The sequence below is a fragment of the Camelus bactrianus genome, chromosome 16 (genome assembly GCF_048773025.1).
Source record: "Camelus bactrianus isolate YW-2024 breed Bactrian camel chromosome 16, ASM4877302v1, whole genome shotgun sequence".
NCBI classification, from domain to species: Eukaryota; Metazoa; Chordata; class Mammalia; order Artiodactyla; family Camelidae; genus Camelus; species Camelus bactrianus.
In genome coordinates this window covers 8536500-9104859 of record NC_133554.1, presented here as the reverse complement: position 1 = coordinate 9104859, position 568360 = coordinate 8536500, and the positions used below count along the sequence as shown (strand labels likewise).

Here is a 568360-nt window from a genome sequence, read left to right as displayed (position 1 = left end):
AATAGCACATGTTAGCGGAGAGCCGGATGCAGCCCGTCCTCCACCACTATCTCGCTGGGGTCTTGGGTCTGTCTCTGGCCAAAACTCTGGGCCTTGGCTTCATTCATTCATTCATTCATTCATTCATTCATAAAGCACATATTTACTATGACTACTACTGGTAAGTCTCTCTGCTGGGTCCTAAGAACATACTGATGGACCAGGCCTGTGTCTGCCCTCTGGAGTGATGCGCAGTTGGGAAAGGTGGCGGTCAGATGGCAGGGAAAGCATGTGCATTGAGTCCAGTCAAAATGAACATTTCACAACCAGATACCTGCTGGGGTGCTTGGACTTAAGTGCTGGTGTGTGGATGAGAGGGTGAGCTAGGAAGCTACAGAAGGCTGCACACCCAGGTCTCTTTTGTATCTCATTCTAAGGAATTTGGGTTTTTTTCTTAGGCTTGTTTTGTTTTGTTTTTTTGTCTTGGGTGGGGTTTGTCATTGCTATTGTTTTGGGGGGACATACACTGAGTGCATATATAGTATAAGTATTTCAAACACTGAATTATTTCCTGTTACAAACTTCCCTTAAATTTTTTTTCTTTCTGATTATGATAGCAATCTATTTATTAAGAAAAAATTAGAGCAATCATACTCCTGAGCATATATCAGGAGGAAACTCTAATTCGACAGGGTACAGGCACCCCAATGTTCACAGCAGCACTATTTACAATAGCCAAGACATGAAAACAAACTAAATGTCCACCAACAGATGAATGGATAAGGAAGTTGTGATATAGATGCACAATGGAATACTACTCAGCCATTAAAAAGAATGAAATAATGCCATTTGCAGCAACATGGATGGACCTAGGGATGATCACACTAAGTGAAGTGAGCCAGAAAGAGAAAGAAAAATGCTATATGATATCACTTATATGTGTAATCTAAAAAAAAATGACACAAATGAACTTATTTACAAAACAGACTCACAGATATAGAAAACAAACGATAGTTACCAAAGGGGAAAGGTGGGGGAGGGATAAATTGGGAGTTTGGGATCTGCAGATTCTAACTACTATATATAAAATAGTTAAACAACAAGGTCCTACAGTATAGCACAGGGAGCTATATTCAGTGTCCTATAGTAAATCATAATGGGAAAGAATATATATGTGTGTGTGTGTGTACAACTGAATCACCATGATGTCCACCAGAGACCAACATAACATTGTATATCGACTGTACTTCAATAAATTTTTTTACAAATTAGGAAGACTAAAAATGTACAAAAAGTTTTAAAAAGGACTCATAATCCAAGTACCTCTTCTTTTGCGATCAAAACTAGAAATCTCTCCCGCCATCCAATATACCACCCTTCTTTCTTTCATCTACAACATGCAGTGACCATCTCTCAAGCTATGATTTCAGTGGAATTGCTGAGCCAGGTATGCGCTTTCTATGGTTCTAAATTTTTAAAGATACAGCCAAGCTACCTGGGAAACACTGCATCAACTTACCAGGAGGTTACAAGCCTGCCTATTTCCTTACATCCTTGCCAAGCTTATACATTATCTACCTTTTAAATTTTTTCTCAGTGGTATAAATCAAAAATGTTTTACTTGCCTGTTTATTTAATTAATAGTGAGAGACACTGACATTTTATGTTTGTTGGCCATCCCAGTTTTTCTTCTTCTATCTTCTGTGGAATTATGGCCTGCCTATTTCATTTGCCCCACTGTATGTTTGGTTTTTACTTATTGATCTGTAGGAGTCCCTCATAGACTAGGCATATTAACTTTCGAAAATTAATGTATCAATTAAACAAGTTTTAGCGCTTTTCTGCAACTAAACAGACATGATGATTTTTGTAGAGGAAATGATCATTGGCAGGTATTCACTTACAGGAGAAGACATTTATAATGTATCAAGTTAAAAGTCAGAGAAAAACAGCCTGTACAGCAGCATCCCAGAAGCAATGTGCCTAAGGGGAAAAAATGCAGATGAAGGAAAAATAGTCTGAAACACTATACACTAAAATGCAAATACTAGTCCAAAGGGGCAGAATTACAGGTAACTTCTGTTTTTTATGAGATAGTAACTTTTCAATCTATTTGATGCGTTTAAAACATATATAAACACACATGTGTTTTAATCTATTATATGGGTTGCAAATATTCTCACTCACTCTGGTGTTTGTTTTTGGATTTATTTGCATCTTTTGCTATGTCAAAGGTTTAAATGTTTATCTATTTAAGTGTATAAATCTCTTCCTTTATAGCTTTGAAGTTTTGTGTATCACTTAGGCCTTTCTACCTCAAGATTATAAAATCATTATCTTTAAGTTCCTTTTAGTTCTATTCTGATTTGGGTCTTTTTCTAGATTTGTTTTAATCCATTAGGGTTTTTCTTTTACGTTAAGGTGTGAGATAAAGATCTAAAATGTATGCTATTCCAAAGAGATAACAAATTGCCCAACACCAATTTATTGAATAGATCATCCTTTCAGCCCTTGATTTAGAACACCTCTTTCATTGTCTAGAACACTCCCTTACAAACCGGAGTCTGTACCTAAATTCTCTATTCTGTTCCATTGATTTGTTGGTCCATTTATGTGCTAATGTGTTTTAATTGTTTTTGTAGCTTCATAGCACAATTCTAAACAGCCCGTGTTATAGCACTTCCCTGTGGGAAAAAAAATGGTGAAAAATCATGGAGGAGGAACCCAAAAGAAAGATATACAGAAAATACCCAAGAATGTCACCTGGGGTGGGGGAGACAAAGAGATGGGGTTGAGAAGGAACATATATTGGCTTCAACAGCACTGGTCACACTACTAATACTTAAGCAGAGGGCTGGGTCACAGGTGCATGTTTTATTATTTATTATTATTATTATGCTTTATAGTCAATATTATAAATGCTCTTTTTGTATATGTCAATTGTTTCATTTTAATAAAAAATAATAATGAGGGAGGGTTTGCAGTTCAAGATGCTGGACTAAGATGATGCTAAAACCCCTACTTTCTGCTCCAAACTCCTAGAGATACGGAAAAACACACACACATGCTCAAAAATAAGAACAAGCAATCCCTGTGGTTTTTAAAGCAAGAACCCTAAAAGAACCTCTGGAATGCAGTGTGCCTAGCAGCAGTAAGTAGGGCTAAAACCACACAGCAACCAGGCTGCAGGCCAGATGGATGCCTCCCAGAAGAACCCAAGGATGGGAAACCCACTTCCTGTCCACTCAAGTCTTGCACCAAGACTTCCTGCACCTGGTTGCTTGGTGGACAGGACCTAGAGATGGGGCTGAGGCTGCTGAGAAATCCAGCAGGTGAATTCAAAAACAAGAGGCACAAGGCAGCCCAGGAAAATCACCACCACGAAGGATTAACCGCAAACTCTGCAAATTAAATCACTTACCTCTGAGGGAAAAGGCATCAAACAGAGCCCTCGAAGTAGCAAGCATCGTAACAGACTTACAGAGGTCAAGAAAGGAACCGCAACACAAGAAACAAAACGATGAAATAAAAAGAAAGGGGCTATGGAAAGGAAGCAATTAGAGATCTTCGAAATGAAAGAGAGAGTTCATGAAATTTTAAAACCCAACAGCGAAACTGACCAGAATGCTGGAACAGAGCAGAAGACTAGAAATTGAGACCGAAAAATATCTAACAGAGCAGAGCCAAACAGAGATGGGAGACTTAACAATAGAAAAGAAAAAAGTTGAAAGACAGGGAAAGCGACTCCAAAAGCTCCAAAATAGGACTGATCGGAGTTCCAGGAGAACAGGGGGAGCTGACAGAGAAGTCGGTGCTTGAAGAAGTCACAGTGGAGAATTTCACAGAACTCGAATAAGCCATGAGTCCCCGGGATCTAAAAATTCTACCAAGTGTTAAGCAGGATTAAAAAGAAAAAAAAAATGCATGCCTACACTGATGACGGTAAAACTCAGAAAACGTAGAGAAAGGAGAACATTCTGAGGGTCCTGAAGAGAGCGATTGCTGGAAAGGAAGGAGAACCTGCCCTCCTCTGAGACCACATAGCTGGGTGGTTGAGTGCCTGACGCCAGTCTCCACTCCATCCCTTCTACCTGCGTGGCCTTGAGCACGTTATTCTGCCTTAGCTTCCTCCTCTGTAAAAGAAGGACGCTACTAATACCGCCCTTGTAAGGTTGCTGGGAGGATTAAATGACTGAATTCACATGAAGCCCTTAGAACAATTCTGGACACATCGTCAGAGACTGAGAAATGCTGGGTTTTATGAATTGCATTTATTATTCTCATCATTATCAGTTTTCTCCTAAGCAACACAGGCTCCCAAGTTAGGAGACAGTGGGGCTCAGGGTGACCCGTGTCTGCTGATGAGGGAGCTTTTCTTCTCAATGGACCTGGAAGAGGAGAACAAGGTCTGTGTTGGTGGATCACCCACCACAGGTCAGGGAATTTCACCCCATTTAATCTTGGCAACACCCTGAGATGAGTCAGAATATCATCATCATGCAGAAGAGAAAACTGGGGCTCTGAGAGGTTGATGGATTTGCCCAAGGTCCCAGAGCTGGGAAGCAGTGGAGTCAGTGGACTCAGACATCCGACCCCAAAGTCCATGTTCTTTTTTTTTTTTTAATGTATTTTCTTTCATTTTCCTTTTGGACAGTGGAGGTAATTAGGTTTATTTACTTATTTTTAGAGGGGGTACTCGGGATTGAACCCAAGATCTCATGCATGCTAAGCATGCACCCTACCACTGAGCTATACCCTCTCCCCAAAGTCCATGTTCTTGGTCGTCCCATGGGAAGACTGGGAGATGCCAGGATCCTGGCCTTGAGTCTGGTCCTGGAGCTCCTACCTCTAGAAGCACCTCCTCTGGCCTCAGAAAATGTAGCACTACCTCCAAGCAGGAAGAAAATAAACTATCCTGATTTCTTGCAACAGCTTCCATAACCAACATGACATTGTGAAGGACGTGCCAATATTTGTAATCTCCCCTGACAAGTTGTTAAGTATTTATAGAAACATTCTCTTCTGGTCCTGCTTAAGGGAAGTAGTGTATCTAATTTCCTCCGGAGACATGTGCTGGGGGAAATCAGAAAGATAATCTGTCATCGTAAATAGCAATAAATAGCCCTCCTGAGAGAGTTGCTTGTTTAGCAAAGTTGCTTGAATAGGAGCAGATTTTCTTTTCTTCACAGCTCTGGGATGCTAAGCCCTGGGGAGTCATGAATTAGGAAGGTGCTGTGTTCCAGACTTTCAGGGATGAGGGGAGGAAGTTCAAGGCTGGGATGGTACCCCCTGAGCTCAGGACACAGACACAGGACCAGCATGGGGAAACCACAGACAAAGGGAAGAAGAGGTAATTTCTGGGACAGAGCTCTCTGAGGACCCCAGGCACCAAAGACATATAGGGACCTTCAGGTTTCATCTCCTCTTTTAGATGAAATGCAATCTCAGGGAAATTGAGAAGCATAAGATCTGGGCTCCAGTTTTTTCTTCTGATGGATGATGTTGGCCAAATCTGTTCCCCTCTCTGTAACTCGGTCTTCCCCATGGGCCAAATGGAATAAAAGGTTGAAGCAGATTATCTCAGAAAGCTGTGTTGGCTCTGATATTCTTTAAGAAGGGCCTTGAAAAGAGATGACTGCAAATGGGGCATTGGTGCTGGCCCAGAGGTTCAGAGCCAGGCCAGCCCATTCCCAACAGGTTATTTGATCTGGATGCCCCTGCCCAGAACCCAGCTGGCTGAAACACACTCTCTCCCTCCTTGGCAAGTACTTGTGTGTGAATGACTTTTTAAAGGTATTTCAGATTAAGGGAGAAGCTCTGCACTTATTTTGTGTGAGTCAGGCCAGGGCTGAAGAATAGGGTTCTACAAGGGCCCTCCAAGAGGAGGATGGAGACTGATGCCATGTGCTGAAAAGAGCAGTTCAGCCTGGAGATAAGAAGATTCTGATGAATGGGTTACACACTCTCCAAATCTCCAACAGGTCCAACGGGTGACCCAAGATTCATCTTCAGATGGGTGGCCCCTGAGGGAAATCAATCTCAGCTCTGTGGCTGGAACAAATGGATGCCATTGGAGATGCCCAGAAATCCAATGAGTTGTTTCGAGTGGTAATGAGCTCCCCATCACTTGGGCTGTGCAAGCAGAGGTTCATTGACCACCTCTTGGGGAGGATGGAGCAGAAATTCCTAGCCTGGATAGGGAGGTTGAACTAACTCATTCTAAGGTCCCTTCTGATTATAGAACTCAGACTTTATTTCTGGGCTTTCTATTAATTTTTGGATCGCTCTCACTCTGAGGACATATAAAAATAATTTTTGGTCCTCCAAGATCCTGACAAGTTGGAGGGAATCCCACCCACAATAGAGGCCAGGAGCAGCACCAAGAGGTCTTTGCCCCTGGACCTACTCTTCTCTCAAGCCTTCCGGCTTACAACTTCTGTACTCATCAACATTGGTTGAGTCAAACATCAAAGCACAGAACCCAAATGAACAGAAGATGCTCAGGGGAAGGACTAGGATGAAGGAGACCCTGCAGAAGACCACTGCAGGGCCTGCTCAAAGATGATTTGAAAAGCCAAGAGGTGTGAGCACGAAACAGGCAAAGGAGAGACACAGTTCCAGCTGCACTAGGGTCCTCACCGTCTTGGGTCATGGAACGTTTTAACTCAGTTCTGCTTCACCTAAACTGGGACTCTTGTCACAGAATCACAGAAAGTCTGGGCAGAGGAAGCTGGGGGTGGGGGTGGGGTCATTGTATTCAACTTCCCATTTATTCCCCAGGAAAACTGAGATCCAAAGGGGCTGACTTTCCTGGATGTTCGAATGAGACGGTATAACAAACTTTCCAAAAATTACTGAAGAAATCGCTAGACCCAGAGGCTGAAAGCTAACGTTGAATGAACCCTAAATTGCTCAAGCTGTTGATTTAAGGAGTCTGATGCCTCTGTAGGCTTCTTAGCAGCACCACCTGACACTGCTGAAAGATTTCCCTTTTACTAGCAGAAGCTTCCAGACAGCATCCCTGGTTATTTTGCACAGTTGTGCCGTTGGTCTTGATTCTTCACTTTTAAAGAATCTTAGTTCCCAAGGGGTAAGTTCCTTAGGACCTGGAGTTCATAACAAAAGTCATCTGTTTGACCAAACACATTTGGCTTTTATAGTGACTGGCCTGCGATCTGACTTCTGCCTGTAAACTGAAGGCTGACAGCTCTCATCTAGAGGTCTGCAGAACACTGAGAAGTCATCCTCCTGGGCGGCAGCAACACATTCCAGGCCGCCCCTGCTCAGACAGGAAAAGGTTGCATTACTCCCATCTGAGGATACAGGGAAACAGGGTGCCATCCTATCATGGGGAAAGTCTCTTTGAAGGGTGTATGCTGTTCAGAGCCCTTTTGGATGAAGATGTCCAGGAAATACAGGAGTATTCTGCATCCATGGGCACCCACTGACCAGTGATTCACAGCTGATCCAGGGGGAGCCAATCCATTGGCTTGGCTGAGCCAACCACAGGCTTCCCTCTGGGAATTTTAAATCAGGAAGCACTGGAGCCAGTCTCCAAAAGATTATGAACTGAGAGGTCATGGACACCTTGATGTGTATTCTTTTAAACCACTGTTTGTGCTAATTTCTTACATCAGCCATGGAAAACTAATCAAAAGTCAACAAAGTAATCATGTAAAATTTATACAGTGGATCCCTTGAACAACACAGGTTTGATCCACTTATATGTGGATTTTTTTTTCCGTAAACATACAAGTGACCCTCCGTAACCACAGGTTCGGTACACCTGGATTCAACCAACTCACCATCACAAACTTGATACACAATCCGTGGTTGGTTTAATCCACGCACACCAACTGGCAGATATGGAGGATGGACTATGGGACTTGAGTATCCTCAGATTTGGGTATCCAAGCCCTGTGAGTCCTTGTAGCAAATCCAACCTGGAGATGATCTTGGGGACTCCCAGCAGAAGTGTCACATTTAACATTCATTATGTAAACAGGCTTAAAACAAGCAAATCCCAATTTAGCATACATTTTTTTCTTACCTTAATCAATATACATCATCACTTTTGCCACCACCCATACAGAAATTTATATAATCCACATAAATATCCAAAAGTTAATTTTTAAATTGGTAAATCTCAGAAGAGAAAATTAGAGGGACAAATTATATTCATTTCCATATTTATCTCTTAATATTCTAATCTGTGGCCACACTTTTTGTCCTAGCTGTCGAGTGCATTATTCTTAACCTGTGAACCACAGACCATTGGGAAGTCGTGAATTCATAGAGGTACTAAATATTCTCTGTACATAGAAAAACTCTTATACATGTGATAAATAATGTATATCTCTCAACTCTATCTTACATAGAGATACAACTATTTTTTAAATATATATGGGTGTTTGAGGTTAATAAAACATGAATTTCTTTAAAAGTACAATTGCATGTGTAGAAGTGAAGATGGCAATGTACAGTTTCACAAAATGAAATGAAATGACCTTGAAAATCTATAAAGAATGAATGTATGTATGTTCCTAAGTGACTGAAGTATTTTGCTGTACACCAGAAATTGACACATTGTAAACTGCCTGTACTTCAATAAAAATGTATTTTTTAAAAATCCTTATAGCGCCCAGGAAAACAATAGAAAGTAATGCTAGTATTTCAGAAATGAGGAAGAAATTTAGAATATAAATAAACAAGATTTGATCTGAAAAGAAACTAAGTCGGAGGAAAACTGCCAAAGAGAAAGACAATTTTGAAAGGAGGCGCTGTCCCAGGGAGCTCCAAACTCAGAGGTGTTAGATAGAAGAGAAGAGAGTGGACCCCGGGTATTCAGAGAAGAGTTATCTGGGGAGCAGCACTCAGGTCAGCCCCTTCCCTCTCCCAAGACAGACAGAAAGAGTATGAAGTTCTGTCCCGCATATTCAGTAAGCCCCGTTCCACGTCAAGATGATACTGACCACCAGGAAGGATAGGAACTGATATACTCATAAAATACACAATACCGGTCAGTCCCTCCTTGCTGAAACCACAGGTAGGCTATGGGAAACACAAGAGGCATGTATTCCTGGATATGGGGCCACATGAAAAATTCATTAAGTATTTATGGAAAACCAGGAAAGAAAGGAATCCAATGCAACAAACTCAGAGCAGGCTTTCAAAGAGGAATAAAGTTATCTCTTTAAAATTGATTAAACAGCTTGAAAATTTAAATTTTCAAAATCATCAAATCAATTAAATTTTAAATCATTAAAATAAGAAACTCAGAAATAATAAACTAAACATTTTCTCTCTGGACATAGTAAATAATAGCATAATAAATGAAAGCAAAACCAAAGCAGAAAAAAAAAATAGACCTAAATCAGTAAAATCAAAGATATCTTTAAAAATACCAAGAAAATATACAAATTACCAGTGGCAATGAAGAAATAAGAGAAAAGGAAAAATGAATAATATTCAAAAGGAGAAATTACACCTAGTCACAGATATGGAAAAGACTTTTAAAACTACAAGAGAACACTAATGACTTTATTCAACAAATTTTAAAATCTAGGTAAAATAGATAATTTCCTAGGAAAATTACTTAAATGTATTCAAGCAGAGACAGGAATTCTGAATGAACTAATTGTGGGAGAAATTGAAATAACAGTCAACAATTACCTCCCAAATGGTTACCACCCCATCAGGATTTGGGGGCCAGTTATACTAAAATATTGAACAAACAGAAAATATCTAACTATACAAAATATTCCAGAGTGTACAGAAATCATCCCAGTTTATTCCATAAAGTTTAGCATAACCATGATAGCAAAACTGAACAAGTATAACACAAAAAAGTTCTGCAAGCCAATCTCGTTTAAGTTCTTAAATGTAAACTTTTAAAAGAATTCATTAACATATCAAATGCATCATTGTATTAAAAGAGTAATCATTTATCACCAAAAGAATTTTTCCCCAGACATGTAAGAACAATTCAATATTATGAAATCTTTAAATGGAAATCACCACATTAATAAAGTAAATGAAAAGAAACATAAGATTACCTCAATTGTGGGTGGAAAAGCATTTGATCAAATTCAACATTCTTTTTTTTTTTTGAGATAAAATTGACATATACCATGTTTCAGGCACACAACATAATGATTGGTCATATGTATATATTACAAAGTGATCCCACAGTAAGTCTAGTTATCCATCATCACACATAATTATACAAAAATGTTTATTGTGGTGAGAACTTTTAAGATCTACTCTCGTAGCAACGTCCAAATATCTAATACAGTATTGTTAACCACAGTCACCATGCTGCACATTACATCCCCAGGACTCACTTATAATTGGAAGTTTGTACCTTTGGCCATCTTTACCCATTTCATTCATTCAACATTCTTAAAGCCCTCAGTACACTCAGAATAGAAGAAATTTTTCTTAATCTTACAAAGCCCATCTGTTAGTAACCTATGATAAACATCACAATTAATGATGAAAACATCTGAAATACTTCCTCCAAAAAAGAAATTAAAAATACAAAGATGATTGCTGTCACCATGATTATATACCATTGTACTGAAAGTTCTAGTGACTGGAACAAGACAAGAAAATCAAATAGAAGAGCAATCACTGGGAAAGAAGACAGGGGTTTGTCCGCGTCCACAGACCATATAATCGTCTCTCTGGAAAATCCAGGAAAATCAAATGAGAAGGCACTAGAACTAAAGGGAGAGTCCCCAGTTCTAAAGAAAACTGTGTATCCGTTTGAAAAAAATTAAGTTAGATACATAACTTCCACCACACAAAATATAAATCCCAGACAGATTGAAAAGTTAAATGTAAAAAAAAAAAAAAAAAACTATAAAAGGGTTCAGATAAAACTACAAAATAATCCTATAATCTTGGTGTTGGAAAGCTTTTCCTAAAACAAGACACATAACCCAGAAGCCACATAATAAAAGATAAGCATATTTAATCTCATAAAATTTAAAACACTTTGTTGAACAACGATACCTTATGTACAAAGTTAAATTACAAGCAGCAAATGAGGAGACATTACATGTAACACATTTAACACACAAAGAATTTATAGCCAGAATATATCAAGATCTTATACAAATCAATTTTTAAAAAGACACACAGCACAATAAAAACTGGACAAAGTATACAAATAGGCATTTCACAGAAGAAAAATACAAATGTCAATAACCATATGAGAAAATAGACAGCTTCCACTAGTAACCAGGAAAATGGAAATTAAAACAATAATGAGAGATGACTTTCCACTTACTATATTGCCCAAAATTAAAAAGATTGATAGTAACAAATGTTAGCAAGAATATGGAGAAACGGGGCTTTCAGATGCTTGCTGGAAGCAGTCTGAACTGCGAGGTCATTTGGTAGCCATCAGGGCATCATTGACTGACTTAAATACGCATTCCCTTTACCCCAGCAACTGCACTTCTAGAAACACAGCCTGAAGAAATACTGGCTTGTGTGCAAGAGATATACATACAACGATAGCTGTTGTAGCCTGGTTTGTAATAACAAAACCGCAGTGGGCTGGGGAACTCATAGAGGGACATCAATAGGAGAGTGGCTAAATAAATCATGGAACAACAGCATTCTCTGCAAACACGAAAATCATGCAGTAGGCTTTCATGTACTGATACAGAAAGATGTTCAAGACATATCTTCAAGTCAAACTTGTATAGTATGATGTATGATACCGCTTGTGTTTACACACACACACACACACACACACACACACACACACACACACACACCCTTACACAAAGGACAAGAGGCACGGTAGAAAAACGGACGTCAAGGTACTGACAGTGGTTATCTCTAGGGAAGGGGGGATGAGTAATGAGCCAAGAAAGGGTGACTTTTGTGTGTGGAAGAAATGTTTTGCCCAAAACTGAGATTGAAGCAACCTGTGTGTTCAGCATCTCTGAGGGCCAGCTGGAGGCCTCTTCCGAGAGGGAAGGCAGGACCACGGGCTCACACCCCCAGGTCAATGGGCTCCATGTCAGAGTGAAGCCCTGTTGCTTGAAACATCCGATGAATAGCACCAGATCAATGTGTTATCCCTTCTTCTCAGCTCTATGACTTGATGTTTGTGATTAATGAGTCATGTCTGATGATGGTTCAAAATTATCCATACCACAGATCTAACCTATCACTGAGAAGAATATGATTCCTTAGGACCCTGCGAAGTCAAACAGCAAGCTATGCCCTGCATGAGACGAAGAAGGCAGGTCTGTGTCTGGCTCAGAAAGGTAAGTCTCTCCCAGGATGTCTGGACTGGCCTGTCCTACCTGCACTAGATCTTTCATCAATATTCAATAAACCTTGACTCGCGTCTGGAAATTTTAGTTTACCATGGTTTGCTTAAACCCATAAAAGTAAGAATGTATTAACATAATATCTATGGAATATATTAGATAATAAGTGTCCCCAAACTATAGCTTCTTATTTAGATATCTTCTTAATCAACGGTTGTTAAACAACTCTCTCATCTGGAAGTTCAGAAAACATTTTACTGTCAAAAATAGGCTTTTGCAATTCCACAAGATATGCTGGGTTAGTTCATGTGTGTGTTTTTCACTTCTCTTCTAGTGGATGAAAAGGGGTGAGGTGAAAAGAGGATGGTGTGGAAATAAAGGGATTTTCAGTTGTGGAGCATAAACCCAAAAAAGGGAAGGACCACCCCAAAGCCCGATTCACCCTGAGGTGCTCCTCCTTCTGATGCCCTGTGCACACGGACACGCCACCTTGGGCCCCCAGCCACCACCCCGATTCCACAAGCCTGCAGATCACATCTTCCTTGTAGGGGGGCCCCAGCACTCCTTCCTCCCTCCTGGGGCTGTGTTTTCCTGACAAAACCCCAACCTGATTGAACCCAATTATTTCACTTCTGTCTGCCTGCACCGGGGCAGCTAAATGCTGGCGAAAATCACTTTAAATGAACTGATTAGTTACAATTTAAATTCACACCATGGACAAAATTCAAACAGGAGCAGAGGGGTGGGATGAGCCCTGCAGAAAATTGTTCTCTGCATTTTCTCCCCTTTAACCTCCTCCCCCTACTCAGGTCAGCCCAGGAGGGCACCTCACACTTCAAGGAGGACAGAAAAGGGAACTATTCACAGAAGCTCCCTCCTCCTCCTCTCACCAAACCTGCCAGCCAGTCCCCTCAGCGGGACCCTGACTCCCTCACTTTTTCGGGGAGTTTGTGCCTCTCTCGCATTTTACAATTAACTCAGGTCATTCCACTCCTCTGTTTAATAGCTTCTGTGACTCCCTTCCAACTTTAGAAGAACATCCAAAGTCCTGGCCTTGGGCGGCTGGGCAGTGGGATCTTCGCCCTCCCTAATCACTTGCAGCGGAGGAGGACCGGTCCAGCCCCTCTGCAAGGCTCCTGCTTCTCCACCTAAGGGGTCCTCTGCCCCAGAGAACGCACCAGCTGCACAGACGCCACCCAGAAGCTGGAGAAGTTAGCGCCCCTGGAGACAGCCCTCAACCAGCGGGATTCTTCATATTACTCTGAAAAGTGTTCATGTCCGTTTTAACAGGCATCTAACTTGATGAGACTCCAACTACAAACTCAGTCTCATCTGCAGTGGGCAGAAGATCAAATTTCATTTCCGTTCTTTTGGACTTAGCTGCAAGCCAGTCTAATCAGACGGAGACTTGGGGCACAGTTTATTTACAGAACTTGGGGCGCCCCTCTCCGATTTTCTCCTTTTCAGAATTCCTCCCTCTCTTACCAGCAGCTGTTCTCTGGTTCTGTCCTCCCATTCATCAGGCTCAAAAATGGTTTTCAATCAGAGCTTTGACTGTGTCATGGCTACAGTTTCCCTCAAATTAAAAGTCATAAAAATGAGAGCCTCACTTCTTGCCAGTCCCTCCTTCCCAGTTTCAAAAACCCCACAAAATCTGCCTGGTTTTGGTCATTCCTCAGAGCCTTCAGGACTTTTACATTTTTTCTAGACTTTGTTATCCAAAGGAGGGTCAGTCTATTAGGCACCTGGTCCACTATACTGGAAGAGAAACCCAAGTATGATCAACACATCAGCTTTAGAAAAATATTTGACAATATCAGTTTGTTTATACACAGACTTATTTGTAGTGCAGACTTAAGTGTTGTAAAATGAGATTTGGGGGACTGTGAAAAGGGGACCAAAAATAAAAGCAGATGGGTGGAGAAAAGGTGTATTGAGACCCTTCCAGCGGAGGAAAGCTACAGCAAATGAAAAAAAGTCTGGAATTTCCTGACAGCCAAGGCAACAAGGAAAATTACATGGATTTCATATGCTTCCAAGGCCAGTAATGGGAAACCTACAAATTCATTGAGAAGTTTGCTTTTCTGGTCCTGAACTCAATGGAGTCACATGGCCTCTTTTGTCGTAATGATACTCAGGTTCACAAAGGGACTCCTGGTATTTACAGATTAAATAATTCAGGTAAAGCTTCTCCCATAGAGAGCTTTGATGATGATATGATGATAATGAGGGTGATAATGATGATGGTGGTCCTGGTGGTGATGATAGCGGTGCTGGTGGTAAGATCAAGTCTACATTTATCTTGTCTTTGTAAAGAAGAACCACTTTCAGATTTTAACCCAATACTTCAGTTAGTCAGAATGTCAGATGTCACTCTTTTAAGCCAGGTGTAGGGTCAAACTATCTCCCAAGGACCAGCAAACCCAGCATCCTGGAAGCAAAACACTATCTGCTTTCTGGTCCAGATATCGGCCACCTGGCCACTTAGACAGAGAAAGCCTGCAGGAAAGGCCTGGGGAGCTGGCCCTGGGAGGGCCTCTGGGATCTTTCATTCAATCTGCACATAAGTGCCAGCGCTTTGTTCTGAGGAATTAATCAGCGAAGCGATGATCTGGAGAAGGTGCTTGGGGAAGGAGGGAGGCATGATGCATGTTAATCAGCCTTGCGTGTGAAGCCAGGGCAGGGCCTGGAGAGCCACACACGGCTCTTGAGTTCCCAAGCCCTCCGCCTGCCACCACTCAGGGGCCACCAGTGGGGCCCCAGTGGTGGGGGAGGAAGTATGGTGTGGCGCCAACACAGCCCCTGACTCATGCTCTCAATGTAAGAGGCAGCTGCTGAGCTGGGATTTTGTCTGGGGCTGTCTTTTTTTTTTTCTAATTGAAGTATAGTCGGTTTACAATGGTTTACAATGTTGTGTTCATTTCTGGTATACAGCATAGAGATTCAGTGGGGCTGTGTCTGGAGAAGGGTCACAAGCAAAGGTTTTTCTGTGTTTGAGGTCAGGGTTTAATCAGTGACTGCGGTCGGGACTGAGGCTGAGGTCCTGGGCTGGGGTAAGTACAAGGATGTGGGATAAGTATATGGCCAAGATCAGTGCTCAGCCTGAGGCTCATTCTGTGACCAATGCAAAGACTTGGTTTATGTTCCTGGTTGGGGCTTAGCTGAGATCAAAGTCAGGGTACTGGGGACCCTGATTAGAAACCCAGCACCTCTGAAGTCCCCGCAGCCAGGGAGCATGTCAGCACTGGGACCCACATGTGAGTATCTCCCAGGTGACTGGGCCATCCTCACTCTCCTCCCGTGCAGGCCTGGAAGGGATCCCCTTGTCCAACCTGGCATTTTACACGCATCACACACCTCTCCCAGCAACAGCTTCCTTAAGAAATGTTGCTCTTTTTTCTCCAAATCACTGAATACATTTAGACATAATTGGGATATACCGGGATTTCTCTCAAAATCTAGGCCACCTGCATGGCGAGCTGCGGTCACCCCTACGAGGCTCATGCTTAACCAGCTGGCGTCTGGCTTTCTGCCCTCTGGTAGGTGATTTCAGTGGGAGAGTAAAGGAAGTGCCCTTAGTTTCATTTGATTGACATACATTTTCAAGTCAGGTGAATGTAGGCACATATGTTACACATTCAAGCAACTCAGAAGGGCTTACGATGAGAAGCACCCACCTCCTCCCCAGCCCCCACTGGAGAGCCTCGGGACATACGTGCTGGTTAACATTTTGCCGCTTCTGTCTCTGTAGAACCCGGTGGGGTAGAGAGGAGAGCGTTCCCTCTCTCACTTCACCTGACATCCACTCCCGAGGCTGGGTGCTTTTGGCTACGTTCTGCACGCATGGAACACACAGTCCAATATGCTCCCACCTTGAAGCAATCTCTGTCTCCAGGGTGAGGCTGGACATTAAGTCAGGTGTTATAATGCCAGGAAGAAGGCAATAACTGCCAGGATAAAAATACAAGGGAGTGTATTTTAGAAATCCAGGGAGAAGTCCAGCCAGGGCTGCAGGGTGGCAGTTGGGGATGTTGCAAGGAGGAAGCCAACTTCATTCTCTTTTTCCCTCCAAGGTTAGGACATTAGATTGTCCCACCAAGGGGACATTAAATGAGTTGCTGATGTCTGGGAGGAGCCGGCATCTGAGAACAGCCAGGGCCTGTGCCCTAGTTGGGGGGCTGTTTCGAGGGGTCCCTAGTGCGCACCTGCTCAGGGCCCTTGGCCTGCAAGACTCCTCAGCGACAATCGGTTTGGGGCTTCCATCCCTGAGGTGGTATCTGCACACACAGTTTTCGCTGCAGTTTTGATGCAGGCTGCTTGGAAGGGGGATTTTTGCAGGGGTTCTGGTTCTGTGGGTTTGCTGTCTTTGATCTGCATCTACTTAGCAGAAATGCGGCCCCAGGCCTGTGTCTCTGTGAGTCGGGCTGAGGCTGCCTCGCCCTGCCCCAGCGTGGCACAGGGACGGAAGGAATGACTCCCCGGGGTGGCAAGTACCTAACGGTGACTCACACTGATTGTGATGCAATGACTGACTCACAGCTTTAAGATCCCTCCTGGGAGCCTGTCTCGCATCTGTTAGCATACCTCCAGGGACGAGGTGCTCACCACCTCATTCATCCATGAACAGCTCAGTTGAGATCAGTCCTTTAAGCTGAGCTGAAATCGATCCATCTTGGGAAGAGTTAATGAGACAATCACCAGACCTTCCCTGTTGGAGCCTCCCCGACTCTGCCTAGAAGCATTAATTCCATTATCAAACGGTCAGCCCTGGGGAATGAACTTTTAAAGGTTTAATGCGAGGTAGGTTAATTAAAATCTTTGATCGAAGCCCCAGAAACAGCATAAAACTTCTTTCTCTTAATTATCCTGGATGGTCTCACAAGCATTCAAGCCAAAAGGGAGACAATGAAGAGGCTGGGAGGTTGGTAGGAGGTGAGGAGCTGGGAGGAGGGTACCCCGAAAGCAACCGCCCCCAGATGGAAGCTGCCATGTTGATGCGCTGGTCCGCTCTCAGGGCCAGGACACCAGAAAGACAGAGAAACCTAACAATTACTCACTCAGCACTTCCTATGTTAGTCATTCCCCTAGATCCTGGGAGCACAAGAGAAAGACCCAGAATCTGCCTCTGAGAAGGGGCCAGTCTCATGGGGAGACTGAGAATGGATACTTGGAGTACAGTGTGATAAGCACCACTGAGCATAGCGGGCAGGACAGGGGCTGTGGAATCACAGCACAGGAGCTCCCTACCCAGCCTGGGATGATCAGGGATGCTTCCCAAGATGGTGGCCTGGAGTCGGGATGAGAAGATTGTGTTGGACACAGTCAGGGATAAGTCAAGGGCAAGCTCTAGGCTGAGTGGAGAGGCCTGGAAGTGAGAACAGGGACAGGGGACAAAGTTAAATATGGCTTCTGATTGGACCACTGGTTATTGCCCAGAAGAGGGGTTCTGTGTCCCAGGGCCAGGGGCTACATGAGCCCTTCTCTGAGCACAGGCAGGGCGTGGTGCTTGAGGGAGGCGTGGTGCAGCAGGGAATCAGGGGAGGAGAGTGCTCGCCAGACCCAGAAAAGCAGGGGCCAAGGGCCAGGAACCTCTCAAGGCAGGTCCACCTCTCAGCGTCCTGGAAGCCGCAGATCAAGGGGGAATCAAAGTTGTCCTGAATCACCACCAGCCTGCCTCAAATCCTTTGTTGCTTCTGAACAGAGGAGACGACAATGTTAAAAGATAGACTGAGACATGTTTAAATTTTTAAGAGTTTCTTTGAGCAAAAGTCAATTCAACCCTGGCAGCATCAAACAGAAAGTGGCGAGGAGCTCCTCCTCCAACAGGAGGTAGAGGCAAGGCTCTTTGGAGAAGACACGGAAGCACAGCAAGGGAACTATTCGGCCATAGTTTAAGTGGTTGCCTTTTCCAGGAAAGCTTAGTTGGCTCCTTGTGATTGGTTGTCCTTAGGTGTTGATGTCCTAATCTGGAGGCATATACAGGTTTAAGTTTCCATTTGCTTATAGATGCTGCCAAGGCGTGAAAACCACCTCGGTCTAGATGGCCTCCTTGTTTAATTAACGTAACAGCAGCCACCAAGGGAAGGTTCCAGTGCATGATCCTCCCTCTTCCACCACCCTCTCTGTGCTCATGCTGTTTCCTCCACCTCAGATAGGCTAGCCCCCTTCCTTGCAGGTCCTGCTCATCTTTCTAGGACTGATTCAAATGCCCCTTCTTCCAGGAAGCCCTTCTGGCTGCCCTTTCATCTGAAGTCTAGGGAGTGCTCTCTCTCCAGTACCCAGCTCCCCATCTGTGCTGCAGTCTTGCCGTTACCAACATCACCTGAGTCCTGTGAAGCAGCACTGCAGAGCGGGAAACCAGGTCTCAGAGCCAAGATGTAGGTTTATATCCCTACTTAGCTTCTGGTTACCTTATGGCTTCTACAAGTCACTCAATTCCCACTGAGCCTCTGTTTCCTGGTCTGTTCCCCCTAAAATGGGGGTACTAATCTGCCCAGAACCCCCTGGGCATCTTGTTAGAATGCAGATTCAGTTTCAGTGGGTCGGGGTGAGCCTGGTATTCTGTATTGCTAACATGGTCTCAGGCGATGCCGTTGCTAGCGGTCCAGGACCACACTTACAGCAGCAAGACCTAATGTATTCAGTTCCTGTGAGGAATACAGAATGTTCTAAAGGGCCAGGCCCACATCAGGTGCTCAGTAAGTTAGAGGCTTTTTGTTTGTTTTTTTTTTTTAATACTGCTATTATCTCCATCACCAGTGCCTGACATGCAGTAAATGCTAGAAATAATGGAAACTAGTATCATCCCATGTTATCTGCCCTGCTACCTGGCCAGTATCCGGAGGCCAGGGTATGTGTCTGATTGTGCCACTGGAATGCCTGACACCCAGAAAGCAAAGTATGCAGTTGTGAAGGAAAGAACAAAGTAGCTTCTATCAAGCTTTGGGGGAGGGGGAGAGTTCCGCTCTAGGGAGAGCCTTCTCTCCTGGGTTCTGAGCTTACATGCAGAAGATCGTGGCCAAGGAGGGGCCTCCCACCCCCAGCCACCACCACTGCCTGCCTTCCCCAACCCCAGCCACAACCTCATCCAGCTTCCTCCCGGAAGCTTCCGTCCTCTGAGGCCAATTTCTGATGGAAATGAGCTTCCTGCCCCAGCATCTGTAAGCTAAGGGAACCAGTTGGCTTCATAACCCCAGGGAGAAAAAGACAAAGGAGTCCCCCGAGATTTATCAGAGACCCCAGGAAGCTGTAAAACACATGTTGTAACATATTGGTCCTTGACGGCACTAGCAACAAGGAAACCCTCTCCCTCATGCACTGGCTGAGGCCGAGTTAATGAGAACCTGCTCCACCTCCTGCCTGGGAGGCAGAGCCATCCTCCGGACCCCCATGGGGACCAGTCTGCAGAGCCTCAATCTCAGGTTCATCACACCAGCTGAGGAGTACTCCCCACTCCCCGGCCCCAGGTAAGAGCCTCTTCTGCCTCCAGCCACCCTCCACCCTCCCCAGATGCAGGTGTGAGCCCCAGGTGTTGACAACCCTTCCTGTCCTCAGTGGCAGAGCCCAGCTTTGTCCCCTAGGTACCCGCAGCCCTTCTGCCTTCGAGGACAGGGAGGTCAAACCCACTGCCCCAGGGATGGGGAAGGCAGTCACAGCTTGGAACAGCTATTTTCTGTCCTGATTACACACCAGAGTTACCTGGGGGGCTTTAAAAGTAGACAGATCCCGGGATGCCCCTCCAGGTAGTCAGAATTCCGGGGGTGCTGCCTAGGCATCAGGATTTTTTTTTAAACCTGGGGTGATCCTAATTAATACAGGCACACCCAACGGCGAGAACCGCTGGCTTAGAAAGTTCTCGCTCAGCTTTAACTCTCAAAACTGAGACTTTAAAGACCTTGGAACAACAGTCAGAGCATTTTCTATTTGAAAGAGAAACAGTTTCCTTTTTAAAGGCCACCAAAAAAGACCAAAACCTGGAGGGCCAGGAAAACACAGCTGGAAGGATGCTAGACAGGAGGTGAGAGCAATTTTTCCACTCCAAAGGCAATTAAATTCCCTTAGGAGAAATGAGCAATTAGAAAGGAGATCAAGCAAGGGAGACAGGTGAATTTCCTTCGCCACCAGGTAAGGCGGAGGGCAGAGGGTCTTGGGTAGGTGTCCCACCTGGAAACCGGCAGCCACCTGGAGGAGGGAGGGGACGACATCAATGGGATAGAAGTGGTGACAGAGAGAACCCTCCTTCTGAGTGGCTCTCACCTCCTATGTGGCTCAGACACCATCTCCAGCCTGCGTCTAAAGACTGTTAAAGACCAAAGACTACTGCTCCTGAACCTCACGGGCTTCTGCAGTCTTGCTTCAGCTGCGGAGGGGTCTAAACATCCGGAGACACCAGCGGCAGGTACAGAGGCTGCCCCCAAAGACCAACACGCCTAAGAGTAGTAAAGAGACCAAGCACCCTTCCCACAAAGGGACGGGAAAGACCAGGAGGCATTACGCCTTCACCTAGAAGTGACTGAGCAGTAAGTTACTTTCCATCAAAAGTTGGTTTGTTTCTGCTGAGTGGAAATGGGGGAGCTCAGGAACAAGTGAAGCTAGTTATTAAAAAATGAAGAAAGTTACACTTTTGAACGTCTGAGTATAACTGTAAATCTTAAACGCACTGTGAGGTCCATCCAGAAAAGAAGAAATACACACCACCAATGGAAAGGAAGAGATGCTGGACCTCAGCAGGAATCCAAGACACACAAATCAAAGCACCAGCAAGACACCATTTGGGCCCTGGATGGAAGGTGTTTTAAAATCTAATACCCGTGTTGCAGAGGCAGAGAACGAAACCAGCCTCTGCTACACTGATGATGAAATGTGTGTCGTCTTTCGCAGGGACACCTGGGTGATGAGGATTAAAAGAATTATAATGAGTACACTTTTGGTGCAGTGATTCTAAAAATTTAACCTAAAGAAACAATTGAAGATTACAGAAAGCTTTGGGAATGGGGATCCAATTAGTTTTTATTATTATGACCCTAAAAAATTGGTAGGCAAAACCTAAATGACCAATAATACGCAACTGGAGCACAATATACTGCATTATGAGATTACTTTGTGAAACATTATAAATCATTAAAATAATTTAAGAAATATTTTAGTGACTTGGAAAGGGGTTCACAATATATTGGTAAGTGAGGAAACAAGTTAAAAACATGTTTACTGATTCCTAATCATTGTATATATGCATAATGTATTTATATATAATTCATATATGTGAAATAATGAAAGGATTTCCCCCACCGCAAATTAACATTGGTTTTTCTGGGGTAAAGTCATTATTATTCTGATTGTATTTTCTTCTTTTTTTCTTAGCTATATTTTATAGTTTTTCTACAGTAAACACATACTGTTTGTGATTTTAAAAAGCAACTTCCCATGAAAGATGGTGCATTAAACTCACACACATTTAGTTCTATTCTATCTCAAACCCCACTAAAACAGCAATAAAATGATTTTCTTTTAAGAGATAAGCCCATAAGGTTTTTTGTTTTTGTTTTTTTTAAGTAAGAGGATACAATTGCAACAAAACGTTGGAAGCTGGCAAGAAGTTTGAGGAGTTAGAACTAAGAAATCTTAATTCTTAATCAACAGGAGGGAAAGTCAAGAAGTAACCTGGTTTATATCGCAGACCACATACCACCACTGCCTCTCCTCCCTGCCAAGTCTTATTAAAATGACAGAAGAACATATATAAGAATAAGCTCAGATTTGCACTGAAAAACAAGGAAGAATATCACCCATGAAAGATAACAGTTATGACTTTACACACCAAATGGCAAAAAGTCAAAATATATAATGAAAAAAAAGCTTTCAGAAAAATGAAATAAAACTACAAGTGTAGTGGGATGCATTAACATACATCTCTCATAAATTATCTCATCAAATATGCCCCCAAAATACAAAGAACTCAATTATAATTAATGAATACAAATCAATAGACATGGACAGAACTTTATAAGTTACAAACAAAGCACTACCTATTTACAAAGACTGACCAGGACCAAACCACAAAGAAAACTTCTGTGAATTCCAGAAAGTAGGACATTAACAGGGTCTCTTCTCTGGCTGCAATACAAGAAAACAAGAATTATTTAATGAAAGAGAACTATCAAAAAAGAATTACTGAAAAAAATGTTCTAAAGCAGTGTTCAAAGGCAACTAGAAATCAAAATTACAGATCATTTAAAGATTAAAGATGCAAAGATCACTATATGAAATATCCCATGGGATGAGGCCCTAAGCCTAACTCAAAGAAAAAATGATCATCCCATATATTTTTATTATGAAACAAGAAAGAATGAAAATAAATCAGCTTTCTATTCAATAAGTTAGATGATAAGTTGTGGGTAGCTTTTGTGCTTGGGGATTTTTGTTTGTTTTTTAAGGCAGAATGAAAAGATTTAATCTTCGTAGTTTAAAGCAAAAAAAAAAAAGGTGAGTCAGAAAAATTTTATGGGACTGAACAAACTATAAAAACTCGTTATTTAAAAAAATTCTGATAAAACAGACCGACAACTGACAAGCCTGCAAAGAATAAAAAAGAAGAAATGCAAATACTCCCTATTTTTAAAAAGTGAATGGAGACATAAAGGAAATTTAAGATTGCTAGACTACTAGAGAAAAGGTTGCCAACAAATTTGAAATAATGATTTTTCTAGAAAATAAAAAATTCAGACTTGACTCAGGGAGAAGCAAGAATCAAAGAAGATCAGAGAAACAAAGAAGAAACCGAATAGATTGTCCAAAAAAAAAAAAAAAAACTACCACCCGCAAAATGCACCAAAGTCAAAGGCTTTACAAGGAATGTCTATTTACCATTCAAGGAATGAATGCACCATGTGTTATTTAAACTGTCCTGTGGCATAAGAAAAAATGGAGAGCCTCTCAAATCATTCAAGGAGGGAAGCAAAATCCTGCAAATGACAGCATGCAAACATGCCGCGTATGCCTGCACACACACACAAACACACACACACACACACACACACACACACCCCCCAAGAATCACTTAGGAATCCAGATGCAGCAATTCTAAATAAAATATCAGCAAATTAAATTTAGTAGCGCATTAAAAGAAGAGTTCAGCATGTACAACCAGGATTTATTCTAGTAATACAAGGATTGTTCAACACCAGCGAAAATATTAACATAATTTACTATAATAATAAGTTACCAAAAAAATCTACTGAGGGGTTTCTGCTTCAAGAAAGAGGAAAGAGATGTATTCTTGCTTACTCCTCCTGCTAGGTACAGTGACAATCCCTGGGCACTCTATCCAAAAATAAGCATAAAAAGACTCTGGAAGGTGAAATGAAGAAGGCAAATCATGTTGGAACTTTGAGACCCAAGGAACAACACGATGCTGAGATCCCTGGGTTTTCTCTTTGCCTCGTGTGCATGAGACAGAGAGACAAAGAAGCTGGCCACCTAGTCATCAATAATGCGGACAAAAAGCCCAACAAAAGCTTGTTCTCACAAGCCAAAGGATCAAGAGAAGAGCAGCCTAGCAAAACAGAAAACTTGAGATGGTAACTCCTTTACTCTAGCAAAATGCAACATAAGAACACTGTGGCCCCACCTCCATGCACATCAGCGAAAGCCAAGCAGAGAACCTAGAATTGCACAGGCAATAGCAAAGCCCCCTCCCCAACGCGGTGACGTCGGAGGAGGCCGAGTGGCGGGTCGGGACTTTCGCCACCACCAAGAAGTAACAAGGGCACACCCTTTGTGTCTCATAACACAAAAAAAAAAATCAGTGAATTTAATTTTTAATTTTCTAAAAGTGCCCACTTTGGAGGTGTATCCAGAATACAATGTGAACAGAGGTGAAGGAAGAGCTTGGGCAGCTTGGGGGCCCGACAGAGTCACGGAGAAGGTGGCATGGGAGCTGGGCTTGAGAGGCAAGTGGTGTTTACCCCTGGACACAAGTCAAGGGTCAGAGGCATGGGGGATGAGGGAAGGGACAGGCGTGCAAAGGCCTGGAAGCTTCAGAACACACACTGGGGAGAAGACCATCACTGCTGATCAGAGGGGCAGGGTGACCCGAGGGCCAGAGGCAAGGTGCTCCAGGCAGAGGGAACAGCCTGAGGGTGAGGGGGTGCATGAGAGCATATGGAGCGTGTGCGTGTGTGTGTGTGTGTGTGTGTGTTAGGATGGAGGAGGGCTGGGTAGGTAGCTGGGAGAATGATTGTAAAGCGGTCTGTTTTACTCTAAACCCAACCAGGATTCACTGAAGCCTTTTAAGCAGGAGAACGACATGGTCACATCTATTTTAGAAAAATCACTTCGGGGAAGGATGTCACCAGCAGAGGAGTCTGGAGGGGGTGGGGGAGTGCTCCAGAAACACATGGATTCACAAGGGCGCAGAAACTCCTGCAAGGCAGCTCTCAGCAGCCGGGCTGGCTGGCTCACCAGAAGGTGCTAAGGGCAAGCTGCTCAGTATAAATGTCCCCATGCCCCCCACCAGCAAGCGACACAAGTCTCCAGCGTCCACGGAAGCTGTGGACCAGCAGGGCTCCAATGCCAAATGCGTATTCACCCGGGTCAAGGTCAACTCAGCCATCACGTCCATAGCCTTCACGGACTGCTCCAACCCAGCGCTCTGGCCACCCGCTCCGAACCCCCAGCCCGTGACTGCAGCCTTTCCTGAGCATGTCCACATGGCACTGCCCGACTTCACAGAAAGCAGCAGGGCCCCAACTTAGCCATCCATTTCCCCGTGGAGCTGGAACCAGGGCTCGAACCCACAGATGTTGATGGGTTAATTGGCTGCTTGTTGACTGATCAGCAGTCCAGCAAGTGGCCGGAGGTTTAATCGTTTCAAAATGGGAGAGGGTGGGAGTTGGGTTTTCCCTTTCATTCCCCTTGAGGAAAATATCCTGAAAAGAAAATCAAGATGCCAGGTCTGCTCGTCTCTTAGTTTGAGAAGAAAGATCCTTAGCTGCTTTCCAGCACAATCTTTTGCACATAGAGACAGTGCTCTCAACCTGTCCCTTTTCTCAGGACAAAAGAACCAGCTGGAGTTCCATTCAAAGCACAGACCACGAACAGCACGGGGCCCAAGTGTGCTCTCACACACTGTGACAGCCTGCAGGGGTCCCCAGCAGTGGGGTACCTATGTCTCAGGGCTCTCTGTCTGTGGATAGATCAGAGCTCCTTTGATGGCCAGAGTCAAGGTCCAGGTAGAGGCCAGGGCCAGGGTTCACGCTGTGGCTTGACCCACCTACCTGACCCTCACTGGCATTCTACGAACACCTGGCATCCTCCAACTCAGAATCTCACCGTAGACCTCATGGGCCCCGGGCCAGCTCCTTCAGATCCAAGCCCTCGGGTGTCCCAGCCCCTCAGCCACTGACGTGCAGAGCAGCCCTGCTTGGTGCGGGAGCTGCCTCAGAATCCACACCCCCGAGTGGCCTGGTCAGCATCTGCCTCCCTCTCCAAGCAGGTTTCACATCCTGCCCTGACACCTCCTCTTGGGGGGCTGATCTGGGTGTGTGCTGGGGACAGGGCTGGTCACGTCAAAATCACAGGCACTGGGCAGCCCGGGCTTCTCCACGGCATTGTCTCTCCACCTGTGCGAGTGGGGTGCCTTCACAATGAATCAAGAACTAAGGAGAAGGTCAAAAAAGCCACTTGGGGGCTGCTTTTCCCGGGGTGGGGGTGCTTCTGAGACTAGCTGCTCAGGAGCCCACTTATGAGAGACCAGTAGTAACCCCTCCTCCAGCCAGAGAGGAGCCCAGGCACGCATTATCAGCCCCGCTGGTCCTGGCCAATGGTCTTCCAATGGCCGGGACTAAGGCAGAAAAGGACACTGAGTCAGATGAGTGGAACTGGGGAGAGGGCTTGGCCCCTAGGGGACAGGCAAATGTGCCTGTTTTGACCAAAGACGGAAGAAACCACAGACTTGGGCTGCACTAAGGATGCATTCTGCAACCAGACACGAGCTTCACCATGTGTGCTTTGGCCAAAGAAACAGCACCATCCTCCTGGGAAGCTAATACATTTGGTACTAGCCGAGTCTGGGCGTGGCAGAACCCCCCCTGGCTTTTGGAAATAGTGCTGTTGAGGGAAAACCCAAACCCGACAGCAGCTCTGTGGACGGACGGGGACAGAGAGCAGCAGGGGACAGGCAAACATCACGGGGACTTTCTCCAGTCAGAAGGCTGCTTCTTCCAGTGCAGGAATTGGGAAACTATGGCCCTCAGACCAAATCTGTGAGCTAAGAATGGCTTTTACATTTTTAAAGAGTTGGTTTTTTTAAAAAAAAAAAAGGAGAAAGAAGAATATGTGTCACCATATGTGACCCCCAAAGTATAAAATATTTCCTCCGGCCCTTTACAGAAGTGTTCACTGACTCCTCGTCTAAAGCAAAGGGCTGGAATTTCAATCACAGCCCACATAAAATTTAGATGTGAAAAAATATGTAGCTTAATATTTTCGGTAATTCTGTTTCAAGCTCTCCTTCCCTCAGGGTGGCACAAGCCATTCTGTCCAGTCAGGGACCACGTCGTTTCCCTGCGGTCACAGCCATGTTCTCATGTAGTTCAAGGCAATGGGGTGCTTCAGTGCCATCCAGCCACACAAGCATCCCTGTGCTGCCTGCCGTCCTCTGCCCCTCACAGTCTCTCATTCCCGTCCAGGTCTGCCAGCTCCCTCCTGCAGATCGTTGATCTGTCCAAGAACTCAGGAAGCAGTCAGCCCTTTCTAGCCCAGGATAGAGCAGGAATTCCCTCCTTGCATCTTTCTCTGTGCTTCCCTGGGGTCCACCCAGGGGACGGGGCACAGATCCTCTCTGCCCGCAGATCCCACAGCCCTCTCGAGTCATGCTGCCTCCCCAGGGCTCTTCTAGGAGGGACAAAAGGTGCTCTACCTGGGACACAAGTGCAACTATACTGTCTTTTCTCCACCGTGTTGGGTTGGGTTTTATTTCCCTTCAGCCAGCATTTGGATTTTTTTTTTCTTTTCTGTTCCAGAGACCAGATGGTAGCTACTTCTCTCAACCTCCTAGACTCACACATTTTTGTCAAAATGTCCAAAAGAGCTTTCTGTTCTGTCTAACAGCATTATTTTACAACATAAAGTCCAGGAAGAAATTCACAAATGTTTCCACCATACCCTGCCCCGTCTCTGAGGCACAGGACCCAGGATGATAGAGCGGCTTAGAATTGGAGGGAAGGATGTACTGAAGGAGGAAAAGGAAGGTCTATAATGTTTCACAACTATGTTCCTGCATGCTAAGTTCTTCCTTTGTTAATTCATTGATTTACTTACGCAGCTACACACTACAGCAGCTCACACTGGCTCCAAGAGCCAACAGTTTCATTTTCAGGAAATCCAACAGCTGATGGTCAATCCATTCATAACTTGAAATCAGCCATGGTGGAAGTATTTACACCATGGGAAGTGGCAACCGCTGCAAATCAGGGCCTCCCCCACCGTCCAGAGAGCCAGCTGTTAAACATTTACTAGCACACCGCTGCTTACACCCTGCCTCATTCCACCAAGGATTAAAGGTGGATTTTCCAAAGTTCAGTGTGTTAGGGACGTTAATCAATGTGTTAATCCCACTAACGCCTACTTTGAATGGAAGCTTTCCTACCCACGGCTTCCGCTGACTGAACAGTCGTATTTTATAGTTCATGTCCCTGTAATCCTGAGCTCCCTTTTCCCCACACACAGTCATGGCTAACTGCCCTGGGGTGGGGGTGTGACATGATGCCTGTCTCTCCACTGGCCAGAATACTGTGTCTTGGGGATGCTGACTTAACAAGATAAGCCTTTAGAGGATTCGCTGGATGTGCCACTGGAGACGTGCAAACTTGCCTCAATTTCCAGCTGGAACAGCCATACCAATGGCTTGTCCTGCTCCTGTGGTCTTACAGTCAGGCTGTCCTTGCCTCCACTACTAGGGTAGATGAGGAACTTGCCCAAATCTCTCAGGGGTACCCCACAATGGCCCCACCTCGTGCCTGCTCTGCTGGCCTCTTGCTTCCAGCCTCAGGACTTCCTTGTCACTGCTGACACGAGACACCATGAGACCCAACTGGATACAAACAACCCAGAAATGTCAGGAATTAACACCCACGGGATGGATGCATTTTAACTGAAGGGATATGTGAGCCAACAGATCGATTCCTGTCCCTTCCTCCCCTTAGCATCTGGCCTAGATCAATGTTTCTCAACCTTGGCACTGTAGATGCTTTGGGCTGGATGATTCTGTTTGGCGGACGGGGGTCCTGTGCGCTGTGGGATGTTAACCATCATCTCTCTTCTCCACCCACTGGATGGTGACACCATCCCCCTTAGTGATGACAATCAAAAATGTCTGCAGACATTGTCAAATGTTCCCTGGGGGACAGAATCACCCCTGGAGAGAACCACTGTCCTAGACAGACTGTGTGGAGTTGCTGTCATTTCCAGCATCTCTGAGATGACCTGAAATGCCAAGAAATCAGCTAGCTGGAAGCTGTAGCAGCTTAGCACACACTCCTGTGGGTACCCTCCCTCATCTCCTACTCCTGCCCTTTCCCTCACTGGTGCTTCCTGAGGCTGCATCTTCCCATGACACATAAGCTTTCCACTCGGGCTCAGTTTTCTAGAGAACCTGGGGTAAGGCACTTGCTAATCAGAGTCCATCTCAAGAATCTGAACTGAGAGACCTGGAGGGATTGGCACTGGAGGCTGCAGCTGGAAGTGCCTATGGCCCTGGGCTGAAGCAGCCCCGCTGGCTGCAGTGAGGGGGGAATGCAGGAGCCCTGAGCGAACACAAAGCAGGATGAGTTTGCAAACAACAAAGAACAGAAGCGCAGAGAAGTATACCCGCTAAGAGAGTGAGAGCAGAAGTGCCGGAGAACAGGGGTCCCTCTTGTATCCTCCCTGAAATCCCCTTTCCTCGAGCTAGCTTAAGTGGGTCTCTACTTCTTGCAACAAAAAAGCCCCAACTGAAATATTTGGAAAGCCCCTAATTTCCCACAGAACTCATACAAGGCTGGTGTCAGCTCCGCTCAAGGAAGAACATTTTGACAATCAGAGTAGCTGTCTCGTGGCATGGAGACAGTGAGCTCCCCTCTCCCGTTGGGGTCATTCCCAAAGGGAGTGGACAGCCAGGCTCCCATCAGAAACATGATGGAGGCGGTGCTCTCACACCTGATGATGGGGGGAGCAGTCTGGATGACCTCCACTTCCCTTCCCTCTCCTGACGCTGAACTTCCACGAGTTCCAGACTTAGATTCAGAAAAACTGGGCTCTTTGTCCTGATTCTCTGGCCACCTTGCCATGTACCCCTAAGCAAACCCTTTCCTTCAATCTGGGTCTTGTTTTTCTCATCTGTATAGAAAGAGATTTGATGTCATACTTTGAAATATCAGAAAAACATGACGTTTACATGATGGGTGTTAGGATTAGAAGCCCAAGTAATACAAGCAGGTAAGAAAGTCTGTACAGAACCAAGTAAAGACCTACATTTGAGTCCAGAAATCTGGCTGGGTTAGCACATGATGTGAGAACATGACTGAATCAATAGGCGTAGAAACGAGCTCAGAGGAAAAACAAGTTAACTTTTATTTCATTGAATTAGAAGGGTGAGATGGCTATCAAGAAAAAAATGCCACCTGGATCACATCAATAGAAGCATGGAGTCCAAAATACGGGAGGTGGCCATGTCACTCTCCTTTATACTACTCCAGACTCGCCTCGGGTACTGAGACTCCAACACTCTCAGAGGCATATGGGCAAGCTGGACTTGATAAAAAGTGGCTTAAGATAAATCAAGGACCAGAATCCACTGTGTTGGAAGAACATTTTGAGGAGATGGGAGTGCTCTTCCTGGAAAAGAGAAGACAGAGGGGAACAGGAGCACCAGCTTCAAGGATTTGAAGGGCTTTTGTGGGTCAGAGGGAACAGGCTTCAGCTGTGAGAACCTAGTTCAAGGAATCCAAATGGGTGGAATCCACTGAGAGATGGATCACAGATAAATCTGAGTCTGGGTTTCCCCTACTCATGGCTTATGCTATCTTAAAAGGAAGGGAGAGAGGTAGGTTCTGCAGGGCCTGGGCAGAAACAATGATCATAAGTGTAACAGCTCCCACTCGCTAAGTGCCTTCTGCACGCTGACACTGAAATGAGCACACTACACCCATTTCGTCTTTACAGCAACCCCAGGAGGTAGGTACCACTTACAGAGAAGGAAACCGAGGCTTGAGAGCTTAAGCCACTAGATGGTGGAAGATCTAGGAACCAAGACCCTATTCTCTGACTCCAAAGCTACTGCACTTGGCAGAGGTATCACAGAAAAGACAGAAGCATCAACTGAGAGCATCGTAAGGGGAGTTACTAACCCTAAACCTAACCCTGCACGGCACGCCTGGGCCCAATTCTGAGTGTCTTACATGTACTTAACACATATTGCAACATATATCACAACAACTCTTGGAGACAGTGACTATTATTATTCCCATCTACACGAGGGGAAACAGAAGCATGGGGAATTTAAGTAACTTGTCCAAGGTCACTGGTTAGTAAGTGGTGGAGCTGGAGTGCTCTCAACTGCTACACTGCCCTGCCCCTGACCTGAACTAGGACTTGAAGGTCTCCATCTAAGTGGCCTTCTCCATTCCAGCATCTGTTACTCCCCACTTAGAAGCTTCAGATACAGACCCGCCTTTCCCCAGGCTCAACACACACTTGTCAGAGTCACAGTTTGGCAGGGGGTGTCCTTGGCCCCGGCAGTAGCTGGGTTTTGTCTCTTCCCAGCTCCAATTCCATCTGACAGCCACACTGCTCCACAAGGGTGATGGACGCTGTCCCCAGGTGCCATGCTGGTCACCCCAGCCAGCCCCTCCCAGAGTCCCAGCCACTGGAACCTGCCTCTGCCTCTGTGCCACTTTGCACCAGTCTCCGACAAGGACGGCCATTTTGGGTGAGAAATGGGGCAGGCAGAAAAAAATTCATTTAAGCAATTAAAGAATCACTGCATTTTTCATGATTAACTTCATGTTCACAGATTGAATGCAAAAAGCTGTTAGCCGAGCATTTCCATTTCTGTACCTGACATGAGCAATGGGAATATTTGTTCTGCCCGGGAGGATTACACCTTCCATTAATCTCCGTTTTATTGAAAGTTTAAATAACAGACAGACACAATGTGATCAATTAGCACTGTAATTCCAAGGAGATGTCATAGTAAAATTAAATCGCGAGCACATCGGCGGCAAAGATGCCTGCAAGTTCTCTCCAGCCTCCCTTCCTCATCGCAGTGTGTATATTTTAATTGAAAGTTTATTCTGCTATGTGCCTCATCTACTAAATTTTAATTTAACGTTGTAATGAGAAGGGTGTTTCTGAGGAGCTCTTCACAGACAAGTTGAGGAGGTTTCACAAATTAAGAGAATGAGTGAATTTGTGGCACTTTCCAGACAGCTGTGGGAGGAGAGAAGACCTCAGATTCTTTGGAGAACCAGCCCAGGGGATGTTTAGCATCTGTGGCAGCTGGGCCAAAGGTGACCACCCCATAAAAGAGTCCCAAGAGATGAAGGCAAAACAAGTACTGTGTCTCTTCTCCCTTCTCCTACCTAGAGAACCCCTCTAGCGTCCTCTATACGCAAAACCCAATAGGAAACCAATTGGCCAAGTGAGAACACAGTGTCAGCCTCAGCTCTGTAGAGGAGAATATAGAAGGGCAGGCCTGGAGGGGAGAGGCAGTCACTTTGTAATCAATATAATATTTTGGGGAACATGACTTTGCCTCTCTGATCCTTAGCTTCCTCTGTAAAACAGGAAGGATGATACCCAGTCTTCAAGGTTGTGGTGAGAATCCAGTGAATTGAGGACTGAGAGGGGGTTTGAAGAGTATGACACAAAGGTGGGAAGGATTGTTCGTTTCCACTGCTTCTCAGAAGAATCACAAGGGAGCTTCTCCTTCTTGAAGGTGACCTCAACCAAAAAACAATGTCATGGAGCTGATGTGGCAGAAAGGCCCTGACTGGACTGGGAGGTGGTCTGAGGCTCAGACTGAGGGAGGAGGAGATGGCGGACAGAGCCTGCATTGTCCCCAGCAGCAGGACAAGAGCAGAGTAAGCACCAGCCTGTTCCATGTCAGTAAAGCCAGAAGTCACTCATCACAAGGGTCACTTCACTGGAGTCTTGAACTTCAAATCCATCAGACTGTGTCTCACTTGCCATCATAGCTTAGGAAACTGTGCAGTGCCTGGCCCTGGGCATGAACTCAACAAACGGTTGTGGCTTGGAAGTGGAAGGAATGAGAGAAAGGGAAGCATTTGGTGCACTAGTGCCAACTGTTGGCTAAAGGTGGTATTGCAGCCCAGCTCTATGGGACCCCATATGCAATGGGAAGTGAGCACAACTTCAGAAGCCACTCATGTGGAATCAAGGAGTTTCCAGAAAAAGGGGGGGGAAATGCTAATAATCAGGATTTAAAGAGTTATATGGCAGTGGGGAGAAGAGAGATGTAGTCTCTCTGACTCGATTGCCTCCCACTCTCCTTCTTGCTCTCTCCACTCCAGCCATTACATCTAAAATAGCAACTCTAGGATCATAAGATATAATAGTCACTCAAAGATTATGTATTGAATTACTAGAGAAAAAAAGAATGTGATGTGACTTAACAACAGAACTTTGAAGGTAATTTCTACACCTTTTAGTAGATTTGGTGTAAGTTATGTTATGAAGACATTTTTCAGCTGGGACTTGTGGGAAAGGGGCCCCAGGAGAAAGGAGTCCCATAATCTGGAAATCAGGAATCCATCAGGGTATGAGTTTTGCTACTGTCCTCTACTAAATGTCCCTCCTGGTCTTCACTAATGAAGTATATGCCACAGCCCAGAAAAAGATCCACGTCTGAGCTGGAGGGAGTGTGTCTAGCTCTCCATCAGGGGTAAGGGAGAAGCAAAGAAGTCATCACCTTCAAACCTCAGAGGTCAGTGGCCACAGGCCCTGAGAACCTTGGGGTAGTCTGTGGAGCATGTGTCAGTGCCCCACTTCTTTATACCATTACCCTCTCTTCGCATCCACCCAGGGAACAGTCATTAAGTCCTCATGGTAACACCTCTCTGACTTAACAATAGAAGTTAATGGGGAATTGGGATTTACTTTACTGATATTTGCTTTGCCCCCAAGTTGGCTAGAATAGAACTCACTCTGTAAACCAACAGTCGTCTGAATGTGCTGTCATCAATGCCAAGCAGTCTATTCTAGGTCATTCCAGACAACTAATGAGCAAATATTTTGTAACTTGGTAACACAGAAGATTTTCTAATAAATAAGGCTATCAGGTACTTAGAGGCCAGCCAGCTTTCCTCTTGAATACAGCTGAGATTGTGTAGTTAGACTTGAAAAGGGCTAGAGGATGCAGAACCTTCTTTTAGAAGGTCCAAGTTGACAAAGTCAAGAAGAAGCTAGTGTGTCCATCAGATTCTGGTTTGAGTCTCCCAAATGAACCTCCAGCATCCGTGGCTGCAGGTTCATCACCTGCCCCAGTGTCTAGACACACTAGTTAGGAGGGTAGGGAGGATGTGGGGGAGGGGAGATTTCTTCCATTCCTGGGTTCCTTCTTCTTCCCCAAGGCAGATGTTGCCACACCTCCCAAGTGGCACCCCTGCCACCCCACTGGACAAAGAACTTTTTGGATCTTTGATTCATTTGGCCTCCACAAGAGCCCCTCCCCCATTTTCATCCCACACAAGAGAGTTTGCTCCCCAGAGGCCCTCCCAGCCAAGCCATTCCAGAAGCATCTCACTTCATAGACCTCACATACCTTCCATCTTTCAATTTCAGCCTTAATTGCTTGTACGAGCTTCTGGCCTCAAGAGAAATGTCGCCCACATCACAATTCTTCAACAGGTCTCTGATTTTCTTATCAGAAGGGTCACTCTGACGCTGTAAACACCAACTGTGTCTTTCCCATAAGGTAACTTTGATCTAGGTCTCTCTCTGACAAAAAGATCTTCAATTAAGACACAGTGGTATTCCTCCCCTACTGTTACATACAGCCCAGATAAGCCCCCACCTAGAAAACATCCACGGAAAGGAGACCTAGAACTTGAAGATGCTGTCACTGTCCCCTTGTGGTGACTGGGTTGGCGGCAAACCCCGCAGAACCACCTTAGACACATTCAGCAAACGTGCCCGGAACTGAACTCAGCTCTGTAGAATCCTCAGGACTGAGACCTCCACTCTGTCATGCACCCCATTCCCAACTTGAACCCTAACTTCCTCTCTCCTCCTCAGCAACATGGTGCCCTCCTGGGAGTCCTGTGGAGGGGCTGCCTGTGGACGATGAGCCTCGCTGGCCATTCCACAAATTCACAGCCTGCCTGACAGCTAACAAGCTCCGTGGCCAGGAAGTGCAGCAGAGCGAAGGCCCAATTACGGCGGAGAAGAGGCTGGTACAAAGGGCTTAAATGCGCTAACAAGGCATTTCCGAAGGCCAGGGAGCCCCTAATGGCCCGCTTGCTGTCAGAGAGGCAGCAAAAGGCTGGGTGTGAACAGGCCGCTCAGGGCTGCGTCCTGATGATGTTTGTCATGAATCTCTTGTTCAGAATCAGTCTGGTTGTCAAAAAAAAATAAGGCGAGGTGGGGGGTTGGGGGAAGTCAGGGAGTGAAGAGGAGGGGCGTCAGTGCCAGGCAAGGAGACAAACACAGCCATGAGGCCATTCCTGGATTGCTTTCCCTCCCCTCCCCAAATCCCGTTGGTGGTCCCCCATTGCCTGCAGAATAAAGTACCAACCCCCACCCCCTCCAACCTGATGACAAGAAAATTTCACTTCCCTATTGCTGGATTTCTCAGAGGACAGTTTGTGGGTCATGGGCATCAGAACTGCCCAGGTTTAAAAGGCAGATAAATCCACCTGCACCCGCAGCACCCCAGCCCAGGTTCCTGTATTAGAACCTTGGGGCGGAGTAGGGGCTGGATTCTGATGTTTAACCTGCTTCCCCTGGTGATTCCCAACACAGTAATTCATTCATTCATTCATTCATTCATTGAATCACTAAGTATCCAGTGAGCAGTTACTCTGTGCCAGGCACTGTGCGGGGTACTGGGAGGAGAGGTGAGCAAAAGGCACTCACTCTCTGTTCCCCCTAGAGCTCCGAGGGAACAGATATGAATGAGTCATCACACAAATAAACGTGCACTCAACTGCGGACGGTGGGCATGCCCCAGGCCTGCGACAGCGGCGGAAGCTGGGGGTCGCCAGCCTGACTTTGGAGTCAGATCCAGGCTTCTCTGGGCTCTGCCTCTAACTGTGTGACCCTGGGTGAGTTACAGTGCTTTTACAAGCCTCAGTTTCTTCCTCTTTAAAATGGGGCTAATCGTGCTTCCTCCTACCTCCGGGAAGAGGAAGAGATGTTCCATGTGAAGTCTGGCACTTTGTAGGCATGTAACCAATGCTGGCCTTGAGGGGCAGGGAGGTAGCAGCAGGGGTCAGACGAGCATTTGCTGGGATGCAATGTGGCCCACCCTGGTGCTCAGTAAGGTTCAGCAGAATTGACCTACACTTTTATTTATTTATTTTTAATAGAGTTGTTTTTTTTTTTTAATAGAGAGGGTTTTTAATAAGGAGTTTTTCTTATAGTTTTTTATAAAGGTTTTTTAAATAAAGAGCTTTTTTTTAAAATAGTTTTTGACCTAAACTTTTACAACTTCTGCTAGTGACACTTTCTAACTTACTGATCATTTGAGGAGAATTTTACTGGACTTTCAAAACCACTTCCTTACCTTTGGAGGGAACCACTTTAAACCCAATACGAACCAGGTCTACTCAGAGCCTAGGTGAGATCTGTCTCGTGACCTTGGCCAAGTCACTTGCCCTTTGAGCAGGGTTTCCTCACCCAGAGAACAACTGAAGCTGACTCCGTGATGTCTGAGACCCTCAGCATGGGCACCAGCTTTTTTGTTTTGCCCGATAGGACATTTTTTTAAATCTGCAGTTCCTAGTATTTCATTGAAGAATGACATGTGATGGTGAAAAATGTACAGATTCAATGATATGATATATAGGATTTTTTTCAAAATAATACAAGGGGAAGGGAAGTGGACGGGGATATGGATGAATATGATCACCTGAGTCAGTAACTGCTGAAGCCAGGTGATGGGCACGTGCAAGTTCACTGTACTCGTCTCCTTACTTTTTGTATGTATTAGAATTCTCTGTAATAGAAAGTCTAAATAAAATGATGCCACCAAGAAAAAAAAATGACACAGTAGGAAGGTCATCATGGCAGGATAAAAAGATAACCTTCCACAAAGAGAAATGTGGGCAACACTACGCATATATAGAAAACAGACATTTAGTTCTCACTTCGCCTACCTGGTGAAAGCTTTCCTCCTGGACCAGCCACAGACCAGAGACCCAAAGATGACGATGATGAATGAGAGACCTATCGTAGCCATTTCTGTAGACTCACTATGTGCCAGGCATGCTTCTAAGCACTGTTTATGTATTAACTCATTTAACTGTCACTCCTATCCCATGAAGTAGATCTATTATTGGCCCCATTTTGCAGAAAGAGAAACCTCCCCCAGGTCTCACTGCTAAAAAGCAGTGAACTTCCTGAGGAAGTTGAAATAATTTTTTTTAACAGTCGGTTCATCATTTGGATGACTTGATAAAGCTTTTCTGCCAGAAAGTTCCCTCCAGCAGTCCATGCTGCCTAACAGGCAGTCAGGTGCCAGTGGACTCTGCTAGACCTCTGCTTTGCCAGCAGGCAAGAAAAGCTGTGATGAAAGGGCTGATGTTAGAGCATCCAATTCATCACCTCAAAGTCATGGCCAAACATGCACTTACCTGGCACCTCCACAGAAACCCTGCAACCCGGAAGCCTGGGTTGGTCCCCTTGGATACTGAAGAAGAAAGAGATGCTTCCTTGCCTCTTCTCTTGTCTCCCATCTCTTCAGCTGGTATCCAGAGAACTTCTGCTGTGTGTCAGGGGCCCCAGAGATACTCCTGAGCCAGGCCTGCCATGGCCCACAGCTTAGGAGAAACAATAAATCCACAAGAAACCACAACATCATGTGGCCTCTGTTACAGCACACAGGTGAGCAGGCTCTGTGCCAGCCCAGAGGAAGACACAACCACGCCGTCGTGGAGGCTTCGGCAAGGATTGAATGCCCCTGGGACTTGAAGGATGAGTGGTGGGTTTAGCCAAGGTGAGGCCATTAGCAGACTGTTGGGGCCCTGCTGAGCTCTGGAACTTTCCAACCTCAAAAGCAAGGTGGGAAGCCCCCTGAGCCCTCTCCCCTCCTCTAGGGGATGGCCAGCCTCTCCACCTGTCAGGGAGGAAAGATGCAACTTCCCCAGCTGGATCACGCCAGGCCACCACTCCGAGGGGGCTTGCTGATGGAGAACAGTTCGGAGGCACAGGTGGCTGGCCGGCAGAGCCCACTTCTTTAGCTGAAGGCGCTCTTGTATTGTACTTAGATTCACAGAAGCATAAAACAGGCAATTTGGATTTGACCTCAGAGGTGACTCTTCGACGCTGGGAGGTCTCCGTCTGGCCCAGCAGAAATAACAATCCTTTAAATTTGCCTAACGTTATACAGTTACACTTCACTTTGTTCGGCTGGTACCTGCAGATGTAATCAGTGTTTCCACTCACCCCTGTGATGGCCCAAACTAATTCTCCCGGAGACATGGTGTACAGCACACATGCAGCCACCAGCCAGGACTTTTTGCTCTAATCTTAGGGTGCCCAGGTGGCCAAAACCTCTGGGTTTGAGGTTCGGGGGGGAGCCAAGAGTCTGGTCCATCAGCAGAATAAACTGTCCTCAGTCACTGAAGGGAATCGGAGATAACAGGCAGTCTTAATGAACAGCTCACACAACGCCCAGCTCAGTGGAGTACAGCGGACCTGACAGGAAACGTCTCATCTCCAAACACAAACGCAGCATCCAGCAGAAAGCAGGCAGCACAGTGGACACGCTTGACTGAGAAGGAGAAAAATGCCTGTGACTGGAGAAAAAGCCCAATTACCCCGAACCTGGCAAACCTCCTGCACAATGGAAACTGGACAGGCACAGGGACCCAGGGAATGTCTTGGGAGATGGGTGGGGGTTGCTATGGAAACTTGGGGGACACAGGGGATTGGTGTCTGACCCCAGTTTTTAATTAGACATTCATTTAGGGGCTGCTCTGAAGATATTTTGTAGATGAGATTAAAGTCCACAATCAGTTGACTTTAAGGGAGACTGCCCTGGATAATCTGAATGGGCCTGATGCCACCCATTGAAAGCCTTAAGAGCAGTGCTGAGACTTCCCTCCAGGAGAAGAAATTCCAACTCCTCAGCCATAAAAGGGAATGAAATAATGCCATTTGCAACAACACAGATGGACCTAGAAATTATCATACTAAGTGAAGTCAGTCTAAGAGAAAGGCAAATATCATACGGTATCACTTATATGTGGGATCTAAAATATGACACAAATGGACTTATTTATGGCACAGAAACAGACTCACATAGAAAACAAACTTATGTTTACCAAAGAGGAAAGATGGGTGAAGGATAAATTAAGAGTTTGCGATTAATGGATACAAACTACTATATATAAAATAAATAAACAAGGACCTAGTACCACAGGGAACTATATTCAATATCCTGTAACAAACCATATGGAAAAGAATATGAAAAAGAATATATATATATATAAACTAAATCACTTTGCTATACATCAAAAACTAACACAACATTGTAAGTCAACTACACTTCAATAAGACTAGAGATTATCATACTAAGTGGAGTAAGTCACAAAGAGAAAGATAAATATCATATAATATCACTTTTATGTGGAATCCAAAAAAAAGATACAAATGAACTTTATCAAAACCAGAAATAGACTCACAGACATAGAAAACAAATTATGGTTACCCAAGGAGAAAGGGGTGGGGGGGGGGAAATTAGGAGTTTGGGATTAACAGATACACACTACTACATATAAAACAGATAAACAACAGGGACCTACAATATAGCACAGGGAACTATATTTAATATCCTGTAATAAGCCATAATGAAAAATAATATAAAAAGAATATATACATGTATAACTGAATCACTTTGCTGTATACCAGAAACTAACACTACATTATAAACCAACTGTACTTCAATTAAAAAAAAAAAAAGGAGGAGAAATTTCACCTACAGAGAGCAGAGAGCTCATGCCAGCGAGTTCACCCAGCTCCTCCTCAATCGTGTGAGCCAATTCTGTGCAGTAAACCTCTTAATACAAATCTAGTGCTGGTTCTGTTTCTCCGGTTGAACTCTGACCGATACAGATTTTGGTACCTGGAAGTGGGGTGCCACTGTAACAAAGTCCCCAAAATGGTGAAGTGGCTTTGCAACTGGACAGCAGGCAGAGAGTAGAAGAACACCGAGGAACATGATGGGAAAAGCCAAGATCATCTTGAACAGACGGTTAGTAGAAATACGGATGTTAGAGACTTGGCCAGTGAGAGTCTAGAAGGAAGTGAGGAGCATAGTCAGAAAACCTGCATCTTCTTAGAGGAGACTTAAATCACTGCGAACAGACTGTTGGCAGCAATACGAATGTTAAGGACAATTCTAATGAGGGCTCGGAAAGAAATGAGGGCCACGTTTTTGGAAACTGCAGGAAAGGGGATCCTGGTGCTCTAGCGGCAGCCAGCTTAGCTGAACTGTGTCCTACAGTGAGTGGAGAGAAGAACTTGGAAGTCAGGAACTTGGAAGCTTAGCTGAGATTTCCAAGCAAAGTGTTGAAAGTACAGCCTAGTTTCTTCTGGCTGCTTCTAGTAAAATGCAAAAGGAAGAGTGAGTGAAATCGAGGAAGAAGAACTATTTGGAGAAATGGTTTAGGAAAACCTCAGCCTATTTACGTTGCAAACAAGGCTAAAATTAGGGGATTCACTGTTGGGAAAGCATGCTCTGGAGAGAAGGAGAAGGAGATCTCTAATAGTGAAGGATGAGGCTGGAGTGATGTGGGGGCCACAAGCCAAGGACTATAGGTAGCCTCTAGAAACCGGAAAAGGCAAGGAAACAGATTGTCCCCTAGAGCCTCCACCAGGAATGCAGCCCTGCTGACCCATTTTAGACTTCTCAACTATAAGCTCATACATCCAGAACTGTAAGATAATACATTTGCATTGTTTCAAAACACTAAATTCGTGGTCACTTGTTACAGAAGCAATAGGGAACTAATATAGTGACAGAAAAAGAGAGAGAATGAGAATGATCTCTCGCAACTCCCTTTGCTGACTGCAAGCTTAAAATGCAGTTTGGAGCTTTGGTGTGACTCCAGATTGGACATTTTAATTACTGAACTGAAATGGTCTTGGGGGCCAAGGTGACCAGAGGATATTTTATAATCCAAGTGTGAGCAGAGAAATGTGGGGCTCCCAGAGATCTCAGGAGCAGGGCAGGAGCCAGGCCCATGTAGAAGATTTAAAGGGGAAAAACTTAATGAAGGAGTTCAAGACTCCTGCTCATTCCGGAAAGTGCTGGTGCTTGGTCATATCAGTGAAGGAAAGAGATGTGTGGATTTGATCCCAATAGGGGGAGGACATGGGGGTAGCGGGACGACTCCTGGGACCCACAACCAGAGTTCAGAGATGCCATCACTATGGCCACAGCAGCATCCCATTGGAAAGGAAGATGTGGCTGTGTCCCATCAGCTCTTCTGAACCTTCCTTGTGGACTTGGTCACCCGGCTCTTCATTCCGTGAACTCGCTCCATCCTTCATCTGGATGGTACTTTCAGCCTCCGTATCCCCCTCCCTGAGCCATCAGAACCGCCTCCCCCAGGGAGGGGGTGAACCACAAGAATCTCCCCAAGTCTGGGAGCTTCAGGGAAATAATCAACTGGAGTCCCACCTACTCACTCCAGGTCTGTTTTGCTAAACATGAAAAAGGGACACCTGGGGATGCCACAGAGGACAGAGGGACCCCACAGAGTGAGGCAGAAGGCTGAGGAGTTTCTATAACCAGGCAAGACTGACTCCATATCCAAACTCAGCCACTTTCCAGCTGTGTGTCTAGAACAAGAGACTGAACTCGTCTGGACCTCAGTTTCCTTATTATGAATATCTTAGCACATAGCTCATGGGGCTTTGGTGAAGATTAAAGGGGAGAACACGGGTGAGGGGTAAGTGCCCGAAAAACATGAGCTGCAATAAGAATTAATGTTCTGATTAGCGGGGCCACCCCCACTGGCATCTGCAATGCCCCAGCCCCTGCCCCAATTGCCACCCTGCAAATACAAGGACTTCCCTCCTGAAAGCCCCTGGGCCACAAACAGTTAATGTGATTATTGCATTTAGTCCAAATTTGCAATCACTTCTTCTCCTTAATCACTTTGAAAGTGTTTCAAATTCCCTTCCTACGTGACTGAAATCAAAGTGGCACCTGTGAAGGCAGAAAGCCTGGCTGCCGGCATGAGGTGGGGATGTAAAAACCCGTCAGGCTTTGATCGGTAGAAATTATGTCTTTCTTAATTCCTTTTACCCTATAATTACCAGGCACGACCACGTGGGTTCACAGCAAAAATAACTTGCACAGAAAGACTTTGTCTGTAAAGTCCCGGCTCAAGTCCTAACGGGAGACCCTCAGGGGAAGCTCCAGTGCGGCCCGCATCCAGGCATCTTCCGCACCAGCTCCCCACGGCCACCTTCCCCAGGCAACAAGGGTCAATCGGGAGGCGTCCTTTCTGCTGCCTTCTCTTCCGCAGCATCTGACTGTGAGAATCTTCTTCTCCCCTTTCCCAGCCCAACTTCCCAGGTGCCATTTTCCCTGCCTCATCTCCACCCTTGGACTCCTTCAGACTCCCACCCCCTCCCTTTGACCCCTGGGCACTGGCCTCCCTGAGGTCCTCAAAGAATCTTTCTTCACCTCCTCTCTCCTCTGCTCTCTTTCCTCTTCCTTCCCTCCCACTGCTCCAGAGATCACATCTACCCTGAAGACTCTCAACCTGGCCTCCCCATGCATGATCTCCAGGCTCCAGGACCCGCACCTGGGTCCAGCGGCTGGGGAATGTCACCACTGGGATGCCCGGCTGGGTCCAAATCTGCTCCCCTAGACCCCTCTCTGATCAAGTATCAGTGTGCAAATATCTCTAACAGACTCTGCTTGCAATTATTTGGGGGGCAGAAGCAGAACTACATCCCCCATTTTGCTTGGCGTCATGGTTGATAGCTCACGTCTCCTCCCCTCATCTGCCACCCCAAACAGCACTGCCCTCACATGGCACAAGCCCTTCCTGAAACACACTCTTTCTCATTGTCTTGGGGGGACCTCGGCAGCCTGGGGTCAGCATTTGGAAAGTTTTGCTGATCTGAACCCTGTCCAAGGTGCCTGTTCTGCTCCTGGCCAACCTCTGGGGACCAGAGTCTCACTCAGCCTTGAAAACAAAAGGAAATGGAGAAAGGCACATTTTAAAAAATTACCCAGGACACCCAACCCTGTCCCTAGGGTTTCTAGGTGCAGTTTTTCCCATTTATCTGGGACTACTCTGTCACTTCTTGTCCCTGGAGGTTTGCCAAGGTAACTGGCTTGCAGAGAAAGCAGCCTTTTTGTATAGCTGGGCAGCAAGGACCAAAAAGTGGGTTAGAAGCCTGTAGGGTGAAGCCGGGTCCACTCAGCGTGTGATATTAGAACCAGCAATGCCCTCCCAGGCCAGCCGTGCAGACAGCAGAGACTGAGGGCCCAGATCTACAGAGACACACACGGCCAAATGTGGCCATCACCCGAGGGAAGGGAGAGACAGGCTGCAGGGGCCCGAGGTTTCCTCCAGCCCTGACTCTCGACATCTTGAGAAAAAAAAAATCTATGCCACTTTAAACCAGGGACACCCAGTGTAATGAACTGATACCAGGCGTAAGCCCCAACTGCACAGGGAGGGGAGAAGCCCCAGCACCGGGCTGAACACCCAAGAGTGCAGGGAGGTGGTTTCGAGGATGGCCCAACCTCACCTCTGTGTGTCTTCCCAGCTCCCACCCTCAGGAGGCAGAGTCTCTGTCCCCTCCCCTTGAATGCAGACTGGTTTCTGACTTGCTTTGATCAATGGAATTCAGTGAAAGGGATGCCCATGGCAGCTGTAGGCCAGCTTTTAAGAGATCTTGCCTTTTCTGTCTCCACCCCCTTTCTGCCCCAAGACCAGCAGGTAAGGGAGCCAATGTTGCCAATGGGCAGGTGAGAGGCCACAGAAGGGGACCAGGGAGCTCCAGGAGCAGACAGAACCAACTGCCTGACTTGTGAGTGAGGCCAGCTTGGACCCCCCAGCACCACCAACCTCCCAGCGAATGCAGTGACACGTAGGAGTCCAGCCAAACCAGCAGGATGGCCAACCAATCCACCAAGTTATGTGAAGTGAAAAGTCATGGCAATTTTAAGTTGCTAAGGTTGAGCACAAGATGGTTGTTACAAAGCAATAGCTAACCAAAACTGGGTTTACATCCTTGCTCTGCCACAGATCTGCCACGAATCTGCCACACAGCTTCAGGAAGCCTCTGGGCTTCTGTTTCTCCTTGCAATAAAGTTAAAGGAGTGGGGGAAGGGACAGAAATAGGAAAATCATTATCAGCCAAAATCCCAGCTCTGCCACTTCCTCGCTGTGTGACCTTAGACAAGTTACCTAACCTCTCTGAGTCTGTATTTCCTCATCTCTCCTATGAGAGGAATAACACTCAGTTAGATTTCTGGGAGGAAATAAAGTGTTTGGCACCTAGCGGATGCTTGATAAATAGCAACATCCTCAGAGGGGCTTAATGATGGTTAAGCATATGGACACTGGAACCACATTATCTGGGTTCACATCCCACTTGTATCATTTTCTAGCTGTGTGATCTTAGGCAGGGGACTTCACTGAGCTTGGTTTCCTCATCTGTTCCTCATCTGTATGATGACAAGGATGACAACAGGATCTAGCTCACAGGGCTGTTGTGAGAATTTAGATAATAATATAATATATTATATGCAAAGTGCTTCGAACTGCACCTGGCACATAGTAGGTGGCTCAGTTATGCATTGTCTTGGTGGTGTTTTTCAGTTTAAAGAGCCCACTTCCACAAGCCATCTACTTGACCTTCACCAAGTCAGGCACAAGGTGAGGAAACATGCCCCAGAGCTTGCCAGGTGACTTATCCAAGGTCACAGAGCTAACAGTAAGGGTAAGATTGGACCTCAGATCTGCAGGACTGCGAGTCCAGGCAGATCCCTATAATTCAGCCACCCCTCACTGTGTGCCTGTCCTGGGCACTGTAGCTATGAGAATGAATGAGGGCCTTTCCCACACCCGCAAGTCTTCTTGGGAAGACAGACACATGCACAATTCCAGCATGATTCAGGCTCTGCAGAGGGTGGACAGGGCCACTGACTCTACCAGGATGGATCCTGGGAGGCACAGAGGAGGAGCCCCTGAGCTGGATCGTAAAATAGGAGTAGGTTTGGGTCATGTGCATTGGAGGGGGAAGCCTCGCATAGGCAGAGGCTCAGAGTGTGAACCCACAGCACGTCTGCAGAGCCTGCAGGAGAGCAGGGTCCCAGGAAGAGGCTGCTGAGAGGACCGGCCTCCCTTCCTGCCTCAGATGAAGTGCCAAAAGGGATGGCAATGCCCGAGACCCCTGCCAGGGGTCAGACAGCCCCTACCTTCTCTCTCATCAGCACCTCCCAGCAAAGTCATAGCCACCATCGTGTGCTTGGAGAAAGCCTTCCAAGCCTTCCTTGGAGAAGCAAGAAAAAGGAGCAAGCGAGTTGGTTCTCTTCCCACTCCCTCCTGCTCCGACCCAGCCTGCAGCGTCCTAGAACCTGACTCTGACCAACTCCACCCATTTCTAGGATCCCAGGGCCAGCATCCGGGGGCACTGATTAGAAAGGTCTGAACTACAATAATGAATTGGCAGTTGAACCCCAAATTCTCAGATCTTATAGGATTAGAAAGATGACTGAAGGTCAGCTGGGCTGATTTGGCTCTGAGCCATGGTGAAGGTAGAGGGTAGGGGTGAGAGTGGGTCAAGCCCAGGTGTGAAATACCCGTGACCCCACCCCTCACCCCCACCCCGGACTCCATGGCAAGCTGAACAGCGCATGTCCCGCCTCGAAACAGGCTCTTGCCCACACTCTTTGGCATCTGGATCTGGGCAGACTCGTAGCCTCGAGAATCAGCTGCCTCAGAACTGCTGAGTGGGCAGCTTTGCTTGTTTCATAAGTCCTTATTGAAGTGCTCAGATAAATCACGCTTCTCGACAAGCATGCAGCCTATGGGAAAAATCCATCCCAGCTCCTGAATTCCCATTTCTAATGATTCTCAAGAAATGATTGAGAAAATCAAAACACTATGTTTCGAAACATTCTGTAAGACTCACCACAGTTCAAACGCTTTCCATAAATCCAGAACGCAAACGGCATTTTTCAAAGGTTTACTGTTCCCCCGATGACAATAAGGCCGTATTGACTGACTTCCATGGAGCTCTGGGAATTTGGAAAAACCAGTCAAGCAAGCAAGATCTTTAACTGAAAAAGAAAAAAGAAAAAGAAGTTCGTGAACTTGACAGCTTTGTTGAAGTTCACAGCATTTTCCCCGTTTTGACAGCACTTTTGCAGGTCTGATACCTCGGGTGTTGGATAACACCATCCTCTCCTTCTCTGAGCTCGGCCTCCAGCCTGCCCTACACCCTCCGCCAGTCTGCCCTCCACGCAGCCGCCAGAGCCATCTTTTTAAAACACAAATCTAGAGGGGACTACACCTACACAGGGAACAATACTCACAGAATACCAACTGAATATCTCTTACAATTGGAACTACAATGAAAATTCTCACCAAACCAGGTGGGGGGGGGGAGGAAAAGGAGATCGCGGCAGGACCTGTTCCCCCGGGGGGGAGGGAGTGGCCAAGGAGGAAAATTGCTCTCACCCTTGGAAGCCCCTCTCGAGCAGGGAGGTCAGTGGGGACAGAAAGGGAGCTTCGGAGGCTCAGAGGAGAAAGAAGCAGCCACTTGGCAGACAGAATGGAAGCCTACACAAGGGCCCGGGGGATGGCCCATGGAGAGGCCTGGGGCTGGCTGCGCAGAAGCAACCTCAGAGGGCTGGAGCGTGGTGCCGGCCGAGGCTGGGAGAGAGTGCAGAACAGCCTGGGTTCTGGAATCTCCAATGCTAGCGCACGTGGACCGAGTGGAGCAACCCAGCCCTGCGCCACAGTCGCTGTCTCCACCAGCCCAGAGGGCGCCGACTGCCCGGCGCCGTTGTTGCCGCGCGCGTGTTCTCGCGAGAAGAAAGGCGGGATTCAGACACAGCCCTTTTCCCGGCGGGCTTTGCGGGGCTGGGTCCCTGGTGCGTGGCTCCCAGCAGGGAGGGGTCTGGAACCTGAATCCATTCCCAGGGGTCCCCCGACTTCACAGGTGGGACTGGGATGAAAACAATATAAGGGATCTATGGGATAATTTAAAGAATGCCAATCTATGCATAATAAGGGGTCCCAGAAGGAGAAGAAAGAGCAAAGGAAATCAAAAATATATTTGAAGAAATCATTACTGAAGACTTCCCAAACCTAAAGAAGGAAACATATCCAAGTACAGGAAGCACAGAGGGTCCCAAACAAGATGAACCCAAACAGACCTACACCAAGACATATTAAAATTAAGATGGCCAAAGTTAAAGATTTTAAAGGCAGCAAGAGATAAACAAAAAGTTAGTTACAAGGGAACCCCCATAAGACTATCAGCTGATTTCTCTACAGAAACACTGCTGGCCAGAAGGGAGTGATGAGATATATTCAAAGACCTGAAAGAGAAAAACCTGTAACCTAAGATACTCTTCACAGCAAGATTATCCTTTAGAATGGGAAAGATAAAAAATTTCCCAGACAAGCAAAACTAAAAGAATACAGCAATACTAAACCTATCCTAAAAGAAATATTAAAAGGTCTTCTCTAAATAGAAAAGGGGGGAAGCTATAGAAAAGAGAAAATCACAATTGGAAATGCGATAACTACAATGTGCTGCAAGAGAATAAACATGAAGATGTAAAAGAGGACATTAAAATTATAAAAGGTGGGAGAAGGGAGCAAGAAAATGTAGTTTTTTTTTTTTTTTTTTTTTTTGGTTCTTTTTAGGATGTGTTTAAGCTTATATGACAACCAGTCTAAAGCAAATAGATACAGTAATGGGATCGCATACTTGAAAAATAGGGTAACCACAAAATCACAAAACAAAAGCCTACAATAGAGTCACAAAAACCAAAAAGAAACCAAGCTAATACAAAGGAAAATTATCAAACCACAAAAGGAAAAACAAAAAGAGAAAGAAAGGAACAAAGAAGAGATACAAAATCAACTGGAAAACAAAGTTTAAAATGGCAATAAACACACATCTATCAATAATTACCATAAATGTCCATGGACTAAATGCTCCAATCGAAAGGCATGGAGTGGCAGGTTGGGTAATAAAACAGGTGCCTACAATATGCTGCCCACAAGAGACCCACTTCAGGGTGAAGGACACACAGAGATTGAAAGTGAAAGGATGGAAAAAGATATTCCATGCAAATGCAAATGACTAGAAAGCAGGGGTAGCAATACTCAGATCAGACAAAATAGACTTTAAAACAAAGGCCATAAAGAAAGATACTATATAATGATCAAAGGAACAATACAAGAAGAGAATATTACACTCATTAACATATATGCACCCAATATAAGAGCACCAAAATATATTCGAAAAAATACTAACACATAATGGAAGAAATTGATAGGAATACAAAACACAAATCTAATATTACTGCTCAAAAGCTCACTGCGGTTTCTGTGGTGCCTCCTTGAAAGAAGACCGTGAGATTTCTCCAGCTTCTGCAGAATCCCCCACCCAGTTTCCACCAGAGGAGAGCAAACTCTGATAAACTGAGGGTTGGATAATCATTATAGCTAGAGACTTGAATTTCTTCACTTAACAAATGTATACATATATAGTTATTATACACCAAGCCCTTGTGATTCAGTAGTTTAAAAAAGCAAAGCTCATAGATGTGGGAGAGGGAGACAGACAACTCAGATAAATAAGTAAGAGATATGTACATAAGGTAGTGATACGCCAAACATCAATTTCTGGATAGTGGAAGCAAAGCCACAGCCACCTGGCCCCAAGATTCAGAAATTAGAGGGAGTTGGCAGCCCTCCTGTGTGACATCCACTGTGCCCTGGGAGCAGACAGTGTGTCCTATCTAATGCCCTTATTCGTGTATCTAAACTTAAGCTAGTAGGGGAGGGTATAGCTCAAGTGGCAGAGCGCATGCTCAGCATGCATGAGGTCCTGGGTTCAATCCCCAGTACCTCTTCTAAGAATAAATAAATAAACCTAATTACCTCCCCCACCAAAAAATAAATAAATAAGTAAACTTAAGCTGGAGCTGCCTCGTCCTCCTTACCTATCTTCCCTTCAAACTGCCCTTCAAAGCCACAGGAACCTCTCACCTCTTTCTCTGTTCAGGTCAACCTGCAACTTGACATAAATAATGAAAGTCTTGCAAAGAAGATGGGGGAGGACGCCAATGGGTTTCCCAATAATATAGAGGGACCATAGGGAAGGAGGAGTTGTGGAAACTCCCAAAACCAAAGTCTTAGTAATGGCATCCGGAAAAGAGCCTGGGCTGGGACTCAGAGAGAAGGCAGGCACATGCAGGACCCTGGAATCTAGCAGCCACCCGGCAGCCCCTTGGAGGCTGCCTAGAGAGGCAGAGGGGCTTGCCTCTGGCTGGTGGCACAGCCACTGAGTAGCAGAACTGATCCCAAAGGGCAGGTCTTCCTGGGAGCATTAGAGAGTAGGGGTTAAGAACTTGGGCTTTGGAGACAAAGAAACCTGGGTTCAGATCTTCATCCTGCCTCTTGCTTAGCTGTGTGGCCATGCATACACTATCTAACTGTTCCGAGCCTCAGTTTCCTCACCTGGAGAATGGGGATGCGAACAGCGCCTGCATCCCAGGGCGGTTGTGGGTATTAAAGGAGGTTATGCCCACGTTGCTCCTGTTACTACATCAGGCATGTGGTCAGCGCTCAGTAACACCAGTCCACGTTATTGTGCTGACATCAGAGCCACCGGCTGGACTACAGACACACATAGGCATCAATCATTCACTGTTTGTTTCTTTCTCTCTGTCTCTTTAGGACTGTTCCTGTGTGTCTCTCCCTCTCTCTCTGGGTCTCTCTGTGTCTCACTGTTTCCTCTGTGGGGTTAGGAGTGGGAGGGGCTCTCCCTCTCTCTGTCTTTGCAAGTGTGCTTCTCTCTGTCCATCTCTCTCCCTTTGTCCATCTGTGACTATGACTCTGATGTATCTGTGTGTCTGTTTCCAGATCTTTTTCTCTCTGTTTGCTTGTGTCTCTGCTTCTCTCTTCCTCTGTATCCCTCTATTTCTCTCTTCTGCCCTCTGTGTCTCTGTGTGACTCTGTCCTCCTCTCTCTTTGTCTCTCAGTCTCTCCATATGTCTCTCTGCCTGTCTCTGTTTCTCTTACTCACTCTTCCCCTCAAGACCAGGCACGACCCAGCCAACTCTCCTGGTTCAGTGCAGGGAAAACACTAAACGCTCGTTCTGGGCTCATGCAAGGAGCTCAACAGCTGGAAAAAACAATGAGAAATTTAGAATTAACTGGGGGCTGATTATTTGCTGGGGAGGTGGGGATAAATGGTGAGATATATACGAAACAAAAGACAACCTAGCAACAGGGAAAAGCTCTGCACGTAGCAAAAAAAGCAGCCCTGGAGAAGCATGACAATGCAGCTGGGCGCGGAGCTGGCAGCCGGCCCCTGCATACCAGAGGACAGCAGACCGATGTTAAGAGCTGCCAGGAGCCAAGTGAGGCCATTCTGGGGTGCCCAGGCCCCCCCAGAGCCCAGCCACAGCCTCCCAGAAACTCCGTGATGGAGAGATCTCAACCCCGGGCCCCACACATGGACCCCCATTCACTCATTCTCCAGTTAACATCTCATAAGCACCTGCCTGGGCACTAAGGGGGTGAAGTTGACACAGATGGGATCCCTGTATGCAAAGAACACCCAGTTTAGCTGGGAGGGGAAAGCAAACAGGTAGAAAACTGCAGTACAATACAATGCAAGAGCTCCAGCCCCAGGCAGTGCAGAGCCCAGAGCATCTGCTCCTAAGGCTGCACATGGGGTGCAGAGCCGGGCTTCACGGAGGAGGTGACATTTGGGCAGAGTCTGCAAGATGAATAGAAGATCGTCAGGTGAAGAACAGAGAATGAGCATAATATTCAAGAGGCAAAAGGGCCCAATGGGTCCAAAGAACATCAGGAAACCATGGCCAACGAGGTTCCTCAAAAAGTTAAACACTGAACTACCGTATGACCCAGCAACTCCTCTCCTAGGTAGAGACCCAAAAGGACTAAAAACAGAAACTCAGATACTTGTACATCAACATTCACAGCAACACTGCTCACCAGAGCCAAAAGGTGGAAACAGTCCAAACGTCCATCAGCAGATACCTGGATAAACAAATTGTGGCGTGCACATGATGGAAAGGCACACAAAAACGAGCCAAGTGCCAACCCCTGCTACAACGTGGGTGAACCTCTGAAACGTTGTGCTACGTGAAAGAAGCCAGACACGAAGGATCGTATACAGAATGATTCCATTTGTCTGAAAGGTCCAGAACAGGCAAATCCACAGAGGCAGAAAGCAGACCAGTGGTTGCCAGGGGCTGGGGAGGCAGGCAGGGGGAGTGACTGCCAGTGGGTACAGGGTTTCCTTTGGGGGTGATGAAAATGGCCTGAAGCTGGATAGAGGTGGCGGTCGCACAACATTGTGAACATCCTAGATGTTACTGAACTGTACATTTTTAAATGGCTCGTGGTTCATTTTAGGTTAAGCGAAACTCAATAAAATCAAATAAAAATAAAAGTCAAGAAACCACAGCTGAGATTGAGCCCACAGGTTGGAGTTGGGGCAGGGCCAGTCGCCAAGGGCCGTCAATGCTGCTGCCTTTGCCTTGTGAGCGAAGGAGGACTCTTGAGGACCTCAGTTCATCTGGAGAATGTTCAGCCAGAGGAGTGACGTCATTTCAGGTACATTCTTCCGGGATTTCCTGGGGCTGCAAACAGGAAGGGCCAGGAGATCAGAAGAGGAAGCAAGACCCGTGGGGAGGATGCCAAATGAGAATGGATTAAGGGAGAGTCGAAGAGATGGGCGGGTAACAAGCACACTGGAAGGATGGGCACCGAATGTTTCGTAGGACTGCGGGCTTGGACCCAGAAAAGCCCCTCAGGAGCCTTGGGAAGGCAAGGCCGCACCCTGCCTCAGGGGAGTCTTGGCAGGCTGTGCACTGTGTCTCCCCAAAGCCTTGGTTCTGGCTTCCTGGTTGAGGGTGGGGGTGGGAGTGTGGACAGTATGATCCTGAGACCCCAGCCCTTTGCATCAGTAGCCAGGCTGCTCTGGGAGGAGCCGGGGCGTGGGAGCTGGGGTGCGTACCCCAACCTCACTGACAGCTCACCCCAGGAGGAGTGTCCGTCTTAGAGATATCCCTACCTTTTGGGGCCAACTTCCAAATTCCGTGCTTTAAAGATTTGTTTTAATTAGGCCCGCCTCCATCAGAGGCATTGAACCTTTTCTCCATCTCAGCTGGCTCCTTTCCTTTGGTTCTTTTCTATTGACTTTCAGAAACTCTGCCAGCCACATTTGGGCTTTGATTATTTTTTCATAAAGGAAAAAGCAAAGCAAGTTGTTGGAGGCAAGGAGCCGGCCCATCTGACAGAGGATGGCAGGTAGGCCCTGGGCTGACTCTCAGTCATCTGAGACATTGCTCCACGCCTCCTCCCCCCGGCTGACCCTCATCCACACATTTTCCCAGCTTTGATCAGGAGTGGCACTCCTGGAGGTGCCTGGCATGGAGCAGGCCATCTCTGAGAATGTTGGGACCAGAGACCAGCCAGACCAGCCAACAGACTCCAGGCCACTGAATGGGGGCACCAGGGAAAGGTACAGGCAGGTGGACAGAAGCCTGGGCCAGGCTGGCTGTGACCAGAGGTGCCCAGATAAGGCACTGGAGTATGACAGTGAAGGGGTCCGGGGCAGCAGGCCAAACCCATCACTGCCAAAATGAACCCCATCCATGCATCCATCCATCAGCATACTCACCTTCCATCCCCCACGTCATCCATCCATCGTCACTTCATCACTTCATCTCCCCACCCAGCTATCCAGCCATTCTTCTAGCAAGTCATTTCCACCCATCCATCCAGCGACTATTCACCAAGAACCCACTCTGCCTGGTAACAGTGCCTCAGCTCCATGGGAGACTGTGTTAGAAGATCAAAATACAAATAGACTAAGACAGAGGGCAAGGAGCCCCCAGGACCCCAGAGGAGCTAAAATGCACATGAAATTTGAGATCAGACGAAAACACAGGAGGCCTAGAGTCACAGAGGAAGTGGAGTCAGACTTCAGATGGGGCCACTGCCGTGGGGAACACAGTATGGGCAGGGGTGCGCAAGGTCAGAACAGGGCTGCATCCCAGAACAGGTGGCGAAAGCTTCAGAACCACCTCTGCCTGGCCCCGGGATCAGTCCTGGAATTCTCAGAGGAGCTCAGGCCACCGGTGGGGCGAGGGCTGAGCCTGGGCTGAGAGGTTGTGAGACTTCAGGACAGGACGGAGACAGGGACTTACGCTAAGGAGCCCAAGCCTTGGGGTCCACTCCAGCTTACGTGTGCTCCCCTCTGGGCTTCCTCCTCAGGCAGCATCACTGTGGGAGCCAAGGACCGACTCCGGCTCAGAAGCCACTGGAACGTTTTGCTTGTGAGGCCCCTTCTCACTCACACTGAGGCGGGGCCAACAGAAAGCTGGACCTGGGGTCTCAGCCTCAGTGTCTTCGAGATTTAATAAGTCAGAAACCAAGGAGGACCCAAGTAGGCTCTTGCTGATCTAAATCTATTTTGTATCTCAATATCCAAAGGGAAATTTCCTTCCCAAAGTGAAGGAACGATCAGAACAGGAGCAATTCCTGAGTCCCTAAAGATGTTCTGAATTGTGTTTCAGAGTTCATAGCAACTTGCCAGAGCGTTTGGGGAGGAGACAGATCAACAATATCATAGCCTCCCGGGGGTCAGGTATCTGATGGGCAGGACTTGAGCTCAGAAGGACTGGGCCACCAGGCAGCAAGCCCACTGAAGCTTTCACATTTGTTTCCATGGTTCCCCGGATGCTCCCTGCAATGCCCAGAGGGAAGCAAAGCCATCTCACGGGATGGAAGCTTGCACTGGTAACGCAACTTGTCTAAAGTCATCCTGTTATGTGTGACCCCCACCAGAGGGAGACCCTGTTCTCCCGACTCCAGCCTCACTTCCCTGACCGTGCCATTCTCTGGGGACAAATGTGAGCAGAGAGACCAGACAGGACTCCAGTTACTAGAAGACAGTGCAGGAGATCAGGGCTGGGAGGGGGTGGACACCAACACTCCCTGTGGGCCAAGACGACCCCTCTGTGCAAGGAAGACTTGGGGCCAAGAGCCAGAGGGGTGATGGTAACCTGCCTCCAGCCTGAACACTCCAGCAGCCTCCATCTGGAAGGCTCCCTGGGTGATCTAGTCAATATATTAATTCAGAGATTTGTCCATTATATTAATAATATATTAATATAATGGACAATATATTAATTAGAGATTTACCGATATTTCTTCTTTGGTTTCCTCTATAATTTCTGTCCTTCTTTTCTTCTCAAGAATATTTGAAGCCCCTTCTCTGTCCCTGATATTCTCTGAAGATTAAGTTCATGATAGGCATTTGATACCCACCTGTAAATGGCACCCCTTGCATGGTTTTTAAATCCAGTCATCAAACAGAACATCCTGGAAGCACCATGCTTACTCTCTCTCAGCTTAGTAACTACAGCCAAAAAAGAGCTTCCTTTTCCAAGCATTCCGACAGGACTGAGCCTCATAGAACCTACTTGGATCACGGGTCAGTCCCAAGACTGTCCCTGAATGTGGGGAAAGATGTCACCCTAACCACTGGACTGAGAGCAGAGAAGGTGGCATGAGGTGCCAGGGCAGAAGAAAGGGGTGGGCGGTAGGGGTAGGGGGTGGATGCAGATGAACTACAGCTCTGCCCCACGGGGGAGCACGGGCTTTGGGGTCCTGATGGAGCATCAGAGCCCAGAGAGGCTGGGGCTTCTGCCATTCCAGTGTGGTTTCAATGGGGCCCCCTAGCAGTGGACTCAGCTGCAGCCTCCACTCCCCCAGGACCAAGAGGGAGCGAGGCAGACAGGAAAGACTCCCAGGCCAGCCCCTTGTGCCTCCTCTCTGTACGAAGGCCAGACAGGCCACCAGCTCACTCCCCACTGGCCAGGAAAGCTGGCCAATGCCAAAGGTCAAGGGGAAACAGCCCTCCCCTTTCCAGAAAGAAGGGGATGTTGCAACTGGGAAAGTCTCAGCAAAGCCGCAGGAAAAGGTCACAGTGAAATAAATTATGGAGATTAAAAGAATGCCCAGCTCTACGGAGGCCAGGCCTGCACCACAGCGCCTCGGTTTTCTCTTTAATCATCAGCCTCTAATTCTGGGACATAAAATTACAAGCTCATTGATAATGATCAGTGATTTACCGGAGAAAGCCCAGCCCTAATTAAGAGCCGAAGAAGCTGACACTGCTTTTCAACTTCCCACCGAGGCCCTGCAAGAAAATTACCTGGTTCTGCAGAGCACATAGTGGCAGCCGGCACGCGGGGCCAGGCTACCTGCTGCACAGGCTCTTGCTGAATTAATATGCAGAGAGAGCTGCTTCACATTCGAGGGTTCGCAGTTTGCTGGTAATTGGGGCATTTGGTGGAGGCTGGGGAAAGCGCCCGAGACAGTGCCTGAACACGGAGCGGCACTGTCTGCTCTTACCGGGGACAGAAGCTTTGAGGCTCCTTCTGGCTGGACCTAGGATTCATCCTGGAACCCTCAGAGGAACTGAGGCTGTTGTGGGGTGAGGGCTGAGCCTGGGCTGAGAGGTTGTGAGACTCCAGGACAGGACAGAGACAGGGACTTAGGCTAAGGAGCCCAAGCCTTGGGGTTCACTCGAGCTTAACCTGTGCTCACCTCTGGGCTTCCTCCTCTGTCAGCATCACTGTGGGAGCCGGGAACCAACTCTGGCTCAGGAGCCACTCATACGCTTAGCTGATGAAGCCTCTTCCTGCTAACAGGACAGGCAAGGTCGACAGTAATCTGTACCCCAGTTCAAGGCACACTTATTTTCCTCCAGAAGCATACATTAAAATTCTAAATAAATAAATGTTCAACTTAAAATATAGCTGACCCTAAATTAAAGAGCTGTTTTATACTTCTAGCTTAAGCCAGGCCTAGCTTGCTAAGACTATACCATTTACATAGGGTTAAACTGTCTTGACATCAAAATGGTGACACCTATAGCTGGATTGTTTGTGGTTCAAGGATCTTGTAAAGACGATGATTTTGTCTATGTATAGTTCCCTTTATAATGGCAGATTTCATGTGTTACCGAATTTTAGCAAATTGTTTATAATACTTAAGAACTTTTTTATTGAAGTATAATCAATTTATAATGTGTCAATTTCTGGCATACAGCATAGTGATTCAGTTATACATACATACATATATATATATATATTCTTTTTCATATTCTTTTCCATTATAGGCTGTTACAAGGTATTGCATATAGGTCCCCGTGCTATACAGTAGAACCTCGTTTATCAATTTTATACACAGTAGTTAGTGTCTACAAATCCCAGACTCCCCTTTTTATCCCTCCCCAGCCCCTTTCCCCCTGGTAACCAAAAGTTTGTTTTCTATGTCTGTGAGTCTGTCTCTGTTTTGGAAATAAGTTCCTTTGTGTCTTTTTTTTTTTTCTTTTTTTTTGATTCCACATATAAGTGATATCATATGGTATTTTTCTTTCTCCCTCTGGCTTACTTCACTTAAATACTTAAGCACTTTAATATACAATGAATAAAGGATAAGAAAACTCAGTTTACAATACACAAAACTATGCTGGAGAAGATTTGCCGACAAGAGCCATGGACAACTTTCTCAGTAGCTGCCTAGGGGTCAGAGGTCAAGAGTCAGTGTGTAGCCAGAATCTGGGTCTTTGATGGGAGAGCTCGGTCGGTGGTCAGGTTATGGTCAGGTTTAGAGGTCAGTGTGTGGCCAATGAGAGATGAGTCTATGTCCAGGATGGGGGACCAAGCTGTCCCATGCCTGGGGTGAAAGACGGAGGTTCTGTCTGTTTCTCCTTCTCATCTGAGGCCTCCCTTCGCATTCTCCCCAGCAGAATCTTTTCTCCTGTGTGTTCCTCATCTCTTGTTGTATCTTCTTCCTTTGACTCCAGGCATAAGAAGAGGTTGAGATTGACCTTGCCGCCTTTGACTGTATAAAGGGACCTCTTAAGAAACTTTGAGACAGATGCTCAAGTTACCCCATCAAGACGGCACCCTCGGGGCACGTTGTGATCCTCTTCAGACTCATCGCCAGGGGAGGGCAGGAGAGCAGGTGGTGTCACTCACACTGGGGAATGCCCCTCCCCAACCCCGCAGCCCTGAGCCCTGGCTCCCAACAGGGCTCTCCCCTCCCAGCACTCCTCATCAAAGCACTGAGAAGATTAGCAGAGAGGCCTTCTGATCACATGGTGGCTCAGATCAGCTGAAATGTCAGTGATGGACTCTTCCTGTGCCACCCCACAGTCATCTTCCCAGCACGGCTCCTCAGATTCTTTTCAGGAATAGAGTCCTGATGACTCCAACCAGACAGATCCTAGGGAGGGAGTTGATGCTTTGCTCAGCACTGTCAACATGCGGGTTCTGGTGAGTCCTGCTAGGGGGTGGCCTGCCTGAAAGTGAGCAGATGTCTCATGTGTCCCTGGTACTAGGACCAACCCTCCAGATTTGCTGAGACTGAGAGATTTCCAGGGACGCGGGACTTTCAGTGATAAAACTGGGATAGTTCCAGGCAAATCAGGAGGGTTGGTCATCCAAGATTCCTGGGAACATTGGCTCATCTCGTCCCTGGGAACCAGAGCCATCCTGATCCTCTCAACCCTGAGTCACAGATGAGGGAACAGAGAGACGGGCCAAGCAGAATGTTCAGACTTGGGGAGCGGGGAGGACAAAGGACAAGAATAAGAATTTAGATCATTAATAATTTTTGTAAATTACCAGGTAGGCTTAGAGGCAGCTCTTATATCTGGACCCAGGTGGTATTTAGGGTTTTTTCCAGCTTGATTTTCATTCGAAAATATTATTGATCTTAGCAATACCAGCTCAGCAATAATTCTGATCACTCAGGACTCTTGTCAGGAAACTGGTATTCCCTCCCTAATAAAAATAGTAAACAAAAACAATTTCTATCGCTATTTAACGACAGTTAAAATACATTGAAAGCTTAGTGACTGTTGTCTTAGCTCAGGCTGCCATAACAAAATACCGTAGACTGGGTGGCTTAAAGAGCAGAAATTTATTTCTGACAGCTCTGGAAGCTGGGAAGTCCAAGATCAAGTTGTCGGCTGATTTGGTTCCTGGCAAGGGCTCTCTTCCTGGCTTGCAGTAGTTTTCTGTGCTTCTAATTAGTCTTCAAAAACATGGGTCTTCACGACTATGAAATATTTCCTTGTCTGTACCAGCATTTATGTAACCATTCCCCGATTGTTTCCAACGTTCCATGATTACAGATAACACCATGATAAACTTTAAGCAGATTCTAGGCGTGCTGTGATACAATCATATTAGCAGTTTAGAAAAATCACCCTGGCGGCTCTAGGGAGGTGGATTCAAGGAAGCTGGGAGCAGCGAGCGAGACCAGTTAGAGCAGGTTGGAATATTCCAGGTCGGAGACGACGAAGCCTAAATCCTGATGCTGGCCGTGGAAGTTGAAGCAGGTGGAAAAGTAGAAATGAGAAAAACGAGCCACCTGAGCGGCTTCTCCGTCTCCACTCACAACCTCTTGTAATCCGTTTAGAGCTTATACGTTCTTTAATCGTCATCTTATTAGTCTTGTCTTCCTTCCTTAATTGTCTGTCCCTTCAGGGAGAAGCCCGTCTTGTCCTCCAGAGTCCCCAGAAGATCTAGTGCAGGTCTGGACACATATTACTGGAGTGAAATGCCTTTCTTCCTTTAACAGAATTGATTCTGGGGACATAGTTATGATTCTTAAACTAGCCTTTAAATGATAGAAATGACAGAAAGTCCACCCACGAGGGTACTTAAGTACGAGTCATCCAAGAGAACCTGGCAGGGTGGGCAGAACTGGTCGTTTGAGTAGGAAAGGACTTGATCATTCATTGGACACAAGATACGTCAATCATCTCTGCTCTGCCAATAAGCCGTGAGCTGAAGGATGCCGGGGAGTCAACAATAGGGATTCCGAGGGAGATGTTCTCGGGTGACACACAAACTGACAAGAGGATGATGAGACTAGGCCAGTGTAAAAGCAAGCTTTCCAGAGCCTTCCTTCAGGGTGTCCTGCGGAGGGCAAGGGAGGCTAGTGTGAGCTTAGGATGCGTATATAAAACCCAGGGGGCAGGGAGAAAAAATTTCCTCCCCCAGGGAGGCCAGGAGCTAAAGGGATTTGCCAAGAGGGTGAAGTGGCAGTAAAGTGAAGATCAGTGGGGACCAGAGCAGCCCCAAGAGCACCATTCATTTCCTGGGCACCAACTATATGTATGCCAGGCCCTGTGCTGGGGGCTGGAGACATAGTGGTGAACAATACGGGAGTGATCCCTGCCTTCACGGAGTTTACAGTCAGCCAGGAGCTGACTAATACGTACCAAGGAGGCTGGACCCCAGGCACCTTCCTGTAAATGATCACACTTCACCCTTTCACAACCATCCCATAAACAGGTACTATGGTGATTCCTACTTACACGTGTGCAAATCGAGGCTCGAAGAGGTTAAGTTAACCAGCCAAACATCAACCCTCACAACAAAGAATTACCAGGCCCAAGATGTGAAGGGTGCCAGTGTGGATGAGCCCGGGGTTGCCACGTGAGCTGTAAACTCCAGAAGCAGGGGCACAATGCCCCCTGAAACTCTGAGGATTTATCTGAACATGCAGCCAGTCTGGTGGTGAAACCAGCTCCAGGCCCCAGATGTGGTGGTCCTGGCAGCCAGAGGACCAGCCTTAACACCCAGGAGAGCAGTGATGGATAAATGCCCTGGGTACCAGTGAAATGACACCTGTGGGAGGCACAGAAAGCACAGGAGGCACGGTGGGAGCTCCCAGAGCGGCTGCCCCTCTTCCCACTGCCCCCCAAGATGTTTTTCCGCAGCGGGATATTCAACAGCTCCTTGAAGGAGACAAACAAACAGTTCCTGGAGCCGTTGGCTCTCCCCGGACCACACTGAGCTAATATTTGTTTTAGTAAATGGCTGAGCTGTTCATCTTCTCTGGCAAAGGGGATTTGTTTTCTTCTCAGGAAATCACTGAGATTCGAAAATTGGAGAGGCCCTCCATCTGGAAGGCCAGTGTCTCCTTTAAGGCCCTATGCACAGGAGAGCGTGCTCTGGGATGGAGAGGCAGGAGCAGGGGGAAGCTGAGTTGGGAACAAGACGAAGACACGAGACAGAGACAGAGACAGTGAGACAGAAAGAGGAGAGACAGAAAGGAGACGGGGAGAGCAAGGATGGTGTAGATAGAGGCAGAGAAGGTGGCAGCAGGAGATGGGGACAGACACAGCATTAGAGCCCCTGAGACATGGGGACAAGGACAGGGTCGTGACAGGGACAGAGACCGAAGGGAGGAAAGGAGATGGCAGGGGAGAGGGGAGAGGGGAGAAGGGCCAAGATGAGATTCAGCAGCAGTGACAGGGTCAGAAACAGGAAGCTGTCAAAGTGGACAAAGGACAAAGACCATAAGGATGAAGCAAAGTGATGCGAGGGGAGAGAAATACTCTGAAAGAGGGGTGAGTTTGGACCAGATTAGCCACACGTTTCTACCTGCCTTTGTTTCTCTGACTTCAAAAAAAGGGGAAAGAAGACAGACGGAAAGGGAGGAGAGACAGATGAGGGGAAGTGAGAAGAGGGAAGGCTGAGAAATTAAGGGGGCCGATGGGGAGGGGCTGGGGGAGAAAGGAGGAGGTGGGAAGAGAGGATGTCAGCCCACTAACTTGGAGCACCGAGGAGCGAGAGCGCGCCGGGGGGTGCTGCTGTGGTGTGTGGGTCCCCCGCAGCTGACTCTGGGGATCTGGCGACCACGGAGGGTGGCTGTGAGGCTGGGACCTCACCTGTTCTCCCTGGAAGGTGGTCCAGGGTGGCTAGCTTCGTTTCCTGACTTCCTTCTGCAACCAACTTGCTGGTTCTGTCTGGCACTTATTATTTTTAAGTGAAAGTGTATTAAAATTAATTTTATTTTGAGAATTATCTGAGAATTTCACAGCCCCTCTTGAGAACATCAGTGGTATCCTAGGGGAGCTGCAAACGGAACTGGGAACCCTTCGGAGGCAGACGTGTGCCATCTGCCAGCTTCAGAGCTGCTGCCAACAGTCAGTGGTAGAGGCCCCTGGGGGGTGGGGTGGGAAGGGATTCTGAGTGATGACAAGCTTTCACCCAGAAGTGAGAGCCGGCGTGTGACTGGCCTGCTGGAGGGGCCGGGTCAGGGCTCAGCCTGCGGCTGTAGCAGCTTTGTCTGTGGCCAGTGTCATTTGTCAGGCAGAATCTACCCTCTAAGGTCAAGTCATGAGGCCACCAAGACTCCTGCAGGAGTCCTGTCCTGGCCCAGCCTGCATCGCCTCCCCGTTACTCCTCGTCATCTCTGTTATCCCACCATCAAGGCTGGTACCCAAGCCTGCACCAGGTCAGGCTCACATCACCAGCCCTGGACCTCACAGAGAGCTCCTCCTCTAAGCTCCAGCCTGCTCCTCAGCCAACAGTCTCCCAGAAATTCTATACTTTTAAAAAAGCAAATATGCCCAATGACAGGCACTGTCACCCACAGAAGTTCCAGGAAGGGACATTTTTGTCTCTGGCTGCCCAGCCTGCCGTGGCACGGCAGACATCCTCCACAGTGGTTCTGGCTGAAAACAAACAGGTTCAAGGACAGATCAGCCCACAACAGGAGGCTGCTTCCTTTGGTCCGAGGCACGACAGCATAGTGAGCTGGTACCCGTCGCTGAGTCTGTGCCAGGCTCCGGCACCCCATTCCATCCTCATGACAATCCTGGAGGCAGACACTCATCTGTTGTCTCCCTTTCACGGATAAGGAAGCCAAAGCTCAAGATGATGCATCAGCTGACCATGTGGCAAAAGAAGCTGGACCACCACGCACCCTGGAGGCTGGAGGGCTGAGAGCAGAGTCTGACTGGGACGTTTAACCAGATGGCCTCTGAGGTCTCACTCAACCCCAGCTTCTGCAAATCTATGGGTGAAAGTCACACCAGCAAAGGGAAAGAAAGACGTAGAGCTGATCACACATTCTTCTCACAAAGAGAAGGGTCTTTGTGCAGAAACTCACCTCCCTGGGCGTTGGGTTTGGAAAAGCAGACCCTCTGTGCCTAGCTTGGAAAGTCATGACCTGCAAGAAGATGCAACTGACCAGCTCCGTGTGATCTGTGGGGAAAGTGGGGGCCTGGGGGACGGAGCCAGAGAGAAGAAGGAAGAAAGGCAACGGAGCCTGGAGCCCAACAAGATCATAAGACAGGAGCGAGTTACTTATTATTTAGGAACTTCCGTGCCCAAGGATTCCTAATATCTATGTTACGGTTTTTACTGAGCTGCTCTGAGAAAGACCCTCCCCCCATTGTCCCAGCGCTTTTGTAAGTTGTGCTTAACGCCGCCTTGACCCTCTGGCACTCTGGGGCAGTGAAGAAATTGGGGAAGCGTCCAGCGTGGTGATGTGATCTCCTGGGAGGCAATTTCATGGAGAAAAGAGACAGAACATTCAGGAACACCATGGGGCGATCAAGAACTCTGCAGAGGCAGGGGCTTAGCACCTGCATCCGAGAATCCTTGAGGTGTTAGAAGATATGCCGGGTTTCCTCCCACCCATGGGATGCACTTCTGGCCTCAAGACGGTAGCCTAGGCTGCAGCTCACCTCCCCACCCCCAAGTCCATTGAAATTACATAGATTTTATTAAAATCCGTGCATGTGTGAGGGTGGAGAGTTTCTGGGAACTCTCTGAGCTGTCTGCTCAATTTGGCTCTGAGCCAAAAACTGCTCTAAAAATAAATTCCAATTAAAAAGTTCATACATAAGAATAAATAAAAATAAAAAGTAAACATAGACAGACATGGTCACTCTAGAAAACTGGGGAGGGACTTGTTAGAGACCTGGAACCTGAGAAGACTTTCTCCAAGAAGGAAAGATGTGGAAGGGATCTTCATTTCCAAATTGAAGAGGGGACCAGAGGCTGGCGGTGTGCAGGAGCACACAGGAGAAAATGGGGCACAAGAGGCAGAGGGGGTGTGCACTGTGTGCAGTCAGTGCAGTGGCTGGGGGGACTTGGGGTGCAGAGAGCAGTGCCCAGTGACCATACTTTGGAAGAACGGGCCCCGCATCTCCAGAAGACCTGCCACTGAGGTACCCTGCCCAGTGGGATGACCCATCCAAACCCGTCCTCCATGCTCACAAAAGTGAGCCAACTCCCTACTCACCCCCGTGTGGGCTGCACAAGGTTCTAAGAGGAAATCTCAACCGTGAAGATGGGGGCACAGTCGAGACTGACTGTGCGTGAGAAGGGGCTTGAACCAATTTGCCTTAATTCTTGATGGACAAAGTAACCTTGGGCAGACTGAGGATTTGGGAACTTCTAAGAAACAGCTATGGCTTCTAGTACCATCCTTCACTGCCCCTGGCAGAGGCAGGCCCTAGGCTGGAAGTCCTTAAGACGGACGAGACAGGTGGTCAGGGTGATACAGGGAGGAGTGGGAGGAAGAATGGGAGAAGATGACATCAGCACTAGGGGTCCAGTGGTCCAGGCTTTGTTCTCTGGACACTTCATACCCACGTGTCATGGAGTCTCTTCTCAGCCCTGGCAGAGCTCCCTAAGTGAATCCTTTACATTTTCAGAAAATTCTTGGCATAACGTTAGCAACTGCAGGTACCCTCAATTGTGAAATGAAATCCTGGAGGTGAGCAGACCACGGCAGGGGAGATAATGGATCACATTTTCTGGATATCAGTTTCTATTATTTGCAAGCCAAGGTCTGTATTGCAAATGGGGCTTGGCCATGAGGAGAGAGCAAGCAATGTGGTTAAGTGAAGTTCAGCTATGAGGGAGAATTACACACAACCACCAGTCACTCTTGGAGCGAGGCATCGGATTCACACCGAGGTCGGCTTCACCGGCCAGCAAGCTCATCAGCACTGTTCTGCCTCAGTGGCTTCCAGCTCGGAAACCATGGCATTACTGCAAAGGACCCTTGGATCCATATGTACTCCAAGCATTGTCTGCAACCTCGATAAGTCGCATGCTTATGTACCAATGCACAACAATGTTTCTAGCAGCTACAGATGCTTAAGAGTTGCTGGATTCAAGGCAGCTTTTTTTTTTTTTAACATTAAGTGTTTGTTCAATCAAGAGTGACCACAAATATTGCTGCTAACATGTGAATCCATACTATTTTTTAACAAAACAAAGGAGTCGCCGTATCCCAAGGGCTCTACCCAGAGAGGTCCCCTGTGCCAAAGAGCAGTTTGGGGGAGAAACAAGAGGAATTAGATATAGTCTAGGGGATTATACATGGCTGGCTAAGAACAGACCTGAGAGGTTAGGTGAGAGTGGTGGGTGGGAAAAATAGGTGAGGGCTGAGTTAGGCATGGCCCAGGGTAGATGGTGGGTGGGTCTGGTGAACAGGTGGGCAGGAATGGCTCCGGGTGAGAGTGAGGGTGAGTGGGTGCGAATGGGTGTGGGTGAGTATGAGCGTATATGAGTCAGTACAAATGGGCTGAGTAGCCAGCGACGGTGACGCTCCCCCAGTAGTCCATCTACCCTGTCGCTTCTTGCAATTAGGCCAGACCCACGTGACTATCCAACAGGCTGTAGGCAGAAGTGACTTGTGCCCCGTCTGGGCTAAAAAACAGAAGAGCCCACTTTGTGCCCCTCTAGCTATCTCCTGGCGCTGCAGTGACCACACCACTCCAGACGGTGGAACTTTGCCACTTTGTGTCCGTGAGTGACCATGTGAATCCAAGCCTGCCCCCTGCTAACCACGGGTGGATAGGTCACGTGAGTGAGAAGTAAACTGGAGTTGTATTAAGCCTCTGAGAGTTCCAGGTTCATTTTCCTGCAGCATGACCTGAGCTGTCCTGGCTAATGCAGTGGTTTGGGGACGATGGATGTCTAAGTGGTGAGGACGGTCATAAATGAGTATAGGTGGGTATTCATTCATCAATCCACTTATCCAACAAGTTTTTATGGGGCAGGTACAGGGATTCACTGGTGAAAAAGATCAAAATGCTGGTCCTAGGGAGCTTACATTCGAGTAGGGGAGAGAAAAATAGTAAAATTAAGTAAATAGTATATTGGAAGATGATCAGTGTTTTGGGGAAAAAAAAGAAGAAGGTATCTTAACTGTAAGCCTGGTTAACAGCTGTTGTATGGTCAGGTCTTAACAGAAAAGAGGCAGAGGGGGTCCCAAGACCCCTTGGGGCTAAGTGTGGGCTAAGGTCATGGCCTCTCTCCTGGCCTGGCCAGGAGAACTTCCCTCCCTGCATGAAACCCTGAAAGAAAGGCTCAAGGAGGCTTCAAGACCATCAGTGAATTTTGCAGCTCAGGCTCTGAGAACAAGTCCATTTCATGGATTAGTGAGGGAAATATCTGGGTCAAACAGAGCATCAGCTGAGTGGACGAAGGGACATTTTCTGTCCGAGCTTGTCTGACATGAATTTGCCTCATACCTGGGACAAGAAAGGTAGGCAATAGAAATGTGCTGACTTGAACCTGTGCCAATTTTAGCTCCTTAACTTTCTTCCCATTCCTGGCCTTGGATCTCAAGGTCTGTGGACTTTCATCCCTAGGAGTGGGTGGTGACCTGAATCTGCTGTCCCTCCCCTTTTCTGCAGCCTAAGAGCATGGGCTGGAGTTCACCGTTTCCAGACTTTCATTTGTTCTGTCCAAGATAAAGCTCTCCCAATTTGGTAATTACTAGCCGCATCCCCTCCCCGCTCCCACTCATCTCCAAAAACTTCCGCAGTAAATAAAGCACATCGCTGAACCTGGCTTAGAAGGAGAGGAGGAAGCTGGGAGCAGGAGGACAGTATTTGAAACCACGTGTCACCATCAGCACCAGACAGACTGTCTCCGACCCCTGGAAGGAAGATGCAGCGGAGACCGTCACTTGATGGTGTAGAAATTAAGTACAGTTCATTAAAACACAATATTTCGGAGTAATAATTCTGTAGGAGCAGCTTTGAATAATTGAAGATGCATTTAATTTACTGTATTACTCTGTTGTGACTACTTAGAATGAGACAATAGCAATTTTTAAAGTTGAATAAATAGTGATTAATAAATTTTCAACATAGACAATCCTTGCTATCAGGCTTAATCTTCCATGCGTAGGACTTAGCTCAGGCACCTGGACGTTTCCTGACAAAGTCTATTTTAAGCTCCTCTATGGTCTCCATTATTTTAGACTCATTGCGTGCACCAGTTTCCAGCCACCAATCACAGACTCTATTCCCTACTTTCCTTTAAAGATAGCTCCTAGAAGCTCACAGAATCCATATTATTGCCTAATAATTTTTTAAATATCAACTTCATAGTAAAAAGTATTGATAATTATGTTCAACACAAAGGATATATTAAACTTTTCCAAATAAGCAGTCATATTTTCCCTAGATACTAACAACTCTGTCAAATGTCTTCTCCCCTCCTAGTTCAGAAAACATAGATTGGTGCTAGGTTCAATTGAGCAAATTAACAGCTTTGTGTTGTACTGAATGAATGGCAATTTATGGGCGGTCCAAGAAATCCCAGTGTTGAAATAACATGTGGTTAGGGTAAATAGAACTTAAAGAAAAAGAAAAACAATTCAGTGAACACGTGATGTAATAATTAGATTGAAAAGGAGGTGGGCGAGGTAAAATTTTTAAGCTGCATGGAAAAAGTCCTGGGCTTAGGGTCAGGGGACTTCTGTTTCAGATTCAGCTTTGCTACTTTGAATTTCAGCTTTTAAATTCCAAGCACTTTACTTGGCGCTTTCATGCACACTCAATTATTAACATTTCTTTATCTTCGACTTCTGTTTTCACTCCAAAGTGTTACACATTACAATATAATTACATGGTGGTACATTGTAATACAATTCTATAATAAATTATACAATGTAATATAAATAGACATAATTATAGTATATCATAATTTGTGTGCACCATTAGAAAATACAAGTGTTTGTCCATAATTGTCCTACATGATCTCAACAACTCTTCTGTGGTGGGAATCACCATCCAACTCTGTCTCAGAGAACATAAGAGGCTATTCAGGGACGGATCTGGAAGCCAGTTCTACTGATCCTGACCGCAGATGTCAAGTCAGACCCACCGGCATCACTGGTCTGTGGGCTCAGCTCCAGCAAGACCCTGGTTACCTTCTCACGTTCTTTTTATATCTTCCTAATTATACAAATAACTAATAATTATCCATGAAAAATACAAATATCAGTCATTACAGATAAAGTAAAGCAAACTTCCCTTGACCATGACCCTTAATTCCCAGCTCTTTCCTCAAACGTACTTCTGTTTTCAATTTGGTGACTATACTTCCAGAAGTGTATACATAGAGATATAAATACATACACATGTAAGTGCCGTTAGATAAGTGCGTGATGTATATAGTATCAAATGATACAGAAGCTTCTTTTGTATTTGGGGGGTGGGGTGTGCAATTTTTCACTCCCACATGATCCTGACAGACAACCTGGATTGAGGACCACTGAACCAGGAGCTCAGGTACAGCGCTGAGAAGTGGAGGTGATGGGCAGCATCCTTCTCCTGTTCCTGACTCACTAGGACTCTCGGAAACACTTGGTGTGCTATTTTGTAGGTCTCTTGTAAATATCCTTTATCAAATGAAGGCAGTTTTCAACTATATCTAGTTTGAGGAGATTACTTTTTAATAGGGAATGGAGTCTTATTTTGTATTTGTATTCCCCATCTAGCTTCGTGGGCAAAAAATTAATTTGATTTCAAGCTCTTTTATTCTTATAAAAGCATTTATGGTCACAAATTTTCCTCACAATACTAGTTTGTCTATAACTCACAAATTTTGCTTGACAATATTATTTTTATCAATAGATCAAGAGATTTTAATTTCCATTCTGATTTTTTCCTTTAACTCAAGCGTAGTTCAAAATGTGTATGTGGTTCCCTAAAATTTCACATATATAAAATTCATTGGCTATCTTTTTGTTGTTAATAGCTAATTCTATTGCATTTTGCGTATGGAAATGGCCTGTTTAAATCAGCCTATATGGAAGTGGCTGCTTCTGCCTTTTAGAATTTATTGCAGTTTCCTTGGTGGCCCTACTTGAGTTGATTCTTAATTTAAAACATAATTACAAGTGATGTAATTGAAAAGAAGACTATATTCTCTGGTAGGCATAAAATTAACAAAATCAAAGTTTTCATTTTCTATTCAAAATTTCTCATTTTGTTAATTCTTTTTTATCTATGTGCTATGTCAATTTGTGAGTAAAGTGCAAGGCTTTGTCAATTTTTTCTTGCATTTATGGTTTAGTTTTGTATATGATTTTGGCTTGGTATATTTCTCCTCGTATGCCTATCTGATTTTGCTTTAATATTTCAAATCTGTGCTGTTAGCCCATAATGGTTCATAATTATGGTCACTCTTTGATGGATTATTCCTTTTATTTATAAACAGTGTTTCAGTTTGCCATTTAAAATGCTTTTCACATTAAATTCCATTCTGCTAGATATTAATATCACGATTCCAGATTTATTTGTTAATATTTCTTCATATTTTTCATCTCTTTAATTTCAATATTCCTTTGTCATTTTGTTAAGAATTTCTCATGTAAACAACATATATCTGGATTTTAGGGTTTTTTGGCTCATTCTGTGTGTCTCTGTCTTTTACTAAATCAATTTAACACATTGTTATGTTTACTTAGACTTACTCCTGTCAAATGATTTTGTGTTTTCCACAATTCCTTGTTGTTCTCATTTTTCCCTTTCTGGCTTTGGTTGAACTGATGAAATCTGCTTTGTTTCATTTTTCTTTCAGGTTTGGAATTTACATATTTATTTTCCTACTAGTATTCTTGGCTTTGAATCACACCTATTTAAACTTACATTTTTCATCATCGTCATCATCATCATCATCATCATCATCATCATCATCATAAAAAACAGAGTGAGAGGACACTTTGGAAGGGGATGGATATGTTTATGGCCCTGATGCTAGAGATGGTTCCATGGGTGCATATCTATCCCCAAACTCATTGAGTTATATATATTAAATATGTACAAATATGATAGCTTTTTACATGTTAATCATACCTCAACAAGGTGGTTTTTTAAAAACTTACATTTTTCTCATGCTATTCATTAGCATCATGCAAAAGAAAAGAGCATAAGGAAAACGGTCCTTGACATTGGTCTCGGCAATGATTTCTTGGAGAAGACACCAAAAGCACAGGCAACAAAAGCTAAAATAAACAAGCGGACTGCATCAAACTCAAGTGCGTCTGCACAGCAAAGGAAACAATAAACTGAAAAGGCAACCTACAGACTGGGAGAAAATATTTGTAAACCATATAATCAATAAGGGGTCAATATCCAAAATATGTAAAGAAGTCACACAACTCAATAGCAAAAAAGCAAATAATCCAATATAGAAATGGGCAAAGGACATCAATAGACATTTTTTCTAAAGAAAACATGCAAATAGCCAATAAGTATACAAAAATCTGTCCAACACCACTAATCATCAGGAAAATGCAAATCAAAATCATGAGCTATCACTGCACACAGTTAGAATGGCCATTATCAAAAAGACAAGAGATTAAAATGTGTTGGTGAGGATGTGGAGGAAATGGAACCCTTGTGCACGGTTGGTGGGAACACACATGGGTGCAGCCACTACGGAAAAACAGTATGATGGTTCCTCAAAAATTTAAAAATAGAACTACCATTGGGTCCAGCAATCCCATTCTTGGGCATATACCCAAACAAAATGAAAACAGAAGAGATATCTACACATCTATGTTCAATCCAGCATTATTCACAACAGCCAAGATATGGAAACAACCTAAATGTCCTTTGACAGATGAATGGATAAGGAAAAGGCCATATATATAATGAAATACTATTCGGCCATTAAAAAGGAAACCCTGTTTTTTGCAACAACATGGTTGGAACTTGAGGGCATTATGCTGAGTGAAATAAGCCACCCAGAGAAAGACAAACACTGTATGGTATCACTTATATGTGGAATTTTTTTAATTGATTTCATAGCAACCGAGAGTAGAAGAGTGGTTGCAGGGACTGGAGGGAGGAAAATGGGGCGATATTGATCAAAGTGTACAAATTTTCAGTTATAAGAAGAATAAGTTCAGAGTATCCAATGTTCAGCATGGTGACTACAGTTGATAATATGGTATCATACACTTGAAAGTTGCTAAGAATAAATTTTAAGCATTCTCAACACATACACACAAAGAGTTGACCGTGTAAGGTGATGGATGTGTGAATTTACCTTGATCTTGGTAATTCTTACACAACATCTACATATTTCAAACCATCATTTTGTGTATTTAAAGTGTATACAATTATATTTGTCAATTATTCTTCAACAAAGTTAGAAAAAGAAAAAAATTTACTGTTTTAGGTACTTTTAAGTATACTGTTATTAAGGACATTCACATCACCGCCATTCATCTCCAGAAACTTTCCACCAAGAAAAGAAACTCTGTACCCATTAACAATAACTCCACTTTTTTCCCTACTCTCAGCCCTTGACAATCACCATTCTACTTTTAGTCTCTATGAATTTGGCCACTCTAGGTACCTCATGTAAGTGGAATCACATAGTATCTGTCGCTGTGTGACTGGCTTATTTCACTTAGCATGATGTCGTCAAGGTTCATCCATGTTGTAGCGTATGTCAGAATTTCCTTCCTTTTTAAGGCTGAATAATACTCCCACTGGATGGATTTACCACATTTTGTTGATCCATTCATCTGTTGATGGACACTTGGGTGGCTTCCACATTTTCACTGTCGTGAATAATGCTGCTATGAACGTGAGTGCATCGGGTTGATTCTTATGACTGTAAAAGCTTCTCACATCTTTCTGAGGACAGTAAGTAAACACATTCAGAGTCCTACTCTGCTTGATTTTTAAATTTTATTTTCAGATATAAGTTCGTTGGTGCCTTTTTCATGGGACTGGTTTCCTCAAATGTCATTGGTTTCTGGTTGTGCACTCATCTTTGTAAAATTCCCTGTGTGCCAGGCTGAAGAAGTTATGTCAACAAACAATAGCCTACAAGTAAGAAGGGGCCACGTGAGCTGCCCAGGCAGGTATTCAGCCTCTTTTGTGACTCTGGCAGAGGGGTAGGGTATGTTGGGGGAAGGGGCATTAACTTACCTTCTGGGCATAGGGGCTGTCTGGTTTTTCTGGGTGTTGGCAGCCATCCCAACCTCTGCCTTTCTGACCCAAACAGCCCCTGTTCCCTCTTGAAACAAAACATCCAAGGAAACCCTGTCCCTTGACCAAATCACCCCATCAATCCCCCACCAATCACCCCATCAGGTGCCCGGGGTCTGCTCTCATCCTGATGTCACTGTATCCAGGCTTGCCACATCCTTGGACCCACATCCACTTTCTGCAGCCTTCCTCTCCTACAGATGTGTTTCGACTGCAGCTTCCTCGCTCAGTCTAAGGGACTTCTCACCATTACTGTCCAGCAACAGCATTGCTTCCTCTCTCCCAGCATGGTTATGGATCTTCCTAAAATAATTGTTTCCATCGCTTCTCAGAAGTTGGGTTAGGAAGGGGAGGATGCCCCACTGACATTGTCCACCACCTTGAACTGGTTATCTAGCTACTTTTTAAAGTGTCTTATTCTCAGATCTCCAGTGCGAATCAACAGAGGCTGTTATTTGGGGGAGGATCATAAAACGGAGAACAGATAGTACTGTGGTATTCGTGTATTTGTCTCTGTGAAGCAAACAGGAACGTTTGCGCGGCCAAATATTTTGACAAAAGCTTTGCAATTTCCTTCTTGTACTCTCCCTGAGGAACAGTTTTTCTTAAGCCCCAAGAGTCTGTGGATAGTGGTTGGCCTAAATATATGAATATTCTTTCGAGTAAATTGGGTTTATCTTAACCCATCCCCCCAGGAGGCCAGCAAGCACCGGTTTTCATACACCTAGGCAGACAGAAGGAGAAATTGTTTTTCTCTCAGCAGCTAGTATAAGAATTCCCAGCAGATCTAGAAAACGCACCTTTGTGGGAACAGTTTATGGATAATCCCACTGGGGTCAGAGGCTGAAACTTTAGAGGTGAAGGCTGAGGGTGAGTAATGCAGGGGAGGAAAAACTTTTCCTCTACCCTCTTATGCTCTATTCTTGGGAGCCTGCGAATTAAATTAAGAGACAGCTTAGCAAGAGAAAAGAGGGTTGTTTTTTTTTTAACACGTGTAATACTCATTCATGCAGGAGTGCCCAAAAATGATTAATCCAAATGAGTAATTAGAATTTGGGGCTTATGTTCCTAACTTAGTCGGGAAAGTGGAAGAGAGAAAAGGGGCTCTTATGGGAGGTAAAAGTAGGTTTCTTTAGGAAAGACAAATGGAGATTTTTTTAGGAAGGACAAATTTGTTTAAGAGAACACATGAGAGATAAGAAAACTTGTGATAGTTTTTGTCATACAGGCAGGTCTGAACGGTCTTCCTCAGGACCATAAAACCCCTAATGGAGAGGGGATTTATGGCAGCCTCACTTCCCTGAAGCTGCTGCTTTTCATCAGATAAGGGAAGCTCCAAAAGGCTTTTTTTCTGCGTCAGCTGAATCTCAAATGTCCTGAGCTTAAAATAATCATCATACCCACTCTGGGATTCCGAGCGGGCCCCTACAGTGGACTCATACAAGCTGGAGATGCTAGGAAGGGGGCCTGTTGATCCTTGAACAGAGAGGGAGAGACAGGCAGGGGCAGAGGAACAGCACATGGCAAGAGGCTGTAGAGCCTGGCACGACCGCGTGGGTGACTCCGCAAAACCCGAGTCAGTGCACTGCACGCATGGATTGTCTGTTAGGAGCAACCTTCTGTAGAAACCCCTGCAGATGCTGAGCTTTGCGTCCAAGATGGCAGGAGGCCACAGGCTTGAATGGTGAGAGGCAACCACTGAGGAATTAGGCCATCAGGAATTCTCTGAGATTGTGCAGAAAGCCTCGGGCCTTCACGGGCTATGAATTGGGAGAGTGGGACCAAGTTTCTCTAAATTTCCAGGAGGCAGGGAAGCCCCAGTTGACAGGGGTACGATGCAAATGCCAATCCAGACCCCCTCAAGGGTGTGGACTCTGAACTGGGTGCCCAGTAGAGGGAACTTAGGGTAACTTTTTCCAGTGCCCCAGTCTCCCTGGGGACTCATCCTTCCAGGGACAACAGTCCTGATTCCAAACATACTATTCACAACAACCCTTAAAACGTCCTGGAAATGCTGTCTTTCAGCATATAAACCACACATCCTAATACAGACCTGACACTTGCTAGCTGCATGATCCCGAGCAAATCATCCAACCAGCTAAACCTCAGTTTCCCCAGTTGCAAATGGGGATGATAACCTTACCTCACAGGACTGCTCTAAGGATTGAACAAGATCCCAGATGCAAAACGCCGCAGGTTCTGGCATACAGCAGGTACTCGGTAAAGGTTAGTTTCTACCGTGTGACCCAGCAGTTCCACTCCTGGGTATATATCATGAAAAAAAGAAAAAAACCACCACTATTCGAAAAGATACATGCATCCCAATGTTCATAGCGGTACTATTTACAGTTGCCAAGATACGGAAGCAATCTAAGTGCCCATCAACGGATGACTCGATAAAGACGACGTGGTATATACAATGGAATACTACTCAGCTGAAAAAGAAAAAAGAATGAAATTTTGCCGTTTGCAGCAACATGGGTGGACACAGAGGGTATTATGCTAAGTCAGACAGAGAAAGACAAATACTGGATGGAGCCACTTATGTGTGGAATCTGAAAAATACAGCTAGTGAATATAACAAAAAAGCAGCAGACTCACAGACATAGAGAGGAAACTGCTGGTTACCAGTGGGGAGGGTGAAGGGTGAGGGGCAACATAGGGGGAGGGGATGAAGAGGTGCAAACTGTTTGGTATAAAATAAGCTACAAAGGTATATTGTACAACACGGGGAATATGGCCAATATTTTGTCATTACTATAAATGGAGTATAACCTTTAAAAATTGTAAATCATTCTATTGTAACTTACATAATATTGTGCGGCAATAATAAAAAATTTTAAAAGGGAGAAAAAAATGTTAGTTCCTTTCAGCTTTCTTTCTATTCTTTGTCCACAGAAACAAAGAGTTACCCTTCCCCATCTGGAAGTCCAAAGTACAATCCAACACATTCCAATGGAATGTTTGCATTCTGCCTCCTGTGAACCTTTATTTCTGAGAAAATTCTGCCTTCCTTCTAGAAGGGGAGCTGCCTGAGGGACAGAGGCTATGTTTGCCCCCTCTCTGTCTTCCCCAGACTGCTGGGTCACATGAGGTACTTCGTAAACGCGCACTGAATAAAAGGATGAATGAATAACTCACTGAGTGACATTGCAGTGACATCAGAAGCTGCGAAAGAAAATTAATTTGCAGATGGAATTATTACATTGTGTACCCAATCTTGCGAAACAATGAGGCACAGCTTGTAAGAGTTTCAAACACTTTTTCAGAAATTTAATTGCCAGTTAATTTTCCTGCAAAACACAATAACCTCTATCAGCTAAAGGAAACAAGACGCAGCTCAGAAAACCTCATTAGTCTCTGCCTAAAACTGCAGTGGCTTTTTCTGAGTTAGAAACCCGAGGATGCAAGCTGCCATCCTTGGCAGTGTCTCTGGTCGTGAGCAGGAGGCCTGTACCCTGAGTGTCCCACACCTCATAGCCACTGAGAGGGCACGGATCCCATCTGCAATGACAGAGGTGGGGTGACCCGAGCTGAGTCATCCTCGGTCCTGCTCTCACTGGGTTTTCCTGTGGTCAGAGCTCAGCCTGTGCTGAGAGTAGGGGCTCACCCTGTGTCCAGGAATGAGAGTTCAGTTTGTGACCATGATCAGGGCTCAGTCTGTGATTTCAATTAAGGTTCAACCTGTGACCAGGATGAGGGCTCAGTCTGTGACCATTATCAGGGCTCACTCTGTGATGAGGGTTGGGGTTGTCTGTGACCATGATCAGAGCTCAGACTGTGATGAGAATCGTGGCTCAGTCTACAATGAGGGTTGGGATTCAGTCTGTGACCAGGATCAGGGTTCAACCTGTAACGAGGGTTGGGGCTCAGTCTGTGTGACCACGATCAAGTCCCAGACTGAGGCCAACATCCAGGCTCAGCCTCCATCCTCGGGAACAGCTGTGGTCACACACCTCCACAGCTGCAGCTGAAATTAGAGGTGAACCAATGAAACAGACTGACATCAACACCTGAGGTGTCTGCCACATCCCCAATAAATAGTTTTTGAACTGAAATTAAATAAATGCTAGCGATTCCTCTGAGTCCCAAGGTGAGGTGGGATGTGGGCAGGAGAGGGAGGAGATGAGAAGGGGGAAGTCATCAGCTCTGATGAAGAAGGGCCCAGCGTTCAGGTGTACCACACAGAGTTAAATCTTGCCCTGACCCATTTAAGCATCTTCTGGGCCAAGGAGCTGGCTTTGTTACCTTCAGCTGCAGGGTCACCCACACAGAGATCACAGAGCCCCAGACAGCCCACCTGGAGACGTGTGCCCCGGGCCAGATTCTGTCAGCTCCAGGAGCTGTCACCTGCTTGGGTATCACAGCTAAGTGGGTCAGCATTTCCCGGCCACTCTGCTGATTAATAGTGTGTAAAGTGGCCATCTCTCGCTCGCGGCAGCTGGGGCATCATGACTCAAGCCTGGGAGATACGGCGGCGCCAGCAATGAGCTCATTCCATGAGCACCCATGAGGCTCTGAGAGTGTTAAACTTCGCCGCCGCTTCTCTTGTTGGGCGCCTGTGAATTCTCTGCATCCGTTTGTCCCTTGTTCAGTCTCCCCTCTCTGCCTCCTCCAGTGCCCCATCTGAAGGACACCTTTGAAATGAGGGATGAGACGTAATGAAGCTAGATATAAAATTAATCAAATATGGCACAAGACTTGATGTGGAAGGCAATCCTGTCGGCATTTTATTCACCGCCTCGGCACAGCATTCTTTGTTTACTGTTTGCAGCATTTGTGAAGGACTCCGGCAAGAAGCAACACTGGGGTTATTTTTTCAGAATGAGGACTGGAGAGATAAAAAACAGTTACTAAAGAGGGCGGATCCAATATTTAAATGCACTGAGATTCTCATAGGTTGATTTTTCTGGTTCTGATCTAGTTATAAAAAGTGTCCAAAATGGCTTCGAAGAATTTGATTGCCATGTACTATAGTAGAAGTCATTCATTTCTTTGCTCATTCACTCATTCATTCATTACTGTTTACTGAGCATCCACTCTGTGTCTGACCCGGTACTAGACACAGGAGCAAGCCGACCAAAATAACAATAGATGTTGCAGTGATAACAGTAGACGCTGTTTTTCGGTCACACTGAAGACTGATCATGTGCTGGACTTTGGGCTGAGCATTTTGTAAGCATCATCTTATTAAATTTCCCATTAGTGTCCTCATTTTACAGATAAGGAAATTGCGTCATGAAGCAATTAAGTAACTTGCTCAGAGTTAAGCAAGTAGCCGGTGGTTAAGTTCACGACACAAGCAGGGCCGTTCAGATCTTCCCTCCCCATCACTTAAATTGTAAACAGAGTGACCAAAAGATTCAAACAGGAGTTAGGGTTCATCTCCCAGGCAGTGCTGAAACAAGACATCCCTGCTCTCCTGCCTCTGGTGCTACGCTGGTCCTCCTTCATGCCAAGCCTTCAATATCCCCCACCTGGTGTCAGTAAATCCTCTGTAACTTAAGTTACCCAGAATTGGCTTTTGTTTCTTGCAAGCAAAGAACCCTAACTGCTCGAGGTAGTTAACTCCCCCATCAGAGGATCAGAGGCTGCGTGGACATGTTGCCCCCAAGGAACGGATTCATTTGTGAAACGAAGTGACATTGTATCACCCAAAGTTGGCTCAAACGCCATCTGTTGTCCCACATCCTCTTCTAGAATCTTTCCACTTCTCCACTGAGTGGTGGGATCGGTGTTCCATCCTCTTGGACGTGGGCAGACATCTGTGGCTGCGTCAGCCAATGGAGCATGAGAGAAGAGACATTATGTGACCTCCAAGGCTAGATCACGAAATGCCATGGTCCCTGCCTTGCCTGTCTTGGGATGCTTGCTCTTGGAGCCCAGTCACCTTGCTATGTGCAATCCTAAACCAACCTATAAAGAGAAACCACATGGGAAACCAAGTATAAGTCCCCTGGCACAGAGCTCAGGTGACAGCCAGTGTCAGTATCAGATATGAACAAAGACGTCTCCAGAGACATCTCCAGAGACATCTCCAAAGCCATCGAGTTGCAACCTCCCCTCCACCAGCCTTCAAGTCTGCCTGGCTGAGACCCCAGACATCACAGAGGAGAGATACACTGTCTCCACTGGGTCCTGTCCAAATTCCTGACCCACAGAATCTTTAAGCATAATAAAATGGTTGCAGGATACCATTCAGTTTTGCAGCATTCACAACTGGAACTGATGGACCTTGGAAGAGGTGACCTTTAGGGTCATGTTCAACCTGGAAACTCTTAGCCCCGTCACTTCCCATAGGACTGCTCCCTACACCCACTAATAGACCAGCTCAGGGCTGCTTGTTGCTAATGACCCCTCCACGCTGGGGACCCCAGCGCTTCAGAGGCCAGAGTCTAAGTGACACCAAGCCCACGTGGCTCAGCAGACGACCCATTTGCTAAGAAATTTCCAGCCTTGGCTGGGAAGAAGCCCCTTCTAGGGAAGTATCCCATTTAGAAACGAGAAGAACAAGAGGGGAATCCTAAATTCCTCTGAAGGGTGCATCCTATTTGTTATTCAGGAAACGAGCATCTGTATCTCAGGAACATCAAACAAACCCGCAGAACCTCCTTTACAGGCCAGCTAGAGACGGAGCAGGTGAAATAAACAGGGTACGCAAAAATGATAGCATCGGGAGGTTATCTGGAGAGAAACAAAATGTCCTGAGCCAGCTGAGAATTTCATTAAAGTGAGTCTTTGTTCAGAGTAAATGCTCTGTTCTTGTCACTGCAGCCATCGGGTCATCTCTTTCCTGAAAATGGAATGGTATTCAGGCTGAAGACAAGGGAAGTCGAGACTCTGTCTCTGTCTTTGTCGTGTGTGTATGTGTCCCCAACCCCAGCCTCTGTCGTTGTGTCTTTGTCTTTGTGTTGTGACTAAGAGGACAGACTCCTGAGTGAGCGTGCCCGGGCTCAAATCCTGTGTGGCCTTGGGAAAGTTACTCACCCTCTCTGGGCCTCAATTTCCTTATCTGAAAAAAAGAACCATAAATAGTTTCCATCTGGTGAGTTGTTGTGGGGTTTAATGAAATATTAGCACAGTCTTTGACACTAAGGGAACTTCAGTTTCATTATCTTTACCATTATTACTGGGTGATTTTCCAGGCCTGTGCAGGGAGCTTGGCTGACAGGGTCCCATGTATCTATGTGCATACGCATTTCTCTACCTGTATGACTACTTTTGTGTCTTTCCCCACCTCACTGACACCCAACAACTCCTGTTTCATCTATGTCTGAAATGTGATCCTTTCCTCTCCCCTGAATGAAGAATGTTAGAAACCATTGAAGGGCCGTGGAATATATAGAAAAGATATGAACCCAACTGGTTTATGGTAGGCCTGCTAACTTTTTTAACATTTTTTTATTGAGTAATAGTCATTTTACAATGTTGTGTCAAATTTCAGTGTAGAGCACAATTTTTCATTTATACATGAACATGTATATATTCGTTGTCACATTTTTTTTTCACTGTGAGCTACCACAGGATCTCGTATATATTTCCCTGAGCTGCACAGTATAATCTTGTTTATCTATTCTACATTTTGAAATCCCCGTCTGTCCCTTCCCACCGCCTGCCCCCTTGGCAACCATAAGTTTGTATTCTATGTCTATGAGTCTGTTTCTGTTTTGTGTTTATGTTTTGTTTTGTTTTTTAGATTCCACATATGAGCGATCTCATATGGTATTTTTCTTTCTCTTTCTGGCTTACTTCACTTAGAATGACATTCTTCAGGAGCATCCATGTTGCTGCAATTGGCATTATGTTGTTGGTTTTTGTGGCTGAGTAGTATTCCATTGTATAAATATACCACATCTTCTTTATCCAGTCATCTGTTGTTGGACATTTAGGCTGTTTCCATGTCTTGGCTACTGTAAATAGTGCTGCTATGAACATTGGGGTGTAAGTGTCATTTTGATGTAGGGTTCCTTCTGGATATATGCCCAGGAGTGGGATTCCTGGGTCATATGTTAAGTCTATTCCTAGTCTTTTGAGGAATCTCCATACTGTTTTCCACAGTGGCTGCACCAAACTGCATTCCCACCAGCAGTGAAGGAGGGTTCCCTTTTCTCCACAGCCTCTCCAGCATTTGTCGTTTGTGGACTTTTGAATGATGGCCATTCTGACTGGTGTGAGGTGATACCTCATTGTAGTTTTGATTTGCACTTCTCTGATAATTAGTGATATTGAGTATTTTTTCATGTGCCTATTGATCATTTGTATTCCTTCCTTGGAAAATTGCTTGTTTAGGTCTTCTGCCCATTTTTGGATTGGGTTGTTTGTTTTTCTCTTATTAAGTCATATGAGCTGTTTATATATTCTGGAGATCAAGCCTTTGTCGGTTTCATTTGCAAAAATTTTCTCCCATTCCGTAGGTTGTCTTTTTGTTTTACCTATGGTTTCCTTTGCTGTGCAGAAGCTTGTAAGTTTCATTAGGTCCCATTTGTTTATTCTTGCTTTTATTTCTGTTGCTTGGGTAGACTGCCCTAGGAGAACATTTTTGAGATGTATGTCAGGTAATGTTTTGCCTATATTTTCTTCTGGGAGGTTTATTGTATCTTGCCTTATGTTTAAGTGTTTGATCCATTTTGAGTTGATTTTTGTGTATGGTGTAAGGGAGTGTTCTAGCTTCATTGATTTACATGCTGCTGTCCAGTTTTCCCCACACCATTTGCTGAAGTGGCTGTCTTTATTCCATTGTATATTCTTGCCTCCTTTATCGAAGATTAGTTGACCAAAAGTTTGTGGGTTCATTTCTGGGCTCTCTATTCTGTTCCATTCATCCATATGTCTGTTTTTGTACCAAAACCATGCTGTCTTGATGACTGTAGCTCTATAGTATTGTCTGAAGTCTGGGGGAGTTATTCTTCCAGCCTCTTTCTTTTTCTTCAGTAGTACTTTGGCATTTCTAGGTCTTTTGTGGTTCCATATAAATTTTATTATGATTTGTTCTAGTTCTGTGAAATATGCCCTGAGTAATTTGATAGGGATTGCATTAAATCTGTAGATTGGTAGGCCTGGTAATTAACATCAGCTTCTGTAATTAACACCCTCAAGATCTCAATAACTTAATAAAATACAGGTTGGTTTCTTGTTCATGTCACAGCCAAAGCAAGCTAGGAAGTCGTCCTTGGGGCTCTCCTCCAAGTGGGGACTCAGGGATCCAGGCTCTTTCCATCTTATAAAACCACCCTCCTGGAAGATGAGAGGGTCATGTGGGATGTGTTTAAACCAGTCCTGGAAACAGCTTAACATCACTTCCGCGCACACTCCATTGGTTATAACTCATGGTGTAATAAACAATTACAGTGGTTTTGCCACAGAAAGCAAATTCTGACTTTACAAAGAAATGTGATTGCTTGTTCAAAAAAAAAAGTACAGGGCCCGTTAGGACTCAGACTGAGTGTATTTCCCACACTGTTATTCCTGGGGTTGGGGATGATACTGAAGACCCTTTCTCCATTCATTCCCTTCTCTCCACCCCACGCGATCGAGGCCACCATCATCCCCTTGCAGGTCTTCTGCCCCGTTGTTCTCCCTGCCCGTGGTCCTACCTTTTCTTTTCCATCCTGCACAATGCAGCCAGGTTGACGGTTCTAAAATGAAAGCCTGAACTCATCACTCTTGTATAAGACCCTGCAATTGTTCTCCATTGCTCTTAGAGTCAAACCCCCTGAGCTTACAAAGGCTCTCCCTTTCTCCACTCTTCTCCTCGAATTCTGGGTTCCAATTCGACCTACCAGTGGCTACTCAGGTGCATTGTGCTTTCTCATCTCTGAGCCATACGTCCTGTGCCCTTGCTTGAAACACATCTACCCATCCACCTCGGACTCTTCCAGCTGCATAATTGCTCTGCACTGTTCTAGGCCCTCTGTGAAATGGATTCTTCACCCCCACACTGAAATAGAGCTCTTCCTCCCCACTCCCATAGCACCCTCTCTTAAACCTCACCCTCTTAATTGATGTTATCTGGAATTCCCACTAAACTCCAGGCTCCAAGAAGGCAGGGATCATATCAATGGCCCATTCACCACTGTCTCCCCAGTAGCAAACACAGGGCCCGGCATGTAGTAAGCACTCAATAAAAAGTTGTTGAGTCCATCAATCACTCCATGAGCGCAGTCAGTCATATTCTATTACACCCACTGTACCTCCCTGACTTCCTCCACTTGATAGACACTCCTCCGAGTCACCTGTGTACTTCGAGTGCCTAAACCAGGACTTTGCACACAGGAGAGAAAAATGAAGCAATGACTCAAATCGACCAAAAAAAAAATCATTGCTAACTTATTTCTCATCTTCATCTGTGGGCTTTGACAGCACATGAAACCAGTCGGTGTGTGAGCCAGAAATTAGGCAGAGGTGATGCTGAGGGCCAGATTCAGTGCGAGTTGACTGATGGAGCCATTTCAGGCCCTTGAAATTGTCCAAGGCCTCCCTGCGGAACCATCATCTCATTAAACAGGCCCTGGGGAGAGTCAGGTATTTTCTTCTGAGATTCTAGCCCTCTGTGCTAGTTAATTAGTCATCGCTTTGGGTAATTGGCTTTTCTCCTCAGGACAATATTATCCGTGACCTGAACCCCACAGGCTGCCCAGGAACCAGCAGCAGATCCAAGCCCCCAGCAGCTTCCCTGGGCTCCAGGGAGAATCCAGGTGGGAAAGGGGCCAAAAGAGAGCGCTTCTTCAGATCACAGTGGGAAGAGAGGTTGTGATTTCACAGTGCATTTTCCTGAGCATGAAGGGAAAGAAAGTCAAATAAAGCAATAGTTTGGCAACAGATGGTGAGCAAGACCAGGTGGGAAAATCTCTCTCGGAGCTGAAAGGAAAAACTGCAGAGACGCCTCTGTCGAGGGTGTCACGGCTCCCACCTGCCTGGGACATCTTTATTTTCTAACCTAAAAAGCTTCATCCGTGGGAAGATCAGACCCAAAGAGCTGTCTCGCACCATTCATCCGCGCCAGCAGGAGTGTGTCTCAGGAAGCATGGGAATCAAAGCTAAGTCGAGTCTTAGCCCAGTCACCACTCAGGACCAGCTGCAGGGACCAGGGAGATGGGGATACAGACGCCGGTTTCCATAAGGGCCACTGCAGAGCTGGGCCGTGCATCATGACCCAGGCGGAGGATGGTCAGCCTTCCACAGGAGGACAGGATGGGGGAACTGCTGTGCAGACATAAATCCACATCGCAAGTGCCACTGGTGGACAGCCACAAACTATCTCTGCCTAGGGGAGGGTTTCCCAGACCTCAGCCACTCATCCGTCCCCAAGACATATTGACATCAGTTACCCCCTGGTATAATGCAGTGACTACGGCAAAACATCACTTCTGGGGTGTTCAAGAGAAAACAGTAGACAAAACCGAGAGGCATTCTACAAAGTAACTAGCCAGTTCTCGGCAAAAGTATCAAGATCATGAAGGATAAAGAAAGCCTGAGGAACTATTTCAGTCTGAAGGAGATGGAATCAATAGGGCTCCTAAATACAGTGTGGGATCCTGGCTTCAATCCTGGACCAGGAAAAAAAAAAGGATCTTAGTGGGAAAACTGGCAAAATTTGAATGAGATCTGTAGATTAGTCAACAGCATCAAATCAGCATTCATTTTCTGATTTCAATAACTGTATGATGGTTATGTAAGACATCAGCATTAGGGGAAACTGGGCAAAAGGCGTGCAGGAATGCTCCATACTATCCTTACAACTCTCCTCTAAGTCTGAAATTTATCTCCCCCCCCTAAAAAAATGGATATGACCATGAACTTTTATTTTTTTTTATTCAATTTTTCTCTTCTGCTATGCCCACTTCCCAGTTGCCGTGAGAATTAGGTGAGACACTCTTTATAAAGTGCTCAGTATGGGGCTCGGTACCAAAAAAAAGAGTGATCAGTGATGTTCGCTTTGGTCGTGTGTTAAATTCTGAGGCTGGTGCAATTGACAGGACAGTCAGAGCTGTCACGGCACAAGCACCCGCACTGCCCGGAGGGCTCCTGCCTTAGAGGCTGGGGGGCTGGGGGGAGTCCGTGGTCATCCTTCTGATGGGAAGTTTCCTGTGTCAATGGTGGTGTCAACAGCCTGTTTTAGGAACACGGGTTTGGTTTGGTTATTCTTGACCTGTGTGAGTTCCATGTACCCTTGTACGTATGATGTGTTTTAAATTTTTCAAAAGTAGCTCTTCTGTTCATGAAATGAAAATTTTTCTTTTCAAAGGAAACTTGTTCTCATTACCCAAAATGAAAAACCAGGGTCATTAGCCACGATAAAAGTAACTGGTAAAAAAAAAAAAAACTGATAAAGATGGATACTGTGAATGCTAGGTACTGGTTCCCGTCGAAGGCTCTGAGCTCAAAACCTCTTCCCTCTTTGGTAAAAAAGGAAATTAGCAACTGCTAGAGAAGTGTTAAAATATATCCACATCCAACTGAGATTTTTTTTCTCCTTGATGTAATCATAGGAGTGAAAGAGATTCAAAAAGTGAATAATTTATCTTACTATGTGATTCCGTGTTAGTGAGTGGTCTGGTCTAAGCACCTTTTAAAAATCATCTGTGGTGCCACCTAAAATCATCTCCCACTTTAGGAAAACACTGCTTTTTTGAAACCTCATGGTGAGATTTGAAGACCATGGGGCTGTAGAGTGAAAGTCAAAAGGCCGACTGCTGGAGTAGAGAGTCATCCTCCCAACATTATCCCTGGTGTGGGGAAATAGCAGCTCTCATACACTGATGGAGGGAGTGTAAACTGGTTCAATTTCTTTGAACATACCCTTTGATCTAGTCACTTCTCCTTCTCGGTATTCGTCTGACAAATATAATTGTGAGTCATTCTGGTATTTGACAGAAACAACCTAAATGTCCATCAATAAGGAAGATGCCCCACAATGGACAATGGAATATTATACAGCCACTGCAAAGAATGGGAGGCATGAACATGTCTCAGTATAAAGCAATTTCCAACACATATTTCTTCCAACATATATTATGTGAAGAAAGCAAGGTCCTTAATAATGTGTGTGAATATATAAATATTTGGGTTTCCCTCTTAAGTCGACTTATATGATGTATCTGTCAGCTATTGCTGCATAGCAAACAACCCCCAAGTTCAGTGACATACAGCAATAAGCACTTACTGTCAGGCTCAAAGATGTGCAGTCAGTTGGGTCAACTCTACTTCCTCAGACTGGGAGAGGATAGAAAGGCTGGAGCAGCTGTGATCCACATGTTTTTCCTTCTTCCAGGACCAGCCATCCACTGGGGGCATGTTCCTCTCAGGGTCATAATAGGAGCACAAGAGGAGAATTCCACTGAGTAGGCGTATCTCAAGTCTCTATCTGTGTCACACCTACTAACATCCCATCAGCCTGAGCAAGTCACAGCCAAGCCCAACAACAACAGGGCCAGGAAATATGCTCCTGGGAGAGGGAGGGAAGGGCTATTTAGGAATAAATATTTTTTAAAATCCAAAAAATCATCTGTATATGAGATCTATATGTTTATATACCTGACATGTAGAGAATCTCTAACAAAGAGAACACAACAAATCAAGAATGCCTTGTATGTCGAGAGCAGAGCTGGGAAGCTAAGTCAGGGTGAGACTGAAGCTGATCTCTCATCATCCCTTTGCAGTGTTTAAATTTTGTACAATTTGCATGTATCGCTTTCACAGAAAGAATCAAACACCGTCTTTACATCTTTACGTCTATCTGGCCCATGAGGCAGTCTCACATCCGTTACCTTATTTGATGCTTACACTAGAGTGAAGCAGGCAGGAAGATTACAACCCCCACTTTGTGGACGAGAAGGAAGCTGAAAGCCAGCCAAGCGGCCTGCCCGGGGCCAGACAGCTAAAAAACGGCTGCGCCAGAGACTGAAGCCAGGTCTGTCTTACACCTCGGACTGAAGCATCCCAACACACCTTGCAGTCTGCTGCGGTCCAGTGCCCACCAGCGCCGTCCAGTAGAGGGTCCGCCCTGTGGATCAGCACAGGGCTGGAACCCATCAGTCCCAACGCATACCACATGGGAAAGGCTGAATGTGGACCGCCCCTCCGAGAGCACCTTGTCCAACCTGGCCATTTTACAGATGGGCAAAAAGAGGCCCAGAATCACAAAGCAGGTCCTTCCATCTCCCTGTGTCTCAGATGGGACTTTCATGCCCATCTGACAGGTTGTTTGGGGAAATCAAAGGAGACCATGCACATGAGCGGGCTTCACAGCCCAGAGAGCATGAGGCATGATTTTAGGGACTTGCTTGCCCAGCGCTCATTCCCCACAGGAGAGCTAGGACCCTGGCCCAGGAATATATAAACTAACCCGCACCAGCGTAGCCAAATTCTCAGAGAGGGAAAGCGATCGCTGTCAAGGAAAACCAAAGGACATTGAGCCACTTGGGCAGAGAGCAGGTTGCTCTGTGAGAGCGCTTAGTTTTGTACAGCAAATACGTCCAAGAGTCGTTCTGCAGCAGATTGCACGCCCCAGCTGGACCGGGTTTATAGGCGCTTCTCTGCAGCCCAGCACATAAATTGTTCCCTTACCAAAGCTCCGGCCCCCCTCCCACCCCTGGCCGGTCCCTGCCCCCAGTGAGTCTCCTTCCCCACAGGGTCCTCAGAGGACAGCATCCCTCTCACCACAGTGCCCTCGGCTCCCCCTCATCCTTCGTCATCGTCATCGTCATCATCACTCAGGTGGCAACAGAAGAATGGGTGGGAGGGGCAAACGGAAGTGCCAGATGCTGGTGAGAGAGCAGGAGTTGGGGGGGGCCCCGCAAAGTCCCACGAAAGCCATTTTAAACTTTGCATCAAATGGAAATTTCTCTGAGCTGCGTTGAAAGCTCCTACAATGACTCATGTCGCCCAGCGAGCTCTAGGAACAAATGGATGCTAATTATTTTGTGGAAGGCAAGACAAGTGGAGAATTTAAACAGGGCATCCGACTCAGCAGATGGAAGGAAATCTGAAGGCTCAGACAGGCAGGGCCTGGCCCCCCTCGCTCAGCTCTGAGCCAGGCAGCTCGCGGGCCCAGAATCTGCAAAAACAGCTCTGCGCGCAGGCCCGGCCGGCCTCCGGGGCCCCCACCGGCTTCGGAATGAACAGAGCCAGACTTATGGAGCCTCCTTCAGGCAGTGCCAAGTCCAGTGACTGGTGTGGAGGTGGGCCACACCCAGCAGCCCCACAGGGACCCCCATCACTGACTTCCAGGCCTTTGGGAGTAAGACACTTAATGCCTCTTTTAAGCCCACACCCAGGGTGGGGGCGCGGAACACAGGTGTGTTTCCCAAAGGAGGGAATCGACTTTCTGGGAAAAAGACTCCCACAGATGTGTTTTCTGAATAGCACCCACTCAGTCACCTCTAGGGAAAGAAGATACACATGAGCCCCTGCCCTGTGTGCCATCACTAACCTGCTGCCCGTCCCTTCCGACTAAACTTCCTTCTAATTAAAACGTCCTGGCTTTCCCCACCAGCTGTGTTAGCTGGTACGAAGAAAGACCAGTGGACACTGGAAAGAAGACCTGAGTTCTGGTGCCAGCTCTGCTTCTCTTATGAGCTGTGTGACTCTGGATGGCTCCCTGAACCTCTCTGAGCCTGTGATTTCTCAGCCGTGTCATGGGATACACTACCTTCACTCTGACAGCCCTGCGCATAAGCCACGCTCTGCTCCGAGACTAGCAGAGGAGGGAGACAAGGACAAAAGTCATCACCGTGCCCAGAGTGGGACACAGAGGCAGGAGGGCTCGGACGGCAAGGAGGGGGTCAGGAAAGTCATCGTGATGCTGAGGAACTCGGCGGAGACTTGGAAGACAAGTTGGAGATCACGAGGTGGAAAGGGCGCCCAGGCAGGTGGAGCAACCTGAGCAAAGGCAGCATGAAGCAGGTGTGTTCCGAGAATGGCAAGTGGTTCTCCGTGGAGCCCAGGTGTGAGTGGGTGGGATGAGGGCGGGAGAGAGACAAGGACCGCGTAACGCTTTGTAATATGACAGCTGGCTGGGTCCTTAGACAGCGTGCACGCAGCGCTACAAACTCAGATGGCTTCAGGGCCCTGGCAGGTGATGTAAATAAGTGAAGTGGGCTGATGTGAGACAGTAGGGAGGGGTGGGGTGTGTGGCAATCAGAGGGTAGGCGCTGCCTGAAAGGTATCCAGTTTTTTGACCCCGTGAAATATGACTGCACGTTGAGCTTGTAACTCATGCTGTCATCTGATCCTTTCACCATCCAGAATGTAATGAGTACTACAAAGACAGGTCTTGGTCAGCTGGGCACCCCCGCCCTGCCTCTCCCACTCTGGGCACAGCATCCCACTCCAAGACCTCTTCCCAAGCTCCCTCCCTCCATCTTGCTCTCACAGTCTCCTCGGCACTGGATCCTGGTCTCCAGCTCAGTGCCCTGCCCTTCCCACCCTCTCTGCTGGCACGATTGAGCCCTCTGCTGCCCACGTCTCCCCTCCCCAGGCCCCAATTCCCCTGAATGCCCTTCCATTCTTGCTGCACAGTGGCTAAAACACACTGTCCCTCCACTGACCCTCACACACCCAAAGGGGACCCACCACTGGACTGCTTGGGACCTTGGGAGTTACAGCACTTTTTCCCAATAGCATCTTTCTTCCCAGTGTGCATGCAAGTTGCTATGGTGACTGGATCAACAGGTGGCGGGGAGGGCGGACTTTCAAGTCACAGCTACCACATTGTTTCTCAGAACAGCCTCCCTCTCACCAAAGATCATTCACTCTGCTAGACTTCTCCCGGGACTTCTTGCCACCTGGGGGGAGAGGGGGTGTTGGGGCCCCAGCCTAGGCTCACCAGTCAAAGGGCCGCAGGCCTCCTGGAGATCAGTGGAAGTCAACTCCTACCTGGGAGAGAGGGTGTCACTTACCTCCCCCCATCAGAGATACCCAAATCTCAGCCCCAGCCCAGCTGCAACCTCTGTTACATGGTTCCAATGAACATAATTAACAACATGAGATCAGAATGAAAAATTTAGGAAGGTGTTTAAAATTACCCCAAATCCCCTCCTTCCAGGAAAGAAACTCTGTAAACATCTGACCTAGCTTCCTCTTGCCCATCTTTCTAAGACTATGTAGAGATTTTTAAAAGAGACTTAGAGATGAAAAGATAGATGATGATGATGATAGATAGATAGATAGATAGATAGATAGATAGATAGATAGATAGATAGATAGATAAATAGATAGACAGACAGACAGATAGGTAAAATAGTTTAAATGTACTTATAGGCAATTGTATGCTTATTTTGTGTGATTTCAGTCTATCAATAACCAGCGTTGTGGCTGGACCGGCCCTTGTGGTTCTTATTATGATTGCAAGATGCTCTTCAGCAATAACCATCAGGAAACTTTGAAAAACAAAGGTTTATTACTTACAAGACCCGGAAATTACACAGCCTACCTGGGGCCACAGAACAAGATTACAGAGAGAGAGAGACAGAGTACCGGTCTGGGGTTCTGCTTTTATTGGGGTCTAATAAAAGCAATGGGGGCCTAGGGTTTCTCAGGGTCACTCTTTATTGGTGAATTTAAAATATAAGAGTGGGAATTTGAAGGGAGAAGAGAAAAAAATAGAAGCATCCCAAATGGTCAGTTAATGAAATCAACTGAGATCTTGAAATCAATGGAGCTTCCATGGGGGGAGGTGGTCCAGCTCTTTACCCAGTCCTGTGACCATTTATATAAATATAAAATGTATAGAATAAACACCTGAAAAAAGAACCAACAGTCAGGGCTCACAGTACAATGCCCTGTTCTTTTTCATTCGATACTATATCATAAGCATTTGTTGTATCATTGAATTCTTTATATCATTTTTAAATGATTCATAATAATTTACCAAATGGATATGTCACAGTTTACCATTGTATTTTAATGGCTGAGTATTAAGATTGAATCTAATTTAATACTGCTATAAACAGCTTCAACTCTATCTATAATCATTTTCTCAGGATGTGTTTCTAGAAATGGAATGCCTGAGACAAAGGGTACAAATATTTAAGGCTCTCAGACACTTGCCAAATGTCCTCTAAAAAAGTATTCTCTCATCACCTATGGTTGAGATTTCCTGTCTTAACACAACCTGTATCCTATACCATTAAAAAAATCATACATATTTGATACAGACACGCACACACACACGAAATTTCAAGGCTCAGAGTTGCAATTAATATAAATGTTAAAGCTCTGATTTTAAATACGGTTTAAATTAAAAGGGTGCTCTTGGCCTAGCCCTGGCCTTCAGGACAGGCAGACCTCCCGTCTGAGACACAGGTCCAGACCCTGCGACGGTCCCTGCCAGTAACGAGGTGGAGAGCCTGCAGCCTTTACACCCCTGCTCTCCTTACTCCCCCCCCCCCCCAACTGCTGGCCGGTCGCTGACTGGGAGGTGGATAAATGGCTTCGTGTGCTGCCCTTGTTCCCAGAACCCACTTCCTAGCCATGCCAGGGGGCCATTTGTCATCCTGCCACAGAGCTCAACTCTGCCAGACATCTCATTTCACTTCCCCTACCAAGGACGTGGCTCAGAAGGGCCGGCTCAAATCTTGGGCTCCATGGATCAGCGAACCAGAGCCAGGAGACCCCGAGTCTCTCTTGCTGTGTGACTCTGGGCCAGCGACGAGTCTCTCTGGGCCTGTGGGTATCCGTCTCTAAAGGAAGGAGACGGACCCTCTGATCTACAATGCTTACCGCCCCATTTCTCTGGCTCCCAAATGAGGAAGTGGCCATCTTGGTCCCACGGATGCCCAGAGCCCAAGCAGCGGCTCCAGAGCCAGAGATGAACAGAGCTGAAAGCATCCTCCTTCTCACGAAGAGGGAGGCAGTGCGGGGTGGGATGGAGCAGAGGCTGGAGACACCGGAAACAATCAGGGAAGCGCCAGGACCGGCTCTCTGAGTCCTGCTAAAATAAAGCCATGTCTGGGGAGGTTGGCACGTGGAACAGCATGGAATAAAGGGAAGGAGCAGGAGGGCAGTGGAGGCTCCCAGCACTTGGTGACCCTGACCGTGGCTCCCTGCCGCCCTCACAAAGGCTCATCTCCACCAGCTGGGGATGAGAACAAAGCCCGGCCTGCTGTCTTTTCCATGGAAACCTGTGTTTCCCGATGCTTCTTTCCTGATGAATATTTCCCGAGGAAAAGATGTAGGAGAAAGGTGCAGAGGATGGGAGTGCGGGGTCTGCAGATTTAAGAAATAGGAACAGCTGGTTTCAGAGACGCCTAGAAGGGGAAAAGCTGCTTTTGTTCTCTGTCTTTTTCCCCACGTGCTCCCAGTTTCAATGAAAGCGGCTGATTGATTGATCAGCCGTTGTCTCTTTAAAAGGAGGGCAAACAAGTTGCTTTCAAGCCAGTGCATGGGTGTGTCTCCACCGTCCTGACATGGAAAGAAAAATGCAGTTCTATTTATTTCATTGCTTTTGGAATCTGACTAGGGATTCGGTTTTGTTCTAGTAAATTGCTACTTGCAAGAGCCTCGGGTGCCAATGCAATTCCTGGAAATGAGGGATAAGATTGAGCGCAGAAGGCTCAAAAATAACCAGGGCACTCCGACAAGGGATTTGTTTGTTGGTGAGGAAGAAAATCGTCCAGTTCCAGAATGTGATTCCGGGCCTCAGCCTGAGCAGTACGATCCAAGGCCGCGAACTCCACCTGCGCTGCAGGAGCAGGACAGCGAAGGGGGCTGGGGATCCTAGGACCCGTGCCATGGAAGGGCCGCTGTGTTGACGTCTGAGCCCGAGTTGGGTACTGAGAAAGTCCCCAGAAGCAACAGGTCGGTGGAGAGCTGAACATGTGTGCCCGACCTGGGGAGTCGGGCTGTGCCCAAGCAGTGTCCCTCTCGCAGCTCCGGAGGAGAGAGCCTGCTCCTCGCTGCCAAGAGCCACCACCCCGCCTCTTCTGACACGGATTCAGTCTCCTTCCTCGCCCTGTGCTCCTGTGAATATTTTGCCATGAGGATTGGGAGATTGTTCCAAGGTCTTCCAAGAGCGGGGTGCAAGGGCAGGTGGAGGGGAAGGAGGGGAGGGTCTCATACTAGTGAAGACCCAGGGCCCTGAGAGGCAGCATCACTTGCCCAAGGTCTTGCAACTAGTGTGCAATGGACCTAGTATGCAGAGTGGCTGTGAACCCAGGCCGTCAGGCCCCAGGCTCTGTGCTCTAGCCATTAGGCTGCTGATGCAGGGGGCACGTTCTCTACTAGAACGGAAACTTAAACATTCAAAGACAGTAATCATGCCTCTTCCTTACTGGAGGGAAAAAAGGAGAAGGGAGTGGATTTAATGAGCATCTGTGCTCCTTAAGTCATCTGTCTAAGGTCTCACCGGGTCTGATGCCCCAGCCCGGTCCCTTTCCAACACATCTGGCACCCCCAGTTGTTTTCTACTCAGTTCCCCGACCCGGGGTATGAGCAGCCCCTTCCAGCGTGGTGGCATCAGAGGATCTGTCACCACTGCCCTGTCTCATGGATGTCATCCCTGGACAAAGCCCATGGTGGGTGTGCTCTGGGCAGAGACCTCCACAGTCAGCCATTCACTAGCCACAGGCACTGATGTTCAAGCCGCCACCCTTCCCATCACATCGCTGACACTTCTGTACTGGGTGCTCACGGAGATGGTGCAGCTTGCTGCATGCTTTGCTCAAATCAAGACACAGCCTGCAGGGTCATAAAAGGACCTTGAAGCAGACTCGGCAGAGCTGAGTTGGGGGTCTGCACCCCGTCACCCGGCTGTGCACTCCTCCCTCGGTGTTCTCATCTGTAAGATGAGGCTGTTACAGCCCCAGCCTACTTCCCAGGACTCTTGTGACAGGGGGAGGGGAAGGAGAGAGCCGCAGGAGAAAGTGCCGAAAAACTGGGACGCGTCGTCCAGCTGCGAGATCATTTTATATTTTTTCACACTCGAATGGGCTACTGATTCTCCCAGGGAAATTCTTTGGTGTGTTTTGTTTCCGGTGGAACCACCCTGCCCAGGCTTGTCTATTTTCTTTTTTCCTTACAAGTCAGCTGTTTAGTTACAGGTCGTCAGCCAGTTCACTAACCTGCCATCTCTAATCTACGTTTCCACTTAGATTCCCATTTAGGATGGTGGGATTCCAGGGCAGGATGAGACCCTGCAGGTGAGGTCCTGGGGTCTCCTGAAGGGTGTCTACGACACGCCTCCCTCACTGGCCACGTGGAAGAATGCCTGCCGTGCCCTGGTGACGTTTTCCTTTGGGTGTCACAGCCCCACCTTTAGGAGGTGAGGGGAGCCCAGGTGCCAACTCTGACTAAGCTCAGAGAGGTCAGGGATGCCAGACCAGGACTGCCCACTGCCCACTCCTGATGAGGGAACTCCAGGGCACTTGGCTTAATAATCCAAGAGCCTGGGCAGGTATGTGGGTACAGGTGTGGGCCAGAAGGGAGCCATCAAGGGCCCCACTTGGACCAATATCAGGAAAGTATGAGAAGGAACTTGTTGGTAAGGTAAGTGGCCAAGTCCGGCAGTGTCTGGGTGGCTGGCAAGGACCACACAGAGATGCTCTCCAGGAGACGCAGAGGACCTTTCAAGGAAGACAAGCTGTCATTCAGACAGGGATGCTGCATTTATCCTCTGGGGTACTTCCGGGTACTCAGGTTCTGGAGCATGTCCTCGTCACCCTACACGTGTCACAGGCATCTTAGAGAGGGACCCCAGCCCAGGCTCTGTGTTCAGGCCACCTCACCTCCTCTTTTCCCAGCCAAGCTTTCCCAAAACCTCAGGGGGAAAATTTCTTCTCCCCAGGGTAGCTTTCCTGGGGGCATGGGGGGTGGGGAGAAGGGATCTGCCTGGTGCTTGAAACTACCACACCGCCCCCTCACCCAACGCCCCCCCAGCAGAAGCCTCACTATGACTTGATCAAAGGTGTTTTAAAGGGTGGAGATTCCTCTCTTACAGAAACAGCCCCACAACAGACCAGCCCAGCCAACAGAGGTCCTAGGAATAACCAGATTGGTAGCTTGCACCAGCTCTGCCCTCGCATTACAAACAGCAGCCCAGAAGCCTCCCAAACTTGTAGTAAATGGGGAGATTCACCTGCGTAGGGCCGTGAAGCAGGGCATCTCTGAGCCGTACTGCTAGATCTGCCTGCCTGGGTTCACATCCCCACTCCACCACTTACTGGCAGGATAAAATCAAAAAAGATCATTCCACTGTGCCCCTGTTTCCTTGTCTCTAATATGGGGATCATAATAGTACTGGGGTTATTGTGAGGCTTAAAATGAGTCAATAAACGTAATGGGCTTAGAACAGTGCCTAGCCCAGGGAGGGCCTATGTAAGCACAGGCCATTATGATACAAGTGTCCGGGGGACACCCTGGGGTGCAATTTGGTGGACCTGTCTTTATTGGGCCAGCCTGGACTCTGTCTAGACCACATGCTCCTAGTGACCGTGAGGGTGGCAGCAGCCTCTGTGCTCAGCCCAGCCGTGCCTTCTGCTCCCAGGAAGAGCCCAGCCCAAGACAATCAAAACTGCCTGCTGGCCTGTTTATCTGGAGAACCGGCGTGAGCGTGTATCACTGTTTGTTTTGCAGTCAAGCAGAGTCCAGGACGAGAATACACATATATTTATTCTGAACTAGGAACAGACTTCATTGAAAAGTCCACCAGAGCCAGTAAAAAAGAGCGATGTGTTCAGTATTTGGAAAAAGAGAAGAAAGGATGCGGGAGATTAAGTGCGGCAAGAGGCGTTTTAATGCTCCTGGTAACTGATTTATAAATTCCGTGGAAGGCTCAGCACATTTGATTCTTTGCTGTGAATGCGGCCTCCCCATTTTTCCATTTTACAGTCTTGGCGGGAAGTGGCCTTTTTCAGAGCCACCACTTAAAACACTTAACAGGGCCGCAGGGCATCCTGGGAGGAGGCGGATGGGGAGTCTGTGCCGGTCCCTGGGGGAGACTTATGCAGGTGTCTGGTCAGTCGGGCCTCCACCCTCTCTCCTCTGGCTCTGCCTGCTTCTCCCCTTCACCTCCTCAGCTCTGACCTCCCACATCGGGGAGCCTGAAAACTGCTCCCCAAAAACAGCAGTCCTTGACTTCTGGGGGATCCCTGAATAACAAGAATATGATTCCCCTTTGGGGGAAATGATCTTTCAGACTTTGTTTCAGTTACTATTTAAAGCAGGATAAACTCAAGCAAATGACACATTTTGGAGAGTTTTTCAGTGTATTTCTTTCCCTTGCTCTTTTGGTCTGAGTGATGGCAAGGGAGTAGTTTTCCATAATCCTTTCCTATAAGCTACGCCTCCTTATGCATCTTCATTGAGTAAAGTGTTGGAGTTAAACTTTAAAGTCGGCAGAACCTGGCTCTGACATTTACTAACGGGTATAAGATTTTCTGAGACTCAGTTTCCTCTTCTGTAAAATGGGTAGAAGTTTGACATCTGCCTCTGAAAGTGATTATTCAATAACCTCTGAGAGGAAGGCAAGGTCAGCTCACCATGGCTGTGACCATCACGGCTACACTGGCTGAGGTCAGATGGGGCCCCCCAGCTCCCATTCATGGCAAAGATCTGTACCTCAGATCTGTAGTCTGCATCGTTCAGAGTCAGGGCAGCGAGCATCCCTGGAGCCGCCTGTCTCCCCTGGGAACTGGGTCTGCCGCTGGCCCTAGTCTGAGCAAGAAGAAACCTTCTTCTCCCACCTGACTGCCAGCTGGTGGTGCAGGAAGCAGAGAGATATTGGGGTCCAAAACCCCCAGGGTCTTAATGAAAACAAAAACAGAGAAAATAAAAATCAGAAGAATCAGTCTCAGCGTCTCGGCTTTACCTCTTCCTACCTTTTTCTCCTCTGTCTCTCCCACTCTCTCCTGCTCTTGTTCTCACTCTAAAAGGGTCAATGACATGATCATCAAATCAGATAATGGCTATCAGGGGGCTTTCTCAAGAACTTTACAAATATTCCCTTTTATGACAGAGTCCCTGGGGAGTTGCGGCAGAGGGGAAGCCTGGTTCCCCCCTGGTCGGAATAGCAAAGCCCTCTCATGAGTTCTCCACATCATAGTTTGGGGCTCCATTGTGTTTGAAAGAAAATTCAGACTAGGGAGGTTGGCACCGAAATCCCAGTCACCACAGGGATTCGAACAGTCAGCTGGGGTCGTCCTGTCCTTTCAGACTTGAAGTACAATTGGCCCCAACACAGAATCTCCAAGTTCACAGGTCTCAGGCTCCCCTGGTCACTTTCAACTCTACACTCCAAATTCTGGCTTTTTTGTTTTGAGATTTGTTAATCTCAAAAGTAACAGCTAACATTGATGGAGCTGTTCAAAGCGGCTGGTGCATATTACACCGTTTGCTTCTCACAACCCTCTATGCAGCAGGAATTGTTATTAGCCCCATTTTACAGATGATGGAACCGGAGCACAGAGAGGTTAAGTGACTTGTCCAAGAACACAGAGCTAGGATACTAACTGAGAAAGTCGTGTTCCAGAGCCCCAGATCCTAACCTCTGCTGTTTCTCCATCTCCCTCACATTTCAGCTCCCCCGCTACTCCATTCCCTATCCTCCTGTCTGGCTCAGGTGTGGAATTCTGCCTGATTTGACCCAAAAATCCTGCACTCAAAGCAGGAGACTGTCCAGAAAGTTTGCTGGTTGGGGGGAGCTTTCCTGAAGCCACGTAACATCAGCGTTGGGCCTCACTCCCTCATTGGCAGGGGAAATGTCAAACAGTACAGCCACAGTAGAAACAGTAGGGCAGATACTCAAAAAATTAAAAATAGAATTACCAAGTGATCCAGCAATTCCTCTTCTGGGAGTACACCTGAGTGTGAAAACAAACAAACACGTGTCCCCTGTTCCCATGTGTTTTTCCTTTACTCTCACAGAGCCTCCACACTAACAATGCTCCTGGCACCCACTCCCAGGCGGCCTCCCCAGCAGAGACATGGCGGCCCACTTCTCAACCGCACTCTTCAGCCTCCACTGGCCACTCAACCGGTGGGCTGTGTTACATGTCCTTCAGAAACCCCCCCACCCCTTTCCCTGCCATCTCTCACCTGCAGACCCCATGACTCAGGCCACACCCCCTCCAAGTGACCACTGAGGACCTCGTTGTCAGCCCCTGGGTTTCCAGCGGACCGCTGCCCTGAGGGGAGGGGCTCTCTCGCCCAGCAGGGCTCCCTGCCTAGGTCAGGCCCTGGAAACTCACACCTCCTTTGTACCCCCAAACTCTGCAGATGGCGGTCGGAGCATCAACCCCTCACCTTGACATCCGGGTCCTTGATAACCTTTTCCTGCCTTCTCTTCCTGTCTCCACTCAACCCCCATTATACTGGGAATAACAGGTCGTGGCTGCGAGCATTTCCTGCAAACCAGGCACTGCTCTGGGCTCCTTACACAGACCGACACACTGAATCTTCACGGCACCCCAGTGAGGGGGTTACAGCCTTTCTCCCTGTTTTACACATGGTCACAGAGCAAGGATGGGCAGGGCTGGGATTTGAACCCAGAGCCCAGGGCTTCACCTTCTGCATACCTGGTGGAGCCTTCACTCACCTCCATCCCTCTCACTTTGCCATTCCTTCTGCCAGGCTCGTCCTTCTTCTCCTCCTTACCTGGTTGGTTCCTCCATCCTCCTCGATGAGGCCTCCCCCCACCACTTCCTGCTCGGCTTGGCATCCCCATGCCCTCTGCACTCAGCACTTACCCTGTGGACTGCAAACTCAGCCAGGGCAGGCGCTGTGTCCTCTAACATCAGCTCTGTGCCCCCAGCCCCTCACCCCAGACCCCAGGCAATAGGTGCTCCATAACTATTGAACGAATTCACCACTAAGCGCATGAGCCAAGGGGCCCTACTCTTTCTTTCCCGATTCAGAAGCCTCTCTCCTCCCCAAGACAAAGACTTCACATCACTCACGGATATGAATCGACAGTTTCAAAGGCTTAATCCTTCCACACTTACTGCAAACCCATACACACACAGAAATAAATAAGTTTCTTTTTTAGGGGGAAAAAAAGAAGGATTTTCATGGCATCATAAAAACAACGCTTTATTTTTCATCTCACAGAGCCTGTCTGGGCTTAGTTATGCTCGGGAGCCCGAGAAAGACTCCGCGCTAACACTCACGTGAAAAATCGCCGTCTCCACCGCTGCCTGAGGTCTGTGGAAGAAGTAGAAATTTCTTTCTGTGTCCGACTGTGTGTGTCCAGCAGTCATCAATCATCCCCAGATGGGGCCTGTGTGGGCAGGGTGGGTCCGCTGCCCGCTGTAAATGGCGAAGAGATTTGGTGGAAGAGAGAACATGCAGGCACGGGGGGCTGTAAACGACGGACAGGGACAGACTACTAGTACATTTCCAGGATTTTTAAACCTATAATCGGAACCCAAAGAGTCCCAGTGCCCTTATGCTGGGCTGGTTTCAAGTATATATTTGTTCTTTCCCAGGCCCTTCAACAGCCACCAAACTCATCTGGGGATTCCTGCTGCATTCATTCATTCATTCATGCACTCACTCATGCATTCACCTGTTCTGTGCTGTTCAGTAATCTCACCCCCCTCTGTCTCCTGGGCTCGTGTAGGATGAACACCCTGGCCTCGCACTCAGTCAGGGTTACATGACTAATTCTAGTCAATGAGTCTGAACAGAAATGATGAATGTCCCTTTGGGGTCGGCACATTTAATTGCCAGTGCGAGACCCTCCAGAATTCTAGCAATATGGAAGACAGTGGCTACTGTATCAGCCTGGATTCCAAGTGAAGGGGCAGGAGCAGCATCGCTGGATACCCATGATGAACGTACAGGATGAGCGAGGGAAAAAGCCTTAGTTGCCATGAGTCACTGAGATCCCAGTTTCTTTGTTGTTACTGCAGCTCAACCTGGCCTATCCATACAGACGCAGTGCAATCAACAGACCCTAAGCCAGGGGACCTCCCTTTCAGTCCTGGCTCCTACAACTTGCTAATTGAGCAACTTCAGGCAAGTCTCTGAGCTTGGGTGTCCCCAACCATAAAATGGGCGAAACAGAAAACCTGTCTCTCTGAGCATCTTCAGAAAATGGAAGAAGCTTCTGCCGTCCCTCTCCTTCACCTGGACCCCTGCCCTTCCTTACATTTTTACTCTTGGGTCTCCGGAACAGGAGCCGTCCACAGTTCTGCGTCATGAGACAAATGAGAAAAAGCAACACTGGCCTCCTCTCAAGCACCAGCCCCAGAGCACACACACACTGTTACTCCATATTTTCCACTGGAAGAGCCTGTCACCCAGCCCAGCCCGGGAACTTAAGCTTCCCAAAGAGTCAGTCCTTTAGAAATCTTGATTTTTTTCAGGAGTGTGTGGGGTCATGTCTATGAAGTGCTGCAGACAGAAAGAAGATCGTGTATGGCACCAGGGCTGTCTCAGTCAGCTCAGGTTGTCGTAACAAAATGGCACAGGCCAGGTGATTTAAACAATATAAATTGACTTCCTCATAGTTCCATAGTCCAAGATCAAGATGCCACCAGTTCGGTTCCTGGGAAGAGCTCTCTTCCTGGCTTGCAGACAGCCGTCTTCTCGCTGGGTCCTCACATGGCAGGAGAGAGAGAGCAGGCTCTCTGGTGTCTCTTCTTACCAGGACACTCATCCCATGAGACCAGGGCCCAAAGGAGCTCTACACTAGTGATCTGTGCAACTTTCTGTAAATTATACTGCAGTTAACAGTTTTCAAGGACTGAGTAGGGGTAGAAGGAGAGTAATTCCTTCTGGGAGAAAAAAAAAGCCTTCCTTAACCAGCCTAGTAAACCAGGGCGCTCCCGAATTCTGCCTTCCGACAGCCCCGCCCGGCTCACACTCTGCCTCACCCCCACCCTCGGCAGCCCCCACCCCCTCCCCCGGCCCCTCCCACCTGGGTTTGCTGCCCCTCAGCCCCCACCACGGAGTAACCTCCACTGCCCCAGGTTTGCAAATGCTCCCGCCCCCGGCTCTGCCCTGTCACCTGTTCTCAGTGAGTGTTCACCTGCTTGACCTGCACAGGTTCTGAACAGGAGCGCCTTCCCAGCCCCAAGCCAGGAGCCAGATGGTGTGTCTCAGCCCCTCCCGACCTCCTTTCTAATTGCCAGCCTGACACCTGCTCCCTGACCCCAACTCCTTGGGGGAAAAAAAGCGCATTTTCTGCTGACCCAGATTCTGTGCCTTTAATGATGAATAAGAAGTTGGGCTCTGCCCCCCAGAGATGGAAGCTCTGCAAAAGGCTGCTCATATGCAGGGAGAAAAAGGAAACAGATTAGCTCAGGGGCTGGGGCCTCTCTCTGTGGAAAGAGCCCCGGGGAAGGGAGACAGGAGGGAGAGGGGCTTGTCCCGGGAAGCGCAGTCAGTGAGAACTGGAAGGCCCGTCAGCTCTCGTCCAGAAGTTTCCACGTATTGTTCTCTATCATTTTTTAAGCTTTATGGAGATATAACTTACATACCATCAAACTCACCTTTCTGACAAATAGCGTATGATAGCACTTGTATATGGAATCTAAAAAAAAATGATACACATCAACCTATTTACAAAACAGAAACAGACTCACAGACATAGAAAACAAGCTTACAGTTACCAAAGCGGGAAGGGGAGGAGGGATAAATTAGGAGTTTGGGATTAGCAGATACACACTGCTATATATAAAATAGATAAATAATGAGGACCTACTGTGTAGCACAGGGAACTGTATTCAGTATCTTGGAATAAACTATAATGGAAAAGAATCTGAAAAAGAATAGACGTAGGTACAGATCTGTGCGTAACTGAATCACTTCGCTGTACACCTGAAACTAACACAACATTGTAAATCAAATATACGTTCATCTTTTTTAATTTCAAAAAAGTTATGGGTAAGCCTGAGTATGAAATACATGAATAAAACATTTTTTAAAAAACAAAGCTCCCCTTTCTAAGGGTACAATTCACTTACTCGTTTATTTACAGAGTGTGTGGCCATCACGGAGAGCTAATTTGAGACCATCACCATGGCTCCAGAGAGAAACGACTGTGTGAATTATCAGTCTTCCCCACGTCCCCCGACCCCTGCTCCCGCCCTACACAACCACGGAGCTACTTCTGTGTGTCTATGGATCTGCCTTTTCTGAATAATTCATGTCAATGGAATCGCACAATATGTGGGGTTTTCTGTCTGGCTTCTTTCACTCGGCAAAATGTGTTTGAGGTTCATGCATGTTGTAGATGTCTCAGTACTTTATTTCTTTTTTATTGGTGTATCCAGACGATAGAATTTTTGCTTATCCATTCCCCAGCTGACAGACACTGGGGTTGTTCCAGACATTTGGCCATTATGAACAATACTGCTGTGAATGTTTGCACACAAGGCTTTCTGTGGGTGTACGTTTTCGTTTCTCTTGAGTAGACGTGAGTGAATAATTGGGGCCACATTTGCATTCAAAGGATGGAAAGGTAGAGATGGCTGGAGAAGGGGAAATCAGGCAGAGAAACAGCACAAAGAATGGCGGCTCTGCTTCATGAACAGCATGGTGAGGACAGGGATGGGGGTCAGTTTGAGCTTTGAAGTCAGACCCAAGTTCAAATCCTTGCTCTGCCACTTATTGGTTGTTTGACTTTTGGCAAGTTACTAACTTCGCCAGCTCAGTTTCCTCATCTGCAAAATGTTGATACAGTAATGCCTAGCTTGCCGGCTGTTGTCAAGATCAAAAGAGACAGCTTTTGCCTACGTGTCCAGCAAGAAGTTCTGTGCATGCTTTGGGGCAGAGCTGGCTGCTCAAGCATCCCATCACCCCTGCCTCCCCGAAGGTCCGTGAGTATCAGCCGGTATTTCTCGAGCAGCAGTGGCATGCCACATGGCCGCCTGGGACAGGGCATGGTATGCATGCCCTTCATCGAGCCAAAGCCATGCAGGGCAGACATCACAGGTTTCTCTGCTGTAACTCATTGTGCCGAGTCAGTATCCTGTCTTCCCTCCATCTTCAGACAATATGGCAGCCCTGCCCATGTAGGTGTCTTCTCCCCACTTGGCACCAGGCTGGTACGTTCCATGGGAGGGGCACTAAAGCCAGGCTTGAGAGTCTCAATGGCCCTGTCTCTCTAGGAATAAGGTGCCCTCAGGGGAAAATTCTACAAGGCCCAAGGATACTGGGGATACTGATCCCCAAGGATAGGTCAGGTCTGCCTATGGCTGAACATGGTGGTTGGAAGCGGTGACCTTAAGCCAACCGCATAACTCTCCAAGGCTTCATTTTCTCATCCTTATGAATGACAGAGAGCTACTCTGAGGTTTAAATAAATTGACTTATTTAAAAGCACTTAGCATAGAGTTCAGCCCACAGTTAGGGCTTACTGAGTGTTAAATAAAGATTACATCTTCCCTTCTGGGCTGAACCTCCCCGAAAGCATGATCTGAAGCAGCTTTGCAGACCCTGGCATCCTGGTACGCAGCGGAGCCTGGCGTACAGAGACTCAAATCAAGACTTGTGGGCAAGTAAATGAAGGTGTTCTCTGCCTTTGCCCAGAAATCAAATGGATCACCCTGAACTGAAACTGAACACTGAGCTCTCAGCCCCAAAAAAGCCAAGACCATCTAATGATGCTCAAAAACGTGTCCGAGGGGCACAGTGCAAGGCTGGAGTCAACCCTGGTCATTGGAGTTGACTAAATGAACAAGATTTGGGGACAGATATGCGGATTCTGGTGAATGACTTTAAGCAAGTTACTTATGCTCCCTGCTGCCCTGTTTCTCATTCATAAGGTTATTTAACAATAAATGAGCCAGCAGATGTGAAACCCTCAACACAATGCCTGGCACAAAGTAATCGCTGAGCTGATGGCTAGTTATTATTATGAGGATTATTAAGAATCCCCAGAACGGGTGCTCAGAACAGGTCAGCATCCCATTAAGCGATGAGGAGCATCAACCTCTGTCTCCGTTCTGTTCTTGTGGAAGCATGAGACTGCCTTCCTGCCCTTTGTGCAAAAAGCCAAAGCACGTTCCATGTAGGCTGGAGCAGAGAGCTGTGCGTGAGGCTTCGGAAAGGTGAGAGTGACTTCATTTTCATTCATCTTCCCTGGGCTCTCTCATCTGACACTGGCAACAGAGCTTTAAGCATTTGATATCGGCTTGTCCTGATTCATTACCCTGGCCTCTCCCCGCACACCCACCTCTGCCGGCTGAGTGGCAAAGCTTGGCTCCAGATGGACCCAATCAGAACTGAAGGGCTCAGCGGCGACGGCAAAGCACCCAGCTTGCCTCTCTGCCGCTGCTTGCTTTGCCTTAACGAACTATTTCCTTCCCTGATTTGCTTTTTCTTCCCCCATCCCCAAGAAACACTGCCCGCCCTCCACCCTCATGTGGAAACGACCCCCGGGTAATGGCTTTTAAAACACCAAGTTGTGCCAAGTACAAGGGCTGCCGAGAGTCCCATCTTCAGTGAGGAATGTCCCCCCCGTTTGGGTTGGACGTCCAGTGGAGCATTAGACAGCAGTTTAATCATTATTACCGGTGCTGCACTGCGACTCTCTGGAGGAGCACTAAACTGGAATGAAAAGGAACTGACATAATTAGTCTGACACAGTTCAATAGGGAACTATTACACCAAAGGTAATGAGCTCCAATGATATGTTAATGTTATTGTAAGAAATTACGCCGGTACAACAAAGTGGCTTTGAGTTGGGGGTGGTGGGGGGGAAGGGGCGGAAAACAAGCTTGGAATTTTCCCAGGCAATAGGCTAAGGGGAAAAAAAAACTCGTGGAGGCTCATAAAACCCCCTTTCCTTTGTCCCCGCCTTGCCTGTGGTCACCGGGGGCTGAGGGTCTGCTGTCAGCGCCGCGCGAAGCCGCGGGGAGCACGTAGGCGCTGCTGCGGCTGCTGATATGCACGAGTGCCCGGGTGTTTGTTCAACTAGGAAAATAAAAAGCTCAAGAAAATTACTCTGAGCACTAAAAATCGATGGCAGGATAATGTAATAACGGTCCCTTACAGTTGTTCGATGCCGCACAGTTTACAACGTATTTTCACGGCCCTTTGAGAAGCAGAGGGTACAGTCTAAAGGCAAGGACTCTGCCACTTACTAAATCGTGGCCCCCGCCAGGTAGCTTAGTGTCTGCGGCCTCGGTTTCCTCACCTCCAAAGCGGAAGCCGGGATTGCCTACCTTCAAAGTTGGAGTCCTGCTCATCAAGCGCCCGCTGCAGAGTAGGCACCTGATAAAATGCGGTTAATATGGCACCAATTGATTGCCTTTGGATTCGGGCAAGGTTTACAAAGGCCAAACATTCCCTAGAAACTGCTGATGAACATTCAGCCTCAGAAGCATTGTCCCGAACCAGCTAATGTCCATATTTCCAAAACCCCAAATCATGAATTCACCCCCGTCTTTTGCTTTGATGGGAGTCTTGGCTAAAGTTGGTGTGACTTTAGAATGTCTGTTAGAATGGCTTTTATCAAAAAAGATGGGAAAAAAGCAAGTGTTGACCAGGATGTGGAGGAAAGGGAATGCTTGTGTACCCTGGTGGGAATGTAAACTGGTACAGTCTTTATGCAAAACAGTATGGTGGGTCCCCAAAATTTAAAAATAGAACTAGCATATGATCTAGCAATCCCACTTCTGGGTGCACATCCGAAGGAAATGAAAGCATTACCTCAAAGAGATGTCTACACTCCCATGTTCACTGCAGCCTTACTCATAATAGCCAAGAAACAGAAACAACCGAATGCAGGTGGAAGGCCACGTCTGAGCCAGTGGAAGTCCAGGTGTGCCCCTCTGAGCAGCCACAGCAGCATCAGGAGTGTCTTAGAAGCACCAGTTGTCCAGCCCTATCCCAGACCTACTGAGTCAGAACCTCTAGGCGTAGGGCCTGGGCATCCACAGTTTCGCAGGCCCTCTAAGTGATTCTGATACCTGCTGACATGTGAGGGCCCCTGGTCTAGGCATCTTGTCCTCACTTCACAAGGAGAAGAAAAAGAAACAAGGGCTCCTTGGGACACTCTTTTGTTCCATCCTCTAGCTCCTAAGCCCTCCGTGTCTCCCACCTGCCGCCCTCCCACCTCTAAGCAGGACGCACCTTCTCCTGCAGCATGCCCACACCCGTCCTTCGAGACTACTTACATCTTTCCCGGCAGAACTGGAGTCTTGCCTTGAGTCCTGGCCTGTGTCCCTCCATCTGCATCCAGATGTCCTGGGACGTCACCAGCCCTGTCCCAGGAGAACTGGGACCCCCTGGGCTGGGCGTTGAAGGGGCTTCAATCCACTCCAGTCTCTCCCCACCGACCACAGACGCTGCCACTTTTCTTCTGACCAGTTAAGGACAAACTCGTGCTTCAGCTAAAGAATTGATTCTCTACTAAAGTCATCGCCTTTGGACACACAAGAGAAGTGAGTTCCTCCTATTAATATGACTGCTTGTACTCCTAGTGAAGTAACGGCCTGGACTTAGACCGCAGCAGCATTTGCTGCCTCTCTGAGCCAATTTTCAAACCACAGAGTCAGTACTTAGATGACAGTGGGAGTTATGGGAGCCCAAGTCACTAAGACAGTAGGGAGGGCTGGAACCGCTTTCTGTCCCAAACCCCGCCAGGACCAAATGGAAGGGAGACAGGGAGAGCTTGGAGGAAGGCTGACGGAAGCAGGGGCAGGCGAGGGCACTGAGAAGGGCCGTCCTTGCCCACATCTTCCCCACACCCCACTGCCTTGGACTCTGATGTGGGAACTGGAACCTCGGATCCAGAGAGAGAAACTCATTTCTTCCCTCCTCCCAGGCTCAGCGTGCGATGAGATCAGACACAGCTGGGTGTGGGAGAGAGCGCACTCACTAAGGAGTCAGGACACCTGGTCTCCTGTCTCTGCTTTGCCCCCAACCTGCTGGGGGGTCCCTACATGTGCCTCCCCCTCTCTGGAACTCAGTCTCCGCGTCTGTAGGATGAGGGTGTTAAACTGCATACACACCGAGATCCTTCCGGCTCTGACACTCTGGAGACGCTAAGGAGCTCGGACAACAGGGAGAAGGGACAAGTGACAGTGGGCGCCCAGGGTGTGTGGCCTTTGTCCATCCCTCCTTCCCTCCACTCGGGCTCTGGGTGGGGAGGTGGAGCCCCCCAGCTGCTCCAAGGAGTCCAGCATCCACTTGTCCCCTGCAGATTCCCCAGCCGAGTCCAGGTCGGGCTGCTGATAGAATTTCAGACACTTGGTCATACTTTTTTGAGTAAATATCATGGTAAAAAGACATGACATTTCCGGAGCCAGTCTTCAGCATTAATAAAAGATTCCAAGAACAGGGTGACCTTTTCACAAAGGATTTGTAAATGCCAAAAACTACATAAAACCTCTCTTTCTGAGGCAGACAGGATTGTCACAGCTCAGCATTTATTCCCTCACATGTGAGGCTGGCTCTTTTTCCTCCCAGTTCTATGTGAGCTGGTGAGAGGCTGTGTGCACTGTCCGAGGAGGGAAGGGGGAAGTTGAGGAGGAGGAGGAGGAGGAGTGGGAGGAGGAGGAGTGGGAGGAGGAGGAGCAGGAGGAGGAGGAAGGAGGGGAGGAAGGAGGGGAGGAAGAGCAGAGCGCTGGGCAGTGCCCGCCCTGGACCACAGAGTGGGATCTATGGGACCTCTCGGCCACTAGGAGGTCCAGTGGGGACAAAACATCTAAATGGCCATCTTCTAGCTGGCCTTCTCCATCCATATTTCACAGACCCTCAGAAGGCAGGCAGGCAGCATGGTGTATGGAGCTTTGGGGTCAGACCCACCAGTTCCAGGCTGGAGTCTTTCCAAGCCTCAGTTTCCTCATCTCTGAAAGGGGCTTCCCTCTTCAAGGTTGTCATGACGCCATAACATCACCAGGCACAAAAACACAGGACCACAAACACGGGAAGGAGCCATTCCCATCCTGGTGGCCCACGTACTCCTCAATCTTTCTCATTGGCACAAGTTTCTGCAGCTGGAGGGGCAGGCAGGGGACTCTCTGCCCTTGCAGAAGAGGATTTCGTTCCTCAAGCCAGAGAGTTGTATCAAATCCTTCCCCCTCCACCCTCCCAGGCAGCTGCTGAGGGAAGGGGAGGCACCCCAGAGAGGGGGAAGCTCTGCTTGGAGCTGTCCTCCAGAGCATCCGTGATGACAGGGCCTCAGACAAGTGCTCCCCGCTGCTGCTTCTGCCCGGAGGGATGCTTGATACATGGCCGTTGGCTGCCCCTTTTCCGGGTTCATTGTGGAATGGTGCTTGACAGATCCTAATTTTATTTTAAAAAGACATGCATTATAGCAGAGAAAATAGTAATGCACATCAGTGACATGAGGCAATTGTCCAGTTAGTGAGGACAGAGTGGATTTCACCGCCCCACACAGGCGCCTGACTCATGAAGGATTTTAGAAAGCCTGGAATCTGGGAGGTCTACAAAGAGCTTTTCAATTCAACGATCCCACTTTCAGGGTGATTACGGGAGGGCCAGGCCAGTGCTGAGCAGCCGGCAACCCCCTCCATGGAGAAGCCTGGTCCCTGCCCCTTAGGAGCCTCAAAGTATTAAGAGATGAGCCATTACAACAGCCCTGGAGATTAGGCAACATGAGACAGAAGCCCAGAGAGGGTAAGAAGTTTGCCCCAAGTCACACAGCTGCATGTGCAGAGCTCAGATCGTTGCCTGTTCACCCACTGCTCTTTCCTACAAGAAGTGAGCTCCAGGGGGAGGACATAGCTCAGCAATAAAGCACATGCTTATTATGCAGGAGGTCCTGGGTTCAGTATCTCCATTTTAATAATAATAATAATAATAATAATAATAATAATAATAATAATAATAATAATAATAATAATAATAATAATGATGATGATGATGATAATGATAATAATGATAATAATAAAGGAAGTGAGCTCCAGTCTGATTTCAAGTAGGAAGCACAGTGATCAAGAAAGCTGAGCTCTGGAATTCTCAGTCCTTCCTAACATTAGTTATACCCGTTGAGCTTATTCCCTGTTTCGGTGGGCGGAACATCAGTTGACTCCGCAAGGCAGTTGTCAAGTCCCTCACGCTCCCGCAACGGGCAAGATGGTGAAGACAAGGTGTTATTACAGTTGGGAAGATTCTTACAATCAGCTCCTCCCCCAAGCCCTTTCACTTGGTGAACTCTCTTCCAAGGGGTGTGCCCAGAGAGTGTCAATTAAAGATGACTTTGGATCAACTTGGAGGAAGGTCAACTCACCCACAGGGCTTTTCCAGCTTTTGGCTTTGTCCTCATTATCATTCCTTCCTTCCTTCATTCAGCAGCTACTCATCAAGCACCTGCTGTGTCCCGGGCTTACATCAGGTGGTAGAAATATCACAGAGGTCACAGCAGACATGGTCCCCGACCTGATGGAGTTTACAGCCTGGTGGGGAAGGCAGACAACTCAGGAAGCAATAACCATTGAGGGTGGCAAGACAAGATCTCATAAAAGCACTGGTCTGGAGACCGCGGCACGGGGGTGTGAGGGGTGCCCACACTGACATGTGAAAGGGTGTGGTACCCAGGTGAAGAGGGTGAGGTAGAAGCGGGTTCAGCCAAAGGGAATAACACGTACAAAAGTCCAAATTTCAGAGAGAATAAGGGACCCTGCAAATAAAACAGTTTAGCCAAACATGGGCTGGTGGGTGGGGGGCACTGCTGAGCCATGAGGCTGGAGGAGGGAACAGAGACCAAATCGAAAAGTACCCAGGACCCAGGCTTTATCCTGAAATCAGGGTGATCCATTGAAGGATTCTGAACAGAGTTACCATAGTCAGGTTCACCTTTAAAGAGAATTCTCTGGTTGCTGTTGGAGGACAGGTTGAAAGAACAAAGCCTGGAGGCAGAGAGCCCAGGCAGGGGCCCAGGTAACCATCCAGGTGAGAGAAGGCAGTGGTTTGGATGGGAGAAGTGGTACTGGGATGAGAGGAATGAACAAACTCAAGAGATGTCAGGGGAGCAGAACAGACAGACCTTGGTGACGGGAGAGGGTGCTGCTGGGCCTCGGGAGGAGTCCTGGTCAGTAGCAGACCCCATATAGCAAGACCAAAGGGATGGCTTTCAGCCCTGGTCAAGGCGCACACATCCAGAGGTCAGAACAAGGACGTCCATTTGAGTGAGTCTGAGGAGGGTGAACTAGGAAGACATCCAAGCCAGGCCATCATGGGGACCTAGGATGTGCTGGGGAGGGGGGAGGCTAAACAGAAGCAGCGGCACGTAGCATGCTTTCAGCCCACTACCTGGGGCCCTGCAGCCCTTTGGTGTGGAGGTCAGGTCCTGTGCAAGCGTGACATCACTGAAGGGCAGTGGAAGTGACAGCCCACGCTGACGGGGTCAGAGTGCAAAGCCTGCTGGGAGGTTTAACACCCACAGGGCAAGTCTCAGATTCACAGCTGCTCTTGCAGAGTGTCTCTGTCTGACTGTAAGGTCTGTGCGAGCCATCAGCCACGGGTGGCTGCCAAGAAAGCAATTGCCTTCTCTGACTACATTAATAGGAGTTTAGTGTCTGGATCGATGTGGCTAAGAGTCCCACTGCAGTCGGCACTTGTCAAGCTGTATCTGGAGCCCAGGCACTGTGAGGAGCTGACTCAGACACTTCCCTGAGGGCTCCCCTAGCCTCAGGTAGAAAGAGCCTAAGCTCCACCTTTTGGATGGCAGTGGCCCCACCTCCATGGCTATAGGCCCCGCCTCCATGGCTGTAGCTCCTCCTCCATGGCTATTGGCCCAGCCCCCATGACACTCTCCAGCCAAACGTGGCTGGAAGACTCCACAATAAGCAGATGTGTGGGTCCAATGTTGTCAGATCACCTCCGATGTTAAGAGAAGTTAGAACTTCAATTTTATATGTGACACCTAATCATTTTTAAATGTTGGTCCAAATGTTCCTAAAAACTCAGTACAGTTCACTATGCTGTACACCAGAAACGAACACAACATTGTAAATCAGCTATATTTCAATTTTTTTAATTTAAAAATAAAAAGTAAATTAAAAACAAACAAACAAAAAAAAAACCAGTACGGGTCAAATGTATCTATGGGCTAGATCAAGCCTGAAGCCCCACTCTGTGACTCCTCTCTAACCAAGACCTTTGTATGGTTGATTTCATGGGTCGCCTTGACTGGCCACGGGCACCCAGATCAAACATTATTTCTGAGTGTCTGTGAAGGTGTTTCGGGGTGAGATCAGCATTTGATTCTGTGGACTGAGTAATGAATGCAGATGGCCCTCCACAGCGAGGGTGGTCCTTGTCTAATACATCGAAGGCCTGAATAGAACAAAAAGGCAGAGGGAGGAGGAGAGCACCCACTTCTGCCTGTCTCCTTTGATGGAACATCTCATCACATCCTCTCCTGACCTTGGACTGGGGTTTATACCATTGGCTCCCCCGATTCGCAACCTTCATACTCAGACTGAACTCCACCACGTGTGTACACACATATGTATATGTGCCTGTGTGTTTCTGGAGCTTCAGCTTAAAGACAGCAGATCATGGGACTTCTCATCCTTCAAAGTCACATGAGCCAACTCCTCATTACACACACACACACAAACACACACACACACACACACACACACATATTTCTCTAATGAACCCTGACTCCGTTTTACAGGGAGGAGAGTGGATGTCAGAGAACACAGCTTAGCACCAAGGGAACCTTGTTGGGATTGGCTCTTCCTTTGTTCCATTCTCCAGCCACACCCAGTAGTCCCCAAGTGTCTATCTTGATCCCTAATACCTGAACCCCTATCTCTGTGCCTCGGATCTCAGTATCTCTGAAACCCTGTTGGGCTCTGTCCTCCAAGGATGCCCAGCCTGGCCCGACCCCAGCCCCACCGCGAGGCCCTGTCCCACTGCTGGATCTGCCTCCTCGTTCTGCCGGCTGTGTGAGCCTGTCAGTGAACCTGCAGAGCCAAGGTGTCCACCTGCCCCCACACTTGGGCCTTCCTGACTCCTTGTTCTGCTTCCCTGTTGCTGCTGTAACAAATGACCACAAACGTAGTGGCTTAAAATCACATGAATATACTATCTGACAGTTTCGGGGGTCAGAAGTCCCAAACTGATCTGAATGGGCTAAAAATCAAAGTGTCAGCAGAGCTGCATTCTGTCTTAAGGTACTAGTGGAGAATCTGGTTCCTGGACTTATCTGCCTTCTAGGGGCTGCTTGCACACCTTGGCTCATGGCCACCTTCCAACATCTTCAAAGCACATCACTCAGCCAGTTCCTCCCACATTATATCTCCTTTCTGATTCTTACCCTCCTGCCTCCCTCTTAGAGTGACCCTTGTGGTTACATTGGGCCCATCTGGATAATCCAGCATCATCTCATTTTGAGATCCTTAACTTAATCACATTGAAAAAGCCTCCTTTGCCAGTACACAGATTCCAGGGGTTAGGATGTAGGGGAGTTGTTATTCTGTCCACCATTCTCCTCATCCTTCCATCTGAATGCCCACCCGTCCCAACATGCTCATTACTTGTCCACGGGTCTGGCCTCCGGATCCCCTCCAGCTGTGGTTCCAGCAGGCTGATGGACAGCAGGAAGACGTGGGGCAGAAATTCAGATCAAGAGCCAGAAAGCAAAGACAGCACAGTGCTAACACATTAAGTTTGTGTGTAAGTGTGTGTACGTGTGCCCCTGCGTGTGTGTGTGTGTGTGTGTGTGTGAGTGTCCCCCAGGTAGGTTCTCCACCGCTTCTCCTGCTCCCAGTCCTGCTGAGGTATGGCTGCCTGAGCCCCCTACTCCAAGTCCACTCTCTGAAATGTCAGATCAGCATATTTCCCCACCCCCAAGTCACTTATCAAATTGGATTAGCTGTGGACAGAGCGCATTAAACAAATGCACCTCCCAGCCTTGATTTACTGGAAGAAAATAAGAGATGTTTTCCTTTCTGGGAAGGTATCGTTCTTCGTGTGCAGAGACTCCCCTCTGGCAAGCTCTCTGTGCAACCTGTCTAGTTAGGTCAGAATCTTAGAATCAGAGCATCAGTGCTCAGAAGGGGCTAGGAGATCCTTCAGCCCAGAAGGGACCAAGGCTCTGAACAGGCAACACCACCTGTCAGGTGTTTCTCTCTTTTATTTAGGTGGCAAGAGGTCTTTACTGAAATAACAGCACAGCTACGCTTCAAATACGCTCTCCACTGTATACAACAGATTAAAACCGCTCGCTACATACAGCGCACAGACAGTTCAATAATTAGAACCAACTCACCCGCCTTTGAAATCAATAAAATGGCCTATTTAATCCTTTAAAGTAAAGTGACTGGACAATATGAAAATAAAGATCCATCAATGTTAGGCTTTCCAATGCTGTAACAAATCAGCACCAAAAGCCTGGATCCAAACTCCAGGAGACCAAGAGTCAGGGGCTGCTGGGAGGTTGAGACAGTCAGAAGGATGACAGTGTTGACATCAAAAGATGACAGGACCTTAAGTGCTGCCCCATCCATCCCCCACGCAACCCAGAACTCCAGGGGAGGGCCCTTTGGCCACGGAGCTGCCACAGAGCTGCAGCCGAATTAGTGAGCTGAGCTCAGTGAATAAGGTAGCATGTGTTTGGTGCAGCGAACAGATTCTGATTTCACGCAAAACTAGCCTCACACCCTGGCTTCATAACACGCACTGTTTTGGGATCTCAGATAAGTCACTGCCTCTCTGTTCCTCAGTTTATTCATCCGTAAAATAAAACCTACCACTTAGTGTTGTTAGGGAAATTAATGTGACACTATGTACAAAGCAATTAACACAATGCATGGCCTCCAATGATGATGATGATGATTAATATTTGTAACATTAGTACCTGGGGACAGGACCGGACAAGCGACCTGGAAGACTTGTCATGGATCCCTCTGGGTGACACCAGAATGGCCTCAACCCCTCCTGTGTGTGTCTGGAGGCGGGGTGGTCCTAGGGCCTGGGCTGGGACTAAACCCAAGCTGGGGCCCTAAAGCTCAACCTGGGGGGAGCTGAGTCACCAGGGCATCCAGCATGTCACTCCCATGTCAAAATGAAGGTCCAGGTCCCCCAGGCCTAAGAGACCCTGTCCAGGACACCAGCAGGGTTTCTCTCTCTAAGCCAGTAAGAATTGGTACTCCAAACTGGAACATACCGGGTCAGTCCCGGGTCTCTTTCAGGCCTGAGCAGACAGAGGACACTGGATCCCAGACCGGGAGGACCAGGAAGACCAGTGAATTCCTTGAGCAAGCACCATCCTCCCTTCTGGGCCACTGCCTCCTCATCCGTAAATGGAGGAGTTGGACCACTGATTTTGGGCTTCTTCACTCAGTTGCAAACGACGGAGAGTTTCAGCAGAGAAGGGATTCATTAGCATGGAGACAAAACTCCCCCTCGTTCCTGCCACCATGTTGAATAAGTGAGCGTACCGTATCTCCCAACCAGGAAAAAAGAATCCAAAGCTAAGGGGAGCGCCTCGTCTAGTTCTCGCCTCCCAGACAAAATCTCAAGCCTTTCCCATGATTGGCTAACCCCATAACACACATTAAAAACCTAACTTCTGACTTTTGCAAAGCTGATATCTAAAAATTTAGATATCTTGGCGGATAACTCTTGCAAATGGCTGTTTCCACCATGAGTGGATTCACCGTAACTCAGCAAACTTAATAGGTTTGTCCTGGGTTTTTTTCTTTAAATTTCTGTTGTGTTTTGTTCCCCCTTATTAAGTCTAACTCCCTTGACCTTCTTTACAAGGCAGCCTTTTCTTTTTTCTAAATGCTTTGTCTCTGAGTCTTCCTTTCACATAAAGGACTGCAAAGAATTCCTGAGCAGGACAGAGAAATAGATTCAAGGTTAAACTTTCATAAGGAACATCTAACACTTGGTCACAGAGCTGACCTGAAGTGGATCCACATGGCTGATGCTGCTGTGCATGAATGTCAGGATCCCAGGGAGACGGTGCCAATGGGAGATGGCCCAGGACAGGAAATGCACCCCCTGGGGATCAGACCACTCCCTGGGGATGAGGGCAGTTTGGTGAATCCACCAAGACCCAGCATGGTCTTTGGAGCCCCACAGATGTGGGTTGGAATCTTGTCTCCACCATTCATGTTACCTTGGGTGAGTCACTTAGACTTCCTCAGCCTCAGTTTCCTCTTCTGTAAAATGGGAATGATTCAAACCCATTTCATCAGTGTGTTGTGAGGTTTAAAGGGCCAGAAACAAAAAAAAAATGCCCTCAGTGCAGATGACTTGCTTCCTGTCCCTGAGCCTGTAGGCACCAACCTGGGGCTGAGGGCAGCCAGCAAGGGAAAGGAGGGTTTCAGCCGGCAGAGGGAAACGGGACCCTGTTCTGACAGAAAGAGGTAGAGCTGGAAATGGCCCCCGGTGTTTGAAATGGGAAGACATGGCAGCTGGGGGGAGAAAGGGGAAGGGCTGGGGCTCTGGGGCCCCGGGTGGAGGCTGAGGTCTGGTTAGCACAACTCAGTCCCAGCATCAGGGTCTAATAAGCTGGCAGTAAGATCGACGGTGAGACCGGAACGGGAGGCTGGACATGGCCGGCCTCAGGTCAGGCTTGATCCTGGCACCTGACCTCCAGCTAAGCCTGCTGCTAGATCTGAAGGCCCCAGGGAGGGGAGAGGAGGGTTTTGCAGGGAGGGGAAGGGAGGGGAAGGGAGGGGAAGGGCATAAGCACTGTGTCCGACATCCCTGTGCCACTTCTTTTCTTTTTTAATTTGATCACTTTTGTCATAATTAATTAGTCTATGACACTGCTGTTTTTTTAATTTGTTTAAAAATTGTTTGGAGTGGGGGGATTGGGTTTATTTATTTACTTTTATTTATTTATTTAACAAAGGTACTGGGGATTGAACCCAGGACCTCGTGCCTGCTAAGCATGCGCTCTACCACTGAGCTATGCCCTCCCTCCCACCGCCCCATTCCCACATCTGTCCGCAGTAGATGCAGATGTGACTTTCCAAACTTGGCCAGCTTCATTAGCACCTAGTCCTGCTCACCCAGCCCTAGGTACATGAGGCCCTACCTGGCTCTGAAAACAGATGAGCTTGGCCATGGCTGGAGAAAGAAGTCAAGTTGCCTTTCAGTTCCAGCTCCCGTGTGCATGGCCCTTCCCTCTCTTGGTGATCACACTCTGCTGGGTCCTCTGCATCCCAGTGGCCCGTCTCCCCGGGCACTCAGCAGATGGCAGGTCTGATGGCTGAGACATCATCAACCACAAATCCCTAATCCCTGGCTGACCCCAGGGACCAGAGGCCTCCTTAAAGGAAGAATCACCAACACGGCCACTGAATGGCTGCAAAACCTGAGCCTGCACAGCTCCCCCCAAACCCAAGGCCCTGACCTTGGAAGGGCAGCCTTGTCTCTGGACCTGGAACTCGGGGACCTCAGAGCTTCGTCGCTTGCATATAGACACTTGTGTAGCCCTATAGGCTTACAAAGCATGTCCATGTTTCCAGTCCAGTTAAATTCTCACAACAGCCCTGATACGTAAGCAGAGCGATAACGGTCCTCCACGTTGCACAGACAGAGCGACTGAAGCTCAGAGAGGTTTGGTGACTTGGACAAGGTCACACAGCCAGGAATTGCCAGAAGTGAGATAGAAACCCAGGCTTCCAGCCTCGAGACACATCTCTCACCTTTCTGCCTCGGCTGTACCTTTCAAAGAGTGAGCTCCCTGTCAGCGGGATGAGCAGGCTGAAGCTGTGGTGGGGCCTTCTCAGGAGGTTGCATCTGGGGACGGCCCAGAGTCCTGGGATGAGCCATACACAGATTTGTCATGAGTTCCCTTGAGAAGAAATCACGCTTGGTTCTTTGGGCAACATCAGCCACTTTTCCTTCCCCGTCACAAGGAGGTAAAGACGCCCCCAAATCAGGGACAGGCCACTTCCAGTTTCTCCCTTGACTTCAGCAGCAGAAAGAGCACAATGCTTGTGCCAAGCCTTCAGGTGCAGTCCTGGTTCTACCATTTAAGTCGTAAAGCAGGTCAGCTCTCTGGCCCCCATGAGGCATCTTTAAAGTGGGAATGATGCAGCGATGCCATCACCCCCAACCCCAACCCAGCAAACCTCGAGCCCTCTGCTTCAGACCTGGGGGTTCAGAGTCGCATACTTTTCTCTCAGCCCCACCATCGGAAAAGAGAAGATCCCCTGGGGATCCCCTCCCCAGCCTTCCTGACCCCCCAGCCTCCAGCTCCCAGCCCCAGCTCAAACTCAGTCTACCAGGAGCCCAACTCAGGAGCTCAGTTCAACGGGAAGATCAGCCCAAGCAACTGTCTGACCAAACTGACTTGTCAGTCACCCTGCCCAGACAGGGCCCAGGAGAATCCCCTGATCTGCACGCAGGAAAGAATGATTTGTAAGCTTTGAGGCAGGGAGGGAAAACACCTAGTAAAGGCTGAACATGGAGCGAATGGCTCCGTCTGGGTTTCCATAGCAATCCCGGGAGAGGCAGGAAGAATTCAGAGATGGCGGCCAGCAATGGCCTTGCTCCCCCGAGGACCATCGGCCTTCACATCACTCGGGGAACCAGTTCCCGCTCCAAAGCCACCAATCCCTGGGCCCTGAACCCAAGCAAACATCCCACTCGGAATCCCTCACACCCTCTCTCCAGGGTCTGCGATGGTCTGGGAGAGGAATCCTAAAATCTTGTTTATACACTACATGCAAAATATATATAATTGCCTCATTGAGTCACTATTCTTTCCTAAGCCTCTCATTAAAATAAGAATAAAGAGAGTTCTTCTGTAGAGCGTTGCTGTGAGAGTTAAATAGTATGAGGCAATGTTTAATAAATGTGAACATCGTTATTTTCCCTCAAATTTGCACAGCATTTCAGTTTGCAAAGAGCTTCACCTCCATTATCTCTCAGGAATCTCGCACTGAACCATAATCACCCCCACTTGGCTGTGAGGGAACTGGGGCTTAGAGATGAGTGATTTTTCCAACCAAGGTCCTGCCACTAATGGCATGGGTGGGACTTAAAACTAATGACTTGGGACTCTTAGTCGAGTGGTTTTTTCCAAACTGTCATTTAGAAATTGGGGGCAATTTTAATTCTGAAGGAGCCAACATGAAGTGTCTTATTAAGGAGAATGGAAGAGACAGCAAGAAAAATCCAGTGTGTCTGATGGAGGAAGAGCATCTCTAAGATCAAGGACAGATGCAACCCGACAGGAATCCTCTCTGACAGGTTCTGCTGGGCTGAACCCAGACTGAGCAGAAGCACGTGGGGGAAAGGCAGACGCTAAAACAATAAAAGTAACATCTGCTTTTTATCAAGCTTTTCTCTATGTCGGACACCATACAGAGGGTTTACACTGGAAAATCTCATGTAATCTTCAGAACAACCTTTTGAGATCGGTCCTTCTGTCAGTTAGGATGTTTTAGGTTGCAATAATAATATTTTGTAAAAAAAAAAAAAAAAAAAAAAAAAAACTTACAGTGGTTTAAACACTAAAGGAGCTTGACAACCAGGATGGCACTCTAAGTTCTTGCTGTGAGCTCTCCCTCTGATGCCAACACATGGCACTCATAGATAAAATATAAATAGTGAGAACTAAAAAGCCATAGCCACTTTCAAAAGCAAGATAACTATCTTTCTGGACTAGATACAGTAGAAAAGAACAAAGAGGAAAGGCTGGCTGAGCTGCAGAGCCGTTGGGATTGGGGCCAAGAGGCAGGCAGAGGTGGCTGGGAACTCTATCCCGTTGGGTACAAGGGAATAGGAATGCCACCCAGTAGGTGGGGATTCTGCTCCGGACTCACTGGCCTGGCATGGGGTCTTCCCAGCAGTGAAAGATGAAAGCAAACCACAGTGTACTCCAGCCCAGGGATGGGGACTGTAGGAAGCTCTGTGGTGAGGGAGATGGAAGTAGGGAGGGGCAGCCTTCCAGCCAGCGACCTGGGCAAACCTGCCAGGTTCTTGGATCTGCAGCCTCTTCTCTCGCCTGAAAGACCTGGAGCCTTAACTACCCAAATGAGAGCAGATTCTTGGATGGGGGCCTCCGTGACTGGGTTGGAGATGACCCAAACCAAAGGGTAAATATGGCACTCGGGGAGTGGAGGGGATCCCCCTTCAATATATTCCTACAAAGCGAAGCTGCAAAACACGTGGGGCAGTTGAGCACTAAGAAAGACAGCCAGCAAAACCAATACACAGGAGGTTAATTCACCCTCGGTCAAAATAGAATCATAGAGCAACCTGAAAATCATTGTTCTAATTATTCAGGATCCATAACGGATAAAGGCAGAAATAACATGAATAATAACATTAAGCAAATTGTGAAACAAAGACAAACAGAAATGAAACAAGGCTAGAAGTATTTTTAAAAGAAGAAAAATGTGTTAGAAATGCTAGCCACAAAATAGGCACTTAATTTAAATTTTTTTCAATGGAAGTGATCAATACTAGAGGATAAAGTTAAAGAGAGAATCAATACATGGTATGGTGGTGGTGTTACAATCACTCAGAACACAACTCAGAGAAAGAAGGAGAGGAAAATATTAAAGAGCTATTTTTTAAAAAAAACTCTGGCTCAGACATGTGTCTAATGGGAGTTCTAGAAAAAGAGAAGAGAGAGGATTATGAGGAAGCAATTTTCAAAGAGACAAGAGCTAAGGATTTTCCAGAATTGAAGAAAAATATGGGTCCTCAAATTGAACATGGATACTGGGGGCTAAATAGAATAAATTTTTTTAGACCACATCTAATTATATACCATTGTGAAAGCAATACTAACATGAGACAAAATTTCAGGCATAGTAAGAGAAATGAAAAAGGACAATACATAATGATAAAAAGAACATACTCCCCCAAAGAGATGTAACAATCATGAACTTCTACGCCTTTAAGCATCCTGTCTCAAAATACATAAAGTAAAACTGGAAACGTTACCAGGTGATATTGACAAATACCCAATCACAGAAGAAGAGCTTAGTGTATCTCCCCAGAAAAATATAGGTCACATAGCAAGGATGTAGATTATTCAAACCACATAATTAAAAGACTGATCAATAGATAAATCGGGAAACCTGCTCCCAGTAAGCATGGAATATTAATTCTTCTCAGGCACACAAAACACATTATGAAAATTGACTATGCATTAGGTCACAAAGACAGTATTGACAAATTGGACAGAATCCATGTCACACAGACTATGCTCTCCAACAAAAGCAATTATATTAGAATTCAACAGTGAAAGTAGTTTTAAAATTCATTTAGGAAAGAAAAGGCACACTCCTGAACAACACAAATTAAAAAGAAATTTATAATAGAAATTTATGAAATATTTGGAAGCAAATGACAGTGACTACACTTCATTTAAAATTTGGGGGACATAATTAAAGTCATACCTAGGGGGAAAATGTAGCCTTCAATGTATTTATTAAAAACCAAGAAAGATTAAAAGTAAATGAGTTCCTTGTCGAAATCAAGAAGCTAGGGAAAGGAAACCAGGCTAGAATAAAGGAAATAACAAAGAGACAGCAGAAATTAATGAAATGCAGAAAGCATAGGGATGATTAAACCAAAACTGGAACCTTTAGAAGATTAACAAAATAGACAAACCTCAAACAAGGAAAAAAACGATACGATAAAGATTTGGAATCAGAAAAAAAAAAAAAAAAACTATGTACAACTTCAAGACAATGATGGCATGGACAATATTCTATGAAAACATGAATTATGAAAACTGACTGAAAACGAAAGAGAAAAATTGAATAAACCAAGAACATTTTTACATATGTTAAAATACAGTAGGCAGTAAAAAACTTCTCCCTCTTCCCAGAAGCAAATTTGGGAAAACCCTCAAGAGACAGGTAATTCCTGTTTCATTCACACAAGCCACTCCTGAGAACTGGGGGAGGGGGAACTGACCTTCTCGTTTCACAAGACTAGTGTGATCTTACTACCAAAACTAGACAAGGAAATCACACTTCAAATTTCGTTGTTAATATGAGTTTTTAAAATATAAATAAAATAGTGACAAATCCATTCCAGCGGTATATAAAATATAATATAACCAAAAAGAGCTATCCCAGGAAGACAAAAAATGCTCCGTATTAGGAAATCTGTTGATAAAATTCAACATATGAGCAGGTTAAGGAGAAAATATTGTATGATTATATCAAAAGATGCACAGAAAGCATCTGATAACATTCAACACCCGTTCGTGATTTTTATAGAAATGGGGGGGGCCGGGACGGGGACAAAACTCTAAGCAAAATTCAAATGGAATGTAATTTCCACAACCTAATGAAACGTACACACCAAAAAAATGTTATGCTTCGTGATGAAATTTAAGGTTCCTACCCAATGAAATCAGGAAAAAGACAAGAGTGCCTGCTATTGGCAGCACGGTTCAAAATTATACTGGAAGCAGAGCTAACGTGAGAGAGAGACACCGAGGCAGAGACAGAGAGGTGGAGAGACGGTGAGCAGGAAAGGAAGCTATAAACATAAATTTGTCATTATTTCCAAATGATATGCTTATCTGCACAGTGAAATACTCCATAGATGCTCACTGAGTGAGTGAGGGAGGGAATGAATGAAATGCAGTTTGGTTCCACTGGATCAGGGCGAAACAGACAGAACTTCCAGGCCCCTGGGAACCCACTGCTGTGGGGACCCGGCTGCCCTGCTCATTAGATCACACAGCTGTGCGCCTCCCCAGAGTCAGGAAAAGCCTCTCCATCACAGATATTTTGCATTAATCTTGATTTTCAAATATTGCATTGAAATATCATTTATCTTGGTTACTGAGGGGGGTTTTTACACCCCTTTAAATGTGGGGAGTGCCTCACTCTCCTCACCCTGGGCCCTGCAGAGGCTGATGGGGATTCATGCCTTGGTGCTGCCCCCACCCGTCAACCAGTGGATACCCAGCCTCGGGGCTGAAAGGCACCGGGTCTATTAAGGGATCCCCTGCCTCAGCGCCTCCCACACACATGTCACCACTGTCGTTCAGTCAGTCAGACGTGACAAGACGAGGCTGACAGCCTTCCTGTCTGAGTTTGAGGAGGTGGGAGGCGGAGTTGTGCCTGGGAGCCGTTTTCACACCCAGTGCGGGGCGGCTGGTTTCTGTCACCGGCTGGGGCAGGTGCTTTTTGCTGTTCAGCTAAGCAGCCTTCTGAGAAGGACCCAGCCCACAGAGCGACCATCCCACCACTTTCTGAAAAACAGCCACACTCACACAGACCCACTGAATCCCAGACCCTACTTCCTCTCCAACCTCAGCCCGGGAAACTGACATTCCCAGAGCTCTTACTTATGCTACAGAGGCAGGCAGCACATCTTAGGTTAAGAGCATCCTCTGTTCCCATTCCTCCGGCTCGGCTGCTCCCTAGCTGTGCGACCTTGGGAACCTGCCGCTGAACTTTTCTGAACTCCTGTTTCCTCATCTGGGAAAAGGAGATCAGAACACCTGCTTCCAGGGTTCGTGAAAGGATTGAATGGAGATCATGCCCAGAAAGGGCTTGGCAGGGCGCCTGCCACATGCTGTGTTCTCTGTGAACGGTGACTGCTGCCATCCGCAAACATGTCATCCGTGGTGTTAAATAAAGATACAAGACGTGTGAGTGGGAGGGAAACAAAAGGGGCGATCGGTTTGCTATAACAGGAGGGCTTTACGGAGAAGGCAGCACCGGAACCAGGTCTGGGAGAACAAGAGGACCTCGGAAGGCAGAGAGGGGCAGAAAGGACGCTCAAGGCTGAGGGAGCACGTGAGCCCGTTGGACGTTTGAGAGCCGGCTGAAGAGGGGGAGCACGGGAAAGCGGAGGGACAGTGGTGAGGGGTAGACACGCGGCTGATGGTCAGCTGAGGGGCTTACAATGCCGTGCCAAGGACTTGGCCGTGCAGCGCCACCACCACCGCCCTGGGGGAGAGCTGTGGGGCAAGATGACCTGGTGGCCGTTTGGAGGACTGTCTGCATGGGATCCCTGGGGGCCCATATCTCTCTTACTTCCCAGCCACATCTCTCTTCCTCCTAGATTGTGAGCACCTCGAAGGCAGGGACTGGTCAGAACCAACTCAGGGTGCCGAGTGCCTGTCACGTGGCCCAGGTCAGTGCTCAGAGAATGAATGGAGGCGGGCTTCCAGAAGGTCTACAACCCCTCTCTCCTGACCCCTCTCTCCCCACAAGGATGGATTCAAATCAAATGGAAGAAGGAAGGAAGTTCACCTGCCAAGGGGGAAGAAGCATGGTCTGGTTAATTGGATTTCAGAGCACTAATTGGCCTGATATTTCTTGGGGCAAGAATTTCAGTGGATTGACAACCTTCTTTTTCCTGTTGCCTATGTGTTTCTGCTCTTTAAACCTTCTGTCCTACACAGCGGTGTAGATTAATGGTTAATTTTTTGGAGCAACTTGGCTGGGCCACAGGCGCCTAGCTGTCCGGTCAAACATCCTTCGGGGTGTCTCTGTGAGGATGTTTTGGAGTGAGAGGAATGTTGAAATCGGCAGACTGAGTCAAGCAGGTTGCCCTCCCCAGGGTGGGTGGTCTCACCCAGTCAGCTGGGCCTGAAGAGAACACAGGGCTGACCCTCGCCTGGGTAAGAGAGAATTCCTCCTGGCCAGCCGCCTTCAAACTGGGCATGTTTCCTGCCTTCGGCCTCAGATGGAAACACTGGCTCTTCCTGGGTTCAGACCAAGACTGAACTAAACCATCAGGCCCTCTGGGGTTCCCAGTTTGCTGACTCACCCACGGATCATGGGACTTAGCCTCCATAATTGTGTGAATCTCATAATAATATTAGGAATTGTGTGTGTGTGTGTGCTGTGTGTTTATATATACACACACACACACATATACCACAGTGTATGTGTATGTGTATAAAATGCATGCATATATATAGATATACTAGTGGTTCTCTTTCTCTGGGGAACCCTGATGAATATGTGCAGTCAAGCCCGTGGCCACTGCCCAGACCCGGAAGGGCAGGGGTGGCCACCCTGAGACACTTACGCCCTTGAACTTCAAGGAAATTTCTTTCTCTTGCTCTCTACACCCGCCACCTCCCCACCCCGGTGTTGTTGGCTTCTCCTTGCAATGAAGCAATAAGATTTAAGATTTGAGTTGGAGCATTAAGGGATGAAACAGGCAGCATGACCCTCCTGGCCTTGGGCCTGAGGCCGTTCAGACCTAAGGAGGTTAGACGAAACAAACCGTCCACAGGATCCATTTGAATCCAAACCTCGGCTACTACAAAAATGGTTATTTTGCCTCTGTGGCAGAGGTGGTTCCCAAATAGGGCAACGATATCGCTCATCTCACGCGCTCCTCGTGCAGTGTGACTTCAACAGTCCTCCCGCTGACAGATGGGACCCCTCCTGCTCCCTCCCCTTGAAGCTGGTCAGGCTCGGGACAGCTCCAACCAACAGCGTTCCGCGGAAGTGATGCTGTGCAACTTCTGAGGCTGGGTCTTGGGAAGGATAGAGCTTCCACCTAGTTGGTGCTGTTTTGGGAAACTTGCTGGGGAGAAACCAGCCATCATGCTGTGAGAAAGCACAAATTAGCCCACAGGGAGAGGCCACATGGAGAGGAACAGAGTCCCCTAGCCTAGAGCCAGCAGCCACCACCCGACGTGTGAGCAAATGAGCCTTTGGATGATCTTGGGAATCTTAAGGACAGAAGGAAGTCCCTGGGTCCTCTGATCACAGAACCATCTCGTGGCATTCCAATCTCATCATCTTTGCATCATGGAGAAGAGGAGAGGTGACAGGAGGAAGGAAGAAGGAAGGAAGGAAGGAAGGGAGGGAGGGAGGGAGGAAGGAAGGAAGGAAGACAAGATTGCAGCCCAAAGCAGCTATAGATAAAAGAGACAGTTCTTTGCCTTCGTAAAGGATACTCACCCCATCCTTGCGTGACAAATGAGTCTCTGCTTGCCCTAATGACCAGGTCAGCTTGGGCAGACAGCAGCAGTGGGATTGTCAGGAAGGTCTTTGTGTTCTAATAATCATCCTCCAGGGGCCAGGCCAAGCAAGACTGGGAGCACTGGCCTCCTGGTCCGGAGCGCTCACCTGAAGCTTTGTGCAGAGCAAGCATCAGGCACTGAGCCAGAGCCCGTTAGGGGACGAAAATGAGTGCTGGAGCCCCAGAGCAAGGGTCAGAACAAGAGGGTTACAGCGGATTGGAAGCCAGACCATCTAGAGACCTGGGTCATAGGCAAGCAGCAGGGGCAGGAGCCTGGGTCGGAGAGGAGTGGGCTTGGTGGGCTGCAGGCAGCGCCCCCACCTCCAGCAGCCCCGCTTTGACCAGCTCACGTGGCCATGCCAACGAAGAAGCACCTGCCATGGGGCAATTGGCAAAGGCCCGTGTTACCCACATCACCACTGGCATGACACAGGGATCTCCAGGAGCCCCAGCGGTGGGCTTCTCATTCACACTCAGTGAGGAGGAAGGTGGCATGACTGGGGGTTGGTTGGCTGAACCAACCCTGCCTGTCTCCTTTTCAGCCCTTTCCAGGGCCCGCCCCCAGGAAGTCTCTCACCCACCCATGATTTAGCACCTGCAAGGGACCAGCTGGCCAAGGTCATGCTTCACTGAAGCCTCCCAGCTCAGCCCCTGACTCAGACGCCAGAGCTGTCTGCCCATCTGACTCTGCTTGCAGCCAAGCAAATGAAGTCCTGGCCCTTGACAGCCCTGAATTGGACACCCTCCTGCTTGGCAAAGCCAGCGGGCCCACGGAAGCCCTGGCAGGGGCTGACAGGCAGCCTGGAAGCCAGCCCGTCGGGAGGATTCAGGGCGCCTGCTCACAAGGCCAGAGTGTAGATGTGTGTCCATGAGTCCGTGCCTCTCCTGGGACGAGTGGTACTCAGCTGGCCCATGGCAGGGAGGGGTGGCGCACTCGCTCACCCCAGGGCTCTCACTGAAGGAAGTTCTTCATGGTTTCCCCTTCCCACTCCCTCCACACTTTGTCATACCTCCCATGGTCATTAACACAGGGTGCCCCAAAAAAGGCTGTTTAGATGCCCCTTAATGGGAGTCATTCCATTTGTTCTGACAGAAGCCTGGTTCCCAGAATGGCCCAGCCGCAGTTTCTAGACTGACAATAAAGGCAGAGAGTTGGCACCGCTGGTCCACTCCACACAGCCTTGATCATAGCTGTTGGACGTGTACAGGCATCCACCTGCACGCTGACAACAGCCAGCGCTGGAACCCACCGGGACCGGGGACAGCTGTGTCCGCCGGCGAGGTCCCGCCCCAGCCTCACATCATGTCTAGGAGACAGGGAAGGTGCGGGCTGTGTCAGCTTAGCTCAGCTGGACCTCCAGTTCTCAGAATTACCTTTCCTGCATGCTTCCAGGTTCAGGGTGGCCTGGAGAGAAATATACAGAGGATTTGGGAGGCAGGAAGACTGCAGGCGGAGCTGCCACTTATGTACAACGTCTCTCAGCCACTGGCTCACTTGCTGATGGAGGGGGAACACCTGACTTAACCTCCTCCAGCACCTTCTGGGGCTCTTCCTTCCATTTTTCCGTGTCTTGGGCCAGGTGTATGTTCAGCTCTGCTATAAAGGATGCCAGCTTCTCCTCCAAGACACCTGTGGCCACAAGAAACGGGTACAGTCAATAGTATGCTGGCAAGTGTCTGGCAACCGGCGCTCCAGGTGCAGGTCCAACAGGAATCTTGGTGGATATTCTTGTTTATGGTAACAAATAAGACAGAAGGGAAACAACGAAGACGTGTGCTGGAATTTTACCTGCTCGTCAATACTGTAACCTGCTTCTTTGTGAAGCTGAAAAGTAGTTTTGAATACCGGAAGAGCATCCCCTTTATCCACGGTGTAACTGCTGCAAATATTAGGTATTTTTAAGTTGAATTTGCTGTATTAACATTCTGTTGGCACCTTCTTAAGTCTAGACAACTAACAAAATAATTAATCAAGGTCTGACGAGCACTTGCCAATTTCAATGGGATAAATACTCCCATGGGGGCTAATTTCAAGCTACCAACGTGACACTGCTGAGCATGGAGTCGGGAGGAGGGGTGTGGCCACATGCAGTATTTCTACCACACAGATGAAGTCCATCTAAATAACCCCAAGAGCGTAGGTAATAAGACATAGTAAAATAAATTAGGAAGTAATGAGCTTGGAGTATTTATCTCTGTTTTCAATGTAATTTATTTAATTGTAAGCTTATATAATTTAATTTTTAATAATGGCTGTGTTTAACAACTGGATTGCAAAATTCCTGAAAATGTAATAATCAGCTCTCACAAGACGATCTGAGCCAGGTCTGACACACCAATGGTTCCCATCGTCTTCGTGGTTTCCAGCTTGTCTTTGCTTTCCCCAAGTTCACATCCAGCGTTCCTTTCCACCCGTTGGCCCTGCTGAATTCAAGTGACTTTCGACCCAACACCAGACACAGAAGCCACAACCTTACACGGAGGTCTTAACCGGTTCCCACAATTGCATAAAGGCTGCTTCCTATAATATATCCCTTATTCTGTAAAACTCAACATGTTTCTGCCTCTATGATTGAGCCCTGATTGATACAGAAGTAAGGGGCATTTAAGGGGATGCTGGCCACCACTACAGCAAACTGCATGGATCTGTGACCATTTGTTACCATCACAAAGATGTACCCATCTTCCAAGCTGCTCCTAGATCAGATACATCCACACATCCACAAGAATGCATACATACACTCTCCCTGCAGGCACGGGATGGAAAGATAACAGAAATCAGGGTTTGGACTGTTATTCCCAGCCTGGCAGGGCAGCCAGGGCGAGAGGGACAGGATGATCTCAGATAAGCCCTGAGGGGCTGTCCCAGCCACAGAGCTGACCAGGCCTCAGGTGGTTGGGACACAGCCATGAATCCTAGTAGCAACTAATCAGGGTGGAAAGGCTGAGTTAGCATTTGTTCACTCATTCATTTATTCACACACTGCCCGCTTGGTGCCCAGCCATGGGCCTGACCCTGGGGCCACAGTGATAAAGACAGATGCTCAGATGCTTTTCCTGACTACAAGGTGGTCCCTGGAATGGATTCCAGAACAGAAAAAGTGCATTAGTAGAAAAACTGGTGAAATCTGAATGAAGTCTACAGTTCAATTAATGGCATTTCCCTAGTTACGTAACATGTTAGCATCAGTGGGAAGTGGGCGAAGGGGATACAGGAACTCTGTACTATCTTTGCAACTTCTATGTAAACCTCAAATTACTCCAAAATAAAAGTTTTATTTTAAAATGTGAAAAAAAAATAATGGACACCCCCCACTACCCGTCCACCAAGGCCAAGGATAATCAGGCAGAAAACAGGCCCAGGCAAGGCAAGGGTTCCCCTCTAGGAAGAAGGCGGAAGACTGAGATATTCACCAGAACTTGGAGCAGAAACCAAGCCCAAAGCTTGAACAAGGACTCAAGCCCCAGGCTCAGGAATCTGTCAGAGCAGGAATGTGGAGACCTGATGGACGAGAGCCTCCTTTTGGTTTATTGTAAGTGCAACGGGATACCTGGTTAGGCAGAAGAGAAACATTTCTAGGGAGTGAAATCTAAATGTGGCAGCTACTTCTCTATGTCAGTGAGTTGCTCTGGGAAAACTCTCCTGGCCCTCGTATAAAACCCATTGCCTTTCAAGGGGGGGCTGCAACTGGACATTTTTCTGGCTAAAGTATTGGCTCCTCCTGCCAACACTCCTTGGCAAGAGGGAAAGATCTTGGAGATTGGCTTCTCAGGCAGCTTCTTAGCAAATACGCCAGTGTTGTCTCTTCCATTGTGAAGTTCAAACCTACTGGAATCTCTGAGGGACTTTCATGATCCTGACTGAGATTAATCAGCAGGAAATAACACTGCGGGGCTGAGCTCCCCTAAGAGAAGGGGTAGCCTGCCGGAGAGGCAACCCGAGCCAATATCATAGGAGAGTGTTGGCCTTGGCACCACCTTTGGCTGAGGCTGGCAGAACTCCCATTGCCAACCCACCATGTTACAAGGATGTGGTTGAGAACACAAGGGTGAACCAGAGAACCGTTGGTTTAGGAGCCCCAGTATGGAACGCCTTGAACCAAGAGTAACACCAGAGGAAGGGGGTCACCGTCCCCAAGAATGGCTTGATCAGTGCAAGGATCTGAACCAGCGAGTGCAGCATTACAAGCATGGACAGGAGAACATTGCATTGTGCTGGACCACTTTCCCATAACCACCATGTTGTACTTCAGTGGCAGCTGAAACCCGCCTGTCTGCTGGTAAACTCGTTGTCTTTCCCAGCTCTACCAACATAAGCATATGGAAGCTGGACTGACCATTCTGGACACCGTAGATGCTAGGTTTCTTTTAAACCCAAAAGCCCTGAGAGATTTGCTGGGGTTTTTTTCCCAATCTGGCAAGCAGTGGGCTAAACCCATTTTTAGTTAAAAATATGAAATGTGACCAAATTCACACCCACACTTATAAAGCTGAACATCTCAGTTGTATAAACTCATCTCAACTCACTTCAGAAGGCTTCCTTGATTAACTTCCCCTAGGTCCAACTTATTTGTCAATCTCAGAAGGGCTTGCTTAGAGTTTTGAATCCAAGACTTTGAAAGCATATTTGGTTTCTTCAAAATACAAATGAGGGCTCCAGGTGATGACTGTGGCTTGGAGTTGGAAGATGAGGCTGCAGACTGAAGAATTTGGAAGAAGGGCTCCAGCAGTTTGCAGAATCCTCAGGCTGGGTCCTTGCTGCCATTGAGAGGTGCCTCCTGGGTTTTCAGGAGCATCTTTTTAGGAACGTTTCTGCTCTCTTTGGACAATAGGCAGCAGACACCTGGTCTCCCTAACCTCTGCTGCCCAAAAGTATCAGTGAAAGTCACAGATTCTGAAGGTAATTTGGTTTGAAAGAGCACAGAGCAGATGGTGGCCTCCCTGAGGCGAGGAACTCCAAACTCTCTTCCTCCAAGTGCCCTCTGGTGTGCCCAAGGTCAGCCTCTTGGACATCTCAGAATGGATCTGCCAACTCAAGCTTGGCCATCTGCCTGGGTCTCAGTTTATCCATCAGGACCACAGGGCAGCAGGGACCTCAGCCACAGCTTAACCTCCAAGACAGGGACGGCGGGAGGACACAAGACAGGGGAGGGGGCAGGACACAAGGAAAGAGACAAGAACTTTGGAATCAGACAAACCTGAGTTCATTTCCTGGCTCTCTCTCTCACTAGCTGAGTGACTTTGGGCAGGATACATAACTCCTCAGGGGCCTCAGTTTCCTCATCGCTTAAATGGGACAATAATAGTAATTACCTCACTAGATTGTTAAGGATTACATAAGATAATGCACAGACAGTGTTTAGCACAGAGTCTCGTCTTAGAAAGCACTTAAAACCTGTGAGCTATTGTAATGTGCACAACACTTAGTTTCCAAATTCTCTCATCTCATTTTCTGTTGGATCCTCAAAGCGATTCTATGAGGAAGCCGAAGCATATAATTTTGCCCTTGATTTCAGAAGAAGAAACTGCTCAGTCCCGTACCTGAGATCACACAGAACTGGTGATGGAGCTGGGGATGAAATCTACCCATAGCTGCTTAATGCGATCACATTTCCCCTTCTCAGGACACCTCCTCCCTCCTCCCAAGCCCTGAGCCCTCCCCCCGCCTATCGCCTGCTGAAAGGGATCAGGAGCGATGAAATTCCAAGGCGCTCGTCATTTAATTCACTTCAGATGATATTACAGAAAGCTTCTTTGAGGGGTCAAGTGGCACAGCTTTGTGCCACCGTTTTCCTTGAGAAGGGTTTCCATGGAGAAAGCATCCGTGTTTCCGAAAGGCCAGCCCCCAGCTCCCTCACCGGGGAGCTGCTATGCGCCACTAGAGCAAGAGAAATAAATCCACTTCCAATCTGCTTCGCTGCAGTCCAGAGACCAGGATGGACCTACCGCTCCAGCCCCCCGTGGAGGTCGTGTGAACACCTACAAGGCAGGATTTAGTGTGTTTATGGGCAGGAGGCAGAAAGGCAGCTGCTCTCCTGACCAAAAGGGGTCTTGTGTGTGTTCTAGGGAAGCTGGTCCCATTAAGGGAAGTTCTTCTACCTGCACCAGCAGCTGGAGAGTCCCTACTGAGTGGTTGCTCAAGAAAAATCACTGCCATCCATCTCTGTTCCCTAATGAGGGATCGAAGCCTAGACCTACTGCTCTCATCAGCGCCATGGAGAGCTACCTGTTCCTGGGTGTGTAGGAGGGCAGCTGGGCTCCCAGTCTGGCAGGAGGAAGGAAAGAGAAAGAAAGAAAAAAACAGAGTGAAAGAGAAATAGAGAGGGAATTAGAAAGAAAAACCGAAAGAAATTAAGGAAAAGAGACAGACAGACAGACAAGCTGAGGTAGAGGACAAGAGTCATAAAGATAGACCAAGAGACATACACAGAGAGAGACAGAGGTAGAGACTGAGAGAGATGAAGATTAAGACTGGGAGAGACAGAGATAGAGATAGAGGTGGGGCGGGATCACATAGAGAAAGGACTTGGATAGAAATTTTAAATCTTAGGTTTAAGCCCCAGTTCTTAAGCAAACAGCACAAATAAGAGTTGGCATCTAATGAGCACTTACTATGAGCCAGGCACTGAGTTAAGCACTTCCATGTATCACAGCCACTGATCTTCACAACAACACTACAGGTGAGTACTGGAATCATCCCAGCTTTTCAGATGAGGAAACAAACCACCCCAGCTGGGATTCCACTTCCAAGGATAGCTCCATGTCAACAGTCTGCAGTAGAACCGAGATCTTCTCTCATGAGAGCAATGCATGATTTTTGACTACTACCATTGAAAATGCCTCCCACATCCTTATGTGTATCTACAAAGCAACTGACTTGCAGAAAATTCAGGTTCACCTTCCCTTACTCTATTTAGCTAAACAAGTCTTGAAAACACCAAGGTGATTCCTACCTCAGGACCTTTGCACTTGCTATGCTTCCTGCCTAGAACTCTGTTCCCCAGATCTTCATAAACATAGCTCCTTCACAGCATTCAGATTGTTTCAGTATCACTACTTAAAGTTCCAGTATCACTACTTCACTCTTTAAGTACCTGTGCACAGTCATTCTGTATCCCCTCAGCAGGATTTTTTATTTGTTTATTGTTTTCTGCCTCTCCAATTAGAATGCAACCCCATCAGGAGAGGGGCTCTGTTCATACTTGTGTCTATAGCTTTTAGAGAAAGATACCCAATTAATATTGTTTTAATGAAAGTTGAATGAATGAGCTGTTCTTTCTGGTACCACAGACTATTGGTCAGATGCTGCCTAGGAACCAAGAGCTTTAAGCTAAAAGCTAAGCAAACTGCACCTGATTGCATCCAAGACCCATGCTGGAGGCCACATAGGGGACAAGTGGGATCTTCTATAGATCCTAGAATATTTTATGATAGAATGTGATCATTAGAAGTCACATGGTGGGGAAATCACAACATCGCCACCACACACCTGTCTCCGAGGGATGCAGTGTTGCGCCCTCCGTATCCCCCTTCAGGCCCAAGGCATCATTTCCCCAGCTTCTAGGAATGTTGACAGTTGATGACGCACAGATGAGTTATTCTCCCGGAATTGCCCTCAGCTGGAGAGAGCAGCCTTGTCCAAGGACATCCCCACCTCCCCTGAGGGCATCTGTAGCCCATGACTGTAGCCCATTATACCGTAGTCAGTATAAGGTTCCCAAGGGCCAGCTCCCTCGCCTCAGTTCAGGACAGTGCTAAAGGGGCCACCCCAGCTCCAAGGCTCCCTGTGGGATCAGCTGAAGCCTCATCACAGCTCATCACAGCTCAGCTCCCCGCTGGGGCCAGGCACGCTTCCTTTGCCCCTCGCCCCCAGACCCTGACCACCAGGACACTCCCTTATAAACTCCCTACATTCATGAATACACCTCAGAGCTGTCCCAGGGATTCCAGCCCAAGGCCCCACAGCTGCTCGTGCATGCCACGCCGTCTCTGGGCAACAACGAGGGGAAAGCTCTTCCTCGGGCTGAGTGAAATATTCTTCATTTTGCTGTCCTCCCAGCCACAGGTACCACACAAAACAAGTCACAGCCCTTTCCCCCCAAATAGCCTCTCAGATATTTAAAACTGGACACCCTTATAATTAACTAGAGGGGAGGGATCCTTTCACGGTGTATACATAGATCAGATCATCACAATGGACATCTTAAATATCTTACGGTTAAATTTGTCAATTGTATCTCAATAAAGCAGATAAAATGAAAGAAATTGGCCATCACTCTCCTGTAAGCCTCCAGCTGCCCTCTCCAAGCTCATTGACCCTACTTCCTTCAACTGTCCTGGCGCTGAGCGCCCACAGCTCCCTGCCTGCGCTTACAAATTCCCCATGCCCCTGCTGCAGTGTGCCCACTGCGAAAAGAGAGACTACGCCCCACGTCTGTGGGCCACCCCTTCCCTCCCACCACAGCCACACAGCAGGGCCACCTCGAGTTTGGATACACGTGGAGTTTCCCTTCCATTCTGCTTACTTCTCTGAAAACCTGAGTTCTTTCCTCTGAAAAATGGCCAACGTAGGCAGACCCCCTCCCACGTGATGTACAATCACTGACGATTCTTTCCATCAGGGACTCTTCTCTTTTGTTCTAACCTACACGTTTTGGGCAGAAATAATCTAGCTTTTATGTCACCCCACAGGGGCCACAGCCAAGCATCTCACCAGTATCCTCTGACTTGGGGTGAGTCGCAAATCTAATGGATATCGCACTGTTGGGGGGATAAGAACACATTGTAAAACAGGCTATTGTCTTTAAGAAGAGGGGGGATCTCATATTAACGGGCAAAACACATGTCACTATGACTACAGTTTTTAAAAGATTATGAGCAAGCCAACTGTCTTCCATTATTCATAAAGAAAAGATAATGTTTTGCCATCACCACATGATGTGCCCCGCATCAAGATGCGGAGGCTTTTATCTGGATGTGCGGAAGGGAGCGGCAGTTCAGTACGTTTTGTCAGCGTCGTTAGCACCTCTGGAGAGAATACTGAAACACTGTTGATGATGGAGCATCCATAATGCTGCAGACAACTTCTTCTGAAGCGCTAATTTTCTCCGTGTTGTGCCATCTAACTCAGGGACCTGTGCTGTACAGCAGCACCGTGGTAATGCAGTCATCAGCTGTAAGCGTCCCACTTCAGCTAAGACGACAGGCTTGGAGAGGCACCTGTCTCCGAGTAGATTTGCACACAGAAGGGCTTTTGACTATCTCAGGCTCCAACACACCAAACTGGAGTTTTGTTCGGGGGGAGTAGGGTGGAGCGTGCAGAATGTGGAGAGCTGCTTCAGAGGAGTGCACCTGCAGAAGGAAATGAGAGGAGAGGCATAATCAGAAAGGAGGCAGGACTCAGAGCCTGTTCGGGCTGCCGCTATGGGGAAGACAGTGGAGGCCAGCATCTGAACCCTCATTTCAGAAAGCAAAGCTATGGAGACCGGGGTCCTGACTACGCAAATGGCCTTCTTATCCTGGGCTACACATCAGGCCCTGGGCTAGGCACTGGGGTCACAGAGATGATGACCACAGGGTCAACCTGGCCCTTGGGACGTTCACAGCTACATGGTCATTATTATAAAATTTTCTCTACATAATCCGGAAAGCTGTCTAGAAACACAGTGTGAGATATGCTTTGCTGGGAGGTGGCTAAATATTTAGGGCGGGGATTACAAGCTGGTGGCCCCCAGGCTGGAGGCAACTTGACTTGTTCGGTCTGCTTAAAGATTTTAAGCAAGTCGACGACGTTTTAGGACATGAGAAAGGATGAGATCACCAAGGGCATAAGCATAACTAGGGGATGGAAGAGGCATTGAGCCCTGGGGCACCCCAACATTTCAAAATCTGAACGATGGAAAGGAGCCAGGAAAGGAAACAGAGAAGGGGCCGTTGGTGAGATAGGAGGAAACCTAGGGGAGCGTGCATCCTGAAAACCAAGGAGGGGAAAAAGTTTCAAGGAAGGAAGAAAACCAACCAGTAGTCCTCACAGCCAATAGGAAGCCACTGGAGTGTTTGCATCCAACCACTATGTATATCAGGTCTGAGCTGTGTTTTAACAGGAAACACAGAAGTGGTGTTTAGGGCAATTTGGAGGTAAGAGGAAGATGGGAACAAATCTATAATGACCAAATATAAACCCATAACTCAGTCCGGAGGGGATCGCAGGACCACAGAGCCTTCCTCAGAGAGCTGAACTGAAGTCGGAAATGAAAGGCAGTCACGAGCGTAGACAGGTGGAAACGCGGAGGGAGGGAGGGTCTGCCGCATAAGACAGACCACTTAGTCCAAAGGCTCGCAGGTGCCGTGATGTGGATGACGGAGCCTGGGCGGCCATGTCTGACCCCACTGTCCTCTATTCTATGGTCCCAGATTAACCCACAAGCCCACCACTGAAGACAAGAATTACTGGGAAAATAGTAGTGAAGGAGTACCCCACACACCATTGCTGAGGAGACAGTGATCTTGATACGTGTCTTTCGATATTAGTAACCCTCGGAGGATGCTGGAGGAACAAAGCTCTGTTTAATAGACAAATACAGTTTTTTAAAAGGACCATGGCAACTTCTTTACTGCCTCTATTTGGCCCCAATTTATCCTTGATAAGGATTCTCGGCACTGCTCTGAACATTTGTCAAAAGCCTTTTAAAAATAATAAATGTTAAAGTCTGTGGGCAGACTTCTGCATGGAGTCCGTGTTCCCAGGGCCCCCGAGGGGCATTTTCTTGGCTTCTCGGGTTTGGCTTTTATACGGTGCTCCCTGCAAGGGCCCTACTCCCTCTTTGCTACCTTCTTTTACTTCTTGTAATTGGTTTGGTTCTTACAGTGTTTGCTCTGTGACCTGTGAGGAAAACATGGTCTCCTGGACGAACAGGCCCGGGAGTTCACTGCTGCGTGTCCCCTGGAAATGCAGTTTTAAGACATCGTTCCAGGCCCAGCCCGTGGGCCATCTGTGTTCAGGCGTATCACACAGCCTGCTGGTGGTGTCGGCGGATGTCTGAACCTTCATCCGGGACTTTGCACTGCGATGGACTGGAGGTTTGTGACTCCTCCGGGTTCACATGTTGAATCCTGACCCCCAGTGTGATGGTACAGGATGTGGGCCCTTTGGGAAGAGATTAGGCGGAGCCTTCCTGAATGGGACTCGTACCAATACAAAGGGGGCCCCAGAGAGCTCTCTTGCCCTCCTTCCACCCTGTGAGGACACAGCGAGAAGCTGGTCACCGTGCTGGCAGCCTGACCTCCAGCCTCCGGAACGGTGAGAAATACATTTCTGTTGTGGGTAAGCCACCCAATCTGTGGCACTTTGTTACAACAGCCCAGATGGACCGAGATGGCCTCACAGAGGTCATCAGGGTGATTTAGACACTGGGGATTCAAAGATCCCAACTCTGAGTGGCACATCCTGATTTAATCAGCTTCTTGGCAGCCTGTGTGTACATGTATGTGTATTTATATATAGAACTAATACACATGCTGCTACTTCTTTGTGGGGACGCCCATAAGGTGGGTGCCAGCCCTACCGAGGGGCCCCCACGTGTGGCCTGAGGTGTTGCTCAGACCCCAGGGCTCGCTCTCAGGGGATCCACAACTCCTCAGACTGGCTTGTTTCACAGCATCCAAGAAACATAAGGTCCCCTGCATTATAGCCGGGCTAGGCCCTTCCTCTAGAACGCTGTTGGGGCCCTTTTGGTTCTCACTCACCCTCACCCTCCCCATTTGAGGACTGAGTCCCAGACTGGCCTGTGATTTGGGGTCACCGTTCCTCCTGTCAGTCAACAATTCCTCCAGACCGTGACCTTCCTGGGGCAGAAATCTTCTCTTTTCTCCCCTTCGTAGCCCAGCAAGCCCAGAGCTGGGCCTCAGGAATCGTCTGGGGACCCTTGCTGACAGAGCAAGTTCACCATACGAGGCTGAGCCTTGGTTTTCCAGAAGATGCCCTATGGTGACCGCTTTGGGCTGCTCACAGTCCAGTGGCAGAGACAGAAGATAAACACGGGAGGACGACGCCGTGTGGTCAGGGAGCTGCTGGAGGGAGCACGGGGGGGTGGAGGGAGCCCACGAAGCCACACCAGCTCTTCTTAGGATGGTCACAGATGGCTCCTCGGGCTCCTGCTGAAGGACGCACCAGGAACGGTAACCACTCACTTTTTATTCCTTTGAGAACTTACTATGGACTTCACATCTTTCTAATTGCTCTACACGGACTATCTCCTTTCATCCTCACAACGGCCCTAATAAAAGGGAGTTCCTATTTTTTTTCTCTCAAGATAAAGAAACTGAGATGCAGAGCAGTCAAATCGTTGGCCCCAAATCGCACAGCTAGTGAGCAGCGGCACCAGGGCCTTGTCCTTTCAAGGCCTCACCTTGACAGGAGAAGGGGGTACACCAGATCGACAGGACATCCTTATCTCGGTGCTGTGTGGAGCCTGTTGCAAAATCTACTCTTTCCCACAACTCGATTTTTGAAAATACCCCGGATTCGTTTGCTTCTGTGAAAGCCGTGAATGTGGAACTAATAAATTCTGGTTTGAGTAAAAATAAAAGAGTTAAAGTTAAAGCAATGTTGTGAGCGTTGATACACCTACTTCTCTATTTTTCAATATTTAAATGAACCCTTTAAAAGAACACAGAAAAACACACAAGAATGCACACTTTCCCGTTGCCTTGGCTCCAGTCTGGCAAAGCACCATACTGTCAGAGTCTGTCTCTTCATGAAATTCTGATATTTTGATCATCATGGATTTTTTGCACTAATTTTAATCTTTAAGATAGTATTTATCTTGGTTTCTGAGCTTGGGGGCACCCCATAAATTTTGCACCTCTGGCAATTGCCTCACTTGCCCTGCCCTGTCATCAACCCCATGTTGCACAGACAAAAAGCTAGGAGAACCCTCGGCAGAGCCGGAGTTTGGGTGGGTGTGGGTGAGTCAGAGGAAAGGGCATTGGAAAAATCGGAGGGCTTTCTATGTCGTAACTGGGAGTTTAGATTTATCCTGTGGGCAATAGGGAGCCACTGAAGTATTTTAATGAAGAAAGGGGCAGAACCAGACTTTTGTCTTGCAAAGATCACCCAGGCTGCAGGCCTTCAAGCAGGCTGATGCATTGATCAGGTGAGAAGGGCTAGGCCTGACCTAGGGCAGTGGCTGTGCACACAAGGGCCAGGGTCATGGGGTGGGTGGCACGGCCAGGGCTCCCAGGCCCAAGCAGCGGAAGGCTGAGTCTGAGCTGACTCGGATACGCCCCCACCCCAGAGTCTGGGAGGCTGCACTGTGGCTGTCACCAACAGAAGCTGGGCATCCACCAGGGAGGCAGGTGTTGAAGGAAGCTGAGTTAACCCACACACACACACACAAATGTTCATACTCTGTTTATAGTAGCCAAGATCTGGAAACAACCTAAATGTCCATTGACAGATGAACGGATAAAGATGTGCAAATACTATTTGCAGCAACACGAATGGACATAGAGATGATCATATTAAGGGAAGTAAGCCAGACAAAGAAAGACAAATATCATACAATGTCACTTATATGTGGAATCTAAAAAAAAAAAAAAAAGCTACAGATTTTATTCACAAACCAGAAATAGACTCACAGACATAGAAAACAAACTGTGGTTAACAGGGATAAAAGTGGTGGGGATCCACAGATTAGGAGTCTGGGATTAACAGATACACACTACTATATATAAAATAGACCAACGACAAGGACCTACTGTGCAGCACAGGGAACTATGTTCAATTTCTTTTAATGAGCTGTAATGGAAAAGAAACCGAAAATATACATACATGTATGTATGTATATGTATAACTGAATCGCTTTGCTGTACACCTGAAACTAACATTATAAGTCAACCACACTTCAATAAAAAATAAGAATTGAAAATAAATAAATTAATTAATTAATTAATGCTCATTCTGTGAAGTCCTGAAACCACCTTCCTCATCCCGTTACCCAGAGTGGAGTTTCAGCGGCTCTGACAGGTACCACCACCTGAAATCAAACGTGTGATCTTCTGAATCGTGCAGGAACCCCGACAGGGGCTGATTAGGAACCAGAGGGCATTGGGGACAAGTAACCCACAGACCCTTCACTTTCAATTTCCCGTCACTGGCATCCAGTGACCCACGTTTCATCCCCAAGGACCTGGAGAGACCTGCCTTGCTCCTGTGAGAGCCCACAATTTCACACTGAACCCCTAATAAATAAATAATGCTGCCAAAGGCAACCCCCAAGTCAGCAACCCATTTTGTAGCCTTCAATTTGAATCTCCTCCAAATGCTTTTCTTTGTCTTCCTTTTGGCTAAATTTTATACTCTCCATCCTCCTCACCTGTCCTGGCAGACAGTGGCTGGGCTAAAACCTGCCTTCAAATTCTGTCCCAGGAAACTCTAGCCCTGGTCAGTTCTGCAGTCAAAGGATGACAACGGGGACTGAGCCAGAAAAATCCCTGAAGATCACCTTAAAGAGGGAGAGACACCACCGCAAAAAGACCTGAGCACAAACGTCCATTGTATCTTTATTCATTACAGGCGAAACTTGAAACAACCCAAATGTCCATCAGCCGGTGAACAGATAGATGAGCTGTGGTCTGTGCACACAACGGAACATGACTCAGCAACAAAACGGTAAAAACTAAGACATGCACAACATGAGCAAATCTCAGAGACATCATGCTGCGAAAGACGACATACTGCATAACCCCACTTATGAGTTTGAGAACGGGTGTCACTCATCCACGGTGGTGGATTTCAGAGCAGTGGTTACCTGGGAGAGAGGTAGGGGGATGGGGAGGGTATTGGCTATGAAGGGGCATGAGGGAACTTTCTGGAGTGATAGAAACGTTCCATATGTTGATTTAAGTGGTAGGCACAGTAGTATTTACATATTAACAATTCACCAAGCTGTATAGTTAAGGTTGGCGCATTTTACCATGTATAAATTATACCTCAATTTTAAAATATGTAAGAATAAATTAAATCATCTAAAAAGGAAATGATCGATGTGTATGTGTGCGTATAAATCTATGTCACAGTGTTAAAACACATGTTTCAGCTGAAAACTAGTGCTAAAGATCAACACCATCCAATGGACTTTTCTTCAGTGATGGGAATGTTCTGTATCTGCACTGTCCGATATGACTCTCACCACATGTGGCTACTGAGTGTTGGACATGTGGCTAGTGCAACTGAGGAGCTGAATTTTTTATTTTGCTTGGTTTTAATTAAGTATAAATTAAATTTAAGTATAAATAGCCACATGGGGTGAACGGCTACCATTTTGGACCTTGCAATGTAGATTTCAGGTATCCAAATCAGATGCCAAGCCAAGGCCATGTAGATTGCTCACATGGAACCAAGAGAGAAGACCCTCAGCAGCCCCCTCGGGGGGTCTGATACGTCCAAGGACAAGGTGAATGTTTAGGGTGGGGAGGTGTGACGTAGGTTCTCTCCTATTCCCTAATCATCTCTGTTCCTCTGAAGTCAGTTTATCTATTTACCTCACTCTGTCTCTTGATTAATTCAGATTCTGCTCAAACACATGGGGCTCCTTGGTCGGCCACTCACTGTTAACGAATGAAATGATTAGAAGCCTGACCAGGAGCTCTGTGTGCCCCAGGGTGGGGCCGCCACCCAATGGGCTCGAAGCCGCATAAAATCAAGGAGTCGCAATTATTCCAAGGCCCCCTTCAAAAAGCCAGAAGGTGTAGGACCTCTCTTTGGGGCCCCAAGTCACACTCACTGACCCAGTTCTTCCTGTCACGTCATAAAATTTCTTAAGAAATAATTTCTGTTTTGTCCTGGAGGTAAATTCTGGACTGTCATCTAGTGTCCATTTAGAGGGACAAAGAAAGGGTGGTGAGGGTCAACTGTCTATGTTAGCTCGTCACTTTTGCCGCAGGGAAAAAGACAGCTGTGCAGGTAAGATATGATTAATTCCCAAGCAAAGCGTATCTGTACTGAGCCAAAGACAGCCAAGCGGGGAGTTAAAGGAAACAAAAGGAAGAGTCTGAGAACTAGACTCTTGGAGCGAGGGCCCCCGTGGCCCTTTAATACACCCACTCAGCCTATTATGCCCTCTCATTGTGATGGAGAGATGCGCAAGCGCAGAATAAATCATTAATACAAACATAGAGGCTGAACTCCGGGAGGTGCCCTGGTTCGGGATGGACCTGAGGGGGCAGGTCGTCGGGTTTAAAAGCCTTGTGTTATGCAGAAGTGACATTCAACTGCTTAATTAGCATAGCACAGGCACCAACCATTCAGAACCAGCGCTGACCTTGATAACCCATCCAGGTAAACAGGGGCTGATAGTCAGCCCCGCACGCGTTCCTGCACAGCCTGGGCGAAGGACAGTGGGTTCCACTGGGCTGCACGCCCCGGCTGCCTGGCATGCCTGGCACCTTTAGCCCATGTCAGTCGCTACTTCGCTGGGGACGCCTGTACTGGGGGAGTCTCCAGGAAAATTCCCTTGGAGTCCTGGGCTCCCCACCCTTGCATCTGCCACCTTATAACAATGCTTTCTCCCTTTGGTCAGCTGACTATCCCCAATTTAGTGAGATGCCTTAAATTAGGAGCAGGCTGGTGCAGCATCTTTGTGAGGCACCTCCTGAAATGTAGACCTGATGCTCTGCTGGAAATGAAAGAGCGTGTTTGGGTTTAGTAATAGAATTTTAAAAGATTGGTCAATTACGTGTGCACAGCCACCCAGCTCCTCAGTACCTGGCTATTCTCGGTAAGAGCTACGACCGTGTAGCCTCATACATCAGAGGTTGCATTCAGAAACTAGTAACAGAAACTGGAAATAACCATTCATTCCTCTCTCATATAAAAGAAGCCCCAGGATAGGCAGGAGAAAGTTTTCCACAGTAATTAAGGAGTCAAGATCTTCCATCTTTCTGCTCCACTATCCTCGGTACATGGCTTCCATCCTCACGGCCACTCACAAGCCAGCATGACTGCTGGAGCTTCAGTCACATATCTGAGTTCCAGGCAGAAGGAGAGAAGAGAGGAAAAAGTCATGTGCCACAGTCTCTCCCTCTGTTAAAGCACTTTCTCAGACACTCTACCAACCCACTTCTCTTCTCAATCAACTGGCCACCTCCAGTTACAAGAAAGTTTAGTCCTTTTGTTAGACCCATTGCACATGGACTAGATTTGGGGTTCTGCTATGAAGGACAAAGATGGGGATGGATACTGGGGAGGCAGTAAGAATTCATTGCTTTACCCTATATAAGAAAGTTCCATGACTCTCTGGGGCCATCTGAAGTGATGGAGGTGGCCCTCACCCCCACCCCCAGTGCCTACCACTGCGGTTGCACCAGTGGCTCCTGGAAGAATCACTGATCCTCCCTCAAGACCCCCCAGTTCTTTCAGGGCCCACAGCCTGCCTGAAAGACGTCTACCCTTCTTGGGGGGTCGGGGTGGTGAAAAGCTGTAACCCTTTATATTGCCTTTGGGACTAGGTCTCCCTCCTTCCCGTCTCCTCCTTCCCCGGCAGGAGGTGGCACTAAAGCTTGGAAACCTGAGCTTTTGTTGGAATTGTGAAAAGAAACTGCTACTTTTAGCTCCACATTGAAAGAGGAAAATTAGCCTTGAATCAAACTCAGAAGACCTGACAGCAACAACCACCACCGGGCGTTAGGATGCGGGGTCGGTACTAGGTGTCCAGACAAATGTCCGCATCACGTGAAAGCGGTGGCTGCTGTTTCCCACCCCAGGCATCTCTCTCGGGATTTACGCAAGGAATGAGGGGGAACCCCGCGTATAGGTGGTGGTATTAGATGTCCCTCTTAGGGAATGCCAAAGAGTCAGGGGTGGCTCCTGCCCTCCAAGGAATTACATCACAAGGAATTTGTATCAAGACCCAAGTCAGAATGTAAGGAAAGCTGCCAGATGCTGACCTGAGAGGGAGAGGGTCAGAGGAAGGAGGCATCCTCCTAGTTCACAGGTTCAGAGACTCACTCTTCTTGAGTATTGGTAGGATGAGATGTGGAAGATGGGCAGCATCCTCTGAGATGTCAGTGCAGGTGAGCCAAGGCCAGGAGAACCAACCTTGCTGGCCTGATGCTTCAAGTCTTTATCTGCCCCATCCCTCTTCCTCTTCCTTTTCCCTCAGTCCTGAATTTCCTTACTGCTTCCTAAGGAGGGTGGGAAGAAGGCTTCCTCTAGACTGACATGTCAGTCCCAGAATGATGGTTCTGCAAGCAAGGACCTGCTGGTGGCCCTCAACCACAGCCCAGCCCAGCCCTTGGACTTCCTCAACCACAGCCCAGTCCAGCCCTTGGACCTTCCTCTGTACATCACTGGCATGCAATACAACATCTTCAACAAATTAATGGGTGAACAAATGAGCAACTGAAAAGGAGTCACCAGAGCAGCTGCACTTGCTCTTTGAGGGATGATCTCCACGCAGGGAAGCACCGATCTACAAAATGGACTTGTTTTGGGTCCACCCAAGATTATGTCTCAAAGGAAAAAGCGACCTGTAAAATACATTTGTGCAGTAAAATGAATGATCTGGGTGTCAATTACTTAGAAACAAGCCTCTAATGTGAACAATCAGAAGTGAGGAAAAATCGATACACTTCTTCTCATTGTGTAGAAATGGAAAACAAGCTTCATTTTACTCCAGCCCCAGGGAGAAAAGAGCAAATTAATGGTTTCTGGCAGGGGCTCCCGTGCTACCTCTCTGCCCAGGATCTGGCTCAGGAAGGTGCCAGTTAGATGGGTTAGAAGAGTTCTGATTTCGGGTGTGAAATCCCCAAGTGAATACAGGTGCACACACACGTGCGTGCACACACACACACACAGAGGACATCACATAGAGGTATACATGTGTGTCCTGGTGTGCCTTCTGCAGGGACATACATGAACACCATGCCTGCACACACGGGTACACAAGCATAAACTAAGCACACCTGTCTACATACATGCACATATAAAGATGCTACGTGTCCAGCCACATGGGTACCTACGTACGTTCACAGGTACACGTAAGTACCTGAACACTGATGCCTGCATCCCCTCATTTGCATTGATACTTACCTTTGGGTCCTCTGACATGCTTGAATTAAATTACAGTGTTGGGCTGGGTTGTGGTCAACTAATTCGGGGGAAGATGGAACATTTGCCGCCCTCCCAGAAATCTTCTAGCTTCTGCACTCTGTTAGGTCACCCAAGGAGCATCCCTCACTCAAGGCCATTTAGACTTTAATTAAGACATATATGCTTAGAAACCCACGTACATCTATTCACAGAAATCCCACATTCAGGCATATTCACTTAAATCGGTTTTCTGCTGCTGCTGTAACAAATGACCACAAATTTCATGGCCTAGAACACCACAAATTTATGATCTTAAAGGTCCTGAAGGTCAGAAGTCCAAAATGGGTCTCCAGGGCTAAAACCAAGGTGCCAGCAGGGCTGCATCCCGCTGGAAGCTCTAGAGGAAAGTCCGTTTCCTCACCTTTTCCAGCTTCCAGCTGCTGCGTGTATTCCTGGGCTCACAGCCCGTTCCTCCATCTTCAAAGTCTGCAGTGCAGGATTTTCCAGTCTCTCTCTGCCTCTGACCCTTTGTCCTTCCTCTTCTGTTTATGAGGAACCCACACAGATAATCCAGGACCCACGCAGATAATTATCTCTCCAGGTCAAGGTCAGCTGATTAGCAACCTTGAATCCATCGGCTACCTTAATTCCCCCTTGCCATGTAAACACACACATTCACGGGTGCTGGGGATTAGGACAGAGACATCTTTGAGGGGCTGTTACCCTGCCTAGCATACTCACACATACTCACAGTAAAAAGAACACAGATATTTATGGAATGAGAAACAGAACAGTTTTCTGATTAAGAGCACAGGTTTGGAGCCGGATCCACTCACAAGGTCTCATCCTGGCTCTGCCTTTTATAGCTATGTGACCTTGGGCATGTTTCAAAACCTCTGTAAGTCTCAGTTTCATTCTCTGTAAAATGGAAATGATAGCACATACTGTGTTAAGAATGTATTTTTTTTTAATTGAAGTGCAGTCAGTTACAATGTGTCAATCTCTGGCGTACAGCACAGTGTCCCAGTCGTGCATATACGTACATATATTCATTTTCATATTTTTTCCATTAAAGGTTATTACAAGATATTGAACATAGTTCCCTGTATTATACAAAAGAAACTTTTTTTAATCTATTTTTGTATACAGTGGCTAATATTTGTAACTCTCAAACTCCCAGATTTATCCCCTCACACCCCTTTCCCTGGTAACCATAATATTGTTTACTGAGTCTGCGAGTCTGTTTCTGTTTTGTAGAATTTTTATTCTGCTGCTTTGACATCTGGGGTCTTACGGACCCTGGAGAGTCTGCCCCTCCCAAGACTAGCCAGTTCCTAAAGATAGTAAAGGCCTTAGCAACAAGTGGGCTTTCATATACAAATTAACCAGTCCATACACTCAACCACGTCCTCTATCGGGCTCTCATACTCAGAGCTGAAATTCCCTTGCCCTAATCACCCCAGGGCCAGGTACCAGACAACTCAGGACAGTCCCTACACCCCAGAGCCTGATGCAATTACCCAAACTAGCCAGTCCTAAGTCTTACCTGTTCTTTCCTGGAAACCACAGTAAAGGCTCTTACCCACTTCTTCCCTTCACTCCCTCTGCCCCTTCGCCAGCCCTGGTGCTTCCCCCTGTGGCCCTGCATGACATGCATGGCCCCTTCTCTTTAAATCTGTAACAAACTATCTTTTCAGTGGTAATTGTCTCCTCATCTGTCATTTGGCCTCCCCATCCCTGAATAATAATGAGATCACATTTTATGTGATTATTATATCATGGGGTTATTATAAGTATGACATGAGATAATGCACGCAAAGTGATTGTTAGAGTAAATATCAGTCAGCAATTGCTGTGAAACAACCCACAAAACCACATACAAAAGCCTACATTTGGTCTTCTCCCCAAAGCTGTGTTGTAATGGTGACAATTTTGATTTTGTGAAAATCATTTTATTTTCCAACCTGGCAATTCCTGGGCTCTCTGCAGTCCCTTGAAATTCAACTTGCAAACTGGCCAATTCCTTTTTGAACCTATCTCTTTCAAATGCATTTAGCAGCAGCCAGCTCATACTTCCAACATCTTGCCTCAAAATCTCTTCACCCAACTTGACAAATGCCTTAGGCAGATGTTTCTACCTTCCAGGTTATTGCAAGTGACAGCTTTACCAAATGTTTCACCATTACATAACATGAGTGCTATTTTACCAGTCTCCTAAAATTCCCCACGACATCTCAAAGACAGTGCCACATATTTCAGGATTTTGTTACATGAAAGATTCCACTTCAGGTACCAACGTCTGTATCAGTTATCTATTGCTGCGTAACAACCAAAAAAATCTCGGGGTCGTATAACAACAGGCATGTATTTCTTACTCACTTTTCTCTGAATCGGAGATTGAGGAGAAAGGAAGTGTGTTAAACAATTTAATCTACCACACAGAGTGAGGCCATAGTGAATTTTCAGCACATGTCAGCCATTATTCGCCATTATGCCAGCTCCTAATACAGTAACTGTTAAATGACAAATGTGTAGAAGAACTGGCTTCTGATCCCAATTGCATCATTACCACCCTGTGGGGCCTTAGAAAGTCCCCTTAACCTCTCTAAGCTTTGGCTTCCGCAGCTGAAAAGTGAGGTGAACAGGACTGGAGTGTCAAATATATAGCAGTCCCCACACGCCTGCAGGGTCTGGCAGATTCATGAATAGGTCAAGACATTCTTTACCTCTAAGTCTGAATTTGAACTCAGAATTGCTCTCCAAAAGGTGCTCCACGTGGCCATGACCAAAACGATTTGAAATTGGCTCACCAGATGGATAATTTTTGCCGCCTACTCTAGAATCTCCCCGTTACAGCAAGATGTGGTGTTGGTTATCATCCAGTGCAGTCCCTCCACTCTGCAGAGGCAGAAATTAACACTGAGAGAGGAAACTAACACACCTGAGAGCACGGAGCTCATTCGTGGAAGACCTGGCCCGGAACCCAGACTGCTGTCCTTGCCCACCTCTTAGCCAGAAAGAGGTAACGCCAGACCTCAAACCCACGTCCTCCAAGTCCAAGAAAGTCCTCTCCTCCAAGATCCCCCACGGAGACAGGGCTGAGGGAGGTGATTCCATTGGGTAAGAGGAGAGGATGTTTGCATGGACTGGTGGGGGTAGAGAACTCTAAGAACAAAGTGTAACCCTCTGACTGCCTTTTCTATGAAACCCATGGTCTTTGTTCACACAATGTCTCTTCTTTATTTATAGTCGTCAGAGCCACCATATCAAAACATGAAAATATATAGGTTACACACTATGGCAAGCCTGGATAGCAGAGTGGATAAGAGCTCAGACTAGAGCGAGATCCCATGGATTTGAATTCTGACTCCATCCTGTATCAGCTATATGATGTTGGGCAAGTTACAAGTCACTTAGTAATCAGTACCTCAATTTCCTCATCTGTAAAATGGGAATATTAATAGTTGATACTTCAGAATGGTTGAGGATGCTGGGTAATATATATATGACTCAGAGCCATGCCTGGCCCCTCATAGAACTATATAAACATTAGCTACTAGCGATTATTATTTTATTACTTTAAAATTGTAGAAAATGCACCAATTTGGAGAGCTATGCTTGATGCAGCCCTGCTTCCACCCAGCAGCATTCTGTCACCTCAGTGACTGAATGAACTTTAAGGTCCTTCAGTCACTTTTAAGACAGCATGATTTCTTGTACATCTTACAGGCAAAAGGCAGTGAGAGCAACCCCTGAGGTTCTTGGTCCATTCAATGAGAAACTAGGACTCAGTTTTCAAGAAGCAAGTGTTCACGTATTTTTAGAAACTGCTTTTAGCAGGAAGAAGCTACTGACTCAAAAGTCTCAGAGTGCTTTTGCTGTGGGCTTGTGTGACTCATTTAGAGCAATGGTGATAAATGAGGGAAGGTTGGAGAAGCTGGAGAAATGCGGCAAATTCCTGCTTCAGGTGAGGGGGTAGGGGACAGAACAATGCGCCATTGTTTGCAATGGATTGCTGGAGGAAACGCTCCTTGCTGTTGAGTCATTTGTAATTAACTCAGCCTGGGATGAAAAATGTTGTGTATATGAAAATGTTATACTACCCGTGTAATAATAAATCGTTAGCAGATGCTGCGGGAATGAGGATTGTTATTAATGACTTTGGAGAGGAAAAGGTTGTGGGAAATGTTTGATTCAGACGGAGGACACGGTTCCTGCTCAACTCCTGCCTGGCTGGCACAGCGTTGGAGGGTTAGAGTAATTGAGGTGCGGAAAAGGACCTGACCTGGTTTAACTCAAGCTCACAGAACCCTCCCTTCAGGATGGAGAGGCCTGGAGCTCACCTATGCCCCTCCCGCAGAGAATCGGCCTCCGGACTTCTCTTGCCCGCCAGAGTCCTTGGAAGTGTGGACAAGGAATCTCAATGGCCGTATCATTAAACAAAAGATGTGTGACCATCAAGCCATCAGCCACTGCAACCGCACCGACGTGCATGCTGAGCGGATGGGGGAAAAAAACAAAAACAGGATACTGGCCCGAGAGAGTTAAGGTGCACCTCCAAGGAATGATTTCAGTGAGCCCAGACTCTTGCATCTTCCCATCCGTAGAAAAGCACTAAATTCATTAACTTGAGATGTCTGCTTTTCTTTAATTAACAGTGATCTTCTGATGTTCCGACTACTTGGTTTTTGTTGCAAAAATTCCTATATATCCTAACTCCTCCCTTACTTCTCCAAAGCAGTCCCTAAGCTATTGGAGAGGCTGTCTTCCTGGCAGAAAGTCCGCCAAATAAAACACAAATTCTCAACTCTTAGGTAGTGCATTTTTTTCAGTCAACAGAGGTCTGCGCTGCGCTCCTCCTACGTGCACTTGAAGGGCATCTGGACGTACCTGTCGGGCTCAGCTGGGAGTCACAATAGGATGGATGATGCAGCAGTGGACAGCATAGTGAGGACGCGTGGGCTCTGAGGTCAGCCCGGTTTGCCTGAGGTTTTGGTACGTGTTTGCGGCTTTCAGCAAATGGATTACCTCCCTGTTCCTGTTTCCTCATCTCTAAAATGGGGCAAACCAATGGTATCTAACCCTGAGTACTTCAGAGGATTAATTAAAATACATAAAACACTTAGCCCAATTCTTGGCCAGAGGTTTGCAATGGTGACACCTCAAGCTCCTCACTGTGAGGGTCTCCATACCCAGACGCCCCACCTTCCGCTAAGCTAACCTCTGACACACCTGCTCCCCCTGTGAGGGCAGTGCAGCAGAGCATTTCAGGGCAGGCATTTGGGGTCCCACAGCCCTGCCTCCAAGCCCTGCTCCTCCTCTCACTTTGTGACCCTGAGCATGTCACCTAATTCTGTGGTGCGGGAGTTATAAACCATTCAATCCCCGCTGGTCCATCCGCTGATGAGAGAGCCAGGCCCGGCAGAAGAACCATCTTGCTGAGTGCAGCCCAAATTACTGACCCACAAGACTGGAACTAAATAAATAGATGATATTTTAAACCACTAAAGTGTAGGTGGTTTGTTACACCTGATACACTCTCTCCCACCGTAGAGCACTCAGGTGTTTTGAATGAGCTCTAACTAGTCTAATTCAACCAGGGCAATCCCAGTCTCCTTGCCCCAGGCTCGGAGATCCAGAGAGTTAAGTCAATTGGCAATAGTGTTAGAGCAGGCAGATAGCTAGATATGAGCAGAGAAAGGGGGACATGACCAAACAGCAGAAACTGGGCAGAAAGGAGGGGCACAAGCCAAATGCAGGAAGCCACACTCATGTAAGCAGCAGAGGTCCCTGGGCAGAGAAGGAAAAGCAGGAACCTTTGGGCTGATAAGGGATCATGCTTTTTGGGGTGACAAGTGGCCTGGAGAAGAACAAAGAAAGGTGAGAAAAGGCAGGAATTTCCAGTGTCTGAATGTAACCTTTTGCTCATTATGCCCTCGTTTCAATAAAATTAGCCTTGCAGATCAGAAGTCCCCATCATGCACCGACTCCATGACTCTTCTGATCCAGACTAAATAAGGACAAAAATCCCTCCCCCTTTTGGGAAGGTGGAGTTGGGATGATAATCAGGGAATACGACTCCAACCCTTCCCTCCCCAGTGAATATTCCGCCCATTCATTTTTACACCCTGTGTAGCTAACTTGCCAAAGAAACTCAGGGCAGCCGCTCACCTGAGCCCGCTCTCCCCCTGACAGTGTACTATCCATCCTTTAATAAAGCCTCACTTTACCTTTTTTTAACCACTACATCTTGTCTCTGAATTCTTTCTGGGATGGGGCAAGAACCTGGAACACCAGTTGCATCTATCAGCAACGATAGCATCCCTTGACCATCAGCTTGTTCAGGAAAGAGTATGTGACCCAGGCAGGTGGAGCCAGTGAAATACCGGGTAGGGTTTGCTGGGAGGCTCTGAGGATAAAGCTTCCCCATTCTTAATGAAAAATCTGCCAGAAGCTTTCACTTCCTCTGGATTTTATAATGTGTGAATGTGAAGCTGGAAGCTGCCACCTCTTTTTTGCCTCCATAAGAGAAGTCAGGTGAAGGTGAGGACAACACGGAAGAGAACACAGATGAGGGAATTACAGAAAAGTGGACACTGGAACCACTGGGGTGAGTTGACCCTAACACCAACGGACTTCACACTGTTTGAACTGGTAAATTTCCTCGTTGATTAAGCCAGTTAGAGTCAGATTTTATCCTCTTTGCAACCGAAGTCATCCTAACTGATATGTCCCTCTTACACAGTGAAGAATAGATGTCTCCCAAACGGTGGTGCTTCCCACCCAACCTTCCCCACACTGAAAGCTCTCCTCCCATACCTGGTGGCCAGCTGAGGAGCCTGGCCAAGGAATGAGCATCTCACTCCCAAACCAATGGGTCTTTGCCCTCATGATTTGTTCATTTGCATCCTAGGGGGTCAGTCTCTTTAGTGTTTAAAACTCTGAGAAGTGAGACTCAGAACTGCCATGTGTCCTGCCACACGAAGAAAGTTGTTCATCATGGAAACAGCAAATGAAACAGACGTGCCCAAGGGACAAGTTATATAAAGTGAGAAACAGAGAGATGGAGACAGAGACATAGTGGTATTAAAGTCCTTGCTGACAATTGTTCTTAGGACCCAGCCTCTGCCCTGCCTTCCCCACAACTTGACTGATCTGCCTGCTCCCCCTGGGACACTGGAAAGCAACAAATTCTCTTTTGTTGCTTAAGCTTTGTTGGAAGTTGCCGTCTGTCATTTTCAGTCTGCAGAATTCTTTCACACGTGCTATGCATTCTATCCCTTGACATCACCCTTGAGCATCCAGGATAATGCTCCTCTAACACCCTGGTCTTATAGTTCTCCAGTCACCTCAGCGCTAGTGACATTCTCCTCTGTTCCACTGCCTCCCAGGCCTGGGACCTTGTCATAACTCTGTACTTCTCCACCTCCAATGTCCCAGACACAGCCGTGATGTGGGTGCACAATGCGCTAGGTTTAGAGTCAGAAGACCTGAATCCACCTCCAAGTTCTTAAAGGATGATCTGAGATGGGGAGGGTGTAGCTCAAATGGTAGAGTGCTTGCTTGGCATGCCCAAGGTCCTGGGCTCAATCCCCAGTACCTCCATTTAGATAATTAAATAAATGAACTTAATTCCCCCCAACAAAAAAAAAAATTAATGAATTAAAGGATGATCTGAGCTTAGAGATCAAACCTACCTATTCTCATAGGCCAACAGCCCAGCTCCCTGTTTGCTCACCTCCCTACAGATTCTGGCCCAAGAGTTGAGTGAGACCCTGGATCTTAGGGATCCCTGGAAACCATGCCTTAATGGTCTAGCCTTCCATAATCAAGGACCTTGCCCTTTGGCCCATCTCTAGTTTCAGACCACTGGGCTTCACTGGAAATGAAATAAGTGTCACGTGCCAGCCCTTCCCGGTCATTCATTCCGCAAACATTTATTGAGCACGGATGAAAAAGGAACGCACAGGTTGACCAGAGATTAATCAAACCCAATTCCTGCTTTCCAAGCTCTCAGTCTAATGGGGGATCCATACCATAAGCAAATAACATCAACACAGTACAATAAGTCCTAGGTTTAAAACCAATGGAGAAGTACGCTCTAGGGGAAAATGCCCTAGAGTTGGTGGCTCCTGAGTTTAGTCTTGAAGAATTAATAAGACTTTGGAGACAAAGGATATTCTAAGCAAAAAGCAAATGCATAGTCACAAAAATAGTCACTCATAATTCAACAAATATTTATTGAGCATCTACTAAGTTTCAGGTGCCATTACAAGCATGGAGGATTCAAAGAACAAAATTCTGCTTATTTATGCCCCTTCCCAGACAAGCCTCTAAGCTTCCCCTCAACCAGGTGCATAAAAAAACCATGGCACATGTAGAGGGCTGTTTAATACCTTAGTCACCTGTCAATCTTCCTTCTTTTCTCCCTCACCCCAGCCATTGATTCACAGACTTTTATACCAGTCACACTTGAAATTTTTCCACATTCCAGTGTCATCTTATTAATTTTAGGTGCTTCTGCCAACCTCTCAAGATCTTTTCAAATACTGAATAATCATTCAGTGTGTTAACCATCACCCCCAGGTCTGCATTACTGGCAGTGAGTAAAGCACCTGCCCCTGGCACCTTCGTCCAAGCCCCTCCCAGGAGCACAGATGCGTTTTGCTGGAGATTAAACAAGCATCACATGCTAGACACACTGTGCTGACCAAGCACAGATGTGCCCCTAGAGACAGCAAACCATTCTTTCACTTAACAACCCCACACTCTGACTCTGTGCTTGACATCGTTCAGTGGCTAGATGGGCAGATGTAACTAACTCTGTCTTTGAAGTGTTCGGTACCTAGACAGACTTACAAACAGGCAGCTACAAACTTTGACAGGGGAAGGAGGGAAACATTTGTGAAAGAAGGGGACATTTAAGATGGCTCTTGGCAGACTTGTAGGAGTTTGCAGGGTGGATAAGTGGAAAAGGACATCCAAGGGGAGAGAACAGTGTGTGCAGAGCATGATGCATCTAGCCACGTGTGAGTCCCTGGGTGTGGCTGCAGCCTGGGACACGAGGGGGTTGGAAAAGTGGGTTGGGGCCAGACGGTAAGGGCCCCCTGTATGGTTCTCTCACCCATGCCATCATTTACCAGGGCCGCAGAAACATCTTGAAAAGCAACCCAGTTTTGCCGTAGGGCTGAGTGTGCCTGAGGTTCCAAGTAGCATCACTTCTTGATAAATAATTCAGAGCTCTCTCTTCATGGGTCCACACACATCCTCTCATTCAAGGAGCACTGATTTATGGACACGGCTTTCAAACACAAAAGGCTCTGATTCCATTTTGTTTAAAAAAAAAAAAAAAAAAAAAGAAGAGGCAGAAGCACTCAGGATTTACTACACTGACAGGCATATACAGAAAATGAGAGCCGGAAGGCACTATGCGCTCTTTGCTAGACATACACAGAGATGCTAATATCATCTAACTGGAGAGGAGCTGTCTTACCACCTGCCTCCCGGTGCCTCCATCCTGAGGGGCCGAGAGGAGCAAGAACACTTTCTGTCGGCCCCGGTGCTTCCCTAGTAGAACCCTGACCCTCTGCTGCACAGATAGGAGAACTGTCTAAAGCCACCCAGGAAAGGCGGCCAAACTGAACCACTGCATCCCAGCCTAGTGCAGCTCCCACTTCAAAACCAACAGTATTTGCTTCTGGAAACCTCTACAAGCTGGCAGCCAGGTCGAACAAACAGGGCAGATCCTGACTTCAGGGAAATGTGAGTTCAGCTTCTAAGTCCTGCCACTCAACCAGCTGCCTGATCGCGGGCAAATTACTGGATCTCTCGATGCCTCAGTTTTCGCATCTCTAAAATGGGGAGGGTAATAATGATTAGGTGTCATAAGGATTAGAGAATATTTGAATAGTGTTCCCTCATAGGCACACTCATCTTTAGTTCAAAGTTGTGCTAAAAAAAAAAAAAGAAAAACAAGCTTTATGGTCTCTGCCATCCTTTTCCGTGGGCTGTTGGTCTCCTTTATACCACTTGTGTGTATCGATGTTGTGAAGTAGGCATCTAGCTAGTTTGGATGAACATCTTTATCATCTACAAAGTTAGCTGGATATTTCTTGAATCCAGCAGTTAAAGAGGAGTAAATTTAGTGTTGGTTAAGATTGATTAAACAGGCTTTCTTATCACGCTGTCAGTGAGAATATAATTGGCAACATATTTGGGCAAAAATTTGTAAATATCTAATCAACTTTTCAAATATATATATTTAGGAGATATATATATATTTAAATATATATATATTTAGGGTCCTATATGGATATTTTAACTGATTACATATTTAAGATATATAGTATCTCCTAAAATCCACGATCCCACCTCTAGAATGCGTATCTTACAAAAGCACAATGTTGTAACATTGTTTGTTACCAAAAAAAAACAAGTGAAAATGATTTAAATATCTGTCCATAGCTGACTGAATAAATTATAGTACCTCCATACAAATAAAACTGCACACAGCCGTCTAAAAAAGTGCCATATGTACAGACTTGGAACGAAGTCTGCAACATACTGCGAAGTGAAAAGGGAAGTTGCAGCACAATATGTGTAGTGTTAATACTCATTTTGGATTTGAAAATCCACATATAACAAAAATAGCTAATGATTTATTGACTCCTTTTTTTTTGCCAGGTGCTCGTCTAAACATGTAATCCTTACAACAACCTTATGAGATGAGTACTATTATTCCATTTCTCTGAAGAAGAAACTGAGGCACCAGGACGTTAAGTAATTTTCCCAGGGCTTTGAAGTTAGTAAGGGGTGGAGCCCAGAGTCGATCTGATCCCCTGGGAGGTACCTTCAACCCCTATTCCCCATGTCATAAGCATAAAAAAAGGTCTCGAACTGGGAGGAGGAGGAGGAAGGGCCCTTCTCCACCCGTTTTTATCCACTTCTGTGTTGTTCAGATTTGTTACAGTGAGCATGTAATTGACAAATAAAAATTTTATAAAAGTGCCCGACCATGTGGAATCCCTGCCTGGGACGGGAGCCAGGAGGGGATGGAGGGAACCACAGACGCTTTCCTCAGGCTGGGCTGAGCTCAAACCTGACTTTACGTGGATCCCTTAATATCTACCTCCCTCATCAGCAAGGGGGGACACGGGTTTGGAGGGACCAACTTCAGCATAAGACAATCTGAGTTCAATCCAACTGGGTGGACTTTGCCAAGTATCTTTACCTCTCTGAGCCTCTACCTCTCACTTGCGGAGCACTAAGCACTACCACCCTTGCAGGCTTGCAGCGAGGGTCAGGGAGAGTGAGAGGTGGTCGCCATGGCTGCTTCGCCCCGTGCTCCCTGCGGCTGGGGCTCCTGGGAACCTGGCATCACATGAATTCTGATGAAGTCATCAGGGAAGGTTTCATTGTCCCAAGGTGTCCATATCCAACTCTTGGGTCCAAACTCAACTCAGAGAGAAAGAGTTTCACAACAATATCATGAATTCAAGAGCCCAGTGACTTCCCAAGTCTCCCACTAATTTCAAGCCCTCTCCCTTCCCGAAGAACAAAAGGGACGGAAGACCGATTTCTGTTCCCACCTTGCCCGATGATCTAGTCTCAGCCCTCGGTTTTCCAGGTCTGGTTCAGTGTTTGGAAGAGGTAATTAACTTCAAATTTCCCTCCCAGTGGGTCTGGCAACCACCAGAACAATCTGATGCACAGCTGGGTCATGGAAAGAACAAAACCACAACACTTGGGTCCTGCCTTTAGAAACCCAGATGAGAGGTTGGATCAGTGAATAGAGACCAGAAGGGCTGGGAGGTGGTCTGGCCCCTTTGAAGTCTCTGCTTCAACTTTACTTTGATATGACTTTAATATTTGTCCTTCAAATATTACTCATTATTACCTTCAGGGATTGGATTATCCAGAAAATTGTTCTGGTTCCCACCACCCCCACCCCCAGCCCCTAACTGCATACTGACCTCAGAGCGAGAGTGCTCTCCATTCTGAAGGTCCCTGTGAAGCCTGTGTGATGCTCTGTAATCTCCCAGGCAGCTCCGTTTATCGCCGCCATGCATTCCTACAGATTCTTAGTTTAATGACACCCTTTCTGAAGCAGCAGCAATGGTGCCAAATGGCACTTGCATTTCCAGGAAAGCAGCCAAACTCATTAAGTTAATAAAGGAATTTAGCTGTATAGAGATGCCTTCTTGACACACGTGCTGGAAAAACCCACACTCTCCCAACTCGTCAGCAGCTATTAAACCTCTGCTTCCACCTCCAAAGGCCTCGCCCCACTGAGTCACAGCAGATCGGACCCACGTCGGTGTGGAGGATGGGGCATTCTACGTGCGAGCTTGAGCACACGTCTCAGAGCCTGGTGAGCCCAGACATTTCCCCCACTTCTGCCCCCAAAGCAGTTCCCCAAGGGCCCCCCCTCTCCCAGCCAAAGTAAGCCCCATTGAGGTCTCACGGATCCTGGTCAGAGATGGGACCAGATCTAACCATCCGCTAGATCAGATTCTCAGATGAGCCATCACCATTACCACCTGTGTAGTCTCCCCGCCCCAGTCGGACCCTTCACAGCCAGGGTAATCTTTCTAAACCATAAATCTGAGCATATCAGCCCTCCACCATGTTCCTTTATCAGCTACTCCCCCACCGTTGCTCACAGGAGAACAGTCCCCCAAACTCCGAGAGCAGCATCAGGCTTTTCAAGACACACGCCACCATCACTCACCTCTTCACTTCACAGGCCCTTCATGACCACTCCCCCACCCACCTCCTCACTCCACACTCCAGCTCCCCAAACTGGCCCTGCTCTCTCCTTCACTCCAGGCCTTTGAGTACCACTCTCCAGATGCCTTCGACACTTTTCCCCACCCCCGACTGCCTCCTCTTTTCCTGGATAACTGAAACTCATCCTTCAAGACTCCACCCAGAAGTCTCTTCCTCCCAGAAGTCTTCCCTGGCCTCCCAAGTTGGCCTGGGTAGATGCCTCTTCTTCAAACTCCCATAGCAATGGCAGGCCCATATATGAGAGCGCTGGCCGTGAGGAATCACGACCATCTTTTTTATTGCCTGTCTCCGTGGCTAGAGCACATGTGAGGAACCATGTCTCTTTCACCTCGGCGTTCCCACATACCTGGCACATGGAAGTCCTAAATCAATGACGCCAAAAGATTCCGTCTTACAGTCTGATCACCCACGCCATGCATGTTGAGTCCCTGTCTTTCTTGGCGTACTATCTCCTCAATGATCTTTGCAGAATTGCCCTTCTCTTTTCTGATCTCCAGATCTATTTTCCTCATCTTCTCTGTGCTCTTTCTCTGCTCCGATCTCCTTATCCAATGAGAGTCACAGTGACTTATCAAACTGAAGCTTTCAATATTTTCATTTCTCTGCTCCAGGGGAAGCTTGCACCGGGTCCTGGCCACATCCTTCAAGTGCCCCATCCAGCTCCTCTCCAAACCCAGGCTTCTCATCTCAGTCCCTACTCCTGTAACTCCACCGGAGGTCGGAAGAGTCCCTTCACCTCCTGCACGGGAACCACCCACGGGGTAAGCCTCAGGTCCACCCCGCCCAGGTCCTGGTTCCAGTGGGGTCCCCAAAAATATGTTGTCACTGTTTCACAGTGAGGATGGCCGCGTGACAGACCCATTTCCCTTAATGATCCTACACAGATCAGTTGAGTTCAGCCAGGCCTCTCAGCGAGGATTTTATATACCCCATCGACACCAGCTCTTGGCATAATGAGTTCCAGAAGTTTACTACCCTCTGAATGTATTTCAAACAGCTTTCTTTTAAGTGTCAAGGCACAGAAGGAAATTAGCATCCTGAAAGTAGTGGCTACATGTGGGTTGTGGTCTCGCACCACCACCCCTACCTCGTTCTAGCAGGATCCAAGATCCTCCTTCTTATGAACCAAAAGGGAGAGGAAAATTGGTTCAGCCAAGGATCAGTTCTCCAAAATCACCCAAAGGGAATCATTAGGCACAAGGGCAGGAAACTACTCTGGCTCTTGTATGGGCCACTGGTGGCTGCCCTGTAGGAACGTTATGGTCAAGGCAAGGGGCCCCTGTGCATAAAGCAAGGACAGAGGCTGGTCCAGGAACCCCAGGGCTGATGCTTCGTCTGGTCTAAGCAAGACTGCAACGGTCAGGGTGCAGTTGAGAAAACTAAAACCATTTTAGTTCCTCAAACACAGGGAATTTAAGACAGAGAATGGGCCATAGTGGGGATGAAAAGGCTAAAAAAGCCAAACAGGGCTGGTGAAGTAACCCCAAAATTAGCAACAACAGGAAGCCAGTGTCCTTCCAGGGTTGTGGGACACAGGGGTGTGATGGTGTTACCAAAACCCAGGAGCCAAGGCCATCCAGCTCAAGTTAAGACCACAGCCAAGGCTGCCCAGAAGGTGGTGAGACCACGGAGGGAGGGATGTCCAGCAGGGATCTGGAACACATGCAGCTGTGGCCAGAAATGCTCTCCTCTGCCTAGGCAGAAAGAAGGGGAAATGCCCTGACTTCCCTCTTTCTCCCAGGCTCCAATCTCCTGCCCAAAGTGGAAATCAGTGCCAAGGGGCCTGAAAAACAGCTTGCAGGAGTGAGACAGGCATGGATTTGAAAGCAGGAGACGATGACCTATCCAGGGACCAAGGAACAGACACAGCCCAGTAGTCCACGTACCCCTCTCTGTTCTTAGACTTTCATAGCTTTCAATTGTGTCCTTTCTCAGGTTCCATCCTTTTGGACTGAAAAGCCCATCCCCACAGGGCAGTCTCTGTGTCCATCGTATGGGCTCAATTAATTTTACAATTCTCCGAATACTTTTTATGCACCAAGTATGTGCCAGGCACTCTGCAGAGCAGTGGGAAGAAGGGAATACAAAAAGAAATAGGATATAATTCTTGTTCTTAAGGAGCTCATGGTCTGAAGGAGGAGAGGCAGATAAGAGCACAGCCCTCTATATCAGGAAATGATTTATGCCTAGGAAGAAACTGTGCTTGGGAAAATGGGAAAAGACTTCCAGGAAGAGGTGACATATGAACTGGACCTTAGATGAGAAGTTCACCAAGTAGAAGGAAGGCATCCCAAGTAGAGGGAACAATCTGACCAAAGGCACCAAGTAGGTGACAGAACATGGGGCCTTGGGGGACACTGAGAAGATGAGGCTGGAGTGGAGAGCACATGGGGAGAGGACACAGGTAAGACCTGAAGTGTGGACCAAGGTCAGAGGACCAGAAATGCCTCACAGCAAAGGGGTGTGATCACAGGGGTTTATCCAGGGATGTGGCATGATTCAGTTTATGCTCTAGAAGGATCTCTCTGGCTGCCTACATGGAGAGTGGGTTAGAAGCATTGAGATCAGAGAAAGGGAGAGGAGTTCTTAAGAAATGATTATCACAGGAATCCAGAGAAGAAATGAGGAGGAGAAGAGGGGATGGAGAGAGGGGGCAGATGCAGAGCACAGAGACGGCTCAGGGGCAGATTAATGTGAAGGAAGATGGAGAGATGCTGGTCACCTGACACAGAGCCTTTAGCTGGGCTCCTGCAGCCCCATCATTTTCCCAAGGTGGTGCTGAGATCAGAGTTCTGAGAGTGGGTGTCCCAGAGTTTGGAGAGAGAGAGGGGGGCCTGCCTTTGATGCCCATTTCCTTGTCTTGAGAGGCTGGCCGTGGGGACCCTTTTTCACTGCTGATGCACCTTGAGCACTAACATCAGGGCTCCCTGCATCACACCAGAGCTTGCAAGGTTTGAGTCATTTTCCTCTGAGATAGTGCAAAGCAACACAGAGGAACCAAGAACTACTTCCTTCAGTCAAACCAGATGTGAATAAACAAATACAAAAAGGAAATCAACGGAAATGGGATCCTTTCTCTCCTACTCCTCAGAGAGTATTATCTGAGCCATTCCAGGTGGTTGAGCTTAGAGCCACAGGTCTGCGTTTTCCATCCTCTCTGCACAGTCCTGCACAGTCAGAAATGACGCACCTTTTACTGAGCACTTACTTTGTGCCTGGAATTGTGCAGGACAACGTGAGCACTCAGAGATGGACAAAGCACACTCCCTGCCCCGTGAATTCACACCGTAACCCCTTCACAATCTGGCCCCAGCTCGCCTCTCCAGCGCCACCTCTTTCATTTCACCACTCACCCTTCTCTGTAGTGACACGGGAGGGCCTGGAATTGAAAACTTAAAAATGCAGATACAGATGAGGCCTGGGGCATTTAACCTATTTGTCTCTATGCAGAGAGGACCACTCTTTTGGACCTAACTCAGCAGGATCCCTCCTGGCCACCAGGGGCACAGGACCAATTTGCCAAAGGAAGTCAGGTGCAGCTCCAGGGACCCTGGACAGCTCCCTGAGGCCAGGCTCTTTTCCTGCTATTCTTTCATTCCTCTGTTCAACAAATACATATGAGCTCTTACTACATACAACTAATTCACTGTATCTGGTGCCGGCAGGATGCCTGTGTACAAAATAGACATAATCCCTGCCCTCGAGAAGCCGCAGTTCAGGAAGCAGACAGGCAGAATAAAAGATTAGTGCACCTCCCGGTAGACCTTTTACCCCAATGGTGATGGGCCTCCCTGGCCGGGGAGAAACCCTGCAGATCAAAAGGCCCTGGTCTGACTGTTCCAGGCCATGCCTCCTCGAGAAGGTGGACCCACCTCGTCTGCCCAAGATCTGCTGGGCAGCAGGGCCCTGTCCTGTGGCCTGACCAGACATGGTCAGAGTGGGAGCCCAGGAGAATCCTGAGAGGCAGGAGAGGTGTCCTACAAATGGCATCTGCTTCATCTTCAGAGTCTTTGTCATTCAGTCTCTCTCTAGGACCTGAACGGGAAAAAGCAGGAACCTCAGCTTCCAAGTTCCACCTCAGCCAGCTCAGCCCACGCGCCCACTCAGGCAGGGTTCTCAGAACCATTTCCCTGTCTGGGTCCCAGAGCTTCCCGGACTGGTCTTAACGCTTCCTTGTGTCTCAAAGAAGCCCTGCACAGTCTTATTTCTGTTGAACTATCACCACCTGATGGGCAAAAATTTTATCAAGAAAAGAGAGCTTTGAGTAATGGAGTTTAATGACCAGTTGACAAAGCAGATTTGTAGTTTTCTAAGGCGGCTTAGCAGGGCCATCACAAGGGGCTTCATTGGCTCTTCACGCTTAGCCCGAGGGCTGAGGGTTTGGCCTGCTCTTAAAGGCCCATAGAAGGGCATTCCACGCTTACCCCTGATAACTAATTCCTGCACTGAGCACCTCTCACTGGGCGGGAGTCCTACCCCAGGGCTGGTCCCAGCTCCTCCTGCCCCCGATAAACCCCCTCTGCTCTGCTTGACATCAGTGGAGCTGGATACATACACTCAGCGGTCATCATCTGACCTCTGTGTCTTCCAGCTCAAAGCCTCCAGGGAGCAGGAGGGAGTGACAGTCCACTTAAAGTAATGGTCACAGGTGTGTTCTGAAAGGCTGAGGCCTCCGCCAGTGGCAAGGGCCAAGTAAGTTCTAGGTGCACAGCCAACCTGCATCCCATGCCTTTTAGAAGCAGCCTTGGGAGTGGCGAGAGGATAAGCTTGTTGGAGGTGGAGACACTCACCCGTCACCATCACCGGAGAGCACACCTTTCAGACCTGGGCAGCAGTAGGCACAGGGATGAGAACATGGGTTTTGGAGTTTCTCTGGTCTCATCTGTAAAACAAGAACAATGATCCCTGTCTTAGAAAATTGCTGGGAAGATGAACGAGCCAGCTCCACAAAGTGCCCGGCATAAAGCAGATCCCACTCAACAGATACCACTATTGGCACCTCTCCCCACTCCCAGGACGATCATTAAAAATCTCAGTTCCGGGGTGGGGGGGTAATAGCTCAGTGGTTGAGACTTAAATGCAGTTAAGAGAGTCAAATGAGGTTACCCAGAGTGAGAGAGTGTGATCTATTGTAAATGACGTAAGTCGATTGTGTCTTTTGAATAACTGCCCCTGCAAGTTACTTTAGAGAAGTGGTTTTTTTCCTAAATCTAAATCTGTGATGAGAATACCTTGTACCTATAGAGTATTGTTGGTTCTTGGAAGATGATGACGGGGGGGTATATGAATTCTTGCCAAAGTTCACAGGAGATTAAAAGCAGATCTTGGTAAGATGGACACCAAGTCCTTATATTTTCTTCACATCACACCAAGGGAAAGAGGAGAAGGAGGGAGGGGAGGAAACTGGATGGACTAGGTCACACTTTTGAACAAATGATCTCAAACATTGGCGTTTTGTGCAGTTTTATCTAAGCCTGTGATGCTCAGACTTTGGGGAAATGAATTGTCAAACTGCTGGGATGGCCTCGTTGGACCAGCCGCACACTTGATGGGAAGCGGTATTTCCGCATCAGTCATCCTGGAAAGAGGTTAATGCCGAGGCCTGTGTCGGAAGGCCGATGGACATGGGGGGATCTTCGTTCTCTTTTGGGTGTCTGAAGCCAGACGGATCCAGCCTCCAAAGTGTGGAGGTAACTGGAGAATCTTGGGGCGGGGAATGATCTGCCAGTGTCAGATGGAGTCCAGCCAGAGCTACAAAGGCGGTCAGCTGGGAAACGGGCACAAGGCAGCCCTGGCCGGCGGGCTCTGGGAACCGTGCCGGCAGCAGGCACTGTAAGCGGCCCTCTGCTGTGTTTAGTTTCCTTTCCTCCGGATCCTTCAGGAGAGTCTTATTCAAAGTCCTATCTTCCAATTTGGGTCTTGGCTGTGCCAGGGAGAACTGGGGAGGGCCTGCCCCACATTTCAGGAGCAGACAGAAAAAGAGCAGTGCCACCAGAATCGGTGGATCAGAGAAGACCCTGGGGACCAGCATCTCAGGAGGGCGGAGACAGCATCTCAGACTGCGGAAGCAATGCCAGATAGTAAGACAGGTGGTCAGGGAGGAAACTGAGGATGGACGTCACAGCCCCCATCTGTTCCAGGGACAACACCTGGAACACTCTCAGACTTCGCTGGGAGGAGGGAAACCTTAAGGAGGTCAATTGCTAGAAGTTATCCAGGTTTGGGTTAAGTCGTAATAATTTGAATGTAAAAAGAAGTGTCACTTCACCCTAGTGGGGTGTGAGACATAGGATGACCCTCGTATGTTAATGTTTAATAGAAATCAATATTATCTGAATAAAAGTAGGGTTTGGGGGTTTTAATGTGCTTCTAAAGGGCCCTGGAACATCAGAAAGAGAGCGAAGACCCAAAGCAGAAACAGCTTTAGAAATTCAGACCTCAGCGGGAGAGCAGCCATGGGTGTTGGGACGCTGTTTCAATGCACACAAAGTATTTGGGTGCCACCTAATGGCCAGAGTGAGTAACTGCTTAAAAAGATGAAGAGGAAATAGTTTAAAAGACATTCAATGTGTGCAACTTTTATTATGCTGATAGTGTGGACCAGGCGCTGTCATACATAGGCAGAGGGGGCATGACAGTCAACATGGCAGTCTGAGTCCCTGTCTTCAGGGAGCTAACATTCTATTGGCAGGTGAGGGGGACAAAAAGTAAGCTAATAAACAAATCTGTGAGGTCAGGTGGTGAAAAATGCTGTGCAGAAAAACAAAGCAAGGTAAAGGGTAGGGGTGAGGAGGTGCTGCTTTACGGGAGGCGAAGTAAGAAGCCTTCTGGTTCTCTGGGGGAAATCATTCCAGGAGGATGGAAAAGCCAGTGCAAAGGCCCTGTGGTGGGACTGTACTTGGTGTGTTTAAGGAAACGAAAGGAGACTAGAAGTGGGTGGAGCTGAGGGGGGGGAGGAGGGGGACAGAGGCAGGAGATAAAGTCAGAGAGGTACCACGACCCAGATCATTTGGGGCCTCATGAGCCACTGGGGGAACTTTGGCTTTTACCCAGAGTGAACTGGGAAGTACTGGAAGGTTTTGAGCAGAGAAGTAACCTGACTTGATTTATGTTTTAAATGGGGAATTCAGGCTGTTTGACTGAGAGCAGATGGTGATGGGGTAACATCAGAGTCAGGGGCTCATTAGGAGGCTGCTGCTGTGATCTGGATATGAGATGACAATGGGCTGGACCACAGTGGTATCAGGGGGCACCGTGAGGGGAGTTAAGCTCCAGACACATTTAAAAGACAGTACCAGCAGGACTCAACAACAGATTCGATGTTTGAGAGAAAGAGAGGAGTCAAAGGTGATGCCAGTGTTTTGTCCCAAGCAGTCATTTACTGAGATGAACAACCAGTGGGCAAGAAGGCCAGAGGGAAGAGGCAGGTGGTAAAACTGGGATCTCCAACCTGAGGTGCGTCGTTGAAGACAGCTGTGATACACCCGAGCGAGCAGAGAGGCTGAGGAAGCAGCTGGATGAAGGACCTGGAATTCAGAGGAATGGTCAAGGCCGAAGGTACAAATGTGGGAGTCACTGGCCCACAGAGAGAGTGTAAAGTCAGGAGCCTGAGGGGAGGGCATAGCTTAGTGGTAGAGTGCGTGCTTAGCGTGCACAAGATCCTGGGTTCAATCCCCAGTACCTCCATTAAAAAATAATAATAAACAAATAAATAAATAAACCTAATTACCTCCCCCCTCAAAAAAATTTTAAAAAGAGAACAATAAATAAATAAAGTCAAGAGCCCCAAGGAGGCCACAAGGGGAGTGAGTGCAGCTGGAAAAGAGGAGGGGTCTGGAACAGGAGCACCTAGGGCACCACCCGCCATCCAACCCTGCATTCAGCTCTACCTCCATCATCATATCAGGGAAATCCAGGCTGAAACAACAAGAAGGCTCCTTTCCCCACTTGGGGGACTGGCATAGGTAAATCATACTCCCTCTGTATCAGCAAGGGTGTCGGGGAGTAGTTCTTCCTTAGCGGCTGGAGTGAGTGTGGTCACTGTCATTTAGAAGGGTGGTGTGATGGTGTTAAAATGTGAAAGGTGCATAACCTCCGGATTCTGCTTCTGGGCCTCCATCCCAGGATGCATCCGCATCTTTCCAGAAGACACATGCAAGGCTATTCGTAGTAGGGTCTTTTTGCGTGCATCAAGTATTATATAACAACAACAACAAAAAATCTTGTAGAATAAAACATGGGTTGTGTTACAAAACTAGGCTACATATTTGATAGAGATACACGTGTGTCTCTGTCAGTGCCTGCCTGTCTGGAAGGACACAGAGCATACTGGGAATAGTGGCAACCTCTGTGAAGCAATATCCGTATTGCTTAAGGTTTTCACGAAGAAACTGTATTCATATATTACTTGCGAAATTAAAACTACAGTAATCTCTTTTTTAATTTTTTTTCCAGTTTTGTTTTGTTTTTGTGGGGGAGATAATTAGGTTTATTTATTTTATTTTATTTATTTATTTTTAATGAAGGTACTGGGGATTGAACCCCAGGATCTCACACATGCTAAGCCCACACTTTACCAGAGTTATACCCTCCCCCCTACAGTAATCTTTTAAATAACTTCATTAAATCTATTCTCTGAACACCACTGCTAAGCAAAGCACTGAGCTGCTTCTGCAGATTAAATTTTTTAAAAAAAAGACTTTGTGACCTGCCTTCAAGGAACCCATGATATTAAGGAGAAGAAGGTTGCAGGATTCTCTACCCTCTGCTGTCCCGGGTCCTGTGCTAGGCACGTTCATATCTGTCCATTTAACCATCACCAGTGCATTGGGACTTGGCTGTCATCTCCTCACTTTACAGACGAAATAGAGAGGCAGGCGTTGCCCAGGGTCAGAGACAGCTAGTGGCAGAGTCAGCCTCGGAGGCCAGACCCAGCAGATCTAAAACCCCTGTGCTGTATTGCACTACCTGGCCTCCAGGGGCAGATGGAGCTGAGCTGCAAGGCATGCTGGGATACGCGTAATGAGCCGTGGGACGGAATATCAAAGCAGGAAAGTCTTCCTAGGAGAGGTGCCATTTAGATTGGCCCATAAAATGTGAGTAGGATTTGGGAGGCGTGAATAGGCCACTGGTAGAGTGCCTGCTTAGCATGCATGAGGTCCTAGGTTCAATCCCCTGTACCTCCATTAAAAAGTAAATAAACCTAATTACCTTCCCCCTTCTCCCACCAGAAAATGAGTAGGATTTTAACAGGCAAAATAAGAACGGAGGAAGAAAGGATTTTTGAAGATTACTAAGAGCTTTTATTTAATTCGAGCCTCGCTGCAAACCTATGATGTCCCATTTGATAGATGAGCCAACTGAGGCTCAGAGAAATGAACCAGCTGCACGAGGAGTCAGTGTCCAGGCGAGCAGGGGGCTGAGGCTCCTAGAGCCCGGGCCCCTGCAGCCCAGGTCAAATCACTGCATCGCCAGAAATTCTCACACAACAGGAAATGAGTTCGGTCACGTCGCTCCTCCACCTGGAGTCCCAGACTTCGGCGGACTCTACAAAAGAGGAAGAAAGCCGTGCTTACTCCCCAGAGGCCTGGCTTTGCGGCGATGAGGTGGGGCTGTTCCGCTTTCAGTCGGGGACGTTTACCAGCTGAGGGCTGAGCCACCCGCAAAGCAGACAGCCCCCCGGGCCTGAAACACCCAGCCCGGTGCCCAACATAGCACGCCAGGATGTGCAGCGGGGCTCGGGAGGCCCTGAAAGCTGGGAGACTGCCGAAGGCGCCCGGCCCCGCCCCCACGTGGCGCCTCCTGGGGACTTCTGTTCCTGCTTTGGCTGGGTGAGGGCTGTTCTCCCTGCTCAGCGTCCCAGGGCCAGGAGAGGTTCAGAAGAGAACCCGGGGGTGGACAGCTCTGAGCTCAACCCTTGACTCTGAAAGCCCACCTTCTGCTCCGCCTCACCCTCACCTCACCTCCTGTCAACATCGCAGCTCAAGGCCCGGTCCCAGGAGTCGGGATCCCAGGTGAAGGAAGACTCTGAGGAGCTCGGAACAGTGAGTGCCCGCACATCCCACCCACCCATCCTCCCATCCCTCCCCTTCACTCCCCTGACTGCCTCGGGCCCCACCCCAGCAGCCCCGGTAACCTGACCTCTTCCAGTGTTTCCCAGCCCCCTCTGGGCCCCTCCTTCCTCTGGCTTTTCCCACCACTCCCTTTCCCCTCCCTTCTCCCAACACCACCTATGGGCAGATGCACTGGGGTTTACAGAACTGGGTTCTAACAGCTGAATAGGAGTTTACCAGGTGAAGAGCAATGATCCCAGTGGGAGCCCTGCATTGGGAAATTGTAGGGGCCAAAGGAGACTCCCTGCCTGCCTGACCACCATGAGCACCCAACATCCACCCCCTCCCCCATGAACAGCCCCAAGGCCCCCCCACACACCCAGCCGGCAGTAATGGCCGGTGAAGCCCAGAGGCAACTGGCCTGGTACTTGGAGGAAATGAAGAAGGAGGAGCTGAAGGAGTTCCAGCTTCGGCTGTCTGATCAGAAGCCCTGCGGGCACCCTCCTGGAGAAGCCCTGACTCAGCCAGAGAATGCGGGTGGTGTGGAGGTGGCCTCTCGCCTGGTGGCTCAGTACGGGGAGCAGCAGGCCTGGGACCTGGCTCTCCGCACCTGGGAGCAGATGGGTCTGAGCAGGCTGTGTGCCCAGGCCCGCCTAGAGGCAGCCTTGATGTCAGGTGAGTACAAAGCCCCCTCTGCCTGCTGTCAATCTCCTGGACCTCCACCAGGGAGCCCCCAGCCCTTCCTCTGGGCAGTGACTTGGGACTGTTCTGTCAAAGGAGGATCCAGGGGGGTGGGAGTGGGGCACACCTTGCTGTACCCCAGGCTGGCTTGGGGAGGGGAGCCTTGCTGGACCTCTCTCCTAGCCAAGTGCACTCCCAGGACGCCACACTGTCCTCACAGGGCCTGGGAGGAGAGAGGGAGAAGGCTGACTTTCAGAAGGGCACTGGGAGGGAGGTTTTGGAGTTTCACACTCAGCTCCTAAGTGGAGACTTGCCTGGCCTTGGGAGCACAGACTTGGGAGTCAGACAGAAGCAAGTTCCAGTCCCAGCGTTCCCACACTGGGCAGGTCACTTCACTGCTCTCTGCCTCTGTTTCTACATCTGTAAAATGGGAGCATAAGAGTCAGCCTCCTTGGACTGTGTGAGGGTTCGAGAGATAATCCATGTTAAACATTTAGCACAGAGTCTAACACCTCGTAAGCACTCAAAATATAGGAGCACGGCTGCCCCTGCTGTTGCTAGTCCTAACAGCAGCCCTGGGAGGTGGAGACTCTTAACCCCACGGGGAGAGCTGAGGCTCCGAGAGGAGTCATGACTTACCTGGGGAGGTGGAAACAGAGCCAGGGCAAGGATGCAAATTTCCTGGACCCCAGATCAGGACGTATGCCCCCGTGTTAGGAGATCATTCTCTAACAAGCCTCTGGGGAGGCTGAGGCAGGCTGCAATGGTTCACTCCTGACCTCTCTTGGTTGAGACAGGAGACCTCTCTTGGTTCCTCTTGGTTGAAGAACCCTGGCCACAGTCCCCGGCTCCTGCCCCGGCCCTCTGGCAAGCCTCCAACCTCTTGTCTCCTTCCCACAGCCCAGTCTCCCTCGTTTCTCTACTCCCCGAGTGCACCCAACCTGCAGTCTCCCAGCTGGCCCACCTCCACTGAGGTGCTGAAGTTCTGCAACTCAGAGCCCCTGGTGCCCCTCCACGACTCAGAGAAAAGGGATTTGAGACACCTACCATCTGGCACATCTGGGTCCATCCGGAAAGGTGAGGCTTGCTGGATTGGCCAGAGGACCCCTGGTAGGGCTTTGAGGCAGCTGGCAGGGTCCCATCCAGGTAAGCCTGTAGCTCCACATGGACCCAGGTAGAGGGAACTACAGAGGGATGGAGGGGCCAGGATGGGGTGGTGGGCGCAGTAGGCCTAGAAATGATCTTTCAGGAATATTCCATCACTGAGATTGTACCCCCTCCAGTTTGACAGACGGGGAAACTGAGACCCAAGCAGGCCAGACAGTGAACCTTACCCAACCCTGTGCCGTATTTGACATGGTCCTTGCCCAGGCAGAGCTCGGCTCACAATCTCGGTGGACTCTGATCCTTGGGATCAGGGTGGTTTAGAAAGTTCCAAGGATAGAGATAGATAGATAGATAGATAGATAGATAGATAGATAGATAGATAGATAGATATGAAAAAGAATATATATATATGTATAACTGAATCACTAAACTATACACTAGAAACTAACACAACATTGTAAATCAATCATACTTCAATTAAAAAAAAATTTTTAAGTTCCAAGGAGGACTCTGTGCTCCAGATGAACCCCAAGAAAAGAGTAGGCTCATTCCTCAGCCTAAGCCAGTTCCCTGTCCTGACTTCTCTTATTTGGGCCTCCGCCATCCTGAGTCACCCAGGCTGCAAACCTCAGCCACACCCCTGCCTCTTCCTCTTCTCATCCCAGCATCAAAGTCCAAGCTCCCACAGCGCTTGGAGACAGAGCCAGAGCTGGAACCCAGAGCCACCCATTCCTGATGCAGTGATTTTTCCCTCCACCTGCTGCTGCTCGGGGTGGGCCTCCACCCCCACTCTCTGTGCCCGCTCTCACCTCTCCACTCCCAAACTCTGGCAGTAATGGTCACCAGCTCCATTGCCCTCAGTTTTTACCCTGACTTCACCCACTTGCTCTGTGATGTGGAACACTCACTTCATCCCCCTGTGTCTCAATTTCCTCATCTGATTCTTTATACTACTCAGTTTTCACTCCGCCCACCACCCCTACCCCAAGGTACAGAATTTTCACATCCTTGAACTCCACAGTAAAAAAAAAAAAAAAAAAAAAAAAAAAACATTTGCACAGAATTTTGAATGTATAATGTAGAGTCTACAAGATATTATAGAAGGATAGGGTTAGACTGTTCACATCTCTCTGCCCTCAAATTTCCCCCCTTGTGCCCCCACCAGCTTTCTTCTCTCTTGCCCTTCCCCCATGCAGTATCCAGTCTCACTGGCTCTTCCCTTGTTGATGACACAGAGCAATTTCACTCTGCCCTCAACTTGCATGCCCTGAACTTCATTGCCTAGCAGAACAGTGCCTGGCAATATAGAGGACCCACTTCCTTAGAATGCCACTTAGTAACTATTTGTTGTTAGTTGAAATGGGGAGTTCAACTCCCCCAAGTGGCTTATCAAAATATGCCTATCTAATAGAGGAAGTTTCACTGAGAGAAGTTTCAGAACATCTGCTAAGAGGATAAAATTGTATCTCTATCTTTGTGATTTTAAAAACTGGGTTACCAATACCCATCTCACAGGATTTTTGTGAGAGTTTAAAATGTATAAGCGGAAATGAAATGGGTGCTCAGTAAATGGTAATTTCTTTCCTGTCGTTTCCCCTCAAAAACCCTTCCTCGCTTCTTTATCAAGATCTTCTAAACTCCCTAGACTATGAGTCACCAAGTAAGGGATTACCCAATGCCCCCGTATCGACAGCAGTGCTGAGTGGCTGGGAACCCCCAATTCTGCCCAGCCCAGAGCCCAGAAAGCAGGAGACTCCTGGGACTGTGTGGCCATTGGCTGAAACACCTGAAACATCTGGAAACAGCTGCACAGGTAAGGCCCTGCTGAGCTTCTGGAGAGGGCTGGGTGAGGCAAAGGCATGGACGGGGGCCAGGTTGGCAGACTGAGCAGAGAGGGTCTTGCAAACATCTGAAACCAATCTCCAGAAATCCTACTGCTGAAGTCTCTCTATCTGGCTAAGGCACTGTTTCCAGGAGGCCCCTGGAAATTAAAATGCAGGTGTATTATCCAGTATAGGAAACACATCACCTTGTTTAGTGGGCAGGGCACTGGTCTAGAGTCAGAAGAGAAAGATGTGATTTCCACTGAGCTCCTCAGCCCCTGAGTGGCTAGAGCAAGTCACATGGACACTGTGTGTCCGGCTTCTTCACGTACACAGTCTGTTTAAATTTCACAGCCACTCCATGAGATGGATGCTGTTATATCACACCTTGGAGATAAGAAAACTGAGGCTCAAAAAGCTAAAATTTCAGTTAGGAGTGGCAGAGATGGAATTCAGCCTCCACTCTCTCTAATGCCACGATCCACACATTTAACCTCTACATTCCACTCACTCTGCCTTGTTTTGTCATATTTTTTGCATCGGTTGAGATGGTCATGATTTTTTTCTTGTATTCGATTAATGTGACATCACATTTATTGATGTGTATATGTTGAACCATCCTTGCATCCCAGGGAATGAATCTCACTTGATCATGGTGTATGATCCTTTTCACATACTGTGAAGTTTAGTTTGCTAGTATTTTGTTGAGGATTTTTACATCTATGTTCATCAGGGACATTGGCCTGTAATTTTCTTTTCTTGTAGTATCCTTGTTTGGCCTTGGTGTCAGATTAAAGCTGACCTCAGAAAAAGTGACTTTAGAAGTATTCCTTCCTCATCTACTTGTTGGAAGGCTTTCAGAAGGGTTCTTATTAATTCTTCATTAGGTGTTTCATGGAATTAAACAGCAAAGCCATCTGGTCCTAGGATTTTCTCTGTTGGAGACTTTCTCCCCCTAGTTGGGAGATTTTTATTTACTGACTCAGTATCGTCATGGTTATAGAACCTATTCAACTTTTCGATTTCTTCATGATTCAGTCTTAGCAAGTTGTGCGCTTCCAGGAATTTATCCATTCTAGGTAATCCAATCTGTTGGCCTATAATTACTTATATTAGTCTCTTACAAATCTATGTATTTCTGCAGTTTGAGTTGTAATGTCTCCTCTTTCTAATTTTATTTATTTGAGTCTTCTCTTTTTTCTTAGTCTACCTAAAGGTTTGTTAGTTTTGTTTATCTTTTCAGAAAACCAGCCCTCTGTTTCATTGGCCTTTCTACTGTTTTTCTAATCTCTGTTTCTGCTCTGATATTTGTTATTTCCTTCCTCTGTTAACTTTGGACTTAATTTGTTCTTCTTTTTTCTTGCTCCTTGAGGTGTGAAGTTAAGTCTGTCTATTTGAGATCACCCTTTTTTTCTTAATGTAAGCATATCTCACCATAAAGTTTCCTCTTGGAATTGATTTTTCTGCATCCCATATGTTCTGGTATGTTGTGTTTCCATTTTTGTTTGTATCCATTTTTTTATTTCCTTTTTGAGTTCTTCTTTTGACTCACTGATTTTCAGGCGTACGGTGTTTATATTCCACATATTTGTGAATTTTTGCTCCACTGTGTTGCCATAAGTTTTTAATTGGACTCTTGAGTCTGCTTAGGACTGTTCTCATTCGTGGGTAGCTGTCTAATTGTTGGGTTTTGTTGGGGGACAAAGACCACTGGCTCTCCTATTCCACCATGTCACTGACACCCCTACCCCAATTCTAAATTCTAGAGGAATTCTCCAAGTAGGAAACTTGAACAAAATGATATGCCAACAATAGTTTAATAGCGTGTGCAAAACCCACATGGTATGCATTTTGATCTGTGAAAAGCAAAGATAGGCGAGATTTTTTGTGTTAATGGACAACATAGTAAGTATTTGATGGCTTTGTGGACTGTAAAATCTCTGTTTCAAATACTCAGCTCTCCATCATAGCCTGAAAGCAGCTGTATGCAGCACAGAAACAAACAGGCATGGATGTATTACAATAAAACTGTATTTATGGGCACTAAATTTTGAATTTATGTAATTTTCACATACCATAAAATAGCATTCTTCTTTTGATTTTTTTTTTCAACCATTTAAAAATGTAACAACCATTCTTAGGTTACAGGGTGTACAAAAGGTGGCCAGCTGGATTTAGACGGTTTTCCAAACCCCTGGCTAAAAGCATAGTATTAAAATGTAACTTGTTAGAGATACTGATGGTAGGGGGAGGATTATTTTAAGTTTTACTAAATCAAGAGGATTTAGATATGTGGCATGCTAACAAATCCACTGAAATCAGAATGTTTGGGGAGGCACGGCACCAAGAGGAGCTAAGCTCTCTCTTGACATCCTGCGCAGACCCAGGACCCTGAGCAGGATGGACCATAGCCATGACCCAGAGTGACCATCCTGATGCTCTTAGCAGATTTGCACGTTGTCAGAAATGTTCTCACATGAGACAACAAAAGTGGATCTGTAGATCATGATTTCAGAGGTGGGGATGGCCCTCTGGTAAGTCCAGTCTCACCGATACGGAAAGTGTAAATTGACCCCACATGCCCCACTCTCCCCCCGACTGTGCTCAGTACACCCACAAAGGTACAGCAGGTAGTCTTGAACTCTGGAGGTCCAGCAAGTTTCCCAAAATGAACTGGGCTTCAGGATCCCAAGTGAGTCACTTGTATCATCTCAAAAATTCACCTAAGGAAAGAAGTAAGTGACACTCAAAATATTCGGAAGGGAAGAAAGGAAGGGGTTGTGACAATTATTCTATTTAGAATCTAAGATTGAGCCTGAGGTCCCTACCCAGGGGACAATCCCTGATCTGTGATCAGCTCCTCAGAGTTCACAAAATACTCTCCTGTCTGTCTCCGGTGAGTTCACCCAGAATCAGCCCCTGAGACAGGATTTGAGTGCAGGTGGTTTACTGGGGAAGGATGCCTTGGAAGCACCAGGAGGAGAGAGAAGGGAGACAGGGAAGGTGGGAAAGCAATGTAACCTGCATTGTGGGCCAGGCTACCCCTGTGCGCAACTGAGGTTCAATGCCCTAGGGATCTCTAAGAGACAGGGCAGAACACACCTTGGACTTGCCTCCCTGGGGGACAAGGCACTGCCATCTGTCACTGGCTGAGGGCTCCTCCTGGAGCATTAATTCCTCAGCATCTCTGGCCTGCCCCACTTGTGGGCTGAGAGAGTCCTTAGATGGGCGACCACAGGTGCTTGTAGAAGGACAACCTTGGCAAGTGCTTCAGTGATGCTTGCAGAGCGGGTACTGTCAGGAACCAGCAGTTCCTGGATGCTACACCATCCGTTGTCTCCTTCCCGCCTCCATGACCTCCTACAAGGGGATATCACAGTTCTTGTGCAGAGAAAACTGAGGCTTCGCTGGGCTAATAGCTCAATCCATGGGCTTAATGAGAGGAGAGAGTTGTGTCTGTTTTGTTCACTCTTTGCCCCCAGACCCTAGAGCATATAGTAAGCCCTTGATTAATACTTGCAGAATGAAGGAAAGTCACACAGAGGGTATGATTTGGTCAAGTCAGGACTTGAGGTAGGATCTCCTCCCCCAAAGCCCACGTTCCTTCCACTGATCTGTCAAGAGTGTTCCCATATCGGCAGCCAGCAAGGTAGGTGGCTGGAGTGGCTGCCTAAAACAGTTGTGGAAGGAGGGGAAGGAGGGAGGGAGGAAGGAAGGAAGGGAGGGAGGGAGGAAGGAAGGAACAAAGGAACAAATTTATCCTCTACCTTTATGTTCTCTCTTTCCCTCCTATACTTAGGAATCAGAGAGAGATACCAGAACCAAAGGAGAGAGAGGCCCTGCCCTACACAGTCGTGGAAAAATGAAGATTTGCACCCAAAATTCATGCAGTTGCTACTTCTACACAGATCTCACCTCAGGGGCCATGAGCCCCTGGTCAGGGGAAGCTGGCATCACGGGGTGATAGAGGAGCGAGGACATTTGATTGAGGTCAGAGACCTATTTGGCCCAGACCCGGGCACCCGAGACAAGCCTCACACAGTCATACTGTATGGGGATGCTGGAATCGGGAAGTCAACCCTGGCCAGGCAGGTGAGAAGAGCCTGGGAGGAGGGCCAGCTGTACAGGGACCACTTCCAGCATGTCTTCTACTTCAGCTGCAGAGAGCTGGCCCAGTCCAAGGTGATGAGTCTTGCTGAACTCCTCACAAAAGACTGGGCGGGCCCCGTGGCTCCCATTGGACAGATCCTATCTGAGCCGGAGCAGCTGCTCTTCATCCTCAATGATTTAGATGAACCGAACTGGATCTTGGAGGAGCAGAGGGCTGAGCTCTGTCTGCACTGGAGCCAGCGGCAGCCAGTGCACACACTACTGGGCAGTTTGCTGGAGAAGACCGTACTTCCCGAGGCATCCTTGCTGATCACAGCTCGGACCACAGCTCTGCAGAAGTTCATCCCTTCTTTGAAGCAGCCACGCTGGGTGGAGGTCCTGGGGTTCTCTGAGTCTTCTAGGAAGGAATATTTCTACAAATATTTCACAGACGAAAGCCAAGCAGTTAGAGCCTTTAGCTTGGTTGCATCAAACCAAGCCCTGTTGACCATGTGCCTCGTGCCCTCAGTGTCCTGGCTGGTCTGCACTTGCCTGCAGTGGCAGATGGAGTCGGGGGAAGAACTCTCACTGACATCACAGACGACCACAGCCCTCTATCTGTGCTACCTTTCCCAGGCTCTCCCAGATCAGCCCCTTGGACCTCAGCTACGGGGCCTCTGCTCTCTAGCCGCTGAGGGGACTTGGCAAGGGAAGACCCTGTTCAGTCCAGGAGACCTCAGGAAGCACGGGTTAGATGGGGCCATCATCTCCACTCTCTTAAAGATGCGTGTTCTTCAAAAGCACCCCACCTCTCTGAACTACAGCTTCATGCACCTGTGTTTCCAGGAGTTCTTTGCAGCAGTGTCCTGTGCACTGGGGGATGAGGAGGAGAAAGGTAAATATCCTAACAGCCCTGGCAGCGTGGAAAAGTTACCAGAAGTGTATGGGAGACGTGACCTGTTTGGGGCACCGATCGTGCGTTTCCTGTTTGGCCTCCTGAGTGAGCCGGGGGTGAGGGCGATGGAGAGCGTCTTCAGCTGCACGCTGCCTCCGGAGAGGAAGGGGGACTTGCTCTCGTGGGCCAAGTCGGAAGTTCAGCGGGAGCGTTCCTCCCTGCAGCCGGACTCTCTGCAGTTGCTTCATTGTCTGTACGAGATTCAGGACGAGCAGTTCCTGATGCAAGCGATGGCCCACTTCCAAGGATCGAGGATGTGTGTCCAAACCGGCGTGGAGCTCCTGGTGTTCACTTTCTGCATTAAGTTCTGCTGCCACGTGAAGAGGCTTCAGCTGAATGAGGGCGGGCAGCGTGGACAAGCGGGGAGGCCCCCCGGAGTGGTGCTGTGAGTACTCCCACCCTCTCTTCTCTCCAGCTCCTCTGTTGCTTGCACTGTCCTGGGCCCTGGAGGCACTCCCTGGTTGGCTGCCGGCAATGGCATTGGCACTGAGATTGCCTCTATCACCTCTGAATGTGTGTGTCTGAATGGTAGTGTCCATTTTTCCCCCGCAAAACTGACTTCCTTGTTTGTGTCAATAATGCGCTGTGGCCCCAGGGACTTAGCCTGAAACCCACCATCTGAGTGTGATGGAGTAGCTTCCTCTAACCGTCCTCCAGCCTCAGCAATACCATTAGCTTCCCCATTCAGGTTCCCCCACCGCAGCTGCAGTATTGATCATTTTGTGCTTGTATGGTTTATGCCATGAATATTTATTAGGCACTGATTTAATGCCAGGCCCTACGGGTCGCAGATTAACAGAGACAATCCCTGCCCTCAAAGAACTCAAAATCTAGGGCAGAAGACAGACATCCATCCAATAATTACAGTAGAATGTGATGCCTCCGGGGACAGAGGAGGGAAAAGGGCATGGTGGTGGCTGGAGGGAGGGAGTAATCACACGCGAGTGGACCAGAGAAGAGTCGGAGGAAGAAATGTTGGATTTAAGTGGGGTTTTGGTGGGGTTGGGGGCGGGGTTGGGGTTTTTTTATTTTCAGACATTTAAAGTTTTTTTCTCACAGTAAAAGCCCATGTTCATTGCAGAAAAATAAAGTTATGTAGATAAGCAAAAAGATGGAAACTACTATCGACCAGAATGCCACCACTCAGAAATGACCATCGTTAAGAACTGCGGTGTATCTTCTAGTCTTTCTTCTATGCACATTTTTATGGCAAAAACTGAGCCACATGGTACATTTTATTTTACAGTCATCTTTATTACGATACGAGGCTATCTTCTCGTCTTATGAAGTAGCCTGAAACAACACCAATTTGAAGGACAGGCGGCATTCCATAGGGAAGGTGTCATGAGCGATAGGACCACCCCTCGGTTCTCAAGTACTTGAGTTGTTCTGGTTGTTCGTGGTTATAAACGTGAACTGGGCCATGAAGGACCTAGGCACAGGTGTGACAAATGGTAATGACCTTCAGAAGTGTCCTGAGCAGACACAAAGGCAGAGGCCAGGTGGGGAGCAAGAGGAACCAGGGACTTCAGGCCAGAGCAAGAGAGTTTGCAGTGGACAGTGGCAGATGGACCCTGGAGAGAGCCCAGTGGGAAATTTAGAGGCTTCAGCTGCAGTGCGGAGGGGACGGAGATTTTAAAGGCACTGAATCAGGCAGGTGAGGCAGAGAGAGAAGGGCAAGGAGCCCATTGTAAACAAACCAAACAGTCCAGCCAGAAATGATGAAGGTTGGCTGAAGGCTGTGGTGGGAAGGGAGAGGAGGACCAACCTGAGACAGTAAGGGCGGGAAGCTTCCAGGTGTTTGGCTTGTAATTAAGCACTGCGCATTTTGAATAATACATTTTCAATATTTTCTTCTAGTCTCTCTGATTAAAAATTAAAGTTGACAAGCTTTGACCAAAACAAAAAGATTTTTTTTAATGTGGTATTCAGATTTCCCAAAAGTAAATCAATGTAAAAGAAATTCAAACACTTAAACTTTCAACTGATGGATTTTTTGAGGTACTTTTGTAGCATTTAAATGTCTGGAGCCGTTAAAGCTGGAAACTACACTGAAACCTTAGGGATCCTCTCCAATGTCTTGAAATCCTCACAAAACCCTCTGTGGCAGGGACTCTACACTTCTTTTCACAGGTGAATGAGGCCCAGAGAAGCAGAATTTGTGCGCAGGCAGCTGGCCCCTGAGCCTCTGCCCAGCGCTGCAGATGTAGGGGGAAAGAGGAATTGAGCTGGGGACATATTGGGACAGATCAGGACGAGGTGCTAGTGGGGTGTCAAGGTGGAGCTATCTGGCAAGAAAATAGAGATGCCAGTCTGGAGTCTGGAATAGAGTTTGAGTCATCAAAACCCTGGAAGTAGATGGGCTCACTGCTGAAGGGTGTGAAAATGGAGAATTTAAATGGGTGGGAATTCCACGAGGCGGTCTCCGCTAACTCTCCCAGATGAAGCCTGTCATCCCTGCCTCCACTGAAGCTGCTAATGTTCTCTCCTGGGACATTCCTCTCTGCCATCGCTCTCTTGGAGACCCCCCTCTGTGGTTCTTGCTATTCTTGGAAGGGGGTAGGGTCCCAGGCAAGCCAACCTGGACAGCAGTGTTCTTTATATATATATATATATAAAACATCCCGTCACAAAGTCATCCTTAAAGCGCTCTCCATCTCCTCCTTCCTTTCTGGGCCCTGGGACTCCAGAATGTCTGTGCCAAAGGAAGACAGGTGTGTCTTCCTTGAAGGGAGGAAGGCTGTCAGATCCCCAAGCTCTTCCTCTGTGCCAGGCCCTTTGCTGAGCACTGCAGATAAAAAAGATGGAAAATATCTACCTCTGCCCTCCAGGAACTCTCCGACTGAGGCAGGAGCAGACACACAAAATGAACACTTCAGTGTAGTTTGGCAAGGGCTGTAGACTGGGGAGCCACAGAGAGGAGGGCACCCAATCCAGGGTGGTGGGGGGGGGCAGAAGGGCTGTCAGGGAGGCTGGTCAGTCCTGGGGACAGCATTGCCCACTGTGGCCTGGCACCCAGAGGAGCAGACCCCTGCTGCGCCGTGCAGGGCCGTGCACCTCAGACCCCACACATACAGGTCACATCTCTCCTGTCCCTCTCTCCCTCCCTCAGGTTGAGCTGGGTCCCGGTCACAGATGTCTGCTGGCAGGCTCTCTTCTCCGTTCTCCAGGTCACTGGAGGCCTGAAGGAGCTGGACCTGAGCGGGAACCTCTTGCGCCACTCTGCAGTGCAGGGTCTTTGTGAGGCCCTGAGATGCCCTAGCTGCCACCTAGAGACGCTGCGGTGAGTCTGGCCTGGCTTCTGTTCTGATACAGAAATGGACGGAAGCTCTAAGATGGAAGCTGAGTCTGGGATGAGGGAATTGGTCTTTGTATTCAACAAGTATTCATCAAACCCCTCTCTGGCCGCCTACTGTGCCCAGTACCAGGGCTATTATGGTAAACAAAGGCAGACAGGATCCTTTCATCAGAGATCTTGCAAAAAAGACTGACGTGAATCAAGGAACCATATAACAAATGTGTAAATACGGAGCCAGATAAGGGCCTCCAGTGGGAAATTTCCTTTAGGAAATGATGCTTGGAGACCTGAAGAATCGGCAGATTTATCTAAGTAAAGCAAGGGGGAAGACAGTTCGAGGCAGAAGGAACAGCATGTACAAAGGCCCTGTGGCAGGAAGGAGGATGGGAAGTCAAGGAATTGAAAGCAGGGCAGTGTGGCTAGAGGGTGGAGGGTCAAGGGGTGAGATGAGGCCACAGAGATCAACAGGACTCACACCATGCAAGGTGTCATGGGCCAAGTTAGAATGTGGCAGGGCTGGGGGACCTACTACAATGGGATTTTAAGCAGAAGATTGACAAGATCAGTACATTTCAAAGTAAAAACAGACTGCAGTGTGAAAAACTGGATTGAAGGAGAGTAAAATTAGAGGTTGGGAAGCCACTTGTAGGAAAATTTCAGTAGTTCCCATAAAGGTGGTGAGAGCTTGGATTAAGGAAAATTATGATAGTTTCTGTAAGAGATGATGATAGTTTGGACTCCAATGTTGGCCATGGAGATGGAAAGAAATAAATGGATTCCAGAGATCTAGAAAAGTGAAATCAACCAAACTCCGTAATGGACTGGATCTCTATGGAGAAAGGGAGATAGATTTAGCAAGGGTGATCCTAGGTCTCTGGGTGGAAGAACTCATGGAATAGTGGCACCTTCCCTAAGGTAGGAAATACTGGGGGAAGAATGGTTGGGGGCGTGGGATGTCATGAGTGTGACTTTGTGCATATTCATTTAAAATTCCTTTTTGTAAAATGATTATAAATCAATGAAAAAAAGTTAAAAAAGAAAAGAAAAGAAAAGAAAATTCCTTTGAGGTACCCAAGTGGAGATGTCAAACAGGTACCAAATTAAGCTCTGTGCAAAAATAAGATTGCCCCATAAAACAAATCTCAACAAATTGAAAAGGATTGAACTCCTGCCGTTTATAGTCTCTGACCATAGTGGAATAAAGTTAGAAGTCAATAACAGGAGAAAGTTTGGGGAATTCACAAATACACAGAAAATAAGCAACATACTCTAAAATAACAATGGGACAAAGAAGACATCACGAAGGAAATTCAAAAATGCTCTGAGATGAATGAAAACAAAAACGCAACTAGTCATGAAAATGGGTAAAACTCCTCCCTCATGGAGCCTACCTTCTGAAGGAGGGGGAGACAAAAGTCAAAGGAGTGAGTAAATTATATTGCATTTGATAAGGACCATAGAGAAAAATAAAGCAGAAAGGAGTAGGGGGCTGAGGCTGGGTGTGCATAAGGAGGGTGGTGAGGTGAGATTTCACCAAGGTGACCTTTGAGCAAAGACCTGAAGCAGGTGAGGGAACAAGCCATGAGATATCAGGTAAGAAGATTGTTCCAGACAGAAGAAACAGCAGGTGCAAAGTCCCTGAGGTGGGACCGAGCCTGGAGTGTTTAAAGAACAGTGAGGAGGCCAGTGAAGATCCAGCTAGAAGAGATATGAAATGAGGACAGAGAAGACAAGGAACCAGCTCTCCAGTGTCTCACAGACAAGGACAAGGACCTTGAATTTACCTCTGATGACATGGGAAAACATGGGAGGATTTTGATCAAAAGAGATCCAAAAACTGACTTACTGTTACTTGTTTCTATGTCTGCCCCACCCAGTGCCCGTGCGTTTCTGGGGTCCTGGGGGCCTTACTGAGCTCCACCTGGTCCACAGGCCTGGCCCAGAGTAGATGCTCAATGGGTGTTTGCGGGTGTTTGTTCAATCAACAGGTAAGTAAACCAAGGCCCTCAGTGTGCGTCTCCCATAGGTTGGCCAACTGCGGCCTCACAGCTGAAGGCTGCAAGGACCTTGCCTCTGGGCTGAGCGCCAGCCAGACCCTGACAGAGCTGGAACTGAGCTTCAACATGCTGCTGGACGCTGGGGCTGCGCACCTGTGCCAGCGCCTGGGACAGCCAGGCTGCGGGCTGCGGCGGCTGCTGTAATTGCTCCTTGTTGGCACTACTTTGTGGGGGTGGGCACGGGGGTGCGGAGGGAGCTGCCCTGGCACCGTGGGGCAGGGAGAAGGCGAGGGCTCAGCGGGGGCCACGACAGAGTCCCGCTGAAGCCGTCATACCCCTCCTCAACTTTTATTCTTATATTAGAAGCTCGCTCTTCCTTCATCCTGTATTTTAGACGCCCTTAATGTTGAAACCCACCATAGCATCCTACGTCAGGAACCCTGGGCATTTGGCAGAGCCAGTGTAGTTAACAACGACACCTAGATATACAAGTAGAACCTTGGGAAAATTAATCACACAACGTTGCTATGGTGAGTGGGCAGGATTCGAGGGAATCACACAGGCGTAAAAAAGGGAGGTTGCCTGCATCCTGATGGCCCCTTGGCTGCAGGAGGAAAATTTAAATCTCCCAGGCGACCGCAAGCCAGGCAGGTCTTTATCTTCCTTTAATATTACCTCAGAACCCCTGAAAGGACACAGGTACTAGAAAGGGAAACCCTAGTTACCCCGAGGAGAGGGCCCTCGGGACAATGGCTGGGGGCTCACATGTATCTCTCCTGCAGGCTGGTCAGCTGCAGCCTCACGTCCGGCTGCTGCCAGGACCTGGCCTCCATGCTCAGTGCCGGCCCCAGCCTGACAGAGCTGGACTTGCAGCAGAACGACCTGGACGACCTTGGCGTGAGGCTGCTCTGTGAGGGGCTCAGGCACCCTACCTGCCGACTCACACTCCTGTGGTAAGGCCCTGCCAGTCCCTTCCGGGCAAAGGGCGGGGAAGGGGGGCAGGAGGTAGGGTAGGCAGGGGATGCGAGTGCCATGGGATTGGATGGGGCAAGGAAAAGGGTACCAGGGCTTCTAGAGAGCCTGAGTTCATCACCAGCTCTGCCATTCACTGAGGCCATGTGACTTGGGTGGGGTCTTCACCTGGGACTCAGTTTTCTCATCTGTCTAAAAGGACTATCATGTCCTATAATGAAATAAAGTGCATGTGAAAACCAGCACAGTGCTCAGACGGACATGGGCTTGGAGCACAGGAGACCTGAGCGGCTGACGAGCGGCGAGCCCCTAGCCCTCGTTGCCACCCTCCCTCCCGGCCCCGAGGGCGATGTTCTTCTTCGAGCACCACTCAGCACGCCACCTCTCAGCCACTTCCTCTCTTCACCACCTCCTGAGAACAAGTCCTCTGCAGCTCCTGGCCGGGCCCTGTCACACACTCAGAGAGCTGACGGGCGCCAGACCCTCCATGTCCCACCACACTGGTCCTGCCCTCGGTCCCGGCTCCGTGGTGAAAGTGCGCCCCGGAGCCCAGCCTCTGCAGGGATTCTGGATTCGTGGATCCAGCTCACCGGTCTCTGGTCAGATCTTGTCTCAGAGCAGCCTGCTCTCTGACATCCTGCGAAGGGACTGCTTCCTTCCTCCCGGAGCTGCCCACATGCCCTCCAGGAATGAAGATTTAATCCCGAGCCACTGGGAATGCCCCTGGGATGGCCTCTGCCAACCAGGGCCACCTCACCCAAGGTCATGCCCCCTTCCTGGGGTGGCCTGCAGCCAATGCCTGACTGGTGTTGGGGTATAAAGATTCAGCCCGTCATCCCAATTTGGGACAGCTCTGAGGGGCCATGCTGAATTCAGTGTCCCCCCACCAGAGGCAGCTGAGGTCTGCAGTGAGACTACATCCAGCCCAGTTTTTCCCTCTGCCCCATCCTGCATCCCTCCCTCCCCTTGGCCTGGTGTTGACTCAAGAACACCCCCGGATAAACCTCCTCACCCTACTTTCCATCTCAGAGCCTGATTCCCGGGGAACCCAACCTGTGACAGCTTCCCATGGGAGGTGGCGGACTCCCTGCTTCTGAGCCCTGAGGACCTCGGGATCATGCGGGAGTCCCGGGAGAACCAGGCTTCCTTTGTGCTTTCAGGCTGGACCAGACCCAGCTGAGTGAGGAGGTGACAGAGATGCTGAGGGCCCTGAAGGAGGAGAAGCCTCAGCTGCTCATCTCCAGGAGACGGTAAGGTGGGGAGACCCAGGACTCCCTCCTGCTGACCCAGGCGGTGTCTGGGTCCTTGAGGCTCAGAGGGTCCAGAGCCAAGAGCTGGGGAAAGAAACATGGGGTGGAGGCAGAGGCAGCAGAGCTGGGAAGAAACCAAGAAACCACAGCAGCCAGAGTGAGGTTTTGTTGTTTGTTTGTTTGTTTGTTTAGTGCAAATAGAATCATTCCACTCCTCTGCTCAATCCCTTCCATTAGATGAATGAGATGAACAAATGAAAAAAGTGAAGGCGTGGGTGAGTGAGATTTGGAACATGGAATGCAATGTCCACCAGGGGGAGACAAAGACCAAGAGAGAGCACCTTGGCGTAGCAAGCGCACCCTAATCCCCACCTCCCAACACAAGTACACACACACCCTGGGGCTTGAGGGGTGAGCCCCAGAGACAGGAGGGTCCCTCCTCCTTCCCGGGGGAGTCTGTTGCACCCCCACGTTCTCCCAGTTTGGTGCATTTTGGCCTGTGACTGCAAAGGGCATCTCTTCTCGGGTCCCCTCACCTGAAATGGAAATGAGGGAGCTCCTAGGCTTAGAAGGGGACCCGTTCATCACAAAACAACATTCCCTGTGGCCCCACGATGTGTCAGACACACAGCAGCGAACAAGGACCCAACTTCCAGGAGCTCAGTGCAGCAGGGAGACAGGCACAAGTCACCGCTCTGCCTGGGCCCCTGTGAGGACTACGATGGGCCTTTTGACTTTATCCAGAGGAGATGATCTGAGTTCTAAACGATGGGAGGGGTTATCTGGGCAGAGAAGGCATCCATTCCAGGCAGAGACAGTGTTGCTGGGCAAGGGCTCGCGGCCTGATGTGCGTAGAAGCCAGTACTTCCACACAGGCTTTTGAAAAAAGAAAGAACTTTGAGGCTGACTGGCAAGGAGACAGCAGGGGAGGCTCTCACATCTGCCTCCTTGATCCAGGGTTCGTGGATTAAGGAAATTTCAAGTTTGGAAGCTGACTGGCTAGTCTCAAATCAGTCCCTATAAACTCCCCGAGTTTCTGGAAGCCAGATTTTCCTTTCTGAAGGACTTCTTGTTCCGTAAAGGGCTGCAGTGGCAACATTTCTATTCTTTGAGTCCTATAGACTGAAGATTCTTGGTTCTGGTGTCATCTTGGAGACGTGGGTTCCCGTCTTGTGCATGTGCAGTGCTGTCTCCATAAGATTAATCAGTCAATCAATTCAAGGAGGCAAAACCATTGTAAGCCGGTCAGTGTTTTACTTGCTGTTTCCGTAGAGGCTCTGAGCTTAGCTTCCTTGAGGAATAGGAGGCCAGGGACCTGGAGCAAGGCCACTTCAAATGTCGTCCGCAGACGAGCAGTGTCAGAGTCAGCACCACCTGGGAGCCGGTCAGCGAGGCGGAGTCTGGCGCCCCACCTCACACCTGCCGAATCACAGTCTCTGGGGTGGGCCCAGGAGTCCGTGCTCTAACCGGCCCTCCAGGTGGTTTTTAACGCCCAGTTTAGAGGTCTAGACCCCTGGTCTAGAGGTGAGTGAGCAGGGAGCGTCGTGGCACAGGTGGGACTGGGGGCGGGAGACGGGGGCACGGTCAGGTCTTTGGGGCCATGTTAAGAACTTCCGCTTTCACTTCCAAAAGAAATAGAGACATTTCAGGGCTTCAGTGGAGAAATGCTGTGTTAGAGTCATGCTTTCAGATCAGCTGCTGTGAGGGAAATGGACCGGGGAGGGTCAGGAGCCAAAGCAGGGAAACTTTTAGGATGATGCCGTGGTTCCAGGGCCTGGGACTAGAGTGGAGGCAGTGGAGGTGGACAGAAGAGCACAGAAAAGAGGGCTGTTTTGGAGGTGGTGTCAAGGTGACCGATCAAGGTGATCAATCCACTCTCAAAAGTCAGGGTGGTACCCCAGTTCCGGCATAAAAGGCTGGGTGGATGGAGGCCATTCATGGAAACAGGGACAATGGGAGAAGCCTGATGGGGACCATGAGTTCAAACTCAGAGGAGCTGAATTTAAGCGGGGATGTCATGTAGACAGCCCGGCTTCCTCCAAGACCTCAGGGAGAATGCACTCTGTCTAGGAAGCCAAGTCTGCTGATCCCTAATGAGGGCCCAGGTGGCGGAGAGATGGGTGTAAACACGTCCTCACTCAAGCGGCAGAGACAAGAATCAGGTAGTTTGAAGGGGCCGGGCTGGGAGCGTCATGATGCGCGGCTGGGAGAGGGCATCTGTGAAAGGCCATTTCCTCCATCCCCCTGCCACTGCTGTGGGACAGGGCAGGATGCCCTCCTAGGAGAGCCCCATTCCACACGAGATCTTCCACCCACAGAACATTGCAGGATTTCTGCTTCCCTCTCTCCCAGCCTTGGGGGCTGGGGCTGCTCCTCTCCCAAATATGTGCAGTGTGCCTCAGAATCTGAACCGGAGTCCAGACTCCCAAGACCCACTCTGGGCTTCTGAGACCTGGGAATCACCTCTCCATCCCTGCCCACCCATCTTTTGAGGCGTGTTCATCTCACAAGCTGCCCACCCGCAGCACACTGGGAAGAGCAACGCTTCTGGGATGTGAGCGAGGGGAGGAAGGAGGGCTGGGGCCGGGGGGCAGCAGGGTTGAGCCTCCTCAGGCAGCAGGCCGGCAGCCCCAGGAGCAGGGATGGGGGCTGCCGCAGTCCAGCAGGCCAGCCCTGGGGTGAAGGGCCGTCCGTGATCTAGCCTTAGGGGACTGGGGGAGGCCATACGGGAGAACTAAAGCTGGCCCTGCCCTGTGTGTTCCAGAGGGAAGCTCCCCTCAGGTAGCACAGGTGGGACCCTTCTGTCTGTCTGCTCCTGCCCCTCCGGGGGACCTGCACACGGCGTCTCTGGGGACTGAAGATGACTTCTGGGGCCCCACAGGGCCCGTGGCTACCGAGATGGTTGACAAAGAGAGGAGCCTGTACCGGTGAGTGAGGGGGCTCTGCGTGCCCCCCACCCAACCAGCCTCACACTGAGTCCCCACAGACAGTCTGTACCCCACTCACAGCCCACTGGGTCCCCACCCCTTTTCCAAGCCACCAGGCAGGGGTAGGACTGAGATACTGGATCGGTCCTTTTATTATGGAAAAAGAGGTTTTGGTATGAAAATTTTCAAACATACACAAAAGTAGAGTCCAGGGAACTTCCATATATACCCATTACCCGGATTCAACCACCATTTTGCCCAATTTGTTTCAACTATTCACTTTCCCCCTCTTTTGTTGTTACAGTATTTTAAATCCCAGGTGTCAGGTGATTTTATCCTTAAATATTTTGGGAGACATTTTAAAAAGTACAAATAAAGACCTTTTCTTCCATAACCACAGTGCCATGTTCACATCTAACAACGTTTACCGTGGGTCTTTTCGTGTCATCTGACACCCCGCCCCTTATTTGAACGTGCTCCACTGTCTGAGTGTGTCTCTGCAAATGCTTTGTTCTAATCAAATGAAGTCCACTCGTATGTGGCTTGTCATGTCTCTTAAATAGCATCTAAATCTCCTTTCATCTGTATGCTTCTATTTAATTAATATCCACCAGGTGCGAAGTACCGTACCAGTAACTGGGGGCCCTGAGATAAATACGGCAGCCCTGCCTTCCCGGGGTCTCCAGCCATGAGTAATACTTGTCTGTGACCCCTGTCATGACCTCCCACATAACACACTGCCACTCACCATCATAGACGTTACCTCAGCTGGGAGATAACCCCCAACTGAACACCTACAGAAGCTGGCATCCTCGACCCCATGATTTACCGGATGGGGAAACTTGGGACAGTCACTTAAGAACCCTGCGAAGTGTTGTTTTCGGCTCCCGGGGTTTATCATTAATGTTATCATGCAAAATGCCATTAATTATTGGCAAATAGGCCCTTTAAAAACAAGAACACTTTCCTATTGTATCATCATCATCAGTATCATCATTATAAAAATGGCCAGCCATCCCCAGCGCATATGAAGCTGTGCGCACGCATTAGGTCACTGACTCCTCACGGCCCTGTGATGGGTGATGTTATGATCCTGTGTTACCGGTGGGGAAACTGAGATGGAGATTGGGGCGGGGGTTCAAGTACTTGTTCACGGATCCACAGTCAGAGAGCAGAGGAGCCGGGACTCAAACTCAAACCCTCTGACTCCAGCATCTGGGTCTACAGGCATTCTACTGGATCCGCAGTGCCCGGCACAGGCTCTGGCCTCCAGTAAGGGCTCAGTGAGTTTGTGTAGAGTAATTCAGTGTCCACTGCTCCCTCTTCTTCCCAGAGTCCACTTCCCCATGGCCGGCTTCTACCACTGGCCCAGCACGGGTCTCCGCTTCGTGGTGAGAGGGCCAGTGACCGTTGAAATTGAATTCTGTGCCTGGGACCAGTTCCTGAACAGAACTGTCCCACCACACGGCTGGATGGTTGCAGGGCCTCTGTTTGACATCAAGGCTGAGCCAGGAGCCGTGGCAGCTCTGTACCTCCCTCACTTTGTGGCCCTCCAAGGTAAGCAAGAGGGAGGGGTGGAGGCAAAGTGATGGTGGTAAGAATGGGCCTGAAAGGGGCTTTGGGTGGTGATGTTCTGAGGGAGGAACTCTTGGCTTCCTTAGAGACAATGAGAGGGGGTTGGCCCTGTGGCCTGATCCCATGGCCCTGCCGGCCCTGCCCTTCCTGCTGAGTGTGTCATCAGCACCTTCCAGGCTCAGGTGAGTTGCTGAAGCATAGAGCAACTTTCCCCGCTCAGGGAGAGACACTGGACCCCCACTGTGTAAAGGTGGAAGCACAGAGAGCTGTCTTGCACAGTGGTTACCAGTATGGGCTGCCGGAGTTTGGCTCCCAGCGAAAGAACTTGCTTCCCAACTCGGAGAGTCTAAACAAATTACTTAACTTCTTGGTGCATCATGTGACAAGTGGCGCTAATAACAGCGTCCCCCTCCGTGTTGTGAGGACACCCTAGCCACGCCCTGGTCAGTCTGGGAAATGGGACTGGCCCAAGGAAGAGGTCCCCCTCCAAGTGCACAGGAGTCCAGCCTAAGCCTGCTGGGCCGAAGACCAAATCTGGACAGGAGTGAATTCACCAAGCTGGTGGCCCTGGCGGAGGGCTGCTGGGACGTGGCTAATGATAACTGTGAACGATGATCAGCCGTCTGTGCCTGATAGCAGGCAAGGCAGTTCCATTTACATTCACATCATCTTGATTTTCACAACGACCTAGCGAGGCAGCTGCTATGGTTTTCCCCTGATGCACCAGTGAGAAAACTGAAGCTCAGAGATGTGAAGATGCTTGACCAGAGCTGGGAATCCTAACCCAGGTCCTATTAACCCCAGGATGAGAGCCAAACCCACACGCCCCCAAGGCCTGCCCAAGCCCATATCCCACCAGCCTTCTCTAGACCACATCCTGGACTTCACACTGCGGCTGGACAGAACTTGTTCCCTTTGGATTCTGAATTCAGAGCTAGAGGCAAAATACACAAAGGCTGCTTGTAGCTCCAGGTGCCCAGGCCCCGCCAGGAAACCAGGGCCCTTCCCGGAATGCCTGCCGCCTGCTCTCCGCACTGCAGCTGTTTCTTGTCCTGGCCACAGTGACCTCACTGCCTAATGCAGGCCTGATTTAGGACTCCGGTGCTGGCTGTTTCTTCTTCATCATTGGGGAGGTCCTACGTCAAGTAACTTCCCATGGTGGGTTTTCTCCCACTATTACCTGAAAACTGGGTTTGCCTCTTGGTGGGTGTGGAGCCAAAAGACACAACCCAGCCGAAGACAGGGAGAAGAAAGAATTTATTACTTGCAACAGGTAAGGAGAACACGGGATCTTTCTCAAAGCAGTGTCTCCCCAAACAGCAAAACTGGGGAAGCTTTAAGCTAAGGGTTCATGCATATTCATGAAGGCGCTTTAGTTGATCGAATTCCCAAGGGTCAGGAAAGGTCACCACCATCATCCCTTTGGTTTCAGCGCCTGCTGCCTGCGGGGTTTAAATTCTGCAGAACAGCTCAAGAAAGCGCTTCAGGCTAGTCTTCACCATTGAAACAGAACTGAGAGTCTGTACAACTCATTTGTTACCTTTGCTATTGTTACTTCCCTGGCTTAATAACAGTTCTTTTGCTCCCTTGAGATCATTATTACTGAGACTTGTTCAAAGACAAGCTTTGTGGCCAGATCACAAAATGGCTTAAGCCAAAAATGGCTTCTCTTTTATGTCAAGAAAGCCATGCCTCGTTCTCTTTCTCCAGGGACCCCCCCCCCCCATCTGCTTACACTCCCTCTCCCCCGCTACCCATCCCAGGAATGCACTTGCCCTAGATGGCTAGGAACCACACATGCTTCGAAATTGTTGCTTCTCTGGAACAACAGTTCATTGAGCACTTTTGTTTAATAAAGGGCTGTGAGGCTGTGGGCCCCAGGCCCTGACACAGAAACACTCCTACAGTAAGCAGGTGGGGTCAGGGGTCCCTGGAGAAAGAGAACCACACCAGCATGGGTAAACGTGGGATCAGTAACTTTCCTGGCTCCAGGACCAGAGGCTGGGCTCCTGTGTGGGTTTGGCTGCAGGCGTTCCTGCAATGTTCCCACCCTAGAGACAGGATTGCCCGCAGCCACAAAAGGCCCCAGCCCCAGACATGCTGCCTTCCCTGGCTGGGTCCCCCAGGAAGGCCACTGAGCCTGCACCCGGGACCTCCCTCCCCTAGCCGAGCCTCACTCCTTGAGGGCACTAAGTCCTTGCCTCTCAAATCCACTGTTCGGCAGGGAACTGCGTGGACATCCCTCTGTTCCATGTGGCCCACTTCAAAGCGGAGGGGATGCTCCTGGAGAAGCCAGCCAGGGTGGCACCCTGCTACACAGTCCTGGAAAACCCCAGCTTCTCCCCCATGGGAGTTCTGCTGAGAGTGGTCCATGCCGCCCTGCGCTTCATTCCCATCACCTCCACCGTGCTGCTGTACCATCACCTCCATCCTGAAGAAGTCACCTTCCACCTCTACCTGATCCCCAGCGACTGCTCCATTCAGAAGGTGATGCTAAGAGCCAGAAAGGCTGGGCTGACAGGAAACATGAAATGCAACCAGAGGGTCCCTGAGATGGGTCAACTGGGAATGAGGATGGGCCTTTTATAAGTGGGGACCTCGAAGTGGGTGAATAATCCTGCCCCTGCTCAGCCATGGGTGGGTCTGGATCCCTAAGGTCTCCTCCAGCTGGCTTTGCTGGTCCATCACTCACCTCTGGACAAGCCTCTTTCCAGGAGTTAAAAGGATGGGAGGTCTCCATGCTTAGAACTGTCTCCTTTCCACCGTTTCCCCGTCCTCTCCAACAGTGCCCCAATTCCCACCCAGAATTAGCAGAGGCCAAGCGTGGGGCGCTCTGTGTAGCAGTGCAAGGGGGTTGAGGGGCCAGCAGGGGTGGTGTAGCCCCCCACCCCCACCCCCCGACACACAGAAGCACAATCTCATTTTGTTCAGACCAGATTCCAAGGGAGGTATCTCTGAGCCAGGCACGCCTCCTCCTTTGATGGTTGTTCGGTACTTTCCTCAGGCCCTTTGATGGTTGTTCGGTACTTTCCTCAGGCCATAGATGATGAAGAACAGAAATTCCAGTTCGTGCGGATACACAAGCCGCCCCCGCTGACCCCGCTCTACATGGGCTCCCGCTACATTGTGTCTGGTTCAGAGAGGATGGAAATAATGCCTGAGGTGAGCGGCCCAGATGTTCCGCCCTCCCCGGGGCCCGAGGTCATGCTTGCGGATGGATAGCTGCGGGCAGCTCTCAGATCTTTCCCAGGGGCGGGTTAAACTGGGGTTGGGCACAGACTGGGAGTGGGATTCAGGGTGGGCAGAATGCTTCAAAGATTGGGAGAAAAAGGAAGCTGGGGGGAGGGTCACATTCAGGATGAGGACAACAGTGGGATTTGACTTGGGGGCGCTGAGAAGAGTTGGGCTATAGGGTGTCCAGCCCTCCAATCAAAAGCACCATGAAAGGGAGGGTATAGCTCAGTGGCAGAGTGCGTGCCTAGCTTGCATGAGGTTCTGGGTTCAAGCCACATTGCCTCCATCAAAAATTAATTAATTAACTAACTAACTAACTAACCTAATCCCCCCCCCAAAATTAAATTAAAAAAAAAAACCCACAATGAACTTACATGGAGCTGAACACACGGGGTTTAGGACTCATGGCGGTGGGAGACCACACACCACAGGAAACCACGGGGCCTCTCAGCACAAAGGTGTCAGGAAGAACCTATTATAGCATCTACCCTGCCTTGGTTGGGTAATTTGGGGGAAGGTCTAAGGAAATGGAGATTTGCTCTAGATTGGGTGCTGTCGGAAGGCAGGGGCAATTCTATGACTGGGAACCTCAGCACGTCTTTAGTCAGAGCAGACCCGACAAGGATAAAGCCGCAACTGCTTAAATAGCAGGGACTCGTTCAGCAGGGAGGGAGGAGATGGAGGAAGAGGATCTGGTTTGGGATGTGTGAACACTCCATTCAAGGATGAATCCTGACTCATTCATGGGGCATCAGCCTGTGCTTATCCTTCTGATTCAGGGTTTGTGGGAAATGAGGAAAAGAGCAGTGTCTGAAGGTTGAAGTTGATTTCAGTCCAGGAAATCATCGGAGTGGGGCTGAGCAGGGCCAAGGAGGTGTCGGCTGGGGAAAGACTTCACCTGCAGGACGGATGGTGGCTTCTCCCACGGTGATTCTTTCTGCAGGAGCTGGAGCTCTGCTATCGGAGCCCCAGAGAAGCCCAGCTGTTCTCTGAGTTCTATGTTGGCCATTTGAGGTCGGGGATCAGGCTACAGATGAGAAACAAGAAAGATGGGACCGTGGTATGGGAAACCTTGGTGAAACCAGGTAAAGTCAAGACAAGGGGCACAGAGGTGGGAAAGAGAAAGTCGATTAAAGTGCGGACGTGTGTGTTGCCAGGGTGGGTAGGGGTTGGGGGGAGGCAGCAGTTTGTATTATCACAATTTGCCGATGAGAAGAAACAGTCCAGTGGGGAGTTAGGTAGCTTTTTCTGGTTACACAACAGAAAAGAATTTGAAGTCAAGTTAACCTGACTCTAAGTCCCGTGTTCTCTCTCTGGCACCATGATGTCTCCACACTGCCCTTGAATTAATAGATTTTGACACCCACAAGGTTTTTGGCAGTTTCTCACGATAGCTTGGATATTCAATGAAACAGTAAGAACTAGATGGTTATATGGTTGTGTAGATAAGTCAGTTTTTGCAATGTGAGTTACTCTAACCTGGATCATTCAGATTATTTTCAAGGTAGACAAGAAGGAATCAGATAATGAACTTTCATGGAAGGGAGAAACTTTACAGTCTCTTAGTCCAACACCAACACCCCCCAAGGACGAGAACCTCCTGAGCAGCCCTTCCTGGGACAGCCAGCCCTTGTCAGCTATTAAAATATGATCACATTGCCTGAGCTGCTGTGACAGATGTCACACTGTGGTAGAAAGAGAATGGACTTTTTTTTTCATTGAAATTATAGTCAATTTACAATGTCATGTTAATTTCTATACAGCATTTCTAATGATTCAGCTATAAATGTATGTATATTTATATACACACACACATACTCCTTTTCATACTCTTTTTCATTATAGGCTATTGCAAGGTATTGAATATAGTTCCCTGTGCCATACAGTAGGACCTTGTTGTTTATTTTATATGTGGTAGTTAGTATCTGCAAATCCTAAACTCCTAATTGATTCCTTCCCCTCAACCCTTTCCTGATAACCATAAGTTTGTTTTCTATGTCTGTAAGTCTGTCTCTGTTTTGTAAACAAGTTTATTTGTGTCATTTTTTTTTTTAGATTCCACATGTAAGTGATAGCATACAGTATTTTCCTTTCTCTTTTTGGCTCACTTCGCTTAGAATGACGATCTCCAGGTCCATCCATGTTGCTGCAAATGGCATTATTTTATTCTTTTTTCTGACTGAGTAGTATTCCATTGTGTGTGTGTATATATCCCATTTTCCTTATCCAGTCATCTGTTGATGGACATTCAGGTTGCTTCCATGTCTTGGCTATTGTAAATTACTCAGTCTTGGCTTGGGTACAGTGAAAGGTGGAGAATTCACTGGCCCCACTCTGGCTTTTCCTTGACTGGGTGAGCTTGGGAAAATTACTTAACTCATTTGAGTCTCAGTTTCCTCATATGTAAAACGAGGCTCACAATGCCTAACTTGTAGGATTGTTGGAAAGATTAAACAAAATAATGTCTGTTCATGTCTCACACAGTGGTCCCTAATAAGTAGTAGCAATATTATTCTTTTTCCTCATATTAAGCCAATTTCTTCTTCATCTCCATCTTAATTCTGTCCCTCGGAGCTGACAGAAGAATCTGTTTCCTCCAGGGGAAAGCCCTTCAGTTACTTAAGGACTGTGATCAAGGCCTCCCTTAGGTCTGCTCTTAGGCAAGTTAAACATCTCCACTTCCTCCCATCATTCCTCTTATATTTTGGTTTTTAAATTCTTTGCCATCTGGGTCACCTTCCCCAGTAGATGCTCCCATTTGCAGCTGAGTCAGGATGGACCCCAAGGCTGTCCGTCAGCATGGAGGATGTGGAACACCCTCCTCCCTCCATCCAAGTGAACCCCATGCTCCCAGAACCACAGTTGGAGCCCCCCTCTCCCTGTTCCCACTACCACACGCTGTCAGGTCACACTGACCTTGAGTCTGCTCAGATTCCCGGGTCTTGTCCACACGAGCTGCTGTGGACAGCCCCTTCCTCTCCTTCTGCAAGTAATTGATTAAGCCCCTTCATTCATTGCTGCTATTTATTTTCCTGTTGAAATTCACCCATCAATCCCAGGTGCTAAGGTTTTCTTGGTCTTGATTTTGAAATCAAAATCCAGAGCAGATTTGATCTGTGGGAATCCAGAAGACCACACAAGGGCATGGAGATAGATTTCTGCTCAGAAGAAGGACATCTCAAATAGTTTAAGCTGTCTAAACCCTGGTTAGTTCTCCACCAGGGTTCCCTTCAGGTCAAGACTGGATTAAACCATTTCTGGGATGTTGAGAGAGAAATTGCTGTAGCTCATTTGGGTGTCTTTTCTCTCTCTGTCTCTCTCTCTGATTATTGCCTCTGGGCCCCCGCTTCTCCATATTCACCTAGATAATCTCTGAAGGCCCTCCCAGCTTTTACTCCAGATTCTATCAGACTTCGTCTGTATCTTGTTCTCAGAATCAAACAATCTCAGAAATAAATGGGCAGGAGTTTCAAGGATTATCACGTGTATGAATAACCATCCCTGTTACAGATGCTTCTTCATCTCTGTTTTCCTCCAGGAGATCTCAGGTGTTCAGCCACTCTGGTCCATCCAGGCCCAAAAGGTCAGTGAGAGCTGTTAGAGGCCACAAGAGCCTGTGGCAGCCAGTCTGGGCTGTACTGTCTGGTCCTGAAGGGGAGGGAAGAGAGAAAAGGAAGGGGCTCTGTCATTGCCAACCTCACAAGGGATCAGGCCGTGGAGAGCGTCGTGTGCCCCAGGGCGGTCCCTCCCCATGCCCCTTCCTCTTCCCATGGGGGCCCTGGCACCTCCCACTGGACCACCTCAGATGCTTCCATCAAGAACCCCACCCCCACCCCTAGCTCAAGCAGAATGCTAGGCTGGGTGCTGATGTGAGGGAGGGCAGAGGTGCCTTCCTGGTGCCTCAGACACCTTTACCTGGGAGAAGGAAGCCAGGGATGCAGGTGAGGTGAGTGGAGAGAAACAGGTGGGGGATCGGAGGTAGAGGCTGTGGTAGGAGCCCTTCTTCGTTCGTTTCCAGCCTCCCCATCACCCCCAGATGCCCCGGGCTTGCTTCACTTTGTGGACCAGTATCGGGAGCAGCTGGTGGCTCGAGTGACATCCGTGGACCCCATCCTAGACAAGCTGCACGGGCAGGTGCTGAGTGAGGAGCAGTACGAAGGGGTCCGGGCTGAGGCCACCAAGCCGGGCCAGATGCGGAAGCTGTTCAGCTTCAGCCGGTCCTGGGACTGGGCCTGCAAAGATCGCCTCTATCAAGCCCTGAAGGAGACCCATCCTCACCTAATTTTGGAGCTCTGGGAGATGTGGGGCACTGGAGGAGACCAGAGGGGGTTCCTGAAAAGCTCGGCAGTTGTCTGAACACCTGTCGTGAGTCCTGGGTCTGCCTCCTCACAATTTGTGTCTGTTTCTTCATCTATAAACAAGTTGCCATCTGAGTTGCTTTCTTGCCCTAAAGCTATGGAACTTCAATGATGCCTTTGCTGGGCATTATATGTCCATGCCCACAGGCACCCAGACTGCCTTCCTTGGCTTCCACGGGCCAGCTGTCCAGCTGGGAGGACAGCATCTCAGGGAATGTCTGCCTGGAGCTGGCAGGACTTCTGTGGATCTTGTAGAAGCCTAACCCAAGAACCTGGTCTGATGGCCACAGGAGCCAAGCCTAGAGCCCTCCCTGTGCCACCCAGATGCAAGGAGGAGTAGGGGGGACATGGGACTGGCCACCTCTGGCTGGAGACGGACAATGGAAATGGATACCTTGGGGGTCTTGAATGGCTTGTGAATAGGGGCGAAAACAGATTTGTTTTTCACTTGTCCACATTGAGCTTGGTTTTTCTATTAGTCCAAATTGTGCTTCATTGTTTCTGAAGTTGAGGTGGGTTCCTAGAGCCAGGAGATGGTGGAGAAGGAGGCCATGAGAGAATCAAAAAAAAAAAAATACAACAAATGAGAGATGTATCAACTGAAAAAAATCATGCAACTTAAAAGTTGAGAATGATGTTTTATTCAGCAGTCTGAGGACTTCAAGTCTGGGGACATCTCAAATTTAGAAATTTAGCACTTTTCTATGTATAGGAAGATGCAAGAGTCTGGGCTCATTGAAATCACTCCTTTGATGTGCATCTTAGCTAGCCAGAGCCAGTATCATGTTCTTTCCCATCCTGAGTCCCCTCTGGGGATAGGGGTGGCTGCAGTGGCTGAGGGCTTGGCAGGAGACATCCAGGGCTCACTGTTGGTGGCAGCTGTGGCTTGATGGCTGCAACATCCTTTGTTTCCTGATATGGTAGGCAACATTTTTCATTCACAAATGTCAACAAAAATTTTAGAAGATGGAAAGCAGATGATACAAGCTTCATCCCTTGGGGAAAGCTGACACCAAGCCTGCAAAGTTTCAAAAGATGCCTATTGGCACTGTAGAACCCGGGAAAGGGGCGGGCACTGCAGCTCTGAGTCCCTCTGAAGTGGGTGTAGGGAAGGGGAAAGCTGAGTCTGTATTAGGAGCAGGTAGGCACCCAGTCTCTCCCACTTACATGAACCCACAGAGCCAGAGCACTGCTGCTCCCTTCCTCCCTTCCTAAATGTTTGATCTCTGCAGAGGCTGAATCAGACAGACAGTTCAGAATATCAGCCGCAACTGGGAAAGCAGAGTGAGGTATTGTGTTGTAAAGAATAATAGGATTTAATTGATGGTCAGCATCCTTCCAGTGAGACACCTACACACTGATACCCTCCCCATTAGGTCCTCAGGGTGCTGGCAGACAGGAGTATAAAGCCAGCCATTCTACTCCTAGGTGCTGTCCCTAGAGAAATAAAAGCACAAGTCCATATAAAGATTTGTACGCAAATGTTCACAGAAGCTTTATGTGTAATAGCCCCAAACCAGAAACAACCCAAATACCCATTAATAGATAAATGGATAAACAAATTGTGGTACATCCATGTGATGGAATACTATACAACAACGAAAAGGACAAACTACTAATACACCGGACAAGGTAGGTGACTCTCCAAATAATGACAGTACGTAAAAGAAGCCAGACAAAAGAGAGTACGTACTGTGTGGTTCCATTTTTATAAATTTCTATAAAATGCAAATGAATCTAAGAAAGCAGATTAATGGTTGCCTGAGGGTGGGGTGGGAGTAGAGGGCACAAGGATGGACAGGAAGGAGGGATTCCCAAGGGACACAAGACACTTTAGAAGGATGATAGGTATGTTTGTTACTATGATTGTGGTGATGGTTTCACAGTGGGTATACACCCCGCAAAACATCAGATTTACACATTAAATATTGTATAGGGTTTATTGTGTCAGTTTTGCTTTAGTAGAGCTCTAAAATGCTGCCACATCCAGATGGCCATCCCATCTTTGAATATTTCGAGTGATGAGAAGTTGGCTGCCTCCGAGGCAGGTCCTCCCACCTCTGGGCAGCTCTGATTTTGAATGTTCTGCTGCTGGTGGAGCCCTGTCCTCTTTCTGTGGGAGTGATGGTTTTGAATCACATGCACAATGACACCTTTGTGCCAGCTCAACAAAGCCCTGTGCATCACAAAGAGTTAACACAGAATGTGGTGACTAACATGTTCTCAGCAGTCAGACTCAGAATTTCCCGGGAGCCAGGTGTTGGTGTCCAAGGAACAGAAGAACCTCAAGCATCCTCCAGTTGGGATGCCCATCCTGCCAAAGCCAGGGGCTCAGGTCGCCCCCATGGTGACTTCTCCATTTCCAACTGACTCCTGCCTAGTTTCTCATGAAACCATGTTCTCCCTTAATTCCAGTCGCCCACTCTTCCCATTATTATGGCTACCTAACAAAGCATCCTAAACCTCAGTGGCTTCAACAATGACAAAATTTAATTTGCTCAAGACATTTAACATTGTGAAGGGCTTGTCTCTGTTCCACTCAGCATCATTTGGAGGGGCTCAAAATCTGAGTGCTGGAATCACCTGAAGGACTGCTCAGTTGAATGTCTAGTGGTTGATGCTGGCTGTTGGTTGAGACCTTAGCTGTGGCTTTGTCACAAGGAGCTAGATTCCTAGAGTGAGTGGAGAGAGAGAAAGGGAGAATCAGAAGCTGTATCCTTTTATGATCTAGTTTTGGAGGTCACATAGCATCGTTTCATTTCTACCATATTCTGATAGTTAGAGCAATCATATCCCTTGAACCCATATTCAAGGGGAAGGAACTAAACCCCACCTCTCAGTAGGGTTGTGATATTTTAAGAGGAGCACATAGAATGGGAGATAGATAGATAGATAGATAGATAGATAGATAGATAGATAGATAGATAGATAGATAATTTTAGTACAGCCATCTTTGGAAAATACAATGTGTCACATCCTTCAAGTTTCTCCTGTATCAAACATCCTTTACCCTAGGAGTCCTCTGGCCAGTAATCAGGTGTGCCATCATTTCAACCTAGGGGAGAGGGCCTGACCCTCATCTGACTCTCTCCCCAACTTCCTCGGTTCTCAAAAGACACAAACAATCCTTCAGAATCTCAGATCATGGACACTGGAAATATTACTGATTCTTTGGATTTGCAGGTAGGTCAGCAAAAGGTAATCGAGCCCACAGTGGTGAAGCTGAGACCCACCCCCCGAAAGCCTCTGTGAGCCAGGAAATCAGTCCATGACTGAGCACAGAGCAGGTTCTGAATGGAGCGGTCACTGGGCATCAGGTAGAGGTGGAAGGTGGCTTTCTCAGGACCAAGGTGATGGTAGAGCAACATGGTGGGTGTGCGGGGAATGAAGAAGCCCAGGGCAGCATGGATTGTTCTCAACAGTGGTGGAAGATTGGGGGTTCTCCAGGAGCACTGTGTTCAGATGGATCCACCCTAGATGAATTTCCTTTCTCTTTCAAGTGGGCTACTTAGAACAAGTGTAACCTTCTTGGGAAGGACTCCATATCCTCTGGTGTAGCTCCTCTCTGAAGTACCCAGATTGTGGTATCTCAGGCAGATTTCCTGAGTTTCTCGGATGCTAGAAACCATCACCAAGTGGAAGAAATTAACTATTTGATGATCATGAGCATGTAGCCCCCAGACCTTCTGGCGCCTAAGGATTAAGCACCATTAACCAATCAGAGAATTATGCACAGCTGGTCACAGACACTGGGATGCCCCTCCCTCAGCGGCCTTTAAAAATGCTCAGCTGAAACCCTTCAGGGAATTCAGGGTTTGGGGAGCATAAGCCATGCATTCTCCTTGCTTGGCCCAGCAATAAATCTCTCTCTGCCCCAAACCCCAACATTTCAGTTGGTTTGGCCTCACTGTGCATCGGGCACATGAACTTGTGTTCAGTAACAATTTTGGTGAAGCCAGCCTAGGAGTCTGTGCTGGTGGCTGGTCAACCCCTGCTGGAAACAGCTTTTTCACTGGGTCCCCACCGGCTGCCAGAGCTCATCTCACTACAGGGAAATGAGACTCTCCCTGACAGGCACCTGCTGCCCTGGCACGAGGCTTTGGAGCTGAGAAACGTCCTGAGCTGCGATCCACATTCAGTGTTGCTTGAGGGTGAGTTGCTCCAGCTTTCACCAGCTGGAAATTCTCTCCACTCCATCTGGGTTCATTGTGAGCCACTCTGGGTCCATTCTCTTTCAAAATCTGAGCCAATCAGTTTGGAGACCTCTATCTACGAGTAGAAGTGGAATATTTCAGACTGCACCTCCTCTGATTGTGTGTCTGTGCAACCATGGCTTATTTATTGTTTGTGTTTTCGTGTTTGTCATTTTTAGGGTGAGCCACTCTGGCTTGCATAGGACGGGGAAATTCTACCCACTCCATCTGGGCTCATCCCCTTCCAGGAAGTGAGTCATTTTGGGCTCCCTGGGATCCACTCTGGGTCCATTTTCCCTCAGGAGCCAGGCCTCTCTGGAATGGAATGGGAGTGGAATTTGGGGGCTACACCTTGTCTGATCTTTGGTTTGTGGGACCATGTTTGTTGTTTGTACGTGTGCGTGTCAGTACTTGCGTTGGCTCGTTGAGACATCTTTGGCGAGTGATGGGGCACAAGCGTGAGGACATCAGAGCACTCTTCCCTGCTGTGCTGGCGTGGCCTGTGGCAGGGCATTGGTCAGAATTTCCCCTTTCTAGCCTTGGTCTTTCATTCGGCTTCCTTATCTCTGATGGGGCACTTGTTGGGGTTCTCCCCGTTTGAACTGAGGGGACATTGGTTGGGCATCACCCTTTTGAGCAAGGGAACTGTGACCCTTCAAGATTGTCTTTCGCATTGCATTTGTTTGCTTGATATTCGACAACACCAGCTGTGAATAGCTATTATGGATATTCAGAGCTCTGTTCCATCTTCCAGTTCCCAGAGGGTATATTTTGCAAAACTGGGAGATCTTCAGCTATGCGCCCATAAATGAAAGAAAATAATATGTATATATTTTTTGTAACACTGTGTGGGCTCAGCATTCCCTGAGATCTGGAGAACAGTGGCCCCTAATGGCTCTGCTATTATATCAAAGCAGGCTTTCTGCAGTCTTTGGCTTTATCCTGAGTTCATGTGTGTCTGAATGTTTCGGTACCTGAGTCCAAATCCTGTTCTCTCTTCCTAGTTTTGCTGAAAGTGAGGCATATGAATGTGACTGAATTTTATATATATATATATATATATATATATATATATATATATATATATATATATATATATATATATATATATATACACTATTTTCTATTACTGTTATTTCTTTAAACCAAAGTGGATGTTTGGGAACTGAAAAAAAATCCCGGAAACCCAAAGATGGTTGGGTTTTGTAAAAGCAATTAGAGCAGGAATTTGCATTTCTTTTTCTGTGCCTTTGAGATGTAAATGACCTACCTAGGCTCTCAAGGGAAAAAAAAGTTTTTTGTTTTTTTTAACTCAAGCAGAAAAATTGAGATTCCTGGTTCTGTCTTAAAATTAACTTGTCGATGAGCTCTATTTAATTGAACTTTGAGCTCTATTTAATTGACTTAAAAGTTATTGCTTACAAATTAAATACTTCTAAGTATAACAGAAGCTAAACAGGACAAGTTTCAGGTTCATGTGATGTAGAAAATGTTCAATATTGAATTGATACCTGATATTAAAGCCAGCTTAAGATTGTTGGTGTAATCAGTACAGACAAGTCTTTTATTGTATCTAAGTTCACTGAAGGTCAGTAAGTTCATTTTCTGTTGCAGTTTGTCAGCAGAAAGAAAAAAATTAATTAACTTGATATGATAAGATTATTGTAAGTAAATTAAATACAAATGAGATGGGAGCTTTGGGGTGAACTCTTTGGAAATAATTACATTTTAGGAATGTCTACTAAAGGATGATCTCTCTAAATATTTGGTAACTTGAAAGTTTATAGTTGTGCTGAATTGCGTTAAATGATGAAAGTTTGTTAAATGGCTAGGTCATTCTCAAACAATATAAGACACTAAAACATTGTTTCCTAAACACTGGCTTCCCTTTACAGAGAAACTAAAGGTGTTTAGGACTATTGTTAAGTATGTTTGGTGCCACACTGAGATTTTCTGTGAAAAGCACATGGTTTTGGAGATTATTGTTTGTGTTTGTCAGTCTACAGAATGCTGATGTAAAAGACAGTCCATAGTTGCTTACTTCTTGGTTTTCACTAGAAATTAAGATTTTTAGGAGCTGAGGATCCTAATTTAAATATGTAATTGAAGTAACTAAAAATAATAAAGGAAACATTTCAGTATAGAGTAGTTAAGTAGGATATGTTTTTTTTGTTTGTTTTTTTTATTGAAGTATATAGTCAGTTACAATGTGTCAATTTCTTACCTGCAGGGTATCCCAGTCATGCATATATAAATACATATATTTGTTTTCATATTCCTCCTCATTAAATGTTATTACAAGATACTGAATATAGTTCCCTGTCTTATACAGAAGAAACGTTTATATCTATTTTTATATACAGTGGTTAACATTTGCAAATCTCAAACTTCCAGATTTATCCCTTCCCACCCCCTTTCCCCTAGTAACCATAAGATTGTTTACTATGTCTGTGAGTCTGTTTCTGTTTTGTAGATGAGTTCATTGGTGTCCTCTTTTTTCTTTTCTTTCTTTCTTTTTTTTTTTTTTTTTTTTTTTTTTTTAGATTCCACATATGAGTGATATATGATGTTTTTTCTTTCTCTTTCTGGCTTACTTCACTTAGAATGACAATCTTCAAGTCCATCCATGTTGCTGCAAATGACATTATTTTATTCTTCTTTATGGCTGAGTAGTATTCCATTGTGTAAATATACCACAACTTCTTTATCCAGTCATCTGTCAATGGACATTTAGGTTGCTTCTATGTCTTGGTTATTGTATATAGTGCTGCTATGAACATTGAGGTGTGTGTATCTTTTCAAAGTAGAGTTCTCTTAAGATATATGCCCAGGAGTGGGATTGCTGGATCATATGGTAAGTCTATTTTAAGTCTTTTGAGGAATCTCCATATTGTTTTCCATAGTGGCTGCACCAAACTACATTCCCACCAACAGTGTAGGAGGGTTCCCTTTTCTCCACATCCTCTCCAGCATTTATCATTTGTGGACTTTTGAATAATGGCCATTCTGACTGATGATACCTCATTGTAGTTTTGATTTGCATTTCTCTGATAAGTAGAAATATTGAGCATTTTTTCATGTGCTTATTGCCCATTTGTATGTCTTCATTGGAGAATTGCTTGTTTAGGTCTTCTGCCCATTTTTGGATTGGGTTGTTTGTTTTTTGCTATTAAGTTGTATGAGCTGTTTATATATTCTGGAAATTAAACCCTTGTCAGTCACATCATTTGCACATATTTTTTTCTCATTCCATAGGTTGTCATTTTGTTTTGTTTATGGTTTCCTTTGCTGTGCAAAAGCTTATACATTTAATTAGGTTTTATTTGTTTATTTTTGCTTTTATTTCTATTGCCTGGGTAGACTACCCTAGGAGAACTTTGCTAAGATTTACGTCAGAGAATGTTTTGCATATGTTTTCTCCAAAGAGGTTTATAGTGTCTTGTCTTATGTTTAAGTCTTTAAGCTGTTTTGAGTTTATTTTTGTATATTGTGTGAAGGAATGTTCTAACTTCATTGATTTACATGCAGCTGTCCAGTTTTCCCAACACCACTTGCTGAAGAGACTGTCTTTACTCCATTGTATATTGTTGCCTCCTTTGTCAAAGATTAATTGACCATAGGTCTGTGGATTTATTCTGGGCTGTCTGTTCTGTTCCATTGATCCATGTGTCTGTTTTTGTACCAATACCATGCTCTTTTGATTACTGCAGCTCTGCAGTATTGTCTGAAGTTTGGGAAGGTTATTCCTCCAGCTTCGTTCTTTTTCTTCAGCATTGCTTTGGCAATTCTGAGTCTTTAGTGATTCCATATAAATTTTAGGATTATTCTACCTCTGTGAAAAATGTCCTGGGTAATTTGATAGGGATCGCATTAAATCTATAGATTGCATTGGACAGTATGGCCATTTTGGATATATGTTTTGAGTTTAAAAAAAGAGGAAAATGAGAAATGAATTGCATTTTATTAAGGAAAAAGAGGGTGATTTGGTCCTAGAACTGGTTGTGTCTAGATAGGAAAAAAACAAGGGACAAACTAATATGGATACAGAAAGTTGTGGAAAGTTTGTAGAAAGGGAGCCCTAAAAACAAAAAGGAGTTTTGTGCATTGTTGGGCTGAGATTAAACTTGATTAGGTAAATGGATTTTGTTGTTAAAATTAGGCTAGAGCAGGACTAGATCTGGTTCCTCTCTGTTAAGAGAACAAGTTTATTTAGAATGCTTCTGATTACAGATTGTGTGAAACTTTTTGATATTTTTTAAAAGCTTCCTTTCAAATTCTAATTAAAGTTCTTTTGCTCTTAGCTAACTTTGGGCCACTTCAGAGGGCCCCTGAGACTTCTCAGAGAAAAATATCAAACTAACTAGGATTGGTTGGTGTGTTGAATTACATGGGAAGTATAGTCAAATGAGTGATAAGCCTCCTCTGATTACACAGTGTGGATAAATGTTGTTAATATAAACATCCTACAAATTATACGAAATCCAGGTGTGTCCTGGTATAATGCTATCAGTCCTGACTCTGGTTGTTATCTCGGGATGTTGTAGGTCACAGCAACTTGATAAGCCTCTTTGTCAAAAACATTATAATCAGATCTTTTACCTTGCCTTTTGTGGTCTTTTGTCATTCGTGGACAGTTAAGCTGATGCTTTTCAGAACTGCTTCACCTTCAAGAAGATTCATAGAATGGACTTTCTGACAAGCACAGGTTTCTTTTAAATCATACTGCTTGGCTGGGTAAGGTATTTAAGAAGTCTAATGAAAAACTGATTTTATGAATCTGTTGGTAAGGGGGACTGATTGCATGGGGTTGAGTGAATATGGTTATAATTTTTGGGTTGTCTGAAGTGTTGCTGGCTTTTAATCTGTTTTCTAATTGAACTGTTTACCAAATGTTGACTCCCTAGCAATATTGCCCTCAATGTTTAGGGTAGAAAGAGAACTCTCTAATGGAGTTGGCACAGAGTATAACTGCTCACGATGTATAACAGTGCTGTAAGTCTATTGCTAAAAGCACATGTGCAATGCTTGTGTAACAATGGGGTATAAGTGATAAAATGTACAGTCTGTAAAGGGTTTCTCTGAGCCTGTTTACTTTATCTGTTATTTTTCCCCCAATGTGGATAACTAGGCAAATATAAAGGAGGCCTAGGACCAAGGAACGTGATCTGAACCTGGGCAGGAGCCACCACCCAGCACTGAGGGACAGATATTTTGATCACCAGTGGTTTCTATTGGAAGATTCATAATCAAAAGGGGAAATGAGAGAAAAACCTGCAGCTACTGAGGGATGGGGAAGTCATTCTGGCTTATGTATGGTTTGACTTAAACTTTACTGACCAAAGCAGCCTGTTTTGTGGCCTCTTAGACAAGCATTGTACATTTGCTTTGGCCTTGAGGAGGGAAGTGCATTTGAAAGCCAAAATGGAGCAGCTGTGGTTCAGACATCCAAGGTAAAACTAGGTGGGCATTGTGGACACGATTTCAGACACATGCCTGTATTGCTGAGAACTCGAATTTTCTGAGCTGATCTCAATGCCTTTCCTAAGAGAATCACTCCACAAGGGGAGAAGGGCTGGCTAGGGCCCCGTAAAGGCTGCAGGCAATGCTTGTCTCAATGATGAGATAACAGCCCTTAAGCTTTAAACCATGTACATACTCCTGTCCAGGCACTAATCGGTCCTCTGGAACCTGTGGTCGCCTGTGCCATGGTAGGCTCTGTGGTTGTGGGGACTCACTGAGTGCTGCTGGCAGGTTAGTTGCAGGCAGATGAGGAACCTGGAGGGGGAAAGCAGGAGAGGAGGAGGAGTGGCTAGGTAGGAACATGACCCTAGGGAGAGAACTTGAGGGGAGGAGACTGGCAGTAGTATGGACACTGAGTATTAGTCAGGAGTCCTGGCTCTGTCTCTGGTTTCCTAGCAACTGCTATTGAGCAGGTGGTTGCTAGGCAATCTGGGGCCATCCAGACACTCGGGTAAAGTCCTTAGACTGCGTGGGCACTAACAGAACATTGCAGGGTATTGTTAATCCTGCAAGTGGCCACCGGATCCATTGCTTAGATTTTCTCAACTATTAATTGATTTTGGTGCACAAAAAATAATATAACAATGGTACACGAAGTCGGGGAAAATGAGAAAGAAATTGCCCCGTGATCTCACCATCCAAACAATGCAAAAATGATCATCTTTACTCTTCCCATTCCAGCCTTCCTCTGCAGGAACACATTTTCATCTTGTTGTCATCCTAGCACATGTGGTTTTAAATCTTCCTTTTTCGACTTTGAATTAGGTCATCACAAGCATCCCCAAGCTACTTTAGAGTTTTCAGAATAACCTCTCTGAGGGTTGTGTATGAGCCCATGCAGTGAATGCACCATCATGTAATTAACTATTCTCCTCTTGTTCTGACACTGAGTTTGCTCCAATTTTTTGCCATGATAAACTGTACACATCTTTTTGCAGAGAGCTTTTCTTTATCCTTTAGATCATTGTCTTGAAATCAATACTGAGGGGTGAGATGATTGTATCAACGGACATGAATATTCTCATGACTTTCTATGCCTTGCTAAATTGCTTCCCTCAGAGGTGGTACCGGCTTCTCAGCACTGACAATGTGAAAAGGAGCTCACCTCCCCTCACCCACTGTAGTACTATTAATTCCTTCTCTTGTTAATGCGGAACTGACACTCTCAAGAGAAAGGATTGACCTAAGGTCACACATAGTATTACTGGTTTCCTCGTTTGAATATTGGAGAAAATACTGGTGTTTGACTCATGGTGTTAAGAATTAATTCAGGGACCATCTCTGCAAAAATGAGCACAGCTCCTAGCACAGGCAGGGCTGTTGGTTGCTATTATTGTTATTATTATTATTACTATTATTATGGAATTCCTCCCAGGGGATATCACCAACATGGTGAGTTGACACTTGTTCAGAGCTGGCCTTTGGCCTGGTGGACTCAGATCCCTAATTCATGTTCATTCAGATAGGGTATCCTTCTTTCACAGACAGCTCCTCCTGAATAGATCAAGGAGATCTCCATCTCAGCCCAGGAGCAGAGATCCTCCTGGAAGAGGCTGGTTCTCTCACCTCTGAGAAGGATGTGTGGTCTGGATGGGTCCCAGAAGCAGTGCTAAAGGCAGCCTTTGCCTGTTCAGGACCTTTAGTAGATTCTGGCTCTGGGCCTTAGATTCATGAGATTTTTTCCTGGAATACTCTGGCACCAAGTGGAGAGTGATATTGCAGCTTGGGACCTCCAGATATCTGCCTTTTCAGGGCTTACTGAGGACGCTGAGCTCCCTGGCCTGGGGAAGACTTAGTTCTGTCACTGCTGGGCACAGGCAGAGTGTGCCAAGGTGCCTTGTGCTGAGTTGGCCAAGTTCCCTCTGAGAGGTAGAGCCCCCAGAGATGCCCTGGCCTGGGACCAGGGTTGTTTCGCACGATGTTCATTTCTGTACAGATGGATCAGGTGGAAACTAACAAAGTGTCCTCAGGACACTGTGTCTTTGTTGTTGAGTCTCCCAGCTTCTCAATGTGCCATGGGTCCCCGCAGTAGCCAGATAACCCCTAGCACCTGTACCGTTCACTTTCCCCCAGCCCTTCCCCAGCACACCCTTGCACGGCCCTGACCCAGGACTCCCTCCTGCTCCTGAGCTGCCTCCACTGCCTACTCCACAGCCTCCCAGCCCCATGGGTGGGATGATGTGGCTTTTGCCACATCTCAGCCTCACACACAGCTCTTCCACACCACCCTCCACACCCATGCTTTCATGCTCTCCTGGTCTGCAACTTAAAAATTCTTTGTCCGTTCGTCTTGAGGCCAGATGGAGAAACTGAGGAGCCAAATACTGACTTAAGTACAGAGGTGGCCTCAGAATTTCTGTGAAGGGGCTTCAAAGCAATCAATCTGGTTGGAATTAAGTAGCAGGAATTTGAAATTGTTTACATCACATAACACTTCAGATAAAACTAAGAAAAACACCCATTGCCCATATCAAAGAATGGGAGACTGGTGGGGATTATGGGGGAGTTAAACTTCCCCCTCCATTTCCCCTTGAAGTCGCCATTATCTTCAGGGAAGCCAGAACATTTTTTAGTAATAATAGTTCATATTTGTAAAGAGCTGCACAGTTTAAGGCTATTTTCATATGCATTGTCTTAGCATTTCCCAATTTCAGGCATTTCTAAAATTGGCTTGTTGATTTTTTTTTTTTTTTTTGCCTTATGTGTGTATGGTTTAATTGCTTAATCTCTGTTCTTTAACTTTCACTCACTTAAAAAGTTTTAGACTTGGTCCAGGCAGTAATATCTAGGAAATTTTGAATTCTGTGTGCTAGTTTTATTTTTTTCTAAAATACAGCAAAATAAATCAGAGCCATTCTTTTAAAATATTAATCCTGTGCCACCTAAAATCATCTCATTTACCCCCAGGGATATGCAGCACCATTATTATGGAAACACTGCTTATTTAATTTGATTGTTGTTACAATCCTATTTTTTCTAAAACACAGCAAAATAAATCAGAGACATTTTTTTTAACGCCCACCATCACCACATTCCACAGAGGAACACCAACCAGCCTCGGAACCTCAGGTGCAACAGAGATTCCAGGAGATGGTGGTACCCAGCAGTCTGTGGCGGTACCAACAGAAACCAGAGAAGGGCGTCTAGGATGCCAAGAGGAATCTGAGTAGAGGCGGTCAGGGCACCGGTTTTGGTCAGGCATCTTTTTAAAGTACTTGTTCCTGATGATCTAATCATAGGTGAGATGCCTGAAAGGTTAGGACCCTGCTTTTGTGGGTGAGGAGCAGGACAAGAAAACCCAGGATGTACACATACAGATACAGATACAGATGCAGGTGTGAGAAGAAAGGAAAAGTAAGAGGGGAAGAAAAGCACCAACACGTTAACTGAGCTACCTCTGGGCCTTGGGATGGTGGGAGCCTTTATTTTGTTCCTCTTTTTGCTTATAGTGCTTTATAACTTTTATGTTTTTTACAAAGATTATGTATTAGTTTTTTCATGCATTAAATTTTAAAATGAAAAAAAAAAAAGAGACCCCACAGTATTTCTTTTAAAAATAGAAATAACCACCCCCGGGAAGCTGTGAGGAGCCGAGATCCTGGTCTGCTGAATTTTAGCTGCTTTCGCTCTCAAAGAGCGCTTTTTGAATCCCTGGGTCCCAGCTAGCAGCTCGCATTCCCTCCTTTCTGCTCTTCGCATCAGGTTGCCATGGAAACAAAAGAAGTTGCGCAGAGACTCCAGAGGCGCGGGCCCTGGAGCATCCCGGAGCTGGAATCTGGACCGCCAACCTCTGCAACAGGCTGGGGGCTGAAGGAGGAGCCAGGGGGAGGAAACCCTGCAGAGCCTCCCCTCCCCCGCCTCCGCGCCCCCCTGCTGGCTCCGCCCCTTGCCGCCCCCTCCTGGGTGGTAGAAATACAGCCGCAGCCGGGGCCACCACCCACTGCGCCCCTACCCGACCCAGACCCGGCACGGACCTGACCACCCAGAACCAGCAGAGCCATTTTCCGTGCTCCTCGCCAATGGCTGACCAATTCTTTCAGTGCAAATCGTGGGACACCGAGCAGCTTTGCCAAGACCCCGACGCTAACTCCGAAGGCCTGTTTGACAAGCCTCCCCCAGAAGATCCCCCCGCCGTCCGCGGGCCCAAGTCGGCGGCCTGGGCCTCAGGGAAGAAGGCTGGTCGGCGCGCAGGCGGGAGGGCGCAGGGGGCCCGCTCCGGGCAGCCCCCCAGGGCCGCAGCGCGCTCCTCTCCCCGGGAGGAGACACCTCCACTGGACGAAGGCTGCTATCTCGACCATTTTCCGCACCTCTCCATCTTTATCTACGCGGCCATCGCCTTCTCCATCACCTCCTGCATCTTTACCTATATCCATCTACAGCTTGCCTGAGTGACCAGGGTAGGATGGGGTGGGCGCAGGGCCGAGGGGAAGGGGAAGGAAAAGAAGGGCTCAGCATTTTGTGTTTGGAGAGGCTCTGCACCCCGTTCATGTAGCTTTCGATGCTTATTTGTTTTTTTCTCTGCTTGTCATTCCCTTTGTCTAACCGTCCATCAGTAGGAACATCAAAAGCAGCTGCCGCTAATGAAATAAGGGTCTTTTTACACCTGGGGATTAGGGGAGGGGACACAGACCCCAATGTTTAGAATCTCGGGGTGTGACTGAATCCCAGTTATAATAAGGTTAATGTCCCTGGACCCTACCTCTCTGTGAGATGGGAGCGCGCACAGCGAGCTCAACCTGTTCTTTAAGGGATGCGCCAGCCCTGGGCCCTTCCGGAGAGGGCCCCGTGGGGAGGGTCGGCACCCTGGCCCGGGCTGGGCCAGAGCCCTGTGATACTGTATTGCCCCGGAGGAGCCAGCTGTGCCCCCGAGCTGGCGCAGACAGAGTCCGGAGCGCGGGAACTGGTCGGCTTGACTGCGCAGCGGATGCCGCAGGAGAGCAGGACACGAGTGACGCAGGACACAATGCGTGGCGCAGGACACGAAGAGTGGCGCAGGACACGGTAAGTGGCGATTGTCGGAGTAGCGCGCCACCTCCCTAGGGGCTTGAGCTGAGCGAGACTGCCTTTTCCCTGCTTTAGGCTCTGACGCAGCTACAGATGTCGCAGCCGAGCGGAGACCCATAGGTGAAGGAGCTGTCCTGCCAGGAAGCCACGCTGTCTTCGTGTCCTGGACGGCGTGGGACCAGCGGCTGCAGACCTCCTGGGGCGTGGGCTTGTAGCTGGTGCTGTGCGGGACAGAGTCTGGGGCCCTGGCTGGGGTCCACGGAAGGGATGTCATGGCATCTTTGGGGGTTTACGCAGCAGCTTCAGCCGCTGGGAGCCCTTCCGGAGCTCTGGGACCCAAGAGGAAGGGGGTGGGGGAATTTCTCATTGACAAGACTCCGTGCTGGGAAACAACGCGACTTTTAGTGGTTTGTCATCATCTCAGACCCGAAAGGCCTAATGCCAAAACCCACCTTGGCATTATTCACCTACCTGCCATCTCTGTTCACTCGTGAATGTTAAATGTCAAAACATAGCGCTCTATTACTGCATTTACTTGGAAATGGCTGTAATTATGGTACCGCTGATGGAATAAATCTTTTCCCTCGTCAGTGTCCTTTATATTCTGTTCTCTTTTAATTTCCAACTACACAGTGGGCCCACCAAACTTCCTATTCTGCTCCAATTTTCATTCCATAATCTTCACAATATCCCAACTGTCCCTCCAAACAAATTTCATCCCATTGTCCAGCATTCTCCAAGATACAGCATCTCCCTCCCCTCAATGGCTATATGCCTCTAAATGGCAAATTTCTCCATGTCAGTTCCGGACAGCACACCAATGTCCAGTTCTGCTATCCTCTGACAGCAGGTCGGTCACCACTCCATTGTGGCATTATTCACTGCCCCTCAGTCTCTAGTCCCCTCTGGCCTCCATCACCAAGACACTTCTGCCCCGGGGAGGTCCCCCAACTGAGCTCTAGAATCTGCCCCCGACTCACCCAGCTTGTATCTTTATAAGCTCAGTGTTTTCTCCCATCAGGGCTTTGTCGTTTCCCTTTTCTGTTTTCCCATAATCCCATATCGCTACATGCCTTAATATCTTGCCCCTCTACACTTTATTTCAGCACCACAAGTATGATGTCTGCTGTTTCCCAATGCCAGCCTGTGCCCTGCAACCACCATGTACTTCAATAACCTCCCCCCAATAGTCAGTGGCACTGTTCTACGAAACTAAGTCTCTGAGGTACCACAGGATGTACGTCTCACTGTTTTTCCAGTTTTCAATCTTGGATATTGGATTTTTACTCTCCTTTAATATTGACTAACCACTGAATCCCAATATCTGGTCCAGTGTTCTCCAAACATTTGGTCCCTTGTTTCCCATTCACACAACCCCTCTTAACCCTCGTGCAATCCTTCAGTGACTTCTCAGGATGTGAGCCTCCAATATTATCCCCTCAGTTAATCCCAATAGTAGAATTCCCCCGCTCCTATGCCCAGAACCAAAGTTCCTTATTCCTCGACATTTGGTACATTGTTCCACAAATATCATGACCCTTTCTGTGCCACCAAATCCAGGCCTCCATTTTCCTCCCCTAATTCCAATATCTGGTTCCCATGATTATACCATTATTAGATCCTATTGCTTCTATGATTGGATCATTGGCTCCAATATTCTAAATATCCAGCCCTATTTGATCCCCTTATGTCAAGATTCATTGCCTTGTTCCTCAAATACTTGGATTATTACTATCTCGCCAATATTGTGCTCCAGCCTTCCTTAACATCCACCTCATCATTGCAGGCCTCAGTATTAAGCTCACCCTAACCCCAAGCTCCAATGCTTGGCCCATATTTTCTAACTAGTATTGACTTTCCACTACTCTCTCACCATCCACGAGTCCCTTTAGCATCTTCATGTGTCTGGCCTGGCTAACGGAAAATACAGTTTTATATCATTTAAGTATCCCAGGATATTTGGTCACATATCCCCTCCATTGTCCACCTAATTTCACAATTACTGCCTCCCTATAGCTCTCAATTGTTCCCCAATTTCTGGGATTCCAATAAGAAGCTCCCTTGTCCAAAATATCAAGCCTCTCCACTCAAGTACTAATGAACAGCCTTTTCAGGATTTAACCATAAAAAGAAAGGGGCACATTTTTTGGTCTCCATGTCAGGCTGCTCAAGAATGAAATTCTAGGGAGTCTTATTGACCTGGCTAGGATCACATGCCCACCTTCATCCAGAAGGCAGAAAAGACTCCCTAACAAGCAGTCCCATGAAAATATCATGCAATAGGAAAGAGTTTCCCAAGGGAAACCTGCAGTTATCAAGATCATGGATGCTGAGCAGGCAAAAATAACAGACATCCAGTAAATGACTTTTAGCAGAGCATAAATGATGAAGAGGGAGACAATTGTTTTGGACAATTGTCCTATTATGTACTGGCTTGTCAGAGGTGGATAGATATACAGAGATAGCGAACAGTGGTTTCTGAATATCATGAGACAGAAGGAAGTTTAAGTCGGGGATGACAGTTGGAATTTAGTTACTTGCAACAGTAGAACCTGAAACTGGGAAATAATGGTTAATTTTCTAGGTGTTTTATTGTTTATTAGGTATCAAACACTGGCGGATAGTAATTAGCAAAAGAGGTACAACCCTAGCCTTCATGGAGCTCACTTTTACTAATGGAACTCACCATGTGGCAGGCTTGGTGTTTTATATAGCATATCACAACCCTATGAGGCAGTTTCTTTTATTCTCCCCATTTTGCAGGTGAAGAAACTGACCTGGTGAAGTGATTTGCCCAAGGTCACAGAACTAGCGACAGAGCCAGATGAGCCCTGGCATTGCTTCTAGAGTATGATGTACTCCAGTATTTTTCACCAGTGGAATTGAGAGAGAATTCACACACCATACAACTCATTCACTTAAATTGCACAACTCATTGGTTTTTAGTTGTGCAGCCATCACCACAATCAATGTCAGGATATTTTATCACCCCTAGAAGAAACCCTACACCCCTCACCTGTTGCACTCCAACTGCCCTCCCCAGCCCTAGGCAGCCACTACTCAACTTACTGTCTCTCTATACTTGCCTGTTCTGCACATTTTATGTAAATGGAATCATACAACATGTGGTCCTTCGTGAAGTTCTCAAGGCTCATCCATTTTTAGTATATATTAGTGTATCTGAGCAGGACTCTACAGGGCCCTCCAGGGATAGACCCCTCCCTTATTCTCTGCTGTAGCTCTTCTCTGAAGTACCCAGATTGCAGTATCTCATGCAGATTTCCTGAGTTTTTCAGATGCTAAAAACCACCATCAAATGGAAGAAATTAACTACTTGATCTTGAGCACATGGCCACCAGGCCTTCTGGTCCCTAAGGATTGATCAACCAGTCAGAGAATTGTGCACAGCTGATCACAGACCCTGGGGTGCCCCTCCCTCAGCCACCTTTAAAAATGCTCAACTGAAACCCTTCAGGGAGTTCAGGGCTTTTTTGGGCATGAGGTACACGTTCTTTTTGCTCAGCCCAGCAATAAACCTTTCTCTGATACACACTCCAACATTTTGGTAGTTTTTGGCCTCACAGTGCATCCAGCACACGAACTTGTGCTCAGTAACAATTTTGGTGATGCCAACCAGGAGTCTGTGCCTGTGGCAGGTCCACCACGGGTAGGGGAAGCCCCGTCCTTGGATCCCCAACAGCCACTGGAGCTCATTTCGCTCCTGGGAACTGGGAGGGACTCTCCTTGACAGGCACTGGCTACCCACCCCCACGAGGCTTTTTGGAGCTGAGAAATGTCCATACCTGTGGTCTACATTTGGTGTCGCTGAGGGGTGAGTCTCTTCAGCTTACACAGGCTGGGAATTCCCTCCACTCCACTTGGGCTCATTGTGTGTCACTCTAGGTCTGTTCTCTTTCCAGAGCTGGGCCAGTCTGTTTGGGGGCCTCCATCTGGGAGAGGAAGTGGCATTTTTTAGACTACACCTCCTCTGATCGTATCTGTTGTTTGTCTTTTCGTGTGTATTGTTTTAGGGTGAGCCACCCTGGCTTGCACAGGATGGGAAAATTCCACCACTCCACCTGGGTTCATTCCCTTCCAGGAAGTGAGCCACTCTGGGTCCATTCTCTTTTAGGAGCCAGGCCACTCTGGAAGCCTCCATCTGGTTATGAAAGTGGAATCTGGGGGGCTACACCTCATCTGATCTTTTGTTTGTCAGACTGGTTGGTTGTTTATGCATGTGTGTATCAGTACCTGTACTGGCCCGTTGAGATGTCTCTGGCTCGCACAGCACCAGGGTATCCCTCCCTGTTGCGTTGACTTCGCCTGTGGGGGGGCATTGATTGGGGTTCTCCCTTTCTAGCCATGGTCATTCATTCAGCTTCATCTCTGATGGGACACTGGTTGGGATTCTCGCCTTCTGGACTGATGGGGCATTGACTGGGAGTCACTCTTTTTGGGGCTAGGGAACTGTGATCCTGAGAGACTGTTTTGAATTGTTGTTTGCTTGATATTTGATAACATCAGCTGTGAGTAATTAAGTGTGGATGATCGGAGTTCTGTTCCATCTTATCGTCCCCCTAGGGTATATTTTGCAAAACTGGGAGATCTTCAGCTATGCTCCCATAAATGAAAGAAACTGATGTTTTGTATTGTACTCCCTGAGGTCTGGAGAACAATGATCCCTAAATTGTTCTATTATTATATCAAAGTGGGCCTTTTGCAATTACTTCGGCTTTTATCTTGGTGGGGAGGGGTGTGTGTGAGTATCTCAGTACCTGAGTCCAAATCCTGTTCTCTCTTCCTGGTTTTGCTGAAAGTGAGGCATGTGAATATGAGCAAATTATACTCAGACACAGACACACACACACATTATTGCCTATTACTGTTATTTCTTTAAACTGAAGTGGATATTTCAGAACTAGAGGGGAAAAGAATCATGGAAAACCCCAAGATAGTTGGGTTTTGTAAAAGCAGTTAGAGGAAGAACTTGCATTCCTCTTTCTGGTGAGATGAGATGTAAATGACCTACCTGGGCTCTCAAGGAAAAAAAACAAACAAACAGGTTTTTTTGAAAACTCTAGTGGAAAAACTGAGATCTCTGATTCTATACAAAAGATTAACTTGTAGATGAGCTCTATTTAATTGACTTAAAAGTAAGTACTTACAAATTAAATATTTCTAAGTATAGGAAAAGCTAGACAGAATGGGTTTTGGGTTCATGTGATCTGAGAGATATTCAATATTGAATTGATATCTGATATTAAAGCTAGATTCAACTTGTTGGTATAATCAATACAGACATGTCTTTTACTGTAGGTTTACTGAAGGTCAATAAGTTCATGTTTCTGTCACAGAGTTTGTCAGCAGAAAGAAAAAAATTAACTTGATATGATGAAATTCTTATATATGAACTGAATGCAGGTGGGTGAACTCTTTGGAAATGGTTATGGTTTGAGAATGTCTACTTAAAAGTGATTCCCTAGGTATTTGGTGACTTGAAAATCTGGAGTTGTGCTGGACTGGGTTAAATAATGAAAGTTTATTGAATAGTTGAGTAGCTTGTGGGTCATTCCCTAATGAATTAAGATATTGAAACATCATTGGAAGTTAAGATTTTGCAGAATTGAGGATTCTAGTTTGAATGTGTGATTGAAACTAAAAACAATGGGGAAAACATTTCACTATACAGTAGGAAAGTAAGATATATGTTTTGAGTTAAAAAAAAAGGGGGGGGGTATGAGGAAGGGAAGAGAAAGTGATTAGGTCCTAAAGCTGATTGTTTCTAGATAGAAAAAAATAATAATAAAGGACACAACTAATATGGATACAGAAATTTGTGGAACGCTTGTAGAAAGGAAGTCCTAAAAAAGGAGTTCTGTGCATGGTTGGGCTGAGATTAAACTTGATTAGGTAAATGGATTTTTGTTTAGAAGTAGGCTGGTGCAGGACTAGATCTGGTTTCTCTCTGTTAAGAGAACAAGTTTATTTAGAATACTTCTGATAACAGATTGTGGGAAATTTTTTATATTTTTTAAAAGCTTCCTATCAAATTCTAATTGAAGTTCTTTTGATTTCAGCTAACTTTGGGCCACTTCAGAGGGCCCCTGAGACTTCTCAGAGAAAAATATTAAACTAACTAGGATTGGTTGGTATGTTGAATTACATGGGAAGTATAGTCAAATGAGTGATAAGCCTCCTCGGATTACACGGTGTGGATAAATGTTGTTAATATAGACATTCTAGAAATTATATGAAATCCAGGTGTGTCCTGGTATAATGCTATCAGTCCTGACTCTGGTTGTTATCTCGGGATGTTGTAGGTCACAGCAACTTGATTAAGCTTCTTTGTCAAAACATAATCAGATCTTTTACCTTGTCTTTTGTGGTCTTTTGTCATTCGTGGATGATTATGCTGATGCTTTTCAGAACTGCTTCGCCTTCAAGAAGATTCATAGAAAGGACTTTCTGACAAGTACAGGTTTCTTTTAAATCATACTGCTTGGCTGGGTAAGATATTTAAGAAGTCTACTGAAAAACTGATTCATGAAACTGTTGGTAAGGGGGACTGATTGCATGGGGTTGAGTGAACTGATGAATGTGGTTATAATTTTTTGATTGTCTGAAGTATTGCTGGCTTTTAATCTGTTTTCTAATTGAACTGTTTACCAAATGTTTGTCTCCCTATCAATATCGCCCTCCGTATTTAAGGTAGAAAGGGAATTCCCCAATGGAGTTAGCACAGAGTATAATAATGCTTTCTTTAAGTCTGTTGCTAAAAGCACATGTATGATGCTTGGGTAACAACTGGGTATAAGTGATAAAGTATATAGCCTGTAAAGTGTTTCCTTACTAACATATCTCTGAGCCTGTTCACAAAATCTAATTACTTTTCCCCCAACATGTATAACTAGGCAAATATAAAGGAGGCCTGGCACTGAGGGATGTGATCTGAACCTGGGCAGGAGCCACCACCCCAGCATCAAGGGACCGGTATTTCGATCATCAATGCTTTCTATTGAAAGATTCAGGATCAAAAGGGGAAATGATGGGAAAATCTGCACCTACTGAGGTACGGGGAAGTCATTCTGGCTTATGTATGGTTTGACTTAAACTTCACTGACCAAAGCAGCCTATTTTGTGGCCTTTTGGACATGCATGGTGCATTTGCTTTGGCCTTGAGGAAGGGAATGCATTTGAAAGTCAAAATGGAACAGCTGTGGTTCAAACATCCAAGGTAAAACTAGCTGGGCATTGTGGCCATGATTTCAGACACATGCCTGTGTTGTTGAGAACTCAAATTTTCTGAGCTGTGTCATACTTGGGACGGCACCAGCCATCCTCAAAGCTGTGTCTGCTGGCAGATGGCAGCTGCAACTTAGAACCTCACGGTCTCCCCTTGTAACTATTAAATTTTTAGACAATGAACTTGCTTTAGATCAGATGTTAGTAGAAAAAAAGGAGATGTGTAGTGGCCAATAGCTCTTGTTATATATATGTTAACACCGCATCAAAAGTTAAAACCTACTCAGGTAAAAGAAAACTGGCTACCTGGCTACAAGTATCTTTGAAGTTCAAAAGGTTTTAATTTTGATGTCAAGCTTAGCTATTTTTTCCCTTTGTTCCTTATGTTTTTGGTGTCATCTTTAAGAAACTGTTTCTTAGTTCAAGATCACAAAGATTTAAGCCTGTGTTTTCTTCTAAAAGTTCTATAGTGGGTAGTTCTAAACCTTATTACTTAGCTCTTTGGTCCATTTTGAGTTCATTTGTATATATGGTGTGAGCTAGCAGTTCAATTTCAATGACCAATGGCTAATCATTGATATAATAAAGCTTCCTTAAAACTGAAAAGGAAGGGGCTTGGAAAGCTTCCAGGTTGGGGAACCAGAACGCTTACATGTGCCACCACACCAGACCCAAATTCCATGGGGAAAAATGCTTTGTTCAGGACCTCACCCTATGGCTCTTCATCTGGTTCTTGATTCATATATCCTTTACAACAAACTGGTAATCTGCTGAGTAAATGGGTTTCCTGAGTTCTGTGAGCTGCTCTAGGAAATTAATGGAACCAAAGGAGGGGATTATGGGAACCTCTGATTTATAGCCAATAGGTCAGAAGCACAGGTAACCTAGGCTTCTGACTGGCATGTGATGTGGAGGACAGGGCTCAGTGGTATAGCTCAGTGGTAGAGCATGTGCTTAGCATGCACAAGGTCCTGGGTTCAATTCCCAGTACCTCCATTTAAAAAACTTAAAACGAAGTGGGCAGTCTTGTGGGACTGAGCCCTTAATCTGTGGAATCTGATGCTATATCTGGGTAGTGTCAGAATTGAGTTGAATTGGAGGACACCAAACTGGTGTTCGAAAATTGCTTGATGGTATGCGGAAATGCCCTCCCTTCCCCCCACATTAGAATTGAGTGCAGAACCTTGTACATAGCATTTTCTTGTAATTCTTTTTATTTCTGTAAGGTTGGTAGTAATGTCCACGCTTTACTTTCTAATACCATCCCAAACTGTCTCCCTAATTAGCTGCCTATCAAAGCAGCAGCAAAATGGGAAAAGTTTAGTTGGCGGTATACAGATGGGAATAGGCATGACAATAAGGGAGAATAAAAATAGATAAATACAAGGGAAAGCCTGGGAGCTGGCATCTAGGGAAGCTGAAGGTTTGATATTACAAAACCATAGGCTCTAATGTAGAGGGAAGTAGGAAGTAGTGTGAGACTGATGCTGGGTGGGAGATGAAGCAGTAAGCAGAGTGGGTAACTAAGTGTTTGTTACCCTGATTGATTTCTGAATCTTTGGGGGGAGAACTTAATTATTAGAGGACAGTGGGGCCAAGTATATTAATTTGTTCCTGCAGAGACAGAACTATGACAAGCAGTCACAGTATTACTACCCAACAGTGATTAAGGGCTTGCTCAACATGAAATGGATTCCTGAGTCCTAAATATTGCGGACTTCACCCTTCTATACATTCATGCCCATATTTTAACTGTATTCAGATAAACCATATTGCATTTATAATGAAGCCAACCAGATCTCAGCTGTTGTTTCCTTAATAAGGTATTCCTAAGGATGTTGGCTGCTAAATATTGTAATTTCACTAGTTTTCTGCAGCAACTGTGACAAACTTAGTGACTTAAAACAGCAAAAATGTATTCTCTCACATTTCTGGAGGCTAGAACTTTAAAATAAGGGTGTCAGCAGGGCCATACTCCCTCTGGAGGCTCTAGGGAAGAATGTGTTCTCCACCTCTTCCAGCTCCTGGTGGCTCATGGCATTCCTTGACTTGTGGCTGCATCACTCCAACCTCCCTCTGTGGTCACAAGATCTCCTCCTCATCTGTCTCAGATCTCCCTCTACAAAGTCACTTGGCATTGGGCTTAGGGCCTACTCAGATAATTCAGGATGATCTCATCTCCAGATCCTTAACGTAATCATACCCACAAAGACCATTTTTCCAAATAAGGCACAATCACAGGTTCCAGGAACCAGGCACAGACATACCGTTCCGCCATGCAACCCAATACACTAAGAGATTTTAAATAAGCTCCATATGTGTAAAAGAATTTTTAAATTAAAAAAAGAAATCAATCATTTGGGTAGAAAGTCATTCTAAAGGAGGCATACTGTGACAGTATATACAGCAGAAAATCACAAATCAAAGTTTTTAAAACATATATAATGTACAGGATTGGAAAAAAGGACTCTTTGACAAGAAATACACTCCAGGTAAACATAGGCTTCCTAAACTGATGAATATTTAATTGCAAATAATAATACCTTAAGTTACACTTCTATGTGAAGGATAAACTCTAAATCCTGCTCTTCAGGAAGACATGGAAGGCAAGTAATTCCTTAAGAGCAACTGCTGTCGTTTCTCCCCTCTCCTTGGGTGAGCTAACATTTTACATGGATTAGTTACAAAAGGAAAAATTAGACTCCATTGAATTTAAGCACAAGACACATTTAAAATTTATCATTCAGAGTACTAAATATTTGATGCTTATGAGTGTGAATAAATAAGTTAATTAAATATTAGATACAAGACAGATTCCAAAACTAACTGAAGCATTTTTTTTAAAGGTATAAATACCTAACAGTTAGTTAACATAAATTTTGATATGAGTATGGTCCAGGCTTCCTGTTCTAGGCCAGTGAGATCTGCTTCTTTTTCGTCCAGTGTCTTCCACTGCTAGGCCCCAAGACAGTAAATTGTTTAACACCACCAAGGCCTTGGACATGGAAAGGATTTATTTTAGAAACAAAAACTTCTTTCTTCTTTCTAAAGATCATGGTTGTTTGTTTTTTCTGCTACTTGCTTCCTTCAGCTAGTTATTAACTTCCTCACGTGAGAAAAGTTACTGGGCAAGAACAAAAAGTCTGTGTCGGCTGTCCCACAGGGTGGTGGCTGGTTAATAAAGATCATGTCCATTTAACCTTTTAGTTATTTGCTCTCATCCAAAGAGTAAGTCAAAAGGATTAAGGTTTCAAAGGACTCATGACCAAGGTACAAGTTTTACAAATATCTTTGAAAGTCCAGGGAAAGCTTTACTTCTTCAATCATGCCCCCAAAATGAGTCATTATTGAACCAAGAATCCCTTCCCACCTATTAGAGGCCTATTGGTTCAGGACAGTGCATGGATGCTTCAAGAGAGTGGACCAAAAAAAGGGGAAGATGTGGAAACTGAGAAAGAGGAAACAAAGAAAACTCCCCAAAATATACAGTTCACTAGGCTAAGAAAAGTCATTGGCATAAATCCCTTACCATTCTACCTTCTGACAAGCCCCTTTGACTATTTAGAAGTTAAGATATTTTCAGTCTTTTGCTTTCCTTTTCCACATTGTCTCTAATATTCTGTAGCTTTCTGGAGTTCTGGACCAGGAACACCAAGCTCTCCCTAAAATCGCTAGTCCCCTGGTCTCTGCCGACATTCTCAAGCTCATCAAACAAAGACAATGTCTGTTTGAGTTTGGCCTGAACAACTTTTTGCTCTTCTAATTCTGCAAGAAGGGCCTGCTTAGTGCATGATTCAGTCTTATACTTCTCCTGTAACTGTTCAATTTCCTTTTGGAGAAGCTGGAATTCTTCCTCACTATAAGGATGCATCTCCTGAGATTTATCTTCCGGAAGCAAGACATTTGGGGGAATACGCAAAATCAACTGTAAAAACAGCTGCTCCATTTTGCCAAAAAGGGTATCAAAACGTCCTTTCATGAAGCAAAGAAACTTTTCCGTGCATTTACGAATCTGGACTGGGCTAATCGCACAGTCTGGGATGCCATCCAGCTTCTTCAGAATAACCTGTTCAACAGCCTGCACCACTTCAAAGAGGTAGTCCTGAAAGGCGATGTAGATCCTGAGCATGCAAGTTTGTGGGGTGAAGCCAAAGAACTGGGCCTCATAGGTCATTGGATCAACAGACATCTTGGCTTATTTTGCTTTGTTAATTTTGACTGTGAAAAATCTGCAAATGTAGAAAGAAAAAATTTCATTTGAGTTAAAAAAAAATCATTTGATGAAAGTAACAAATCACACTGCAGATGGCAAAAGAAACAAAAACAAAACAAAGAAGCAAACAAAAAATAAGGGTTTTATTGAAACCCGATGCTACTTCCAGCCGCACTCATCCACAACTGGATACAAACCAATTGCCTCTCTGAGGTTCTTTCCATCAGCATAGAGGTTATAGAATCTCTCCTTCTTCCCCCGCATTGTCCATTTCCCTCACCTCTCATTTACTGAGGATTCTGGACTATGGCTCAGCCTTCTGAATTCTGTTATTCAGGACAATTTTCAAGCTTAGATGGATGATTTAACCAATGCCCCGGACTCAGTTTCTTGAGTTTCAATGACCTTCATCTGCACTCTTTTACCACCTGGCTGTTGATACGTGTATCTTCTCTCCCCAACTGCTCCTACTTTTTGACCACAACCTCATATGCTATTCTTCCAACACTCATTCACAGACTCTTAACTATACCTTAATCTTCAAGACTTTCAGCCCTCTAATGCTCTCTCTCTAGCTCTCAGTCTCTCCCACTTTGCTTCTTCCCCCATCCATTTCAGGCTCTATGATCCATCACTTCAACAACTCCCTTGCCAATGTCCTCAACTCCCTTGTCCTTCCAACCCAGCCATCTGAAAAAGATCCCATTGGAAGCTGAGCAACAACCCTGACATTTTCTCCAGGGTCTGGGAGTCATTCCTTTCAAATGTAAACATCTAGGAAAATAGCACTCCAACCTCCCTGTCACTGGGGGAGTTAAACCTAGGGAACTTTTCCTGAGCTGTAAGCATACACTTAGCACAGAAATAGAAGTTTCACTATTCCTGCAGACAAAGTAATTTGCTAAAACAAATGGCTACTTCCATTATCAGATAAATTTAGGTTGAACCTTATGAAAAAATCTGAAGCAAGTGGTGCAGTCAAATCTTTTTATGCAGCAAGATGCTGTTAATTTTGAAAATTTATGCAATGGCTAAAAACAGAATGGTTATAATGGCTTAGCTGTATAAATAGGGTAGAATTTCTGTCTGTCTTTGTAATCTCATTCACAAATTACCTACAATGCATTATAATCTGAATATGCTTATTCAGTAATAAAACTGCTTTCTTTTCTACGTCTTGTGGAGAGGACTCTGTGGCGCAACAGGATTTTAATATCCCTATGCCTTCAGCATCAATTTCAAACTCTTTCATATGGCTTACAAGGACCTTCATCATCTGACCTTTCTTAACCACTCTGTTCTTTTTTAAGGACCTTACATGTGCATAATTGAAGTGATAACACTTCCTATTTCATGGCACTCTATTTTTGATCCATGCTAGGTCCTCTCTTACTTATTTTATTCTTTCATCTCCCACAGGAACCGACTGCAGTGTCTTAATGCATGCCTTTTTAATTCATCTTTAATTTTATCTTTAACAGGTTTTAGATATACAGCTGATCTTTGAATAACATGGGTCTGAACTGCACAGGTCCACTTATAATGCAGCTTTCTTTCAAGAGTAAATACTAAAGTACAACATAATCCCGGTTGGTTGAAGCCGTGAATGTAGAACCACATATATGGAGAGCCAACTCTAAATTATATAAGGATGTTCAACTGCTTGGTGGATTGGCACCCCTAATCCCCACACTGTTCAAGGGTCAACTGTATAGTCTTGAAAAATATAGTTTTGTGCGTGAATGGTTTACGTATTTCTTTACATGTTTGCAATTGATTCATGTTATTACACTTCAGTGTTATACTTCATTGTTTCTGACTGAAGTATTCCATTAATACACCATATTTGATGTGCCCATTCTCCTTGTGACAGACACTCAGTTTGCTTTTTCAGCACCTTGCTCCCAGAAATAATGTAATGGATACTTTTCAATTACATCTCCTCAAGGACTTGCAGGGTATTTACATAGACAGTAGTTGCTGGGCCATACAATTTATGCATACATAATTTCACTAAATACTGCCAAAATGTTCTCCAAGACATAGTAGGGCTGGGGTTGGGGGGTACGGCTAGGCTGGTTTACCCTCCCACTTGCAGTATATCAGAATTTCTTTTTCATGTTTTTGCCTTCACTTGGTATTACTCAAAATTCTAATTTTTGCAAATGTGATAGGTGCAAAATTGTTTTACCGCATATACAGGTTGGATACTGAGGACTGAACTATCAAGTCCCCTTGCCTCCCCACACAACTTATTGTTTACATCAGCATGCCTCTACTAGTCTAGGAAACCAGAATAATATCTTCATTGTCCAAATGGCTTGATTGTTCATTATGGACCCCCCCAAAAGACTGATCAGCTCTTCAGTGGGAAGCCTCAACAATCCTTACAACTAGATTCTCTGAAACCCTTGGCTCAGCTGTTTCTACCAATGCTGGACTGCTTTTCATGATCTCTACCCAATCCTAATCAAGCCCCCAAATTGAAAAATACACTTTAAACCAAACTTGCCATTCTTTAAAAAAAATTCCGATCTTGCCTGTTATCCCCATGAGACACTGCCAAAGCTCTGTCGAGGTGTTCCTCCCTTACCAGGGTAAGCAAAGCATGCAGCACTGTTTTACCAATAGGCTGTGAGGGTGACATCTGAGAAACAGGCAAAAAAAATTTTAGCGTATTTCTCCGACTACCAGTAAAGGTGAGCATCACTTCATTCATATTAGCTCTTCAGATTTCTACTATAAATTAAGAATTCGTATCCTTAAAAAAACAAACAAACAAAAAACATTCTCTCCAGCCTTAATTCCTTCCTTATATACTACCAGACTCGATGGTCACTCCCTATTCCAACAACCTTTAGTGCTTCCTTATAATCTACCGAATAAAGGATAATATTCTTAACTTTGCCTGCCATGATCTGACTACTCTTTGTTCCAACCAAACCAATCAATATCCTTTCCCTGAGATGTCTTTCCCTCAAGAAAGGAGGCCTGACCAAATATCTTCCAAGGGTCGGTTTCAATAAACTTCCCTGGGGCTCTCCCCTTCCCCTGAATTCCCATCAGGACCTCTCTTCGAGGACTGACCAAGTCCTACTTTAGGATATTATCATCACGGGCCTATCTTCTCCGCAAGCAGGAGGAGTACGGCCTAATCCGTTATTTGCACGGGAGCCTCGGGAGGCGCCCAGGGCACCTCGGCGAGCAGAGTTACCGCGGGGCAGGAATTACTTCCGGCCGGAGGGCTGGCTCCCGGCACGCCCCGCGCCCCCGCTGCATGTCGGGACCTGAGGGAAGAGGTTCGCGCCCCGCCGGCGACGCTCCTCCATCAGGCCGCTCCAGCGCCAGACTGTGATGCCTCACCCAGTGTCACCTCTTCCCGCTCCTCTTCAGAAAAAATGCAACCCCGTGGCACTTACCCAGGCGACCATGAGGGAGACGAATTCGACCAAACACCGGCTTCCCGCCACCTCCTTTAAACCACCGTCTGCTGCCAGAGATAGGCGGCGCCGCCGGCTCCCCAAAACTCCGACCGATATCTGCCACAGCGAACGAGAGCAAGGGCAGGATGCCACCACGCTCCTGATTGGCTGCCTGGATTGGGGACGGGAAGGGGCCGGGCGGGAAAGCTAGCTGTGGCCGGCAGGGATTGGCGGGAGGAATTAGTACTCACTCTCTTCCCTGCTACGTTGGTGGGTGGAGAAGCGAAGCTGGGCCGCCATGGAGACGCAATTCGTAATTGGCGGGTGTTCTTTCCTTCGGGCTCTAGGGATTGGTGGATGGCCGATTGGGCGGTGCTGATTGGACAGCAGCGTCCTGGGCGGGCCCGCCCCGATCCCGCCCCGATCCCGCCCCGATCCCGCCCCGATCCCGCCCCGCCGCCGGGACTGACTGGCGGAAGGGGAAGTGGGGCGGGGAGGTGGGCAAGCGGCGGTAGGAAAGATGGCGTACCAGAGTCTCCGGTTGGAGTACCTCCAGATCCCACCGGTTAGCCGCGCCTACACCACCGCCTGCGTCCTCACCACCGCCGCTGTGGTAAGCAGCTGCAGCGCCACCTTCTCATTAATCGGGCTGGATATGACTGGGTCCTTGGGAAACTGGGGTTTGGGCCTTGGGGAAGCTCAGAGGGGTTGGTCTCAAGGGTGGGTGGAGGCGAACAGGGCTCACTCTGGGGTTCGGAGTGGCCCCGGGAGTGCTTATCCAGTGACCCAAGAAGGGAGTGCTGCACCGTGAGGGGTGGAGGATCAGGACAGCGGGTCAGTTTCCGAGAGATAAAGGCAGGACCCATAGCAAGTCAGGGCTGCGGGAGCCGCCCACCCAGGAAACGTGTCTGAGAACTCTGGCGGCAGCCAAGAGATACAGTGGTGACTAGGAGGAGGAAGGTCCGCTTAGTGGAGAAATACAGATATTGAGGATGGAAAGCTAGAAGTTGTCGACGGGGAAAAGTCTTGCAATAAAGAGAGTCTGAATATAGAGGTTGGCTGGAAGCACCCAGCCCTGACAGTGGCAAGGTATTGAGTCTCGGTTCTTTTGAGTGAATTGTGTTGCTTCACACAGCTGTTTCAGGTGGTGCCCCTATGTTGGGCAGATTCATAGTAGCTGCTCTTACCTACCCTGTATTTAAGATACCACCACCTCCCTTCCATACCTTCATGTCAGCCTCAACTATTGAAACATCAGACTTTTATTTTGCGTTAACTACTGGGGAATACATAGAATTTTGCCTGTTCTAGACATTTCTTTACCAACCTTTAACTCCAGCCTAAGAAGAAAGCCTAAATGAGTCTTTTGTTGTAAATCTTTTTTTTTCTTGATTGATTTGCTTTAAGAAGCCCTTTTTCTATTTCAGCAGTTGGAATTGATCACACCTTTTCAGTTGTACTTCAATCCTGAATTAATCTTTAAACACTTTCAGGTAAGTGGTCCACCATTAATGTTTTGGTTTTTAAAAATGTTTTTCTTTTTAGTAGATAATCTGCCATATACTATCTCAAAAAAGAATTCAGTGGGACTGTTTGCTTATAAGTCTTAATGTGGGGGAAGGGAGGGTGGTGAAAGTACAAAGCAGTGATTCTGCAGCCTGAAACATCTGAGAGATTCTCAAGCTCCTGATCATGTACCCAACCAGAATCACGAAGGGGAGGAATTAAAAATCTGCATTTTATTTTTAAAGTTCTCTGCATGGTTTTGATTTGATGTGTACAGTTCCTGTATTTGGGAGTCACTGGTTAAAAGTTAATATTGTAGGTTGGGAAGAGACTGATCGGCTAGCTGTCCAGGGGGAGTCTCTTATGCCCTTATATTGTCCATCACCTGGGTGCTATCACTGTGGTCCAGTTCAGAAACTCAGTTCTCTTAGTGCACTGATCCATCTTTCAGGGATCAAATAGAACTCCAGAAGACTGACATCTAAAACAACATGCCAGTTTATTAGATTACAATGAGAGACAGTCCTTTCCAGTAACTAGAATGCTAAAAGAGAGATGTCTTTTCCTGTTCTAGGATGATCATATAGGCTATAGTTGGAGTGAGAGAGAAATCCAAAAGCCAGTAATTCTTCCTCTACACCTGCTATTCCTTCTGTCTCAAATGTGTTCATTGACTTTATAGTTGTTGAACTCCAGCTTGCCGTTCAAGATGCAGCTTTTGTGTACCCTTCTCAGATTCATCCTCCTTAATGTCCCTAGGGTCTCTGCAAACGCTTATTTTATGTCTCTCACCTCGTGCTTAGACTGATTTGTATGCTTGTTTCCTCACTAGATTGAGAACTCTAAAATCCTGGATGCAGTTAGTATGTAGTAAACAATCCTGAATGGTTTGTTCAACTTTAATAGCTACCAATCCTTAAGAATTTAATGATGCATAAAGCAGTCCTGTGCACCCTTGTTGCTGCATTCTTCTGTCTCTCCTCACATCGCCTTTGCTGGGAGCTATAGCTCCATCCAAGGATCCAAGGCTTGGTTTTGCCTGGGGTTAAACTCTTGATGACACCATGTATCTGCATTGGAATTAGGACTTCTAGGCTTGAGTTCAGAGTCTCCCTGTACACACTGTGTGTCCTTGGGCAGGCAACGTTAAAATTATCCAAATCTCTTAGCTTCCTCATACATCAAATGGGGGTAGGAGTGCCAGCCTGCTCATCTCACAGGATAATTAAGATCACATGAGATAACAGAATACAATAAAACACTGTAAATGTTAAGTGCGCTACCATTGTTGAGTAGTCATTTTTATTGCAAGTGTGGATGGGTTGGTTGGAGAAAAATCTGTCAGGGTTTCCAATATGAAAATGAGTGTCTGTGTATCTACCAGTTAGACTCTAATTATTAGGGCATTAGGTCTTTGCTTGTAGGGAGTTGGCTATTTGTTCAGACAAGAATTTGAGTATTTGCTTTAGAGTTACTCTTTACTCTGGGTGTTTCTGCCTGCCTAATATAGAAACATTTCTTAGCAATTGATATTAGATCCCTGTAGTTTTTCTCTGGTGTCTGGAGACTAGTCATTAAATTGTGATACTACATATATGAAAGCAGTTTCCTATTCTGCAGATTAACCTGGTCTTTCCAGCAAACTTTGCCCATAATTTGCCTGACCATATGGTATGGGTTTAAAAAAAAAACAACAACACAATTTCAAGCGTTCTGTCCTATTATCCTTAGAAATTTCAGAGGCCGAGTGATATCTTTCAGACTTTCACCTAGAAGCAACACAAAGTTCAGTGTCAGTTTGTGTGTCCCCCACTTTTGGGTTCAGAACTTAGTACCACCTATCCATGGCCTTTCAACCATTGTAGTCATGGGATGTGGTTGTCTTAATATGGAAATGTTTCTTGGTATATTTTACTTAATCTGTCTTTCTCTTGATTTTTTTTTTCTTTTAACAGATATGGAGGCTAATCACCAATTTCTTATTTTTTGGGCCAGTTGGATTCAATTTTTTATTTAACATGATTTTTCTGTATCCTTTACTAAGTGGGATTAGCATAAAAACTTTAGATTTACTTAGGAAATACAGTATTAAGTTTGAAACTAACTAACCTGTTATTTTTGTTACTGTCTTAGCTGTAACTTCTCCTGTGTACTGGCTCAGTGGTACGCAGAGTAGTTGATCAGATAGTAATGTTTTGAGGGTGTTTGTAGGTCTCTGTTTATTCAAATGGGAGGTATTTAACCATAAAATGATTACATTTCTGCCCACAAGCCACTTACAGATCTGATCAAGGGAGAGCAGAAGTGATTTGGTGGAGATGTACTTACAGAATAACACCAGCATGTACCAAGTGAAAAACACAACCTGGAAGTGAGTTCATGGAGGATAGAGAACTTGAGATCTCTTTGGATCTCAGTTGCTGGTTCTCCTGGCTGCAAAGACAGTGCTATGTCTGCCAGGCTCACTAGGTTCCAGTTTGTTGAAAAAGAGGAAGAGTTGTGCTCTGGTCAAATGGTAATTGGGGTCTCTGAGCAGAGCATTTCTCCTGCACCCTGAACCTCTGGATTAAGAGGGGAATTACAGCTCAGCTCATCTCAGTAGACAGAGGGCCTCTTAGGGGTGACAGGATTCCTGTCGTAGGATGGATTCCTATGTATGGTATATCATTCTGGTAAGTTTCTAATAAATTTTTTCATTGTAATGCATCCTATTGACTGAGGTATAGAAATGTGTAATTACTTGGCCTGAAAAAGCAGATTATCCCACAGTGCTTCTTGATGGGGATTTCCTCCACGTTAGGTTGTGTAAAAGCAAGGATGGTGTAGATTAGGGTGTGCCTGATCATGGGAAAGACAGCACAGATTTGAAAAGGTGTAGTCGGTGACTGGAAGCATGTGTATGCGACATCTGGCTTGGTTCTGCAATCAGGAACAGTTTTTGTAAAGTTTGGAGCTGGTCTTCTCTTCACCTTGCCTAAAATGCCTGGTAAAAGGGAAGTTACCTTACTACCTCTCATAAACATTCTTATGAAAGCGAAGGCTTGACTTCTTACAGACATCGTGGAGTCCAAGTATACTTTTGTGATACATTAAATTTTACTTTTTTAATATTTGTATACTTAACATTTTCTTAACTTGGAACTTAAGATATCGTTACTGTCGAATGCTAGAAGAAGGCTCTTTCCGAGGTCGGACAGCAGACTTTGTATTTATGTTCCTTTTTGGTGGATTCTTAATGACCGTATCCTTCAACAAATAGAACAAATACAGGAAAATATTAAAGAACACCCTCTCTCTTTCTAAAGCTTTTCGTCTGCTTCCTGAAATTCACTAGATACTCTGAACAGACAGATAAATGCAGGACCCCCCGATTTTAGCTTCAGGCGCCCACTATTTATTTTACAGCACACTTTATGTGACAGCTTTCTAAGCCTAGAGGTTGGACAGGATGCTCTTCCGCTGTGAGCAAGTCAGAGGAAATTTTAACCCAGGTGGGTTGCTATTAAGTATCTAAGATAAATTCTCATTGATGAGTGTACTTTACTTTTAAGCTAAGTTGGTAAGACATTTATTTGGTCACCATCAAAATGGATAAAACACTTCGAAAAAGACAAAGAATTGTCATCTGAGTACCAGACTTGAATGTAGCCCTGTCTGACAAGATGGTTTTGCTCCAGCTGGCTTTTACTCACCTGTGTGAAGGTGCTTGTGGTGAGTGAGCTTTCATGTAATTCCTGACCGAGGAATGAACACATATTCCAAAGAGGCAAGAACCTCATGAAAGCAGAGTATCAGTTTGAAGTAGCAACAGTCCAGATGACGTGGCCTCAGCAGGCTTTTGCCTGATGGCTCTGGGTAATTATCTGGGGGCTTTTATTCTTCTGAAGAGGTAACTATTGCTCGCCTTTCCCAATTCAAACGTGTGTTAGAACACAGTCCTTAGTTCTCTTGCCCAGTCTGCCCTATTACACTTTTAATGTTGCTGTTTTCCTTAATGCCAACTGCTAGCTATTTGGTTTGTTTGTGAGCTTAGTTTTCTTGGGCCAGGCCTTTACAATAATGCTTGTCTACGTGTGGAGCCGAAGGAACCCATATGTCCGCATGAACTTCTTCGGCCTTCTCAATTTCCAGGCCCCCTTTCTACCCTGGGTGCTCATGGGCTTTTCCTTGTTGTTGGGGAACTCAATCATTGTGGACCTCTTGGGTAAGATCCTTATCACTACTTTTCTGTTTTACTTGCAAATGTATTTTGTCACTATTTTTCATGTTTACTCTGTCTGGCCTTCATATATAGCTGTTAATAGGATTATTTGATAGTTGTATGCTCGAAGGCTACAAGATTAGTTTTCAAGTTTTGAATAACTATATTGACCTTTCTTGCTAAATATAAGGAATTTTTGTTGGTAGATCCACCTGCCATCGAAATTTTACTCCTCTCCCTCATCCTTTATTTCTGGTTGACTCTAGGTATTGCGGTTGGACACATATATTTTTTCTTGGAAGATGTATTTCCCAATCAGCCGGGTGGAATAAGAATTCTGAAAACACCATCTATTCTGTGAGTATTTGACACCAGGTTGCATGTTCCTTGCAGATAAATTGGGGCAGGGTCCGTGGTCTGTTTTCTCTGGGCTCCCAAAGCTGCTGGCATGCAGGAGTTCAGGCCGGTAAATATTTGCAGATTGAGCAATCTGGCATTTGGATCACGCAGGAGCAGACAGCTGTGGCAGGAGCAAGGTAAACAGGCTCAGGATGTCCCGAGGGTGACTTGGTAATTGCCGTCCCGGATGACAAGCAGCACCTCCTGTCCCAGGGACGAGCCTACTAGCTTCATGAAGGCCGCTGTCTGTGTTTAGAGGGATACAATAGCAAAATGGGCAAAACGACTAAAAGGAAGTTTCTGATGGTGGAATTTCTGGTCTTCCAGACGGTGGTAGAGATAAGCAGTGAAGTAAAGTGGAAGCAGCTTTGGACTGGAAGCCAAGTAGAGGCTGTTTGTTCTACCAGCCAGCTGTGGGATTTTTAAGCAAGTCCCTTTTTTGCACGTTTTTCCTGAGGATAGAGCTTTGGTTTATAGGACATCTTTCTTCACCGTAATTGTGTGTCCTCTGGATATACTGCATTAAAAAATTTTCACTTTAGGAATAAAATGGGAGTTTTTATTGTAAAATGTTTGTTGTAGAATAGCTCAGCAAAAAGAAGAAAGTAAAATCCTCTGTAATCCTACCTCTTGCTATAACTTTTTGGTATGTATTCATCAGTCTTTTACGGTCTATGTACTTTAAAAAAAATGCTATCCCATAACCTCCTTTTAAATGTAATGTATCACAATCACTTCTCCATCATAAATGTCCTACAAAATTGTAACAGCTACATGATGCCCCCTGCTGTGAATGGAGCATGATTTACGAGTCCCTTATTCCTGGACACTGACATCCTTTTTGCTCTTCCTCCCGTGGCTGGAGTGGTGAACATCCTTGTGGCTACACATCCGTATATATAGCACAAGAAGCACATCCTTCGCACACATTCGTGATTATTTTCAAAGGATAAATTCCTACAAGTGGAATTGCTGTTTGGCTTCTTGCCAAACCACCATCCAGAGTGGACGTTTAGATTTACGTTTCCACCAGCAACGTATAAGTGTCCATTTCCCTGAATCTTCAGCAAATGTGGGAGGTGTTGTATTTACCCTTTCCTGGTTTGATAGCTATAAGGTGGTGTCTCATGGTTCCTATGACTTTTCTTTTCGAAAATTTTGAAACAGTTTCAGATTTACAGAAACTTACAAAACAGTACAGAGGACTTTTTCCCTCCTCAGGTATCTGAAAGTAAATTCTCAATCTAATGCCCGATGACCCCCTTTAATGTGTATTTTTTGTAAACAAGGGCACTCTTCTACGTAGGCAAAATCTGGAAATAAACACTAATCCTCAGACCCAGTTCCACTTCGGGCAGCTGTCCTGATGAAGTTCGCTGTAGCAGAAGAGTCCAGTTCAGGTCCACGTGTTGCATTTTGTGATCATGTCTCTTTAGTCTCCTTCAGTTTGGAGCAGCTCCTCAGCCTTGCCTTGACTTTGATGACATTGACGTTTTTGAAGAGTATAAGCCCATTTTGTAGAATGCCTCAGTTTGGGTTTGTCTGACGTTCCCTCACATTTAGGTTCAGGTTTTGCAGCTGCGGCAGGAATAGCTGAGAAGTGATGCTGTGGTCTTCTCATTGCAGCCCATTGGCACAGGATTTCAGTTTGCTGAATTTGCCAAAGTGGTGATAATCACTTTTGATTATTTAATTAAGGTATCTGCGGGGCTTCTCCACCACAAAGTCACTTTTTTTCTTTTGTAATTAAGTGTTTTGTGGGGAGGTACTTTGAGACAATGTAAACGTCTCTTTTCTTATCAAATTTCAATTCATTTATATCTGCATGAATCCATGATTTCATGTTTTATTCATGGATTATCCTTTGTTATCATTGTTTATTTTGATGCTTATATTGTCCCAGACTTGGCCAAGGGGTGCCCCTTCAAACTGGCTTCTAAGTACTTTTCAACATGCTCCCATTTTTCTTTTCTTAACTAGTTTATTACTTTTTAGCCCAACAAGATATCCCAGGCTCATCTTGTGCTCTCCTTGACCAGTCCTAGAATCAGCTGTTTCTTAAAGGAGACCTAGTTCCTTTTTAGTGGAGAATGGTATTTAGAACCCAAGGTCTGGGTGCCAGATGTGCTAATTGCTTTGAAGTATTGCTGCTCCCAAGTCCTCTCAGTGAACAGGGCAAGGGAACTATATGTAGGCATATGAGTGTAGATACATCTATATTTTTGGCTCTTTGTATTTTTAAAACATGGGTTTATACTGATACTCCCAGTTCTGGTACAACTCCACATGATTCATTCTAGTTTTTTTCCTTTCTGTATTTTTTCCTCCAATATTTTATTATAAAAATTTCCAAATTTACAGAAAAGTAGGACAAAATTATACAGTCACATTTACCCACCACAGAGATGCTATTCTACAGTTTATATTTTGCTATTCTTGCTTTTTTGTGCATCTTAGCTGTCACTCCATCCATTTTTGTGTTCCAGTATACTTAATTCTCTGAATATTTTAGTGTGTATATATATATCATTAACTAGAGTTTTTATTTATATGCAACAAAATAAACAAATCTCAAGTGTGTCAACTAATGGATTTTCATAAGTGCACACGCCTATGTAATCCAACCTCTTATCAAGATAAAGAAAATTACCATCACCTAGAAAGTTCCCTCAAGTCACTTCCCTGGTAATCCTTGCTCACTGTTCAGTGGCATTAAGTACATTCACACTGTGCTTCTGTCACCGCTGTCTCTCCGTAGACCTCTTCATATCACAGAACTGAAACTGTACGTCATATGATTGGAAAGATACAGTACTTGTCCTTTTATGACTGGCTGATTTCACTTAACGTAATATCTTCAAGATTCATCTGTGTTATAGCATGTGTCAGAATTTCCTTTCTTTTTAAGGCTGAATAATATTTTGTTTATCCATTCATCTGTCAATGGATGTTGGATGATACGTTAGTTGTAGGGAGACATTCATGATAGATTTAGTGAATGTCAGGTTACAAAACAGAAGTACTATGATCTAACATTTGTGAAATTACATGTATGAAAGATCCAAAAGAATAATGAAAACATCAACATAATTACCTCTAGGGAGTCAGGATGTTTTTGCTCATATGTATTTCCTGTTTTCTTTACAATTAACATACTTTGCTTTTGTAGTAAAGATTAGTAAAGGAGGTAAAAGTTGATGTAAATGTGAAATAATTATGAATGCCTTTGAAATATGTTAACTGTTTCATTGGTAGGCAGATATAATGCTTGCAGTTGGTAGAAACCCCATGGGACCTTTTTGACCTTGGAGGACTGAGGACCTAAGGTGACTGAACTATATTTGTTGCCTGTCTTTTAGGAAGGCTATTTTTGATACACCAGAGGAAGATCCAAATTACAATCCACTCCCTGAAGAGCGGCCAGGAGGCTTTGCCTGGGGTGAGGGCCAGCGCCTCGGCGGTTAAGGCAGCGGTGCCAATAATGAGACCCAGCTGGGAAGGACTCAGTGACATACCCCTTGGGATTCTTTTATCCTTTGTGTTGCAAAAGTGTGGACACTTTTGACAGCTTGACAAGATTTTAACTCCAGAAGCACTTTATGGAATGGCACGTTGATTAATACAGAAGACATTTCCAGCCTCCTGCCAGTGGTTCCTCACTACGCTGGTACTGAAAGTGTAATCTCTCGGAGCCAAGAAACTGGAGAAACAAAGACCCTGCGCCTCTAAGGAGCGAGTACCCGAGTTCTTTGGTGACGGGCAGAGTTTTTTCCTCCTCCTCCTCCTCCTCTTTGATAGATGAGGCCGTGGTGTAAATGGAAGTTTCAGAGAGGACAAAATAAAACTGAATTCCGTCTCTCTCTCACTGAATTAACGCTTTTGTGTGTGATCTTTTAAATTATCACAGTGTCTCCTAGCTCTCCTGCATAGGTCCGAGCTCAGAGTCGTTTCCATGCCCGCTGTTCCCGTGTCTTCACAGCTTTCGACTGGATTTCATTTCAAGACTAGAAACACGTGGCTGACGCACTGTGGCTGAACGCGCTTCTTCCTAGCAGAATGCCAGCTCCAGCAGGAAGAGAATTTGCTTCTGTTGTCCAGATGGTTTGTTCTCCGTCAGGGTTTTACAAAACTTCAAGTTGTCAGACAACATCGGAAAAAGAGGGTAGGGTGGCTCCAGTAACAATAGGAACCCGGCTGTAGGAGAGTCAGGTAGGCGCGAAGCTACTGTGGCTTCTCATTTATTAACTCTGCTTTCATTTCTCCGTTCAGAAACATCCAGGGAAAGGCAGATGATGGCCACCATTTTGGAAAAGAACAGAAAGATCTTTTTCACACCAGGAAGACAAGTTAGAATGTTGATTTTGGAGCCAGAGGAACAGGTACCAGTTAGGCAGGAATACATTTCTCCTGGGTCTTTGGCTGGTGAACATGTATCATCTGCGTCGTGAAAAGCCAAGGAGCTTTCAGAGCCAAGCACCTGGTTTACCTTCCCAATCAGGTAGAAATCGGACAAGGGCCACAGAAGTCGGCACTTAGCACCGGTGGTTCACTAAGTACCTGCCCAAAATACTCACCCTTCTGGGGCTCAGAAGGTTTTCAGTCACACTGCCTAACTAATTCAGAGAGCCCAGAGGAATAGAATGGACACCCCAAAGAAAGGGATTAATTCACATCGTTTTAATAGACAGTATGTAGGCACAGGAACATTTTCCAAGTAGTTCCAGCTTGGCTAAGTGGTTGCTTTCTAGAATGTGAGATTTTCCTTAGAAAGATGAACATGAGGTTTAGATTAACATAATCAGCATCCTAAATGGGAATTTTCAGATTGTTTGTGAAGTGAAAAGTTTTTTAATATATTTAAATCTAAATGGGATATATGTAAGTAATGGAATTTAACGGAAGTACTTTATACGCTGCTAGTCAATAACTTTGAATTTGATTGATTGTTGGCATTTTATGGAACATGGGTTAATAGGACTGCTTTTTTTCTGGTAAGTGGTTTTAAAAAAAATCTTTAAATAGCCAATCTTGAATGTATTATCCTTTTGGGATTTTAAAATGTTGTCTTTGTTCAAGAAAGCTTGAATTTAATTAGATGGGTTTTTTTTTTGTTTGGAGGCTAGAAATTGGTTTTATTTGTTCTAGTATCTAGTTTTATTTGTTCTCCCTTAGTTAACTTTGAGTTATCCAATTCATGGAATTTTTGTGGTAAAATTTTAATCCTAGAATCCAATCACTGACTGTTCATTTAAGTGGGGGATGTCTGAACATACTATTGACTGGGTAAAACAGGGAACAAAATTTGAATTTATGGCCTAAACGCAGTCAGTTATGGGATTTGGGTTGCTCTGCTTTTATGGGATGAGAATTCCGAGTGGCAGGGTTCCATGCTATGCTACCACACTGTGTCCTGGGCAGTGGTCCTTTCAAGCACTGACCTTAGTCTGTGTGGCCGGTCCCGCTGCCACCATCCCTGGCCCTGTGTTGCTCAACAAGAAAGCTAGGCTCACCTGGACATAAGGAAAAGTCCTCACTTCTTCCCCAGCTTACCTCTCAATCTTGGTTCTTCCAGAACACTTTCTTTTTCTTAACACAAGTCAACTGAAAAGTAGGATTTGATACATGGAGTTTTGTGACCAGTTTATCTGACATACATAGAATCTAAGGGATTCCTGGATTCTACCAGTAATACTGAAAAGCACACCTGATAAGGCATAGCTTTTTTGTTGTAGAAATACAGAATATGTTCATTAAAAAAAATGGACGTGCAAATTGCATCTCCGTGGGAGATACACTTTATACATTTGGGTGTGTATTTTTCACTATGGATTTATTTCTCTTTGTTTCTCTCTTCCACTCGTTCTTTTTCTATGTCACTCGTGTATGTCCTAGTATGTCTCATACCTCTTGTATAGCCTCTCTAGGCAGAGAGCAGCCAAGTCCTTCATCTGGGTGATAAAACCCTCGCTCTGTCTCTGGGGCCTATGAAAATTGGGAAATATTGGAACTATTGGCAAGTTGGGTAAAGGGCTGCCTCGGATTGTCAGCCATCCTTGGTAGCCCGCATTTTACATTGTGGCTATGTTTTCCTTTGACAGGTAAGTGCCATCTGTATTGCTAGTCATCACGGTACTGCCATTGTTTTCAGTCTTCTGTAGGGTGTCACCTAAGCTGCTTACATACTTTACAAGTTTGCATTCAGTTTGTTGACTGCTGTATAAGCAAGTCACTTCTCTGCTCAAAAATCCACAGTAAGTTCTTAGGAAGCCCCAATATCAAATGCATACTTTTTGTCTTCCCCTGAACCTTACTCCTACTTCTACTGAACAGGAACTTCAGTTTAATTCTCTTCTGTCCTTCAAGGCCTGGCCCCATTCCTGGCTCCTCAAGAGACCTTGACTGTAAGGCCTATTTCATTGTCTATCTTCTTTGAATCCCTATAACACTGCAAGGCTGTACAACATCGTCCTGCACTAAATTATATATTGTCTTGTATTGTTCCTAGCTGGTTCATGTATATCAGTCTTCTCTCCCTCATGAGAATGTAAGCTCCTTAAGAGCAGGGACCATGTCTTAAATTTTTGTATCCACCACAGTGCCTGGCACAGTGCTTGGCACATGGGTGCTGAATAAATACTTTGTTTATTGCTCAGCAAACTATTATCTGGTATTTTTCATTATAAAGGGATTCATGTATGCGCATGCAAGCTTGTTCCTAGTTGTTAAGGATTATGACTGTCTCACAGCGGGATGGAGCAAAACTGAACACGATCGAGGGCAGGGGTGATGAGACAAGCCAGCCAGTAACAATGACACCAGCTGGCACGGTCATGGTAAGGACAGATAGTTAAGTCCACAGACCATTGCAGAATGGTTAAAAATGAGGTATGTCTGACAACTCGCCTTTTGGAAGAAAAGCCCTGATATTCCTTGAATAGCTGTTAGCTTCTAATCGTGTGCATATGTAAGCCACTTAACCACAAGCGACTTCTTTTGGAGGGACAGCAGATTTCAGGCTACAAATATGAGGAATGGGGGATGGGGTGATGCATGTAATACTGCTTAATACCGATGTAGGATTTTATTTTTCAACTCTGTTTCACTTGACTTTGAGGCTGCAGAATAGCTGGGTAATTGTCAGAGATTATGAATGAATTACCAATGCAGGTGGTTTATTTTGCCTGCACCATTTAAAAAAAAAATTAAGCCAACATTTAAAATGGACAGGTTTCACATGAAAATCTTCATTTTGGGGGCTTTTCTTGAAAAAAAATTAGAAGATCTGGCAATAAGAGGCCTGTGTGGCAGCTATTGCCTGGAGATGACCAGTGGCTGTTTCTAGAGACGGCATGTGCTCCATCAAGAGACTATTTCACTCATTTATATTATCCACCTGGGACTCTTGTCATTGTTTGGAGTGTATGTCTCCTCCATCAGGTTACTCTGGAAAGCACACTGGGAAAAAGGACTGAGGTCTGTCATTTAAGTACTCAAGGTTTATAATTTGAGCAGTAACATTTAGATATTGCTATGGTCTGAATGTTTTGTGTCCCCCCCCCCCCAAAAAAAATTCATGCTGAAATCTTAATGCTTAATCCGATGGTTTTAGGAGGTGACTGAGTCATGAGGTGGAAACCTCATGAATGGGGTCAATGCCTTATAAAAAAGCTCCAGAGAGATTCCTAGCCCCTTCCATCATATGAGGACAAAGCAATAAGGTGTCAGCATTGAACCAGGAAGGGGACCCTCGCCAGAAGGCAACCATGCTGGCACCTCCAGAACTGTGAGCAATAAACGTCTGTTGTTGATAAGCCACCCAGTCAATGGTATTCTCTTACAACAGCCTGAACAGACCAAGAAAATTATTTTCCCTTCTAAGTTTGTGTTGCCTTTCTAAATCAGTATTTAGGGGCATGAAGTGAAATTTTTGTCAATTTATTCTTAAACATCTATCTGCTATTAGTTCAACATGCACATTTTCAGTAACTCCTGGTCACTTATACTATTAGCAACTAGAGGAAAATAACCTCTGACCTACAGGAAAGGGGAAGGATGATTTTTACCATGTTCACAATAGGGAACTCATGGAAATGAACTGCAGAAGATGCCCAGATATCCTTCACATGGATTGAAGCTTATGATGGATGAATTCCCTGGAAATCCCTTTTCCTGTATGCAGTGCAAACAGCTGCTTGTCAGTCTTTCTGTGGAAAATTAGCAAATCATCTAAGAGCTTTGAATTTAGGAAGGGTAGGAAAAACTAATTATATCCTATTTTCCGGGTCGAATTCTGAATCTTTTCATTGATTGACATGAGCTGGGAGTCCTGTAAAGAACTTGAGAGTCTGGCAGGAATAGTTGAGGAAAGGAAGGGTAAAAGACAACTTCAGTTTCATTAGACTCCCTCTTTCCCTGCTTGTATTACAGGAGCAGAGCACGTCCATCGGGATAGTCACTTTCTTAGAAGAATGTATGATTGTCATTGAATATGTCATATCTCTTCTGTAACACAGGATGATCACCAGGATCATTTTCAATAATCGGATTTTGTGACATCTGAATGACTACGTAATCTCAGAGGCTCAGTTTCTTCATCTGTAAGTTGGGGGTGATATCAGTATCTACTACCCAACATCAGTTGTTTAGAAGATTAAATCATGCAAATTATTGTGTGTTCTTCATTAATTTTACAAAATTACTTTTCTTGAAGACCTAATATTATTGCGGACAGTGAAGGGGAAACGCGTGTTTAACTGAAAAGCAATAGTATTAGCAGGAGACCGTGGTGGTTTTCCAAAGTTAAGGTCCCACGGAACCGTACACCCTGCCTTTCCTTGTTGTCGCTCGGGGCCTTTTTCCCATGGTACCTCGGGCCTGCTCCCCCCGCCCTCAGGAAGTGAAAGCCTGCCCACGCTCCCAGTGCATGCTGGGAGATGGAGTCTCCTTCCTCAAGGCTGCTGGTGACCGTGAGGTCTGCGGGGTCGCTGGGAGCCGCCAGCACGTGGCGGGGAGAGGCGGCGCGCGCTAGCTGTCGGCTCCCGAGAGCGGCAGGAGCTGCCCGCCCTTGCGCCTCCCGTCGCGGTGCCCTCCCGACATGCCTGAGGAGGCGGGCTTCCCGCCGGCCAAGAGATTCCGGCCGGGCTCCGGGCCTCCGAGCCGCGCCGGGTCCTGCCCTCCCGGGCGGCGAGTGGTTATGCTGCTGACCCCGGGCGGCGGCGGCGGAGGCCGGAGGCAGGAGCCGCCCCTGGTCCAGCCCGCGTCCAGCCCCTACTCTGAGGCCGTGGAGCGGCAGCGCCGGAGTCTGCCCATCTTCCAGGCGCGGGGGCAGCTGTTGGCCCAGCTCCGAAACCTGGACAGCGCCGTCCTCATCGGTGAGTGGCCGCGCCGGAGGGTGCTTCCTTGCTCCCCGTTCGGGCTCTGCGAGAACAGCTTTTCCTAGGCATCTCTCACCGTATTTCATTCATTTCTACAACAAACCTGACCTTCTCTGTGCGGGGCCAGGAGAGAGGGTTCAAAGGAGTCGGACAGCCTCGTTCTCGAGGTGCTCACAGCCAGTGCGAGTGACCCACGCGTGAAGCAAAGACTCACCTTCCGTGTGGAAGGGTAGAGGGGCGCAGCGGGGACTTTGGGAACTTTGAAGAGTGGTTCTGAGCCAATCGGTGAGGGGCGGCGGGGAAGGTGGTCCCTGGAAGGCGTTCAACAGAGCCTCGAGAGAGCCTGCCCTGTAAGAAACCAAGTGGAGGCGAGAAACAGTTCTGTTTCTGGTGCACGAATTAAGAGGCAGAGTTGAGGACCGGGGACTGATTACAAGCGGCTTTGATCCCCAACGTTTAAGTAAGAGGAGTTCCTGAAGGACCCAAAGGATGAGCCTCCAAGAAGGGAAGGAGACTCAGGAGAGCCTAAGGAATAGAGCTGTAAGAAGGGAGTGAACAGATGCAACAGTGAAGAGGTCCAGTAAATGCGGACCCAAAAATGCCCACTGGTTGGATGCGAGGTATTGACTGTGGATCCCGTTGAGCTCTGTTTCAGCAGAGCCGTGGGAGCAGAAGCTGATTTGGCATTGGGCAGAGGAGTACGCAGGAGGGGAGGGCATGAAGGCAGTGGGAGCAGACTTCTGTTTTGAGAAAAAAGGAGTGGGGACGGAGAGAAATCTGCACGTATTCACAGGTTGAAGGGAATAACTCAGTGGGGGAGGCTGAAATTGGAAAGCTGGCACTAACAGAGGCTGAGAGCGTGGGGAAGAGGGGTACTTGGGAACAAGGGCTCGATGCAGAGCTGGCCTGGAACAGGAGGATGGATATCCAGGAGGCTGGGGGCTGGAGAAAGGAAGTGAGAATAAGGGTGACTGCAGAAAAGCTTGGAGGGGAGAGGGAGGGAGATCACATTTGAGGACTTCACTTTTTCTAGGAAACAGGTACAGGAGCTCTGCTGAGAATGGGAGTTGCAGGGCCCTTGGGGAGGAGAGGGACAGAGGAAGGGCTGGAAAAGCAAGAACAAAGACCGACAGTTGTGCTGGTGCACAGGTACATTTGGCCCCACTGCGAACTCAGGTATTCGTTGGCGCAGTTGGGTTATTTTACTATAGCAATGCTCAGTTTCTTGGTATAGGAGCAAAAAAGATGGACCGGGAGACACTGATCCAAGTTGGGGTTTTGCCTGGAGGACTCAGCAGGAGGAGTGTAGAATGATCAAATGATTCCTGTCTGGGTCAGGAAGGATGAGCAGTCAGAGGGAAGAATATGGAAGAACCATGGGTCTGCGGGGCTCTGTGAGGTCAGGGAGGGGTGGTGGGAGCCACGGAGGGGAGGGACGCACGGGTCTGCCAAATTCTTTGCTCTGATTGGGCACTGGGAAAGGAATGCCTGCTGTATGCAGATGCTCAAGTACAAGGAGGAGACAGGCAGGCCTCTGCCCTCCAGGGGCTTCTGATACTGGAGAGGGACAGAAACATTTAAATGCTTCCACATAGTGTAGGGTGATCAGTGTTGGAAGAGAGATGAACAAGGCACTGAAGAACACAGGAGGCCAGTGCAGCCCCTGGGGAGAGAGTTTGAGATGTAACTCATCTTGTTGAGTTTGTCAGGCAGACAGCATGGGAACAGGTGTTTCATAATAGTGCAGACAGAGGCAGAGGGTGTGAAAGAAGGTGGCGGGCTGGGGAACGTGAGGAGTTAGGCATGGCTGCAGTGTAGGGGTAGACATCTTCTCACGTCATTACATAGACGTCTCATTTATTCCTTTGAAAAGTATGACGGGGGGTTGGTATAGCTCAGTGGTAGAACACGTGCTTAGTATGCACGACATCCTGGGTTCAATGCCTAGTACCTCCATTAAAAAAACAGGATGATATTTTCATGTCACAGTTGTATTTCATCGTATGCTTTTACTGTACCCGTTACTATTGCTGACCGTTTACATCTTTTCCAATTTCTGGCTGTCATGAGCAATGACTAAAACGTCTTTGCAGCTTCATCTTTATACACATCTTTACTTCTTTAGACACAAGTCCTGTAAGTGGAGTTGTGGGTCAAAGGGTATAAACATTTTAAAGATTTTTCCTGATGTAATTTGGCCTTCCAAGAAACAATTGCAGTTAGCACTCCACTAACAGTACACTTGGGTGCCCGTTTTCCAGTGGCTTTATCAGATCAGTGTATTTTTTTTAATCTTTTCCTTCTAACTTTGATCTGGATTGTTTGGTGAAATTTGTTTCTGTTTTGCATTTAAGTGAGACTTTTTTCTTTCCTAGGGGAGACTGGCTCTGGGAAGACCACGCAGATCCCTCAGTACCTGTACGAAGGAGGAATTGGCCGCCAGGCCGTCATTGCTGTGACCCAGCCTCGTCGAGTGGCGGCCATCTCCCTGGCGACCAGAGTCTCAGATGAGAAGAGAACTGAACTCGGGAAGCTGGTACCTAATTTCCTTCTTCACTGACTCCCTTTCTTGGCTCCTTTCCCCTCACCCCCTGCTCCCTGACTCTTATTTTTCTGAACAAGACTTCTTATACATAGCAAGCTTCTTCCTGGCCACACTGTTTTGGCCTTTACCAGTTCCTCAGAGATCAGAGGTCCCACAGGCTGTCAGTCCCATTTGCTTTGCTTTCAAAATCTGTTGGCAAGTCAGATAAATTAATTGTTTTCCTTGAGCACTTTCAAGGCTTCATTAACATCTGCTAAATCTCTTATCTACATATCCCTCTAAAAACTCGTAAGCATTTTTCTAGCCTATACGTGGGTATTGAGAGTGAGTCCCAGAACTTGTAAGTCAGATTTATTTGTGTTTGTGTGTGAGTTTACGCATTTGACTTAAAAAAATGTCTTGGATATCCTTTCATGTGTGTACATAGCTTCACTTGAAACTGTGAAGCAGCAGGTGGGAGGAGGTTAGTTTTAAATTCTCTGTAGTGCTAATCTTCAGTGCAGTGCAGGGGTGTGTCCTTTGTCCCAGGGAGCGGGGCAGAGCAGGTGTTGGTCCCTATCACCCAGGCAGCATAGGGCAGGGACCCTGAGTGCACGACACGTGTTTGACGAGTGAATAAGTTGTGTCTCCACGCAGGTTGGCTACACTGTGCGCTTTGACGACGTCACCTCGGACAACACCAAGATCAAGTTCCTGACAGACGGCATGCTTCTGCGTGAGGCCATCTCTGACTCCCTGCTTCGGAAGTACAGCTGCATCATCTTGGATGAAGCCCACGAACGGACCATTCACACGGACGTGCTCTTTGGGGTGGTGAAGACGGCGCAGAGGAGGCGGAGGGAGCTGGGGAAGCTGCCTCTCAAAGTAGGTGCAGCCCGTTCTGCTGCGGGACCGGGGAGATGGGGGAGGTGGGCGTTGCCCGGGCCTCCTGGTTGCGGGTAGGGATGGAGGTGCACAGAAAGGCTGCCGGTGTTGGTTTCCCATCCTCCTCTCCCATCTGGCCTGCAGGTGATTGTGATGTCAGCCACGATGGACGTGGACCTGTTCTCTCAGTATTTCAACGGAGCCCCCGTCCTCTACCTGGAGGGTCGGCAGCACCCCATCCAGATTTTTTACACCAAACAGCCGCAGCACGATTACCTGCACGCTGCCCTCGTCTCGGTCTTCCAGATCCACCAGGTATGCGGTGGGGTGAGGATGCCCAGAGAGGTCGGTTTGACCTTGAGCGTTCAGCCTTGCAAAGGAAAGCTGCCGAAGGAAACCACTCTGGGAGCTGTGTCCTTAAGGTGAATAAGGAGTTCGTTTACCATGTCCACGTGTTTACTCTTTTTTTATGCTTTTTTTCCTCTAAAAAGAAAAATAGTTCAACCCTGACCAGCAGCTTTCTTCAGCTGAGCCAGAAAACATCCACAGGGTAGAGCAGTGGCTGGCGAGCACTTTTTGATCAGAACCCGCAGTAAGAAGCACATTCTATTTTGCAACCCAAGACACAACACGTAGGGCTGAAGTAAGTCTTCGGAAACAGTGCCCCCCTCACTACATGTGATGTCCTCTGGTATTTTCTCTCATTAAAAAAAAATAGTTGGTATATTAACCAATAATGGGTTGCAATTTAGAGTTTTCTTTTGAAAAAAAAAAACTATATTAGGGAAATATTTCAAAATTTTTTTCATTTTATTAAATATCGACTTAAATTTTCAAGTGATTAAATCACCTTTTTTTTTTTTTAAAAAAGGGAAGGGATTAATGTGTATAGAATTCACTGTTCTTACCTGCCCATTAACTTTCTGAAAAAAATCTAGGAGCCCGCTTTTTAAAGCTAATTTTTGTTTTAAGCTAATCGATACATGCATACATAGTTTAAAGTTTGAAAAGTCAAGCTAAATTTAAAAAGCTCATTAAAAAAAACAGCAGTCGGAGAGGGAAGGTGTAGCTCAGTGGTAGAGGGCATGCTTAGCATGCAGCAGGTCCTGGGTTCAGTCCCCAGTACCGACTCTAAAAAAACCTAATTACCTCCTCCCCCTGCAAAAAAAATTAGAAATGGGTTGAAACTTCTGATCTCTCCTCTTCTCCCATTGTCTCTGTCTTTCTGGCCTTATGCCTTCACTGTCATTTTGATAGTATTTGCAGAAGATCAGTCTGCCTTGTTTCGCTACTAAAAGCAAACTTGAGATGAGGATTTGTCATGCATGACACCTGCGGGGCCCTCAGGTGACATGGTGGCTTTGATGAGTCCTCTCATTGATGAAACGTTGATGTTTTAGAGGTTATCCTGTCTGTGTGTGTGCACCTCTGAACACTTGTCCTGTTGATTCCGGGCTGAAAGAGTATATGCGCGCATGCGTGGATGTCTAACGACACGTATTTACGTGTAGACATTTTATATATATGTGTGTAATGTGTATATACTTCCACATGTGCACACGTATAATTACTACTATCAAATGTGTTTCAGTTATTTTGCCACTCAAGCACTTTACAGATTAATGTATCTGCACAGCCCTCAAAGAAAGACCGGGTCACTGGGTGTGCAGTTAACACTTGGATGTTCCTCCCTTCTCGAGGTGAGGAACCCAGTTCAGCCTGGGATCTCAGGCATCCGTCCGAGAACAGGGCGCTTTCATAGTTTACAAAAGTGCGTTTGCCGGCCTCGGTCAGTAAGGGCTCCTTTCCCAGCACAACTGCTCCTGGCCTTTCTGTGGATCAGGATTTCCCCAAGTTGTTGTCTCTTTTGTCAGCTTCATCTTTCAAGATGATTCTGAAAGAAAGAAAGTAAGCCTTACGCAGATTTTACTGGCTTGCCTGATTACGCTTGTCATGACATTGTTCATGTTGCAAAAGCAGTCTGGTGATTTTCCTTCAAAATATCCTTAATTAGGTTCTAAACATCGCTGGCTAACCTGCATCAGTTGCAGCTGTGCGTTACTGGGGAGGGTTTTTTCCCAGGGGAGACACCCATGTTAAGGCTCCTGTACGACCCCAGCATTAAGGAAAATAACTGGGAAACTTCATCAGTGACCATTGTCTTGTTCTGTGCAACCTGCACTTCTGTCAAGGCCTAGTCATCCTGCTCTGCCCTTCTGGTAGGAAGCCCCCTCCTCTCAGGACATCCTGGTGTTCCTCACCGGTCAGGAGGAGATCGAAGCAATGAGCAAGACCTGCCGGGACATCGCCAAGCACCTCCCAGATGGCTGCCCCTCCATGCTGGTCCTTCCACTCTATGCCTCCCTGCCCTATGCCCAGCAGCTCCGTGTCTTCCAGGAGGCCCCAAAGGTGAGTACACCCCCTCTCCTGCCCAGCCCCACCCCTGGGTACCAGACGGACCCCATGTGTGGGGTCTGTGCTCCTGTCAGCAGGCCCCAGATAAGGCATATTCATCTATGAGCAGAAAAGATGCAGGCATATAATGTGGGGCTGCAGCTATAGCTTTCCTGGGGTTGGAACAGGGAAACAGTTGTCAGGGTTGAGAGAGAGGCAGAGGCAGAAGCCAGAAGCTAAATGAGTGACTCTTCCAAGGTCCACCGTAAACAAGTGATTTGTCCACAGTACCCGTGCTGTGCCAGGCACGGTGCTCATGCTTTGCAGCCACTCTGGCATCCTCTCAAGAACCACAAGGTAGGTCACAGCCCCAGTTCATAAACCCCGAGGCCCCGAGGGGTGAAGTAACCGTTGCCCAAGAGACACAGCAGGTAACTGGCAGGGCCAGGGTTCCAACCCGTGTCCACCGGCTTCTGAATCGTGTGCCCGTTCCGCTCCATCTCATCACCTCCAAGTAAGCTTTTAACACTGGACCTTCTCCCCTCCCTCCGCCCAGTTTAGTGACCAGCCATCGATATTAATAACCGTCGTTCGTAACAAAGTCACCTTTTATTGATCGTGAGTGAATTGTGGCAGTCAGTGGTGAGGAATATATTTTAAAGCTTCTGAATCATTTGTGTGTCATACGGCTTTTTGGTTTTCTTCCTCCTTTTAGGGCTATCGCAAAGTGATCATTTCAACCAACATCGCTGAAACCTCCATAACCATTACAGGAATAAAATATGTAGTTGACACGGGCATGGTTAAAGCAAAGAAGTATAACCCTGGTGAGAATCTGTAGCTCCCCGACGTCTCTTCCTTGTGCAGTGAGCCACCTGTAGTCCCACAGTTTCCCCAAAATGAGCAGTTCACTGCTGCCCCCAACTGCGATTTGGGTGGCCTGCCCCACACATGAGATAGCAGTCAGGTCCAGAGGGGCTCCTGAGGGTACAGGGGCAAGTTGGTGAGGCGAGTCCCCAGGTGTGGCAAACATGGAGCAGGAGGATCAGGGACCCCCCCGTTGGCAGGTGGGTGAGAATGATGGCTCTCGGGCCAGGGACAGCGGATACCCCATCGGAGGCTTCCTTGGAGATGGCGTCCAGCGCACCTGGTTCGAGCTGCAGGCTCCCAGGAAGGAAGCAGGCCCCTGGGCTGGGGTGAGGCACTAGCTGTTTCCTGAGCATGTGCGGTGGGCAGCTTGCTTGAAGTCATTTCTCTTCAGGTCTGTTTTCCACCTTGCTTTATTCCGTGGAGAATTTGAGGCAGCTGAAATCATGGCTCCCAAACCTTGAATTGAAACTCACTGCTGAGCATTCAGGGTGCTGACTTTCACGTGTGTATCTCATGGGGCCGGCCTGCCTGAAAGGGCTTGGTTCTCCAGCGCCAGGCACGGAATACACCTTTATCAAGATTCGTCTCCTTCATTCCTGGGCACAACAGCATCACGTCATCTCTCTTTCATAATAGAGGGGAAGGAGGACGGCGCACAGGGGGCAGGAGGCATTTCATTTCCGAGTCATTGATTGCTGGGGGACCAGCTGTCCCGGTTGCTGGAAACTGTCTTGGTTTTGGTCCTGGGAGACCCCTCAGTCCTGGGTAATCTGGGGTGGTTGTTACCTGTGATCTAAGCCAGGGCCTCTGAAATCTGCTCTCCTGGCCCCTGCTCCGAGCACGAGGTTTCTCTGGTGCTTCAGTCACAGATTTCACACGGTGTTCACGGCAAGGCCTCACTTCACCATGGACCAGTTTGGCTTTACACTTTCCTGGACTTGTGTCCCAGAAAGGGTCCCTCGTGTCCTAAGGAATGCTTCTCACTGTCCACGTTGTAGAGACAGCTTGTCCGTGTGATGGGCGAAGCACTAACATGGGCCATTCTCCCCCCAGACAGTGGCCTGGAGGTGTTAGCTGTGCAGCGAGTGTCAAAGACCCAGGCCTGGCAGCGCACAGGACGGGCTGGCAGAGAGGACAGTGGTGTCTGTTACCGGCTCTACACAGAGGATGAGTTTGAGAAGTTTGAGAAGATGACCGTGCCAGAGATCCAAAGGTAGGCCCAAGGGGCTCCCACGCCCGCCATACGTTCCCGGGGCTCCTGTTCCCACCCGTGTCTTCCCAGGGCTGCTGTTTCCCCTAAGGCCCCTGGTAGTGGGGGCAGCTCTGCCCTACTGGCTGGAGTCGGGACGCCCACAGGAACCATCTGCATCTCCCACTCTTGCAGGTGTAACCTGGCGAGCGTGATGCTGCAGCTTCTCGCAATGCGAGTCCCAAACGTGCTCGCCTTTGACTTCATGTCCAAACCGTCTCCAGGTGAGTGGGGTCTTCAAGGCAGTGAACGGGCCTGAGTGGACCAGAATAGCCAGCAACTTGCCAGGAAAAGGTCTTCTGGCCGCCTCCTCGTGTGTGTCTGATGCACTGGATGGAGGCGCTCAGAATCACGAGAGGAGAGGTCTGTGCCCTCAGCTCCATCGTGGTGCAGAAGCAGCGGCTTTGCGAAGGCATCCCGAACGGGTCCCGTGACCACAGAGCCAACACGGGGGGTGGAGGGGGCCCACGGGATACCACCAACTTAACGGAATTGTACTGTTGCAGCAAAAGGACTGAAAAGATCGAGTTTCTTTGCTTTTGACTGGAACTTGGTCCCTGTCCTTCACTGATAATCTCTCCACAGAGGAAGAAAAAATAATTGAGATTCTTAACGGTGGTAGCTTGGCACTTGACATCTTCAATACACCCTCTTCCTTTTTCTCTTGTTTTCAAGTGGGGAAATGCAATTGGGTAAAAAAGTAGACAGTTGATGTGTGTCCTGGGCCCTCCCCTGTCTTCAGGTTCTTAGTTTCCCTCCCAGAAGCAACCACTGTGACCATCCCCCAGCGTCTTCTAGAAAAAAATCCATGCATATGCAAGTACATATCCTCACGTTTAAAACACAACTAGCAATGCACATTGTGCACCATTCTACATTTTTTTCCCCTTTTAATTGCTAAGTTCCTACATGTAAAGGAAGAACACACGCCAGGTAGCAATGAAGCCACACCTGGGTACCTGTTACTGGGCCCGCGAAGCCCTCCCACCTCACTGGCCTCCCTCCCCCTGCCTCGGAGGAACCACTTCCCTGGTTTTGCCTGTGATTCCCTCACTTTTCTTTGATGTTTTATTCCCTGCACGTGCATCCCTGAGCAAGGTATTGTTTTGGTTGGCGTTTTTATATGTTGATATCCCAGTAACCTCTCTTCATTCGCTGTGTTTTGCAAGGTTTATGTTTGATGCATTTTCAGTGCTAAATACTGTTCCATTCTATGAATAAACCAAAAATGCCATTTATCCTTCTACTGATAGACATTTGCACATTGCTTTTTTCCCTTAATATATCTTACAGATCATTTCCTCTCTGTGTGTATATGTTTATTACCAGATTAGAAATGCATCTTTATTCTTTAATAGGTAATGCAGTTTCATGGTTCAAATTCAAAAAGAATAAAAGCAAATAGTAAACAGGGTCCTCTGAGGCAGCTGGTGTTTCCATCGTGTGTGTGATCTGGAGGTGCAGGTCCCTGTACAGTGTGCGAGTAGATTTGGGGGTGAACTTCTTAAGTGTAACTTTGCTGGGTTTTGGATTTATGTACATACCGCCCAATTGCAGGCTGTTATTTAAAAAGAGAATTGAACATGGAGACAGTGTGGGTGCGAGGTTTGATGCAGACGTATCAGAAGCTCCTGAAGTACTGAACTAGCTACAGCTTCTTCCTTTTTTAAATTTCTGGCTCCTTTTTATATCTCTTTAGATCACATTCAGGCGGCCATTGCCCAGCTGGAGCTGTTAGGTGCCCTTGAACACAAAGACAACCAGCTCACCCTGACTCCAATCGGAAGAAAGATGGCGGCATTCCCATTGGAACCCAAATTTGCCAAAGTAAATGATACCCTCCCCTCAGTCCCCTTTCTGCACATTGCAGGTTAGCCATCCCTGCTTCCAGAGGACTCCTCAACCCAGTGCTTCTAGATCCATCTTCCCTTTTTCTCTTAAATAATGATCAAGCCCTACTTTGTGTCTAACACTGACTTACATTCTGTGTGGGGTTCAGACTAGTCATGAGCCCTTTCTATGTGGAATTTGGAGTCACGAGGGGAAGGCAGTCATCTGTTTTACAACAAGTGAAATGACATAACACACATTGTCATGGTTTTAGAAACACCTGCCCCTTCACATCTTAGAGGGGAAGCAACAGAAGCAATACAGGGAAACACTGTGTCCAGAAGCCGGGGAACGGCTTGGTGACACAGTTTTAAATTTTGACTTGCAGACCATCCTCCTGTCCCCCAAATTCCACTGCACGGAGGAGATACTGACCATCGTCTCCCTGCTGTCGGTGGACAGTGTTCTCTACAACCCCCCTTCCCGGCGGGATGAGGTGCAGGGTGTGCGGAAAAAGTTCACATCGAGCGAGGGCGATCACATCACCCTGCTCAACATCTACCGGACCTTCAAAAACCTGGGCGGAAATAAGGTAAGCCGTGTCTCCTTCCTCTTCCCAAATGGCACCTCCTTTCGGGCTGGTGTTTTAAGGGCATCTTCCCTTCTGGGCTGTGTCACCTGAAGAGCCACAAAAAGAATGCCGGCTGTCACTTCAGAGAAGTCTGAGCACAGGGAGGTTCCCAGGGAAGATGTCAGTGATTCCAGCCTCGCACTCTGCTTGTATTTGACTCGCACTTAACATGGGCAAGTTCGTTAAGTATTTGGTGATCCGATTTCTTAGCTTGAAAAGGATTTATTTCCCCACCTGCCCCTGACTTTCTTCACAGTAGCCTTTGCTTTCGTGATATTTCAGATGCATGGACCAAGATGGAAAATGGCAGTGTCTTTTTTTCTTTTATCAGTGAAATCAGTAATTGTACCATAGACTGCATGCTTCACTTTGTCTGTCTTAATGCAGTTATTTAAAAAAAAAGGAAATGATAATAATAGCCAGCACCAGGTTTAGTAGCGGTAAACATTTTGTTCTATTTGCCTCCGTTTATTTTTAAGGAAAGAAAATGCTGTGGACACGGCAAGAGCTCTGTGCTGCTCCCTGTGTAGTCCTTTCTCCCTTCTGTAACCACTGTCCTGAAGTGGGTGTGTCTGTGTCCCTGTGGGCCACAGGGCACACTCACTTCATATCCATGCACAGTGTGTGATGTGAATGCTTCCACCCTGCAGGGAACATCCAGCTGGGTCTCCTGTGCACAAGGGGGCGGGTTTCTCTGGGGCTGACACCCAGAAGTGGACCTGCTGGTCTTAGGGCAGCTGCATCCAGCTTTAACAGCGGGTGTGTGGCTCCCCAGAGCTGTCACCTCCCTCTGCAGACTCCCCAGAGTCATATACGAGAGTTCCGCTTCCTCCAGCCTCTCCAGCTCTCAGTCAAAATGACTTTCATTTTTGCCATGTTGATGGATGTGAGCTAGAATCTCAGTTATTTGAAACTGCACCTGCCACGATTCCTCAAGAGACTGAGAGTCTTTGCTTAAGCTTATTGTCATTTGTGGTTAATCTTCTGTGGGTTGTCTGTCTACATCCTTTGTCCACTTTCCTACTGGTTTATTGGTCATTTTCTTACTGATTTGTAGAAGGTTTTTGTTTGTTTGTTTGTTTGTTTTTAATGTATTCTGGAGGTAATCATCCTTCCCTGGTGAGGTGATGCAAATACCCCAGTCTGTAGCTTTTTTCATGGTAACTTAATAGAAGAAAATTTTAAGTTTTACTTTAGTTTAAATTTGTACTGTTTCCCGTTATGGTTCATGCTTTCTGATACAAAGATATTTTCCTATATTTATTTTTAGTGACTGAAGTTCTCCTCTGAATTTAACTGTGGTCTAAAAATTATGTATTTTTTGTCTATAGAAATGAGAGGACTGTGATATCTCTTTTTCTCCTCTTCAGAATTGGTGCAAAGAGAATTTTGTCAACAGCAAGAATATGATGCTAGTAGCTGAGGTCAGAGCACAGCTGAGGGACATCTGCTTAAAGGTATTTCCCCTCCTGGTGTCCTTTGGGGAACTAAGCATCACTTTTTTCTAGGTGAAAATTTTTAAATTGCTGGTGATTACAAAAAAACAAAACAAAACAGAACAAAAAACTCTCACTGTAGGAAAATTTAAAAATAAAAAAGAAAGTAAAAATTTCCCCAAATTCCACCTGTCACCATTTTGGTCTGTTTCCTTGTTGCCCTGTTTTTGATGCATTTTTTACATAGTTACATGGTATGTGTATTTCATATTTAGCTTTTATAAACTTTAAAAGCATTTTCCAATGTTGTTAGAATTTTTCCCAAGGTTTTTTTTTTAGTGGAAATATCTTTGTGATTTTTTCTTCAGATTATGAAAGCAGTGAGTAATTGTTACAAATCGATTCAGTGCAGAAAATAGTATTATAGTGCAAAAAGTGTAAAAGTCTCCCACAGTCCTGCCCCTCCAGACACACACAGCAGTGTGGTGTAGATCCTTTTAGAATTTGTCCTGTGTATGTGTGTTTTTGTGTGTACACATATACATGGAGATATATATATATATAATTTTCTTTTTAAAACAAATATGATGCACATTGGTTTTTGCAGCTTGCTTTTTCGCCCTTGGTATGCTTCTTGACTGCTCAGTGCGTCCAGGCTGTCTTTTGATGCCTGTATGTGTCAATCTCATTGTTTTTAGTGACTTCATAGCATTTCATTGTATTTGCTACATTTTATTTAGTCAAGCCCAGAATGGTGGTCATTTAGGCCACGCTGTAATGACCATCCTCCTGAATACATATTTGTGTTCTGGTGCACACAGCATGGACTTCTAGAGGAGGGATTTAGACTTTGACAGACATCGCCAGATCACCAGCCAGGAGGTTTTCGGTCAGCCCATGGCCCCTCTTAGAGCGAATGACGTTGTGAAGTCCTGGCCCGTAAGCGCTCAGGGGCTGTGTGGCGCTCCCCACTTGACCTCCGAGGTGGGCTGGTTTGTGGAAGTGTTCTGTGTTGGACACTGAGGGAGTGTCCACTTTTTGCTGCTGGGTACAGCTCTGTAGGACACTCTCTGTGGGGAAGGCATCTTCTGAGACAGCCCCCAGTGTGGACCATCTGCACACCCCTAGGGGACACCTGTACCCAGACCTGTGTCTGATCTGAATTATACACATTTTTCCAACCCCTCTTGTACTTGAACAGCTTTCCTGCCAGACCATCACCTCTCTTTATATGCCAGGCATGGGCCAAGGTTCTGGGGTTTTACAGGCATGCCTATAACTCACATCTTAAGGAACAATCTAGAGGGGAGATCTGACATATATATACACGAATGATTCATGAGAGGAGCCAATAATAATGATCAAAGTCACGATCATTTATGAAGCACTACTGTTTAAGGCCCCGTTCTAAACACTTTTCATGCGGTTCCCTTATTTGAAATCCTCATTTCTCCCTTGAGTTTGAGTTTGTTATTATTCCCATTTTATAAATGATGAAATGAGAGCCTAAGAAGTTTAGCTAATTTGTCCCCAGTCACAGAGCCAGCGAGTGGCAGAGCTGGCACCCTGGCAGCCTGGCAGGAGAGACCATCTGTTAGCTGTAGGGCTCTGGGGCTTCCGGGAGGTGGTGACCATTCAGCCCCCTCTTGACAGATGAGGAGACAAAGAGGGTCTTCATCAGGCCAGGATCAGCTAATTGCAAAAACAAGCTCCATCGAGCCACCACATAGGGAAAAGGGGGAGAAGAGGTGTCTCTGGGAGCCTCTGGGCAGGAAGTAGTCTATCCCACAGGGATGGGAATAAGGCACAGAAGAAGCCTTGGGAGCCAGGGTGGCTGTCTGTGGGCCACTGGTCCTCTCTCCGCTGCTCCCTGCTCCTGTGTCCTCTCCCTGCCCCCTGGGCACTGAGTGCCTGCTCTCCCCGCCTCTCCACTCAAGAGCTCCCAGGGGTTGCTCACATCCCCCACACCTCCAACCTCCCCCTCCCCCAGGGAGGAGCTGGCCAGGTAGCTGTCAGCCAAGGGTTCACCACCTGGCTGCTCAGCTGTGGCCTGGAGTCCCAGGGGATTGGACCCACTCAGCAAGGGGGCAGAGGAGGGAGACAGATGAGTGACACCCACTGCGGAGGTGAGGGGCGTCCAGTCTCCTCGGGGACCTGCGGGAAGACCCTCGGGGGCCGGTAGAGGGGAATCGAGGCGGGGTGCTCAGAGAACTCATTCCTGGCTTCACGGTTGGAAGTTTGCATCGTTTTGCCGGGAGCAGGAGAGACACGGAAGGGAAAGCTTTTGAGTGGAGGAAGGACGGCCGAGCTGTGTTTTAGGAAGATTAACTGGGGACGGCCGAGCTGTGTTTTAGGAAGATTAACTGGGCAGCGGGATGTGAGGGGAACCCGAGGGAGGGGACAGTGGCATAGAGTGAGAGGGAGGAGGTCCTCCCTTCCTGGGACACCGCCTAGATATTTGCACGAGGGGTGAGCTGCAGGGTCACTCAGCCTGTCTCGTTTGGCAACTTCTGTGACTGCTGATTTCCCTGCTGGTCTCGGGCACTGAGACAGTGCCCAGGGTGCCAGCACCTGCCACGGGCCTTGCACGCGCGGCTGCACCGTAGGGCCCGTGGCTCCGGATGCTGCGGGGGCGGCGCGATGCTCACGTCGGGGGTGTGCTCGGGTCCCTCTCCCTCCCGCCACAGATGTCAATGCCCATCGTGTCGTCGCGAGGAGACACGGAGAGCGTCCGCCGCTGCCTGGCGCACAGCCTCTTCATGAGCACTGCCGAGCTGCAGCCAGACGGGTCCTACGCCACCACGGATACCCACCAGCCGGTGGCCATCCACCCCTCGTCCGTCCTCTTCCACTGCCGGCCGGCCTGTGTCGTGTACACCGAGCTGCTCCGCACCAACAAGTGCTACATGCGGGACCTGTGCGTGGTGGACGCCGAGTGGCTGTACGAGGCCGCCCCCGAGTTCTTCCGGAGGAAGCTGAGAACCGCCAGGAACTAAGCCGCCGCCGGGGCCGCGCGTGCCAGGAGCTGGGCCACCCGCCGCCCCTCGAGAGGCCTCGGTTTCCACGTGTGGACCGAGCCGAGAGCTGAAAGGGTTAAACTCCCCCGGACCTAACCTCCCAGACACATCCGTACCTTGGAAGCTTAAAAAACGATGCTTTCGGTTCTTGCCCCGTGACTTTGGGGGACTGAGTTAGCTTCTGAGCTTCAGTTTCCCCATCTGTCAAATGGGGGTGACAGTAACACAGGGTTGGGGGCACGCGGTTTAGAGCAAATGGAGGAAAGTACCCACAGCGGCGCCTGCCCACGACGAACCCGCGGTAGGGTGTGAGCCTCGGCGCTGGGCCGGGTTCCCGCTTTTCTGCATGATGTGAGTCGGGTCCAAGAAAATCCCCTGAGTTCTCCTGACCGAGGGGGACGGTCTGGAAGGGGCACCATCCGAGGACACAGAGCTGTTGACCTTGGATCTGTTTTAACGTCTGTTTGCATGAAGTTTTGTAACAGAAGACAGAAGAGACTGACTTCTGTGGACATTTCAGGAGGGAGGTGCTGTTTCCTACCTCATGGGCCACTGCCCTGCCGGACCTCACTCCCCAGGGTGTGGACCTTCCCGGGAAAGGAAGTGCTCACGCCCTAAACACCTGAACTAAGGAATGAATCGAGCTGCACTGTTTGCATTTTTCTATCCCCAGGGCCCTGGGGGTGGGGCAGACAAGTTCATCCCATCACCTTCTGGTGTTTCTATTCTTTCATCTTATTCATTTCCTGTGGCCTTTTTTCCTTAGGGACTTGAGGAAAGCCTGGCTTTTCTGTTTCTCCCCTCTCCAGCCCTCAGTTTGTCAGAGGAGACTAGTCTCCACAGTTTCTTCCTCTTCTCATATTTTGAGAAAAGAAAAGACACCGAAAGTCCTTCTTAGCTATTTAATTATGAAAAGCAAATCATCTTCCGCAGTGAATGCTTCACCCCAGAAAACACCCAGATTTAGCCCTTTAATTGTGCTTAATTGATCTAAACACACACATGCTGTATTTTGGTCACTACTTACAGAGTGAAACATGCAGCTTCATGAGCAGGGGCCCAAACGGCCCAGGAGTCTTCAAAGACAGTGAACAGTCTCACCTATCTCTGCTTGTGTGTTTCAAGTCTGTCTCGCACCAGCCTGGCCTTGAGCAGTCAGGCCTTTAGCCCCTGTTCAGAGCTGTCTGGGACTTGTGATTTATTTCTGTTAGAAATAGTTATGTTTAGGCCAAAGGGACTCGACAGATCCTATATACTCTACCTTAATTAAAGTCTTAAACTTTTCTTCTTACTGTTGCTGACTTTCTGAAAAGTTTTCAGAAAAAAATTTAAGTGTATTTTTCTCACTTATTTAATAGAGGTCCAGGATGTTTAGCCTGACTTAGTAAAATATTGGATTTTTAATTAAAAAAATTCACCATGCTGGTAAAAAATTGAGAGTAGGTAGATTTATTATATTCCTCAGCAAATTATGTAGAGTGTTCTCTGGGGCAAGTAAAATTTAGCTTGGAATAATCTGTGTCCAGCTTAAGTACCTGATCCATTTCTGAAAGTGTTTTTTTTTCTGAGCAGATGGAAGGCGTAGATAGCATCTAAGTAAATATAAATAGCTTCTATGTTTCTGTACAGAAACAAGTCTATCACTGTAACGTTCTGGTAGAATTTTAAATACAGTAGTTTTTTATTGGGCTTTTTAAAAAGGTAACTTTTAACATAGCTGCTCAGGGATTAAATCAGATGGGAAAAGCCGATCTGACTCTGCATATTACTACAAAGAGATAAACGGTTGTTTATATGGAGCCACAGGGGATAGATAAGTACACTTTAAACTTTCTTAAGAAAGTTAAATGTTTCACAATAATGTTGCGATCTAATCTTGAGCTACTCCCTTTCCATCTCTGATGCTGTGCTGCCTTTTTTCCCACCTATGGAATCTGAATCTGGGTGGATAACTAGCTCCCTTCAGCAGCTGCATGTAAACAGATGCACTCCAAGCAGCCCCCTCATCCCAGATGTTTGACGTCTGTTTTGGTAATAGTGGAGTGTGAAACACTCAGGGCAGCGCAGACCCCACTACAGGGGGGAAGAACCACCAACACCCAGTTCTTGGTAAAAACCCTTGGTGTTGTGTCTCTGCTAGTTGTATAGAGATGCCAGAATAAAGACAAGTGTTTGCTGTGGGGAGAAAACTCATTATGTACTGTGATGCATAAATCCACTTAATCTAGCTATCAAAAACAGAACGGTGGCCAGGCGTCTAAGATTCCATTCCTTCTGCATATAAGGAAACTGCCCCTGTGGGGAAGCCAGAGTTTTCTTATATTTGATCAGAATGTTAAAACTTGAAGGAAAAAAAACCAAAAATCTAATTGGTTCAGATTTATGTTGTACTTTGAGAGTCTGTTTTTGTTCAAACAGACATAGCTCTATTGAAGTATCAGCTCTTGCTTAGAATGCTCAGATTTGCACATGACTATCCAATCCATTAAAATGATTCTTGTACATGATGTGTGTGGTTTCCTTCTTGGGTCTCCTTTCCCTCATTCACAGAATGCTGTTTAGAATATACTAAGTATTAGCCTTTGCCACAGTTTTGGGAAGACTTACTTTCTTGGTACCTTATATAACTTGTTTCCTGGCAAGGTAGAAACAGGAGTTCTTAACCTAAATCTGACGTAAGCTGTGGCTTCTTGCCCGTAGAAAAATAATGTCCCTATCAGAACCTGGGTGTAAGATTGGGTGCAGAGCGGGAGGGTCGCAGGAATTAGCCAGGGATCTCACCATTAGGAACCCTGGGTTTGGTGGGGTTGAAGGTCAGCTGCCAGGGACACCAGCAAAGCAGGAGGTTTCTGCTGAGAAAATAATCAAGCGCAGGGGCCGGAGTCTCGGTGTTTCACGGACGAGAGGGGGAAGTTGAGGAAGGCCTCTTTGGGGAGATGACCTCGGAGGCTGGTCTTTGGGAGTTAGGGGGCGGCAAGAGAGCATTCCACGAAGTCATAGAAAGCCTGCGTGCTTGAGAACGGTGGATGGGAATTTGGAGAGTGTAAGCAGCCACTGGAGAGAACTGAGGCCAATGAAACAGCAAGCCTGGAACACCGGACTCAGGCCAATTCAGTTACGGAAAGTTGAGTAATTGGATTCGAAGCCTCCCCAGGAGGCTGCACCGGAGGCCCCCTGTAGAGGGCGCCGTCCCGCCCATGGTGCCTTGCGTCTTCAAAGCGGCGGCGCGGAAGCGCTTCCTGGGCGGGGGCGGGACTTCCGGCGGTGGCCCTAGATCTAGGGGGCGCAGCTGGCGGGAGTCGTCCTTCTTGGCAGGAGTCGTCCTTCCTTTTCGCACGTGTCTGCCGCCGCCTTCGCTGCCAAGATGCTGCAACTGCTACGCAGCGTGCCCCGCGCCGTGGGCTCCGCCGTCGCCGGCCTCCGCGCCGCCGCGCCCTCCCAGCCGCTCCGGCAGCTACTGCAGCCCGCATTCCGGCCGTGCGCCCGGCCCTTTGGGCTGCTCAGCGTGCGCACGGGGTCAGTGCAGCTGCCCGGCCTCCTGCAGCCTCGGGGGCCCTGTGCCTGCGGCTGTGGCTGCGGCAGACTGCACACCGAAGGTGAGACTCGGGCACGTGGGCCGGGGCCTGGATGGGGCGCGGGGGCCGGGGCAGGGAAGTGCAGATCACAAGTGAACCGCCCGGAGCCGCCCCCGAGGTCAGGAACATTCTCCCACGGATCGGCGACCAGCGGGTTAAATCCACGTGTTGTCGCATTTCCTCTCTTCTTCCACTTCCAAGAGTTTCATTTTTGGGGGAAGAGATACTATTAAGCCCTGGAGGCTGACTTTATCCTCAGTGTCTCAAAAATGGAACTTTGCGAAAGCCCAAGGTCATGGTTAGAAGTAGTGTGGTGATGTTTGCTGGCAAGTGAAAGAGGGTAATTGGGAATTCTTTTGTTTTATTTTGAAACGTGGTAAGGAGTTCATTGTTGGGAAACTTTTCCAGAATCAAGCTCAGCTTCCCACCGATAACCTTAGCTGATTTTTACAGATGAGGAAACGGAGGCTTAATGGATATGAATGATTTGGGCTACGTTCCCAGAATCACCATTAATAGTATTAGAAACAGTCCACGTCCCAATTTCTGGGTGCAGTAACTAACATGGGCCATTTTTGTGCTTTAGAATGATTGGCTCTTCTTTTCCTGTAACTTGCTGATTTCCATTGTAGGGGACAAAGCTTTTGTTGACTTCCTCAGTGATGAGATTAAGGAGGAAAAGAAGATTCAGAAGTATAAGTCTCTCCCCAAGATGTCTGGAGGTTGGGATCTGGAGGTGAATGGGACAGAAGCCAAATTAGTGCGGAAAATTGCTGGAGAAAAGTGAGTACTGGGGCCTGTGGGCTCCAGGGGACCAAATCCATGACCCTGTGGGACCTGCCCTGAGTCTTCCCAGGACAGCCTTTAGTTAAGGCAGGTACTTTGACATGTGATTTCCAAGAGATGGGAGAGGATTCTTCGGGTGACTTCATAAGCTCCAGGTCATTCATTCACTGCACACTAATGTGCTGTGGTGGTGAATACAGAGGTGGTAAGGAAGTAGAAGCCGAGTAGCTGGAAGTCTCTTGGACCAGCAGAGGCATTGTTCACGAAACCCTTATAGTAGTGAGGGAGGCCGTGCCATGCAGAAAATCTACCTTGCCTAAATCTAAGCGGGCAAATTCAGAAATTCTTCCTGTGCTGACAGAGTCTCACTTTACACTGCTGACTCACTACAGGCTCTGGCTGAGGAAAACAAAGCCCCTACTCTCTGATGTTTACAGTTGAGAAAACAAAGTAAGTAACAGGGTGGGGTTCTGGTATAGAAAGGTGGGACCTGGTTAAGCTGTAAGTCTATGATACATTTTGAGTGAACTTTTGTATATGCCACGAGGTAGGGTTCTGGTTCTGGTTCTACACCTGGTGGTATAGTGTTCTTCCCATGATAGATCAATTGTGGATTCTGTAACTTCACTTAAACCACTTCCCTGGGGTAAAGCCATAGCCAGTTCAGGGCCATTATAGATACTGCTGTAATGACCATAACTGCGTTTCTGTGCCCAGGAGCTCAGCTTGGTCAGCACTGTTGCAGATTAGACAAATTTTGTGGCTGAATCTCAAACCTCAGACTGGCAAGGCAGCCAGTTAGCATGGGTCCAGAGAGGAGCACTGTTGTCTGCAGATAGTAGTGCCCAGCAATGCTTGTTCCAAATCTCACATGACATTTTGATTCAGACTTTGGAAAATGATATGTCAGGTGAAGATTCCTGCACTTTAAAATTGTCATTAGTTGATGTTCACCGCCTGCTTTGTGATGATTAAACTTCTCACAGCTGCTCTGAAGGATGAGCCTGTCCAGCAGCATATTGTTCTTCGTGAGGCCTCCCCTTCCTGGGGCCGGGGCTGCTCTCCATCCTCAGCTGATGCCACACCCTCCTGATGATACTGCGCTCCTTCCTTCCTCAAAGGGGCAGATTTTCTAGTGGAGAAAAGTTTCTTAAGCCTCCCTTTAAAGGAGGCCTTGGTCCACTGCTCCAGCTTCTCTGGCTCACCACCAGCAGAAGGACTAGGGTGACAGTGTCAGCTGGCTGTGGCTGGGGAGGAACCAGTGGACGCATGTTGGCAGTGAACCGTAGATGCTGGCCTGATGGAAGTAGCCCACACCTGACTGAATTTGGCTGAGAGAAACTCGGGCCTGCCTACAAATGAACTTCAGCAGCCAGCACATAGTAGGCCCGCTTCAGAGCTGCTGAATCCATCTCTGGGTGGGTTGCAGACGCTGGCCTTTTTTGAAAGTTCTGCGAATCAGATGTCAAGCCAGCTGAGAGACATTGTTTCATCAGCTCTTGTAACTGTAACAAGCCGCCTTACTGAGCTGCTCAGTTAAAACTTCACCCTGTTTTCTTTTGCCTTTTAGGATCACTGTCACTTTCAACATTAACAACAGCATCCCACCCCCATATGATGGAGAGGAAGAGCCCTCCCAAGGGCAGAAGGTTGAAGAACAGGAGGTAAGTTTGTAACTGTAACCAGCCTGTACCTCCTGAGGCTTAGAGAAGGAAAGTTTTTTTTTTGATGGTGGGGTTTTTTTGTGGGGTTTCTTGGTATTTTGGGGGGGGTTGTTTTTTTGGTTCTTTAATGCTAAGAGATAAAAGGCAAAAGACAACCATCCTTGCTCCCTTCTTGTAGAGCACCAGTTTCTGGCCATCAGAGCTGTGTGGCCCCTTTTCTTCCTCAGGGGCCAAGTAAATTGTTGTCTGCAGGCTTAGACTTTATAGTTTGGCCTGTGTTCACCTACTGGAAAGGAATTGACATTGAGCCCTTCCCATGATCGGGAGATGTTTAATACTAGAGATGATCATTTGGAGTGTTTCCAAGGAAGGAGTGCTCTCGTAAGTCACAGGCTGGTAATAAACACTAGCTGGGGCATCAGATTTTGGCAGTCTCTCCTTAGGCTGCTGTCCCTCTTGGTTGTTCCTGGATGGCCAGTATGAGGGCCACTGGTCACCACGCTTTCTGACTGGGTGGGCATGATTTTGTCTCGTGACCCAGCACAGCTCAGCTCCCTGGAGTCCTGGCCTAGCCGCCCGGACTAGGACCTCCCTGGCGTTGGATGGCTCACCATCAGAGGGTTGCTGTGATTATTCAGCCATCAGGACAGCCTTTAACCAGAGGCATCAGCTTTGGTCCTGGGCTATAAGATGCAGAAACAGTCAGCGGGAAAGAGATCTCAGAGCTTTAGGCCAGCTTTGCAGTGTATGTGTTTGCAGCTTTGCAGAGTGTGGGTGTAGAACCCGGCCCAGGAAGATTAAGTTAATTGGCACATAGCTGGGGCTGGGGTTCAGTTTTCCTAATTCTAAACCTAGTATGTTCTTTAAACAAGTAGGGTGCTAATAGAAGTGAAATGCTGTAGTAAAATAAATATGATGCCGCCCTCCAAAACATAATCTGTAACTTTAGAAAGGGTTACCAGGATGAGTTCAGCTCAGTCTCCAGGAACAAGCTGGTATGTGGCTTAGATTCTCCACTCAAGACCCTAGGCTCCTTATTTGGGAACACCATAGCATAACTTAAGACTTGGAAAGTGGCTAAATATCCTAAACCAGTGGCTGTCAGACCCCCTGAGCTGTCTGAGACCTTTGGTCCAGGCCCCTGAGAGCTGCCAACAAAGGTGACTTGTTCTTGTTTCCCCAGCCTGAATTGACGTCCACTCCCAATTTCGTGGTTGAAGTGATAAAGGATGGCAGCAAGAAGGCCCTGGTGCTGGACTGTCACTACCCAGAGGACGAGGTGTGTGGAATGGGGTGCTACCCCTTGGCACCCCTGGGGACAGGGAGGGCCTCCAGAGACCCTCCTCCCTAGCTTAGAGCGGCAAAGCTGGGGAAGAGCAGAAGGGGATGAAGGAACAAGGTTAAAATCTGAGTTCAGAGCTGTAATAGTCCCTTTTCTTTGAATGAATCTGATTTGTCCTAGAGAACACTTCAGTTTCCCAAATGCTGTCTCTTAGGTTGGGCAAGAAGAGGAGGACCAGAGTGACATTTTCTCCATCAAGGAAGTGAGCTTTCAGCCCACTGAAGAGTCTGACTGGAAGGACACAAATTACACACTCAACACAGATTCCCTGGATTGGGTGAGTGCTTGGTAAGGTGGGGTGGCTGCTCCTGGGCCTTGCAGGGGAGGGTCCTAGTCCAAGGAGAGACAAGCATCTTAGTGTCACACATGGTCTTTTTTTTTTTTTTTGTAACTAGTAAATGTTGACTAGTAAATGTCTCCTTTCAGGCTTTATATGACCACCTAATGGATTTCCTTGCGGACCGAGGCGTGGACAACACTTTTGCTGATGAGTTGGTGGAGCTCAGCACAGCCCTGGAGCACCGGGAGTACATCACTTTCCTCGAGGACCTCAAAGGTTTTGTCAAAAGCCAGTAGAGGTGCCGAACACCGTAATTTGATGGCAGGCTTCGGCCAGTGAACAGCAAAACCTACTCCGGAGCCAGACCCACGTGCTTTGAAATGGTTTTCATCCCAGTATCATGGAAAATAATTCAATTTTAACTTATTTCTCCTGCCTCTTATTGACCTCTCATTTATTTCTTCTACAGACCTGTTTCTAGATTTTTGTATAACATAATGATGGACAGTAAAATTGGTTTATCTCCTCTAAGGTGATTTGTCTTTTCTATTTCTGTTCCTTCCCCTTCAACTTGCATTACAAAACACAGAGCAGAGACATCTGAAAAGTTTTAATACAAAATAAATTATAAATAAAAGGTTTTTATTTACAAGGCCTCTTCTCCAGATGGAAGTTCAGCTCCTCCATAGAGCATGGTGAGAAGAGGGCCCTAGAGGATCACAGCCCAAGTGTCACAAGCCTAGATTTAAACAGAAGTTTAAGTTAGCTTAAGTTGCATTCCACTCATGAACATGATCTCCATATGGTGAAAATGTAATGACCTTTACGCTGCTTCTGAGATGACGTCACGCTCAGTTACCACTGCACCAGGTTCAGTGGTGTAGTGGTGACAGAGGCCGTGGGCGAGCCCTGGCCTCGGCTCCGCTGCACTTCTGTCCTGCAGCCTCAAAACCACTGCCTTAGAAGCCAGCAGCAGCAATGTAGTCCTCAAGCTGAGATCAAGCCCTGAAGGACCCACCCTCAGGGAACCGGTGACCAGGAGGACACAAACTTGACAGCTGGCAGCTTTTGTAGCCCGGCAGGGAGGTGAGGTTCCCGGGTATGTGTCACAGGGAGGAATAAACTGCATGCTCACCACGGGCAGGAGCAAGGAATGTTTGTTACCTTCCTTGGCCCTCATACGATCAGTGGGCACCCAGTATAAAGCTGGCCCGCGATTCCCTGACAGCTCAGCTGCATCACTCTCCTAAGAAACCCTGTCCTTGGCCTTGACTCCACTTTGTAGTTACATGCTTGGCTTCCTGGTGGTCTAGCACATTCCATCTAAGACTACTGTCCTCACGTCTCAAACATTCCAAGTCCCTGTGGCAGTGTGTCACTGTCTCTAACCTTTAAAAACCTGTGTCTAACCTATTTCTACCGTGGTGGGAATAAAACCACCCACTAACCCGCTCTCACCACTGGGTCCCCTGGGAGGCTTACCAGACAGCTCATGAGAAGACTGGGCTTTTCTTCCGTCCCTTCAGTGACGGAAAATGCTGGCGTGTGGGGACAGCATGCACTGTGCTCATTCACACTGTCTTCTAAACAGGCGCGAAGCTTTTGCTCTGTCAACTCTGGAGACTAAAAAAAGTTGAACTACAACCTAATCTTAGTCACCTCCTAGTCAACGGGTTGAAAATCCTGATTCTGGATTGATTCTTCCTTTAAAAATGCTCTTGGGCTCATGACTGTGCTAAGAAGAAAACAATGTCCATCTAGCCGCCTCTCCAGGGGAACCAAGGCTCCCCACTCCTGCCATAAACACTCTGCCTGCAGCTCACAGCACCCAGAACGCTCAGGGCTGGGAGGCTTTCTAGCCTCGCCGCGTGTCTACCCCCACCAGCCAAATGTGTCCTTACTAAAGCCTTAACAGCGCTGCTTGGTCCCACGCCTGCTTGCACTGACTGCACTTCATACTGTAACTGGGCGACTTAACTACAAACTATGTAAGCCAATGAAATAAGAGAATGAAAATGAAAGTTTTGTTTTTATAAGTGGAATGTTTAGGAAACACTCAAAAAGACGAGTTGCTTTTTTTAAAAAAAAAAGCTGTTGAATTAGGTACAAGGGAGGAAAAATCCTAAAGTTGTGCATTCAGCTTTTTGATGCACTTTACAGAAACAAAACTGGAAATACTAGACGATGAGTTGTAAGAGTGGTTTATGTAAAAACAACAAAAATCCCTCAGTTCTGTAACTAGCAGAGCCCTGCTCAAGGCTTGGCAAATAAATGTGTATGTTTGAAACTTACTATAAAATATTTCATTTGTTTAATTCACCAACTTAACCAACTGGCAAACTTTCCGTCCCCAACATGTCACATAAGAGAGCTGCAGTTATTTTAAGGGCACTGAACCGCTGACACTGCAATTCTGAATATAGCTGGGTTTTCATATATGGTAACTTTTTAAGGAAGATCTGATACAAGTGTTTCCAACTCTAAACTGGGCTCTACAAAGACCTTAAGCAGTGGTACATTAATAACTGCTTCGCGAATGGCTTGGGGAGGGGGCAGGGGATCAGGAAGGCCCTGATTTGTAGCGCTTGCCAATTTCCGTACTGTCTATATTCTCACCATGGCTGATTTCAAGCCACCAATGTGAACTGAACAAGAAGTTGGGAAGAGATGTGCGCACCACGGGAGGTTCTTTAAGAGATCAGCTGTATGTGGGGAGAGGTGACACCAGATCTGTGTGAGGAACACTCACATGAGATGGGAGGTACAGGCCACACTGACACATGACCACACCGCTCGTTACTCTCAGGTTGTACCTAGAAGCAGAATTGGGATTCCAGAGCATTATGGCCGGCAGACCTGGGTCCCCAAATCTCAGACAACAGATTTGAGGGGAGAGTCCACTCACCTTGGAGTGGGGGGTGGGAACAAATAATGCCGAAAATGTTGTGAAAAGTCTTACTTTGTACACACAGGACAGATGAGGGGATTTGCTTCCCACTCAGCCAGCATGATGCTGAGACACTCTTCATCAAACTGCAAGCTCTTCTCGTACTCACTGATGATGGACTGTTCTGCAAGGCAAAGGACAGCCGGCGTGTTTCACCCCACGTCACCTGGACTGCCCTGCCCTGGATGCTAAGCTTCACCTTCAAAGGCTTCATCCATGCCTCCAAAATTCGAGCATGGTCATGGTACCCATCACTAGACCTTTACTGCTCTGTCAGGCCTCATCCTGTTGGATTCCTCCCCTCCCATCTGTCCTCCCCTTGTGAAGTGCTGGGGCCGAGAGACAAGGAGACAACTACACACACCTCTGGAGGCTAGAGGGGCAGAGATGGAGAATGTCAGGGTCCCAGGGGCAGCTAGAGAAAGCTGACGCTGACAGAGCACTTACTTCTGATGCTACGGAACAAATCAATTTTTTTAGAAAAGAATTGAAATCAAGAAATCTACAGCCTAGCTGGAGTCAATACACCAATCATAACAACTAGCACCTGCATAGCACTTACTATGTGTCAAATGCTAGTTTAAGTTCTTTACATATTTGAATTTCTTTACTACTATTATCCTTATTTTAAAGATGAAGAAACTGAAGCACAGGGAGATTAATGGCCTTGCCCAGTGCCACACAAGTTAAAATGGTAGAGCTGAGAAGTGACTTTCAGCAGTCTGACCCGAGAGTCCACGCTCTTCCATCCTCATGTTAATAGCTTCATTTATTGAAAGCTGTCTATACACCAGGCACTGCTCTATGTCTTCTACACATATTGTTTAAGCCTGCAAACAGATTTATAGGGTAGGCCTACTGTCTCTATTTAACAGGTGATAAAAACTAAGCCTAATCCAGAAGGGCAGGCTATGTGCAATAACTGACTTGGCTATACAAGGGGCTAAATGCCGTGCTCCGTGGTGCTATGATGCCACAGGAAGCGGATTCTCACAAGACTCTTGGGAGTCAGTAAAGAATGCACCGCAGAGAAGGAACTTGAATTAGGTAGTGCAAGAGATCTGAGCATGCACTTCCCTGTAAGGTGACAGGATTACTACTGATCTATTAATAGGGAAGTATTGTCAGACAGAATGAACATGGGGGCTGAATTCACAAAATTGATTTCACTTCCCAACTCGACCACCAGCTGTGCAATCTGTGTAAGACGCCCCTCTCTTCCGTCTCACACTGCCTTGTAGGGTAGACGTAAGGAGGAAATGAGAGCACGGAATGAGAAGTCTGCACAAGGCCTGGCAACACTGAAGATTCTTATTACTGGGAAGACAGCCAGCCAAGACTTGAGAGTAAAAACAAGACTTCTGGATGCTGGATTGAATATGGAAGTAGAGGAAGGGGAGCTAAGGGAGCTAAGAACTAACTCCATTTAGAAAAAAGGTCAGCACTAGAGCAGCTGGAGATACAGGGAGGAAGGACTATTCCCGGGGTCACCTTGATCAATCAGCTCCTGTTGGATTTCCTCCAGCACAGCCAGGTCCATTGGCTCCTCCAACTGCATGAGAAAGTGGGGTCATCAGAGGTATGAAGTTATGATCAGCTGACAAGACCCACAATGATTTATCCTTGGAGACTGGCTTGAAGAACCCAGATCTAACTGAGGAAAACAGTCCAGTCCTTCTGCAGAATGTGTTGACAGTGAGGTAATGTGGCCATGATGAGAAGGCATCAACAAAAGATTAAACCAGCTGGTGACAAACAATGGCACCAAATCTGGGGGAGACAGTATAGGGCACAACTAAACGTATGGTTCTGCCAAAGCTACCTGACCGCTAGAAAGTTCCTAACCTCTGTAAACCTCAGTTTGGGCCTCTGTAAAGGGGGAATAGAACCCACCTGGGTTATTGCAAGCACTAATTGTGATTATGTAACGCAAATATCTGGCCTACTGTAGGACACCTAGAAAGCAACAAATAATGCATCTTTATTACAGAGAACCTTGATGTTTTCAAAGCAGTTTCCCACATGTTTTCTTACACTGTCCTCATCATACTGACGACATTATCTTCTTCATCTTAGAAATGTGAAAACTAACGCTCTAAGAGGCAGAGTTAAGGGTCAATAGCAAAACCGGGATCAGAATTCCAGAACTACTGACCTCCAATCCAGTGCTTTTCCTAACACATGGTAAATGGCTTCCTCTCCACCTCCAGCTCCCAACTCCAGCTGAGATTAGGATCAAAAGCTCCTGGAGACCTTTTTTTAAAAGAGAGGTTCCTGGCCCATCCCTACTGAATCAGAATTTCCAGAGGTGGAGCCAAGGAGTGAAATTTATTCCTTTTTGGTTTCATAAGTGATTTGATGCAGTGTGCAGCAGGGCCACAGTTTGGTGTTTATAAAACCATTAACTAATCTAGATGAGTCTCACGTTAAAGGTAGAAGAACCTGGGTCAAAGGTAAAGGCCCTAATCAGTTAGAATCCTGATTGGGGGCTGGAGGGTGGCTGGGTTTAGAGGACTTAGGGAAACAGAGGGAGGACACAAGGCATTCTAGATGCTTCAGCACCGTCCCTAAAAACACATATCCCAGGCTGACCTGAGCCAAGGCCTCTGGCCAGCGCTCTACCGACTGCAAAGCGTTCCACTCTTCTTCCATCACCTCCTGCACTAGAAGGGTTTTCTGAGCTCCCGCTGGCATACTGCCTCCAGCCTGGCGGTATTTGTTCAGGAGCCTGTCCCGGCTGTTTCTCATTCTCTCTAGGCATCCCTTGGAAGAAAATGATTGGGAAAAGGAAAAAAAAAAAAAAAAAAAAAAAAAAAAAACAAACCCAAACAAAACCCTCTTAGATTAGTTGTTAAAACATTAAAGGAAATTTATAGACACCATATTTCAACTATAATCCTAACTATTACTATTTTGGTACCATCTTCTTCAGTCCTTATCCACATGTTGGTGGGTGAAATTACAGTGCTTGTAATGCATATATTTCCAGATCATGTTTCATAGCTGATCTTCTATGCCAGCTTCCTTAATGGTTGGATGACAGCTCAGCATCCACTGTGCTATCAGGACAGTTAAGATGCTTCCAAATTCTTGCTACTTTAGTTATGGTAACCACCTTCCTATATGTTTCTCAACTTTGGGCAATCTTGTCCCCTAGGGAATATATGGCAAAGCCTGGAGACATTTTTGGTTGTCACAACTTCAGTTGTAGGGCTATTGAAATCTAGTAAGTACGCAGAGGCCAGGGACACTGCTTAACACCCTATAACCCCAGAACAGCCCCCCACAACAAAGACCTATCTTCTTCAAAATGTCAAGAGCCAAGGCGGAGAAACTGCTGTAGACAGTCATTTCCAGGATCAGATTATTCCCCTGGGATATACCACTTCAGAGATCCCTAGAAAGACAGGCCATGTTACTTACAGGAACCAGGCTGAGCTGAGAATAGGTCAGAACTGACTGTAAGGTACAACAATGCCAATGCCTGGTAACGGAGGCTCCGAAGAAATAGTTTGGAATAGAAATAATTTCCGGAATGAGAAATAATGTCTAATTACATCTCTCTGGAATAGAAATAACGTCTCTCTCGCATGAGGTGAGTAGACAAGGTGCACCTCTGGGTGCCAACCGACCCGACAACAGCTGGTGGTGGTGGTGTTACTGTAACAGTGCAGAGGTGCGGTCACCACATTTCACATAGAAAACAAACCCGAATCCAAAATGAAGACTTCCTTCCTGGGCTGGCCCGGCCCGGTCCGTGCTCATCCCACACCCAGCGGTCCAGAGACTCCAGGAGAAGGTCAGGCGGTGGCCGAGGCCCAGACCCACAGGCTGGGGGGCTGGCTTCCAGGTCCACCGCCACCGGTACCTGCCTCACCCGGCTCGGCTGAGGGAAGGCACGGAAGAGAGTGGTTCCCGGCACGGATTAGGGGAGTGACGATAGCCCGGCCAAGGCTTCCCAAACCCCACACTCACCTGCCTGAACGTCTCTTTCCAAGGCGGCGAGCCAACCGGTTTATACAGCGAGCGGTGCCGAGACGGCTCTGCCATGGTCTTTTCACGGGAGCAGCAGCAGAAAGCCCCGCCCTCTGGGACCGCGCAGAATCCTGGGAGTTGTAGTTTCTGGAGGGGACTGACCACACGGGATCGCAGAGGATTCTGGGAAGCGTTGTCCTACCGGCCAGCCCGACACAAGAGACAAATTTGGGCAACCCCAGGCTGGATGAGTGAAGTACTGGCATTTGTGGGGTTTAGCCAGCCTGGATCGGGGGATCAGCCGTGAGGGAAGGCTTTGGATGGCTAGGTTTATCCAGGTGGAGGTGTCCAATAAGCAATCAGATACCCAGGTCTCCGCTACCCCGACCAGGTACTAGACTTCACGTAAAACTGAAGCTTGCTTTAATAAGCAGGCGCTGGTCTGTTGACTTTCTCGTCCCGCCCCCACTGGCTTCGGAGTAAATGTTCGACTGGTGATTGGCTGTCCTCTGTCCATGTCGCTGCCTGATGGGCTGGCCTCCTCTTCGCCCCGCCCCTAGCTCTGTCTCGTGGTTGAGGGGGACCTGCTCGATGATTGGCCAGTGGACAGCTGGCCGTGGATTGGCTGCGCTCAGCCGCGGGCTGAGCAACTGGGCGAAGGAGAGGTGTTGGACCAAGATGGCGGCCGCCGAAGGACTCGCGGGCGACGGTGAACTGTGGCAGACCTGGCTGCCTAACCACGCCGTGTTCTTGCGGCTCCGGGAGGGACTGAAAAACCAGAGCCCAGCCGAAGCTGAGAAGCCGGCTTCTTCTTCATTGCCTTCGTCGTCGCCGCCGCTGCCGCCGCAGTCGCTGACGAGAAACCTGGTCTTAGGCCTCGGCGGAGAGCTCTTCCTGTGGGACGGAGAAGGCAGCTCCTTCTTAGTCGTGCGCCTTCGGGGCCTCAGCTGCGCCGGTGAGGAGCCCTCCCTCTCCCAGTACCAGGTACGGCCAGGCTGGTCTTGGAAATGACCCTCAGCTGGGATCTGAACTAGCATTTTTGTTTCCCGTCCTGGCTAGTTTTCGTCTGCCGGGAGGGATGCTATTAAGTGGACGCAGACGTCCTTTGGGACGTCCAGCTTCGAGTGGAAAAGTCTCCTCCTACTTATGTCCATTCCGCTAGAACATGTCCACAGAACCTTTTCAAGGCTCTCTTCCTGTGTTTCATTCTTTCGACAAAGTTCATTGACTCCGACACTGTGCCGGGTGCTGTGATAGGAACTAACGCGCTCAAGGTGCTTAAGTTCTCGGAGTCCGGGAGGAAGGGACGGACCATGGAATAACACTAAAACGTCAGGTGCTCTGAAGAAAAACAAACCAGGGTTAAGGGGATAGAGAGTGGAGGTGCAGTTGCTATTTTTAGGAGGTTGGTCCTGAGAAACCTTTCTCCTGATGTCACACTCATAATAGAGACAATCCTAACTTTCTCTTGGGGTTGTTGTGAGCATCAAGTCAGGGGGTAAATTTGAAAGCATCGAGTTTCGTGCCTTACATGGAAGAGGAATTCCCTGTTAATTCTTTTCCCCTTCTAAGAAATTAGGCCATCCCCAGAGTTGAAAGGAATTTTTGCTTGTTTTTGATAAGCCAACAGCATGTGAAAGTGAGTGTGATCCGAAAGTATTCCAGACTTTTTGTACTCAAACACTACCTTATGGAAGTGCTTATTTGTAATAAACCCCTTGTCGTCTTTTAGACATTAAAAAATGTAAAACAAAAAACAAAAACGCGGCACGCATTCTAATGCATGGCATCTATTGTGTGCCATTGTTTGATTCTTGTTGATGAGAAATGATTTAAATTTAATAAGGTGCTAGCAGTGTTTGTGCAGTTTTGGAAGTCGGTCACAAGTCTACAATCTACTGACTGCAAAATTTCAGTTTATAAGAGTAATTATCAGATGCTCAGCACACAGTATTACAAGAGCACCCTATATTGCTATGCTGAATTTAGCACAGACATCATTAAATTATTTATACTCGTTTGTTTATTATCTGAATTATTTTCTAGACTGTAAGCACCAAGGCAGGGGCTGTGTCTGCCTTACTTATTTTTGTATCCCCAGTACTTCAACATGCCTGGAACATATTAGCTCTCAGTAAATATTGATGACTGTCTGAATGACGCTCAATCCTCCAGAATCTCAGAAACTCAGAGATAGACAAAGCAGTTTAGTGTGAATTGTGACTTTAAATGAAACAAAATCATGAGCAGTGACTTTAAAAAACCAAATCAAGTGAAACCAAAAAACTCTTAAGTACTGTGATTATCACAAATGATTAAGTATCCCAGGGTGATTAAGTTAGATTGTATATATAGCTGAAGAAAGGTGGCCTTTGAGATAGACTGTTAGAATCAAGTAGGGAAAAGATTGAGAAGATAGGGAAAAGAGGGAAAGAATCTCTGACAGGAGAAAAAAACCAATTTGATTAGCATCAGCAAAGGGCAGCTAAAACAACAAACCAGCCCCAAACCCCCAACTTACAGACATTAGTAACAATTAATAGAAATCTCATATTCTACAATCTTGTCTAAAAAGATCTTTGGCTTAGGGTGATTCTCTGTACATAAGGATAAGCAATACAATGGTAATCTCATGGTTTATTACTGAACTTAGAAAAGAAAATGGCAATTTGAGATGCTCATGAGAAGAAATAGGAAGAAGTGCATTATTTTTTAGGGCAAATGATGCCAAGATTAACAGCTTAACAGAACCTCCTGAAAATATCACTGTTCTGTATTAAATCTGCTTAGGTAAAGCAGCATTAAACTTGCTGCAGAAGCTTTTGAAGCCATTCTCTATCTTATAGTACTATTTATAACAGTAATTATCATTTACTAGTACTTCTGAGTTCTTTATCTGTTCGCTAAAACGTATATTGAGAGTCAGTCAGCAGTATGCCATGTATACTATGCTAAGGATACAGAGAGGAAAGACATAGATCTCAAATAATTCATAGTTAGTTGTGTGGAATGAGCGAATAAAAGGGTAATTAGAAGGAAGTGTGGTAAGGACTGTAATAGAATTATCCAGTGTGTGCTATAGGAGTGCAGAAAAGATGCATTGACTCCTGGCCAGAAGATCAGGGATATTTTCTTGGGAGAAAAGTGTATAGAAGCAGAGTCTCCAAGAATGTGTTAGCCAGCTAAAAAAAGAAGATGAGACCATTGCAGGAAGAACAGCTGTGCAAAGACACAAGGCACAACAAAGCATGATTTCTCAGAAGTGGAAGTTAATCTGATTGGAATATAAAGTACCAGAAGGGAGTGGTGGAGAGTTGACAAATAAACTATTTTGACCAGTTTGCTTTAATTTCCAGAGATTGCTTTGCATAAATCCACCCCTGTTTGAAATCTATCAAGTCTTGTTAAGTCCAACAGAACATCATGTAGCACTTATAGGAATAAAAGGACTTATGATATTAGAATTACCTAAAAGATGGGGGAAGAATTCTGAATTTGAAGGTGGAAAATCAACAGTGAATTGTAGGTAAGTTCTATTTCCGTTTGGTGTTTATCTGTATAATTTGCAATACATGCAGAAAATTGTTTAAGACTAGTACTTCTTAAGGTATGTTTACTCTGTTACTATTGAATCATCAGAGTACTCCAGATGGTCTGCACACTGGCATCTTGTGATAATAGTGTTTATAATACATTTGTGATTGCACTTTTATTCTGCCTAAGTTATCACATTTCTGTCTCATTGGAAGTCAGGCTGTTTTTTCAAGAAGGTTGAAATAAGATGTTTTAAAAGCACTTATTACCCATGAGCCAGGCAGTTTGCTCATAAGTATAACTTTTTTCCCCCTTTTTCAATGAATCCTGAAAGATGAGAGTCTGTAAGATCTCCTGAAAAGAATATAGCTCCACAACTTATAGGTTGGGCCCCTTTAAAATGCTTCCTTTCTAAATCTGTTTCCTCATTTCCACAATAAGAATGATAATATATGCCCAGTACCGTTTCCTTAGAAGGTTACTACAAGGATCAAATAAAATCCTATGTCTAAAATCACTTGTGAAGTACAGTATAAAATACTCTACAGTTTAGAAAATATTTTCATTTTGATTCTTTGATATTGATTAATGGATGTTTGGAATGCTCTCTCAGCAAGATTTAAAAAAAATTAGAAGGAAAGAAGAGCAAAGAGTGTTTAAGATAGATTTTCCCTAGAAGATGATTCATCACAGTTTTGGAAAATTGTTGTCTTTGTTTTAGCACCACTCCAATTGCTGAGAGACTTTTCACGAGTTCTACCTCTCTGACTCTAAAGCATGCTGCCTGGTATCCAAGTGAGATGCTGGATCCCCACATAGTGTTGTTAACATCAGACAATGTAATAAGGTAAATTTTATTTTTATCTCATAGCTTTGTGACTGGAAAGATTCTGGTTCTGGTCACCAGTTAATAGCTCAGGGTACCACTCAATGGATCATTAGATGTTGGAAATGCTTTATCTGATGGCTATTGTCATCCATTCTCAATCATATAAATCAACCAGCTGCCCTAACTTACGTGTCTTAATTACAGCTGTTGCCTCTCAACTAGTCTTCCTGTCTCCAGGCTCTCCTTTCCCAATCTGACCTATAAAAATCTTCCTAAAACCATTTTCATTAAGTCACTCTATTGGAGGTAATGTAGCATACAGGAAAGAGTATATAATTGGGATGTGAACTCTTGTCCCAAGGTCACTTCTGTCTTTGGGATATTAAAAACTTGGGCACCTTGGTTTCCAGTTTGTCAAATGAGCAGGTTTGATTTGATCACTTCTAAAGCCCCCTCCATGTTTTGTACCCTAAAATTAAAGGTTTTAATCCTACAGAGATTTCTGTTATATCATAGTTAACTTTCTGGATCTGCCTTATGTAAAAAGTTTATTGGGGAGACTCAACTATCTGATGTACAGATTCCTTCAATTTTACTTTTTCTAATTACTGTTTTTAACTGTGCTCTACCAAATCTTCTTTTGCTGCTGAATGGTCGATCCCTTAATAGCTTCTTACACAGATTTTATAGATTTCTGGTTACTTTTAGTTATTAAAACTTAGTCTGTCCAGTTTAAAACTCTGATCTCAAATTCATTTCAGAACTATCTGCTGGCCCTGTGACAGGTCAGACCTTGAGGGACTGGAATGAGTGGAGGGGGCATGATCTGCTCTTTGACTCTTCTTTCTGTCCCAGCACTTTGAGGTGGGGGTTGGAAGGATAAGGAGGGGAGCTGTTACATCTTTCCTCTGGGTCTGACTTCCTCAGTAGTGGGGTGGGGAGACTGCGATAGCAGAGGCAGACATCTTACCTAACTGATAGTCCATCAGTGATGGGCAGGGGACATGTCCCTTATCCTGGTTTACTCTCGTTCCCTCTGCTGCCAGTGGCCTCTGTTGATGTGGTAGTCTGCGCAAATGGTGTGCGGTTCTTTCAGGGGCAATATTTGGCCTTTAGCTCCCTCCATCACCGAGAGCTCTGTCTCCTTCTGGCTCTATCAGTTGTCCATGCCCTCAGGCCTCTTCAGAATGGAATATCCCCAAACTTGGCATCTACTGCCTTCTCAACCTGTTATGGTCTTTCATATGGAGTCTTTCTTGTGTGTGTGTTTATTTATTTATTTGTTTATTGAGGTATAGCCAGTTTACAATGTTGTGTCAGCATAATGCTTCAGTCATATGTGAATATACATGTATTATTCTTTTCACCATAGGTTACTACAAGATATTGAATATAGTTCCCTGTGCTATACACTATGAACTTGTTTATCTATTTTATATATACTAGTTAGTATCTGCAACTCTCAAACTCCCAGTTTATCCCTTCCCAGCCCCTTTCCCTACTGGTAACTGTAAGTTTGTTCTCTATGTCTATAAGTCTGTTTCTGTTTTGTAAGTTTGTTTTTCTCTTTTTTGTTTTTAGATTCCATATATAAGTGATGTCATATGGTATTTTTCTTTCTCTTTCTGGCTTATCTCACTTAGAATGACAATCTCCATGTCCATCCATGTTGCTGCAAATGGCATTATTTTATTATTTTTTATGGCTGAGTAGTATTCCATTGCATAAATATACCACTTCTTTATCCAGTCATCTGTTGATGGACATTTAGATTGTTTCCATGTCTTATCTATCGTAAATAGTGCTGCTATAAACATTGGGGTGCATGTATCTTTTCAAATTAGAGTTCCCTCAGGATATATGCCAGGAGTAGGATTGCTAGATCATATGGTAAGTCTATTTTAAGTCTTTTGAGGACTCTCCATGCTGTTTTCCATAACGGCTGCACCAGACTACATTCCCACCAGTGTAGGAGGGTTCCCTTTTCTCCACACCCTCACCTGCATTTATGGTTTGTGGACTTTTGAATGATGGCTCTTCTGACTGGTGTGAGGTGATACCTCATTGTAGTTTTGATTTGCATTCTTCTGATAATTAACGATATTGAGCATTTTTTCATGTGCCTATTGTCCATTTGCCTTCATTGGAGAATTGCTTGTTTAGGTCTTCTGCCCATTTTTGGACTGGGTTGTTTGTTTTTTTCTTATTAAGTTGTATGAGCTGTTTATATGTTCTGGAAATTAAGCCTTTGTTGGTTGCATCATTTGCAAATATCTTCTCCCATTCCATAGGTTATCTTTCTGTTTTGCTTATGGTTTCCTTTGCTGTGCAAAATCTTGTAAGTTTAATTACGTACCGTTTGTTTATTTCTGCTCTTATTTCTATTGCCTGGGTAGACTGCCCTAGGAGAACTTTGCTAAGATTTATGTCAGATAATGTTTTGTCTATGTTTTCTTCTAAGAGGTTTATAGTGTCTTGTCTTATGTTTAAGTCCTTAAGCCATTTTGAGTTTATTTTTGTGTATGGTGTGAGGGAGCGTTCTAACTTCATTGATTTATATGCTGCTGTACAGTTATCGCAACACCACTTGCTGAAGAGACTATCTTTACTCCATTGTATATTCTTGCCTCCTTTGTCGAAGATTAATTGACCATAGGTCTGTGGGTTTATTTCTGGACTCTCTATTCTGTTCCATTGATCCATATGTCTTTTTTTGTGCCAATACCACGCTGTTTTGATTACTGCACCTTTGTAGTAATGTATCTGAAGTCTGGGTTATACCTCCAGCTTTGTTCTTTTTCTTCAGTTTTTAGGAATTCTGGGTCTTTTGTGATTCTGTATAAATTTTAGGATTATTTGTTCTAGTTCTATGAAAAATGTCCTGGGTAATTTGATACGGATCACATTAAATTGTAGGTTACTTAAGGTAGTATGGCCATTGTAATCAAGATAATTCATGAAAGAGAATTTTTAATGCTGGCTTTCTTCTCTTTTGATTGCTAGAATTTATTCTCTGCGTGAGCCCCAGACACCCACTAAGGTTATTATACTTTCAGAAACAGAAGAGGAAAGTCTAATACTCAATAAAGGGTAAGTTTTTATTTGCGTCATGAAATTGTAAAAATTAGTTTGTTGCAATTATAGTTGCAGTTTTAACAGAGATTGGAAGGGTTTCCTGAGGTGACTTTAGCATGTTTTTGGTAATATGAGAAATAAGCAAAAATAGACAATGTGAATAGGTAACAAGAAGTTAGAAATCTCAATATCATTACTACCTTGACCTTTTTTTAAGAAAGTGTAAAAATGTGAATAGCTGAAATGTATTCCCTGTTGTATCTTGAATAAGAGAATGGACTAAACGTTGCAAAATTACAGAAAAGGTGAAAGGCAAATGTTGGGCTGGAGGCCTGCAGGTGTTCACTTAGTGTAGACGGGCAGCTGCTGGACCCGCAGACCAGCATCTGGTGCCCCAGAGCCCCTGGGACTCTCCTGTGACCCTGGCTTCTTTTATGTTTTCTTACCCACTACAGGGGCGAGTTCCTGGCTGCTTTGACCACTAACAGAATCACCCTTTGAACTCACAAACCCCATTCCTCTGGCCTCCTGATCAGTCTTTCTGGTGATTACTACACAGGATCACCCACAGTGTGTGATGTAGAGTGAAGCTTTTAGTAGCAGTATTCCTAGAAATTCCATTTAGTTCTTTTCACGTCTCTGTAGTGGTCATATCTAATAGTCTTCTTTATTTTTGTTTTTCTAACACTTATTCCTTTGAGTATTTTATATATAGCTATTCTGTATGTTACAGTTTAAATATCTGAAGTCCTGGGGAGGTGGGGATCAAATCTGTGTTTGTTCTTCCTCCTGCCCTGCAATCATGGTCACTTCCTCCTGTGATTGCTGATCTCTCATTGTGAACTTATGTTTACTTGATCTTAATGTTTGGGAATGTTGAGAGCCTGAGTTGAGGGTGTGTGTTCCTCCAGAGAGGAATTTCATCTTCTTCTGCTAGGACTCAGCGGTTGCCACTGACCTTGGGACCACTTTAATTCTCTCTGATAGTCCCAGAACTGAAAGCTGCAGTTAAATGATTTTCATGTCTTATACCACCAGCTTCTTAAACTCCAGTCCATCCATATCCATGATGGGGAAATACCTCCCTCTGAGAGCTGAGAGGTCCTCTTCTGGTGTCAGGGCATCTTCTCCCCCGCAGTGTGTTTCCATAGCTTACCAGCCTCCTTTGCCAGGCACAGTGTCTGGATGAGAAGCAGTAGAGCAAGTGCCGTTGTTAAGCTTTGGCTCTGGTGTCGGCACCTGTGTTGTAATCTCAGCTCCACCACTTGTCAGCTGTGGCATCTGGGCAAGTTATTCAGCTGCACTGAGCCTCATTGTCATCACTGTACATTCCAGAAACATAAAAAGTAGTGCCATTTACTAGGATTATTGTACAGAATAAATGAGATCATGCATGAAAAGTGCTTAGTATGGCACAGAGCAGGTACTCATCAACTGACACCTACTATCATTAGTAGAAATATTATTTATTAAATTCCAGTTAAGTTCAGGTCTCTTTAAAATAACTTCTGTGTCTGTTTGTTTCTATTCATTGTCTTAATTTTGTAGTTTAGCTCAGGTAGTTCTTTTATTCTGGATGTTGGGATTCCTTATTGTATGCCTCCTGATACCATATATCTTTCCATGTGATAAAGAAACTAAGGTATGGTACTTATAACACCTTGAAATTATGTTGATTCTCTCAATTGTATGAAATTACGACTTTATTTTAATTATTCATTAACCTGGTATTAAACTGAAAGCTTTTTGGGAAACCAATTATACTAAATTTTAGAATATAAAAACAGTGTGTTTAATCATTTCTCTTTCCTTATTATAAGATAATGTATATTTGTTGTAGATAATTGGGAAAAGTATTAAGAAGAAAATGAAATAGTTTAAAATTTCCCATAGTTTATCCTCAGTAAAACAACCAGAGTGCTGCTTTCAGTATAAGTCAGATCATTCTGCCTCTCTGCTCTCCGCACGCCATTGATTTCCCAGAGTCTTTGCTCTGACCTGCAAGGGCCTCCAGGTCTGCCCCTGACTGCGCCCCTCCAGCTCTGCTCCAGCCTCTGCCCTGGCTCTGAGCTCCAGCCTCCTTGCCGTTCCTCAGACAACTTCTGCCGCCTCCCCTCCTCGAGTCTCTGCCTGTGTCCTTCCCTCTGCCTGAACTACTCCTGCTCCACAGAACCACACGCTTGCTCCCTTCTTCCTTCTAATTTTTGCTCCAATATCACCTTGTCAGAGTTTCCCAGACCACCTGAAGTAACACCTCCATCACTACTCTCTTACCCTACTTTATTTTTCTCCATAACATCATTGTCTGACTTTGTGTTATGTGTTTATTTCTTCTCTCTTTCTCTCTCAGTAGAGGGCAGGGCCTTTGTTTAATTCAGTGACGTAGTCCCAGAACCTACAACCGTGCCTGGCACAGAGTAGGTACTTAGTAAATATCTGTGGAATGAATGCATCCTACCACTTTGAGATATTGATGTCTTCATGTGTGTTCTTCCTGTTTCTTTCTGTGTTTATGCATGTCTACATTTTTACTGTTTTTGTGTCTGTATATTGCAACTGTTTAAAATGACAGGTGCTCTGTATAATTTTGTGGCCTGCTTCTTTCATTTACTTTTGTGAGAATTTTCCAATGTTGTTTAACATTCTTCATAATAATAATTTTTGTCTTCTCACTCCATTGAACATAAATTCTGTCCCCACCTACTGTTACTGGACATTTTATTTTTGTTTTCAACCAGTTGGTTTTTAAATCTCTTTTCAGAAGGGCCTACACCGCATCTCTAGGAGAGACAGCAGTTGCATTTGACTTTGGGCCATTGTCAGCAGTCCCGAAGAACGTATTTGGACAAAAAGGCAAAGACGAAGTAGTGGCATTCCCCCTGTACATCTTGTACGAGAATGGGGAGACGTTCCTTACGTATGTTAGCCTGTTGCACAGGTGAGCTGAGGGCGACGCCCACCTGAAGTGAAAGCCAGCTTGTGCTGCAGTGTAGGTTGTCATGGTTGGACCTGGGATCTGTGTTTCTGAGTTTGTGAAAGTATTGCATCCTTTCAGTGCTGGCTGGCATATTTTGGAGAGAGAGTTTTTACAGATCATTCAGCCTTTTCATTTTCTCATTTTATTTGGGCAAGTTCTATAGAATTCTTGGATAACCATTTATGATAAGACTAGATTTGTGTTCCCAAAGTCTAGCCAACCAAAGAAGTATTTACAGATGCTCCCCAGCTTAGTCAGACTTACGATTTTATTGTGGTTCAAAAACAATACACATTCGGTAGAAATGTACTTTAAAGTTTTAATTTTGATGTTTCCCTGGGCTAGCGATGTGCAGTAGATCCTCTGTCATGATGCTCAGCACTGAACACAGTTGCCAGTCAGCCACACAGTCACAGGGGTGAACGCTGATACACTTACAGCCATTCTGTTTTTCTGTACAGTAATCAGTAAATTACATGAGATATTCAACATTTTATTATAAAGTCAGCTTTGTGTTAGATGACTTTGCCCAACTATAGGCTAATGTAAGTGTTCTGAGCATGTTTAAGGTAGGCTAGGGTAAGCTATAATGTTTGGTAGGTAAGGTGTATTAAATGCATTTTCAACTTAAAATATTTTTACCTTAGCTATGGGTTTATTGGGACATAACCCCGTCATATGTCAAGGAAGATCTGTATCATGTATCCTGTCTGAGCACAGCACTGTGGGGATGGTTAGATATGGTAGTCCGGTATCTTACGTCCCAGTTGTGGGAAAAAGACATACAAACCATGAAAAGGTAATATCTGTACTACTTCAGTGGTACACAGTAGGGCCAGAGGAAGGAGAGACATTCTGACTGAAGAAGTTTAGGAGATTTTCATGGAAAAGGACTGATGTTATATGGGACTTAAGGTTCTAATGCAGGATTAAATGAAGCATCGAGGAAGGGTAAGACCATCTTAGTCACAAGAGTAGCATGAGGTTGAGTATGAAAACAAGCAAGGGCGAGTGCCATTCAGAGTTCAATGATTAGATCTGGGAGCTAGAGCAGAAGATTCAGGCAGGGAGCATTTAATGAAAAACCTGGGAAGCTTCTGTCCAGGGAAAGTTTTGGGGAGTTAAATACCTAGTTAAGGAATATGGAGTCTTTTCTGCAGGACTAGGGTAGTAGGAAGCCAGGGATGGTTTCTAAACAGGAGAAAAATGAAACACCAGGTTAGGAAAGGGACTGGGGCAGAGAGACTTTTAAAGAAGCTGTCCCAAAATTTAGTTTAAGGTCTATGAGAGTTTGAACTAGGGCAGTAATGCAAAGGGAGAAGTGAGCATCGTAAATACTACAGAGGAGGGATCAGTAAGACTTAGTTACTGTTTAGATGAGGGAGTGAGCCATTAACAGAACTAATGAGGTCAGGAAGGGCAACTCGTTTGGAAATACAGGACTAGAGAGAAGATGAAGGTAAAATAAAGAAATAATCATCTGTTATGGTGAGGTAGAGGCAATAGAGGGTAAGAATTTTGGGAAAGTTTGTAACTAGAAAGGCGTACAGCCTCAGTCTGAACATTGTAATTTATTCATTTATAAATCAACTCGGCAGGTATTTATTCAGGCTTACTATGTGGCAGGATATGGGAATACGAGATTGGAGGCAAAGTCCCTGCTGTGTGGTTGGTTTTTCGTCTACCAGAAAGTCACACAGCAAACTAATTACCGTAGTGCGGTGTGATGTGCTCAAGGCATCATAGGGCGCTGGGAGTGGGACAGAGTAAGTGCTTAGCCTGCCTGACTGGGAAGACTGAGACTATCCAGAAGCTTGGACCCTGAAGAATTGACAAGGTAGAAACAGGAGCAGAAGTGGAAACAGGAGCAGAAGTGGATCCAGGAGAGAGAAGAGAGGATACAAAATGGAAAAGATAAGAAAGATGAAGGAGCTTGATAGATTGCAGAATGGCGAGGGTTCGCGCCTCAGTCCCACTCTCCTGGACAGAGTGTTCTCTGCCTCCCACACACCAGCTCTCTCAGAGGGCTGTTGAGGTAACATTATTACCCTCCCAACCCTTCCTCCCAGACTACTTGGCCCCATTTGCCTACCTAGTAACCTTGGCCCCAAACCTGAAAGTCATCTTCTGCATCCTCTTATGTACAGTCTCGTCTCAAAATTCTGTTGATTTTACCATGAAAATGTCTTGAATGTATACGCCCTTCTCTCCATACCCCCGTCCTTGCCTCAGACCCTCATCATCTGCCTAGATCATTCTCATCTTAAATAGTTGCCCTGAATCCCATTTTGGTCCCCTCTGTGTCACCCTCCTCTCTACTACCAGATTAGTCTTAATAAAGAGAAGCTCCATCACTCTTGATTTAACCCTCTAGTGACACGCAGTCACCCAGCAGATAGACTCCGAGCACTTGAGCATGGCACGTGAGACCGCCTGCTTCATAAGCCAGCCCTGAATATCTGTCCAGCTACTTTTTTATTGCCTTAGACTTTGTACTTTGCCTCCCATCATACTGAGCTAAGTTTCCTTCCTGTTAATTCCTGGTCTTTCATTCCTCTGGAACTTGGCATATGCTGCCCCCTAGCCGAGATGCTCACTGCCCCTTCCCAGAATGTACTTTCCCATTGACCTTATTTTTGATACCTTTCTTACACACCTACTGTCTTTGTACCTTTTGGTGTTCCTTTGTACCCTGTAAATCCTTGCATTGTTATACACGGTGTGGTAATTCTAATTAAATATTTGCTTCCCCAACTAAACCATCAGTTCCTTGGGGGTGACATCTAGCACTCGGTAAATGTATTTGTCTAGTCCAATTAAATACTGGGTCTGAAGCCCTGAAGATAAGCTACACTTCAGAATGAAAGATTTGGGAGTCATCAGAATATAGATAGTAGTTAAAACCAGGCATAGTCAATATGCTCTTACGTAAGTGTGTATCTTTAAAAGAGAAGAAGGCTTATTGCGGAATCCTGGAGAGCACCGATATTTAAAGAGACAAATTAGAAAAGAGCATTAGAACGATGTGTTCAGAAGGGTAGGAAGAGAAAACTAGGGGGAAGAATGTTTCAGATGTTAAGGGTGTTACGAAGCAATCACTGTTAACCAGTGATAAATGCAGCAGAAAGTCAAGTCAAGTCCCTTTTGGACTTAGCAGCTATAATCTCAGTGGTCACCTTTGCCAGAGAGCATTTCAGTGGAGTGGTGACGGCATAAAGCACGGTAAATTCAGGGCAGGGTCTTTCAGCCTCTGCGTTATTGACATTTTGAGCTGAATAATTCTTTGTTGTAGGGGGCTGTCCTGTGGGGCAGTGTTTAGCAGTATCTCTGGCCTCTAGACATGGGTAACTTCTCCCCCATCCTCCCAGTTGTGCCAACCAAAGGTGTCTTAAGACATTACCAGTGTCCCCTTGGGAGCAAAATTATCTCCAGCTGAGAAGCACCAGAAAGGTGGAAATTGAGTGGGAAAGCGAAAAAGTGGAGACATTGGGAATACACTATTTTTAATAAAGGCATGAGAGCTGGAGAGAGTCAGAAAGGGTTGTAAGTGCTGGGCTTGGTTGTCTTCTGTCAGCATTTCCCAAATACGTTTGCATTCCCTCTTTAGCCCTGGGAGCGTGGGGAAGCTGTTAGGCCCGTTGCCCATGCACCCGGCAGCTGAAGACAACTATGGTTATGACGCCTGTGCCGTGCTCTGCTTGCCCTGTGTCCCCAACATCTTGGTGATTGCCACTGAGTCCGGAATGCTCTACCACTGTGTCGTGCTGGAAGGGGAGGAAGAAGACGACCAAACAGTAAGTCGGGCTGGTGTGGGCATGTGTGTGCCTCCAGCGCCTGCTGTAGTTCCCAGACCAGTGTGAATGCTCATCCATGATGAACTGCAGTTTGTATCTGGCACTTATGTGTGTTTTGGAAACGGAACACTTTAATTGAAGCCCATTTAAAAACTCAATTGCAAGAAGTTAGAAGGTGCCCAACTTACTTGGTGCAGCAACCTGCATATTTCTTTCTAAACTCTAAATTGCCCTCCTTGGTGACAGTTACAAAGAACCTTTGAATCACTGAATTGGCTTTTCTTGCAACTTGTTTATTTACATCTTCCTAAAAGATGAGAGGCTTTTTTTTTCTCTTTTAAGAATAATAAGGCACTGTTAGAATAGGGGGTGGAATTAAGAAGAATTTGAACGCAGTATTTGATCTGGCTTTTTGCTTCAGGTTTTAATTGTGTACATTTCCAGACGAGCATGAAAGACTAAAAATCACAGTGCTTTTTTTTTTTTTAACAGTCAGAAAAGTCCTGGGATTCCAGGGCAGACCTCATTCCTTCTCTGTATGTGTTTGAGTGTGTTGAGTTGGAGCTTGCTCTGAAACTGGCGTCTGGAGAGGATGATCCTTTTGATTCTGACTTTTCTTGTCCAATTAAACTTCACAGAGGTAAAGTATGCTCTAAATTCAGTCCTTTTATCCCATTATACTTACACTGTCACAGACTATTCCTGTGTAATTTATTTTTTCTGTGGTTCCAGCCTTTAAAAAATGGACTGGGTTCTTTTGGCCTTTTAGTCAGAACATTACCCTTTAGGTCCAATAAAGACTGAACAAATTTCCCAAGTTTTAAAATAGTGGTCCTCAGTCTGGATCCACCCAGATTTATAATAGTGAATTTTTCCTGGTCCAGTCAAAAGTAGATTTCATGATTCAAATTCTTAAATGTATGCAAACTTTAATAAACTTTTAAAATAACTTTAACAATAAAATTATAATATACTGGTATTAAGCTATCTCTTTAAAATATCTTTTTTCATTTTAGAACACATTATCTTAGACCCAGTTGAATGTTTCCTTTTTGATCTTTTTTCCTTTTGTTTTAATTTACTTGGGTTGACACCCGATCCTTCTGGCTAGTTATCTGTTCATCTAGGTAGCTCCTGGATAGATGCTGAGACAGTCAAAGAATGTGTTGTCCAGATTCTGAGTGGCTGCGTGGAAGGAGTCTGGGACTAGGAGTCTGGAGTGTCCTGGGTTTGGGTACAGCTCTGACATGATTAGAAACTCTGTATAGTATTGGGCACCTGCTCAGCCTCACTCATCTTCAGTTTTCTCTCCTAAAAACAATAGGGATAATATCAGATGATCTCTTATGTCCTTTCTGACATAAAAATGCTATAATCCGATTTGCTTCTCAACCCTTTTTCAGAGTCTCCTCTAGGATTTAGTCTTCTTCCCCGTGAAGGATGAGGAATAAAAGCTTACTCAGTCTGGAACCATTTGGGGCGCCCGTCATTTTCCTCTGGTGCAGAGTCAGTCTTGTAGCAGCCTGGCCTAGTCTGCTTACAGTCCTATTAGCCAGTTTGCCTAGGATTGGTAATAATGGCTTCCACTCTGTACTAAAGTATAGCCAGAACATTTAAGACAGTGGGAGTCCTTTTATAATAAACCAGCAAAGAGAACTCATTGGGCATGTGGAATTGAACAGAACTCTGTTTTATAGATGAGATTGAGACACAGTGAGGTAAAGTGACATAAACTAATTGGTTTCCTTAAGATACACATGTCTTTGGGAAATCTTAATTGTTGTTTTTTTTATCTTGATTCTTCAGGTAAGAGATAAAAGTTAGTTAGTTTCACCTATGAAAATGTTAACTCACTCAAATTTTACTTAAGGCATATTACAATCCCTGACACATACCCAGAGTCTTAATGTCATAAATGAATGGTTTCCTTAGAACCTGTCGGGTGTCTAGCACACTTCCTACTTCAGTTACTGATATTGCCCTTTTTCATAATAGATTTCTGTCACATCCTAATACTAAGATTTTCCTGTTGACTTAAGCACCATAAACACATTTTGAGAAGCCATTGTAAACAATGAGAGACATAGTGAGGTGGTTTCAGCCTTAAATTCAGTCTCGTCTGTGGGCAATTGAAAAGAAGCTTCAGTACTTTATTGTTCTTGGAGATTTTTTTTTTTAACTTTTTATAGTTTAATTGCTGTTTTCAGAGGTGCTATGCAGAGCCCCAACATATAAAACAGATTAAAAAAATAATACTTTATATCATTTACTTACTATAAAGTCATCAGTAAGAAAGTGAGGCTGTTAGAAGAAAATTTTGGTGTAGCGGCTTATGGTGACAGTTGCCATTTTATATCAGCTTTAGTATATACATTATTTCTATATCTTGTTTTAGTTGTTTAATATTTTAAAAATCCTGAGACAGATAAATATTTATAAATAATGTAAATATTCAAGAGTTCATCTTTTAGTTTCAGGATAGTCTTACTGATAACTAGGGCTCCAAAGATACAGAAATTTTCATTAAAATTAGGTAACAACTGCTTATATTTCTTGGTATAAATATAAATGTAAAAACTGTATCTAAAACTTAAACTTAAAAAACTACCTGTAAAAAACAAAAAAAGAACAAAAAAAACAAAAAAAGAAAAAAACTACCTGTAAGTCAGCATTATCAAGACAAGTAAAAGTCCACATTTCACGCCTGACAGTATTGCTGTACCAGGACTATTCACTGAGCAGTTATGCTGAGGACTTTTTAGTGCCTGTGCTGTAGGAGTGAGCTGACTTCAACAATTTCACGTAAGATGTGTGCAAGCATAGGTTTCCTGCAGAGCATTAACCTTTCTTAATCACCGTTTTATTTTGAAGAACTGTAAATAAATGCACAGAATTGGGCAGAAAGGCATAAGTGAGCTGCCTGACAGCAGGTGTTTAGTTCAGTGAACTCTGTGTTAATATTTAGAAAATAACATATTTGAATTGTTTATTAATTATATTTTCAAAATATTTAAAATATATTTTAAAATTGAATTCAAATTTCAAAATTCTAAAACCCTGACATAGTGCCATAGTGTGAAGGTCCTGTGGACCTTCCATCACTTCCATCAACAAATGTGTTTGTGGCCTGCTCAGGTGAATTCTTTCAGTTTTCTCATGGCTGCCTTTATATCATTACTGATTCCATTTGCAGATCCCAAGTGTCCCTCAAGATACCACTGTACTCATGAAGCTGGTGTGCATAGTGTTGGGCTCACTTGGATTCATAAACTTCACAAATTTCTTGGATCAGGTGAGTTTTTTGTGCTTTTCAGTATGTTTCACAGATTCTATCAAAAAGTAGTTTGGAATAGAAAAATAATAGAGAAAATAAATGACACCAAAAGAGAGTCCTTTGAAAAGATCAACAACATTGACAAACCTATAGGTAGACTGACCAAGACATAAAAAAGACTCAGATTACTACAGTTGGAAATGAAAGAGGGGATGTTCCTGCTGATCTTACAGAAATGTGACAGCTTATAAAGGAATACAATGAACAACTATATGTCACTTAGATAATCTAGATGAGGTGGATAGATTCCTAGTAAGACATAAATTACCAAAACTGACTCAAGAAGAAATAAAAAATTTGAATAGACTTACAACAAGTAAAGAAATTGAATCAATAATCGAAAACTACCCAAAAGGAAAAGTTCAGGACAATATAATTTCACATTTAAAGAATTAATATCAGTTCTTCACAAATTCTTACAAAAAATAGAAGAGGAAACACTTCCCTGCTCACTCTTTGAGGCTAGTAATACCCTGATACCAAAACTAGACATACATTCAAGAAAGATAAACCAGAGATAAGTACCTTTTATAAATATAGATGCATAAAATCCTAAACAGAATACTAGCAAATGAAATCCAGCAACATAAAAAGAGCATACAGCATGATTTAGGGATGTGAGGTTAGTTTAACACTGAGAAATTTAATTGATATATTATACCATATCAGGAGAATAAAGGACAGAAACCATATGATTATCTCAATAGACAGAAAAAACATTTTTAAAAAATCCAACAGCCGTCCATGTTAAAAACACTCAACAAACTAGTAATAGTAATAGAAAAGAACTTCCTCAAACTGAAAAAGGGCATCTATGAAAAGACTACAGCTTTTTTTTTTTTGGTAAGATTCCATATATGAGTGATACGGTATTTTTCTTTCTCTTTCTGGCTTGCTTCATTTAGAATGACAATCTCCAGGTCCATCCATGTTGCTTCAAATGGCATTATTTTATACTTTTTCATGGCTGAGTAGTATTCCATTATATAAATATACCACAACTTCTTTATCTAGTCATCTGTCGATGGACATTAAGTTTGCTTCCATGTCTTGGCTATTGTTAATAGTGCTGCTGTGAATACTGGGGTGCATGTATGTTTTTGAATTAGAGTTCCATCCAGTTATATGCCCAAGAGTGGGATTGCTGGATCATAAGGTAAGTCTATTTTTAGTTTTTTAAGGAATCTCCATACTGTTTTCCATAATGGCTGCACCAAACTGTATTCCCACCAGCAGTGTAGAAGGGTTCCCTTTCCTCCCCACATCCTCTCCAGCATTTATGGTTTGTGGACATTTGAATGATGGCCCTTCTGACTGGTGTGAGGTGATACCTCATTGTAATTTTAATTTGCATTTCTTTGATAATTACCAATAATGAGCGTTTTTTTCATGTGCCTATTGGCCATTTGTATGTCTTCATTGGAGAATTGCTTGTTTAGGTCTTCTGTCCATTTTTGGATTGGGTTGTTTGTTTTTTTCCTAATTAAGTTGTATGAGCTGTTTATGTATTCTGGAAATTAAACTTTTGTTAGTCACATCATTTGCAAATATTTTTTCCCATTCCATAGGTTGTCTTTCTGTTTTGCTTATGGTTTCCTTTGCTGTGCAAAAAGCTTATAAGTTTAATTAGGTTTTATTTGTTTATTTTTGCTTTTATTTCTATTGCCTGGGTAGACTGCTCTAGGAGAATGTTGCTAAGATTTATGGCAGATAATATTTTGCCTATGTTTTCTTCTGGGAGGTTTATAGTGTCTTGTCTTATGTTCAAGTCTTTAAGCCATCTTGAGCTTATTTTTGTGTATGGTGTGAGGGAGGGTTCTAACTTCATTGATTTACATGCTGCTGTCCAGTTATCACAGCACTACTTGAAGAGGCTGTCTTTTCTCCATTGTATATTCTTGCCTCCTTTGTTGAAGATTAGTTGACCATAGATCTGTGGGTTTATTTCTGGGCTTTCTCTTCTGTTCCATTGATCCATATGTCTGTTTTTATGCCAATACCACGCTGTTTTGATTACTGCAGCTCTGTAGTATTGTTTGAAGCCTGGGAGGGTTATTCCTCCAGCTTCATTCTTTTTCTTCAGTATTGCTTTGGCAGTTCTGGGTCTTTTGTGATTCCATATAAATTTTAGGATTATTTGTTCTAGTTCTTTGAAAAATGTTCTGGGTAATTTGATAGGAATCACAATAAATCTGTAGATTGCCTTGGGCAGTATGGCCATTTGAACGATACTGATTCTTCCAATCCAAGAGCATGGGATATCTTTCCATTTCTTTAAGTCGTCTTAAATTTCTTTAATTAATGTTTTATAGTCATCTGCATGTGAGTCTTTCACCTCCTTGGTCAGGTTTATTCCTAGGTATTTTATTATTTTGGCTGCGATTTTGAAAGGGATTGTTTCTTTACCTTCTTTTCCTGCTCTTTCACTGTTAGTATAAAGAAATGCAATTGATTTTTGTATGTTAATCTTGTATCCTGCCACCTGCCAAATTCTTCTACAGCTGTAGTAGCTTTTTTGTGGAACTTTTAGGGTTTTCTATACATCTTCCCCATTGAAGCCATCTGGTCCTGGACTTTTGTTTGCAGAGAGGTTTTTTATTGCTGATTCTATTTCATTTCTAGATCAGTCTGTTCAAGTGGTCTGTTTCTTCTTGATTCAGTCTTGGTGGACTGTATGTTTCCAGAAACTCGACCATTTCTTCTAGCTTGTCTAATTTGTTTCTGTATTTTGTGAGGAATTTGTCTTTTGAAGTAGGCAGTGTTCTGTCAGACTTCAGCAGGTGTTCTGAGTGAATGGGTGGGTCCGTGGTGTCTGTCTTGGTGTATTTGTGGGAAAGGTTGAGCTAAGAGCATCCTTCTATTCCGCCATCTTGGCCTCCCAAGAAGTTAGAAGTTGTACTTCTAACTTTCTGTTGCTGCTGTAGTAAATTGTTACAAGCTTAGTGTCTTCAAAAAATACAAATCTATTATCTTGCAGTTTCTATAGGTTAGAAGTCCTAGGATGATCTCACCGGGCAAAACAGCGTTCCTTTCTGGAGGCTCTAGGGGAAGACCCACTTCCTAGCCTTTTCCAGCTTCTGTTACCTTCCTTTGCTTTTTTTGAGGGGCTGGTAATTAGGTGTTGTTGTTTTTTTTTAATGGAGGTGCTGGGGATTAAACCCCAGGACCTCGTGCATGCTAAGCATGTGCTCTATCACTGAGCTGTACACTCCCCACTTACCTTCCTTTGCTTATAGTCCACTTCCTCCATCTTCAAGGCCAGCAGTGATGGGACAAAAGTTGAGTCTTTCTCAACTTATATCACTTTGACTTTCTTTCCTGCTTTCCTTTTTCATTTTTATGGAAATTTGTGATAACATTGGGCCCACCCAGGTAATCCAGGTAACCTCCCTGTTTCAGAGACATCTGATGGGCGTCTTTAATCCCATCTGCAATCTTTATTCCCCTTTGCCATGTGACCTAACATTCATAGGTTCTAGGGATTAGAACACAGCCATCTTTGAGGAGTCCATTGTCCCTCCTACTACATTCTGTCCCTAAAGATTCACATCTGACCTGCATGCAAAATGCTCTAGACAAACGCAAAGTTCAAAATCTCATCTAAATGTCATGAAGTCCCCAGTCTCATCATCTGAATCACTTATATCAATTATAGTTAGACTTTAAGTAGAATCTACCCAGGAGCAAAAGTCCTCTCTCTGTGGACCTATGAAACAGTTATCTGCTCTCAGAACAGAATGTGGGGCAGGTATAGGTATCAGTTAAAGATACTGCAGTTCAAAAGGGGAGAAAACAGAAAGGAAAAAGGAGCCGTAGGTCCCAAGAAATTTAAAATTCCAAATTCCATTATGTTTCAAGGCCTGGGGATAATCCTTGCAGCTCTGCCCTCAGCATAGTTCTTCATTTTTCAGGAAAGGTATTTGTAAGTGAGTAGTTTTATTAGCCTGTTTCCTGCCTGTGGAATTTTGAGGGGGGAGTAGCCTTCTCTCATCCCATTGTGACGCTTTCAGTCCAACCCAGTGGTGCTTCGTTGGGTATAAAATCCTCAAGAACTTTTTGGGTCTCCTGTGTTTATCATGAGTCACTCTAGTAGAGGTTCATCCACAGACCTTCCCTGAATAATCCCATCTCTACTTTTGGCTTCTGCTGACACCAGAAGGAATCTAAGTCTACACTGTTAATCTCTTCAGAGAGCTTTTGTGTGACTGAATATTCTGACCTTTTGATCTTTCTGAGGTACTAGCAAAATAGCCACACCAGTGGCTTTTTCTCTAAACATGCTTTCCTCATGTGAATCTCTTAATTTTAGCACCTTTTGCCGTCCAAATAGGCTGAGAATTTCCTAGATCACCAAGTCCCTTGTTCCTTTTTGTTTAATAATTCTTCCCTCAATTTTATTTTTCCTCACATTTTACCATAATCAGCAAGAATTCAGACCACATCTTCAACACTTTACTTGGAAATGTTTGTAGCTACAGGTCCAATTTAATTGTTTATAATTCTGTCTTCCACACTTTCCCCTTAAGATCAGGAACAAAAGGATGTCTGCTCTTGCCACTTGTATTCAATATTATAATGGGGGTTCTAGGCAGGAAATTAGCCAGGAAAGTGAAATAAAAGGTATCCATATTAGGAAAGAAGTAAAACTATATTCTCTGACGACATGATCTTTTACGTAGTTAATTGTAGGGGACCCATTGAAAAACTGCTTAAACTAATGAATGAGTTTAGAGAGGTTGCAGGATACAAGATCGGTAAACAAGTATCAGGCCTGTTTCTGTGCACTAGCAATGAACAATCCAAAAGGAAATTAAGAAACCAGTTTCATTTATAACAGCATTAAAATGAATAAAGTACTTAGGAATGAATTTAACAAAAGAAGTGCAAAGCACAGTCTTAAAACTTTAAAACATTGTTGAAAGAAAAAAAGAAGACCCTAAGTAAATGAAAAATATCCTGTGTACATGGATCAGAAAGCTTACTATTGTTAGATGCAGTACTCCCCAAATTGATATATAAATTCCATGCAACCCCTGCCAAAATTCTAGCTAGCTTCTCTGCAGAAACTGATAAGCTGATCTTAAAATTCATATGGAATTTCAAGTGACCTAGAATAGTCAAAACAGTCTTGAAAAACAGGGACGAATTTGGAGGACCCACACTTCCCAATTTCAAAACTTACTACAAATACATGGTAATCAAGACAGTGTGATATTGGCATAAGAATACACATATAGGTCAATGAACAGCATTTAGAGTTCAGAAACATACCTTTACATTTACAGTAGGTTGGTTTCAACAAGGATGCCAGAACAGTTCAATTCAGTGGGGCAAAGAATAGTCTTTTTCAACAAATGGTCCTGGGACAATTGTACATCCACATGCACAAGAATGAAAGTGGACCATTACCTCACGCCGTACACAAAAATGAACGCAAAATGGATCAAAGACTTAAATACAAGGACTAAAACTATAGAACGCTTACAAGGAAATACTATCACAAAAGTGAAAAGGCAACCCCTAGAATCGGAGTAAGTATTTGTAAATCGTATATCTGATAATGGACTTGTACCTAGAATATAGAATTGTTAGAATTCAATAGGAAAAGGATAGATAAACCAATTTTTAAAACAAAGGATTTTAATAGACATTGTTCCATTGATAATATACAAACAGCCAATAAGCACATGAAAACATGTTCAGTTATGGAAATGAGACAATTAAAAGTGTTATTAAGGATGTGGAAAAATAGTGACCCTCATACACTGCTTATGGAAATGTGAAATGATGCAGCCACTTTGGGAAGACGGTCTGGCAGTTCCTCAAATGACTGAACATAGAGTTACCATATGACCCAGCAGTTCCACTCAAGATAAATGAAAACATACGTCCATACTTGGATAAAACTTACAAATGAATGTTCATAGCAGCAGCATTCATAATAGCTAAATAGCCAAGTGTCCATCAGCTGATGATTAGATAAATAAAATATCGTCTGTCCATGCAGTGGGCTATTCAACAGTAGAAAAGAAGTACTTACACCTGTCCCAACATGAATGAACCCTTATGCTGAGCGAAGGAAACCAGTCGCAGACAACTAGCTGTTGTATGATTCCGCTTACAGAAAATGTCCAGAATAAAAAGTCAACAGAGCCAGAAAGCAGATCAGTGGTTGCTGGTTAGGCCTGGGGTGCCTGGCAGAAACACCAGGGGGTGATTGCTAGTGGGGATGGGGGTTTCTCTCTGGGTAACGAAAATATTCTAAATTTTTTGTGCTGATGGTTGTACGGTACTTTTAATATACTAAAAATCCACTGAATTGTACACTTTAAGTGTGGTATTGTGAATTACATTTCAAAAAGCTGTTATAAAAGTAAAATTGGTGTAGGTGAGGAAGGGACTGGAAGGGAATGATTTCTGGAATTTTTCTGCTCAATGAAACATTTCTGCATTTAGAAACTTTACCGAGGAAAATCCACTTTCCTTGAGGCAGAAATCTAGACCCTGTGGAAAAGAGATTTCTATGTCAGCCATAGCCTTTAAGAAGCAGTGTTCTGAGGCAAGAGCTTAATTTCATTTAACTAACATTGTCAGCATTTTAATTTGGAGACTTTTGCCTAAAGTGTCATTTAACTTATATAATGTATTCTTTTGTAGATGAAGAAGATAAGGACAGTTTGCAGGAACTAGCTACAGAACAGAAATGCTTCGTAGAACACATCCTTTGCACCAAGCCATTGCCGTGCAGGTAAGGGCCTTTTCTGCCGTCCAAGCATGGGTCACAGCTGTTTCAGTAGCTGAGGTGCGCACGTGTTCGTTACATTTGCCTGCGACGTGGTGCTTCAGCCCTGAGAGAGTCTGCGCCACGTGCCACGTGCTCTGGCTGGGGGCGTTTCCCCAGGCGTCGCCCCCGTCCTCCCGTGGCTCACTCTGATTCTTCTTTCTGATCTTAACTTCATGTCAGCTCATGAGGGCTCCCTTGATTCCCCAGAGCCCCTTCGGGTCCTCCTGTTACTCTTCTTTGCAGCACATATTCCAGTTGATGTTTGTGTTTGTTTAACGTCTGTCACCACTACTGGAATACACGTGTTTCTTGAGAGCATAGACCATGTCTGTCTGTTTCCTTCTTTATACCATCGCCTCATGTGTGTTCACGTGGTGTCTGACAGGTGCCTGCGAGACACTTAGTAAATATCTGATGAAAAGAGTAAAAGGAAGTATCTAGAATGACTCTCAGGTTTCCAGCTGGGGTAACAGGAGATGTGGAACCCTTCAGAAAAGTGGGATGTAAGACAAAGGGTGGGTGTGGGAGGACTCAGGATGGGTTACTGGGACATGTGCGCTAAAGGCCGTCCGCGCGGCGGGTGCGTGTGTGGGTCTGGAGCTGGACGTGGTCTGGGCTAGGACAGTTTAGATGCGGGAGTTGTCAGCACTGGAGCCACGACTCCAGGGGAGGCTCCTCAGGAAAGGGCCTAGAATGAGTAGAGGAGACCTGAGCAGAGTCTTGAGCAACACTTTCTTACAAGCGGTGAGTGGAGGACGAGGAGCCCAGCCCAGGAAGGAACCCGGGGAGCCCGAGGGAGGACCGGGGGGAAGGGTCCAAGGAGGGGGATGTTTCAAAGAGGCAGCAGCAGGCTGCAGCATCGAATGAGCACAGCAAAGTGGTGAAGAGCGTAGCATCCAGATTTGGAAAACTCAGCGCTTCCTCGACAACCACAGGGAAACGCTTTCAGGGGCCGGGGGTGGGGTAGCCCCAGGTTGTGAAGTGAATGGGGAAAATAAATAATCTCATTTAGGTACATTTCAAAAACAGGTAAAATTAAACAATACTGCTTAGGAATGAATACAGAGCTAGGAAAGCTATAAAGCAAAATGAGAGCATAAATATCTTAAAAATTGGAGTTGCGGTTACTTCCCAGGCAAGTGGGAGGCTGTGACTGGGGAGGGCCACACAGGAGGGCTTAGGCCATGGCCGGGCTCCAATTCTCAGCCTGGGGAGTGATGAGTGTGCTATGCACTCTTCTGTATGTAGATGTCACACTAAAATTACAAAGTTCTTTTTAACCTCTGCGACTTCCCCTCGCCGCCACACGCCTCCCCCTCCAATGAAAGGTACACGAGAGATGTGGAAGGGGAAAGGGGCCTGCAGGCTGCTGCTGAAGACAGCTGGTTCTAAAGGCAAGGGGAGAAGGAACAGGTTAAGGAGAACGCGAAATGAGTGGAGAGTGTTTTCAGTGGAAGAGATGTGAACCTGCTTATAAGCTGAGAGGAGACAGACAGGAGGGGGCTTGCGATTACAGAGTGGATGACGCACAGCTCAGGGAGGCGGGAGGAGACGGCATCAACAGTCCAGCGTCAGCACTGTGCTCTGGGGGTGGGCTGACCACGGGGGCAGGACAGCGGTGTGTTGGCAGGACAGACAGTTCTTGTCTGTGGTCCAGTTTTCTGTTTCTCAGTGAAGTTAAGAACCAAGACTTGGAGGGAGATGCCTGCAATGCACAGTAAATTGCTCCTGTGACAGAGATGTTGGGCCGCATTGAATTTGTAGTGTGAGAAAGACACTAAAGTCCTATTCAGTCAAAGGTTTCTGAGCACTTAACCTGTGCTTGGCTAGGCACGCGGAGGCAGCTGGGGCTTACGTGCAAGTAGGGAAGACAGACACGCAAAGAGCTGACTTCATATCGTGCTAACTGCTGAGATGACAGTGAGCACCGTGAGGCTGTGGCTTCCTGAGAGACTTACAAGTCAGAAATGGCCTCAGGGCTGCTCAGTGACAGCTGGAATCAAACCAATCAGAGCTTTAAGTGGTAGAGGTTTCCAAGCCACCACCTTGAGAGTCCTGCACTGATCGCGTGTCCCAGGTAACTGTTAGCCCAGGCCTGAGGCGGCCACACACCTCAGCCATGTCTTTGCTTTTGGATCCGCTGCATTTGCTGCTTTGTGGTTTAACTGTGGCTGTGTTTTTCCAGGCAGCCAGCTCCGATTCAAGGATTCTGGATTGTCCCTGACATACTGGGGCCTACGATGATCTGCATCACCAGTACCTGCGAATGCCTCATAAGGCCTTTACTGTATGTCCCACTTTGTATTTGCATACAGTTCTCATTAATTCTGCAAAATCTAAGCTGGGAAGATGTCCTTAGTAAGATAAATGTCTGCAGATACATGGTTTATGCTTTGGCTTCTGACTTCAGGATTGGAAGGGTGATTATTTCTGTTGCTCCTGCCATCTCTGGAAGGATTTATGTTAGGCATAATTTCTGGCATCTCCTTTAGCTGTCTGAGAGTCAAGAGCTGTACTTCCAAGCGTGGAAAGAATACTAAAATTAAGTACTGAACTCTATTATTAGTGGGAGTTAGGTTTAAGTGCCAGGCTCAGAAATAAGCCACTTACCTGCACTGCCTCCTATCATCACAGCAATCCTGTAAGGACAGCACTGTTCTCCTCATCTTGTAGAAGAGGAAACAGGGCTGGAGGTTAAGATGATGCCAGAGTCACAGGTGACACACACACCTGGGCTACAGGTACAGGGCTTTCTGACTTCAGAGTTCATACTCACTTTTGTAAACTCTGGAAGAAAAGTGGTGTCATAGCTGAGCTCGCAAGCCTCCTTTCTTAACTTTCGGAGCCTATGTTAAGCTGTAAGTGTATGGAAGGTCATTTGAGTTTTATAAATGCAGGGCTTAAGTCTCTAAGGAGCCACGGGGGTACCAGAACACTAGGCCCCTCTCCCCCGTCTCTTGGTGTTAGTTCACAGCGTGTGCTTCTAGATATTGATGTATTTCAGAATGCTGGCATTCATTTACTGTCCTGAGAAGAATTTCCATGCTTTTTGAAAACTGACAAGTTACACCACTTAGGAAGGAAAATAATTCAGTCAATTTTGTGACATTTATAGTGAAAGAGACTGAAAACTAGCAAGACTAAGAAGTAAAAATCACTGCAAACAAGTATCTTTTTGCCTGCTGCCTCAGCATGGTTTTTAAAAACCTGTCCTACCGTTAGTGAAATAAGACCTAATCATACTAGGTTACTTCAGAATAAAATCATGAATCCCACGGGGAAAAAAAACTCTTAATTGGTTATCTGGATACCTTCAAATCATGTTTCTGCTAGCTCCTTCAAATACATGTCTGTGATGTGACGTTGTTAACAAACTCCCAGACGTCAGTCACCGCAGTCACTTACTGTGCTGTTTAAAGTTTGCACTCTTTCAAGCTTTCTGAAGTTGCCATTGTGAGTATTTGTAACACTTTGTAGTTCCTTATGTTCTCATTTCTGGATTAATGTGACTTACGCTTTCCTCTAATATAGCAAATAACTAACTCCATGGTAAACCTTATTTATTTTGCAGAAGCACAGTCCATCCAGCATCGCCTCCCCTGCTCTGTACCCGAGATGACGTTGAAGTGGCAGAGTCTCCCCTCCGGATTCTGTCCGAAACCCCGGATTCCTTTGAAAAACACATCAGAAGCATTCTGCAACGCAGTGTCGCAAATCCAGCGGTTTTGAAGTACGGGATTGGGGTCATACAGGTTTTAAAAAGTGACTCCCTTCTCTTTTCATAATTCCTGTTTATCCTCTCAGTCCTCAGCTGTTTCATTTCATAGACTTTTTATTATGTTGGAGTTGGAAGAAACACAGGGCAGTTTAATCAGCTAGTGAGCACAGAGGGACAGTCTGCGGAGGCACTTGAGAAGGATAAACAGGAAGTGTGGAAAGAAGGGGAAAGGGGAGTTATGACTTGAGTCTGTTTTCAGCTGTTTCGCTCAGCTAAGGAAAGTAATGATAGAAACTTCTTTTTTAAAGATCATCTGAAAAAGATACGGCGCCCCCTCCCGAAGAATGTCTTCAGCTCATCAGCAGAGCCACCCAGGTGTTCAGAGAACAGTACATTCTTAAACAGGACCTGGCAAAGGAGGAGATTCAGCGGAGGTAGGATGGCCTTTGTTCCCGTACCACCAGTCCCTGGCCGAGAGCTGACACTGTATGATGGCTTAGACCTGGCTTCTGATTAAATTTTTCTTCTTGAAGGGTGAAACTGTTATGTGACCAAAAAAAGAAACAACTAGAAGATCTCAATTATTGCCGAGAGGAGAGGTAAGTGCCAAAACTAGGGAGAAAAAAATAACAGTTCGCTGAGACTGGACCTGTGTCCCACCCCAGGACGCTGAAGCACGTCGGCTGGCTGCACCACAGAGGTGGCCCTGTAGCAACGCCTGTTTTTTTTATGCCATCAGGAAAAGTCTACGGGAAATGGCTGAGCGCTTAGCTGACAAATATGAGGAAGCCAAGGAAAAACAAGAAGATATTATGAACAGGTCAGTGGGCTGTGTAACATTCCGTTCCCCACTCATGTACTACCAGTGTTCCTAAGTACTTGGGCACCCGTGTGAAGGAATGCGGGCCGACAGCAGGTTCTCCCTCTGAGCTGTGTTTTACAAAAGGCAGCGCAGTGATGCTTTCCCCAAGCCCAGCCTCTGGGATCCTCCTTCAAAGACACCAGATTCATAAACTAAGAGCTTCAGGTAGGACTGTATTTCTCCTAAGGAGCAGAGATCTTAAGCTGAGCTGATGTTTGCTTCCCTTTTCTAAAGGATGAAAAAAGTACTTCACAGTTTTCACTCTCAGCTTCCAGTTCTGTCTGATAGTGAGAGAGACATGAAGAAAGAATTACAGCTGATACCTGATCAACTTCGACATCTGGGCAATGCCATCAAACAGGTAGGAATGGATACAAGGTGGCTAACTTTGGTACTTTTTAAAAGTGTCTCTCCTGTAGGAAATAATTTTATAAAATATATAAAGAACAGACTAAAACAGATACTATAAAAATGTGTAGGAAACCACAGCTAAGATACCTGTGTTCTGTTTGATACCTAAGGTTACTATGAAAAAAGACTATCAGCAGCGAAAGATGGAAAAGGTACTGAGTCCTCAGAAGCCCACCATTACACTCAGCGCCTACCAGCGGAAGTGCATTCAGTCCATCCTGAAGGAGGAGTAAGTACTCCTACCAGTCAGCTGCTGTGAGATAGTTTTTCCTTTGCAAAATGCCCAAATCAGCCTTTCTCTGCCCAGATAAGATCACTTGGCATGCAGGTGTCAGGTAGTTAGGACAGGAAGCACACGACAGATGAAGATGGTGGGGGGCTCAAAAAGGGCGTCCCTCTCTCGTAAGATAACGCTGTTGTGTGGCCAGGGTACTCCCCACAGGGTCCGTTCAGCAGTATTGCCAGCAGTCGCGCTGCTCTGCTTGCTGCTCCTCGCCGTAAATGAACTGCCTTTACTATCCACTTAAACCCTTAAGCCTTTAATTCTAGCAAAGCACTTCTAAGCTATTTCATTACTAAATTCTTAATCAATATTAATGTCTTACTCATCTGTTGTATTCCCCAAAGTGAGTGCCTTTATGATTTTACAGGGGTGAACACATAAGAGAGATGGTGAAGCAAATTAATGATATCCGAAACCATGTAAACTTCTGACACGGCCGGGGCCGGCGCGCCCTGTGAAACGAGCAGGTGGCATCACCTAGTTTATAAAGAGGCGTTCTGGATGAACTTTTCTGTGGTGGCTCATCACTTTTTATAGTTGTTTTATAATTATTGAATAAATGCTTTTATTTAAAAATTGGAATGTGCACTGTATATAAGCTCAAGTCTCTTAACTGTACTCGGCAAGGGCCTGAGACTTTCAGCTGTACACGGCCAGACCTCCGTGAACCCTACTTAGTTTTCTCCGTATCTGAGAAAGAATAAAAGCTGCATTTTAAAGTAGTAGCACCAGAAATATGACTGAAGAGGGACAGAATCCTAGGATTCAAAGGAAAAGGCCACACAGTATACTAGGCAGCAGCTTTTTTAATTTGAACACTTTCTTCTTAAGGACACACCTTCAGTACAGTTAACAAATGGTTATACCTGAAATCTGCCCAGAGCAGAGCTCAGGATCCACAGTTTCAAGGCCACTGCTGCTCGCTTCCTCGACAGGCAGTATTACCTTTCAGAGCTGAGTCTGGCAGTGCTCTGTGTCCCAATACATGTCGCTGAGTGGGTACGAGGTGCAGGTGTAGGACCTCAAAGGGAGAAACAAACAGTATGCACATATGAGTTTGCCCTTTAGCTTTAGGTAATGTTTTTATACCTGCCAGTATGAGTTCTGAAAGGTAATACCACACCCGCCTAGAAGTGGCTGAGTGACTGCCAATTAAAAGCCACACGGTAAGGTAGGTCACAGGCAGGAGGTAAATCAGGTTAGACATGCGTGAGAACATGTACACAGACTGCATACAAGCACAGGAACACTCATGAACCCCCGCTGACCTTTTGTCTTGAAGAGCTAAACCCTACCTTCTAAATTAGTTTCCCATTTACACAGAAAACCCAGTTTAAAGAAGTGTTTCATACTTAACAAAGTTTAAAGAGTCTCAGTTTGGGTTTTTCTAGCATATTTTTGTCAAAAAAGTGGGCTCCAACAATTTGCATCTGCCACCATAGAGACTGCTAAGTTTCCTAAGCATGATTCTGCTGGCCCAGGGCCAGCTTGTGGAGAAAGCCATCAGCCAGGTGCCGGGGCTCAGCCGAGCAGTTCCCTGGGAGCTACAGTTCAGCTCATTCAGGAAGATTATGAATCACCCACCTTGATTTACAGTGTCAATTTTAATAATCTAAAACAAATTAGCTCGGGGTTTATCCAAGGGACCCGTTTTACATTTACATAATTTAAAGTGACTGCATTTTGGAATTAATAAGATTTCCTGTAACTCCATAAGGATATGTTTTCTTTAAAGGAAACCAAGTAGAACTTCATACAAAGAGATTTTTTAAACCAATTAATGTTTCATGCACAGCAAGTCTATAGCACTATTTCCATAATTAGTATTTACTTTCGAATTCATAATCATGAATGTAAGACTACAGCAAGAGCCTAAGGAATGAGGTGTGTAGTCCTTATCTTGTCCTCTGGAAGACAGCGACAAAGATCTTTAGGGCTAATCCACTACAACTTCATTTATGACAGACAGTTCACTCAACCGCAAAGCTACAGCTTTAAGTGAGCCGAACAATCCACTTAATCCCCATATGGTTCCTTCAGGTACTCTGCTGTTACACAACACCAATCACAAAAATTATTTGAAAACGATTTTACTTTTGACCCACCTGTGTGATGAATTAAATAGCGCAGCCTTCTACTGGCTAACGGTACCGCAGCAGGTAGAGCGAATACGAATCCATTCTTGTGCTTCTGCAACACTTCATAAGGCTGTGGCAAAGGGCAACCTGTTCATGGATTTTTCTCCACACAGGAAAGGAATCTAACCTCACAGAAATGACAAGGCAGACTTCCAAACTGATGAACTAACTGGGTTTTCCCTAACTTCACCGTAAGCATTATCACACTCCAAGTCTAAATTATAAAAGAAAAACACAAAATAGGTATCTGCCAAACCTAGTTATCACCATTTTTCTATTTGACACTTGAAACAAATAGTACTTAGGCCCTTTGATTCAAGTTGAAAATAAAATAAACAGCAGACTTAAAAATTTATACTAGATGTTGTCAGACATAGCTTGTTTTATTAATATTTTTTCCACTGATCCAATAACTAAACTAAAACAAGTTTTCAAAAGAGTGGACAGTGCCAGTTCAGCTTGACCCTGGTACCTGTGCGCCCACAAAATATACCCACGTAGCAGAAAAAGTGCTTCCAAGCAGTTTCTTGTGCTTTTCCTTTAACTTCAACTTCCAATATATAAAGCCCCAGCGAAGTTTTCAAATTCTCATAATTAATTCAGTTCCAATTCAGTTGAATTGGTTTTGTATGCCACCATCTTATGGTTCTCAGGCAAGTTTCAGTAGCATTTAAGGTCCTCCAACACAAGATAAAGTGGTTTTTAAAAATGCACTGAGCTAGGAAATAGTCACTAGCCAATAGCCTGCTCTCAAACTTCATATTTTAATATAAAATATTCATACAGCATACTATACCTCTGTCTGCTAGCTGAATACTGTTACTGATGAACTCTAGGTAAAAAAAAAAAAAAATTCTCTCTTCCAATATCTTTGAACAGAAAATGTCATTCCGAACACTGCTGGGATGGTGCTTCAGGGCAGGGAAATGCTGGACAAAGCAGGCAAGGATCAACAGCACCTTCTCCATCACCAAGTCTGATCCCACCCCCCACTGGAATCAAGTTAGTGTTCCCATTTGAAAGGTCTTTTCGCTGCAAGTGACCTTTGCTGTGTGCTGTTCCTGTGCTGCAGTCTTCTCCCACTAGAGTTAAACATTTCTCCAGTCTTCCTTTTCTTGTGTGACTTCTTCAGTTAAGAGTTAAATAATAATTAATGTTGCTCTAAAGATGAGTTAAAAACCCAAAGTGCAGGCTAGAGTCCTGCTATGAGGGTGTCATGTCTCAGGGAGCTGGTTAATGTCTGTCAGTTTGGTATCATTCAGAATTGCCCGGATTCTCTCCAAGGAGTCTGCTTGCCGGATCCGCTCTAATTGCACCTAGGGAATCAACGCAGTGAAGTTAAGGGCAGATGGCTCCTGCCTAGATTTTCTGGTTTACTTCTTGGTTTAGCTGAGATGGAGATTAACTAACCCAGGAATAGTCACCTCAAAGAAAAGAGGCAGCAAGAACAATTAAATTCAAAAAGCAACTCCCAAAAGCTGCTGTGTAACAGACCCAGTGTAAGTTGCTGGGACTACAGAGATGAATTAGACCTGACCCCTGACCTCTGAGAGCCCACAGTTTATTTAGGGGGAAATACAAGTTTATACAGAGTTTTAGCCCAATATACTAAATGTCACTGTTCCAGCTTGGGGACCTAGAGAGGGTTCCACGGGGAGGACAAAGCTAAGCAGGGCCTTGAAAGAAAGGAGCAAGGGAGCGATGAGACAAGGATGCCTCCAGAGGGAATACTCTGTTGTGGGCAACAAACCACAGTAGTTTAAAAACATTAGGATAAAAAATGTAAGGCAGAGAGATGAACAAAGTCTAGGAGTAGTCCTGCTGGGAAGGGTCTTTATACGCTAAGAACTTTATACTTTATCCTTAGTGACCAGCAAGGACGAGGAAAATGGAAAGGGAGACAAGTCTGTGCCTACAAACCAGGTTTCCGGCTTAAATGACCAGGCAGGTGCTTGGGGCTGGGCTGGGAGTAGCCATGATCTAACCTGACTTCTGTCAGTGGTCGAGTCAGGGCCTGGCAAGTTCTCCTGGGTACCAAGAACCCCTAAAGTGCCTCCTTGGAGCTGTTCTAGGGGGTTCTCCGAATGCCTCACCTGAAGGGTCTGAGAAAGCTTTACAAAATCTCTCTGGACTTGTTCACTGACATCTAGTTCCGTCTGCAACCTCTGAGCTTTGTTCTTCTCTTCAAACATTAGTTGTTCAACGGTAACCTACAACATACAAGTTAATGACGATTAATGCTGGGGAGCCACAGGTAAGAACCACTCAGGAAGTCCAGGCAGTTGCAGTTTCCAACTACTAGACAGGAAAGGCCCATTACCTCCCTCTACCCTGTTAGTCTCCCTTTACCTTTATGGGTAAGGGTGCCAGCTGCCTACGCTACTTGCTCTAGGTCCTAAAATGAATTGGGTGTTAGAGCCAAAATAAAAATGAATGGAAGTGCCACACCCCACCCCACCCCCAGCAGCTTGGTGACAGTAATTCATCATCAGAAAGCAGCTGCTGTAAAATCAGTAGTCATCACAGCAACAGGGACAAACTTCAGGGATCTCCTTTGACAACCACAGCAGCCAAGCATCTGCCAGAATTCTCAGTAACATGCCGTGCACAGCCCCGGCTATCTCCAGTCTTCCTTAAAGAGAGTCTTGCCAACTTTCAAAACAGCAGTTTTTGTTTTAACAGGCAAGATGTGATCCTGCTTTTTTTTTAATTGAAGTACCATCAGTCACAGTGTGTCAATTTCTGGTGGACAGCACAATGTCCCAGTCATGCACACACATACATATGTTCAGATTCTGCAATCTTTACACTGCTTTTCTTTTTTTAATTAAATTGCCAACAAAAATATCACCTTAGCAGCAGTTTCTTTCTTTAACTGTTCTTCCAAAGTGATTTTCATCTCCTGAAGGCTCTCAAGCTGTTGAGACTTCTCTCTTAATGTGGACTCCAACTGTAAAATTGAGAGAAAAGCCTGAAACTCATAGAAACTCCCTGTAGGTCACGGCACACCTGTCTGGAGGAGCCTGCAGCCTGGAAAATTACACCCAAGCTCCCAGGTCCTCCTAGGCCTTGTTGCTGGCTATGTTTGGCATGTTCTTCTTACCCTTTAGTATCTCTGGATCTTGTATTTATTTTTCAAGACCTATTCTTCCATTTATTAGGCACGTCCTATATGCTAAGGCCTGGGGATGGGAAAATCAGGACAGACATGGAAGTAACTACAGCATATGGACATGGATAAAGCAGCATTTAACTCTGCCAGAAAAGCTGGGAAGGGCTTCCTTGAAGAGATGACATTTGAGCCTCAGAAGATGAAAAACTTAAAAGCAGAAGGAAAAGGGTAGTAAGGGAGAGAAGGTGAAGACAGGTACACCAAAAAGACGGAGTGGCTGAGGTATAAAAAATGCATTTAGGAACTGTGGCGAGTTCTTGCCACACTGCAGCCCAGAGGGCCAGGGCCCTGGCGGCTGAGGCAGAGGAGCCCAGCTGGGCTAAGGAATACAGACACAGGGGACTGCTGAAGGGCTTGAAACCAGACTGGTTCACAGTTGTTTATAATTTTTAAAGATCACCTTGGTTTCAATAAGAATTGGAAGGGGATAAATTTTGGAGACAGCAAAAGAAGTTAGGCTGTTACAGTACGTCTGAACCCCAGACAGTGGCAGTGGGAGTGGGAAGGATGGGACACGTGAGAACACTGGTGGCTTCTGCCAGTGCAACCCTGACAGCACAGTGGGGGCTGAAGCCAGATCACAGTGGGTTGAGGAGAGACTGGGACATCAGGCAGTGGAGAGGACTCTTTCAAGAACCTTGGGTATAAAGGGGAAGAAAACAGACTGGTAGCTGGAGACAGCAGTGTAATCCAAAGAGAAACTTTCCCCCTACCATCAGGAGACCTCTGAGCACGCTTATGCATAATGGGAAAGACCTATAAAGAAGGAGAAGTTCAAGGTCCACAACTGGAAGGGGAAGATGGAGAGGAGGCCAGGAAGAGACGCTGAGGGCTCCCATCGAAGCACAGGTGCAGTGACAGAAGGCTGGGAAGTAAGAGAACATGTAACTGAGAAGCCAGGAAGCTGAAGGTGGTGCTGCTGATGACAGGGGTGCAAGGCCTTCATGCGCCGAGACTGAGGGGGGGAGGTGAGCGGTGAGTGAAGCAGCCACCGTGAGGAAAGAGAGGGAGACAATGGAGGACAAATGAGAGGCTACAGAGCAGTGCCTGACAGCAGGGCTCCCCACGCCAGGGGCACCAGCGGCCTGGGGCAGAGGCAGACAAGACGGACACCGGGATGAAGCCAGGGCTGGGCGCTATCGAGTGAGGGCGGCACAAGGACAAGGAACGAGAGGACTCGCAGGTGTTGGTAGGAGACTAGTTAAGAGGCAAGCATGTCAGATGCAGCTTAGAAGAAAGAAAGCAAATCCACAAGGAAGTTGCGAAAATCAGGAGAAAAGGAAATGTTCAGGGAATTGAAGGACTGGATGAGGTCCTCAACAGACGGACCTGTGGGAGGAAGTGCTGGGAAGATGGCAGATGGGTCAGGGAGTAGGAGGCTGGACTGAAATGTCAGGAGTGGGCAAAGTGCGGGCAGGAGCGTGGGAAGGAAGGGCAGAGTGGAGGTGAAGGTCACAGAGTCAGTGAACAACGAGACCAGGGAGCTGAACGGTGTCATCTATCAAAAGGTGCTCATGCTGTCTAGGCAGATTCTATGCCAGCTAGAAAACATCACCTGTTTGTAACAGATTTTGTACTTACTTCCACCATGGCTTTAAGTATGTATCATGTCATGACCATACCTGACTGTCCTCCCACCACAGTGGAAGCTCCAGGCTAAGGCACATCTCAGCCCCCCTGGACCCCGTGCAGTCAACACTGAGCGGACTCTCAGTACATGGTCCCCACCATCCTCGTGCCCTTACTCCACTGCACTTTTCCCAGAAGTCCCTTAAGGCAGGGCTCTTGAGTCTAACTTGAGTCTACCGGTTACTGATAGAAGGGATTTGAAACTCATGAAACTCACCTGTCCTTTTTCTACTTTTATTCTTTCTAATTCAGCTTTTAGGCTAGAAATGGAGGCTAGAAGGGAAAAGGAGGGAAATGTTAGCATTTATTATTTTGCATTTAAATTTTTTCTTAAAACCCCCCTTCCTACCATAAGCTCAGTCTCATACAATGAAAGGAACCAAATGTTGTACTGAATGGAGTGGGGGGAGGGGTAGACGGGGGGACCAACACCCCCTTTAACTCCTAATTACTAGATACATCAGAACATCTGGAAATACGGGCTGAGTTTTAGTTCTTTCCTATATTTTTCTGTTTTCCACCTTTTTCACGGCTATGTATTACTTCTTAAAAGCCAGGAAAGGTTTTAATTAGTACCTCCCAGTCTAAACTACATCACTTTCATCTTTACCTATTTCTTCCTTGCAGTTCTCTATTTCTAGCTGCAGAGTTTCCTCAAGATTTTCTTTTAAACACTGCTCTGCTTGAATCTGCTCTTTTAGGAAAAGTATTTCAGCCTTCAGCTTTTCTTCCACGTGATCCGCTGCTGTCCGCACGTTAATGATGTTCTCACGGTATTTTAATACCAACTCTCGCAGTGCCTAGGTTCAAGAAATAAACCGTTATTTCATTTATAGGGTTTATAAGGGTAAAAGAAAATAAACAAAAGAAGCTAAAGATTTTCTGCAACCAGAATTTCAGATTCTGTTTTAGATGGTTCAAAACTTAAGACTTAGAACTCCAACCAACTCATGGCTTCAAGGGGCAGGTGCCATGTCGTGTTAATATTCACTATGTTACAGAAATAAGATAACATGACCAACCAAAAAACGTGTATTGTGAACTACATATTCTTCTCTTAAAACTGTTCCATAAAGAGAAAAACTAAAATGTTAAGTGATTTACCATGTGGGATTCACTGTGAGTAACTTAGACACTTCCACTATTACCTGTTTAAATCTGAGGGGTTAGTGAATGAGGACCAAAAGGACTGAAACTCAAACGCATGTGTGAACTCCAAGAGGACAAAATTTATTTACTTACTCATTTATTCATTCAAACACACACTTGTTAAACATCTACCACAAGCAAAGCACTGTTAGGCCAAAGGCAGGTATGGCAAAGAGTGGCTTTCTAAGGTGATTAGCTGTTTTTCTGTAACAAATTCAGTTTAAATCTTATTTTACTTTTTCCCTAAATTGTAGTTGCCTTCTTTAAAGAAAAAATCCAACTAATTATATCCTAAAGCAACTCTAAAGTAAAAACTCATTCTTAGATAACTATCAAATGTATATATATTAAAGAGCAGCAGGAAAAAAAGTAACTAAAAAACTGTAACAAGAAAAATTTCATAAGAATTATTACTGAAGCAGGTCTCAGAATTAAGGTTTACAGGCTAGACTGGTTATAACCTTCAAGGATTCCTGTACTTTTAAAACTAGAAAACATGGAGAAGAGGAATCTTTCCTGCCAAAAGAGAAAGTGTAACAGAATTGGGAAGCCCTATGCTGACAGCAAAAGTAGACAGGTCCCCAAACTTTCTCTGATGAGAGCAGGCACCAGTTCAGCAAGGAGAATGTCAGGAACCCAAGCTGAGAGCACGAGTTGGAGGAGGGCAGGGAAAAGGAGAGGGGGAGCAAGGAGCCAATGGCAAGACGGGAAACGGACACTGTGTAGATGAGTGAATAAAAACAAAAAATAACAGTCATGCTAGTATCTATTTAGGAAAAGAGAATGAGGTCCAAATTGTAGAGGCTGAATCTCCAGGGTAGAATTAAGGGAAAACTGTTACTTACAAAACCATAAATCTCTGTAATGTTTGATTTTTTAAAAAGTTAACAATTACAAATTTATTGTTTTAATAAAAAAGCAAAAGGATTTTACAAGAAATATTTTTCTGCTTTGTTTTGAAAACTGCTCTAAGAAATCTCAGCTTTGCCTATACTGCAAAGTATTTACGTGTTGTACTGTTTACTTGGGTTTAGCCTAAGATGGTATTTTTTATAATTTGCAAGGTTTTAAAACATATGAGAATAAAGGCTGGAGAAAATTAAGGAGACAGTTATGAATGTCTCAGGGAGAATTCTAATTCTACAGCCCAGATTCACCCAACCACAAAAAACAGAAGTGACTAAGTGTCATAAAGTCACTGGAAGACAAAAGGAGGCTGAGTGTGGTGTACCCTGTACGTGCTATGTAGGTGGAAAAACATCCCAAGGAGCCAGCATGGCAACCCCTTCAAATATGTAATCTCTGGAACATTCTCAATCTGGCCCTACAAGAATAATACAGACCTTCAACTTGGCAAAGGATTCTTAGAAATGACAGTAAAAGCATGAGCAACAGAAGAAAAAAGTAGATAAACTGGACTTTATTAAAATTAAAAACTTTTGTGCTTCAAAGGATACCATCAAGAAAACTAAACAGACAATCCACAGAGTGGGAGAAAGTATCATTTACCTGATAAGGGACTTATAGAGAGAATACATAAAGAACACTTATAACTCTAAAAAGTAAAAAGAAAATAATCCAATTTAAAATTAAGTAAAGGATCTGAATAGACATTTCTCCAAGGAAGATATACAAATGGCCAATAAACACATAAAAGATGCTCAATATTATTAGGGAAACGCAGGTCAAAACCACAGTAAGATGCTACTTCACACCCACCAGAGTGGCTGTAATCGCAAAGTGAGATAACCAATAGTAGTGAGGGGGTGGAGAAATCCTTAAATGATGAAACAGTTCTCATATGACCCAGCAATTTCACTCCTAGGTTTATAACCAACAGAAATGAAAGCATATCTTCATACCAAAACCTGTATGTGAATGTTTATAGCAACATTATTCATAATAGTCTAAAAGTGGAAACCACCCAAATGCCCATCAAGAGGCAAATGGATAAAAATATCACATCTAAAAAAGAGAGACAGACAAATGGATAAACAAAATATTCCTATAGTACAGTATTACTGGGCCATAAAAAGGAACAAAGTGATGATACATGCTGACACGGGCGGACTCTGAAAACCGTAAAAGGTTTGTGAAGGAGGCCAGACACAAAAGACCACAAGCTGTATGAGTCATTCACAAGAAAGAGAGACTGGACAATCTATAGACAGAAAGTAGATTAGTAGTTGCTTAAGGCTTGGGGTGGGAGGACTGGATAAAGGGTGAGGGGTTTCTCTTTTGAGGTGATGAAAATGTGCTAAAAGCTAAAAGTGTGGTGATAGCTATACATTTGAAATATATTAAAAATGACAACTGTACACTTAAATTGGGTGAATTATTTGGTACATGAATTATATATCAATAAAGCCTGTTTTAAAAAAGAATTTGTAGTCATTTCAGAAAACGTACATATTTGCATTTCTGAGCATACAGAGAGTAAGTTACCTCTGCGGTGTCCGGGAGGATGAAGTCCTCTGCTTGCTGCAGTGATACGTGCAAGCTGTGCTTTCCCTGAAGACTGTCATTATCTTTCTGTAACCTCACCAGCTCTTCTGAGACCTGTTCCCGTGACTGCATCAGCACTGCCTAAAACAGAAACAGATATTAACCACAGCCAGAAAGGCAAATCCTATCTGCTGATAACTGCACCAGAGAAAAATAAAGGCCAAACCAAATGAGGGCTGAGGATGGAGGGTACATAATAAAGCTCTGTAAGACCTACAAAAAGCAGCTTAAGAGATTTTTGATTTATAGCCCTTACATATATTCAAGGAGACAGAAAATGAAGCAAGTATCTGAGCTCATTCTCCACTGTTTCTACCAACAGCTTAAAAGTAATGAATTTCTCCATGCACTAGCTGAGTGGACTGGCATCTCTAGCTCATAAAAGAGGCTGACACAATCAGGATGTATCAAATAGAGTGTGTACTCTAAGACAACTCCTGTTTCCTCACAGCATGCATTCCACAGGAAGCAGGGAGACAAAAAAATCAGTGTCTTCCCCTTTCATTACATATACCTATGTTCATGCTCAGGACCACTGTGAATGGCCCAAGGACCCCAATTACTAGAAGCTATCAGAGGCTCTGTGCTTAAGAAATACAGGATGTTTGAGTAACTCATTCTTTTGGGGGGGGGGGGGCTTGTTTTTTTCTTTTTGCAGGGAGGAGGTAATTAGGGCTTATTTATTTATTTTTAATGGAGGTGCTGGGGATTGAACCCAGGACCTCACGCGTGCTAAGCACATGCTCTACCGCTGAGCTACACCCTCCCCACTGAGTAACTCATTCTTAAAATGGAACATGCTCCTATATTTTCTGCTCACTTAAGTATAAAACAATTTTAGTATTTCATGTGAATTTATATAACATGAAAGTTATTTCAGCTAACTTAAGTATAAGATAAAATTCTGCAGAAGTATTTCTGCTAATTTTTAGTACTAAGTCATTCAACTTAAACACATAAATGTGGATTAGTCATACGTCCAACATTTATTTAGCAATTACTACTCTATGCTAGGCATTTTGCTGCCTATGGGGAAAACCAGGATAAAAGACAGGCTTTGCTCTGGAGAAGCTAGTGGTGAGGTGAAGGAAAAGATAAGTAAACCCAAAATTACTCAACCATACTACAAGTGCTACAACAGAGAACAGGTACAGCAGTGACAGAAGGACAGAAGGGTACCTAACTGGGGAGAGGGTTCAGGAACATTTCCCAGAGGTGGCAGCTGCATCCTGAAGGACAAATAGGGTGTTGGGAGGCAGGCAAGGTCATGCATACATTTTAGTTAATTCTACAGGCTTTTATTTATTTTAGACCAGAATCAGTTGTGCTTTACGCTCACTTTCAACACATTTACAACAAAGTATTAGCATTCCACTACCTTCTGGATATGAAAGAAGGGAAGGAAGAAAATGTTTATTTTGTTTATTTTTGCAAAGAGGAAAACAGGATAAACCAAAAATAGATTTAAATGATCATGTATGAGGGTGGGTGGGAACAAGGTGAAAGGGATAAGAAATGCAAGGGATAGGACAGGGGTGGGAAAGGGGTAGGAAACTTCTGCGTGTCTATACACTTCTACAGTTCTGACTTACAAATCATGTTGCTTGTTCAAAAAACAAAAAAGTAAATCAAAAAGAAAATCCAGAAATGTAATACATTGTTAGCTCTATTTGTTTCCATTTGTATCAAATTGGTAACAACCACAGAGAGAAAAACCTTGAACACAGTGCCCAGACTGTAAACCCTTACCTGGGATACATTCTAAGGGTACAAAGAACTGCAGTCGTCCCTCAGTATCCACAGGGGATTGGTTCCAAGACCCCCTCCTCCCATACCAAATTCCAGGATGCTCAAGTCACTTACAGTCAGTATCCATGGATGAGGAACCCAAGGATATGGGAGGCCAACTCTACAAAGAAAAGCTGAACTTCACTTAGTAGGTCTACTGCTGGTGGTTGTATCAATGTAGTCATTCTGAAACTATTATGTTCCCACCTTCACCAAGTGATCAAACAACATCACCAATAATGGAACCACCCATCATAACACGCCTCTTGTTATGAACTTTCCACTGAATCATTTCATCCATGTAATATTCTTGCCAAAATGTCTAACTTGAATCTTAACCATGTGGAAATAATCAAGACAAATGTATTCTACAAGGCGAATGGTCTGGGTTCCCCAAAAATGTTAATGTCATAAAAGCCAAAAAAATAAAAGTAGGTGGGTGTTCTAGATTAAAAGAGACTAAACTGACATGACAACAAAATACAATATGTGGTGATTGGTTCCTTGATCAAAAAATTAAAGTTAAAAAAAGTAAAGCCATCCATAAAACAACTGAAGGACTTCTGGGGACAATGGTTACATTTTAAGCATGTAATAACAGTACTGCGATTATGTAGAACAACTTTTTTGTTCTTAGGAGATACATACTGAAATATTTAGGAGTGTCATTATGTCTACAAGGTATTACCAAATGGCTCAGAAAGAGAAACATATATACACATGTAATACACATACATATATAATACCATATGACTTAGGGTTTGTTTTCTTGGTTGTTGTTGTTTTATGTCATCCCTGGAAGGGATGGACAAGAAGCAACTGTGTAGGATCATCCCATTAGGACCAACTGCTGTAATTTACAGATAGCCATCAGATGCAGGGTCCCAACTTTGAGAAAACAGAAGAACGAGGCAAGTGGACCCTGACTGGTGAGGAGGAAGCCCAAATATATATATGAAAGAGACTGAGAAGCAATTGCAAGCATGTAAAAACGTAGCAAAATATTAACAACTGGTAAATCTAAATAAAGACTTTATTAAGTGTTCATTCCATAAACATCTCTAAGTTTTGAAATTTTTCAGAATAAACAGGGGATTTTACCATCCCAACCACTATCAGTGCTCCTCTTCTCTGAAGAAGCATAAGAAACTGAGTTTCTCTTTTCTCCTCAGAGTATGAAGCTTTAAAGGTAATTTCAAAACACAGTAATGTATTAAGAGTTCACAAGACCTCAACCTTAATTTCAACAATTCTTCAATGTCGCCTGCAATACATTTCATTTTAAATGGAATCAACCTGAAACGTGTTAGCAAAGGCAGATGAGTTTTAAAAGATAAAGAGGAAAAAGAGGGGACAGTGTAAGGAGGCTAACCACCACGAAACTCTGTCACTATGTAACAGTGTTTTTGAGATCAATGATTATTATTACATACTCTCTAACTAATGAAAAGATATGAAAATCTCCCTGGGCAATGATCAGAATGAGATGTTTCTCAACAGACCAAGGCTAGTATTTAGGGATCAGCTCAAGGGGCATTCAGACACCTGTCCCATGCCAATCAAAAACAACCTATTACCATATGACTTAGGGTTTGTTTTCTTGGTTGTTGTTGTTTTATGTCATCCCTGGAAGGGATGGACAAGAAGCAACTGTGTAGGATCATCCCATTAGGACCAACTGCTGTAATTTACAGATAGCCATCAGATGCAGGGTCCCAACTTTGAGAAAACAGAAGAACGAGGCAAGTGGAGCCTGACTGGTGAGGAGGAAGCCCAAAGCTGTAGAGCTTCCTGCCAGCTCTTCTTCAGGAAGCTCTCTTCCCCTGTCCCTTTCAAAACTGATGGCCTTTTGGAAGTTCCCCAGCACCACAGTGATTATGGCGCACGTTTTACCGTAACTCCCGTGGAATTAATGAGGTTGTTTTTAAATAAGTTAGCTGCCCAGGAGAAGCACAGTGACCACTCAAAAGCTGCAACTGCTAACGCTTTGAGAGATTTCTACTTTTACCTTGTATTTGGAAGGGAAAATTAAATGCTGACCCATAGTTTATTCTTTCAGGTTTCTCAAATCAGAAAAATAAGTTAAAGGTTGTGATTCTAGGGGGTCAAAAGGTAGGTTTAAAAAGGAATGTTATCTTTACATAATCTTGTCCATTACTAATGTTCCATAGGCCCTGGAGAACATAATAGTAACCACTTTGGCCAAGGAGATAATGTCATATCAAAGATGATTTCAAGATAGAACAAAAAGGAATATGTTTAAAGTTAATGTTTATTTAAATGTTAACTTACCATCTGTTCCTGAACATCCCTTTTTGCCTGGGAAAACGCCTGTTGCAGCTCTTCAAGTAAGATCTCAGATGCTTGGGCTCTTAGGACAAGTGCAGAGATCTTGAAAGGAAAAAAAAAATACATGCACAGAAAATATACAGCTAGGAATCTGGTTATTCTGAAACTAACCCTTCCATCTCCTGCTTATTTATAATGTCCAAAACTGATTTATTAGTTCATCATAACCCACTCATCACTCATTCAACAGATATGTGTGCATCTGCTGTGCACAAAGCCTCACATACACAGATGACACAAGACAGTACCAAAAGTCCCCAGGGGTCACATGCAGCCGTACATGAACAAGTGGCATTATATGGGTCTTGAGACAGATTTAATCCATGTGACCTACTTACAAATATTACTCTTAAAGTCTTTAATTAAATATCAATAAAAAATTTTAAACTCTGTCCACAAAAAACCCCCACAGTTTAAAGGATAAATGGATCTTCTCTGAACTACCTGCAATCTTCTAAGACTGTTTATTTAAGAGCAACAGACACATGATAAATTCCCTTGAATTGGTTTTAATGTTCCTGAGGAGTTTATGTGAAAGTTGATGACTCATATATAAGAGTTATAAAATCAAAATAGATTTTAGACATTTAAAAAATAATTATTGTCAGAATTCTGCTTCCAGGAGTGGCAGATTAGGTAATGTGAACCAAATTTCCTATTGAGAATTAAGAAAACTAAACAAAAATATGAAAGATATTGATGTGAAGTCATGGGAGAACAAGGCAAAAAAGAATCACAGAGCCAAGAACCACAATGAGGATACCTGGAGAACTGGGTGTAGCATCTGGAAAAACTCCTCTCCAGAAGCACGTGCCAGTTCCAAAAGAAACAGATGCAACAGTGAGATGCTGAGCAGAGCATGTGAGAACCCTAGGACAGGGTGGCAAAAGTCATGAGTCCAAGACCCACCACACAAAGAGATCCCTGGTAAACACCCTATACTTTGGACTGGTTCCCCAAAGAGCCACACTCCAGAGTAAGGGAAGAATTTTAAATAATCCAACCTTCACAACTTCATATAATCTCAATTCCTTTAAACAGACTAAGATGATCCAGGATTGTTACTACAACTAGTTGCCTGTCTCTCGTAAGAAAAATGGCTCTATGCTATTTCAACAACTTTCATATATAATGTGTAGCACTCAAGTAAAAATGCACAAGGAAAAAATATGATTTAAAAAAGGAAATGATAAAAACCAAAACAGATAGTAGAACAGGTCTACCATGAAATCAGATATGTGAATTATTAGCAACAGACTTTAAAATAATTATATTTTATCTGTTTAGAAGTTGAGAACTGCCAGAAAACCGGAAACAATGAAAAAATAACCAAATAGAAATAATGAACTAAAAAAAATCAATTATCCAAATGAAAAATTCAACTGAATAGTTAAACAGATCTTTTTGAGGAGAAATCAGTGACCTAGAAGACAGAGCTGAAGAAGATGAACAAAGACAAAAATGATAGGAAATACAGAAGAAAGGTTAAAGAAGCCATATATAGATGCTATGAGAAAGTCTAACAGATACAAATATTTGAAAGAAACAATGACCAATGGAAATAGCTAGGTAAAGCTAAAAATAAATCTACACAAAAACTCTGTCACTTCACTCCTACATATACTCAAGAGAAATGGGTCCACAGGTCTACCAAAAGACATGAACAGAATGTTAGAAAATGCATTCATTCACAACAGCCAAAAATCAGAAACAATTCAAATATGCCTTAACTGTAGAATGGATAAATGAATCATGGTATATTCATGCAGCAGAATATACACAGCACTAAAATCTAACTACTGATTCACAGAACAATATGGATTAGTCTCACAGACACAATGACCAAACAGACCAGATGCAAAAGGCTATAGACTGTATGATTCCATTTATATGAAGTCCAAGAACAAGCAACATTAAAACATTGCGTTAGAAGTTAGAACACTGGCTTATCTCTATGTAGAGGAAGGTGCGGAATTTATTTATTAGTAAAGAGTATGAGTGTATTAGAAATGTTCTATATTTTGATTAATCTATATATATATGATTATTATCCTAGTACAATTCTTCACATATTAAAATGCATCAAATTGTACACTTGAGGTTTCTGCACTTTACTCTGTGTGTGTGTAAATATATATATATAAACAAAAACAAATTTTTAAAGAGACAATTGGCTAAGAATATTCCAATGTAAGACATCAATTAGGAGATCCAAGAAACCCTGTGAACTCCAAACAGCAGAAATATGATGAAAAATACACCTAGGTATATAGCACAGCAAAACTGTTGATAACAAAAGCCAAAAAATGACATCTTTAAAATAGCCAGGGAAGAGGGGAGAGGGTATAGCTCAAGTAGCAGATCGCATGCTTAGCATGAAAGAGGTCCTGGGTTCAATCCCCAGTACCTTCTCTAAAAATAAAAAGATATAAATAAACCTAATTACCTCCCCTGCCAAAAACAAACAAACCAACCCTAAATAAATTAATTAATTAAATAGCCAGGGAAAACAACATTTTACCTTCAAAGGAGCAACAATAAAACTGATAGCTGACTTCTCATCAGAAACATGGAAGCCAGAAAAAATGAAATAATAGCTTCTAAGTGCTGAAAGAAAATAATGTAAGTACTCAGAATTCTATACCTTGCCAGAGTAGCCTTCTTAAATGAAGGTGGAAAGAAAAAGATAAGCCTAATAAAAATATGAAAGAATGGAGATCTGGCACTGTCCAGGACGGACTAAGCTCACCAAGGCCTTTCTCTTCCATGATTATAAATAAAAACTCTGGATAAAATACAAAAAGCAATGGTATACTTGAGGACTCTGAAAAATAAGCAAAAGCAAGACAGTTTAGGGAGGGAAATTAAAATGGGAAGAAACAACTTATACAGCAGTTCCTGTCTATTTGTATTTTTCCCCCTACTTTCCTGCCAGCATGAATTTGATAACTGCCCCAGTTAAAGCTGCAACAGTTGCAGCAGCACAGGACACACAACTGTCTTCTGATCACAAGGCCAGGACACGGTCCCTGGGAGTGAAGAGTAGAGCAGTGTTGAGAGGAGACAGCTAGAAAATGAACCCCTGGTTCTGTCCATGAGCCAGCACAGGTCTCACACTCAGCTTTGTGCTACACACACATGGACAGATCCAAAGCAGCACTGCAAAACTTTTAAAAATGAACTGACGTTGGAACTACCACTCACAGAAGGCAAAACAGAACTTACGAACTGAACCTACTCAGGTTAACAGAACCCAGAGTCTCACAATAAAATATTCATAATTTCCAAGATCAATCTAAAAGTACCTGACATAGAAAGAATTAGGAAAATGTGGCCAATTCTCAAGAGGAAAGAAAATCAACACATGCCAACCCCATGATGACCCAGGCTGGAATTATCAGACTTTAACGTAGCTACTGTAACTATGCTGCATGAAGTAAAGGTAAATACTCATGAAACGAATAAAACAAAGTTCTCAGCAGAGAAAAAAACTATTAAAAAAGAAACAAATGAAAAATTTAGTATAAATTACAGCACATAATTTGGTACAAAAATAGACAGACTAATGAAATAAAACAGAGTCCTGAAACGGACCCACACATGCACAATTCACTTGATAGATAACAAATTTACCCTTATCTCCAGCATATACCTAAATGTCAGTTCCAGATGGATTTTAAATATAAATGTGAGTGACTATAAACAATGAAGCTCCTACAAAATATATGAAAATTCTTTTTTTTTAATTGGAGTACAGTCAATTACAGAGTGTCAACCTCTAGTGTACAGCACAATGTCCCAGTCATGCATGTACATACATATATTCACTTTTATATTGAAAATTCTTCATAACCACAGGGTAAGAAAATATTTTTTTAATCTCTAATCATAAAGAAAAGATCAATAAATTTGACTACATTAAAATTAAGAACTTTTGTTCATCAAAAGATGCCATTAAAATAAATGAAAATATAAGGTACTAAGTAGAAGACATTTGGGACACTTATCACCAAAAGGCTCTAATAAGACTATATAAAGAACTCCTATCAGAAAAACCAAAATTGAAAATTAAAAAGAAAAAAAAGACAACCCAGTAGAAAATTAGCATAAGACTTGAGAAGTAATTTCACACACACACACACACACATACACACACACAATGATATCCCAATGGCCAATAGACGTGATAAATACTAAATAACTTAAATAATCTTAAGAGAAATGCAAACTAAGTCATAATGAAACACCATTACATACCCACCAAAAGGTCTATCATTAAAATAACTAATAAAATAGTCTCTGTCATGACTGTGAACCCACAGGAATTCTTCTCATACACTGCTGGTTAGAGTATAAATTCATACAACCACTTTGGAAAACTGGCATTATTATCTACAAAAGGTGACATACATTTTGAACATTTTGACCCAGACATTCCACTCTAGGCATATACCCGGCAGTCACATGTGCAACAAGCCATAAACAGCAATTTCGAAGTAGAATTATTCATAATACCCCAGAACTGGAAACAACCCAAAAACGCTCAACACTAAGATGGACAAATTATGATATTCATACAATGGTACAACTACACAACAATGAAAATAAACAACTGTCACATACACCACGAGTAGGACTCTTACAATGCTGAATGGAGGAAGACAGACACAAAAGAATACATACTATATGATTCATTTGTTAAAAAAACAGACGAAACTAATCTAATGGTGTTAGAAGTTAGAACCATAGTTACTTCTGGGGAGGAAGCAGTAAGTGGAGGGGGAAACTGAGGGCTTCTGGGGTACCAGCTAATGTTCTATTACTTGATCTTGATGGTGGCTACACAGATGTTAGTTCAGATATGTTTGGTATATCTGTATGTATCTAGGTTTTTTCAATGTATTACACTTTTTTAAAGGTCAAAAAGAAGATAACTAGTATCTTTCTTATCAGCAACTTTCTCCTGCAGCAGAAAAACCTAATAAGAATCAAAGGAGAAAGGAGAACCAGAGCCTCCTGGTAATTTACTAGCCAGTTATTTCAAAAGTTTTTTTTTTTTTTTAATCTGTAAAACAAACACCAGAGAAACACCAGTTAGAGATATTTTTTATCTCAGGGAAAACAGAACTGCCAAATCTTCAGGGCAAGAAAGAAACATTACTGTTTTCAGAATTCTTTTATTTGAACAACCCAGTAATCTCCCATGGGTCACAATCTAAAAACCCTCATTTACCTGGTGACTTGAATCTTCAGTGCTCTGCTTTATGAAGTCTTCCAGTTCCTGTTTATCTTTCATTGTCTTCTCTAACTGGTCATTTGCTTGTCTTAGCATCACCTGTAGTTTTTTCACCTGAACAATTTTAAATTTAGTTAGACGGAAGCACCAGAATTCTTTCATAAATTTAAAAAAAAATCCCTAATTCCAGAAACTTTTAAAATCTAATCTTTTTTTCCTGAGAAACGGATTTCTCCATTTGGGAAAAAAAAAAAAAGAGAGATGAAATACTTCATTCAATGACTACTGTGCTTTAACAGTTAAATCATTTTTCACATCCATTATCGCATTTGAAAATATCTGCTTTTCTTCCCAGGTTCTCTAGGCTAGGGCAATGGCCTCCCTGACTCTATTCTATCCTCTGCTTCCAATCTACTATCCACACTAACACAATAAATATTCCTAAAACAAAAGTCAAATCTTATTATTTCCCTACTTGAAATCCATAAATGCCTCCCCAAATCTTCAGGGTAAAATTTAAATCCATCAGTCATCACCCCTCCCTCAATGATCTCATCATGGCCTTCCCTTTGTAGCTTCCTCTCCCACTATTTTCTCTCTTTCCCCCACCCCCCACACAAATACATCAACTATTCACATTTCTTAGAACACATCATCTTCCTTTATAAATGCCCCTTTGTACATCTTTCCTCTCCTTGAATACTCTTTCCCCACTTCTTTTCCTAATTTTTACTCCAGCACTAAAACAAACTTTAGCTCAAATGTTACCTTCCCTGAGCCCATAGTTAAGTCAAATGGTTCTACCCTCCCCTAGTTAGTTCTACGTTGAACTGATAGTTGACTTGCAACACTGAGAGCTGCCAATGGGCAGTACTGTGTTCTATCCGTATCTGAATACCCAGAACCCAGCAAAGTGCTTGCACAGATGAAGCAAGAGTAAAAGGTCTACTGAACTGACTATGGAATGCAACACAGTGCATTCCCACACTACACTATCAGAAGCCAACTATATTAGCTTCACAAATAGCTTTGGGAATTTACTTTTGAGACATCTACAAAAAAAGCGTATGTGGAGGAAATTAATGCCAATGTCATTTGAAAACAATAAACCATCATTCTAATCTGTTTAAGCTTATTTTGAAAGACTAGGGTAATAATTTTAATAATAATCAACAATTTAGAAATGTAAGGAAAAATTATCTTATTTTTTTTTACATATACTTTCACAAGCCTAATCTCATGAAATTCTATGTTATTTCCTAAATGTTACCAAGGAGCCCTTTATTAGGTACTGTATTTGGAAAGGCACTTACCAATCTCAGCACACCTAATCTACAAAATCTTAATTTCTGTGACCGTGTAAAATAACCTTAATCAATTCAACAAATTTATGCAATGAAGATTCCAAATACTGATTAATATAATATCCAATTAAGCTTTTATTTGATTACAGGCAACAGTCAACCTCTTATCTCCCTGAATCTCCTTATCATAAAGCCCTTTCCATGTGTTATTCATAACAATAACATTTTTAGGCCTTGGGCAGAAGGAACAGGTTGGGAGGGGAGACACGCCAGCTGAGCTGACCTGTGTGGTGTTGGGGAATCTAACCAAAGACACAAAAGCAAAAGTTGTACAGTGTGCTCCCATTGGACATGTAACTGACATTGCATATGCCAGATTATTCAGATTTAACAAGACGGATACACGTCATAAAGCAAATGGGAGGGGAGAAGCAAGTAATTCTGCACCTCCAATGAAAACGACAACAGCTCACCAATTTTGTACACCCCAAAGAAACTCACCTGGTCTCTTGTTTCAGCCTCCTGAATCTGAATTCCTTGTAACTGCTTTTCATAATTGGAACACATATCACAACGCCTACCGAGTTTATTTCCAGCATTATGTACCTGAAGGGCACCAAAATTACCTCTTATCAGGCAGAACAATGTAAGTCTACATCACACACTTGAGGAACACAAGCACAGTCTCAGTTATGTTACTTGAAGTAGAAAATGGAATAGACAACTTATTCAGGGACTCAGGGCAAGTAGGTACAACAGAGAGCTGGACTCTAAAAAGTCATAAGCTCCAATACAAGTATGACAGAAAGACAAGGGACACAACTTTATCACCAAGAGGCTAAGAGACACAAAACACCACATTTGAGGGAAACACAAGGAAGCAAAAGGTACTACACCGTGGCACCCACAATCTAAACCAACACTACCCAACCAAGACGGGGGCTGGGGGACGGGTGAGTGCCAATTAACCATTTCACCAGCTCCAGTTACAAAGTAGGTATGAAACTATTAAGTAGCACCTTCTCACAAGCTTTGCATGAGACCAAGGAGAAGAGGTTCTTTCAGGCTTAGTAAGCTGTTTCACTTACTAATCAACAGCTTCCTTAAAAGAAGTAGCCCTGGGTAAAAGAAAGCACTGGAAGTCAGAAAACCTGGATCCTAACCCAAGTTTTGCTACTAAATCAAAGAGGAAACTTGAGGACTCACTTGACCTTTCTGAGCCAGTTTCCTCACCTGTAAATTGGAGAAAATCATGCCCTGATTGTTTCACTATTACCACAAAGCTCAAAGAGAAGAGGTATGTGAAAAGGTTTTGTAATCTGCAAAGCACCATGCAAATACATATCTAAGTTTTTATCTCCTAATCTTACTTCTGAGTTTGTAAATAATATTAGGAGGAAATTAACCTCATTAAAAGTTGCCTTCTTTTCTCTCCCGTATTTTCCACCCCTTCCTTTCACTCTCAGCATCAACTGCTAATAAGCATTTGTACTTTAGACCTCAAGGAAAAATTGAAGAGGACTGAGATTATAGAAAACAGTAAAGCAAACCAAACTCAGGCTACACAAACTCAGCTATCCTATTCAGGCAGATTGCTCCAACTTCAGGGGTGTGACTTCAGGTGGAGAAGTTCACACTCAACGTGATCAGATAGTAAGTTCACTTTTCTGTCACAATTACCTGGAACAGCCAAAGCAGACAATGACAAGTGTCAGACAACATGGGCTAAAACTTTCTGCCAACAGGTGCATGCAATGACTCCAGGGATGATCTCTTGAATGAACAACAAATCCAGAGCTAACCAGTATCTCTCAAAGTGAGCAAGAGGAAAAAAGTCAAGCAGCTAACTCACCTCTTTCTGCAGGAGGTTCCACTCGGTCTCACTGACTAAGCGGTAACCGCTGGGGGACACGTAAGCGCTTTCCATTCCCTGGGTGACGCTGGAGAGGAGGGATGCCGTCTCTTCTTGTTCTGGCGTCATTGCCTTGATTGCTCTCTCCTGGTCTTTGGTTAACATAAACCCACTGGGCATTTGCAGTGACCCAAGGGAGGCAGTATCAAAGTTCTCAGACACCGAATCTGCTCCAACCAGTGGTCCAAAATCTGATTCGTCCAGGTTTCCAGCAGATTTTGCTTTGCAGTTATAGCCTAAAGCTTTGGATTGCAGGGAGCCTGAGGTTCCCAAGCTATCTGTAGACTGTGCTCTCCTGAGTCCATCTTTAAACATGTCATTGTCCGATTTACTGAATGGATCCCCAGATGGCAACAGTAAGTCTGCATCTAAGGAATGGACCGAACCATGGGTGCTATCTAAATGCTCCTAAAATGTGAAAACATATTGCCAAGTTAGACAATTCTTGTTATTTTCAAAGAGAAAAACTATCATACTTTATATTTTGCTGCATATTACTCATGATAATCATTAGTGTCCTGCCTCCTTACATTCACTGAACAAACATTTACTGTCTTCTATATGCTGGGCACTAAACCATGCACTCAGGATACAACTGTGAGCAATCTTTGGCCTCAAGATGCCTTCAGTTTCATGAAAAAAATAAACAAGTAAACAGGCTTTTAGAATATCATATTTAATAAAATGACAGGCTACAGCTATGTACTGAATGCTCTGGGAGCTCAAGGAGAGGAATTCAGCCCAGACAAAGGAATGAGGGAAGGTCTCCTGAAATTCAGTGTTGGCTATACTGAACATGAGATGCCTGCTGTATATCCAAGTGGAGATATGCACCCAGCAGAGGGATACAGAGGTCTTCAGACAGAGACAGGGGAGTCACCACCATATAGTAATACCTAAAGCCACAGCAGCAAATCAGAACACTTAGGATGAGGAGGGTAAGTAGGATGAGATGAAGGCCAAGGGCAAGACCCTGAGAAACATCAATTTTGTCCATTTTCAGGATGGGCAGAGGAAGGAGTAGCCAGAATAGAAGGGAAATAAGAATAATGCTGTACACTGGAAACCAAGTTCAAGCAAGGTGTGATCAACACATTAAATAAGGGGTGCGCTAAGTGAAAGACGCCAGACACAAAAAGGTCACATATGGTGTGATTCCATCTATATGAAATCTCCAGAACAGGAAAATCCACAGAGACCAAAAACAAATCAGTGGCTGCCAGAGGCCGAGGGGAAAGCAAAGGAGAGAGTGACTCCTTAATGATACATGGGGGTCTCCTTTGAGGGTGATGAAAATGTTTTGAAACCAGACACAGGTAATGGCTGCACACTATAAATGTACTAACAGCCAATGAATTACACACTTTACACAGTTAATTTTTGGTTATGTGAATTCCATCTCAATTTTTTTTACACATGGTGCAGCATAGTTCCAAAGTATTGTTAAATGCCATTCCTTATAAATGAACTGAAAAAGACTGAAATACAGATTTTTTTTAATGTTTTAAAAATATTCTTACTTGGCCCCAGAACCTTCATTAAATAAATAAACAAACCTAATTTACCCACCACCACCACCCCTGCCAAAAAAAAATTCTTACTTGGTATAATAAAAAGTTGACAAATTTTATGTTAATTACTCCATTTCTTTCTTTTTGAAGGTTTTTTTTAACCTGCAAAATTAAGACGGCCGAGGGACACAAATCTGGTACATACCGAGCTAGCTACGGCAAAGATCCCAAACAAACATCCTAAAAACACTGGAATGAAAGCCCATTGTGTCACCTTACAAAGGAAGTTGACATCTAACGCTATCAAATACAATGCTACTGTGACACCAAAAAGGGAAGAGGATAAGGGCAAAAAACCTGTGAGGGCCATTTAAAACATACCAGCTTCCCATGCTGACAACAGTATGCACAAGGAACATATACTTCTAGGGGACAGTAAACTGTTTCAAGGTTTCTGAAAGATGATTCAATAACATGTTCTAATACCTTAAAAGATGTACGCTCTTAAATTCAGCAGTTCTTTTCTCATGAACTTATACTAAGGAAGTAATCAGGTAAATACATAATAATTTGTATATAAGGAAGAATTACATATAGTGGCATTATGGCATTATTCATAATTACGAAAAAAATTTTTACTAGTGAAAAATGAATAACTTGACTATCTGTTAGTGTGTTAATCATGTTCATTTCTGTATTTTATGTTTTTGACATTTTGAAGGCCTTGTTGGCCACAGAGACTGCCTCTCCCAAGCCAGCTAATTCCTAGAAATAATAAACAACTTGCCTATGAGTATATCTTTCATATCCAAATTAACCAATTCCAAATCCATACCCTGCAAACAACTCTGTTATCTAACTCTTATACATCAAGCCAGTATTTCCCCTACCCTAAATCTGGCCAGGCATCAGAAAACTGAAGACAGGCTCTACGCCACAAAACCCACCGGAGTTATTCAAACCAGCCAGTCCTATGCTCTTTACCCTGCTCTGCCTTTTCCTCAAAAAACCCCAATAATGGCTGTGGTCTACACTTTCCCCTTGCCCGCCCTTCTGCCTCACGACCAACTCTGGTGCTTCTCCACGTGGGTCTGCACGATATGCCATGACTCTCATTTCTAGAGGGACTGTAACATTCAACTTTTCTTTCAATGGCATTAACCTCTCTGTGTCATCACTCAGTCACCTTTACAAACTAAAACCTGGCCACAAATCAATCTGTAGGAAATTAAGGAATTATGTTAAATTTACATGTCAGCCATTAAATATCACTTTAGGGGAAAACATTTACTGATGTGATAAAATCTTTAAAGATAGATTTAAGTGGGGGGGAAATGTACATAAAACATTACGTAGAGTTACAATCTGGATTATGTTTTAAAAGTAGAAATAGAAACACACACATTACCTTTGGAAATGAAAAAAGAAAAAGAGGGAAAGAAGAGGTACATACCAAAATGTAAGTGGTGGCTATCTCTGGGTAGCAGAACTATCAGTTATTTTTATTTTGTATGACTCTCTGTACTTCCCAAATTTTCCATAATGAACATACACTACTTTTGTAGTGAGAAAAGCATATTCTAAGCATCTGGTTAAAGAAGATATAAGATCCTACAAATTTTAAATGTCTTTAGCAATAAGTCTGACTAACTCTGTAAAGCATCCCATATTAGCTTTAAATCAATAGGCTAAAGTAAACTGGCATGACTCTCAACACGAAACAAGCACATTCAACATTCAAACTGCAAAATATCAGATCTGAAAGTCTGTAAGATATTTCAAATGTCAGGAAATAATGTTACGCATAATATATATAGTATAAATCTGTTAAAACAGGAAAAAAAATTTTAGCACTTCATTATAAATCACAACAAATCTTCCTTTCCTGTTTTCCTGTTAAAATATTTTTTGAAAAGTTTGAAACTTTCCCAAACATTCCTGGACATAGGACTGGATGATGCAGAAATCATATGATGTTTGGCAGTACCCAAAAACTGAGACACTCTCTTGGAAGTCTAACTATTAAAAAAATGCAAAGCAGAATCAGGCCAAGATTCTCAGGGTATGATCCAAGAGAATGTACAAAAACAATTACATCATACTTTTCAAACGTCCACTAGGATTTTTAAAGCATTTTTTTCAATGTCAAATAATCCATAAACGTGGAAATATGAGCCATCAGGAAGTAGATTATACATGGCTCAGTGTAAATCTACAAACTAACAGAAACACGATAATTTTCAAAGTGAGAAAAGACCCTTATCCAGTTTAACAGAAACTGGTTCACCAAGTGGAAAAAGGAGGAAGGGGTGGGGAAGTGAATATGAGATTTGAAACAGCGGGGACAGTATAAACAGTGTGTATGAGCATGGCCAGCTAGCAGAAAGGTCTGGCTGGACCCGATGAAGTGGAGAGCATGGTTAAGGCTAGAAGGGTCACGTAACTGTGAAGGCCCTTGTATGGCAGGCTGGGGACCTTAGTTTTTACCCTAATGGCAACTAACAGAAGCATTTCCTTCCCTGAAGAGGGGATTATCAGCTTGAGTCTTGAAGGATGAACAGAAGGATTCCATAACTCAGAAAGGCAGAGGGAGGTGAGCATTCCAGGTGAAGGAACTAACATGCAAGGCGGAGAGCAGAGCACAAGACAACAACCAATGCGGCTAAAACAGGGTCTTGACTCTGAGTGAGGACCTTGCACTTAATTCCATAGGTAATGGGAGTCAGCGGTAGTTCTGAAAAGGGGAGTAGTCTGACTACAGCTGCACATGAGAAAAACAACTCTGACAGTAATGCTGAGGGTGCAGTGGAATGGGACTGACCGAAGACAGGAAACGTAACAAGGAGACCCTCTCACAGCGTGGGTGAGAGGTGCTGAAGCCACAGGAGCATCACTTCATCTTTCCACCTCCAGGTCTCTCTACTCTACCTGAAATGTCCCACCCACCCCGTCACAATCTGCCAACCCCTACCCTGTCCTCAGGGCTTACGATCTATTACTTGTTAATACTCAAGTACATGCTACAGGGGATTAAGTGTTTCAACACTGTAGACAATCTCTTTTAAACAAAAGCTCAAAGTATTAGCAACATTTATTATTCATATCAATTTGCAGATAGTATTTACATTTTCTTCTGTTGTTTTAATTGTGGAACCCTAGAGAAAAGAACATCTGTTTCACAGACCGTGAGGGAAACTGCAACGCACTTCTAACAGTCCTACCGATAATGCTGTAAAAACAACTGAAAACAAGTAACATCATTGTGCTACTACGCACTTCCCATATGAACAATGCAACTGACTGATAGATGAGAAGTTAAAAATGTTAACATCACGTATACAGTGATTTTAACTACAGATTCACTGTACCTCCTCATTTGACAACTGGGCTGAAGGTTCTTCGTGAGTTAAAGCACACACTACTGGTATTTTTACTTCTTCCTCAACATCTGTTTTTTTGGGATCCTTTCTCTTATTAAGTCTTTGTTGTTCATCTTCCTCCTAAAAGTCAGGAAGAAAAATATATATATATTACCCAGGTAATCTATACTTAATGATTCATAAAGTTATTTAATCATTCAAAACAAATAAAAAAGAACAGAGTTTTATGATAAGAAAAAACTGGACACTGAAATTTGTTTTATAATCACATCTAAGGACATCTAGTCACAATAAAATGTTTTTATACTATGTACAAAAAGTATGAATCCTGGTGTAAAAAAAAAATCAGGAAAAAGCTTCTAAGAAAAGTATACCACGTGAAAGGCAAAACAAAAGAAAGCAAATCACCCCCTCTTCTTCAAGTGATCTGAGAAAGAGAATTTATATAGAATGTTCCTTCAAGTTATTGTGGAAAACAAACAGGAAAAAGTTAACAATTCCATATCCGTTAGAAACATGTACAAATGTGTATGAAATACAAAGGAATGACTGAAGATGATGTAATATTCGACTCAACAAAGATGAATAAGACACCCTCAGTGCCTCCCACAAAACAGTCTAGTGGGGAGGGACAACACACAGTCACATTACTACACACGTATGTACAAGGTTCTACAGGAGAAAAAAAACAAAGATTTCATCTGAGAGCTAGAAGAGGGGCCCAAAGAAGGTAACACTTCAGCTGGATCTTGAAGAATCAGTCAGATGAGTCTGTCAATTGTGTGAGAGGAGACAAGCAAGGGTTCCAGGGAGAAAGGAAGCGCGTACGAAGGCACGGGGCACTGAAGGGCAGACACGTAGGAAGGTGCTGAAGAATCTGATGTGACTGAAAAGGGGGCAGGCACATGAGTAGTGAGGGGCATGGAGAAGGGGCTAGTGATTAAGTGCTTACTATGAATTCAGAGATTGGATCAAGCCTCAGATATGCCATTTCCTAACCTCACTGGAAAGTTTTGTTGTGTGTCTGTCTGTTTTGGGAACCACATGAGACAAAGGTTTATATATAAAGCCTTTTAGCACAATGCTGGCATATATTGGCCTTAAATGACCAGTTTTAATTGGCAGCAGGAAGAGCATGATTAGATCTGTACTTTAGAATCTAAATCCTTAAGTTGACTGTCTACATACAAGACGAATGAATCAGAATCAAGAGACAGAAATTTTAAAAGGAAATTTCTGAAAAAATCTGAATTAAATTACACAAGATAATTTAAAATATTTCTTACAATACCTAGAAAAGCATCTACATAGCTATCCTAGGGAAATACCTGCACATATAAACAATGTAGAACAGAGTATTAGGTGCAACACTGTTTGAAATGACAGACAAAAAAAAAAAAAGAAAGAAAGAAAGAAAGAAACTATCTAGACGCCCACTACAAAAAGAAGAATGAAATCAGTTACAGTATAACCAGTTAACAATACTAAGACAGAACTCTGATGTGAAGATACATCCAAGATGATCCTTATGAGACATATAAATTACAGAATAATTACTTACACTATGATACCAGATGTATGGGTAGGGGAGGGGGAAATATACACTTTTATAAACACACAGAAGTGGTCTGGAAGACTACTTTCCAAACTGATCACATCTGTTTACAAAAGTAGTTACTTTTGGGAGGGGCGATGTGTGAGACGGTACTTTATCACTTTATACAAACAAAAGATTTTTAACCTGAGGATGTATTTGTTTTATTCACGTACTTTAAAAAATTTCTTTTAAGCAGGAAGAAAACAAGGTCCTGGGTATGCAGCACTCTAGACATCTGCCTTTTCATATCACTCAGCCTCTCCATCCCCACCATCACCTTCTAATAAGGCTTTTAGAGCAATTTCACAAAAGACATGGCCTGGCCCAACATAATTCAGGAGCCCTAGGAGAACTGGACAGACCCGTAGACAAAAGATTTTCACAGAAATATGCACTGCTGCATCCTGTAGACTCTGAAGAGGATCATTTCTAGTTTCCTTCCCCCCAGACAAGGCCATTTTAAAGTTGAAAAACAAAATCCCTCAAATGCAGCTATTATGTTTTTTGAAATGGTACACATGGCTTTGTTTCAGGCTTAAGTCAATCTATAATATGCATAAAGTAATGCAATCATGTGTGAGCTGGGGAAATTTATTAACAAAACAAGTCCTACAGAACTGCTATTCACCTGATCTTTCTTCTTTAGTTCTTCAACTTGTCGGAGCTGTTCTGAAGTTAGCACAATTTCCATTCGCTGCATGTCCCGCATCAGCAAACGCTGAGATTCCAGGAACTGGTCATTGGCTTTCTGCCACGTGTGTTTTAACTGGTTATGTTGTTGTCGCTCTTGCTCCAAGAGATGGCAAACTGTTTAGGAATCCGCCAATCAAAAAAACTGTATTTTAATGGTAGGCAATTTCTTTAACATAGGACTACTGGACCAGATCTGGCTGGTGGTGACTCCGGTGTCAGATTCTGCCTCTGACAAGAACCCAGGGGCAACCTGTTGTTGGACAAGGCAACTGTCCCCATACCACCTCTCTAAGCAGAGTCTCCCAAAGTGTGCTCCTAGGAAGAGGAATGTGTGAAAAAAAGATTTCTGTGCTCATTAAGTTTTGGAAACCTTGGGTTAAAAACTTTTCTTTAAGGATTTATTTACTACTGCAGGACTTTGAACTCAGGGTCTTAAGCATGTCTATGTTCTCTTGTAAGTTGATATAAAATACAGTATCTCCCAAATTTACTTGAACAAAAAATTCTTTCCATAGTGCCCTTAACAAGTGTTCTAGGGAATACACTTAGGGAAACATTGCTCTAAAGGCCAAAGGTACAGTAACTACTCCTAACTGTCTTTAGAACATTCTGATAAATGTTATCCAGGAATCCTTCTTGAGTCCATTTAGTTTTAACCTCTCAGGAGAAGCCAAAGAATCTTCGTAAATGCTTGTGTTGTTGATACTCATCAGCGTGGCCATCTTCTTCGGAGAAAAAGAGCAGAAGGTATCATCTATCTGCCCATCTACCCAGTCACCCAAGCCAGAAACCAGAGAAACAACTCATACTTCTGACTGTCCTCACCCAAGACATTCAGCTGTGACAGGGGCCTTCTAAAGCTGCCTCCTGTGGGGTATGACGTGCACCTTCCGCCTCTGCCTTAGATTTAGGACTCAGACAGCCACAACAGGAGCCCTCTTATTACTCTTCCTGCCATTTGTCTGGCCCTCTCTAGTCAACCCTCCACACTGCTGGTAAACTGAACTTTCTAAAAGAGAAAACATTACCACTCTGAGGTTTAAAACCTTTCAGAGAAGCCTAACACAAAAGGCCACATATATAATCCCATTTATACAGAAGTCCAGAATAGGCAAATCTAAGGGACAGAAAGTAGATTAGTGGTTGCTAAGGACTCGGGGGGAGAAGAGAATAGGAAATGACTGATAATGGGTAGGATTTCTTTTTGGAGTAATGAAAACGTTCTGGAATTAGTGGTCACAGTGTACAATTTTGTGAATATATTAAAAAAAAAAAAACACTGAATCAGACACCTTAAAAGAGTGAACTTCATGGCATGTGAAATATCTTAGTAAAGCTGTTATTTAGGGGAAAAAAGTTTTTAAACCCTTTAGAGGCCCCTTATTACCCGTATGATAAAATCCAAAATCCTTAGCATAAAGGTCTCCGGGATCTGGCCCATGTGTACCCCTCCCATCTCACAACAGAAGTCATAGATATTTTTGTATCTCAGCACAGTTACTGCAGATATCTTAATATATTAGTTATGCTCATCATCACTTCAAAGTTACAGTAGTGATTAGACCTGCTACTAGACTTTGTTATTTAATGCACTGATAAAACAGCACATTACTATGCAAGTTTTCACTTATTTATGTTTTGATAACTGTTTTATAATATAATTGGTTTAATAATTCTATGTGTTTTATGTATTAAAAACATTATTCTGGGGGGAGAGTATAGCTCAAGTGGTAGAGCACATGCTTATTAGCAAACACAAGGTCCTGGGTTCAACCCCCAGTACCTCCTCTAAAAAAATACGTAAGTAAACCTAATTACCTCCCTCCCCCCCCAAAAAAAAAATTAAACAAAATGAAACATTCTGAGAGGGCTTCACAAAACTGCCAAAGGAGCCTGTGACACAAAAAGGTTAAGAACCCCAGGTATGTAAGATTCACTAGAAGAATTAAAGACAAAAGTATATTTTTATTTAAGCGGGAAAGGATGAGCCTTCTTCCCCTATCCTGAGAAAATAGTCAATTTCCGCATCATTCTGCTACCAAGCTAGTGAAATCAGAGATGCTATTTAAGGACACCAGAATACACCATCTGCCCTCTCTGTCCCATTTTCACTTTTGCTAACCCCCTCTATCAAATGGGGGAAAAGCAGTTTAAGCAGAAATTCCCTGCTACCTTCTTGCCCAGAGCTTGTGCTTTGTGAAGTTATTAAAGGGGTCATGGAGGAAAGAGAAGCCATTAACAACCCAAGCATTTTTGCAGACCTGACAATCCCAGCTTTTCATGAGAACATTCAAACCAACTGCAAAGCTTAAACTGAATTACTAGCATGTTGGATCAGTATTTTATAATTTGTTATTGTTATTTATCAATACCAATTTTACTCACACAGTTCTCTTAGAGACTAAGATTAAAAATATAAAGAATATATACCTACCTTCATGTAATTCTTTCCGAAGTTTCTCAGCATCTTCCTGTAAAACGGACTTCTGAGTATTCAAAACAGCTACGTACATTTCTAGATCAGTCCTACAAGATTTCTCAGCTTCCAGATAGTGATTCAGTTCTTTAACCTGAAAAAAATACAATTCTATTAAGCTAAAACTTCCAACAATTTCTGCCTCAGGTATAATGGTTAGTTCTGGATGTGCCTTAAAAAAATTCACATTTATATTTACATAAGTTTAAATTTACCCCCAAAATTAACATTTATAATTAATTAAAAAACAAACACATACTTACTACAGAAAACTGGGAAAATAACATATTTAATACTAGGCATTATCCATAATCATTACCAGAGTAAATATACAATTGAGATTACATGTAACAGTTTTGTACCTTGCTTTTAAAAGGTGGTTCCAATTTGTATTCCCAGAGCAACACACACGTGCTCATTTTATCACAAACTCAGTGAACCCAGGTTGTTGTTTTTTTAAACAGTACTTTTAAAAGATATAAATGGTATCATACTCTTGTAAGTCTGCTTTTCTTTGATTTCTGGTGAGGTAATTCCAAATGCCTTAAATTTACAAAAAGGAGACATTTTCACAGACATACATTCATTCATGGAAGGAAAAAAGAGGAAGTCATGATGGAAAAAATAACTTCTCTCACACTGCAGTGAACACAAACTTGAAGGCAAGTGCAGAATACTTTTTCAAATCATATCTTTTTTAAATGCCTTATGTCTGTTGAACAATTAACTATAATTAAGTATTAACAATATAGTCTAATATCTGAAATAGTTATAACCAAAATAAAATGCAATCTTGCCCCAGAAAGTGATTACAGAATCATTTGCTTTATTCTGTCTTACAAATTGTCCATCCTAAACTTTGGCCATTTAAGCTTTCAACTTTTTCAAATTGTTATGTCTAACTTCACTTTCAAGGTCAAATTTATGCCTTCTATCTTCCCAATTCTTCAACATGAAATAGCCGACTGATCTGTTTTCAGTTATCTTTACTCCTGGAACATTAACACAATACATCAGCACTGGTCACAGACTAAAATGATTATTTAAGCTGCCACTTGACGCTTCACTGGAGACTGTCAGTGTCAACCAAATACATACTAACCAAGCATGACAAAGTGCTGCCTGTTATGAGGCACCTTCCCGATCACCGAGAGAGAGGGTGGTAATTCAGCTGATGGTAAAAGATAGTCAATGAGGCAGATGTAAAGTGGTGGTATATAACCACTAATTCTATCAGCTGTTACTTCTTAGAATAAATATTTGATTCTATTAATAATTAACTAACTTCTAACATTCAAAAGCTATTGAGCAGAACTCTAGGAAGATGGTGGCAACGAATATATGGTATCTGAAGTTCCTTGAATTCCATACACCCTAACAACAGAGCTACTAAAATAACAAAACTCGAAACGCACAAACACCTACCAAAGAAAAAAGTGATAATTAGAGGTTGGGGACAAACCACTGAAAGCTACTTACGCGGACTTAAATGGAATCAGCACCAATGCTGGAGAAAGTAAAGGGAAACAACAGGGACCCAAGAACCCCAAAATATTCAACTGGGATTCCAACTTGACAACAGCAGTTCAAAGTGAGAAGAATTTCAGACCCTCCAATAGTGGGTAAACACAACAAATTTGTGCTGTAAGGCTTACCATCTGGTTAGGGTAAAAGGGTATTCCATGTTCACTTACATGTCCCTGACTGCTAGTGAGACTGAAATCTTTTCACATTCCTTAACTATTCAGGTTTTCTCTTTTGTGAATTGCTTGTTCACATTCTTTGTTTCTCCATGAGGCCATTTGTCACTCACGGACATGGCAAATTTTATTAATTTTGGACGCTAATTTTTGTCAGGTATATAAGGTACAGATAACTTCTAATAGTCTACAGTTCTCTTTTCAACTTTTTGTGGTATTTTTTAGTAAGGTAGTGCTATATTCTAATATAGGCAAATTTGTCAATCTCTTCTTTCACAGTTCAGTTTCTTCTCTTAAGAAATGTTTTTGTGCCTCACATATTCTCTTTTTTTTAACATCTAAAAGTTTTAAAGATTTACTTTCACTCTTAAGTTTTTAATTTACTGAAATTAATTTTTGAAAAGTATGAGGCAGAAAGCTAACTTCACTTTATTCCATATTTATAACTAGTTACTCAAAAAACCTATGTTTTAACAATCCATTTTGTTCCCACTGATTTGTAATGCCACCTGTCATGTATCAAACTTCCACAGACATATGGGTATATTTCCAGGCTCTCTCTTGTTTCACTGGTCCATTTGTTTAATCCCTAAATCAACAACGAACTATCTTAATTACAGTACTACTGTAGTAGTAAAACTACTCTAAGTCTTCATATTGGTAGGTAGGGCAAGTCTCCTCATCTTGTCTTGATCAAAATTTTGCTGGGTATATTTCTGGTCCTTTGCTTGTCCACATGAATTCTAGGATCCACTTATCAAGTTCTTTATTAAACTCTGCTGGATTTCGAGGGGAATTCTGAATTTACAGATTAATTTGGGAAATACTGCCTGCTTTACAATACAGTATCTCTTCACTCGGGAGCACACATGTATTCAAATATTCACTTATAATGTATTCCACAAAGATCTTACTCATTTTTATTCAGATATATGCTCAGGTAACTTACATAGTTGTTTCTTTTGTTGGGTATTTTTTCTGCTGTCGTGAATAGGAATTTTTCCCCTTTGCATTACTAGAGTCTATAACCACTATTATCTCTGCATGTTGATCTTGCTGAAAATAACTTTCCAGAACTCTTATTAGGTCTAATTAGCTGTACATTTGCTTGCTTTCCTATATAGAAAAATCAGTTTCATCGCTTTCTTTCTAGTTATGCCTCATTTATCTTGTCTTGCTGCATCATCTAAGACCACGTAAACGATCTGAACAAAATCACCAGGCACAGGTCTCCCCGCTACTGTTTCTGTCATTAATGGTAAGGCTGCTAAACATTCATCATCAAGTATGATATTTGTTGAAGATCTGATTAAAAAAACCCTTTATTAAAGTTACTGGGTGTTTAAATTTACCAAATGCCTTTTTGAATCTAAGATGAATTTCTTACTCTTCCCCTATAATCTTTTTATGTGGTATATAATAACAATAATAGGTTTTCTGGTGCTATACCATCCTAAATTCCTGGGACTATCCCTATTTGATAATGATGTCTTTTTTTTTCCTTTTCTTTTTCTTATTAAAAGCTACACTGCTGAAAATTTTTGCTTCTGTATTCCTAAGACAGATCTATAATTTTCTTGTAATACTTTTCTGTCAGTTTGTTTGCAATGAAGTTATGTAAGTTTCATAAAATAAGCTGGAGAGCTTTCCCTCTTTTTCTATTCTCTAACACAGTCTGTAAAATATAAGGATTATCTCTGTCCAAGAGATTTGGAAAAACTTGCCTGCAAAACTAATTGAGTCAAATGTCTTTTGGAGGAAAGGAGACAGAAGAAAGAAAGTTTTGACTCTACATTCACTTTCATTAATAGTTACTAACTACTTCAGCTTTCGTATTTTATCTTGAGATAATTTTGGTTAATTATTTTTATTGGAAATTTTTTCATCAAATGACAGCATTTCAAATTTACTGCTGTGATATTGTTCATACTATTTACTACACTTAAATCTCTACTGATGTGTTCTTTTTTTTTTTAGATTCTTGAGTAAAAAATTCAAACCACTCTAAATATTTTACAATTCCTTCTTCCATATGAGTTAATTTTTTCATTTCCTTTTAATTTTGGCTATCACTTTATTGTAAATAATTTAACAAAGATTTGGGTCTGTATAATACCAAATCTTTGAAATCCGATGACACTTCCTTTGTGACATTATGAAAAGTATAACGTACCCAAAATAACAATACTTTATTCTAGGCACTATCCTAAGTGCCTTACATGTGTTAACTTATATAATCCTCATAACAGCCTTATGAGGGAGGTAGTATTATTATCCCCATTTTACAGTCAAGCAAGCCAAAGTACAGTAAAATTAAGTAATTTGCCCAAGGTCATCCAACTCATACATGTTGAACTCTTCACTACTACTACATTCTACTGCTGTATAAAATACAGTCTCTCTCCCTCTTGGGTACAGGATTCTGTGTCTATTTCACGTCAATTATTAATCAAGTTGCTCAAAACTCTTATATCCCTACAAATACTTTTTTTTTCTGCTAGCACTATCACTTGAATATCATTTACCCTCATAATTGTCACTTTTTAGTTCACAACTCAAGGCTATGTAAGGTGCATTCATGTGCATGACTCTCGTATCTTATGCTGGATTATAAAGTAGAAGGGAGTCCCTCTTTATCTTTATTCTTTTCTCCTTTCATCCTACCTGTTTCATATTACAACTGCTATATACCTTTCTTTTGATTAGAATTTACATGGCATATCTTTAAATACCTTCTTTTTCAATCTTACCTTGCAGTTTTAAGTATATCTCTTCTAAGCAATATAAATTTAGATTTTTAAAATCCAGTCTCTTTTACTAGGTTTATTATTATTATTACCTGTTTACATTTACTAGGATTATTGATATACCTTCATTTCTACATTCCTAAATTTATTTCTACATTACTATCTTGTGCTTTTGCTTACTACCCTTAAAATTTCTCTTCTTTCCTACTTTTTAAATTAATTATTAAAATGTTTGACATTCCCTTATATTTTTCTGTTGTGTTTTTATGGCCAGTAAATCCAGCCGTGCTATAGTTACTTCATCTCTAAAAGATGAATTCTGGAGCTGATGTCAGAAAACAAAGTCAACTTTGAACAACTTATTTTCCTTCATAAGAAAACAAAAGAAGGAGGGAGGGTATAGCTCAATAGTAGAGTAAGCATACTTAGCATGCAGGAGGTCCTGGGTTCAATTCCTAGAATCTCCATTAAAATAAATATATACATACACACATACCTAATTACTCCACCAACACACACACACACACACACACACACACACACACAAACAAGTTCTCATTTTGATAAGAAAATAAACACTGATTTTGTAAAAAAGCAGCATAAGCATCACTATTGGGATTACTTAAAATATCCATATGGGCAAAATCATCTCCAAGTATTTTCTTGCATTTTAAACAAAGCAAGAGTCTTAAGATGCATGGTCTAAATTATAGTTTTACTCCCTTAATATTCTAATTTTGCTCATAGCAATAGGGCAGAACCTCGGTTTCAAGCAAATGGATTACAATGTTTCACAACCTTTGAGGCCTCCAGCTCTTTAATCTTGTCTTCAGCCTCTGTCAGTTTATCTTTCAAAGCTGCAATTTCCTTCTCCATAGGCATCACAACAGACCGGAGTTTTTCAGCGTCCTCTTGGGCCTATGGTTAAAAAGAATTAAATGCTACAACTTACTGATTTAACGCTTTTCTAAGAAATTCTGACCTCCCCAACCTGTTAAAATTAGTGTAATAAATAAGTCTAGCAAGCACTGTATTAGCACTCACAAAATTGAACCACGTCTAACTTTTAAATGCTGCATTACTTTGAATGTCAAGTCATAATCATAGCTTTCCCAAATAGTCCATTTAGAATTTGGGAGTAAGTAGGAAAATTGATTCACTATGACAAATTTGACTCTTTAATTAACTGAGCTGGAAAATATCCTTATATAAAAGGAAATGCATATAATAAATACTTTAATTTTTATCATTCTGGTTAATAAATTAATGAAACTATAATTTCTTACAAATGATTAAAGGGCTGATTAATTTTTAACATAAAAAATAGAATTTATTTTCTAAAATATTAGAAAATTATGTTGCTATAAAAAGGCTTCCATCTAACTATTCAGAGCATTATTTTACTTCTGCTGTCTAAATAAAACAAACACAAAGAATGACCTCTAAAACCACACTGTTTTCCATCCTCCATTCTCAAAAACATGGATTAAAAGGAAACATCCATAAACTTAAATTGGTAAGAAACTTCATTTTCATATGTCTATGTATGTGTATGTGTATATACACACACACACACACACAGAGAAACAAAGGCAGACTCAAAAAGTTAGTTTTTTTCCCTTCTAGTGAAAATGAAAATTAATCTTATTCACTGAATTTAAAAGAGCTCAACCTTTTCCTAAATTGTTCATGATACGGAAAATATTATCTATGCCCAAATGTAAGTGGAGATTTAAAAAAAAAAACCATATTTCTCAGAAAAGAGGGATGGCACTTTGTTTTCCAGCGCTTGCAAAGTCATTTCATCATTTTATTTTGAACTAAGTTCTGTTTGGGAAAGACACATGAGCTTAAGATATCTTCAGTCAAAGCTAATTTGGGATGCTTATAGAGGTCTGCTGATAAAAATTAGCAGGGGAAAAAAGGAGAGAAGCAAAGAATGTAATACAGCTTGAGTAATTTATTAATGCAAAGATGACCTCACAACTCCAAGTGGTGCATATCATAATAAACAAAATTTCCAAAGATGACTTTTTTTAAATGACAGAAGGTCAACTAAAAACAAAGAAAATCTGAGAAATTGTCTCAGCCAAGAGAAGCCTAAGGACGTAACTAAATGTAACATGGTATCCTGGATGGGATCTTGGAACAGAAAAAAAGACTTGGGTTAAAAACTAATAAAATATGAGTACAAAGAAAGGACTTTAGTTAACAAAAATCAGTATTGATTTATTGTAACAAATATACCATACTAATATAAGATGTTAATAGGGGAAACTGGGAGTGGAGTATATGGGAACTCCATAGTCTCCTCACAATTTTTCTATAAATCAAAAACCATTTTAAAAAATAAGGTTTATTTGAAAAACTAAGGAATAAATTTTTAAAATGACAAAAGCGAAGGGTGGGTACAGCTCAGTGGTAAAGCACATGCTTAGCATGCACGAGGGGCTGGGTTCAATCCCCAGTACCCACATTTAAAAATAAAAAAAAAATGGTGAGTAGCAGATTGCAGAAATCATGATTATGAATATATTATCAGGATGAAAGAAAAACTATCCTCATGTGAATGGCACTTCACCATTCACATGGTGACATGAATGTGGCTCAGAATGAAATTTCTAATGATAGTATCAACTATGAATTCATCTCAAACAACTTCATAGAACTGAAGGCTGTCTACTTTGGATAACTACAGTAGATGACTAAGTGACTAGTGATCATGAAGACACTGTCAGATCCTCATGAAGATGCTGAATTACAATTACAATCTTTTCCTGAAATAAAAGAATGTAAACAACTATTCCTCAAGGTTCAAGCTTTTCTTTTGAGTGTTGAATTCTCAGACGATTTTTACATCATAAAAAAAAAATTAAATAATCTTCTAAATACATAAAAGTGGTTTCTGTATGAACCAAGGATTATGAACCAAAGATCATGATTAATTAAACTGAAAAGAAAAATCAAATTCTAATTATTATTTTATATGTAATTTCAAATATATGTATGTATATAAATTAACAAAGTGAAAGTTTATATAATCAAACTGGCCAAAAGCTTTTTTAAATTTTCTCAATGATAAAATGTTTCACCTTACATTTAGTTGCTCTGTGTTCAGGTGTCTTACAGCAATATGTTCAAGCATAACATTCAATACATTTTACACACAGGGACCAAGGAATATCAAGAAAGAAGGAAAACATCTGTTCTAAAACTTCAGGTTAGACACAATTACTAAGCAACAACACTCATTCAGCAAATAATTGCTAAGAACCTATGTGCGAGACACTGCGCTAGGCATTTAGGACACACAATAAACGAGACGCCTGCCCTCATGAAACTTGTATTCTCGTAAGGAGGAAAAGGCAGCAAACAGTAAACCTAACAAATAGGTGAACTCTATGTATGTTCTAAGGAAATATGTGCAATGGGAGAAGAAAGAACAGAAGAACAAGTTGTGCAGGTGGGGGATGGAGGTGGGCAGGTTGCAATGTTAAATGGGGTGGTCAGAATAGGCCTCATGAGATGGAGACATCTGGTCGAAGATCTGAAGATGAGGGAGTTAACCTTACATATATCTGGGGGAAGAGCATCAAATCATTTAATACTATGTTCAGGTCTGTGTCCAAATAATTCCTCTAACAAAAAATAACAACTTCTATTACCATAATAATATTAGTTAAAGCATTACCACAAAAATATTTGGATTCAAATATTTCTACAGATGAATACATTCCTTCATACCTTTTTCATTTCATTTTCTAAATTTTCCTCCTCTTGACCTTCAGACAGCCTTCTCCTTAAATCAGCTATTTCCCTCTCTGCAGATTCTTGATACTGTGCCCACTGTGTTCGCTCCTGCTCCAGCCTAAGGTGAAACTGGTGCTCATAGTCACGAACTGTTTCTACAAAACATCACCAAATAGTTCATGTCCAAGCATTCTGAAAAAATGTTCTGGCACACTAAAATTTGAAAAGTAATTTTATATTAAAAAAATTCAGCCTAGTTTTTGGAAATCTTTCAATTCACTGAAAACAAAAACAGAAGCACTAAACTAACATTTCTAGTTCTTACTACATGTAGAAATTTTGCTAAGGATTTTAAATCAACTCTGATCTTCACAATAAACCTGTGCCATGTATTATTTTACAGATAAGGAACACCTACGAGAGGTTAAATACTCTGGCCAACATTTCATAACCAGAAAGAAGCAGAGCTAGAATTCAAACCTAAGGCCAACTCCAAAAGCTATGTTCTTAGATACGACATATGACTCCTAGGACAAATATAACATGTCCTCCCAATCCAGCTATACACCTGAAAGTGTGAGAAAGGGGATATACTTCCAGAATGTTCTACTATATCCCAAGATACTAACTTAAGACAAATTCTAAAGTCTTTATAAAATGACTTTATCTTTAATACAATCTTAACACATTATGTGATAAATACTGCTCACTGTCCATTAACTTCCACTCTTTCTTGTTCCTAACAAAACCCCAATTTTGTTTCGAAGCCAAAGGCCCAATGTAAAAACTAGAGTTTCTAGATGCCTTGGTGGTTATGTGTAACCAGACACCTCGATAAAGTGTGTGGCGGGGACGGTATACACTGAAGATTTCTAGAAAATTTTTGCTTTACTGAGGTGGACTGGAGGAGGGGCAGCCATTTTTTTTCAGCCACAAGGCAAAATGAAGTTGAAAACCACGTGAGGATGAAGAAACAAAAGGACTGAAGAAGCTTAGGACACTGATGACATCAGGTACCACTGTACTCAGCCCTAGATTACCTATCTCTGGATTTCTTCCATGAGAGAAATGAACTCTTATTTGGGTACACTGCTATAGTCAGGGAGGTAACACGAGGCTTAGAATAATCACTAGGTGATAGCCACAAACTCAAAAATAGTGCTAGTCTTACCTGCCTTCTTACAAAAAAGTGCTAAGGCAAATGACACATAACTGTGAAGATGGGAAAAAAGTCATCACTATTTCACATTTATATTATTAACTAAACTAATTCTAGGAACCCAAAGATTCAGGAGGCAGCTTACTTCATTTTATTATCATTTTCTCAGAAGCGCAGGCAGTAATTAAGCACTAGCGCTAACAGCCGAAAGAGACTAAATAAACTACTACTCTTCCTTCAGACCAAGGGCCGCCAGCTGGCAGCCCAGCAAGCCCATTCTAGCCCATAGGTCATTCTAACTCAGAGAATGAGCAAAAATTCCACTTAAAAATAAAAAGTTTTCTTTAAAATATAAAATTATGGCAATGCTGGCCTGGATGGGCCCTAATGAGCTGGAACTAATAAGTGTAAATAGTAAATAACTTTATTCTCTGCCTGGGAGGTGTCTCCAGCTCAGCACACTTCCTGTGCCCAGACGGCTTTATTCACTCACATTACTGGCCTGTCTTCTATAAGAAAATCCATTTTGAAGCCCTGCTTTAAACATTACGATGAACTACAGTTCTCATTTAATGTAGTATCTCTGTAACACTCTCATCAGAATTCATTATTAAATTTATTAAAATTACAGATTATATACCTATTTATAGTATCATTGGCTTCCCTTTTATTTGAAGACAACAGGCCATCTTGAAGATGGTAATACATAAAACTATATAAAACTCAGGATATACTTTAAGACCCTCTGAAAACGTTCTCAATCATGAGAATCAGTTACCTTAGAAAATCGTAAAAGGATCTGTCTTTGTCTTTACCTTTCATAACAGCCTGAAGTGAAGCAACTTCTTCTCTCCACTGTCTTTTCACTTCATCTATAGCTTCTTGCTTGGTATTTTCAGAGACCGTGGCAATGGCCTTGATATTTTCCATCTCTGCTTGGGCTTCCCACAGCTGTGTCCGAAGGTGTCCCAAATCATCTTGTGCAGCTTGTAAAACCGCATTTTGCCTCTTCAGATCCTCTGCGAAAAAAAGTGAAGACTGTCCATTAATGAAGAGTTCACTTTTATCAGGCTGACATTCCAATGAAGAAATAAAGCATTATATTTATAATGTTAACATTCTAATGAAAAAAATTAAGCATTACATTTTAAAACAACATAGAAAATGAAGTCATTTTAATAAAGGCAAGGTTTAAGGTATGCTGGGTATCACAAATCAATTATTAACTACCTAACCAGAGTGATTAAGGCCAGTTTTAGAGCTTAAATTTAGGCTCTTTTACCCATTGGCTAAATGAATTTATTTATTACCCTCTCTAGCCTCAGTTTCCACATCAGCAAAATTGGAATAAAAACAGCCACCTCAGAAAGTTGTTTTAATGATAAAACACTGTACTGAAACACAATTCAAAATGTTTAGTAAAAAAGAAAAGAAAGCCAGAGTACATGGCAGTTAGTGGCTCTAGGCCTTTTTTAAGCTGGGATTAATTTCTCAGCACCCCACCATTACCATCTCTTAAATATTAAGTTGATTTGATGTGCCTATCACATGATTTAAACATAAGTAGGGCATCTGGCCAAACTGACTTCCAATAAAAAAATGAACCTACCAACAGTATATAGAGGTGTGTCTGTTTTCCCATACCCTTACCAAGAGTCACTATTTTCAATTTTTTTTAACTTCTTGCCAACATCATGGGTAGAAAATGGTGACAGTTTTCATCCATATTTCCCTACTAATACAGAGACTGAGTATCGCTTCATACATTTATTAATGACCAGTATTTCCTCTTTGGTGATATCCTTTAACTATGTTTCTGATGAATTGTTTTTCTTCTAATTTGGGAGAGTATTTTATATATACTGGATATTAATCCTGTTTTCTCTAACAAAACTTCCCAGTCTGCCGCTGTCTCTTAACTTCTTTTTTATGTTTTTTGCCATCTAAATGTTATAAAAACATTTATGCAGAACTGTTCATCTTTGCGAAGTCATCAGTTTCCTTTACAGAGCACAATAACTAACCCAATTGGCCATAAAAACAGTTTGATTTAAGACCTAGCTCTACTACTAACCAGCTATGTAACTTTAAGGGAATCACCATGCCCTCAAGCCAGAATAGTGGCAAGGCTTTGTCTGTACAATCTTCAAAGTACTTGAAAAAAAATCAAATAACATCAATTAAAGAACTTTTAAAAGTTGTGAAGATATTCATCATTATCAAACAATCATAGGAATTAACAATTTGGTAATTCAAGTAACAGAAAAAAAAAACCTAGTCATAATAATTTTAAGCGAAGTCATTTACAAAATCTTCACTCTCTCAATATCAGTTTCATATCATTTTGTCACCACTATTAAAATATTCTGAAACACTAGCCAGAGACAGTTATAAGAACATTAGTTGCAGAAAGGAATTATCAAAAGAATCTTGAAGGCAAAATAGATAACTTTTATGGTAGGTATATCACTGGGAATGACCCAGAAACTGAGTAAAGACATAAACATGTGAAACCACAAAAGAAGTGTGTGTGTGTATCAACTGTATATTCTAAGTGCTGCTTCACAAAATGTGAAATAAAAGGAAAAGCATTACTTATGGAATACTTTATCAAATTTTGAGAACTCCAATTCTGTCAAGGCTCAGATTTATACACTTAATACCTCCTCATGCTAATAATCCCCACGACTTTTGACTTATTGGAAATTACCCAGAGCTATTCACTACCATGCTGCCATTATGAACAGAAAAACTGCAAATAAATATTAAACCTACATACTAATTTTTGGCATGTTTCCTCAATTAAAAGCAGTATAGAGACCCTGGAGGAAAACTGGATCAAATCTTATTCCTGACTTACTTTATAAATATTTAGGTAAGATATAATATACATATTATTTGTCATATATAATATACAGTATATATTATTTGTTAAATATATGTGTATATGTATACTTAAACTAGGAAACAAACAGAACTTAAAAATAAAGTTAGAAAAACAGTTTTTTTGTAGCAAAGCATTTCAAAAATGTTAGCCAATGGGTACAAGTTATTAAAGAACAATTATTTTTTGTTTTTGTAGATGTTTTACAGATGATTTTCAAACATACTCAAAAGTTGAGAGTATAATACAACAATCCTTCACACACCCACTACCAGTTACCAAGATTTTATTTCAACCATCCTTTTTCTTTGCTGAAGTATTTTAAAAGTCCCAGAAACCATATTACATCATCAAACATACTATACATGCATATCTTCTTACACACAGTGCCACCATCATCACATCTAACAAAACAACTGCTTGATATAATCTAATACTCAGTCTTAGTGAAATTTCTCCAATTGCCACAAAAATGTATTTATGAAGATTTGTTTGACTTGGGATACAAACAAGACACTTCATTTGGTTATACTAACACTTCAAGAAGAAACAAACATAAAGGATTCTATAATGAACACCTATTACCTATCACCTAGCTTCATCAATTTTTAGTATCATTGCTACATATGTCTCAATTTCTTTCTAACCTTAAGAAACATAACTTTACAAATACACTATTTTCTTCAGAGGCAACTATCAGGAATGCAGAGTTATCATTACTATGCATATTTTACACCTTTACACTATGTTGCAGGTTTTTAACCTTAATGCTCTAGTACTGTAGTATTTTTCCACAATTAGCTCATTCCTCAGTTTTTGACACTGGTAATACAAGTAACTACCTCACTTTGTTAACTGCAATACCACAGAACCAACAGATCAGCTATTACAGTTCATGGGCATTCCAGTGTGAGGTAGGAATCTACTTTTTCATGTAGATGTTCCCCTGGTTCCACACCCAAGGCCTCAGTCTTTTCCCATTTTTATAAAGCCGTTTACATCATACATCAAATGTCCTGATATACTGAGGGTCTGATTATGAAACCTCTATTCTACAAATAAAGCTTATTTGTCTGTTCTCATGCCAATCCTATACTGTCTAAACTAATACAGCATTATTTAATATTTAGTCTACTCTTGTATATATTTAAAATTTTCCATAATAATTTCAAAAGGCCATGATAGCGAGAGGGGATAGCTCAGTGGTAGAGTGCCTGCCTAACATGCACAAGGTCCTGAGTTCAATCCCCAGTACCTCCACTTTAAAAATAAGTAAATAAATAAATCTAATTACCTCCTCCCCTTAAAAAGGGCATTCAAAAGGCCATGATAGTTTTGAATAAAGTGGGGAGACTTCCCCTACCAGATATTAAAGATGATTATTATAAGCCTCATGTACCCACTGCCCAGCTCCAGCAATCATAAACCAATAGGCAATCCTGTCCCATCCACCCATTTGCATTCTACAACTTATTATTTTGAGATGTCTCAAGAATTTTTTAATTAAACTTTATTTCTTAGAGCAATGTTGGGTTTACAGCAAAACTGAGCAGGAAGTACAGAGTTCCCATCAACTCCCTACATCCCCATGTACAACCTCTCCCCCTGCTGACATCCCTCACCACAGCGGTACATTTATCATGATTTCTGAACTTACAATGACACATCCTTATCACTCAAATTCCAGAGTTTACATTAGGATAATGTATAGTGACATGTATCCACCACTCTAGTATCATACAGAAGAGTTTCAGTGCCCTAAAAATCTCTGCTTTGCTTGTTCATCCTCCTATCCTCCTAACCCCTGGCGACCACTTAGCTTTTTACTATCTCCATAGTTTCCCTTTTTCCAGAAAGTCATATAGTTAGAATTACTCAGTATGTTGTCCCTTCAGATTGGCTTCTTTCACTGAGTAGTATACATTTAATTTTCTCTACTTTTCATGGCTTGAGAGCTCGTTTCCTTTTCACACTGAACAATATTCCACTGTACCACAATTTATCTGCTCAACTACTGAAGAACATCTTGGTTGCTTCTAAGTTTTGTCAATCGCCAACAAATAAAGTTGCAAAAAACATTTATGTGCAGGTTTGAGGGGGACATATTTCAATTCATTCAGGTAAATACCAAAGAGCAAAACTGCTGAATCATATCCTGAGTATGTTTAGTTTTGTAAGAAACTGCCAAACTGCCTCCCAAAGCAGCTGTACCATGTTGCATTCCCACCAGCAGTGAATAAGAGTTCCTGTTGCTCCACATCATCAGCAGCATTGGTGGTGTCCATGTTTTAGATTTGAGCCATTTAAATAGGTGTGTAGTGACCCCCTATTGTTTTCATATTTGGGTAGTGATCTCTCACTGTTTTAATATATTTGCAGATTTATACAACCATCACCACAATCAATTTTGAAATATTTTAATCACCCCACAAAGAAATCCAGCACTCTATTTATCATCCCCCTACCCTATACCCTCCACCCCCCAATCCTAGGTAACCACTAACCTATCCCTAACCACCAATTCTGGGTATTTCATATAAATGGAATCATACATACTCTCTGACTGGCTTTTGTCCCTTAGGATAATACTTTCAAGGTTCATCCATGTTGTAGTATCAGTACTTCATTCCTTTTTATGGAGGAATAATAAAAGCAATTTGTTTATCCATTTATCAGTTAATGGATTTTGGGTTTATTCCTCACTTTTTGACTACTATGAATAAGGCGGCCATGGAAATTCACGTAGAAAGATTAATGTATGGACGTGTCTTCTTTCCTCTTGTATATATACCTTGGAGTAGAACTGCTGGGTCAAATGGTAACTCTATGTTTAACCACTTAAGGAACTGAAAGACTATTACAAAGCTACTAGACCATTTAACATTCCTGCCAGCAGTGCATGAGGGTTCTGATTTCTCCATATTCTGGCCAACTCTTGTTATTAACTGCCTTTTTGACACAGCTATCTTGGTGAGTGTAAAGTGGCGTCTCATTGTAGTTTTGTGTTTCCCTCATAGATGATGACATGGAGCATCTTAACATGTGCTTACTGGCCATTTATGTAGCTTTCTTGGATAAAGGTCTATTCAGATCTGTTGACCAATTTTAATTGGGCTGTCTTTTCATTATTGAATTGTAAGAGTTCTTAGTATAACCTAGATAAAAGTCCCTTATCTGATATATTTGCAAACTTTTCTCCCATTTGCTGGACTGTTTTTTCATTCTTTAGTTAGTGTACTTGGGAACCCAAAAATTTTTTAACTTTTTACAAAGACCAGTTTATCTAATTTTTCACTGTTTCTGCTTGTAGTGTCACTATCTAAGACATGACTGCCTAACCCAAAGCCACAAAGGCGTACCCCTACATTTTTCTCTTAAGAGTTTTACAGTTTATTTTTTAAACCTAGATGCCTGACACATGCTGAGTTAACTTCTGTAGATGCTAGGAGTCCAACGTTATTCTTTAGCATGTAGACATCCAGAGGTCTCAGTACAATTCACTGAAAAGATGATTCCATCCCCGTTGAATTGTTTTGGCACCTTGGAGGAAATCAACTGATCATATATATTTCTGGATTCACAATTTTGTTCCATTGAATTATTCCTATCCTTATACTAAAACTATACTATCTTGATTACTGTTGCTTTGCAGTAAGTTTTGAAATCAATAAGTGTCATTTCTTCCAACTTTGTTTCCCAAGAATGTTTCTAGATCCCTGGCATTTTCATATAAATTTTAGGATCAAATTATTAATTCCTACAAAGAAAGCAACTGAGACACCAAAAGATATTGCATTAAATCTGTAGGATCAATCAGAAGAATATTGCTAATATTAAATCTTCTGATGTATGAACATGGGATGTCTTTCCAATTTAGATCTTTAAATTTTTTTCAGTGTTTTTTAAGTTTCCAGAGTACAAGTTTTATATTTATTTTGTTAAATTTACTCTTAAGTATATTATTCACTTTTGATGCTGTTGTAAATGAAACTGTTTCTTTAATTTCATTTCCAGATTATTCATTGCAAGTGTATGGAAATAAGATTGGTTTTTGTATATTTATCTTGTATCCTGGAACCCTGCTGAACTCATATTAGTTCAAATGGTTTTTTAGTGGATTCCCTACAATTTTCTATGTAAAAGAGACCATCTAAGAATAGAAAGCTTTACTTCTCCTTTTCCAACCTGAATTCCTTTTTATTGCCCCCTACCCCTGCGTTTTGGCCTAACTGCTCTGGATAGAACCTCCAGTCCAATGATGAAAAGTGGTAAAAGTGGACATCACTGTCTTGTTCCAATCTTAGGAAGAAAGCATTCAGTCTTTAACCATTAAGTATGATGACGTTAGCTGTGGGTTTTCTGTAAATGCCTCTTATCAGGTTGAAGCTTCCTTTTATTCTTAGTTTGGTTAGTATTTTTTATCATAAAAGGGTGTTGAATTTTGTCAAATGCTTTTTCTGTGTCTACAGAGAAGACTGTATGTTTTTGTTTTTATCTTATTAATGTGATGCATTACATTAACTGATTTTCAAGTATTGAACCAACCTTGCATCGTTAGGATAAATCCCACTTGAACATGGTGTATAATCCATTTTATGTATTGCTGAATTTGGCTTGCTAGTATTTTGTTGAGAATTTTTGCATCTATATTCATAAGGAATATTGGTTTGTAGTTTTTTGGGGGAGTAGGGTAGAAGGGTTTGTTTTGGGGTTTTTTTTTCTTGTGATGTCCATCTTGATTTGATACTGGGGTATTAGCCTTATAAAATTAGTATGGAAGTCTCTCCTCCTGTTTACTTTTTAGTAGAGTTTGAGAAGTATCAATGTTAATTCTTTGAACATACAGTAAAATTCACTACTTAAGCCATCTAAGCCTAGGCTTTTCATTTTTTTGTGGGTAGTTTTTTAACTACAAATTCAATTTCTTTATTTGCTATGGGTCTAATTCAGATTTTCTATTTCTTCTTCAGTTAGTTTTGGTGTTTGTATCTTCCTAGGAATTTGTGCATTTCATCATTCAGACTCCCTTATTCTTCTGTAAGGGTAGTAGTAACGGCCCCTGTATTCATTTCTTGGTCAATACAGCTAAAGATGTGTCAATTTTGTTGGTCTTTCCAAAGAAAGCACTATTACTTTCACTGATTTTCATTATTGATTTTCTATTCTGTAATTCACCAAATCTTACTCTAATCCTCATTTCCTTCCCTCCTACTTGTTTTAGGGTTCATTAACTTTTTTCTAGCATTTTAAGGTGGAAGGGTAGATTACTGACTTGAAATATTTCAATACAGGGATTTATAGCTGTGTATGTCTAAGTACTGATGTAACTGCATCTCATAAGGGTTGGTATGGTGTGTCTACAATTTCACTTACCTCAAAGTATTTTCTAATTTTCTTTGTGATTTCTTCTTTTAGCCACTGATTTCTTAGGATTGTAGTATCTAATTTCTACATATTTGTGAGTTTCCTACATTTCACTACACTGTAGTCAAGAGAATACAGATTGTATTATTTCAACCCTCTTATATTTCCTTGTTATCTTCTTCTTGTTGTTCTACTCATTAATGAAAGTAAAGTGTTCAAGAGTACTACTCTTACTGTCAGACTATATTTCTCCCTCCCTTTCTGTCAGTTTGCTTCCTGTATTTTGGCACTCTGTAATTAGATGTATATGTAACTATTTTGTTCTCCTGCTGGATGGTCCTTTTGTCACTATAAAATGTCCTTCTTTAGTAACTTGTTTTGGTTTGAAATCTATTTTGCCTGATATTAGCATGGTCTTTCCAGCTTTCTTATGGTTGCTATATGCAAAATATATTTTTTTCATCCTTTTACTTTCAATCTGTTTGTATCTTTGGATCTCAAATGTATCAACTAGACTATATAGTTGGATCTTGTTATTAACCAGTCTGAAACTCTCTACCTTTTATTTGGATTGTTTAATCCATTCACATTTAATATTACTGATATAACAATATTATTGGATTTAAGTTTGCAACTTTTCTTCACTATATTTTATGTCCTTTTGTTCCTCTATTCTTCTTTCACTGCTTTCTTTTGCCTTAAGTGAATAATTTCTAAAGTAACATATTAATTCCTTTCATAATCGTTTCACTATAGGTTCTTGTGTTAGTGGTTGCTCTAGGGCTTACCATATATATCTTAACAGACTCTATTTCAGATTTATACAATCTCAGTCCCAGTGAAATATAGAGATCTTACTCCTCTATAGCTCTCTTCTCTTTTTCCCATGTCTATGCTTTTGCTGTTACATATGTTGCTACTTATATATACTATAAACCCAATGATACACTGCTATACTTACTGATTCACATAACTGTCTTTAAAGAAGCTTATTAAAGTAAGGAACTCAATAACATCAAAAGCACATCTTTCGGATGAAAACTCTAATTCAAAAAATTACACGTGCTCATAACAGCACTGTTTACAATAGCCAAGACATGGAAACAACCCAGGTGCCCATTAACAGACAGTTGGTTTAGGAATATGTGCATGTGTGTGTGACTCACATACTTAGAAAACAAACTTACGGATACCAAAGGAGAAAGGGAGGTAGGGAGGGATAAATTAGGAGTATGGGATAAAGAGATACAAAGTACTGTACATAAAACAGATTAGCAATAAAGATTTACTGTTTAGTACAGGGAACTATATTCACTACCTTGTGAACCTATACTAGAAAAATCTGAACAAAATATGTAACCGATTTACCTTGATTTACTTTGCTTCACACCTGAAACTAATGCAGTATTGTAAATCAACTATACTTCAATTAAAAAAAAAACCTTTTGGAAAAAACTAATTAAAAAAAAGACAATTACTGATATAGTAGAGATGTGAAAATGTAAAAGTACTGTGTATGCACATGCCAAAAAGTTGTAAATTCAGATGAATAATTTTCCAGGAAATATAAATTACCAAAATCCCTCAAATGGAAAACCTGAATAAACCATAAGCATAGAGAAACAGAATCAATAAGCAGAATTCTTATTTACAAAAGGATGCCACAGGCATAGGTTTTAGAGGCAAATTTTGTTAAATCATCATGGAAAATTTGCTTCTATGTTTTATATACTATGACTTACTAGATCATTTAGTTTTAATTTCTCATTCCTTTTAATATTAATTTTAATAAATGTTTTTAAAGTTACAATCTTACTTTCAAAGTATTGTTTTAGCTGCATCCCACAAGTATCTTCACTGTATTCTAAGTATTTTACAATCTCCATCATGATTTCCTCTTTAACTCATAAGCAATAGGAAAGCATTCTTAGTTTCCAAACTTTAAAAAAAAATTTACATTGTTTAAAATCTTTCTAGCTGCATTAGGTAAGAAAACATAGTAAATAGCTTGCCTTTTTAAATACATTGAGTCTTCCTTTGAGATACACAATGACAATTTTTAGGTGCCCCTTATGAATATAAAGGACGTATATTTTTAATTTTTTCAGTACATCATTCCTAAGAGATGAAGCTTTTTAAAATTCTGTTGTTCAAAGCTATGATGTTTCTACCTATTACTTGATCTAGCAACTGATATGTTAAACATCTCCTATATGTGTATTTACCAATTTCTCCTTGTAATTCTATCACCTTTTGTTTTATATGACATATCATGGCTATTTTGTTAGGTACAGACAAATTCATGATTACATTCTATCTGTAGATTGTTTCATTCATCATGAAATGGCCTTCTATATCATATCTTCAATGCTTTTTGCCTTAAGTCTCAATTTTGTTGTTATTGCCTCATTTGTTTTACTTTCTTCTTTAAAAAAAATGAAAGTGAACGAGGAAGTTTTTTGGTTTTCTTTTTTACAGTCAGATTTATTAGTTTCTATGTCGGTATTGTTTCTTATATCCTATCCATTCCCTCTTATGTTTACTTTTCTCCTTGTAAACATTATCTTTACTAGTTCTTCTGGTGATTTATGTGGGTGATAAATGTTCTTAAGTTTTTGTATGCCTGAAATACCAATTTTGTTCTTGCTCTTGAATACTTAAGCTTCATATAATATTTTAGGTTCACAACTGCTTTTTCTCTGCACTTTGAAGATCTTATTTCATTGTTTCCTAGCATCTGTTCTGCTTATGTGGTATCTCTTGTCAGCATAATTGTTGCTTCTCTCCAGTAGCTTTCAAAATTTTCTTTTCATTCTTGATGCTCCACAGTTTAAGATGTGTCAAAGTATAAATTTACTATTTATTTATCCTACATGGTTCACAGTATTTATGTTAAAGACTCACTTGTTTTTTTTTCTTTTTATTTCTTTTCACTTCTGTTTCTTAATGCTTGAAAAATCTATTATTATATCCTCAAATTTTCTCTACTATTCCCTCCATTCTCTTCTCCTGGAACCCTTTTTAGAAGTGTGTTAGAGACTCAATTCATCTTCTACGTCAACTGCTCTTTGACATTTCTCTCTTTGTCTCACCGGGAGAGAGAACCCTTCAATATCATTTTCTAATTTACAAACTCTCTGTGTCTACAGTTTAAACAATCTGTTAACCCTTATTTCAATTTATGTATGTTTCCAAGATTCTAATGGTTAAGTTTTAAAACATAATCTAGTTTTATTTCCACATCTAAGTACAAACTTACAGTATGTGAACCACAAATATCTTCCAAAACCTAGCTTTTAACTATTGAAGATCTGATTAGTTAGCATCAGAGCTTTATGTAAGTTATGACCATGTACAAAATCTTTTAAAAACCACTAGAAAATTTCACTGTCTTCTGGTGGTTAACATGAGCTCTATTTCTACTCTTCTGCTTCAAATTGAGAATTCTGTGGCCTTTTGTTTGCTGCTTCATGTAATAGGCTCTTACTCATTGCCCAAGACTGAGGATTTCCAAATCACAAAGCACAAACACTGCTGCAGTGCCAAGCTTTGTACTGAAGTTGGTTAAAGGAGAAAGCTAAATCAAATACTTTTTTTTTTAAAGCTAAATCCCTTTTTTAAGTTCAACAGAAAAGCAACAAAACTTTCAGAACTAGTCATAACATTCCCCGCTGAAGTCAGCTGGGAAAAGAATGGGTACTAAGGCAGAACAGTCAGTAAGAGGAGTTAAAATGTAATAATCTCTTACTAGTACTCCTCATTGCTATTTGCACTTATATTTCACCCAAATAAACGAAAGCACAGCTATTACAACACCAAAGCAAAAGCTATTCCTATTGGGAAAAACGCCCGCCAGCGTTTGGACTTCTGGGGTTACTCTGACCTGGCTGGCTGAAAGATAAAATAGACAAAGACTGCTGAACACATTAAAACCATGGCTTATAACTTACCACCTGTGAAAATCACAGAAGACTAGGCTTATACTCATGCAATAATATAAGCTGCTTCTTTAGAGAACATCTTTAAATCTGTTTTTTATAATGATACAGGCAAACAGCCAAGACAGAAACTAAATCAGCATTTACCTTTTCCACAGTGTGCAATTTCTTTAGAAATGACACCAAAATTCTCAAAAGAGGATCACATTATTCCTTTTGAAATTTTGTAGAAAGTTACTTCACCTGTTCTCTATAGCCAACTTAAGTTCATTGAGAACTTCAGACAGTAAAGATACTATAGTACACATAAAGTTTATTGGGTCTAGATGTAGTCAAAGAAGTTTTAACATACCAAATATGTTTTTGAATGAATCCACATTACAAGTTGTTTAAATTAAGAGATATAAAACTGCAACTGATAATGTATTTCAGAAATGAGGGGTTCTTATTTTCATTTTTTCAAAATTTTACAGAAAAGTCAATTTTGTAATTTCAAAAATTATGATAAGAAAACAAAGAAAAACATAACGGCTTTATTTGGGGACAGAGAAAAACAGAAAGCAAAATGAACAAACTTTGGATGAGATAAACTTGAATTTACTGAATGAGCAAAGACTGAAAAAAGACTGTAGAGAAGATGATGAAGCAACAGATTTACTGGTGTGAGAAATGGAAGAGGATGCCACAGGCCAGTATCATAGTGAGTTTGAACTGGTCCTCAAAGGAAATACTGCCATGACCTCATACATATATATTAAAAGGTATTATAGTCATCTTGACAAGAACATATCATTGCACAGAGTTTAAAGTAGTACCACATTAATTCAAGATCAAAACAAATTTTAAAAGGGAGATGTTAACAAATTCACATGAACATACTCAAGAACCAGACAGAACTTACTTTTCATGACACTTTACATACACTCAAGTAAGGATGATACTGTGCAAAATGTATTACCTATCCCCATAGACTATACTTTCTTGAAGATAAAAACCTTATCTCATTCATCCCAACCTCCACAGTGTCTTGCAGAGTGCCACCGTGCCTAGAAAAGAATACCAGCTTTCTCATCTCCCTGTCAGCCTATGAAGGAACAAAATTAACAGGGAACAGCCCTCCTGCAACTCATGAGAAAACAGAATCCCATCCCATACTACAGTCAGTAAACCTTTCCAAGCCAGAGGCTGAATTCTGTAAGGCCTAGGAATCTTCCGTCTTACAGAACAGTGGCTTCCAAACTGTTTTTACCACAATTCACAGCAAAAAATATATTTTATCACACAACTCTATACATGCAAGTGTACACTGTTCTACTTTTACTTAAACTTACCAAGTAAATAATATGCTGTTATTTTCCATTTTATTTCTTTTTAAAAAAATTGCTGGTCACAACCCACTCATTTTGTTATCCATCAGTGAGTTACAATCTGTAGCCTGAATAATACCACTCCAGGACAGTGATCTTCAAAGTAAGGTTTATGTAACCCAGGGGATATGCAAAGATTTTCCAGGCACATGCTGTTTTAAAGGAATCAAATTCTAGATCTTCAACTTTCATAAATAATCCTTCCTGAAACAGAGGGGTGTTTAAGTGTAGATTCTCCTTGTCCACCTCCCTTTACTTAACACCATGCTCCCACTTAACAAATGAAAACCTTTCACTCATCCTGAGTTTTACTATAGTTCACTGCCCTGTTGTGTCAAAACTCCTTTGTGACATCAAACCAGAGGAATAATTGGAAATATCAATGTCAGTAATAAAAAAAGTGAATGACTAATAACTGGGTAACAAATCTTTTGGCAGGTCACGTGGACTGCAAAGTCTGCTTTCAACAAAATTGAAAGAAGATTTAATTGAGTTGTCAGCCAATGGAATAAAATTATTTTTGAAGCTAGAGCACTATGTGATTTAATATAATTCAGAAAGAGTTAAGAGAATAAAATATCACTATTAAAAAAAAAACATTTCCATCTATTTATTTACAAGATCAAGGGCTGAACTTACATCTATTTTTAAAAAACTGAAACTTATCTTTGTCTAGACATTAGTAATATTCACTAGAGGTTAATGATTTAATTGGGAGGGGGAACCAACACAGCTCATAAGATGTACACTTCCAATAATTTTTACAGCTTATTTTTAAATGTGGGCAGTATGTATGATGTAATCAACTGTGCGTTTAAATAACTGTAATGGTAATGTAATACAAAAGAAATTTACATGCATTATTTTTATTGCAGAGAAGTCTGACCAATTTTTTTTAATGGCTTTCAAGCACAAAATATTACTTTAGGCCAGTGGTTCTCAAAGTGTGATCCCTGAACCAACAACATCAGCATCACCTGGTAACTTTCTAGAAATGCAAATTTCTAGGATCCCACAGACCTAGTGAATCAGAAACTCTGGGAATGGGGTCCAGTAATCTTTGTTTTAATAAACCCTGGAGGTAAAATTCTGACGCACACTCATGTTTGTTCTTAAAAAACACTTTTTAGAATAAAATTCTGAGGGGGATGTTAAAAAAAACTAACATAAGAAGGGAAAAATGTGAAATTTCTGAAGAGTTTATTCATTTTTTTTTATTAAATGGCTGTGATGGATATTAAATCACAATGATTCTACTGGATATGTTTAAAAGCATAAAGTTTTAATTTAAGTTGTCAGTATTAACAGTATGATAAAATTTACATCCTTCATATCCTTTTAAATTTAAAATTAAAAATTCTAAAAGGTGTGAGAGGTGTATATAAACATTTTATGGAATACATAAATTTAAAAATTGGAGGATCACTAGTCTGGAGTAGTGGTTCTCAAACTGAGGTCCCTGGACCAGGAGTACTGCAATCACCTACAAGCTTATTAGAAATGCAAATTCTCAGACTCCTCCCCAACATACTGTGTTCCAACAAGTATCCAGGTGATTTTTATCCACTTTAAAGTTTGAGAGCTACTGGTCTAGACTACAGAAGTGGTTCTCAACATTTACTGTGCATCTGAATTATCTGGAAAGCGTCCTAAAACACCAACTGCTAGACCCTAATCCCAGAGGATCTGGCTAGGAAAATCTGGGACAGGACCCAAAATTCTGCATTTCTAACAAGTTTCCCAGGTGACAGTAATGTGGATGCTGGTATTCCACAATCACGCTGACAATCACTCAGAGGGCTGTGGAAACTACATCTATGTGTTCCTATGTCAGTACCCAAAATGTAAACCCTTTCTTTTCCCTCATTCTTCAGATTAGTCTCCCTAACGATACACTCATATATTTGCCTTATACAGTTTACATCTTTTAAATAACTCATAATTACTTAATATTTGTTTCCCTCACTAGAGTTCAAGTTGTATGCATTAAAAAAACCACACAAATCTGCCCCTTCTGTATACCCAGCACCTAGGCACAATGTCCGCCTCTTAATAGGTATTAAACATATTTATTGGTAATTAAGATTTGTTGGATAAATTACATGAAATGTCAGTTTTAATACAACACAGCTAAGGATATTATTAGAATGCCAACAGTCCTGACTTGCCTGGGGCTATCTCCCAAGTGTTAAGAGCACTGGAAGTCCTGTGTCCCAGGACTACCTAGCCCACCATATTAAATCTCATCATTAAGGTCAAAAGACAAAAATCTGAATAATGCATTTTTCAACTTATTTTTCAATTTCATTCTTAACCCTTAGCCTCTAAATAGTCTTCTGTTATACAACGTATGTAGAAATAAAATCAAGGTTTACTCAATGATAAAATTAACATTGTACTACCAAGAAATTGACATTTTAAGGCAGTTTTAGTATGGGGGCTGGGGGCTTATAAACTTACCCTCTTTAGCCAAATATAACTCTTTAAATTTTGCTCTCTTTTGATTAAATTCTTGCTCAAGCTGCTGCTGTGCACGTAAAAACTCTGCATTAATTTTTTCCAATTCTGCTACCCGTTGCTGAAGAGAAACTGGAAAGAAAAATACCAGTTAAAAAGTAATAACGTTTATTTATAAATTAAATTACAAGAATAAATTTGAATTTCAGCTGCACATTTCTATAATGAAACAAGTAGTCAAGCTTCTTCCAAAGATTCAATATATTCTAGGAAATTCTAATTTTTCAAAAAAAGAGACTCTTTTATTAGATGTAATATACACACTGTGAATGAATCATGTAAAGTGAAACAGCATGTATACAAAGAATCACATAAGGCAAGTTTCCCAAAAGAGAGCTTCTAAAGTTTCTTCGTATAACTGACGGAATGTCGATTCACTGCTGGAACTGTTAAATATTATTTGGGCCATTTATCCCACAAATGAACCCACTGCCAAACTTGTTAGGTCTGTTTCTCTCAAGTGTTACGAGCAAAATCTAAAGGTTACTCTGATTAGGACAGCCCTACCAGCCTGAACGACTCTCCCAATTTCAAGATGATTCATTACCATTACATCCAAATCGTAATCAAAAAACCTTTCATATAGAAAGGATATGGAACTGTACATTCTGTATGAATTCTCAATTACTGGGAGATTATCTGGTTTTAGATTAATGTTGTTTGTGGTAGGGCAGGGATTGGGACATATTTTTTATTTTAGATGCTCTATAATTTGGCCACAGCTGATTATATAAATGCCTATCCTGACCAAACCCAGAGGGTCTTCTGGTTTATGCAAGGAGTGGGAAATACAGAAGTCCAAACCCTTGACCTCCTCCTTTTCCCGAACAGCAACCCAGCCACAAAGCTTGACCCTAACTGCTCCAGGGAACTCTTATCAGAACTATCACCACTGCTGGATCACCTGATCAACAGAGGTCTCAGTTCTCTACAATAAGCCATCCCAGATAATGATGATTTCCTAAAATTTTAACCATGATCTGAGATTATCTCTGAAGGCCCTACACTCCATTCAACTTAACTGAGCTTATAATGTTATAGTACATAGAAAAAAGCCTGGAAAAAATGCACCAATGATTTGTCTATGAGTAACAGAATTATGGCTCATGAATTTCTTCTACGTGCTTTTCAAAGTTCTCTACAACTCCTTTAATAATAAATAATTAACAAAAACCAGTACTTGTTTGTTCCCGAGACATCTTCAGACTAGCCTCACTACAGATCTAACGGTATCAAGGTAATCCATGGCAGAAAGAGGAAATGACTGCTGCTTTGAGTTCCATGTCATTAAAGGAAAAGAGTCATTCTGAGGAGCAAATATCTAGGATCTTTAAGTCAAAGCCAAAGCCAACAATAACATCTGGTCATCTGAACATGTGATAACCTTGGGAGAAAAACAGAGATGGAGAACCCATTGGAAGGGAGAAATGTGTAGTTATTTAATATTTACCATTTGAAATCATGAAGAAAATGTGTTTTCTGTGCTATTTACTTGTCTTAGAACTTTACTGTCCAAATCTAAATGTTAAATAAATTAATAAATTTTCCACTTAATACTTTAAAATTACTGGTAGCTACTGATTAATGCACAGGGTAGGGAAGAACTCTGGGGAATTAAGAAAGAAGAAAAAGCAAGATCCCTCTGTTTTTATTTCTTCCTAACAAGTACACTTCCATCCACTAATACCTTCCAGCCAAACACACTCTCATACACATACATACACAAACACACAATGTCCATACCTTTCAACATTATATTTATATTTAGGGACTGAAGCTAATGAAATAATAAAAAACTAAAATGCAGCCTTTAAAATTACAGCCAAGATTAAGTGTATTTCCACTAATCCCAACCCCGTCCTGGCTCTCACCAGGCACAGTCTACACCCACAGGTCTGGCTGCCTCTCTCCAGGATTCAGGACAAATTTCAATTCCAGGAATCACGATCCCTTTGAGGATATACTAAGGAACTCCCTTATTCTCCTCTGTTTTTTTAACTAAAAAAATTTAAAATCCACCACAAATACTACAATTCTAAAACACAGAAAAAGGCCAAAACAACTGCTTTTTATAAGAACGCTTCTACTGCTACAGCTAGAAAAACCAATTTACCTTGCATGAGACAGCAAGAAAGTTTACAAACAGGCATATCCTAATGCATCAGCAATCAACCACAAGTCAAACTGAAAATAGATCTCATCACACAAAATACTTTTTCTAACATAGTGACTAGCAATTCATAATAATTACCTAATAGTTCATGTAAAAAGCACTTGGCACAACACATAGAAAAAAAACTGATACAGTTTAGCTATAAACTAGTGATATTTATTTAATGAATAAGGGAAAACAGAGTGATCAACTGACTTTGTATACAGCCACAAAAAACCAGAAGCTACTTCGAACCTCATGATTCTGACTCAGTTCCATGCTCAGACTTCCAGCTCATATCCTTCCCAACTACCATGTATCATCCTAGCATCACTGACAAATTAACTGGTGTTAACGCCAACCTTCAACATTAAGCCTGCTGTAACTCACAGCTGAGAGCTATTAGTAGTACATCAGCCTTTGTTAAACATTCCACACATTCTGTATATTGCTACCTTCACTGAGTAATAATAAAAGGGGGGACACTATCTCATGCAATGGCTTCTTTTAATGCTTGACATGCAGAGGGAAAAATTAATACATCATTTATTCAAAATGTCTGAATTAAGCAACAATACAGAAAGGAAAAAGAATAATGTGGCAAATAAATGAAGGGAAGACTCAATAATTCTTAGATACCTCTCTTCCCCTAATTTTGATATGAATGGGAGAACATGTAGTAACTTAAAAGTATTTCTAAGCCCCAACCTGGGTCCTACTATTACATTCCTTTAACATTATATTAAATTTGATGAGACATAAGCAATGGGAAAAGAAAAAAGATTAAAAAAAAAAAAAGGTCTAGGTCAAACATTACTACAACCAGAATCTTTCTAATGTTCAAGATCTAATTTCAAGCAAAAACCAGAAAACCAAAAAAACACGAAGCATAACTCCAGTGGAACAAAAGAATCTGAACAGTTCCTGAAACTCGGAAGTCTTAAGTTGTGTATCACTGGGTTTTAAAACGAAACTGTTAAGTATGGTAAGTACATCTATCCAATGGAATAATACCAAGCCAGAAATTTTATATTAAAAGAATAAAGATACAAAATTATATATTACATAATATGGTCTATGGGAAAAATATATAGAAAAAGAAGACCGGAAAGAACACGCCAAATTATATTCAGAGTGGTTGCCTCTCTGAATCAAAGCATAATTTAAAAATTATAAATTCATTAAAAGGTAATAAAGTGCTTCATCTTTTTTTTTTAGTTTTGATGATTACAATTTTATCTTATTGCTCCATCTCAATCTCTCTGTCCATAAAAAGTGCACATAATTAACTTCAATGGTCTTGAAATATTTAAACACACTAAATAATCATTTTTTAACTACAATTATATTTTTCCAGGACAAGCAATTTGCTAAAATAGATAAATTTTCTAAAAAACATAATTTCTTCTGTTTCAGAAGAGACCTTCCAGCTAGCAAACCACCTTTTCTCTCTGTACTCTGAAAACTTATCCTGTCCAGCTTCTTTGAGGAATTACTGGAAATGATTATTACTTGCAGTGGATCTACGCACTGAATTGTCCTTTGTTTAGGGAATAATTAATAAATCCACAATTACTTAGCATGCCTCACAAAGAAAGGAGAAAGTAAAGTGGGTGGGGATGGCATGGATTACTAATCTAGAGAATATTTATCACAAACACCACAGCCCATAAGCAGGTATTGGGTTAACATTACCAGTCACTTTATGGTATTAGAGCAAATAGATATGGCACCTGGGAATCCCTTTTTCCGTAATACTAAAGATAATCACAAATTCTTCAGTACAACAGACAGTTGTCATTTCACTTTATATAATCCTCCAAATATCTAACTAGCAACGTTGAGGAACTTCATCCTTTTACCTTGTCCATTTACTCATATAAACCGATTCTAAAACAATTTGGTGATGTTTACACAGAACAACTTCCTAGCCTTCTTTCGGTGAACCAAAGTGAAAATCCTTACTTTCTTTTACTATTCTTTCATTAATTTTTGCAACTCTCTTAAATAATTAGGTGCCATAATACTTCAGATAAAAGATAACACTTAAAATGATGGGCTTCAAATAAGAAAGCCAATTATTTCTCATGTAAAAAGATTAGCTGTTTTATGTAAACTACCTGAAAATGTTGTTATAAATCCAGGAAAAATATAAAATGAAAAACAAATTGGCATCAAATTTTAATTCAAGTGGCAAATGAGATAATGAAAAACTATTCTGCCCTTCAAAAGGGCAAAAGTAGAATTAAGAACAAACCATGGAAAACCCTGATTTGGGTGAGGCGCGGGAGGGGTGGCAAGGGTGGCAAGGATAAATGAGGGAAGAATCGAAGGACATTAAGAATATTTTCTTATTTTCAACCTCCGTAGAGATATTACCCTTTGGTACATCACCTGAGATCTCAGAAGAGGTTGATACTGATTTACTAGGCTGCTCTATTAGTTATAAATTCACACTCTATTAGTATCAAATCACATTTCATTTTATCCATGATTTCATAACAGTATAATCAAATGCCTTATTAGAATTTAAAAAAAAAAGCTATCTACAATTTCAGACTCAGAGAAGCTTGTGCTTCAATCCAAACCCAAGCTTCCATTATATGAACTAGTGCAAATAGTTTCATTAAAATAAAGATGATACCCATTATGCAGAATATCACATGCTATGAGGTTTAGATATACCATCGTATAAAAGCAATTCACATAGAAAAGGCACTCAAATGATAGTTACCATTAACAACTTCAGAATTTAAGTATCAGGTTTATAATTCTGCTAAAAAAAAAGTGGGAGATGTACATTTGGATCAACTTGTTCTAGAGAGCCTTCCTAGTGATAAATACAAAATCATTTTATTTTCTAAAATGTTCACAAACCACTTACTTAATAATCTATTCTTTTTTAAGTGTTCCAGAAGTTGTATTTAAGCAAAGTTACCAATGAAGACAAGCAAGTAAACAAAGTTTTGAGAGAAAGTTAAAAATAGAGAAAAATAACTGAGCAAAAGAATGGGTATTTCAGTGAATGTTCAGTGGATGAACAAGGCAGTATAAACTATATTCCAGGCTCTATTCCTATTTTTCATAAGGCTGTAAAGCTATATTCCATGTATTCCCATATGGAATACATACTGAAAATGTGAACATGAAAAGCCTTAAACAGTTGCCATATAAAGATATAAACTATACGGTTGAACTACAGACATTTTTGAATATTAGTCAAGATACACAATACAGTTCAACCACAATTTCATACATTTTACCAGATAATTTTTAAATCACCTCAATTTCTGATTACATTTAGTCCAATTTACCATAACTGTCAAAAGTTTGTGTTCAGCAGCCGATATAAATATGCATGGAAAAAACAGTTATCTATTCAATTTGTAAAAGCTGGTATTATTCTATTTCTCAAGTATTTCAAACACCAAATGTCAAGCCAGATGAAAAGCCATGATTCTTACTAAGCTGATAAGCAGATATACTTTCTAACTATTTGAATATTTAAATATTTTAGTTTCCCATTTACAAGACAAAGAAGGCTATTCAAAACTTAAATATCAGGTTTACTTAAGGAATGGCCAAAAGAATTCAGTTTTCTGTCTATACATCTACTGGCATTCCTAAGTTGAACTACATCATGCCACTTTAGGACCTGGCTTGGAACTCTGAGAATTCACTACCAGTGAAGTTAAATTTAATCCTTATTTTGTGCTTGAATTAACCAAGTGTCAGCACGGCTCCAGGTGGGAATGCAAAATAGTATAATCACTCTGAAAAGCAGTTTGCTGTTCCTTACAAACACATACCTACCATATGATACAGCAATCCTACAAACGAAAACATGTAGGCAAAGATTTGTACACAAATGCTCACAGCTTTACTTATACTAGCCCCAAACCAGAAATAACACAAATGCCCATCATAAATGGACAAATAATAGTGTATCCATACAATGGAATATTATATAGCAACAAAAAGGAATGAGCTACTTAACAAAAACATGGGTAAATCTCAAGAGCATCATGCTAAGTCAAAGAAATCAGACACCAAAAGTATGATCCCACTTACATGAAACTCCAGAAAAGGCTAAATTATAGTGACAGAAAGCAGATCAGTACTTGCCCATAAGTGGGGGGAGTTTAACCACAAAGTGACATGAAAGAACTTTTTAGGGCAAAACATTCTATAACACAATTACGGTGATGGTTACAAACTATATATGTTTGTGAAAACTCATGAATCTATATACTTAAAATTAGTAAATTTTATCATAAATTATCTTTTAATCAGCTTTACTGCGGTATGAGTTAAAATTATAAGAATAAATTACTGCTTAGTAACAGCAGAAGTGATTTTCTCTCCAGGCCAATTTTATTATCCTCATAGCACTAACCACTGTCTGAAATTATTTCTCTGAATATCTGCATGTTTAAATATTGCTCCATACTAGAGTATATACCCTGAATGAAAACAGAGACTTTATGTATCCTGTTCATTGCTACATCTCCAACACCCAGAACTGTGGCTAGCATATGGAAGGTGTTCTATAAACATTTACTAAATAAGTAAGTAAACAAAAAAGTGAGCTGGAATAACTAAACCCCACTGATGAAGGGGCACATAAGTCAGGGTTTCAAATGACAGCAAGAATTTGAAGACGCAAAGGAGAGGAGAGTATTCCACTGGGAAAAATCAAAGGCAAAGGGAGCAAGACGTGTATCTGTCTAGAAGCCAACAAGCAAATATCCCTGACTTGGGGAAAACTGCAACATTCCCCACTTTGCATAAAAGTCTCCATGAGTTTCTTCTTGGGCTGTGCTTTCCAATATGGTAGTCTCTAGCCACATGAAGCTACTGAACACCCGAAACCTGGCTGTCTGAATTGAGATATGTGTTAAATAAGAAATATACATGGAATTTAAGACTTTAGTAGTACAAAAATTTTTTGAATATCCCATTAATATTTTCTAGTCATCACATGTAGAAATTAAGAAATCTGGAATATACTGGGTATATAAAATACATTATTAAAATTAATTTCCACAGAAAGTTATACACAAATGTTCAGAGAAGCATTATTCATAATAGCTTGAAATAGGAAATCCAAATGTCCACTAACTGATGAATGGATAAACAAAATGTGGTATATTCATACAAAATAACAGTACACGTCTATAAAAAGGAATAAAGTACTGATAAAGTTGCAAGATGGATGATCCTTGAAAACATGTTAAGTGAAAGAAGCCAGACACCAAAGGCTACATATTGTATGATTCCATTTACATGTAGTATTCAGAACAGGAAAATCCACAGAGACTATTAATGGGTGCCAAGGGCTAGGGGAGGAAGGAATGGAATAGGGAATGACTGCTAATGGTCATTGGGATGCAGATATTTCTGGGGATGAACACGTTCTGGAATTAGTGGTCATGGACGCACAGCTCTGTGGACATTCTAAAAATCAGTGAATCATATACTTTAAAAGGGTGAACTTGATAGTATACAAACTAAATATCAATAAAGCTGTTATTTTAACAAATAATGTCACCTGTTTTTCTATTTGGAGTTTTTTTTTTTTTTACTTCCTTAATGTGGCTACTAGAAAAATTTTGAATTACATTCTCCGGCTCACATTACATCTCTACTGGACAGCACTGTTCAAAGAGCTTATTTGAGGGGGGAGGCAAGATGTATCCTGGATATTTTGAGTTCTCATTTTTACCTCTAATTCTCTGACATTCTCTGTTTTTCCCAGTTTGCCAGCCTGCTTCAAGTATCACCATACTTTATGGCCAACTTAGACTCTAAGGTCAATCATCTATAACCCTAGATTCCCTTCTCTCTTGCACTCTTACAGTAGCACAGTGTTTCTCTACTATGGTATGCAGACTGTTTGTTACTGGTCTAATGAGATAAGGAGTTTGTGCCAGTATGTAAGATCAACTAAGACACCAAGCACATTGTTCAGTTCACTTGACATTTTCTGATGAAGGAAGCAATGCACTAATTTACATTCTGGCACAAGCTCTTTATCTCCCTGCAGACCACCGCTGTGGTAGACAACTGTCATATCTATGGCTGCCCATCATTTTTTGGAAAGGCTTTCTACATTTAAGGACATTTCCATTTTATGAATTTCAGCTTCCCAAAACAGAAGCCAAACACAAATTCCCAATCTCCCTTGAAACCAGAATGCAGGCATGTTACCTAAGCCCCTCCAATCCACACACACAAATGCAACTTCAATTCAGAATTGCACAGTATAAAGAAACAAGGTTTCTTGCTGCCATAAGGTTACAGGTCTTGCTCTTGAAGGCAAAATGGCATCAGGGAAAGCAGCAACAGCATTGAAGTGGAGCTTTACATGCTCATCAGCACCAGAGGAAAGTCCTTCCTATCAGGCCACAGGCCTTGGAGCAGTGATTCTCAAGCCATGGCTCTGAGACAACAAAATCACTATCACCTAGGAACTTGCTAGAAGCGTGAATTCTCAGACCCCACCCCAGACCTTCTAGAATCAGAAATTCTGGGTGTGGGACCCAGAAATGTTTTTTCTTACAAAAGCATGCGTCTAAAGAGCTTGTAGAAACTCAAATGTTTTTTCTTAAAGTGTTTATCTCTGAGAGGTGAGCTTATGAGCTTATGTGAACTTTTCCTTTCATATTATACATTTAAAAATTGTTTGACAAGAATTTATCATCTCTGATGCAAAAAAAAAAGGTTTAAGAAATTTAAAATTACATAGCGTGAAAGAATAAACAAACACATCAGTGGAACAGAACAGAGAGCCCAGAAACAGATCCACACAAATATAGTCAACAGATCTATAACAAAGAAGGAAAGGCGACTGAACAGTGAAAGGAAAGACACCATTCATTATCTTTTCAACAGATGATAGTGCTAGAACAACTGGATATCCACATGCAGGAAAGGGAAGGAAAGGAAAGGGAATCTAGATACAGACCTTACATCCTTCACAAAAAATAACTCAAAATGAGTCCTAAATGTAAAATGCAAATGTAAATGCAAAATTATAAATCTCCTAAAGCAAAACATAGGAGAAAATCTAGATGACCTTGGGTTATGACAATGACTTTTTAGATAAAGCACCAAAGGTATGATCCATGAAAGAAATAATTATAAGCTGGATTTCACTAAATTTAAAACTTCTGTTTGTGAAATACACTGTCAAGGGAAATAAGACAAGCCACAGATTTGGAGCAAAAACTTGAAAGACATTATCTGGAAAGTACAGTTACCCAAGATACACAAAGAACACTTAAAACTAAACAAAAAGAAAAACAACCCAATTAAAAGATAAGCAGAAATTCTGGACACCCCACGAAAGAAGATATACAGGTAGAAAAAAGCTGAACATCATCTGAAAAGATGTTCAACATTGTCCGTCATTAGGGAATTGCAAATTTAAACAATGAGATACCACAACACACCTACTAAAATGGCTAATATCCGCAACACAGACAGCACCAAATGCTAGCAAATAAGTGGAACAGGAATTCTCAATCATTGCTGATGGGAATGCAAAATGATACAGCCACCTTAACATACTCTTACCATATGACCCAGCAATTATAACCCATAGTATTTAGCCAAATGAGCTGAAAACTTGACATCCACACAAAAATCTGCATCATAGCCGCTTTATTCATAATTGCCAAAACTTGGAAGCAATCACGATGTCCTTCAATAATTCAGTGAATAAACTGGTACATTCAGACAATGGAGTATCAATTAATGCTAAAGAAGAAATGAGCTACCAAGCCACAGACATGAAGGAACCTTAAATGCATATTACTAAATGAAAAAAGCCAATCTAAAAAATCTATATAACTGTGTAACCAACTATATGACATTCTGGAAGAGGCAAAAACCGTGGAGACAGTAAAAAGATCAGTGGTTGCCAAGAATTTAGGGGAAAAGAAAGATTAGCAGGTAGAACACAGGGGATTTCTAAGGCAGTGAAACTATTCTGTATGATACTACAATGGTGAATGGATACGTATCATTGTGCATTTGAACAAACCTCAGAATGTACAATACCAAGAGCGAACCCTGATGTAAATAAATGATGGACTTTCAGTGATAATGATGTGCAAGTTCACTGACTGTTAACAAATGCACCACACTGGTGTGGAATGTTGACAGTGGGGGAGTCTGATGGGGCAGAGGGTAAAAGGAAACTCTGTACTTTCTGTTCAATTTTGCTGTGAAAGTAAAACTACTCTAAGAAATAAATATTTTTAAAATGGTAACCATATCTGTACACACAGTGCCTAGCAGTGCCTGGTCTATAGTAAATACTCAAAAAATAAAATAAAAACATACACAGCACAGTGCAAGGCATAGAGCACCTCAATAAATCATAGTCACTACAATGAACTAATATAATACAGTAAATTAAAACAAATTTGAGGGAATGTTAATATACATTAAAAAGAGTTGATCAAAATAGATTATTTGATCAAAAATAGAACATTTTTGCTGTTCTTTGCATAAGTCACATAGATATTATGTCTGGAATATTTTCGCCTATTCTAGGTACACCATTTTAAGAAGAGCACTAGCAAACTACATATTAGAACAACCGGCTAGCCAAGCAGAGGAAGCTACAAAGAATGGGCAGGGTACAGAATCCTCATATGAGAACTGCCAAGATGGAAGCAAGCTCTTCAAGTATCTAAAAACCTTTTGTGTGGAAGAGAAAACAGACTAATTGTGACTTGTTCATGAGGTCAGAACCAAGGTGTAGAAGTTGCACAAAAGTGATCTGGACCCAACAAAATTAAGAATTTTCTAATACTGTTACCACAGAAAGTGGACGTATTCTGGGAAGACTGGACTTTCACCTGTTAGGAATAAATGCTGAACAAATTTCTGCAATAGATACAGATCTAAACTGTTGACGTCCCTTCTGTAACTGTCTACGGAGGCTTGCTAGGTTCACAATAAAATGAAAGTTAGCAGTAGTGTCAGGCAGACTATTCCAGAGTAGCTAAGAAAGTTACAGATATAAGATAAGGATGGGGGGTCGGGAGAGGCAGCAGCAGCAGTTTATTATAATCAATGTAGCAGGAGCTTACAGAAAAAGTAGTTAAGCAGATATCAACTGGGGACTAAATGATAACTATCAAATTTGTGTTGATTTTTAATAGCCTCAACCAAAGGAACAGCAACGCATATCATGATTTCAGACCCCATCAGATTTCCCTCAAGGACCCAATCATATCCTGTACTTAGTACACTACCAGCCTTTCTCAACCCAGGTTCCATGACAGAATTAAACTCTTAATACTCACAGCTCTCTGACTTCTCTCCTGTGCATCTAGGATGGTACTGGTTATATCACTTTTAAGATAACTGGGAAAATAGTCAGCCAAACTATTTCCTGTGTTCTGTGGTTAAGATGAGGAACCCAGGCAAGTATAAACAATCTAATCTACTTGACTGTAATAAAGGTTTCAAAACTACAACCTCCATGAGAGCTGGCACCTTTTTCACCTTGTTCATAGTTAACAGTCAAATCATGTATGTTGAATAAATGAATAAAAGAAAGGAGGCTACATTTACATTTAGTCAGTTTCTCTTCTATCTCAGAGTTTTCTCTACTTTTCCTTCTCATTCATCTTTTCCTTTTTCCCTTCTGTTTTGGAGGATGAGATCTGTGTCTCTCCTCCTGATACTCAAGCTCCTGATTCATCTTATCTGCTCTTAATTTCTCAGAGACCTAGTCCACATTTATCTTCTTCTTGGTATCTTCAGGCTCTCTCCCTTTCCACTGGCAGCTCCTCCAGCATCTACAATTACTTACATCTCTATATTTAACACACACACACACACATTTTGCCACAACCCTACTGCCCCTCTCAAGTGACTGCCCCATCTGTATGTGTATCACCATAAGTTTAAAATGTAGTCTATACATGCTGCCTCTACCTACTTACTTCTTCATCAGGCCTTCTAAAAGGGGAGTTTCAACAAGGATCATTTAATTGCTGATTTCAATGACCACTTCTGTCTTCATCTGACTTCTCTTTGGCATCAACACTAGTGACCACCTCCTCATCCTTCAAACTTTGTCTAACACTGACTTCTAATACTAATCTTCCTAACTCTGCTTTTTCATGATTAACCAATGGTTTCCTCTTCCTCATCCAAACATTAGTTTTATCTGTGGCCTTCCTCATAGTCTATTCTTTTGTTATAATACCCTCAACACAATATCCAACAGGCAACAAACAGAAACAATGAGCAGTGCTCATCCAGAATGATTTCTAAGCATTTGTCTACCAGAAGTAATCCACACCCCTGATTTCTCCCTTGAACTCCAACTGTATTTCCAGCTATCTGCTAGATATTTCTATATGACTGTCCCACTAGTACTCCACATCAGCATACTAATTCAAATTTGCCACCTTCTACCACCAAATGCACTCTCCCATTGGTTGCCTAAATTAGTAAATCAAATCTACAGTCACAGAATCCTCCACAATTTCTCTCCTCTCTGCACCCCAAACCAAATGTTCAGCAAGTTGCTATTCTTCCACAGGTATTTCTCACATCCATTGTTTCTTTTTCTCCATTCTCACTGACATAAGTTGTTACCCCATCATCTCTCTCCTAGACCACAGCAACAGCCTAACCAATCTCCTTAACCAGTCATCTGCCAATCTATCCTCTGTGTAACCAATCTACCTAATTTCCAAGCAAGCTTCCTTTAGCACAGTTTGGATCACACTATTACCCTATCAACACATGCAAGCCTAGCCACATCATCTAGAAACTCAAACTCCTTAGATAGCAGCAAAGCTTTCCACTATTACACCCCCCTTTTCACAACTGTATCTAAACAGGACTCATGCTCCCACAAGGCCAAAGTATTCACACACCTCACCTCACACTGCACGTGCTCCATCCACACCCTGCAAGATGCTCTCTCTTCTCTAACATCTTTCTCCAAGATGCCATTTCCATCTGTCAGTCTACACAACTCCCTGGGCTCTATTCAAATACCATTTTCTCCAGTATAACCTGGGGTACAGTGAGGGTAGAGTGCAAGGAGCGTCCTATGTTAACTAACTTCCTGAATAATACAAAATGTTCCTGCTACGTGCTGTAAAAAATATTGTAAATGAGGAAGAGCTACCACATTACTGTAACTGCATGTTGTCCTCTGACTACCTTTCCATAAATACCTATAGCTCATTTGCATTCTATGACAAGCACTGTGCTGGGGACATCACATTCAGCCAGACAAAATGCCTTTTGCTCATGGGAGTTTTTCTTTATTCACCATCAGGCTTTAAGCTCCATAAGAAAAAGAACATTTTCATTTTGCTGTAGTATCTCCGACACAATGCCCATCAAGCAGTAAGCATAAGCAATAAATATTTGTTTAAAGAATGAAAGTATTAAAGAAAAATAAATGATTATCAACAAAGTCTCAGGGGGAGGGTATAGCTCAGTGGTGGAGTGCATGCCTAACATGCATGAGGTCCTGGGTTCAATCCCCAGTAACTCTGTTAAAAATAAATAAACCTAATTACCACCCCCCCCAAAATAAATTTAAAAAAGTAAACTAAAAAGAAAAAGTTAGATGTCAAAAGAAAGAGAAAAAAATTCTTTAAAGTCTTGTACGTTCTGACTGTAATCAAGTTATATCCATTCTATGATTCTTCTCAGGCAATGTCACAATGATGCATATAGATAAAGTTCATTCCACAAAGCAGCAGTAACCACAACACAAGTGACAGCCCCCCTGCACTCTTAAATTCTAGTATTGGCTCTGCGACAATGCATGTCATTTCTGCTTCTTTAGTCCTTAATTTCCTGCTCGGTAAAACAAGGCAAGACAGTCCTTAGAATTCCTTTCAGTGACATCTCTATGCTGCTCCCTATAGGTTAAATACATTTAGGGAACATCAGGTACCTCCAGTAGTCATTAACTGTAATCTGTCTCAAAGAAACTCAAAAGGATGTTAAGTACATTCAAAACTATCTGAAAGGAGAAATAAAAAGAATTTTTAGGTCTTTTTCCCAACTGGAACCACGGAGGGTGCCAAGAGAAGAAAAAGGTTTCTGCTGTGCCAGAAACCCTTAAGAAAAAGTGAAAGAATTTCAGAGAGCTTAAAGATCAAATGCCTGAGAAAGACATTTGCCCAAAAGATGCTTCGAAAGGCAAGGAGGAAGCTTATCTATGAAAAAGCTAAACACTACCACAAGGATACAGGCACATGTACAGAACTGAGATTACAATGGCCAGGATGGCAAGCAAAGCTGGCAACTTTCATGTACTTGCAGAACCCAAACTGGCATTTGTCATCAGGATCAGAAGTATCAATGGTGTGAGCCCGAAGGTTCAAAAGGTGCTACAGCTTCTTTGCCTCCATCAGACCTTCAAGGGTGCCTTTGTGAAGCTCAACTTCAATTAACATGCTGAGAATTGTGGAACCATATGTTGCATGGGAATACCCAAACCCGAAGTCAGTAAATGAACTGATCTATAAGCGTGATTATCGCAAAATCAATAAGCGAACTGCCCTGACAGATAATCTGTTGATGGCTTGATCTCTTGGTAAATATGGCATCATCCTCATGGAGGACTTGATTCATGACATCTATACCATTAGAAAATGTTTCAAAGAAGCAACTTCCTGCAGCCCTTCAAACTGTCTCCTCCATAGGGTGGAATGAAGAAAAAGACCACCCATTTTGTAGAAGGTAGACATGCTGGCAACAGGGTAGACCAGATCAACAGGCTTATTAGAAGGATGAACTAAGGTATCTATAAAGATTATTTTTGTAATCCAGACAGTTAACAAACAATGAGCACTTTCAAATTGAAGGGGAAAAAAAAAGAGGAATATTTAGGAAGGACATATGTTATCATCAGTTTTCTTCAGACTAACATGGAGAAGAATGCCTTGGATTTCTCTGTGTGGTCCTAGAGAAGAGAACTAAAACCAGTGGGTAGAAATAATGGTGAGGCAAATTTCCACTTAATTAAAGGATAAACAAAATATTAGAACTTGCCAAAACTAGGAGGTAGTGAGTTCCTTCTCTCTCCAGAGGCATTCAAACAGAAAGCAGTCCCACTTGGAAGAGATTCAAGTATTTAGTGAGAAAACTGAACAAAAGTACCTTCTTTCATAGCTCTTCCTGTTCATTCACTTGTAGTAACAGCTTCCTCTGTGATCCAACAGACAACTATCTTCCATCACTAGATACCTCATTTCACACTCGTGTGCCTAAGGTCCATTCCTCTACCAATCATCACAAAATTCCTGAAATCAAAACTATCTCATTCATTTCTACATCCCTTCCACATTACCTGGCACAACTGTACTGCACAAAAACAAACATAACAAATGTTTACTAAATACTCTCATGAAGACTAAACTCAATTTAATGATTATACAACAAGAGCACATCAAATTTCACTGTATAAAAATCCAGCATATGGTGTAGTCAAGGTATTTTAGAAATCAGAGCCCTTAAGATGCAAAGTCAGTTCCATCCACAGGTAGTCAGGTAAGGTATACAAATTAAAAGATATTACGTATCTTTTATGTGTTAGACTACTACTGTGTGTTGGGACATCAGAGTAGGGGTGTGGGTTAAGCTCAGGGCTTTTTTTTGGATTAAGTATCTCTGCAAGTTTAGTGTTTGGGAGATTGATCAAGTTATAATAAACAAACCAAATATACGGATTATTGAATAAATGGTTTCAAAACAACTAGCTATCCATTTGGAAGAAAAATTAAAAATAAATTCCAGATGCAGGCAGTTTTCCCCAGCAAGCCAGAAAGCGGCTTTCCAGCAAGTTCTGCAGATGTGGTCGCTTTGTGAACTGTGCCCTTCAGAGGGCCACAGCTGCAGAGTCCGGATCTCAGTTCTGGGAGTGGCCTCCTCAAGATGTGTTCCTTCCCTGGGTGCTCTACCTTAGCTCTAGAGGCAGCTACTAGCTACTCCCTATATCTACTATTCTTATATTTTTAGGGTTCCCTTTTTCTCCTAGGTAATCCCCTGTTTAGTTAATCTTTATATTAAATTTCACCCATTAAATTTAAAAATAAATTCCAGATGATCTAAAGTACTAAATATAAAAGACGAAATTATAAAATGTTGAAAATTAGGGTTTTTTTAAATAAACATGGGAGTTGAAATCTTCCTAAGACCCAGAAACCATAACTTTTTAAAATAGATCTATGTAAAAATTAAAGCTTTCTGTACAACAAAAGAAAAAATAAATATGTATAATCACTCTCAGGGAAGTACAAATTAAAAAGCCATTATCCATTTTATTTCTTTCTGAGAACATAACTTGAAACACTACATAGCCAAATAAACACATAAAAAGTGCACCTGTAAACACTGTATGGTTTTATACACATTTACAATGTACTTTTGCTGCCTTCTAGATAATTTATTTTGCAACACATTACTGCACAGTTGTAAATAAATTATGTACTGTAACATCACTTCAGTTATGTGTAAAGAAATAAATTAATTTTAAAAACAAATCAATAAAAAGCCATTATCTTACCTACTTGCTTAAAACCCTTCAACGGCTTCTCCTACAGCTCTAAGGCTAAAGCTCACTCAGGCCAGCCCATACCTATCTGACTCTCTCATTCTTTCTACCCAGGCACACTTTCTTCAGTTCTCTTACTCATCCTAATTCTTCCAAAAAAGGGACTCTTGCTCATCTCAGCTCTAGGCACTTCCTCAGAAACCTTTCCTGGACTCACTATTGGCTCACATTCCTCAGTTACAGCATTCATAGCACTGTGTACCTCTGACAGTTCCTCAGCCCCAAAATCTCTGAGTGATCCTCTCTCTCTTACATCCCATATCTAATCCAAATCCTGTTGGCCATACCTTCAAAATATAACCTCCACCAATACACCCAAGCCTCATTGTCTTTTTCCTGGATTAATGCCTCCCTTACCTTCCTTTACTCTACTGCCAATCTAGCAGCCAGAGAGGTTTTTGGTTTTTGTAATGTCTTATTTCTTAATGTATTATTTTTTAGTTTTTTTATTTTGAGGGGAGGAGGTGATCAGGTTTATTTTTAGAGGAGGTACTGGGGATCAAACCCAGGACCTTGTGAATGCTGAGCATGCACTCTACCACTTGAGCTATATCCTCCCCACAAGGTTTGTTTCTTTTTTTTTTTTTTTAACATAAGTCAGATCACATCACTCCTCTGCTCAAAACCTTTTCAATGATTCCCCATAAAGAAAACCAATCTTCACAATCTTCTAGGGCCCTACAAGATCTGCCCCACTCCATTACCTCTCATCTCATATCCCACTACTCTTCCCTCCCTTCCTCTCCCACCTCCTCCCACCCACTCCCACCACTAGGTCATTCTAGCCACACTGACCTCCACGCCATTCCTCAAACAAGCCAAACATATTCCTTCCCTAAGGCATTTACAAAAATTGATCCCTGTCTGAAACACTCTTCCTCCAGAAAGCCTCATAGTAGCTCTTCTATCTCCTTCAAGTCTTATCAAATGTCATCTTCTCAATAAGGCTACTCTGACCACCCTATTTAAAATCAGCCCTGTCCCCCTTCCTTTTACCCTGCTTTTTTCCTGTTTTTTTTTCTTTTTTCCATAGCACTTTTCATCTAACAATTCCTTTGATTTGCTTATGTTTGTTGTTTAATATCTGTTTCTCCCACACTAGGGCAGGGTTATTTATTATCTGTTGTATTCCCACTGATGTATTTCATATATCTAGAATTGTGCCTGGCAAGTAGTACACACTCATATTTGTTGAATAGTTTTATACTTGGGATTATCTAATTAACAGCCTTATGATTCACTACCTAGGAACAGTGACTGGGTTTAATGTTGTTCGTCACTGAATGTCCTAGAGCCTAGCATGGGACTTGGCATAGACTAGGCACACAAATATTTGTTAACTGAAGCATATCTGTTCGTTTGTTTTTTGTCTATCAGAAGACACAAATTTAAAACAAATGACATTATCAGGACTTGTACGAGTGTAGGGAAAATCCACCCTCTCAGACTGTTGGCAGGTATGTAAATTGATACTTTTTGAGAGCAAGCTAGCAATAGCTATTAAAATTTAAATCACTCAGAGCTCATGCCCTTTAATCCAGTAGTCTTACAGAAGTAAAAGCAAGAGTATCTGAAAAAAATTTGTACAAAAATATCTATTATAGAACTGCTTATAAAATGAAAAAACTGGAAGCAACCTACTTTCCATCAATAAAGATACAGGCAAATAAATCATGTGTGGCACATGAATGTGATGAACATTCTTTAACAAGAATGAGGCAGATTTATAACATGGAACTTACTAACAGACCAGAGGGCCTTGGCATCAGATGGCCTGTATTTGAATCCTAGCTCCCTTCACTTCCCAGCTATGTAACTCCAAGCACTTTTAACTTCTCTGTACTTCAGTTTCCTTATCAATAAAATACTATAATAGTACCCACCTCACTGATATGAAGATTTCCTGAGATAACACATGTAGTGCCTGTAACGCATTACATGGCCACATAACTACTTACAGGTATACAATAATTACAGCTAACATTTATTATGTGAAATACACAAGTTGTAGACCCACATATGTAAAGCATGTCCATTTCAGGGAGCATAGGTAGCATATCTGTGTAACCAGAGAGAAAAATCAAGGACAAAAAATTTAATACTGGTTTCCTCTGGGAGATTGGAGAAGACATACTTTCTAATATTCACAACTTTCTAATGGAGGGATTTTAGAAAACAGTGTTCTTAAATTAAAAAGAAATGAAGTACTTCTACTTCTAACTTAGATTTCAACAATACAAGCAAATACATCTAACTTGGATTGTAAAATATTAAAATTCGAAAAATTTTATATTATACATAGCCTTTGACTTCTCTAGGTAAAGTGAAATAATCAGCTGAAATTTGTTTGGCTAGTAAAGTTACCTTTGTTCTGGGGGAGGGGAAAGCTCAGTGGTAGAAAGCCTGCCTAGCATGCACAAGGTCCTGGGTTCAATCCCCAGTAACTCCACTAAAGAAAATAAGTAAATAAATAAACCTAATTACCTCCTCCCCTAAATAAAAAAAAAAAGCTAATATATTGTTTTAAGTTACCTTTGTTCTAAATGAATAAATGAAGATGCATCATCAAAAAATGTTTTTTCAAAAAACTTACAAAATAAAGAATTAAAAAGAATGAAAAGAAAATTATTATATTTCATCCTGTCGGTATACACACAAATCAATTCTTTACTACGGTACCTCTGTGAAAAACAAACATGTCAAAAAAGGAAAAGGAAACAATGTCAATGTAAAAGACAACTGTTTCTAAAATGGGATAAAAGAAAGATTAAAGCCAAAAACTAAAATTTATCTTTACTGTCAGTTTGACTCAGAAGAATTCTGCAATCATTTTTTTTTTTTTTTTTTAATCAGCCAGGCTAGGAAAATCAAGTGCGCTTAAAGCTAAAGTGTTAGGAAGTGATCTATATTAAGTTCAGCCAAAGAAAAAAATTAAATCCCCAAGATAAGCTTTTAAGAAGACACTGACACAAAGCTCTCAAATATACCAAATTCTCTCTCCTTCTGTGAACAATAGTTGTGGGTGCTCATTTACTACACTAATTGAAAATAAATACTGCAATTTATGTAAACTAAATCTCACCCTAGAATCACAGGAATTGAAAAATCAGGAATAAACCTGTACTAAGAATATACGATTTCCTAAAGCTAATTTTTCCTACTAGCCTCTTTCAAGTGCTTAGTCACTTCTGCCTATTTACAAAGAAGACCATTTCACATCTAGAAAGAGGCAGGGAATTTTTATTCCAGACGGTCATGTCACCTGAGCTGCCCTAGACAGTTTGTTTCCATGCAACTCTGAGAGAAGGCAGCAGCCAGCTAAGCATACCTACCACTCCAGATCAGAACCAGGAGCCACCGGGGCTCCTCTCTATTCTGCCTCTGTCTGCAATAACAAAGAGGCGTTTGTGGAAAAGCAAAGTTTTCTTCCCTGACACCAAACACAGAAGGTGAAAATTAAAATGTAGCCTGAAAACATTCTCTCCCGTTTCCTCTCTCTAACAGCACACCACAAATGCCTCCCTTCTCTTCTACTGAAACAGAAACAGCAAGCAGATTCTTACACAACTCCAGGTGTGAGTACTAGACCTTTCTCCTTAGGCAACTAACAAAACCTAAAACTAGAGCCTAAGGCTTTGGAGCACACTTCCAAGCTAGCAGCTGGTTTTAAAATCTGATGACATTGTTTCAGGTTCCCCAAAAGCAAGAAAGAAGAATAAGGTTTTCATGAAAGATCGTCTTAAGAGACAACCCTAGGCCAAGGCAAGTTTTTAAGCACCTAGTATGTGCTCAGCACCAAATCCCAACATTCCACTCCATTTAAAAGATGCTAAGCTGATTACAGAATCACACCTGAAAGAACTCTCTCTCTCAGATACAGCAGTACCTTCTCAAAGACCAAGCACATTCTTTACAAACATAACTCCAAGTAGTAAAACCTGGAATCATCTGGTCAATCTCTGAAGCAGAGCTTAGTCCACTTCCCAGAAGGTCATGGACTCTTGACAACCAACTTGAACTATTCAGGATGGGGCTCTTTCCCCTCTCAAGAATATAAGTGCTATAAAAGCCATTGTTTCCTCGACTTCAGTATTCTCAAACATCATTCTCATTCTTCCCAAATACCCCCTTAATAACACTTTACATACATATGTGTTCCCACCTCTACAGATAAAATATAAAGGCACGCATTAACCTCTTTTCATGAGGATAGTGACGTTCAAAAAGGCCAAGAAATTCGAATAGGCCTGTTAGTGAAGGCTCGAGGTCCTTTAGGCGCCCAGGCCTCAGCACTTACCAGTAAGCCACACTGCCTTTCAAGGAACGTTACTAAATCCAGTTACTGATCCCAACTAGTTTTATGTCACAAAACTGGGTGCAAACCGTTCAGTGACATGGATGGGGAGGCAAGGAGGGGTGGAAAGGGCACACCACCATTACCTGAGCAATTTTTTTCTCTTACTAATAATATAGCACATGTTCCCGATTTCCATCTTCCCCACGGGCAGAACCCACGTGCCGGTCCCACCGCTACCCACAGCAGCTCCCTCTCCAAGCTCCCCAGCTTCTGCCGGGTCCCCAGTAGCCTCCCACGCCCCCTCCCCCAGACCAGCCCTGCCGCCGGCGCCTACCGCCCCCTCCCCAGCGACGGCCGCCCAGGCCCCCGCGCCGCCCTCTCGCGCAGCCGGCGCCCAAACGGGCGCGCTCCCGCCTCCGCCCGAAGGGGTCACCCCCGGGGCCTGCGCGCGCCCTTCCCGCTGCCCGGAGGTTCCCCCCACGACGCCGGCGCCTGGCAGGCCGCGCCCGCCGCGCCTGCCATGGTGGGCGCCTCACCGTCAGGCTGAGGAGCCGGGCCCGGCTGCGCCATGGCCAGGCGGCCGGCCTTGGGGAGCGGGGATGGGAAGGGAAACGGCGTCCTGGGCTCTCGCCGGCTCAGCTGGCGGAGGAGGCGTCGACCGAGCCGCCGCCGCCGCCGCCCAGGGAGGAACCGCTAAGGCTGGAGCCGCCGGCACCGCCACAGCCGCGGGCAGAGACGGACCCGAGCGCCGACCTCCGCCTCCTCATCCTGACAGCGGGAAATAAGCAGTGCGCAGGCGCGGGGGGATGGGGCGGCACGTGACGTCGCCCTGAGGGGCGGGGCGGGGCTTCGCGAGGGGAGGGGGAGCGCGGCGCGGGGGGAGGCTGGAGGAGGAGCGGAGCCCGCGGCGGCGAGCAAGGAGGGTGGGATGGAGGGGGGAGGGGCGAGGAGGCGAGCCTGGGTGAGAAGGGCCGGGACACCAAGAGGAGCCACTCGCGGTCCTCCGCCCTAGGACAGAGGCAAAGAAAGAGTAATAATAAAAAGAGAGCGAGAGAGGAGGCTTTATGGTGAAATGAGTACAAATCCAGCTTCTGCCTCTTCTAGCTATGTGACCTTGGGCGAGTCACTTAACCTCTTTGAACCTTACAGCCTTCGTCAGTATAATGGCTAAGAGAAGTTTAAATGAAGTAAAATGTGTGGAACTGTTTCTGGCGTACTTTCCATTACGCACCTGTGTACGTGTGATGTGACTTTTAAGTGCCGGGCACCGTGGTAGATGCTGGGGCAGCAACCAGACACAGTCCTTGCACCCATGAAGGGAGAGGAGAGATGATGTGCAGACAACACCGCCCTTATACCTGGGCATAGGTGCCATACATAAGAGGCTCACCCAGCTCTGGCCACATTCTTTCCACAGGGTCCAGGGGACATGCCCACCTGGCATCTGCGCCCCTCCTTTAAGACCAAGTTCTGGGAACTTGTGATCCCAGAATTCCCTCCCCAATGGCTGGAGGCTATGGTCTCTTCCCCAGGTCCATCCTCTCTAGCTCAGTCTGGGGAGCCCTAAAAGTGGGTAAGGGCAGCTGTGTTTGGGGGAGGTGGCACATCACAGACACTTGAGCTGCTCTGTCCAGGGATCCCTAGTGCAAGACAGAGATGGGAAAAGAGGGCAGGTGGGCCAAGGCCAAAGCTACCACTACCACCTCATTCAAGTGCATAAATCTAAGAAATCCAGGAATTCTAAATTTGAACCTGGTCTTCAGTGTCTTTAAAGATGTGTATTTGTCAAGGTAGAATAGACTATGTTAAAGGTAACAGTTAAGAGTGATTTGTCATTTTAAATAATTTAAGTAGACACATGGCATCTATTTGTACTTTTACCCCAGATCCTGTTGACATTAGGTAAAGACCTATATACAGACTCAAGTTTTTTGAGCATTGAATATCCTTAGATGTCTGGTGTGCCTATGAGAAGGCAAGCAGGGTGGTTTCCCTAACCCTTCATTAAATGACTTTCTTGGGTGAGCAAATTCGTGCTCGGCATGGAGACCTTTGTCCAGGATAAGGCAGCCCAGTGCACCCTGTCTGGGGATGACTAATACTAGGCAGGGACTATAAAGATAGCAGGTGCTGATGCCCTCTTCAGGAGGAGCTCCTTCTAGTGAGTAAGAGGCACCTTTATTGCCATTGATAATCTGGGGCTTGAAGCCAGGCCCTCAAGATAGAGGTCACTCAGAAATAGTCAGGCTGCTGGTTTGGACAGCTAGAGGTCCCCATGCCAAGGAGGAGGTTGAAAAAGCAGTTTGGAAATTACATAGGAGCATGCAGAAGTTATGTACATTTTCATCTTTTTAGGCAAATATGAAACAGTCCATCCCCTACAGAATATATTTTAAAGAAAAGTAGTGTGTGCTCAAAGCCTTTATTAAGTATTAAAGACATGATTCTAATATTTTGAAATTGGGAGATAAGATTTAAACACGTGTAATAATTTAAACACATGTAATAATTACTTATTGGACACATTGGACATGGCCTGGGAGACACGTACAAGAATATTTAAGGTGGCATAGTTTATAATACAGTAAAGAAATAAAAAACCCAAGTGCTCATCAACAGTAGAATGTAGATAAATACATTTTTAACTATTCATACCATGGAATACTGTACGGTAATAATAATGAACAAACTACAGCTACATATTCAAAATAGATGAATCTCACAAACATAATTTCAAAGGAAAGAAGCAAATTATAAAATAATACATACAAGCATGATTCCATTTATATAAAGTTCTAAAACAGGCAAAACTAAACATTATGCATATGTAGTGAACTGTAAAGACAGGAAGAGAACCAGTATCACAGAAGTCATGACAGTGGTTTCTGAACTAGGGAGGGAAGGGCATGTGATTAACAATAGCACCTAAAAGCCAATAATTGTCTAGGGTGCTGGCAGTGTGATATTTCCTTAACCTGGGTCCATTCAAACTAATTATAAATCTGGGAGGTTGATGTTCAGGTGAGAAAGATTTGGGGATATTTGCCCATCATAAGCTTAAAATGAGCAAATTTGATGCAACCGCTAGAAAGCACTCATTTTGTGCTTCATTAATAGAGTCACGGAGTAATGTTTGGGAGAATTCACCATTGGGGGAAGAAAAATAGAGTCACAGAGTATGAATTATAGGAGGTGATGTCTCTCCTGCACTTTGCCCTGGTTGGGTCACATCACCAGCATTAGCTGCGTTTGTTTCTGAACACTATTATTTGCAAAGGGACACTGGCCAGCTGGAGTGGGTGGAGTCCCAGGGAATGAAGAATCTGAAAATTATTCTCTGATGGAAATAGCAGCCAGAAGTACTGGAGATTAAAAAGAAAGAAAAAAAAGAAAGATGACTTGGACTGTGAAGACTGTCCTCAAAATCCTGGAGGTCAGTAGGTACAAAAGTGCTATGTGCCCAGAGATTGCAGCAAGACAGACTTCAACTCGACCTAAAGAAGAACTTTTTCCCAGAGCTGACCAGAGAGAGAAGTGAGCTCCCTGTCACTGCAAGGGTGCAAATAGAGCTGGCTAGCAATTGGTCAGAGGTGCTAATAGGATTCCTGATGCATTTGGGGGATTAGACTAGACCATCTTTACAATCCTTTTCAGCCTCAATATTCTATAACACTAATGACAATAATAAGTTGGCTGCATTTTTAATTTTACTGGGCACTTTCTCATATATTATTTACTTTTACCCTTCACAACAACCCAAAAGGTGGACAATAGGCACAGAGTAGATAAACTAAAATTTCCTGGATCAATTCCATTTCAAAATTCTATCCTATGGTTTCTGTAAGTAAAGACATGTCTGTCAGACTAGGTGTCCCAACTTGGCATTCAACTGATAGTACTCAGGAGTATTGGGGTTCTTTGGGGTTCTCTCTCCCTGGGACCCAGATTCTCAAGGGCAGGAAGGGACCAGAGGGTAGGTCTCTGGCCTTCAATAAGGGACAGCTTCAGTGCAGGTTGTGGAGGAAGGACCAGAATCAAGGGGCCTCTCCTCCAGGGGTCCTGTCTCTTTCCAGGCACTTGGGGACATGGAAAGACCCAACCTGCGTATTAGCTTCCTCACTAAGCGTTCCCAGGAAGAACCCACCAGGGACAAACACCATTATGTCCTCAGCCAAAATCCTCCAGCCTTGGTCCCTCTCTCACTGATTAGCCCCTTTTAGTATTACATTTTAATACTTAAAGAATAGGACCCTTATCAATCGATAGAGACATATAGAAATAGTCGTACTCCAGCTACAAAATGTCAATGTCAGGTGATAGCTTCGAACCAGAAATGGTGGTTAGACATAAGGCGATATTTTAGCTGACATAGAAAGCAGGCAATGAGGAAAGTAGAGCCTCCTTTCCCCTCCTGGGACCTTGGGTGGGAAAATGCTGACTATTTCTCCAGTCCATCCCTGCCTCAGTCTCTCCCAACGAGACGTATATGGGAGACTGCCACAAACAGAAGGATGATTTCTCTCTTATACTCTCATGAGATGCAGGTGGATGTCCAGGGAGGAGGTCCAGGCACAGAATCAGAAGACCTGGAATTCTGGCCAGATTAGCTGTTAACCCAGAGCACATTATTTAACCTCTCTGAGCCCCTGTTCACTTATCTCTAAAATGGGGATGATAGACCGGCCTCAAGGCGCATCAGGAAGGCTGAAGAGATAAAACACCTAACCCCCAGGATGCAGTAGGTGCTCTGTAAATGTCTGCTTTCCCCTCTCCTTCTCTCCTTTCCTTTGTTTTTTTCCCCCTAGATCAGTCGTTTCCATCCTGGGGAAGAAGGGATCCCTCAACCTTAGAACTGTCTGTGAAGGTATTCCTAGAGATTCAGGGCAGAAATTTCCAATATTATCAAAGCCTAGCGGAACTGTCCCATTTACACTAGATAATGTCCCACAGCTAAAATGTCAAGTTTCTTTGCTTTGCAGATAAATTATATCGTGTTGCTTATCTCATGTTGATTAAAAGTTCTTTTTCCAGTTCTATGTCAGCTGTTGATTAATAATACAAAAGGATCCATTATTATCAAGTGAATTCATTTTTAAAAGAATTTTAAGAGATACCTACTAAAGTTACCCTCCTTTTTATTTCTTGTTTTTTGTTTCAAATTACTCCAGTAAAACTCTAATTCTAATTTTTTTTAAATACAGATAAAGCAGAAGTACCCCCTCAACCTCTCCTCCCCTCAACACACACACAATCCCACACCCCTCTCAGGGACAAACTACTGTTACTAGCTTTGTGTGAATCCTTTCAGACATTTTTCTATGCGTCTATGAACGTGCAGAAACACATGCCTCTGTTTTATGTTCCTCGAATAGGTATGATCATACTGTACACGTTATTCTGAACTTGTCTTTTTCCTTAACAGTATAGTCAGTACATATGGCTTTACTTCATTCTTTTTGACTCTCACATAGTTTCCCGTTTGGGTAAAAGTTTAGATTAATTACAACTTTTCATTATTTATAAGCAATGCTGCAAGAAACATGCATAGCTATTTAGGCACTTACATGAGTGATTTCCCAGGAGACTTACCTACCCACTTAGGATTACCAGATCAAAAGTCACGAACAGTTTTTCATTATAATAAATACTGATGAATTACTCTCAAAGAGTACCCACATTAATGATATACCAACAGTGTATATCCATTTCTGTACATCCTTGCCAACACTGCCTTTTATCAACCTTCTTTGTGTCTGTCAGTCTGATGGAGAAAAGATTATAGTATAATAATGTCACTTTAATAAGCATTTTCAGTTTGGGATTAGCAAATACAAACTACTGTATACAAAACTGATAAACAACAAGGTCCTACTCTATAGCACAGGGAACTATAGTCAATAGCTTGTAATAACATTGTAAATCAATTATACTTCAATTTAAAAAAAAAAGATTTGTTCCTTGGTTTTGTTTTCCAAGTTTGATTATGATGCAGCTAGGTATTCATAATTTGAGCGTACCATACTTGGAGTTGGTTGAGTTTCCTGAATGTACAAATTAATGTTTTTCATCAAATTTGGGAACTTTTCTGCTATTATTTCTTTAAATATTCTTTTTTTCCTCTCTCTTCTCCTTCTGAGACTCCTATTATTCATGTGTTAGAATGCTTGATGGAGTGTGTCCCATAGGTCTCAGGCTCTGTTCACTTTTCTTCATTGTTTTTTTCTTCCGCTTCTGAGACTGGATGATCTCAAATGACCTATTTTCAAGTTTGCTGAGTATTTCTTCTAATCTTCTGTTTAGCCCCTCCAGTGAACTTTTCATTTCAGTTATTAAACTTTTCAACTCCTGGATTTCTACTTGGTCCATCTCTTTACTAACATTCTCTATTTGTTGAGGCATCATTCTCATACTTTAATTTAGTTCTTTAGATACAGTTTCTTTTAGTTCTTTGAACGTATTTATAATAGTTGATTTAAAGTCTTTATCTAGTAAGTCCAATGTCTGGACTGCCACAAGGGCAGCTTCTGCTGACTGCTTTTTTTCCAGTGTATGGGCCATACTTTTGTATCCAGACTCATTATGAATAATAATTTTTTCTTGAAAACTGAACGTACAAAATGATATAATGTGGCACTTCTGGAAATCAGATTCCCAATTCCCCAGAATTTGTTGTTGTTCCAGTTTGTTGTTGATATTGTTGCTGTTTGTTTAATGACTCTCCTGGACTAATCTGTAAAGTCTGTATTTCTGATCTATGCAGCCACTAAAGTCTCTGCTCAATTAGTTTAACAATCAGCTAATAATTGGACAGGGAGTCCCTTAAATGCCTCGAACCAATAAGCCTCTCAGCCTTTGCTGAGGGGCTCTGTGAATGTGTTTGGTCAAGACTTCAACGATCAGCAGGTGGTTTACAACTCTGCCTTACCTTCACTTCCTGCTTGTACAAAGCCTCAAGTTTGGACAGAAGTGAGCGACTGAAGCCTCTCAGGTCCTTCTCAGGTATGTGCACAGCCCGAGTCCTTCTAGAGTCCCGAGGATGAGTCAGATATTATCAAAGTCTTCTGTGGACATCTCATTCCGCAGTTTTTCCTTTCAAGTTCTTTGGTCAGCCTCTTGCTACACCCAACTGGTATTACTACCACTGGCAGCTGTGATGTTAAACAGTTGCATCTGATTTTTTTTTTCAACAATTGCCCTGGGGATATGACTGTTTGCTTGGAGTGAACTCTGAGTCAGTTCAAATAAAAACAAGCCCCAAGAGTGGAGGTTCTGAGGGAGCTATCAGACAGATCACATGGTGATAATTCTCTGGGTTGGAGATTTTAGGGGGAGGTTCAGACCTACTCTGTCCCTTCCAGTGGCTTCTAGGCTGCTTGTTTTCATAGCTACTACTTTCAAGTCTACTGCAAAACTAAGGAGAAGGGGATGGGACTAGAGTAAGCTAAAACACCAGAAAGCTTTCTGTTCTTATCTAGTTTCAGCTGTCTTTCTTGAATAGATCCTCCTTGAATTTTAGCAGGACTTTGGTTAATTTCCAGAGTTCTAAAAAGGTTGATTTTTGACCTTTTTTGCCTGTATTTTTATTGCTGTTATGGAGGAGTAGATTTTTCAAAGACCTTTATCTAGCCATTCTAGGAGTGTTTCTATGTGTATTCATTTTCTTTTACAAAAGGAAAAGATAAACCATAGACTAATAAAAATCACTAGGTAGGGAGTACTCCCCAAACTCTTGGATATATTATGGGATAGAGCAAATGCACAACTATATTGATTTTATTGAGAACCAGGATTCTCACTGTGGGCAAAAGAACATATAAATAAAAAAGGATGAAGGTAGAATGGTAGTTGTTGACTTTAAATAGGTGGTATTAATATTAACAGGATTTTTTAATGTATATATTTTTTCAAGAGTTCATGATTTTTGTTCTGTCAACTGAAAGGGCTTAGAAGCAATGATACTCCAATAGCAATGAACACATCTGGCATCTAGTTCTTGGTTTCTGAACACCATGCCCCACTTAAAAAAAAAAAAAAAAAAAAAACAAGGAATATTTGGAGAAATGGATGATTTCAGGGCAGGAGCAGGGAAAGTAGAAGGTGAGCCTGGACATATTTTGTGCCATAAAGAAAAAAAAAAAAACCAAAAACTAAGAAGGCTAAAGAAAGGGTATGGGGAGGAAAATAATAGATGAGGGAAATTAAGAGATAACAACTTCCAGCTGCAAAGTGAGTGAGTCATGGGTATGAAATGTACAGTGTGGGGAATGCAGTCAATAACTATGAAAAATAAAAATAAAAATAATAAAGCATCTTAAAAAAATAAGACTAAAGAAAGCTCAAAGACTAATGGAAATGCCAAAAGGACACAGGAGGCAGCTTAAAGTGACTCCAACTGGCCAAATTAGTCACAATTTGAGCATCAAAATGAGTAACGACAATAATGGTCTGTAAAATATTAAGTTAAATTTTCCATTAGCCCAAAATAGTGGTAAATTGAAAAAGAAAACTAGAAATGGAAAGCTCTTCTTCAAAGAAGAATCCAGCTAATAATTACAGAAGGAATGATAGAATAAAAGAAAACAACCATTCTACAAGCCCCAGTGTAATCGTTGGTTCAGCTAAGGATTATCAATGGAGGTTAAACTACTGGGTAACATATTTGGGGGTAATAGAAAATTCACAAGATCTCCAAGTATCACCCCAGAGATTACTTACTAATTACAAAGCAGCAAATGTAGCTTTCCAATGGAGAGATCCAGCAGTCTCCACTTCAGGTGATCAGACTGAGGAACCACCAAGAGGGACAATTGGACAAGAAGGGCCTCCTGATGAGATCCACCAAAAAGCCACAATATCACCTGTGCAGGTTTCTCACATACACACAAAATAAGTTGAACCTGAATCTAACCATAAGTGAACAATCAGATAAATCTAGACGAGGGTTTCTCAATCTTGGTACTATTGTCATTTGGGGCTGGATAATTCTTTATTGTGGGAACTGTTCTGTGCACTGTTGGAAGTTTAGAAGCAACCCTGGTCTCTGCCCAGTACACGCCAATAGCACCTTGTTATAGATTGAATGTTTGTGTCCACCCAAAATTCATATGTTGCTGTCCTAATCCCCAAGTCAATAGTATTAGAAAGTAGGGCCTTGGGGAGGTGATGAGGTCATGAGGAATCAGCGTCCCTATAAAAGAGGCCTGAGGAAGTGCCCTCCCTCCTTTCATCATTTGAGATTATAGCAAAAAGAAAGTCTATGACCCAGGAAGTGGGCCTTCAGCAGTTACTGAATCTACTGGCACTTTGATCTTGGACTTTCCAGCCTCCAGAACTATGAGAAATAAATTTCTGTTGTTTATAAACCACCCAGTCTGTGATATTTTATTATAGCAGCCCAAAAGGATTAAGATTCACCTCCCCAGTTGTGATGATCAAAAATGTCTCAAAACACTGCCAGATTTCCCCTGCAGGTAAAATCACCCAAGCTGGAAAACACTGATCTAGAACATTCTACAAGAGAGGGCTCTTCCAAAAAAGTCTACATTGTGGGAGACTGGGGGGAAGGCAGGGGAAGAATTCTCTGTTTTAAAATTAAAGAGACTAGAAACATTAACAATCAAATGTAATAGGAAGATCTTGATTGGATCTTGGGTGTAAATGAAAAACTTCTATAAATGTCATATATCAGAGATTTGGGGAAATTTGAATATACACGGCATATTAGGTGATATAAATTTATTGTTAATTTTTGTAGGTGTAATAATGGTATTATGGTTACTTAGGAAATTCTTTACTCCAGCTTTGGAATATACATGCTAAAATATTTAAGGGAGAAGTATCACCTTGATTGCAACTTACTTCCAAATGGTTCAGCAAAAAATAAAGTATGTGGGGCAAGGGGAGAGGTGAGGGAAGGAAAGAGAGGGTGCACACACAAAGGCTGGCAAAATGTTAGCAACTGATGGGCTTCATGGAAGCAGATGGGTGTTCACAGTTACTAGTCTTCCAACTTTTAATCAAACTTGAAAATTTTCAGAATAAGACGTTGAGTAGAAATATGCTCAAATTCACGGAGAAAAAAAATTAGGTAAAGAGACTGGAAATCACATGAGGGACAGAATGTCGACGGAGGAGAGGAGACTGCTTAGGTGAGAGTCCTGGGGAAACAAAGTGGGTTGAGAAGGAGGAGAAAAACCAGTGTGAATCCAGGAAGCTCGAAAAGAAAGTGTTTCCAAAAGGACAGAGCGTCCAGCAGTATTAGATGCCGATGAGAAATTCCATAAGGTGCCCACAGAGGAGTCCAAGAAGCAAACGTGGGCTTGGACAAGATGTAGGTCAGTGGAGACCTTGGTACAATACCAGGGACAAAAGCCTGATTGAAGCAGTTGGTGGAAAACTTGGATGTGAGGGAGAGTGAGAGCAAGAATAGGCAATTCTCACCGTGAGGATTGTTTAGGAACGAGAACAGAGATGTGAGGCAAGAGTTGGAGGGCAGCATGGGCTGGGGGCAGGATTTTGTTTTACTTAGACAACATGTTTTTGAAGATAAGGGGTGTGAGTACATATTTCCGCACCAGTGGGAATGTCCCACTAGAATGTGGAAAAGGAGCGATTGCAAGAGTGAAGTCTTTGAGAGGATGAGAGGGGGGTGGGAGCCAGAGAACAAGTGGAAGGCTTGCGCTGGTGGGAAGAGGATGGCACAGCTCCTCTGCTGTGTCTGCTATCTCCAAGGATCACTGAACAAAGACACCATGGGCTGAGGAGGTGATGCTGGAGATCCGAGCAGAGAGAAGAATGAGATAGCATCTCAGAAAGTCGAAAAATGAATGTGCTGAGAAAGTGGAGGAGAAGAGTCCGGGCAGTGTTGCAAACTCACTTGAGCCTATGGCCATACATTGAAAGTGAATTCAGTCAGTGTCGGGAGGCGATGGTCTCACACGACAGTCACTTGTTTGGGCACAGGTGCAGAGTAAGAGACGAGATGGGGTTAACCAGTGATGGTGAGCTTTTCTATTTTTTACTGACTGTTCAGAAGCTGAACCCCTTTTCTATGTATCAGAACCCCATTCCCATATTTCCTGTATTTAGAACCCTTTCCCCATCTTAACAGTCCTGGTGAGTGGTATAGCCCTCCTCCCACCATAGAAGCTGACACTGCCTGATACTTACTTTCCCAGGTTCCTTTGCTGACAGGGCTGAGCACGTGACCTAGGTACAGCCAATCAAACGCACGGTCCTGAACTTCGAATCGGGAGCTAAGAGATAAGCAGAGACAGTGGAGTGTCATCACTGACAGTAGTAGAGATGGTGGCAGCAACGTTCAGCTTCTGGGACCAGCAGTGGCAACAATGCCAGTGGTAGCCTCCAGTTCTCAGTGCCATCAGCAATGTCACTGCACATTTACCCCTCTGGGAGGGCAGCAGAGGTGTCCTCTCCACTCTGGTCCTATGCCAGAATTTTGGTTGTGACTCTTAGCACATAACCACAAACCTGGTTCTCCAGCTCTCCCAACAACTCTTTGAGCCAACTAACGTCTATGCAATATAAATTACTTCATTTATAAAATGGTAGATGAATTATCATAAAGCCATGGAGTTCATTTACGGACTAAGTGAGCAAATTTGATTTTCTAAAACAAGCATATTTTGTGGTCTAAATGAACAAATACAATCTGTCATAATAAATATATTTTACAAGTTTTATGGTTATCCCAAGCCTGTGTTTAAAGGTTACCATCCTGTGAGATTAAACAGAAACACAAAAATCTCTTGTACTCTAATAGATGAATATCTCATGGAACATTTTCAGTTCCTTCTTTTTAAATACCAGTAAACACACGAGAAGGAACTACCATGACGATGACGAGGAAGCAGGCATGTATAATTGAATCATAAACCAGATCTTTGGTGACAGCTGGCTAGTCCCCAACAGTGCTCACTTTTTCTTCCTTCTCTTGCTAAGATGGTAATAACCAGCACAACACCTGCATTCTTAAATAATTTGGCAAATTATTTCCTTTCCAGCCTCCTCTCAAATTCCCATGTGGCCAACAGTTTCTTTTGATTTTAGCTAAGGCTGGATTCAAGTTTTGAGTCCTATGATGTTAAGTCTACATTTCTAGCAATTGTACTTTTTGCGGCTTGTGGTGGTGGTGGTGGTGGTAGTAGGTTTGTTGGGGGTTTTTTGTTTGTTTTTTTGTCTTATTGCATTGGCCAAAACCCTCAGGTCGTTATTAAGTAGTAAAAGTGAGATGATTGTGCAGGCAGCCGGTGTAAATCAATTCTCCAGCAAAGCTATGACTCTAGACTTTGGGAGGGAGCAAGATGGGTGGAATCTGACGTGTAACCCACAGTCTAATCTCTCATTTTGCTTATCTTAGCTCTTTATTTTGCCCCCTACCTGCAGTAATCCAACTTTCACTTCTCAGACCTTCTCTATCAGTTTTTCTGTTAATCCTCATTTTGTAAGTGAGGAATATGAACGTTCAAGGCTTTGAGTCTGAAGACACACAGCTAATTATGCTAGATTTTTGTGGCAGCAAGTCTAAACCCTTTTCAGAGTATTATTCTTCAGCTACTGAGTTCTGTGAGTTTGGGTTTTGTTCTAATTTAAGGTAGTCATGTTATTTTTCTATGTTTGTATAATGTAAATCACTTAGCCAATGAGGACAGGCCTTGATTAAATTCAACAATAAAATTAGTTAAGAGAAAGTTTTTTTAAAACACTGAAACTTTGTAAAATAACTTTTTCTCACTTACACACAAAAAAATTCTTATGGAGGTCCTAGGGATTGAACCCTGGACCTTGTGCATGCTAACTAAACACGTGCTCTACCACTGAGCTATACCTCCATTCCCCCAAAAATGTTTATTTTGGTAAAAGATTCAAATATGAAAACAATGAACAGCTAAGAATGTAAGAACATTCTAAAGTCACTGTATCTTCCAGAGAAATAGGAATATGCTTTACAAGCTATTCAGCATATTGTTTTTAATTTAACAAATACAATGGACATTTTTTCATTTCAGTACTTCTGGGTAAAACTCATTTTTGTAATATCTATAACATTTTAATACATAAATATTTATACTTTTTATTATCCATTACCTGTTGATGAATATTTGACTTGTTTCCAATTTAAACCAATGGTGCCATAATGAATAGTAACTTTGTAAACAGAGCTTTGGCCTGTGAATTTCAATAAACAAGGTCCCTGTAAATGAGCTATACTTTTAAAAAGTGGTGCATTTAAAAATATTTTTAGTGTAATTGCCAATTTTTTTCTCCAAAGAGATTTTGCCAACTTACATTCCCAGCAATAGTGTATAAAAGTACCCATTCCCCCCACACTCCTCACCACTGTTTGTTATCAGTCCTTTAAATTCTTGGCAATCTGATAAGTGAAAAATGATATGAAGTTTTATTTTGCATTCCTCTGATTCCTGGTTTATTCAGAAGCTAACTGCCCACTTTTATTTCTACTCTAGAATTGCCCGTTCATACCTTTTTACCTGTCCTTATCACTGAATTCTGCTTCATTGAATGGATGTACCACAGTTTATCCATTCTGCCTCATCAGTTTCTTTCACTGGTTTATTTACTTACAGGAGCGCTCTATATTTTATGGATAGTAATCCTCTGTTTTATATGTTACAAGTATGTTCTCCCCGACTCTTACTTATCTCTTAACTTTGTAATGTGTATTCAGTTATGAAAGATTTGGGGGTTTACTATATATCAAGTCAAGCTGGTAAATATTTTCCATATGGCTTCTAGTCTTTATAAATTTGTGTTGTAGTCTGCCATTTAACTAAATTGAGTTCAGTCTTAGATGATGAGAAGTTAGGCAGGTGAAGGCAAGGAAGGGCATTCCAAATGGAGAGACCAGAAAGACAACTCCACAGAAGGGAGCAGGTGGCTCACTTCCCTAGGCTGACTTTCCTCCAAATTGCTTCATTTCTGCCCCTGGGCCATGTGACTGTCCTGCCTCTCACCTTCAACAGTGTTTGGGTTTGGACAGCAAATGATACAGTTGCCCTTACTTGAGGGCCACAGTAAGGGAGTTGGATATTTTCTTAATGCAACGAGATGCCATTGGAGGGTTTTAGGCAGGAGGGTCAATGATCCCATATTGGATGCTTCCTTTGGCTACAACAGAGCTTTCTCCATTTCTGAAATAAGAGAGAGCAGCCGCCATGACCCAGCTTCTATTTCGAGGGATCTGCAAGCTGACCCACCTGAGTGTGACTTTATAACAAACCCTACAAGTTTGAAATACATGACATGTGGCTAACATATATTCTGCAGCTTGGCACTAGCCTCCTAGTGCGTAGATCAGATCCCTGCAAGTCCGGCAGGGTGCACCACTTGTAGGGTGGTGGTGGCTGCAGGTGGGCCTCCCCCACCCCTTCCCCACCCCTCCCCCACCCCTCCCCTGCCCCTCCTCCACCCCTCCCCCAGTCCCAGGTCCTGAGATACAAAATGAGATAGGATTTGATCTGCCCATCAGCCCTGGGGCCCTAGGAAGGGCAAATATGATCATCCCCATCTTACAGCCATGTAAGATGGTAGGCAGGAAACTGATGACAGGACCGGGGGCTGGCGGACGGGGCGGGGTGGGGGGGGCACCTGCAGCTTCTGGGGCTGGGGGTTAGCACACAGTGGCAACCGCGACCTTGGCTTTCACCGTATTGTGACGTATTGCAGCTAAAGTGGGCCCGGTGGAACACAGCTTCTGATTCTATTATCCGGTTTGCATACCCTTCAAGCCTAGACATGAGGCTTACAAAGATAAACAGATTGAAGATAAACCAATAAAGCCAGTACGAGCCCCAGACTAGGAAAGGGCAGACCTGAAGCCTTTCCTACGCCTGGTAGAAGTCCTTCTACAGCCAGGAGACGATGCAAAAACGATGATGAACTAATCATATCTGACAAAAATCTGGCAAACGAGCAACACAGCAAGAGAGAGAGAAATTATCAAATAGGCTGTTCGAAATACATGTTTATATTAACAATGCCTTTGACCCTGAGTGTATAGTCTGTTTTGAGAAAATAATAACAGTCGTATGAGTAATTATAAATAAGTAATGGGAATAATTGGTAGTATGTAGTCTACCAATTGGTAGTCTCTCAAAAATGTGTTGTTGTTAATCACCTAAATATGGAGATCAGTCGGTGAGAGCAAATTTCTTACTGAATCTGGGAATAATCTTAATCCTCCGCAGCACAATGTCTGACCCACGGCAGGTGCCCCCGAAATATGTGTTAAAAAATATTTGATGGGGGAGCATAAGATGGGGATGATCATATTTGCCCTTCCTAGGGCCCCAGGGCTGATGAGCAGATCAAATCCCACCTCATTCATATCTCAGTCCATCTCCTATTATTCTCACTGCAAGTGCCCAGCTCCGGCCTCACTTCTGATCACTTGGGAGGCCTGCATCACCTCCTTGCTGGTTTCCCCACCTCCCAGCTTTCTCACCTCTATTCCACTCTGACTCAGAGCCATCCTTCTAACGTGCCTAAAACCTTCGGTGGCTCCCCGCTCCTAGCTGGATTACAACCCACATTTCTTAGCCAGGTATACAAGGCCTTCAAGAAGACCATCCTGCCAATGTGCCCAGCCTTGCCTCACCTGGTCCCAAGCCCCCATCCCATCTCCCTCTTGATGCCCAACAGCCAAACTACTTACAGCTCCTTGAAGGTATCTCCAAGGCCATCGGTCCTGATGGCCACCTGACACATATCTCTGTTTATTCCTTCTAGTTCTTTGGACTTGAATCTAAATAGTATCTCTTCCAGCAAACCTTCCCTGACTCATCCCCTCCCAGATCTGGGCTGAAGACTGGCCCCCTTAGGGCCCCTGTCACAGTGTTTGTAATTTCTGGTTTTGTTTTTTGGTCTCCACTCCTTGAAAGCAGGATGGAGGTCTGTGACCAGAGCTTCAATGAAGAGGCTTCATTGAATACTTGCTGCATGGATAACTGGATGAAAGAATGAAATACTTGGCTTGGGCAGGGTATTTCAGACACCCATTTATTGTTATGATGTCAATCAAAGGCTCCCTGCAGATTCCTCACTGAGGAGGGTGAAACTTGCAGGAATCCATTCCCTGGGGACATCAGTCACGCTGCATGGCCCTAACCTTGCCTCCAGCTTTGGGTTTGGCCCCCATCTTTCTCAGGACCCTGCTGACTCCTACAGATACATCTGCTCTTTCTCTATCATCAGATTGCAAACTTGTGCCCAAAGCACCCTCCCTGCAGCAAGGGTCTGGATCTACAGGCTTGGGGAAGTCTTGGTCTTTTGCCCTGAACACACACAGGAAGCCCGCCAGGCAGGCAGGCAGTCACAGTTATATTTAGATTTCTGTCACCTGATGGGGTCATCCATTAATCAGGGCACAGTGGCAGCTGTAGCATTTCGGGAGTAAACGGAGGTGGGATCGGGGCAGTGAGGAAGGGGTAGGAAATCTGGGCATTGCCTCCAGGCTTGTTTAAGCAAGACATAGGGTGAGGATGAAAATGCGTGGCTTACCTTAAAGCTGGAAAGATGGAGGTCAGACCCAAGCGGGTACTGGGGCTTGAGGGAGAAATCACTGCCTGGCTCAGGCAGGGGAAAGGCGTCATTTGGGAGATCAGTAGGAAGAATGGCTCAGCTGGTCGGGCCCCTTTCCTGCCCTGGAGGCAGGCGGGGGCAGGATCTTGTGCCCCTTCCTGTCTGGCGAGCTGTGGCTGAGTGAGTGGCTCCCTGACAGGCAGTAACGCCCAGCTGCGGTCAGTAGAGAGAGCTGCGGTCACCAGGCCCCGTCCACAAGGGAGAAACCAGAAAGAAGCGGACATGCAGGATTTTTTTTTTTTCAAACCTCAAAGGCCTTCCTTGCCGCAGATTTGGTTTATTAAATGACTGCCCTGGGAGCCAGGGAATGGGCCCTAAATCGGTTGCTTTCCTTCCTTCTAACTCTAGAATCCATCCCCACTCTTCTGATGGGGCCACTGCAACCCTGGCTTGCCCCCTCCTCCCGGCTATTCCAGACCCTTCCCCGAGGTTCACTTTTCTACAACCAAATCCCATCTGAAACACCTAGTGCTACCCATCACCTCCAGGTCACCGATGTCCCTCAGTCTGGCTTTCAAAATCTCCTGTGTTTGGACACCCAGCCTTCCCCCCCCCCCCACCTTTTTCTCAACAGCCTTCCTAAGGTATTAGTGACATGAAAGAAATTGCTCAGCTTTACACAATTTGGTTAAGTCATGACATATACACAAATATATATCCCAGAATCCAACACCACAGTCAAAATAATGAACATATTTATCACCCCCCCGAATTTCCTCATGTCCTTTTGTCATCCTTTTTTCCCACTCCTCCCCCCTCCCACAGCAACCACTGATACACTTTCTGTCACTATAGATTAGTTTGCAATTTGGGGGGCTTTATGCATAAATGGACTCAAACAGCACATGCCCCCTTTTGTCTGGCTTTTTTCACTCCACACAGTTATTCTGAGATTCATCCCCACCAGAGCGGGTATCAACAGTGCATTTCTCTTTTTTGCTGAGTTTAATATTTACCATTGTATGAATGTATTGCAACGTGTGATCCATTTACCTGTGGACGAATATTTAGACTACTCCCAGTATTTTAGGGGCTTTTCTTCTTTTCTTTTTCTTTTTTTTTTAAATTTTTTACTGGAGTGTAGTTGATTTACAATGTTAGTTTCAGGTGTACAGCAAAGGGATTCAGTTATACATCTACATACATATATATTTTTTCTTTTCATATTCTTTTCCATTATATGTTTTTACAAGGAATTGAATGTAGTTCTCTGTGGTATACAGTAGGTCCTTGTTGTTTATCTATTTTATACATAGTAATGCGTGTCTGCTCCCAGTTTTTGACTGTAAAATAAAGCAGCTCTGAGTGTTTGTGTACAAATCTTCGCGTGGACATAAGCTTTCATTCCTCTAGAGTAAATAAGGGATCCAAGGGGTAGGGGAGATCATAGGGAGGGTATAGCTCAGTGGTAGAGTGTCTGCTTAGCATGCACGAGATCCTGGTTCAATCCCCAGTACCTCCATTAAAATAAATAAACCTAATTACCCCCCAAAAAAATTAAATTAAAAAAAAAGTTCCATTTCCAGGTATTCCCTGTCCTCATCGAGACTTGAATGGTGACTCTTTTTCATTGCTGCCATTCTAATAGGTGTGTAGATGTTTCATTGAGATTTTAATTTGCATTCCCCTAACCACTAGTGGTGTTGAGGATGTTTGCATGTGTTCATTTACCATGTGTATATCTTCTTTGGTGAAGTGTCTGTTCAAATATTTTCTACAATTTTTAATCGGATTGTTTGTTATCTTATCATTGAGAGAGATAAAAAAATCGTTTGTTTTCTTTTCAATTGAGACTCCTTTAAATACTCTGTATCCAAATCTTTATCAGATACAGGATTCTCAAATATCGTCTTCCAGTCTGTGGCTTGTCTTTTCATTCTCTTCACAGTGTCCGGTTCTAATTTTGATGAAGTCTGATTTACTGATTTTTTTTTTCTTTTATGGATAGTGCTTTTGATGTAGCATCAAAGAAATCTGTGCTAAACCCAAGGTCAGGGAGAGTTTCTCCTGTGTTTTCTTCTGGAAGCTGTATAGTTTTAAGTTTTACATTTAGTTCTATGATTCATTTTGACTGTTTCGGTTTTGCTTTGTTGTTTTGGTTTTAGTTTGTTTTGTTTTGTTTGCATACAGATATTCCATGGTTTCAGCACTATTTTTTGCAAAGACTATTCTTTCTTTCTGCACTGAATTGTCTTTGCACCTTTGTTGAAAATCAATTGACCATAAATGTGTACATCTATTTCTGAACACTATTCTGTGCTGTTGACCTATTTAAAGAATTGAAAAACTATCCTTTCTCCAGTGAATTGCCTTTGCACCTTTGTCAAAAACCAACTGACCATATACATGCAAGTCTATTTCTTGAGTCTCTATTCTGTTCCACTGATCTATTTGCATATTTGATACATTTGCACTGATGACACATTTTTTTTTTATTACATGAGCTTTATAGTAAGTCTTGAATCAAGTAGTATGAAGTCCTTCAACTTTCTTCTTCTTCCATGTTATTTTGGCCATTCTAGGTCCATATAAATTTTAGAATCAGCTTGTCCTACCAAAAAAGCCCACTGAGATTTTGACAGGAGCAGTGTTGATTTTGTAGGTCAACTTGTGGAGATTCGACACCTTACCAACACTGAGTCTTTGAACCATGAATATAACATAGGCCTCTATTTAGGATTTCTCTAATTTTTCTGTAGTCTTCAATGCACAGGTCTTAACACATTTTTGTCAGATGTCTCCTTAAGTATTTAATATTTTTATGTTATTTTGAAAATTTTCAATCTCTGACTGATCATCTCTATTATATAAAAATACAATTTAGTTTTGTATTGTATCCTGCAACATTATTAAGCTCACTAATTCGAGTATCTGTTTTGTTGACCTATAGAATTCTAGAAAATTTCTTCCTTTCAGTACTTTTAAATTGTTGTTCCCTTATCTTCTGGATCACCTTGATTCCAGCAAGAAGATTGCTGAAATTTGTGCTTCTCTAGCCATAATGTGCCCTTTTTCTCTCTGGCTGCTTTTAGATTTTCTCTTTATTGCTAGTTTTAAATAGTTTGATTATGATGTCATTTGGTATCATTTTCTTCATGCTTCTTGTGCTTTTGGCTCATTGAGTTTCTTGGATCTGTGGGCTTATAGTTTTCATCAGATTTGAAAAAATCATATCTATTGTTTCTTTGAATATTTTTTCTGCACTTCCTCCTTTTAGGACTCGGTTGCATGTATATTAGCCTTCTTGAAGTTATCCCACACTGTGTTTCTTTCTTTTCAGCCTTTTTCCCTCCACGTTTCTTTGTGGATAGTTTCTCTTACTGTGAGAATTAGAGCTCACTAATCTTGTCTCCTGCAGTGTCTAATCTGCTTTGAACTCCATTCAGTGTATTTTTCCTCTTTAGAAGTTTGATTTGGGTCATATGTGTCTTCAGCGTCTCTCCTGAACACCCTCTTCTCCACTAATGCCATCACCTCTGTCATTCCTGTGTCTCTTTCGAGTGATTGATATTTCTCCCTATTATGAGTTGCAGTTTCCTGATTCATCACATGCTTGGTAATTTTTCATTAGGGGATGTCATTTCAGATAAAATCAAAACCTCTCTGAGGCAATGACATTAGATTGGAGACTGACTATTCAGAAGCAGCCAGCAGCCTTCTTCATCTGGACTGACACTGGTAAGAAGAAAGTGTATCTCCCTTTAATCTGTATTTCCCTGATTACTGATGAGGCTAAGTATCTTTCCAGGCTTGGCCATTTGAATTTTAAAAAGAAGACATTCTTTTTTTTTTTTTTTGGCCCATTTTACCCCTATTATTTTGTGAATCTTTCACATCGATTTGTAATAGTTTTTTTAATATATTAAGGCAAGTAAGTCTTGACACATAGTACAGATATTTCTCACAATTTGTCTTTTGTGTTTCAAAGTTGAGCTCTTCCCTACGCCTGAAAGGCAGCTAATTCTTACTCTCCGTTATTCCAACCTCCCTTATGATGCTCCATTACTCCCCAAAACCCTTATCACCTGCCATATTACATATTCATTTGTGTTATGTTTTCTTTTGTGATTGTCTGCTAACTAGAAAATAAACTGTATAAGGGTAGAGATGTATCTGTTTTATTTACTGTGTGTCCTCCGAGCATCAAGAACAGGGCATGTGATAAGTGCTTATTAAATATATTTTGGGGATTAAAAGTGTTCATCTTGTTTTAATGTAGTTTTTTTTTTTTTTCATTAAAATGGATCACCTTTTCCATTATGATTTCTGACTCTAAGATATCGTTCCCATTTCAAGAATATTTGTTTTATTTTTGCTTGTTTGGGGTATTTTTCGGGGGGGGGGAGTAATTAGCTGCATGTATGTAGGTATTTATTTATTTATTTATTTAATGGCAGTGCTGGAGATTGAACCCAGGACCTTGTGCATGCTAAGCATGTGCTGTACCACTGAGCTATACCCTCCCCCCTGAGCCAATGAATTTTTAACGGTTCGAATTTCAAATTTTGTACAAAGTGAAGTGAAACAATAAAAAAGATAAGAGCAGGGGTTGGTGAGGAGAATTGGAGAGAGATTTCTGATCAGGATCGTCTTTCCTTACCTGGGTTCTCAGCTCTCCAGGAGATATCTGCTTTCCTTCGCTCCTCCCCTGAACCCAAAGACCTGAAATTCCCATGGTTTCTGGGCTGGGGGAGCAGGCTGGGTAAGCAAGGTTCCGCCAGGCTCAAAGGCAGCTGGGCGAGTCTCTAGTCTGACATTGAGCCAGTGTGGTGGTGAAGGGCGCCATCTGGTGGTAGACATGAGAATGCCTCCAGACGCTCAGTAATTTATCCTTTCCGTTGAGAATCCCAGGAAGACGCTGGATGGAGGTTGAGGCAGGGTTTAAATGGATGAGCCAGGCTTTAATTTTTCGAGAATCTCTTCAGCTTAGGGGGTACTGAGATGGTTCCTTCCCCACCTCAGCTTTGGGGGTGCCAGGGCAGCAATCACAGGCAGAGCTCCCCTGGTTGCGCTCCTAGGGACTCCAGAATGTCCCATGCCCGCAGGCAAGGAATTCCCTCACAGAGTCCCCAGATTCCTCCTTCAGGGTCAACCTTGTCCTTTCCACTTCTGGAATGTACATCCCTCCATTCAGGCCCAGCCCTCAGGGCCTCCTTCGCCTAGAGAACACCCAAGGCAGCCCCTGGTCTGAGTGGTCCAGCCTGGGTCAGACTGCCTGAGTGACCCTGGTGCCACATGCCTGCAGCTCAGCCTGCATCTCCACACTGTGGCTCTCCTGCCCACGGCAGCTCTGGGTTCGAGCCTTGCTTTGTGGCTTCCCCTTCCTGGCTGCACCTGAAGCCAACCCTCAGCTCTTTCACATCAGTTTCATTGTAAAATTCAGCAGTGATTCAGGCAGTAACAACGTAACAACTGAAGCTCTAGTACCTTCCAGACCTTTGCTCGGTCTTATTCCTGAAGCCCTTCCTCTCTCAGAAGCTCCACTGACCTACCCTTCTTTCTAATTCCTTTGCCTCAACCCTGCCATTTCTCATGTAGAGGGGGTAAAGATTGGTTCAGTGGATAACTGCATTGTCTAAATTCTAGAGGTTATCCCTCTGAGCTTTCTGATCCCAGTTCACTGTAGTGTAGAGATAACTGGCAGCAAGATGAAAATAATTCTTATCTATAGGTATGGAAATTCTGTCCTGTCCCTGTTTCAAGAGATTGAAATGATTTTCCTCCCGCCCCACCCTCTTTGTGGAAAAACCGGTTTGGCTCAGCTTTGCACATTCCTTTCAATACTCCTGGTCTATAAATCTGTCTGTTCTTTGGGTTTTCTTTTAAGTCTGCTCGAACACCTGCCTGGTTATCTCATGGATTACTTAGTAGAATAAAATCTTTAACATGTGCTTATTTTTCCATCGGCAGGAGATTCATGATTTTGTCTTTGATTGAAAATAATCTTTGAACACTGAACTGGGTAGGCTCTGCACCCAGAAAAGCTCAGCTCCCTGGCATTGAGACCTGGAGAGGTCTCTTATCAGGGGGAACAACAGAAGTGACTGGGTTCCTCTTCAGTTGCCCTCTGGCCTCTGGTGGAGATCTCACCTCTGTGTCCTGGTCCCCACAGGGAGCAGCATGTGGGACTGGTGATTGTGTCATGAAGGCAAAGTTGCGATTTTTCTGGAGCGGTGGGAGGAGGCTTGCTTTGAAAGTTTCCGTATTGTTTTGCCCTAAAGCAGTTCAAGGCTAGCTCCTGGCCATCCATGCACTTGCCAGGAGCTAAAATGGTTGGCTTTTGAAGGCTTTAAAAATGTTTTAGCCTTCTTCAAGAAAAAGTTGCTACCAGAGGAAACATTCTCTGACGTAAATCTTAGCAATGTTCTCCTAGGGAAGTCTACCCAGGAAAGAGAAATAAGAACAGAAATAAACAAATTGGACCTAAATTAAACATATAAGCTTTTGCACAGCAAAGGAAACCATAAGAAAAACAAAACAACAACCTATGGAATGGGAGAAAATATTTGCAAATGATGCAACTGACAAAGGTTTAATTTCCAGAATATATAAACAGCTCATATAACTTAATAACAAGAAAACAAACAACCCAATCCAAAAATGGGCAGAAGACCTAAACAAGCACTTCTCCAATGAAGACATACAGATGGCCAATAGGCACATGAAAAAATGCTCAATATCATTAATTACCAGAAAAAATGAAAATCAAAACTACAATGAGATATTACCTTACACCAGTCAGAAGGGCCAGCATTAAAAAAAAAATCCACAAATGATAAATGACGGAGAGGATGTGGAAAAAAGGGAACCCTCCTACACTGCTGGTGGGAATGAAGTTTGGTGCAGCCACTATGGAAAACAGTATGGAGATTCCTCAAAAAACTAAAAATAGACTTAGCATATGATCCAGCAATCCCACTCCTGGGTATATATCCAGAGGGAATTCTCATTCGAAAAGACATGCACCCCAATGTTCATATATACAATATATATATATATATACACTATATACAATAGCCAAGTCATGGCGGCAACCTAAATGTCCATCAACAGATGACTGGATAAAGAAGTTATGGTATATTTATACAATGGACTACAATGGAATACTACTCAGGCATAAAAAAGAATAAAATAATGCCATTTGCAGCAACATGGATGAACCTGGAGATTGTCATTCTGAGTGAAGTAAGCCAGAAAGAGAAAGAAAAAGACCATATTGCGGCAGAAGGGAAGGGGGCAGGACACAGCCATTCAAGGAAAGACAGCAATTAACACCAAAATGGTGGGAAATTCAACTTCCATTAGGCCTTGAGGCTCAAGATGGTGGGAGAGTTGACTTCTAGTAGACCTTGAGCTTCATTATATGCTCATTGTAATATATTAGCATGATAAATAACATGCCTGCTGGAGCCGTGACATTTCCACGGCTAACTATAAAAGGTCAAAGAGTGGGCGGTAGCCCAATTCCTGGGAATCTCAGCCCCTTTACCAGGGTAGTTGGAATGGTCCTCCCACTTGCTGGCATGTGAAGCTACCAAGCCCATAAAAACTGGCAAAACCATGCCTCTTGGCCTCTCTCACTCCCTTGTCTTTGGAGACAGGCTGCACTCTGTCTATGGAGTTTGTAGCTACTTTTACTTTAACCTGAGCCTCCAACTCTCACGCCTCGTGGCCTTTCTCTAGCCGTTTGAAACAGCCTACACTCTGTACAGTATGTATCTCTCTAAATAAATCTACCTTTAATCTAAATAAATCGCTCTTGAATTCTTTCCTGAATGAAGCCAAAAGCCCACACTTGACAGGGCGCATCCCAAGGACTCAACCAAGACCAGGGTCATGGCCCTCCTCTCACCCTACATTTGGTTTCTTTTTCCTTGCATCAATATTATATCACTCATATGGAATCTTAAAAAAAAAAGAAAAGAAAAAAGAGGATGCTAATGAACTCATCTACAAAATAGAAACAGACTTGCAGACATAGTAAACAATCTTATGGTTACCAGGGGAAAGGGGTGGGAAGGGATAAATTTGGGAGTCTGAGAACTGCAAATGTTAACCACTATATATAAATAGATTTTTAAAAAATTTCTTCTGTATAGCACAGGGAATTATATTCAATATCTTGTAATAACCTTTAATGAAAAAGAATATGAAAGTTAATCTATGTATACATATACATATGACTGGGAGGTTATGCTGTACATCAGAAAGTGATACATTGTAACCGACTATGTTTCAATTTTTAAAAAGTTGCTACCAGGGGCCTGGGTGGGAGGGGGAACGAGGAGTTTGTATTTAACAGGGACAGAGTTTCAGTTTGGGATGATGAAAAAGTTCTGGAGACGGATAACGGTGAAAGTTGCAGACAGTGTGAATGTACTTAATGTCATTGAACTGTATGCTCCAAAATGGTTAAAATGGTAAATTTTATGTTATGTATATTTCACCAAAGTTAAAAAGAAAAAGTTGCTAATTTGAATACTCTTCTGGGTGGGTTCCTGTGGGGAAAGCAGAAATTGGACAAGATTTCACAGCTTTCGTGTGTATGTGTGATTTTTAAAAATAAACCTTCCTCCTCCCACCCCACTCCCTCAGTTCTCAACCAAACAACAAATAATGATGGTGACTCACCATCTAGAATGTTCCACAGAATGGAATGGAGGAGATAAAAAGAAGGAGCCAGCAGTGTGAGGGGAGATGGGTCTGCCTGTCAATAGGATACTCGCTATTGTTCCAAAAGGATTGTTCGGGTAGCAAATGATCTTGAAACCATCTTTGAACTGGCTTAGGCATAAGCAAGAAGGTTTGGTAGGATTCTGGAGGTGCTGGAGGGGTAACAATTTCCTGTTGTTGCTGTAGCCAATTACCACAAATCTGCTTAAAACAACACAAATGGAATCTCTTACAGTTCTGGACATTGGGCGTCTAATGAGTTTTCATATGTTTGCCAATTGCTTGTATTTCTGCCATGAATTGCCTCTATAGCTTTTGCCCATCTATTGGGATGTTTATTTTATTTCTTTTTTTAAAGTTAAATTTATTCATTTCACTATTTTTTTAATTAATGTTTTTGTGGGGAGAGGGAGGTAATTAGGTTTATTTATTTATTAAGTGGAGGTACTGGGGATTGAACCCAGGGCCTCACGCATGCTAAGCATGCGCTCTGCCACTGAGCTATACAATCCCTCTCATTTTATTTCTTATTAGCTTGCGAGATGTTTTCAAATTGGAAACATCAACACCTTCCCCTTTATGCGCCAAATATTTTCCCCATTCAGTCTTCTTTCTTTCAACCATGTATCTGGTTTGTCTTATCCTTCAGAAAACTTTTAAAAATATAATCAAATGTGTCAATGCTTTCTTTTACAGTTTTGGCTTTGTAGCAAACTTAGAAAGTCTTTCTATACCCAGGATAATTTTAAAAAGAAAAGTTTAAAAAAAGAAAGGAATCCATATTTTCTTCTGGTACTCCTCCAATTTCCTGTTTTAAAGTTAAACCTTTGCTCTACCTGGAATGTGTTTTCCTGTAAGAAGTGAGATTGGAATTGAGCTAAGTAGTCTTTCAAAGTGACCAGCCAGGATCATGAAAAAAATAATCCGTCTTTTCCTGATGGATTTGATCTGAAATCCAGCCGTTATCACATCCTAAACTCCCAAGCATCAGGACTCTCCATTGTGATCGCTGGCACAGTTGTCCTGACTGTAATAACCTACCCACTTGTCTTTATCTCCATTGGACTGTGAGTCACCTGAAGATGCGGACTTGGTCCTGTTCAACCTTATACTCGGTGCTCAGCACATAGGAGACACTCAATAAATATTTGGTCAAATAAATGAATACTGACAGATGGGGTCATGCGGCACCATTGATGCTTTTCCCCAGAGGGTCCTACTCCTCCTTTCCCAGTGCGAATGAACAGCCACCTCTCATCTCCACGGAGGATGTGCAGGCAAAGGTACGGTTTCAGAGGCAGTTAGGCAATGCAAGGGAGACTCCTGTGCGCGTGGCCAAACCTTGTTTGCATTTCAGGCTGGGTGAGCTCCCTAGAAAGCCACCTGAGTGGCAGGGCACATGCAGCAAGGCCGTGGGCAGATTGTGCAGTCATTTCATGGACTGGATAATGATTGTAAGTCTTCATGGAGGGGGAGGATATAGCTCAGTAATAGATTGTGTGCTTAGCAGGCATGAGGTCCTGGGTTCAATCCCCAGTACCTCCATTCAAATAAGTAAGTAAACAAATAAACCTAATTACCTCCTCCCAAAACAAAAAGAAGCAAAAATAAAATACATACTTTAAAAGGCTTCATGAAAAACGCTATACTATAGTCCAAAATAGGAACTGTGGTGTTTTCCTTCCTTCGTTTCTTTCTTTTGGCTTAAGGTAGTTTGATAATTTGAACCATAGGGTGATGAGGTTGTTGGATTTTCTGTAAGGGGCTCAATAAGAAGGCATATTAGAACCATGAATAAGAGAGAGTTTTCTATCCAAGTCATGCCACTGTGTTTCAAGACATCTGCGTCCTGGTTCAGTGGAAAGAGCCACTCTATTCACATTTGGGGGGAGGACCTCACTCAGATCTGAGTTTGCCAGATGGAGTGCCTTCCCCCTTGTACCACATTGCCCAACTGTGCCCTATTGTTCAAGGTATCAAACTAGATTGAGCTTCCAGCCTCCACCCTTCAGTGGCCACTCCCTCCAAGGGGACACCTACCACCATGAGGGCTTTCTTCCACACTGAGAACTTCCACCCATTGATTTCGATTCTGTGTTTTGATGCCACACATCAAATACTAGTGGAACCTTCTTTCCTTTGTCAGCAATTTTGTGATCAGAAGGCAGAAATCACAGCCCCTGGATATGTTATTCCTACCCATATGGCCCCCCTACATCCCTGTCTTCAGTTTTTGCTCATGGAAGGGATTAATTGACACCTGTGAAGTGGCACAAAGGGTAAGACCCTCATTTTATATGTGGCTTGGGTGCCTTAGTGAGAAGAAACAACACAGCAGAGGCTGTGTGCCACCTGCCCAGATGTTGACAAGGACACTGAATCATGGGGTGAGGAATGGACTAGATTCCCTTCCAAGGTCCCTCTAGCCAGATGGTCTCTGGTTCTGTGACTTTGAAAGGTCAACATCTTAAGTGTCCAGCCGTCCACTTGAGAGGTCAGGCTGGACCAGAATCCTAAAGAGGAGAAGAACTCTCCACAGATGACCACCAGAGGGTGCCCTCCATTTCTTTGACCCCTGCAGGGAACTCTTTAGCTGCCCAGACCTGCAGGCAGCAGTTCAGATGTGCACAAAGAAGGCCAAACAGACCACCCCAACTTTCTGTCCTCCTCCTGTGGTTGGAAGACAGTGGTGGAGCCAAAGGAAGAGTGTGGGCCACAAGGAAGCGAGCAGGTCAAAATGACCTGGTGGGAGCCCTGAACTTTGCTCTCAGCCTCCATCTGCCAACACATTCAGTCCCCACCAGCCACACAACCATCTGCTACTCTCCAAACACTCTGGAGATGATCCATCCACATTCTCTCCACTTGGTGAGCTCCTACACAATCTTCAAGGCCCAGCTCAAATGCCCTCTCAGCCCTCCCATTTTGTGTTCCCATGGCACCAGCATTCATTGCTTTCAATACTAATTACTCATGTGCCCTTCTGTCCCAGAGAACATGAGTTCTGCCAGGGACAACTTGCTCAGCTCCAAGCAGAGACTTGTGAGCATAGGGCCTGGCACAAAGCAAAAAGCACTGCACCTCACCAGCATTATATCATGTTTCCACCTTCCTCCGCCACTTGGAGAGGTTTCCCTGAGGGCACGGTCTGATGCCTCTCTCTGGGCCTGGGCCTCACGCCGCCCAGCACAGGGCCTGGCAAAGTAGGCTCTCAAGTTTGCTAGAATGAAGTTGCCTCCTTTGGAGTATGTAACTTGCTTCTTCTCCCTGCAGACGGCGTGGCTTCTTTTTTCAGTCTACACACATCTATCAGGCATTTTCTATTGTGCCCTGGATGGACCGAGCTGGGTGCCAGAGTGGGGGACAGAAGTTGAGGAGGTGTCCTGTCCCAGCTGGGAGGAGGAGACAATAACAGAAGAGACACATAGAGCCCAACCCCTGGACCTCCTTAATGTTTATCAACCTCTTTCATTTTACAGATGAGGAAACTGAGGCTCAGGGAGGGGAGAGGTTCACATGGGAAGTTGTTGGCAGACTGAGCCCTTCATTCTGATTTCCTGACACTCCTGCTTGGATTTGCTGCAGGTGTTTTGAGTTTGCTGCGTCACAGCTAAACACAACCGTCCCAGAGGCTTAGCCAGTTCCTTTATTGTATGAATCCATGAAACACAAACCAAGGAGTTCCCATTTTGGTCGCAGAAGATGAGCTCTACCCACAGAAGCAATTGTTTGTTTCTCAAAAGATCATTTAAAATGTGCTCGTAGAGAGGTTTTTGAGCAGCTAAACTTTGGATCGACCCTAATAAGAAAGAACCTAGACTTTGCAAATGGACAGACCTGGGTTCAAGGTCCCTCCCAGGCTGTGCAGAGCTGATTCATGATGTAACCTCCCAGACCCTCAATGTTCTCACCTGTAAAATGGAGATGATACTATTCCAGGTAAGGGAAGACGAGGTGAGATAAGGAATGGAGAACACCAGTTTCGGGCCCTGGTCCCCAGCAGGTGCTCACTAATGGGATTTATCAGTTCTGAAGTGAGCTGCAAATTGTGTGTGTCCCCTCCCAACGCCAAGTCCAGTGACGTCCTGCTGGTAGTTTGAAGTAGGCCACGGTGGGAATAGTTACCTCGTGGAAATTCGCAAACACGACAAATCAGGAATCTGTTTGTTTCCCAAGAGCTGACTGTTCAACATTTACCAGACCTCCCAGAATAGCATCATTATCACTGAGAATAATCATAACTTATTCACCCCGGGCAGACACAACACACACCAGTTTGGCTATTTTTACTGACATGACCGCTCATTTCAGTTAGCATAGTTGATTCCACAAAATGGTTGATTGGTTTCCCCACCCCGGCCCCCATTTCAGGGGCCATAGTGTTGTGTGGAGACTCTACTCAGTCCAACAATCAGCTGGACCCCTTTCTTGATGCGGCCTGTCACACACCCCCCAAAACAGGAGGCCCCCCTCGCCTCCCTGGGCGGAAGCTGGGTCAGCAGTCCCAGGGCTCCCCGGGGTTGGCGAGAGCTGTTTTCCTTGTGGGACACTGTGTGCACACGTGAGCTGGTTTCTCGCCCAGGTCTGGCTCTGGGTCCAGCTCTGGGTCCAGCTCTGGGTCTGGGTGGGAGTTGGGCTCCTTTTCGTTTTTCTGGATGCTCAGGGCAGGCTCGTTTGTGGGGACCCCCCAAACCCCAACACACTGCCAAGTCTCCACCCTGGGGCCTGACCCCTCCACCCCAGGCAGGACCGCTGGTGGGCCTCGCTGGACCGCAGGGGCAGCGAGAAGATTCTGCCTCCTGGGAAGCCTTGGGAGTCAGCTTTCTTGGAAGAGGGATTGGTTGCCTGGTGACAGCGCCTGGGCCTCTCCCGGGTGGGCTGAGCAGAAAGGGGAAGTGTGGTCAGGCTGGCACTCAGGCTTGGGGTGATCGGAAGGCCTGTGGGCGAGGAACCGCCTCTTCCCAGCTGCACCCAAGCCATGGCACTCAGGGCCCTGCTGCCCCCTCAGCCGCTCACATCTGGACACCCTTGCAGCTCAGGTAAGCACCTGGGTATGTGTCAGTGCGAGTGACCGCCTGGGCTCGGCCCGGAACCGTGGGGAGTTGTAGCCTAGGCCCTGGGTAGGACCGCTGAGTGGGGCTGGAGAAACACGGGCCTTGAAGAATCTGCCCTGCTGGTGACTGGCTAGGTGACCTTGGCATTACTTCGCCTCCCTGGGCCTCCATCTCCTCGTGGGTACTGTGGGACCATGAAGAGGCTACCTCTCAGGTTGAAATGACATAATGATTGGGAGAGAGACGTGTGTCTGTGAGGGGGTTGTTATCCGTCTGGATTCTGATGGCGAGTTTGGGTAACTGACCTGTGAGAGGACCCTGACTGGTCTGTGCTGGAGGAGGGGCTGGAGGCATTGACTGTATGAGCTTTGGGCTCCATCTTGAAGCCCTTGGATGAATGCCACCAGCCCTGGTGTCTATCACTGTGTCTCTGGCATTCGGGGATGTATCTATATGGCATTCTGCCTTCCAGAGGCCTCAGGTCAGGTGTGTTGGGTTGGGGTCAGGAGGAGACCTGCGTTTGGCTGTTCTTTATACTTCCACCTTCTCACGAATCACTTGACCCAAAAGCCACTCCCTTTCGTGACCCCATTACACATATGGCCTCTGAGGGAGCATGGGAAGTGGGGATTGCTGAGCTGGGAGCTTCTTTTCATTTTTTTAGAGCATCTTTTTTTTTTCTTTCTGAAAATTAGAGCAATAGGGGAAACAATGACCCCAAAGCCCAGCACCTCCCAACAACCACAGTAAAGAGTTTGCTCTCTTGCCTTCCAGTCTTTTCTCCCTCAGGTTTTGGAAAGTGATCCATGTTTTATTTTGATGTAAGGACACTTTAGACATAGAAATACAGGCTTCATCGCTGCCATCAGGGCACAAGCATCCCTGATCCACTCCACCCACTAAATGTGACACTAGCATTCCTGCCAGAGAGCCCCTGGGTGACAGGTTCAAGTTTCTCTCCACATTCTTAAAGCCAAACAAATAAGAAAAAGAAATCAGCAGCAAGAGGCAATCTGCTTAGACCCAAGGAAGGGCTTCTAGGGTGTAGAAATCCTGGGATAAACTTACTAGGAAGTGTGAATGATCTGTAGCTCTGGAAGTTTCCACTAACACATCACCCCGAACATCCCAGAGGAACTGGAAAAATGACCTGTTTGGGAGCAGGAAGCAGAAGCTCTTATAAAATGTGATACCTAAATTTTTGAAAATGTGTTTATGGCTGACAGCAAGGCTGGATGGGAGGGAAAGAAAGAATCCTACTCTTACACTAAATAATCAAAATCATTCTTCTGTATTTCCTCCCTGACATTTCCAGCCACATTCTCAGGTAATGCTGGGAGATGTGGCTACAGTATAGACACAAGTCAGTACTCTGCTTTTTTCATCTTATGTGGTTTCCCGATAACTCATAATGTGTTCTTCCTAACGATCCCTTGATTGCAGCATCCTATCCCAACAAGTGGCCAGCGTGTCATTTTCTCCCCAAGCACCCCCTGTTGGACTGCTGCGAAGCTCCCTGTTTATCTCTACAGAGGTGGTGCACATGGTTACCCTGTTAGATTCTGACTTCCTTCAGATCACTTCTTAGGCTAGGTTTCTAAAAATGGTATTATGGAATCAAAAGATGTGATCATTTTATAAATGTATTTCTATTTTCTTCCCCCCCCCCAAATTTTTGTAATTGATGTATACAACCACTGGCCCTATGGGAGGATCTGTTCTGCTACGGTTAGATTTTATGATATGTTTCATTTTTGCTAGCAAATAGAGGTAATTTCTAACTGTGGCCAGGGGAGCAAGAAACTGTAATGAGTCAGCTTGTACGAACAGAGTCAAGCCCCAAAATGAAATAAATCAGACAACAGGATTATTCTGAGGGCTGGTGTGATGAGCTGTCACACTGAAGGAAGCACGTGCGATCAGCCTGGCTCTGCACTGCCAAAAAGGAGCTGTTTGGCTCACCTTCTGCTTCCTCTGCCTAGGTCTTAAATGTACAGTTCCATACATTTGACAGTTGCCTGACAAGATGTAGTTCTGAGACTCATAGTCAGACTTCCCCAGAAATGCGAGGACAGAGAGAAGGAGAAGAGAGGCCGGACTCCTTTTACTACACTGCCCTGCCCCTCCTCAGGCGCACTCGGGTTTTTAAGTTGCCATCAACTCTCTACATGGCCATTCCTGGTGCTGACATCCGCGAGGGGGTCAGGAGGTCAGGCAGGAACTTGTCCTCATGGAGCGTGGGCAGTGACAGTCTGGGAACTAGAGCTGAATTCAGGCAAGCACTGCTTATGCTGACTTGCAAGTGTAGCCTCAGGATTATCTATGGTCTCCCGGACCCTTGAGATCTAGGTAGAGAGCAGCTCAAACCCTCATTCCACATCCTGCGAAGTCCAAAGCCTTTCTGAAGACTTCCATGGGTTACCCAGGAGACCCCCTCTTTCCTGTGGGTAGCCCTCGCTCCAAGCCCCTATAGGTAAGCCACTGACCCCGGGGTGAAACTCAGCTTCCTTGCTTCCCCACATCACCCTAACAAAACAAAACTGCTCACAACACACTGGCAGATGCAGTAAAATTTACGAAAGATCAGACGGGGCCTCAGGAGAGGTTTCTCACGCAGCAACGTGAACCTCTGGAAACTGACACGCTACAGCCCTGTTCTTGACCCTCTGGCTGCTCCACCCCTGAGCACCTTCCAGGAGCTGCTTCTCCTGCTGGCTCCCCTTCCTCCCCTCCTCCTGTTTCTTCTCATCCCCTTCCCCAGCATAATTCCAAATCCCCCCACACACCAATACCCGGAGTTTAACAGTCCCCATTTCCTACCAGGAGACTTCATTCCCTGCCCCACCTGCTAAGTGCTGGAAAGGCAGCTCATTCTAGCTTTTATTTTTACTCTTTTAATGAGCTATAATTCTAACTAAAGTGCCTAGATCTTAAATGTACAGTTCCATACGTTTGACAATTGCCTGACAAGATGCAGACATCTCCGTCATTCCTGAAAGTTCCCTTGGGCCCCTTTGCAGTCAGGCCCTTTCTGCCCCCATTGAAACCACTATTCTGGTTTCTATCGCAGTAGTTCATTCTGTTCTTGAACTTCATGTAGAGACTCATACAGGGTATACTCTTTTATTTGTTCAGGATTTTTCGGGTGGGGGTGGGTTTATTTATTTACTTATTTTTTAGCAGAGGTACTGGTTAACAGAGGACCTCGTGCACGCTAAGCATGAACCCTACCACTGAGCGATACCCTCCCCCATACGCTTTTACAATTGGCTTCCTTCACTTAACGTTGTCAGGATTCATCTATATTGTTGTGTGTATCAGGAACTCATTTTTTAAAAATTTCTGGGTAGCATTTCGTTGTATGACAATACCAGACCACTTATCCATTCTTCTGTTGAATTCCATTCTGTTTTTACACAGTTTTACAATTTTTTGAGCTGACATCAGTAAGTCCAACATGCCCAGATGGCAATCCTAAGAATCTTAGTGTGAGTTGTGGCGGGGGGTAGGGGGTTGCCGGCAGGAATTTCAGCTGGGGGCCAAAATTAAAATAGAAGGGAAAAAAAAGATGAAATTAAGTTTAGTAATACCTTTTACTTATCCCATTATATCCAAAATATGACCATTTCCACATGTCATCGATATAAATACTTGTTAATGAGATCTTTTATGTTCTTCTTTCTATACTAAGTCTATACTAAGGACAGCATATCTCAGCTCCGACCAGCCAACTAGCCAGTCCTCAGTGGAGTAGCAGTGCAGACCTCAGGTAGAGGGGATTTGTGTCTGGGGCCACAAAGCCCTTACTGGCAGAGAGCAAGGAGCTGGATTCATAGTCAGACCTCCCCATCTTCCTGCTGAGTTGTCTGCAAGTCTTCTGCCTCTTCCCACAGAAATTTTCTGAAGACTCTTCCAACTCCTACTTTCTGAAACTTTAAGCAATGCACCCCCCCCCCCACCAAATGCATCCTACCCACACCTTTTGGGACTATTTCAGATCATTTATTTTTCACAAGAAGAATTCAAGTTGTCAATATACAGGGTCTAACCATTAGTGGGTTTTGAAATAAACTCAGGACTTTTTCTTGTGAAATGGGCTAGAATAGGTGTGAAAATGTTGGTTGGAGTGTATCACATGTAAAGACATTTTGTGAAACATGTTTTATTTATGAGAATATATGTGTAGCTGTCAACCTGCAAACTGAGTATCTTACCCTGAGGATCTTGGTTAAAAAAAAACAAACAAACCAATTTCTGAATAAACCCACAGTCTCCGGGTTTCCCGGTGATGGACAGTGACTATGATTTCTGTCACTGACTCCCCGGAAGTGCTTTTTGGGGAAGTGAGAGTCAGGGCTGGAGGGTGGTTGCTTTTAGCAGCTCTCCAACCCTGACATCACTCAGAATTGAAACAGGCTTGTTGACCAGAGTGCCTTAGGGCACTGCAGGAATGAGCAGAAACAAGAGAGAAGCTGCCAATCCAGCCCACAACGCCAGCCCACAACGCCTGCCTGACCTCTGCTTCCCAGCCAGTGGCTTGACGGCCTCCCCAAAGGTGGCGGGGAGAGCAGGGAGCCCACCCAAGGTCGTGTGTCCAGGTGAGGTGGCTTTAGAATTAGAACACCCGGTGCTTGAATTTCAGACTCTGGGTCCAAACTGCCTACTGCTTTGCATCAGCAGAGGGGAAGTCTGCCAATGGCAGAGGAAAGCGGCCAGGGCATCAGTCATTCATTCATATGTTTGCAGATACTGGATGGATCCCCTACTGTGTTCCAGGTGATGTTCCAGGCCCTGGAAACAGGGGTAAAGAGGGCGATAAGGCCCTTGCTCTCCTAGAGCTTATAGGTCAGTGTGAGAGACAGACAAGGAGCAAATGAACCAGCAGAACAAATGTCACAGGAAGAGTAGGCAGGCTCAGTTGGAGGGAAAATGCATTCCATATATTGATCATAACATATTTCAGAGAGAGAGAGTAGCTTTTGGGTGTGAGCTCTTGGCTTCCTGCCCCAACGCCCCAGGCTGCTTCCACTGAACAGCACACCCTCTTTCCCTTCTTATTCTCTTGTAAAATCTCATTCTTGTCTCTGGGCCCGTGAAGGCGAAGGTAGTTCCTGCTCTCTCTTCTATCCCAGTGCTTCATTCTGGTCCTCTTTCCTGGCGCCGTCACAGTTGATAAACACACTGACATCTCTGATACTGTATTTTAAACAATATTTTCTCTACCTCATTTTCCTCCCTTCTTGAAATTCATGCTTCCCTTGCCTTCTGGACTTTTGTCAAGCTAACCAGAGCTCCTCTGAAGCTATGATGGAGGACAGAGTGAGATACAGAGTCCGTCCTAAGGGCAGGATGATTGAGGAGAAAGAGGGAGAGAAAGTATAGGACGGTGAGCTCCTGAGCAGGGAGCATCCGTGAGGCCAGGAGGAGACAACAAGCAGGGGGAGCATGACGCCTAGATTACAGGGTCTTCCTGGTCCTGCAGGGGCGTCATTCCTACATTGTATGTAGCTATGACTATCCTCTAAGGAATCTGGAAGATTCTAGCATGTCCCTGCTCCTGTTAACATCCTAAGGAGGAAATCCTGAAGCTCCAACAAAGTCATTCACACCCAGTTTCTCTTCCTCAGTGTCCAGCACACCCAGGCAAATGAGATTAAATGGAGGGGAAGTGGGGAGAGGAGGGAGCGTGGGACTTTGTTCTGAAGATAAGTGATTTGATGGTGAAATTCCAGGCAGTGTGTGACAAGCAAACAGGAGAGGCATCTGGGTTCAAAGAGTCATTTTTAGCACCTTCACTCTACCCGCTGCTGCTGCTCCTGCCTAGGACTGTTGTGGGGCACAAGCCTCCAGCTTCCTCAGCTGCCCCAGCTGGGGGTCTGCAGGCTGGCCGGAGGCGGTGTTCCTCCCCGAGGCCTAGGGATCACCCAGAGAGCTTGTTAGCCATGCTGATTCCTGAGGCCCACACCAGTCGTACAAATCAGAATTAGGAGTGGAGTAGGGACCTAGGACCCTGGTGTCTGCATTTTGATACATTTCCCAAAACCCTAGCTTGGTGGTCACAGTTTAGGGCCTTAGAGTTAGAAAGGCCTCAGTTTGGCTTCTGATTTTCCCACTTCCTCGCCCTGCAACCTTGGGCAAGTTGATTGAGCTCTTCTAGGCCTCTATTTTCTTATCTATAAAATGGGATTATAATTATGACCTGCCTCATAGAGCGGCTGTGAGGACTGAATGAGATGCGGCCTGTAACTCGTGGTAAAGCAGCACAGGATGTGTGTTGCTTTTCTAAGGTGCATTTTCTTATTGAGGTTCTTGTTATTTTGGAACAAGTCACAGCTAAAGGCTGAGGTCTTGCCAGTATTGGAAGATCTTGACCAAGGGTTCTGCTTTCAGTTCTGTTATGAAAAGAAACATCTACCAGCTTGGTTTCAGCCTGGCAGAGTAAAAAGACCACAAACTTTGGTGCCAGACTGGGCTGCCCTGCAATCTTAGAGTAGTCGATTGCTCGCTGTGCTGCCCTTAGCAAATTATTTAATCTCTCTGGGTCCTACCTCTTTGTCGGTGCAGTGGGGGCACTAATAACATCCCCAACACCAGCTTATAATAAGGATTAAGTGATTACATGTATATCACTCTTTCTCAGCATTGGCCCATTGAAATCACTTGGAGCACTTTATTAAAACAAACAAACAAACCCCAATGGCCAGGACCCAGGCAGGGTTGGGAACTTACAATATTCCTCAAGCTCTTGCCCCAGGGCCTGACACATCCCAGGTACTTGATAACTAATAACTAAAGCCTTCTCCCCTGGTTCCTCTTCCTCTTCCTCCTTCCATTCATGGTGTCCACCCAATGCTCTCCCAGTTGACATCAAACTGGGGTCAGGCCCTGCAGCTCCCTGACCTCCTCCTGGCAGCCAGGACCCCTCACCTGTATCTGTGGACTCAGCCCCACACCCTCCCATGCCCTGGGACCTGCTGACCTACAATTCAGGGCTAGACCAGCTCTGGGCCCACACTGGATCCTACCCTCTTCTGGTCTGTACTGGACTGTGGGCTGGTCCACTCTGGCTCATGGGGCCTTATCTCTGAGTCCAAGTCCTGCCTTGAGAACCTTCCTGTGTCCTCAGACTCGTGAAAAACAATGATTTCCCCTCCCGTGTGGCAGTCACCTCCCAGAAATAGAGACCTGTGTCTGTCCCCAGACTTGTGGCAGGTCCCCACTGCTTCTTCACCAGGTGGACAGCATCGGTCAAGACAGTGGAATCATCACTGACTTTTTCCCCCGTTCCTTCTGAGACATTAATAGAAGGCAAACGAGTGAAAATTTTAAAATGTATAAACCCATGGAACCACTCTAACTAGCGCCTCATCTTCCGGAGGTAAGAGCATGTGGTAAATTGTGTGGTGGCCCCATTCCCCCCACAAGATGTCCACATCCTAACCTCTGGAACCCATGAATATGTCAGATTACATGGGAACTAAGGTCGCAGGTGGAACTGAGATTGGGAATCAGCTGCCCTGGAGACGGGGAGCTGACCCTGGATTATCCAGGTAGGCCAGATGTCAGTACCAGGGTCCTTGTAAGTGGGAGAGGAGGTCGGACGTGACTAGGGAAGAGTGGCCAGAGACACGCGGCACTGCTGGCTTTGAAGGTGGAGGAAGGGGCCACGAGCCACGGAACATGAGGGACCTCCAGAAACTGAGGAGTCAGGAGACGGCTTCTCCAGAGGAGCCTCCAGAAGGGACCCAGCCCTGCCCACACTTTGATTTTAGCCTGCTGGCATCATATTGGCCCTCTGACCTCCAGAACTGTGAGATAACACTTCTGTGTGTTTTTAAGCCACTGCCTCTTTGGGAATTTGTGATTTTGTGAGAGCGGCTGCTGCAGACGAATACAGTTTTTTTGTAAGAAATGCTGCTGCCTGGGCTCCCCCAATGACATTTCAGTCCAATTCTCAAATTTTAAGTTACTTTTGATTACTAAGTAGACTCATTTCAGTTGTAAAAATTTTGTCATGCTTATTTTAACATTGCTGTCTTTGATTCAAAGCTCCCCGCTTTGCCCAGGGGAGGGAGTAGAGAGAGGGCGACTTCCCTGATGTGGGATTGAGGAGGAAAGACAGGGAGACAGTTTCCCACAGGAGGTCTCCCATCAGTGGGCCATTCCTGCCCACCAAGCTTGTGGTATTGGGTAGAGATTCAACCCCTGGCCCTTGAGAGGTCCCTTGTGGTCCCTGGAGAGGATCAGCTGCATCTTTGGGCTGACTGCAGCATCCTGTCACGCAAACACCTCTTTGCCCCATGCTTCAGTAGCTCTTGGGAGGCCTGCACCCCACAATCTTATCTACTGCAGGCCTGCTAACAGGTGGGACTCAGTTTCCTACCTTTCCAGGGCCTGAACCTGATCATGCAGCCGTGACATGCTCCCCACCGGCTGTCCTCTCAGCCACCTCTCCCCAGGGCGCCTCTCCCCTCTTTGGGGGCACCCTGGCCATTAAACTAGCCTGGTAGACCAGAGAACATCCAACTGGGAATGGAATATGGGCCCTGGTCATACCCTCTTCAGCTGCATTCTCCCCGAAAGACAAGATCTTCTTTGTTCTGTTGAAAATGCAGCACTCAGCAGTCCATGGGGAAGAGTGCTATTTCTCTGGTCTAAGAATGTGGGGAACTTGGGACCTGCATTCCTGACAGTGGGCCCTGATCATTCATTCTGGGGAATCCCTGGACCCCTCATACAACCATGTCAACACCACAGCAACACTCCTTTTAGAGTAAGATATCCTGAACCCTGTTTGGTCTTTCCTTGATGACTTGGGGGCATCACGACTAACATCCACAGAGGAAGGCCATGTGACACAGAAAGCATTCTGCCCTCCCTCCTACCCGGGTGACCTGGGGTGGGTCATTTGACCTCAGAATCAGCCCCCTGTCTGGAAGAGGGTGTGGTGGTGAGGATGAAACGAGGTGAGTGGTGAGAAAGCACTTGCAGAGACTGCTTGGCACACTGAACACACGCAAAACATCTGACGGCAAATCAAAGCACCCGATGTGTGAGAACAAAGCTGCAAAATACTTACCACCTTACTGAGTTCTGAAAAGTGACCCAGAGTTTCATTTTCTGACATCATCCTACTTCCCCTTTCTCCCTGAGAATCTGATGAGAATAACATGTCTTTGAACTTGAAATCTGGACAATGGGAAATCTACACTATATGGTTTATTGGCTCTTCTTCAATTTTATCAAAGTAAATGCAAAAGAAAAAATCAAGTAGTTCAGAGGGTTTGTGGTGGAAAGTTATAACTGCCTGTCTTCCCACTTCTGTCCTTCCGCCCAGTCACACTCTTCAAATGCAACAGCTTTTAACTCTGTGTCCTGTTATTTATTTGTACAGCTCTAAAGAGTATGTTTATGTTTCTTTTTGGAGAAATTCTTCAAAAATAAAAGAAAAAGACAAAGATATTTAAAAAAATGGGGGGGGAGGAAATTAGACTAAGAACCAGAAGACATTTAAATAAGAGAAAAGAAAAACAAAGTGTATATAAGAGAAAAGAGAATGAGAAAATGAAGGGGAGAAAACTCTATCTCTCTATCCATCCATCTTTCCATCATTCCATGTATCTATGCATCTATATTTGTATGTATCCAGCCAGCCAGCCAGCCATTTATTTATCTATGCATCCAACTATCTGGTTCCCCAGAGCTAAATAAGGTGAAATTCCAATTTAGTTTGTTGAACAAAGAGGCTGCCCTTATATATGGCATCTTCTTAAGTCCAGTGCCCTGTGACCTCATGGGGCCCTGCAAAACCAGATTTCACAGGCCTCGACTGAGAGCCAAGTTTCCATTCTCCATGGTTACCCTTTTTCTATTTGTTCTTCTGCCTCTCTCGCTTTCTTTTGTGCACCCTGAAAATGTGATCTACAACAAAACTTCTGCCAAACGCATGCCTTGGGGGTGAGACACCCCCAGCAGCTGACACTTCACTCTCTCAAGAGTAAATCCTCAGACAACTACCAACATCAATAAATGACAAAAACAGAGCATTAAGCAAAAAATTAAGTAGCAGGGTTACGTGCATGGAAGAATACTAGTGACGTATGATTGGTTTTGCCACATCTAACTTTATGAATATCCAAAGAACATTCTACTCACCAAGCCAAACCTTCACAGAAGAAATGAAGCTTGGAACTGAAACTCCAAATCATAACATAACAGCTTAATAAATGAAGACACTATGCCAGTAATACAAACACATGTTTAAGTCGTAAGCCAAGTCAGAGGTCTTTGTAGTAATAATGGCTTCAGTAGCATCCTTCTTTGGCCCCTGTATCTCAGCCTCCTTCCTCGGTCCCTGCTGATGGCGTTAATATTGATAGAAGCATGAATCAGAAATGGTACGCTATGATCACGAGTGAGTGAGTTTCCACGGGCTAAATGGTGAAACTCATATAATTCTCATATAACCAGGATATGTCAAGTTATCTCCCAGACTTCAAGGATCATTTTTACTTTAATATCCAAGTGAACTAGCAAAGTGCCCATTCCACAGATAACGGGAGCCCAGCCGCCGCCTCCCCCCGCCCCCCGCCAAGATCTCCCTGAATATTTCTCTGGCGGCTCCTCCTCTTTTCATAAAAGCTTTGGTTGTGCAATTTTAGTGGAATTTGATGGGAACAGATTAGAACACAGCATTACACAGGCAACAGCTGAAGACTGAATATTAGACATAATTTTCCCACAAATGCATTGGTCATTTTCCACTACAGGGACTATCTAATGATGCTCCAACTTTATGTGCTCTCTTTTTTTCCCCCTCTCTCTTTCTTCCCTCAGCCTTATTGAGATACAATTGACATTACTGAGATACTTGTGTAAGTTAAAGGTGTACTATGTGTTGATTTGATACACTTGCATGTTGTAGAATGATTACCCCCAAAGTGGTACCTAACATCTCCATCACAAAACTACCACTTCTTTCTTATGGGGAGAACATTTAAGATCTACCCTCTTCTTGACCTCTCCCTCTGCTGTTACCCTCTCCCCAGACTCTCCTCCTCTCTGGTCAGCCAGCCTTCTACACCCAAATTCCTCTCCCTTCTCTTGTGCAGACTAACTCAGTTTGCTTTTGCATCTTCACCTTCTCCCCTCTGACCACACCTCACTCAAAGAGACCCATCAAGGTATTTTCCTAACCCCTACCTCAAAAAAAAAAAAAAAAAAGAACCTCTCAAAATTCTATCTCCCCTGTTATGAATTCAGTCTATGTTGCCCCTTTGATATAAAATCAACTGCAATCAGTTATTGCTTTAAATGGCACTTCCTCCTCCTGTTGCATGTTTGACAGTATAAGAAAGAGGCGTGATTATGTCTACCGTGTCTAGAGGAACTAATAAGTACGTCTTACCTCTAATCTTTGTAAATCCCCTGTGAAGCATAGACAGTATCATGCCCATGTTGCAGATGAGAACACTGAGGCTTACAGAAAGTTAAGTCACTTTCCTGAGGTCTCCCAGCTGCTAATCGGCAGGGTTTGACTGTGAACCAGAGCCTGTCTGATCCCTAAGCCGATGTAGCTGCACACCATGGTAGATATGGCCCCCACCGCCCCAGCAAGCCTTTCACTCATGCGCCTTCCTCTTTCCCCATTCTTTTCAGGATCCCATGGCGATGGATTGGTGGAGGAGCAATTTCTGGATCATCCTGGCTGTGGCCATCGTCGTTGTCTCCGTGGGCCTGGGCATCATCATGTTCTGTGTCTGTAGGAGTCTGTTTAGAAAAGGTAATGACCACCTTGCCGGGGCAGGTGGAGGGAAGGGAGGGGCAGGGTGGTTATCAGTGTATTAGGGCTCCTTTAGGGCAAAGAGATTAGTTCTGGGCCTGTCCAGGTTGGACTCTGGATTGAACATCATGCATTTTGGATTTGAGTCCTAGCCCTGCCACTAATTTGTGCATTTGGGCCTCAATTTCCCCGTCTGCATAGCGAAGGGAGGGAGGTTACCTAATCTCCAGGAACTCTCCAGCCCCAAGAGTTTGGGGGGAAGCAGCTTCTGTTTCAGGGTGCACTGTGCTGTAGTGCTGCTGGTCACAGCACCTCACCTCTGGGACAAGAGTCCACAGAATGTCAAAAACTGTCTTCACGCCAAATGTGTAAAGTTGCATACATGTTGTACATATGAAATATGTACAGCTTCTTTTACATCAATCATTCTCCAACAAAGTTATTTTTTTTAATGTCTTGAGGCATGAAAAATGGACTCCTTCTATGATCACCACGTTTGACCACCCCGATTGCCTGCTCTAAGATCATACTCTGAATTTTCTGGTATATCTGTCTTGGCCAGACAGTCTTAGCATCCTCAGACATAAATAAGCATAAATTTCTGTAGGATTAACGTAATTTTAGATTATCTACTAGTGGGTTTCAAATTTACTACTAATTTCCAAAAACATGAAATCCTCAATTCAACGGTGTATTTTCTTGAGATCCTATCCCTTTACACAATGACCAGAACCTGGAGCACACCTGGAAAGGGTGAATACACTGAGAGGTACAGCCACCTTCCCCTGGGGCAACCTGGGCAGGCATCTCTCCAAGATCAAGGCATTGTCCCCTCGTTGCCTCTGGATACAGCTTCAGAATTCTACTGAACCAGTGCTGAAAGGTCAGGGCTGCTCAAGAAGTGAAAACTTTTTGTCATTCTTCTCAATCCCTTTTCAGAAATAAGAAAATTGAGGTTCAGGCAAATTCTTGGTTGAGGTCTTATTGGAATTGGTGTCAGAGTTGGAACCAGAACTTGGGTCCTCTAGGCTCCCCGTTCAATGTTCTTTCCCCTCCATGCTTTGACAGCAATTGGTTTTTGGTTTTGGGGTTTTTTTTTAATACAGAAAGTGAGTTCTGGCCCTTAGAGTCCTCTAACCATTTGCCATTTTAAAATATTTCATTTCTAGATATGGACAGAAGTACGAGCCTGAACAAAAACTTTACCTGTTTTCTTCTATCTTGACCCACTTCTATTAACAAGCAGGTTATAATGAGTAATAACTTACACATCCAGCACATCTCAGTTTACAAACTGCTTTTCCCAGCCTGTATCTCATTTCCTCCCAACCACACTTTTGGCTAGTCATTCGACCAATATTTCTGAGTGCCAACTACATGCTGGGCAGGCTGAGTACCAGGCAATGAGGAAACACGCACAGCCAGCCCTGGATTAGCGTCCAGGCCCTGCGGTCAGACTGCCTGGGGGAAGTTCCGCCTCTCCCACTCACCAGTTCTGTGTCCCTAAGTCTGCTTCCTCTGGACGGCTCTTCTTCCCAAAGTCCCGAATTCGCCGGTTCTCTCATCTCTTCTAAACTCTCAAATCAAAACTTTTGCTAATTCTTCCTAAACGAATACGCTTATTTGCTTCCCTAGGCAAGAAATGGGAAATTGTCAAGCCCTTGAAACAGAAGCAGAGAGATGAAGAGATGTACGAGTAAGTCGGGGGAGGGGGAGGGAATCCTTCCGCTTTTTTTTAACTCTGAGAACCAACTGCTCACTTCCATTCTTGCACCTACGCTACTGTTGCTAATATGACCTAAACTGCAGTGCGATGTCATCTCTGCCAATTCTTCCCACTCTAAAGGGAAAGGCTGCAGGGCTTTGGGGACATAGGGCACCATATGGCTCTCTCTGCTCTCCAAGTCCTCCCTCGTCTCATCTAGTTGGACAGAGGTCACAGGTCCGGCCCTAGGTTCTGGGCCCACCACTCAGGGTTAGATTTACCCTTCTTTTCTTTTGATGGATTGCAAGTATAGTCCTCTAAAAGCTACTGTGCAGAACAAAAATATGACAAACTCTTTGCTTTTGTATTTTGTGATATCTCGAGGCTTTATGATTGTTATCTGTGTCGGGGATCCCCAAGACGACTTTCAGGCTTGATTATTTGCTAGGAGGATTCACAGGACCCAGAAAGGGTTATAGGTTATTTCAGCAAAAGGATACCCATTAAACTCAGCAAAGGGGAAAGGCGCATGTGGCGGAGTCCAGGAGAGAGCAGGTGCAAGCTTCCAGCTGTCCTCTCCCAAGGGAATCACACGGACAGCACCTAATTCTCCCAACACTGATGTGTGACAGCACATGAGAAGCATTGCCAGCCAGAGAAGTTCACTCAAGCCTTGGTTTCCAGGGTTTTACTGGGCGGGGGAGTCACATAGACCAGAGCGCCCACATGACCTACTTTAACCTACATGGTGACCTACATGGAGGGGGCTGGGGCTGTAGGTAAGGAGTTTTGCTGGGAGTCTATCTCTTTGTTAAAACTTCTTACTGAACTATAATACGAATACAGAAAAATGCACATGGTAAGAGGACAACTCAGTGAACTTCCACAAACTGAACAGACCTGGTGGCTGGCACCCAGATCAAGAAACAAAATCACCAGCACCTCAACCCCAGACATCCCCTTTCAGCCATTACACCCCAAGGATAACCACTATCTGAAATAGAACAGACTAGTTTTCCCTTGGTTTTATGCTTTATATACCTGGAATTATACAGTATGTACCATCTGGTGTTTAGATTCTTCTGTTCAGCGTGTTTTGTGAGATTCATTGTGTGTAGTTGTAGATTGTTCATTCTTGTTGCCATAGAGCCTTCCGCTGTGGCAGTGAACCATGATGAATGTATCCATTCTATTGCTGATGGGCATTTGGGTCGTGCCCAATTTGGGGCTGTTACAAACTGTGCTGCTAGGAACATTCTAGTAACATGTCTTTCCATGATTGGCAGGATGTATACCCAGTACTGCCATCACATGGTGTATATACATATATTTAGCAGTAGAAGTGTATCTGTTTTGTAGGTCAAAATACACCTGGTGCTTATCTCCCCCTCCTAAGCCAGCTCAGGGGACACCGGAAGATGAGCTCTGTGCTCCCAGTTACAGTGCTTCACCTCCCTTCCCTCTAATACAAATGGGATGCAAGGCCTAGAAAGGGAAGGAAATGCTTCCAATTTTTAGGAACCAAGGTTTAAATGTTCAATTCTGTCCACTTTCCCCAACGTTTTCCTTTAAATCAGCAGGCGTGATCAAAACCAAACACTGACTCCTCTTCTTCCTCTCTCTCCAGGAATGTTACCGATCAATTCTCAGTTCAATTACCCCCTCTGCCACCCCGGGGTAAGCTTTCTCCAAAAGATGCTCGTGAGTATTTTGCTGATAAAGAGGCTCATTCAGGATAAGATAACAACTTTATCTAGGTGTCTTAGTCAGCTCAGGCTGCCCATAAAACAGTAACACAGAAAATATGGCTTAAACAGCAGTAACTTTCTCACAGTTCTGGAGGCTAGAAGTCCAAGATGAAGGTGCCAGCCGATTTGGTTTCTGATGAGGACTCCTTATGGCTTGAAGATAGCAGCCTTCTCACTATGTTCTCACACGGAGGGGAGAGCGCTCTCTGGTGTCTCTTCTTAAAAGGGCACCAATCCTATTGGATCAGGGCCACAGTCTTATGACCTTCCTTAACCTCCATTACTTCCTTAGAGGCCCCACCTCCAAATACAGCCACACTGGTGGTTAGGGCTTCACCATATGATTTTTGTGGGGACACATTCAGTCCATAACACTGGAATTTGCAGGTGGCAGCAACCTGGTTTAAACAGATGATTAAGTACCAATGCTCCCAATATTCAATGTGGAAATTCATATTCAAATTCCAGCTTGGAGCATGAGTAAAAAGGAATGTGGGGGGGGGGGTCACTAGGTCTCTCCCACTTCCTATCAGAAGAATTCTGCCTGGTTCCCCTGGCTGGAATGTTCTTCCTTAAGCTCTACACAGAGCTGACTTTACCTCACCCTTCAGGTTTCAACTCAAATGTCACTACCTCAGAGAGGCCATTCCTGATCATCCTATCTAAAGAGATCCTGCTAATTTTCTTTATGAAGCTCATGGCAATTACCCTAAGTGGTCTTATTTAGTTCATTTGGTCATTATCAACTAAAATGTAATATAAACTTGAATACAAATTCTAGAAAACAGATGCCTTTCTTGTCCTGTTTACCACTCTTTACCCACCACTAAGAACAGTGCCTGGAGCTTCATAGATAATAAACAAAAATGTTTTGATTCAGTGAGTGAAAAACAATATTAGCTAACACTTCTTGAGCAGGCACTGTGTGTCAGGCCCCATGGTGGGCACCTTCTAGGTGTTATCTCATCTAATCCTCTCAACAACTCTATGAGGCTGGTACATAATTATGCTCCTCTGGTAGATGAGGACCCTGAAGCACAGAGAAGATAAGTGACTTAGCCATAGTCACACAGCTAGTGACTGATGGAAGAACATGAACTTGGATCTGTCTAACTGCAGAACTTTGCAGGAAATGAAATAGTGATCATTTTTCAGGATCTCTTAGGAACGGGTGAGAGTGTGGTGAGGCAGTTCCAGTCTCCATCAAAGGTGGAGCTGAGCTGTTTCATTGTCATTTTCCTAACACGTTAGCCCATTTGCTAGGCACCCATCCCCCACTAATCCCACTTTTTGAAAACACCACTGCCTCCTCCTTAGCAAAGAGATGACAGACATGAGCAATTATGGATAGTTCTGGAAAGCAGTATACGTCATTGTGAGGGATTATCCCAAAAGGAACTATGGTTTGTATCACTTCCTTATGAGAATTAGGATCTGTAGATACAACACCACTCATTTGGCTACTAGCTCTGATCAGTTTCTTGTCTACGCTTCTGTTTCATGGTTCTCACTGCAGTGCAGTCTCAGACAGAAGGACATGGGAGTCAAGACATCTGACCCATATTTGCCACTGACTCACTTGGGTGGGCCTGAGACTGTATCATGGCCAGGTCTCAGTTTCCTCTGTAAAATGGGGATCTGGTCCACCAAGAAGTGGGAGGATCACCAAAACCCATGAAAATGATGCAGAACCACTTGGTCAAAAATATACAAACATACAATAGCTTTGCATCTAATACTTTTTGTGTATATTCTAGCCCCACAGGAAACCCCAAGTCAGCCACCAGCTGCCTACTCATCGGTAAAAAAAGTTAGAAATAAGAAGACAGTTGCTGTCCCAAGTTATATTGAGCCTGAAGCTGACTATGATGACATTGATATCCCTGCAAATATGGAAAACCATCATCGTGAAAAAACCGTTACTTCTTTTTGGCAAGCGGAAGAGGGTTCACACAGCTTATTTTAAAACAGTCAAGAATGGTTGAACTTCAGTAGGTATCCAGGTCCCGAAAGCCAGTGGTCCTGTTATGAAGCTCTGTAAGATAAGCACTTCCTGAATCTTATAAGAAGGGGCAGTGATCCTGACTCAGCCCTGAGGATGGAGAGGAGTCAGGCCTTGAACTTCTGCTGAGGGAGGCTCCAGGCGGAGGACCACTGGCTTCCAAGGCTCCTACCTGTGAGAAACTACTCAGTTCCTGGCACTTGTCCCCCTTTTCCCTCCCCTGTTTGTGTGGCTCTAAATGATCTTAAATCTTGGCGTTTGACTGTGCAGAGCCTCCCAGTCTCCCATCCCCAGCACAGCCCCCACCAAGCACATGTCTTATTCCCATGCACCCCATCCACCTCACATGTTGAGAGGCTGTGGGTGGCAGTTACAGCTGAGCACTCTTTTGCACAAGTCACACGTCATGTCTTGTGCGTTGGTCAAGGGCGGGGGAGGACTTTTCGTTTTTGCTACTCCTCCCCACCTACACAACCCCCAAACCCCCAGAGCCTCTCTGTGACCTTGGCAAGACTGACCACAGTGATCCAAGTTCTCACCCAGGGTTCCTCCTGGGCTTCCCGCTGCACCAAACAATCAACACAGGACAGAAGTCACCTTCTGGACCAAAGGACAGAAGTTACACACGGAGCTGTCATTTTGCAATACATGTATTGGCGGAGCTACAGGAAAAAGGTTCCCCTGGGAAGAATCATAGGGAAAAGGAAAGAAAGGGGAGATTAAATGGCAGATTCAAGATGAGAGTTCAGGGGACTTAATACCCTCCACCATAATTTTCATTATTGCTTCTTCCCTTGTGTAGAGTTCCAGGCAAACAGTGTCATGCCCCTCCCTGCCTGACTCCTGTCCCTGAGATGCTGGGAGGCAGCAGCTCCAGTGCGATGTGCTGCAGCTAATGAGATGCCCGGCGAGTGGGCTGCTGTTCTGTCAAACAAGTACCCTAGTGGGGTCCCGAGGCCCAAGTCAGCTTTGTAGGCCCCTGAACCTCATCAGTTCCTTCAAGTTCATCTGCTGGAGCCTGAGGACTTGACACTTTCCCAAGCAGACTCACAAGATGCTGAATTCTAAGCAGACCCTGGGAAATGCAGCTAACAGGCATGCAGGAAGAGCGCCATGAACTGTGCAAAAGGCCCAGGAGCGTTCCTTGGACTGAGATGCTGGACCGGTGGGGACATGAGCACCCCCCCAGGTTCTCTCTTCCTAGACTCCATGGAGACTTCCAGTTTCTCATAGTACCTCCTTATTTTAGGCCAGTGATTCTTTACCTGTGGCCTTATGGACCTCTGGTATTCCACTATCCGAAGAGAGGACTCTTTTCCTAAATTACAGAGAGAGAGAAAGAAAGAAAAAGGCTAAAGGATGAAATGTTTTACGTGCATGCTTTCCTCTTACAAATTCTCTGTAAACCATCCACATCTATAGCAAAAGATGAAAGCACATACAATCAATGTTAACTCCTCCTTGGTTTCTGGGACACCATCTCCTGGCCCTCCTCCTGCCTTTCTAGCCTGTATCGGTCTCATTTGTGAGCTTGCATCTCTTGGAAACATCTCTTCAATGGTAGTCTTTCTCAGGGTCCTCATCTCGCTCCTAACACTCATGAGTGACCTCACCAATGCCCACAGGCTCAGTACCCCTTTTTTCTGATGACTGCCAATTGCAGGCTCCAGCTGAACTCTCTCTCCCCAGTTCCAGACCAAGTTGCCCCAGGACATCGCCATATGCCTCTCCCACAGGCCCCTCAAGTTCGACATACACGGAGGGAATTAATTATCCAACCCCACTTCCAAACTTCTTGTGCTCTGCTGTCTTCTTAGTTGGTGAACTCAGAAATCAGCATGGGTCTGGAGTCCTTTCCAGTGTTCCCCACCTTCTGTTGATTGTGCCTCTCAAGTAGCTCTCTGATCAGCCCACTTTTCTCATTGGCTGTTCAACTCCTAGGACCTTGCCAGCACTTGGCAAGAGAACACCAGCAGCCTCCCAGTTGGCCTCCTGCCTCTGGTGTCTCAGCCTGCAATCCTCCTCCCACGTGGCAGCCAGTGACCTTGTAAAGTGAACATCTGACCGCTTCATCCCCTTGCTTAAATCTCTTTACCCATTAGCATCAGAAAAAGCCCAGACTCCTTAATCTGGGTTACCAGATTTGTCAGGATCTGGTCAGCAGTTATCTCTTGCCAATGCTCTCCTTCCCCACTGCCTTGTAACTGTACTCCCCCAGAGTTTTGCTCCAGCCATTTCAAATTACTTTGCCCATGGCCTCTCTTGCCCCTATGACTATGCACAGTCCTGCCCCCTCGGTCTGGAACATCCTTCCCCACCTTCTGATCCTTCCCATCTCTCCTTAAATCCTTGCCTCACCACTCCAAATTTGGGTCTGGTGCCCTCTTAGAGGCTCCCCTCTCATAGCATTAGCACGCTGTAATTACCTGCTCACCTGTCTTTCTTCCCCACTAGACTGAAAGCAACACGAGGGCAGAGACTGTCTTTCCCCCACTGTTTTCTCTGTTCCTAGCACAATGCCCTGGACCATTGTAGATGCTCAGTAAATATGTTGAATAAACAATCAGTTGAATGAGTGAATGAATGACTCCTGGACTTAGCCCTGGAGAAACACTTCTCCCTCTGCATTGTAACTGCCTGGTTACTTTTCCATCCTCCTTCCTGATCTGGGGGCTCCTTTTGGGTGGAAGATCTCTGGCTCACTGCTGTATTCCCAGTGTCCAGCTCAAAGCCTGGCACATAGTAGGCACTTGATAAATATTTACTGAATGTTGGACATTTATGGAAAATCTACCAGTTTGACAAATCATTTTCCTCTGGGTGTGTGTAACTTGGTTGAGATTTTATACTGGGCACCTGTAATAAAACCACATTTTCTGCCAACAAAATTGTTTCCAGTTTGGATGATAGAATTAAATATATCAAGATTTCACAGGAGCTTTTTGTGTATTCTAGCCCCTCAGGAAACCCCAAGTCACCCACTAGCTTAATACTCATGGATAAATTTAGAAATAAAACACTTCCCCGCCTGAGCTATTTGGAGCATGAAGATGACAATGTTAAAAACCCTACAAATATGGAAGACCATCATTTTGAAGCAACTCCTGCTCCACCACCTTAACTGATTTGAGAACTGTTGGTTGGCCATTCCACAAATCAGGGGGTGATGCACCCAAAGCCAGGATGGCCACAGGCCCTGCACTTTAGGCCTGAGATCAAAACGGAGCCTCCTTGCTCTCACCCTGCGGGCCGACAGATCTGGGTCTGCAGGGCCGGCTCCACCTCACCCGCTCACCCACTTCCTGGGAAGAAGAAATGGAGGGGTACTGGGTCAGAGAGGGGGGGTTGGAGCCATGTGGCCCTTTTGAGATAAAATAACTCCACCTGTATTCACAGCATATGCCAGATTCAATTCAGTCACGTTAGTTCCTCCCGTCTCCTCCTCATGGGGAGAGAAAGGGACACACCTCTGTGGAAACTGAGGATGACTCCCTCCTGACTCAGGATGACCTTTTCCCAACTGTGCTCTGTGGCCAAGGGGCAGGGGTCAGAGCAGTGTCCTGGGGGTCAGCCCAGCTCTGCCTCCCTCATAGGTGTCCTTCACCCCCCGACTCCAGTATGTACTCCACTCTTTCCAGCAAAAGCCCCAGATTTTCCTGTTGGATCTGCTTCTTTCTCCTGTCAGTTGGTCCAAATTCTGTACGGCCTCATCCTCAACTCAGGCTGGAGCATGTGACCCAGCCTGGCCAATCGGAGATTTCCATTCCCTTGGCCCCAGTGACTGATTGGTTGATGCTCTGAGAATCAAGGCAGGAGTCCTCTCCTACTGGATCTGAAGTTGAGGGGATATAAATTCTCAAGGTAGAACCTGTCACAGAGGATGCGGAGCTGAGCTAAGAAGACAGTCCAGATCCTACTGGCATTGTCTGAGCTTCTGGAAACAGCCATGCTTGAAACAGGCATAACCTCTGGGTTTTTTAGTTCTTTGAGCCAATATTCTTTAAAAGCCTTCAACTCTGCCCCTTAAAGCTTATCCCCACCATCACTGCCTATTTTCAGTCTTGTCATCTTTCATCTGTCTTAATGCAAAAGCCTCCTGATCGTTCTTTCCTTCTCCAATAGATCTCCCATGTACTGTCAGAGTGAACTTTCTAAGATACAAACCTGATTAGATCACGGCCCTGTTTAAAATCCTTCAGTGGCGCCCCTGTGCCTACAAAGATAAAATCCACACTCCTCAGCACAGCAGGCAAGGCCCTGATAACCTGGTCCCCACGGGCCTTGTTTCAGCATCTCCTGTCCTCCCCTCATGCATCCTGGCCACAGGAAACCGCTTGCAGCACCCACCCACCACCAAGCATCAAAATGGTGCTAAGGTTTTGTACATTCTCTTCCTTCTGCTGGGAACACCTTCCTTCCTCCTCCACCTGATAAACCACGACTCACCCCTCAGCACCCAGCTGGAGTGGCACTTTCTCTGAGAGGGCTTTCCTCGCTGGGTCAGCAGCAGCCCCACCTCAGCACACCTCTGAATACTTATCACAGTGCATAATTAGCCCCATCTCGGGGTTACACAGCTCTTTCCCGTTAGACACTGGGTTCCTTGAGGGCTAGGATTATGTCATAGGGTGACTCTACGTTCAAGTTTTCCCAGGAGAGTTTCGGCTTTTGTTTAATATCTCGGTATAATTATTAATAGTACCCCCTTTCACTCTCAAAAGTGTCCTGGTTTGGATGATAAAGTATATTTTCACCCTACTTATTCATGATCAGGTCAGTGCCTACCCTCAACAGAGTGAGTGTTAAAAAGATACCTTTCTAGTGATTGCATGAATACATGACCCTCTCTAGATCTTATTTTCTTCTATCAAAAAAAAAAATAGCTGAATTAGATGATTTCTTAGCTATTTACTGCTTGAAGTGATTCAAATAAAGTCAGTAATCCAAAAGGCTAGAACCAGCAGATTTAGCTTATCTTCCCCACGAAAGGACCTGCCATATAGAATTACACCTTCATGTCTAGTATAGGCAAATTCACAGAGAGATTAATTTGCAAAGTAAATTAATGGTTGTCTGGGTCTGAGAGGAGGGCGAATTGGGACATGACTGCTAAACAGGTTTAGGGTTTCTTTTTGGGGTGATGGAAATGGTCTAGAACTATATGTGGTTATGGTTGCATGACATTGTGAATATATTGGAAGCTACTGAATTGTCCACTTTAAAATGATTGAATTTTATGTTATGTCGATTTGACCTTAATGAAAAAATATTTTGTTAGATTTTATCAGGTTTTTTTCTGACATTTACTGTGATGATTCAATGAAAAAGTTCCCTTGATTATAAATGTGTTAAATGTTAATACATTTATGTCATACTTATACCCCTGAAATAAACCTAATTTGGTGTCTAACAAAAAAAAGAATTACACCTTCAAACATACTCACACCTGGATCAACAACTTTAGAGACCATTACCTGCTGGGAGACAGCAGATCTTCCCCCCTACTGAAGACACAGTTCCCTCAGTTAGCCCTGCTAATAGCTGGATAATCTCCTAGCAACAGACAAAAACCAATTCCCATTTGTTCTCACGATGTGCATTGCATCAACAGTATTGTTACTGCTCAGACATGACTCCTGACTTGTGGTGTGCTTCAGTTTCTAACCTAGTTCACCTTCTCTGCATACCTGGGCCTGGCTGAGCAGCAGAATAAAATCCCACCCAGGTTAACATTTGGTTGCTGAAAGCCCTCAACCATAAGTAGGCAGGTAGCAGCTGATTGTGGTCCCTTTGCATTTTACTAGAGCAGAGTGTGCAATACACTATGTGAAAAACCATTGTAAGAAACAGCTAATTAATACTCTTGCCTCTTGGTCCTTCAACCATAGACGTCAGTTTTTGTATTTACCCACATCTCATTGCTAAAATATAATGCAGGTAAAGTATTAGATCAGCTACACTTGCATAATTTAAATTCTCTACAGTTATAAGAAAAATCTGAGTTTCTTGAAATAAACTCTCACTTATAAAGAGACCTATAAACTAACAGCTTTTGAATTATTTTAAAAAAAATTAGATGCCTCAGCCTTTTTTTTACAAATTGGGTGTCAGTGGAACATGGTTTAGGTTTTAACCAAAATTGCAGAAGGTAATCTTAAGAAAAATGAAATTCCCCTGATGGTTAAAAAAAAAAAAGTTTATTTGCATAACTTGTACACTTCTACCTCCCACGAGGCACCAAACAAAAATAAATTTTCCGATACATTTAATGTTGACACTCTACAACTCTATTTTGGGTGGCCAAGAAAAAAACTTCTTCCTCTGAGTACACTAAAAATAAAATTACCTTGAATTTCTCACTATTGTTTAGAAAAGATATTCAATACTTCATAGATCAAATTTCTGTTGTATCACTAGCTTAGTTTAATAAAATTCTATAATTCTTTAGTTTCAAATTTGCCTGAAAACAAAACTCACAACTACATACAGATTTTTTTTTTAAAGGTCAGCTTTAGCCACTTTGGGGAGCAATTTGGCAACATCTAGTAAAATTGAAAATGCAGACACCCTATGTGACCCAGCAACCCTACTTCAGAATACACATACTAGAACAGTAGCTTTCAAACTTTCTGGTACCAGTCTCCAACATATTCTTAAAAGTGACCAAGGACACCAAAGAGATTTTGTTTATGCAGAAGATAATCTGTTGATATTTACCTTTGGAAAGTAAAAGTAGGAAAGATTTAGGATATTTATTAATTAGTTCATATTAATGTAAATAATTTTAATTAAAATAATTACATTTCCCAAGCCAAAAAAAAAAAAAAAGTGAGAAGAGTAACATGGTGTTACATTTTTGTGACTCTCTTTAATGTCTGGCTTAATAGAAAATATCTGGATTCTCATATCTGCTTCTGCAGTCACTTTGTTGCAAATCAACATATGGAGCCTCTGGAAAACTCCATTATACATTCAGGAGAGAGTAAGCATGAATAGGGGAAAATAAGATCTTAGTGTTATTTATAAAGATAGTTTCAATCTCATGGCCCAGACCACACTTTGAGAACCACTGCCCAAGAGAAACTCAAGTACAAAAATGTTCTTTCTAGTATCGGTCTGTTATAAGTGGAACTTACATATCCGTCCGTCTATAAGGGGTTATGAGACCCATGGGGGCTGCACTTTTGCTACTTTGCTCATCTCCTTATTTCCAGTGACCCACAGAGTGGGTGCTCAGTAACTGTTTGTGTAAGGAGGGAAGGAAGTGAGAGAGGGATTGAGGGAGAATGTATGAATATTGTTCTGCAATTTGCTTTAAAATTTAACTGTATTTTGTGGACATCTTTTCACAGATGTAGACTTTTAGTTCACAGGGTAGAAATGGCCAAAACACCATGTGATTCTTGTATAACTAGTAAGCTTCTTTCTTTCTTTCTATTGTCTAAAAATAAAATTGTATTTAAGGAGTTTTCATCTGTTAATGACCACGGGCTACAAACTACTGCCACCTAGCGGTGTATTAAGAAGTCCACATATTATGGGCAAAATGGCCTTTGCTATTAAAAAGAACACTGAATATTTTGCCTATATTTTGTTTGTAGGCATTCCTTAATTCAAACAGAAAATTGAACTATTTACTTAAAGTTCTTTCTATAAATTAGATAACTAATGTAGAACTCTTTGTTACCCCTGTAGTTTACATCCACATTGGAGGATTTTCTTAAGATATTTTAGGTAAATCTGTTAGCATTTCTCAGGCCAAAGAGCAAAACCAATGGTTAAAACAAGTTAATAGATTATTTTCTTCATTTAAAGATATTTTCATTTCTCTCCTCTTTTCTTGTTTTCACTTGGTCTCTGATTTACATGGTGAGAGATTTTTTTAAATGCATGCAGAAAAAAATAGCAATGCATAATAACTGCTCAGTAAATGTTTACTGCCTAGTAGACATCTGCTCCTTTGCCTACCCTAAGAGCTGTCTCATTTTTCTGGTAAAAACAAAAAGAAACCAAAAAAACTGCCTTTTCTTTCCATCACATAATGGCTCTAGCAGTAACATGGTTCCCTTTCCCTATCCCAGTCTGTAATTCAAGTGGGTGGGTCAAAGTACCTCATCCACTGGGTACAGTGATTGGTCCAGGATTGGACATGTGATCCGAGCAGAACCAATCAGAGTCCTTTTTCTGCCACTGCTATAGATACCCTTCTGTAATCCTGGGCACTGAAACATATCTCCATGTGGGGGGAAAAAAAAAGAAAATCTGTGACATTAACAGAGAGAGAAGCAAAATCAAAAGATGGAGAGAGAGAAAAGAGTCCTGACAATGATTTTAAAAATCCTTGAATTCTGGCCTTTTTGGAAGCCAGTCTACCCCCTGGACTTTGCTGTTATGTAAGCCAAGTTATATTGAAGCAGAGGAGTGTTTCTATTACTTCCTTGTCTTTCATCTGCCTAACTCTTCAGGGAGAGCCTGATTCCAGAAAGCCTTCATAGACCTTCCTGGGTCTAATCTTCTTTTATAAACTCTTAGGGCACCATGTACTCTCCAGAATAGCACCCATCATTGTTATCATTTTATATTTATTCATGGAATTATTTAAATAGCTCCTCCTCATGACAAATTCCATGAGAGGGCCTTGGATTTTGCTCAACATTCATGGCATCACCAGTGTCTGGCAGAGTGGGCACACCATACGTATTTGTAGAGCAAATGAATTACATAATGAATCCACACTCCTGACAAGGGCACCATGTTAAACTCCCATAAGATCAGAAAGGTTTTTTTTCCTTAAAAAAAAAAGACCAAAAACCCAAAATAGACCACTCTCAACACTTTATATTTCTCAACAAAAATGTAGTTTTTACTGTCCTTCCCTCGACCCTCCATTTTCAGTCTTCTGACTTAAGCAGATCTTGGTTCTTAAAACAAAGTAAAACAAAACAAACAACAACCAAAAAAAAACAAAAAATAAAAAAGTCCCTTTATTTTGTTGTGTTTAAAGCAATCTAAGAAATACAAGAAAACATTGCAATTTTTCTGAAAAAATAAGAATAAATGGAGAGAGGACTAGCCCTACCAGACTTTAAAACATATTTAAAAGTTCACAATAATTCTAAGTTTATTATCAAAGAAAAGATAAATAGATAAGCGGACAGAAAGTAACCAAAATACATAACCAAACACAAGGTAAACTTAAAGACAGCAATTAAAATCAGTGAGGAAAAGTAGGATAATCCATTATATGGGACTCAGAGAGGTTAAGTAACTTGCCCAAAATCACACAGCCCATAACTGGTGGGTCAGCGATTCTGACTTTCTCGAGTGCGTAACTTTCTGTTGCCCTTTTAAACACTTCGCTATCCTTGTTCATCTCTGGACTGCCGAGCTTTTGACAGGACATTGCAAATAGAAGGTATCAATGAATGAGACCACACAGGCATGCAGGGCAAAAAAGAAAAAGATTAAAAAATTAGAACAAAAAATGTGGTTATTTGATGGGGCCGCCCACCCGGACGGACACGCCGGAGGCCGGCGATAGGCGCGTCTAGGACCCCCGGAGGACTCTGCGTCTCGGTAGTGGCCTCGCTCACGTTGCGCGGCACCAGCAGGTGCACCAACCAGCGCAGCGCGGGACCCTCAAGAGTCGGCTCGCGCGAGACCGAGAGGACAACGCTGAGTCGGCCGAGTCTGCGCAAGGGAGACCCCGGACCGGTGGGAGGCGGCCTGGGAGCGCGCCCGCTCATTGGCGGGCACAGCCGGGCCCGGCGGCGGGGCGGGGCACGGCCTCCTGGAGGAGCAGGCTGGAAGTGGCCGGCCGTCGCGGGCGCGGGGTCCTAGGTGGTGGCGCCGCGCCGGCGCGAGAAGCCTGGCGGTGCGCTGGCGGCGGTGGAGGGGGGCCGCGGCCGAGCGGGAGGCTGGGGGTGGCCTGGAGGTGAGACCCCGCTGCGTTCGCAGAGCTGGGGGCCCGAGGGGCCCCCGGGAAGCGGGGTGGAGAGCAGATGTTGGAAGGTGGGCGCCAGACCCCTCATTTCTCCCAGTGGGGAGAAGCTCGGGCTTCGGGGACGTAGCGGCGTGGTGCGCGCGGCCCGGCCTTCTATGCCCTTGGCCCTCTTCTGGGTCTCGGCGTGCCCTGCTCCTGCCGCGCCCCCCTTCTCCAGTCTCTTCCAGCTCCCTCCTGTGGCTGTCGCAAACTGCATCTCCCCCAGGCCCAGAATCAATCCTCAGGCTTGAATTGACCCTGTTTCTTGCCCAACGCTGCGCGTTTGTAGCTGTAACTTAAAGTACAAGATCTGGTTTCTACGCTCCAGGAGTAACTGAGAGCCCAATTTAAGAGACTATCTGAACCACCGGAATGAACTGTGTGGTTTAGACAAGTTCTAATACCTGACCTAAAATATTCGTACTGTTGGAGTTCAGAGGAGGGAGCGATTTAGGTTGGTCTCTTCTTTGTAAAAGGTCTACAGATTCTTTAAGTGTAGCTTCAAAAGTCATTTTCTTTGGGAAGCCTTCCAAGATTGCCACCTCTCTACCTCTCTTTAAACTTTTCATCTTTTTATCTTATTTAGCGTCTCATTCAAGCACTTATAACCTTGTTTCGTGTGTGTGTGTGTGTGTGTGTGTGTGTGTGTGTGTGTGTGTGTCTGTGTGTGTCTTCCAGGCCCCTAGGCAGGGACTCCATCTCTGTGTAGCATCACCTAATGCATGAACATGAATATGAATTAAAAGGATTGAAATGGGGATGGGGGAAATAGCTCATTGGTAGAGCGCATGCTTAGCATGCATGAGGTCCTGAGTTCAATCCCCAGTACCTCCATTAGATAGATTTATCTATCTGTATCTATCATTCTATCTGTCTATCTAACTCCCACCCTTCAAGAAAAAAAAAAAATAAATAAAAATGAAAGGATTGAAATGGTTAGAAGGTACTAAAGTGAGCCGGCAACAGTGGGAAGTATTTGTGTAGATCAGAGTTTGAAAAAATACAACTCCTGGGCCAGATTAGACTGTAGACACATCTCCTTGACTCGTGCTATTTGTTTTTACTTGAATTACTGGTCAGCATTTTAAAATCAGGAAATTTATTTCACATCCACTCACTCAAAAATCAGGATTTTCAGCATCTCTTGGAAAATCAGAAGATGTGGCCAAACAGGGCCCGCGTGCCTGCGTAGTGCAATTAGCAGGAACTGAGCAGCTGCTCCCTCTAGACTCAGTATAAAATGTTCAGATCCCCAGTGCCTACTAATTGTCTTCCTGACACCAAAGCCAAGTGTCCGTTGTCCTTTGTCACCTAGTTGCTTCACTCATCCTGATTAACTGCCTGGCCTCTTGCTGCAGGTGACCTTGATGCAGATGAAGGACAGTAGGAAGGACATCACAGGAGTCATGGGCAAAGGGGCGAAATGGAAGAAGCCTGGTACACGGGAACGTTAGGGGGGATATGAGAGCACAGGTTTGCTCTTAGGTGAATCACAGAGTAGGGCAGTTATGCGTTGATCTGTGTCCCCCAGAAAAGGAGATGTGGAGGTCTTAGTCCCCAGTACTTCAGAATGTGAACTTATTTGGGAATAGGGTCATTGGAGGTGCAACTTGGTGGGATGGGGTCATACTGGAGTAGAATGGGCCCCTAATTCAGTGTGACTGGTGTCCTAAGAAGATGGCCCGGTGAAGAGACAGAGACAGGGAGAATGCCATGTGAAGATGGAGGCAGAGACTACAGTAAGGCATCTACCAGCCAAGGAACACAAGGATTGCAGCTGTCACCAGAAGCTAGGAGCGAGGCTTGAACAGGTGTCCCCAGGAGCCTGCAGAAGGAAGCCACCCAGCCAACACCTTCATTTCAGACTTCTAACCTCCAGAACTGTGAGAGAATAAGCTGTTGTTTTAAGTCACCCAGCTTGTGGTTCTTTGTCATGGCGGCCCTGGGTATAGTACAGTTCTGTACGTCATAAATAAGCTATTTCCTTTAAAAGGTGATACAAAGGTCATGGTAGATTTTTTATCATTGGTGTCAGTGAAGGCAGCGCGTTAGAAAACTATTTCATCTGACAGTGTTAGCAGGGTTGACTGGAGCCGGAAAACATGTTTAGAGATTTTACGAGAATCCAAGCATGGGGTGAGAAGGTTCAGGGCGAACGTGGAGTTGGAAGCTTTCAGGGCTAGGTGGTAGGTATGGATACAGGGGATAGAGGGGGAGGAGTCCAAGATGACTAGAGCGGCGCTTCTCAAATTGGAGCAAAGCTGAGACTCACCTGGAGAGCTGGGGAAGCCGACTGCCGGGCCCCCCCGTCCCCCCCACCCCGACTCTGTCTCACTAGGGCAGGGTGGTGCTTGAGAATTTGCATTTTACCAAACTCCTGAGTAAGGCTAATGTTACAGGTGTGTGATCGCATGTTGGTAAACTGCTGCATTTCTGGCTTAGAAACCCCTACAATACAAGCCCCATGAAGGCAAGGACTATGTCTTCTTCACCAGAGTATCCCAGGGCCTAGAACAGTGCCTGGACACTGCAGGCTTACGTTAAAAATTTGTTCAATGAAATTGGTCATTTGGGCAGAAATAGATAGTAAGAAGGGGAAATACGTTTAGAAGCAAAATGATGAGTTCATTTTTATGCATTTGATTCATCTTAACTGTCAGGAGGACACTGGGCTGGAGACGCATTGTGAATGTAGACTACACTGTAGGTGAGGAATAGGAGTCCTAGGTTTATGATTCATTCTGGACCAAGGTGATCACTGAAGCAGCGGCGATATGGTCATTGAGATACTGAGCGTAAAGGGAGAGGACTAGGGGCTGAGCCGTAGTAACACCAACGTTTAGTGGAAGGAAAAGCTGAAAAGGTAAAGACAGTAGAAAAGTAGAGTGGGTGTGGAATATCATGCATTAATGGAAGCCAAGGGAGAAAAGAATTTCAGAGATTATTCAGTCAAGGGAAAGAGGCAAGAAAGTTGACCTATTATTCATTCGTTCAGCAGTTTTCAGTTGAGCACGCACTGTGGTCCAGTGCTGTTCCAACTGTTCCAACCCTGCATAGAACAAAGACCCCCCAGCCCCACGGAGCTTACACTCTCGAGAGGCTTACACTGGACTTTCTATACATGGGGATGGGGGGAGGTTGATGTGTACAATAACACTGGAATAAGTGGTATTATCTCTATTTTACATGTGGGGAAATGATGGTTGAGGGAGATTATGAAGCCAAGATTCTAACTTGGTCCCACTTGCTTCCAAAGTCGTGTTGTGTTCAGGACTCTTAAGCTGCCTCCAAGCTGTAATAACCAGTGTCACGTTTCTGCTTTAGATACTGCTGATGTACTGATGATTCCAAAATCTGGGTGTCCATTCTAGATTTTCCTCCTGGGTTCCTGACCCGTTGACCCATCAGCTTCCCGGACAGTCCCTCCTGGATGCCCCACAGGTACGTCAGTTACAGCATGTCTGAGGTGGATTCACCTCCTCCCCCCACCTCCACACTTTCACTCTGACTGCCCAAGTCAGGCAGCTGTCTGAGGTAGGAACTTGAGTGCCATCCTCCATGCCTGCCCTTTTCCCTCACCCCTTCCAGTTAGGACAGCACCGATCCCCTGACTCAGTCCACTCCTCTCTGTCCCCAGTGCCATGAGCTCATGTAGGCCCTCGCGGTCTCCATACTGCTGTAGTCTCCTAAGCGATATCCCAGCTTTCAGTCTGGCACCCTCCAGTCTGCTCTCCATACAGCTATCAGAGTGGTCTTTCAAAAAGGTAAATCTAATTATGACATTTAACCCTTCAGGGGTTCCCCACTGCCTTCAGGAGAAAGTCCAAGCTTCCTAGCCTGGTGTACAAGGCCCTCCGTGACTTGACTGGTACGTCCCTGGCTTCATCGTTTACTGGCTGGTACCCTGGGCTTCAGTCATGTGGTGCATCCCTGAGCACATCATAGCATCTCTCATCTCCTGACCTTTGTACATGCCACACACTGTCTCTTCAGTAACTCTTCATCTCTACTTTATTGCTTTCCTTCCATTCTCTAGTATTTATTTTCTCCTTAACTGAGCCCCTATGATGGGCCAGGCACCGTGCTAGGTGGTCTGAATACAGTAAAGAGGACAGGGTAGTGTGAGGTGATTTTTACCACATGGTCTCACACATTTTTAAAGTGAGAGGCCAGATTACCCACTGAGACCAAGGGTAATGCAGGAAGTAATAGAGATTTAAAAAGAAAAGAGAAGGGGAAGAGCGGGAGAGGGGTAAATTAGGGACTAGGGATTAACAAATACACATTACTATATATAAAACAGATCACAAGGCCCCACTGTTTAGCACAGGCAACTATATTCAATATCTTGGAATAACCTGTAATGAAAAAGAATCTGAAAAAGCATGTGTGTGTGTGTATTATAACTGAACCATTTTGCTGTATACCAGAAACTGACACAACACTGTAAATTAACTGTACTTCAATTAAAAAGAGAGAGAGAAGGTACAGCGTATCTGCTACCAGGTCTCTGTTTGGTAGCTATAGAGCAGGAACTTCTGTTTCAGGGATTCAAGATGCTGCAGGATGTGGCTGTGAATGAACCACAAGAGGATGCTAAGCACCAGGTCTATACTCAGTGGAATTTCTGCAAGGAAGAGATGCTGGAGGAGGAGACAGAGCTGGTCTCACCAGGTAAGGACTCTGCCCTCTAACTTAGACTCCATACACCCCGAGTTCTCTGAGTTTTGGTTGAAAAACAAAAAGCAAGAAAAGGTTTTAAAGAGCTCAGTGGAATTAGAGGATTAAGGATTCCCAGTGGCTTTGACTCTTGGAGGCAAGATGCTTCTGCTCTTTGTTGAAGGACATCTAGGCTAACCTCTGGAGTTGGAAGCAGACACCTCCTTGACTTTCCCTGAGCTTGCTCGCTGTCTTTCAGGCCTGTTAGAAACCAATAGATGACCAAAACTCAACTCGTCTTCAGATCTTTAAACCTACTTTTCCCACCTTTGAAACCTACTCTTCCTTCTCTGCCCCCCCCCCTTCAAACAGCATCGTATCCCACCCATGGCCTAAGTCAGAAAACTGAAAGTCATTCCTGACTCCTTTCTTTCCCCACATGCAGTTTCCCTGTTCTGTTGATTCTGAAATCCTCTCTTGCATGTTACTTGCTCCTCTGCCCATTTGTTCATTTATTCCTGAAATTTAGTTACTTCACCAGGATACGTCTTGGTGTGGACTGTTCTCTGTCAACTTTCTGTGAACTACACTGTATCCCTGCAAAAGACTCAAGTCTGTGTTTCAGCCACATTTCCTTCTGTATGTTTGAATGGTTTTTCCCTTCTGTTTGTTCTTTTCTCTTCTTTAGGAACACTGTTTATATATTTTCTCTTAGTCTCCATGCTGTGTTGACTCTTACTCATTGCAAAAAGATTACTGACTAGAGTTTAGATCCCCAGGGCCAAAGTGAAATGGCTCTCAGGGAGCTCAGAAATGTGTTCTTATAACTGGGCAAGGTCAGGGATTTGACGATGTGGACACTCAAAGCAGTAAGCTCATCTGTCTTCCAGTCGTGGGAGGATATAAAATTGCCACGCAGAGGAGGCAGTTTCGCCAGAATACCAGAGAGGAAAATGCCAGGTCTGAGAGGGAGAACTGACTTCTATTAAAATGGCAGCCAAACATTTTTATTCTGAGGTATAGTTTCAGATTTGTTTAACTGTCATAGTATATCGGGAGGAATGGCTGGTGGGCCAGTTATTAATTTATCACATCTCAACTCCAGATCTACCCTTCTTTGCTTTGCTTATGTTACTGGATCTGGACCACTTCTCCTTTGCTAGCTGGTACAGGCTTAGATTTCTTCAGTGGAGGATGCTGGAGGGCAGTGCAAGGCCACAGGAAAAGGAAGGAACCTCTCCTTCTGGTGCTGGTGTGCTGTTTTATTATTTTATTCTATTTATTGGTGTGGATGCCAGCAGATCTACTTGTGGGAGGCCTGGCCTGGTGGCACTTACCCTAGTGGGTTGCTTCCTGTGAATCCATTCTGGCTGGCCACAGGACCCAGCAAGGTCCTACCCCATCAAACAGGCCACTTCCTGTGGACTAGCTCTAGAATGCCCGCCTCCTCCAGTGTATTTTCCACCACCCTGCAGGCCATTCCCACACAACAGTTTCATCATGCACTCTGGCAAGTTTCCTCCCCACCAAGAGGGTGTGTGTTCCTGTGGCCGCAGTCTCTCTGAAAAAGTCTGAATCTCAGCCCAGGTGGAAAGAGTCCTCTTCTAAGTTCTTTGTTCCTCCCTCTTGGGCTTCCCAGTGTAGGGAAGAGGCGAGATTTGTATTTTAGGAATTATACAGTGGTCTACTTATCATTTCAGATTCTGAGACCAGGAATAAGATGAAAGATTGGAAGTCAAAGATGGAAATTTCTGAAGAAAAAGATTCAGCAAGGGCTGTATCAGAGAGACTCCAAAGACAGCTCTCCCAGGAATGTGTGTTAGTCAAAACCGGTGATCCTGAGGACAGGGTAGTGAGGTATTGGGTAAGTCCCTTAGAGGATGCAGTGGGACATCTCCCTTCTGAAGGGAGAGGTTTCAGGGAAGTGAATCTGATCCCCAAGAAAGCCATGGCAGGAGAGAGAGGCCATGGATGCAAGGAAAGAGAAAAAATACTTTCTGCAGGAGAAAGATCCCACAGATATGAAGTCTGTGGCCAGAGCTTCAAACAGAATTCAGAAGTAACTGAACATCAGAAAATAGACAATATGAAGAAAGCCTATGAATGTAAGGAATGTGGAAAAACTTTCAATCGGAGCTCAAACCTGATTATACATCAGAGAATTCATACAGGAAAGAAACCATATGTATGCAGTGAATGTGGAAAAGACTTTAATCAAAGTTCAAATCTTATTATACACCAGAGAATTCACACAGGAAAGAAACCTTATATATGTCATGAATGTGGAAAAGACTTCAACTAGAGCTCTAACCTGGTTCGACATAAGAGAATTCATAACGGCGAGAATCCCTATGAATGTAAAGAGTGTGGGAAGGCCTTCAAGGGAAGCTCAAACCTTGTCCTGCACCAGCGAGTTCATAGCGGGGGGAAGCCGTATGTATGTAATGAATGTGGGAAGACCTTCAATCAAAGCTCAGATCTTATTATCCATCACAGAATTCACACTGGAGAGAAACCCTATGAGTGTTATAAATGTGGACAGACCTTCAGTCAAAGTTCACACCTTGTCACACACCAGAGAATTCATACTGGAGAGAAACCCTTCAAGTGTAGTGACTGTGAGAAGGCCTTCAGGCAGCGTTCACGCCTCACTGAGCACCAGAGACTCCACAGCGGGGAGAAACCCTATGCATGTCGTGAATGTGGGAAATCCTTCAGAGGGCACACGGCCCTTCTTAAACATCAGAGACTACATACTGGAAAGGAACTTGAATGTGAAAAAGCCTGCACATCTGACATGGACCTTATCCAACAACAGAGAATTCATAGGGAAGAAAAACCTTATGAATGTACTGAGTGTGGGAAAACTTTCCGGGGAAGTTCTGATCTAATTCGGCATTGGGTAACTCACACTGGGGAGAAACCCTACGAATGCAGTGAATGTGGGAAAGCTTTTAGCCAGAGGTCGCACCTCGTCACCCACCAGAAAATGCACACTGGAGAGAAACCCTATCAGTGCGATGAATGTGGGAAGGCCTTCCGGCAGCGTGCGCTCCTTATCCGGCATCACAGAACTCACAGTGGTGAGAAGCCCTACGCGTGTAGGGAATGCGGAAAACCCTTCATCTGGCACACGGCTTTTCTCAAACATCAGAGACTTCGTGCTGGAGAGAAACTTGAGGAATGTGAGAAAACATTCAGCAAGGATGAGTTGCTTAGAGAAGAGCAGAGAATTCGGCAAGAAGAGAAAGCTTATAAGTGCAGCCAGTGTGGTAGAACTTTCCAAGGCAGCTCAGACCTCACCCGACATCAGGTAACCCATACAGAAGAGAAACCCTACGGATGTAAAGAATGTGGGAAAACTTTCAGTCAGAGCTCAGACCTTATGAGACATCACAGAATTCATAGCGGAGAAAAGCCTTATGTATGCAGTAAATGTGGGAAATCTTTCAGGGACAGCTCAGATCTTATTAAGCACCACCGTGTTCACACTGGAGAGAAGCCCTACAAATGTCCTGAATGTGGGAAGGCCTTCAGTCAGAACTCACACCTTGTTAGTCACCAGAGAATTCACACCGGAGAGAAACCCTTTGAATGTAGCAACTGTGGGAAAGCCTTCAGTGGACGCACAGCTTTTCTTAAACATCGGAAACTTCATACTGAAAAAGAGCCCGGGGAACATCAGACAGTCTTCAAACAGGACTTACTCTAAGAGGCAACAGAAACCTAATGAATGTAGGAAAGCCTGATGGAGACCACATCTTATTGCACTATGAAGGGTTTTTATTGCTGAAAACCATTTGAAGGTCGGAAGACATTAGAAGAGCCTACTGGATGGAAAACACGTAAGTGTCATCAGGTGGAAAAGCTCTTGGACATAGTAGCCTTTTTTCTGCCTCATGGTGTATGGTCCCCAAGATAGAGTTACTTGGGAATGCTTTAGGGGCTGTCCATCACTGTTAAAATCATTAGACATCACTTTGCCAACAACCCCCAAACCAAATTCTTCATGGAAGGAGCCATTTCAGTCTTGACTAGGTACCTAGTCCAGTGACAAGTATAAATCTGCTTTAAGTACTTTAGGATGATTAAATCTTTCTCTGGGATGAATTCTTCCCCTTAAATATGTATTATACATATGTATATAATATATATATTCCCCTTTTATCTTCCTTATAAAAATATGCTTATGCATATGTGATAATACTAATTAGAGTGAGCCACTAATGGAGAAGAAACCAAAAATAACAGAAATGACAAGAGGAGAGCTGAAGGCCAGGACGCAAGAGCCAAGCGAGGTGTTCCCCAGAGAAAGAGTGGTGACCGCTAGCAGTGTCAGGAAATGAAGGAGCAAGGGATAGCATGGGGGTGTGAGGGACAGGACTAGACCGAGTGCCAGGCAGAGCACTTAGGAGACGTGAGTTGGTGGGTATTAGAAGAAAGCAGTGACTATGAAGGGTCAGGTGATTAGAGTGGTTTTATCTTGAACCAGGGCTTTGTAATTATTTGAGAATTGGAGAGTCTAAGTGGAACTCTGAAAGAGAGCAGTCATCATTTACTCTGATAACTGACACTGGTCATTCGGCCCTGCCTATCTGTACAAACTCAATTGTCCAATATTTCTCGTACCCTGAACAGACTGTATATGAATTTACAGGCATCATCAGATAAGAAAGTTACTGAATGGGACAATGTTCAGGCAAGGAAAGTTTCAACCTGGTATCTTTCCTTGGTGGGAGTAGCTTTTGAGATGCACAGAGGGGATCAGTGGTTCTCAACTGGGCTGATTTTGCTCCCCAGAGGACGTTTGGCAATGTCCGGAGACATTTTGGTTGTCCCAACTGGGAGGAAAATATTGGCATCTGTAGGACTAGGGATGTGGCTAAATATCTGACAAGACACAGCTCCCTCACAACAAAGAATTTTCTGGCCCCCAGTATCAGTAGTGCCTGAGAAACCCTGCCCATGGATATTCAGAACACCAGTCACCTGGGGCCATTTAAAGCAGGCATTTCAGTGCGGTGTGGGCAGTGGCAGTGCATCCCCAGGGGAACCAGAGGCTGCTAGAAACCTTTGGTTTGATGAGCTGTTTCAGGAGAGGCAGTGTGGTGTAGTGGAGGGAGCACAGACATGGGTTTGAATCCCAGTATGACGTACTGGCTTTGGAACCTGGAACAAATTGTATCTCCTTTGATCCTTAATTTATAACTTATTTTCCTCATTAATAAAAGTTTGAACAGCACTGGAGGCTATGACTTCCCCAGAGGGGCATCCTGAACAGTAGTGGGATGCCTTGAAGTGGGAAGCCCACCCACCGCATCCCTGAAAAGACTTCAATCAGAGCTCTAACCTGGTTCGACACTTCACACTCCCAGCTACCTACACATTTAACTTTTTGAAAGCAGGGAACTATGTTTTTGTATCCTCTCACCTCCAATCCAGGCAGACCCAGATTTACATATATATTTTTGTTCAATAAATGCTTGAATTAATGTCCAAGTTCATGATTTTCTAGTTTTGTTGTTGAAACCTATAATCACCACAGGAGCAGAGTATATGTAACTTTCTTTCCCGCTTTTCTTTCTGTTCTAGATAGACCCATAAACTAGACACTGCAGAAAAAACTCAGGTTAAACTATATTTTGCTTGGGCACAGTATCCATTTATTTCAAATTAAACTTGGTGGCTGGTTTCTATTTAAATATTTTAACGACTCCCATTTGAAATGCTGTCTGCCAGGAGGTGGTGCTTCACGTTACATCTAAATGTAATCCCTCTGTAGCACCTTCTTGGGCTCTTCCACCCCAGTCAGGGTTGTTTCATACACATTTAGCTGATGTACACGATTTTGGTAATTCACATTTTACCAGAAGATCCTTCATTTCATCCAGGTTTTCCAATATACTAGCCTAAAGCTGGATGTAACGGTCTCTTAATTCTTTTCATCTCTTTGATTCTGTGGTTTTCTTCCTCTCCTCTTCTCTCCTCTCCTCTCCTTTCCTTCTTTCTTTCTTCCTTTCTTCTTTTCTTTCCTTTCTTTTTCTTTCTTGTTATGTTTTATTTCTCATTCCCATTGTTAATTTTCTTTTTCTCAACCAGGCTCTAAAGTTTCTCTAGTGTATTGATCTCTCAAAGGAATCAGCATTTGAATTTATCCTTTCTACTATTTTTAATTTTTCCATGTCATTAATTACAGTTTTTATTTTATCTTATCAGATTCACTCTTCCTTGCTTCATTGGGTTATTTTACTATGCTTTTAAAGTTCCTTAAGGTGAATTTTTAATTCTTTTCTGTTTTCATTAACAAGGAAGGTGACTAAAGCTCTACATGTTCAGTATGGCTGTTGCTATGTTCTATAGATTTTACCATGAAGGGTTCTTCTTATTGCCTTCTGGACAGTTTGTAATTTGCCTTTTGATTTCCTCTTTTGATCCAATCGGGTTCTTTTGTTTCTTATTTTTCCTGGTTTGCTCAAGTTCTAGTGCGTTCTATTTTTTCCCTTGTTAATATGGACGCTCTACTGTACTTTTCCATTCTTATAATGGTTACCTTCCCTTCCCTAGAACTCATAATCAGCTGTATGTTTCTCAATTATTTCTGGAAAACAGCAATAATTTCAAGGACATCAACAAGCCCTATTTCCCCCACCCTACAAACTGAAGCCTTAGATTTTTTTTTTTCCCCTCCTCCCTAGGAATTTTTTATTTACTGATGGCCATGGGTAGGTCAGCGGTTGAGAGTATTTTCTCTTGGAGGGTAACTTCTTCTTCGGCTGTGACCCCTCCAATCAGGTCTGGGAGTACATAACTGGGGAAGAGAACGTAGAAGAGGAAATGCTTGAAGAGGCCACGCCCTGGCTAGAGTTTCCCTCCCGTTCCTGTCCGCGTGGACAGCCCCCGAAGGTACAAGGGAAACGAGAAACGAGGCGCGCCAACCGTGCGGTCAAATAATCGGCTCACGCCGGATCCACCTGTTCGAGGGCCGCCATTCCCAGAGGCCTCGGGGCGCGGCGGGCCCGCGGAGTCGCCGTGCACCGCGGCGCGCTTCTCTCCCGCCGGCCCGGTCCCGGCAAGGCGCCAGGCTCGTGCCCTCCGGGCCCCGGCGTGGGCTACACCGGCTGCGCCGTCTGGCGGGCAGCCGGTGCGCGGAGGCCTCCCGGACCGCGGGGAGGCAGCGGGGAGGCGCTCGCAGTGGCGCAGGCGCACAGCTGCCCTGGCCGGCGGGCTGGGAGCACGCGCTGCGCGAAAGTGGCCAGGTGGAAGGTCCGGGTCCTGCGAGCTGAGCCTTAGCGGCGCCCCCCCGCCCCAGGTGTCACTCCCTGGCCCGCGCTGCTGTGGCCGGTCCCGGAAGGCAGCGGCGGTTTCTGCAGTGAGCACAGCCCGCAGGCAGCCCGGCGAGGAGCCGAGACCAGAGCTGGGCGCGTTTGCGCGGAGAGGGGTCTGGATCCCCACGGTTCCCGCTGGCACGGGTTCCGTTACGTGTCGTGGAGGGCGGGGACTGGCCCGGTGCCCCTCTTCTCTTCTCCCGAGACCCCAGGAGGAGAAGTGAGGGTGCGGAATTGTAACCGCCTGGAGGACAGCTCTCTCCCCCCGCGGTCGGTGGGCACCTGCCCAGGGCCGGGCACAGGAGTTCAGCTGGGGGCTGGCGCCGCCGGGGCATCACCCTGAGAGACAGGCTTCTCCGCTCCTCTTTCGCGCCTCCTTTTACCTCGGCCAGTGGCCCCTGTTTGTGTGCCTTAAATGGCCTCTGGGTGCATCCCATCTCCTTCCCTTTAGATTTTCCTGACGCCGGACGGCTCATCCGAGATCAAGTCTTGACCATAGCAGCCCCGTAACAGGACCCTGCTACAGATTCTGGGCGTTTGAATTAAGATTCCCTTAGAGGAAATTTAAATTTTTCTTTTGTTGTGGCCACTACAGAAATTTGAGAAAGAGTGAAGGGAGGAGGCTGCCCTTTCAATACCTCCAAGTCAATAACTGAAAACAGGCAAGTCACCTTGTAAAAGTTGCTCAGCTCTGAGCTCTGGAAACTTGAGTTTTGCTTCAAATTTGTTTCTTCCCATGGCTTCCCGGGACACTTTTTTTCCTACTGATTTTTCCTGCTATAGCATTTATCTAGTTGTATTATCTAATGTAGAAAATCCTTTACATATCTGTCCGCCGGCTTGCAAGTTTCTCGAAGGCAGTGACTCTTACTGGAATAGGAATCTGGGAATGGGTGGAGAAGAAAGATTTAAAGGGTAGAGTACAGGGTTTCGCTCTTGGTATAAGCTGAGTGTGCATTTAAAGAAAAAAAAAGGATAATTTCTACTTATGCTACAGGTTGCCCCAGAAAGACTCCTGCTGATACGGGCCTTCAATAGAGCCAATCCAGGATGGCTGTATACGAACAGCAGCTAAAACTCTGGCCCTTCAGGGTACACAAGATCAACAGAAGATAATGACAATGGAGCCAAAGGAAGAGGAGCAGGCTTGGGAGTGTGCAACCAGGCTAGGGGGAACCACTCTCCCAACCAAGAGATCTTCCACCAGCACTTCCAGAATACTTCAGAATCTAAAAAACCAGTCAGGGAATAAGTTAAGTAGAGAAGGAAAAAATATTTCATAAACAATTCTTATGTGCCTAATCATATGAAAACAGTCAGAAGAGAAAGAAGTCTGAATTGCTGTAGTGGATGCCCAGGTGTGGCCCCCCCCCACCGCCACCGCCACATTCCTGTTCACAGCATACAGGAGTGCCACCTGCTGTCCCTCCCCAGGAATTGCCCTAGACTAAAGGGAGATGCCTCTCCCAAGTTTCTGTCCCCTCCCAGGAGCAGCCCACATCTCCTTGGGGTTGGGGGTTGGAGGAAAGGTGATGGGTTCAAAGACCTGGCCACATTCCTTGATGGGCGACATCCCTGAAAGGTCCTCCCATACTTCTCCCAGGTTGATAAAGTCTTCCATTGCAGCTGCATCACCATTTCACTTCACCCTCTGCCCATCTCATGGCCCCTTATCCTTCACAGGTGTTCCCAAGAACCTTCCCCAGCAGACTTCCTGCACACATTCCATCTCCGTGTTTCCCAGGGATCTCAACCTATGATAATTAGGCAGCATCAAATAAGCAGAGTAAAGAGATGTGAATTGGGGGGGATGTGAAAATTGTCTGGACTTTTAAGTCATTAATTCATAAAGAAGCCACAGATCCCTACCTGTCCTGCTCTCTTGTCTGTCATCCATCAATGCATCTCTTTATTTATATATCCATTCATCAAATTCTAAGTGCCTTACTGGGAAGAAGTTTACAACTGAGGGGGAGGTAAAGAAACAAGTAAACGGAGTTGGGGTGTGGGTCTGACAGGAAGCTGCTGTGAGAGTGCATGAGAGAGAGGGTGCAGCCCAGGCTCAGTGCTGTGGGTATGATGTGGAGGGTTGGCAAAGAAGAGGGGGAGAGAGGACAGCTGTAAGCTGGGGCTCAGGGAGGAGAGCTGCAAAGCAGGGAGCAGTGGAAGGGGCTGTGGCAGAGGGCTGGGCTCAGGGAGTCAGCCCAGGAGCCTGTTTTTCTTCCTCCAGGCACCTAAGATTAATGCAGCATTTCTTAATTTCACTAACAACCTTAAGAAGTAGGCTTTATAATACAATGTTACAGATGAAGAAAGAGACTAAAAGAGATTTAATAATTTTCCCAAGGTCACATAACTTCCAAGCAGCAAAGGTAAGATCTAAACCTAAGTGTGATTTCAAACCCTGTGTGCCCAGAGTTCAGGTTGTTTACTCAACAAAACTGCAAGGAAGAGGACATGGGGCTTTTTGCGTTTCCAACTTAAATTGGGGGTAGGGAGAGCCACATTCACTGTTCTGGTCAGCACTGCTGCCTAGACAGGTGGGTGCTTGACCTGAAACCAGACTTTCTCTGCTGCCCAGAGACCAATGCAAAATTAAATTATTTCTGGTTTGCAAAGTAATCCTGTCCTCCTAATTGCATGACGGAACAATGAAAAATGATGGTCTTTATTTCAAAAAGGAAAACAGCCTTGAAAGAGATCTGTCACCCACAAAATCAGCATAATCAAAATCAGATCATATTAACAAATCTGAATTCACAGATGGGACTTCTGCTTCTGGAAGTAACAGGGACTGGATTTACCATTTCCTCTTAAACAACTAAAAATCCAGACAAAATACATGAAACATAACTTGGACAACAGGAGGTGCAGGACAGGGTGCCCTGAGAGAAGGGGAACAAGTGAGATGAGTCCGCGGGTTGGCCCAGCTCCCTGCCTGGGGAGAGTTTGTAGGCTGCGGTACAGGGAGGGGCAACCAAAGCAGAGCCAGCAGACTCCCTGAGTTGAAGGCACAGAACTGAGAATTCAGAGAGGCAAGGCAGAGCAGAGTCCCAGAGGGGAGAGAGTTGAACAGAGATCTGCAGGAAGTCCCCCTCAATGCTTCAGCTGAGTACTGATCAGCACAGTTGTGTGAGGCAGCTACCTAAAACCAGGGAAAGAGCCTCCAGGAAGAAGCAGATAGAATTCCTGGGGCTCACACAGGTCTGGGAATTGTCCACATTCTAAAGAGCCAGGGTGGAGAAGCCTGGTAATACACAGGGCATCAGGCAGAGCACTCCAAAGGGTATTGCTTCCATGAAGGGCCAAATTAGCACTAGAACACTGCTCTGTCCCACCTGCGAATGCATACAATCAAAGCCTCGAAAAAGCCATAGTTTCCAAGGAACTTAACTGCATCCCAGAGCAAAGCCCAAAAAATATTTACAGGAATTTTTTTTAAAAAGCACCCAACAACATAAAATTTACGGGTACCCAATCAAAAATTAAAGGAGTGCAAAGAAATAGTAAAATATGACCCATAATGAGGAGAAAAATCAATAGAAATAGATCCAGAAATGGCACAGGTGATAACTATTAGGCAAAGACACTAAAAGCAGCTATTATACTCCATATATTCAAAAAAGTAAAGGAAAAAACATGAGCAGGTAGAGAGAGACACAGAAGATATTAAAAAGACCCAAAGTGAATTCTACGGATGAAAAATAGTGTCTGGGATGACAAAATATACTGGATAGAAACTACCCCAAATGAAACACAGAGATTAAAAAATACTTTAAAAAAAATAGATGAACAAAGCATCAATCAGTAAGCTGCCAGTAAACTGCATTTTAATAATTAGTTATTAGATAATTATCTTAATAGACCTGGTTGGATGTTCGAAAGAACCTGGGCCGCCGCGAGGACTCCATAAACATCTGCGACCGCGGAATGAATCCCACCGTGGGATGAGAACCGTCCTCGCAGACAGCAAAGCACGGCCGGCCGGCGCCCCAGGACAGGACTTCGGGGTCGCCTGCAGGCCGCGGCGGGCCCAGAGGGCAGACAGCCCACCCCGGGACCTCTCAGGCCTCAGCCCCGACCCTCACGGGTCACCTGAAAAGAGGCACCTCCGGCCTCGACCAATCAACGCGCGACGCGCAGCCCCGCCCTCCGGCCCGCCCCCGCCCTGCCAGGTACAGCACCGACCAGGGTCGCCCCGCTCCCGAGAGCGGGCCCAGCGGACAGGGCTCGGCGCCCGGCTCCGTGCGGCTCCTACCTCTTGGTCCCGGAGGCAGTGGCGGCTGAGCGCATTGGATGGCTTCCCGGAGGTTTGGCAAAGTTGGCTCCACCGATGAAAACACTTGCCTGCAAAGCGTGGTACAAGTAAGTAGAACGTCCGCCTTCTGGCCCGCGGCGCTGCAGGAGATGGGAGTCGCAGCCCAGTCCCCGTGCGAAGCCCCGGGGATGGAGACAAGGACGTGGCAGGGACGGCCAGTGGGTGGAAACGGGTAAGCTCGGGTCCTGGGGTTCGTGGAGAGGACTGCGCTTGCCCCGTCTTCTGGCTCTCCCAGCTCTCACCCTGCCTGTGCCTTCCCTTCCGTGCATCCACCCCAGCTCTCAGGGAGGACGTGGGCTCCCTGCTCAGGAAGTACCGAAGCCTTCTCTCCTACTCCCTACTCCGCAGTGCTGACCACTACTAGATCGTTCAAGTTTTCAACCAGCTTCTCAGTGCTTAGCCTCCGCTCTTCGCACAGGTCACATCGCATGGTAGGTGTTCAGCAAGTGGTTGATGAACGGGCAGGGACCCGCGTTATTTAGGTTCCCTCCCTCAGGTTATCACCAGAATCAACCCTGCCTCGCTTCCCACTGGATTTTTCTGGGCCTCCAGCTCCGGTTCATTTTCGGGGGTTCACCCAGGTGGGTCATCTTGCTATAGCTTCATCCCCAAAGCTAAGGGATGTGATGAGGGAGAGGTCACTGTGGCTTACTTGGTAATCTGTGTTACGGGTAAAAGTTTGATTTCAGGAATGTGTAAAGGACTATGGAGGTCCAATGATGGGTTTCAGATGGTCCATGAATTCCCTGAATTTGCACAAAGTTTTCTAGGCAGAGCTTTTCTGAGTCTCAAAGATAATCCCAGACCCAAAAACCTTAAGAACCTGCCTTAGACCAGGAGTCACTTAGAACATGTTAACCATCATCATCATCATCATCATCATCATCATCTTAAATAATGACAATAAACACCAGCCCAGAAATCTCAGTGACAAGATGATTTTTTTAATGGACCATCGAGATGATCTATAATAGCTTACATTAAGTTGTTAACATGAAAAACTGTATCTATCTAAACAAAGTAGGTAACATTTGCCCTGTTATGAAAGATACAGGATCTCACCAAGCAAAGTAGATCAAGGGCTGAGTGAACAGCTTATGCAAAACTGGAAGCTAACAGAGCACATGTTGAGGGATTAAGGTAAGGCAGGAAACTGGCATACAAAATCATACAGAGACCAAAATGAAACAATGTCCTTTGGAATAATAGACCTTAGAAATACATCAAATCAGTAAAATTGTGAAGAAAGGCTTTATTTACTTAAAGAGTATACCAGTAAAACTGTTGAATTAGAGAAGGATGAACATGTATATGGATGTAGCTGCAAAAATTCTGAAGGGTTATTTCTGGGCAATTTGGTGGGTCTTTGAGATTGTGAATCCTGGTATTTTTAATGGGTCTGAAATGAAGAAAATTCACGTCTTTTCTTTCCTTGGTAGAACTCGAATTGCACTAAATTATGACTACCAGTCATAATTATGGTCAGATTTTGGCTCCCAAGTAAACTGAAGGGGAGAGGGCAGACAAGCAAGAGAGAAATCTTCCTGAGACAGCTGGGTGAGAGGTGGATAAGGGCGGGGAATGAATTTACAGGATATGTGTAAACTGTATATAACAAGGTGGAAATTATTTCATTCACCAAAATTTCTCTTGGGAAAGCATGAAGATATGTTGGAAGATTTTTCTTAGAATGAGGTATGAGACCTCCCTCCTGGGAGAATATGCTCAGGCACAATAAAAGCTGGTCATTAAATTGCCTTCTAATGTTCCAGTGAATTGATTACCTGATGGGCCTTTTCTTTTGCTGAGAAGAGGGTTTAAGAAGGTAATGGAGCTGGGGGTTGGTGGAGGGCGACTGGGTATCTGGCAAGAAAAAGGAAAGGAGCTGAGGTGACTGGTCCTGAGGGAAGGACCAAGAGAAAAATCTTTGGTGGCAGTTTAGCCAAGAAGGGACTACTGAGAACAAAATGTCTCATAGGATATAACCCTCCCCCACCTCCTACACAAGAGCTTCTTCTGTAATGATATGTTTGTGTGTGGGAATCCTTTGTGGGGAGCTTAAAGAGGTGCCAAGTTCTATACCAAGGGCTGAAGGTGCAAGTAAAACATTCAGACACAGGAATCAGAAGGTAAGAGGACAAGTGAGAAAGGTATGTTCGCGTATAATCAATTTGAGCTTGAGCACTGAATAAAGGAATGAGAGCACCCTGCACTTGGAATCACCCTACAGAAAGGGGTATAAAGAACTTCTCCTGCTAAAGTCTGACTACTAGATGCAGAGGTACCTGGAAGGAGTGGAAACTGTGTGATTAACTGTATTTGTACAGCCGCTTTCTCAAGCCAAGGGCATGAATCTGGGGGGACACATATTGGGGTACAGAATAAACCTACTTGGTGGGTTTTGGCTGTGACCAATTATGTTTCCAAAGACATGACTTAAATCCATTATATTCAAATCCATGTAGTAATTAATAATGAACAGAAAATGTGCAAAGGACTTTCAATAAGGCAGTCATGCATCCATCCGCAGCACAGCCCAGGGCTGGAGTCTTGGCTCTGGCACTTACCAGCTGTGTGATCACGGGTAAGTTACTTGACATCTTCCCTGCCCCTCATCTTTTAAATTGGGGTAGGAATACCCACATCATCGATGGTTGTGCAACACTGTAAATTAACGAAAAAGCATTCAACTGAACACTTAAAACGGGTGAATTTTATGGTATGTAAACTATACTTCAATAAAGCTAATTTTTTTTTAAAACGGATAAAAAGAGTACCCACATCACAGGGGGACCAGGAAAATAAAAATGTAAACTGGCACGTGCCTGGCGAAGTAAAAATTCAATAAATACTAGTGATTAGTATTAGTGTAATAAACAGATTAAAAATAGCACACTGAAGATATATAGTTAGATTTTTTTACAAATAAGAATCTAGGTATTATTGGGCTGGTTGAAACTTGAGATCATTTAGTTCAACTCCCCTAATTTTACAGATGAGAAAATTAGGGACCAGCAGGTGAAGTGCCTTATTCAAGATTTGGTTCTAAGACCAGACCCCAAGCCTGCTGGATCCCCACTAGTGCAATTCCTACTACCCACTGCCTCAGAAACACTGACATGTGAAGAACTGAGGATGTGTTTCCTTGAAGAAGAAAAAACACATAGGAGAACACAGGGAACTCATATAGAGACACTGAAGAAAGAGAATTCCAAAGCCAAGGGCACACTGCAAAGAGGCTGTCACATCCTGACCTATCAGCCAGGGTTCCCAGCAGTGGGGCCCAGGTCACAAGAGCTTAAGTGCTTTGGCGAGGCAGGGCCCTGGTCAGTCAGGTGGACTGGCTCATTCCTGTGGCCAGATCCCTGGTGACAATGAAGCCGCACAGTCCTCTCTGCTACTTCCTGACACAGGATCTGTCAGCAGCAGCAGGAGCTGGGGCCAGGAGTGAATGCAGCAGAGTTCTTGGAAGCAGTCAGCCTGAGCAGCCCTGAAGTGGGGAGTGCTGCTTCTGTCCACGCTGAGTAGCCTGGCCTCACTTGTTTCTCCCCTGGCCTTGCTAATCAGCCCCTCTGGATTCTGAGGATCTTCTCCTACGATCCTGTCCATTCCCTGTCAATTTCCTCCATCATGGCACCCTCTTCAGATGACTGAGGAAGCCTAGCGGGAGATGTGAGATGACCCAAGCTTCTTGCTTCTTCATCAATGCTGCCACCTTCTAAAAGAACTTGACAGCATGTTTGGAAGATTTCGAAGCTAATAAAAGCTTACTGAATTATCCCAATGCTAAACAGTGGACAAGAGAGAGGTGTGTCTTCAGGCCATGACTTTAACATTTCGGGGGATAATATTCAAGGAGTCAACTCTGTCATTCTAAGAGGTGGTGGAATCACATTCCTCCATTTTTCCTGAATGGTAACAATTTGGGCTAGATGGCTGGTATGGACCCCTCACATTCTGTGATCCACTAGGGGAGGAGGGAAGAAGGGAGGGGAAAAGGGACAGAGGAGAATTAAGGCCTGAAACAGCTTTTATGATTTAACTCAGTACATTGAAACTTCTCAATGAATAGTTCATAACAGTGCCTCATCCTTTTTGACCAACTGTTTAAATGAAAATCAGCAGAAGAACAGCAGAGGTTCTGTCCACTTGTTCTGAGAACTTGGGGTGCAGATTAAGAACAGGAAGTCTGACTTCAGCTTTCCCACAGAAAGCTTTCCTGGCTTGCAGATCATTCCATACAGTGAACACTTTGATGTCGGAGGAGGTGAGAGCTCCGACTGAAGGTCTTCTGACACTCTTGGCACTCGTAAGGCTTCTCTCCAGTGTGAATCCTCTGATGGATGATAAGTTGGGAATGCTGGCTGAAGGTCTTCTCACACTCACTACATTCATAAGGTTTCTCTCCAACGTGAATTTTCTGGTGGAGAAGCAGCTCAGAGTTATCCCAAAAGGTTCTGGCACATTCATTACACTGATGAGGTTTCTCTCCAGTGTGAATTCTCTGGTGGACAATAAGGTGAGAGGTCCGCCTAAAAGCCTTTCCACACTCGAAGCACTCGTAGGGTTTCTCTCCAGTGTGAATTCTCTCGTGTCTAAGAAGTTCTGAGTTTCCCCTAAAGGCCTTCCCACATTCCTTACAAACATAGGGCTTCTCACCAGTATGAATTCTAATATGTCTAATAATCTCTGAGTTTTGGCCAAAAGTTTTCCCACATTCATTACATTCGTACGGCTTGTCTCCTGTATGAATTCTTTGATGCCGGATGAGCTCAGAACTCTGACCAAAGCCTTTCCCACATTCATTACACAGATAGGGCTTTTCTCCAGTATGAATTTTCTGGTGTCTAATAAGGCCTGAGCTATGCTTGAAGGCTTTGCCACACTCGTTGCATTCATGATACCTTTCCTCAGTATGAATTCTCTGATGCTGAATCAGCTGTGAGCTCACCCTAAAGGTCTTCCCACATTCATTACATTCATACGGTTTCTCCCCAGTGTGGATTCTCTGATGTAGAATAAGGGCTGAATTCTGACTGAAGGCTTTACCACATTCTTCACATTTATAAGGTCTCTCTCCAGTATGAATTCTATGGTGGTGGATGAGATGTGAACTCTGAATGAAGGCCTTTCCACATTCATTACAGGCAAAGGGCTTCTCTCCAGCGTGAATTCTTAGGTGCCTTCGAAGGCTTGAGTTAGTTCCGAATGTTTTTCCACACTCTTTGCACTCAAAGGGTTTCTCTCCGCTGTGAACTCTCATATGCTGAATAAGATGTGAATTCTGATTAAAGGCTTTCCCACATTCTTTACAAGTATGAGGCTTCTCTCCCACAGAACCTCTATGTGTTTTGTTAAGTCCTAAACTCTCTGCGAAGTGCTGGCCAGAAGCAGCGAACATGCCCAGCGCCTCTGCTGCAGCCTCCCCGCGATGCGCCGGCAGGTTCAGGCTGGGCCTGCAGCCTCTCCTGCTCTCACTACTCTCCTGGTCTTTCTCACTTGTGGGTGATTTCTTAAAGATAATCAACCCTGATGCAAAGTCTCTCTCCTCAGGAGACGTCGGCTCCAATATCTCTTCTGAGGACTCTCTGGAACACCCCTCCAACGTGTCTTCTTCACCTGCTGCTCCAAACTCGTGACCCTGGTAAACCACCTTTGGAAGTTTGTCTAATATGGCCCCATGGGGCTCAGAGTCTTCAGAAATTTCTTCCTTGGGAATTACCTCCTTGTTCTCAGTCCCCATCTCACAATCTGAAATGAGAGAGGGTAAGTACGTGAAGTGGCTACAGCGTAGCTAAGTGAAGCCAATGCTAGGGAGTATGGATTGGGCTGGATATGGTTCTGACAGTGCTCAAGCACACTCTCAGGATCAGGTGAGGTTACAGGACACTGATGAAGAGAAGGAGGAGATTTAGGATTACGGTGGACGTGCTAAACAAACAGCAGACACTGACCCACAAGAGTAAGAGAAATTATCAGAGGAAGAGATTTAAGGAGAGAAATAGGAAATGGTTGGTAAGGAGATGCTGATAAAAAGTTCCATAATATTTTTTTAATGGAGGCACTGGGGATTGAACCCAGGACTTTCATGCTAAGCACGTGCTCTACCACTTGAGCCATACCCTCACCCCAAAAGTTCCATAATATTAACACTGAGTTGGGCAGAGCCTGAAATTGGTAAGAAAAACATTTAAAGAAAATGGTAGCCATTTTAATAAATGGTATATGGAAAAGGTTGGGAGAAGGGGCAAAAAGGACTAATATAATTTGGGGGTTTATAGAGGAAGTGACCAGAAGTGAGTAGCAGGAAGAACCATCTTTGGCCCAGTCCTGTGCTCAGCAGCTCTACAGAATGGGGGATTGTGTATGTTGTAGGGGTTACCCACTCAAAAGGTTAATGTGACTTAGCTACAACAGGCACGGAAGTAACTACTCTTACTTCCCTTTTATTTGGGTGAAGTAAGGTTCTAGTTTAATTGTATCAATACCTAATTTTCCCTACTAATTTGAAATGCCTTTTACCATAGTCTAAAATTCCAAATATAGCTGGGCCGACTTCCAGACTCTATTCAGTTCTGATCTGTCTATTCCCTCTGTAATATCAAACTGTTCAACCTATAATAGTTTCAGATTTTTCATTATGTTAAAGTTCTCTCTCATTAGCTTGTTTTTCAAACATTTTTCCTGTCTATTCTCATATTTTTCCAAATAAACTTTAATAAAATTTTGTAAAATTTCCAAACTTACCCTGATGTTTTTACATCCATCAAGTTTCTGTTATGTCTTCTCTTTTAGTAAGTTTTTCTTATATTTTCTAACTGGTTATCATTTATATATGTATATATAGCAATGCTGTTGATTTTTACATACTAATATTATAATTGGTCTCTTTATATAATTTTCTTAGCACTTTTATAAATCATAAAACCTATTCTTTTTAAAAACTTCTAAAAGGCTGTGGCAAAGATTTTTAGTTGTCTACCCAAATTTCCACTCTTCCCTGCCTCATCAGAAACAGAATAATGAATTTATTTTTATAGCAATGAGCCTACCTAAAGAAATATCCTCAGCCTTCTTTGCAGCTACATTTGGCCAAGTAACCAACTTCTAGCCAATGAGGCAGTCAAATGCAAATGAAGCACGAGGGACTTCTGGGAAATCTCCTTAAGGGTGAGGGGGTACATTTCTTCACCCTCTTCTTCCATGCTGTGCCCAGGGCATGAGGGGATAGCTGGGGTGCCATCTTGGACCATGAGTACACCGACATATCCTATGACACAACCAGAGCCAGAAGGAACCTGGGTCCCTGATGACTCTGTGGAGCTGCCGTACCAGCCCTGGAATGCCTGCCTCTGGAATTCTTCTATCTAAGAAAGAAATAAGTTTTTTCCTTGCTTAAGCCATTATGGTTTTTTTAATTTATGAAGCCAAACTTGCTCCTAATTGGTACAATGGCCCCAGGTATTTAGCTGTCCCCTCACAGAAGTAAGGTCCAAATGCTGGGGAAGTGAGCCTCACTCCTGTTCAGGGAGTAAGCAACCGAGAGCTAACACTGAAGAGGCCCTGTGTCTAGGGCAGTGCACCTGTGGCGCCACAGCAAACGTGAGGACACAATCCTCCTATTGGTAAAAGTGTTCATTGCAGAAGGTGATGCTCAAAGTGGAGCGGGAGGCTATGGAACTTCATCCTCATAATGCAGAGTCATGGGATGGTTTTTAAGCCAAAGAATGACACAGTTCATGGTCAGATTAGCATTTCAGGTGGATGTACACTAGTGACCACGTAGTGGCTGTAGCAGAAAGCAGCAGACTGGGATATAAGGAGACCAGTTAAAAGGCTGAAGCAGTCATCAAGGCAAGGGGTGATGAGATCTAACTAGGGTAACAGTAGTAGTGGGAATGAAGCAGAAACAGACTAGAGAAATGTCTAAGAGGACAAATTCTGTACGACTTGGTGTGTGATTGGATACAGATGTAAAGGAAGGCGTAATGAGATGGACAGTGGTACCACCGAGGTCAGGGATACTGAGGAGCAGCTAGTTTAGGAGGAAGATGATAGATGAGCTCTGCTTTAGACAAGATGAGTTTCAAGATATCCATACAGAAGTATCAAGGAGTAAGTCCAAATGTGTTGGTCTAAAGCTCAGAGCAGTCAGGACTGGAGATGGAGACAGGAATGAGTAGTGTGAGAACTGTCAGCTACTGCAAACAGAAACCTAGAAAGCCAGAGGCCACACTGGAGCGTTAACTTCCATGTTCCCTCCAGATCTTTCAACCTTTCTCTACCCTCGCTCTGCCCCAGGAGGGGAACCTACACAGCACACATCAACAGGCCCTCTGGCTTCCAGTAGTGTTCAACCACTGGGGAGCCCCAGTAGGAGGCAGGGAGGAGAGTAAGGTCAGGGTATTTACCCTCCTGGTTCCTTCCTATGAGGTGGCCTTGGGCTCATGGTGTCCCTCAGCTGAAGTTCATTACACCTCTCAAGGAGTCTATCCTACCCAACTGTCTCTATGGGATCTGGGCCCTCTCCTACGTCTTGTCTCTTCTGGCCTGGGGTGGTGACTACTCCACTATTGCCAGCCCCAGGTTCCTCAATACCCGCCCACACCTACATCATTTATAATTAACTTCTTTGCAAATAAACCCTACTCAAATTATCCTACTTTGAGTGAAGTACCCGTTTCCTGTTAGGACCCTAATGATAAATGGGTAGGTGAAGCCTGCCAAGAAGAGAAAGAATGGTTAGTGAAGCAGGCGGAGAACCAGACACAGCGCCACAGAAGTCACCAGGGCAATGCAGAGGGAATTACAAAGCATCACGTGCAGCTGAGAGATCCAACAGGGTAAGAACTGGAGAACATCCACCGGGACAGTTAGTCACAGGCAACATGTGAGAACAGAGTCTGTGGAACGACGGAAGCAGAAGCCAGGTGGCGGTGGACTGATTAATACGTGTGCTGCTCCTTTCAGAAAATCTGGATGAAAGGAGAGAACCAAGATGGGCAGTAGCGCAAAAGGTCAAAGAAAGGTCAAAGAGGGATCTTCTCCGATGGGAGAGATCTCAACATGTTTACATTAGAAAGGATGGTGTCAGTGAGAGACAGGTTAAGAGGGAAGAAAAGATGAGATTACTGAAGAAATGAAGACCCTGAGAGGCAGGAGAGACTGGGGTCAAGTGGTGAGGAAAGGGGAAGGTGGTGACTTTGGGGTGCCTTTTGTACTGCTCTTTTGCTCTGCCCAGCCTCCAGTCACCCCCAGGATGGTAGTTACTACCACCAGCCTGCCCTGGGGTCTCTCTAGTCACTCACCAGTGCAACCCTCGTAAGCCCCCTCCCCTGACACCTGGAGGGATCCTGATCTCCTGCTGGAATCTTGAAGCCCTGGAAGCTCTTTGTGCTACACGTGAAAATCACCCGGGAATCTTCTTCAACTTTCCCCAACTCAGAGCCTTCTCTAATTTTCCCACGGAGGAAGGGCAGGTACCCAAAACCTGGATTTCTCCTTTTTGTTCAACTTTTGAAAATTGTAGATATGTACCTATATAACTGTAAGGATCCACTGTAGAGAATTTAGCTATCTTCTTCATCCAGGGTACCGTTTGGGTTGGGAAGCACTGTTTTAAACAAATTTCTCTCTAATGCTCATCCAAGAACAAGTTCCACAAGGTGGTATTTCAGTCCTTATCTACTTCTGACCCCCTCTCTAGCCTTGCCTCTCCACTTTTATCTCTCCCTTAGTTACTTCTTTTCCATCATCCATCTCCTGGCAAAGTCAGCATTCATAGAACCTGTATCTGGAAAATCACTTGTCCACAGTAAAACAAGATGCAAGATATAAAAGTTATCTATGTATCTATCCCCAACTTTAAGACCTGGTTCAAAATTCAAATCCACAAAGTCTTTCCCAACTAAATCTGGCCTCCTGTGATTATTCTCTTTCTGTTGCTGTTGTGGGGAGGTAATTAGTATTTTGTTTTTTTTTAACAGGGGTACTGGGGATTGAACCCAGGACCTCATGCATGCCAAGCACGTGCTCTACCACTGAGCTATACTCCTACCCCCACTGATTATTCTTTCACTTTGCGTTCTGCCAGTGACATAATACTAATGTCATTTGTTAAATATTGCTTTATAGATACTTTCTCATATACAAATCAAAGCCACCCTCTGTATTTTCCCAGAGGCACAGCCACACATTAGACTTTGTCCTCATATGGAAACCCCACTACTCACAGCCCAAATTCAAATTTCCAAACATAATTTCATACATGTATGTTTCTCACTTCTCCACTTTCCTAAACCTGAAATTACTTGTTTCTGGAGAGAGAAAAGACAGAGGTGCCACCTGAGGAGGAGGCTGACCTCAGTCTGGGGGATGACAAGCATCTACTGGGTCTCCGTAGTTCAGAATAAGGTCTTCACACAAAAAATCGATGGGGGAGGGACAAATCAGGAGTTTGGGATTAACAGATAAACACTACTATACATAAAATAGATAAATAACAGGAACCTACTATATAGCACAGGGAACTATATTTAATATCTTGGAATAACCTATAGTGGAAAAGAGTCTGAAAAAGAATAGATAGATCCATGTAACTGAATCATTTTCCGTATACCTGAAACTAACACAACATTGTAAATCAACTATACTTCAGTTTAAAAAATCAAATTAAAAAAAGAAAAAAACAGTTTAGGGAAAAAAACCAGAATAGGGTCTTTAACTCTGCACACCTTGTTTTTTTTTTTTTAATGCAGCCCAGGAGAGCAGGCTCAGAAAGCCTCATTCACAAAATACTGATGCATAAATCAAATACCCACCTATTAATTAACCATGAGAAATAAAACTTTTTAAAGTACCACACTGCCTACATAAGAAGCCACATAAAACCCTAAACATTGTTTCATAGGTTTGCACAGCAGGAATTTTTTTTTTAAATGATTGCTTGTTAAATAATGATTCTTGGCCCAAAACGAGGTTAGATGCAGGAAAACTAGAAAACTTCTAAAACTACTCATCTACATATCCGCCCTCAGACCTCTCCAGGGGTACGCCAAGGGAAGTGTATTTTTAACAAGTGCCCCAGGTAATTCTGATGCCCCACCAGCTTTAGACCATCTGAATGGCTGGAGCTATCCCACTCTCAATATGGTGCATCCATCTCTACCCAAGTTCTGGTCCACCAAGCAGATCCACGCATGTGTGAGGCAGCAGGATTGCAGATACGCTGCCAGTTCTTGCTCTGACTTCTTTTTTCCTGTCCCTCATCTTGACCGCCCCACCCCTACCCTCAAACTTCTGTGAGTAGACACTGAATATATAGCAATATTTGGAGCTATTCAAATTTATGATGAAAAAATGATGAAACATTTGGATATCAACTTACAAACATGTAAGGAGATACACAAAGCTTTTCAAATTATTTTATGGGGTATGTGAGCAAAAGAGTTTACAGTGGCCTTGCTCTCAGTGCCAGAGATCTGACCTCACCCAGGAGCTCCAGGGGTGAGCCCCAGTCACATTAATACCATCCCCCTTGCAAGTGACTGCTCAGAACAGGAGGGACTGGTTCAGGAATGGACAAATGCCTTCATCTGGGTCAATGATATCCTGAGAACGTTTGCTGGGAGCTTCTGGGAATAGCTTCCTGCCATCCTGAGAGAACCACAGGAAGAGACTTGTATGTACTGCTGCCCAGAACTGCCCAGAACTGCTGCTGGATGAAGGCAGGAGCGCTAAGAAAACTGAAAGGAAATGGAGCCAGGGCCACTAGATTAAGTCAGACCTGAAACTGCTTTACTTCTTGATTTCCAATTATGAGAGCTTATACACTTGTATTTTTTAAGCCAGCTTGAGTTGTACTCTGTTACTTACAGGCAAAAGCATCTTAACTTATATAAATACTTTTCCTTAATTCTTGAAAAGCCAGATGGTACCAAAGAGTATCCAATACAAGGATCTCCTCCTCCCCAAAGTCTTCACTAAGACCTGCAGGAAGGAAGTTCTCTCTTGGTCCTCTGGGCCAGCATTTCATGGACCTCTTTCTTTGTACTATAGTTTTCATGTTGCTTCCTGTGTATTGCTCTCCAACGCCTACAGAATAAAATTTCTTAACGGGACTCATCCACCCTCCCTGTCTCCCTTCCTATCTCCTGTCCCATGCTCTCCAATGATTGCTGCAAGCTGCAGTCATGCTCAGGGTCCTGCAGTTCAAACACTTATTATTCTTTAAAGCTTCTTTGCCTTTGAGAACAGGTTATTCTCACTTCCTGGAATACTACTGCCCACCTTGTGCACTTAACAATCATCTGTAAGACTCAGCTCACAGGCAGGCCCCTCCGTTTTCTTCCCTGCCCCTGCCCCTGTGGCTCCTTCGTCTTGTAGCAGTTTCCTCATTGTACTGTTAGTCTATCTTCATCTCTGCTTTCTTCTTTAGACACGTGCAAGGACGACATTCTATTTATCTTAGTATTCCTGGTGCCTAGCACATTTCGGGTGCCTGGTAAATATTTGTTACATGAATTTCTGTACGAGTCTTATCGACATAACGAATCTGTGATACCCTTGAGGACAAACTGGATATTCCATTCATTTTTGTATCTGAAGAACCTAGAACGATGTCTGGCACACAGCCAATGTCAATAACCCTGTAAAAATAAGTTCCTTCTCCCAATCTGGATGACATTTCATTTAAAGCACTGTTATCTTCCTTTCCTCTGTCCTTCCCCTGGTTCCCCAAATCAGGAAGGCTCTATTAACTTTGAGCTCAAACCGGACTCCTTTCTATAACATACCCTTCTAAAGCCAATATCCCATCTGCCAGCCCTGGGCACAATCTGCCAGGAGGCCTGAAGTTTTTGACAGTGCCCGCCATTTCGTCCCCGCAGGTTACTTGGGGATGGCATGTCTGAGAAAACCACAGCTCCCATCGGCCCCCACGTCAGGACCGAGGAAGGGGTGTCCCTGCTGCTCCCGCGGCTGACAGGCATGGAACCAGAGCGGGGACCGGCCCTGGCCGTGTCCAGTCCCCACACCCTCCGTGTGCAGGTGGGGAAATGGAGGCCTGGGGCGGGGGGACCATAAAATCCAAGGTCACACAGCGCACCGGGCTCAGGCACGGGCCTGAACGGGGGGTTTCCGCGGGGCTCACGGCGGGGGGAGGTGGGGAGGGGTCGGAAGCCCAGTGCCCTCCACCCCACGCCGGGACGGAATGAGGTCTCACCGCAGGCAGCCACGGCCCCACGCTGGCTCCGCTCGGGCTCCCCACGCTGGCTCTGCTCGGGCTCCCCGCGCTGCTCCGCCCGCTCGCGCAGAACCCGCAGCTGTTGTCTTGGTTTCACGGGCGATGGGCACCGGCCACTTCCGGTACCCGGGCGGCACTCCAGCCAATCAGCGCGCGCCGCACTCCAGGAGGAACAGGTGGTCGGCAAGCCTGCGCCCCCTCACATTTTCCAGCCTTGCTTTGCGCAGGGTACTGCCCGCTCCCGAGCCGCACCTCGCCGCTGCCTGCCACACCAGCTCCCTGGAGTGGCCCTGTGCGCCGGGCGATGCCCTCTTCAGCTCCACGGTCACTGACGAGCTAGGTCCTCCGAGTGTCCTAGAACGGCTCCAAGGATGCACTTCCTCCCTGGGACCGGCCGCTCTGCCCGCTGCTGTAGCTCCACAAGCATTCATCTGGACTTGAGACACTGGGAGTTGGCTTCACTTTCTCGCCGGACAGTGATCGCGCGATCCCCTTAGCCCCCTCCCCCACCCCACCTACATCATTTATCCCGTCACTGCCTTCCCTGGGCTCCGTGAGTCTGGTGAACACAGGCCCCTAGATCCTAGGAACAGGCCAGTCGTCTGCTAGGGGTGAAGGAAGACCTGCTCTTGAGGTCAGGAAAGGCTTCCTGGAGGGAGTGATGTTTGGGCTGACATCCGAAGGTTAAACGGGAATCGCCCAGGGAGGGAGAGAGCGGCTCAGGCAATGGGAACGGCATTCTACCCTAGCCTCCTTATTTCTTGAACTTGACCCTTCTCATCTCAGAACCTTTGTACTTATTGTTGCTTCCTCTGCCTTTCCTGTGCACCCAAGCTTCTTGTTATTCAGGTCTCAGTTCAAGGTCACAACATTGGAGAAGCCTGCCATCCTATCTAATGTTGCCTCAGACTATGCCACGCCTCCCAAGTATCAGTTACAGGGAAGGGCTGTGATTGGCCTTGTTTAGGTCTGGTGCTCACCGCTGGACCAATCATTGTATTCACGGGAAAGGGATAGTAGGATTAGCCAAATCTGGGTCACCTGTCTTCCCCAGTTGTGGGGGCAGGCTTCTGTGTTTGCCGCACCATAATCCTGTGGAATAGGGAAGGGAGTGACTATTACCAGAAAGTATATATATATGTCTATCTCCAGTACACAATCTATCGGGGGGAAAAAGCTTTTGCTTGAGTTTTTGGGATTAGGCTGTAGACTATAGGGTTCATCACTTTGGCCATTCTCACACCAATTTCCTTAACTCCTTTGCCCTACTGTCTGCAATTGCCTGGGAAGTTTGTTAACCCTGGATCAGTTGCAATGTCCATTTTGCTTGCCCAGGCTGCTGACAGCTAGTGGGGAAAATCATACCTTTTGGAGAAAAGCTCCCAAATAAATGTATGGTATCCACTTTCCAGAGGTCTTTCACTGCTGCCCAGAAATCATCTTCTGTTTCCCTAATCAGCTTGTCTACCCTTTACATGATTGCTTTTGCAAACTTCTTGACTCTGCTGAAATCTTTGTCCAAGCTATTATCCACCTCCACCATCACAATCATTGCCAACTGCATTCATCCCAAGGAAAGATGTCCATACTACACAAGTACCCTGCCTCAGACCAAGAACGGAAGGCACTGGTTCTGCTGACTTTTATCCAGCACATCTACATTAATGGTCATCTCTCTCAGGAACCTAGATCAGTGATTCTCAATCTTGGCTGCACATTGGAATCATCTGAGGATCTTTAAAAATATTGATGTCTGGTGCCACCTACATAGAGTCTGTTGAAAATGATCTGAGATATGATCTGGGCTTTTTTTTTTTTTTTTTTTTTTTTTCCTTTCCAAGCAATTCTAACATGCAGCCCACATGGTTGATAACCAATAGCCTAGGTCAGTGATTGGAAAAGTGTGCTGTCTGTTGTAAATTATATTTCAAAAATTTTAACTTAAAAAATAATTGTAAATCAACTATACATCAATAATTTTTTTTATTTTAAATTAATTTTAAATAAAAGAAAAGCGTGGTGTCTAAATCAGCATCACCAACATCATGTAGGATGATGGTTAGAAATGCAAAGTTTCAGCCATCACCCACAGATCTCCTGAGTCAGAAACTCTGAGGGTAGGGCTCAGCAGTCTGTGTTTTAACAGATTCAGGAGTTCTGATGCACACTATAGTTTGGGTATCACTGGCCCAGACATGAACAGTGCTTCATTTGATCAGCCCTTGTAGGTGGCTTAGACAAGAAAAGGACCAGTTGTATCCTGAATACCTGGCTCCCCCGCCCTCCATCTGCTTCAACACACTAGCCAATTTACGGGTCATCTGGAGCCATGGGGATCTACCAAGAAAAGAAGACCAAGATAAATGGTCCACAGATACCATTCTCACTCCCAGTGTGTATGGGGATGTGTATGATGGGCAGGGGCTGATGTTTCATGTCTCCTAACAGGTTCAGGAGTTCATGGAATCGACTTTTATAGGTGAGTCTGAGCAGTTTCGCTCCTCTTGAAAAAAATGGCAGGTAGGAATTCACCGTCTTGAATTCACACAGAGACAGGTGAATAGTAAAGAAAAGACATATTGCTCTCGTTCACCCCAGTCCCTTCCCATCTATCTGCGGAAGATGTGGGAAGGAGGGCCACCCGCACTGGCGCCACTCCTTTCTTATACTTCAAAACCATGCCATCTCTCAGATTCGCTTACGACTCTGATTTGGACCTAGTGCTGATCATAATTATATTTTCAATCATCTATGGACCACATTCCAAGCTATTACCCAACTAGTAGTAAGGGCACTCCATGTCCCCTCAGACTTAAGTAGCATTGTAAGTGTAAATCATTGTTCGGATTCTGGAAGAAATGACCAAAACACCCACCTTGCAAGCTTTCACTTCTTTCAAAACCTCTACGCCCTCAGGTGAATAACCCTAGGCCAGGGCATAACCTATGTTAAGGCTCAATTAAGTCTTCAGTGTTTCCCTCACACCCCCAGCTATGAGATGCAAGGAACCAAAACAAAATGGCAACCTCTGCCTGTGGCATTAACAATTACCTCACGGAGCCCAGAGAACCAAGTCTGAGCCTGACCCAGCAAGATCATGTTATCACTATGCCAGGAGAGCAGTTCTAAACCTGAGAGGTGCCTTCAGGGTCCTGTAAGGTCCGCGACTCTCTTGGGTGAAACCACAGCCCCTTTCACATGGGATAAAATGCAGCAACACCTGGAAACCTCAATCTCCCAGCAACTGCTCCATGGTTTGGTGCCAGGTGGAGAGGCAGAGAAGAGAAGGTTGCCCTGGCAGAGGGGTGAGTGCTGGCCTTTGAGGAAGGAGAGCATGAGGTAGTGGGAGGGGATGCACTGGAAACACACAACAGCAGAATGTACAAGGCTGCAAGTGATCAGAGGACAAAGCAGAAAAGAGCTGTACCCCAGGGTATGAGGCTCCTCCCCAGTGCTCTGGAGTCTTGTCAAGGTCAGCAAAATAAGAACCTACCTGGTCCCAGGGCTAAGACACCACTGGGCCCCAAGAGTGCCCCTGCCCACGGAGCCCCAGATCTGCCTTAGAGCCTTGTCCCCATCACCATACTCCAGGCAACTGCTACTAATTAGCCTGAATTCCCACAGGAGTAGAAATTATTTGCAATCCAGGCCAAGGCAGTCCTATGTGAATATTTCTGAGGCTCTTTTTTGAGATAATAACACGGGAGGACAATCAAGTCCAAGTGTCTCCCACCATCACAGGGACATAAAAGTTCCCAGTGTGAACAGAGAATCTGGAATGTGGGCAGGACGGCTCCTATTTTCATGGTGTCATTTTCCCAGCTCAAGATATGATCCATAAAAATCACGGATGAACTATTCAGTCCTCCAACAAGATCCCTTCTCTTGGACACAACCTTTCTCTCAGGCTCATGCAATCCATTTACCACCTCCCACATTCTTTTCACTCACTCTTCACAGTGGGTTTTCTCTTACACACCCTGCCCACACTACTGCCCTTGTCACTGCCACTGAAATCAGAGCTGTCAGGGGGAGGGTATAGCTCAGTGGTAGAGCACATGCTTACCATGCACAAGGTCCTGGGTTCAATCCCCAGTACCTCCATTAAATTGTTTTTTAAATAAATAAACTTAATTACCTATCCCCACCAAAAAAAAAAAAAATACAAAAAACAAACAAAACAACAACAACAACAACAACAAATTCATGGCTATGATGACATGTCAGGGTCCCTCTTAAGCAAGAGGGTCCCTTTGTCTCTGAGGCTTCATTCTGCTGCCAACACCCACACACTCCCTTTCTAGACTCATCTTGGGCCTGTTGCCTTCCTGCCTCATTCAAACTCTCTGTACGCCTGCGGTAGGGAGTCACTCAAATGATCCTTAATCTCACTACATTAATGCCATGTAAGAAAGCATGATGTACGGACCTTATCCAAGTGGGCAAACTATAGGCTTTGAGGCGTGGTTTAAAGGAACAATAACAAATCCAGACTTTATAAATATCTAATGTAGCTTACAAAGCCCTCTGATATATACCAGCCATGATCAGAGTCTCTTGAAGGCTAGGCTGTCTACGGCAACTGGAGAAAAGCCCTTCATAGCTGGGGGCCGCCCAAAGGATCCAGGGACTTGTCCAAGTTTATTCAAGTCAGAAGTGGGGAGACCAGATTAGCACTCACATGTTCAGACTCCTGCCCACGCCCTCCTCACTCCAACCTGGCTGCTTTCAAAGTCCCACTGAATACACATCCACCTTCACCACTTAATGGAGCCCTGGGTTTTCTTTGTTTTATTTTTTGGTGGGGGGGGCGATAATTATGGTTTTTTTTCTCTTTACTAGGTGGGGGGAGGTAATTTAGTTTAGTTGTTTACTTTTTAAAATGCAGATTGAACCCAGGACCTTGTGCATGCTAAGCACGCACTCTACCACTGAGCCTTACCCTCCCCTGCCAAAATGGGGTCCTGTTTTGTCTAGGCCTGTTTTGCCTCTATTTTGACCATGAGTCAGCTCCAGAGAAGGAATTTCAAATCTAACATCCAGAAAATCCACGTTTGCCTTACATGTGCATCAAGTATCTCCCATCTACCAGAAGAAAACCGTGCACAACCAGGGTGTTTGGGTTACCTATCTGGCTTCCCGACTTCAAGACCTGGTTCAAAAAATCATATCCACAAAGCCTTCCCTGATGCCTCTCTTATCCCAGTCACTCCTCCACTGTCCTTCCTGACCCTTCGTGTTTGGGCTAATTTGACCTTCGGTAGCTTGTATTCTCTTGTAAGAATATTTGACATCTCTCCACCTGGTGATAAGAACCCAACCTGCCCTTGGGGACAGTGCCCAGAGCGCAGCACCAACCAGAGATGGTCTGTGCACATCCTGAAGTGCTTATCTGGAAACGTCTTTGATGGTTAAACTGAATTTTAACAGTGGCCTTAAGGAAGAGTACCTTAACCCAGAAGTCTAGCAGGAATCTGGGGCACAGGGTAAAGGCTGGCTTTAAAAAACAAAACAAAACAGAGCAATGTCCAATTTCCTTCACGAGCTTTCAAATGGCAATTCTTGAAATTTTGGTTTGATTGGAAGGGATGGGCTTTCTTTCACTTTTTTGTGTATTAGGTGAATTTTATATCCCATGCTTTCAAATTACTCAACATTACATACATACAATGCATCCAGTAACACCACAGAAATATAAGGCAGTTCCGTCAGTGAGCAGAAGGCAGATCCCAGGTCTCTGGCCCACCTCTGGAGGCTGTACTTTAGAAAGTCCATGATGGGGGCAGAGCCATCAGCATTTTATTTCCCAGGTGATTCTGATGTCTTTGGGCATTGCTAAATCTAAAAGTCACCTCAACCCTGAGAAACAAGTCTATCAATTTAAATTCAGTATTCAAATAACACAGCTAGCCTGGATGCTGAAATTCACACTGAAGAGAATGAATGATGAATATATTTCAGTGAACAGGTGCCAAGACACATGACTATATGGACATCCTTAAACCTACACACAGGAGGTGCACCTAAAGTTTATTTTTAAATTAGTCATTTAAACCAGGAATACATTTATTAACTCTTGGAACATTGTTATAAATATTGGATAGGTTTTCATAACAACCCACAACAATGTATTTATCCAATGACACACTGATGCATTTAAAGGTGTTTTCGGGGGTTGAGAACCACCGGGAAAGCATGGGCTTGGAGACAGCCCTGCACTCCACTTCCCAGCTCCGCATACCTGGGGAAATGACCTGAGCTTTGCCCCCTCAGTCTCCTCACCTCTCCAATGGGATAATATTAGCACGTTGTGTTCTTGGGGGAATTGAGTGAGAGAACGCACAGAAATCAAAAACACTCACTTACACTACAGCAGCTTCTGGTGCAAATCAGGAGAGGAGAGGTTTTCTGGGGTAGTGGGCAAGAGCTGGAAGAAAGGGGTAGAAGGAAAGAGAGTTTGTGTGAGAAAGATTATCTGAAGTGGTATTAACTAGGGGATCTTGATTTCTCAAGAGACTAAAAATAGACTTACCATATGATCCTGCAATTCCACTCCTAGGCATGTATCCAAAGGGAACCTTAATTCAAAAGGACACATGCATCCCAATGTTCATAGGAGCATTATTTACAATAGCCAAGATATGGAAGCAACCTAAATGTCCATTGACAGATGACTAGATAAAGAAACTGCAGTATATTTATGCAGTGGAATACTACTCAGCCATAAAAAATAAAATAATGCATTTGCAGCAACACGGATGGACCTGGAGATTGTCATTCTAAGTGAAGTAAGCCAGAAAGAGAAAGAAAAATACCATATGATATCACTTATATGTGGAATCTAAAAGAAAAAAGACAAACAAACTTATTTACAAAACAGAAACAGACTCACAGACATAGAAAACAAACTTATGGTTACCGGGGAAGGGAGTGGGAAGGGTAAGGGAAGAGGGTAGGAAGGGATAAATCGGGAGTTTGAGACTTGTGGATACTAACTACTATACATAAAATAGATAAACAACAAGTGTATACACAGGAAACTATATTCAATATCATGTAGTAACTTATGGTGAAAAAGAATATGAAAATGAATGTATATATGTTCATGATGCCTCTTTCTTTCTTTCTTTCTTTCTTTCTTTCTTTCTTTCTTTCTTTCTTTCTTTCTCTATGGAGGCACTGGGGATTGAACCCAGGACCTTGTGCATGCTAAGCACACACTCTGCCACTGAGCTATACCCACCCCCTATATGTATGTTCATATATGACTGAAACATGATGCTGTACACCAGAAATTGACACAACATTGTAAACTGACTATACTTGAATTATATATATATATATATATATATATATAAACAAAAACAAAAACAAAGTAGGGAATCTTGAAGGGGACAGGGGATTCGTTTGTAAATTGAGAGGTCATCTCCCTGCTCAGGGATGGAGACTGTTCTTGATGGGCACCAGGTGGCGCCACAAGCCTACAAACTAGCGTCCTGCTGTGTCTGAGAGCGGATGAAAAGGAAGAAGTTGAATTGCAGCGCACTTACCAACCTGGCATAGTTGACAATCTCAATAGATGCGGTGTTTTAAGTAAGGTGATTACACTTCAATGAACCCATAACATTCAACATACAGACAAATCCCCCTCGTCTAGATTCTTTCTAATTATATTTCTACATCAAGGGACACGTTGAAACATAAACACCATATGTGTATTATTTGTTAGAAAAATATCAGAACCAGCATCCCAAACCAGACAAGCCATTTCTGTGGGCAAATATGACTGTGAAATGTGGGCCCTGGTGGAGAAAGAAAAGAGGAAAATGTGGGGAACATTTATGACAACTGTGGGGGAGATGGGTGGTTGCCTGTCCCAGTATCACCCACCTCGCCTAGAATCCCAGAGGCACGTGGCCGCTTGCAGTACAGAGTACAATTTCCAGTCTTCCTTGAGCTGGTGTGGACATGTGGCTAAGCCCTGGGCTGCGGGGCATGAATGGAAAGGGAAGCTTGTAGGAAATTTCCTTGAGAGACAGATGGCAAGTTCCTCCCTCCATTCCGTGCCTGCAATATGGTTTTGATGCCAGCAGCGCCTCCTGGTACCCAAAGGCTAGTGCTGCGCCCTAGGATTGATCCCAGGAGACTATGAGAGCTTCATAGGAACCCTGGATTGTCTACCTCTGGCCTTTACTTAAATCATGGATAAGCCACTGTTATTTTGGGTCTTACTCATAGCCATCCAACTGATATTCTATGTAAGAACCCCACTTTCATTTTTAAAGAGTACTTTCATATTAAAAATCATGTCAAAAAGACATGCACCTTGATGTTCATAGCAGCACTATTTACAATAGCCAAAAAATAAAAACAACCTAAATGTCCACCAACAGATTGGATAAAGAAGTTGTGGTGTATATATATATATATACCACACACACACACACATATATATACATATATGTACACACAATGGAATACTACTCAGCCATAAAAAAGCATAAAATAATGCCATTTGCAGCAACACGGATGGACCTGGAGACTGTCATACTAAGTGAAGTAAGCCAGAAAGAGAAAAAAAATACCATATAATATCACTTATATGTAGAATCTAAAAAAAAAAGATACAAATGAACTCATTTACAAAACAGAAACACAGTCATAAAGAACAAACTTATGGTTACCAGAGAGTAAAGTGAGTGGGAAGGGATAAATTGGGATTTCGAGATTTGCAGGTACTAATATATATAAAATGATTAACAAGTTTATACTGAATAGCACAGAGAACTACATTCAATGTCTTATAGTAACCTATAATGAAAAAGAATATGAAAACAAACATATGTATATATACAGATGACTGAATGTTGTACGCCAGAAATTGACACAACATTGTAAACTGACTCTACTTCAATAAAAATAGATTTTAAAAAATCCTTACTGAGACACCATTGACAGGCACTTCTCCAGCAAGTGGTTCACATTTATGTTTACTGAGACTTTCTGGGACGGTAGTAAGGACTATTAGATAATATACTATACTTTTGTATTTAGGACTAGTCTTTTCCCCTGGGAAAAGAGATGCTTTGCTAGTAAAGACCAGAAGCTCATAAATGGGAAAGTCACGGGTGGGTTCCTCCCAAACAGTCAACAACAAACAAAGCCCCTTTCCCTTGCTCTAGTCCAGAGACATCCTTTGACATTTGATGGAATTCTTCCTGGGCCGCTAGATTTAGCAACATACAGACAATTATATCTATTTGTATTCTCTTTTTGTTTTGCTTTTGTTTTTTGAACTTTGATCTTTGGGTGCTTATATTGGTTTAAAAATTAAGTTCTGTGATTGAAAATTATTATTTTTTAAAATCGAAGTCCTTAGAGCTACCTTGGATCCAAAATAATCTGAAGTCTGCCTGTTCTGCTTTTCCTGGGTTCTTCTGCAAGAGCATCTATGTTGAAAAAAAAGAGTATCTACGTCGGGGTTCCCTAGGGAAGCTCACCAGAGTCTTGGAATACAGGATTTTTGTTGGTGGTCAGTCGTGTAAGCAGGGAGGGTCAGTGTGACTGACCTTAGCTGTTTAGTCTCGAGCCCAGACGCAGTGTGGCCCAAGGCCTCTAGGCATACAAAAACAGGTGTTTACCATACATCCCATTGTTAGCATTAACTACCTGGTACGGCCCCAGGGCCTCACGTATACAATGATACTCTTCCCAGACTAGATATTCCGAGGGCTCGAAAGGTTATCCCGCAGGAGCTGGTCAAGGGCCAGTCTTGAAAATCTTGTGCAGAGTCTGAGCAGCCCAGGCCTGCCGAGTTAACCCATTACCTTTATAATAAAGCCATAAAATAATAAATGAATAATAATAATACAATAATAAAAAATAAACTCAGTACCTTGTAGTAAAACACCATTACCTCAGCTAATTTCTGAGGACCTCCTTGGAAAGAGTCCAACCAAAGCAGATTTCAAAACAGCAGTGTGTACAGCATGGTGGCACTCAGCAAACGAGTCCATGAAATCAATACCATTCTTTGGACTGGTTTTGGTTAGGCACCTATAAAAGAAAAGGGAAGATGGGGGCGGGGAGGGCGGTACAGAAAAAGGAAAGAGAAAATAGAGAGGGTCATTACTGGTGCCTCTGAAGATGGGAGGTCTGTGTCTTGGAGCTGCCCGGTTTTTCCAGCTAAGGCTCTGTGACTAAACCCATCCCTACTCCTTTCCCTTAGCTGGCTAGTTTCTTCCCAAGTGTTTCCTTCTTTTTAATTTTTTTTAATTAAAAAAATTTTAATTGAAGAATAGTTGATTTACAATGCTAATTTCTAGTGTACAGCACAGTAATTCAGTTATACATATATTATTTTTATCATAGGTTATTACAAGATACTGAATACAGTTCCCTGTGACATACAGTAAGACCTTGTTGTTTTCTTTCATTTTTCCTTCCATCCCTTTCTCTCTGCTCCAGCTGTTCCAAGACCCCCGAGATCCAGATGTCCATTCGGTTCCCTCCAAACAAGCCATCCAGACTCCAGGGCTTCCCTCCAGGGCCAGGACTAGGGTCAAGGGAGGCACAAGGCCACAACATTAAAGGTGGCATCACTCTCAGGATCATGCAAGAGAGCGAGTGCCCCTGGAAATTCTGTACCCTGGGCACTCCCTCCATCCCGGCCCCACATTCCGTCTCGAAAGAGGCTCTGCACAGGAAACTGCACCCCACAGTTCTGCATGTGTCGAGGAGGACTGGGCAGGTATGAGAATAGACACAAAGGCCGAGTTCTGGGAAGCAATGAAGCATTACTTCATAAGAGCACGAATGCATCTTCACATCCCTCTCTTTAATACGCACATCCTAATGGGTAATTCCATCAACATTAAGCTGAAAACCAGAAAATAATGGAAATGGCCCACATCCACTTCTCTCATTTCTACCGGGGGCCCCTCCACCCTTCAACCCTTTCAAAGGCACGAGGGCTCTTTCCCCACAGCACCCTGGCACCTTTCCTCCCTCCCACTTCTTGGTGGGAGAAAACTTAGGACCCTCCACTCCGGGACTGCCTTGCACTTCCCTGATTATGGGCAAGAAATGACCACAGGGGACATCAGCAGCTCTGCCCCTGTCCTCAAGGACATCTGAGCTACTTACAGGCACAAAAAGTCACGATGCTTCCACGCATTTCCGAGACGCACGGCCAGTGCTTTTCCAACTGGTGCGGCACTTCTGATGAGACACAGAGAGGAACTGCAGACAAACTTTCTTCCAGGTTTACCGATTGATCAATTATTCACCTAAGAAATGTCTCAACCAAGGGAGTGCACACCAGGACCAGCTGGCAGCTTTGCATCACAAAATAAATATTCAGAGATCCTCAAGTTGCTCAAGTTTTTATCTCTTTTTCACAAAGCAGATTCTCTCGCACAAGTCTAGCTGAAGGTTCCCTCGTGTTCATTGCATTCATAGGATTCTTCCCTGAAATGGATTCTTTGATGTCGCTGTAAAGCTTGACCTAGGGCAGAGAGCATTTCCACTTCTATTAGAGCCAGTTTCTCTCCCATCTGAATTCTCTGCATTTCAACTATAACCGAAGACCTTCCAACACTCATGACATTTTTCACAGTGTCTCTCTCCAGAATGAATTCTTTGATGTTGAATAAGACTTAAGCTCTGATTAAAGGCTTTACCACTTTCAATAAATTATAGGGTTCCTTTTACAAGTAGATACAGTAATGTCGAGTAAGATGTGGGCTCTGAGGAAAGGCTTTCCTGCAGTCATTACATTTAAAAGGTTTCTCTTCTAACATGAAGTCTCTGGACTGATAAGGCTGAATTATGTCTAAGTGTTTCCCTACACTCCTTACATCCTTAAGATTTTTTCCAGTGTGAATTCACTGATGTGCAGTGAGACCTAAGCTGTCACTGAGGGCTCTTCCACACTCAATGGACTCACAGGGGTTTCTCCCAGATGAATTTTCTGATGGGAAACAATGTATGAACTCTTCCAGAAAGTTTTCCAACAGTCATTACGTTCCTACGGCATTTCTCCACTGTGAATTCTCTGATGTTGACACAGCCACCTAAAAAATTTCCCCACATTCCTTACATTCATAAGGTTTTTTCCACTGTGAATTAAACAATACCTAATGAATTCCAGTTTCCCCTTGAAAGCCCTCTGGTATTCATTACGTTTATATGATTTTTCTCCAGTATGAATTATCCTATGTGGAGCATGGTGTACATCTTTGGGCCACACATGTCATGGTTTCACCTAGCCCATTGGTAAAGATTAAAAAGAAAAAAAAAATGATAAAACTGTGTTGGTGAGGGTTTGGGGACATGAGCACTTGTTCATTGCTGAAGGAATGCAAATTGGTACAAGTTCCAGGGAAAGCAAATTTTTCCAAATGAAAAATGCCTGCACCTTTGACTGAGCTACAGATAGGATTTGTTCTACAGTAGCTTTCTTGTGTGTAAAATCACAATTGTCCAAGGTTATCTAGTGCAACATCGTTCATAGTAGCAAATGATTTCAGTCTAAATGAATCTACAGGGAAACGGTTAGATAAGTCCTGACACATGTGTAAAATGAAACACCTTGTGGCCATGACTCAAGAGTGAGGAAGCTCTTTATAAACCAATATGGAACTATTTGAAAAGTAAAATCAAGGTTCAGGATAGTCTTTACTGAACATTACCAACTGTGTAACAAAAAAACAAACAAACAAAAACAGAGGGAGGAAACCCCACAAATTTAATTGTATATGCAGTCTGTCTCTGGAAGGACTGAAATCCTTATTCTAGGGAGGAAAACCAGGTATGGGTGCCTTTTTCTTTCTTTTCTTTTTTTTCTGTACCACACAAATGTACTGGTTATTTTAAAAATTAAATTTAATAAAATTCTGAAATCAAGAAAAGAAAAGAGATAGATGAAGAGATGTGAATTTAGGCAGGTGAGAAGTTTATGATAGAGCAAGGAAGTTCAGAGACTGCATCATTTAAAACTGTAATCTGCTCCAGTTTCTGGTTCCACATGTGTAGAGCTTGGAAGTTTCCATTTCATCCTAAAAATACGTAAAAAGCTAAACAAGCTGAAAAATAAAAAACTCTTCTGAGATCCATAAGAGAAGGGCAAACGACTGCCCTCTCCAACGTTGGAGAGACAGGCAAACACAGAGAATCACCACATAGTGGAGGAGAAGCCTCCACTGGAACCAGAGCTGCGCTAGGGAAGCTGAAAAGGACATTAACAAATTGCTGCAGGCAATTCTGAGACTGTGGGCAAGTCTAAGAGTTAAAACTTCAGGGGGACACAGCTACTACAGGGGCGGGAGAAGCACACTTTGGTGAATGTCACCTTCAAGAACTCCATCAGGTTCTCACAGTAAATACTGGAGAAAATTTCTCCTTGTGCTTTTAGCTGGGGAAGGAGAAAAGGAACCGTTCTGAAATACATCAGAGCTCTCTGCCCTCAGGAGAAACTAGCTAACCAGAACCTAACCTGCTATGGTTTTATCAAGCCTAACAGACCTGGAGACAGGGAAATAGCCAAACTCCAGCCTACTCTAACCAACCTGTCCCACCCACCCAAGTGGGACAGAAAAAAAGGTGGGGAGAAAAAACAAAACAAAGCAAAAATGAGAAACACTGTGAAGTTCACAGTGCAGAGGCAAAGGCTTACTAAAAGACCGAGACCTAATCATCGGACTAGAAAACACCCGCTTCCCCACACATCACTACCACATTGCTAAAGACCTACGAACAGCAGGTTCTTTTACCCAGTACACCATGTCCAGCTATCAAGAAAAGATTACTAAAAGGCAAAAAACAGTTTCAAGAGACAGAGCAAGCATCAGGACCAGACATGGCAGGGAAGCTGGAATTGTTAGACAGGTAATTTAAAACAACTATGATTATAAATCAACTACATTTCAATTAAATTAAAAAAAATAACTATGATTAATATACTAAGGACTCTAATAATGGGTAAAATAGTCAGTGTGCAAGAACAGGTGGGCAATGTAAGCACAGATGAAAATTCTAAGAAATAACCAAAAAGAAATGTTAGAAATCAAAAGTACTGTAATGGAAATGAAGACTGCTTTCGATGGGCTTGCTAGTAGACTAAACAGGGCTGAAGAAGAATCTCTGAGCTTGAGGATATCTCCATAGAACCCCCCAAAATTAAAAGTCAAAGAGAACAGAGACTAAACAACAACAACAACAACAACAACAACAACAAAATATCCAAGAACTGCGGGACAACTACAAAAAGTGTAACACGTGTAATGGAAGTTTCCCCAAATTAATGTCAGACATCAAATCGCAGATCCAGCTGAGAGAACACCATGGTGGATAAATGCCTCCTGCCTCAAAAAAAAAGAAAAGAAAAGAAAAAAGCCCATTACATCTAGGCATATCATTTTCAAACTGCAGAAAATCAAACATAAAGAAAGAAATCCTGAAAAAAAAAATCCTGAAAGAAGCCAGAGAGAAAACACACCTTACCTACAGACGAGCAAAGATAAGAATTACATACAACTTCTCAGAAATCAACCAAGTAATGAAATATTTAAAGTGTTGAGAAAAAAAAACTCCCAGAGATCTAGAATTCTGCACCCTGCAAAATTATCCTTCAAAAGTGAAGGAGAAATAGAGAAACAACAAGTTTCTACTGTATAGCACAGGGAAGTATATTCAATATCTTGTAGTAACCTATAGTGAAAAAGAATATGAAAAGGAATATATGTATGTTCATGTATGATTGAAGCATTATGCTGTGCACCAGAAACTGACACAACATTGTAAACTGATTTAACTTCAATTAAAAAAAAATTTTTGTAAGTGAAGGAGAAATACTTTCTCAGACAAGAACTGAGGGAATTTGTTGTCAGCAGACCTGCCTTGCAAGAAATGTTCAGAAAAGTTCTTTAGAGAGAGGGAAAATAATACAGCTCAGAAACTCAGCTCTATATACATAGAAAAGGACAGCACTGGAGAAGAATAAGTGAAGGTAAAATAAAAACTTTTATTATTTTTCTTATTTTAAATTGACCTAACAGATAATAGTTTGTTCAAAAAAATAATAGCAAGAATGCATTTGATTACGTTTGCATATATATTTTTATAACATATGTGTGTGTGAAATGAATGAAGCAATGACACAGGAATGGGAGGGAGGAATGAGGATTATTTTCTTATTATAAGGTACTTACACTACTTGTGAAGTGGTATAGTGTTATTGGACGTGAACCTAAATTAGTTGTAAACTTTATAGTGTAGACTCTAGGGTAACCACTGTAAAAAGTAAAAAAGGAGTATAACTGATATGATGAGAAAGAGAAAACAGAATCATAGAAAATGCTCAATTAAAACCACAAAAGTCAGAAAAAGAACAGAAGACAAAAATAGGAACAAACAACAACGGTAGTGCAAGAATGACATGCAAATTTGTGACACGCTCCAAAATTTTTACACTAGAAACTGACACAACATTGTCAATTAAAAAATACATAAAACACACACATACAAATAACAAGGGCAGTAAACAGAAAATAGTAACAAACATAGTTGGCATTAATCCAGGTGTATCAGTAATCACTTTGAATTTCAATGGTCTAAAGGCACCAGTTAAAAGACAGAGACTGTCAGAGAGGATCAAAAAAACAAGATCCCAACTACATGTTGCCTACAAGATTCCCACTTAAAATATAAAGACACATATAGATTAAAAGTAAAGGGGTGGAGAAAGATATACCATGCTAACACTAATCAAAATAAAGCAGGAGTAACTATATTATAAATTTCACATAGAGCGGACTTCAAAGCAAGCAAAGTTATCAGGTGTAAAGAGAGGCATTACATAATGACAAAGGGGTCAATTCTCCAAGAAGACATAACAGTCCTTAATGTGTATGTACCTAATAACAGAGCATCAAAATTCATAAGGCAAAAAACTAAAAGAAATGCAAGGAGAAATAGATGAATACACTATTATAATTGGAGACTTCTATTCCCCTCTATCAGAAATGGACAGAGTCAGCAGGCAGAAAATCAGGAAGGACACAGGTGAACTCAACAACACCATTGATCAATTTCACACGACATCCACTAGACTACTTTATCCAGCAACAGCAGAAGACACATTTTTCTCAAGTTCACATGGAATATTCATTGAGAGAGACCACATTCTAGTCCATAAAACACATCTTAAGAAATTTAAAGAAATAGAAATCACACAATGTCTGCTCTCAGACCTCACTGGAATTAAACTAGAAATCAATTACACAAAGATAACTTGAAAAATCCCAAAATACATGGAGATTAAATTACACATTTCTAAATAACACATGAGTTTAAGGAAAAAAATCTCAAGAGAATTTTTTAAAATGTTTTCAACTAAATGAATACTAAAACACAACTTACCAAAATTTGTGGGACACAGTGAAAGCAGTGCTTAGAGGGAAATGTCTAGCATTGAATGCATATATTAGAAATGAAGATCTAAAATCAATCATCTAAGCTTCTACCTTAGGAAACTAGAAAAAGGAGAGCAAATTAAATTCAAAGTAAGAGAAGAAAAGAACTAATAAAAATTAAAGCAAGGTGGGTGGGCATAGTTCTGTGGTAGAGGGCATACTTAGGTCCTGGGTTCAATCCACAGTACCTCCATTAAAAAATAGAAAATAGAGCAGAAATCAATAAAATTGAAAACAAGAAATTGATATAGAAAAATCAATAAAACAAAAACTGGTTCTTTAAAAGGATCAATAAAATTGATACACCTCTAGCCAGATCAAGAAAAAAAAAGAGAGGACACAAATTGCTAATACCAGAAATGAAAAAGGGACATCACTATAGACCCTATGGACATTAAAAGGATAATAAAGGAATACTATATACACCCCTATTCCCACAAGTCTGATAACTTAAATGAAATAGACCCATTTCTTGAAAGGCACAAACTGCCAAAACTCACATAAGAAGAAACAGACAATCTGAATAGGCTTGTTTCTATTAAAGATATTGAATCAATAATTAATAACCTTCCAAAACAGAAAAAGTAGTTTGAGTTCACTGGTAAATTCTTTAAGACTTACTACAAAGCTACAGCAATAAAGACATTGTGAGGTAGGGGAGGGTATAGTTCATGTGGCAGAGCGCATGATTAGTATGTAGGAGGTTCTGGGTTCAATCCCTAGTACTTCTTCTAAAAATAAATAAATGAATAAACCTAATTACCTCCCCCTCAAAAATAAATAAATAAATAAATAAATAAATAAATAAATAAATAAATAAATAAATAAATAAATTTAAAAAAAGACATTGTGGCATTGGTGAAAAACAAATAGATCAATGGAACAGAGTAGAGTGCCCAGATAGAACCACAGAAATACAGTCAAATGATCCTTGACAAAGGAGCAAAGGCAATACAATCAAGAAAATACAGTTTTTTCAACAAATGATGCTGGAATGATTAGATATCCACACGTAAAAAAATGAATCTAGAGCCCACAGACCTTACACTCTTCACAAAAATTAACTCAAAATGAATCACAAACCTAAAGGTAAAATGCAAAACTATAAAAACTCCTAGAAGATAACACAGGAGAAAATCTAGATGACCTTGGCTTTGGGAATGATTCTACAGATATGACACTGAAGGCATGAACCATGAAAGAAAGTACTGATTAGCTAGACTTCATTAAAATTAAAATGTCCTGCGCTGTGAAAGGTGCTGTCAAGAAAATGAAAAGACAAGCAGCAGACTGTGAGAAAGTATTTGCAAAAGATGTATGTGATAAAGGACTGCTAAAATATACAAAGAACACTTAAAACTCAACAATAAGAAAACAAACCATCCAATTAAAAATGGGCCAAAGAGTTCAGCAGACACCTCACCAAATAAGCATGTGCAAAGATGATCCACATCATAGTCATCAGGGAAATGCAAATTACAGCAATAAGGAGATACCACTAACACACCTATTAGAATAGCCAAAATCCAGAACACTGAGAGAAGGAGGAACACTGAGAGGAGGAGGAACACTGAGAAAACCAAATGCCACCAAGAATGTGGAGCAAAAGGAACCTTCATTCACTGTTGGTAGGAATGCAAAATGGTGCAGCCACTTTAGAAGACAGTTTGGCAGTCTTACAGAACTAAACATACCTTTACTGTATGAGCCAGCATAAATCCTTGGTATTTACCCAAAGGAGTTGAAAACTTATGTCCACACAAAAAACTGCATGTGGATGCTTATAGCAACTTCATCAGCAAATGCCGAAACTTGAAAGCAGCCAAGGTGTCCTCAGCAGGCGAATGGATATACTGTGGTACATCCAGACAATGGAATATTTATTTATGCAGTGCTAGAAACAAACGAGCTATCAAGCCATTAAAAGACAAGAGAACTTAAATGCAGATGACTCAGTGAAAGAAACCAGTCTGAAAAGACTACATGTTGTATGATTCCAACTCTATGACGTGCTGAAAAAGGCAAAACTATGGAGGGAGTACAAATATGAGTGGTTGCCAGGGGCTGGGGGGAAGGGCAGAATGGGCAGGATGAGTAGGCAGAGCACAGAGAACTTTTTGGGCAGTAAAAGTTCCCTTGTGTGGCTGAACCACACTGACTCCATCCTATCAGCTCCATCTTGGCCCCGCAGTCCTACTCCCTCCCCTTTCTGTGTTATTGAACTTTGGCCTGTTCACAGAGAAGGCACCAAGCCAGATAAGTTCCCTATCAGCTTTACCCTTACCTGTATCTGATAGGAAAAAAATGGAAGAATGTGTTTTGCTGATACAGATGGTTAATGGTCATGACATACCCTGGGGGAGGAAAAAACCCGGGTTCCAGTCTGCACAGCCCTGCCTCCCACCTGGTAGTCAGATTCTATTGTTAGCTTTGGCCCCTTTACACCCTCCTGTACCCTCTAGATTGTCCATCTGCCTGAGCCTTCCTGCCTGTATGCAAGTCACTCACGATAAACTTCATAATTGCACTTGTACGGAGTTGCCCACCTCGTTTTTCTGGCTCAAAGTTCCTTCTCAGTTTGGAGGATATTATTCAATATCTTTACCTCCCAACAACTCCGTAGGATACAATGGTGGATATATATTGTCACGCATTTGTCCAAACCCTCAGAATGTACACCAAGAGTGAACCCGAAAGTAAACTATGGACTTTGGATGATGGTGATGATAGGTCAGCGTAGGTTCATCGATCGTAACAAATGTGTCACACTGGTAGGGGATGTTGATAATGTGGGAGGAGGTGCATGTGTGGGGAAGGGGAGGGAGGCAAGGGGGGAGTATATGGGATATATCTGTATCTTCTCAATTTTGCTGTTAACCTATAATCGCTTTAAAAATTTAAGTAGGTTTAAAAAAAACTGTGATCTTCCCCACAACTCCCTCTATTCTCTCCTTTGCTTTATTTTTCTTCATAGAATTTGTCACCATCTGACATACTGTTTATTTCACTTATTTGCTTTGTTTATTGCCTCTTCCTTCTGTTAGAATATTCATTGAAGGATAGGATTTTTTTTTCACTTACTGCTATATATTTAGAGCCTAGAACAGTGCCTGACACAGAACAAGCGTTCTGTAAATAACTGCTGACTACAAGTTCAGTTAGGATATACTTAATTGATTATGTTTTCTCTTCTATCTTAAGTAGAAGATCTCACCTCCACCTTGCAATGCAGACCCACAAATCCAGGCAAAGTGCTCCCCAATCATCTGTGGGGGTCCCCAAAGGAGGTCTGACAGGCACCAATGAGCAAGGCTGGTCATCTGTGGACTGACATCAAGCATTTCAGACACTCCTGCTCAGGACTCCTTCCACTGGGTACCAACTTGTCCTGGCTCTTAGAAACAAGCAATGTCAGCTCTTAATTCTCTGTTAAATGCTCCAACCTTCTGAAAGCTGTAGATAGACTGGTATTATAGGATCATAAAATACTAATGCCACGAGAGATCTTTAAAATCAGCTAGTCCAAACCTCTCTTTTAGCAGCTGCATAAATAGCTGGAGTTTTCCTCACAGCTCAGTTTGGTGTCCAAGCCAAGACCAGAACCCAGAGCCAGGACTAGACTCCTGGCCTCCTGAGGTTCCCACGCATTCAACAGTTTGCTTAAATATAGCCACAGTTCTGTTGTACCTTTTCACTTGGCTCATAGGTAGTTAATTTATCTTTAATTTTTAAATTTTGGTTTTGAATGCTGGCCCGGGCATTTTCTTGTACTAGTGGGAGGGTCAATTGGCATCATCATTTGGGAAAGAAACAAAAGCCTTAAATGTGTGCGTACCCTTTCACCCATTAATTGTATGTCTGGGAATTTATCCAGAAAAAAAATTGAAAATGTTTGCAATGGGTCCTTGCTGTTTTTACCTACCCAGTGTTTCTCTTCCTCTGCTGGTAACTGGATGTCTCTTTCACCTACCAATTTATGCCAGCAGGGTTTGAGACTGTCCCTGAATTCTAACCAATCAAAATACTTATGAAATACATTTTCCTTTTCATAGTTGACAAACGGTATCCCCTTGATGTTTTCAGTTGACTTTCTTTGATGTATAGTCAGAGCTTTTTTCACGTGCTTATGGCCACTTGTATTTCCCATTTACTTACTGAATAACCCGTCTTCTCTCCCCCTTCCCACTACTTTTTCCCCTTTCCCACTATTTTGTAATATGACTGGCATCGTCACACCACTAGGGGATGTCTCTGAGCTATGTCTCTTTTTAACTTCTCTATGCTGGCAGGAGTGACATTCTGAGCTGACCCGGATGACGTGAATTTCCACGAACAGGAGTGGGGCAAGGACAGCTTGTCCAGTCACAGGAACAGGCTGTGTTGACCAAGGGCCTCATTGTATGATAACATGGCGCCTCCCAACCTTCTTAGTCTTAATTTTACTACCCAGGAAATCTAACCTGTGGAGTCCAACGCATATTTTAAAACATTTTTCCAATACAAATATTTGTTGTCTTTTAATTTTGTCCATAAAGACATTGGGGAGGGAGAAACACTACCAACCACCAATTTTAGAACATTTTTGTCATCCCCAAAAGAAACTTTGTACGCACCCATTAGCAGTCACTCTCCATCAGATCCCTCATCCCAGCCCTAGGCAGCCACTCATCTAGTTTGTGTCTAGAAATGTATCTGTTTTGAATATTTCATATAAATGGGACCGCAGAATACGTTAGAATTGCTTCTTGATGTCTCTCATAAACTCAGTCACACAACGAATTAGTCCAATGTCTAAAGCTCAAAAAAAAGTCTACCTCTGAACCTCCTCAGGCTGTTTGTCCGTCTTCTTCATGTCTGGATTCAGCATTCCAACACTGATGGATGCTTTTGGGGGCGCCATGTCTCCATGGTTACTGTCCTGAACTCCCATGTTCTTTTAACGGAAACAGAAACCCATCTCGGATGCACAGTTAAGCTTTCCAAGCCTCTCTTCCCCCTTCCCCTTCCCTTCCCCCTTGCAAAGCTGCACAGAAAGAAGCAGGAACAGGGCCCCCGCCTTGAAGTTCCTCTGATTGTCCAGTCCTCCATGGAAAATCTTATTGTTCGTCAGGACACAAGCAAAATGAATGTCCTTAAAAGGAGAAAAGCAACTGCACCAAGGATGATGCTCGCCCAGACAGCCTCCTCCTGACCCGACTCGGGCCGGTACAGAGCAGAGGACCAGCAGACAAGCTCGGGCCGTGCCTGGGAAGACCTCAAGGAAGGGTGTCTGTAATCTGTCCCCTGCTTGAAAGAAAGCAGGGCTTGGGAAGGCTGCCTCTCCCACAGGCCTCCCTCTGGTGCCAGATGCAGCTACTGTGAAAAGAAGCACGGCTCCCACCCGGGACTTAAAACAGGAAAAGCTTCTGAAACAGAAGTTATTTGGGAGCGGGGAGCGGGAGGGTGGTGAAACAGGCCAGGGCCAGCAGCACTCAGCTCCGCCACGCTCAACAGCAAGCAGAGAATCAGAACCAGAGTGACAACGCGTTTCTTCTCCCTTGTCGGCTGGCAGCCACCTTTCACTCCTCTAGTTACCTTATCTCACCTCTTCTCACTGTAGCGTCTCCTCCCCTTTCATCCGATACTCCACCTCACCCTGTGCAATTAAAAACCTATACACCAAATACCTCTGGTGCGGATCAAGTGTTTAGGAAAGGAAGCCCTGGGCTAGTCATTAGCCTTTGTTTTCCAGGAAGATAAGAAATAGGTGAGGAAAGATTTATACGTTAGGGGTCATAAGTTAAATCTTTACATAGTCTGTCCCCTGTCCTGCTAAAACTGGGCTTTGGTTTTAGTTTTATAGAAGGATCAAAGAGCTTTTTTCATTTATATGAGGGTTTATTATTCACGTTAGGTTTAACATCATTCATATCACAAGGCCTATTTTCATAACTCTAAGAATTGTTTGTAACCTGGAGCCTGTGAATGTTACAGCAATCTACATTTGTCTGAGGGTTTGGTAGAAAAAACTGTCTTTGTTCACGTACGTTGTAAACTGTTAGTCCTCACAGGATGCTGACCTCCGTCAGGGACCTGGTCATTATTAACTCTCTCTGACATTACTGATCTCTCTCTAATTAACTGCACCAATACAAAAACCTCTGAGGGTTCTCAGGAACCTACTTAAAGCCATTCCTTCTTGTACAAAACAAATATACAAAGTCATAAATAAATCTCTAAGGTTAACTGGAAAATACAATGCAGAATCTTACTTTTCCAAACTCACCTGTGTATCCAAAGCGAGTAATTCACACAAATATCTAGGATAATGTAAAGCTCTCTGGAAGGATCTCACAACTCACCAGGGGCTGAGGTCATGGCAGATTTGGGGGTCAAGGAACAGGCCACCAAGTCAGGGAGGGAAAAATTCACATTACCTGTTGGTGTTTTGATACTGATGACAGCATTTCCCGCTCTGACACTTTTTGCAGGAGGAGTGGGCTAGTGTTGAGCGCCTACAGTCTGCCAGGCTAAAGGCTCGCTGACTCCTCAACACAGCTTCTTGAAGTAGGTACTGTTATTCCCACTCCCTGTTGGGGAAACTGACGCAAAGAAGGCTTCAGTCACTTGCCCAGAGTCACAAAGCTAGTGAGTGGCTCAGAATCCACGCCACTGGCCATGACTCTTCACTGAATAAAAGGGAATCTTTCTTTCAATCAACAGATATTTGAGCATCTACCATAAACTAGGTCCTAAGGGAGCTCCGCAAACAAATATGATCTTTGCTGTCAAGGAGGGGAAAATGAATGGGGGTAATTTAGTAGGAGAAACAAGAGAAGCTCATAAGTAAATAGGAACAAGATGAAGTTTCCAAAGAGAGATACAGATGTTTTTCCATGGGGGCTCGGAGGAGAGACGGGACACCCTTACCTCACAACCAGTTTGGAAGATGAAGGCTTCACTCAGTTCAGGGATTTGAACTGGATCTTACAGAAGAGCAGCATTCTGACCAGGAGATAGCTGGGGAGGGACAGAAGAGGTTCCACACCGAGGAAAACATATGACATGTTGGAGAGTCCCGTTTGGCCAATGGGTTCTCACATGGACGAAAATGGATCAGATGGAACCCAGCATGAAGGAGGACCAGGTCTCCGGACACCCTGTCTTGGGTTCCTTCCACGACTCTTTGTCGCCTTGTCAATCAGAACATTCACCTGCTGATGACAGCTTGACAGAACCTCCCTGGGAATCGAGGACTTTAGTTTGGAAGGAAGCAATTCCTTCCAGGGCTACTTCCTTCAGCTGGAGGTGGACTTCTAGCTCTGGGCTGCTACCAAGAAGCCGAGAGTGACTTAAAGCTACTCTTTTACCACTCATAGGGTATTTGTCCCACCCACCTTGATATAATCCTTTTATAAGCCTCACAATGGTATCCTTCTCCTGCTAGTCTTTGTTAGAGGAAAAATTTGGGTCTGATTCAAAAATGAATAACGTTCAATCGCTAACCTCAAAGAGGCCAAAGTCCAGGGGAGATGACAAACACAAAATTCATAATTGCATTATCACATGGTACCTGTAGTGACAGAGGTGTGCCCAGGGTAAGCTGGAAAAGAAAAGGGTTCCCAACCCAGCCTGAAGGAATTGAGGTGTCCTGAAACTACAGCAGCCAAGCAGAGACTTGTGGGTGACAGGAGGCCGCCAGTCGAGTGGGGCTGTAAGATGTGGAGGACCTCCCAGGAAAGACACAGAGGCGGGAAGCAGTGTGATGTCCGTAAGGAACCGTAAGCAATTTGGTGGGAGGCAGAGAGAGCCAGAAAGAATGCAGGAGAGGAAGATGGAGCTCTTTAATACGGCTCTGTGTCCTCCAAAATACATAGCAAACTGCATCCTATGCAGTAGACCCTCCATAAAATTAAAAAATAGATAAATCCAATGATGGATGGAGTAATTGTTCTCTAAAGTTCCTTGCAGTCCCCAAAAGTCAGGGCTGTGGCTCAAGGCCTCTCTGAGATTTGAGTTCCAAATAGTGTGAGTTTCTAATGGGAGATATCAAACCTCACCTCTGGGGTTATTTTCCAGAAAGTCTGCTCCATAGAAGTATCTACTTGGGTGAGGGGGAATGATGGTAAACCTACCCTAAAGGGTAAGTTATACTGTTTGCTGGGTTGACTCTGCCTGTGGGTGAGTTGTCAAAACCAGGCTGTGGACTGAGGACAATCACAGGGAGGGGTAAGATCTGTGGCCCTTTACCAGGTTGAAGCAGGGGAATAAGATAAGCGAGATAAGAATCAGGCTGATTTGGGCTTATCTCCTTCTCAGAACTCTGAGGCCAGTGTTCCAGGATAGAAGGAAGGGGGAAGGAGGGGCTGGTGCCTGTGCAGAAGACAAACAGCAGGAAGGTGGCAGGACTCACCTGCGATTACCTTCCTAGAAGACACAGACCTGGGATAAATTACTGAAATCAGCATGAAAGGTTTATCCCCCACACAACGGTCCACAAATTAAGGGCCTCCAGCAGTGCCTACCCCAAGGCCAGTCCTTGCAAGGCTATGAGGACTTTGTGTCTACACTCCCCACCCACCCACAACATTAGAATCTTAAATGCTGCTGTGAGGTCTTCAAAATAGGAAACCTGGCCACTGTCTAGGATTCCAGGTACTTTGTCGCTAATCCGTAAGGAAATGAGGGAAAGTGAAAAATCAGAGGATGGAAAATCCTTACCCCTTGCCCCTCCCACCCACCTGGACTGGATATTACAAGGGCACAGGAGGAACCATCATCTCTCTTGGCTGCAGAACGAGACAGTGTTAGTCACACTCCGCTCCCCAGCGCACTGACTCCCATCTGAGAAGTGCTATTCCCCAAGATGCCCCATTCCCTGGGGCACACAGTGGGTGCTACAGGATTGGACACAGGGATTCTCCACACGAGATGGGCATGTTAGACCCCTGGTCTCCTTGGTTGTTCCCCTGCCCCCACCCCTCCCCAGGGCCACCACGCCTATGCCTTGTTCCCCAGCTTCTGCTCTTTTGTGAAAATTCATGGTGAATCCTGAGCTTGAGGCACTTCCCACTGAGACCCAGGTGACCCTCCTTCCCATTTATGTCCCCTCTCTCACCCCAGATGCGAACAAGTGAAACCAAGGGTAGTCATCAGTAAGATCCATGAAACTCTAACTTGCCTAACATCTAATACACTGTGACCTGCCTTCCCTGATCGGGCTCGCTTTAATTGTTTTTACAAAAACTTGCACATCCTCTAAGCCTCACGCAGCCTAAATAAGAAGTTTGCCTGAGTTTTCTTTCAGAAACTTACAGTCAACTGTGTCCAGTCCAAGCTTGAGCCGGTTAAGACTGGTTGGGACCCCCACCCCGCACCTGGCATGCACCAGTGAAATTTTGACGTCAGGGGCCCCCAAATCCACCCTCAGAACGTGCTAATGGCGCCATTTTCTGAACATGCATCCCTCGAAGAAGCCTGTAGCTTAGCTGCGCCTGTGCAGGACGCTGATTCCATCCCCCTTTTTTTTATCCCCGTCGCCTTCCCCACACCCTCCACGCCTCAGACTACCTTTCTTCTTTATCCCATAAATACCCCGAGCCCCTGGCCTTCAGGCAGGCCTATCTGAGATCTGTCCTCCCTCTCCTTGCTTGGCTGTTAGTGAATAAATCTTTCTCTGCTGCAAACCTCGGTGTCTCAGCGTTTGGCTCGCTGTGCATCTGGCAAACCAACCTGCTTTGGTGACACAGTTTGATCTGGGGACACTGCTGTGCCCAGTGATAGTCTTCCTTAAGTGATATTTCCACCTCTTACTTCAAGAATCTATTCATCACTGGGTGCCACACAAGAAGCGCTTTTATGATCCTCCGGGCCACGAGCACCCCAGGCGCACTCACTTCTCATGGTACCTGTTCAGCCTGCTCCCTGACCCTATTTGAGTGACTCTTGCCTCTCCTGTTGGAGCCTTTCTAACACCTGCCTGTTTTCAGTGACAGAGCTCCATTTCTAAAGACACAGCAGTTTCTTTAGTCTCAAACGCCTTCCCAGAGAAGTACCTGAACTTACTTATTTTCCTTCCACTCCTCAACCAGGCCCCTATCCCGTAGGTGACTTTTGTCTATTTACGTTGTCTACATACATTGTCATGACTCTTCTCATTTTTTCTGGCCATTTAAAAATGTAAAAACCAGTGGGGTGGGTATAGCTCAGTGGTAGAGCACGTACTTAGCATGCATGGGTCCTGGATTTAATCCCAGTACCTCCATTAAAAAACAATGATAAATAACCTTCTCCCCCCAAAGCAAATAAAAATGTAAAAACCATCCTTAGTGCTCAGGGCCATATAAAAACAGGTGGTGAGCCAGAGCAAACCGTGAGATGGACAATAGGCAAGTGAAGAAGCACAAAACATCCTTTCAAATGGAGAGGAGGGCTAGGAGGAAAATAAGACAGGGTGAAATATGCCAGAGTGTGGGTGTCTCTGGGTAACACGGATGGGGAAGTCAGGGAAGGTTCTCTGAGGACAGGACGTTTCAGCTGAGACATGACATGAGACTCATGCAAAGATGTGGAAGGAAAGAGCTTAGATGTTCGGAGATAAAGTCAGAAAGGTGGGTGAGGACCAGATCCTGTGGGCCTGGTGAGCCATGGTAAGGAGACTGGCTCTCAATATAGGTGTCCTGGGAACCACAGATCCGAAAGAGGACAGAGGCTGTGAGGCTGGGCCCAGGAAGATTTTTGTCTACGAAGCTCCTCATGTCATTCTGATGCACTCCCAAATTGAGAACTCTCCCTTATAGCATCCTAGTCACTTCCCCTCAGAAGTCTGACTCTGGATCATCTGTCTAGAATCTTCTGGAAAGGGTACTTCCAAAGGCCTTCTTTCCCCCACCACGTAGTCTGCAGTAAGGGCTTCTAGCTGGGCCATGGTCTCACAATGCCCCATCCTACCCACTCCATGACTGAAGAATGGGTCAAGACGTTCTGAATCACACAGAAAGTCAACTAGGAGATTCCTGCCTCACAAGAGGGACAGGCATAAACTTTTACAGGAGCTAATTCAAGTTGGGATTCCCTGGAATTTAACAAGGATAAACATCTATCTGACTTTTTACCATATTTATTAAGTGTATTTAGTTACTCTCCAGTATACATCCTGCCATCTCCTAAAAATTATGATACAGCCAAAAGCTACTCATTAGGTTTACAGACTATCCCCCCAGTAAGAATCATCCAAGATATAATCATTACCTAAGAACTTGAGCTTTGATTAAATTTGCAGGCTTTCTTCCTCCAGTTGGAATTCTCTCAAACTCAATAATGTGAGAATTTCATTTAAAGCCTGAACCACATTTGGCTATTATGATACAACAGAAAGAGAGCCAGCCTGGAAATCTGAGATCAGGGGTCTGGTCCCAGTCTCACCCTACTGGATTCAAGCAAGTCACTTAGCGTTTCTGCAAACACAGGTTGTAATGCCTTTATCACATCCAGAGCTCCTCTCTTCAGTGGGTCTTCTTTTCTGAAATCTTAGGAAGGTGATTCTCTGGCTTTTGCTACGGGATTTTCCCTTAAGACACTAACATGCATTTGAACAGATTTCTAAAAACCCTGTTTCCTGATCATTTTCCTCTGCGGTTCACACAACCCAACAGTGCTAAGCACATAGTATAGGTGGGTGCTCAAGAAATACTTGTTGGGGGAGGGTATAACTCAGTGGTAGAGCGCATGCCTGGCACGCATGAGGTCCTGGGTTCAATCCCCAATACCTCCATTTAAAAATAAATAAACATAATTACCTCCCCTTCAACAACAAAAAGATAAAAGTTAAAAAAAGACTAAAGATGAGTTTATTAAAAAAAAAAGAGGTACTTGTTGAACAAAGTTTAGGACACATTTTCAGGAGACAGCAAGGGATACTCTGGGGGTGAAGAAACGTGCATTATTTCCATTTTCTTCCTTCTACTTTGCCGTATTTGTTAAATTTTAAACAAAGCAAACAGCAATCCAAAACCTCCTCTAGTATCGTTCCCCCTAAGGCTGGTCCACTTCCCCTGCACTGTTCCTATGGCAGAAGGTGCTCGTAGACTGTCCCTTCGCTTCCCTTTCTTTGGAAATCCATGACCATCCACCATGGGGAAGAAAGAAATACTGATTCTGAAGGGAGTCACATCATCCCTTCTGGAATACGAAGATGAAAGCTGGTCTCGGAGGAAGAAATGTCCGCGGGGACCCTGGCCCTACACTCCACCCGCGTGCCACCCTCCTCTGGCCCCCGAGTCCCCCAAGTCCCCCAAGCTCAACTCGCGGCAGCTCCAGACACTCGGGAAAGGAAAGCCCCAGCTTAGCCCAGGACCCGCCCAGCCTTCTGCGCGTGCGCGCCCTGCCCCGGGAGCCGCAGAGCCGCGCTCTCTCAGGGCTCCGTGAACGCGCAAGCGAAAGCGGCCCGCGAGGGAACGCGCGCCTCTTCTCCCCCTGGCGGACAACAGTGGAACAACCGGGCTTGGGGAGCGGTTTGGCGGATAGGGGGTCGTGGAGGGTTGAGCAGAAGAGCTTTGACATCTTTTGGGACCTGACCTCGTTTTGCGGCAGCTTCTTTCCCCAGGCTTCACTTCCAGTTCAGAACAAGGGGGAAAGGAAGGCACCAACCTTGAGCTCCTGATATGTGCTGGGCCCTTTGCGTGTGTTATCTCGTTAAACCTTCCCAACAGCTTTATTGAGTTATTAGTCCTATTTACAGAGAAGGAAACTGAGGGACTGACTTACCCAGAATAGCACAGCTAACTAGTCATGAGTCTGGTACCCAGGTCTGTGTGCTCCAAAGGTCGACTGCACCCTTAACCTGTTGGGCTTGGAGAAAGGGGAGCTGCTTCTCCTCTCTCGATGAGAAGGCTCAGCAAGAACACCCAGAACCATTTCCAAGGTCATTTTACAAGAAGCTTAGCTCATTAGGCATGAGAACTTTCCAGGCTGGTCCATGTGCCTGGGGCATCAGGTAGGAACTCAGCTATAGGTTAAGATACAGGAGCCCAGGGCAAGACCGTCCAGGTATCTGAACAGAGTCCTTCTCCAGGATCGGGGGTTGGGGGAGCACGAGAAAGGACCCAGAGGAGTCAAGGTGGATATCCTCATTGATGAGGCTATCAGGGACACTGAAGGTTAATATCGGCTCCTGCAACAGGGGAATTGTTTAGGGATGAGAGAAGCAGTTTCTATGACACCCATCTGGTGACCAGATCTTTAGAAGAGACATACTACCCAGATGATGCCACAGCCTCCCCTTGCCTTTCAAGAGAGACAGAAGTGGATGGGAGAAGTGAGAATGTGTATAATGAGGCAGAGGCTGCTGGCCTGAATTTCCAATGAAAAGGATCAATGGTGAAATTGCAGAAATGTCCAAATTAAGGGAGCCAGAAAGCTGGCAGGTTGTCTGGGTGGCTTCCGCCCATGATCCTAGGGGAGATTCACAAAGAGCAGCTCTCATTTCTTCACAGGGCAACTTTGGAAGAGACCAGAAACTAGAGGCAGACTCATGAGGGGAAGACAACGTGGTTTCTAGAAGGAAAGGTGATACCTGACATCCTAGAAGCATGAGACAGTCTGGGCTTCAGTCAAGTTAACCTGCAGTGGAATCCTGCCTCTTAGGAACTGTATGATGCTGGACAACTCCTTAATCTATTCAAACCTCAGTCTTCCCATCTGAAAAATGGAGGCACAAAGAGACTCACTTTACAGGGCTGTTTTAAGGATGATTTGCACAAGGAATGCTAGCAGATAGGAGATTAGTGGGCACTTCTCTGAATAAAATCTAAAATCCATCACGCTTTAAAAGATTGATTTGGAAGACAGAAGTGGATAAAAAATGGTAACACCTATTTCTATAAGGTAGTCTTGAGGGAAAAATAATCCAACTGTATTTTAAACTAGCAAGCTACCTTCCCCATCCCACCTCCCGCAGGCTGCCTGTACACTCAGCTTGCTCTGACCTGCAGAGAATTTTGTATTCTATCATTATTTTCTTGCTCACATTTAGTCTCCTTGACCAGATTATAAACTGCTCAAATAAACGCAGTCAACAGACCATCTATTACATTCCAGATCTTGGGTCACTGTCAACAGATCCCTGAAGACCTTAGTCAAAGTTGCCAAAATAAAGGTGGCCAACATCAGGGTGCGGAAACCAAGAGTAAACATAATCGTACCCTTGCCCAGGGCCGTGGTTTGTCTGCAATTGGGATAATGTCTATGGTTTGGGCTGCTGGCACCTCAAGACTGACATCAGGAAGCTGTGGGCAAGCAGCTCAAATTTTCATATGGGTGGAAGTGTTTTCCAGAGAACGGGATGAAAACATGGGGGTTCTGGGGTTTGGCCTGAGCAGGCCGGGCAGCACAGGGACGCAATCTCACCTGCCAAACATGTTCGTGCTCCTTCAAGTCAGAACGCTCCAACAAGCAAGTAGCATCCTTCTTGAAAACAGCCTTAAGACAAAATACTACTTAGGATACTGAATGCGCCTTGCCAAAATGCAGGGAACACAAATGGGATGAAAACAGGTGGGTGCAGTAAGCTTGCCCCTGTTCTTCGTTAAACACGCGCAAGACAGAACAGAGACCAGGGAAACCGGGCTGCGTGGGGGACAGGTAAGTGAGTCCACAAAGCAGAATCCCTCCTTGTCCCCCAAACGCCTCCATTTTCCGTTAGGAATGGCCAGCTTGCCAATGCCCTCCTCCTCCCCCCATCCCTCCCACTCTTCTGTCCAGGGGAATGACAACAGGGCTGGGGCAGAGATGCAGATGCTGGGTAAGCAAAACGAAAGGGAAGTAAAGAATGGGTCACGTACTCGCAAGAGAGGAGACATGATGCTGAACGTTCCAGAAACCATGATGGAAACATTCTAACTTAAACTGGGTGGTGACTGTGTGAGTGCACACCTATGTAAAAATTCACTAAGCCGCACACTTAAGATCTGTGCACTTTACTTATATAATCTACTGCCATTGAAAACCAAACCCAAACAAGCACCAGCCACAAGCTCCCTGTTTGCTATTCTTTATTGAAGGGTCCCACATCCTCATGGGACCCCGGCCAAACCAGAAACCAGACAGGTCCCCCAAATATAGCAGGAGGCCTGGAAGGGGAAGGGAATGACTTACGATCCCGACACACCTCCCTGGAGACAGAAACCCACCACAGACGGACAGACAGACAGGGGCCAGGACAGGGGGAGACCACGCCTCCCTCTAGGTGCTCCCCCCTCTGCCCCCACTTGAAAAGAAAGTCGAACACTGACTACGCAGCACCCCAGCTCCCCACCCACCCCTAGCAGCGTTTGTGGGACCCCCTGCGAGGGGCGGCCCCGAGGCAGCTTCCCGTCAGTCCTTCACTTTGGTTCGCTCCTGGCAGCTCCGTGCCCTCTTCCTTCCTCCAGCCTCCGGCCCAGTCACCCTACATCTTCTATCACCTACGCGGACCTTCTCTCTTGTCTCTAGGGCCTCCCCGCCCCACGGCTTCTGGGGAAGCAGCATCTCCTCCCAGGAAGGGGCCCCGCCAGGCCCTCTCTGCCCAGGATGCGGGGCTCACACGGTCGCCCCACTCTCCTTGAGGTCAGGGGCTGAGCGCTGCCGTCTCATCCGAGGGGGCGTAGTGTATGGGGGGTAGCGGGGTCCTGGGGGTCGTTGGGCTGGGTAGGGCTGGGGCTGCTGGGGATAATAGTTGTGCTTTTTGGGCTGGAAGTGCTGGGGTTCCGGCTGCGTGGAGCCCCCTCCCCGGGCTCGGCCCCCTCCGTCCAGGGAGTTCCTGCGGGGACGGTGGGACCTGCGGGGACTTGGGGGCCTGCGGACAGGGGTGGCCGGAGGCGGGGTGAGCTCCTCGGGGGCCTGGGGTGGCGCTGGGGACTCCCCAGCCCCTGCCCCTGGCCAGGACTCACGGTGCTGGGGGTTGCTCTTGAAGGGGAAACGCAGCTTGCAGTCGTGGGGGGGCACGAAGCGGGCCGGGGGCCTGCGCAGCCCACCGCCCCGGCCTCCGGAGCCCTGCAGTCCCTGCAGCCGCAGCTGCTCCTGCTTGAGCCAGCGAAGGCGGCCCCGGCGGAAGGCAGGGTCTTCCTCCATCAGCCGCGACACCCGCTCCCAGCTTGACAGGGGCGGCGAGGAGGGCCGGGCGGGGGGCGTGCGGTCGCTGGGGGCTTCCTCCTCTGCCTCGGACCCCTGGGGCGGGGCCCACGTGGCTTCACCAGCTTCTTCATTCTCATCCTCATGATCCTGGGAGGGAGAAGGGGTGAGAGAAAGGGCCGTGAGGGGAGGGGGGGTCCTGAAGATTTGCGGATGTGGGAGGACAAGATGGGAGGCCCTGGAGCAGCTGAATGTCCAGAGGTCCCAAGAGGATGAGGAAGCCGGAGGGACAGGGGCTCAGGAGCCCAGGTCTGGAGCCAGGTGCTCTGACTCAGTCCCAGTCCACCACCTCCCAGCCGTGGCTCGGGATCAGTGTAAGATGACGTCAGTGATGACAGGCCCTACTGCACAGGGCTGTTGTGAGGTTACATGAGAAACGACCCTGCCTCACAGGTGGGCACTCAGCAAATACTGCCGAACACACGATGTGCCTGGGGATACCGCAGTCAACAACAAAGGGAGGAACAACTGCCATCATTTTAGGGAGCTGAGACAAATGAATAAGAAAAATATATAGTATGGTACACACGTTGTACCTCCATAAAAAGTTAAATATAGATACATAAATTTCAATTGCTTAATATATATTTGTCTTATATGTAGGCATAGAGTACCATGTTATATATTTTATATAATTGTAAGAAAAAGTACATGTTTGCATGGAAAACACTAGAGGAAAGAAGAGAGTCAGGAGGCCAGGGTGGGGGGGTACCTGCCATGAGAGGACAGGAAGGGAGTCCCTGAGAAGCTGTCATTTTAGTGAACACCTGAAGGAAGGGCAGGCCAAGCTGTATTGTTATCAAGGGGAAGGGCGTCCTAGGCAGAGGGAACAGCAGGTGCAAAGGCCTTGAAGGGAACAGCAAGGAAGCCAGAGAGGCTGGAGAGGGGAGCGCGAGGAGGGAGGGGTAGGAGCTGCGCCTGGAGCAGTAAGCCTTCAAGAACCACAACTGCTGCCTGTCACCCCCCCAGGAGGCAAGTTGGGACACAGCAGAAATGCTGAGTAACCGCAGCAGCTGGCACAGTGCCTGGCACACAGCAAACACTCAAATACGTACTTGTTGAGTGAATGCATGCAAAACAGGGAGAGGTGATAACATGACTGCTCCAGGGCCGCTGGGAAGCTTTACATGGTGACCCAGGAAACGCGCTCAGCACAGCGGCTAACAGAGTCAAGGGTCCCCTTGGAGCCGGGTCTGAACACTCATGGAGGAGTAACTTAAAAGCTGTACCTTCTATATTAGTGGTTCTCAGACTTCACTGTACTTCAGAAACACCTGGGTACTTATTATAAATGCAGATTCATCCCCAAAGATGCTGATTCAGGAGGTCTGGGGCAGAACCCAGGAATCTGCATTTTCAATGAGCGCCCTGGTGATTGTAAGGCAGGTGATTCACCAAGTATGCTGAGCAAAGCAGCGTTCAACTTGGATAAGACTTTTTAAAGGAAGAGGGGGAAGGAAGCTGGAATCTGTGGTGGGAAGGTTCAGGCTCCCCGGGGAGAAGCCGGGTGGTAGGCCCTGCCTACCTGGGTCAGTGGGATGACCCTCTCCATGCGGAGCATGCGATCCCTCAGGGCCTGCAGCTCGCGGTCCTTGGTGCTGTTCTGCAGCTTCACCTCCTGCAGAATCCCAGTCAGCTTGTCGATGTGAGCGCGGAGATCCTCCACCTCCGCGCCGCGGGCTCCCTCCTCACTGCCGCCACCTCCGCCTCCACCGCCTTCCTCCTCGCCCACCGTGTCCCAGACATCCCGGGCCACGGCCCTCCAGGCATCTCCGGGCCCCTCGGCCTTGCCATACGTGCGGCACAGCTCCCGCATCTTGAGGGCGGCCAGGGCCTCGATCTCGGCCCGCCCATGGCGGAAGTCGGCCAGGGCCACCTCATAGCAGATCTCTTTCACTGCCTGCATCTTCAGGTCGGCCATGGTAGCCCAGCGGGGGTCTTTGCCCTGCAGCCGCCGCCGCTGGGGGATCTGGTACACCCTGCGGGGGGCCCTGCGCTTGCCGCTGCTGGGCAGGCCGCAGCGCTTGACGATGGTCTGGACCGTGGTGGGGGGCAGCTGCTCGCGCAAGGACGAGATGAGCCGCCAGCTCTCCTCGCAGGAGCGCTTGTCCGAGTCGTCCCCGCTGTCAGAGTCCGCATACTGGGGCGGGAGAGAGAGAAGACGGAGGGGGAGAGGGCTAAGGACTCCCCAGAGCCATGTGTTCCAGCGACATGGAAACACCGTGGGCAGAACTGCGCAGTGGTGGGTTAGACCTCTGCTCCTCTACACAGCGGAGGTAATGACAGCACCTCCCTCCCAGATACGAGGATTAACATCCCCAGAGTGTGTGGAACAGTGACCAGGGCAGAGAAAGTGACCGTAGTGTTAGCTGTAGCCACACCAAGACAGGTTTCGTGCATATGTGTTGTTGTTCACTATGAGGTTAGATATTTAAAAGTCCATTTTTAAAAAATTTTATTTACCGTATTTTTTTTAATTTGGGGGGAAGGAGGTAATTAGGTTTATTTATTTTTAGAGGAGGTACTGGGGATCGAACCCAGAACCTTGTGCATGCTAAACACACACTCTACCCCTTGAGCTGTACCCTCACTCTTAAACTTCCATTTAAAGAAGAATCCTAAGTAAATAATAACATGGGTGGTACTTGGATTTGGTAAAAATCAAAGGTGGCACAGGATGGGCTAGCATCCAGGAAGCCCCAGGCACCTGGAAGGAACCCTAGTTCCCTGCACACATGGGTTCCTCCCCAAGTTACTTTCTCTCCTGCCTCCTCCTAGACGCCATCCCAACTGCCCTGGGCCCACTGCCCACTCTGACTTCCCAATTTGCAGTCAGACTGAAGTGCCCGTGCCCACCAGCCCACCTCCCGCCTCTGCCTGCCCCATGCAGCGCCCCTACCCGCCCAGCCCCTCACCAGCCGCTGCTGCTCCAGCAAAAGATCAGCCTCTTCCTTTTCTTTTCGGTACTGGTTCTCCAAATCCTGCAACCTGGGATTGTGGGGGTGGGAGGGAAGAGCTCTGTGGGTTCTGGAGCCACCTCAGTGGGGTGTCTGACAACAGGAGGGCGCCGGGGCCTGGGGGCCTGGGAGGGACAGCCGGGAGGGCCTCGGGGCACCAGCAACCTCCCCACGCACCTCTTCTCCATCTCCAGCTTGATATCAATGCCTTGCTGCTCCAGCAGCTCCTTCTGGGCAAAGTTCCAGTCGACAGGCTCAGAGGGTGGTCCTGGGGGCGGGGGAACCCCTCGTTCCCGCTCCAGCCGGGCCTGCTCCGGGTGATTGAAGCGGAAAACGTGGTTCTTGCCCATCACAATCCTATTCCCTGGAGAAGGGAGGATGGAAAAGTGGACTCACTCCCCCATAGCAGCAAACCCCTCCTCACGCCCAAATCCCAGGGGCCTTTCACCATCTCTCCCACCGCCCCAAGCTGGATGGAGGTCAGAGCCAGGATCCCCTAGCTGACCCCGGGAACCAGCCTGTCCCTCACAGCCAAGGGGAATCAGAGAGCTTGGCATCCTCTTCCTATATCCCTGAGGCAGCAAGAGAAACCAAACCTGACTCCTTAACGTCCCCATGCTGTTTCCTATTTGTTTCTGGGTCCTGCCCAGGATTCACCCAGGAAGATCCTCCTTGCAGCCAGGGCCCAGAACCCTCACTGCACCCGCCTCTACCTGACTTCAGCACCACGGGCTCAGTCACGAGTTTCCCGTTGACGTAGGTCTCGGCTCCGTCACAGGGCTCCAGGGTGACCACCACTGAGGCAGGGAGAGAGGAAAGGGAGTGGTCAGACCCTGGGGGAAGAGGGCTATGGTCACAGATTCCCACCCTGCAACAGCCCAGAAGCACACATGCATCCCCAATCCCACCCCAGTACCTGTCGGGGGTGCCTTGGCCCCTCTGGTGGCAGGCAGCACGGGAAAGGAAGAGCAGAAGGAGGGTTAGAGCCCCAGCTATGGTCCCGAGGGACCTCTGCGGGGCTCCCTTCCCACCCACCACCATCCTCCCAACATTGGCTTAGCAAGCCCACAATCCTCAGAGGGCTTTGGTGTCTTGGGTCTAACTGGTCTGCAAGCCCTGCATTTCTGCCTTCCAGATGACCACTCCTTCCTTTCCATAGGACCAGCCGAGGTCTGGATTCCTTCAGCAGGCTCCCAGCCCACTTCTGTCTGATGCCTCTTGCAAACTGCCACCTGACTAATCGTCTCAAGCCACAGTCAACAGATCACTATCTTCCCAGGATGAGGTAAAGTCAACCCAACCCAAACATCTATCGAGATGCTCCTGGTACAAGCCTGCTGCTTGCTGGGACACAGAGATGCCTGAGACAGCTCCCTCCCCTCGAGTACCAGTGCCCCGTTGTCACGGTGGCACCCCCGTATGCCAAAGACCCAGGCTCTGTGACTCCTTAACTGAGGGACACTAAGCAAGTCACCTGACTTCTGTGAGCTATAAAATGGGATAACAAAGTCTTTCTTTACAGAGTGGCTGAAAGGCTTGAATAAACTGATGTGCCAAAGTGAGTTCTTATTTACATTAAAAGTAATAGAGAAAACAGAATGAATAGTAACAGAATGCAAGCCTACTGACGCTGTGGGAATACAAAGAAAGCAAAGAGGAACTCAGCTTAGGGGCTGAGGACTGGAAATGATTACGGGAAAGTGGTAACTTCTGAGCCAATGCTTGAAGGGAGACTCGGATTTCAAGGGGCAGAAACGATGGAGAAGGAGGAGGCAGACAGAGCTAAAGCATCCCTGTGTGTCCGAGAACAGCAATGGAAGAAGGCGGCAGAGGGAAGGATGGGGTGGCTGTAATGGGTACCAGTCTATGTCCGCCCTTATTTCCCAGCATGCCTCAAATTCATTCATCCATTCCACAAATACATTGCGCGCCTATGATATGCCAGGCATTATTTTATATTTTAGATCCTGGAAATACAGGGGAGAGAAAACTCAAAATCCCTGCTCTTACAGAGCTCACTTCCAGCTGGGAAGAAAGATGATAAACAAGTAATTCAGTGAATAATCTAAAATTGAGGTTGGAGGGGGACAGCTGTTATGGAGGGAAACTGGGCCAGGCAAGAAGATTTCGCTCCAGCCTGGCCAGGGCAGCCTTCTCCACGTGCACGAACCCATAGCAATCTGGCCTGGGGCCGCCCAGGACTCAGAGCATGGGCCCTGGAGCCTGCCCTACTGTGTCCCAATCCAGTTCTGCCACCTTCTAGCTGTGTGGTGTGGTCTTGGGCAAATTCCCTAACCCCTGGGGACCTCAGCTCCCTTATCTGAGACCTGTGTGAGAAAATACAAAGTAGACAGTCAGTAATAACTATTTCTCTCGATCCACACCTCTGTCCCTGACGCTTGCTCTTCTCTGCCTGTCTCTGGTCAGGTCTTAAACCTGCTGTAAGAACAAAGGCCCAAACGCACAAACCCTTTATATATATCCCCCATCCTTCAGGGCATGGAACCATCGGCTGCTTTCAGTGTGATGTCACCAACGTGTGCCCATCATCTCCCCCAAAACACTCGGAGCTTCCGAGGGTGGCCTGGCTCCGCGGGCCTGTGTGGTTTCGTTATCACCCGAGCACATGGCTTGGGGGAACCGCAGAACAGGAACTTGGCAATAACTCACTGGGCTGAACTGATTCCACAGCTCGCAGCCCGCAATGCCGGAAGTGCTTGCTGCCACTGGAGACATGAACCAGACCAGAACGACTGCGTTAATCTGCTGACCCTGAACGGAACTGAAGCCCATCGGGCGGGCGGGCAGGTCTTCAACCTGAGTGGCAGGTCACATGAGGTGGTCTTCTTATTTTAAAACATGCACTGACCACATGGCCCCGCATCCTGTCCCCCATTCCCCGGGGGATGTCAGACCTGAGAGCTCAGGTGTGACACAGCCAGCCTCCCTGCCCAACTCCCTTCCCAGAGCTCAACTTCACTTGGGCCCAAATCATTCCATTTTTTAAAAATGACTGAACCAGCAGGGAGTCTATAACTCAGTGTTAGAGCGCACACTTAGCAGGCACGAGGTCCTGGGTTCAATCCTCAGGGCCTCTACTAATAAATAAATAAATATTACCGCCACCCCAGAACAAACAAACGAACAAACAAAATGGTGACCTCAAAACACAGCCTGGGCCTCACAAGCACTGTTTCATTACCTGTCAGAAAGGCTACAACCTTCATCCTGATGGCTCGTGACGCCTAAAAGCTTTTTTTAAATTATTTTATTTTGGCGGGGAGGTAATAAAGCTTTTATTTATCCACTATTTTTTTTAATGGAGGCACTGGGGATTGAACCCAGGACCTCATGCTTGCTGGGCACACACTCTACCACTGAGCTATACCCTCCCCACCAAAAGCTCTTGCAGCTGTGGTCATAAAGGACTAAAACCTCTAAGAGTTTTGGAACCAAAGGGCTACATGGGCTCATTCACTGCCTGAAACCTCTGTAGGCATAGGTGGCCAGAAAAGTGAGTTTTGGGAGATAAATTCAAATATCCCACTGAAAAAAGGACAAATTTTCAAAGAAAATGATCAAGGTGCTATTTGAGGCTAAAAAAAATCAAGGAAGAGGGTAGGATATCTCCTTCCTCAAAACCTCCTCCTCCAGAGCCATAGTCTTCTGCTGCTGCCTTGGGGACCCTCACTGCCACTCCCCACCCATTCTAACAGTCTGCACTCTGAGGGTGGGTGCAGACAGTCGGGCCCCACTACTGACCGGGAGCTCGAAGCCCCTCTCAGGGCGAGGACACACCCCCACCTCACACAGCCACACTCCCAGTGCCCGACCCAGGCCTCCACACTCATCGTGGGGGCACGCGGGACCTGCCTTTCTCTGTGTCTGCCCACTCCACGCGCACTCCCTCAGCCATTACCTTCTCCATCTGGCTGAGGGATGCTCCGGAACAGACAGTGTTGCTCCCGAATGAACTGCCCGGTCAGCTTGATATCAACGTCCACCTGGCCGACCCTGGGGAAGCAACAGCCAACATTTTCTGAGCATGTGCCAGTCACACATGCACCAAGCCCCTTCTGAACGCCAGTTCGTCCGACTCAGTGAGCCAAGCATAGGTATTCCCATTTCACAGATGAGGAAGCTGAGGCTCAGAGAGGTAAGTAATTTGCCCAAGGTCATGCAGCCCGGCAATGGTGAAGCTGGAATTTGAGCCCAGATCTGCGTGACTCCAAAGCCCATGTCCTCACTGCTACACAGCAAAGGGGAAAGGGAATCTGGAGGGGGATGGGTGACCTCAGCCTCAGGGCCCCATCCCTCCCCTGATGGTCACCAAAGACAGCTGTACAGCCTGTGGTGGGAGAGGAAGGACCTCGGAAGTGCTGAGCCCCAGGGGTTTGTTAACATTAGCCCAGAGAAGCCACCTGCCCTGTGGGCACTGCCCTTCTCCCCACTAGGGGAGGGTCCCCTTAAAGGGATGCCAAGGCAATGGTGCTGGGTGCTAAGACCCGGTGGTCCAATTTCCCACCTACTTTCTGCGCCAGTAGATCAGAACCTATCCCCACAAGTGCTGGGCTGGTTTGGTCCCAGGCCCAGTAAGTACTCAAGAAGCCCAGAGCAAGCAGGCCCACAGAGATGCTGTCCTGAGATCTGGGGTGAGTCCCCAGTGAGGTCACTAGGGAAAGAAGTCACCAGTGCGGCCCTCCCTCTGCAACCACACCCTAGAGGGAGAGGCTGCCCCACAGGCTGTGGGCAAACGCTACCTGGTGATGCCATCTTTGATGTGATAGAGCAGACACTCGGACATCAGGGGGTCTTCATTCAGGTTCACCAGGTGCGGAGTCTGAGGAGGAGAGGGTGGCAGTCAGGAGAGGGACCATGAGAGCCACCAGGGGTGCCACCAAGAGGGAGGGAAGGAGCTTGGGCAGACACCCCTCAAGGTTCTGGCACCACTTGCAACATCCCTTCCCCTCGCTCAGAAGGAGAGCTCTCCCACTTCCTGCTCCCACTTACCCCAGTCACTTTCGGGGCAGCCTGACCCACCTCTCCTCACACACACGATGCCCCAACTATCTGTGCCCTTCCCAGGCCCCGTTTCTGCAGAGGCACCTGGACCCACCAGTCTCCCTGACCAGAATCTACCTGCCCTCACTCTGCTTTCCCTGCACTCCCTCTGTCCCCAGGGCTCGTCATTTCTTCCTTCAAAATATATCTAGCCACCTCTGGAGAGGACAGGAGGAACTGGCTTAGGGGACTGGTATTTCCCACCTTTTATTCCAGCCTGAATTTCTCAGGAGCATGGATTACTTTTATAATTACAGCACCTTTTCCTGACTTCTGTTTCTCTTATGACACCCTGGCCCTCCCCAGGCACGTAACTCGGGGCAGCACACAGGCTTGTCCCCTCTGCATCCACCTCACACCACTGGCCGCCGAGCCCGGGAAATCTTCCCTCCCCACCAACCGCCGCCTCGGCCCACCCTGCCATCTCCTCGGGTCCATCTCGGCGGGTCTCCCGGCTTCCTGCTCACACCACGCCCACTGTGCAGAGAAGCTCAGGCCTCTCCAGCTGGCACCCCGTGCCCTCCTGACTCAAGTCTGCTTCTTATGCTGGTACCCCTGGGCCTCCGACACAGCAGGGCCCCAGCCCACTTACTCAAGCCCCTTTCCGGGGGCCCCCTCTCCCCTTCTGTGTCCCTGCCCAGTGGACTCTGAGCACTCACTCCAGAAGGAGGGCTCCCGCATCCCTGCCTGGATCAGCCTCCCTCCCAGCCCCACCCCCACCCGTCAAAATCATTCACTTCTTTCCTGTACCTCATCCCTCACGGTTTGTCTCAAATGCCACTCCTTCCAAGAAGCCTTCTACCCAGACACAAGAGCCCCATTCTCCATTGCCTCCATTCCGCCTCGTCTCCTCTCTCCTTTCTATATGCAAGACCCCACAGAGGTGACAGAGATGAGGCAAACCCAGATGCTGCTGTCCTGTCGGTCAGGATATCAGGGTCAATTTGGTGAGATAAGATTGTGTGTGGAAACACCATTGCAGATGGGAAACACAAGTCTCAGAGTGGAGTTTCCGAACTTTTCACACCCTCATGTAGCTCGTTCATTTATTTGTTCGTTCATTCATTCATCCTACTGTATTCCTGGGTGGGGCTCGCACACAAAGATGAATAAAGTGAAGCCCAGTGGGTGCTTGGGGGGTCAAAGGGGCTTCATGGAAGAGGCAGTATAGGAGCCGGTCTCTGATGATGCAGAGGATGTGGACGGGCAGAAGGAAGTGTTCCAGGTGAAAGGGGGAGCCTGAACAAAGGCACGGAGGCAGGAAAGCACACGGTGTGGGGGAAGACAGCCAGAGTCAGGACCCCTGATTTCTGTGGGAGCACCAGGCTGTGTCCACTGAAGAGGGGTGTGTATCCGTGTGTCTGCCCCTCCGCCAGGGCCCCCAGCAATCACCCCAGCGAACACTTCCTCGTCTCCTGAGGGACACCCATGCCCCTCCCGACACCACAGCATCAGGCCTGCTTGGGAACAGCAAACACTGATGGGCTCTGGAGGTAGAAAGAGATCTATCCCTCGGGAGAGGGGACATGATTTAGGGCAGTGCTTCTCAATCTTTGTTCAGCCCTGGAACCCTTTGTTCCTGCGAAACCTTACCCAGAAGCCTAACATGTCAAACAGATAAGCAGGGAGCCACTCAGGCGCAGTGGGGGCTGGCGGGTGGTACTCAGAGTCTGGTCCTGCTCCCTCCTCCCCTACCTTGGCCCCTGTGAAGGAGGCTCCAAGCTGAGTTTAAAAATCACTGCTTTAAGAAAGCCTTAGGCCTGGTGGAGGGGTCCCAGAAAGAGGGGGCTTTCCCTAAGGCTCTAGGCTCTCTCCAGGGCAAACTAGCTTTTCCCCCAAGAGCCCAATTCCCCAGCTAACCTTTCCCAGGTTGCAGCCAACCCCACCGAACCCATTTTCCCTGTGACTGTGACAGCTCTCCCTCTGAAAGCTACATGCCTTTTAAACATATGAGAATGCATCCAACCTCACCACCTGGAGAAAACGCAGAAGAGCAAACTCCCCTAAGACACGTTTTTATACCAATCAGACTGGCAAAGATCAGAAAGTTGCAGAGGGTGAGGGAACACAGGCTCTCTGTGACTCTTGGGAAGCATAAAATGTCAAGGTTACAACCTTCGGAAGCACTTCAGCAAAACAGATCAAAATTTTACCTGGCTACCATTGGACCCCAAATCTCCACTTCTAGAAAGTTGTTCTACAGATAACAAACATATTTGAGATTATGTTTTGCAACATTGTTTATACTATCAAAGAACACGGATCAACTAAAGTCCATCAGTAAGACACTGGTTAAATTAATTATGCATCTATACAGCAGCCTATTCTGACAATGAAAAGCGGAAGACAGGACTCCAGTACATTGTTATATGAAAAGTAACTCACGTGGTACAGAACCAATGCTGTTCCAAGAGAGGCAACATGTGGACGTGGGTGTGCATGCGTGGGTCATTATGTGTAATGCACCCTGTCTCTACATGCACAGACCACTGCTAGAACACATCGGGAGCTGACCGCAGGACTCGCCTCTGGGAGGGGAACCCGAGGGTGGGAAGGAAGGAGGTTTCCTCTTCAGCTCACGCACCTCACAGTACCACGCGACTGTTCTCTGGGGTACGTTACCTTTACAAGAGCAATTAGGCATCAAACAGAAGCCCCCTCCCGTTGGTCCTGGGCTCTAGCAGGCGGCATCCTGTGCAGTGTGAACCCTCCCAGGAAAGAAACACCTGCCCCGTCAGTATCTCCACCCCTTTCTACCCTTCCCCAGCCCCTCAGCTATGGCAGAAGCTCCTCAGGTCCCCAGCACCCCAAGGTGGCTGCAAGCTGCACTGAGAGCCACCTGCAGCCCCTCCTCCCAGATGGGGGCCTTGGAGGGACCCCAAAGCCCTGGGGGCCCGGGCCCGGGCCTCTCCCCTCAGCCTGGCCTGCCGCCCTCAATCACCCACTTATGGCTCTCTCTCGTCCTAGCTGTGCCGCAGGCCAGGCCAGGCAGACGCCCTCCTCTGTTTGGATCCCTGTTCAACGATCCCGGCTTGCTCAATCTCCCAGGCACCCTGTCCATGTGAAATTCAGAGGGGCAGCCTTCCGATAGCCCCCCACCTCTTCCAGGCAGCACAGTGTGTCTCACTTAGGACCTGATCCTAGTACGCTTTGTACCACAGTCCTGACAGGAGAGGCTGGCTCCATTTCAGGGGTGGGACTGGAAGTTCCTGCTTTGCTCAAACTGGCCTCCGCATCATCCCTACATCAGAGTGCAACAGTCCAGCTGTGCTGGCTGTTGACGGCCACTCTTGGTTGGCTCCTGGGCCATGACGGTTGTCAAAGGTTTTGAACACCATTCCTGTCTCCAACAGAGCCTGATCACTCCTGCCCTGCTTCCTTCCTTCCTTCCTCTCTGCAGAGACTTACCAGGCACTTACTACATGGTGGACACGTGACAGGTGCTGGTGCGCCCCACTCGGCCGACAACGCCCCATGGTTGCTCAGCCAGATGTTCTGCTTCTCTACCCCCAATCCATCTTTCAGACTCCACTTTCCAAACCCTATTCTGCAGGAAATCAGTCTCCAGATATCTCCAGGCTGCACTGATGCTTCCATCCTTAAACCTCTTACTGTTTTAACAATCAGCATTTTACAGTTTAAGGCTTATTCCTCCCTCCATTCCCTTTATAGTCTTGTCTTCCAAGGTATCCTTTCAAAAATGTATTTTTTTAGGGTTTGTTTGTTTGTTTGTTTTTGAGTAGGTAACACGCACAGGGTACAAGATTCAAATGATACAAAAGAGCATACAGTGGACAAAACAACCTCCGATCTCCCACATCTTTTCCCTTTCCCCTGGGGTAACCAGCTTCTCACAAATCCACAGATAAATTCTAAGCACGAACTTACATACACATGTGTGCGTGGGTTTGTGTTTGTAAATACCTAGATTCTAAGCAGCTCCTGAAATCCTCCTAAAGGCAAGGACCCTGGCATCCTTCTGTGGTCCCCAGAGTCCCTGGCCACAGGCATTTAAGCACTCGCCTCTCCGGCTGTCGGAATGAGGGAGAAAATAGGGATGGCGGGACAACACAGAGAGGAAGGGGCAGGAGCGGGGCAGAGACGGTGGAGGGACAACTTGGAGACCTCAGAGATCACAGAGTGTATTACCCTGTGACCCCAAACCTCTTCTCTCGGCATCCAGAGTCTCCTAGGCCCCCTCACCCGATCCCTCAACTCACCTTCTTAGGAGAGAAGACGCCCACGGTTCCCCCATCTTCCCTGACGGCCACCCCCATCTCAGCCAGCAATGCTTCTCTGGAGGCAAAGGAGAGGCAAATATTGGTCTTACCATCAATACCCAGGAACCCCTTTCCTGCAGGGCCCAACCTTCCCTCCCCAGCCAGCCCCTTCCAGGGCTCCAGCTGTCAGTCCCGCCCCTCACACCTCTCCATTCTCAAGGCCTCCGTCTTACGTAGCTTCTCCTCCCAGGTCTCATTCAGCTCAGCTATAATCTTCTCTGTCTCCTGGGGGCATAAGACAGGCAGGGATCAGGACAGGCTGGGACAGGCACCTACCAGGAGAGCCACGCTACTCCAAGGATTCCTTCTTCCTCTTCAACCCTGGCTCTGGAGAACCAGACTCCCAGCGGCCCCCAGACCCCTGCCCCTTGCCAGCGCCAGTTCCCACCTGCAGCCTCTCCATGGCCTCCTCAGGCCCGATCTGGGGCTCGGCATTGGGGGAGAATGATGGCTCCAGCTCCCCGTTGTGTGCTGGGGGAGATGAGGGCGAAGCTGGGGCTGGGGGGGGTGATACAGCTGGCAGAGCACCACCAGGACTCCCCTCATCTACCTTCAGGCCTAGGAAGGAGGAAGAGGTCAAAGAAGGCTAAGGAAAGACAAACTGATCGGAGACAGAGAAGACTTCCCAGGGGACCAGCCTGTAAGGACTGCAGAAGACATCTGGTCCACCACCACCAGGCAGAGAGCCCTCCCACTGCAGCCATGGCAAATGTGCAGAGTCTCTACTTGTTCCCCTCCAGGGATAGAGAGCTCATCACTGAACAAGGCAGCCAGGTCTTTCCACTACCAGATGACTCACACCATCAGAAAGGGCTTAGCTGTGTTGAGCTGAAATCTGTCCCATGTCACGTGTACCTGCTGCTAGTTCTGCCCTCTGGGATGACAGAGACTACACTGCCTTTCCTTTTGTGAGACTACCCTTCAAATGTGGGAAGGCAAACGTTACGTCTATGTTTTCTGCCCCAGAACTGACACCCTTTTTCTCCCCTGCTGTGTCCCTTAGCATCCCGACTCTTCAACAGGACGGACCCCAAGACTGAATGCACAGTCTGCACCGGATGCAGCCAACACAGATCACAGACCCTCTAACACAGACGCCACTCCAAGTTAGAGGCTGAGCATGACGTTTTAGAAATCATTCCGCTGTTGATTCTTGTTCAGCTTATGATCAACTTACTTCCCAGCGTTTCAAGAGAACTTCTGTCAAGGCAGGTGCCCAGCAGCCTATTCTTAACAATGTAGTGTCTGAACCATAAGTGCCTGCTCCTGTCATTTCAGGAGCTCTAGGAGCTGTCTGAATCCTGCCCACCTCTCCCCCAGAGATTCAGCCCCTTCCAGTTCTGACAGCTGAAAGCACGATCTGTCCCCTCTGTACTTCTGCAGCTCTGCCACAGGGCACCTGTGGGGCTTCGTGGGCAGCGGTCCCTCCCTGAGCAGCCCCTCCCGGAGCCCCACCTCCCAGGGCAGAGGCAGAGAGCCCCTGCGCCATCAGCAGCTCCCGGAGCCGGGCCACCTCCTCCTGCAGCTCTCGGATCAGCCGGGCGTTGGGGTCCTCATTAATGATGGCGTTGCAGCGGATCTGCTTGGTGCGGTCGGCGTACCTGGGTGAGGAAGGAGGGTCGGAATCGGCGCGGCCCAGACTCAGGTGACCCTGGTCTGCCAAGTGATTCCCTCTCCTTCCCAGGTTTCGTCACAGTGGGGCAGAGTAGAGGGTCCACCCTGTCTCAGGGGCAGGGTCCTAAGCAACCAGCCTCTGAGCTCCTGGCACTTTTCATGTCCTGCCCCAGCCCAGCCAGAGCCCCACCTGAGAGTGCTCAGAGTCTCCTCGTAATTGATGTCTGCGGGGCTCAGGGCTGCAATCATCGCTGTACGTGAGTTCCCACCTACGAACAGAGAGGAGGGGAACGTTTGAGCCAGGCGGGGTCCTAAGAAAAGTCAGACTGGGTCACAGGGTCAGGGGCCCTCAGTGCTCAGGCAAGGATACAATAGGGTCACTGTCTGAGGTAGGGTGAAGCTAAGAGTTGTGGAGCTAATCATGAAATCAGGTGCTCAGAGGAAGTGGGGGTGAGGTCAGGGAGACATCAAGCATCTGTGGTACAGTCAGAGGTCAGTGGGAGGAGGATCAAGTCAGAGGTGGGTGTGGGGTCAGAGAAGGGTCATAGGCAGCCAGGTCAGTGAGGCCCTCGGCTTGGCAGGGAGGGTGTGGGCTTGATCTCGGCATCAGGACACCATCAAAGGATGCCCCCGGGTCAGGGGGAGAGTCAGCGGACAACTGGAGGATTTGAGGTTCTAGGGGCAGCAACAGGACTGGTCAGACGTATCAAAGGGGATTAGCGGGATTGGTGGCAGGGTTGGCAGAGAGAGAGAGGAGGGGGAGACCCTCACCCAGATTCTCCTTGAGCAGCCAGGTGAGCACAGAGTCCCTGTAAGGGATAAAATCCGACTTCCGCTTCTTTGATTGCTGAGGGATATAAGGGGGAAGGGGGTCAGGGTGGGCCACCCCTTGGCCTTGCTTGGCTTTCCCAGAGCCCCCCCTCTTCCTACGCCCAGGTCTTACCATATCCGCGAGGGCTGAGATCACCTTCCCTAGGGTAGTCAGAGACTTATTGATGTTGGCGCCTTCCTGGCAAGGGATGAGGAATGTGGGGAATGAGGCCTTCTTCTCTCACCCCCATCCCCTTCCCCTCCATTCTCACAGCCGGAGTCCCAGGTTATGATTAGAGACTGCCGCACACAGCCCCCAGCACTGCCCCATCTGTCCCTCTCAAGCCCCCTCACCTTCAGGCGCATGCCCCGGGCCCCCGAGGAGTCGGCCCGCTCGCTGCCAGCCAAGTCCACCAAACTGATCTTACTGACCTGGGTCAGAGGAAAGAGGCAGGAGGTGACTGGGTCAGTGGGGGTGGGGCAGGCAAGTCAGGGGAACACCCAGCAAAGGGACCGGGCAGTTAGCTTGGGATGGAGAAAGCCAGGAGCTGGGGAGGGAAGGGGACAGGAGAAAAGGGAACACGATAGAGAAGGTCTGGTTACTTGTCTGTTTGTTCATTTATTCATTCACAGATATTTACAAGCCCACTGTGTGCTTGGACAAGGGACACACTGGGCTCCAGTCCTGCCCCAAGAAGTTTAACATGCAAACAAACATGCAAACAGGAGACTGTTCCCCACTGGTCTGATAGGGGAAATAAGGGGCTGTGAAAGTCCTCAGGAGAAGGCACTCAACCCAGCCTGGCCAGGGAGGGAGGACACATGGCCCGATCATGACATCACTGTCCCTGTTACCAGGCTGGAATGGGGGGAGGGGGTCCCACCTTCTCTGAGTCCAGCCCAGTGAGCTGGTCATGGCAGCGCTGAGTGAAGACGATGGTGAAGACCGCATGGGAACGGCTGCTGGTCTCATTCATGTTGGTGGCGGCCACAGTCCTGGAGGGGAGGGAGGGGTCAGTGGGTCCTGCCCGCCACCTTCCCAATCCTGGCTCCCTTGCCCTCCACCCCGACAGCCCGCCTCACCGCGCCTTATTTCCACAGTCCATGAGGTCTGCAATGTCTGCGTAGGAGGTCACAGCCAATTTAGATAGGTCCTGCACGTAGGGGCCCAGGATGGGGTGCTCCCGGACCCGCAGAGAGCCCCGACTCTTGGGGTTCAAGAGGTCTCGTACCCGCTCACAGTAGATCTCCATGTAGCTCACCTGAGCAAGAGAAGCAAATGAGAACTAACAAAGCCAGCAACGACAGAGCTCACCCTCGCTGCCACTAGGTGTGATACAGCAACTGCAGCTAAGCTAACTGGGCCTTTACTGCAGGGCACTAAGCGTTTCACACGTGCGAGCTCACTGATCCTCCCAACGCTCCAGGATGGGACCCCCCATCCTTATCATTCCAGACAAATGAACTCAGGAGCTGAGAGAGAAACCATCTGCCCAAAGCTACAGTTACTAACTGGCAGAGCCTGGTGTGGATCCCAGGCTGTCTGACTCCAGACTTGTCTCTGCTCTCCCCCTGCCTGCCCAGGGGACACTGTGCCCCTTCCCAGCCCCCAAGCAAGACCTGTGCTTACCTCCACAGAATAGGATAGCTGAGCACTCTGGTTCTTACTAACACGAGAGAAGAGGTCCTCACAGAGCTGGAGGGGGACACAGAGAAGCACAGAGAAGCTGCTGTTCATGGCGCACCTGTGGTGCCCAGCCCTGGGCCAGGCCAGGTCTCTAGTGACCCTGTTTATCCCTTACTGCAGCCCTGAGAGAGGGATCGCTCCCAGTTTACAGATGGGTAAGCAATCTCAGAGAGGTTCACACTTGCTCAGGGTCACAGGCTAGCATTCGGTGAGGCAGGAAGCAAACCCAGCGCCTGTGCGAGAGGCCACTCTGCTGCAGAGTCAGGGAGAATACGGTCAACTCTCAGTTACCCACAACCGGCTTTCTCTACCCTCAACACCTTGACTATGGTACACAAGCCTACAGGGAAACTACACCCACAGGTCATCAAGAGACAAGTAAACAGCAGTAAGTGGCAGAAGCAAGGTTCAAACCCAGTGCTCTCTGCCATCAAAGCTGTGGCCTTGTGGGCCCTGACGGGTGTGCAGCCGACCCCTACCCCCATCACATTCCCTATTACTAACAACCTCGGGGAGCCAGGTCTATACTCCATAACCTTTAGACCCCCAGCCTTCCTCCCCTAAGGGCAGCTGAAGATGCTCCAGCCCTGGCTGCCCTGCCAGGCCCCGCATGTACCTGGGGCACGATGCCCTGCTGCCCTGGCTCCTGCCGCCCCATCATGGTGTAGGATTTCCCGGCTCCCGTCTGCCCGTAAGCAAAGATGCACACGTTGTAGCCTTCAAAGGCGTGCAGCAGCATCTCTTCTCCAATATCCCGATACACCTGCTGCTGAGATGCAAACTGGGGGTCCTCGGCCTAGGTGAAGACGGGGCACAGAAAGAGAGCAGGAGCCCTAGATGACTAGGTCCTGGGTATCCCCCCACCCCCATCATAGTCCTATTCATGCTCCTGCCAGTCCTAATTAACCCAAGGGATTCTGCCTCCCCATCCTGGTCCCGGTCACAACCTCAGAGTCCTACACCCTTCCCACTCTGGGGTCTTGGCCCTCCCAACCAATCCCCTGAAGGTCTTCTTTCCCAGCAGTGCCCCCTCCCCAGGACCTAAATCCCCTGTTCTCCATTGCTTAGCTCTTTCTCCAGCCCAACAGCCTCACCGAAGTGTGTGACCAGTAGGAGTAATCGAAAGTGAAGCTTTTGGGGGCATCCTTGCTCTGTTTGGGGTTGATGATGGCTGAGAGGGCAAAGGAAAGCAGGCCAAAGTCAGGTACTCACAACCTCTGCCCACTCCCCATAAGCCGCCAGAATCCAGGCATCCCACTCCCCACCTCCATCCTAGTGCATCTCTCCCCTTTAATGTTCCCCACCCCCTCCAGTCACCAAAGCTAATTTTGGCTTCCCAGGGCCCGCCCCCCACCGGGCTGCCTCCCTGGATTGGGCAATGGAGGGCTCCAGGCCAACATTCCCCCTCCCAAGGACTGGGAGCATGGAAAGGCCAGCCCGTCCCAGCCCCCGCCCTCCCAACTAACACCTGCTCTGTGCCCAGCACAGCCCTCCTCCTGGTTCGGCCCCGCAGGACTAGCCTGCGTGGTGGGCCCGGCTGCCCTGCCTGTGCCCAGCCGGGCCCCTGGGACTCACTCACAGGTGGTGCTGCCCTGCATGCTGACCACACACTTGGCATCCTGGCTGGTCTCTCGGGCGTTGAAGGGCCGAACCCTCACTGCCACTTTCACTGAGGCACCAGCCATGGCTTCCAGATACTCCCCCCTCCTCAGCTGGAGGACAGAGACAGAAGAGGTGGTCAGAGCCACTGCGGGGACCCAGACATTGCCTCCCAGCCTCTCCCTGGAACCGGTCTCTCCATCCCCCTCCCCCAGCTATCCAGCCCCTAAAGGACCCAGTTTCTGTTCCCTTGGCCTGCCTCCCCAATGTCACTCTCCTTAGGGACTCTCAAAGGTGTTCCTGCCTCTCTCCCCAGCCATATCCCAGCTCACAGAGAGCTGGGCTGTCACCCCGGAGTTACCTGGTGTCCTGGCCCCAGATCAGGGGGGCTGTATCAGTTCTGGCTGCCACCGGCCCTCGTAGGAGGAGCCCCATCCTACACTTGGGGCCTGGCCACGCCAGCTGGGGCTGTGGGGGAAACCCTGGTTGTGGGGGAAGAGTGGTTAGGAGGCACCTGCAGCTCCAGAGGTGTGTCTGGGGTTCCAGGGTTGGAGGGCAACAGGTAAGGGGTGATGCTAGGAAAGGTAAGGACGGCTGGACCTCTGGAGTGGCCAAACGCAATGTGAATCCAAGGGCAGGGATGGTGATATTTTTATTCCTCGTCACTCACAAGTGTACTGAACGTTCAGATAGAGAAGAGAGAGAGGCTGGACAGAGGGCAATTCAGAAAGAGGGACATATGGGCAGACACTGAGGGTGGTAGGAAGGGGGAGAAAAGAGTGAGAGAGACAAGAGAGAAGGCAAGATTAAGGTCATACTATGAAGAAAATAATGGGAAAAGTGAAGGAAAGAGAGACCCAGAGGACAGCAAACAGAACTGTTCAACAGGCAGGGGAAAAGCACAAATTGGGAGCCCCGAAGAGAAATGAGAGGACAGAAAATCGCAGACAAAAGTCCTGCCCTAAAATTCCCCCACAGGGTCAGCCAGGGAGAAATAGAAACCAGCTCCCACCTAGAGACCACAACCTCCACAGAGGGAGGGATTGCTGATGGGCAAAGTCTAGGGGATGGAGGTACAGCCCAGAACTGGGATCCACAGGGCCTGCCTGTAAGCCCCAAACCCCTTGCCCAGCCCCCAACACTTCCTCCTCAGGAGTCAGGACAATGGGCAGGAGAGGGTGGGGTCATCCTGTAACCATCATACCAACCCCAGGGCTCTATTGGAGAATTCAGAATATCTGTGTTCAAGTGGAGGGAGGGTAGGTAGCATTAGGGTCCCCCAGAAAGGGGAGAGAAGGGAAAAGGAAGCAGGCAGGTCCCAGCTTCAGCCTGGGGCTAGGGCTATGGCGTCCACTGCCCTGGGGAAGGTGCCAGGCTGGAGCCCAGGAATGTGGGTGATCGGGTGCCCACACCCTGGAAGGAGAGGCTGAGCAACCCACGCCTACGGAGAGCAGGGTGGAGGGTTGTGAAGAGAGATCAGGGATGTTGGGCCCTCTTCTGTGGCCCCAAAGGATCTCAGACCTCTGTGATGCTGGGCCTCACCTCACCAGCCTTTCTGGCCAGGGCATGGGAGGGGTGAGAGGGCTAGTCTGTCCCAGGACAGGAAGGGAGTAGCTGAAACCACAGACGCTGTTCCAGAAAGAACAGCCCTGACTCCCGGACCCTGACCAGGGGAGGGAAGGGACCCTGATGGGGACACGCGATGATGACGCCGTCGCGACTAATAGGACAGCGAATGGGGTGACACTGCTGGGGGATGGCGAGGGGAAGAACTAGGGGAGAGGTACAGGGGTCAACCGGTGCAGCGTAAAGGAGCAGTGGGGTTCAGGGAGGAGCTCGCGGCTGGGGTCAGGCCGAATGACCCAAAAGGGGGCCTCAGGCCACCTGTACCATGTCCGCCTGCCAGTTTTCACACAGGCCCCGTTCCGGCCTTTCTGGGCGGCCATGCGGACCCTATCCTCCTGTCCAGCCAACCGACAGCCGCCCGGGGCCTGGCACCTCTCTGTGCCTCCGCGGGACAAATAGCACATGATCCTGGCTCTTGCGGCCAGCCGGCCCCCGCCGGACGGTGCAAACCGGGACCCCGGCTCCCCGCCCCCTAGCCCGGCACATTCCTCCGCGGGCGTCCCCTCCCTCACCCCCCTCTCCGCCAGCTCTCACCTCGTCGCGGCTGGGCTCCCGGAGCGGCTGGGCAGAGTGCTAAGGGACAAACTTTCCGAGGAGTTTGAGACGGGAGTGGGGACGATCCGGAGCCGGTTCGGGGCTGCCCCCGCCCCTCGCCGGGTCCCCGGGCGGCGGGCGGCGGATTCGCGCCCCGGGGGCAGCAGCAGTAGCGGCGCCAGCGGCCGGCGCCCGCCCGGGCAGCGCGAGCTGGGGCGGGCGGGAGGGGCGGGGGACCCGCGGACGCGCGCACGCGGAGGGCGGGCACGCGCAGTCCCGAGAAGGAGCGACCCAGACTGCTGTTAAAGGGGCAATGTCTCCGGGACTGTGGGGCCCACCGGGCAGGGACTGGGAAACTGAGTTGCGGACGCTGAAGGGCGAGCAGGACGCCGGGATTCCGGAGAGGGGAGAGAGGTCCTGCATCCGAGGAGCCGGGAAAGGTGGGAGGGGACCGCAGTAGATGACCCAGGCCCGGGACCCGCGCCCGTCGCCGCCGTCGGAGGCGCGCAAGGGGGCGGAGCCGCCCGCCAGGCCCCGCCCAGGAGGTGGCTTGGCATAGGCCCCGCCCCGAGGCGCGCTGCCCTGGCCGGCTCCGCCCTCGGCTTCAGTCGCCTCCTCGCTCCTCCTCCGCGCCCGGCGTATCGTTCTAGAACTCGCCGAGCAGCTGCTTCAGGTGCCGCGGCCAAGTGCAGTAAGCGGCGGCAGGGCTACCCAGGCGCTCCGTTCTATGCTGACTCGCCTGTTCGACAGGGCAGGCGGGCCCGGGCCGCCTCCTCAGACCCAAGCCTCCCTCTCAGGCCTGAGTGCCGACTCAGGCCCAGGCCACCCCTGCTGGCCCAGCCTGGCCCCCGCAGGCTGCCGACTGTCCCTCAAGCACGGGCCCACCAGCTGGTAGCCACAACGACTCCTCAGGCGCCCAATTGTGCCCTCAGGCTTGGCTGTTCCCCCCGCCCCAGTCCACCTGCCAAGGGTCTCCTGAGCCCCGTCAGACCCAACTCGCACCCTCAGGCCTGGCCTTCCCTCCAGGCTGCCCGCCCTCCCGCGACCCCTCAGGCTGGAACCGATCCTTCAGCCCCACCCCTCTGGTCCTTATCCGCCCTGTCAGGCTCAGGTTGCCTTCCCAGCTTTGGCTGCCCCCGCCCCGCCCCCGCCATCAACTTTCCAATCCTTTGTCTATCTTCCTTAGGCCCATCCTCCTGTTATATCTGAGTCAACTAAGTAGACCCAGTTACCCGAGTACCCCATGCCCCTCAGCTCCCACCTGCTCCCTAGTTCAGCTTCTCCCACTATGACCCAAGACATCCTATTTAGACCCCATCCACCCTTTCAGCCCAACTCTTTTAACTATGGTATCTCCCACATCAGCCCTAAATACTCCTCCCTCCATTCTATTTTTCACCTCTCCTAACTGCTTTCTCAGCACATCCTTAGCTGCCCTTGGAGAAATACTTGTTCACCTCTAACAGTTTCCAGTTTTCTAAAATTTATGCTGTCTACCGGCACGCTCCTAAGTCACCTAGCATCCTTATCTGCTTTTTCTGCGCACTCCAACTGGCTCTCACGTCATTTTTGGCTGTCCCGAATTATGGCACTGTGCAACTGACCTCTCTGCTCACCTTCTTCACCTATAAACATTCCCAACCACCCTCTCCTTCCTTGGCACCAATTGATCATTCCGTCCACACTTAGGTTTCATTGACCTCTCATGCCTGGTTTATTTGCCCATCCTCAATTCTCTGACCCTAACCACCAATTCTCTACCAACTACCCCCAAAAGCCTCTGCCCCATGTAGTCTCCACCTGTCATCTTTTTTCATTTCATCATCATCCCATATTGCCAGTTGTCACTCAGCTACTATCTGTAAATTTCACCTACTCTGTATGTTCGACTTCAGAAAATTTATTTTCTCTTTTATCTTTTACCACATCCACATTTCCTCTGCTCACCGTCCTCAACCAGTATATTTGGCTAATAGAAATGTCCAGCGTTTGAAACACCTTTTCAGTTCTCTTTCCTTTTTTTTGGACCCATACATCTTTTCAATCTCTAGATCTGCTACAGGTCTCATCCCTACAGCCATTATTTGGGTTAAATGATTCATTTTCCATTATCCTTCCAGCACCAATGAGGAGACTCAGTCCAGCCACCCAGTCCAGTCCAGTCATGCAAGTACAGGAAGATGGAGAGAACCTTATCCCCTTTGCCAAGTAAGTCCTCCCTACCTAGTGGTGGGGAACTGGATGGAGGGAAGAATGCATGCCTGTGTTCTTCCCTAAGAAGAATAGGAAATAACGAACAAGAAGCTCAGTGCCTGGTTTCCGAGGATTGGTGATTTATTAATTTATTCAACAAATAGTTTTTCAACACTGCAATCTTCTAGGCACTGTATTAGGAATTGGGGATTCAGCAATTACAAAGATAGGGGTCCTGCTCATAGAGCTTCCATTCTAGAAGGAGGAGACAAAATAAGCATACAAATAAGTGTAATTTTGACTAGTGATAAGTACATGAAAAAATAAAACAGAAGCATAGTATAATGGAAAGTAGAATGTCTTGGAGACACAAATTTAGGTAGAGTGATTCTGGAAGATTATTCTGGGGAAGTGAGTTTGAACTGAGATCTGAAAAATGAGAAGAAATCAGTCTGATAAGAACCAGAGGTGGGGAGAAGAAGGAATAGTAGATTTTTAAAAAGCCCCAAGAAAAAGACAAGCTTGCTACTTTCTAGGACCAGGAAGCAGGTCAGTGTAACTGAAACTTAGTGCTTAAGGGAAAAGTGGAGCATAAAGTCAGACAGGCAGAGACCAGATCATATAGGACCTTGCAGGCCATTGAAAAGAGTTTGAATTTTATTCTAAGGAAAGTAGAAATCAGTGGAAGTTTTTAAGCAAGGTAAAGACATGAATAGACTTTTTTTTAAAAAGCTTTTTCTTGTTATTGAAAATTTCAAACAACTGCAGTAGAGAAAATAGTAATCATGAACACAGTGTACCCTTTTCAGTTAACTGTAATAATTATCATTATATGGATGATCTTTTTATCAATATACTCATCTAGCCTCCTGGTATGATTATTGTGAAGTACATGTCAGACCACATATCGTTTTCATGATCAGTTCTAAAAGATTACCCACACTCCTCTGTGCAGAATAGATTGTTGGGGGATTCGAATGGAAGCAGAGAGAGGAGGAGGAGGAGGCTATTGCAATAGTCCAGGAAGGAGAAGATGAGCTGGAATGTGGTAATGGGAGTGGAAGTGGTGAGGACTGGTCAAATTTGGGTTTTTTTTTTTTTTTTTTTGTAGGGGTGTGGTAATTAGGTCCTTATTTATTGGCACCAATACATAAATGGTACTAGGGATTGAACGCAGGACCCATGCACTCGACTCTACCACTGAGCTCTACCCTCCCTCCTAAATTTGGGTATATTTTAGATGTAGAACTCACAGGACTTGCTGATAGGTTGGGTATGGGAGGTGAGGGAAAGTGAGGCATACCAGGCTTTTGGCTCAAGCAACTGGACACTTGGAATGCCTTTCAGCAAGATGGAGGAGGCTAGGGAGGAGATGTTGAGTGGGCAGTTGAACCTGCAAGTCTGGAGTCCAGGGGAGGAGCCAGAGCTGAAAATACAGATTTGGGAGTTGTCAGTACATTGGTAGAATTTAAATCATGGGCCTGGATGAGATCTCTTAAGGAAGGATGGAGATGAAGAAGCTAAAGAGCCCAGGACACTCTTTCTAAAGAGCAGGGGAGCAGTCATGATTCATTCTGGGGGCTTTGAAAGTGATGAGCACTGTTCTCCAACAGCTTTGCACACTCCTCCCTACCTAAAGAATAGTAGTCTTTCTGAGATGGGGAGATAAAGCAAGGGTGAACAGAGGCTCTACCCTCCTGGATCTAAAAGTAACCTGTCTGTTGCATCACCTGAGGAGCTGAGGCCTTCCTCTTTAACAGCCCTGCTTGCTAAACATGATGTTCTCTGGTTGTGGGATGTAGAAACTTGAGCTTCAGTGAGATCTGAGGCTAAAAAAATTGCTAATCTCCAGCTCCAATCACCTTTCAAATCAAAGGCTTCAGCACCTTCCTCAGCTAAAATGGATAAGGGAGGACATGGCCTGAGGGAGCCTGGACAGCTGTATGGTCCCATGATAAGACAAGACTTCTAAATTCCTGGAGTGAGTAGATGCTGTCAGGGAAGAGCCAGACCCCAGCCTATCTTGTCCTCACCTCAGGTGTTCCAGGGTGGTCAGCCGATCTCTACCCCCTAGCTTACCTTTCCAGAGCCTGAGACTGACACCCCAGCGTTATGGAGACACCTTCTGGGAGAACCTTAGTCAAAGGCCCAGGTGGGTAGAAATGGAGAAAATGGAGACTAGCTGGAGGTGGGAAGGGAACGCTGTATAATTTTAAATGACCATAAAGACTTATGGTAGCAATAAGCCCTAGTCTGGGGGTAACTACCCCACTGACTGATGGGCACTGTAGCTCCTGATGCTAGATTGGTGTTTGGGAGATGTCGTTAGAGAAACAATGTGGATCGGGGGTATTCTCTCTGCATCAAGCCCTCTTTTTGTGCTTCACAGCCCCACCTGGATGGAGGAACAGTACATCCCACCCCCGGTGGTATGACAGATTTTCTGCCCTTTGACACTCGGTTAAAATTGCACCCACTGCCTTCTCTTCAGCTCTCCTTATTACCACTTCCCTCTGGTGTCCCCCAGCCAGTGCACTGACCAGGCCCTCCTTTCTATGGATCAATCATAGTTTTCCAGATCACAGCTGTGTTTTTGTGATCTGGGCTTCAAACAAGTCCCCGATTCCCTATTTCAGCCCCTGCTCCCCTGAGAGACCCAGTTCTGCCTTCTACCTCCTTTCCCCCATTCTCTGGCACAGAGAGCTACTGGTTGTTCCCAGCCTGGTCTATACCCCACTGAGAGGCTCCCACCCCCTGAGATGCTCTGCAGAAGAAAGAGACGCAAGCCACATTTGGGGGGAATGCAGCACGGACCTGGGGGCATCCCAGCCCGGGTAAGGGCTGTCACTTATCACCTGGAGGATCTAAGGAGGCGACAGAGAATTATCAATGAGTAAGGAGAGACACCTGGGCTCTGGGAGCCAAACAGGGTAAGGGGACAAGATGGTTTGGACTAAGGAAGGGAAGAATTGAGGTTCTTTCTCCTCCTGAAGGAATTGGGGGTTGTTTGAGAATGAATCATGGACTTGGTGAGATTGAAGCAAAATTTCCATCATATAGAAATGAGGAGGGAACTGAGGGATGGGGATGAACCGTATGGGCTGGAAGGAGTGGAAACCGGATCATTGAAGACAGAAAAGCACTCCATAGAACTGGAGGACATTGGGAACTAGAGGTCACCTCTGAGCCCCTGGACTGAAAATACAGCTTGAGGGGAGCAGAAAATTGGGGGTGGAGAGATAGATGGAAGTCAAATGACAACACTGTTGGGTCCCAGCAGGAAGTATTTCAGGGCAGAAAGGTGAAGAATGGGGAGACCGGATGCCTGGCCTTTAGGCACCTCTTTCCTAAGCCTAAAGTCTCCACAGACTGAAGAAGACCCAGTGGGGCAGCTCTGGGACTGCATCTGAGCCCCTGGTGCTTGACAATGATGGCTATGGATTCCCTGGCACTACCAAGCTCCCTGACCTGGAAGAGGAGAGGGCATCCTATTCCCGGGAAGAGGACCACTTCCTCACTACTGGCAGGGCCCAGGTATGTCTGGTGAGGAACTCGGTGGGGTGGTGGAGGGTGATGTGGGTGCCTGGTCTTGCATGGAGAGACAGCGGAAGCCAAGAGCCACTCTGGATGGCTGGGTTTGAGAAGAGCAAAAATAAAGTAGGCGGGAGCCAGGAACTTGGGAGTACCTGGGTTTGTGGACTAGGAAATGTGGAGAGAGATGTTTTTCAGTTTTTCTCATTCTTACAGCTGCTTTGGTCTCCTTGGAGTCCCCTGGGCCAGGAGGGGTCTTGCCTCTCCAGGCAGCTGGGCTCTCTGGCCTCCTTCAGCACTGTCACAGCCAGTAGGAACCCCCTTTACAATCCCTGGGGGATGGAGTTGCAGTCTGAGGAGTAAGGAGAAACCTCCATGCCCAAGATGCTAGCGTGCCTCAGCGGCCAGGGACTAGTTCTCAGCGCTGGAATCTCCTAACATCAAGGCATTTCCCTTGGTTCCTCCCAACTTCCTCTCCCATCGTCTGAATGAGGCAATAACTCTCGGCCTCCCACCTCGACCCACCCCTCTCACGGGAGCTCCCCCAGGCCGGTTGTCCCCCAGGGCTGCTTCCTGGCACGTGTTCTCTGTTCTGTTATTAAAAAGCAAGTAAGTGGAGCCCAGAGTTGTCTTTCTCTGCGAGAAGCAGTGGGGAGGGAGGGTTTCTTTTTCCTTCGAGAGGACCCAGCTAAAATGAAGTCGAGCTGGGTCCCCCAGATTCAAGGGGTCGTGCCCAAGAAAAGTCCTGCCGGGTCCAGCGTTCCCCGCCCCGCGCCGATGGCCGCCCGCGCCCCACTCTCCCGGCCGGGGTCATGTCAGCCGGCCGCGCTTCCGCCTCCGGGACCCCGGCATCCTGCCTCTCGGCGCTGCTGCCCTTTCTGGGACTTCCCGGCAGTCCGTCCTTTAGGGCCCAGAGAGCCGAGTCCCTCCGGCCGGCGCCCCACCCAGAGCCCCACGTGGTGACCCCAGGTTCCCTTCCCGACCCCCGTCCCCTTAATTGGGAGGCCCCGCCCCGCCCCGTGCGCAGTGACGTCGGACGCTGCTGTCACCGGCGCTGGGGGGGGTCGGTGTGGGGTAGAATGGCCGCTGCTGCCGTCACCCGCGGGACCCCGGGAGGTAAGAGCCAGGGCCTCTCGCCCGCCTCTCCGCCCCCGCGCCAGGGGGCGCAGCTCCACGGGTCCCGACGTGGCGCGCCGCTCGGGGGACCACCGGCACTCCCGCGGGTTCGCTCTCACTCCCCGCTTCCGTCCTCCTCCCCCGCGCCAGGGGGCGCCGCTCCGCGTAGGGCCCCAAGACCGACCTGCCGTGCTGGGCTGTCCCGGGGACCCCCCGCACCCCGGCACCTTCATTGCCCCTAGAACGCCGCTCGCCTGCGGACTCTGCTCCGCGATTCTCCCGGACATCCTTCCGTGCGGGTGGGAAGCGGGACCCTCCCACCGCGGAGCGTCTCCAGGGACCACCGCCCCAACGTGGGGGGCCGCCCCCAGGCCCACTCCGCACCCTGGCGGGCGGCCTAGCCTGGACTGCGCACCTGCGCCCTGGGGCGGAGTCCTTACCCCAGCCTAGGCTCCGCTGCACACAGCCGAGCTCGGACTGGCCTCTTCCCCCTTTCCATCTCCGGACACCTGGCGGAGCCCGCGCTGAGAGCATCCTCCAGCTTCCATCTGTTCCCCCAGGAGGGTGGGGCTCAGGCTGAAGCCAAAGTGGTAGATGGGGTAGGGTAGGTCTGGAGGCCAAAGGAAACAGAGGCTTTGGGGAGAGAGGTGCGGCAGGGTAGGGGGTGGGAGACGGCGGTCATCCTCAGGGTGGAGGATGGGTTGTCCTGAGGGAGGGCAGCTGCGTCCTTAGTGTCTAGCCCAGATTCTACCAGACCCTGCCTGACCAACCTGGAGGGGAGGGTGTAGGTTAAAGATTAGTTATCAGATCTGACCTTCCCTTTGGAAAAATCAAATAGAGAAGGAACTAAGGGTGTGTCTTCTAAGGCCTAGCTTTCCACCCGGACTTAGATCTCCTGCCCTCCCCCCAACACCCAGGCTCTCATTTGTCAAACCATCCAACAAGAACCGGATGCTCTGAGTCCCAGCCTCAGAGCCTGACCCCACTGCAGCCCTAGCCTCGCAAGAGCTCAGGCTGTAGGGCCCCTGGACCGCCCGTCCCCGCCCGCCGTCTCCCCTCCCCCACCCCAGCGCTCTCTTCCTGATTACTCTGTTCTGTCGTGTCTCCCCACTAGTGTTGGTTCCTGGCACCCTGTCTGGGTTCTCCCTCTCCTCCATTCCCTGGCTGTACTCTGACATCATAGTCCAGCCCCTTCTTGCTACCTCATCTTTCCCAGACATCACGACCCAGTTCTGTACCTTGTCTCCCACCTCATCCTCCTCATCCTGGATCAGTGTGGGTCTTCTTCCATGACCTTGTTCTCTCCCTTCCCAGCACAGACTCCCCCTCCCCCCGGCCCCTCAGGCCGGGGGTGACCTTGCCCCCTGGAGCCCTCACCATGAATACCAAGGACACCACCGAGGTTGCTGGTGAGTTTACAGTCCAGGTTCCCAGTTGGGGCACAGCCTTCTTTTCTCCCCGCACCATGGTGACCTCTAATTCTTGGATGCCTGCTCTCCCTGTTGTCGTTTCATTTTCCCCCAATGCTCGGCCCTCTTCCCCTGGGCTATCACAGGGATGTCCGGAGCAGCACATTGAGCTCTCCCTTCTCATTCCCTCTAGAGAACAGCCACCACCTGAAGATCTTTCTCCCCAAGAAGCTGCTGGAGTGTCTTCCTCGCTGTCCGCTGCTGCCCCCAGAGCGGCTACGGTGGAATACAAATGAGGTTTTCCAGGGAGCTTGGGGGATTAGGGCCTAGCAGGGCCTGGTGGGCTGGAGGAGCGTGAATGGGGGCCTCCCTGTGTCTGTCGATACTCCCAAGTGCAGGGTACTGTTCCAGGCTCTTTGAGGATCATAGGAAAGACATAAAGACCAGCATCTTGTAGGAGCTCACTTCTCCTTGGCCTATCCACCTGGGTAAAAACAATAGCTGCCCCCTAGCAAGTATTTATTATAAGCTAGGGGCTGTGCCTAGCACTTGACCTGCATTATCTCACCCAGTCCTCCAACACTGTAGAGCAGGTGTTATTATCCCCGAGTACAGAGAAGGACACTGACTTACATCGTGGAGTTTAACTCCAGCGTCCCTGCTCTTAACCACCACTGATGCTGGCTCCTTCTGGAGGGCACAGCCCTGGTGTGACACGCCTTCTGTCCTCCCCACACACAGTGCTTTGTGTGTACTTGTGGTGGATCATTATTGATTTGATTATTTGATGAGAAGAGCACATGTGTGTATGATTGTTGTAAATGCAGGAAGGGCCAGGGTGCTCAGCAGGGCTTCCTGGAGACCTGGGGAGGGATTTGATCTACAGGATGGCTAGGATCTCCAGACTCGGAGAGAAGTGCACATGGCACATCAGGCTTGTAGGACACTAACGTTCAGGAGGTGACGGCTCAGGGCATGTTCACAGAGAGTCAGTGGGCTAGTCTGGGAGGAATGGTATGTGCAATATGGGGAAATAATGAGAATGATGATTTGATCCCTGGCCTGGGAGAACTGTGGGTTCAGAGTGAGGCATCTGAAATTCCTGGCAATATCAAACCATTGACGTTTTCTGAGTGAGGAAGTGGCACAAACATGAGATTTTGAGAGAGTAAAATAACACGCAGCATGAAGGATGGGTGTTAAAGAACTTGGACCTGACTGCAAGATTAAGGCCCCAGTAGTGGGAGAGGGAAGGAGAGAAGATTAGACTTTTGTCTGGGATGGAACCTAAGATTCTTAGGAGGGCAGTGGGTCTTGCCGGTCCAGATACCTGGCAGCATCCCTGACAGGCTGCCAGCACTGAGCGGAGAGTGAGACTGAGGAGGCAGCTAAGAGGCCAGGCTGAGACTCTGGGAAGGGGGTACCCACCTGAGTGCCTCCTCCTACAGGAGATTGCATCCTACTTGATCACCTTTGAGAAGCACGATGAGTGGCTATCCTGTGCCCCCAAGACAAGGTGAGAAAGTTTGTGAAGCTGGGAAATGGCAGGGATCCTGGGTTCTGTGCACAGAACTCGAGATCAGCCCTTCCCTCCTCAGGCCTCAGAATGGCTCCATTATCCTCTATAACCGCAAGAAGGTGAAATACCGGAAGGATGGTTACCTCTGGAAGAAGCGGAAGGATGGGAAGACCACCCGAGAGGACCACATGAAGCTGAAGGTCCAGGGCATGGAGGTAAGCGAGGCCTCCAGCTCACCTGACCTGGGCCCCCTCCTCTGCCCTGAGCTGGGCTCCAGCCCTGCCAGGGCTTGGTGACAACATCTACCTGCCACCCTCCCCATCACTCTTCCCTTCCCACTCCGTTTGGATCCGCTAGCTGATGCTTAGCCCATCCTCCGCTTCCCATTTCCCTCCATGACCCAGATCTCCAGGACTTAGGCCATGCCTCCCCCTGGAGGACACCGATGCCTGGCCCCCTCACTTCTCTTGCATTTCCTGCAGGGGTCCAAGTACTGAACCTCTAAGCACAGGTTTCTCTTCCCTCAAATCATTGCTCCTCATCTCGAATGTGTTCTTTCCCTGCCCTCTGATTTCTAGGTAGTCCCATAGCTCAAATTTGGCCCTCATCATGAGGCCCTGGCCCCACTGTTCCCTTCTTTCCATCCCCGGGTGACTCGGGGTGCTGGGATTTGAAGGTGTGGGGAATAGGTGGTGGTGGGTGAGGGTTAAAGAGGAACTGGTGGAAAGATTGGGATTCCTGCAAAGGGACTGAACAGAGGAAGAGTTGGGGAGCAGACTAGCCCTCCCCCCACCCCAGCCTGTCTCCTGGCAGTGTCTCTATGGCTGCTACGTTCACTCTTCCATCGTCCCCACATTCCATCGGCGCTGCTACTGGCTGCTCCAGGTAAGGATGGAGGAGCTCAGGGAGCCAGACTGCCTGGTTCTTTGAGGGAGAGGGGGGCCTGAAAAAAAGAAGTAGAAGGATGACCCACTTCTGAGTGGGAAAAGGAGCCCGGGAAGAAGTGAGAGGGGTTTGGGGATGGAGAGAGCCAGAACTTGGGGGTGAGTTTGGGAGTGCCCAGGAGGAAAGTGAGGACCAGGAAGCCGAGCCCCCAGACGTCAGGACCCCATAGCGCTCTGTGTGTACCTTTGTGCTCTCAGAACCCTGACATCGTCCTTGTGCACTACCTGAACGTCCCAGCCCTGGAGGATTGTGGAAAGGGCTGCAGCCCCATCTTTTGTTCCATCAGCAGCGACCGCCGAGAGTGGCTGAAGTGGTCCCGGGAGGAGCTTTTGGGACAGCTGAAGCCCATGTGTAAGGCAGCAGGGCTAGGACAGTGCCCCAAGGGGAGAGTGGGCACAGGGGCCTCGCAAGGGGCCAGGGTTCTACACCCAGGAATCTGTGGGGTGACCATTTCCCCCCAAGCCAGGAGGGTTCTTTCCTAGGGGTGAGGGTGGGTACCAGAGTTCCAGGTACCATCTAAGGTGTTGGGATATGAAGGACTGAAGGGCAGCTGTGAGCTGCAGGCCAGAGCTGTCTGGAGGCTGCTGGCCTCTATTCACCTGGCCAGAAGGCATGAAGCATCTCAGATGCTTGAGGAGCCATCAAGGTTCCCTGAGGACTATTTTGTGGGGGTCCCCCAGCACTTCCCCCCAACTCTCCTCTAGTTCATGGCATCAAGTGGAGCTGTGGGAACGGGACAGAGGAGTTCTCTGTAGAGCAGCTGGTGCAGCAGATCCTGGACACCCACCCAACCAAGCCCGCACCCCGAACCCACGCCTGTCTCTGCAGTGGGGGCCTTGGTTAGTGACCCCAACCTTGGAGCTCTCCTCCCATCTAGCTACACTGCCCTTACTCTTGCCAGGGGGATGTCTGCCTCGCTGGGATTTGCATGCTAATTTGCATGTCTTTTGCGTGTCCCAGAAAGATGGGCCAGATGAGCAGAGGCCTTCCCATCTGGGTGCACAGTGGCCCAGATCCTTTTACTTGAGTCCTGGCAGCTTGGGCTCTTTATCTGCCTCCTTCCTTTAGCAACTCCCAGGCACACTGGCATTACTGCTTCTACACAGGCTTAGCTTTATTCTTAGTTGGTACCCCCTGGATCTGTTCCTTTGTCCATCTTCTGTGCCTTTGCCTATTTCTCTCAGTTACTTCCTCAAGCCCGCAGTCCTCCCCTGCAGTGTTCTCCCAGTCCTATTTAATTGAGGGGCAGGGGCTGTGTGGGGGCTGGGGTGGGGGTAGGGGGAGACTGCCTCCCAGTGGCCACAGTCAGTATGACATCTCTGGTAGTTACTGAAATCCCAGGAAATGCATGAAGTCTTCCTCTAAGAGAAGGCTGGAGAACGAGTGTCTTATCCCTTCTATCTCCACCACCCCTTCCACTCCAGGTTCTGGGAGCCTTACTCACAAATGCAGCAGCACGAAACACCGCATCATCTCTCCCAAAGTGGAGCCCCGAGCTTTAACCCTGACCTCCGTCTCCCACCCCCATCCCCCTGAGCCCCCTCCACTGATAGCCCCACTTCCCCCAGAGCTCCCCAAGGCACATACCTCCCCGTCTTCTTCTTCCTCCTCTTCCTCCTCTTCCTCCGGCTTTGCGGAACCCCTGGAGATCAGACCTAGCCCTCCCACCTCCCGGGGGGGTTCGTCAAGAGGAGGCACCGCTATCCTCCTCCTGACAGGACTGGAGCAGCGAACCGGGGGCTTGACCCCTACCAGGCACCTGGCTCCCCAGGCCAATCCTAGGCCTTCCATGAGCTTGGCTGTCGTTGTAGGTTCTGAGCCCTCTGCCCCACCAGCTCCTCCCAGCCCTGCCTTTGACCCTGATCGTTTTCTCAACAGCCCTCAGAGGGGCCAGACATATGGAGGGGGGCAGGGGGTAAGCCCAGACTTCCCCGAGGCAGAGGCCGCCCATACACCCTGTCCTGCCCTAGAGCCCGCTGCTGCCCTGGAGCCCCAGGCAGCTGCTCGGGGTCCCCCTCCACAGTCCGGAGCAGGCGGGAGAAGAGGAAACTGCTTCTTCATTCAAGATGATGACAGTGGGGAGGAGCTCAAGGCCCAGGGGGCTGCCCCACCTGTACCTTCACCCCCTCCTTCACCCCCACCCTCACCTGCCCCCTTGGGGCCGTCTAGCAGAGTAGGAAGAGGGGAGGCCTTGTTTGGAGGAGCTGGTGGGGCCGGTGAACTGGAGCCCTTTGGCCTTTCATCATTCCCTGACCTCATGGGAGAACTCATCAGTGACGAAGCTCCAAGCATCCCTGCCCCCACGCCACAGCTCTCTCCTGCTCTTAGCACCATCACAGACTTCTCCCCAGAGTGGTCCTACCCGGAGGTGAGTCTCAGGCTTCTCCCCTCCATCCTCCATCCCTCCTGCCCTGTGGTCTGTGACCTAGTTTCCTTCAGTTTCCATGGCTCCTTAGTTGTCTCCCCAGCCTCTATTTTTACATAGAGTGTAGCTTCTTCCCCATTTTCATAGTCCCCCTGACTAACCCTTTCCCCCTTCCTTCTCCTTCCTCATGTGAGTTGTGGCTTTGTGAGTCCCCAAGTGCCCCAGGGGACTTCATTTCCTTGGTGACTGTTTCACAGGGTGGGGGTAGGGGGTAATGGGGCAACTCAGCCTGGAGAAAACACAGCTGGGATGTGACTGCAGACTTGGGGAGGCTGAAAGACTGTGTTCAGCAGTGGAGTTCTGCTTTATGCTGCCCCAGAGGGGGAAAGGAGGAACTACAGCGGGCATTCAGGGGGCCCTGAGAAAAGGACTTCCTCCCAATGACAGCTCTCAGCAAATGAGTTGGTAGCCTTGGGGAAGGCAGTGCGTTCCCCGTTTCTGGCAGATTCAGGTAGAGGGCAGGTGTGTTGGGGAGGAGGGACAGACTAGTTGACCTCATTCACTGGGTCCTGTCCAGTCCCTGTACCCCAGGCTCTGGGGTGTACAGCGGACAGTAGATACTCTCTCAGGGGCTGAATGAATGGATGGGTGAGGGAGTGAATGGATCCCCAGCAGAGCTCCGGTCACACAGCTCTTTGACTTCTGTCTGCAGGGTGGGGTCAAGGTGCTCATCACAGGTCCTTGGACAGAGGCCACCGAGCATTACTCCTGTGTCTTTGATCACATCGCAGTGCCAGCCTCACTTGTCCAGCCTGGTGTCTTACGCTGCTACTGTCCCGGTATGGGGACTGGGAACAGGAGGGGAAGGGACTCACATATGGACAGTTAGGTCTTCCAGGAAGCACTGGGGACAAACATGTCAGGTTGTTCCTGAGAGCACAAAGATTTCATCCAGTCCTGGAGCTGAGCGCCATGGTCCCTCAGCAGGCAGATGAATCTGGGCTTAGGTGAGGGAAGGTCTAGGTTCTGGTCTAAGGAATCTATTCCTTAGCTGGCTAGTGACGTTGGATAAGTCTCCTCCTTTCTTAGGTCCTTGGCCTCCCCTCCTGTAAGGTCAGGCATTTGACTCACGGGGTCTTTACTGTCCATCCAGACCCTCTGGCTCCAATCCAGGAGCTCTTTGGAGAATGAGAAGGGAGAGAGATTGGTCTCCAACTAGTCTTGGGACTGAAGGATATTGGCTTCTAGACCTGTGCTGTCCAGTATGGTAGCCATTAGCCACATGTGCCTATTTGAAATTAATTAAAAGTAAATTTAAAATTCAGTTCCTCTATCATACTGACCACATTTTGGATGCTCAGTGGCCACACGTGCCTAGTGCTGTCCTATTGGACAGTGCAGATGCAGACACTCCCACTGAGGAATGTTCTGTCAGAAAGCCCTGGTCTAGGTGTCATTGCCAAGGCTCATCTCTGCCCTTTTGCCACCAACTCTGCCCCTTGCCCTGCACTCAGCCGTGTTGCTTTGTGACCCCAAGGACCACCAGAGTGACAGGTTGACAGCTTTGCTGCCTATGAGTGTGTTCTTCCCTACTCTCAGCAGCCCTGTTGAGTGGTATCTGGCAGGAAAGGGGATGAGACCAGAGAAGCTGAGGACTGGGAGGCTTAGCCTCTAGCCTTGGGGCCAGGCCTGGGGGTTTCATTCTCAGGGCTATAGGCATTGAGACCCTGGGACACAGCTCTTCCTAGACCCTGTTAGTGAGCAGCTAATTCCTTTCTCCCATCTTAGTAACAAGGTTATGACCTCTGGACCTTGATCGTGGGGGATCAAGAGATTTCACCACCATCAAATTGTTTATAAGTATAGGTATCTCTTTAGTCTTAGCTCCCAGGCCTTGGTGTTGAATAACAAACAGCCTTAACTACAGGGGCTAGAATCCAAGGGGTCTTTGGCCCATAGTACGTATTAAGTTCTCAAATGAAGGGAATCTCTCCCCAGTTAGGGCCAAAGCCACTGAAGCCAGGGGCCTCTTGGGCTGCAGCAGGGGAGGAGGGGAGGAGGTGCAAAATGATCACCTGTGGCCCTGACACAGGGGCCAGAGAAGGAGCCCGGGAAAGAGAGCCCTCTCGCTGACCCTCGCCCTCCCCAGCCCATGAGGTCGGGCTGGTGTCTTTGCAGGTGGCGGGGCGGGAGGGGCCCCTTTCTGCTTCTGTGCTCTTTGAATATCGAGCCCGCCGATTCCTGTCACTGCCTAGTACTCAGCTAGACTGGCTGTCACTGGACGGTGAGTACCTAGCCCTCTGACCCCACAACCTGTGAGCATGACGCGCTCTGCGACCCCTCAGGACTCAGGTGGCCACCCCCACTTGACCACTCTTCCCGGCTCTTGCTTCGCTGGTCCCTGCTTCGCTGGTCACTTCTGAATATGGCAGTAAACTTCCCTCACCTCCTCTTCCTGGCAAATCTTGGAGTCGTCCTTGTCCCTGCTTGCACTGTCCTTGGCCTCCCAAAGGATGGGGTCTAGGCAAGTGAGGCCAAGGGCGGGGCAGCCACAGGGTGTAGAGCAAGGTACACAGATACATGCGAGTACACGTGTGTACTTAAATGCATATTTAAACCTATTGTTTTTCCCTCTAATTATAAAGATAGGCGTTTATTACAGGAAATCTGGAAATGACACAGAAAAGCACAAAGTCAAAAATGAAAAATTACCTATAATGTTATTCAATGATACCGTCTTTAATGTACTTTCTTATACACAGAGACACACATATGTACACATATTCGTGTATGTGTATTTGTTTAAATCCAGAACTATTTAATAACCTTTTAATGGTTATTCCTCCTGCAGCTCTGAGGATTGTTTCTCATTCGCTTGGCTCCGTGTCCGTTGCTTCCTCTTGGAGTCTCTCAGTCCTGCTGTCATCTGTTAAGTCTGTCCCCCTCCAACCCCACTTCTCTGGCTCAAGGGCTCTAGCCCTGCTGTGCCTCCCTCTTGGGGCTGCACCCCTCAAGGAGCCCAAGCGCATTTGTTGGGCAGCCTGTCTCTGACTCTGACTCGAGCCCACCTGCCCTGAGCAGCCAGCCCCATTCTGTCTGCCTTGCTGCATAATGGCTCCACACCTCATTTTCCTGTCTGTCTTATCTGTGCTTTACTAGCTCTCCTGCGGGTCTCCTGCCTTTTCATTTCTTGTTGGTCCCTTTCTTAACTTGCCCTCTTCCACTCTGCCTTCCTTATTGTTGGTTTGGTCTCCCCCCAGCTCTCCTCTGCCCTTTCTCTCCCCTCCTTCCTTCCCCTGCTTATCTTTTCTGCTCTCTCCTGTTACACCTGAGTCTCTGCTCATCCCTCTCCACCATCCTCCCCACCAAGCCCTCTCCCTTCACCCACTTCTGTCCTGGCATCTCAGAACATCCCCAGTGTCCACTTGCTTCTCTGTGCCTGGTTCCCTGTACTCTGACCCCCTGCCACCTCCCCTCCTTGTCCTTGTATGATCTCAGGAGGGGACAGATATAGCTTGGGTGTATGTGTGTGTGTGTGTGTGTGTGCGCGCGTGCGTGTGCAGTTGTGCATGGGGTGGGGGAGGAGGAGGAGGAATGGACATGACTATCCATCTCTGTCACCTTCCCTCCCCTCCATCCCCTTTGTGGACAGCTGCTGGGGGCCGGGAGGAGGGGGTGGTGCTTTCCAAATCACAGTCCCTGAGCTCTTTTGGGCAGTGGTTAACAGAGGAGGGACCCTGGAGTCCTTCAGCTCCAACATGGGGGACAAAGGTAGTGTCTGGGGTGAGAAGGGATGGAACAGTCCATTTGGGAAGAGGCTGGGAGCACGTGTGTGCCTGTTACTGGGAGTGGGTAGCTGGGGCTGGATGCCGTCTGGGGAGTCTTACTGTCTCTGTCTTGAAGGACACAGTCTTAGTTCTGGATTCAGGTCCAAGGTCGACGAGTCGTCTGAAGAGCCCTAGTTTGAGGACTGATCCTGGGGGGCAGTATTCAGAAGGCGGGTGGGTAAAGGGCTGTTGTTTGGAGAAGAGGAAAGGATGTGATTGTGCGTCTTCACCGCCCAGATCCTGGGACAGGGTCCAGTTTTGGTGTCCAGGGAATCCCCTGGACGCTGCCCCCTGAGCCTCCCATGCCTGCTCCCCCTCAGACAACCAGTTCCGGATGTCCATCCTGGAGCGACTGGAGCAGATGGAGAAGCGGATGGCAGAGATTGCAGCAGCTGGGCAGGCACCCTGTCAGGGTCCCAACACGCCTCCAATCCAGGTACTTCCATGGGGAGGAAGTGCTGCGGTGGAGGGGGTGGGGGTGTTCCTATGGAAAACGGCTCTAGAGTGGGACTTTCCTCGCTCTCCTGTCCCCAGCCAGTCCCTCTCCCGTCTCCCTGGCGTCACCAGGCTCCCACCCCCGCCCCATGGCAAGAGTGGCTATTCTGGGCACCCTCTTGGCATGACAGGCTTCACACTATTCCTGGTCTGCAGAAGGGTGGAGGTGAAGGAGAGGGCAGGGGAGGGGGTCTGGAGAATTGGGGCTCAGTGCTTGGTGGGTCCCAGTCTCTGAATGAAGAAGGCTGGGAGAGGACTCTGGGTTCTGGGGGTGGGGAAGCCATCTGTGGATGTGGCGCTGACCAAAGCCAAAGTGAAGGCACATGAGCAAGCAGGTGTGAGATCCGGCTGCTGGAGGAAGTTGGCTGTGGGCGTGGGGGGCGCCCTGGAACTTGACCTGGGAGAACTGACGGGCTATCAGAGTTCTGGGTGGTGGTGACCTGGAGTGGGAAGCGTGGTGTGGGGGCAGGTACGGGGTGGTCAAGGCCATCCCAGGCTGGGGCACCCAAGGTTCAGGTCTCTGCCTAAGGGTGTGTGCACCACAGGATGAAGGCCAGGGGCCGGGGTTCGAGGCCCGGGTGGTAGTCTTGGTAGAGAGCATGATTCCACGTTCCACCTGGAGAGGTCCTGAACGTCTGGCGCACGGAAGCCCCTTCCGGGGCATGAGCCTTCTGCACCTGGCTGCTGCCCAGGGCTACGCCCGCCTCATCGAGACCCTGAGCCAGTGGCGGTGAGCAGGGACTTGGGGAGGGGGGGGACTGAGGAGGAACTGAAGCCCTGCCAAGGGAGCTAGGGTTACTGAGGGAAGGAGGGGCTGGAAGAGGGTTTGCATTTGGGGGAATTTTAATGTCCCCCGACTTAGGTCACTGCCTTCTTGACTTTCTTACATTCACAAATCTCTTTGACTGCTCATCCCACTGACCTTAGTGCTTCCCACTTCCTTCAATTCTGAAGTTCCTCCTGGGCCCTCTTTGTCCCTGACTGGGCTCTGCTGTCCCTTTCCCAAACCCTTCAGGAATGTGGAGACCGGAAGCTTGGACTTAGAGCAAGAGGTTGACCCACTCAACGTGGACCATTTCTCTTGCACCCCTCTGGTGAGGATGCTGGACTCCTGAGTGCACAGGGAGGGCAATGGAAATGGGAACGGTGCTTGAAAAGGAAGATCCTTTGAGGGATGCAGGGAAGGAGTGGGGAGGGCTGGGAACTGGCCACGGGGAAGAAGGGCCCCCGCCTCACCTCTGCCTCCATCCATCTCTCCCTGCACCTGTCCTCAGATGTGGGCTTGCGCCCTGGGGCACTTGGAGGCTGCTGTGCTCCTTTTCCGCTGGAACCGACAGGCGCTGAGCATTCCCGACTCTCTGGGCCGTCTGCCCCTGTCCGTGGCTCATTCCCGGGGCCACGTGCGCCTTGCCCGCTGCCTTGAAGAACTGCAGAGACAGGAAGCTTCGGCTGAACCCCTGCCCGCCCTGTCACCACCCTCCTCCAATCCAGACACTGGTGAGGATTTAAGGAGGGATGTGGACTAGGGGTGAGTGGGAGCCAGAGTGTGAGAGAAGGCGGGGACAGGGAGATTGAGAGCAAGGAGAGGGGCAGGTAGGCGACTGGGGAGATGGCAGATGGCACCTAAGGCCCTCACCCCCTTCCCTCACCTCACAGGTCTAAGCAGTGTCTCCTCGCCTTCGGAGCTGTCGGATGGCACTTTCTCCGTCACGTCAGCCTATTCTAGTGCCCCGGATGGGAGTCCTCCCCCGGCTCCCCTGCCAGCCTCTGAGATTACTATGGAGATGGTCCCAGGCCAGCTCTCCTCTGGTGCCCCAGAGGCCCCCCTACTCCTCATGGACTATGAAGCCACCAACCCCAAAGGGCCCCCACCCTCACCACCTCCTCTCCCACCAGCCTCCGACAGCGGGGCTGCTCCAGAGGAAGTTGACAGTCCCCCGGCTGTGGATGTGATCCCGGTACTGCTTATGTTGATGGAATTTTTAAGGCTAGAAACAGAGTAGGGTGCAGGGGTGGGGTGACACTGACTATTCCACAAAACAGAATCACTGTCTGGCTGCAGTTTGGGAAGAAGGGGCCATTGACCTTCATTTGGGGACAGGCCAGGTGACCCTATGCTTAGCTGCTGTCAGAGCTTGTGACCCAGAAGTCATGAGGTAGTGGAGGTTAAAAATTCTGGGGCATTATCTTCAGCTAGGGCTTGGCTGTGGGAGTTACCTGTTGACCCATGAAGGGACAAGGTTCTTGGGGAATAAGAGCAATGGCAGCATGTTGGGAGGAACGTGAAGCAGAGAGGTTGACAAGATGGAAGTATTTGGCAGTGATCTCGGGCAGGGAAGAGGCTTGCACGTGGTAAAAGCTAAGAAAGTCTTGTGGAGGGGGAGGGTGTAGCTTAGTGGTAGAGCACACGCCGAGCACACACGAGGCCCTGGGTTCGATCCCCAGTACCTCCATTAAATAAATAAACAAATAAGAAAGTCTTGTGGAATCAATGAACAAATGAGAGTGAATCTTCCAGGGTAGCAGCAGACTTCTCTGCTAGGACCTGGGGCCAGATCTGCTTTAGAGAGGCTAATGGATTAATTGGGTAGGACTAGAGTACAAAAAATTTAGAGAACTCCACAAAGTAGGCTGCTTTATGTATGGCCAGCAGGAAGTGCTGCGGGCCTCATGGCTGGAGCCAAGGCAAGGCTGGAGCTATTCAATACAGTGTCATGTGATTGGCAAGCACTGAGTTGGTTCTTGGAGAGCTGGAGAGGGAAGGGGGTGGCAGGCATGGCCAAGCCTGTGGGAGCTGGCATGGGGCAGGCAGGGTGGGACAGCCAGTCAGCCTGCAAGGGTAAGTCCTTCACTGGCTTAGCTCCCCAATCCCATTTGGAGTATGTCCTTCCTATCCTGTCTTGCACAAGGTCTCAACACAGGGCTGTACCCCCAAGTGGGACCCCAGGGAGTATAAATGAATCTGGAACACTGACAAGAAAGACAAGGTTAGTCAGGACAGCCATCCCTGAGGCCTCATTGTCTGGTGGTAAGACGACGAAGAGGATAAGACGCGGGTGGAGGCTATAGCTTTGGCAGAGCAGGAACAGCTGGCAGTTAGGGCCCCTCAAGGCTCACCCAGCTTCTTCTCATTCACCCAGGTGGACATGATCTCACTGGCCAAGCAGATCATCGAAGCCACACCAGAGCGGATTAAACGAGAGGACTTCGTGGGGCTGCCTGAGGCCGGAGACCCAATGCGGGAGCGGACGGGGGCTGTGGGGCTCAGCGAGACCATGTCCTGGCTGGCCAGCTACCTGGAGAATGTGGACCATTTCCCCAGCTCAGCCCCTCCCAGGTGAACCAGCTCAAAGCCTCCAGATCCTTCTTCAAAGGGGAGGGAGGGAGGGAAGGAAGGAAGAAGCTTCCCTATGGCCAAATATCCATCTGGGCTCAGGCCCCAGGGCCTTTGAGGAGGGGACTGGAACTGGCTGATGAGCTCTGAAGTCACTCTCCAGGCTCTGCCTTCACAGCTGTCCCCAAGCTGAAGAAGAGGGACTTCAGATGTCCCATGACATGCCTTCTCTCTATCCTGTACAGCGAACTGCCCTTAGAGCGGGGTCGCCTGGCTATCCCTCCAGCACCTTCCTGGGCCGAGTTTCTCTCTGCGTCTGCCAGTGGCAAGATGGAGAGTGATTTTGCCCTGCTGACGCTATCAGATCATGAGCAGCGGGAACTGTATGAGGCAGCCCGGGTCATCCAGACAGCCTTCCGAAAGTACAAGGTCAGGGGGCTCGGGGCTTCAGGGGATGAAGAGCAGCGGTACAATCTTGGGTGGGGGAGTGTGGGTTCCCAGGACTTTGGGAGGGACAACAGTCATCCAGACAGGCCTGGGATGGGGTGAAGGGTCAGGGGACCCCAGGCGAGTGGGAAGGACAAGTTAGATGTCTGTGAGGTGGGTGGTTAGGTGTTAAGACTTCCTTCTCTTCTCACAGGGCCGGCGGCTGAAGGAGCAGCAGGAGGTAGCAGCAGCTGTGATCCAGCGCTGTTACCGGAAGTACAAGCAGGTGAGACCGTCCTCTCTTGAAAGCATACCCACCAACCCACACGCACACACACCCATTCCAGCCTAGAGCATCCAGGATGCTGCCGGAGCCCTAACTCCCCTTCTCTCTCCACAAGCTGACCTGGATTGCACTTAAGGTATTAGGCATGAGACCTGGGTGTGAGGTTGTCTGGGATGATTCAGCCTTTCCATGAGTGTGTGGATTAGAGAAACAGACTTGCATCAACTGAACTTGGGGGTGACCCTCAGGGGTTTGGGTCTCTGTCCCTCCATTTCAGCCCCAGCCCTTCCTCCCCACCCCTGCAGTTTGCACTCTATAAGAAGATGACCCAGGCAGCCATCCTGATCCAGAGCAAGTTCCGAAGCTACTACGAACAGAAGCGATTTCAGCAGAGCCGCAGAGCAGCGGTACTCATCCAGCAGCACTACCGCTCCTACCGCCGCCGGCCTGGGCCTCCCCACCGGCCCACAGGCAGCCTGCCTGCCCGAAACAAGTACGGCCTCAACCCTGCAGCGCCCAGACCTCTATGCCTGCCCACTGCCCATGGACACCCGTTCATCATCCTGCCACCCTGCCCTTCCCTGCCAGAGTCCCTAAGGGGTGGAGGGCAAGGGATGCCTTAGTGTTGTGTGAAGTCTCATCTTTTCCTTCTTCCACCAGAGGCTCCTTTCTCACCAAAAAGCAAGACCAGGCAGCCCGGAAGATAATGAGATTCCTGCGGCGCTGCCGACACAGGTGCTGCCCTTTCTCTCGCTGGATTTGGCCCTGTCACCTCCCGCATCCCACCGGCCCCATCCCACCTCCCCAGTCTGCAGGTCTCCTCTGACTCCTTCCTTGTCTCTCCACAGGATGAGGGAACTGAAGCAGAACCAGGAGCTGGAAGGGCTTCCCCAACCGGGCCTGGCCACCTGACCTTTCCACCGCCTTTCTCATCGCCCTGGGGGCCGCTTCTCGCAGTCTTAACAGGAAGAGGGCTCTCTGGGGGAGGGGGAGCCCCCTGTCGGCAGCTTTCCCGTCACTTCTTTTGGAGCCCGTCCTCGGTCTCCACCTCCTCCCCCTCCGAAGTGCTGAACTCCTTCCCCTACCCCTGCTCCCTGTCCTCTCCTCTTCCCTCCGGGTCGTGCCCTCCCTCCTTCTGGTCCTCGGCTCCAGACGCCCCACGCCCCACCTACCTGCATCTTCAGCTGTGACCTCCGGAGCCCTGCCTGCACCCACCTCAGCCCCTTCCTGACTTGCCTTATTTATTTGTTGGACGCGTCTCTGAATGTATCCGCCTGGGTCCCACCTCTGCCTTCGCTGCGCGCGCGCCCCTCGTGTTTCAGGGCTGACCGTGCCCCCACCCCGACTCCGCATGTTTGCGTCTGTTTTCTCCCTTTCTGGCCCTGTCTTCCCCCGTCACCCCGACCGACCTAGGCCGCCAATCTCGGGGCCAAAGGGGGGGGTGTATATAGGAACGCGTTGCGGAGTCCCGCCCCGTCCCCAAGGGGAGGGGGCTTGTACATAATGTAACATACAGAGTATAGTGAAGAATCTATTTAAGGCGCCGCGGGGAGGGCTGCACGGCCGGGCTTGTGGTACCTGGCGAGGCGGGGGCCTCCTGCCGGCTCCACGAGCACTTTCTACTTGTGCATGGGCTTGGTTTCTACGAATTGCCATTAAACATCGCTGCACCAGCCAGCCTCCGGCCTCTGTCTGCGGGGGACGGGGCGGGACTACGGCTGGCGGGAGGCTTTGGGCTCGCGGGAGGCTTTGGGCTCGCGGGGATCCGGACAGCATCGCGCCGGGGCGGGGTTGGCGCGTAGTTTCCCGCCTCCGACGTGTTTCCGGCCTTAAAGGCATTTCGCCCTTCCCTTTAAGACGCACCGCCCCCTCTCAGTCACTCCCAAGATGGCGGACCTACTGGGCTCCATCCTGAGCTCCATGGAGAAGCCACCCAGCCTTGGTGACCAGGAGACTCGGCGCAAGGCCCGAGGTGAGGACCCCAAATTCACAACCGCCTTTCTTCGCCCGGTTCTCAGGACCGCACTCCTCCCTCTTTGGACGATGCTGCCTCTTCAACCTTGAAAGACCCCTCGCGGGCCCCTTCTGAGACCCTCCGTGTCCCTAAAAGGGCTGCGGACCCGCCCGCTGCTCTTTGCGGATGGTGATTGGCTACCTGAAGCCCCGCGCCGGCCCCTGCCTCTCCCTACTTTGGCCTTCTGCAGTCCTTCTTTTCAGTTCGCCGACGAGCCCGCCTGTCAGCCGGTGGCGTGCTCTGATTGGTAGGCTGCCTCCAAACCCTTGGCGTTCTCGGCCCGCCTTCGGTTTGCAGGAGGGCGTCTTGGAGCGCTCGGCCCCTCCCGCTTCCCGGCGCTCGAGTCCCTGCAACCCCATCCCCATTCCGATTGGGCCCAGGACACGCCCATCCGCGATCCTATCACCCCTATTGGCCACTTTAACTTAAAGGTCTACCTATTAAGTCTTGTTCGACCTTCTTCTGGTCCACCCCATCCTCAGCACCTCTAATTGGTTGCTGCATCCTTTCGGCGCCCTATGTCCATCCTACTTCATTTAACCTGGTCCCCTCGCCGCCCTCCAACCTTCCTCTCTTCTGTACCCTTAAAATTCCCGAGCTCCCCGGGCGGGTCACGAATGTTGGTTGGAGGGATGAGAATGCCCCTGCCCCGTCCGATTGGCCATAGTCTCCCCGCCTGTGTTCTCAGAGTAACTTACCTGCAGGCGGCTCAAGTTGGGGTCCCTGCGTAGGGCGCGGCCGGCCCGACGGTACCAGGCCTCTCCTGGGTTGCTGGCGCTGCGGCATGTGAATGAGTTTGGCAGAAGACTACCTTGGGGAGGACACCGACTCCTAACGCTATGGACTTTGACCGTGTCCCGGGCGCCCGCTCCCCAATCCTCCCGAGGAAGGCCAGGGCAGCCTGTGTGCCTTCAAAGTGCTCGAGTGCTGCATAATACCGAAATATCATCCATATTTACTGAATGATTGCTGGGGGCCAGGGGTACCCTCAGGGAGCCCACAATCTGCAGCATTGATAAAATGCGTGTTAATGATCACACAGGGATTTAATAACAAACTTTATAAATGCTCTGAAAGAAAAGTAATTGTTATGAGAGGGGATGTTAGGACCTACGAGTCCTAACCCAGTCTGCAGTGAGTTGAGATCTGAAGAACAGGTAATTCAGTGAGAGGGGAGCAAAGTGCTACAGGCAGAGATGTGTATTTGAAAGCTCTGAGGGAATTGGAATTATTTAATGCTCACTATGACTGTCCAGGTGGGGTTCACCAGTGGCCACTGACAGACCTGGAAGCTGAAGTTCAGATTTTAGTCATTTGCCTGCAGTTTACACGGTTGCTCAGTGGCAGGGTTTCAAACCCAGGTGTGACTTTTAAGCCTATGTTCTTAACCATAATCCTGTGCCACCTCCTCAGATACAGAGAGAAGACTCACAGACCAGTTAGAGAACAGTCAGTGGTCAAGATGGGATGCACTGATGGTCAGAGCCCTTGAGGTCTGAGAGAGGAGAGCTCCTGAGCTGTCAGGCCCTGGAGCCACGGAAAATAACTGGATAGGAGGTGAACAGGGTCACTGCCTTCTCAGAGCTCATCGTGAGGCAGGGAAGACAAAAGTTACTTTAGGTTAGTTCTCAGCACGTGCTGTAGTGGGTGTCTGAACCAAATGTGCTTGGGCCCCAGAGGAAGAAGTGAGTAACTCTGACTCATGGTGGATCTCAGAGTTTGCAAGAGGAGGAAAAGCATTTCGGGCAGCAGGAACAACATGTGCAAAGACCTGGCGTGAGGAGGAAAATAGGAAGAAGTTCAGTGCCGCTGAAGGGATTCAGATCCTGTGGAAGAAGTGGCTCTTAAGAATATATCGAACTTGAAATGGCAGAAAGAGGAGAGGGGACAGTGAGACCCAAGGGTAGGGAGTTCCCCTTACACCTACACTCCCAAAGGAGAGGAATGTCAGATTAGCTATTTAAGCTTCATCCTGGCTGTAGAAGTAAGAAGTGGAGGGTGTTACAAAATAATAGGAAGTTAAATAATTTCCCCTTTCTGATGTATATGATGAGATGATAAACTCTTTGAGGCCAGGGCTTGGTCTGTTCTCATTACCTCCCCAGGTTCCTTTGTAGTTCTTTGTATGTTGTAGGCCTTAAATAAATGTTTGCTAGCTGGCTTCCCCAGTGGGGTTGGGAGATGGGGTTGAGCATGATTCTGATCTCACTAAACTGTAAGCCCTTAAAGGGCAAAGCTGTGTCTTAATCCTCTTATACTCCAGGGCCTAGCATGGGGCCAGGTATAGAGTAAATAACAATCAATGCTTGCCGAATGAACAGTCATGCTACCTTCCTAGCCTGACACCTCCCAGTGGACACAAGACCCCTTTTGAACCCTTACAGACTCTCCCCACCCATGCTTCCACCTCATGCTGCTGTTTCTCACCCCCAGAGCAGGCTGCCCGCCTGAAGAAACTACAAGAGCAAGAGAAACAACAGAAAGTGGAGTTTCGTAAAAGGGTGAGAACAACTGGAGAGATCAAATGCAGCCTCAGGAAGGACTTCCAATCAGTTAGAATTGGACGGTTGAGGACTCAGGTTTTTTTTGGAAAATGTCGTGAGAGAGGTGCAGCCTGGCAGCCAGTGGCACAGAGGCTGGGAAACGTGTGGGAGGGGAAGGCCCATGGGCCGCGCTGGGAAGGCAGGTGTTGGGGTGGAGCCATCACCTCATATCTTCTTCCCTTTTCCCTCGACCAAGATGGAGAAAGAGGTGTCTGATTTCATCCAAGACAGTGGGCAGATCAAGAAAAAGTTTCAGCCGATGAACAAGATAGAGAGGAGCATACTGTGAGTGTTTCCACGCTGGGGGAGGCAGAAAATAGGTGGCCAGGGTGGCCTGAGAGGGCTGGCGGGGTGGGGGGAATCCTCTTGACAAAGGCGCTAGGCCCCCTCGTGGCCCCATGTACTTTTTTCCTTCGCCCTCCCTTCTAGACACGATGTAGTGGAAGTAGCTGGCCTGACATCCTTCTCCTTCGGGGAAGACGATGAATGTCGTTATGTCATGATCTTCAAAAAGGTGAAAGGCTTGAGTTCCCCACTCTCTCCTCTCCTGTACCCCGCCAGGGGAGAGCAATGAGGTAAAACATGTATGTGGAACCTTGACCCCCACCCTCCCCTTCTTCTAGGAGTTTGCACCTTCAGATGAAGAGCTGGATTCCTACCGTCGTGGTGAGGAGTGGGACCCTCAGAAGGCAGAGGAGAAACGTAGGCTGAAAGTGAGTTATGTGTGGCAGTCCCTGGGGCCTTGCGGCTCATCGCATGGGAGGGCCTGGGGTCAGGCCCTGAGCATCGGCGCCCCACCTCTGCACCTAGGAGCTGGCCCAGCGGCAGGAAGAGGAGGCGGCCCAGCAGGGGCCTGTGGTGGTGAGCCCTGCTAGCGACTACAAGGACAAGTACAGCCACCTTATTGGCAAGGGGGCGGCCAAGGATGCAGCCCACATGCTACAGGCCAACAAGACCTACGGCTGTGGTGAGGCCCCGGTGGGGGCTGGGGAGGGCAGGGGACAGGAGCACAGCATGGGGGGAGGGGAGGCCAGGCCAGAGCACAGGACTCCTAGGCCCTCCCACCCTCCCCTCTGCCCCCAGTGCCCGTGGCCAACAAGAGGGACACACGCTCCATTGAAGAGGCCATGAATGAGATTCGAGCCAAGAAGCGTCTGCGGCAGAGCGGGGAAGAGTTGCCACCTACCTCCTAGGGACCCCAGCTCCCTGGGGCAGGGCAGGGGGCAGGCAGGGACGAGGCTGCTGCTATTAGAATCCATCCTGGAACCCCACCTCTGAACCACCTCCTAACAGCTATTGCTCAGGCTGGGGGAAGCAGGTGTTTGATTTGTCACTGTTGGAGCTTGGATATGTATGTGGGTGGGTGTGTGTGTGTGTTTTGTGTGTATGTGTGTGTGTGTCTGTGTGAATACACAGGTGGGTATTTAATCTGTATTATTCTCCATTCTCCCTGGAATTTTCTTCCCCGTGGGGCTGGGGTTACTTTACATTCAATAAACACTGTTTGACCCAATGTCTTGGTTTGTCTGAACAGAGAAAGGCGGGTCCCGGAGAGGAAGAGAAACAATTATACATTGAACAGTATAAAATTGCTTTTGTGGCCAAAGATGGCCAAACATTGGCACTTTAATAGAGCACAGTCGCTACAGCCAAATGGCCTAGCTCTGGATCCTGACTCTGCCACTTACTGTTACCTTGAGTAAGGTATTTTATCTGTTTGTGTCTCAGTTTCCTTAGTAAAACAGGGATAATAATGGTATCTATCTGATAGGATGTCTCAAAGATTACCCAGGTCAGTCTCTGTCAGATATTTAGAACAGTTCCACATCCACAAAGCTCCACAGAAATGGTGGCTGATCCGGTCATCACTCATCCTCAACAACCAGGAGCACTCAGACTTCGACACTGCAGTGCCCTCTGCAGACCGTGTACTTCTGCTTATGGGCAGATCTGATCCAGCTTCCCCCAGCTTCCCCCTTGTGGTGATGTCAGGCCCTCAGTCCCCTACCCTGCTCTCCTGGAGCTGGTTCAGTGTCTGTGATTTCCTCTTCAGTTTCATTTCATATGGCAACTGCTTCCCCCAGCCTCCTTCCAAAATGTGAGCATCATTGTTCTAGATGCAGCCTGATTTCCTCTCTGACTAGTCCCTCACTCCCCTCTTGTCCCAGCGGGTTCTCCCCTCTGTCCTCCCCTGCTGCCCCCACCTCTCCACCTCTTGTCTCATCCAGCCCAGAGACCAGATCTCCTCCCTCCTACAAATGAGCAGGCCACTGCCTCAGCTGGCACCAGTGTTTATTTCAGAGGGAAGGGCTTGAAGGCCTAGGTCTCTCCTGGAGGGTGCTGGGGCCTCCAGCTTCTCATTTGGCCTTTGGGTGACGGAACTTGCGTCCAGCAAAGACAGCTTTGTCCCCGAGAGCCTCCTCAATCCTGGAAGGCAGACAAGGTCAGAGCTGTGTTATTGCAATCTGACAGGCCTCAACTCCTGCTGCCCAGACCCCCTGTGCCCACTGTACCTCATGAGCTGGTTGTATTTGGCCAGACGCTCTGAGCGGCAGGGTGCACCAGTCTTGATCTGAGGAGGGAATAGGAATTCCAAGGGTTACATGAGGCTGGAGAGGAGGGGTTGGGCCTGGCCCTGAGGGAACAGCCTGTAGTGGCATTCATCTCTGGGACAGGAGACCAGGGACCCCAAGAAAACTCAGTCAGACACTTGGCAGAGGCGAGTCATGAGTACCTGTCCAGTGCAGAGTCCCACCACGAGGTCGGCAATGAACGTGTCCTCGGTCTCCCCGGAGCGGTGGCTCACCATCACCCCCCAACCGTTAGACTGAGCCAGTTTGCAGCTGGGTGGAGAGGACACTCAATAAGGCCCAGGGGGACCTCCTCAGTGGGAAAGCCAGGGGCTGGGGGGCATGGGGGGTGCTTTTCGCTTCTGTTCTGGGGAGTGGCAACTTTGTGGGGAGGGTAATGACTAAGTTCTTTGGGAAGGAGGGAGGAAGGGGCGGTTCTTGATCTTGAATTTGGGTTCTGAGATGCTGGTGGGAAGAAGCAGCATCTGGGAGAAGGGATGGTGGTGGGGGTGAGGCATGGCATGGGGTCAGGTCAAAAGTTAGTCAAAGCCTTGAGGTCAGGAGGGTGGGGTGGGTCAGGATCCAGGGGAAGGTCAGACTTGAGTTAGTGGGGAAGACTGTAGCTGGAGTGGGTCAAGCTGGGGTACAGGGAGGCACTCACGCCTGGATGGATTCGGTCACCGAGCCTATCTGGTTGACCTTCAGCAGCAGGCAGTTACAGGCCTTCTTCTCAACAGCCTGGGCAATCCTCTTGGGGTTAGTAACTGTGAGGTCATCCCCCACAATCTGGATGTTGACCCCCGAGAGGAACGAGGTCCAGGTAGCCCAGTCATCCTGGTCGAAAGGGTCTTCAATGGAGACCACTGGTGGGGGAAGGGGGCAGAGTCGGGTTAAAGGTCAGAAGAGTTTGGGTGGGGACTGCAATGGAGCTAAGGATTGGAAGGACCGAGTTGGTGGCAGTGGAGGTGCTGATGTCAGCATGTTGGGCAGTTCCTGGAGACTCAAGCAGAAGCAATAGAATAGACACCCAGGGGTCTCACCAGGATAGTTCTTGATGAAGTCCCTGTACAGCTCCCCCAGCTTCTCCCCACTGATGTGCCGGGCGGGGTCATCAGGTGATTTGAAGTCGAGATCATACTTCCCGTTGCGATAGAACTCAGATGCTGCCACGTCCATGCCGATCACCACCTTGTCAGGGTAACCAGCCTTTTTGATGGCCGTCTTCAGCAGCTCCAGGGCTGGGAGAAGGCAAGAGAGCACCTGAGGCCCCAGTGCACCCCGTCGTTGCAGCCCCCTCCTCTGTGGGGACTGAGGGGTTCTGCCCCTCAGGCTGACCCTGCTCACACTGACCTTCATTGTTCTCCAGGATGTTGGGTGCAAAGCCGCCCTCATCACCCACATTGGTGGCATCCTTCCCGTACTTGGCCTTGATGACCCCCTTGAGGTTGTGGTAGACCTCGGCACCAATGCGCATGGCTTCCCTGAAGGAGCTAGCTCCCACGGGCAGGATCATGAACTCCTGCATGGCCAGCTTGTTTCCAGCGTGGGAGCCTCCATTGATCACATTGAAGGCCTGAGAGGAGAGAGGGTGCTCAGACCAGGGCCAGGTATGAGGGATCAAGAAGGGATTGGGGGTGGTGGGTCGAGGTGGAATCCTGGCTTCCCTATTTACTGAGTGCTCTAAGATGAGTAATTTTACTCCTCAGAGCCTCTTTCCTTATTGCCATAAAATGGGGATACCACCTGCTTACCTGCAGGATCTTATGCGAAAAATTTGAGAAACTGAAAGTTAAGATCTTAGCATGTGCCTGGTATAGCTGCTAACACTGATATGACACTTAGTACAGGCCAGACACTGCGCTGAGTGCTTTACATGTATTTTGTTGGGTCGTTTCTTCCTCAAAACCACTCTAGAACTGGGTACTATTTATTACCCTCCACTTTACAGATGAGGAAACTGAGGCATAAAGTGGTTCAATAAACTTGCCTAAGATCACACAACTAGTAAAGGGGCAAAACCAGGATTCACCCGGCAGCTTGTCTCCAGGGCTCATGCTCGTATACAATCTGCCTAGTAAGTAACAATAAATGGTAACATTATTACTGCAATTAAACTAAAAGGATTTCCATAAAATGGGAATTTGGGTTAATAAGGATTAAAGAAGATACAAAAAAATGCCAAGATCCTTGCCACAAAGAAGCTCTCGATCTGATGTAGGGCAGGGACACAGGGCAGAATGAGAAGTTGGAGTTACTGAGCCTGGGATTGGAATGTGAAGGGACTGGGTTACATGGAGGGAAAGAAGCAGAGAGAGGTTAAAGGGAAGATTTGGATTGTGGGAAAGGGGGAGGGCTGGACCGCAGCAGGAGAAGTTCCATTTCAGGAAACTGTTTCTTTGCAGCTGGGTCTGGAAGGTGGACTTTTTCCAGGGGCTGCTTATGTCCTTTTCACTGGGTGGAGTCACTGTGGGATCTGACAGGGCAGCTGCACTCACAGGGACGGGGAGGATCAGGTCTGGGTTCCCGGCGAGATCTGCGATGTGTCGGTAGAGCGGAACTCCCTTCTCGGCTGCTCCAGCCTTGCACACAGCCAAGGACACGCCCAGGATGGCATTGGCCCCAAACTTGGCTGGAGGAAGCAATTACAAAGCAAGTGTAAGAGCTCCTCCCGCAGGGTTTGGGGTCACCTCCTAGACTGTCCTCTCTGATTACCCCAGGAAGAATCCAGAACTCCAAACTACTGGGCACTGAGTTTGTTAACAGATCTCTTCCCAGCAGCCTGAGGTGTTCTGGGAACCCCCACCCCAGGGGAATGTGTCAGCTTCACGTCTGTGTCCATGGCCCGGCCCAGGCCTGGCAGAGGGCAGGCATCAGGAAATGCCTGTGGAATGAATACAAATCCCACCAGTTACGGTGTGCCCCAAAATGTGGGACACAGAAATAATCCTAACCAGACCTCAGCCCGCAGTCTCTCCCCAACCCCTCCTCCGCCCATCCCTTCCCCTGTGCCTGGCCCTTCACTCACACTTATTCTCGGTCCCATCCAGCTCAATCATAAATTTGTCAACTTTTTCTTGATCCACCACGCTTAGTTTCTGGAAGGGCAGGTTTAAGGAGGGGAGAGCAGAGGTTAGATTTCTCAGGCGTCAGTGTATGTGCTGGAGGAAAGAGAAATGCAGGTATTTGGGACAGACAGTATGGCTGGCCAAGCATGAGGTGCTTGGGGTGAAGCACCAGGGGTATGGGTGGGGGGTGAGGGGGAGGTGTTCTGTACTTGCCTTCTCCAGCAGCGCGGGGCCTAGAGTCTTGTTGATGTGTTCCACAGCCTTCAGGACCCCTAGAGAGGCCAAAGGAGGGGGTTCAGATCTCCTATTCAGTCAGGTCTCTTCCTGTGGCCCCCAGCTCCTCAAGTCCCCTACCCAGCACAGACATCACGAGCCACGTCCTGAAACCACCACCACACGGTCTTTCCTCACCTTTCCCCAGGTAGCGAGATTTGTCTCCATCTCTTAGTTCCAGAGCTTCATAGATCCCCGTGGAAGCTCCGCTGGGCACAGCTGCTCGGAATCGGCCTGGGGCGGGAGGTATTGGAAGTTCACAGACAGTCCCATCCACCCACAAAGGGCCGAGGTCTCCCCTCTGAGCCCAGGGACAGGAGGCAGTGCAGAAGGAGACTTGTGCTTCTCCCTGCTGGGAAGCCAGGCTGGAAGAGGAAGGACTGGGAAGAAGTCAGGGGAAGGGGATCCCAGAGAAAGGCATGGATATGGCACGAAGTTGGGGGGCAAAGGCAGGTGGAGTTGGGGGTCTTCCCCGGCAAACCAATTCAATGGGCCTGTGTTACCCTTGGCTGTGTGCAGGTCCACCTCCACTGTGGGGTTGCCCCTGGAATCCAGGATTTCTCGGGCAAAGATTTTCTGCATAGCCATGGCTGCAGGGCAAGAGGTGTGAGTGAGGGAGGACAGTTGATCCCTTAAGGAACCCCAAGTCCCTTGCCCTTTAAGAGTCTTCTCTACCCCAAGAAGGCAGGTGCTGGAGCTAAAAATATCCTACAAAAAGGTCACAGACCAAAGTGGCAGGCGCAGCCCCCTCCCCCACTCATAACAGCTCCTATTCCACCCTCCCATCTTAAGAATCCGGGGGCCTCTCTTTTACAACTCCTCTTCAAGTCCACCACTCACCGAACCCCACCTCCCGCAAAGCTGCACTCACGCCTTCTCCCCTCACCCTCTGGTCAAGCACTCCAATCTCCATGGCTTCCCAGCCCACAAATCCTCTCCTGTTATTCTAGTTCTCATTTTCCTGCTCCTCAGCCTTCTCCAAATCCTCAGGAACCCTAAGTTTCCCCACCTGGCTCCAACTTTAACTACCCTTCTCAGTTGTCTCTGCCTGCCTCTCTTTAGTCTCATTGCCTTATTCCTGGGTACCCGCATCCTGCTCCAACCCCTCCCATCTTCTCAAGCACCCCCAGTCCCACGAGAAAAAAAAGAGCTAACATTTCCCTTACCTTCTCCAAGCCAGCACACCTTCACCCTTTACCACCCTCAACCCCTGGGGCTGGAAGATTCACCAGACCTGGGATGTCTTCGCTGGGCTCCGAGTCTAGGTTGCAGCTGGGACAGTGTCAGCTCATCCCCTCTCAGGCTGCGCATTTATCCCTGAGCCACCCTGTACCCCAGCCAGCCCCGCCTCTCCCTCTCCATCCGCCCCCTCCAGCCAGGCTGGCAGCCAAGTGCCCACTACAGCCTAAAGCAGAAGCCTTTGGCCTTGGGCACCTGCCCCCTTCCCAAAAGTCAATGACTAGCCCCTGCTTTCTTTCTACTCACCAACGAAAGTCCTTATTTTTAATTCTACCCTTGGGGAGAAGCAGGAAAAGGGCTTCAGAATGGGGGGTCTCTCCCCTCCCCGGGACTATATTCCTCTTTTGCAAAGGTTAAAGAGGAACTGGTGCCCTTTAGGAAAGGCCAGGGGTAACCTGAGCCCCGTAGGGCTGGGGAGGGGGCCTGGAAGAGGGGCTGCAGGATTGACATTCACACATGCTCAGCTCACTCGGCGGGCGGTTGCAGGGTGTCCTGTATCCTCACTGGGGGAAGGGGAAGGGGCAGGGGGTGCTGGGCCAGTTCTGAGCTCTAAAATTGAAGTCCCCACTAAGAAGGCGAGAGGGTCTCACCTCTCAGGGTCCCCATAGCAGCCTCTCTCGGCTCCACCCCATCCTCCCTCTGGGCCAGCAAGGGGGATGGTGGAGGCAGGCAGACGAATTTAGACAGGCGCTTGGAGTTGGCGCGGCGCCCTACTGATAGCGCTGGGACAGCACTTATCGCCCAGGGTGAACTGTCAGGAGCCCTTTCCCCACCGAACGCCAGCGCTTCAGGGCTCAGTCCCGGTCCATCAATGAACGATGTTGAATCAGGAGTGAGAAAGATGAATGGATGGGAGGAGGGGGTGGCCCTACACGAGAGTCTGACGCTGGTCCGCAAGCAGCACTGCAGGGAAGTGGGTCTCTGCCCTCGGTGACTCTCTCGCCTCGGCGGGTCTGAGGGGAGTGTGGTCCGCCCCGACTTCGGCTGCAGCCGAGGTAGGGAGAGGAGGGCACACCGGGGCTCGGGCCAGCGGGCGAGGGTCACCGACGCCTCGGCTGGTCGCTCCCGACTCGGAGGACCCTCCCGCCGGCGCCTGAGCGGCCGGCGCCCGGTGACTCACCCCCGGGCCCTCTCCCGAACTTCCCTCCCCGCCCCGCCTGCCCCGTGGTGTCTGTCTCCCAGCCCCCATCCCAGGATCCCTAACCCCCGTCTTCCATCTCGCCGTTCCCCTTCTTATCTCTGGCCGCTCCCTCTTGGGAGATTTCCACCCTGGGGTAGGGGGTGCGGCCGGCCAGAGGTCAGGAGATGGCGGGCGGGGAGCGCCGCCACGTGCCCGCTTGCGGCCCCGCCCGAGCCGATCAGTGACTCAGCCACGGCTGTCGAGGAACGTCGGCTAGGGGGGCGTTGGGCGCCCATGGGGCTTGGAGTGGCAGTGAAGGGACCGCGCCCCGCCGGGGAGGATGGGAGAGGAGCGAAGCCCCTTCCCGCCCGGGAAGCGCCCCTCCCCCGAGGGACCGGAAGCGGCCAAGCCCCTCAGCGGCCCGGGCGGCCAGCGGGGACTAGTTCACCTAAACCAGCCGCCGGTCCTGCCTAACCCGCTTCCCAGTGGGCAGCGAGCAAACTCATCGCACACAAGTTCTTAGCATAAGTTTTACTGACAAATAAGAAAAAAAAAAAAAAAACGGGCCGAAGTAGAAGGGACTTTCCCCTTGTTGAAAAAGTTGCAATCTTGAAGCCTCGGTATTCTTCCGCCTTGAAAAATAGTCCTGCCCGTCTGGCCCCGCTGGCGCCGGGGCTCAGTGACCTCTGAAGAGAGGGGCCAAGGGGCACTGCGGGTAACCCAAACTGCTGACCTGGGGACGGGCGGGGCTAGGACATGGAGGTGAGGCCTGAGGCTGTAGCTGATCCAGCGCGAGGGATAATCCTCCTAGAGACGGGGTGGGCTTCGGAAAGTGCAACTTGTGCCGCCTGGGCAGATGCTAGTTGTAGAAGCGTCCCCGGTGGATGCCTTCAACTATGAAAACGGCCGGGGTATTTTGTCAAATTTCCCTTTACTCCCTTATTTCTTGAATAAATAAAATCAAGAGTGCAGAGCGGCAACGCGCACGCCTCGCCCGCGCCCCTTCCGCCCGGCGGGAGACACGTCCCCGGCCAGCCTGCCTTCGCATGGGGTCCAAATCTCTCCGGTCCCGCGCGCCCGGGCGCGCGCCCGGGAAGCCGGCCGCCGGCCCAACCTCCCCACGCGCTTTCCCTCCCAGCCCCGGCGCAGGCGCGGGCGCACGCGCCGCCGCCGCCGCCCGCCGTTCCTTCCCCCCGGCAGAGGTGGGGGAAGGGGAAGTCGTTCCGTTTAACCCTGAGTTCCCCAAACCCTCTTTAATTTGCTAAATTTGCAGCTTGCTAATTATTTCTCCTTTCACTTTCCTTCCTCCTTCTGACTCACTCTCTTTCCCTCCACCAAAGTCTGATTTTCTATGCGGAGTGGAGCGAGCCTTAACTCTAACCCACCCCCGCCCCTCCATCCTTTCACATCAATTTCCATCGAACTCTGCAAATTTTGCAATAGGGGGAGGGATTTTTTAAATTGCATTTGCAAAGTTCGGTATCTGGGCAGGGGAGGAGAGGGAGGGAGGGAATGGGGAGCAGGCCCCGCCCCCACCGCCCTTTGCAAATAAAAATCTAGGGGGGTGGGGAGGAGCAGGAAGTGGCGGTGCGAGAGCTGCTGCACAGCTAGCAGAGCCGCGGTCCGGACGGCAGCGCGTGCCCCAAGCTCTCCACCTTCCCCCGCCCGCCAGCCCGAGGCAGCCCGAGCCCAGCCCGCGGCCCAAGCAGCAGCCCCGAGAGCAGCCCCAGCAGCAGCGCCATGGCCGGGTGGAACGCCTACATCGACAACCTCATGGCGGACGGGACCTGTCAGGACGCGGCCATCGTGGGCTATAAGGACTCGCCCTCCGTCTGGGCCGCCGTCCCCGGGAAAACCTTCGTTAACATCACGGTACTGAGAGGCCTGCGCGGTCTCGGGGACTGGTTGGGCCGGACCCTGAGGGAGGGACTTGGGTGGGGGCGGGCGCGGTCTGGGGAAGGCAGGGAAAGGCCGTGACCCGGTCCTTGCCCTGGAAGTGGCGCGAATGGCGGCTGCACGTGAGCGGGTCTCTCTGTTGCACCCTGAGTCCTACGGCCCGGGCGGCGGCGCCCAGCTCGCCGGCCGCCCCGCTTTCCGCGACGGGGCGTTACATCCGGGGCACAGGGCGGGGAGGGGCGCGCCGCCCGGTGCGGCGGCCGACTTCCGCCTCCTCCAGGGCGGGGCGGGCACGCGCTGCAGTTCCAACCGGGGATTGTGATTGAGAAGGGACTTGGGGAGCCCTGGACCCCCAGATCCACTTCCGGCCGCCAGATCGCGCCCCCTCCACCATTGTTCCTTCTTACGCTGGAGGGAGCCCCGGTCGCGTGGCCTGGGTCCCATGCCCGTCTTCTGTGGGCTCTCTGCCCCTCCCAACTCCGTTAGAGAGGGCTAGGCCGCCACACACCCCCCCCCAAGTTCGCACGTTGGACTCAACATTCCTGTGAGACCAATCCCGGAAGTCCCCTCGCCCTCCCTTCCCGCCATCCGCCGGGGTCTGGAGCACGAGAACTTCGTGGGAAGTTGTAGGACAGTATAAGTGAAGGAATAAGGGATGATTGCTGCTGTCCCCATCACCACCTCCCCTGTCCACACTGCCCGGAAGTGGGGAGGGGGAGCGGAAGTTCGAAAGGGGGGAAGGGGATTTCCGGGCGGGAGGGGACCGGATGTGGGGATTTGGGGTGTAAGGGGGAGGGGGAGATAGGTTCCCTGGGGTGTCTAGACCCGAGAGCTGGCTTGCCTGGTCTAGCCCCAGGTCCCCTCCAAAAGTTTTTCAACTTTCTCGGCAAGCCCCCGGGGATCTGCTGCCTCAACTTAGAGCATAGATACCTGGACCTAAACTCTAGGTTACTTGGAGACCCAGGCGTCCGGGCCCCTAACAACTCCTGCAGAACCTTTGACCAAATAAGGGCAAAGTTGCTTCTCCTGCTTCGCCCGCCCCCTCCCTTCCCCTCTTCGCTTCTGCTTTTCCTGAAGGAGAGTTCTGAGCATCCAAAGGCTCCCCACTTTATTCCACTCCACTCTTCTCACTGGTTTTTGGCCCCGTTTATATCCTGGGTTTGCTTTCCCTATTAAATACATCAAAGTCTCTAGACGAATGTGTCGTCGCTTCCTGTTACCATTCTCTAGGTTTGAGGATCGTGATCTTTTTGTGGGCTTTCAACAGTCCATATGGTTTCTCAAATTTCACGGATGTATAAAAAGCACATAACGTATACCTCCTCCCAGGGGATTTAGCTCCCTGGAGAGGTAGGGGGTCAGGTGGGTCCTTTGAGAAGAAGATGGGAACTTTGGTGACTGACTAACTTCATGGCTGCTTGGTTCCCCTTCCAGCCTGCTGAGGTTGGTGTCCTGGTTGGCAAAGACCGGTCAAGTTTTTTCGTGAATGGGCTAACGCTTGGGGGCCAGAAATGTTCTGTGATCCGGGACTCACTGCTGCAGGACGGGGAATTTACCATGGATCTTCGTACCAAGAGCACGGGCGGAGCTCCCACCTTCAACATCACTGTCACCATGACTGCCAAGAGTGAGTTTCTGAATCCTACCCTTTCTCTAGCTTCAAAATCCCTAATGTGCCTCCTTATATTAATCTTTTGGGGTCTTTTTCTGTGTGGATCCCCCAATATGAAGGGATCAGACCAGCTTTCTACTCCCAGCCTGCTGGATGCTGGGACATTGGATAGTCCCACGAGTTTGGTCTCAGTTCCTCATTGTATAAAGAAGTTGAATTGTATTATCTCTTGAGTTCCTTTTTTGCCTTGAGACTTTTTAGATGAGAAACTTTTCTTGGAGGACGTAGACTGTTGGTTGTAAGTTAGCATTTAGCTCTTGTCTCTTGAGGTCTTTTGTTAAAGCTTCGAGGTGGCAGGCTGATCTACAGCCATTTCTAGCCTGAACACGAGTCAATAGTCCAGGAGCCTTTGACCCCTAAATTTTACTTGTATTCCTTTCCAGCCTTTAAGCTTGATTTTCCCCTTTTGAAAAGCCCTATTGTTTCAGGGTGACTGACAGCCTGCCTGTGTGTGGGGGGTTGGGAGAGATGAGGTTGGGTTACAGCCCCCAGGGCTGGACAGCTGCTGAACAGCTGGCAGGGGGTGGGATTGTGACACCTGGGTCCTAGCCTCCTTTCTCTTTCCTCCAGCGCTAGTCCTGCTGATGGGCAAAGAAGGTGTCCACGGTGGTATGATCAACAAGAAATGTTATGAAATGGCCTCTCACCTGCGGCGTTCCCAGTACTGACCTCGTCTGTCCCTTCCCCCCACCACTCCCCACTGCTTTTGCACCCCTCTCCTTCCCACACACACACACACACACACACCATTTTTATTTTTGGGCCATTACCCTACACCCTTTATTGCTGCCAAAACCACATGGGCAGGGGGCCAGGGCTGGATGGACACCTCCCCCTACCCATACATACCCTTCCTGTGTGTGGTTGGAAAACTTTTTTGTTTTTTGGGTTTTTTTTTTTTTCTGAATAAAAAAAGATTCTACTAACAAGGTGCTGTGTGGTTTTAGCCTGGGTGTCAGGATGGAGGACAGTCACCGGCCTGCCTCCATCCTGGTTTGGGAGTAGAACAGGGCTGAGGTACTACAAAGTCTAGGAATTTGAGCTTCTTGCTTTCATGCCCAGGATTAAACATCTGCTTCAGGCCTACCTGGCCAGATGGCCCAGCCCTTCCACAATGACATATCCAGCCCTAGGTCCTCAGTGTGCTAGCTGAATTGGTGAATAATGGAACAGAGCCATCCAGACCAGAGAATGGGTCCAGGCCTGCGGGCAAGGCAGGGCCAGTTGAGTCATCATGTGGGTGGGGCTCCCCCTCTCTGAGTCACAACAAATGCCCGCTGGGGCTACCCCTGTGACTACAGGTTGGCCTCTCAGCACTCCCCTGCCCCTTTATAGCAGAACGGGGCAGTTTCCACCAAAGGATACGAAGTTCATCTGTGTGAGAATGATCTCACCCTTAGTCCACAAAAACAATTTTATTAACCCAGTAAGTGAAGACCCCCATCCCTCTGCACCAACCCCCTCAAAAGGATGGAGTTGGGTAAGGGCGAGAGCTGGGGTGGAAATGTCTCCTATCTCCACACAGAAGCCTGGAGAGAGGAAGTGGGGCTGTGCAAATAGGTCACCAGAGGAGGGGGAGGTGGGAAAAAGAGTGTTAGACCAGGATGACAGCTGAAGAGGAGGCAGAGGGTGAGGGGTCTGCTGAAGGCCCAGGAAAAGCCAGGGGGGCTGGGGCTAGGGAGCCAAAGGAGGTGGGAAATGTCGGGCTGGAGGCCAGCAGTGGGGTCCGTTCTGAGGCAGGGTGATCCCTTGGCTCCCCTTCCTCATCACCCTCTTGACCCTGGGTTTCTTCCTCCTGCTCCTCATCCCCAGGACCCCGGTGAACAGGCTGCTTACAGATGGGGCAGGTCTTCCGGGTCTGAGTGAGCCAGGGGTCCACACAGCGGCTGTGATAAGCTGCCAAGAGGGATGAGGTGAAGCACCTGGTGCCTGCTGGTGGGGTGGGGGCATGGGCACAGGAAGTGAGACCTCACCATGAGCACAGGGGAGGACCCTCAGCTTGTCCCCATCCTCATATTCATCCAGGCAGATGGCACAGACATCATACTGGTCTCCTGGTGGAGGAAGAAAGGAGTCCTTTTACAGAGCTGCCCTGGACAGGGCCCACAAGAGCTCACTCTGGGAGGCCTGTGGTGGAGCTATGCCCTGCCGAAGTTACTTTCTCTGGTTCTACAGAGCCAGGGGAAGAGCTCAGACGGGAGCAGGGTAAGGCCAGGGTAGAACATGAGGAATCTGGGGTTTGAAGGCATAAGCAAAGAGAAGCAGAGGTAAGAAGGGAAGTGGGTTTTTGGGGGAAGGTGTGAGGGTGGAGAGAGGGAGTGGGAGGAGCGGAAGTGGGAGGCAGGGCTTCTGCGACAGCCTTATATGGGCACTGGAGGCTCCAGAGCCTAAAGGCCCAGCCCCTCCTCACCTGTGTCTTCCTCCTCAGCCAGAATCGTCCCCACTCCTTTCGTCTTTCTGCTTTCTCCACCTTCTCTCTTATAAGTAAGGTCCTCCATCTTTTCCCCCACTACTCCATTTAATCATCTTTGCTTTCCATCTCCCACTCTAATCCTGTCTTTTTGTGTGTGTAAAAAGAGGAGAAAGGTGGCATCTGGGCTGACACCTCCCCGCCATCATTGGCCCATATCTTCTGGGCTCCAACTCCTTCAGAACCAGGTAAGCTGTGGGAAGGGCCCTCTCTACCCCATCCCCCTCACCCTTCTGATAGTCATGTGTAGGAATCTGTTTCAGTTGCTCTTTGGTCAGTCGATTCCGCTGGAGCCGTTTCCGGTGCTGGACACAACGAACTATCTGGTGAAAGGGGGAGTGGCTGGGTCAGTCTGAGAGAACAAAGCTGGACGATCCAGTACCAACCATCCCAATCTTGCAACCCCAGATTCAGTCTGGCTTCACAGGCCGCAGCTCTTCCCATCTTGGTCCCTGAGCTACTCACCATCACTACGCCCATGGCCAAAACCAGCAGTCCCACAATCCCTGTGAAAGGGATGAGGTAATAGCCCAAGGGGAAGCTATTGTCTGGGACCAGGAGCACCCGAGCCCTGGGAAAAGGAAGACCAGTTTCAGAGGGGCGGGAATGGCAAAAGGGACAAAGGAAGAGGGACAAAGTAACTGGCTCTGGACAGGGCCCATGGACGGGAAGGGGGTGGGAAGAAAATCAAGAAGCAGAGTATGAAGGGCCTGAGGTCAAACGGCTGGGGCACTGTGGCTTGGGCTCCAGGTTGGCATGGAAATGCCAAAGGAGGAGTGGCGATGAGGGACACATCCTACCCTTTCTCGTAGACAAAGAGGGCACGCAGGTACTCGGAGCTCCTCTCCCCAATAAACACAGACGGGATCCAGATCTGCTGCTGTATTTCCTCTGCAGGGATCAGGGCATTACACTGCGGACCTGACCTTTCACGAGAATCCTTCCATAACCCTGGCATTTGGCTTTCTTGCCCCACCCCCCCCAAAGGATTAACTTCTTTTCCCTAATGCTTCAGCCCTCCCACCACCTCAGTCCAAGCTCTACTGAGAACCCAGTTGTCCAGGTCCCCCAACCTTACCACTGTTCCACACCATGTTCAGAAGTTCATTGGAGTTCACGTTGTGTACTACAGCTGCACCATACCCAGCCTTCTGCGCATTTAGGACCTAGGGAGATAAGGCAGATAAGGAGCCATCATAGGCCTTGCCACCCTTCATTACTGGTGCTTTTTTTTTACCCTCAATCTCCCGGCTCCCACTCCACATTCAGCAACCTTGAGGTCAAAGTTGCAGTCGAATCTTCGAAGCAGTGCAATAAAGACTGACCCGTTGACCGGGGCTGGGGGTGGTGGGGCAATGGGGCTGCAGGCATTGTCTGGGTGAGCCTCCACAAGGAAGCCCTGGGGAAGAGAAGCAAACAACAGTTGGATTTTATCTCCCTAGGTTCTGCTCCCCACAGGCCCACTAAGCACACTGGCCCCCATATGCTCCATGTCCAAAAGACACTTCCTTCTCCTTCCTGGAATCTGAGCATGCCACCCAAGTCAGAAGTCTACCTCTTCTCTTAGCCTCTTGAAGTTGCAATTACATCAAACGTCATCCCTTTACCAGACTTCGAGCATCATCCTCCCTTTCCCAGATGAGCTAACCTATACCCCATACTCCAAGCTACTTCAAATTCTCCTGCCTTCCAGTTTCCCACTGATTGTAATTCAATTCTCCATTCATCCTTGTCACACTTTCTTAAGTTGTCTCACATTCCCTTCTCTGGTCTGTACTCTTACAGAACATATACCCTCTGTTAAAAAAAAAAAAGCCCCAAATCGGGTGAAGGTACAGTATAGCTCAGTGGTAAAGTGCATGCTTAGCATGCAGGAGGTCCTGGGTTCACTCCCCAGTACCTCCATTAAAAAAAAAAAAAAAGCCCCACGTCACCAAACTTAATACTTAATTATAATTTCAGCCTCCTCCAGGAACGGAATCGTAAACCAGTCTATCTGGAATTACCTGGTCAACACTAGCAAGGTAATCTGCCTGGTAGACCCCTGCTGTCCCCTAAAGAAAGGTGATCTTGCCACAATCAGCTCTTTGCTGGTACAACTTCTTTGTCCAGCCCCTTTCTGCCTGTAAGTCTTTCATTTTGTATAGTTCTTCAGAGATCCTTTCTATCTGCTAGGTGGGATGCTGCCCGATTAATGAATTGTTGAATAAAAGCCAGTAAGATATTTAAGATTCACTCAGTTGAATTTTTCCAATTACCCGTATTTTTTAATTGAAGTACAATGTTGTGCCAATTTCTGGTGCACAGCAGAATGCTTCAGTCATACATGAATACACATATATTCGTTTTCCTATTTTTCACGGTAAGCTACTACAAGATATCAAACAATTCCCTGTGCTATACATATAAACTTGTTTATCCCATTACCCATCTTACAAACAACTATACTGACATCTATGGCCCAACTGAGTTCTTGCTATGAGCAGTCTTTGTGATGAAGTACTGCAAAACTGCTTATCTAATTTAATCCTCACAATAACCCTGCCGTACATAAATTTCACTGTTATTCTATTTTACAGTAAAACCAACTAAGGCTCAGAGGAATAATTAATTTGTCTAAGATCATAAAACCAGTAACTGGCTCTAGGGATCCTACTGATAAACACCACTTTCTATGAGTAAACTTTGTCTTCTCCTGCAAGATTCTGGATTCCACCACACTAGATGTGCTCCTCCATTTAGTACCTAATTTGACTCTTCCTACCTCCTGCTTCACCCAAGAAAGGCTCCTCAACCCCTACCCAGGAGGGAGAATTTAGGGAAATAGGAAAAAGGAGGGGAAAATCACCTGAAGTCCCTCCTGGCTCAAGGCAGCCCCAAAGAGAGCTGGAAGGTCTGCAAAATCCATGCTGGCATTGTGGTCCGAGATCTGCGGACAAGAGTCCATGTTTCCTCGTCAGCCTGCAACCTCTGCCTTCAGCGCCCTTCCCCCATCTGCCCCTCAGACTCACCGCTCGAATGAGCCCCCGGCTAGGGGCCGCTCCCCACAGCACAGTGGCCACAACCACAGGAAGCGGGAAGGCCGCAGGGTGCATGGCAGCGAGACCAGAGAGGCGCAGGAGGCCGCTTCCTGGCAGCAGGAGCAGAAGCCGAATTCCGTGCCCTCTCTGGTCCTCCTCCAGGATCCCAGGGGTCTAAATACCCCCAGGTCCCACCTCCCAGCTACATGGGGGCGCGGGGAAGGACCCCCGACTCGGGGAGTGAGATATCCAACCCGTTTAGTGGAGCTGGGAGGGAGACACTAACTATATCCTTCTCTGGTATACGAATAAAACGGAGAAAGAGAACGGAGGCAAGCACAGGTGACAGAAAAACTTCTGGAAGGGTGGGGGAGCTCAAGGAGGTGGGACTTCCGGCCAGGTGGGCCGTCTTCCCATCCCCTGGAAAAGGGTTTCCGGCAAAGAAAGTCAGGCCGCTTCCAACATAGGACGCTCAAGATGAAAGACTTCCGGTCCTAAAAGACCAGTTAAAAGAAGGTTTAGAGGTGGAGGAAGTGCCTGTGGAGATGGAAGGAGCACGGAAGCTCCAGAAGACTACTAAGTCGTTTCCCCTCTAGTGCCCGAGATCCCACAGCTACGGAATTTACAAACCTCTTTTCCTCCCTCTGGCCGCCGCCGCGGTACCTTCAAGTCTCGCGAGAGTCCTCACCACCCTTCCCTCCCACCTGCTAAAATCTCCCTGTATCTATCGCGAGAGACGGCCTAACTCTGGCTAGCCTCGCTCACTCGATCTCGCGAGATCTTCAAAAACCCTCTTCTCTTTTTTCCCGCGACTCCAGTTCGATAAAAATTGCGCCTATGTTCTGGCTTCCTAAATCAGCCCCACCCCTTCCTGCACCCATTCTTGAAGATCCTCCTTCAGCTCCGCCTTACTCCCGGCCGCCTTTGCGCTCGCGCCTGCGCCTGCGCCAACTTCCAGCTGGTGCCGGACCAGAGAGCCGGAGGGGCGTGCGCGCGCGCCCTCGCCCCTGTTGCGCGCGTGGTGTCACCTTGGGCGCGAGCGGGGCCGCGCGCGCACGGAACCGGGAGCCGAGGGCCATTGAGCGGCGATGGCGGCGACGGCGAGTCCCGCGGCTGGAGGGATGGACGGGAAGCCCCGTACCTCCCCTAAGTCGGTCAAGTTCCTGTTTGGGGGCCTGGCAGGGTAAGCTCAGGCCCCAGGGATGGGACAGGAGGAGTAAGGGACGGGTGCAAGGAACTGGGCCTTGTTCATCTTTGGGTTTGTTGCAGTGAACCGAGCCGCCACGGGGTCAGCGCGGTCCCCATCGTATTGCGAGATCCTTGATGGGCTGCCAGGATCTTTCCACCCATCGCAGGGCCCCTTCTGGGCTGCATGCCACCTGAGTTTCCCAACCCATTGCTTGGCTCTGTGGGGCTGTATGGGGTTCCAGGTCATCGCGTGCCTCTTACTGGACTATGTGGAGTCCCAGATCATGAATGCCCACCTATCCTCCCTGGGTTGGACTGCATGCCGTTCCAGGTCACTGTTTGACACCCTTGGAGCTGCATGGGGCACTTTCATTGGATGGCGTCTACTGGACCACTGAACTTTTCGGACCCATTGTTCTTGGTACCCGCAGAGACTTTTTCACACATTCCCACCGGCCTCCTGAACACCTAGTGGCATGGCTAGCCCTGCCCTTTGCGACCTCTTGTTGCCAGGCTCCATATCTGAGACACCTGGCCCTTGATTCCAACCCTGTCTTCCTTCAGGATGGGAGCTACAGTTTTTGTGCAGCCCCTGGACCTGGTGAAGAATCGGATGCAGCTGAGCGGGGAAGGAGCCAAGACACGAGAGTACAAAACCAGCTTCCATGCCCTCACCAGTATCCTGAGAGCAGAAGGGCTGAGGGGCATTTACACCGGGTACTGGGGCCAGAGGATGGGGGTAGGGTGTGGATTGGCAGCTCCAGACCTTGGCTTGATGCACCGATCCCTTCACTTCCCAGGCTGTCAGCTGGCCTGCTGCGCCAGGCCACCTACACCACTACTCGCCTTGGTATCTATACCGTGCTGTTTGAGCGCCTGACTGGGGCTGATGGTACACCCCCTGGTTTTCTGCTGAAGGCCGTGATAGGCATGACTGCAGGTGCAACTGGCGCCTTTGTGGGAACACCAGCTGAGGTGGCTCTTATCCGCATGACTGCTGATGGCCGGTGAGTTCCAGGTCTGAGCCTGCCCCCAGCCCCATTCCCTGGAATCTAGAATGAAAGAATTAATTTTTTATCTTAGATCTAGAGCACAGCTTTCACCTTTTCACAGCGTTCTAGCCTCCCTTTCTTTGCTCTTGCGGGGGAAGGGCAGTCTATCCTGAACTTGGCCTCTCCCTGCCTTCCCACCAGGCTTCCAGCTGACCAGCGCCGTGGCTACAAAAACGTGTTTAATGCCCTGATCCGAATTGTCCGGGAAGAAGGCGTCCCCACCCTATGGAGGGTGAGTGAAGGGGCTGGAGACGGGGTATATCAGGGGGAGGAGTCAGGGCTGGGGTGTTTCTGACTCCTCCCCTACTCTGCCACCCCAGGGCTGTATCCCTACCATGGCTCGGGCCGTCGTCGTCAATGCTGCCCAGCTCGCCTCCTACTCCCAGTCTAAGCAGTTTTTACTGGACTCAGGTGAGACCCAGAGCTGGGCCCTCAGTTCCCAGCCTGGCCTGCACCAGCTCCGAGCTGACTGCCACCCCCTGCTCCGCTCTCCCCACCCCAGGCTACTTCTCTGACAACATCCTGTGCCACTTCTGTGCCAGCATGATCAGCGGCCTGGTCACCACTGCCGCCTCCATGCCCGTGGACATTGCCAAGACCCGGTGAGTGTACTGACCTGGGCCTGGAGAGGGACAGGAGGACCCCTTATGTCTCTCACACCCCTGCCTCCTCTCCTTCAGGATCCAGAACATGCGAATGATTGACGGGAAGCCGGAATACAAGAATGGGCTGGTGAGGAAGCTGGGCTGGGGGCTCGGGCTGCAGGATTTGGCGCTCCAGGAGGGCGGTGTGGGGAGCTGGGTAAGAGGGGCAGGGCCTCAGAGGCCGGGTCCTAGCCCTAGCGCCCTGCCTGCCTGCCTGTCTAGGACGTGCTGGTGAAGGTTGTTCGCTACGAGGGCTTCTTCAGCCTGTGGAAGGGCTTTACACCGTACTATGCCCGCCTGGGCCCCCACACCGTCCTCACCTTCATCTTCTTGGAGCAGATGAACAAGGCCTACAAGCGTCTCTTCCTCAGTGGCTGAGGCGGGTGAGGGGCCTGGAGCCGCCGTGCTGGGGCTCCAGCTCGCCTGCTGCTCCTACAGTTAGTGCGCCCCCCCGGGGGCCTGGACTCTGCTGCCCTGGGCCCCTCTATTTATTTTCCCTCCACAGTGTGGTTCCCTCCTCTGCGGTCAAGGACTTTGGTCTGTCCTACCCCTGCTCCAGCTTGCCCTCCTTGTCCTCATCCTCGTGATCTCTCTGTCCCTGGCTGTGCCTTGAAGGGGGAGCTGGGAAACTCCCTGTGGATTTCTGGCCTCCTCTTGGATATGAGTTTCAGGGCATGTAGGACAGCAGAAGACCCCCCCACCCCCGTTCTCAGTGGAGAAACCAAGGCAGAGCTGAGGGAACAGAAGAGAGCAGAAGCTGTTCAGGGGGTCAGGGGTCTGCCGTGGGAGGACATGGCTCTTCCTCCCTTCACCTCGCTGAGGACATAATCAATAAATTGGATTGATGACACCACCCCCAAATCTGGAGAGTTGTGGGGGCAGGAGAGGGAGGAGGCTGGAGAAAGAAGCAGATGCCCCTGGAGAACAGGAACTGGAGTTTTTAAGAAACATTACTAAAGAAAAAGTACCCGTGGGTTTTATGCAAATATTATATAAATCAGTATTGCAGCAGCTGACATGAGTAAGGAAAACCCAAGCTCCAGGCCCTGTCTGTGGCTTCCCAGCCACTAGCCCAAAAATGTGACAGACACCCAGTCGTCTCCTATAATCCCTAGGAAAAGCCTCTGGGGTCTGCTGACTGCTTCTGCAGCCTCAGGAGGGAGGGAACAGAGTCTGAGAGGGGAAAGCTGACCTGCAGAGGGTAGAGTGGACGTAGAGTCAGGCTCCAAAGCCCAGAGGCTTGAGGAAAGGGAAGATGTTGGCCGGAGACTTGATCTGGGCTCCAGGCTGGGAAAAGTGACCGCCTTCTCCATTAGAAATCTCTTGGAGCATAAAAGGACATAGGAAGGTCAATCGGAAGGAGGGCTTGGTGGCTTGAGGCCCGAAGGCTTCTCCCAAGCTAGGCCAGCGAACAGGCAGGCAGCAGGTGGGAGCTGTCCCCTTGGCAGAACCCCATCAGAAGGAGAGGTTGAGCTCAGCAGCCTGGTGGCGCTGCTGGGCCCTCCCACTGCCTCTTCTACCTGCTCCCTTCACATGCGGGCCTGGGCCATGGTGGCCACTCAGAGCTTGAAGCCTGGACCTTGTCCTTAAGGAGTTCCAAGTTCAGAGGGGACTGTGACAGAGGGAAAGTGGGAGTGCAGCAGTTGGCCGTTGCGGGGTGACTTGGAGCACCGGGCCCAACTGGGGAGAGGAGGAATGCTGCACGGTAACAGACTGGTCTGGGAAGCAGGGGCAGCGCGCCTGGCAGAGGCTTAGAGGACAAACTCTGGGGAACAGGTGATTTCTGCTAAGTGTCTGCCTAGAGAGGGGAAGCTGGACTGCCAGGTGGGTTGGCGCACACAAGTCGTCGATTGCCGAGCTCCAGTTGTCTTCTGTCCGGGGAAGAGTACAAAGCAGGAGAGAGATGTGGTCAGGTTTTCAAGTTAGGAAGATTCTTCCTGCACCGTCTGGAGGAGGGAGTCTCTGTGGAGCCAGGGAGGCTCAGCCCTTACTCCCATTCTCTAGACCCTACACCTTGGTTCAGGCAGGAGACAAAGCAGGAGAGAGATCCAGCCACCGCCACGGTCAGGTGCAAGATCTGCAGCCGGGGAGACAAGTGGCCTCCACTTGTCTGTCCCCTGGCTTGACAGCAGGAAACCTGAAAGTAATTCCGTAAAACCCACCAAGATGGCTCACACAGCCAGGCCCTCTCCTCCACTGTCCTGCTGCCCCGGGCCAAGCAGGAGGGCTGCATTTCTGACGCCGTCGGTGCCTGCAGGCACCCCCTGCATTCCTGGGTTCGCAGCCTGCCGGCAGGTAGCCCCAACAATGTCACTGAGCTCCTGGGAAACTTACGGTTCTTGAGCTGGAACTGGTGTTCGGGGTGGCCTGGTAAGGGGTGACCCCTGGAAGAGAAGAGGCACCCCAGGTGGGAGAAGTGGTGGCCAAGACTAGAGCTTTGAGGGTGAACAGTGCAACTAGGATGGGGCGGCTGAGGCCTCGGGAATACTAGTGACCAGTGCCCTAGCCACTGTTTCCCTCTTCAAAAGAATCAAAATTCTATTTTAAAATTATTTTTTATTATACAAATAACATCTGATGGTGGAAAACTGGAAAATGCCAAACAGAGGAAAAGAAAAAACCACCCATGTTTATACCACCCAGAGACAATCAGGGCTCACATCTTGACAAAGCTCTTTCCAAGTTTTCTTCAACACACAGATACATGTGGGAAGCGTGCTCTGTTCTGTTTATTAATGGCTTTTTCCTAAAATGTCCCCCAAGTGCTGGTAGTCACCTAGTGGTCTGGAAACCCTGCCTTGCAGCATAGGGAGCTCCCTTTGTTCTCTGACCCACCCAACTCCATCTCACTGCCCCTCCTGATTTGCTGGGTCTGAGATTGTGGTGTGAAAATAAGGCTCCTGATAAAGGAAGAATAATTAAGGCCTCCCCCGATGCTGTGCTCTGTACCCACCCACCCTGGCTGGATCCCAATAGGAAAGCCCGTCAGAGCCTCTCCAGGTCCTCCAACCACCTGCCCTCAGAGGCTGTGGCCAGAGTACCTAACGCCCACCGTACCCAGCAGGTCCTGACCGCGACCCAAACTCAGGGCCGAGGGCCGCCGTCCCACCAGCAGAGGCCCCACCCGACCATTAGGTCGCACCCACAAGAAAAGGCTAGAGCGGAAAGTGGGAAGTGAGCCTCGGAAGAAAAGCAGCCAGGCGTGGGGCACCATCACTTGCCTTCCCCTCTGCAGCTCCAGGTGCGTGGTCTGCGTGGCTGTGGCCAGGGCCTGCGGTGCCCCGCACCAGACCCAGGTCAGCAGCACGATGAGGACCCCAGAGGCAAACAGGAGCCAGAGGAGACCCAAGATGTAAAAGCCCAAGGGGAAGAGGCAGCAAAAGTCAGAAATGAGAAAAGGGTCATTTTGGGAGCCATCCAGAGTCCCTTGAACCACCCTGAGGATCTTCAGGGAGTTGGCATACTCAGAGATGAGTGTTGTGGTGGGTTCTAAGGTGGCAGAGACTGAAATGAATTCCACAGAGGTTGAGAATGTGGTTGGTTCTGAGGTGGTTTGAGTTGTGGGTTTTGGGGTGGTGGGGGGCTCTGGGGGGGTGGGGGTGGTGGAGGGCTCAGTAGTGGGTTTCAGGGTTGTAGAGAAGATGGGTCCTGTGATAGCTGGGAGTGTGGTCTTTATCTTACTTGGAAGCCAGGAGGGTGCTTGGCCTCTCAGAGAGGTGGTAAGTACTGAGTGAAATGGGTCCCAGTGGGTTGGCTGGGCTTCGCTGGTGGTAAAGGACTGGACCGCAGCTCTTGTGGAAGTCACACTGTCGTTCTCATAGTCCTCGTCGTAGTCCAGCTGGTCCCCACTGGCGGTGCAGCCCTTCCCCATGTACGCGGAGACAGCCATGTTGTGCGGATGGTCACATTGCACACTCTCCACATTGGGGGTCATGGCCTGGGCATCCACACCCTCCTTCCATAAGTAGACGCTCTGACTGTTCATCCTCAGCCAGTGGCTAAAATGGAGGATCCCGCAGTCGCAGAACCAGGGGTTGTCGTGGAAAAAAGTAAAAGACAGCATGGGGGCCCTAAGGAAGCCCTTGGGGATGGTGCGCAGCAAGTTCCCCTGGAGGTAGAGGGTGTGGAGCTCGTCCAGCCCATGGAGGAACCCAGGGGGCAGCTCACTCAGCCTGTTGTCCGCCAGGTTGAGCTTCTGCAGCTGGCTGGTGGTCGCCAGAAGCTCGGGGGGCAGAGTTGTCAGATTGTTGCCACGCAGGGAGAGCTCGTGGAGGTGGGTCAGGCCCTCCAGGGCCCCGGGAGACAAGGAGATCAGCTCGTTGAAGGACACGTCCAGGGTAGCAAGTGCTGGCAGTGCCTGTCCCAGCGAGGGCAGGCTTCTCAGCTTATTGTGGGAGATGGTCAGGGTCTCCAGCTGTGGCAGCTTCCCGTCGACCTCCAGGCTGGTCACCTGGCTCCTACTCAGGTGCAGCTGAGTGAGGGAAGTCAGCGACACCAGGGAGGCAGTGGAGAAAGTGCCCAGAGAGTTCTCTCCCAAGTGCAGGATGGCAGTTTCTGCCGGCAGATCCGGAGGCGGCGCCTTCAGGCCTAGGTTATCACAGTTCAATTCCATCCGCTTGGCCACTATGGAGACCTCACAGATGTTACTGGGGTGTGAAGGGCTTGGCAGCAGAAGCAGCAGAAAGAGGAGAGGCATGGGGACCTGTGGGCAAAGGGAGGGCTTGAGCCGGCGCCCCTCTGGCCCCTGACAGTATTCCTCCAGGCCTGAGCCCCCACTGCAGCCTCCAGGATCCTGTCCAGAACCTCAGCTCCCGCACCTCCCACCCTCTCCACTCCCCTCTGCCACCTTGCCCCTCAAACCCTAAACTGCTAGCTCCAGGTCCTTGGCCCCCTCCTCCCGCCGCCCCGGCCCCAGCTTACAGGCTGCCAGAAAGACCTCCCAAGACACAGAGCTTCTTCCAGAGTGTGACCTGGTCCTTCTCTCTCCCAGCTCCAGGGAGCGCCTGGTCGGGGGCAGGAAGGGGGTGGGGATGGGGAGGAAATGCCAGCCTGATAGGGACTCCTGGGGCCCAGGGAATGGTCTCCCTCCCGGACACAGGTCCTTATCACCTCCTTCCACGACTTTCCCCCAAGCCCTCCTTTTGGCTCCTCTCTCTCCCACTTTCCTTCTACCCCAGGGAGTTTGGGACTCCTCCCATTACTCTCCCAGTTTTTCAGAACCTCTCCAGCTGCCACTCTCATTTCCTCTCCACAGCTACATTCTTCGAGTTGCCTCCTTTTAACCCTCACCTCCCTCTGCTTCCTCACCCCACTCTAGGCTGTTTCTCCCCCACCCCCACTCCATGGACTCAGTTCTTTGCCATGGTCGCCAGTGCCCCCTGACCCTTTCCTCCCACTGGCCACCCTTCCGCATGATCTGACTTCCACAGCCTGCACAGCCATGCCCGCTCCCACCTTGAGACTCATGACAGTCATTTTTTTCCTTGGTTTCCCTCTTGCCTCTCTGGCTGGCCCTCCTCAGTCTCCTTTGTGGATTCCTCTTCCTCTGCCCTTCATGAAAAATGAACCTGCCCCCAGAGCTCCGTCTCTAACCCTCTTCTTTTCTTAGGATCGACGAATACCTGAGATTATCCTCATCCGGTCCCTTGCCTTCCGCCACTGCCTACCCCCCAGTGGCTCTCAAATTTTTGTCTCCAGCTCAGACCCCTCTCCTGAGACCCAAGCACAGATGTCCCACTGTTTTTGGATTTCTTGGCTGTCCCACAGGCACTCACACCATATGTCCAAAACTGAGCTCATCATCTCTCCAAAAATTTCTCCTCTTGTGTCGTCCAGCCTAGTGAATGGTACCATCATCCACTCACTTATCCAGCCCTTCACTCGGTACAAACCAAATCCCTGACAGTCATCCTTAACTCCTCCCCTCCTCCACTCCCACCTCCAAGTCCCGCTG

General features: G+C 45.9%; 22 protein-coding genes, 2 non-coding genes and 2 pseudogenes across 73 annotated transcripts; 16 read left to right on the top strand and 10 right to left on the bottom strand.

Moving 5' to 3' along the window:
- The first annotated feature begins 164259 nt into the window (after positions 1 to 164259).
- NLRP1 (NLR family pyrin domain containing 1) lies at positions 164260 to 193345 on the top strand. 11 transcript variants are annotated; one of them, XM_074342438.1, is made up of 19 exons: positions 164260 to 164402; positions 164553 to 164615; positions 164983 to 165299; positions 166206 to 166382; positions 168040 to 168225; positions 172035 to 173664; positions 176392 to 176562; positions 178604 to 178774; positions 179357 to 179527; positions 180707 to 180796; positions 181918 to 182040; positions 182867 to 182958; positions 183561 to 183723; positions 185057 to 185280; positions 187523 to 187785; positions 188335 to 188460; positions 189476 to 189617; positions 192071 to 192115; positions 192551 to 193345. In XM_074342438.1, the coding sequence occupies exons 3-19, from the start codon at positions 165017 to 165019 to the stop codon at positions 192886 to 192888; spliced, it is 4395 nt and encodes a 1464-aa protein (XP_074198539.1). In that variant the 5' UTR covers positions 164260 to 164402; positions 164553 to 164615; positions 164983 to 165016; the 3' UTR covers positions 192889 to 193345. The 11 variants fall into 11 exon arrangements, with proteins under 11 accessions (XP_074198539.1, XP_074198534.1, XP_045372427.2 ...); XM_074342433.1 differs by having other exon boundaries at positions 164291 to 164402; positions 164553 to 165299; XM_074342437.1 differs by lacking the exon at positions 164260 to 164402 and having other exon boundaries at positions 164414 to 164615.
- Positions 193346 to 205486: 12141 nt separating this feature from the next.
- On the top strand, positions 205487 to 207001 carry LOC105068719 (uncharacterized). Its single transcript, XM_074341864.1, has one exon. The coding sequence runs from the start codon at positions 206623 to 206625 to the stop codon at positions 206989 to 206991; it is 369 nt and encodes a 122-aa protein (XP_074197965.1). The 5' UTR covers positions 205487 to 206622; the 3' UTR covers positions 206992 to 207001.
- A 312-nt stretch (positions 207002 to 207313) lies between these two features.
- LOC123616719 (uncharacterized) lies at positions 207314 to 208207 on the top strand. The gene is given in 5 exon segments (XM_074341890.1): positions 207314 to 207444; positions 207446 to 207604; positions 207644 to 207651; positions 207683 to 207771; positions 207773 to 208207. Coding segments are annotated over 5 exon segments (627 nt in total). The 3' UTR covers positions 208013 to 208207.
- An 8948-nt stretch (positions 208208 to 217155) lies between these two features.
- MIS12 (MIS12 kinetochore complex component) lies at positions 217156 to 222619 on the bottom strand. Of its 5 annotated transcripts, none has more exons than XM_074342429.1 (3): positions 222482 to 222619; positions 221575 to 221709; positions 217156 to 219078 (listed from the first exon to the last, which is right to left on the bottom strand). In XM_074342429.1, exon 3 carries the CDS (start codon positions 219036 to 219038, stop codon positions 218418 to 218420), a length of 621 nt encoding a protein of 206 aa, XP_074198530.1. In that variant the 5' UTR covers positions 219039 to 219078; positions 221575 to 221709; positions 222482 to 222619; the 3' UTR covers positions 217156 to 218417. The 5 variants fall into 5 exon arrangements, with proteins under 5 accessions (XP_074198530.1, XP_074198531.1, XP_074198532.1 ...); XM_074342430.1 differs by having other exon boundaries at positions 221603 to 221709; XM_074342431.1 differs by lacking the exon at positions 222482 to 222619 and adding an exon at positions 222150 to 222421.
- DERL2 (derlin 2) lies at positions 222612 to 232460 on the top strand. 2 transcript variants are annotated; one of them, XM_010954651.3, is made up of 7 exons: positions 222916 to 223097; positions 223912 to 223977; positions 225946 to 226019; positions 227138 to 227231; positions 227999 to 228194; positions 228458 to 228548; positions 231950 to 232460. In XM_010954651.3, exons 1-7 carry the CDS (start codon positions 223005 to 223007, stop codon positions 232053 to 232055), a joined length of 720 nt encoding a protein of 239 aa, XP_010952953.1. In that variant the 5' UTR covers positions 222916 to 223004; the 3' UTR covers positions 232056 to 232460. The 2 variants fall into 2 exon arrangements, with proteins under 2 accessions (XP_045372414.1, XP_010952953.1); XM_045516458.2 differs by lacking the exons at positions 225946 to 226019; positions 227138 to 227231; positions 227999 to 228194 and having other exon boundaries at positions 222612 to 223097.
- A 5040-nt stretch (positions 232461 to 237500) lies between these two features.
- Positions 237501 to 255307, top strand: DHX33 (DEAH-box helicase 33). The gene is made up of 12 exons (XM_010954649.3): positions 237501 to 237961; positions 240340 to 240500; positions 241146 to 241373; positions 241518 to 241688; positions 243597 to 243782; positions 244483 to 244594; positions 245691 to 245850; positions 246022 to 246110; positions 247586 to 247713; positions 248105 to 248308; positions 249718 to 249804; positions 252471 to 255307. The coding sequence occupies exons 1-12, from the start codon at positions 237685 to 237687 to the stop codon at positions 252777 to 252779; spliced, it is 2112 nt and encodes a 703-aa protein (XP_010952951.2). The 5' UTR covers positions 237501 to 237684; the 3' UTR covers positions 252780 to 255307.
- Positions 255308 to 256047: 740 nt separating this feature from the next.
- Positions 256048 to 260978, top strand: C1QBP (complement C1q binding protein). The gene is made up of 6 exons (XM_010954647.2): positions 256048 to 256396; positions 257008 to 257158; positions 258732 to 258825; positions 260009 to 260104; positions 260322 to 260444; positions 260594 to 260978. The coding sequence occupies exons 1-6, from the start codon at positions 256165 to 256167 to the stop codon at positions 260741 to 260743; spliced, it is 846 nt and encodes a 281-aa protein (XP_010952949.1). The 5' UTR covers positions 256048 to 256164; the 3' UTR covers positions 260744 to 260978.
- Positions 260979 to 261042: 64 nt separating this feature from the next.
- RPAIN (RPA interacting protein) lies at positions 261043 to 267785 on the bottom strand. Of its 3 annotated transcripts, XM_010954646.3 has the most exons (7): positions 267370 to 267784; positions 265987 to 266157; positions 264886 to 264946; positions 263407 to 263518; positions 263197 to 263260; positions 261930 to 262070; positions 261043 to 261186 (listed from the first exon to the last, which is right to left on the bottom strand). In XM_010954646.3, exons 1-7 carry the CDS (start codon positions 267442 to 267444, stop codon positions 261157 to 261159), a joined length of 654 nt encoding a protein of 217 aa, XP_010952948.2. In that variant the 5' UTR covers positions 267445 to 267784; the 3' UTR covers positions 261043 to 261156. The 3 variants fall into 3 exon arrangements, with proteins under 3 accessions (XP_010952948.2, XP_010952946.2, XP_045372410.2); XM_010954644.3 differs by having other exon boundaries at positions 261043 to 262070; XM_045516454.2 differs by lacking the exon at positions 261043 to 261186 and having other exon boundaries at positions 261921 to 262063; positions 267370 to 267785.
- A 224-nt stretch (positions 267786 to 268009) lies between these two features.
- NUP88 (nucleoporin 88) lies at positions 268010 to 297552 on the top strand. Of its 3 annotated transcripts, none has more exons than XM_045516453.2 (17): positions 268010 to 268353; positions 270726 to 270895; positions 271625 to 271750; positions 274736 to 274822; positions 277572 to 277745; positions 281392 to 281578; positions 282071 to 282218; positions 284772 to 284870; positions 291570 to 291660; positions 293882 to 293983; positions 295268 to 295426; positions 295723 to 295848; positions 295948 to 296013; positions 296154 to 296234; positions 296511 to 296637; positions 296798 to 296916; positions 297338 to 297552. In XM_045516453.2, exons 1-17 carry the CDS (start codon positions 268048 to 268050, stop codon positions 297399 to 297401), a joined length of 2232 nt encoding a protein of 743 aa, XP_045372409.2. In that variant the 5' UTR covers positions 268010 to 268047; the 3' UTR covers positions 297402 to 297552. The 3 variants fall into 3 exon arrangements, with proteins under 3 accessions (XP_045372409.2, XP_010952944.2, XP_074198523.1); XM_010954642.3 differs by having other exon boundaries at positions 268011 to 268353; positions 277569 to 277745; XM_074342422.1 differs by lacking the exon at positions 277572 to 277745 and having other exon boundaries at positions 268011 to 268353.
- Positions 297553 to 297758: 206 nt separating this feature from the next.
- On the bottom strand, positions 297759 to 463524 carry RABEP1 (rabaptin, RAB GTPase binding effector protein 1). Of its 4 annotated transcripts, XM_074342419.1 has the most exons (20): positions 463389 to 463524; positions 450107 to 450195; positions 387468 to 387553; positions 355179 to 355307; positions 339981 to 340184; positions 338001 to 338161; positions 335055 to 335174; positions 329768 to 329903; positions 327269 to 327447; positions 325032 to 325163; positions 320093 to 320560; positions 318742 to 318846; positions 316934 to 317050; positions 311644 to 311742; positions 307504 to 307644; positions 304520 to 304709; positions 304127 to 304182; positions 301960 to 302058; positions 301202 to 301318; positions 297759 to 300424 (listed from the first exon to the last, which is right to left on the bottom strand). In XM_074342419.1, the coding sequence occupies exons 2-20, from the start codon at positions 450139 to 450141 to the stop codon at positions 300323 to 300325; spliced, it is 2676 nt and encodes an 891-aa protein (XP_074198520.1). In that variant the 5' UTR covers positions 450142 to 450195; positions 463389 to 463524; the 3' UTR covers positions 297759 to 300322. The 4 variants fall into 4 exon arrangements, with proteins under 4 accessions (XP_074198520.1, XP_045372408.2, XP_074198521.1 ...); XM_045516452.2 differs by lacking the exons at positions 450107 to 450195; positions 463389 to 463524 and adding an exon at positions 392838 to 393157; XM_074342420.1 differs by lacking the exons at positions 387468 to 387553; positions 450107 to 450195; positions 463389 to 463524 and adding an exon at positions 376835 to 377092.
- Positions 369559 to 370187, top strand: LOC105068748 (large ribosomal subunit protein uL30-like; annotated as a pseudogene).
- On the top strand, positions 406486 to 426462 carry SCIMP (SLP adaptor and CSK interacting membrane protein). 4 transcript variants are annotated; one of them, XM_045516456.2, is made up of 6 exons: positions 411027 to 411243; positions 418304 to 418427; positions 420063 to 420123; positions 421760 to 421833; positions 423638 to 423871; positions 424685 to 426462. In XM_045516456.2, the coding sequence occupies exons 2-5, from the start codon at positions 418310 to 418312 to the stop codon at positions 423844 to 423846; spliced, it is 462 nt and encodes a 153-aa protein (XP_045372412.1). In that variant the 5' UTR covers positions 411027 to 411243; positions 418304 to 418309; the 3' UTR covers positions 423847 to 423871; positions 424685 to 426462. The 4 variants fall into 4 exon arrangements, with proteins under 4 accessions (XP_010952943.1, XP_045372413.1, XP_045372412.1 ...); XM_010954641.3 differs by lacking the exon at positions 411027 to 411243 and adding an exon at positions 406486 to 406630 and having other exon boundaries at positions 423638 to 426462; XM_045516457.2 differs by having other exon boundaries at positions 411024 to 411243; positions 421760 to 421809; positions 423638 to 426462.
- ZNF594 (zinc finger protein 594) lies at positions 434944 to 444022 on the top strand. Its single transcript, XM_074342423.1, is given in 4 exon segments — positions 434944 to 435747; positions 437189 to 437305; positions 438412 to 438538; positions 440224 to 444022. Coding segments are annotated over 2 exon segments (2130 nt in total). The 5' UTR covers positions 434944 to 435747; positions 437189 to 437305; positions 438412 to 438420; the 3' UTR covers positions 442236 to 444022.
- On the bottom strand, positions 451091 to 473457 carry ZFP3 (ZFP3 zinc finger protein). 5 transcript variants are annotated; one of them, XM_074342427.1, is made up of 3 exons: positions 473326 to 473457; positions 469776 to 469836; positions 451091 to 455917 (listed from the first exon to the last, which is right to left on the bottom strand). In XM_074342427.1, the coding sequence occupies exon 3, from the start codon at positions 455907 to 455909 to the stop codon at positions 454398 to 454400; it is 1512 nt and encodes a 503-aa protein (XP_074198528.1). In that variant the 5' UTR covers positions 455910 to 455917; positions 469776 to 469836; positions 473326 to 473457; the 3' UTR covers positions 451091 to 454397. The 5 variants fall into 5 exon arrangements, with proteins under 5 accessions (XP_074198528.1, XP_074198526.1, XP_074198525.1 ...); XM_074342425.1 differs by having other exon boundaries at positions 473305 to 473379; XM_074342424.1 differs by lacking the exon at positions 473326 to 473457 and adding an exon at positions 469942 to 470080.
- TRNAA-GGC (transfer RNA alanine (anticodon GGC)) lies at positions 460150 to 460221 on the bottom strand. Its single transcript has one exon. It is a non-coding gene; the product is annotated as a tRNA-Ala (tRNA).
- TRNAG-ACC (transfer RNA glycine (anticodon ACC)) lies at positions 467441 to 467513 on the top strand. Its single transcript has one exon. It is a non-coding gene; the product is annotated as a tRNA-Gly (tRNA).
- A 21436-nt stretch (positions 473458 to 494893) lies between the features above and the next one.
- KIF1C (kinesin family member 1C) lies at positions 494894 to 516393 on the bottom strand. Of its 2 annotated transcripts, XM_074342416.1 has the most exons (23): positions 516196 to 516392; positions 514397 to 514517; positions 514016 to 514148; positions 513531 to 513607; positions 513053 to 513232; positions 512380 to 512445; positions 511833 to 512011; positions 511634 to 511745; positions 511104 to 511181; positions 510883 to 510948; positions 510711 to 510786; positions 510130 to 510208; positions 509781 to 509926; positions 508714 to 508883; positions 508471 to 508550; positions 508266 to 508341; positions 503745 to 503824; positions 502904 to 502998; positions 499698 to 499781; positions 499162 to 499348; positions 498943 to 499015; positions 497553 to 498167; positions 494894 to 496117 (listed from the first exon to the last, which is right to left on the bottom strand). In XM_074342416.1, the coding sequence occupies exons 3-23, from the start codon at positions 514119 to 514121 to the stop codon at positions 495437 to 495439; spliced, it is 3306 nt and encodes a 1101-aa protein (XP_074198517.1). In that variant the 5' UTR covers positions 514122 to 514148; positions 514397 to 514517; positions 516196 to 516392; the 3' UTR covers positions 494894 to 495436. The 2 variants fall into 2 exon arrangements, with proteins under 2 accessions (XP_074198517.1, XP_074198518.1); XM_074342417.1 differs by lacking the exon at positions 514397 to 514517 and having other exon boundaries at positions 516196 to 516393.
- On the top strand, positions 515637 to 522555 carry INCA1 (inhibitor of CDK, cyclin A1 interacting protein 1). 4 transcript variants are annotated; one of them, XM_045516450.2, is made up of 7 exons: positions 515637 to 515775; positions 518316 to 518403; positions 520476 to 520540; positions 520778 to 520817; positions 521088 to 521281; positions 521757 to 521922; positions 522136 to 522555. In XM_045516450.2, the coding sequence occupies exons 1-7, from the start codon at positions 515738 to 515740 to the stop codon at positions 522280 to 522282; spliced, it is 738 nt and encodes a 245-aa protein (XP_045372406.2). In that variant the 5' UTR covers positions 515637 to 515737; the 3' UTR covers positions 522283 to 522555. The 4 variants fall into 4 exon arrangements, with proteins under 4 accessions (XP_045372406.2, XP_045372405.1, XP_010952940.1 ...); XM_045516449.2 differs by having other exon boundaries at positions 515727 to 515775; positions 520427 to 520540; XM_010954638.3 differs by lacking the exon at positions 515637 to 515775 and adding an exon at positions 516505 to 516635 and having other exon boundaries at positions 520427 to 520540.
- Positions 522556 to 522895: 340 nt separating this feature from the next.
- CAMTA2 (calmodulin binding transcription activator 2) lies at positions 522896 to 539314 on the top strand. 11 transcript variants are annotated; one of them, XM_074342408.1, is made up of 22 exons: positions 522896 to 523035; positions 524350 to 524444; positions 524638 to 524741; positions 525893 to 525960; positions 526043 to 526178; positions 526777 to 526848; positions 527106 to 527259; positions 527613 to 527747; positions 528333 to 529276; positions 529986 to 530112; positions 531423 to 531557; positions 533421 to 533536; positions 534141 to 534325; positions 534611 to 534689; positions 534870 to 535092; positions 535252 to 535553; positions 536736 to 536932; positions 537175 to 537358; positions 537570 to 537641; positions 537947 to 538134; positions 538302 to 538376; positions 538490 to 538687. In XM_074342408.1, the coding sequence occupies exons 2-22, from the start codon at positions 524414 to 524416 to the stop codon at positions 538551 to 538553; spliced, it is 3591 nt and encodes a 1196-aa protein (XP_074198509.1). In that variant the 5' UTR covers positions 522896 to 523035; positions 524350 to 524413; the 3' UTR covers positions 538554 to 538687. The 11 variants fall into 11 exon arrangements, with proteins under 11 accessions (XP_074198509.1, XP_074198507.1, XP_074198511.1 ...); XM_074342406.1 differs by having other exon boundaries at positions 526762 to 526848; XM_074342415.1 differs by lacking the exon at positions 522896 to 523035 and adding an exon at positions 537757 to 537777 and having other exon boundaries at positions 538304 to 538376; positions 538490 to 539314.
- Positions 522965 to 523583, bottom strand: LOC141573570 (uncharacterized; annotated as a pseudogene).
- Positions 539315 to 539381: 67 nt separating the features above from the next.
- SPAG7 (sperm associated antigen 7) lies at positions 539382 to 543711 on the top strand. Its single transcript, XM_010958887.3, has 7 exons — positions 539382 to 539613; positions 542089 to 542156; positions 542395 to 542483; positions 542628 to 542712; positions 542822 to 542911; positions 543009 to 543165; positions 543282 to 543711. Exons 1-7 carry the CDS (start codon positions 539529 to 539531, stop codon positions 543389 to 543391), a joined length of 684 nt encoding a protein of 227 aa, XP_010957189.1. The 5' UTR covers positions 539382 to 539528; the 3' UTR covers positions 543392 to 543711.
- Positions 543712 to 544473: 762 nt separating this feature from the next.
- On the bottom strand, positions 544474 to 550461 carry ENO3 (enolase 3). Of its 5 annotated transcripts, none has more exons than XM_010958888.3 (12): positions 549936 to 550461; positions 548610 to 548696; positions 548245 to 548340; positions 548047 to 548105; positions 547794 to 547863; positions 547264 to 547397; positions 546119 to 546341; positions 545809 to 546006; positions 545430 to 545631; positions 544933 to 545041; positions 544712 to 544770; positions 544474 to 544625 (listed from the first exon to the last, which is right to left on the bottom strand). In XM_010958888.3, the coding sequence occupies exons 1-12, from the start codon at positions 549949 to 549951 to the stop codon at positions 544556 to 544558; spliced, it is 1323 nt and encodes a 440-aa protein (XP_010957190.1). In that variant the 5' UTR covers positions 549952 to 550461; the 3' UTR covers positions 544474 to 544555. The 5 variants fall into 5 exon arrangements, with proteins under 5 accessions (XP_010957190.1, XP_045375431.1, XP_045375430.1 ...); XM_045519475.2 differs by lacking the exon at positions 549936 to 550461 and adding an exon at positions 549592 to 549815; XM_045519474.2 differs by lacking the exon at positions 549936 to 550461 and adding an exon at positions 549336 to 549459.
- Positions 550462 to 552036: 1575 nt separating this feature from the next.
- PFN1 (profilin 1) lies at positions 552037 to 554962 on the top strand. Its single transcript, XM_010958891.3, has 3 exons — positions 552037 to 552337; positions 553796 to 553988; positions 554604 to 554962. The coding sequence occupies exons 1-3, from the start codon at positions 552206 to 552208 to the stop codon at positions 554699 to 554701; spliced, it is 423 nt and encodes a 140-aa protein (XP_010957193.2). The 5' UTR covers positions 552037 to 552205; the 3' UTR covers positions 554702 to 554962.
- Positions 554963 to 555433: 471 nt separating this feature from the next.
- On the bottom strand, positions 555434 to 560375 carry RNF167 (ring finger protein 167). Of its 3 annotated transcripts, XM_010958894.3 has the most exons (10): positions 560154 to 560373; positions 559515 to 560017; positions 559352 to 559432; positions 557741 to 557902; positions 557582 to 557669; positions 557304 to 557394; positions 556969 to 557074; positions 556733 to 556826; positions 556007 to 556087; positions 555434 to 555929 (listed from the first exon to the last, which is right to left on the bottom strand). In XM_010958894.3, exons 2-10 carry the CDS (start codon positions 559596 to 559598, stop codon positions 555628 to 555630), a joined length of 1089 nt encoding a protein of 362 aa, XP_010957196.2. In that variant the 5' UTR covers positions 559599 to 560017; positions 560154 to 560373; the 3' UTR covers positions 555434 to 555627. The 3 variants fall into 3 exon arrangements, with proteins under 3 accessions (XP_010957196.2, XP_045375434.2, XP_045375432.2); XM_045519478.2 differs by lacking the exon at positions 559515 to 560017 and having other exon boundaries at positions 560154 to 560375; XM_045519476.2 differs by lacking the exon at positions 560154 to 560373 and having other exon boundaries at positions 557777 to 557902; positions 559515 to 560147.
- A 97-nt stretch (positions 560376 to 560472) lies between these two features.
- On the top strand, positions 560473 to 563260 carry SLC25A11 (solute carrier family 25 member 11). Its single transcript, XM_010958897.3, has 8 exons — positions 560473 to 560706; positions 561276 to 561428; positions 561512 to 561718; positions 561905 to 561995; positions 562084 to 562174; positions 562266 to 562365; positions 562444 to 562495; positions 562630 to 563260. Exons 1-8 carry the CDS (start codon positions 560612 to 560614, stop codon positions 562783 to 562785), a joined length of 945 nt encoding a protein of 314 aa, XP_010957199.1. The 5' UTR covers positions 560473 to 560611; the 3' UTR covers positions 562786 to 563260.
- A 1858-nt stretch (positions 563261 to 565118) lies between these two features.
- GP1BA (glycoprotein Ib platelet subunit alpha) lies at positions 565119 to 567476 on the bottom strand. The gene is made up of 2 exons (XM_010958905.3): positions 567328 to 567476; positions 565119 to 567109 (listed from the first exon to the last, which is right to left on the bottom strand). Exon 2 carries the CDS (start codon positions 567101 to 567103, stop codon positions 565427 to 565429), a length of 1677 nt encoding a protein of 558 aa, XP_010957207.1. The 5' UTR covers positions 567104 to 567109; positions 567328 to 567476; the 3' UTR covers positions 565119 to 565426.
- Positions 567477 to 568360: the final 884 nt, after the last annotated feature.

What these genes read in the sequence shown, in the direction of transcription:
- PFN1 (XM_010958891.3), top strand. Translation starts at nt 552,206, where the DNA reads ATGGCCGGGTGGAACGCCTACATCGACAACCTCATGGCGGACGGGACC. An exon ending in AAACCTTCGTTAACATCACG is followed by an intron (nt 552,338 to 553,795) that starts GTACTGAGAGGC and finishes TTCCCCTTCCAG; the next exon opens with CCTGCTGAGGTTGGTGTCCT. An exon ending in TGTCACCATGACTGCCAAGA is followed by an intron (nt 553,989 to 554,603) that starts GTGAGTTTCTGA and finishes TCTTTCCTCCAG; the next exon opens with CGCTAGTCCTGCTGATGGGC.
- RNF167 (XM_010958894.3), bottom strand. Translation starts at nt 559,598, where the DNA reads ATGCACCCTGCGGCCTTCCCGCTTCCTGTGGTTGTGGCCACTGTGCTG. An exon ending in TGGGAGCCGGGAGATTGAGG is followed by an intron (nt 557,670 to 557,740) that starts GTAAAAAAAAAG and finishes TTATCTCCCTAG; the next exon opens with GTCCTAAATGCGCAGAAGGC. An exon ending in GGTCCTCCCCTGTGCTCATG is followed by an intron (nt 555,930 to 556,006) that starts GTGAGGTCTCAC and finishes CCCTCTTGGCAG; the next exon opens with CTTATCACAGCCGCTGTGTG.
- NLRP1 (XM_074342433.1), top strand. Translation starts at nt 164,975, where the DNA reads ATGAACAGCCCCAAGGCCCCCCCACACACCCAGCCGGCAGTAATGGCC. An exon ending in GGAAACCTTGGTGAAACCAG is followed by an intron (nt 189,618 to 192,070) that starts GTAAAGTCAAGA and finishes GTTTTCCTCCAG; the next exon opens with GAGATCTCAGGTGTTCAGCC. An exon ending in GGTCCATCCAGGCCCAAAAG is followed by an intron (nt 192,116 to 192,550) that starts GTCAGTGAGAGC and finishes GTTCGTTTCCAG; the next exon opens with CCTCCCCATCACCCCCAGAT.
- SLC25A11 (XM_010958897.3), top strand. Translation starts at nt 560,612, where the DNA reads ATGGCGGCGACGGCGAGTCCCGCGGCTGGAGGGATGGACGGGAAGCCC. An exon ending in CGCATGACTGCTGATGGCCG is followed by an intron (nt 561,719 to 561,904) that starts GTGAGTTCCAGG and finishes CCTTCCCACCAG; the next exon opens with GCTTCCAGCTGACCAGCGCC. An exon ending in GTGGACATTGCCAAGACCCG is followed by an intron (nt 562,366 to 562,443) that starts GTGAGTGTACTG and finishes CCTCTCCTTCAG; the next exon opens with GATCCAGAACATGCGAATGA.
- C1QBP (XM_010954647.2), top strand. Translation starts at nt 256,165, where the DNA reads ATGCTGCAACTGCTACGCAGCGTGCCCCGCGCCGTGGGCTCCGCCGTC. An exon ending in CGGAAAATTGCTGGAGAAAA is followed by an intron (nt 257,159 to 258,731) that starts GTGAGTACTGGG and finishes TTTGCCTTTTAG; the next exon opens with GATCACTGTCACTTTCAACA. An exon ending in AGAAGGTTGAAGAACAGGAG is followed by an intron (nt 258,826 to 260,008) that starts GTAAGTTTGTAA and finishes TTGTTTCCCCAG; the next exon opens with CCTGAATTGACGTCCACTCC.
- SCIMP (XM_010954641.3), top strand. Translation starts at nt 418,310, where the DNA reads ATGGCGATGGATTGGTGGAGGAGCAATTTCTGGATCATCCTGGCTGTG. An exon ending in TAGGAGTCTGTTTAGAAAAG is followed by an intron (nt 418,428 to 420,062) that starts GTAATGACCACC and finishes TTGCTTCCCTAG; the next exon opens with GCAAGAAATGGGAAATTGTC. An exon ending in GCTTTCTCCAAAAGATGCTC is followed by an intron (nt 421,834 to 423,637) that starts GTGAGTATTTTG and finishes TGTATATTCTAG; the next exon opens with CCCCACAGGAAACCCCAAGT.
- INCA1 (XM_010954638.3), top strand. Translation starts at nt 516,509, where the DNA reads ATGTCTCCGGGACTGTGGGGCCCACCGGGCAGGGACTGGGAAACTGAG. An exon ending in CATCCGAGGAGCCGGGAAAG is followed by an intron (nt 516,636 to 518,315) that starts GTGGGAGGGGAC and finishes TTATCCTTCCAG; the next exon opens with CACCAATGAGGAGACTCAGT. An exon ending in CGACAGAGAATTATCAATGA is followed by an intron (nt 521,282 to 521,756) that starts GTAAGGAGAGAC and finishes AAGTCTCCACAG; the next exon opens with ACTGAAGAAGACCCAGTGGG.
- GP1BA (XM_010958905.3), bottom strand. Translation starts at nt 567,103, where the DNA reads ATGCCTCTCCTCTTTCTGCTGCTTCTGCTGCCAAGCCCTTCACACCCC.
- ENO3 (XM_045519474.2), bottom strand. Translation starts at nt 549,417, where the DNA reads ATGCGCAGCCTGAGAGGGGATGAGCTGACACTGTCCCAGCTGCAACCT. An exon ending in GCGAAGACATCCCAGGTCTG is followed by an intron (nt 548,697 to 549,335) that starts GTGAATCTTCCA and finishes CTTGCCCTGCAG; the next exon opens with CCATGGCTATGCAGAAAATC. An exon ending in AAATACAACCAGCTCATGAG is followed by an intron (nt 544,626 to 544,711) that starts GTACAGTGGGCA and finishes TCTGCCTTCCAG; the next exon opens with GATTGAGGAGGCTCTCGGGG.
- SPAG7 (XM_010958887.3), top strand. Translation starts at nt 539,529, where the DNA reads ATGGCGGACCTACTGGGCTCCATCCTGAGCTCCATGGAGAAGCCACCC. An exon ending in AGGAGAAACGTAGGCTGAAA is followed by an intron (nt 542,912 to 543,008) that starts GTGAGTTATGTG and finishes CTCTGCACCTAG; the next exon opens with GAGCTGGCCCAGCGGCAGGA. An exon ending in CAACAAGACCTACGGCTGTG is followed by an intron (nt 543,166 to 543,281) that starts GTGAGGCCCCGG and finishes CTCTGCCCCCAG; the next exon opens with TGCCCGTGGCCAACAAGAGG.
- RABEP1 (XM_045516452.2), bottom strand. Translation starts at nt 393,142, where the DNA reads ATGTCCGCTTCTTTCTGGTTTCTCCCTTGTGGACGGGGCCTGGTGACC. An exon ending in TAGAAAATGAAATGAAAAAG is followed by an intron (nt 335,175 to 338,000) that starts GTATGAAGGAAT and finishes TTTTAACCATAG; the next exon opens with GCCCAAGAGGACGCTGAAAA. An exon ending in AGCTTTCTCAGACCCTTCAG is followed by an intron (nt 300,425 to 301,201) that starts GTGAGGCATTCG and finishes TTGATTCCCTAG; the next exon opens with GTGCAATTAGAGCGGATCCG.
- DHX33 (XM_010954649.3), top strand. Translation starts at nt 237,685, where the DNA reads ATGCCTGAGGAGGCGGGCTTCCCGCCGGCCAAGAGATTCCGGCCGGGC. An exon ending in CGGTCTTCCAGATCCACCAG is followed by an intron (nt 241,689 to 243,596) that starts GTATGCGGTGGG and finishes CCCTTCTGGTAG; the next exon opens with GAAGCCCCCTCCTCTCAGGA. An exon ending in AAAACCTGGGCGGAAATAAG is followed by an intron (nt 248,309 to 249,717) that starts GTAAGCCGTGTC and finishes TCTCCTCTTCAG; the next exon opens with AATTGGTGCAAAGAGAATTT.
- LOC105068719 (XM_074341864.1), top strand. Translation starts at nt 206,623, where the DNA reads ATGGCTGACCAATTCTTTCAGTGCAAATCGTGGGACACCGAGCAGCTT.
- RPAIN (XM_010954644.3), bottom strand. Translation starts at nt 267,444, where the DNA reads ATGGCAGAGCCGTCTCGGCACCGCTCGCTGTATAAACCGGTTGGCTCG. An exon ending in GGAAAGAGACGTTCAGGCAG is followed by an intron (nt 266,158 to 267,369) that starts GTGAGTGTGGGG and finishes TTTTCTTCCAAG; the next exon opens with GGATGCCTAGAGAGAATGAG. An exon ending in GCCTGTACCTCCCATCTCAT is followed by an intron (nt 262,071 to 263,196) that starts GTGAGTGTTCCT and finishes AACTTTTTTTAG; the next exon opens with TCTCCAGAGTTGACAGAGCA.
- DERL2 (XM_010954651.3), top strand. Translation starts at nt 223,005, where the DNA reads ATGGCGTACCAGAGTCTCCGGTTGGAGTACCTCCAGATCCCACCGGTT. An exon ending in TAATCTTTAAACACTTTCAG is followed by an intron (nt 223,978 to 225,945) that starts GTAAGTGGTCCA and finishes TTCTTTTAACAG; the next exon opens with ATATGGAGGCTAATCACCAA. An exon ending in AATCATTGTGGACCTCTTGG is followed by an intron (nt 228,195 to 228,457) that starts GTAAGATCCTTA and finishes GGTTGACTCTAG; the next exon opens with GTATTGCGGTTGGACACATA.
- CAMTA2 (XM_074342415.1), top strand. Translation starts at nt 524,414, where the DNA reads ATGAATACCAAGGACACCACCGAGGTTGCTG. An exon ending in GCTGCTACTGGCTGCTCCAG is followed by an intron (nt 526,849 to 527,105) that starts GTAAGGATGGAG and finishes TTGTGCTCTCAG; the next exon opens with AACCCTGACATCGTCCTTGT. An exon ending in GAGACCCTGAGCCAGTGGCG is followed by an intron (nt 534,326 to 534,610) that starts GTGAGCAGGGAC and finishes CAAACCCTTCAG; the next exon opens with GAATGTGGAGACCGGAAGCT.
- KIF1C (XM_074342417.1), bottom strand. Translation starts at nt 514,121, where the DNA reads ATGGCTGGTGCCTCAGTGAAAGTGGCAGTGAGGGTTCGGCCCTTCAAC. An exon ending in CATGCAGGGCAGCACCACCT is followed by an intron (nt 513,608 to 514,015) that starts GTGAGTGAGTCC and finishes TTGCCCTCTCAG; the next exon opens with CCATCATCAACCCCAAACAG. An exon ending in CCTACTGGTCACACACTTCG is followed by an intron (nt 513,233 to 513,530) that starts GTGAGGCTGTTG and finishes GTCTTCACCTAG; the next exon opens with GCCGAGGACCCCCAGTTTGC.
- NUP88 (XM_010954642.3), top strand. Translation starts at nt 268,048, where the DNA reads ATGGCGGCCGCCGAAGGACTCGCGGGCGACGGTGAACTGTGGCAGACC. An exon ending in TATGTTAGCCTGTTGCACAG is followed by an intron (nt 277,746 to 281,391) that starts GTGAGCTGAGGG and finishes TTCCCTCTTTAG; the next exon opens with CCCTGGGAGCGTGGGGAAGC. An exon ending in TGCCTCATAAGGCCTTTACT is followed by an intron (nt 293,984 to 295,267) that starts GTATGTCCCACT and finishes TTTATTTTGCAG; the next exon opens with AAGCACAGTCCATCCAGCAT.
- MIS12 (XM_074342429.1), bottom strand. Translation starts at nt 219,038, where the DNA reads ATGTCTGTTGATCCAATGACCTATGAGGCCCAGTTCTTTGGCTTCACC.
- ZFP3 (XM_074342427.1), bottom strand. Translation starts at nt 455,909, where the DNA reads ATGGGGACTGAGAACAAGGAGGTAATTCCCAAGGAAGAAATTTCTGAA.